General features: G+C 40.4%; 2 protein-coding genes, 1 non-coding gene and 1 pseudogene across 11 annotated transcripts; 1 reads left to right on the top strand and 3 right to left on the bottom strand.

Moving 5' to 3' along the window:
• Positions 1-68216: 68216 nt before the first annotated feature.
• Positions 68217-68289, bottom strand: TRNAG-CCC (transfer RNA glycine (anticodon CCC)). The gene has a single exon. It is a non-coding gene; the product is annotated as a tRNA-Gly (tRNA).
• A 37241-nt stretch (positions 68290-105530) lies between these two features.
• EEA1 (early endosome antigen 1) lies at positions 105531-312031 on the top strand. Of its 5 annotated transcripts, XM_070788562.1 has the most exons (32): positions 105531-105765; positions 117479-117522; positions 172438-172564; positions 218917-219009; positions 226975-227100; positions 231406-231530; positions 235670-235724; positions 235818-235883; positions 237570-237609; positions 238497-238610; positions 239238-239359; positions 240758-240913; positions 246819-246935; positions 256455-256793; positions 263226-263375; positions 264678-264797; positions 274570-274773; positions 277471-277671; positions 278714-278827; positions 281180-281335; positions 284593-284732; positions 288241-288571; positions 289645-289746; positions 291535-291729; positions 296328-296510; positions 301867-302052; positions 303326-303457; positions 305378-305563; positions 306684-306922; positions 307172-307292; positions 307852-307950; positions 308588-312031. In XM_070788562.1, exons 5-32 carry the CDS (start codon positions 226996-226998, stop codon positions 308708-308710), a joined length of 4221 nt encoding a protein of 1406 aa, XP_070644663.1. In that variant the 5' UTR covers positions 105531-105765; positions 117479-117522; positions 172438-172564; positions 218917-219009; positions 226975-226995; the 3' UTR covers positions 308711-312031. The 5 variants fall into 5 exon arrangements, with proteins under 5 accessions (XP_070644663.1, XP_070644664.1, XP_070644661.1 ...); XM_070788563.1 differs by lacking the exon at positions 226975-227100 and having other exon boundaries at positions 105532-105765; XM_070788560.1 differs by lacking the exons at positions 105531-105765; positions 117479-117522; positions 172438-172564 and adding an exon at positions 183047-183326 and having other exon boundaries at positions 274570-274778; positions 277476-277671.
• A 480-nt stretch (positions 312032-312511) lies between these two features.
• On the bottom strand, positions 312512-400814 carry PLEKHG7 (pleckstrin homology and RhoGEF domain containing G7). Of its 5 annotated transcripts, none has more exons than XM_070788565.1 (18): positions 400729-400814; positions 397503-397567; positions 393985-394734; positions 393428-393450; positions 375576-375703; positions 372972-373012; positions 356549-356647; positions 355519-355662; positions 351783-351878; positions 350846-350947; positions 346850-346963; positions 331700-331874; positions 330000-330115; positions 329555-329648; positions 324801-324880; positions 322306-322459; positions 315560-315657; positions 312512-314616 (listed from the first exon to the last, which is right to left on the bottom strand). In XM_070788565.1, the coding sequence occupies exons 3-18, from the start codon at positions 394546-394548 to the stop codon at positions 314524-314526; spliced, it is 2121 nt and encodes a 706-aa protein (XP_070644666.1). In that variant the 5' UTR covers positions 394549-394734; positions 397503-397567; positions 400729-400814; the 3' UTR covers positions 312512-314523. The 5 variants fall into 5 exon arrangements, with proteins under 5 accessions (XP_070644666.1, XP_070644665.1, XP_019815905.2 ...); XM_070788564.1 differs by lacking the exon at positions 400729-400814 and adding an exon at positions 399724-399960; XM_019960346.2 differs by lacking the exon at positions 400729-400814 and adding an exon at positions 399733-399960.
• Positions 351423-351523, bottom strand: LOC139183336 (U6 spliceosomal RNA; annotated as a pseudogene).
• Positions 400815-470638: the final 69824 nt, after the last annotated feature.

Here is a 470638-nt window from a genome sequence, read left to right as displayed (position 1 = left end):
TGCACAGGAGTGGTGGGGCCTGGATGAGGACCTTCTTCCAGGCTCGCCCTCAGTTTCTTGCAAAGACTGTCAGCTCCTTATTCACTCTCCATTTCTTCCTTAGTAAAACAACTCCAATATGGCAACAACTCCTGGCTGAAGACAGTAGTTCCTGGTGTCCCTTACAGTTCAGTTCAGTTCAGTCGCTCGGTCGTGTCCGACTCTTTGTGACCCCATGAATCGCAGCACACCAGGCCTCCCTGTCCATCACCAACTCCCAGAGTTCATTCAAACTCATGTGCATCGAGTTGGTGATGCCATCCAGCTATCTCATCCTCTGTCGTCCCCTTTTCCTCCTGCCCCCAATCCCTCCCAGCATCAGGGTCTTTTCCAATGAGTCAACTCTTCACATGAGGTGGCCAAAGTACTGGAGTTTCAGTGGCCAAAGTATTGGAGTTTCAGCTTTAGCATCATTCCTTCCAATGAACACCCAGGACTGATCTCCTTTAGAATGGACTGGTTGGATCTCCTTGCAGTCCCAGGGACTCTCAAGAGTCTTCTCCAACACCACAGTTCAAAAGCATCAATTCTTCGGCGCTCAGCTTTCTTCACAGTCCAACTCTCACATCCATGCATGACCACTGGAAAAACCATAGCCTTGACTAGATGGACTTTTGTTGGCAAAGTAATGTCTCTGCTCTTCAATATGCTATCTAGGTTGGTCATAACTTTTCTTCCAAGGAGTAAGCGTCTTTTAATTTCATGGCTGCAATCACCATCTGCAGTGATTTTGGAGCCCCCCAAAATAAAGTCTGACACTGTTTCCACTGCTTCCCCATCTATTTCCCATGAAGTGATGGGACCAGATGCCATGATCTTTGTTTTCTGAATGTTAAGCTTTAAGCCAACTTTTTCACTCTCCTCTTTCACCTTCATCAAGAGGCTTTTTAGTTTCTCTTCACTTTCTGCCATAAGGGTGGTGTCATCTGCATATCTGAGGTTATTGATATTTCTCCCGGCAATCTTGATTCCAGCTTGTGCTTCTTCCAGCCCAGCGTTTCTCATGATGAACTCTGCATAGAAGTTAAATAAGCAGGGTGACAATATACAGCCTCGACGTACTCCTTTTTCTATTTGGAACCAGTCTGTTGTTCCATGTCCAGTTCTAACTGTTGCTTCCTGACCTGCATACAAATTTCTCAAGAGGCAGGTTAGGTGGTCTGGTATTCCCATCTCTTTCAGAATTTTCCACAGTTTATTGTGATCCACACAGTCAAAGGCTTTGGCATAGTCAATAAAGCAGAAATAGATGTTTTTCTGGAACTCGCTTACTTTTTCGATGATCCAGCGAGTGTTGGCAATTTGATCTCTGGTTCCTCTGCCTTTTCTAAAACCAGCTTGAACATCTGGAAGTTCATAGTTCACATATTGCTGAAGCCTGGCTTGGAGAATTTTGAGCATTACTTTACTAGCGTTGTGAGATGAGTGCAATTGCACTCATCCCTTACAGTAGGGGGTGGCTAATGAGGTCTAAGAGTTGTTGGGAGGGCAGCATTGTCAAATGAAATGTGAATTTCCCAGTTAAATTTGAATTTCAGATAAACAATAAATAATTTTCAATATTACCTAATATGTGGCTCAAGAATAAAGAATCTATCTGCAATGCAGAAGACTCAGGTTTGATCCCTGAGTCAGGAAGATCCCCTGGAGAAGGAAATGGCACCCCACTCCAGTATTCTTGCCAGGGACATCCCAAGGACGGAGGAGCCTGGAGGGCCACAGTCAATGGGGTCACAAGAGTCAGACCTGACTTAGCAACTAAACCACCACCACCATATAATATATTATTATTTTCATTTACCAAATTGGCAACTGTACAGGTGAGGCTTCTGGGAAGCAAGCTAGAATACTTTGACCCTTTTCCCCCTTTCTCCTCTTTCCTGGGCTATGGATGGGAAGGCTGAGACTTCAGCAACCATGTTGGATCGTAAGGTTGAGAGAAAGAGGGAAGACTTGGGGTCCCTAATAATTGAAGACCTTCCAAATTTTTAAGTGAGAACAAACTACTGACTTGCTTTAGCCACTCCTAGTACTTCTGTTATTTGCATCCAATCGCTATTCCTAACTGATAGAGTCTTAAAAACAAGTGCACTGTTAACTTTGCTGTTAAGTCTGTTTACTCTGTGTCATCGGCCTCTTATGTAACACAAGCCACTTCACTTTCACTTAATTTTTTTAAGACCTAAAGAGGGACGGATGGTGCTCTTTCTACCCTCTGAAATGACAGCCCCTCAGCATGAATTTCTACATGGCATTATTGCCTTTTTTACAAATAACATTTATATATTTTGAGCACTTGCTTCAGGTGATTAATAATAATAATATTGCTAAAGCAGAGCAGTTCTTACCTCTGCACAAAGATTTGATCTGAAACCTCAAGTCCCATCAAATGATACTCTGAAACCCCAGAATTATTATTTCAAATCAGTAAAATCACATGTGAATTTTGATATTTTTGCTTAGAGAAAAAAAATTTATATAGTGTAGGTCTTCATTAGCCCTTATATTGACAAACGTTCTTCTCTGTGGTAAAGATTAACTGAGCATAGTCATGTGCACAGGTAAAGCTGATTTGCAAAGCTCCATCGATAATTCAGGAATGATATAAACCCTAACTCCTCCAGGCTTAGTAGCAAGTTGCCTTCTTTGAATGTTCCCTGCGAGTCATGTGGGGAAATTCAGGGGGTCATAGGATTGGCCTCGTTATGTATGAGGTCAAGCTAAATAGCTTAGCTCCGCTGGGTATGCAGAGGAAAAGAGGTTCCTGGGCTGTGAACTGTGTAAATACCTGCCCTTCCTTTTGCAGTGGAATCTTTCGAAGGTTAAGTCATAGTAAATAATCAACTAAGATTTCTCAGATTGGCTGCCTTTACCTTTCTCTGAAAAAAAAAATTTTCCCCATGAAGACAAAGCAACTTTGGCATGAGAGCAATATTTCCTTTTAGGCCTCCCTGCTTCAGACATTCAGAAAACAAGATCAGGCCTGGCCTAACTGGCAGAAGCTGCCTGGGGCAGACAGCTAGACTTGCCATGTGGGTGAGTGGAGGTGAATTAGAATTTAACAGAAGGGAAGGGAAATTCCCACTTCATGTTGTAAGATTCTGCACAAGCCTTTCAGAGGTGAGCAGTCTTGCCCTTCACCTATCATTGGGGGTAACTGATCAACTCCTGAAATCTGAGGAGTACGTGTATACGTATTGTAATATATACATTGTAACAAGTAATACACAAATGGAATAAGACTGACCTAGAAGGTCTGACTTTGGTATTTGGTGACAGGTCGTGATACCATGATTGTTAGCTCAGGAAAATTGACAGATGAGCATATATGTACACGTCCATATTACAGGTGCAAATAAAAGTTGACTGATGTGAATTGTGGGGAAAAAAACATATCTGCTGAGTAGTATTATCTATGCAATGTTAAGGGGGAAAAATTGTAATTTTTTTTTTTTTGGTTCAGAGTGCATTAATTTCTATTTTGACCACAGCATATGGATTATATTTACATTGAATATCCATCCAGCAAGCATACACTGCCAGGCTAAGTACTAGGTGCTGGGAAGGCACCCAGTAGGTAGGGCTGATAGCTGAAAGCATAATAATGCCTTTGAACTTGATAAATAGGTTAGAATTTTACAAGACCCCTCTATTCTCTTCCCTCAACAAGAACACAGCCTGAGCCAGCCACCTGCCTTGGACTATGATCTCTTAACATAATGACAACTGCTGTTTAAAACAAACGTGCACATGGGCTTATTTGTAAGTTTTTCCTTTCTTTTAATAACCTTATTAGAAGCCCTGTAGTAAAAAATCAAAAGACCTTTTTTTATTAGAAATCTTTTCTCTGCTAGTGAATAGTAACAACTTTGGTCAAGTTTTTAAATTTCTCTGAGACTAGATTTAAATATTTATAAAATGAGGCAGTAGAAAGTAGGGCTAAGCTGAGTTAATGATTCAGTTTTAGAATAAGCAATAAGAGAAGGTTACTAGCCACTAACAAACTGTATGATCTCAGGGTAGTTACTCAAACCGCTTAAAGACTCGGTTTCCTTATCTGAGAAATGGAGATAATGTGCTTATTGTTGTTAGAATGAAGGGGATTACTGGGTAACACACCTGGTTCAATGCAAGGCATAGCAGAAATACCCCCGTGAATGTAACTCTTTTCATCCTACTAAAAAATTATTTGAGTCTTGGTCTATTGTGTGTATATATGTGTGTATGTATGTATCTCTCTTGTTCTCTGTCATCTCTCTATCATCACTGATATCTTAGTAAGTGGTTAACTGAGATATGTCAGCATATTAGGGCACAAAAATGTAAAGGATTTCTTTTTTTCCTGCCAATCAGTGTCTAGCCCCTCTTTCTATCCCTCAACAACATCTAGGGCAGATTGTATAAATTTTCAGTTTTTAAAAGCTAGGTCCATGCAGTTTGAATCTTGCTCTAGTTCACAGCTTCTCTCCTCCCTCCGCCCTTCCCTAGGCTCGGGTGCATTGGCAGAGAGGAGGGAAAGAGAAGGGAACACACCTCTTAACCGCTCACCCACCTCTGTGGTTCTCTCACCACTATGGGTTCTCTACCTCAGGCTGCCCCTGCTGGCACGCTGATGCCCAAAGCTGGCAGCACACCGTGGGTCTGTGGGCACCCTGTGGGTTCCTGACCTGGCCCTGGATGGACTTCCTGTACTCTTCAGCTCCTGCTGTGGCTGTTACCCTCCCAGGCTGTTACACTGTGGTACTATTGCTCTAGCATCTAGCAAGTTGTCTCCGTGCTCAAGTGTAATTTCAATGGTATTTTGAACTGTGTTCCAAGAATGCAATTTTTGCCCTTTAGCTGCTTCAAGCTCCCATGGGTATCTACTCCTGGCTGAGACAGTTAATTGAATAATGGCATGAGAGGTTACATTATAGTCTTGATTTAATCCCAGTGATTTACTTGTCTTTCATTAGTTCAGATTCAAAGTCCCTTATTAGAAACAAGGGAGTTAGTATAATAAGGACTTTGTATATATATTTTAAATATATAATTATATATGTTATTTATATAATATATTAAATATATTATTTTATATTAAATCTATAGGATATTTTAGATTATTATATAATTACATATACTTCTGTCAGAGAAGGAATTCTTCCCTTTAACATTTTAAATGAAAATGCTCTTAATGACTATGTATAATGTAATATAGTATATATTATGACCTATAATATACTTATATAGTGGGCTTCCCAGATGACTCAGTGGTAAAGAATCCAGCTGCCAGGGCAGGAGCTGCAGAAGATGAGGTTTCCATCGATCCCTAGGTTGGGAAGCTCCCCTGGAGAAGGAAATGGCAACCCACTCCATTATGCTTGCTGGAGAATCCTGTGGGCAGAGGAGCCTGGTGGGCTACAGTCCATGGGGTGACAAAGAGTTGGACACGACTGAGCGCACACAAATGAAAATACTATATATTATTATATATGTTATATATTAATTATATAAATATATTCTATATATAATAAATATTTAATAAAAATGTACGTTGATGTATCAATAAGGGTGTTTTCATTTAAAATTGTTAAAGGAGAGAGTTCCTGCTCTGACAGAAGAACCTAGCTGTTAATCTCATTTTGTCTCTATTTTAAATGTATATCCTCAAACAATGATATATTTCTCCCTTTTAGAGAGTATTTAATACAGGCATAAATTTTCTGGTGCTTTTTAAAAATTATAATTTTTATAAAGTAATAAATTTAAAGATTTAGTTTAGTGGAACTTTGCATTTGTATCCATCTATTTGATGTGGAGTAGGTACATTTGAAGTACACAAAACTATCCTTTTATTATGTCTATTTCCATTTCTACCCCACAACCTTCTACTAAAACTACAACAACAACAAAAAGAAACAAACAAGCCAAGGCCAGAAAGAGCAAGGGGTGAAAATAAAGAGAAAAGAATGAACACAGGATTGAGTGGTACCCTGAGTCAGGGTTGCTGTTAGTTTCTCACACAGACTCTTCAGTCCAGTGCTTAGACAAACATGATGGGGTTAGGCATGTTACCCCCATTATAAAATGAGGACATTGGGGTTCAGAGTGGCTAAGTAATTTGTCTATGGCCATCCTGTTCAGTTCAGTTCAGTTGCTCAGTCGTGTCCGACTCTTTGCGACCCCATGAATTGCAGCACACCAGGCCTCCTTGTCCATCACCAACTCCCAGAGTTCACTCAGACTCACTTCCATCGAGTCAGTGATGCCATCCAGCCATCTCATCCTCTGTCATCCCCTTCTCCTCTTGCCCCCAATCCCTCCCAGCATCAGAGTCTTTTCCAATGAGTCAACTCTTTGCATGAGGTGGAAAAGTACGGGAGTTTCAGCTTTAGCATCATTCCTTCCAAAGAAATCCCAGGGCTGATCTCCTTCAGAATGGACTGGTTGGATCTCCTTGCAATCCAAGGGACTCTCAAGAGTCTTCTCCAACACCACACTTCAAAAGCATCAATTCTTCGGCGCTCAGCTTTCTTCACAGTCCAACTCTCACATCCATACATGACCACTGGAAAAACCATAGCCTTGACTAGACGGCCATCCTGTTAGTTAAACAGAATTTGAAACTAGGCTTCTTTGGTCCCAAAGCTTTATTCTTCCTCGTAAATAACTATCAAGGAGCCATCATATTCTCTCCACTTGAGTTTCCCATAAAGCAGACCCTGAGATATTTTATTTAAAGTAAAAGAAGAGAAGTGGGAAAAAAGGAAGGGGCAGGGGAAGTGGGAAAGCCAATACAAGGATGAATTATTGGTTTGAGCACGACTGCAGACCACCTCTGCTCTATCTCACTGGAACATTCTGAGGAACCTTATGAATTGCATCTCAAAAATGCCTGCCTGGTAGACAAAAAAAGGGAACTATGTATTCATCAGCTTCTGTCATCTACTGGTCAAGGGATGGCCCGAGGCGTTACTGGCCCTCTTGCTTCTGGGTTGCAATGCGGCAGTGTATATTGTGTACACACTATTGTGTCTGACATACTGTGTCTGGCATAAGAGAAGCCCTGGAACGGGACGCGAGAGGTCTGTGATGAGGGCACAGGTGAGACACGATCAGATTTACACCCAGGGGAAGACCCCATGGGACTGGCTGCCTCAGCCGTGGGCTGCAGTAGGAGTCAGGTGAGAGGATGTGAAGTCGTGCGTGACAGGCATCCAGTACACACACACCAAGACTGCTTTGGTAGTGTGGACCGGATTGGGAAACCATTGCCAGGAACATGCCTCTTCTTGTAGTAGAGAGTTCAACCTGAACCCAAGCCTCTTCTTTTGCTGGAGTTCATGTCCAGGCATGTTTGGCAAACTAATGGGACAGAGCTGAGAGAATCTATTAAATGTATCAATATGGAAGAGCCTAGAAAGAGATATTAAGAGATGGAGGGAATCAGATGGTCCTGTTCCATGACAAGATCTGAACTCCATGGAAAAAGGGGCTCAGGCAGAAGGGGCAAGATGTGTTTCAACACTTTGATACCCAGCTACACAAGCTCTGTAAAGGCCCTGGTGACAGTGTGATAAAGTTAGGGAGGCTGAGCATTCTTCCCACTTCTGCTTCTGGTTCCACAGTAGGAAGATCAAATGTTTATAATGCAATAAACCCAGTTTGAGTGCTTCCAAGAATGCTGTTCCATGTGGCCCTGTATATTTAGAGACTGAGAAAGTTTCTTGAGATGTTAGTAGCTGTCATTACTGGGGATTGGTCAGTGAGGGATGGAACTCAGAGTCTAAACCAGTCTCCAGAGATAGCACAGGAATGGTCCAACCAGTAGGCAATAGGAAGAAGACTTGGCAAGTGAGCTGAGTTCAGTATTCAGTTGCAGATAGATAGCTTTAGTACAGGTGGCTATTTAAGAAAGAGAGGAGAGCCAGTCATGGAAAGTTGGTAACGAGGTTACACCAGGGTTATTCTAGGCCCAGAGGAAGTAGCATTCAGAGTAGGAATCCAAAATGAAGCTCAGGAAAACATGAGGAGAGTCAAAATCCTAAAGGGACTGAAGCCAGTCACCGGAAATAATGAGCCTTGAAACTGACTAACTCACAGCTCCCTTTAGTTCATCTGCCTAGGGTAGGTCCGAATGCCCAGAGGGAGGTAAAGAGGCTGTTTACTTGCTGAACAGGCAAGCCAGCAGCAGGGGCAGTAAGTCAAGCTGCTCTTCACAGCTGAATTATCAGTAAACTCTGTGTGTCTGAATCCACTAGGATTCAAGAAGCAGGGCCCAACTGGTGAAAGCCTGTCTGCAACAGGCCTTATAAAAGAAGACTTGAAGTCTGTGTCTGTGAAGAATTCCTTCTCTTCTTCTAGTAGAACTACTTTCTTTTTTTTTTCCTTTTTCTTTATCCTTCCAGTTTTATTGAGATATAGTTGGCATATAGCACTGTATAAGGTTGGGCTTCCCTGGTGGGTCAGCTGTAAAGAATCCACTTGCCAGTGCAGGAGAGATGGATTCATTCCCTTGGTTGGGAGGATCTCCTGCAGAAGGAAAGGGAAACCCACTCCAGTAGGCTTACCTGGGAAATCCCATGGATAGAGGAGCCTGGTGTACCACAGTGCCTGGGGTCACAAGAGTCAGATGTGACTTAATGACTAAATAACAACTGTATAAGGTTAAGGTGTACAACATAATGATTTCACTCGTACATAAGGAAATGATTATCACAATGAGGTAAACTTAGGACTAAGGTTAGGTTTCAGTTCAGTTCAGTTCAGTTCAGTCGCTCAGTCGTGTCCGACTCTTCGCGACCCCATGAATCACAGCACGCCAGGCCTCCCTGCCCATCACCAACTCCCAGAGTTCACCCAGACTCACATCCATCGAGTCAGTGATGCCATCCAGCCATCTCATCCTCTGTCATCCCCTTCTCCTCTTGCCCCCAATCCCTCCCAGCATCAGAGTCTTTTCCAGTGAGTCAACTCTTTGCATGAGGTGGCCAAAGTACTGGAGTTTCAGCTTCAGCATCATTCCCTCCAAAGAAATCCCAAGGCTGATCTCCTTCAGAATGGACTAGTTGGATCTCCTTGCAGTCTAAGGGACTCTCAAGAGTCTTCTCCAACACCACAGTTCAAAAGCATCAATTCTTCAGCGCTCAGCTTTCTTCACAGTCCATCTCTCACATCTATACATGACCACAGGAAAAACCATAGTCTTGACTAGACGGACCTTTGTTGGCAAAGTGATGTCTCTGCTTTTCAATATGCTATCTTTGTTGGTCATAACTTTCCTTCCAAGGAGTAAGTGTCTTTTAATTTCATGGCTGCAGTCAACATCTGCAGTGATTTTGGAGCCCAAAAAAATAAAGTCTGACACTGTTTCTACTGTTTCCCCATCTATTTCCCATGAAGTGATGGGACCAGATGCCATGATCTTTGTTTTCTGAATGTTGAGCTTTAAGCCAACTTTTTCACTCTCCTCTTTCACTTTCATCAAGAGGCTTTTTAGTTTCTGTTCACTTTCTGCCATAAGGGTGGTGTCATCTGCATATCTGAGGTTATTGATATTTCTCCCGGCAATCTTGATTCCAGCTTGTGTTTCTTTCAGTCCAGCATTTCTCATGATGTGCTCTGCATATAAGTTAAAGGGTTAGGATATCTCCCTGTGGTTTTGATTTGCATTTCCCTGATAACTAGTGACATTGAGCTTCAAGTGTCTGATGGCCATCTACATGTCATCTTTGGGAGAATGTCTATTCAGATCCCCTGCCCATTTTTCAGTCAGGTTCTTGGTTTTTTTGATGTTGAGTTGTATGACCTCTTTGTATATTTTGGATATTAACCACTTATCAGGTATGTTTGCAAATATTTTCTCTCATTCAGTAGGTGGACTTTCCATTTTGCTGATAATTTCTTTTGCTATGCAAAAGCTTTTTTGTTTGATGTAATCCTATTTATTTTTGCTTTTGTTTCCCTTGCCTGAGGAGACATATCCAAAAATAAAAAATCATGAAGTCTGATGTCAAAGAGAGTACTGCGTATATTTTATTGTAGATGTTTTATGATTTCAGGTCTTACATTTGGGTCTTTAATTGATTTTGAATTTATCTCCATGCATTTGCATACATGGTAGGACAGAGTAGTCCAGACTGACTCTTTTGCATGTAGCTGGCATGTGACCTAAGTCCAATCAGAGTGCTTTGTTCCCCTGGTTTGGAGAAACACAGGAAACCTCGAAAGATCGATCAGATTCTTCCTTGAGATTTGCCATTTAGGTGCCTAATTAGAGAGCAGTGGAGAAGGCAATGGCACCCCACTCCAGTACTCTTGCCTGGAAAATCCCATGGATGGAGAAGTCTGGTGGGCTGCAGTCCATGGGGTCGCTAGGAGTCAGACACGACTGAATGACTTCCCTTTCACTTTTCACTTTCATGCATTGGAGAAGGAAATGGCAACCCACTCCAGTGTTCTTGCCTGGAGAATCCCAGGGACAGCGGAGCCTGGTGGGCTGCCATCTCTGGGGTCGCACAGAGTCAGACACGACTGAGTGACTTGGCAGCAGCAGCGGCAGCAGCTCTCCCAGTCTAGGGTCACAAACTGTAAAGATGAGATCAGTGGGGGTGCTTTCCGTCACCTTTCCTGGATGCAGGAGGAAAACCGTCTACAGTTACAATGAGTTCAAAGTCCAGAGAAAATAGGAACTAAAGAGAGATGAGAATGAGGTAGAGAGAGAGAGGGTCCTAAGGACATTACTTAGGCCCTGAATCCAGCCATGTCTGAAGCAAAAGACATCTCTGCTCTTTCATCAACCAATAAGTTGTCTTTTCCTTAAGCCAGTTTCCAGACTATTTCAACTGAGCTTCTGTCATTTGCCACGTAAGGGAATCAGACTAATTTATTTGTTTATTTAGTGCTTCATAGTGATACATATCTATTGCCCTCATTTGTAGATAACCTGAAATTTAGAGTTTGGACAGAAAATACTGGCCTTCATGCTCTTCACAAGGACACATTGATCACTTGGGTAAACACAGAGCTAATGCTTCCGATCGGCCAGAATCTCAGTGATATTGTATCTGTGTCATTGCCCAGCCCTGCTTTTGCCATATGCTTATTCTTTGGAGTTCACTGCTCCCTTTTTCCCCTTGGCCTTCTCAAACTATAGGTGGGATCCTCAGCTCTTTCTACTTTGAATCTTCCTTGTTGCCCATGAGTTTAAACCTACAACTCAAATCCTGACCTTTCCTCTGAAACCAGATACCATTTGTGGGTTCAGTGATCAGTTTACACTCAACAAGTCTGAGACAGAATTCCTGGTAATGTGGATGGCATCACCATTGCACCCATCATCAACCCCTGACAATTCTGAAGTTATCCTGGTGGTCCTTTCTCTCATCCTCATGTGTACTAAGTCAAGGAGACATCCTTCACGATGCCTGCATGTGCCAGGAGCTGTGTGAGGTGCTGGAGGGAGATGAACAATCGGACACGGTCCCTGACCTGAAGAGTTTGCAATCTAATAGAGGAGCAATCCAAGGCAGAAAGTGCTGAGTGCCACAAGAGTGGCAGCCAAGAAGGGACGAAGGCAGCCTGACAGAGGGCAGCATTCATGTCTCCTGCTGGGGAAGAATTTCACAGACCGTGAAGGGACAAGGACATCATAAGGAAAGGGAGCCAGGAGAGCAATTGATTGAAGTGATCTTGGAATGATGTCTCTGTGTGCTGGTTCATGGCGATGGCTGGGAAAGCACTGGGGAAGCATGGTTGAGGTCAACAGTGTGGGTGGAGCACACACACAGCTCTGTGAAGAGCCGATCACAGTCCCCTTCTTTCTTGTCTTCCCATATTATGGAGCTAGAAAACTGAAATATCAGCTTCCCTTGCGATTCTGCATGAGCGGCCAGGGCCAAAGAGAGTAAAGAAGAGTGTAAGTTGATGAAAGTCGTGGGAAAGCATTTAAAAAGTAGACAGCCTGTACTGACATGCTCATCTTGAGCTTCCTCCCCCCACTTCTTCCTACTTCAGAGCACATGCCATTACTTGTGGAAACAGCAGCCATCCTGGCACTGTGAGACCCTCCAAGAATGAGGATATGTTTGTGGGAGGGCAGAGGAGAAAGCCAGAAATCTCCTGCTTCCTCAGTGACATCATCTGGCTACTGTTTCCCCCACCTCCCCACATGCCTTGTGCATGGAAAAAAAAAAAAAAAAAAAATTCCTATTTGAGTAAAGTCACGGTTAGTCAGATTTTCTTTAGCTCACAGCTGAATAAAATGCCAACATATAAGCCATATGTTAGAAATACTGCATGCCATTCTAGAGAAATTAAAGTTTATTCTATAAGGAAGAAAGAGGCAGAAAGCACTTTGCATAGAAATTAGGGGGATGCCGTTATCAGAAAGCCCTCTCCTTTTGCTGCTCACTGTCCATAGCCTTTCCATAGCTCAGTTCAGTCTCCCCCTTTTCATGAAAGCTCCTGTCCCTTGTCTTAGCCACAGTTATCCTCACTGCCTTCTGGGAAATTATCAAGTGTAGCTTAGTGACATGTATTGTTATTGATTTTTCATGGATATATTATATTAATATATTATGTGTGTGTGTATATATATATATATATATTATGTATGTTCAGTAGGACTGTAAGTGCCTTGCAGGTAGTGGCCACGTTTTATCCTTTCACTCTTGAAGTGCCCAGGCCGGAGAAAAATCACACATTGTTTTGGTGCTTAGGCACAGAGGTCTCGAGTTTGAACCCTGATACCATGTGTAGATCTTAGGCAAAATTTTTAACCTCTTTAGGCCTCAATTTCCTCACCAGGGGAACAAAGATTGATAGTAGAACTTGACTCACAGGGTTGTGAGGCTCAAATGAAGTATCTTCATGAATTCTTAGCATCGTTTTAGTCATTGTTAAATATGTAGTCTAAGGATTGCTTTAATAATCTCCCTGAGTCCGGTGTACATTCCAATGTGACTTTGCTGCTTTTTCCATCGAGAGGTGGACTCCACTTCCCTGCCCTTGAATCTGGACATTCTTTGGCCAATAGAATGTGGCAGAAGTGAGGCTGTGCTAGTTCTCAGCCTAGGTCTCAAGAGGCCTGGCACATCTCCACGCTTCTCTCAGCGCCCCTGACTTTACCATAAGAACGAGTCCAAGGGGGCGGCTGGAGGTGCCACCTCATGAAGTAGAGGTGAGTATTCCCAGAGAAGGCCCTCTTAGATCAGCCAATCTGCTGGCTAGCTACATACACAAGAGAGAGTCCAGCCAAGATCAGAAAATCCACTCTGGAAACCCATACTCTTATGAGCAGTAATGAATGCTAATTCTTGAAAGTCAGTAAGTAAGGGGGAGATTTTTTATACAGCAATAACCAACTGATTTAAGTTATCCAAAAGAGAGACAGGACTTCGCTGTTTCATTCACTGCTGTATCCCCAATACCTAGGACAGTGTATCACACGATCAGGTGCCCAATATATGTGTTGCATAGATTCTTGACTGTAATTATGATTACTATTATCTTAAAGGGCCATAGTGACAAGGAAATGAGGTGATGCGGGAAGAGCATTCAGTATTGCTCCTGAAACACAGTGACTTCTCAATAAATATTAGCTATTAAGCAATGACTGCCCAACTGATTAACACATTTTGTATTAACATAAGACGAGCTGATGAGCAATGCGATCCTGAGCTCAGTGAATGAAGCAATCCTCTCTGTCCACCAGAAAACCTAACATTAACCACAGATGGGTCTTTAGCTTATAATTTTAAATAGATGGGCTTCCCTGATAGCTCAGTTGGTAAAGAAACCACCTGCAATGCAGGAGATCCCAGGTCGATTCCTGGGGAAGGGAAGATCCGCTGGAGAAGGGATAGGCTACCCGCTCCAGTATTCTTAAGCTTCCTTTGTGGCTCAGCTGCTAAAGAATCTGCTTACAATGCCAGAGATCTGGGTTCAATCCCTGGGTTGGGAAGATCCCCTGGAGAAGGGAAAGGCTACCCACTCCAATATTCTGGCCTGGAGAATTCCACGGACTGTATAGTCCATGGGGTTGCAAAGAGTCAGACATGACTGAGTGACTTTTACTTTCACTTTCTTTAAATAGATAGATGATAAATAGGTAGGTAGATGGATAGATAAGCAATAAATTAATTGTCCCAGGCCTCTGTGTGTTGAGTTCCAAATGACTCTCAGTATGCTGCTTCTTCCCCGCTAGATGCTGGGGAGCCCTCTCGCTAGATGCTGGGGAGCCCTCTCGTCTGGGGCGCTGCTGGTCACCTTGGGGGTCAGTGGCGTGTGTGTGGGGAGTCAGGGGAGTCAGGGCATGAAGCCTGGGGTAATTCCTCTGTAACTGCACTTAGGGGCTGGTCCCGCTTGCTAGCTCTGCTCTGCTATTGAGAAAAGAGGCCTTTTCTTCCTCACCAAGCAAAGATTCACACTTTGTAATCTCTCAGTGAGCTGGTTAGTTCCCAAATTACATTTGGCCGCGGGAGGATGAACACATTGTACCCTCTCCGTGGGACTCATTATTTCCATTCTGGAGACTGTCATTTATAAAATTCCGACTTTCTTTCATTTTGTATTTACACTAAGCAAGGCTAGGAATATTGTAATTGTCTGTGATGTTTTGAAAACACTTGTCACAAACCGAAGCCAAATGCTGATTAATGTCAAGTGTTTTGAAGAACCAAGCTTTTGGCTCATTAACTGGACTTGAATGGCATTACCCATCAGCTTCAAGTTCTGATAATTGCTCATCACAGATTGGTGCTAATTTAGTAATAATGGCGCTGACAGATTTGTATGTTTTCCCCACACTGAACATTATGTATACATATAAAGGCTAGTGCGAATGCCAGAGTCGGAGTGGTAAGGCCTGCTCCAGGCCTGCCACAATGTCAACATGAGCAAGTCAGCTGACCTCCGTCTGTCTCCATTTCCTTACGTAAAACAGGGGGCTTAGAGGAGATGATCTTCAATATCCTTCTTACCAAGATCCAGTGGGGTCACTATTATGCGGTTTGGTCTTGAGTCCGGTAATAAGCATGGATCCGTGTTAGGAAAGGCACAAACATGAGGCTAAACTGATATCCGTGGAATATGGGCAAGGATGGCGGCTCACTTCCTTTCTCCTCTGCACTTTTCTATATTAAGAGGGAAAGAAATGTTCCCTGTGGGGCTTGCAGGATAAGCCCTTAATCAAACGTTACATACCATCTGTTTGAGACAGTATTTGGTAAGTCAACTTAAGTAGCTATAATCACTGTGGAATCTGAAACTGCTTCCTGTTATCCTGTCTATTTTCTGAAGCAGAGGAAGGTAGTTGAGTTTTTTAAACCAGCACAAAACAGTAATATTCCAAGGGAGAAAGACACTTATTTTGAGGCTCTTACTTTGGAACTGTTTATTGAGTTTGCCTTTCCTCTTCTCCCTATTCTGCCACTTATTTACACTGCTTCCTCCCCTCGCCCTTTTATATGAAAATTATCAGCCCCCTCAGTGTGGCTTACTGACTTCCTCTCTGTTCCCATTCCTTGGCATAGTCCTTGGGGATTTCAACATACTTGTTGATAATTCTTACCCTGGCATTAGAAGAGGACCAGGCCCAGAGATGTTAATGATTGGTTGAGATGGCATCTCTGGTTCATGCCAGAGAATGATAGATTATCATGAGGCTTAATTCAAGCAGTATATATTGAATGCTTCATAGGGTGTGGGCTCATGAGATGCTCCCCAACAGGTGTTGGAATATAGAGCTTAGGCTGCCTATCCTGCTCTCAGGAACTCTCTTCTCTGGTAATCTGTTTCTCTAGTTTGAAGACTAGGAAAGTAGCTTCAAAAGCTGCCTTAGTTTTCCTTCCAACAACAGACACATTTTCTTAAATTAAGGCCCTCTTTCTCTTCTACTGGCTGAATAACATATAAAGTACCATGCTTTTCTATCTAAAAGGCTGGGGTCATCTTCTGGAGTCGTTGGCAATTTCCTGCCAGCTGGAGAGGTGGTAACAGCCAAGTAAATGGTGGAGATCATCTTAAGTTCCCCATTGGTCCAAGTCCTCAGGGTTGGTTTACCCAGCAATAGGCATCTCCATAAATCCTAGGCCTCCCAGGATACTAAGTGTCATATAAACACTGCTCCACAGAGCTGCCTGTTGAGTGGCTGTTGTCATCTGTCAGAAGGCAAGGCCATGGGCTGTTTACCTGATGCAGAGACAAGACGACACCTCTTCCTGGAGCTTTTCAAGTGCTTAAGTTCTGATCTTGGACAGCAGTGGTGCTGCGGTGTCTGAAACTACCAAAGGACACTGAAGAGAGAATGTGGGGTTGCTGGGGACATGACCTCATAAGACTTACCTTGTACATTTGGGTGTAACAGGGATGGGTAAAGACTGGGGGTGTGGAGGTACAGATTGCCTTTCCATAGTCAGAGAAGGGTCCTGGGGCTGAGAGAACTTGATGATCTGGTCTTCTGTACTATGTTATGTTGTGTGTACGGGGAGAGCTACCCCGTGTGCTAGTGCCTGCCCCAAGGCTGTGTCAACTTTACTCTAAAAGCCAACTAAGGAAATGGCAACCCACTCCAGTGTTCTTGCCTGGAGAATCCCAGGGACAGGGGAGCCTGGTGGGCTGCCGTCTATGGGTTCGCACAGAGCTGGACACGACTAAAGTGACTTAGCAGCAGCAGCAGGTAGACTTTGGGCTTCTCTGGTGGCTCAGAAGATAAAGAATCTGCTTACAATGCCTGGCTTGGGAAGATCCCCTGGAGAAGGAAATGGCAACCCACTCCAGTATTCTTGCCTGGAGAATCCCATGAACACAGGAGCCTGGCAGCCTACAGTCCACGGGATCCCAAAGAGTCAGACACGACTGAGCGACTAAGCAGCAGCAGCCGGCAGACATTGTTACCCACACTCCAAAAATGAGGACACTGAAGTAGAGTCTGGCCCAAGGCCACCCTGCAAGGTCTTCTTGGAGGCAGAAATAGAATCAGAGTCCTGACTCCTGACCCAGCTCTAAATGTTATCCCAACATGCAATGGCCAAAGGTGACAGGACGAGGCATTTAAACGTGAGCACCAACTTCTGGGTTCACTCACGTCTTTCTGTTCTTTAACTTGGCCTCTTGCTGCTGGTTCAGGGCAGCTCTAACTTACTGTTGTTTTCTTTAGGCTGGAGAGCGTTACCACACTTCCTGGTTCTGACCTCCAATGGGGGCACACTTCCTGGTTCTGACCTCCAATGGGGGAGTATGGAACCTAGCGCCAGCATTTAGATCATACTTGATCTAAGTGGCAGCTCCAGACTATGAGAGCGGGAAGCTTTGGGTCTTTGTCTTTTACGAACTGATCTTTCGTGCATGATTTGCAGTAATGGAGATTCAGACAACCAGCACCTGTCATAGATCCCTGCAGGGGAGGCACCAAGAGGGTGCTAGGACCCAAATTTGAAGGGCAAAGTATGCTGGGTTCAAATCCCAGCTGCGCTGTTTCCAGGCCGTGTAATATTGGGCAAGTCTCTCTAACCTCTCTGAAGCTCAATACCCTGTTCTGTAAAATGGGTATAAAGAATCCCTTAGGATGAGATCATCTTTGCAAAGTCCCTGTCACATAAAAAACTTCAGGAACTGTGGGTTTCTTCACCTCTCCTCACCCCACACATATGTTGAATACAGTAACCATATTTTGAACCTCACATTAAAAGAATAAATATTATGCCTAGAGAAGCTAAATGACGCAAGAGCTAGCAAAAATTAGGTCTTTAGGGTTAGCTATGCCACATGCCAAGCATAGATTTCCTGTTAATGAGCTTTAAATATATTAATGAGAGGATGCTTTTACTCCTTGGATGGAAGCACAGTATTTTGTGCCACTGGTATCCATGAAGAAGTACTGACACAGACAGATCCCTATAAGTTGTGCAGTGTGAGTGAACTGAATCTTTTTTCTTCTAATATCACCAAGGGACTTGATCCCTAAGGGGGAAAATATACCAGTGTATGCCATACCCTGCCATTGTAATTATTGATGATTGAAACTGAAGCACAGCCTTTCACATAGGAGGTTTATGATCAAGAATTAAGAAATCTAAAAAGGTTAAACCACAGGATAGACTTTTACCTTTAAATCTAATCCATTTGAAATGACTTCAATACTTTAAAAAATTGGGGAAGGCAGGAGGCATTATATTCTGCTGTACTTCTCTCTTTTTCCTCCCCGAGTCAAAAGGCAAGTCTGTCTTACCTACTTTATGGCCCACAATATGCGTTTAATTAAACTCCCTCTATTTGTAACACATTTAGATTGGCAGTGGGCAAGTGGGTGGATGCAAAGCTATGTGGCACAATCTTACCCTCAGAGAGCTTATACTCTGGTCAACCCTTTGAGCAACAGTCCAAATTAACCTGGCCAGAGCAATTGCAGGAAAGTAGGCTATTCTGTTTTTGTATCCATCTCTTGGTTTCTATCTCTCCCTCTCTGTAAAATAAGACATTAAGAAGTGAATGGAGAGGTCAGCTAATTTTCACCCTCAAATTGAATCCTAGATTATTGAGAATAAGCACTTTTTTCTCCCAAAAGTCAGAAAAATAAATAAAAGGGTCAATAGCTATTTTAAAGTTCTATATTAGGAAAAACTAACTTAAATTCTAAATAATCATTATATAGAACTCTCAGGTAGAAAACAGTAGATTTCCAATTCTGTATCTACTGGAGAAGCAGGGCTGCCATTGAAGGCTATGACACTCCAAGTTCTCATTTGTACATGGGCAGGTACAGTGAATGCCCCTCTAGTTCGAGGCATGGAAGGTGATGGTGATAGTAGATCTATGTCAACAGATCGCTACTAAAAATCATCTGGGCATATATAAGTAACAGGCATTCCTTCCAGTCATACTACCCAGCTCATATTCATAAAAAGAGGAAGAAGATATTTCCAGTGTTCTGTCCATAGGGCATGAATTCCTAGCTGCTTTCTTTTATTCAGTTGCTTATTCACTCATTTGTCCATTCACTAACTCACTCAATCAAGGCATCTCAAGTCAGAGATGAAGGTGATACCATAGCCATCCTAGGTGAACTAACAGTTAAACAAGAGTTCTTGCCCTGTGCTCCATTGATTTCCGGTGAGTCTAAAGTTGGGCTTTAAAGATCAAGAAATACCTTGAAATTAAGTGTAACCATTGGTCTCAATGTGTGTATATCAATCTTTCTGAGACAGGAACCATATTTTTCATCAGAGAATCAAAGGGCTTGAGATCCAAAAAAAGTTAACAAATAACTGGCCCACTGGGGGAGAAAACCCAGCCAAGCTCCAACAACCAACAGCAGGTTCTGTAACCCTGGCCAGAAGCCAGGTAGGTGGCTTCCCGTGTTCTCTGCTCTAGTTCCCAAGCTACTCTTTCTTTATATCTTCACTTTGAATTCCTAAAAAGTAAAATTTTATCAGCCCCATAAATTCCCATAATTTCTACTGGGGCAGAGCCTTCTTGCCAGGATACCTCAAAGGGTTTCACCTGCCAATTGACTACCTTCAGGTTCAAGCACCAAAATGGCTCTGTAATCAGTTATGCCAGGTTGGGTGGGGGAGTGTCACTGGGAACAGATCATGGTACTACTCTAAGCCCTTGTCAGGAGTCCTCCCCAGAGAGCTTATTGATGAGGACATTCCCTGAGAAATTAGTTGTACATGTGACAGTCCCTGCTATCATGTATATAGAATCTTGAGAGTCCCTTGGACTGCAAGGAGATCCAGCTAGTCCATCCTAAAGGAGATCAGTCCTGGGTGTTCATTGGAAGGACTGATGTTGAAGCTGAAACTCCAATACTTTAGCCACCTGATGCGAAGAGCTGACTCATTTTGAAAAGACCCTGATGCTGGGAAAGATTGAGGGCAAGAGGAGAAGGGGATGACAGAGGATGAGATGGTTGGATGTCATCACCGACTCAGTGGACATGGGCTTGGGTGGACTCCGGGAGTTGGTGATGGACAGGGAGGCCTGGCATGCTGTGGTTCATGGGGTCACAAAGAGTCGGGCATGACTGAGCGACTGAACTGAACTGAAATCCATACGTTATAAAAGGATGGTTAGATAAGTTGGACCAAGTTATCCATTACCTTGCCAGGTCCCTGTTGGGATTGGTTAGTAAGATGACTGCTACTGCTAAGTCGCTTCAGTAGTGTCCGACTCTGTGTGACCTCATAGACGGCAGCCCACCAGGCTCCACCGCCCCTGGGATTCTCCAGGCAAGAACACTGGAGTGGGTTGCCATTTCCTTCTCCAATGCATGATAGTGAAAAGTGAAAGTGAAGTCGCTGGCTCAGTCATGTCCGACTCTTCACGACCTCATGGACTGCAGCCTACCAGGCTCCCTGTCCATGGGATTTTCCAGGCAAGAGTACTGGAGTGGGTTGCCATTGCCTTCTCCGAGTAAGATGACTAATTGTAGTCTATTGTATGGTCATGGACTACAAGAAAGCTGATTGTCCTGTGCATATTGATTAATAAAGCCTGAAACTTTGGCCTTTTTAGTCTTCGCTCAACCCAGTTAACTTGTAATAGTAACAGTGAAAAGCACAGAGACTGGAACAAAGTGTCTTTATTACTGGTTCACCATGAACTCCCACTTGTCCCAAGTTAGGGATCCAAAACCAAATAAGATTTGCAACCTGCCCTTACAAGGATCATTTAAGAATAGAAGTTATATTGTTTGGTATAAATAGCTGAATTGAAATGGCAACGGGCTGTGGGCCAGAGGGCTGGAATTCTGGTGCTGACTCTGATGCTTACTGGTTGCATAAGCTTGGCTCTACTACTTGAATTCTCTGAACCGTAGTTTTCTCACTTTAAAATGGGCATAATAAAAAGCACTCTGCTCGGCTCTATGGTTATCAGAGAAACTAAATAAGATAATATATGTGAAAATGCTTTGCTTTACATTGCCAGAGCAAAACAAGGCTTTAAAAAATTATTGCCTTAGTTTTGGGTATTGTTGGCAGAAAGAACCATTCATTACTGGCGCCATGCTAGCTCCTATCATTAAACACATTCTTTGTCCTCTCAAGGTCTTTGCAAGTAGGTTGAAAAGACATCTGATCATGTTGGAAACACGTGTATTTTAGTGGTGTGCATTTGGTTTCAAAGGACATCTGATAAAGGCTTTAAAAGTTAAAAAGTACAAACTGAATATTAAAAACACCAGTTAAAAGTTAATGAAGCAGGGCCCATCAAGAAAGAGAAGCTGTTTGCTGAGGGTGAGACAGTGCCTCTGTCTTTTGCAAGAAGTTTCAAACTATCAAAATTGTGCTAGAAATTTCCAAAGGGATGGATTAGATTCTAGTTGTATTAAATTTCATAGAAGACTCTTTGACCATGGCACCCAAAGTCCAGAACAATTATGGATTTGAATGGTTTATTTTATGCTGAATAAAGTGTGTGAACAAGAGTTCCTTTTCTGAGTTTAGTCTAGTAGGATGAGGTCTATGAATAGGTCATTCACATAGCAAAGTAGCAGGCGCTTTCTTTTGAGGACTTTTGATTCTCCAAATATTCTTAGTACTGTCTGGGTCACTGAGGGCTTAAATTGTTTATGTTCTTGAGTATTACTGAACTTTCTGTCCCCAGTATCCCCAGTGGGAGACTGAGATCTTTGGGGACAGGAACTGTGTTGTATTACTAAAAATACTTAAAGCGCTATACTGGATATCACATTAAGAGAGCACAAGTCTTGTCGAGGCAAAATTTTGAACAGGCGATAGTTATCTATTTTTGTCCTTTCTGAGTTTCAGAGTCTTATCAATAATAAATAATTAGATACGGTTTGCTGCACCAGGTATCTGTATGTAATAGCACCTGAAGTGATTTCTTAACTGGGTTTAATAAAGCCAACAAAAGGAAATGACTACATCTACTCATTGAAGTGAAGATTGTACATAGTTTACTAACCATATTTAGAAACAAGGAGCTAACAAATACCCATAGTGTGGTGGTATTCACCACTAGTTACCTTTTACTAAGGCCTGCCAGTCATGATCAACCAGCACTGGGTTTAAAGAACTTAGGCTCTGGGGTCAGGCAGACTTGAGTTTGAATTTCAGCTCCACCACTAATTAGTTGGTGACCTTGGTCAACTTACTTAATTCCTTTAAACCTCTGTGTTGCCATCAGGAAAATGGCGACAATGATATTGCATTCTCCTTAGGGGCTGTTGGGAAGATTAAATGAGGTGATATGTACCAAAGCACTTAGCAGTGTGCTTGGCACAGAAGATGTGATTAACGCCTAGTGGCTATTGCTATTAGTTAAGAAATCAGTCTTTGAGCTGCTCCAAGTTTTAGTCCATTTAATGTGCCCCTAGCTGTCCTTATCTCAAGGGCTCTGTTCTTGGGCTTCCGTTCTTGCTTCTTCCTTTATTGATCATTACGTATTATTCTTCTCTTTGTGTTTGAACCCTGGGAACAGCTAGCTGCACAATGCAACTTCTTTCCCTGCCCAGAGTTAGGGTTGGCCATGTCTCATCTCCTGACTGCCTGCCAAGTCAGCAGTGAGTCTGTATGCTACTGTGATTGGAGGAGGATTTAAACCCGTATAGGCCAAAAAGAGTCACTTTCCTCTGGTAATGTGATTTGAAAAGAGATTCCCCTTCAGCTCAGGGTTCTCACTGTATAGCTCCATTAAATAGCTCAGCAGCAGGTACTCTGGACATGATAGTTTAATCATGTCATGCCCCAAAGCCATATGGCAGGAAGCAACTTAACACTGAATACTGAAACTACTCCATTAAACAAATGCCTTTTAATTTAATAATTATTAGGGTTACATAGATGCTGACTTCAAGTATGGCCTTGAGGGAGATGTGAACTCTGGAATGTTCTTTAAAACTCTTCTCTGGCGATAGGCTTCTGTCTGATTGACATCTCTTGACTAGCCCAGAGTGAGAGTGCTTTTTGGCTTTAAGGATCACTTACTTCATAGAAAATCTGGTTACTTACAGGGCTGGTGTTCTGCTGCTGTGAGTTGGATATCAGAATCTCACTGTGGGCTCTGAGGTTTATGCCAGACCTGGTTAGTCTGGCCAGGAAGAATGTTAAGAGAGAGGATGTGAGTCATCTCAAGTAAGCTTGAAATGGGTTGATACAGCTCTGTTGTGAGAAAAACCTAATCCCAGAAACACGCTGTCTTACCTTGCTGCTGCTGCTGCTGCTACGTCGCTTGAGTTGTGTCCGACTCTGTGTGACCCCATAGACGGCAGCCCGCCAGGCTCCCCCGTCCCTGAGATTTTCCAGGCAAGAAAACTGCAGTGGGTTGCCATTTCCTTCTCCAATTCTCTTACCTTAGAGGGAAGAAGAGCTCTCTTCCTATGAATTTACGCCTGCTCTTTGCTGAAGCTCCATACTTCTCCCAGCCTTCCCCCCTGCTTTCTCTCCTAGCACTGTTGGCAGACTGAAGGCTTTTAGATTCAGGGCAAGAATTATGGTTACATCTTGCCCACTAGGTTAGTGTTACAAATGTGTCAGTTAACCAGAACCCTCAAGCACGGAGGAATAATGATTGTCCCTGAGAATGTGCATATAGTTTGAAAATATAATAAATTTTGTTACGTTGCCAGATGGTTTCTAAAGAGCCCAATTCTGACTAAACTGAAAGTTCCTTGGGAGGAAGGACTAGTTTCAGTGTTTGTATTGGCCCCATCTAGCCAATCGCAAACCTATTGTACATATTTGTTGGGTGGATGGATGAAGCTTCTGTAATATGCTAATAAAAGTACTGTAGTTTACATTTGATGGAAGAGGCAGCATGGAAGGGAATGAAATGGCTTTCCAGAAGGACAGTAAGTACCAATAAAGCAACATGGACGTATTCAGGAAAGAGGAAGAGAGGATAGTGACGCCAACAAGAGTACGTCTGATAAAATAGGAAGTCACAGGGACTTCCCTGGTGGTCCAGTGGTTAAGACTCCACCTCCCTGTGCAGGGAAGGTGGTTTGGACCCTTGGTCGGAGAACTAAGATCCCTCATGCCATGGGGCAACTGAGCCCAAGAGCCGCAACGACTGAGCCTGGGCACCTCCACTAGAGAGAAACCTGTGCACTGCCGCTAAGACCCAGTGTAGCCATGAATAAATATTAAGAACATAGAAAGCCACAGCTGAGACTGGGAGACAAAGCTCCCTTCTAAACAAAAAGTGAAGCCTCCTTTTCGTTTTAAAGAAATCCTCAAACATGACTAACATTCTTTTCTTGAGTCAAAATGTGGTCTCTGCTTCAGAAAAATTCCTTTATTTCTATACTATATTCTGAGCATATGTCTATCTTTTGTTGAAGGAAAGAAGTGAGAAAAAAGTGTTCTTTCTGTAGAAAAAGACTCACCTTTTCTCATTTGTTTATTAAAAGCAGGATTTCCAAGCAGGATTAGACCATCCCATAGCAGTTTCCTCTAGAAGCAAGTATGCAGAGGAAGGTTTGAGGTACTGTTCTTGTAAATATTTCACTATACCCTAATAAAACCCCTCCATCTTCCTAGTGAAAGATAGCCTACATTTCGTCTTTGCTTTCAGCAGCCTCTCTAAGAACCTGAGACATTAAACCTCAATACATTAACAGTGGCTACTGAAGATTTAGTTTCAAAACCATCAATTACTCTCAGCTCCACCTTAGAAGTATTAAGGGAAAGCCATCCTGTAAAGTTATAATTAGAGATTGAAAGTGCTGACCAGGAAGCTCCTAGCCCTTTTTTAGATGCTCCTGGGACTTGCTCAATTTCAAAAGGCTATTGGGAGAACATCATTAAAGGCAATGAGAAAAAAGATCTAAGAATTTCAGCCTGGGAGAAGGGTAGCAGCCAGAAGTATTTCAATTAGAAACTTGTTCCCACAGCCTTCCTGTGAGACCATGAATGAAGAATGCTACAACATAAGACTGCAGGACATCCAGAGTTTCTTTCTGTATCAGACCCTTTGGGATGCAGACTTAGGCAGCTTCATTCTACTCTGTGGAAGAGTCAGAAGACTAGTGCCCATAGGGAATTACTTATGGTGTGAGGAATTAGAGAGCAGGGCCCAAGCACATGCCTAAGAACTTGTGAAATATTTGCTACAACTTAGTAAGGTTGGCATAGTTTCCATTTCTGTCACCCTAAATAAAGGGCCTGTGATTTTCAGCACATTTGGTCTATGATTTAACTCATAAATGCTTGTGGGGGATCTGCTGTATGCTAGGAGAAGCCCTACTGTTACTGCGTGCTTTGTGAAGACATAAAGACTGACCTTGCTCTCAAGAGCTCATAGTCTAGAGAAAGAAGTGCCTGCCTGCCCAGTCACTTCAGTTGTATCCAACTCTTTGTGACCCTATGGACTGTAGCCCACCAGGTTTTTCTGTCCATGGGATTCTCCAGGCAAGAATACTGGAGTGAGTTGCCATGCCCTCCTCCAGAGGATCTTCCTGACCCAGGGATCAAACTCGTGTCTCCTGCATCTTCTGCATTGCAGGTAGATTCTTTACCACTGAGTCACTGGGGAAGCCCAGGAAGACAAGTAAATGGGAAAGTGATGAATGTAAGATGTTCAGTGAGGGGGCAAGAACAGGGAGACAAAGAGCTGTTTCTGTTTGTGTGGAAAGTGGCTGCCCTTTGATGGCTGCTGCTGCTGCTGCGTCACTTCAGTCATGTCCGACTCTGTGCGACCCCACAGACGGCAGCCCACCATGCTCTGCCGTCCCTGGGATTCTCCAGGCAAGAACACTGGAGTGGGTTGCCATTTCCTTCTCCTGTGCCTGAAAGGGAAAAGTGGAAGTGAAGTTGCTCAGTCATGTCCGACTCTTAGCGACCCCATGGACTGCAGCCTACCAGGCTCCTCCGTCCATGGGATTTTCCAGGCAAGAGTACTGGAGTGGGGTGCCATTAACCTGAAATACCACACTTAGTCCCATGTAACCCTTCCTCTCCCTGTGAACCTTCACGTACCTTGCTTCCTAACTCTTCATCTAAGCCTAGGGCCAGGATTGCGAGTGCTGTCTATTGGACTGTGTTAGAAAGAATAGTAGCACTCAATGGAACTTCCAGATGTTCAAGCTGGGTTTAGAAAAGGCAGAGGAACCAGAGATCACATTGCCAACACTCACTGGATCATAGAGAAAGGAAGGGAATTCCAGATAAACATCTACCTCTGTTTCATTGAGTATACTAAAGCCTTTGACTGTGTGGATTATAAAAAAAATTGTAGAAAACTCTTAAAATGGGAGTACCAGACCATCTTACCTGTCTCCTAAGAAAACTGTATGCAGGTCAAGAAGCAACAGTTAGAACCCTATATAGAACAACTGACTGGTTCAGGATTGAGGAAGGGTATGACAAGGGTGTTCATTGTCACCCTGTTTATTTAACTTATATGCAGAGCACATCATGAGAAATGCCTGGCTGGATGAGTTACAAGCTGGAATCAAGATTGCTGGGAAAAATATCAGCAACCTCATATATGTGGATGATACCACTCTAATGGCAGGCAGTGAAGAGGAACTAAAGAACTTCTTGATGAGGGTAAAAGAGGAGAGTGAAAAAGCCAGCCTAAAACTCAATATTAAAAAAAAAAAAACTAAGATCATGGCATCTGGTCCCATCACTTCATGGCAAATAGAAGAGGAGAAGGCCAAACTGGTGACAGATTTCTTCTTCCTGGGCTCTAAAATCAGTGCGGATGGTGACTGCAGTCATGAAATTAGAAGATGATTCCTTCTTGGCAGGAAAGCCGTGACAGCGTGTTAAAAAGCCAAGACATCACTTTGCCGACAAAAGACCATAGAGTCAAGGCTATGGTCTTTCCAGTAGTCATGTGTGGTTGTGAGAGCTGGACAACAAAGAAGACAGAGTTCCTTTTGAACTGTGGTGCTCCAGAAGACTCCTGAGAGTCCTTGGAAAGCGAGGAGATCAAACCAGTCAACCTTAAAGGAAATCAACCCTGAATACTCTTTGGAAGGACTGATGGTGAATATGAAACTCCAATAATTTGGCCACCTGATGCAAAGAGCCAACTCATTAGAAAAGACCATGATGCCGGGAAAGATTGAAGGCAGAGGGAGAAGAGGGTGACAGAGGATGAGATGATTGGATGGCATCGCTGATTCAGTGGACATGAACTTGGGCAAACTCCAGCAGACGATGAGGATCAGGGAAGCCTAGAGTGCTGCGGTCCATGGGGTCCTGAAGAGTCGGACACGACTCATCAGTTAATGATGTCTGGCAAGGGTGTGAGTTTGCCAACCCTAGACTAGGGCATATTTTCAGTGAGCGTGTAGCTGTAGCATACAAAGCTAAAATTCATTCAGCTGTAGCTTGAACTAATGGTTGCTTTTTTGATTTTCCCTGACACTGGTAATTTTCACTGATTTTAACAGCACTTTGTAACTATGACAGATATGCTTTAGTATTGATAGATACTAAGAGTCTTGTGATCAGATGTAAGCATGCAATTGTGGAACAAAGATGATCCATTTGGATTGTTTATATCCTAGAGAATGCATCTTACAAGACTTTTACATTTCCTGTGTTCTGGCTTGATACTCAACTAATACCCTTCTCATTGCTAACCTGATTCTTTGTTTCTGGAAAGGAAGGGTCCTGACTGATTGAAAGTAATATTATCGTTACTAGAAAGCTATTTCTCAAATGGGGATTATGTACTAGTTATTTAGGGTTATATACTTGTTCTTACTAAGTATAAATTTTAAGGTGATTGATCACTCTTGGGAGCTTGGTTAATTAAGTTTCTCAGTTTGGTTCCGAACCCAACCATGGCACTCCCACACCAAGAGTACTCTCTCCCATAGAACTCTAACTTCAAGAGCAATAGGGGCTGGTTTGCTTGCTTGTTGATAATTGAAAGCTGATCTATGTTCTTAGCAGCATTGATAAAAATGCTGGTCACTGTCACTCTTAATAGTAGATGATCTTATAATTGGTGACAAAATGATTCAATTACATTGATAGTAATATATCTTTCTGATTCAATGTAATCGAGTCATTTGCCACCAGTTATAAGATCATAAGCTTTATTTAAATTTAAAATGTGATTACAGGAAGAGTCAGATTTAAGGCATGGCCAAAACTTTGTTATTAGTGAATTTCCACAGCCCCACAAAAACATTTTTGGTGAGTAAACATCATTATTAACATTAGAAATTAATCCACAGAAATATTCAGCAGCAGAATAAATATAAAGAAGCATAAGAAAAATAGCTTTATATTCTAGAGGCTATGATCTAGTCAGGGACATAAAAGATAATAATAATCAAACAAGGTAGTATATACTGTGTTGCATATATAAATGAATATGTGTGCTAGAGTTGCTCATACTGGATTTCATGGAGCCAATTGCTAAATTTTCTGAAGTATTGCAAGCTAGTTGCTAAATGTAGCCATTATTAAAAATTAAATTATATTCAAAGTGAACTGAGAACTCCCAGATGTTCAAGCTGGATTTAGAAAAGGCAGAGGAACCAGAGATCAAATTGCCAATGCCCATTGGATCATCAAAAAAACTAGAGAATTCCAGAAAAACATCTACTTCTACTTCATTGACTACACTAAAGCCTTTGACTTTGTGGATCACAACAAACTGTGAAAAATTCTTAAAGAGATGGGAATACCAGACCACCTACCTGCCTCATGAGAAATCTGTATGTAGGTCAAGAAGCAACAGATAGAACTGGATGTGGAACAAAGGACTGGTTCCAAATTGGGAAAGGAGTACATCAAGGCTGTATATTGTCACCTTGCTTATTTAACTTTTATGCAGAGTACATCATGCAAAATGCTGGGCTGGATGAAGCAAAAGCTGGAATCAAGATTGCCAAGAGCAATATCAGTAATCTCAGATAAGCTGATGACACCACCATTATGTCAGAAAGAGAAGAGGAACTAAAGAGCCTCTAGATGAAAGAGAAAGAGGAGAATGAAACAGCTGGCTTAAATCTCAATATTCAAAAAATGAAGATCATGGCATCCAGTCCCATCACTTCATGGCAGATAGTTTGGGAAACAATGGAAACAGTGACAGACTTGATTTTCTTGGGCTCCAAAATCACTGCAGATGGTGACTGCAGCCATGAAATTAAAAGATGCTTGCTCCTTGGAAGAAAAATTACAACCAACCTAGAAAGCATATTAAAAGGCAGAGACATTACTTTGCCAACAAAGGTCCACCTAGTCAAAGCTACGGTTTTTCCAGTAGTCATGTATGGTTGTGAAAGTTGGACCATAAAGAGAGCTGAGAGCCAGAGAGCTTATGCTTTTGAACTGTGCTGTTGGAGAAGACTCTTGAGAGTCCCTTGGATTGCAAGGAGATCCACCCAGTCCATCCTAAAGGAAATCAGTCCTGAATATTCATCAAAAGGACTGATGCTGAAACTGAAGCTCCAATCCTTTGGCCACCTGATGTGAAGAACTGACTCACTAGAAAAGACCCTGATACTGGGAAAGATTGAAGGCAGGAGGAGACGGGGATGGATGAGATGGTTGGATGGCATCACCGGCTTGATGGACATAAGTTTAAATAAGCTCTGGGAGTTGGTGATGGACAGGGAAGCCTGGCATGCTGCAGTCCATAGGGTCCACAAAGAGTCAGACATGACAGAGTGACTGAACTGAACTGATATAAATTGATGGTTAAATAGATTATATTAAAACAATGGTAATAAGACCTGAAACTCATCACTTGCTAATCATTTCACTATCATCTCTGACCTTGAGCACAATCACATCTACTGTATCCGTGCGGTGTGCTATAGTGCACTTCTTCCAACTATGTTCAGTGGCGTCGCATTGGTGGTGGCTTGAACTCAGTCATGGTGGGAGTTCTTACCCCACAGAAATTGACAAACACTGCAAACCGAGACTTCCTCCCTCCACCTCCCACCCCAAGCCAGTTGTTAAATATTTACCAGCATACCACTGTACATAAACACCAAGTAGGAGAAAAGACTCTAAAAACTGTTACTGGGCAAAGAAGGATGAGGTCACCTCAGGTTTGGGGATCAGGGAGGAAAGTTTTTGAAGCTGGCTTGGTCAGGACCACCCTCAAGGATATTTAGAACCAGGACAAATCACAGAATGCTCACATGTCCCTGAACATTTCCACACAGGTGAAAACAGGTTAACATGAACTTTAAAAGCCCTTTTGAATACAAAACAAAGTAAATAAAAAAGCTGCAGTCAGCCTGAGGGGTGTGTGTGTGTGTGTGCGTGTGCGTGGGCGTGTGTGAGTGTAAGGCATGTAACGCAATCTCGCCCATTCTGGCTGAGGAGTCCTGAGATGATGAGATAACCACAGTAAGGACCAGTAAAGAAGTAAAGGTGTTTTGTGCTTCTCTTCCTTCCAGAGGTGATGCCCCAGAGACATCATTGGGGCATCATTCCCCCTCAAAGGGAAAGACATCATTCCCTTTGATCTTGCTGTGTAACTACAATAGAAAAAGATAAATTTAAATGGAAAAAAAAAAAGTAGGCTAATAGGATTAGGTGGCATCCTGCAAGTGGGAGAGGGACAGTCGTTGAACTAGCACCCTAGATCATCGTTCTTTTCTACCCCCACATCTTTGCCAACCTCTTAAAGCCTCCTGGGAGAGAACAGGGGCAATTACTAATTTCAATCAATGGAAGATTTTCTTGATGTAAAGAAAAAGAAGCTTAAGGGAAAAAATCATAAAGAGTAATGGTAGTAGAAAAGGATGGCAATGGTGAGCCCTAAGGAGTTTTGGAAAAGGAAAAAAAAAAAAAAGGAAAACTTCAGTCTTAACAAACGGTCATGGAGCAGCAAACTATGCAGCCAGCCCTGGCAGGACCATGGTGGAGGAAGGGAGACAAGAAGAAGAAGCTTCCAAGGACACGGATAGGAACCATTCATCACTTGGGGCTAGAGCTGATGTCAGGTGAGGAGAGGATTCTGACTACATGTGGTCTTCATCTCAAGAGGACAGGTTCCATATTTCACCACTGCTGAAGTGTCCTTTTTCATACAATTTAACAATGAGGAATTCAGAATTGATGGTGTCAACATCATTGTTGGTCAGATGGCAGATTTGACAATGTGGTCATTGCTGTGCATGTGGAAACTTGGTATAGATGTTCATATTGTGGTCATGTATTGTTTAAGAAATATGTATTCATACCAAATAAATTTAGTATAACAGAAAGTGAAATTTTCTAGTAAGAAGGCATGGTGTCATGGTCTAATGGGCATTTTTTTCCCTCTATGATGGATTAAATAATTGCCTTATAATTGGTGGCATCTTAGATTAGTGAAATACAGGCTAATTTGCTGTTTAAGTATCTAAATTAACTGTTTATGAAGTTATATTCCAATTACCTACAGTCTTAGGTCTTCTCGTTGAGTATCTCTGTGGAACAAGAAATGTGTGAGTTAGGTTGAACAAAATAATCACCCAGAAGTCACTATTCTGTGTACAGGATTGGTCAACCATTTACTGAATTGGTTGTTCGCTTAGGACAATGCCTCTTCAGGCAGGGACCATTTGGCTTCGTACTGCGGGATGCTAAAGGTTACAATTACATGGAGATGAGTGAGTTTCTCAGGTTTTTGCTTGGCATCAAAGAGCTGAACCAAGGTCTCATCTTCCGTCTTTGTGGCAGTGAGCTGCCACTCCCTACATCAGACAGCGTCCTCCAGTGTGGTGGCTGAGAGAGATCATCTTTATTTGGTATCCACTCCAAAATGACTCTGCAAGCAGAGTGAAAGATGTAATGATCAAAAAGTGAAAAACGTGTTTGGGAGCTGGTAGGTCGAACTATGGTCTGGAGTGGTCTGGTTTGTATGGGAGAAGGGTTATAGGTAAAGATGGTGAGTTAGGGGCTATGTATGGGGCCAGATCAAAATGCATGTATAAGATATGCACTGATATTCACCCGGAAATCAGCACCCAGAGACTCTTTTGTTAAACTGAAAGAACAGGCTAATGAAGGAATAGAAAGCTGCAAGGCAGTGACGCAAAATTCTTGACAATCTTTATCAAAAGCAAGGGCTTCTATTCCAGGTGTGAGTTTGTAGGGCATAATCCATTTCGCAGTTGGTGGCCTGTTTTATTTTCAGAAGGGATTGGAATGGGGAAGGTAGGGCGCCTCTCCCCTGATGGCACAGCAGAGGTGGGAGGAAGAGGATCCAGTTCATTTGTTTTTCTCTCATTAGGCCCCTGCAAAAATGAAGACAAAGGATTTAATTGCACTGTTTCGCTTCTATCTCTAGAAAAGCCGAATTGGTAATTGCATTAACTTGTTACTGTGCCTTGCTCTTACAGGGTAATTTTAACTATTGCTTCCTAATCATAGGGTTTTCATTATTCTGAAAATCCCATTCAGCGTGTGTTCCATTTTCACTTTTATGAAGTTCTTCATGGAAAAATGGGGGCTGCATCTTTGAAAGACCCAAGCAGAGCTGAAGCTGTGACTTGCCCAAAGCCATTTCCAACTGTGAAAAGCAAAGCATGACTGTGATTTTCATCCTCCTTTGATGAATAACACCGTTGGCAGAGACCATATGCTCTGTCTCGCTTTAGGGTCCGGTGGCACTGCACAGCAGAGGGATAATCACATCGAGCCCAGGACTGTTTTTGTTGGGTGGTAGTAATGGCAGAAGTAATGGCAGTCATTAACATCATGCTGCTAACAGCAATGGGCCTTCAGACCACAGGACATTGGTCAAGGACAGGTCATTCCCAAAAGCTGTCTGGAAGGGATTACACATCATTCCTTGTTCTTTCCAAAGAGAGCTTTGCATCTGAGAATTACAGGGGCAGTCTTAAGTCTGCCATTTCTTGCATCTACATTGTGGTGCTTTTGATATTTCCAGACGATCTCCCTTAGGTGTAAATCAAAGTGGACTCACACAAACCTGAATTCATTCATAGAAAGGTAGCAGGAACTATCCTTGGGATGTTCCACTCCAAATTCAACAAATATAAATTTTACAATACCAGAATGCATACAGAGTGCTAAAAGCTGTGATGGCTTTGAAGATTAGAATGGTTATGGTTCTTTGGGACCTACTCTCCAGGAATGGAGGGATGTGAGCAACATGTGATGTCATGTATGTGTTACAAGGGGTGAATTGGTTCAGACTACAGTGATTTGAGAAGGTATACCTGGAGTACAGGGGGAAAAATACTTGAGTTAAGCTTCTCTGCAAATTTCACAAAGGTGACTTGAACAAATCATTTAATCTCTTATTTGTCAATTTTATCACCTTTAAAAGAGAAGTTGTGTTGTTCGGTGGCTAAATTGTGTTTGACTCTTTGTGACCCTATGGACTGTAGCACGCCAGACTTTCCTGTCTTTCACTATCTCCCAGAGTTTGCTCAAATTCATATCGAGTGAGTCCATGATGCTATCTAACCATCTCATCCTCTGTCATCCCCTTCTCCTCATGCCCTCAATCTTTCCCAGCATCAGGGTCTTTTCCAATGAGTTGGCTCTTCGCATCAGGTGGTCAAAGTATTGGAGCTTCAGCTTCAGCATTAGTCCTTCCAATGAGTATTCAGGGTTGATTTTTTTTAGGATTGACTGGTTTGATCTTGTAGCCCAAGGGACTCTCAAGAGTCTTCTCAACCACCACGTTTCAAAAGCGTCAATTCTTCAGCGCTCAGCCCTCTTTGGACGTCCTCCATGGACGGAGGAGCATGGTGTCCATGGGGTCACAAAGAGTCGGACACGACTGAGCGACTTCACTCACTCACTCACTCACAGCCCTCTTTATGGTCCAACTCTCACATCCATACATGACTACTGGAAAAACCATAGCTTTGACTATATGGACTTTGTCAGCAAACTGATGTCTCTGTTTTTTTAATATACTGTCTAGGTTTGTCATAGCTTTTCTTCCAAGGAGCAAGCATCTTTGAATTTCATGACTACAAAAAAAAAAAATAAATAAGTCTTTTTTTTTTTTTTTTAATTTTTTATTCCTTTATTTCTCATGTGTTCCCCATCCTGAACCCTCCTCCCTCCTCCCTCCCCATACCATCCCTCTGGGTCGTCCCAGTGCACCAGCCCCAAGCATCCAGCATCGTGCATTGAACCTGGACTGGCATCTCGTTTCATACATGACATTTCACATGTTTCAATGCCATTCTCCCAAATCTTCCCACCCTCTCCCTCTCCCACAGAGTCCATAAGCCTGTTCTATACATCAGTGTCTCTTTTGCTGTCTCATATACAGGGTTATCGTTACCATCTTTCTAAATTCCATATATATGCGTTAGTATACTGTATTGGTGTTTTTCCTTCTGGCTTACTTCACTCTGTATAATAGGCTCCAGTTTCATCCACCTCATTAGAACTGATTCAAATGTATTCTTTTTAATGGCTGAGTAATACTCCATTGTGTATATGTACCACTGCTTTCTTATCCATTCATCTGCTGATGGACATCTAGGTTGCTTCCATGTCCTGGCTATTATAAACAGTGCTGCGATGAACATTGGGGTACACATGTCTCTTTCCCTTCTGGTTTCCTCAGTGTGTATGCCCAGCAGTGGGATTGCTGGATCATAAGGCAGTTCTATTTCCAGTTTTTTAAGGAATCTCCACACTGTTCTCCATAGTGGCTGTACTAGTTTGCATTCCCACCAACAGTGTAAGAGGGTTCCCTTTTCTCCACACCCTCTCCAGCATTTATTATTTGTAGACTTTTGGATCGCAGCCATTCTGACTGGTGTGAAATGGTATCTCATAGTGGTTTTGATTTGCATTTCTCTGATAATGAGTGATGTTGAGCATCTTTTCATGTGTTTGTTAGCCATCTGTATGTCTTCTTTGGAGAAATGTCTATTTAGATCTTTGGCCCATTTTTTGATTGGGTCATTTATTTTTCTGGAGTTGAGCTGTAGGAGTTGCTTGTATATTTTTGAGATTAGTTGTTTGTCAGTTGCTTCATTTGCTATTATTTTCTCCCATTCTGAAGGCTGTCTTTTCACCTTGCTAATAGTTTCCTTTGATGTGCAGAAGCTTTTAAGTTTAATTAGGTCCCATTTGTTTATTTTTGCTTTTATTTCCAATATTCTGGGAGGTGGGTCATAGAGGATCCTGCTGTGATGTATGTCAGAGAGTGTTTTGCCTATGTTCTCCTCTAGGAGTTTTATAGTTTCTGGTCTTATGTTGAGATCTTTAATCCATTTTGAGTTTATTTTTGTATATGGTGTTAGAAAGTGTTCTAGTTTTATTCTTTTACAAGTGGTTGACCAGATTTCCCAGCACCACTTGTTAAAGAGATTGTCTTTAATCCATTGTATATTCTTGCCTCCTTTGTCAAAGATAAGGTGTCCATATGTGCGTGGATTTATCTCTGGGCTTTCTATTTTGTTCCATTGATCTATATTTCTGTCTTTGTGCCAGTACCATACTGTCTTGATAACTGTGGCTTTGTAGTAGAGCCTGAAGTCAGATAGGTTGATTCCTCCAGTTCCATTTTTCTTTCTCAAGATCGCTTTGGCTATTCGAGGTTTTTTGTATTTCCATACAAATTGTGAAATTATTTGTTCTAGCTCTGTGAAGAATACTGTTGGTAGCTTGATAGGGATTGCATTGAATCTATAAATTGCTTTGGGTAGTATACTCATTTTCACTATATTGATTCTTCCAATCCATGAACATGGTATATTTCTCCATCTATTAGTGTCCTCTTTGATTTCTTTCACCAGTGTTTTATAGTTTTCTATATATAGGTCTTTAGTTTCTTTAGGTAGATATATTCCTAAGTATTTTATTCTTTTCGTTGCAATGGTGAATGGAATTGTTTCCTTGATTTCTCTTTCTGTTTTCTCATTATTAGTGTATAGGAAAGCAAGGATGTCAGCATCCTTGTTATCTTAAAGATTATTGGTAGGGCAATGAATACCTCTCACTGAAAATTTTATTTTAACAGAACTCTGAATTCTAGGTGGGATTGGCCAGGTAGAAACAGAAGGAAAAGCAATTCCTGGTGAGGAGGACAACATGGATAAGGGCTCAGTGGTAGTAAGGTGCTTTTCTGGTTTAGCATAGAGTTGGTGTTGCTATTTGTGTGTATGTAGGTCTATGCTGTGTGTGTGTGTGTGTGTGTGTGGCATGCTTATGTGTGTGCGGCATGTATGTGTGTCTCCTTTCTTTTTTAGGGTAATCTTCCTCTACCATCTTCCCTTACAGCAGCACCTCTAAAATATTAAGAAACCCCAAGACAGAGGCAAGTTATTTTGTAAATTATATCTGCAGAGACATTTGCACAAAAAGAAAAAAAATGAATAAATAGATAATATTTAGATTTCTTGACTCATGCAGAGTTATGCTTAGATGATGACTCAGGAGCAAACTGAAATCTATTGCTCTTACCTTAACAAAGGGAAGACATTGTGTATAGCAGATAGTCCAAGGGCCAAGAAAGGTATTTTTATGGTCTGGTTCTAACTCACAGAACTCTGCCGGTAGGCTCACAAGCATTTATAAGATTGCAGGAACACAATAAGATTTAGCATAAAAATTAGAATAGATAGAATTTTATAAATAACATTACCTTACATTTGTTGGTGCTTTTTAGTTTACAAAGTGCTTTCTTCATTGTCAAATTTTATACTCACCGCAAACCTGGAAGAGGAGCGTTTCTGATATTACTCTGCCTGCTTTCCAGATGTGGAAACTGGTTCCATGAAGTCATGTGACTCTCTGTGAATTTTGCACCCAACAAGTCCTAGAACTAAAACTTTAAGCTTTGGACTCTTGCTCCAGGATTCTTTCTAGCACATTATGTTGTCTTAGGGAAGATGCAGTCAGCCCACTTTTTTTTTTTTTTTGAGTAAGCAAGTCCAGAGGGTTGAAGTGATGCACTCAAGATTACATAGTTGATGGCTTCTTTGGGCCTTAAACCCAAATTTCCTAGCATCTTGCCCAGAGCTCTTTTCATAATGCAAGCTATAGGGGACACAGGTTCAAACTAAAGCACTGCAGAATCCTTCCACTGGATCTGCATACGGTACGGATCCCATAGGACAGTATCACTGTAAATGTTAGGTGGTAAAATTCCATAGGAAATTTCAAGGAAAATAAATACAAGCTGGAATATATGACACACTATACTTTGGGCTCTTGAATTACTTTAACTCATTTAATCCTCCCAAATACCCTCTGAGGTAACTGTGGCTGTTATCATTATTTTATCATTAGGGAAACTGAGATACAGAAAAATGCTATGACCAGGGATACATAGCCAGAAAATGGTAGGTGGGAATGCAGATTCAGGCAGTAAGGCCCTGGAACCTGATCCTCAGGCACTCAGCTATTAAGTCAAAATGGACCAATAGTTGGAATTCAAAACAGGTTTTGAAATGAAGTCACATTTTCTTAGGAAACCCTTTAAACAAATTGAGCAAATTAATCATGAAAAAGCAGTGTAGGGTAAATGTTTAGAATAATTAAGCATGTAAGTAATGACGATTATCCATCATCTTATCTAGTCACTAAGTACATGCACTGCTTGGTTTCTAAGGTCACAGCAGATTCAGAAACTGTATTTTATTTCATATTTATTTTAAGATTGAGATGTAATTGGTGCTGTTGGGGTTTAGTCACCAAGTTATATCCGACTCTTTTGTGACTACATGGACTGTAGCCCACCAGGCTCCCCTGTCCATGGGATTTCCCAAGCAAGAATACTGGAGTGGGTTGCCACTTCCTTCTCCAGGTTGCCAGGGGATCTTACTGTCCCAGGAACTGAACCTACATCTCCTGCCTTGGCAGTCGGATTCTTCACCACTGAGCCACCAGGGAAGCCCATAATTGGCATACATCACTGTATAAATTTGAGGGGTACAGAGTAATGATTTGACTTTCATACATCATGGAATGATTACCACAGTAGGTTTAGTGAACATCCATCTCCTATTTCTCATGAAAGAAATAGGAAAAAATCTTTTTCCTGCGACAACTCTTAGTGATATCTAAGTGATAACTCTCTTGGTTTTCATATGTAACATACAGCCATGCTAAATATATTTATCATGTTGTGCATTATACCCCTAGTAATTATTTACCTTACATCTGAACGTTTGTTCCTTTTGATTCCCTTTTTCCACTTCCCCCAGCTCCAATCCCCCATTTCTGGTAACCACGAATCAGATCTCTTTTTCTGAGTTGGTTTGTTTTTGAAGGGTAGTTGACCTATAGTTACTCTGTCAGTTCATGTTACACAACATGGTGGTTCAATATTTCCATATGTTTCAAATATGCGCACCACCGTACATCCACTTGCCATCTACCACCACACAAAGTTACTATGTAGCTGTTGACTCTACACCCCACACTGTGCATTTCATACCTGACTCATTTATTTTACAACTGAAGTTTGCACCTCTTACTTTCCCCTTCCTATTTCTTTCATCCCTCTTTCCCCTCCTCTCTGGTAACCACCTGTTCATTCTCCATATCTGTGACTGTTTAGTGTGTCTGTTTAGTTATGTTTGTTTATTTGTCTTGCTGGTTAGATTCCACACATAAGTGAAATCATATAGCATTTGTCTTTCTCTGTCGTACTTATTTCACGTAGCCTAATACCCTTTAGGTCCGTCCATGTTGTTGCAAATGGCAAGATCTCATTCTTTTTTTACATATAGCTGAGGAATATTTCATCGTATATCACATCTTCTTTATTCATTCATCTGTTGAAAGACACTTTGGTTGTTTCCATCTCTTGGCTATTGTAAATAATGCTGCAATGAACATAGTGGGTACATACACCTTTTTGAATTAATCTTTTTGTTTTCTTTTGATAAACACCCAAGAGTGGAATTGCTGGATTGTATGGTAATTCCATTTTAAATTTTTTGAGGAATCTCCATATTGTTTTCCACTGTTATTGCATTAAAAAACAACAACCTATGCATTGCATTTGTGCTCATTCACACTAGCATTTCTATTATTAGTCTGACCTACTGAAGTTTCCTATCCATTCTACGCTTGACTTTATTGTCAGATAGTGATGATACCTTGGGTTTATGAAGGATTTTCTAAGGAAATTTAATTTATGGCACATCAGAACAGTTAGGATTGCATGGACTTTTTCTCTGTGTGTGTCAGAAATAGAATGAGGGTGATGCAGGTGCCCTGGAGTGACACGGTCAGCGGAGACAAGCAGAGTAACTGCCCCTGTCTCTAAGATGCTGCTCCAGGGTTCAGAGGAGACAGCAGAGGGAGCATCATTTCTGGAGTCACACAGGCAGCTGGTCATGTTATCTTCTGTTCCTTGCAGTGAACTCAGCCACTAGGTACAGATCCTGTAGCCAGTACAAACGCTCAAGGAATTCCTCTGGTTTCTGTGTGTTCTGAGACTGGAAAGATGTAGTCTCATTGCTAGAAAATTTTACTAAACTCAACAGAGATTACACATAATGAGTGAACAACCAACTCCGAGTCTCCATGAAGTCTTGCATTTGTTTCCATGTGAAACATCCCCTAGGAAACCTGCCTTGCTGAAGGTGTGCCGCTTGTGGATAGCTGATTACTCAAGAGTCCTTTGTTGTTGCTGTTCACTCAGTCGTGTCTGACTCTTAGCGACCCCATGGACTGCAGCATCCCAGGCTCCTCTGTCCTTCAGCATCCCAAACTCCTCAGAGTTTGCTCAGATTCATGTCCGCTGAGTCAATGAGGCCATCCAACCATCTCATTCTCTGTCACCCCCTTCTCCTCCTGCCCTCAAGCTTTCCCAGTATCAGGGCCTTTTCCAATGAGCTGGCTCTTCACATCAGGTGGCTAAAGTATTGGAGCTTCAGCATCAACATTAGTCCTTCCAATGAATATTCAGAGTTGCCATCCTTTAGCATGGACTGGTTGGATCTTCTTTCTGTCCAAGGGACAGAGTCTTCTCCAACACCACAATTCAAAAGCATCAATTCTTCAGCGAGGGGATGAAAATACAAAGCCAACTAGAATCATGACAAGGAAACAGAGCCTTCATTTTCCCCCCTCTTTTTGTCCCCTTATTTCCATAAGTGCAAATTCTACCAACAACTTTAGTAGTTAAGCAGTTCCTGAATAGCAGGAAAACCAAAAGCCATTAATTCTGCTTATAAAGAGCAATAACAATTTGAGGAGTGTCAAAATTTTGTGGCTAAATTTGTCTTGTCTTTACAAATAAATTAAAATGGATAACAATAATAATAAGTTAATTGCTTGTTTAGGCTTTGTGATGTGGCAGACACTGTAGAACCATGATTTCATTTATTTGTACCATAACCACAAGAAGCTGCTCTTTGGACTTAAAATTGAGTCTTAGAACTGTATCAATACGATTTAGTTATTATTCCATGCAAATTTTGCCTGGAAAAGACAAGACTGTAAACTGATAAATAACTTCTCTGTTTGCTTCAGGAAATTTCTGCAGATCTCATCATGGGCAAACTTCTCATCAAAACACAGTTACCCATCAAGACTTGCTTTAAGACCCTCACCTCCTTGTATCCATCTATCCTAAACTATTACTTCAGGAACTTAGCCCAATTTTATGGCAGTTCCCTTCTTGGAAGACCTGCAGGAAGTCCCCTGAACCCAGAGCCCAAACGCAACAAAGATCCTTCCCTGACTTTCCTTTTCTGAGATGCTATTAAGACTTTGTCATAGAAATGTTTCCCTTCTTCAATCATCTGGTAGTATTTTGGAGACCTCAGTGATCCCTATTTTACAACTGAGCAAAGAAAAATCCAGAGCATTTCAGTAATTTGTCCAAGTCCACCCATTTAGTTAAGAGGTTCCTATCCAGGACTGTCTGACCCCAGCCCATATTCCCCATTACTCTGCTACTCTACCTTTAGTTGGAATTAGTTGGAATTTAGCTGGCTAAATTTAGTTGGAATTTTGACAATTTTTTTCTGTTTTAAGCCTGAATTTATTTGACTTTCTAAAATTATATATATATATATATATATATATATATACACACACACACATGAAGTTGGTGCAAACGTAATTGCTGTTTTGCATTGTTGGGCTTAGCCCTTTGATATTGGAATACATTCTTAAATAAATGTGTTTATGTTATACATCATTTTAATGTGCATTTCTCACTTTATGTTTTTTTCTATTGACATTACTTGCTGTTTATTTTATGTTTATTTTAGACTATAGAATAATGTTAGACAAAAAGCAAATGAGCAATTTTTTTATTTGAGTTCAAGATGGATTGTAAAGCAGCAGAGACAATTCTCAACATCAGCAACACATTTGGCCCAAGAACTGCTAATGAATGCACAGTGCAGTGGTGGTTCAAGAAGTTTCCCAAAGGAGATTAGAGCCTTGAAGATGAGCTAGTGGCTGGCCATTGGAAGTTGACAACAACAATTGAGAGTCATCATTGAAGCTAATCCTCTTAACAACTACATGAGAAGTTGCCAAAGAACTCAGAGTCAACCATTCTATAGTTATTCGGCATTTGAAGCCAGGTGAAAAAGCTTGATAAGTGGGTGCCTCATGAGCTAACCACAAATAAAAAAAAAACCATTGTTTTGAAGTGTTGTCTTCTCTTATTCTACATGACAACAACGAACCATTTCTCAATTGTGCGATTGTAACTTGAGATGAAAAGTGCATTTTATACAACTGGTGATGAGTTCAGTGGTTGGACCAAGAAGCTAAAAAGCACTTCCCAAAGCCAAACTTGCACCCAAAAAAGGTCATGGTCACTGTTTTTGGTTTGCTGCCCTTCTGATCCACTACAGCTTTCTGAGTCCTGGTGAAACCATTATATCTGAGAACTATGCTCAGCAGATCGATGAGATGCACTGAAAACTGCAATGCCTGCAGCTGGCTTTAGTCAACAGAATGGGCCCCATTCTCCATGACAACGCCTGACTGCATGTTGCACAAACAACATTCAAAAGTTGAATGAATTAGGCTATAAAGCTTTGCCTCATCCACCATATTCACTTGACCTCTCCCCAGTCAACTACCGGAGAAGGCAATGGCACCCCACTGCAGTACTCTTGCCTGGAAAATCCCATGGACGGAGGAGCCTGGTGGGCTGCAGTCCATGGGGTTGTGAAGAGTCGGACACGACTGAGCGACTTCACTTTCCCTTTTCACTTTCATGCATTGGAGAAGGAAATGGCAACCCACTCCAGTGTTCTTGCCTGGAGAATTCCAGGGACCGGGAAGCCTGGTGGGCTGCCGTCTATGGGATCACACAGAGTCGGAAACGACTGAAGTGACTTAGCAGCAGCAGCAGCAGCAACCGACTACCACTTCTTCAAGCATCTTGACAATGTTTTTCAGGGAAAATGCTTCCACAATCAGCAGAAGGCAGAAAATGCTTTCCAAGAGTTCATAGAATCCTGAAGCACAGATTTTTATGCTATAAAAATAAACTTATTTTGCCATGGCAAAAATATGTTGATTGTAATTATTCCTATTTTGATTAATAAAGATGTGTTTGAGCCTAGTTATAATGATTTAAAATTAATGATCCAAAACTGCAATTACTTTTGTACCTACCTAATAATATATGCCAATTGTATCTCAATGTTTTAAAATGGTAATTTTCCAAAGGTAATGGAAAACTAAGTCATTATCTTGGTAACTACTAAATAAAAGGAAATATTAAGCTAAAAAAAAAAATTCCAAACAGTGGTCCCAAGAAAGGCAGTTGCCCTGTGCCCTTATGCATTTAAGTAGCTATAGAAATTTAACACTCAATTTTAAAATGAATTTCAACAATGACGATTCACCCACATTCTTTAAATGAAGGATGTAATTCAACCAAGAGTCAGGAGAGCCAAAATTATAAATGGTTAATTTTTAAAATATTAGTGAATCATTCAGCTGGTATATTCGTTTCCTAGGGCTGCCGTAACAAATTACCGCAAAATTGGTGATGTAAAACAACAAAAATATTCTCTCAAAGTTACCTGAAGCCCACAAGTCCAAAATCGAGATGTCAGCAGGGCATACTCCCTCTGGAGGTCCCGAGGGACAATGTGATCCGTGCCTCTCACCTTCTGGTGGCTCCTGGAAACCTTGCCTCTCCTTGTCCTGAGGCCAATATTTCTAATCTCTGTTTCTATCCTCACATGGTCTCCTCTCTGCATCTTCTCCTTTTCCATCTCTTATAAGGACACTTGTCAATGGATTTTCAGCTTACTTTGATTGAGAATGATCTCATCTTGAGACCCTTGTCTTAATTACATCTGCAAAGACCTGTATTCCAAATAAGTTCACGTTCTAAGGATCCAAGCGACCACATCATTTGGGGGCCACAATTGAACCCACTACAGCCAGTAACCTCTATTATTGACCCTGTGCTATCATCAGCAGTATGTCTAAAATAAAAATGCCAACCAAAAATAATACAAAGAATAATGTAACAAGTACCTAATGACAATACTTTGGCCACCTGATGCGAAGAGCTGATTCATGGGAAAAGACCCTGATGCTGGGAAAGATTGAGGGCAGGAGGAGAAGGGGACGACAGAGGATGAGATGGTTGGATGGCATCACTGACTCGATGGACATGGTTTTGGGTGGACTCCAGGAGTTGGTGATGGACAGGGAGGCCTGGTGTGCTACAGTTCATGGGGTCGCAAAAAGTCGGACATAACTGAGCAACTGAACTCAACTTAACAACAGTTCATTTTCTGGATTCCATCATGTGTCTTATGCACATAAGTGTAACAACAATAATGGTTCCCATTCATATTTAACTTCACAGTTTGCAAAAGGCTTGTTAATAAATTACATAGCTAGATGTCTACAAAAATAGATTCTTACAATAATTATCTGGTACACAAGGGAAGTATAATAAAAAAGAATAATGTAGCAATATCTCCTTTAAATATATGCACTCTGAAAAAAATTGATATTAAAGCATTTTCTATGGGGTATTCCAGTGATCATGGTGTTTGAATATCAAAATGCATATATGCAATGTTTAAATACCTTATTCATATTATTGATCGTGATGTATATACAATAACTTTGTGAACAGATCATTTTTCAGAAATGTATTAAATGTTTATCTAGAGCCTTTAATGTTCTAGGCACTAGGGGAGGTACATCAATAATAACAGTATTGTTTTGCCTCTCCAGTTGGAAAAAAGGGAAAAGTGAAAAAGAAGATGATGAAGTGGTAACTTGGTCCCGACCTTAAACCATCAGTGGAAGAACATAGTGAGGCTCAAAATATGATTCCTATATATGTTAGCAAAATTATTTATAAAAACCCTACAGTGTTTTCTTCCTTTTTTACCTCCACATCGAGAGTATAGCAGGGTAATTTCTGAACCGCAGCATTTAGTCAATGAGAATTTCTCAAGCTGTTTTGACCCTGTGGTGATACATTTTACATTGTGATCAAGTATGGGTGCCACTGAAATCACAGTTTCACAAAATAGTGTTTACTCTTAGAACCACAATACCGTCTAACAGTTTCTATTCCATTGTATTTCATTAGTGATCTAAATTCAAAACTCACTCATGGGTAACCACAGTTCATTAAATAACATTACCCACTCCTCTCCATATCGACCCAACATACACGTATTAACAAGATTTCATGGCATTCTTGCATTTTGTGCACAAAATGTTAGTTGCTCAGTCATGTCTGACTCTTTGCAACCCCCTGGACTGTAGCCCACCAGGCTCATCTGTCCATGGAATTCTCCATGCAAGAATACTGATCGAACCCGGGTCTCCTGCATTGCAGGCAGATTCTTTACCATCTGAGCCGAATAATCAGATATAGCCTCATTCATGTGCACTTTACTGGGAGCAATATTTCTAAGGGCTTTAAAGACACAGTTAAATAGTTGGGGAAAAAAACACATTAAATGATTTTACATTAGCTTTAACACTGTTAGAACATATTTTTTCCCCTGAATACACTAAAGCCTTTACAACATTAATAAGTGATATTCTGCATCTGGTCCCTTTCCTCCAAAGACCAATTTTTGCAACTGCTTTATAATAATTTCAGCTTGCTCACAGCTTTGGGTTGCCATGGCACTGATTCTTGCTATATCTGTGTGATCTTTTAGTTCTCCAGCTCTCCACTGGTTCAGTCAGTCACTCAGCTTCTGTGACTCTGCTCCAGATTCTCAGCAAAGAGCCTCTCAGTGGTTCAGCATAGTCAGCGGCTCACATCTGGTCCAGTCAGCAGAGACATGATTAAGGGGCTCATGAAGGACCTGTGGTGGCATTTCCACAAGTCTCTAAGAGGGTAGGTAGCAGTCAGAGTCCCAGCAGAAGTGGACGAGGCACCAAAATTGGGGAAAATGGGGAAGATTTTAATAAAAAGTGATTTATAAAGGTCTGGGCAGGGTGTAAGAAACCACAAGGGAGACTGGTAGAGTGTCCTTAGGTCAGTAATTATGGCACACCGTTACCATGACTTGGCCCAAAGGGGCACTGGGAGGGAGCCATTGCAAATCTGGGGAGACAGCTGGGTGGAGAGGTCAGCTCCCCATCAGTTGTTGAGGGATCCTGCAGGGAGGGCACTCAACCTCCCTGTTTTTCCCTCTGCCAGTTTCCTGCTGGTTCTCCCCCTGTTATAAGCCCAACAGGACCAGAAGTCAGAGAGCAAGAAGGAGCACACCACTGCGGGTCAGGATCCAGAACAGAGAGCAGGCAGGAGCAGGGATCTAGAAGAGCAAGTGCGAAGTATCTTCAAGCATAGGAGGTGTGGACAAAGAGGGATTGACTCGCATCATCTTCAAGCATGGAAGTATAGACAAGGAGGGAATGATTGGCATCTCAGGTGCAGGGGGAGTTCAGGAAAGTTTCTAGAGGTCCTGGCATCTTTAGTTTTATATACTGCTGCTAAAGGTTTAGGGACCCCCTAGTGCCAGACACACTCCAGTACTCTTGCCTGGAAAATCCCATGGGCGGGGGAGCCTGGTAGGCTGCAGTCCATGGGGTCGCTAAGAGTCGGACACGACTGAGCGACTTCACTTTCACATTTCACTTTCATGCATTGGAGAAGGAAATGGCAACCCACTCCAGTATTCTTGCCTGGAGAATCCCAGGGACGGGGGAGCCTGGTTGGCTGCTGTCTATGGGGTCGCACAGAGTCGGACACGACTGAAGCGACTTAGTGGCAGCAGCAGCAGTGCCAGACACCAGTTTAAGACTTCTTCCAGTCTCCACCACCTTCAATGGTAAACTCTCTCCTGGTTTCCAACAACAGGAATGATTTTTGCCTGTTTTTGAACTTTATGTATTGACATCATACAGCACTAATTCTTTTTTTTAAATTAATTTATTTTAATTGGAGTCTAATTACTATACAACATTGTAGTGGGTTTTGCCATACATTGACATGAATCAGCCATGGGTGTACATGTGTCCCCCATCCCGAACCCCTCTCCCACCTCCCTCCCCATCCCATCCCTCAGAGTCATCCCAGAAGACTTGCCCTGAGTACCCTGTCTCATGCATCAAACCTGGACTGGAGATCTATTTCACATATGGTAATATATATGTTCCAATGTTATTCTCTCAGATCATCCCACCCTCGCCTTCTCCCACAGTGTCCAAAAGTCTCTTCTTTACATCTGTGCCTCTTTTGCTGTCTCACATGTAGAGTCATTGTTACCATCTTTCTAAATTCCATATATATGCATTAATATACTGTATTGGTGTTTTTCTTTCTGAATTACTTCACTCTGTATAATCGGCTCCAGTTTCATCCATCTCATTAGAACTGATTCAAATGCATTCTTTTTAATAGCTGAGTAATATTCCATTGTGTATATGTACCACCACTTTCTTATCCATTCATCTGCCAAGGTTGCTTCCATGTCCTGGCTATTGTAAACAGTGCTGCGATGAACATTGGGGTACACGTGTCTCTTTCAATTCTGGTTTCCTTGGTGTGTATGCCCAGCAGTGGGATTGCTGGGTCATATGGCAATTCTATTTCCAGTTTTTTAAGGCATCTCCACACGGTTCTCCATAGTGGTACAGCACTAATTCTTTTGTATTATATCTTTGCTCTTTGCAGCAACAGCCACAATTTTTTTATTGGAGTAAAATATACATAAACTTTACCATTTTAATTATTTCCCCAGCTTTATTGAGGTATATAATTCACAAAAAAATACGTATTTTAGCTGTATAACTTGATATTTTGATAAACGTATATATTTTGAAATAATCACCACAATCAGGCTAATGAACAATTTCCATTATCTCATATATTGGGTTGGCAAAAAAGTTTGTCTGGATTTTTTATAATATCTTACGGAAAAACCTGAATGAACTTTTTGGTCAATCCAAAGTTATCATTTTCTTTTTTCCATTTTAACTGTTTTGAAGTATACAATTCAGTGGCATTAAGTATGGTTACAATGTTGTGCAACACTATCCTCTATCCATCTCCATAATTTTTTCGTCATCTTGAACTGAAACTCTCTACCCGTTAAACAATACCTTGCCCCATTCTCTCCTCCCTCCAGCCCCTGGAGGAAGCTCTAGTCTACTCTCTGTCTCTACTAATTTGCCTGTTCTAGGTTCTATAAATTTGCTTGTTCTGAGTACTTTGTATGTGTGAAATAATACAGTATTGGCCCTCTTATGTCGAGGGGTTTCCACTTAGCATAATGCTTTCCAGTTTCAAATTGTGACCTTCATTTTACACATAAGGAACCTGAGGTGCAGAATCATTAAGGAAGCAAATAGTGAACCCAGGCTATGAACCCAGGCATTCTAGCTCCAGAGCCTGAGTACTTAGTGCTTCATGGCTGTGCATCAATGGATCTTGTTTTTACAAAGTCAGTGATAACTGTTTAAATCATGGGCTAGCTGGATGGCTCTGACGACTTCTCAGAGTGTACCCAAAGTAAGATGACTTGCAGTCCACATTTTCTCTCCTGTGTTACTAAAGCAAGAGTTTTCCTACTGTTTCCTGCGTCTGGTTAAAGGGCAAATTTTTCTTTCTAATCGAAGACTCTTAGTTAACTGTTTCTGCAGTCCCTGCCATTTGTCAACTTCTAGAATTACTCCACTCTCATCCCTGAGTCTGGCTTCTCACTCCAGAGGCGACATTTGGTTGTCTCAACTCCCTATTGGGTAAAATTCATCTTCCCACCACTCATAACTACATACAATTTGCTCATACTAGCTTGGTGCAGAACCTACTGTTGACATGGGAACCAGATCAATCCCTTTTGAAGCCAAAGATGTCAGTCTGGCTACTGTTAGGAATGGGGGAGCCCAGTTGGCAGATACCAATCTGTCTCATCCAAAGTGAATTCAGGGGCCAACAGAACCCAAGGCCAAGCCCCTCCCTGACTTTGTGCAGTCCAACCACAGAGAGCACATGTGAATTTACAAACAGCCCTCACATGTCTGACTTTTTCTTGCCAAACCCCCTGAATTCTCACATCTCAGAAAGCTTGATGCCAAGAAAAGGCAGGTAGTCATAGCTATCTTGCATGGCATGACCCAGCCATCAAGGGAGCTCTCCAGGAAAGAGGCACTGTCCTTTCAATGCTGGAAAAATGCAGCAACATTATGTCATAAGTGTATTTTTTAATTTGAGCATTTCCAAACATAAGGCCCCCTATATACCTCTCACCCAGTTTAAAAAATTATCAGTATTCTGCCAACAGATTTTCTTTCTGCAATGCAATGAATTACATTATTTTCTGCTCCCACTTGTTATCAGACAAATGGCAATCTAACCAAAATGCTGTCTCCTCTTCTTATACTAGATCTTTATTACAATGTTTTGTGGCTCAGTCCTCCAAGTATGGGGCTTTAAATGATGCTTGGACTTGTCAGAAATCACTTGGCTGTGAGTAAGAGCAATTCAGCTCACTTATCTGAAACAAAAATGGGAATTCATTGATTCACATGATCATGAAGTTAATTTCTGAATAACAGCATGAAGGGACTCAAAGCTACATCCGCACACTGCTCATCTCCCTTGGTCACTTGAATCTGTTTTCTGCTGTGTTGACCTCATTCTCATCAGGCTATGACCCCAAGGTGGTTTAAAAAAAAGTCCTGTTATCTCTAAGCTTGCACTGTACCAGTTTAGCATTCCTGCCAGAAAGAGAGCAGGATTTTTGTTTCTAATTATTCTATCAAAAGTCCTTTGGCTAATTCTTATTGAATTGACCTAATTCATTTTTGCATCCCTTAAGAATCACTGTGACCAGGTAGATGACATATGCTAACTGTCCAGTCGTGCGACTTGGCCAGAGGAGGGCTTGGCACTTTGAATAACAGCACCATCAAGATTATTAACCAAATAGAGAAGTATTTCCCTCAAAGAAAATCAGGATTCTTTTAGCAAAAGACATAGGACACTATGCTAGACATGACTATTTCATCTACGTGTTGACAACTCCCAAATTTATTTCTCTTCATCCTAGGCCTTAACCATGAACTCCAGGTGAAAACACCCAACAGCCCCCTTGACATATTTTACAGGCATCTGAAACTTGACCTGTTCAAAATGTGTCTCCTTGTGAGCAGCCTGCCCCGACCCTACTCCGCACACCCTTTGGTTACAATAAGGATTGGCAGAGGGAGCGTGTTGGAAGGCTTCGGCACTCACAGAATTGATTGCAGGCTGGAGTCCTGGGCTTGGGAAATAGAAACAACAGGTGCCTCATTTTTTTTTTTTTTTTGGTGGAGAGGTGGGGAGGGTTGCTGGGCTTGGTCTTTGTTGCTGCACTAGGGCTTCCTCTAGTTGTGGTGAGCAGGGGCTGCTCTCCAATCACGATGCATGGGCTTCTCATTGCAGTGGCTTCTCTTGTGGAGCATGAGCTCTGAGCACACTGAAGAATGTGAGCTCAGTGGCTGTGGCTTGAGGGCCCTCGAGCACGGACTCAGGAGTTGTGGCGCACAGGCTTCATTCCCCTAAGGCAGGTGGGATCTTCCTGGACCTGCGATCAAACCCATGTCCCCTGCTTTGGCAGGCAGATTCTCAACCACTGGACTACTAGGGAAGTCTGCAGCTGCGTTATGAAAGAAAATTTTGTTAGGAGGTGGAATTACCATGTGTGTTTGTGTGCTCAATTGCTCACTTGTGTCTGACTCTTTGCAAACCTGTGGACTATAGCCCACTAGGCTCCTCTGTCCATGGAATTTTCCCGACAAGAATACTGGAGCAGGTTACCATTTCCTCCTCCAGGGGATCTTTCCAACCCAGGGATAGAAGTGTCTCTGGCATCTCCTGCATAGGCTGACAGATTCTTTACCACTGAGCCACTGAGAGACCTTCTGAATTACCATATGATCCAGCAATTCCACTTCTTCATATGTACACAAAATAATAGAAAGCAAGGACTCAAACAGATACTTGTACACCAGTGTTTGCTGCAGCATCATTGAGAATAATGACAAAATGGAAGCACCTCAAAAGTCCACCAAATGTGGTACATATATGCAGTGGAAAATTATGAAACCTTTAAAAGGGAGGAAATTCTGATACACACTACAATGTGATGAGCCTTGCAAACATTACACTAAATAAAATAAGTCAGACACAAAAGGACAGATACTACGTGAGTTCACTATATAGGGGTCCTGGAATATGCAAATTCATAGAGACAGAAAGTAGAATGCTGGTTGCCAGGGACTTTGGGGAAAATAGGGAATTGATGTTTAATAGGTTTAATGGGTTTTGTCTTGGGATACTGGAATAGTTCTGGGAATGAATGGAGGAAATTGTTGCACAGCAATGTGAAGATATTAATGTCACTCAATTGTACACTCAAAAAAGGTTAAAATAATAAATTTTATATTACATATATTTTACTGCAGTAAAAAGCAGCAGTACAGAATAGTTTTGAGATGTATGTCATCAATGACCATAGTTGGTATTCAGTTAAATTGGTGTGAAATGAGTGGCAAACAAGGAGAATCTTTTGGCTTTGAGATGTGTCTCAGCAAGGACACCATGTACACAGAGGACATAGTAAACAGCATCCCAGTAAAAAGCATTAATGGATGAACTATGTACCTGGCAGCCTTACCAACATCCATTCTGCCATAGCCTAACCCTGGTGGAGTGGAGGGAAATTTTTCCCCTGAGAGCATGCTCTCCCTATTTTACTCTAAAGCAGACCAACAGCCCTGGGAAATAAACTCACTGTGAGAGTAGTGACCAGACGCTGGGGTGTCCCCCTCCCCTAGTCAACAGCAGAGACCTTCATCGTTATCCACATGGGTGCCTCAAGGTCTGCAGTGGGCCTCTCTGGACTTTTTCTGTGAATGTAGCCCTGGCCCCCTCTTCTTTAATTCCACTTCTTGGCAAAGAAATATCAGTCACCCAGCCCTTGAAGTGGAAGAACCTGATCCTAAACTGCAGCGTGAGAAGTCTCAGGGAGTGATCAGTTCACAGCATGTAATAACAGGGACTCTGAATTTAGAGAATTGCTGCTTTGCTTTCCAGTGGTTTCTCTGTTTCCAAGCCTTTCTATTTTTCTATCAACTTGAGCTCTCTTGCTCTCATTCTCCAGGTCCTTGAGAAAACCACACTCTTCCTGGTAGTTTCTAGGCTCATACCATAGTTTAGATAAAACTGTTCATTTATCAGCTTCCTGTGTACCATGCAGAACTGATGCTTTTCCTCTTGGGTCCCCAAACCACTTCATCCTAACTAGTCTAGTCTTAATGTGTCCAGCTTAACCCTCCAAAGAGTCTTCTACAGTTACCCACCCATGCCTTCGTTCACTGAATCACTTCAGGTCTAAACACCACCTCACAGACTTTCCTTTCAGGATTTCATCTCTTGTTTTTGTTCAGTTGCTAAGTCGTGTCCTGACTCCTTGAGACCCCATGAACTTCATCATGCCAGAATTCCCCGTCCTTCACTAACTCCTGGAGTTTGCTCAAACTCATGTCCATTGCGTCGGTGATGCCACCTAACCGTCTCATCCTCTGTTGTCCCCTTCTCCTCCTGCCCTCGATCTTTCCCAGCATCAGGGTCTTTTCCAATGAGTCAGCTTTTCACATCAGGTGGTCAAAGTATTGGCATTTCAGCTTCAGCATCAGTCCTTCCAATGAATATTCAGCGTTGATTTCCTTTCTGATTGACTGGTTTGCTGTCCTTGCAGTCTCAAGCTCTCAAGAGTCTTCTCCAGCACTACATGGTTTCATCCATGATTTCCTTTCATGGTTTCATCTCTAGCCATTTCTTTTACTTGTTAGTTTAGAAATGACTCCTCTGCCTTCTGGTCCATTTTTGCTGTTGACTTGGGTCAGGTCTCTTGGAAGCCTTAGTAGATTGCATGCAGAGTTGGGGAAAGACCCTCATCACTCATAAATATAACCCACGTGGAACTGAAACATCTCATTTCCCCATCTCAAGGCTGTGTGAGAAGAGGTGGGAGAGCATCACTGCCTAAGAGTACAGGCTCTGGGGCTAGCCTGTCACTCATAAATTGGGTAGCCTTGGTCACATCATCTCTCAGTGTCTCAGCCTTCCTCTCTGAAAACAGAAATCCCAGGAATAGTACCCATCTAATGGGACTGCTGTGAGGATTGAGTTCATATATTGAAAGGACTTAGAATAGAACTGGCACATAATAAGTCCTTCATAAATATGGTTTCAGTCTTCCCAAGTGGCTCAGCAGTAAAGAATCTGCCTGCCAATGCAGGAGATGCAGGTTCCATCCTTGGGTCAGGAAGATCCCCTAGAGAAGAAAATGGCAACCCACTCCAGTATTCTTGCCTAGGAAATCCCATGGACAGAGGAGCTTGGAAGGCTACAGACCATGGGGTCACAAAGAGTCAGACACAACTTGGCAACTGAATGACAACAACAACAAAATATGGCTTCATCAAAAAATTTACAGAGATCTGTCCTTAATTATTTTGAGGGGGTGGCAATGGATGTGTGGGGGATACGTTCACTCATGTTGCACAATACATAATCAAATCTCTTGTATTGGGACTCTTTTGGTTGCAAATGAGAGAAATTCAGTTCAAGTCATCTTCAGGAAAAAAGAGAAAGAAAGGAAAAGGAAGTTAACTGATGCTTTTACTCTAGCAAGCATACTAGAACAATGCAATGAAAAGCTTTCAATCAGTTTCAAACACTGGGATTTTCTTTCTCTCTTCTCTATCTCTGCTCCTTGTGTTTTCTCCTATTGCAGATGACATAGGCTTTTCTACATCATAAGGAACACGTATGTTGACTAACCTAGCATCACCATGTCCACAGAAAAATGTTCCACCTCTACACTGTATTAATGTAATGAGAGAGGCCAAGATGCAGTGGTCATGTATGGATGTGAGAGTTGGACTATAAAGAAAGCTGAGTGCCAAAGAATTGATGCTTTTGAACTGTGGTGTTGGAGAAGACTCTTGAGAGTCCCTTGGACTGCAAGAAGATCCAACCAGTCCATCCTAAAGGAGATCAGTCCTGGGTGTTCATTGGTAGGACTGATGTTGAAGATGTTTGGCCACCTGATGTGAAGAGCTGACTCATTTGAAAAGATCTGATGCTGGGAAAGATTGAGGGCAGAAGGAGAAGGGGACAACAGAGGATGAGATAATTGGATGGCCTCACCAATTCAATAGACATGGGTTTGGGTGGACTCCGGGAGTTGGTGATGGACAGGGAGGCCTGGCGTGCTGTGGTTCATGGGGTTGCAGAGAGTCGGACTTGACTAAGCGACTGAACTGACTGAACTGAAGATGCTGTAACAAACATATCAACCAAGTGAATATATTCACAGTATGCCTCAGGATGGGTTCTCCAAGAAATAGACTTGGAAGTTTAATGTGCAGAATATTTATCAGGGGATATGCTTAGATTTAAAACCTGTAGAAAAGAAGGAAATGAAGCAGGATTGGGTAAGAGAGTTGAGCTCAAGTCAGACCTGGTGACACCATTGTTCATCCCCACAGAAGCTCTGGAGCAAAGATGGCTTGTAAGTGACGCCCCCAGTTAGACTGCCACATCTGGACATGCACTCATGTCATGTGATCATTGTATGCAGGCTTCCCCTGAAGTGTATGACCATGGGTGAAGCAACTCTCCAAAGGTGCAACAGTGCCTAAATTAGGGGCTGACTGCACTCCCTCAGCCAGGATAATTAGTCCCTCAGTGGTATGGAATCTGGTTGATGGGTCACAGTGTACATCATACAATAGTCATTGATCTCTTGCTCATATCATAGTCCTGGGGTTCAGCCAGGCAGGTAGGCTCTTTTCCATGCAGTTATTCAAGAATCCAGGCTCCTTCCATCTATGGCATCATTAAAACGTAGAACCTTGTTGTCATCTGTATTTAGCTGGGAGAAGATAGTAACACATGGGGGAGGATTATATCAGTTCAGTTCAGCTCAGCTTAGATGCTCAGTCGTGTCTGACTCTGCAACCCCATGGACTGCAGCATGCCAGGCCTCCCTATTCATTACCAACTCCTGGAGTTTACTCAAACTCATGTCCATTGAGTCGGTGATGCCATCCAACCATCTCATCCTCTGTCATCCCCTTCTCCTCCTGCCCTCAATCTTTCCCAGCATCAGGGTCTTTTCAAATGAGTCAGCTCTTCGCATCAGGTGGCCAAAGTAGAGGAGTTTCAGCTTCAGCATCAGTCTTTCCAATGAACACCCAGGACTGATCTCCTTTAGGATGGACTGGTTGGATCTCCTTGCAGTCCAAGGGACTCTCAAGAGTCTTCTCCAACACCACAGTTCAAAAGCATCAATTCTTTGGCACTCAGCTTTCTTCACAGTCCAACTCTCACATCCATACATGACCACTGGAAAAACCATAGCCTTGACTAGATGGATCTTTGTTGGCAAAGTAATGTCTCTGCTTTTTAATATGCTGTCTATGTTGGTCATAACTTTTCTTCTAAGGAGTAAGCGTCTTTTAATTTCATGGCTGCAATCATCATCTGCAGTGATTTTGGAACAAGAAAATAAAGTCTGCCATTGTTTCCACTGTTTCCCCATCTATTTGCCATGAAGTGACGGGGCCAGATGCCATGATCTTAGTTTTCTGAATGTTGAGCTTTAAGCCAACTTTTTCACTCTCTTCTTTCACTTTCATCAAGAGGCTCTTTAGTTCTTCTTCACCTTCTGTCAAAGGGTGGTGTCATCTGCATATCTGAGGTTCTTGATATTTCTCCCGGCAATCTTGATTCCAGCTTGTGCTTCTTCCAGCCCAGCGTTTCTCATGATGTACTCTGCATAGAAGTTAAATAAGCAGGGTGACAATATACGCCTTGACGTACTCCTTTTCCTATTTGGAACCAGTCTGTTGTTCCATGTCCAGTTCTAACTGTTGCTTCCTGACCTGCATACAGATTTCTCAAGAAGCAGGTCAGGTGGTCTGGTATTCCCATCTCTTTCAGGATTTTCCACAGTTGTTGTTATATAGGCTGGGTCTAAAAGTGACACACATTTCTGTTCATATTCCACTGACACAGCAATACAAATGGCAGGGAAGCCTGGATGCCAAAAGAGGAAATGGGTCTTGGTCAACAGCTATCAGTCACTCGATGGCTTCTGACACCAGACCTCCTTCTTATTACTTACAGTTTCCTAGAAAGCGGCTGCCTCTCCCATGGGGCTCCTGCTTACCACCTGCTCCAAATCCTAGTGAACATGGTTCTCTCATTACCTATTCATGTCCTCCAGATTCCTTTGGTTTACTTTTCACACTGAAGACTTTAAGTCTTCTTCAAAGTAGATAGAATCTCTTCATAATGCTTCTTCCATAAGCCCCATAAGCCTCCTCTTCTGAGAGCCTTTCCAATCTGGCTGCTCCCCAGCCATCTCTTCTCCCTCCCTCTCTCAAGACACAAACTTACACAGACACACACACACACATCCTTGTCACCAACTCCTGTAACTCGCCTTCCTCTTAACTATGCTTAAGACACCAAACTATCATGGGTTTCCCCTGATTTTTCTTTTTTATTTTTACTGTGTTCTGTCTGACCTTATTCAGCTACTTTCTACAACTGGTTTTAAGGGTCCAAATGGAAGGGAATCTGAGCGTTTTGCACAGGGCTTAAAAGATCAGTATTAAGTAAGTTCTTCCCTCCATTTCTCCCTCTCATCCCTCCTCCCTTCTCCCTGGGGCAGAGATGGCTTGCTGACTACCAAAGACTCACAGTGTCTTTCCATTGTGTGAGTTCTTGTGACTAAGCGGTGTCATGAAACTAGTTTGGGCCAGTGGAATGGGGGCAGAGGTCATTTGTGTCACTTCCAGCCAAGGTAGACTGTGCCTTCCTGTGCTGTTTGCAGCACCCTTACAGACACACCACGTGTTGAGGACCACAGGGTCACAGGTCAGAGCAAGACCGGATCCCTGGGTTACCACTCAGAGGATAGTTGCCCAGCTAGGCACATCTGCTCAGACTCTGCATGAGTCTTTTGTTAAGTTGGGCATGTTTGTCACTGGACTTGCATTTGCTGCTGCTAAGTCGCTTCAGTCATGTCCGACTCTGTGCGACCCCATAGATGGCAGCCCACCAGGCTCCCCCGTCCCTGGGATTCTCCAGGCAAGAACACTGGAGTGGGTTGCCATTTCCTTCTCCAAAGTATGAAAGGGAAAAGGGAAAGTGAAGTCGCTCAGTCGGGTCCGACTCTTCACAACCCCATGGACTGCAGCCTTCCAGGCTCCTCCGTCCATGGGATTTTCCAGGCAAGAGTACTGGAGTGGGGTGCCATTGCCTTCTCCAGGACTTGCATTTAGCCTACTCTAATATACTCCCTTTCCTTTGTTACATATTTTTTAGTTCCTACTATTTGCCAAGTACTATACTGGGTGTTAAGGGTGCAAAGATAAATAAAACAGTCCCTACACTCAAGAGCTCACAATATGGGGAGAGAAATCCTTTTGTTACCTTGTATTAAGTCCTACATTATGGATATTAACAGAGTATTATGGGAGAGTAGAGTAAGATATCTAAGACAGCTTCCATGGGGATGAGAGTGGGCGTGGAAAGGATGGTTAGAGGTCAGTACGGCAACAGGTATTCCAAAGAGACAGGCATGAACAAAGGTGGAAACAGGGAAAGCAAGTTTGTGGGTATATATGTATGGTGAGGGAAAAGGGTAAGAGGATTAAAAGCCAGGAAGTTTTGACTAGGATATGCTATTAGTTTTATTCTAAAGGAGAATTTTACTCAGCAGAGACAATTATAATGAATTCTCAAATGTAATTAAAGTACTACTTAAGAGTAATAGTTGCCCTGTGGGACCACAATACCTCGGACTCTCCAGGGGAAAATGCTATTGGGACTCAGCTTTGAAGGTTTATTTTCATATAATCCTTAAACTCTAATGAGTGCTTGATTCCAGTGGAGCATAACTCTACTCCTAGGGAATCAAATTGCTATTTTAGAGATAGACAATTATGTACTTTAAAAATTTCCTATGTGCTTAGAGCTGTTTATGGGGTATGATCTGTTCGTGCTGCTTTCCAGGGAGTTCTAGTAGCCAGTGGACACAGGCCTAGCTTAAGTTCTGGTTCCACTGATTGTGTTACATTGACCCATATGAGATGGTCAGTATTTGACCATTTTGTGTCTAAAAGATGGCAGTTTCACAAGGTTCTACCTGGTAAAGTCGTGGGTGGAAGATTGAATTCTCAGTCTCAATTCTTTACTCCTTGTAGTCATAGTATATATTCATGTACACATTAGTATATATACTAATATATAATGTAGTAGTTGGACCACCTGATCTGAAGAGCCGACCCAGTAGAAAAGACCCTGATGCAGGGAAAGATTGAAGGCAAAAGGAGAAAGGTGGCAGAGAATGAGTTGGTTAGATAGCATCACTGACTCAATGGACATGAATTTGCACAATATTATACAGTCACATCCAATAATAGGAGCAGTGTTCTTCCCCACTCACTGACTTAGGCTTTTGCCTTGGAGTTTGCTTTGGGCAATGGAATGTTAGCAGATGCGACACGCTTGTGCTTGAAATGTGCTTGTGTAGTTGGACTTTACTCAGGCTTCCGTATCACGAAGAGAAGTGCCTGTCTGCCTCTCTGGTTATCATCTGCGTGTTGACTGAATGCAGGGCAGCCATCTTGAGACCATTACAGGAAACTGCCTTAGAGAGACAAGCGGTTGTGCTGTGGATACTTAGTAGAGTGGCAAGATGAGAGAAATGTCTTTCGTGATGAAGTCACCAAGCTACTGAATTCACCAACCCCGAAACAGCCCTGTCTCCATGCTTCTTGCTATATAAAATGATAAACATTTCCATTTTTTAAACCACTTTGCTTGGATTTTCTATTCCTTGTCATTGGTAGCATCCCAATGGATTACTCAACATCACCATTGTGACCTTAAGATGTTTAAGGTTGTAAAAAGTCGTAAGTGAAAATTTGAATAATTATCTCTACCTTATAGATGGAGGTCCTTATCAGCCTTGGTTAGAAGAGGGTTGGACCAAGTCTGACTTCTTTTGGCCTGAACCAATTATTTTGGTTCATCATCAAATTCTGTCTGGTGTTATCATTTCCACCCTTTTTTAAAGTCTAATTTCCTTAAAGGAAGGAAACAGGTCTAAGGGTCTAGAAGTTGTATATCATATATTTTGTTGATCTAGTTCTTACAGGTGAAGTTAATTCATGACTAATGTTCATACAAGCTCTCTGCCCTCTGCAGGGGAGGTAAAGTGAAAAGGTAACACTGCATAGTCAAAGGAGCAGATATTTGGAGTTCATTGATTCTGAGTTCAAGTCTTGACTAGTTGGTGCGACTTGTCCAAGCCACTTACTGGCTTTAAGCCTCAGTCTCCTAATTTGTAAAACAGGAACAATGATACGGACTTCAAGTTTGGGGAGTAAAATATCAAACATGAAGTATAAAGCACATAACAGGTGCTCTGTAAATGATCACTGTCTTCCTTTTTACCATCTCCCATGGCAAAATATATCATTGATTATAAAGAAGATAAGCCTAAATATCATGAGTGGTTGGGACTGGAAAAGCCCATGCTTTACTGCTAAAGTTAGTAATGATCATTTTTGTAAACCAAGAACAAGACAGAGCCATCGTTCTAGAAAATGCTCCATGTTCTCAGGAAGAAAGCTGGAGTAACAGAAGAAGGTATTATAGCTGCCCTCACCTATGTCCCCAAACCATGTATTTATTTTTAATGTAAAATATATAAGAAGTTGAACAGTTTTTAATGTGGCAATTTTGAAAAGATTCTTCTGCCGTTCAAACTCAGAACATATGCTTCTTTTCCCCATGATTATCCTAAATATCATTTTCCTCAGGACATCTCTCCCACTTAGACTGATTTTTTTCAGTTGTCTGGAATTTGATAGAGTTAATGCATGCTCACACATGTGCGTGCACACGCACGCACACACACATACACACACACACACACTTTCTACAAAGTTATGTGGAGGAATCCAAGCTTTGCAGACCAAAATGAAATTTCTTATCTCCTGACACTATCTCCTGCTGGTTTCTTTGTACCTTTTCTTTCATCCTCCCACGATGCCTGAAAAACAGGAATTTCCTTTGGGCTACATGACCTAATGTTGTGGCCCTACAGGTTAGGCAGCGCATGATGGCAAGGGCAGAGTTCAAAAGTCAGGATGGGGCCTCTGGGTTGAGAAGAGACTGAAATTGAATTATCAACTCACAGACTTTTTCCAGAAGGAAGATTAGGCATAAAGAGATAAAAAAAATGACCACCTGATCTCTAGCTATCTTATGCCCATGAAAGGCAAGATGATTGTAGAGGTTGTGTAAGACCCCTCATCACACATTTACTGAGTGTCAATTACCATTGTAGGCAGGAGGAATACAGCCGCGTGTGTAAGGAACTCACATTCTAGGGAAGAGAGAAGATAACAAAGAAAGAAAAAATAAGTAACACATCCTGCATAAGTGCCTTGGGAAACAAAGCAGAGAAGGGGCTAGCAGTGTGCATGAAGAGAGCTTTGCCATTTTAAGTGGGATAGTTTGGGGAGCCTCACTCGAGTAACATTTGAGAAAAGACTTGAAAGGGTGAGATCTAGGGAAGAAGCATTCCAGACAGCAGGAACAGCCAGTGCAAAAGCCCTGAGGTGGGAACATGTCTGGAATGCTCAAGAGAAAGCAAAGAGGTCTGTGAGGCTGAAGCAGAGAGAGCAAAGGGGTATCATCCGATGCTATCAATGGGAGAGAATGTGGTCCCAATGTGGCACTTCTGGCACTGTGGGAAGCACAGTGCTTTCACACCCAGTAGAATGGGAAACTGTTGGATGATTTTGAGCAGTGGAGTGACATGTTTTGATTCACCTGTTACAAAGATCCCTCTGGCTGCTGTAGTGAAAATAGATTATAAAGTGAGGAGACCATGGCAAAAATCCAAGTGAGACATGAGGGTAATAGAACCAGGCTGGTGGCAATAGAGGTAGAGAGATGTAGAGGTATTCTGGGCTACATTTTGAAGGTAGAGCCACAGGATTTCCTCACAGATTGGGTACAGGATGAGAGCAATAGAGGAGTCAGATATGACTCCAAGGCTTTTGACTTGAGAACCTGAAAGGATGGAACTGCCATCAGCTGGCACTGGGAAGACTGTGGGTGCAACAGGAGTTTGGGGAAAAGAGCAGAAGTTTATTTAGTATGGAATGAGTTTGAGATGCCTTTTAGACACCCAAATGAGGGTGTTGGGTGGGCAGCTGCTTATATGGGTCTGGAGCTCAAAGGTCTCAAATACAAAATTCCCAGTCCAGTGACCCGATGTTCAGTAAGTGGCAGGGCCCACATCCCCAAAGTCCAGATTTGGTTCATAAATACTGCACAGATAAGAAGGCTCCCAAGCCAGTGCTGATCGTCACACCATGTGGCTTCTCTTACCTATGCGAGCCTGGAGGTGCTCTGTAATAAAGAAATGTCTTGATCCAAGGAGCCAGTTTGTCTCGTCAGCCTCATCTTTATAAAGAGAATGGCACGATTATGGGTGCAATATCTTTGCCTGTCTTCCAAAGGAGTAGTCAGTAAAACATGTCAACACCCTTATTCAGTGTTCTCTGTATTCTCTCTCTAGCTCTTACACACATACCTGTGCCGGGGAGACAATTTTACTCCCTAGACCCCTCAAAACAGCTATCCTTCATTTCTGTTTTCCTCCTTGCCTCAATCAATGGTCTTGGTTTCTCCTCTCCTGCCTTGAAATAATATTCCTCTTGGCCCCTCCTTTCTCTAATACGCCCCACTTTCCCTAAGCCTAGGATTTCATCATTTCCCATTGCCATAGTCTTCTTTGGATACTGCGTCCTGATTTCCTTGGACAAGAAAGGAAAGAGTTACTTAGTCATGTCCGACTCATTAGGACTCCATGGACTGCAGCCAGGCTCCTTTTGTCCATGGGATTCTCTAGGCAAGAATACTGGAGAGCGTTGCCATACGCTTCTCCAGGGGATCTTCCCAACCCAGGGATCAAACCCAGGTCTCCCGCAATGCGGGCAAATTCTGTACTAGCTGAGCCACCTGGGAAGCCCTGGACAAGGTGGTAAGGAATTGTTTTTTAAATTCTTCTGGAATTAACTCCTGAGGGCAGAGCTGTTGGAGGAGTCTCTGATAATGCATTGGCCTCTGAGCATTTGAGTCATGAACGTGGTCCTAATAGAGTGTATTTCTGTGCCCAGGGACAATAAGTGCTCCCACCTTGCAGGTCCTTTTGATTTGCAAACGCTGGCCATCAACCAAGAGGTGGATACCATTCAGCTCAGAGAAAGTATTTCACCAGCATTGACTTTGGGGTGGAAAGTTTTACCAGGAGGCCAGCTCCTCTGGAGTTCTAAGCTGCGAAGATGGGGTCCTTGAAATTTGGGGGAAATACACTCATGGAGGAGAAGTTATGAGGGGAGGCAGCAAAACCCTCTTCCCTCCTGACTTCTCCTGTCTGTGCAAATAGGGTAGGTGTTGCAGGGGACCAAGGGCCCCAGGGTTTTTCTTTTCACTTTCACGCTTGGTAACATCTCTGGAAAGTCCTTGTTTCCAGGATCAGCTCCAAACAGGAGACACAGGGTGTTTCCTGAATGGTTCACTGGGTTTTACCTGACAGGTGCGTCCGGCAGCAGGAATTACAGCCCGAGTGTGGCCGAGTCTTGTCAAGAGGGCATCCTGGTTCGGTCCTCCCTTCTGTTTCAGCTGATCCTTGGCTCCGTGCTTGTGAGCATCTGGGAAACTGGCATGGAAGTCATCCCACACTTGGTGAGATGACTAGCAGACACACAGGCGAGACAAGCCAGGAGCCCAGCCAATTCCCTTAAGGAGTGTGGGCAGAGACCACGCCAGCGGGAGGAGCGGGGTGACGGGCGCTCAGCGCTGCCACCAGTGCACGCAGCCAGGCTGGCAGCCTCAGCATCTGGCATGGGCTCCGAGTCTCTGACCCCCATCTTATTCCATCCTTCCTGAGGATTCATTAAGGGGAACACAGAAGGCTTTTTATAGGCATCCTGGTTCAGCCTCGGTAGGGTTGCTGAGAACAAAAAAATATTTCTGAAGTGGACAGACATTTAGAAACATCCTTGGCAAAATATGTTATTTAATTCTTCATCACAGGACAAAATGATGCAAAGAGAGTTTTCCTAACACCTTCAGAGCTCAGAGGAGTATTGTGTGCATGAGCTGTTTGTGTGTCAAGGAGACAGAGGAGCACAGGGGAGGAGGTCCTGGCTTCGGCTCTGACACTTTTAAACCTGTGGAGATTTCCAGAATCACCAAGCCAGGTCCAGTGGGATCCTTAGCCACACTCATCATTGTTATTGCCATGGAAACAACAGACATTTCTGATATAAAATAGAAAGCCATCTCTGGCCATCACTCTTAAAAAAGAATAAAGGTCTGGTTTTCATCTCTGGTTCTTGAACTCAGGCCAGTCTTTTCTGTTGTCTTTCTTTATGGACTTTGGAATAAGGAGCTAAAGGAAAACTCCTAAATGGGAAAAAGACTTCCTCTCTGAGTCCAGACAGGAGCCAGTGGAGTGAACAGGGTGAACTGGTTTCAAAGTAGCAAGTTTTAACTAGCAGCTTCCGCTCAGCTTCCTCCAGGAAGTTGGAGACCCCACACTGAACTTGATTTTAAGTGGGCCCCTGAGTTTTTCTTCCTGTTTTCCTGAACTGTCTGGACTTCTAAATTACAGGGGGAACAGCCTAGGAACTGAAAGGTTGCTCTCATCTGCCTTGTGGTCTGTTGCAGATACAGAGAGGATTTCCAGGGTGGCCTCCCAGGCCTGCTGCTTGGAACCATCTTGATGAGATTTGAAGAAAGGGCACAGGAACATGAGCATTTATACGCACTGAGTAGGATCTTTATCCCTTTCAGGCTCATCGACTGTCACTGTCACTACTGATAAATCCAGTGTGTTGTCCTTTCCACGATCTCAGCACCTCACCCAGGAGCGCTGGGTTTGAAGCTAACCCAGCACATTATGTAGCGGAGCATGAGGTAGGGAAGGACAGAGGTAGGGGGTCAGAGTCATGGTTTCTGTGCTTTTTACGTGGCCTCCACTTCACCATGTCGGTCCTTCAGCAGCCCTCACCTGCCGTGTCATCACTCAGAAGGGCCCTGCTCAAAATCTCAAATGCTGATGTCCTTCTGGCTCATTCATTCCCTCACCCCATTAGATAGTTCATGAAGGGGTTCAGCACACAGACCATCATGCTCACCCTGTCTATATGCTCCTCCTCACTTAAGCCTGATCCTAGGGTGATTATCTACACTGTTTATTTAATTATTTTTTAACTTTTTTTTTTTTGCTGTACCTGTCTTAGTTGTAGCATGAGGGATTTTTCATTGTCTCATATGGGATCTAGTTCCCTGACTAGGGATCGAACCCCAGCCCCCTGTATTGGGAGCATGGAGTCTTGGCCACAGGACACCAGAGAAGTCCCTGAACTGTTTTCTGGTCAACAGCCTCAGCAGTGTTGGGTGGTCCCAGCTCTACCTCCTTTCCTCCTGTCTTGGAGAATGAAGCATCTCTCCTTCCTTCAGATGACTTCTAGCTGTGTCCCCCACCCCCCTGCTTCTCTAGGTCCTGCTCTGTCAATCATCCCCTCCCTGCCGTGGATCTGCACCCTCTTCCTTTTCCCTGTGAACTCACTCTACTCGCTCAGTTCCTTATCCTTCCCTTGACCCTGCATCCCTACCCCAGCTCCTGTCCAATTTCACTCCTTGCTCTTCTCTAAATATTCATCTCCCTTTCCTTCAAAATTTGACTTCTGTTTACAAGGTATTGGGGTACATGCAAGGCTGGGTTAGAAATTTGAGGTAGTGAAATGCTAATTACTGCTGTTGACTTAAAGGAGGGGGAGGCCACACTGATGCAAGATAAGGAGATGGGCGTACGGAGGAACATGGGAACATCTATGGCATGTCTGAGGGGGAAAGAGAGTAGGAAAGGACTCTCAAGTGCCACTCTGTGCATCTCAATTGAAGGTTCACTGGGACAGTGCCTGAAACATAGAGGTTATTCAGGAAATGAGCCCTCCCCCTCTTTCTCGTCCCCATTCTCCGGAGCTCAGTCTTCTTTGTGTAGCATGGGGCTGGACCAAACATGTCATCAAATGCCTTCCAGCTCTAACCGTCTTCACACAACAGAATTTCTCCTAGCAATGCCCAGTTTGTAACTGCCTTGGAGACAAGCCTTTCAAAACCTTCTTACAAAAGAGATCTCTGTTCTTTCCACAGAGCATTCTAGACAAATATCAACAAAAAAAATTTTTTTAAAGACACTGAAACTCATTGCCTAATCACTATTGCCTCACCGTGCTTCTTGAATAATCTAAACCAACGTCTGTGTGGTGATGGTGGTGTTACAAGGATGAAAGCGGGGATGTGATTTCCATCCAACTTAGTTCATGCGCATTTCTAAGGGATTTTTAGGGTTTGGCACATCAACCTTAAGGAAAAGCTATAATTCAGTTAAATTTTGGACTAAATAAAGGAAGGCTGGTGGTTTTTAGACAGATGGGGGCTTTTGTGGACAGAGCTCAACAAAAAGAATATGAAAAGAATGCAGAATTCAATCAGGCAGTAAAGAGATTAGTTGAATCCAGACTAGACTAGGGGTTGCTGAATTCCATCTACCCAAATTAAACTTTGCTAAAAAGGGCCAGTATGTTTGCTATTTCAAGAGAATGTAGCATACTTGGATCCTGAAAGCCTGTCTTTGTGATTTCAATATAAAATGGGTAACATTTTAACCTTGAGATTCTAAGTTGAAAGGTATATAAGATGTTGATTGAGTTTGTAAACAGAACTGGATTGGAATATTTGAGAACTCAATTTATTTTATTTTTAGGTTTATTTGATTAGAGTCGCAACAAGAGAGCTTTAAATGCTAGAGAAGCTTTCATTTGTTATAGTCATAAATCAGTCCTGCAAGATATTGGAGGCACATAAAAATTAGTTTGAGTATATTACATTTATAAATGCAGTTTGAAATCGACTGTTTAATTGACAAAGTTTATAAATAGAACTGATTGTCTAAGCTGTTTAGTCTGTCAACAAAAGTTTCTGGAAACTTACCAGAGAAAATTTGAAAGTGATTTTCTTATTTTATTACTTTTATAAATAGAGTTGTAGTTTGGGCTGAACAGAATGAAAACCATGTTTTTACATTGCAATTTGGGAACTTAAATATTAATTTAGAGTCAAATAACTGTAAATCCTTTCTGTGGAAAAGGTCCCCAGAAAATTATTCCTAAGAAAAGGTCCTTAGGAATAGGATAAGCCAAGACAAGAAGGATGAAAATGTCTGGAGTATATGGACAAGGAGAGCTGTTTGGCACTGCAAGAAAGTGGATACCCCAGGGATGTAATGGCAGATATAATGGGAAATACTGGAGTGTACTAAGACTAGTGGCCTAAAATATTTTCTCTTACACTTTATAATGTGAATATTTTAAAGAATGCTCCCATTCTAATCTTTATCTTTGCACACACACACACACACACACACAGAATTCGCTCCTTCATGTCCAACTCTTTGCTACTCCATGGATTGTAGCCCACCAGGCTCCTCGGTCCGTGGGATTTTCCAGGCACGAATACTGGAGTGGGTTACTGTTTCCTTCTCCAGGGGTATCTTTGCATGCCCTTACTTAATATGATATTTAGCAGATTAAGATTAAATCAATACAAGGTAACACTCAGAATTGGATGACACATTAACTCAGCAAGGAGCACTGATTGGTTTCTCAGCAGTTCAAACACAATATTACCTCACTGTCCAATGATTATCTTATTTTGACTCTTCTAGAAATTGGGGACCAAAAAGAGGTAAAGAAGAAATGAGCAAAAGTTTTCAAATAACCAGCAGATCAAGTAGAATTTGTACTCATTTCTGGCTTTCCCAGCTGACTTGGACACAACAGAAAGAGGTGAAGGAACAGAAGCAAATGTCTTTGCAATGCTTCAGGCTTCCATTCTCTTTCCCCACGTGAAGTTATGCTTTTTGTCTTCTCTACTCATCAGACTCCATCCTCAGGGAGAATCAGACTATTGGTTGATATTTTAACGTGAATTTAAGATCAAGGCGTAGTTTTTCTGTAAGTCCTTTTCTTAGAAAAGTTCTTAAACAATTATTATTTATTTCTTTGGCTGCACCAGATCTTAGTTGCGGCATGCTGAACCTTTAGTTGTGGTGTGAGAACTCTGAGTTGCAGCCTGTGCGATCTAGCTCCCTGATGAGGGATTGAACCCGACTCCCTGCATTGGGAGTGCGGAGTCTTAGCCACTGGACCACAAAGAAGTCCCTCTCTAAGTGTTGTCTTTGGTCATGGAATGGAAGAAGCACAAGGTCTTCGCTGTTGGGGAGAATTAAGTGACCACCGCTTTCACTGAGGGCACCTTCAGGGAGGGTGAGGTACCCGTAGGAGCGCACATACTGTTCATCTCCACAGAGAGACTCTTACGAGAGAAGGGGGCTCAGGGAGTAATTGCTCTGGGACTGTCTTTGTAGATGGGAGAGGTGGTGATCCCTTGTACAGGCCAGCAAAACCTGGCCAGTTGGTAGAATTACTTAAAGAGATGCTTTTAAAACATTCTAGGCCTGACATTCCGCATTCAGATTCTTATTCAATTACTCTGGGGTGCATCTGTGGTCAGCCCTATTGAGGGGACAGCTATTATAAGACCAGTGATGAGTTTAGTATCCTTTAAGAGTTACTTAAAGAAGCAGGTGTGGCTTCCCAGATTTAAAGAATCTGCCTGCCAATGCAGGAGATTCAGGTTCAATCCCTGGGTAAAGAAGATCCCCAGAGAAGGAAATGGCAACCCACTCCAGTATTCTTGCCTGGGAAATCCTATGGACAGAGGAGCCTCTCAGGGTATAATCCATGGGGTCACAAAAGAGTCGGACATGACTTAGTGACTAGACAGCAACAATGAAAGAAGCAGATGTACACTCTATTTCTTTTTATTATAACAGCACAGTTACAATTTGGGGGCATAGATTTCCTCCACGCTTACTCATAGGCAAGTAGAAGCCCTAGGAATTATAGATTCTGATGATCTCTAAACTTCTTCTGTCTTGCTTTTTCTCTCTGTATGTCTGTTTTCTTCTCCCTCTTGTGTTTTTCTATAACACCCTTATGGGCTGCCTGAGGCTCTTTTTACTGGCTTTCTGCTCATTTTATCTATTCTTCAAAATAAGTAAAGCTGAATATATCGCTATTAGTTATCTGGAAGTAGGTGGTACTAATCTTCTCTTCCCCTCTTAGAAGAAGTGATAGGTGTACTTACTGTATGCCAGCCCCAAGACTTGCAGTTTTACATACATACTACTTCATTTTGTCTTCAGCACAACCCTGGAAGACAGGAGATGGATTCAAAAAAGTTAATGCTATTGCTTGAAATGACTCTGCCTGGGAGTGACTAATTCTAGTTTCTTCATCGCCAGCCAACATTGATTGAGTACCTAGCACAGGAGGGCGCCGAAACCGGCCTAGGCTGTCCCGAGCTTGCTAATTAGATCATTCTGCTCTCTCCTTGGTATGCTGCGTCTTGTGATATTGATTAAAACAAACACGTTAAAAATAAACCTTGAAATTTTAGCTCTTTGCCTAGTTTTTAAAAATCATTCTTAATATCATATTCATCAGAGGAAATTACTCCTAACTTTTGTGTGTATCACAACCTACTTTTTGCTAAACATACATGCACACACATTTGTAGTATCCTGACACTTTATTGTGTACTTATTTATATACGTATTTATTTGACTGCCCCAGGTCTTAGTTGAGGCATGTGGGATCTCTTTCCTTGACCAGGGATTGAACCCGGGTCCCCTGCATTGGGAGTGCAGAGTCTTAGCCACTGGACCACCAAGGATCATGCTAGGTTTTATGTATCATTTTATATTTTCCCACAGTGGTTGTAGCATGCACAATGGCTGTATAGGCCAGGATTCCATTATTTGACCAAGCATAATCTATTTATACAATCCCTGATTGCTGGTTACTCAAATTGTTTCCATTTCCACTTTTAAAAACAAGGCTGTGTTATCTAGCCCAGAAGTCCTTTAAATATCAAGACTGTAGGCAGATAGTTTTAAAGATGCAAGAAGTCAGAATATATATGATTATGATCCCATCCTAAGAAATCACCTGGACAATCACCTGTATCCTGTCAAGAGAAGACTAGGGAAACAGAAAGAAAAGCACTGATTATACTTAAACATAGGTCTAAGACTTAAGTACAAATAGGGGAAAAGTGGAAGAGTAGCATGTAAATATTAAACATTCTGACAAATTGGAAATAATACAGCTAAAAACATTGGAAAAGAGAAAGGGAAAGTAAAATAAGACCATTGGTAGGTATGCAGGTAATGCCCAATATAAGTGGGAGTCAAAAGAAGTCAGTTAAAAGTCTAAAGCAATTTAGAAATCCATGCAAGGAAAAAGGGAATCATGAACTTTTGCTTAAAAAAAAAACAAAATATTAATATAAAGGTAAGCACTGCAGTCAAAATATAAACTTTCTGAAATTTCAAGATACATAACAATAATAAGAAAGGGAAAACATTTTTTATGTTTGCAAAAAATATATATTAAGGATAATCTACAAGCTCATAAAATAGCCACCCAGGAGGATTGTGGGGCTTCCCTTGTGGCTCAGGGGGTAAAGAATCCTCCGGCAAAGCCGGAGACGTGGGCTCTATCCCTGGGTCAGGAAGATCCCTTGGAGAAGGAAATGGCAACCAACTCCAGTATTCTTGCCTGGGAAATCCCATGGACAGAGGAGCCTGGTAGGTTACACAGTTCATGGGGTCGCAAAAGGTCAGACACAGCTTAGCAACTAAAAGAACAACAACAGGAGGGTTACAAGCAATGAGTAGGAAGGATAGGAATGGAAGTAAGATTTCTGAGTTTATCTTTTTATAGTTTTGACTTTTGAATCATGTAAAAATTATACGTATTTGAAAAGTAAAATTAATTCCAAAGGGGTGGGGGGAAAGGCAAACATTAAATTTGAGTATAAACAGAAACGAATGAACCTAATTGCATTTCAGATTACACATCAAGGGAGTTCCCTAGTGGTCAAGTGGGAAGATTCAGTGCTTTCACGGCCACAGCCCAGGATCAATCCCTGATCGGGGAACTGAGATCCCACAGGCCACATGGTCTGGCCAAAATAAATAAAAAACAAAAACATTTTTTTTAATTGTACATCAGATATGACTACATAGAAAGTGGTGTTAATTCAAGTGCATTTTTATTATACCTTCATAGAATATGTTCTCATCTACTTCATTGTTTTTCAGTAAATCATTATTCTGAGTTCCCGTGCTATCCATACAGCTACCCAATCTTATTGTCTCAGCTTGAATCATGGGTTAACTTCTGGCTCAATCATTAATGGCCAGAAAGAAGGCTACATATTCCATATATGACCACCATTCCCAGTGTTCAGAGAGGGAAGAATGGTAGTAAGCAAGACAGAAGTACTAAAAGTTATCTACTCATCTTATGAAATATTATAATCTGAATGTGCTTACCCATCAGTCTAGACCATCCTTTTTCATTTGCCAACTATGTATTAAGTACTTATGATGAGCATGGTAATGAGTTAGACGCCACGAAGGCACAAAGATGAGTCAGACGTGGCGCATCAACTTAGGAAAACAGGACACTTAAAAATGAAAATAGAAATTTAAACTTTAAGAAATTAATAATTTAATATTTTAAATACATTATATATTGAGAAATTGAATTAGAGATAACATTAAAATTATATTAATATATTTATAGATTAATGTGTTATATTACTATTGATGTTGTAGTGTTAGCAAAATAATCTATTAAGTGTGTTAGTCAAATTAATATTAATAAAATGAAAACAAATTAAATTGCATCCCAAGGCATTCAGAAGAAATGACAACAGTATAAGACTAACTCAGGTCAGTTTGCAGAGGATGTGATTGGAGGATTACAGCATATCTTAGAAGTCATCTGCACAATTTTCCTTTCAGTTGAGGAAACTCTTCTACAATATTGGTGGTGACACTGGGCCCACCAGCCTCTGCTCTCATGCATTCAGAATACTTCGTGAGACAAAGAGCTCTCAGCACTGTTGTACAATGTTAATTATTAGATTGTTCTTTCTTAAAATAAAACAGAATAAGCCTCCTCATAATTTCTCGTCATTGATTCTACCTCTGCACAAATTTTCTATGTGCCAGCCTAGTCAATATTTGAAGGTTTATGATGACTTTCTCAACTTTCCTGCCCCAAAGAGTTGACTATATTCGACTCCAAATCTTCCTAAATTCTTAAATGGCTACTTAGAAGATCTGTTTTAATTCTTCTTGAAATTTGTTCCCCTCATGTGATGTTTTATCTGTATCCTTTTTAAATTAGGGGGCCAGACCTAGATACTACATAGAGTTTAACGTAGGTAGATTATAGAGAAAATTCAGTGAGGTATTTCTATGGTGGTGCATAAGAAAGAAGGGTGGCTTTGGAGATAATGGATCTGAGGCTTCCAGAAAATCAAGTTTTAAAAAAAGAAATCAGACTTCTGCCCAAATGATAGTTAATCCTGTGATCTTCCATGAAATATAGTTCATAGACAATCACCATCCAGTTACCTAGGATTATTTGTTAAAAATGAAGAATGAGGGCTCCTACCCTAGACTATGGAATCAGAATCTCTGAATGTGGTACCTGGTAATCTACTTTTTCACTAATAATCTGTGCTGATATTTCTTACATGCACAAAATCTCAGAACCATCAACATGGTGTTAGAAATACAGGATTTTCCAACACCTAGTTGTGTGACTGTGGGCACTTCACTTGACTTCTCTGAGCTTCAGTTTCCTCATCTATAAAATGAAGTAATGACTCCTTAGAGGATGATTTATTAAAACAATAACGTATGTGTAGTAGACACTGCTGCTTATCTACCTGATTGCCATTTTCCAGATATCCTCCTCTTCTTCACCTGTAGAGCCCAGTTTTGTTTGAGTAGGGTGTGTTCCATGTGTTCAAGGAAACTGAACCATTTTGATTGACCTAAGATGATATTGGCAGTCTCATTCCTCTTGTCACTGATTGGTTTAAGTTTCTATAAGTGATTTGATCCTGGACAATGAGATATGGGGGAATTCTGTACAGACCTTCTGGGGTAGAGTTTCCCAACCAATAAAAAGAGACAAGTAGCAGGTGTACTTTTCTAGATTTTGAGATTTGTATGTGGCATCTGGTATCATTTCAGTTGTGCAACCACAAGAGGAGATGTTGCCTGCATGCCTAGAATGTCAGTGTTGGAGGATGGATCCTCCAGGATGTTGGTTTTCTGCTTGGTCAACCAACCCTGGAACCAGCCACTCCTCACCAATGGCTATGAGATAGGAAACCCTTACTGCTTAAGCACGTTTTGGTTAGGTACTCTTACAGCTGAAAGCATTCTGATGGACTTGGCAGATGCTCTGAGCATAATGCCTAATAGGTAATATTTGCACAATAAAAGGCAGCTATCATTATTACCATCATCATCAACAGAAATGCTGGACTTCTTATCTGTTAAATTTAGGGCAGGGATTATAGTGCTAATCCTATTACAAGACATACATACTCAAAAATAGTTACTGAAAGTTTGCATTAATTCTCCTTGGTTTCCATTCTTTGTTTCAACCTATTGGAATCATGGTGGTTCTATTATTTAATGTATGACTATATCTGCTCTCCTTCCCAGACTAGAGTTTGTCACAAATTTGACAGATTTTTCAGCATTTAAAATTTTCCCTCAAATCTGGCCTCCGTTGAAAGATCGTCAGGATTTGAATAGGAGAGATAGGCTTCCATTATGGATGGTAGGAGCACACTATGACTGAGAATCATTCAGGAAACAAGCCTAGTTTCATGATTGGTCGTGAGTGGTCCCAAGTTAAGCACTATATTGGCATTTGGAGGGCAGCTTGTGAAATGTAAGGAGTTGAAAATTTGTCCTATGAATCCCTGGAGGTTTTTGTCTCATGGGGCATCTGGGGCAGTTAGCTGAAGTTAGGTGCCCTTCCCAAGGTCATTCAATGATGGTGTGACCAAAGAGGAATTAGAATTCATGGTCACAGTGCCTGGAATTCCTGTACGTGATGTTACTTAGGGGCAGCAGCAATTATTGTGGCAACAGTATCTCCGGAGAACGAGGGGAGGGAAAACGGTGGAGTCAGTCTCATTGACTCATAGAATAGTACAACATCCAGAAACCTCAGGAACTGTCTGATCCAACCCTCATTTTACAGAGGAAGAAACTGACATCCATAAAGGTCAAGTGACGTTTCCAAGGTTACGTGGCCAACAAGTGGCAGAGCGGAGATGAGGACTTCAGTCTTGTGATGCTTGGCTTCCTGCTTTTTCCCTGTATCATTTCTGCAGAACTTATTTCAAAACATTCTTTCTAGAGTTTCCTGACATGAGAACTGCGAAAATGTGGCAACATTGTAAAGCAGACTGCGTTCTCTTATTAGAGCCATTGCTTAATTTTAATTTATTTTACTGTCTAGTTTTATCAAAACTTCTTGGATTTCTTCTGAATTCCTAGCAGTTGTGCTAGGCAAGTACTTATTTTCATGATTGCTTCATCAAGCCATATTTGTGAAATGTGTCCATAATGTAAAGAGTTAACCCTTTTGTGGCTCTAGAATTTAGTGTTCTTTATTTAGGGTTATATTCAAATAGCATGTCTAAAAATTGGGGAATTATTCCTTATGACTAAACTATTATGGAGCACCAACTACATGTTAAGAATTGGTCTTGACACAGCACACATCATGATATGTCATTTTTATCCTTATAAAAAAGCCTGAAGAAGTTTGTACTCCTATGGCAGTTTTACAAATGAGAGAAGCAGAGATCAAGTTTATGTAGCTTAAAATGGTACAGGTAGAATAAGAAGCCTGGTCCACTTGAATCCAGAACCCTTGATGGATTTGAAAAACAGAAGGAAAGGGAATTCTGACAAAGAAGTGATTTGGGGTCCAAGGCACAGACCACAGGAGACAGTATGGGGAGTAGAATCATCGGGGTCATCTGCAGCAGCAAAGAGGACACCGAATTCCAGGAAGAGCAATCACCAGAAATCAAGAGGTTCGCCTGTTTCACAACATTGCCTGACGTTGGCCCTGATTCTAAATATCAAAAATATGTTTGGTTTGGAAGGCAACCTGGCACCATCCACCAGCCAGTTGGACATGCCAAGTGGGGATTGAGGTTTTCAGACTGACATTTCATTAGCAAAGGAATTGTGCTATTGATTCTGTATTGTGGGGAAGAAGGAGCCTCATCTGGCTTTGGCAGATGCAACATAGAGTGGGAGTTTTAGAGTATGGGCTATGGATTTAGACTTGATCTGTTTAGTGGCAGGTCACCAGTTACCAGGAATGTGGCCCTGGACCAGTGACTTTTACCTGTGAATTCTCACATCTGAAACAGGGTAATAGTAGCACTTTCCTCAGAGTCTTGTTGTGTGGTTTCAATGAGACAATGCATGTGAAACACTGGGGCACAGAGTCAGGCAGGCAGTAACAATAAGTGTTCACAGTCACCACCACCATTGATGCTGTTACTCTGCACTAGGGGAACCAGGAGAGCAGGGCTCCACTGTTTCACTTCCTCTATAGATCTACATTCCTGATTTCTTTAGGAGGTCACACACGTTTTCAGGGCTTTTGTGTCATGATAGAAAGTCAACAACAGTGTGTGCTCCCTGAGGCATCCCTGTGCCACATCAGAAGTAAGGCAGAGAGGAGGAGAGTGCCTGGCTGCCATCGTGGGCTGTGTGTTATACTCACTCCTGATAATTCTGTGAAAGTAGATTGTCTCTGAGCTAGACTTAAAGTCAAACTTCCATGTTTCTAAAATGACAAAATTTCATTATCTCACTTGTGCTCTAAAACAAGCACAAGGGTGGGATGATTTGGGAGAATGGCATTGAAACATGTGTATTATCATATGTGAAACAGATCGCCAGTCCAGGTTCGATGCATGAGACAGGGTGCTTGGGGCTGGTGCACTGGGATGACCCAGAGGGATGGGATAGGGAAGAGGTGGGAGGGGGGCTCAGGATGGGGAACGTGTGTACACCCATGGCTGTTTCATGTCAATGTACGGCAAAACCACTACAATATTGTAAAGTAATTAGCCTCCATTTAAAATATATAAATTTATATTAAAAATAAATAAATAAAAATTTTAATCTGACAATAAATAAATAAATAAAACAAGCACAAATTCACCAAGGTGACTGGGTGATGACATGGAGATGTCAATACCACTGAAGAAGAATTTATTACTTACATTTCCTGAAAGGAGTGGCCATGCCATGCCACACAGGGCCATATAGGGAGCACGAAGTTTGTCAGGAGGCAGAAAGGAGCCAGAGAAAAGCCTAGTCCAGAGCCTTTATTGGGATTTCAGCAGAAAAGACATGACAAGGCAGAGTAAACACTTAAAATGGGCTAGTTTGACTAATTCTGGCATCCGGTCCCATCACTTCATGGGAAATAGATGGAGAAACAATGGAAACAGTGTCAGACTTTATTTTTCTGGGCTCCAAAATCACTACAGATGGTGACTGCAGCCATGAAATTAAAAGACGCTTACTCCTTGGAAGGAAAGTTATGACCAACCTAGATAGCATATTCAAAAGCAGAGACATTACTTTGCCAACAAAGGGCCGTCTAGTCAAGGCTATGGTTTTTCCCGTGGTCATGTATGGATGTGAGAGTTGGACTGTGAAGAAGGCTGAGCGCCGAAGAATTGATGCTTTTGAACTGTGGTGTTGGAGAAGACTCTTGAGCGTCCCTTGGACTGCAAGGAGGTCCAACCAGTCCATTCTGAAGGAGATCAGCCCTGGGATTTCTTTAGAAGGACTGATGCTAAAGCTGAAACTCCAGTCCTTTGGCCACCTCATGCGAAGAGTTGACTCATTGGAAAAGACTGTGATGCTGGGAGGGATTGGGGGCAGGAGGAGAAGGGGACGACAGAGGATGAGATGGCTGGATGGCATCACTGACTCGATGGACGTGAGTCTGAGTGAACTCCGGGAGTTGGTGATGGACAGGGAGGCCTGGCGTGCTGCGATTCATGGGGTCACAAAGAGTCGGACACGACTGAGCGACTCATCTGATCTGATCTGATCTGGGGGGCATTTGGCTACAGGGTGGTTATAGCCCCTGCAGTTGGCCCTGGGATGATTTAGGGGAAAGGAAATATTGGCTGGGTGTGTGAGAGTTAGATATAGGAGCTGATGGAGGATATGGACTCAGGATTGGCTAGTTTGCATGTGAAAGTTGTGTTTATGGGTAGGATGTTATATGTAGAAATTAGCTAGTCCTGAAAGGGGCACTCTTTCTCTCCAGGTCTGTATGGTTCCCCAAATCTCAAAATATCTTTATATACACACATGCAAAACATAATTCATATAACCATTCATGTGTTCCCTACTTTTGTTCCTTTTTGGTCCTTCAAAATTCTGTGTTCTCTGAAAAAATAGTTAATAGATGAAGTCTATTAAATAGACTTCATAGGCATCAAGATCAGGTTAAGCAGTTTTTGGTTAAAAAAAAAGAAACTCTTGTATGCTCTGGTAGATAATGCTAAAAGTTGCCTTGTATTTTCTCAGGTTCAGTGGCATCACACAATTTATAATCTGTTTATAGCCTGCACAGAGAAAAGAAAACAAAAGGCAATGAATTCACAGAAAACCTATGGAGGCCCCCTGAATCTTTTGGTAATGCTCCCAGGCAGCCAGCAAGTTCACATCGGCCCTGTTGCTGGTTTAGAATCCTCAGTTTTCCATTTTAGAAAGCAGTCTAGGTTATTACTGCAGGTTTCACCATATAAAATGAGACAAAGGCAAACACCACTTAACTCCCACCTGCACAAGAGCATTCATGTTGTGAATTATTCACTGTGTCTGATTTTCTTTTATAGCAGCTATTTTTGCAGCAGGTGTAGAAGGTTTAAAAGACTGAATCAAATCTCATAGTGTAGTGTTTTATAGGAACTTATTAACTGATACACATATTCCCAAGCCTTGAGCATATTATAGAATTGTGTCTCATGTATATCCACATTTATTGCCAAATAAACTGGAAACCTAGGCTTTGGGCCTATTTTATTATCGCAGACTCATACTTGGTTTCCAAGATGCTATTTCCATTGTAGTTTATCTTGCACGTGTTCGTGGGTGACTTGCTGATACAGGTTGTCAGGTTTTTGATGCAGTAAAACATATCTTGAGACCAGAGCGTTGACAGCATTGGATTTATTCTCAACCCTGCACAAGAGCAGTTACATTTTGTCTAACAACACTACTCATATATGTTGCTTTGACTTTTAATATATAATACATTATCTTTCTAAATATTTATTGAGCACTTAAGATTATAAGAGCCTGTTCATATTTTTATACCCCTCTCACAGCAGTTAATTGTATTAGGCACATACTGGAAGCTATTGATAAAATGAGTACTTGATTAGATTATTGTCTTACTCCAGTGTTTCTCGGGTGTTCTTTGTTGTCCACTGAAGGTCTGAAAAGATTCATCTGATGGGCATTGAATGAATTAATCAAACAATGCAAGACCTTTCTATTCTAGAGTTCCTGGCTTTTCACTATTACATACTATGGCCTGCTGCTGCTAAGTCGCTTCAGTCATGTCCAACTCTGTTGTGACCCCATAGACAGTAGCCCGCCAGGCTCCGCCATCCCTGGTATTCTCCAGGCAAGAACACTGGAGTGGGTTGCCATTTCCTTCTCCAATGCATGAAAGTGAAAAGTGAAAGTGAAGTCGCTCAGTCGTGTCCAACTCTTAGTGACCCCATGGACTGCAGCCTACCAGGCTCCTCCGTCCATGGGATTTTCCAAGCAAGAGTACTGGAGTGGGTGGCCATTGCCTTCTCCGATACTATGGCCTACCTAATAGCAAATAAGTGAGTTTATTTGGTGTCTAATGGTGAGTTTAAAGGTGTCTAAAATTAGATGTTCATATTTTTATTGAGTTTGTCAGATATCCCACTAGAGAATTCTAGAATAGATTGCATATTCCTCTAAGACAGCCTGGTCATGTGGAATACTTCTCAACATTGCAAACTCCTCTTGTGTGCACACAGATGCAGGCAGGTGGGTGGACTCTCTGATTTATTTGGGAAGGGTTTTTGTTATCAGTGCATCACAGATTCTGCCTTAAGTTGATTATGCTTTTCAATTGTTATTATCCTTGATTTAACTAATATTTTCAATTTTTTGTTTTTGTAGTCTTTGTATTAATTGATTTTTTTCCTCTGGGAAGTAGAATTGAGTGGAATATACAGACTATAGAAACTTTGGCCCTGTCTAAGCTATCCCCAGTCAAAAATGTGAAGAGCTACAGTTCTGGATCTTAGCTTCTCAAGTCATAATTGATGGGATTAACTCTCAGTTACAGTACAACATAGCGTTAGTGGTAAAGAACCAGCCTGCCAATGCAGGAGATGTAAGAGATGCAGATTCAGTCCTTGGGTAGGAAAGATCCCCTGGAGAAGGAAATGGCAACCCACTCCAGTGTTCTTGCCTGGAGAATCCCATGGACAGAGGAACCTGGCAGGCTATATAGTCCATAGGGTCACAAAGAGTTGGACATGACTAAAGTGGCCTGGCATGCCCACACAGTACAAATAAATCGTTACTGCTAAAATTAAAATACCAAGTGTGTGAATGATTTATGTTCTATGTATAAGTTAAGGAAGACTTAGGGTTAATCATGAAATAATCCATTTCTTGCTTTATTGCCTTGGATGTGCTTTCCTGGTGTTCTGTAGGAGTTGTTCCACATGAAGATGTATTTTTGAAGTATTTGTGGGGAGGAAGGTGATCTCCACATCTTACTCTTCTGCCATCCTGAAGGTCCCCAAGATATGCTTTCCTAAGTGGGAGAGATAGGGGAGAGAACTATAAAACTGGAAATTGTATCTAATCTGAAACTACCTTCTCAAAGCCACATGCTGCAGTGAGTGCCTTGCTGATATTCATAATAGTGACAATTATCATTTACTGAAGTGCTTATGAGCTGTGACTTTATGCCTTTTCCAAGTTTTCTAAAAAACTTCTTTCTCCCTGAATATAAGATATGTTGTTGAGGGCTTCAAGAATGTTTCCATGTCCTTAGCTGAATTGTAGATTTCATTTTGGCATGTGTATTCATGAACACACAAGCTCCATTTTCTTTTTAATTCTATCCCTGAACAAGTCTGTAATAAAGAAGAGGGCAAGAGAACTACAATGATTTCCTAGAACTGAACAGTCATTATCACCAAACTGCAGGCACCCAGAATGAGATTGTGCCTGAAAATTCACACCATCGTTTTTATTATTTATCAAAAATCTGTGCATAGGACACTTTCCCTTTTCAACAATACTTTTTGTATGCTTATTTTTAAATATAACTTATTCATTAATTTAACAAATTTTGGTTCACACATTATGTGCCAGACATAAAATCGTCAATGAGGTAGTCAGGGGCTTGTCTCTTCTGAAACTTGTATTATGCTGGAATGTTGGGACAGGGGTGGGGACGACAAAGTAGGGTGGGAGTGAGGGATGGGGCCAGGGATAGAGATAAGGAAACGGGCAATTGCAGTACAAGAGCCTTGGTAGGGTAAATTTAGGATCCCATGGGGGCACATGGGGAAGGGCATATAGCCCCAAGAGAGGGAGTCACAGGGAAGCTTCTAAGAAGAAAGTTACATCTAAGTTGAGATGCAAATAAAACACACACACACACACACACACAAAATAAAAATCATAAGAAACATAAGGGAAAAGAAATATATATATAATCATGATAAGATATATTAACATTCCTCTGGGACTATTTTATCAAGTGCAGAAAAAATAAGAATAGGAGCATCTTGAATCATGTCATTAATAATTTAAATATAATAGATTTCTATTTATATTAATCTTATATCCTACACAAATATATTAACAATTTTGTACTTCAAAAGTTGTTATTAGATAAAACAAATTGACATGATATTACCTCTCAGACTAGAAGTCTAGGGAAAAAAATCAAGGTTCTTTTTTCAAAATATAGCATTGAAACATGTCTATGATCATATGTGAAATAGATCACCAGTCCAGGTTCAATGCATGAGACAGGTGCTCAGGGCTGGTGCACTGGGATGACCCTGAGGGATGGGATGGGGAGGGAGGTGGGAGGGAGGTTCAGGATGAAAGAAAAATAAAATTAGGAAAAAAAAAATTTAAAAATTTAAATTTAATTTGCTATTTTCTTATAAGATACATATTCCTGTATGAGGGCTTTATAAGAAATCTTTAAATGGCTGATTTCATTATTCACATGTTTGCAAAATGCTTCTGAATTCTACACCCCATTCCCATCTGTATCAAAATGGCACTCTTATTTATTTATTTGCTGAAGGAGAAAAGATAGCTTTATTACTTAGTCGGCAAGGGGGATACAGTGGGTTCCTGCCTCAAAAAACTGTGTGTTGCAACCCAGGAGGATTTGATAGGGAGTTTTATAAAAAAATACTTGCCATGAATGGGGTTGCTGAGAGGACTAGAGGGTGTGAAGGGTCTCAGATGGTCAAGTCTCCTAGTCTTCATTCTCCAATTCCTTTAATCTTGCCTCAGGTAGTTCCTTGGCTGCTTCTCTCTTGATTAGCAAGTGTTTGAATATGCGCTTTGAACTCAGGAAAGGTCCTGGAGGCTGGAGTCTTGAAAATGACTCCATTTTCTTTATTTGCCAGAAAATTCATTTTAGGATTCGCCTGATCTGTATGTCTGCCGTGGGGGGGGCCCTACTTGAGGAAACACTATCATGTGTATCACAGTGAGAAAAGATTGAGATCTTCTCACTCTATATTGATTATCTGCTTGAGTGCTTACTATGTACCAGGTGGTATTCTTTCAGCTGGAGATATAACAATGACCAGTGAAATGTCTAAGACTTCTGAGTACTTACATCTAGAGGGGAGGATAGAGAAAAACAATTTAATGTATAAAATGTCAGGTAAGGATAAAGTTAAAGTGAAGTCGCTCAGTCGTGTCCGACTCTTTGCAACCCACCAGGCTCCTCCGTCCATGGGATTCTCCAGGCAGGAATACTGGAGTGGGTTGCCATTTATCATTTAAAAAGGCAGGTAGGGAGTGATGGGGTGGAAAGAGGTTATTTTTGACAAGGTCTTTGGAGAAGTTCCTACAATGAGGTGAGAAGTTAGCAGAGACCTGAAGGAAGTGGAAGAGTGAGCCACACAGTTTTCTGGAGAAAGTGTGTTCCAGGAAGAGGAATAGCAAATGCAATGACTCCGAGGTAGGAGTAACCCATATTTAAAACTGGCTGCCCAGAAGACAGGTGGAAAGTGAGGTGGTAGGATGAGGAATAACATTCGAGCCTAACATTTTTAGGAAAAGAAACATTTGCATGGTCTCAACTCTCAAAGGTCTGTAAAGGAGCTTCAAGATTATGCTTTAAAAAAAGTGACAGTTGTGTCCAGAGTCTAAATCATTGGTTCATATAATCCGGAGTATTTTTATTACTATTTCTGATATTTTATAGACCTAAAATAGTCCTCATCTTTTCTTTTGTTTCTTTTTCCTGAAGAGACAATAATAATAATTATAATTTAAGACTAATGTCAAAGAGCATACTACCTATGTCATCTTCTAGGATTTTGTGGTTTCAGATTTTACATTTAAGTCTTTAGTTTATTTTGAGTTTAATTTTTGTATATTATGTGAGAAAGTAGTCCAGTTTTATTCTTTTGCATGTAGCTGTCAAGTTTTCCCAACACCATTTATTGAAGAGGCTGACTTTTCCTCATTGCACATTCTTGCCTCCTTTCTTGTAGATTCTTTGATCATAAAAGTGTGAGCTTGTTTCTGGGCTCTCTACTCTGTTCCATTGATACGTGCCTGCTTTTGTGTCAGGACCATACTCTTTTGATTACTATGGCTTTGTGGGATAGTTTGAAATCAAGGAACACGATATCTCTAGCTTTGTTCTCCTTTCTCAAAATTACTTCGGCTATTTGGAGTCATTTGTGTTTCCATTCAAACTTTAGAATTCTTTGTTCTAATTCTGTGAAAACGATGTAGTCAATTTTAATATAAACAATCATATAGAAAAATTTTTTGGAACTATAGGAAAAGAGAATCTGTCTTATACCTAGAGCTGTTGAGAGGATAGCATGTAACTCAAGAGCCAATAGACACTGTTTTGTTATCATAAGAAAAGTATGACCTGAGAATGGAGTCAACTCAGAGGTGAGCAGCGCTGTGACATTGGTTGAGAATATGGAGCTGGCCCAATGTGCCTCTCTTTTCATTTATATAAGCCAAAGAATTTCAAGCAAAATTCACATTTCTCTGTGTTTAAAATTTTTTTCTTTGCTTGGGATGGTTAGATTGGGTTAATATTACTGTTATAAGTGAAAAAGTATCATTTATTTGACTCCATGCTCACATGTCTCAACAGGATACTATAGCATCCAGAGAAGGAGAGAGGATGCAGGAAATCTGTACCCCTCAGATGCCAAGAGGAAAAATGTAAATGCTGGATATATAATAGGACCATCCACAGCACATGAATCAGGTCAGTTTTGTGAGTTATTCAGTTGAGTTCAGTCACTCAGTCATGTCCAACTCCTTGTGACCCCATGAACACTAGGCCTCCCTGTCCATCACCAACTCTCGGAGTCCACCCAAACCCATGTCCATTGAGTCGGTGATGCCATCCAGTCATCTTATCCTCTGTCGTCCCCTTCTCCTCCTGCCCTCAATCCCTCCCAGAATCAGGGTCTTTTCTAATGAGTCAGTTCATCACATCAGGTGACCAAAGTATTGGAGTTTCAGCTTCAGCATCAGTCCTTCCAATGAACACCCAGGACTGATCTCCTTTAGGATGGACTGGTTAGATCTTCTTGCAGTCCTAAGAACTCTCAAGAGTCTTCTCCAACACCACAGTTCAAAAGCATCAATTCTTCATCACTCAGCTTTCTTTATAGTCCAACTCTCACATCCGTACATCCATACATGACCACTGGAAAAACCATAGCCTTGACTAGATGGACCTTTGTTGACAAAGTAATATCCTGCTTTTTAATATGCTGTCTAGGTTGGTCATAACTTTCCTTCCAAGGAATAAGCATCTTTTAATTTTATGGCTACAATCACCATCTGCAGGGATTTTGGAGCCCCCAAAAATAAAGTCAGCCACTGGTTCCACTGTTTCCCATCTATTTATTACATTGTTCATTTTGGTCTGCTTCAACTATAACAGGACAAAATTCCTCCATGTCTAATCTGAGTCCTGATGTCCAAAAATTTTTACTCTTACAAAGCCAGTGTTAAAAGATATTTTCCAAAGAAAATACATAAATTGGACTTCATTAAAATTTAAATTTTATGTATCAAAGGACACTATCAACAGAGTGGAAAGGTAACCTATGGAATGTAAAACAATGTTTGCAAATCATATATACAATAAGAAATTAACATCAAGAATGTGTAAAGAAGTTCTTCAACTCAACAATAAAAAAAGTCAACCCAATTAGAAAAATGGGCAAAGAACTTAAATAGACATTTCTCCAAAGAAGATATTCAAATGGTCAATAAGACCATAAAAAGATGCTCAACGTCAATAATCATTAAAGAAATGCAAATCAAAATCACATTTAGATACACTTCACACCTATTAGGATGACTGTCATTTAAAAAAAAAAAAAAAGAAAAGTCTTGATGAGGATATGGAGAAATTTATATGCGTTTGTGTACAAACATTTGCCTTAAGCAAGTAATTACAAATATAATGTACACTACCAAGAAAACTTAATCTCATTTGGAGAAAGTAATATTTAAGCTGAGAACTGAGAGAATGAATCAGATACAAAAGATGTTGGTCAGGCCTCTCACTTGAAGATTTGGGAACGGGTGGAGGCAAGGCTGTGTCTATGCCTTCTGGAATTCCTCCAGCAGTACTCAGCATCTTGCCCTGAACAAAGTCTTCAGTAACAAGTGTTTCTTCACTCAGTTGTAATAAAGGTATTTAGTTTCTTCCTTACTGCTGACTGCTTCTGGTAGAAATCTTCTTTAGTAACTGTTTGTAAATCAAAGTCTTCACAGTGCCTGTGAGATCACAGAACCAAATTCTCCTTTCAGTTATCTGAAAGTGACAGCCACTAATTTCAATGGAGGCCACATGTATTTACTTGAAGGGGGAATTTGGTCGATGGGATATTGCAGAGTAATTAATGACAGTTCTAAGCCCTTCAAATGCACATTTCGTATCTCTAATCATTGTTTAAGAAGATTACATGCCACATGAATTAGAGGTTGTGGCGTCTGAGCCATCTCCGCATTTTAGTAGTTGCTCATTCCTTATCCTGTCGCCCAGTTACTTTCTTTCTCATATTAACTCCAGGCTGTTTTGATTTTTTTCTAACACCTCATTTTCCAGGTTTAGAAACAAGAACTAAAGCTAAAGAACTTTTTTTAAAAGATGCAAGTTCTTCCTGAATTAAATTGTAGGGGGAAAAATGCCAAATGCTTTTCCTAAAGATCTTTACAAATTGAAAAGATGGTCCATCCAGAATTGACCAGCTGGGATCTTTCTGCCATGGACCCCAAGGATCCATTCTGGCATTGTGAGTCCATTCAGTATTTTCTTAGCACCATGCTCAGGAAGGAAATGTTGTCCTTGCCTGTTTAGCCTGTGGTTTGGGATCTGTGAATCATCTGGGTAACCCTCTGTGTGTTAAAAAGTATTTCAAACAAAGAAAGAACTTGTAAATATTTAGTGACAGGAAGCTACAGGCTATAAGCTGCAATGTATCAAAACAAAAGACTTTTTTAAAAAATCCTCTAACAATATTCTTATATACCTCCTATTCCATTTGCTTTGTTCTCCTTTCATTTTCTTCTCTGTCTCCTCCACTCACATGATATATTAGAAAAGTATTAAATGAAGAGTTTGGAAACAAGTTCTGGATGCAGTTCGGCTATTGACTTTGGTGCATGCATGCTAAGTCACTTCAGTCATGTCCAGCTCTTTGCAACCCTATGGACTGAAGCCCACCAGGCTCCTCTGTCCATGGAATTCTCCAGGCAAGAATACTGAAGTGGGTTGCTACGTCCTCCTCCAGGGGATCTTCTCGACCCAGGAATTGAACCCACGTCTCCCGCACTGGCAGGCAGGTTCTTTACCATTAGCGCCACCTGGGAAGCCCATTGACTTTGATATCAGAGACAAGTCGCTGAACTTCTTTGGGGTCTGATTCTTTCTTCTGTTCATTGTACTTTGTACATAAATTATATCTGAATAGAACTTTAGAAACTGTTCATTCAGAATAAATGCTTGGAAGTTATAGAAAACAGCACATTCTACATAACAATATTTGGCAGTTACAGAGGACAAGGGAGAAGTTAGTTATCAATAGGAGAATTTGTGAGGTTCATTCAGGAGGAACTTCCATTTATAATGGAACCTCAGAAATCCTAGGCAGTATAGCACCTGGCCTAGGGTACTGTCTGGAAGCACAGGCAGAAATGTCAGGCACCAGAAATAGGTTTCTTATCACCCATACAGAAATCTGTCAGAGGCCACAGGCTGTGGCTTCACTGCTTTATCTGACTAGATAAGCCCTCAAGGGTTTCTCCCCATCTGCTCCCTGGAGGCCTGGAGGTGAGGGCAGAAAGTGTGGAACTGCCCTGTCTTACTGGTCTGGATTAGAGTCACTGAGACGTCCTGTGTTCTCTTCACCATGGACTTTCTTGCAGCCTCCAGCCACTCACGTTGTTTCTTTTTAGAATGCCACATTTCCATCACTGCATATTCTATCTGAGACTTAGGTGTTTCCTATGGTGCTAATTTCTTGAGGTCATCAACATCCCAAGCCGTTCAGAACCAAGGTTTCACTGAGTGTCATTAGCATGAGGCTTCTCTGAGGAAATCTTCCAAACTAGGCTTGTTTCCTCCTTCTCCATCGCTTAACCCAATTCTCTGCTACTCTCCCAACTTTCTTCCCTTCCAGTGTTCAACCGATGGTGATCTCTCCCAGGAAGTGTTGAAGAACATGACTTCTCCCTGAAACCCTCCTCGTCTGAGAAAGTGTCTGAGAAACTCACTCATTTCTTCTTTCCACATACATAGATCCATAATATCACAAATCGCTGAATCATGTCTGACTCTTTGCTACCCCATGGACTGTACCGCATCAGGCCCCTCTGTCCATGGGACTTCCCAGGCAAGAATACTGGAGTGGGCTCCCATTTCCTTCTCTAGGGGATCTTCTCGACCCAGGGATCCAACCTGTGTCTCCGGCATTGGCAGGTGGATTCTTTACCACTAGGTAAGCCCCAATATCACAAATTACTAGATCTAAAAAGAGTTTATAGGAAAGCTGGACCACTATTCTCTAAAATATCTTCCTCAGAACTGAGAGGTGCTAATAGAGATGCTCAGTGGAATATAGATTTTATGACCAATACATTTAGTCAATGTCAATTAAACAGGGTTCCATACACTGAATACCACAAGAAGTTTCAATGTGCTCTCTTTGATAAAGAGCATCATGAGGTAGGAGGGAGCAGGAGTAGGGGGGAGGGGAGATGAGGGGCAGGGAGTGGGAGGCAGTGGGGGATGTGATATAGAGTGATGTGATCAGAGACTTCACTCAGATTACAGAACTGCCCTGTCAAATAGAAATATCCTGAGAACCATAGCTGTGCTGCTGCTGCTGCTGCTAAGTCGCTTCAGTCGTGTCCGAATCTGTGCGACCCCATAGACGGCAGCCCACCAGGCTCCCCTATCCCTGGGATTCTCCAGGCAGGAACACTGGAGTGGGTTGCCATTTCCTTCTCCAATGCATGAAAGGGAAAAGTGAAAGTGAAGTCGCTCAGTCGTGTCTGACTCTTCACGACCCCATGGACTGCAGCCTACCAGGCTCCTCCGTCCATGGGATTTTCCGGGCAAGAGTACTGGAGTGGGTTGCCATAGCTGTAGTTACATACACAATTTTAAATGTCCTGGTAGAGTGAAGTAAGCCAGAAAGAAAAACACCAATACAGTATACTAACACATATATATGGAATTTAGAAAGATGGTAACAATAACCCTGTATACGAGACAGCAAAAGAGATGCTGATGTGTAGAACAGTCTTTTGGACTCTGTGGGAGAGGGAGAGGGTGGGATGATTTGGGAGAATGGCATTGAAACATGTATAATATCATATATGAAACGAGTCACCAGTCCAGGTTCGATGCACGATACTGGATGCTTGGGGCTGGTGCACTGGGACGACCCAGAGGGATGGTACGGGGAGGGAGGAGGGAGGAGGGTTCAGGATGGGGAACACATGTATACCTGTGGCAGATTCATTTTGATATATGGCAAAACCAATACAATATTGTAAAGTTAAAAAATTAAATTAAATTAAATTAAAAAAAAATAAATAAATGTCCTGGTAGCCACCACGACATTTAAACCACACCAAAGGTGTGGCTTCCCTTGCGGCTCAGATGGTAGTCAGTCTTTCTGCAAGGCAGGAGACCTGGGTTCGATCCCTGGGTTGGGAAGATCCTCTGAAGAAGGAAATGGCAACGCGCTCTAGTAGTCTTGCCTGGAAAATCCCATGGACGGAGGAGCCAGGAAGGCTACAGTCCATGGGGTCACAAAGAGGCGTACACGAATGAGCAACTTTACTTACTAGCCACATTCTTAATAGTAAAAAGAAACAGGTTGGCCTAATTTTTTGTATGAAGTAGTTATTTATCATTTTTAGTGCTGTTTTAGATTCACAGCAGGGTTGAGCAGAAAGTGCTGAAGGTTCCCATCTACCCCCTGCTCCCACAACAAGCACAGCCTCCCATACTACCTTAATTTTAATAGCGTATTTTATTTAACCCAATATATAAAACTATTATTTCACCATTAATCAACATAAAAAGTATTAATGAGATACTTCACATTTTTTCTGTACACTGCCTTAGTTTTTGCACTTTAGTTTATTATTTTCTTTCTTTTTTTATTTTTCAGTTTCTGTGCGTTCCCTTTGTTCATGCTCTGTTTTCCATTTTAAGTTTGTTTGTTTTTTTGATTGCCCTGGGCCTCTGTTGCTGTGCTTGTGCTTTCTCTAGTTCTGGTGAGCGGGGGTCGCTCTTCGTTGCGGTGCACAGGTTCTCACTGTAGGGGCTTCTCTTGTGGAGCACAGGATCTAGAGCCACAGGCTTCCGTAGTTGCAGCACAGGGGCTCAACAGTTGCAGCCTGAGAGCTCTAGAGCGTGGGCTCAGTAGTTGTAGCACAAGGGCGACACACGGAATCTTCCTGGACCCGGGATCAAACCCATGTCCCCTGCATTGGCAAGCGGATTCATGTCCACTGTTCCATCAGGGAAGTCCCTCTTTCCTTCTTTCTTTGGCTGTGCAACAGCCGGGATCTTAAATCCTCACTGTGGCACGTGACATCGTTTTTAGTTGTGGCAGGCAGGATCTTCAGTTGCAGCATGTGAACACTTAGTTGTGGCACGTGGGATCTAGTTCCCTGACCAGGGATGGAACCCATGGCCACCACACTGGGAGTGTGGAGCGTTAGCCACTGGACCACCAGGGAAGTCCCTTTACATTTTAAAATGTGGCCCTAGCTACTATCCAGTGCTCAACAGCCACACACGGCTAGTGGGTACCCTATTAGAGCTGCTGCTGCTGCTGCTAAGTCACTTCAGTCGTGTCTGACTCTGTGTGACCCCATAGACGGCAGCCCACCAGGCTCCTGTCCCTGGGATTCTCCAGGCAAGAACACTGGAGTGGGTTGCCGTTTCCTTCTCCAATGCATGAAAGTGGAAAGTGAAAGTCAAGTTGCTCAGTCATGTCCGACTCTTCGCGACCCCATGGACCTGCAGCCTACCAGGCTCCTCCACCCATGGGATTTTCCAGGCAAGAGTACTGGAGTGGATGAGGTCAAATGTCCCAAGGCACATAGTTTAGGAAATGCTGATCTGGCCACACCCACCCACTGTAGAGATGAAGCTGAAGAGCCCTGAAAGTCTGTCCTAACTTTCCTGAGTTACAGGCCCAATTAGTGTCAGAGGTGACATCAGTACCCAGGTTTCCTGACCCTTATGGGGTAGCTCTTTTACCTTCCTCATGACTCAAAAAAATCGTTTCCTTTGTAGGAGGGAGAATTCTAACTTCCTTTCTTTGCTCTGCGAACTGTCTTCTGTTCCTTGTGGAGTGAATTAGAGTGGATCTGAGTCTAAGGAAAGGGAAGGCCTGAGTTTACAGTGACCATCCACTGCCTTTCATCCCCAGAAGGCTTTCATGCTTCTGGGACTCTCTATACAGTCTTTTCTTACGTCTATGGGGTCGCACAGAGTCGGACACGACTGAAGCGACCTAGCAGCAGCAGCAGAACAGTGTCCATTCTGATTCATATCTGAAGTTCTTTGGGCCACAGTAGGCTAGGATCCCTTACCTCAAGATCATGGGGTGGATCGAGGAGGGTGGGAAGAGTCTTCCATTCAGCATTGATTCAACAAATACTCACTCAACACCTACGATGTTCCAGGCCCTGTTCTTGGTACTGGTGACACACTGATGAACAAACCAGGCCATTGGCCTCTGGAGTTTAGATTGTAGTGATGAGAGACAAACAAAACAAATATGTAAATATATGACACCTTAGATAGGGATGAGTGTTATTGAAAGAATATGAGCCAAAAGAAGGGAAAAGGGCTATAAAGAACAAAGCTGGGTTGAAGAATGGCAGATTCTTTAAAAATGTTCTAGTCATGATGCTTGTAGATGGAGAGGGGGAATTGATTTAAAGAAAACATTCTTCTTGGCCTATATTATTAATATATGTTTAAATGCCTTCATCCTTTTGTGAACATATAGGTGCTTTTAAGTAAATAATGAAAATATTTATTAACAACTAAAGTACATGTTATTCACTAGGCACTGTGTTGAGTACATGACATGCATTTAGCAGTTTAATGAGAAATTAATTTGCTTTCTTAGTATTCATCCTCTAAATTTCTCTAGTTAAGAGGTGTCAGGAAAGCAAAAATTGTTATCATGAGCTGGCCATTTTTAAAATTGGTCTTCATTCAAATATCTGTTTTACTTTAGCATCTGTCCTGACTAGTGGGCCAGTCACTTTTATTGGTCTTTATCAGATATCGATAACACAAGACTATACAATGAAACTACAAAGCAGAAAAATTGCAAATGGAAAAAAAAATCACAATCTGCTAAACATTTGGAATTTCATGAAGTTGATGAAAGTGATACAGGAAAACTACTAGAGTTACCTGCAAAGCCATTGGCAAATGTGGATTTGGCAAGATTTATGCTGCAAAGAGGAGGATTCAACACCAAAGGAACAGGAAAGGTTGCTGGAAACCAATTAAGCCCCAGAATGGTTTTGCAAATGTTAATGTTTCTGTTAATGTTTCTTTAATGGTCAGATATATAGTGAAAGATGTATAAGTGCTTTCATGCAGTTTTATTTGAAAATTTTAACAAAAATATCCTAAGTAATTTGTCATTTTCTGAAAATAACTATATAGTTGAACTTTTAAATTTGGTTAAAGATTCTTTGGCCAAATGTACTTTGGCCACCTCATGCGAAAAGTTGACTCATTGAAAAAGACTCTGATGCCGGGAGAGATTGGGGGCAGGAGGAGAAGGGGACGACAGAGGATGAGATGGCTGAATGGCATCACCAACTCGATGGACGTGAGCTTGAGTGAACTCCAGGAGATGGTGATGGACAGGGAGGCTTGGAGTGCTGCAAATCATGGGGTCGAAAAGAGTCGGACACGACTGAGAAACTGAACTGAACTGAACTGAAGATAATTTTAATTTGTATTATTTTTTAGTTCATTTTTCAAGGAGATGCTCTAATAAACACCTATTTTTTCAATGACATTTTGGTGCTCTTATTGTCAGTGTGTTTTCCAAGTAACAGTTTACCCTTGAATTATAGGAAATACTCTGTGCTATTTGTGGCTCTATTTTTCCCGAGATATGAAGAATTTTAGTAATCTTCTCAAGGTCACATAGGTGGTAAAGGTAGAGTCTACTAGAAACCTAGCTGAGCTGAATTCAGACCGCGTCTCTACTACACAACACTGCCTCCTAGAGGGGTCACGCTGGTTTAGCTTGACAAAACTCAACCTAAAAGCCTTGCATAAAAAGATGTTTAGTACCCATTTCTTGTGGACCTCACAGGTAGGAATGATTCGAACATTAAATATTTCATCTCAAAATGGTTTTGAGCAGTAAATGAGCACATTATCCATTGTCTCGCCACCATAGTTTATACAGTCTAAAAGGTTTGAAGTCTAAACCACCTAACTGCTAGTTAAAGTCTATTATCTTTGTGTTTGCCTAACCCTCTGCAGGACATATCAAGGAAGTTCAACATGCCTGTTATAAATGTTGGGTATCTAATTGCCTTACCTTATAGCTCAGCCAGAAGGCAGACACTAAATAAAGAAAACCATCCATCTCAGAATGACATACTGTCTTTGTACATTTTTTAAACGGAGGAAAGATAATGGCCATGTATGATTCCAGGCAAGACTGCTGATTTGCAGTCTCTTCAGGAAATTGTAGTGTTTCCGAGGACAATATTCCTAGTCAAAATAGATTAAGCCCGAAGCCAAAGTGATGACCACAGTCAAAGTTAATGATACTGCATGTTTGGTTGGAAACAACTGGAGGAAAAATAAGTTATCATAGCAGACGATCCACCCTTTCATCCCTCTTTATTCTCTTGCTCTTATCACCGGGGGGACAGAAGAAAATAGTTTTCTGTTTGAATCCTTTGTATTTGTAGGTAGGGCAGAAAAGCCCTTCACTGTGATGAAATGGAGTCTAGGGTAGGAGGAGATATGTTTTAGTAGAAGCCTTGCTCTTACGCAGTTTCACATTTTTAAAAACTGTAAGGCGACCCTACAACATTGTAACATTGTCTACAACATTGTTAGAGACAGAGGAGGGGGATGGTGGCTGCTCTCTGGCAGCCACAGAAACAGCAGCCTGCCAGAGGAGAGGGGAGAGGAAGTCTACTTTAATGCTGAGAAACTGTCACGGTTAGTAGACCACCTGCAATTCCACTTCTTGGTATACAGCCACAAGGATTCTACACAGGAACTGGAAGGGGCATTTGAACACTCATGTTCAGAGCAACACTGTTTACTAGAGCCGAAATGTGGAAACAACCTAAAACATCCATTTACTGAAGAACGGATAAACAAAATGCTGTAAAGGCACACGATGGAATATTATGCAGCCTTAGAAAGGGAGGAAACTCAGACCCATGTCACAAAGTGCGTGAATCTTGAGGACAGTAAGTTAAATAATCTCATTGCAAAAGGGCAAATACTATATGACCCCACTCGTGTGAAGTACTTACAGTAGTCAAATACATAGAGACAGAAAGTGGAATACTGCTTGCCAGGAGCTGAGGGGAGGGAAGAGAAATGGAGTTATTGCTTTACAAGTTTGGGGTTTTAATTGAAGAGACTGAAATAAATTCTGGAGGTGAATGGTGGTAATGGGACACAAAAGTGTGGCTATATTTAATGTCACTGAACTGTACACTTAAAATGGTTAAACTGGTACACCTTTTGCTATTAATATATATAAAATATATACATGTAATATATAATTAATACATATACATTTTGGGGGGCCATGAGTGGTGAAGGTGGTGCTATCAAAGGTGATGGTGGTAAAGGTGATGAAAAAGAGCAAAGAAGCACAGCTATAAGATTATTCCCACTATATTATGGCATGAACATGATTTAAAAGAGAATCTCACCAGGTGCTGATAGTAACACTTTATTGAGTGTTCACTCAAGGATTTACACTAAGGATTTCACATGCATTAACCTATGTATTCTTCACAATGACCTCATGAGGGTAGAAACTACCATTATACTCTTTTGAGATTTAGCAAAATTAACCACCTGATTAAGCCATGGAACACGTGAATGCCAGTAGAGTTAGATTCGAACTCAGGGTGTCCTGTGAGCCCAGTGGTTCTCAAACATTAGTGTGCATTAGAATCACCTGGAGGGCTGGTTAAGCCATAGATTTCTGGGCTCAGTCTTCAGAGTTTCACCAGTTCTGAGGTGGGCCCACGGATATTTGCATTTCTAATAACTTCCCAGGTGACTCATGTGGTTGGTTGGGAACCACACTTTGAGAATCAGTGTGGTGGTTTATCTTCTAAACCACTGCAAGGTAATAGCAGAAGGACTGGTTCTGTCCAGGAGGATTCCTGGGTGAGTGCTGTGCTGGACGGATAAGTAGCGGGATAAGGAGCAGAGTTCACTACCCTTTCTTGGCTGTGCCTCTCCATTTGCTGTAGCACAGGCGGTGGTTTAGTTGCTAAGTCATGTCCAACTATTGCAACTAAACCACCACAATTTCTTGGCTGTGCCTCTCTTCTTGCTATAACACAGCTGCTGCTGCTGCTAAGTCACTTCAGTCGTGTCCGACTCTGTGCGACCCCATAGACGGCAGCCCACTAGGCTCCTCTGTCCCTGGGATTCTCCAGGCAAGAATACCGGAGCGGGTTGCCATCTCCTTCTCCAATGCATGAAAGTGAAAAGTGAAAGTGAAGTCGCTCAGACTCTTAGCGACCCCATGGAGGCAGCTGCTAATGTCTGTTAACAAGATATGAGTTTTAAGGTGTATTTCCCTGAAAAGACTTAGCAAAGACTGACAAAACCATATGTCTTCATTAGTCTCCTTCCTCTAGTATATCCAAATATTCTACATCCTTCAATCTCAAAACAGTATTCCGTCTAAGGTTAATCTCATGGTTTTCACAATTCAGATTACTTTTAGACTCACTCTTACACAAGTTAGAGATGATTAATATCTGATTGACTTATGTATTTTTATCTTTCTTGTCCAGTGAGTTTAAAAGTTTTTAAAAGTTTTTAAAGCTTATATTTATCTCGGGCTTCCAATGTGGTTATAACAGTCTTAGACTAGCTGTATAATCAATGATTATTGACAAAAAATGGTTTAATTAGATATTACCATTCAGTTCAGTTCAGTTCAGTTGCTCAGTTGTGTCCAACTCTTTGCAACCCCATGAATCACAGCACACCAGGCCTCCCTGTCCATCACCAACTCCTGGAGTTCACTCAAACTCATGTCCATCGAGTCGGTGATGCCATCCAGCCATCTCATCCTCTGTTGTCCCCTTCTCCTCCTGCCCCCAATCCCTCCCAGCATCACAGTCTTTTCCAATGAGTCAACTCTTCGCATGAGGTGGCCAAAGTACTGGAGTTTCAGCTTTAGCATCAGTCCTTCCAAAGAAATCCCAGGGCTGATCTCCTTCAGGATGGACTGGTTGGACCTCCTTGCAGTCCAAGGGACTCTCAAGAGTCTTCTCCAACACCACAGTTCAAAAGTATCAATTCTTCGGCACTCAGCTTTCTTCACAGTCCAACTCTCACATCCATACATGACCACTGGAAAAACCATAGCCTTGACTAGATGGACCTTTGTGGGCAAAGTAATGTCTCTGCTTTTGAATATGCTATCTAGGTTGGTCATAACTTTCCTTCCAAGGAGTAAGTGTCTTTTAATTTCATGGCTACAATCACCATTACATCAATGTTAATAAAAATTAGGATGAAATACAATAGAATATAATGAAAATATTTCAGAGTACTAAATGTTGGTTAGAAGTTGGCAGTCCTGCCATTAGTCCCCGTGATGATTTTGGAGGAAACGGGCATCTCTGTTCAAGACATCTAACTGGCATCCACACAAATGGAAGAAGCCTGCAAGGGGATGGTGAACACTGAGCTGTGCAATATACACCTTGCACAACTCTAAGACATGGCCCTGTGTATTGGGTGACTCACACAGGCTCACTGCTCCCTTCCAAGGCAGATGACAGTCTTAATAAATATTAGTCCAACAGTTCTCCAGTCATACGCTGTACATAAATCCGTAACTGGATTCACAATATTCTACAATGTTCTATCCCTCGGTCTTTCTCTATTATTTTATATAATGACTATCCTAAGTGTAAGAACCATGTCTTTGTATCCCTTGTGTCTAGGGAGGTATAGTGCATGTCATACACCTTCACAATAAATGTTTGTTGAATGAAGTAATAAGTGAATAAACATTAATTGTCATTGTCAAGTTATTTAAAGATCTAGATCAGATTATACAGTAAAATGCTTTGGAAATTGCTTGGATAAATAGCAAGACAATAGGCAAGCTCAAGGGAGAAAAGGTTGATGGTGCCATCTGAGTTTTGGTGGTTTACTTTTTCAGAGTCCTACAGTGAGTTTTTCTAGCATTCTCACCAATAATCCAGACAGAGAGTAGATGAATAGTTTTTTCCTCCTCCTATACTGAGAAAATTGCTCTTGTCCTAGTTATATAAATTCCACAATTTTTTGGTATTACAATAAATCCTCTACATATGAATGAGTTGGGTTCTAAGAGTGCATTTGTAAGTCCATTTTCTTCATAATTTCAGTTTGTTCATAAATCCAACAAAGTTAGCCTAGGTACCCAACTAACACAATCAACTATATAATACTGAACTATAATGGGCTTATAATACTTTTCACACAAATAATATGAACATAAAAAGCAAACACAAAAAATAAAGAAAACTTTTAATCTTGAAAAGTACAGTACAACAGCTGATGTACAGGGGCTGGCACACACATTTACATCTTTAAACTTTCGAAACTTGAAGGTTCATACATAGGGGACTTATCTATAATTTTCCTTGATGATGTTGTCAGATCAGGACACCTATTTGTTCAAACAATTGTGATGTTCATGTTGAAAGTCTTTATTGGGATATTCTATCTGAGAAATTACTGTGGAAATATAGCGAAGTTCCTAAGTGCCTTATCCTCTTGAACATACTCCTTCATGACTCCTAAAAATTCCCACTTTTCCCTTGGCCCTTGTGTTAGTCATCAGCGCTTTTTATCAGGTGTTGTCAATACCCCATCTTCCCTTACTGGCATTTGGCCAGCCTGTAGATCCCTGGAAGTTAGATTGGCCATGTGACTTTCTCTGGCCAATGAAATGCGAGTAGGGGCTGATACGTCACTTCCGGGTGGAAGCTTTAGGAGCCCGCGGTCGATTCCCCACTGTAGCCTCCTCATTGTGCTGATGACTGGTCAAATTGAAGTCTCCATCAGCCCAAAGTCTCTGAGCAATTTCTGTGAGTAATATCTTCACATTTATTATTAATGAGAAGTCAGAATGATCAAAGGAAATGTTTCTTTGAAGTGCCTTAGTGAAATAACTGGCTTAGAAGTGTATGCTTCAATTTCCCCCCTTTTCTTTGAAGACGTTACTTCATAGTGCATTATGATCTGTGTGAGCAAGGGCGGCTTCAAAGGCCTGTGCAGGGTCAGCAGTCCTTCCCAGAGTAAACACAAGTCTGCTGTGTCTTTGATTGGTGCCTTTCACAGCCATCAGTCCCTGTCATTGTCAGGGACCCCAGACTCACAGAATTACAAGTTTTACTAAAAAGACAGGCATTTTAAAAACGTTATTTTATTGAGGTATAGTTGGTTTACAGTGTTGTGTTAATTTCTGCTGTACAGTAAAGTGATTCAGTTATACATATGTGTGTGTATATATATACACCTTCTTTTTCATATTCTTTTCCATTATGGTTTATCAAAGGATATTGAATAGCGCTTGCTATGCTACAGTTGTTTAGCCATCTTACCTGTTTGCATCTACTAACCCAAACTTCGGTCCTTCCCTCTCTGCCCCCCCCCCCCTTCCATGGAAACCGCAAGTCTGTTCTCTGTGAGTCTGATGGAAGAAAAGCGTTTATTTCTCAATCCAAAGAATTAACTGAGAGTTGTCTCTGTTCCTTAGTCCTTCCTGCTAGGCCATTTTTTTTTTTTTTTTTCTCTCTTTTGTTCTTGACTTTGCCACATTAGCTCCATGCACAGAAGCCTACTGCTGTCTTTGCTTTGCCTGTATCTGGAGCTGGCCTATGAAGGATTCCTCTAAAGTACAGGTGACTGGCTAACCATTGGACTTTGTGGCTGCTAGTCTTGTCTTGTCCCCTTGGGTTTGGAGCCAGGGCTGAGCTTAGACAAAGTATTTAGTAGGTTAGCATTGTTCTCAGGCTCACACACCCCTGTTCACATTTGGATGACAGCACTGTGTTAGGGTACTGGGAATTGAATATTACACTATACTTACCAGCAGTACAGCCTTGAGCAGATAAAATCTCTAAACCTCAGTCTCCTGATCTCTTAAGTGTGGGTATTACTCCTGATCTCAAAAGATGGTTGTAAAGATTAAATGATGTAATACATAAAAATGCTTAGCACACTATATTCTTTCAATATATTTTCACCTTTTCTTATTATTAGTAGTAGTATTAGTGCTGTGCTGTGCTTAGTTGCTCAGTCGTATTTGACTCTTTGCGACCCTGTGGACTGCAGCCCGCCAGGCTCCTCTGTCATGAGGATGCTCCAGGCAAGAATACTGGAGTGGGTTGCCATGCCCTCCTCCAGGGGATCTTCCCCAGTGAGGGATTGAACCCAGGTCTCCCGCATTGCAGGCAGATTTTTTATTATCTGAGCCACCAGGGAAGCCCAAGAATACTGGAGTGGGTAGCCTATCCCTTCTCCAGGGGATCTTCCCTACCCAGGAATTGAACTGGGGTCTCCTGCATTGCAGGCAGACTCTTTACCAGCTGAGCTACCAGGAAAGCCCTGAGATTCAAATGACTGACAAGGCATACACGTGCGCCTTTTGTGCTGTGGAGTGCCTGGTGTACAGGAACCCATGTGTGTCCAGAGAGATTATTGGTGACAACAGCCCTCTGAAACAGTGAACACTTCATTTCTCTGTGAGAACAGATTTCTTTTTCTTCTTTTCAAACTCCTTACTTTGTATTGGAGTATAGTCGATTAACAAGTTGTGGTAGTTTCAGGTGAACAGCGAAGGGACTCAGCCATACACGTACATGTATCCTTTCTTCCCAAACCCTCCTCCCATCCACGCTGGCAGATAACTTGGAGCAGAGTTCCATGTGCTATATCGCAGGTCCTTATTGTTTATCCATTTTATATATAGCAATGTGGACATGACCTTCCTAAAGTCCCTAACTTTCCCTCCCCTCTGGCAACCATAAATTCATTTTCTAAGTCTGTGCAAGTCTCTTTCTGGAAAACCAAGTTTTAAAAAGGATATCAGTTGGTGCCAGTGGTACAAATAAAGGAAAAGAGATGAGCTCTGTGAAAGTGATGGTTCTTAGAAAATCATCAGAAATTTGGGATAAATGGAAAGCGGGACATTCAGCTGGGCCTTGCCCAGCACTGTTGAAGGAATGAATCCACCACACACACTCTGTAAAGAAAGGAAAATATGGTTTGTGAAACTGGTCTGGTAAGGACTCCAGCTAGTACAATAATTGTTTTGTCAAGTAAGACACAAAACTGTAGGGAAGGCTGGGAATACAGAAGTGGTGAGATGTGTGCAGGAGCTGTGAGTCTTAATAAAACCGAGATGTGGAAGAAAGCAATAGGCCTGTTCACAGACAGGGATTCATGTTAAGTGTCAGGCATGCTCCTGTCCAAAGCCAAGGGTCAGTTTTACTTAGCTGGCTTGTGTCCGCTTTTGCATTGGCCAGTGGGCTGCTGACGGGGAGGATTCTGTAGGCATCACTGTTCTCTCTCCAAATCTAGCCTGGTGCCTGGTGTGCAGTAGGTGTTGAGTGTTGAATAACTGTTCAGTGAGTGAATAAATGAGTGGATCCATCTCGGGAACAGGTTCTAAAGATTAAGCAGGACCAGCAGAGAGAAAATTTGTGGTCAATTTTGAACAGCGTGGGGGGAGGCACCTGGGGTAAGTGGAGCCCTCCCTGAGGCATTCCAGGTGAGAAGTTTGGAGTTCTGCACAGACCTTGAATCCAGCATTGCAGAGGTTTACCAGTTGCATTAATGAAGATGCTGGAGAAGGTGGCCTGGAGACCTCTGGCAGAGTGAACCAGGAGATTAGAGGATACCCATGGCTCTGTGGGAAGCATGGAGGCAAACTGGTGCCCAACCCTCCCTTGAGAAGGGTCCTCCCCACCTTTTGCTTTGGGGATTAAGTTCTCTGTATTTAGAGTAAATTTTAAAACTCCCTGGGTGAGGTACCCAAGGCTCCTACCTGGATATGACAAGGACCATTTATTGAGTACCTCCATTATTGAGTACTCCATTGGGAGTGTTTTCTTTACTCTACCAAATTTAATTTGTGCAATAATCCCAAAGGTGGGTACCATTGCTCTCATTTTAAAGGTGAGAACTGAAGGTTAGTAAAGTTAAGCAACTACTACACCATAGATCTGAGATTTCAAACCCATGGTTATATGACTGCTCATTTTCATGCCATCAACCGTTAAGAAAAATTCCCAGCTTTATTTTTAGGTTAGGGTGTGTGAGTATGTGTATAAATATAATACAAATCTCCTCCTTCATTTCATGGTTCTACAAATATTTGCTTCTATAACTTCTCAGCCATACCCTTAAATTTTTAGGGCTAGGGAGATATTGGCTGAAGCAGAGAAGCTTTATGGTGGCCCCCATGAACTCTGCCTCCTAATGTTCACACCCACATATAATCCCTTCCCCTTGAGTGTAGGTAGGACCTGTGACTTGCTTCTAACCAATGGACTGTGGCAGAGGATGGAGTGCACTCCCTTGATTGTGTTAGGTTATGTAAGTTCATCTTCCCAGTAGACTCACACTGAAGTCCCTTTCTCTCTCTTGCTGACTTTGAAGAAGCGGGTTTCCACGAATCCTATAGTGACAAGGAAATAAATTTAACAGCCTGAGGGAATTTGGAAGTAGATCTGTCCCCAGTTTAGCATCTGATGAAAACTCAACCTTAGCCAATACCTTAATGCGACCTAAGCAGTCAGGACCTAGCTCAGCTGTGTTCAGACCCCAGACCCACAAGAACTGTAAGATAATAAATGTGTCGTTTTAAGTCACTAAATCTGTGTTAATTTGATATCCAGCATAGAAAACTAACATAGAGATCGTTGCTTGGGGGAAGAAAATTCTTGCTATTTGATGACTAAACAGACATGTACATAGGGGTCAGAGGATTGTGGAAACCCATTCTTGGGTTTTTTCCACTGATGGAAATCAGTCCATAAGAATCCTTCTTTTCAGTGGGTAACAGGGGACTTTGTCTCTACTCTACCTCCCTGAGTTCTCAGCTGGCCCTCTCCTTGTCAGTGGTCCCCTGGGACAGACCTTGCTCTCATGCACTCACTAGAGCTCGGCAGTGGAGAGAGGTCTCAAGTTTCTTCTGTCTTGCCCACTGGAGGGTCATAAGAGAAAATGTCTTACCTGGTGGCCTCAGGGTGGAGCATCTACAAGATGAGTATTTTTAATCACTTATTGCACATTTTTCTGCATTATTATGCCAGGAGATTCTCTTTCTTTCTCCCATGTTAGCAAAACCCCCTTTTATTGTTTTAGATGGTATAAATCAGAGTCCAAAGGAGCTGTGAGTTAATGACCTCACCCCACAGGGGAAAAAAAGAAAATTCCATCAGGCTTCCCCTCTTGTCCAGAAAAAGGTTTATATTACTGAGAGTAGGCAAACTGCAGGTTAAAGGCTAAATTCTTTTGACTATAATGTAATAATAAAACCTTTTTTTTTTTTAAAGGATCAAACAAAGCCTTTGCTTAAGCCAATAGCAGGTGCAAATACAATTGCTATCCTCTTGCTGTGACATGTTTGTGCAAACTGAAATCTGACGTATTCTAAGACTGAACTACACAGGGGTTTGGGTGGAGGGCTGATCCTGAGCAGAGAGGGCAGGTGACCTACGGCTGCCTTCAAATTCCCTCCCTGCAAGCAAAACAATGGTGCCACCTTCATTCCCCCAACTGCTCAGTCAAGGGGCAGTGGGAGAGTGTGTTTTGCCTATTTTGTTGCAAGGAGGAAAGGGAGTGTTGTTCTGTCCTAGATAAGGAGGCAAAGGTGACATTCCTATATTTTTGTTGGATCTCTTTGCATGAACAACCTCACCTGTCAAAACACGATGAAAAATGGAATTGGAACAAAGGAGAAAGAGGCAGGAACCAGTGAGAAGATGGATTGAACCAACCAAGGCCTGAAAACACCATCTGTAATTTCACTTTATAGCTACTGATCTTACCATTTTGGGCTAAGTTGTATTTGTGTTTGTGCGTGTATGTTCATATATTTATCTTTTATGACTAACGATAGAATCATTGTATCTAGGCCAATGGCTATCCTAAGATATTGTTGTGGGTGTGTAGATGTCGTCATAAATGAGTAACTTCTAGACCATGGCAGAGAAGGCAATGGCAGCCCACTCCAGTACTCTTGCCTGGAAAATCCCATGGACGGAGGAGCGTGGTGGGCTGCCATCCATGGGGTTTCGAAGAGTCGGACACGACTGAGCGACTTGACTTTCACTTTTCACTTTCATGCATTGGAGAAGGAAATGGCAACCCACTCCAGTGTTCTTGCCTGGAGAATCCCAGGGACGGGGGAGCCTGGTGGGCTGCCGTCTATGGGGTCGCACAGAGTCGGACACGACTGAAGTGACTTAGCAGCAGCAGCAGCTAGACCATGGGGATCAAACATATTAACTGGATTTGTACAATGTCATTTGCCACTTGACTGTATGTATCTAATAATGCCCAAAATTTTAAGATGCAATTTTGTAAACAAAGTGTTTTCACAGTTATCTCATTATCTTGTTCAGTGGCCTGAACATTTGCTTACCGTCTTCTTTTCTGAGAAGTGTTAGTTGTTCAGTCATGTCTGATTCTATGCAACTCTATGGATTATAGCACACCAGGCTCCTCTGTCCATGGGATTTTCCAGGCAAGAATACTGGAGTGGGTTGACATTCCCTTCTTCAGGGGATTTTCCTGGCTCAGGGATCAAACCTGGATCTTCTGCATGCAAGTGAATTATTTGCCATCTGAGCCACCAGGAAGTCCTTCTCCTCTGAGGATGGCCCTCAGAGAAGGGCAGAACTGCTTCTCTTGACTCCCAGGCCCAGTCCAACACGTGTCTGTCCCTTAGGATTTCATGAAGTCTGTCCCTGTCTGTCTCTTGGGCTCTCCTCTCCATTTGGACTCCAAGCTCTCCCCACTCCCAAAATTTCTGGGACTCTGCAGCTGACCCTTCTGCCCCTCACTCTGTGATCGGCTAATGCAGCGTTTTCTCCAAATATTCCTTTGCTCTGTTTGCCGCAACAGAGACCCAGAAGTCTCCTGAGGACATTTCTTCCCCTACAGCCTCTTCCCAACAAGCTTTTTGTTTCATTTATTGTTTTTTGTTCTTTCTTTCTTTTCTCCCCTCTATCTTATGGCTGGGAAGCAGAAAAAGCATCCTCCTGGCTCCCTGTTGGTGACTGCCAAGCATTTGTTTCCCTCTCTTCTGAAAATACCCTCATTCACCTCCTCCTCCCTCCTTGGACCTGTCATTTCCTTGACTTATCCTTACTCCTGCTCCCTCAAGAACCTCTTAAAACCCCTATTGTAGAAATGACCAGCTTCCCTCTGTAAGGTAGGGAGGGCCGTAACGGTTCTGTCCTAAGAGCGAAGAGCAGTGACTGGGGCATGCTTGTGGCCAGCCTTATTTGCTGTGGCCCCAGGTACTCATCTGGCCTTCCTACCTGCCCCCTGTGGGCTAGGTGGAAGACAGGGCTTAGAAATGTGCGAGCTGTTGTTCCTTAGCATCTTGCTTTGTCTGGACTATTTCAAATCAATTGAAACAATTTTAAAACTGATTTCATTTTTAAAATTCCTTTTGTTGAAGTATAGTTGATTTGCAGTGTTGTATTAACTTCTGCTATACAACAAAGTGACTCAGTTATACATATATACATCCTTTTTCATGTTTTTTCCATAAGGCTTATCATAGGATATGGAATATAGTTCCTTGTGCTGTGCAGTAGCCGCTGGTTGTTTATCCATTCTGTATATAATCGTTTGCATGACTGCATTTTTGCTTATATCAATGTGAGTTTTGGATAGTGGCAGTGATGAAAATGAAACACCAAGTTTCACTCTTCCTCGTGGGCAAAGTGAAATACAAGTGTATCAAATACACACAGTGCTACCAAATTAAAAGAAACTTATCCCAAGGAAACACAACACAATAAAATAAATTTTAATGTTGTAAATGTTTCTGTATTTTCATAAAACTATAAATACATCCTTTTAAAATAGTCTCTGGTTAACAAATAGTGTTTTTTGGGAAGAGCTTTCTTTTGTTCCGAAATTTGAATTTCCTACATTTTTGGTGCTGAAATTTCCTTTCCTTTTTGAAAGAATGGAAATGGTAGCTTTTTATGATTGTTGTTTTTGGCAAGATGGGAAGTTTGGCAGCTCTGTTAGCTCCCAATTGCTTTGGGAAGTTTTATCCTCCTGAGAAAGTTACGTCTGGGAACCACTAACCTAAAAAAGCTATCAATTATGAAATACAAGAGGACTAAAAAGATAGAAAAAGAATTCTATGTAAATTAAGAATTCAGAAAATTTGGCTGACTTCATAAGTTTATTTCGTATAATATAATGTGTAAAATTTCACTTTCATCTGCCACTTCTTTACTAGGTTATTTTTATAAACACGGAGTCTTAAAAAGACTTAAAATGGTAGAAATTGAAATATAGTATAGCTACATAGTATTTCACAACGCTTTAGAATATATGTTGTTCAAGGATTAATATGTTACAAAGGATTTTTTATAATAAAATTCATTTTTTAAATTGAAGAATAATTGCTTTACAATATTGTGTTGGTTTGTGCCAAACATCAACATGAATCAGCCATAGGTATATCTATGTCCCCTCTCTCTTGAGCCTCTGTGATAAAGGTTTTATTTTGGTTGTTTTCACCTGTTCTTGGTGTGTGTGTGTTTGCTCGGATAGTCCTGCTCTTGCCATCACATGAATCCTACACAATAGTGAAGATTGCGTAGGTTTCTCTGTAATGGTCACAGTGGTTTCTTATGTTTGTACCCTGTCCCCCAAAATCAAGCTGATTAAAAAAACAGGAAATGTGCTTCTGAGGTTAGTCATTTTTCTCACTTTACATTGTATAATTTAAGCAATATGACCATTCCATGAATATTGAATATAATTTCCTCATGAATTTTGTATCCTATTGGGACATTTTGAGTATGGGTGTACTTTTGCTGTGCTCAGGCGCTCAAAGACTTTGTAAGGATGTCAAAACTGGGGCACTGATTGGATTTTCTGTCCTGTCCCAGTTCAAGTGAATTACATTTTGCCTCATTAGAAAGCAGATCCTTTTACTCCATCCCATCCTATCTCCGTTTCAATGAGCTGTAGAAGGAAAACACAATTTCCATGACACTTGTGGTTTCGGAATGAGATCATTTGCAGAGGTTGAATGTTTCATCCACAGCAGGTAGTTTTACACTAACCTAGATTAAAAACAAAGTTGGAAAAGCTAACTTGTAAGCAGTTCCCTCTCAAGCTGAAGGTGGAAACATGCCACATTGTGTCTTTTATTTTCCTTTGAAAATTCTTTCCCCTTTGGATTACTTGGGTGTTCCAAAATTTACTTGGACTATAGTCTTTACTATTTATATTTAGAAACAATGTAACGACGACTACTTAGAAATAGTGTGTTGCACTTATCACAATTTAATTACAAATTGCTTTTTAATACAAGTAAGTAGAGGAAAAGTCTTAATTTGGGTAGCTCCTTATATCCAAATAGACAGAGAGCAAATTCTTTATTGGTGTCAACTTCTTTCAAATCTTGAAATATCTTATGGATATTTCTTTGTAAAAAAAAATGATTTAGGAAATACGAAAATATTGGTGAGGTTGAGGACAGTAAGAAAAGGAGATTAAGATCTCAATGCTACAGGGACTTCCCTGGTGATCTATAGTGGCTAAGACTCCACACTCCCAATGCAGGGGCTGCAGGTTTGATCCTGCTTGGGGAACTAATGCCACATGCTGCATGGTATGGCTTAAAATAAATAAATTTTTAAAAGATAAAAAGAACAATTTTTAAAAAGATCTCAGTGATAATGATACACAAAAATATAAGATCAAGAACATGTGGAGACAGGATGTCAAGTTTGGAGATTTGAAATAAATATGTAGAAAATCACTGTAAGCCACCAAAATTCCCAAACTTTCATGTATATATATTAAGTTCTCACTAAAGAGTAGAAGGGGTTAATATTTTTAGCAGGAAAGAACTCTTAGCAAATTCACAAATTATACTCTTATTTATTCTTCCATTGTGAAGGATACATATTTGTTGGCTTAAGTAAGATCTCCTGCCTTATACAGTTTCACTGTGGAAAAAATAATATTGACCAAGCCTCTGATCCTGCCTGACATGAAATTGATACAGACTTAGAATCATGGAATTTTTCAGCTGGAAAGTAAACCTTTGGATGAAATTTAAAGGCATTAAATAACTTTTGACCTTCACCACAGTTAACATTTGCAAGAAGTAATGATACATGTCACAAAGACAGAAAGTTTAGATAATTATATTGGGCAATAGTACACAAGGGGTCCTAGTTAATGAACTTGAGAGTTCTCTTTCCTACTACTGGGTAAAGCCCTTGCAGAGAATTCTAAACTTTTTGAAGTGGGCGACAATTTGGAGATGACAGCCTGGCTGTGCACAGAGAAGGTAACTGAGGAAAGAGAAAGACTTGACAACATGAAATCTCAGAGCCACTTAGAGATAAAGCCAAGTTCAGCAGAAGGAAAGACCGTAGATTTTCTGCCAGTGGAGAATGAGGGCCCCTAACCAGGGAAGCAGCCTCCTGCCATCGATCAGGGAAGGTGCTGAGGAGGGTGAGACAACACTGAGGAGGTGAGGAACCCAGCCCAGACTTTGAAAGGCTCTTTGTTTGTTGATCATCTCCTTGGTGAGAAAGACTGTCAACTTATATCAGAAACTGCCAGAGCATGATTGATAGCTTGCAGTATATAAAGGAACTTAAATTAGCTGTTTGGAAGCCTGGAGATAGTATACTAAAGTGGTCAGGACCTTGGGCCCTGAAAGCCAGCTGTCTGGGTTTGTCTGTAGGGTGAGAGAGAGAGGAAATGCCGTGCTAGTCTTTGTAAGTCATGCCAAAGAATTTTGGTTTTAATCCTAACAGCATTGAGAAACCGTTTCCAGCCAAGAGTTTGAAAGTGGAGAAGGGTGTGTGTGAATTTGAACCTGAAAAAGAGTCTGCAATTCCTACCGCTGTCCATTACTAGTTGTGTGAACCAGGTGAGTTATTGATCCTGCCTGTGCCTTGGGTTTACCATCTGTCAACTGGCACTCATCCTTTCCTGTTGATGTGAGGAGTAAACGAGACCATGCTTTAATGCTTTAGTGCCTAAAGCAATGCCTGGAACACAGCTGGCTCTCAACGGGTGATAATGGCATTCAGCGTGGTCCACGTTAGGACCGAGTGGTCATAAAAAGTGGGAAGAAGAAAAAGGCCCAAGGGGAACAGAAAACTTAGTGACAGAGTGAGAGAAGGGAACATGAAGAGTGTTCTCTGGACCTGTTCAGAATTAGCGATAAGTAGGGGACTTAGAGGGGGGACACGCTAGGTTTTGAAACCGGACTTCAGAGAACGCTCACCTTTCATCCACAGCCCTTTGAAATACTGAGTCATCCATAAAGAGCATCCTTTGCTCTTCAGTGTTGATAAGTTTCCAGCAGCTCTACTTTGAACCGGGCTGTTTTCTTGGAATGTCTAGTGGCCCATTTATTCTCTCAACTATAACAGTAATCAGAAAATTCATGTGGAGGAAAGACTCTCTGTTTGACATATGAAACTTACCGAAACCCAGTTCCAGCTTGATGCAAGTTCCTACAGCCCTCTCAACCCAAGGGATGCTTAACTGTATTTCAGCGGTTCAATGTTAATCCCAGGCTTCCAACATGAAGCCGTCAAGACCCTCCAATCCAGCTTCTGCCTGTATCTTCCATGTCATCTCACATACCCTCACAGCAACACTAAGGACCTGCAGTTTCTGTTCTTTCTCCCTGTACTGCAAGAGCATCTTCTAATCTGTGCTTTTGCTCAGAAGTGTCCTGTCTACCCTGCCTGCCTTTTCTGACTCAGAGAATTCCCATTCCTACTTTCCTCCACCAGGAAGCCTTCTCTGATGCCTGTGACTGGCAGAGGTACACCTCCTCTCATATCCTGCCCTCACAAATCACATTCCTGTTTCCTCCTGTGGCTTTGAGCTCTTTATATCAATTGTAATCAGTGCCTGGCTTAGAGCAGGCTTTTGTTACAATGAATGCGCCCTTTGCTCCATGCCTGATGGCTCACACTCTGTCCCTAGGCTTATCCCCCTTGTTGGCATAAATTCCTTTCATTTTCTGGATTACTAAAACTCCTGCTGTATGTATCATGTGCCTTTTTGTATTGCTATCTATTTCACTATCTGTGAAATAGGCTGTTCTCATAAACCAAGTATTTGGAAAAAGACAGTACTTTGTTTATCTCTTTATCGCAATAACTTTAACATACAGCTCATGGGGTGCTTGGTGAATAATGGTCAGTGATGCGGCTGGTTTCTGTCTCCATCTACCAAATCCCACTCATCCTTGAAGTCTCCCTCTTCCATGGATTTCTGCAATGTTTACTGCTTTAATTTTTCTTTGAAACACTTAATCGTTTACTGTTATTTACACATGTTTAGGAGAATATGATGTATGGGTCTGGTTGGTTTGAGAATGATAATATGCAACTAAAAGGGCTTTTTATAAAACTAAATCCTAGGATTAGTTGTTTAAATAATTATCATATTTATTCATGAAATGCTAAAAAGACTTCAGAAAAGTGGAATGAAACTGGTCAAAGTTAAGAAGCATAAACCATTAGTTTGGCTAGAGAAAACAGTGACACGTGGTGGGTAGAGCTTGGGCTTTGGCGCCAATCTGGGCTCCATTCCTTGCTCTCCACTTCACTGTGGGACACAGGTAAGGAATGCAGTCTCTCCAAACCTCAGCTCCTTTCCTGTGTAATATGGCCGACTGACAGTACCTGCCCCAAAGGATTATTGTAACAATTAAATGAGCTAACGCATACAAAACAGTTGATTCGAGGCCTGGGACAAATTAGCTATTGATGATGATGATAAGGATGAAAGATAAGGATTAGGATGCAAGAGACTGAAGGGTAGAATTATTGTTGGTTGGAAATTTAGGATGCAAGCTTTTCCTGAGACCTAAGAAAGGGTATGAATGAAACTGGAGATGATGGGGAAAAAAGATAAATAGTGAAGAGCTGCCCACTGAAAGGGCAAGTGCCTAGGGGAAGAAAAATTAAGGAAAGGAAGATCAAGATGTGAAAAGTTAATACTGGGACTTATTAGAATGGAGTAGAAGGATTCCTTAGCTGTCCAGTGGTTAAGACTTCACCTTCCAATGCAGGGGGTGTGGGTTTGATCCCTGGTTGGTGAGCTAAGATCCCGCATACCTCGTGGCCAAAAAACCAAAACATAAAACAGAAGTAATATGGTAACAAATCCAATAAAGACTTTTAAAATAATCCACATCAAAAAAAAAAAAAAAAAAAGAAATCTTAAAAGAAAAGAAGAGAAAAGCAGTGAACTAGGATACGGGAAAACACCTGAGCTACACAGAACCACCTGCCACTCATTCGAGAAACACTGAGGGTGCCCTGCCCCTAGTCAGGCAGCATGAAAACCAGCTGATCCAACATGAGGTAATCCAACTAGGGCAGCGAGTCACGTTGCTATGGAGACTGCGGTCAGGAGGCAGAGAGTCAGAAGAGATCTCAAAGGTTATTTAATGAATCACCTGGCTCTGCCCTCTTACCTTTAAATCTATGCTCAGTGCTACATAAATAAACATTTCTAGTCCAGCAATTTACCTACCAACGCCCAGAGAAATAGCATATGGACAACACTGCAAATTCTTCATATTCGAAACAAGGCCCCTATCATTTCTCCAAAACTCTTCAACATCACCTCCTTCTCTATCTTGGTTAATGGTGCCAATGCTCATAAACTCTAGGCTAGAAAAGTTTTCTTCATCTTCTGTCTTTCCTTCTCTCTCAAGTTTTGGCATCTGGTCAATTTCTTTGCCCTAACTCTTACATTCATCTTGTTTTTCCTCTCTCACTGCAGCTCCCTTAGTCTGGGCCTGCATTTGTCTAGAACTTCAGAGCTGGAAGACTCTTCACTTAACAGAGATTCACAATGGTTAAGTGACTTGCCTCAAGTCATACAGGCAGCCAGTGGGCTAGTCAGACCAGTGTGATGAGCCAATCTTTCTTCCAGTTCCTGTTGTTTGAGGTGCATAAGGATATTCCCACAGCAAAACTGAGTTAGGAGACCTGAGAGTCTCCAATGGCAAGCTCATGACTTTAACTTGCACCTCCAGCAAATGACTGCCAAGTCTATCCTCCATCCTAAATCTTTTCCTGAGCTTAGTTTCACATTTCTTACAGCCTGCTGGACATCTTCAATCAACTGTCCTGCTAACACTTAAAACTCAACATGTCTAAATGGAAATTCCTTACTTTCCTCCCTTCCACCCAGAATGGCAGAGTGTAGTGATGAATTAAGAATTGGGATCTAGATTTTATACCATCTCAGTCATTTACTAAGTTAACCCTAAGCAGCCTCAGTTTCTTTTGTTGTAAAATGGAAATAACAATAATACTTACTTATTAGAACTATTGGGAGAAATAAGAAACACAATAATTATGCATTTACCAATGTATCCATCATGCAATCATTTCTTGGTAATATTAGGAAATGTGCGTTATCTTCAACGCTTCTTTCTTCCCAAATCCAATCAGTTGCTGAGTCCCATGACTCTAGCCCTGAAGTATTGCTTGCATTCAGCTACTCTTCTCTATTCTTACTGCCAGAGAAATGAGAACCTTGGCTGATAATTTATGGACCTACAAATAATCATACCTTGACTGCCACAAAAATAACTTTCTTCTCCACCAGTTTTTCCCTCCCCTCCTCTAGTTTTCTCTAGGATGATGTGGGTTGCTCAGGTGGAAATCACATGGATTAAGTTTTATTTGAATAGCTCACCATGTGGCAAAGTAACGACTGCACATGATTAAATGAGTCAGGTCAAGTTTTCTTCCATCACAGCACTAACATCCACATTTAATTTGTTGCTTTATGTAACACAATTCCTGCTTTCAGTTGAAAATAAATAAAAAGGAACATTGGCAGCAAAAAAACAGCCCAATGTGCTTTGCTTTGCCCAACCCCATATTATATGTCAATTGTTTCATTATAGTTTGTTTATAGGGAAGCGGCCAGCATCTGAGATGTAAGGCATTCAGAAAATTGTTCAGACAATGGATTTGCAGTACCTAGAATCCCTGTGACTCAGTTTTCCACAAATGTGCTATTAGGGGAAATGCTCACGGATCAGCAACTGTGCACTTTTGCTGGCAGCACAGACATTGCTGATGTGCACAATTCCGAACTGCAAGCGGTTTCCCCAGTGGAAACAATGAGCACAGAATCACAGCATTAAACAGTTGGCAGAGAATTTTAGAGATAACTTAATCTACCCCTTTGTTTTGGACACAATCCCGCTTTAAACTATTTTGAACAGATAAAAATCCATGCTGTTTTAATGGGTCTTCAGTAACTGTCTTCAAATATCCTTGCCCCCCAAATTAGGGAGTGATTCCTTCTGTATGGAGCAGTGTGGCTGCTTAGCCAAAAGCCTTTGCCCACTATCTCCTATTTGGAAAAGAGCCAGTTTGAAGAGGTTGCCCATCCCTTGCCTATGTGTCTCAATTCTGGCTCAATTGGGTTGAACCAGGGTTCAGTTCTGGTCAGTCTGAGATTGCCAGTGATTGGTTTGAAAGGGGCAGGTGACCTGGTTCTGTGCAATAAAATGTAATGAGAGGCCAGTGAAAGAGAGCTTCTGGGAAAGATTTCCTTGGTCCTAAAAGCACACTTCCAGGAAAAGCAGTCCTTGTTTTTTGGCTGGGTATGATACTCAAGAGCTGTGGGAGCTCCCTTATATCCATACAGGGAGCCAGCCAAGGTCAAGGCCAAATAGTGATAATGGCAGAGCAGAAATATGGAGAGACTCTGGCTCTTTGATCGTATCACTGAGCTGCTAAATGAATGAACCTGGGAGCCAGGTTCTAGAAATCCTACCCTAGGATTTCTTGTTATGTGAGATAGTAAGTTTTCCTTATTGTTTCTACATTGCTGACTATAAATTGCTGGCTTTTTTGTGCAGAACTTTGCAGGAGATGGACATTCAAATCTCCCTATTCAGATAAAAGTCATTCCAGAGAATGGAACAGTATTTCATATGCAAGCATTTAGAGAAATGAGTGATAAACCATTCTTGGCAAACTTTGACCAAGTATGCCAAGCTAAAATTTTTTTTTTTATAAATTTTTTGTTCAGTTGCTCAGTCGTGTCTGACTCTGCAATCCCACAGACTGCAGCACTCCAGGCTTTCCTGTCCTTCAGTATCTCCCAAAGTTTTCTCAAATTCATGTCCAATGAGTCAGTGATACCATCCAACCATCTCATTCTTTGTTGCCCCCTTCTCCTCCTGCCTTCAATCTTTCCCAACATCAGTGGGCTGTTTGCCAATGAGCCAATCAGCCCAATGAGTTGGCTCTTTGTATCAGGTACAAATTATTGGAGCTTCAGCTTCAGCTTCAGCATCAGTCTTTATAATGAATATTCAGGTTTGCTTTCCTTTAGGATTGACTGGTTTGATCTCCCTGCTGTCCAAGGGACTCTCAACAGTCTTCTCCAGCACCACAGTTCAAAAGCATCAATTCTTCAGCACTCAGCCTTCTTTATGGCCCAACTCTCACATCCATACATGACTACGGGAAATACCATAGCTTTGACTATATGGACATTTGTCAGCCAAGTGATCTTGCTGCTTTTTAATACGCTATCTAAGTTTGTCACAACTTTCCTTCCAATGAACAATCGTCTTTTAATTTCATGGCTGCCATCAGCATCCGCAGTGATTTTGGAGCCCAAGAAAATTAAGCCTGTTACTGTTTCCATTTTTTCCTGTTCTATTTGCCATGAAGTGATGGGACCAGATGCCATGATCTTCGTTTTTTGAATGTTGAGTTTTAAGCCAGACTTCTCTTTTGTCTTCAGCAAGAGGCTCTTTGTTCTTCTTCCCTTTCTGCCATTAGGGTGGTATCATTTGCGTATCTGAAGGTATTGATATTTCTCCCAGCAATCTTGATTCCAGCTTGTACTTCATCCAGCCTGGCATTTCACATGATGTACTCTGCATATAAGTTAAATAAGCAGGGTGACAATATACAGCCTTGACATACTCTTGTCTCAATTTTGAACCAGTTTGTTCCATTTATAAAATGAGTAGATAGCAAATTACATTTGAATTAATACTTGATTTCAGTAAACATCAGATAAAACTGCTTATCGTATTTTGGTCAATAGGAAAATGTTGGACAAAGGGGAAGATGTTTAAGAAATTCAAAATACTAAAGGAAGACAAACTGATTGGTAGGCAGGTCATGGTATTTTAAGGGTACTATGACAGCAAATAGATGACCATACAGACAAGCAATTTAGCAGAGAGTGATGCCAAAGTCTTGCGTCTCTATTCACCAGTGCCAAACAGAAATATGGAGACAATTAAGGAGGAGGCGGAAAGAGTGGCTCTATTTCTTTTCCAGGCAAAAGGGGACACAATAGGCTAGCACCTGAGAACTATGTCCCCCTCCTTGGTGAATAGGGGGAGTTTATATAGTCAGGCAGGGGTGTGTGATAAGGATCAAGGCAGTAACAGTCTTGAATTCTTCTTTCTTCTGCAAAGTTTCAAAACAGTGGGGTTGCTGACAAGATTGGGCTGCATGCAGGGTCTCGTGTGGTTGGGTCTCCTAATCTTGATCAGCCTCTCTGGTCCCTTTAATCTTGCCTTACGTGGTTTCATGGCCGCTCCTCCCTTGATTAGCATTTGTTCAAATCTGCCTTTTAGAACTCAGGGAAGATCATGGAGGCTGGAGTTTTGCCCACAAGAAATGGGGGACCAAAGGGCCTCCAAGCCTGAAGCCTCACAGGGCCTTGCTTGGCATCAAGAGGAGGCCGACAAGTGTCTAATACAAATGGTGGAACACACTGAAAAATGGACAGTGTACTAGGAATAGGGTAAAAGTAGTCACTGGAAACCTAGATGGGCTAGAGCTGAGATCACAGAAAAATGGACAGATTGCAGGCTTCCAATTTTTGTGTTGGGTTTTAGGAGGAAAAAACTTATATCGGGACTTAGGGGACATGGATAAAAAGAATCCAAGTGTAACTATTTTTTAAAAATGGAAATGCTGTAATCATAGAATAACAGGGGTTAAAAAGCAGCTCATCAAGACAGTGATTTAGGAATAAGCCACATGCAGAAGGCTAGCTGATACACCCTGGATAAGAGCCAATACAGTACTAGGAGGAAACATGACCCAACTCTGAGTTCTAGAGTTTAAGTCTGAAGACCTTTGAATTCGTAGGATTGTTCCTAGATATATGGGAAGGCCAAGCTCATAAATGGAAATCGCTATAGCCTCGGCTATAGAGTAGATATACACAGGGATGGAATCAGGAAGGGCCTTACCCAGTGCTGATTAATTAATGGATCCATATCAGCTTTGTGGAAAATCTCTCAATTATTTGTCTGAGACCTTTGTCCATAACACTGACCTATACAAATATTTTTATTATGAACCTGAATGAAAACAGAGAAGATATGAAAATCAGATTTGTGGACAACACAAAGCTGGAAAAAACTGCTAATATGTTGGATCAGTAATCAAAAAGTTGAGTCAGTAATCAAGAAGTTGAATGTAGTTGAATTTGCATTTGGTTGGGAGCAGTTATGTGGCTCTTACCAATTTTACAATAAAATACTTACAATGGTGGAAAAATTTTGAAAGCTCACAATGCAACATGCTGGGACCATGTCCAAGGACTGGTTCATTGTGAAAAACTCAAAGGAATTTCCATGAATTACAAGACAGAGAGAAAGTAATTGAAGGAGGGAAGTGGTAGATCCCATGTACTCCTGTGGGGAGCCATCCTGATGGAAAGGGTTTTATCTGTGTTTGTCTCTGAATAAGAAGCCCAAGATCAATTCATCCAGAAACACAGTCCATTGCAGGTCTTTTTCTGTGTGTGTGTGTGTGTGTGTGTGTGTATTAGACTTACAGCTTTTATCCTGCCATTGCTGAGTCATTTTTCTACATACTATTTACCAGGACAATGTGTCTTTTCCCTCCTGCGTTTTGGTGCCACCTCCTTCATGGATCGAGATCCAGAGGTCTGTTCCCGGACTTTCCTGTCTCTTCCTATACCACTAATAGACTGTGTTTTTTAATTACCATGGTTTTGAAATGTGCCTTAATACATGGTGGGGAATTTGCTCCCACACATATTTTGTTCTTTTTTCTGGAGAAAAAAACTTTTAATTTTTTTCATGCAAATTGAGCAAATACCGCAGTGCCCAAATTTTATTGGGATTTTGGTGGGAATTACATTAAAATCATAGGTTAGTTTGGAGAAAATTAGAATTTTTATCATGGTTAGGTTTCTCCACTTAAACATGTCTTGTATTTCCATTTATTCTCTAACTACTTCCGTACTGTGATACTCAAAGTGTGGTCCTTGGACTAGCTGCATGAACCTCAGCTGAGATATTTTGAAATGCTGACTCTTAGGCTCTACCCAATAACTACGAAATAAAAATCTGCTTTTTAAACAAGATCCCCTGGTGCTTTGTATGTAATTAAAGTTAAAAAAAATACTATTTTAGTAGAATTTTATAGATTTCTCCAAGAGATTTTGTGCATATTTGTTAGGGTAATTCCTAGGTTAAGATACCAATAGTTCTAAACAGCTTTTCTATTGAATCTCTTTTGAGTTTTCTGTGAATATTTATATCACCTGAAATAATGACAGCTGAGCCTTTTGACTCTCTTTTCCTTCCCATATTTATGCTTCTTTCTTTCTCTTGATTTATTTTAGTGGCCAGATCTTCCAATATCCTGTGGACAGTAAGGGTGAGAAAAGGCACCCTAGTTTTATTCTCAACCTTAAAGGAAATGTTTCTAATATTTCTTCAATAAATATTAAACTTGCTGTTAAGTTTTAGTATATAGCCTTATCAACTTATCTCTATTCCTTGATTTCTAAACAGCCTTTTCAAAAGTTCAAAATTGACTTAAACTTTATTTTCTGCATATATAAGAGAAAATCTTGTGATTTCTGTCCTTTGTTCCATTAACATGAATTACACTGCTGTAATTTCTGCCTTTGAACTATCCTTACATTCCTGGAATAAATCATATACTATTATAATTCAGCCTTACTCTCTTTTATTAGATAATGTAGAATAAAGCATGTTGCTCTTCATATTAATTAAATTATACGAGTTAAAGTGCAACTGAACTTAATTTTGCTGACTGAAAAAATAATTTGTTCTTATTTTCTGTCTCTTTAATCAAAAGAACACAGGCCAATACAGACACACAAAACTTCTCAGGGAAATAAATTACTCGTTTGTGACCTTGCTAAATATTAGGAACAAAGGAATGCATATAATTGCTATCTTTTCCCCATGGTTTTTTGGTTCAATAATCTAGGTAAACTTGGAGATTGATTCATGGAGATGAACCCTCTCACTTGCTGCTCTTTCCATGGTATGACAAGGTAATTAACCTTGTGCTTAAGCTCCTCCTTTGCTCTTTGTATCAAAAGATGATGCTGTTAACTTCAAATACCATCTCTGTATAGGTGTGGCATGGAAGACCCAAAATGCAACCCCTTGTCACACTGCTCCAACAAGATCTTCTTTCTGTGGCTGAAACGGATTAATAAAGTCCAGTGTGTTTACAGTTAAGCATAGGGTGGACTGGGGCCACCCCATTGCTACTGTGTAACAGACCAGGCCAGGGCTGTCTGTTCTTTTGATGCAAGGTAGCTGAACAAGATCCTTGGCAGTCAGGCATCGGTGGATTCTCTCTTTTTTTTTTTTAATAATGGTTTCTAATAAATCATTGGTGGATTCTTATCTGTTGACTGATTGTAACAGTGTTATTCCCTTCCCAGTCACTTCCCAGTCACTGAGTGTCTGCTTTGATCAGGGGATCTCAATTTTTCAAGAATCCACTGGAAGCTCTTCCAGAAAAATGAAAAAGAAAAAAAAGAAAAGCACATTATTTCTGGAAGTTCACAGTCATTATTTCAGTCATGATCTGAGTAGGGGTCTGTGGGGTATAATTTAAACCCCTGAGATAGAGCCAGATTAGTAAAAATGCTGGGAGCAGTGGGGTCAACTTTTAGTTTCAGAGGAATACACTCAAAGAATATGCTTATTTTCTTGACAGTTCTGCTATTTTAGGTGACTAGTTCAGCTAAACTGAACAGCAGCTTCCCTTGGAGTTTGCATTTGGGATGTGGTAGGATGTAAGAAAGTCTTCCCTGGTGGCTCAGACAGAAAAGAATCCACCTACAATGCACGCGACCTGGCTCAGATCCCTGGGTTGGGAAGATCCCCTGGAGAAGGGAATGGCAACCCACTCCAGTATTCTTGCCTGGAGAATCCCACGGACAGAGGAGCCTGGCGGGCTGTAGCCCAGGGGTTCACAAGGAATCGGACACGACTGAGTGACTGACTACACAGGGTATCAGAAGTGCAGAGTTGCACAAAATCTTATCAGGCCTTCAGGCACTTTGAGGAATAGTGCTAAGAGTCAAAATCCTCCATATGTTTTTGCAGATTTACTTTTGTACAAGTTTCCACACAATAGTCATCATGGATTACTCCTGGAAGACCGGACAAAAGCTATGGATGACATTGAGCCTTCCCAGAACTGGGCATTGATTCTAACACCAGTTTTCCAGTCATTTGTCATATCCTGGGTTATGGCCATCTTCATTCATATGCTGACTCATATCGTCATTCATTTATCAAATATTTAATCGGTATCACCATAAATCCAACTAGGCCTATTAATGGTGAATTTTCATCTTCTTCTTTGCCAGGAAGTGTACAATGAAAAAAAATACCCTTGGGGGTGAAAATAGGCTAAAGAGAAAGGAATATTATTTTCATTTAACTGCCAAAGCCAGAGTCTTTAGAGAAGCAGACAAGTACTGCAGCAGATCAGGATGTGGAAGTAAAGTAGGATGAAAGGTCTGCAATTCATTTTTTATGCCTGACATGTTGTGGTGGGAAGAACAAAGTAACAGTGATAAAGTGAATTTACACTTAATCCTAGCCTTAGATTTTAGACATTGAATACTTGCATAAATTTTAAAGTCAAAAAATATTCCAAGGGAGAAATGCACAATCTTTAAAATTTTTGGAGAAATAATAGAAGGGCCAAAGCATTTGCCCTCAATTAGATTTTAATAAATCAAATTACATTTTAATTAAATTCATTTGTTGTTTCAAAGATCTGAAATAATTAAAACCATTGAATACCCTACTATTTATAACCTAATGATTTATACTTTTAATTAACTTCAGAACATGTAGTTATTTTATTTGGGTTCTGAAGAGTTTTCCTACAAGCATAAAACCAGTGCTAGAAACCACCACTGATTACATTCTAGAAAATCCCGTGATGTTCAAATCTGAGTCTTGCTTTGATTTAGTTTTGTGATTTAATTTATATGTGATTCATTAAAATTACATTTAACTTTTTAATTGAGAGTAGCTTTTTTCCCCATTTTGGAAAGCTATTAGTAAAAGCTTTTTCAGGACTAAAGTTTGGAGGAATTTTAGAAAGATCTGATATGTTTTTTCTTGTTCTAGAACGTTCAAGAATATAAAACTGAGATATTATACCCTCAGTTAAGCTGTTAATTCTACCAGTTGTTAAAATGTCATACTGTTTTTGAACCAGTTTGTTGTTCCATGCCTGATTCTAACTGTTGATTCTTTTTTTTTTAATTTTTTTATTTTTTAGAATCAACAGATTCTTGACCTGCATACCGGTTTCTCAGGAGGCAGGTAAGGTGGTCTGATATTCCCATCTCTTTAAAAATTTTCCCCAATTTGTTGTGATCCACACAGTTAAAGGCTTTAGCATAGTCAACGAAGCAGAAGTAGATGTTTTTCTGGAATTCTCTTGCTTTCTCTATGATCCAACAGATGTTGGCAATTTGATCTCTGGTTCCTTTGCCTTTTCTAAATTCAGTTTGTACATGTGGAAGTTCTCAGTTCATGTACTGTTGCCTGGCTTGAAGGATTTTGAGCATTACTTTGCAAGCATGTGAAGAGTGCAATTGTATGGTAGTTTGAACATTCTTTGGCATTGCCCTTCTTTGGAATTGGAATGGAAACTGACTTTTTCAGTACTGTAGCCACTGCTGAGTTTTCTAAATTTGCTGTCGTATTTAACAGCATCATACTCTTTTTATTGAATTTCTTCAATCATGAAAAGTACCAACAAAGAAAATTTTTATATAAGAAAAAAAGAGATTAGAATTGATATATGTATACACATGACCGATTCACTTTGCTATACAGTAAGAAACTAATACAGCATTGTAAAGCAACTGTACTCCAATAAAAATTAATTGAAATTTTTCATTAAAAAAAAGAAATGATGTGTACATTAGAACAATACTACCTATCATTCTCTTAGACCTGCCCTGTCTAATACTGTAGCCACTAGTCATATGTGGTTATTGAGCACTTGAAATATAGCATGAGGAAGGAAAAACTACCTCTATCCTTTTAGGTTCAGTCACTGGGGACCTGCAAAATAAATTAATAGAAAAAATTAACAATAAAAAGGTACATAATTTTAGTACTATTGATGTATACAGAAGTTCACAAAAAGGAAGTGAAATTCCAAGAAGTGGTTAGATTTGGGGGCTTATATACCATTTAAACAAAGGAAAGGACGTTTGGATTTCAATCGGAAATAATCGTGGGGAAATGACTAGGAATATTTGGGGGAACTAATGGAAGATAAGGGTTATCTAGTAAGGCCTCTTAGTACAAATTCTTCTCCAAGTGCCCAGTGATAAGAGTTGCTCCTCTCTTCCTGGTACAGGGAGGAGAGCACCTTCATGAAAGATAGTGTGCTCTGCTTTTAGGCAGATTAAGGGAGGGCAGAGATGTCACCCTGCATCTGTTGATTCTCAGTTAGTTGCCTTCAGTTCAAAGTCATTTTTGTGCTGAAGTGGCATATTTTGGAATGAGTTCAATTGTTCAATCGCTAAGTCATGTTCTACTCTTTTGGGACCCCATGGACTATAGCCCGCCGGGCTTTTCTGTCCATGGGTTTCCCAGGCAAGAATACTGGAGTGGTTTTGCCATTTCCTTCTCCAGGGCATCTTCCCGACCCAGGGATCCAACCCACGTCTCCTGCATTGCAGGTGAATCCTTTACCACTGAGCCACCAGGGAAGCCCATATTTTGGAATGGTATATCTCAACCCTCTTCAGCAGAAAGTCTGAACTGAGACTTGGCTTAACTATAAAATACATGCCAGATTTTGAATATTTAGTATAAAGAAAATAAGAATGTAAAATATCTCACTGATAATTTTTTATATTGACTACAGGCTGAAATGATAGTATTTTTGATATATTGGGCTAAATGAAATGTATTATTAAATTAATTTCATCTGTTTCTGTCTCTCTTTTTTAAAAATATGTCTACTACAACATCTACAGTGGCGTGCAGCTTGGATTACTGTGAGACAGTGTTGTTCTGGACATTAAATAAATGACTCAAGTTGAGGGTATATTTGGTTTTCAAAAGAGTGGCCTTCATTGCCAGATGCACAGCACATGTTAGCTAACTTACTAGAATGACAACAGTTTAAACTCAAAAATGACTTAAACAATGGGAAAACTTCCTGGGATGCTCAAAACAGTGGAAAGCATTTGTGTTACTACGTTCATTGGTTTGGACTTTCAGTGATATACAGGCAGTCTATTTGAGGTGACACTTTTCATGTCCACTTCAAAGTTAGCCCTCAGTTCCTTAGACTGTACGACAAGGGCAGTAAAGCCTGAGTTAAATGGTAGTGGTGAGATCATGTTATACAGGAGAAGGATCTGATGAAATGTTAACTGAAGGGCATTCCTTGGTGGCCTGCATCCCTATAGAGAATGTGCCAAGGTAGAGCAGTGATAGGGACCCCACCTGCCAATGCAGGAGATGCAAGAGACCTGGGTTCGATCCCTGGGTTGGGACGATCCCCTGGAGGAGGAAATGGCAACCTGCTCCAGTATCCTTGCCTGGAAAATCCCATGAACAGAGGACTATGGCAAGTTACAGTCTGTAGGGCTGAAAAGAGTCAGACATAACTGAACTCTCTGAGATCCTAAGAATGTAAGTACTGTGATTTTGGGCTTCCCAAGGGGCTCAGCGGGTGAAGAATCTGCCTGCAGTGCAGGAGACGCAGGAGTCGCGGTTCAATCCCTGGATCAGGGAGATCCCTTGGAGGAAGTCATGGCAACCCACTCCAGTATTTTTGCTTGGAGAATCCCATTGACAGAGGAGTCTGGGGGTCCATGGGGTCACAAAGAGTTGGACACGACTGAAGTGACTGAACACGCATGCATGCACTGTGGTTTTAAAAAAAGATTTTGCTGTGTTTGCATATATCAAAAGGACTTCAAAGATGTAACCCATCAGCGGAGTGTTAGTATCTTAAGAACAGTGCAGTCAGGAAGCCCTGGGCTCCAGGAAACACATGCCTGTCTGAGTGTCACTTGCCAGCTGTGCAGCAGGATGATGTCACCTTCCTGAGCCTCATATTCCCCCCACTATCGGGATTGCTCAGTGGCAGTACATGAGCCAAGTTCAACCCCAGATTTCCTTCATGTGGTTCACATCATATTGAAAACACTTAATTATTTAGTGTAACTTTTAAAAAGCAGGAGATTTCATATAAATCTACTGACTTTTCTCAAAAAAATGGGACTCAGAAACATTGTTTTGTACCTCCCCGAAGAGAACAAGCCCTCATAATTGGCCTGCTTTGCTCGTTGACATGACTTTCTGGCCTGTGGCCTTACATTGTTAACCCTGACCATGACATGGAGCAAATGCTATTTTCATCATTTGGCTGTTTTGATGTAAAAATAAAGTGCAAAGTGCTGTGCTCCCCACCCCCTGCCCCATAAGACCTCAATAATTGCTACTTCTGCATCCTTACCTGTTGGTGTTTAGGCTTGTGGGCTTACAATGACTCTCAAGTATTTAAACAGATTTTATGCTTTGAGAACATGGCTAATAGTTAAAAATAACTACAAAAGAGAAGTTAGCAGTGAGTTTGAGATGAAGCACATTTTTAGGGAAAAAGCAGCAGACTTCAAAATCTTGAAAAATTTAAAAGACAAACATTCTTTTTTAAGATGAAAATCTTAAGATTGTAGCTATGTCTTCTAAATGAAACATTTCATCAGTGAGATAGTTCACTGGGAAAATAGATATTTTCCCTACACTGTGCCCAAAAAACTGATTTAATTGATTTCACGGATAAATTGAAGGAGGTGGCTGATTGTTTTTACAAACCCATTCCTTGTCGTTTATTGATTTGATTTAAAATTTAACCATTGAACATTATCAGATCAGATCAGATCAGTCGCTCAGTCGTGTCTGACTCTTTGCGACCCCATGAATTGAAGCACGCCAGGCCTCCCTGTCCATCACCAACTCCCGGAGTTCACTCAGACCCACGTCCATCGAGTCAGTGATGCCATCCAGCCATCTCATGCTCTGTCGTCCCCTTCTCCTCCTGCCCCCAATCCCTCCCAGCATCAGAGTCTTTTCCAATGAGTCAACTCTTTGCATGAGGTGGCCAGAGTACTGGAGTTTCAGCTTTAGCATCAGTCCTTCCAAAGAAATCCCAGGGCTGATCTTCAGAATGGACTGATTGGATCTCCTTGCCATCCAAGGGACTCTCAAGAGTCTTCTCCAACACCACAGTTCAAAAGCATCAATTCTTCGGTGCTCAGCCTTCTTCACAGTCCAACTCTCACATCCATACATGACCACAGGAAAAACCATAGCCTTGACTAGACGAACCTCTGTTGGCAAAGTAATGTCTCTGCTTTTGAATATGCTATCTAGGTTGATCATAACTTACCTTCCAAGGAGTAAGCGTCTTTTAATTTCATGGCTGCAGTCACCATCTGTAGTGATTTTGCAGCCCAGAAAAATAAAAGTCTGACACTGTTTCCACTGTTTCCCCATCTATTTCCCATGAAATGATGGGACCGGATGCCATGATCTTCGTTTTCTGAATGTTGAGCTTTAAGCCAACTTTTTCACTCTCCACTTTCACTTTCATCAAGAGGCTTTATATAAAGTAATCTACCTTGAACTGACAAAGGCAAGGACAGTATTAATAAGCTGTGTCACAGCTCTTATGGGTTTTTGAGTCCAAATTTCCTTGAAAATTAGTATCTGATCACTGAAGGCTACAGTACTAGGATTATGAATCTCTGCCTTGAGGTTCTGGACTATCAGAGCTGCCTCAAGTGTTTGTTCACTCTGCTGCTGCTGCTGCTGCTGAGTTGCTTCAGTCGTGTCTGACTCTGTGCGACCCCATAGACGGCAGCCTACCGGTCTCCGCCGTCCCTGGGATTCTCCAGGCAAGAACACTGGAGTGGGTTGCCATTTCCTACTCCAATGCATGAAAGTGAAAAGTGAAAGTGAAGTTGCTCAATCGTGTCCGACTCTTAGTGACCCCACGGACTGCAGCCCACCAGGCTCCTCCGTCCATGGGATTTTCCAGGCAAGAGTCCTGGAGTGGGGTGCCATTGCCTTCTTTATTCACGCTAGAGGGTTCTAAAGTCTTCACTGAGCGCTAACTCTCCTGAAGATTTTTTAACAGATCCAAACCTTGCAGAGGGTTTTCCTTCTTACCAGGCTCCCCTGTTGTTCCCACAAAGCCTGCTGTAACCAAGTACATATTTCAAAACTCTCAAGTAAGTCTTCCTCCCCACAGGCCTTGTTGAATCCTAAACCCAGGGCCAGTTTCACGAATGATGTGCTCAGTTAAGCAGCTGAAGGCCTTGCTGAATCCTAAACCCAGGGTCAGTTTCACGAATGATGTGCTCAGTTAAGCAGCTGAAGGAAGACTACTCCTATCTTGAGAGTCTAAAGGCATCTAACACCAGGCCTTTAAAGTCCTCATTTCTCAGCATGAAGGGCGGGCTGGAATTTAGCAGAGGCCTGCCAACCTCTCCTCCAAGACTTGCAACTTCTCCCAGCCTCAATATTCTCTTTCACAGTATACACAATATTCTCTACTTCTGGATACTTCTCTTAGCCAGGCTTCTCTTCTTTGCATTTGAAAAATAATGTCACTTCTTTTCTCCAGGGGAGGTCTTTGACTCCTTCTGGCATTTTCACAGACTGTTTTTTTCTTTTTTTAATTTAAACTTTGGTTATAAAGCTGAATGTGGCAAATTTAAGCATTGTATTAGCTGTTACTAAGCTGCTTCCATGCTTGCTTTGTAAACTCTTTACCCAAAGAAAGTTTCAGTTCAGTCGCTCAGTTGTGTCTGGCTCTTTGCGACCCCATGGACTGCAGCACACCAGGCTTCCCTGTCCATCACTAACTCCTGGAGCTTACTCAGACTCATGTCCATCGAGGCGATGATGCCATCTGACAAAGAAAGTTTAATCATTTATGTTAGTTTTCTGAAGTGAACTAGCACCCTCTGTAGGCCAACCATTTTATAAGTATGAGAAACCATATCTCACATAGTGTGGTTTCTAATGTCAGTGCTTAAGGCAAAAAACACATAACTGTCAAAATTACCCGTGAAAATCCCTGAATTTATAAAGCAGAATAAAAGCCCCCAGTTAGCTTCCTTTGTTTATTTTTTAATGTCCTGGTTGCCTCCCTTTTTCTGGAGCAGTGGAAGAGGCAGAAAGATTAGATGAATAAAGAGATAGTCTCTTTCTCAACCCCTCTTTTTAAATCTCTGCTCCCTGCCACTTACTTTGAGAAGTTCAGACAGCATATTCATTCAGCAACATTTATTGGCTATCTCCTGGGTGTCAACCACCATTACAGGTTCAAACACCTAGAGATCCCTCCTCTCATGGAACTTATATTCTAAAGAGGAGATTAAAAAAAAAAAAGTCTAGATTTTGAAAAGACATACTTTTTTTTTCTGAGAGTGAGAAGTACTCTGAGGATAATAAAACAGGAGCATGACTTAGAGAGTGATGAAGGCAGCCAGTTTTAAATAGTTACCCCGAGCTTCTAGAAGGAGGTGACTTTAAGCAAAGATTTTGATGAAGAAGCAGGTCTATAAGCTTTATGACTGTTGCAAACTATGGAGAGAGGAGTTGAAACTATCCTTCAGGCACTTTAGCTGCCTTGTCTCTGAGCTTGGTGGTTTGAGTTTGTTTGTTTATTGAATATCTTCTTCAAGTTTGTTGTACAGCCTTTCATTTAGCTTAACACATTGCTGGTAACAATAAACAGATTGTTCATATTTATTTTAAATTATAGGATGCAGCTGATGATTCTGAGCTGTTCTTATCTGCAGGAAGTGAGGCATGGGAGTTAAGAAACAGGATGAGCAAGTCATTCCAGGATACACATGGTATTTCAACCTTCGGGGTGAAACAGCAAGTCCTCCTTCATCACTTGTCCTCCATCCCAGGAGCACTTCTCCAGGGTAATGCCCTGCCTCTGCCATTCTTGTCTGAGGAGGCTCTTCTAGGACAAAGTAACAACACTGTTCTGATCTTGCAGAACCGAGGGAACAGGAAAAGTTATTGATGGTGGCCATTTGCAGATCTGTTCCAAATTGTTTCTCTCCAACAGGGAAGAATAGAACCCCCCAGCAGACTGAGAATGAAACTCCAGTCCCAAAGAGAGAAGTGGTAAAAGAAGAGAAAGTGTTTGAGAGGGGAGGTAGAAATAAAACCATCAGAATGAGAATCAAGCCTAAAAGGAAGTAGGATGCTATTTCATTCATTCATTTAGCAAATATCTACTGAACACTTGCCAAGCACTGTGATATTACCGGGGATATTACAGTGAACGAGACTTAGTCCTGAATTAAAGATTCAGAAACAGTGCATGCAAAACACTGTCAAGACCATCAAGAGGTCTTCTGTGATGGTACAATCCTCAGGCTTCTGTTCCCTGCCCCTAAGGCTGCTGTTAGACTGCCCAGGGCTCTTCTAGCTTAATGTGCCTTGCCTTAGACACCTCTTCCTAGTCTACCTTCTTCTTCCACCAAACACTGGCAGAGAGCACAGTAATGATTGAAAGGATGGACATTGGAATCCAAGGATCCTGGGTTCAATTTCTGACTTTACCACTTACTGGATACTTTACACGACTTTCCACACCTTAGTGCTCTCCTCTCAACACTGAGGATTAATAACAATTTCTTCATAGAGTTTTCATGCAGACTAAATGAGCTAATTATATACAAGGCTGAACCAATTATTTGGCCCAGAGTGAGTCAGGTAGCTTTAATAATGATCCTTAAAGATATCCAGGTCTTAATTCCTTAACCTATGAATGTTACCTTGTATGGCAAAAGCATTCTGCAGATGTGATTGTGTCCTCTTGAGATGGGGAGATTATCTTGGATTATCTAGTGGTATCCTAAATGTAACTATAACTATCCCTATATGAGGGAAACAGAGGGAGATTTGACTACAGAATTGTCAGATAGAAGGCAATCAATGATAGAAGCACTGAGAGGTTTGCAAATATACTACTAATTTTGAAGACAGAGGAAGGGGTTGTAAGCCAGTGAGTGCATAGAATACAACTATCAGTTCAGTTCAATCACTCAGTCATATCCAACTCTGCGACCCCATGGACTGCAGCACACCAGGCTTCCCTGTCCATTGCCAACTCCCGGAGCTTGCTGAAACTCATGTCCATCGAGTTGGTGATGCCACCCAACCATCTCAGCCTCTGTCGTCCCCTTCTCCTCTGCCTTCAATCTTTTACAGCATCAGGGTCTTTTCTAATGAGTCCGTTCTTCACATCAGGTGGCCAAAGTACTGGAGCTTCAGCATCAATCCTTCCAATGAAAATTCAGGACTGATTTCCTCTAGGATTGACTGGTTGGATCTCCTTGCAGTCCAAGGGACTCTCAAGAGTCTTCTCCAGTACCACAATTCAAAAGCATCAATTCTTCGGAATATAGCTATAGAAGCTAGAAAAGGCAAGGAAATAGACTTTCCCTTAGAGTTTGCAGAGGGAACCAGCTCGGTCTGCATCATGACTTTACCCTAATGTAACTGATTTCAGATTTTTGAACTCCATAAATTTAACAAATTGTTTTGTTCATTTAAGCCACTAAATTTGTGATAATTTGTTATAGGAGCAATAAGAAATAAGCCCAGTAAATATTTGATAAATTGTAGGTATCAATAACAGAGGATGAGGTGGCTGGATGGCATCACGGACTCAATGGACATGAGTTTGCACAAACTCCAGGAGATAGTGAAGGACAGGGAAGCCTAGAGTGCTGCACTTAATGGGACTGCAAATAGTTGGACACAACTTAGTGGCTGAACAACAACAACAAGGGTATTCAATAAATGCCTATAAAAGGCAAACATGTCCCAGCAAAATATTAATAATTATGATTTTCTGAGAACATAGTATGGTCTACATACTAAGTACTTCAGTCTGAGTACTCTACATAAATTAAGCCATTCAATCCTTACAACCTTGAGCTAAATATTATTTTCTTTTTAACATATGAAGAAATTTGGGGCACAGAGAGGTTATGTAATTTGCCCAAGATTACCTAGCTACAACCTTTACCTAGCTGGGATATGACTACAAGCAGGCTAGCCCCTAAATTTCAACTCCTAGTCTCTACGCCTACTGCCTCCTCCGTGTTATATGTTTAGCTATGCCACATGAATCCCATAAAAGAAGAGATCATGGAGGACAAAGGGTAGGGTGGGAGGAATGAGAACTAAAACATTTGGCAGATCAAATTAGTCTCTTCGAGGGCTGTTTCCAGGTTCAGAGTTGCTCATTGTAGTCATAAGGAAAAATGATTGACTGATGCCCAAAAGAGAAATGGCTTCTAGAAAGACGTGATGATAGATATCATGTGATAAGTGATCAGTAAATGGTTAATGAAGAAATATGGAAAGCATTTGGGGTTAGAAGGAGTATCTGAATTATGGCATGTTATAGGTCACACTTTCTTAAGGGTCCTTTGAAATTGCTTTTTGAATGATCAAGTGAGAGGTTTGCAGTGGGTTGAAATTGTATGTGACTGGGGCAAAAAGTTGCCTGTGAGATTTTTCAAGGCCTTAATTGTGTCTGTAAGGTGGGGGTTCTTTTGCTGTTGTTTCTCCCCCTCATTCTTGAATACACATGGTATGTGTGAATTATTATTCTGTTTTGAGCTCCTGTCATTCTTGGTGATAACTGTATTCCAAATTACCTAGTTTGGGTCAATTTGGTAATTGATTGTTTTAATAAGTAAATAAATTTCATATTATGGAATAGGCTGTTGCTTGCCACTTAATTACCTAAATTCATCCATCTATACCTATATCGATCTATAATTTTGCTAAATGACTTGTGTTCCTAATCTGGATGTTCTGGTTTTCTGGAGGACATCCATGAGCATATTTGTTCAATATTGGTAGTATTTCAGGAGCAGAGCAAAACAGAGTAAGTCTGTTTTCACAGATTAAGAGCCTTGATTATTTATAAGTAGGCTATCTTAAATATAATTATGAATATATGACAAATATGAATGATGACAGGCTTCCCAGCTAAAGTTAACACTTCTTACTCTCTCTTGCAGATGGCTCTGGCTATGTGGCTAGTTTCTTGCTAATGGGATGTGAATAGGTGTTATATGTCATTTCCAGATCCCCCCTTAAAGGGCATCCCCTTGTGACCGGATTTAGTGTACACAGTTAAGCAGATTCACTGCCCTCCTCCTCTAGAGCTTGCTGTTTACCCTGCTTCTGATACGTTTGAGTCCTGTGGCTGTCCCTGTGATCACTGTCTAGGATCAGTGGTTGCTTCAGCCCCCCGGGCTCTGTGGGCTCCATAGCTTTAGGAGCACCCTTAGCACCCAGATCCAAAAAGGCTTGGGTGTCTTTAGTGGTTGCCTGAGGAGGCAGTATTCAACTCAGAAATCCAGAGGAGAGTTAACACTCCACGAGATGAACTTGACCACTGAGAGACAAAAAATCAGAAACTGCTGCCAGGTAAGTTGCTCCCTCTCCTACCTGACAGACTGTTCTAAGACCTTAGCTACATTGCCTTGACCTGGTAGCTTATTAGAAATGCAGAAACTCAGGCCAAACCACAGACCAATTGAATCAAATCTGAATTTTAACAGGCTCCCTGGGAGAGTCATTTGCACACTAAGGCTTGAAAAGCGTTGCTCTGAGACACAGCTGATCCACAAACAAAACAAACTCAGAACCTAGACACATCACTGTCAAACTACTGAAACTCAAGGATAAAGAGAAATCTCTAAGGCAGTCAGAGAAAACAAGACCCCTAAGAGATGAACAAAGATGAGCGTTACAGCAGTCTTCCTGTCAAAAGCCACGCCAGTCAGAACACAGGAGATTGACATCCCTAATGCACCGAAAGGAAAGAGCTGTCAGAAATATCTTTTTAGAAATGAAACATAAATACTTTTCCCGGCAAACAAAAACCAAGAGAATGAGCTGTAAAGCAATCCTGCATTCCTAGAAATGTTAAAGAAATTTCTTTAGACAAAAACAATATTCTATCAGACAGAACCTTGAATCTGTGGAGTAAAATAAAGAGTGCCAGAAATGGCAAAAATGAAGGTAAAACAAAATATTTTAAAGGTTTATTTTCTCCAGGAAAATTGATGATTTGCCAAAACAAAAATAGTGTCACTGCAGCATGAGTATTTAGCACATGTAAAATGAAATACAGCCCAAGAGTGGCACAAAAGATGGGCAGGCAGGATTTGGAAGTATACTGCTGAAGACATAATATTATTTGAAGCTAGGCTATAATTAACTAAAGATCAACCAGCTTGACCTAAGTGACATTTGTAGAATGCTCCACCCCAAAAAGAATACAAAAATATGCTTTTGAGCCACAGCATAAATAAGCTAGATGTTCATAATCAGAAAGATGTCTGGAAAATCCTTAAATATTTGGAAATTAAACAGCCCTCTGTTAAATAACCCATGGACCAAAAAAGGAAGTCACAAGGGAAATTAGAAAAAATTCTTAATTAAGTGAAAATGAAAAATACAGGAGACATACAATCATTGTCATTGGGAAATGGTTAAATTATGGATGTCATCCGTTATCAAGGCCCTCCCGTTGGTTTCTAGGTCATTTCCTAGGTTCTTCTTTGTTACGTAGAATCAAGGTAATAGGGTAAAGGAGAGAGAAAGCTTAAAAATTCAGAGTCTCAGTTGATATCCACATAAGTGAACTGAGGACAAATTATAGAAGGTGTCAAGCAGAATTTTCTGAAATAGAGGTAGACAGTGAGGAACATGATTTTGGGGGAAGCTACTGCAAAGCCTATAAGAAAACTTGATGATGAGAAAAGGTGTCTAAACTCTAAAGAATATTTCAAAGAGTTTTGCTGCATATTAAAATATATACCCCAATTTCAATATTTTATCAAAAGACTGAGCAAAGATCTAAATTTCTTTTGATTTTAGTTTTTGGGAGACAGCTGTTTCTCTGACTGTGAATCTAAGACAGAATAACATGAAACCCAGTACACCCAGAAATAGCCCTGTTAATCCCTCCTTTCCTTCATGCATTTCAGTCCTCCCTTCTTTCACATTCTCCTTAGGTTGCAGTTGTTCTTTTATAGTTTATGTTCTTCCTGAACGCCTTTGTGGATATTCTCTTTAAGGTAAGTAAGGTAAGGTAAGTCACTTCAGTCGTGTCCGACTCTGTGCAACCCCATAGACGGCAGCCCACCAGGCTCCCCCGTCCCTGGGATTCTCCAGGCAAAAACACTGGAGTGGGTTGCCATTTCCTTCTCCAATGCATGAAAGTGAAGTGAAAGTGAAGTCACTCAGTCGTGTCTGACTCTTAGCGACCCCGTGGACTGCAGCCTACCAGGCTCCTCCGTCCATGGGATTGTCCAGGCAAGAGTATTGGAGTGGGGTGCCATTGCCTTCTCCAGGATATTCTCTTTAGCTTCCTTTTTAAAAAAAAAAAGAAAAAAACAAGGAAAAGCCTCCACAAGAAGGAAACCCCATGTATTTCCCTGCCTAGGAAGGATTAAATCCCCCAGACCTTCTAGGAGTGACCTTGGACATCTCACACTTACTTTGAGAATATACAATCTTTTATTTTCATTAGGCGTCTGGATGACTTGAGTATTATATATCCCATATATCCTCCTCTCACCCCTCCAATCCACTCTTACCCTCCCCCTCAGTCAAATGATGAGGGCCTGACTCAAATGGACCCAGGAATTTGAATCTAGGGCAAACAGACACACAGATGGAAGATGACTGGAGCTGAGTCATTTTGCTGGCAGTCTCCAAAATGTACTATTCCAGGAATTCATGGTACTGAGATCCCTGGAGCTGCCCTAGTCTGGTTCTCTCTGAGACTGGTTTTCGGCTTCAATTCTGCATTTTCTTGTATTATTTCAATCACTTAGTTCAATTACTTCTTGAGTTAGCCAGAATCAGTTTCTGTTGTTTGCAAGCAAAGGCCCACAACAGAGACGAATGACAACATAGAAACGGTCCTGAGGTCTGTTTCAGATTCTTCTGAGCCGAGCCTGCTTGTGTCAATGTGGGCTGTGTGATGACTCAGTGTCCTACAATTGTCTGTACTTATTCTGCTGCAAAACCTCTGATCTTAACAGTGGACAGTATCTTGAGACATCATTTGTCCCTTACTTGGTGCAAAAACATTATGCTTTAAGTCCTTTTCTTATTGGTCTGTGTCAAGAAGTGGTACTTGACACCATAAGAAACTATTTGAGTAGTAAAAATAAATAACATCCCTTGTTTATAAAGTGACCATTTAAATGATCCAGGATATATTTATATTATTTTTTGACATTATTATGGAGATGAAAGCACATTATTTAAAAAGCTTGAAGAAGTCTGCTGTGGTAGACTGTACTTTATGCTGTATTTCACAGACTTTATTATTCTCCCTGATACCTCAGTGGGGGTCAGATTCAGCCTTGACAAATGAGTAGTTGAGTACCTTAAGCTTAAGAAGTCGGTGTGCAAGGACAGGAATAGAAAATTCACAAAAAAGGCCACACACAGGTCATTAAGCATAGGAAAATACATTCAATCCCTTTAAGATCCAGGATGTTTCAGGCATCAGTCAGGATGGTCTAGGTAATGCTGTAGTAACTCAACACCAAATCTCAGTGGCTTAAAACAACACAGGTTTATTTTTTTGCTCATATCTGGCATGGCCTAGCTGAAAGCTTTATTCATGGAATTAAAATGGTATGTCCCTGGACTGTGGGACCCAGACCATTTTTGGGAATATTGCTGGCAGCTGGTAGCCAAAGTGAAAGACTTCTGTAGGATCTTCTGTTGCCAATGAAATACTCAGACCAGAGTGATGCATGTTATTTCTAGTCACAATTCAATGACTAGAACAGGTCACATAGCCCTTCAGTTCAGTTCAGTTCAGTTCAGTTGCTCAGTCGTGTCCAACTCTTTGCGACCCCATGAATTGCAGCACGTCAGGCCTCCGTGTCCATCACCAACTCCTGGAGTTCACTCAAACTCACATCCATTGAGTTGGTGATGCCATCCAGCCATCTCATCCTCTGTCATCTCCTTCTCCTCCTGCCCCCAATCCCTCCCAGCATCAGAGTCTTTTCCAATGAGTCAACTCTTCGCATGAGGTGGCCAAAGTACTGGAGTTTCAGCTTTAGCATCAGTCCTTCCAAAGAACACCCAGGACTGATCTCCTTTAGGATGGACTGGTTGGATCTCCTTGCAGTCCAGGGATTCTCAAAAGTCTTCTCCAACACCACAGTTCAAAAGCATCAATTCTTCGGCACTCAGCTTTCTTCACAGTCCAACTCTCACATCCATACATGACTATTGGAAAAACCATAGCCTGGACTAGACGGACCTATGTTGGCAAAGTAGTGTCTCTGCTTTTCAAAATGCTATCTAGGTGGTCATAACTTTCCTTCCAAGGAGTAAGCATCTTTTAATTTCATGGCTGCAGTCACCATCTGCAGTAATTTTGGAGCTCCCCAAAATAAAGTCTGACACTGTTTCCACTATTTCCCATGAAGTGATGGGACCAGATGCCATGATCTTCATTTTCTGAATGCTCAGCTTTAAGCCAAGTTTTTCACTCTCCTGTTTAACTTTCATCAAGAGGCTTTTTAGCTCCTCTTCATTTTCTGCCATAAGGGTGGTGTCATCTGCATATCTGAGGTTATTGACATTTCTCCCGGCAATCTTGATTCCAGCTTGTGCTTCTTCCAGCCTCGTGTTTCTCATGATGTACTCTGCATAGAAGTTAAATAAGCAGGGTGACAATATACAGCCTTGACGTACTCCTTTTTCCTATTCGGAACCAGTCTGTTGTTCCATGTTCAGTTCTAACTGTTGCCTCCTGACCTGTATATAGGTTTCTCAAGAGACAGGTCAGGTGGTCTGGTATTCTCATCTCTTTCAGAATTTTCCACAGTTTGTTGTGATCCATACAGTCAAAGGCTTTGGCATAGTCAATAAAGCAGAAATAGATGTTTTACTGGAACTCTTCCTTTTTCGATGATCCAGCAGATGTTGGCAATTTGATCTCTGGTTCCTCTGCCTTTTTTAAAACCAGCTTGAACATCTGGAAGTTCACGGTTCATGTATCACTGAAGCCTGGCTTGGGGAATTTTGAGCATTACATTACTAGTGTGTGAGATGAGTGCAATTGTGAGGTAGTTTGAGCATTCTTTGGCATTGCCTTTCTTTGGGATTGGAATGAAAACTGACCTTTTCCAGTCCTGTGGCCACTGCTGAGTTTTCCAAATTTGCTGGCATATTGAGTGCAGCACTTCCGCAGCATCATGTTTCAAGATTTGAAATAGCTCAACTGGAATTCCATCACCTCCACTAGCTTTGTTTGTAGTGATGCTTCCTAAGGCCCACTTGACTTCACATTCCAGGATGTCTGACTCTAGAGGAGTGATCACACCATCATGATTATCTTGGTCGTGAAGATCTTTTTTGTACAGTTCTTCTGTGTATTCTTGCCACCTCTTCTTAATATCTTTTGCTTCTGTTAGGTCCATACCATTTCTGTCCTTTAATGAGCCTATCTTTGCATGAAATGTTCCCTTGGTATCTCTAATTTTCTTGAAGAGATCTCTAGTCTTTCCCATTCTGTTGTTTTCCTCTATTTCTTTGCATTGATCTCTGAGGAAGGCTTTCTTATCTCTCCTTGCTATTCTTTGGAACTCTGCATTCAGATGCTTATATCTTTCCTTTTCTCCTTTGCTTTTCGCTTCTCTTCTTTTCACAGCTATTAGTAAGACCTCCCCAAACAGCCATTTGCTTTTTTGCATTTCTCTCTCTTGGGGATGGTCTTGATCCCTGTCTCCTGTACAATGTCACAAACCTCTGTCCATAGTTCATCAGGCACTCTATCTATCAGATCTAGGCCCTTAAATCTATTTCTCACTTCCACTGTATAATCATAAGGGATTTGATTTAGGTCATACCTGAATGGTCTAGTGGTTTTCCCTACTTTCTTCAGTTTAAGTCTGAATTTGGCAATAAGGAGTCCATGATCTGAGCCACAGTCAGCTCCCAGTCTAGCCCTTACCTAACATCAAATGCCATGAAATTCGATCCTACTATATGCTCAGAAGGTGATAAGTCAGAAATATTTGGTGGACAGTATTAATGACTTTTGTTATTCAGTCATTTTGTCGTGTCTAACTATCTGCAACCCCATGGACTACAGCATGCCTGGCTCCTCTGTCCTTCACTCTCTCCTGGAGTTTGCTCAAATTCATGTTGGTTGAATCAGTGATGCTATCTAACCATCTCATCCACTGCAGCCCCTTCTCCTTTTGCTTTCCGTCTTTCCCAGCATCAGAGTCTTTTCCAATGAGTCGACATCATGTAATTAAAACAATAATAAGTTATTATTTTTCAACCCTTAAGACTGGCAACTTCTAAAGATGATAAAACCTTGTCATAGCTGGTGTATAAAAATAGGCAGTCTTGTATGTCAGGAATGAGAATTTGTACATCATTTCCGGGGAGAGTATACACCTACACTTATGTGTATGCTTACACACACACACACATAGTGTGCATATATATATATTTTCTCTACCCTACAATCTCACTACTAAGAATTCAGCCTAACCAGATAGTCACAATTGCAAAAAGACAGGTTTATAAAAACATTCATTAAAGCATTGTGTATAACAGTGAGAAATGGAAACAACTGGTAAATGCAAGGTCAGAGCTATGGCTGAACAGCTCACATTACAGTTTGATTAAATATTGAGGATCCATTAAAATTATGCTCACAAGGAATTTGTAATTAAGTAATATCTTTACTTTATAATAAAGAAAGCTGAGCAATAGGGAATTGATGATTTTGAACTGTAGTGTTGGCGAAGACTCTTGAGAGTCCCTTGGACTGCAAGGAGATCCAACCAGTCCATCCTAAAGGAGATCAGTCCTGGGTGTTCATTGGAAGGACTGATGCTGAAGCACCAATACCTTGGCCACATGATGAGAAGAACTGACCCATTGGAAAAGACCCTGATGCTGGGAAAGATTGAAGGCAGGAGGAGAAGGGGACAACAGAAGATGAGATGGTTGGGCGGCATCAACGACTCGATGGACATGAGTTTGAGCAAGCTCCAGGAGTTGGTGATGGACAGGGAAGCCTGGCGTGCTGCAGTCCATGGGGTTGCAAAGAATTGGACACAACTGAGCAACTGAACTGACAGGCTTTATAATGTTAAATGACAAAGCAGCCTATACACTTTCAGTAGAATTTCTCATTACTCTCTGCAAGTGGAATAAAAGCACCTCAGAGTTCTCCCTGATGTATCTGCCAACAATTACAGCTCCTTCAGCAGAACCCATATATCTCCTATTAGAGACCCCAAGTGAGGTTGTCCTTCCATGGGTGACTCTTAGGCTGCTTTGGAGCTCACATGTTCAGCATCCGCAGAAGCCATGCTTGGAGCAGGATGGTAGGTGCAGTCTGCACAGAGTGGCCTCCACTTCCCTGGAGGCTCATTTACGCTCAGGCCTTGGGAAGAGGTGGAAGACCTGACTCCATTCTCAGATTCCTTATGGTTGAGTTTTCCTTTTCTGAAGATCCCCCATGCTCTCCAGGGATTAGCAGAGCACTCTGATCTTCTCACTTGGATCTTTCTTTTTCTTTCTTTCTTTCTTCCTCTCTCCCTCCTGCTCTCCTCCTTTCTTTATCTCCTTCCTTCCTCTTCCTTCCTTCCTTCTTTCTTTCTTTCTTCTTCCTTCCTCTTTCCCTTCCATTTCCTTCCTCCCTTCCTCCCTCCCTCCTTCGTCTATCCTTCCTTCTTGTTCCCTTGAAAGAAACATTTAATGAACAGTTTTAAGTTTCAGGCACTGTGCCCAGCACTGGGAATACCACAATGACCAAAATACTCTCTCTGCTCCCGTTGAACATTCTGTGTATCCACTGGAGAAGAGAAGGAAAAGAGGCGATTGCAGTGTATCCCTGTGGCAGGAACCTCTAAGATGTCTCATGACCCCTGCTTCCTGGTATTCATGCTCTAGGTAATCCCCTCTTCTGATTGTTGACTGGACTTAGCAAGTTACTTCTAACAAATAGAATATGCCAGAGCAATGAGATGTCACATCTGAGATTAGGTAATTAAAAGGATTTGGCTTCTCCCTTCAGTCCCAGAACAATAGCCCCCAGCAACTATTAGAGATCCATTTGGCCTCAAAAAAAAAAAAAAAAAAAAAGGCTCTGGCTTTGCCCATGGTTCCCCCCCACACCGTCACTCCCCATTTTCTCTCCTCTGGCTCTAGGGGAAGCAGGCTGCCATGTGCTTCACCACTGTGCTACTCAATCAATGTTATTTGTCAGAAATAAATGGTAATTGTAGGTAATTCCCTGACAGTCGAGCGGTTAGGACTCTGCATTTCCCCTGCAGTGGGCACAGGTTAGATCCCTGGTAGGGAAAACTAAGATGCCACAAGCCACGCAACATGGCCAAAAAAAAAAAAAGGTAATTTTAAGTACAATCACAAAAGAACAAAACAACGCTGTTAAATCCTAACGAAACAAGATTGTTCTTTGAAAGTTCTAAAGCTAGAATCTCCTTGCTTCCTCTCTCTGTGTCACTCTTCAGAAGAGAGGTGATAAAAACTTAGTACGAAAATGAATTTTTCTCTTTGATGCAACCTGAAGGATTAAAGAGAATTTAAAAAGGAATCATATGATTCTCTTTTAGTTACTGCTGTTGTTCACATATGACTAAAATTCATCTCTTATTCATGAAGCTCTTTGAGAACACTACACTAATCAGCGAAGACCTTAAGCAACAAGTTTGGGTCAGCACTCAGATAGAGACAGCTGTTTTTGCTTTTCTCTCTTTTTTTTTAATTGAAGTATAGTTAATTTACAATGTTATATTAGTTTCTGGTGTAGAGCAAAGTGATTCAGCTACATATTTTTTATATTCTTTTCCATTATAAGTTATTACAAGATATTGCATATAATCCTCTGTGCTGTAAAATAGGACCTTGTTTATTTATGTACGTTAGCTTGCATCTGCCAGTCTCAAATTCCTAATTTATTCCCCCCTGCCACTTTTCCTTTTGATAATCATCAGTTTGTTTTCTATGTGAGTCTGCTTCTGTTCTGTAAATAAGTTAATTTGTGTCGTATTTTAGATTCCATACATAAGTAATATCCTATGATATTTATCTTTCTTTGTCTAACACACTTCACTTAGTATGATAGTCTCTAGGTCCGTCCATGCTGCTGCACATGGCATCATCTCAATCTTTTTTATGACTGAGTATCCTCCAGTACTCTTGCCTGGAAAATCCCATGGACGGAGGAGCCTGGTGGGCTGCAGTCCATGAGGTCTCGAAGAGTCGGACATGACTAAGAGACTTCACTTTCACTTTTCACTTTCGTGCATTGGAGAAGGAAATGGCAACCCACTCCAGTATTCTTGCCTGGAGAATCCCAGGGACGGGGGAGCCTGGTGGGCTGCCGTCTATGGGGTCGCACAGAATTGGATGTGACTGAAGTGACTTAGCAGCAGTATTTTATTGTGAGAAGATTCCGCATCTTTATGACCTCATCTGCCTATGGACATTTAGATTGCTTCCATGTGTCAGCTGTTGTAAACAGTGAAAGCTGTTTTGTTGTTGTCATTGTTATTTTAAGTGAAACTTAAGGCAGTAGTTCTGCATAGTGATGTTCCATGAATTTTCATTGTGTATTACCAGATTTTGTTCAGTATGTAAAACTGATTTCTACCCCCAGCCGAGGATACGTATTTTTTTGTATATGTGATGGGAGACTAACAGAGTCAGTTGGACTATGGGTATCCCACTCTCCATACTTAAGAAGTATCACCTCTCCATGAGAGCAGTGAATTGGAACACTTGTCAGACCTCTAATTACTCAAAGGCTGCTGCTGCTGCTAAGTTGCTTCAGTTGTGTCCGACTCTGTGCGACCCCATAGACGGCAGCCCACCAGGCTCCCCCGTCCCTGGGATTCTCCAGGCAAGAACACTGGAGTGGATTGCCATTTCCTTCTCCAATGCACGAAAGTGAAAAGTGAAAGTGAAGTCGCTCAGTTGTGTCCGACTCTTAGCGACCCCATGGACTGCAGCCTACCAGACTCCTCCGTCCATGGGATTTTCCAGGCAAGAGTACTGGAGTGGGGTGCCATTGCCTTCTCCATACTCAAAGGTTACATGGTGATAAAGGATGACCCAGTAAGCAGTAAAATAACTCTAGAAAGACTTTTCAGTTTTCCAAAACTTGTTTTTTAAAAATCATTCATCTTTTAATGCTTTTGAATGCCCTGTCCAGACTTCTAGAATTCAAAACTGTGCCTAATCCTCCTGCTTTAGAGTTGAAGCCTCAACCCTAAAGTATTTAAAAAGTCATTACTTGAGGTCAAAGGTAGAATCCTTCCACTAGCAACCATATAAAATTTCAGAATTTTTGCAATATGGGTTATCTTTTAGGGGAACAAATATTTCCTATTCATTTGTTCTGTCCAAGCAATAAAATATGGCTAATGATTGCAGAGATAAAGTTCTCTCTGAAATGCTTCCTAACATGCAAATTAATATTTTTTCTAAGATATATTATGAAAAACACTTAAGCTCATAAATTATTTGTTCCAAGTGACAACAGAGTAACATTTTCTAAAGGAACAGTATTTTCCTTTCTCAGAATGTTGGAATCTGCCTGATACATTTCTAAATAAGTGGAATCAAACAGTACAGTCATGCCCTGGACGTGCAGAGGTGGGGGAAGAGGAGGTACAGGGAAGCAGCTGGGAGTGTAGCTTCGTTCATGAGAACAAACGAAACTGTTATTTCTCCTCCAGTGCAGAAATGGGTCACGTTTAGGTGCCTGAGTGAGCTTGGCAGAAAACCACTTGCATCCTCATGCTGTGATGTTGCACAGGACTTTTTGTCCAGATTACTGTCTTGGTGAATGGCCTATTTTATAAACTAGATGCCGCAATAGATCCATATATCCAAATGAGAAGAAATAGGCTGACTTGAAATATGAAAATCCATTGAGATGTCAGACAACTCTGTCCTTGTGTAAATTTCAGAAGAGATACTTGCCTGGTATCCCCCAAATGATTTTAAATTAATATCTATCTTGAATTCAAGTCTTTGAGTCCCAGGCAGGGAAAAAATAAAAAGAAGTCACAGGAGGGGATTTACCTGGTGGTCCAGTGGTTAAGAATCCACCTTGCAATGCAGGGGATGTGGGTTCAATCCCTCATTGGAAAACTAAGATCCCACGTGCCTCAGAACACCTAAGCCTGTGTCATAACTACTGAGCCCCCACGCCACGACTGGAGAGTTTGGGTGCCGCAATGAAAGATCCCACGCACTGCACTAAGACCCAACGCAACCAAAATTAATTTTAAAAAATAAGAGATTGAATAAATACCACTTCCTCTCTTAAGAAAGATGTATGATTTCCCCATTACCACTTTCTGGCCTCTTAAGAAGGAGCTTTCTTTTTCACTTAATTTATTTATGTTTTTGGCTGCACTGCATCTTTGTTGCTGTGCACAGGCTTCCTCTAGATGCGGTGAGCAGGGGCTATTCTTCATTTTGGTGGCTTCTTTTGTGGCATGCAGGCCCTAGAGTATTCAGGCTTCAGTTGTTGCGGCTCGCAGGCTCTAGACCTTGGGCTCGGTGGTTTTGGCACACAAGTTTTAGTTGCTCTGCAGCCTGTGGAATCTTCCCGGACCAGGCATTGAACCTGTGTCCTCTGCCCTGGCTGGCAGAATTCTTATCCACTGTATTACCAGGGAAGTCCATAAGAAGGAGCTTTCAGAGAAGCAAATTAAGTTCTATTTGCTTAAAAAGTTCAAAATAATAACAATTATATTTAATTGGAACATAACTGAGGAAAAAAGACAGATTGTCATACCCCAGCAGGTCAGCCTTAGTGTATGTAAGACCTTGGTGCGTGACTGCTGGAGAGGAGATAGAGGCTGGACCCAAGCTCAGAAATCATAATATGGCTGTGACTCTGACCCAAAGACACTGGGTGATAATCCAAGTTGATGTTCATAGAAGAATAGATGCTCATATCTCAGGGGGTCCAGTTTACAGATGGAGCGTGTTAGCAAAGGTCTCCATGATCAGGTGATGCTTCAAGTTAGCAGGAAACTAATATCATGTTTATGAATGGTCCATCTTTTTAGAGTATAACTACAGTCAGCAACTTGAGGGTCAGTGAGATGACCGCAGTACCTCAGAAAGGGGAGTGGTGAGATTTGTCAGTGCTCAACAGAATAGCTGCTAAGTCGCTTCAGTCGTGTCTGACTCTGTGCAACCCCATAGACGGCAGAACTAGGCTCTATTCATCAGAGAAATTGAGGCAGAAGTCTAATCACACAAACTAGACTACTACTGTGAGATTTAGGAAAGTATTATAACTCAGGCATTGCAGACACCAAGTGTACAGAAAGTCAACTATGTCCAGAACCTACCCACTTGCAAAGGTGGGCCTCAGTGATGCCAGCTTTGAAGGCAGGAACTGATAGTGTTAGAAAACCAAACGGCTTTGCTATGGCAAGAGGGATCAGCAGTATTCACTGGGCGTGAGCTTGACGATAGCTCTGGGCTACATTTCATGGACAGGAACTGTAAAAGCATGTATAGAATCCCAAGCGGCCAATGAAAGACACCCAACCTCAGTGGCAATCAGGGAAATACAAGCTAAAACCACAGCTGGAACCATTTCTCACCCATGAGGTATATTTAAGATTGTTACTGAAGCATTGTGAAAAACTACAATTACCTAAACATTCATCAATAGAACTGATATTTGATTTAGTAATGTATTTATTGTAATACATTTTGTATTTTATTTTGCAATAGAATGCTATAAAAATGCTGTAAAACAGAGAACATGAATGAACATGAGCTAGTAAAGAAAACTGAAGGCATGTGCATGAAATACTCAGGAATGTATTTCTAGAGCAGCACAAGCTTAAGTTATAGAGTATATCCAAATACCTAAATTAATACACAAAAGCACTTTGTTACTACTTCTTAATAACACTCTCTAGGTTCTAGTTGGAAATTTTTATTTAGGTGCCCCGTCACCCAATACGACAGTTCTCTGAAGGCCGGAACGAAGCAGATTCCCGTAACAGAGTGGTGGTGGTGGTTTAGTCGCTCAGTTGTGTCTCTTTGTGACCCCATGGACTGTAGCCCGCCAGGCTCCTCTGTCCATGGGATTCTCCAGGCAAGAATACTGGAGTGGGTTGCCATTTCTTTCTCCAGGGGATCTTCCCGACCCAGGGGTCAAACCCAGGTCCCCTGCATCGCAGGCAGATTCTTTACCAACTGAGCTACAAGGGAAGCTCCGATAAGAGAGTAGGTGCTCAATAATGTTAGTTGGATGAAATCTTGCCATTTGCAACAACATGTGTAGACCTTGACTGTGTTATGCTAAGTGCACTAAGCCAGATGGATAAAGACAAACACTGTATGATTTCACTCCTATGCGGAGTATTTTTAAACTGTTTAAATTAATAAACCAAGCCAAACAAAATGAACACATAGATACAGAGCACAGAGTTGTGGTTACCAGAGGGAAAGGGGCATGAGGGGAGGGCAAAGTGCGTAAAGGGGCCAACTGTCGGGTGACAGATAGAAACTGAACCTTTGCTGGTGAGGATGCTATAGTGTAGACAGAGATTGAAATATAACATAGATTGTGCACATAATACTTGTATAATGTTATAAACCAATAAAAAAATAATGTTAGTTGAATAGTCAGTAAATGACTGAAGACTTAAGAGACACAGTTGTGTCAGTTGCTTAACTGTCATTGTTTAGACCAAGGTCAAAGCCATCATTACTATTCCTTGGCCCCTGCTCCTCCTCCTTCCAATCTGGTCTTTCTCCGGAACCCCTGTCCTTCCCTCTCTTCACGTTTGTTGGACCAGTCAGGGGAGCTGGGAAAGAGATGATCTATCCCCATAGCTCACTTTCTATCCTCACTTCACTCTCTCAACTTGGACAGCTTGTGACTACTCCCAAAGAGAATCAGATGTCTTTGAGGTAACCTGGCGAATAGACCATCTGTTTTCTCTGATGTCTATTTCTGTATATGTGTGTGTTCTCACGTGTATGTGTATAAAAGACCAGCAAGGACTGAGTGTTGAGCTTTCCCTCTACCATATTATCCCAAATTTTGAGAACACACAAAGCCTTCTCAAAGCATTTTGATGGGCCTTTACCGTAAGATGTATCTGGAATAAATCCAAACAGTAGCATGTGCCAAGAGAGACTTTTGTTCAGTTGCTAAGTCATGTCCGGTTCTTTACCCCATGGACTGCAGCATGCCAGGCTTCCCTGTCCTTCATCATCTCCCGGAGCTTGCTTAAATTCATGTCCATTGAGTTGGTGATGTCATCCAACCATCTCATCCTATCATCTCCTTCTCCTCCTGCCTTAAATCTTTTCCAGCATCAGGGTCTTTTCTAATGAGTCTACTCTTTGTATCAGGTGGCCAAAGTATTGGAGCTTCAGCATCAGTCCTCCAGTGAGTATTCTGGGTTGATTTCCTTTAGGATTGACTGGTTTGATCTCCTTGCTGTCCAAGGGACTCTCAAGAGTCTTCTGGAAGGGACTGAGGCCATTAAGAGATTCTTTTAGGCATTGTCTTTTTAAATAATTTTTAAGGAGAGACTGAGGCCCTTAAAAATTCTATGAAAGACAATGCCTAAAAGAATGTTCAACCTGTATTTGGAGCAGGAGAACAAGAAAAGGAATAAATCCACTGCCAAGGGCATGTGACTCAGTGTTAACAGATGGCATGAGAATGGGAAAACCCCACTTTCCTTTTGCTTTGACTTTCAAAAGCAGCCTTTCCCAAAGTGGGTGCCACAAAATGCTTGTTCTTTCACGGGTTTTGCAGAAAGAAGAGTTGCATGATCAAGTGCGTTTGGGGAACATTAGGAAAATACACAAATTTCTTTACTGCAGGACTTTTCAGGTGCTTTAAGATGCTACAGTGTTCTCTGAAACACAAAGAGGGGTAGAGTCTTCACTGCTACTCAGACCTATGTAATTGCCATTTTCAATCTGGAAGCACCTCATAGGATTCGTGCTCTGGGAACTCACACTTGGGAAACAATCTTTGAAAGCAAGGAGTATGGTCTCTAACAAAAACAAGTGGAGTAGACAGAGGACAACGTAGTTCTGTCTTTGAGGACATTTGAGAGGAGAAAAAAGAGTATTTAGCTGTTTCAAAGATTTCAAAGCTTTCAGCCCAGAAAGTACATTCCAATGACTAAAATCAGTTTTGAGAAATAAAGGAAAATGTTAAGGTTCCCATCAGATTGGAAATAAACAAGTAACATATCCAAAGAAATGTTTTTAAAACTTGAGACCAAAATGTAATCCCCATTTAGAGCTAAAACAGATTTTCACTCCACTATGATCCTTCTATTGCAAGTGACAAACTACTGCTGACTATTTTAAGGAAAAAGTGAGTGCACCGGTAGGACTTTTACTTGGACGGAAGATGAGAAACTAGAGACTTGGGCTTGAAAACAGGGCAGGAACCAGGGAAGCCATGAGCACTGGAACCTCAGCGGCCACGGCTGAAGTGAGTTCCTTCAAGCATTTCTTGTTTATCAATTACTAAAGATTTTAAGTTCCAGAAGAGAGAGAGTCAGGTTGAAATAGTTTTTTCTCATGCCAGTCTCTTGGCCAAGGGATATCTGGGCACCACGAATGCACACAATAGGAAGATGTGTTGCCTGACATTAAATGGGGAGGAGAGGCGGTGGGTGTAGATGTATAAGTGATTCACTTTGCTGTACATCTGAAATTAGCACAACGTTGTAAACCCCTATGCTCCAATAAAAACAATTTAAAGGGGGAGAGGTAGGAAGGGAAAATGAATGATGAGTGCCTGAAAAGTAACAAATTTCCGTTACATGTTTCCTAAGAACCAGCTATATCAAATTAATCTAATTGCCTGAGTGTGGTAAAATTCCAGAGTGACATAGAAGAATGCTATTCATTATGTTTAATTCATCCATTTATTTGTAAATCTTCAATACCCAGCAAGTAAACAGAAGGCACCATGGTTTACAAGTCATGTTAGCCCCCTACTTAGAGCCTTCAGTGGTTTACAACTTAGTATAGAACACAAAATCCCACGGCCCCACAGTGTCTGGACCCCTGACTCTCTCCCACCCCTCTCCCCTTGCCCTGTCCTTCCAGCCCCAGCGCCCCAGGCTTCCCACACGCTGTTGCATCTGCTGGGCACACTTTTTCTACTCAAACCTGAAAAGCTGAATAGCTGCTAGTCACAGTGGGCCTTAAGTGCTGGTTCCTCAGAGAAGTTTTGCTAAGCTCTCAGTTCCACTCTGTCTGTCCTTTTGTTCTCGCTCCTGCCTCCCCTCTCATAACGATTCATGACACAATCTGTAGTCTCCTATTTTGCTTGCTGACTTACGTAATGACTCTCTTCCTCAGTAGATGACACACTTCCAAAATCCAAGGACTGCATCTGTTTTGCTCAATTCTAAATGCAGCATCTAATACAGACTTTGACCTGTGCTGGCACACACAGAAAAATCAATGTTTAATGTTTAATGAAGATTCAGAATGAATATGAACTCTGTTTATAGGGAATCTGTATTCTAGAGACAAGAAATTATGATCATCACTGTGGTAAGCTCACTACTAGAGGGTTGTAGAAGGTACCAGAGGAACACCCTGAAAAGGAAGGGTTACTTTGGCCATGAGACAATGTCATGGGGTCTCCCTGGTGTCCTTGTAGATTTGTCCAAGAGTGGGTATGAGGCTGGTTGACCACACCAGGTGGGAAATGCACAGAGGGAGGGAGAAGGGGGAGGGGCGCACCTTTAGGTGAGTGCCACAGGACCTGGACTCTGACCCTCTCGGCGGCATTTGTATCCAGGACTTGGATGAAAACAGAATAATTATGAAATCTGCACATGACACAGAATTGGGAAAAGTGTGTTGCCTTATCCTGAGTTTTTATTTCATCAGGTTGGCTTCAAACATGCATTCTATGCTGCATTCCTTAATGGAACATTTGCTTCCTACTAACTGGAAGTGTCTTTGTGTTTAAATACATTTGCAATTTAATTCGAATGACTTGGAAAATGGGGTTTCTAAAAGAACAAGTCAGTGACTTGATATTTTGGAATGTTAACTATGTTACAAAGTTAATTCATGACGGTCAAAAAAAACAACATAAAAACCAAGCTTAGCATTCCTTTTTCAAACTCATCCACTGTCAACTTTTCAAATATTTACCATAACATGATTTTTTATTAAACTCTCACTTTTCTTTCATTTGTGCAATTAGGCCTGAATTCAGTGTTTTAACCACACCATGAAAAGACTACGAGCCAATTTATGCTCACTCGGTTGTTGAAATGAGGTAATAAAAACCAATTTCCCGGGCTGGTCTACCCTCCTGCTCTTCTTCCCCCTTCCTTCCTCCCTCTTCCTTGTTTCATTTCCTTCTTCACTTCTCTCTGCCTTCTTCCTTCTACAGGAATTTATTAAGATCCTAATGTGAGCCTGGACCTCTGTTGGGTAGACACGATTTGAAATGTAACACTTGGATTTAGGCACTTATGTTCAAGCTGGTTTTAGAAAAGGCAGAGGAACCAGAGATCAAATTGCCAACATCCGCTGGATCATTGAAAAAGCAAGAGAGTTCCAGAAAAACATCTATTTCTGCTTTATTGACTATGCCAAAGCCTTTGACTGTGTGGATCACAATAAACTGTGGAAAATTCTGAAAGAGATGGGAATACCAGACCACCTGATCTGCCTCTTGAGGAATTTGTGTGCAGGTCAGGAAGCAACAGTTAGAACTGGACATGGAACAACAGACTGGTTCCAAATAGGAAAAGGAGTTCATCAAGCCTGTATATTGTCACTCTGTTTATTTAACTTATATGCAGAGTACATCATGAGAAATGCTGGACTGGAAGAAACACAAGCTGGAATTAAGATTGCTGGGAGAAATATCAATAACTTCAGATATGCAGATGACACCACCCTTATGGCAGAAAGTGAAGAGGAGCTAAAAAGCCTCTTGATGAAAGTGAAAGTGGAGAGTGAAAAAGTTGGCTTAAAGCTCAACATTCAGAAAACGAAGGTCATGGCATCCAGTCCCACCACTTCATGGGAAATAGATGCGGAAACAGTGGAAACAGTGTCAGACTTTATTTTTCTGGGCTCCAAAATCACTACAGATGGTGACTGCAGCCATGAAATAAAAGACGCTTACTCCTTGGAAGGAAAGTTATGACCAACCTAGATAGCATATTCAAAAGCAGAGACATTACTTTGCCAACAAAGTTTCGTCTAGTCAAGGCTATGGTTTTTCCTGTGGTCATGTATGGATGTGAGAGTTGGACTGTGAAGAAGGCTGAGTGCCGAAGAATTGATGCTTTTGAACTGTGGTGTTGGAGAAGACTCTTGAGAGTCCCTTGGACTGCAAGGAGATCCAATCAGTCCATTCTGACGGAGATCAGCCCTGGGATTTCTTTGGAAGGACTGATGCTAAAGCTGAAACTCCAATATTTTGGCCACCTCATGTGAAGAGTTGACTCACTGGAAAAGACTGTGATGCTGGGAGGGATTGGGGGCAGGAGGAGAAGGGGACGACAGAGGATGAGATGGCTGGATGGCATCACTGACTCGATGGACGTGAGTCTGAATGAACTCCGGGAGTTGGTGATGGACAGGGAGGCCTGGCGTGCTGTGATTCATGGGGTTGCAAAGAGTCGGACACGACTGAGCGACTGATGTGATCTGATCTGAACCAGATACAACCAGAGTGAGTTTAACGTGGTTCTATCAGCCTATGATAGCACATCTCCAGAAACATCTCGTACGTTTTTAAATTCCTTGTTTCAGCCCACTTTGATCTAAGAGTGTTGGCCTCCCCCTGCACCCCTCACAATCGCAGATACATGCACTGATTCACCGCCGTACAGTTCTTGATTAGTTTATTGTTTACTCCAACTTCAGCAGAGAGCAAAATAAAGATGCACGCAGCTGACTCTTCAGTGAGTCAGTAAGCCTCCTTTTTATTTCCTAATTTGAGTTCTAGTTAAGGCTGGAATAAGCAATTCTCTTCCCAGCAATTGTAATTAAACATATTTACTTTAAAAATACACAGAGGCCTTAACATGTCAATTAAACTGGTTAAAGGTTGTATCTAATGTAACATGGAAATCAAACAGGCACATAGCTCTACAGATGACATCGACTGGGTGCATATAATTTAGCTGATAAATCACTGTGGCCCCGCTTCCTTGTCCTCTGCTGTTTTGGGAAGTGTTTTCCTTTACTAACTTTGTTGTTGTTGGTATTTAGTAGACCACACAGGTCTTCTTAAGGAAGGACAGATGATAATGTGTTTGCTTTGTGCACAGAGGATCCCCCTGGTGGCGCAGATGGTAAAGCATCTGCTTACAATGCAGGAGACCCAGGTTCGATCCCTGGGTCTGGAATATCCCCTGGAGAAGGAAATGGCACCCCACTCCAGTACTCTTGCCTGGAAAATCCCATGGATGGAGGAGCATGGTAGGCTACAGTCCACGGGGTCACAAAGAGTCAGACACGACTGAGCAACTTCACTTTCTTTGTACACAGGGTTCCTCGACATCACAGTGATACATGAAAAGATGTCCTGGAGAATATTATTTTAAGTTTGAGTTTTTCTAAATCATTCATTTTAAAATAAGCTAGGAAATTCCATGTATTTAGCAGAATTACTTTATAACGTTAAATTGAGGGTAAATCTTAGTAGTCCTATATGGATGTAGTCTGGGACTTTCCTGTTGATTAGATTAGGATTCAGCCTCACTGGTGTAAACAATAGGTAAGAAGCAGTCGCTTATTTTAAAGAAGGGTCCTCAAGACATGTGCATGGTCTTCCTATGACATGGACATTCTGGTTCAGCAACAACCCCTCCCTTAGCCTTTAGCAGAGAAAGATGGGCAGGTACATCTTTAGGGGGACTTCCGAAGAGGAGGAGCATGATGGCATTTCTTCTCTGGTCTGAATGGGCCATTGTTGTTCCCACCAGAGCCAAGTGAAGGGAGGCAGTGAGAGATCCCTTCACTCAGCATTGGAGTGCAGGCAAGAAAGGGATGTGGGACTTTCAATCCCTAAGCAGATGATTGCCTGGCTGGAGGAGTGTGTACGCTGGAGGAATGTGAGGAGTGCAAGACAAGCAAGTTTTGAGAAGAATCTGACAAGGGTCCTTTGGATTTTGAAGGATATAGAGAAATCTGCACACTAGAATCTGGCTGGAGCTGCCCCTAGTGGCTGGGTGACGATGGAGGGTTGTAGGTTACACTTCAACCATTTGGCTGGGCAGGGATGCACAGTGCTTCATAGGGACTGAAGCATCGCAGTGGAGATTATCTACCAAGTAGAGTTGGAGAAGGCAATGGCACCCCACTCCAGTACTCTTGCCTGGCAAAGCCTATGGACGGAAGAGCCTGGTAGGCTGCAGTCCATGGGGTCACTAAGAGTTGGACACGACTGAGCGACTTCATTTTCACTTTTCACTTTCCTGCATTGGAGAAGGAGATGGCAACCCACTCCAGTGTTCTTGTCTGGAGAATCCTAGGGACAGCAGAGCCTGGTGGGCTGCAGTCCATGGGGTCACACAGAGTCAGACACAACTGAAGTGACTTAGCAGCAGCAGCAGCAGAGTGGAAGGACGGAGAAGGCAATGGCACCCCACTCCAGTGTTCTTGCCTGGAGAATCCCAGGGACAGCAGAGCCTGGTGAGCTGCAGTCCATGGGGTCACACAGAGTCGGACACAACTGAAGCGACTTAGCAGCAGCAGCAGCAGAGTGGAAGGAAAGGCCATGCTTGGCAGCTGTACTAGGTGACAGCGAGGAGGAGGGAGATTTGAAATGAATGAGAAATTAAAGTTTAATTTACACTGGGCTAGAGTTTTCTGTAGCTGAAAGTGAGACTCTTCTCACATCTGAGAGTGGCCACAAAGGTCAGGGATCTGCCTGAAAAGTCCCTAGGGGCACAGAAGGGAGCTCTGCTTGTTTGGAAGCAATGGAAAGAGAAGACAAAGCAGTTTACTGATTATAATCACTGATTCAGCACACTTAATAAATCAGTTACACAATTTGTTTAAAAAGTCAGCTATTATAACTCCTATGGAGTATTCTTGCCAAAGTTAAAAAAAAAAAAAAACACTTTTTAGCCTAATTTAATAAAATCTCTTGAATTAACCAACAGCTTCCAAGACAGGAGATGCAAGAACATGTTAATGTCACTAGGAGGGTACCATCAGCCAAATCCAAAAGGTTAAGACATTCCGCAGGACAAGAGCCCACTTTTTCTTCAGCAAGCACATGGCACAGAGGAAGAAAAAGAAGGGGAACTGTCATAAGCTGAAAGAAACTTCAGAATATCTGATATATGTAACATGTGTGCTGTGTTTGAATTTTTATTTGAACTGTAAAGATGTTTTTGAGACAATCAGGAAAAGTCTGAACTCAGACTGGGTATTGAAAGTATTAAGAAGGGAGGTTCAAGAGGGAGGGGACAAGTGAATACTATGGCTGATTCATGGTGATGTTTGGCAGAAACTAAAAAAATTCTGTAAAGCAATTATCCTTCAATTAAAAAATAGATAAAAAATTTAAAAGTGTTAAGGAATTGTTATTAATTTGGGGACATGATTATATTATGATTTTTTTTTTCTTTTATGGTCTGATGCACTAGAAAAATATAGAATTAGAGTGAAGGAAGATTTGTTTTAAAACACTCCAGGATAGAAATAGTTTAAAAAAAACAAACGTAGATTTCTTAAAAAGAATAAGTAAATGAAATAAAACATACTCCAAGATAAAAGAAAATAAAGTGAGTTTGGAGAGAGGATTGATGAGAAAAGAATAGTGAAATGGGAATAGTTGTTGAATTTAGGTGATGGGTACTGTCAACTACAAATTGACACTTACCAAGAGCATTGCCAGTGACTGGACAAAAAAGGCATTTGCCATCTGCCTCTACAGAGACTGAACCCCATGCTGCTGCAGCTGCTGACCTTCCTCAAGCCCTGGGAGAGTTCAGGGTGGAGGGAGGCACTCTGTGCTCCAGGGAATCTGGTGGGACAGGTCTTTAGATACTTGGATGTTTTTAGGAACAGATTTTATGATCTCAATCCTTGCATCTCCTCATATCTAGAGAAGCACTAAATCCCTTCCTGGTGACATCAGATCCTCATGACCTACAAAAACCTTTTGTAAATTGCGTATCTCATGGTATTGAACTCCTGCTTCACCAAAACCTTATATATTGACTTCCTCCACTGCCACTTTGGAGCAGACTCTCAGAGCTCTCTGAGATGCTGCCTCCTGGGCTGCAGTCCTTATTTTGCCCCTAATAAAACTTAACTCAAAACTCTCAAGTTGTACATCTTTTTTAGTCTACAGTACATAAGGCTTTATTGTACCATTCTTTCTATTTTTGTATAGAAAGATATTTTATGTGAGACTTTCTAATAAGATACAGCCTCAGGTAAATTGATAATAAATGTTTAAAATATAAAATTAGATTAAAAAATCTGTTCAAATCATAAATATTTTTATTAATGTCTGGTACAGTATAACGGTTAAGAGTTCAAGTGCTCAAATTCAACTTAGTTTTTTTTTTTTTTTTTTTTGGTGATCGATACATTTATTTATTTTAATTTAATTTTATTTTTAAACTTGACAATATTGTATTAGTTTTGCCAAATATCGAAATGAATCCACCACAGGTATACCTGTGTTCCCCATCCTGAACCCTCCTCCTTCCTCCCTCCCCATACCCTCCCTCTGGGTCATCCCAGTGCACCAGCCCCAAGCATCCAGTATTGTGCATCGAACCTGGACTGGCGACTCGTTTCATACATGATATTATACATGTTTCAGTGCCATTCTCCCGAATCTCCCCACCCTCTCCCTCTCCCACAGAGTCCATAAGACTGATCTATACATCAGTGTCTCTTTTGCTGTCTCTTACACAGGGTTATTGTTACCATCTTTCTAAATTCCATATATATGTGTTAGTATTACTGTATTGGTGTTTTTCTTTCTGGCTTACTTCACTCTGTTCAACTTAGTTTTGAAGGCTGGCTATAACCATTGACCTTCAGAAAGGCACTTAACTTTATAAACCCTTTATAAACCCTATTTTCCCCATCTGCAAGATGGGAATACTAATAATGCCTCTTACTGTTGCTACAAAGATTTAACAAGATGATATATATAAAATATTAACAAAGCACAGAGTTGTTGCAGCTATTTATCATTAATCTCTGCAAGTAAGCACAAAGTTAAGTGTGACTATTAGCATAGTCAAATTTAATTTTCACTTCATTCTCTGTATCTTTTTCTTTTTTCTACCACGTCATGTGATGTTCAGAATATTAGCTCCCTAACCAGGGACTGAACCCGTGCCCCCTAACCACTGGACCATCAGGGAAGTCCGTCTGTTTCCACTTTAAAATGCTATTTTTGATGCTGTAGTTGTCTTGTTACCTTAAGTCTAAAAGACTATAATGCAGAAGTGAACATTTCTTAGAGATCCTCAGGGGTTGGGAACTGGTTTTTTATCTCCTTAATTTGGAATGCATCCAGAATTGACCTTTGAGTGAAAGTGAAAGTCGCTCAGTCCTGTTCAACTCTTTGAGACCCCATAGACTATACCATCCATGGAATTCTCCAAATCAGAATACTGGAGTGGGTAGCCTTTCCCTTCTCCAGAAGATCTTCCCAACCCAGGGGTCAAACCCAGGTCTCCCACATTGTGGGCAAATTCTTTATCAGCTGAGCCAAAAGGGAACCCAAGAATACTGAAGTGGGTAGCCTATCCCTTCTCCAGGGGATCTTCCTGACCCAGGAATCAAACTGAGGTCTCCTGCATTGCAGGTGGATTCTTTACCAACTGAGCCATGAGGGAAGCCCTCTTTGATCAGTTAAAGTTTTATAATTGCTAGTTGCACAAACCAATTCTAAACAACTTAAGCTGGTGGGGGAAAGGATATCTTACAGAATCAAAGGAAAATCTAAATCTGTGAAGGTAGACTTGGGGCAAGTTCAGGAATCAGAAAACTCAAGAGATCTAAGTAGAGTGAAGCCAAATATTCAGTGTCTTCAGGTCACTGCAATCAGGATGAATGGACTTTGAAGGCTGTGGTCCATGTGATTAGATTGGTTAGTTTCTGTGATTGTGAACAGTATGAATGGCAAAAAGATAAGACACTGAAAGATAAACTCCCCAGGTCAGTAGGTGGCCAATATGCTACTGGAGATCAGTGGAGAAATAACTCCAGAAGGAATGAAGAGACGAAGCCAAAGCAAAAACAACACCCAGTTGTGAATGTGACCGGTGATAGAAGTAAGGTCCTATGCTGTGAAGAGCAATATTGCATAGGAACCTGATATGTTAGGTCTGTGAATCAAGGCAAACTGAAAGTGGTCAAACTGGAGATGGCAAGAGTGAACATCGACATTTTAAGAATCAGTGAACTAAAATGGACTGGAATGGGTGAATTTAACTCAGATGACCATTATATCTACTACAGTGGGCAAGAATCCCTTAGAAGAAATGGAGTAGCCATCATGGTCAACAAAAGAGTCCAAAATGCAGTACTTGGATGCAATCTCAAAAACGACAGAATGATCTCTGTTCGTTTTCAAGTCAAACCATTCAATATCACAGTAATCCAAGTCTATGCCCCAACCAGTAATGCTGAAGAAGCTGAAGATGAATGGGTCTATGAAGACCTACAAGACCTTTTATAACTAACACCCAAAAAAGATGTCCTTTTCATTATAGGGGACTGGAATGCAAAAGTAGGAAGTCAAGAAACACCTGGAGTAACAGGCAAATTTGGCCTTGGAGTACAGAATGAAGCAGGGCAAAGACTAATAGAGTTTTGCCAAGAGAAGGCACTGGTCATAGCAAACACCCTCTTCCAACAACACAAGAGAAGACTGTACGCATGGACATCACCAGACGGCCAACACCGAAATCAGATTGATTATATTCTTTGCAGCCAAAGATGGAGAAGCTCTATACAGTCAGCAAAAACAAGACCGGGAGCTGACTGTGGCTCAGATCATGAACTCCTTATTGCCAAATTCAGACTGAAATTGAATAAGCAGGGAAAACCACTAGACCATTCAGGTATGACCTAAATCAAATCCCTTATGATTATACAGTGAAAGTGAGAAATAGATTTAAAGGACTAGATCTGATAGACAGAGTGCCTGATGAACTATGGATGGAGGTTCGTGACATTGTACGGGAGGCAGGGATCAAGACCATCCCCAAGAAAAAGAAATGAAAAAAGGCAAAATGGCTGTTGAGGAGGCCTTACAAATAGTTGTGAAAAAAAAAGAGATGTGAAAATCAAAGGAGAAAAGGAAAGATATACCCATTTGAATGCAGAATTCCAAAGAATAGCAAGGAGAGATAAGAAAGCCTTCCTCAATGATCAGTGCAAAGAAATAGAGGAAAACAATAGAATGGGAAAGACTAGAGATCTCTTCAAGAATATTAGAGATACCAAGGGAACATTTCATGCAAAGATGGGCTTGATAAAGGACAGAAATGGTATGGACCTAACAGAAGCAGAACATATTTAGAAGAGGTGGCAAGAATACAGAGAAAAACTGCACAAAAAATATCTTCATGACCCAGATAATCACGATGGTCTAATCACTCACCTAGAGCCAGACATCCTGGAATGTGAAGTCAAGTGGGCCTTAGGAAGCATCATCACTACAGACAAAGCTAGTGGAGGTGATGGAATTCCAGTTGAGCTATTTCAAATTCTAAAAGATGATGCTGTGAAAGTGCTGCACTCAATATGTCAGCAAATTTGGAAAAGTCAGCAGTGGCCACAGGACTGGAAAAGATCAGTTTTCATCCCAATCCCAAAGAAAGGCAATGCCAAAGAATGCTCAAACTACTGCACAATTGCACTCATCTCACACACTAGTAAAGTGATGCTTAAAATTCTCCAAGCCAGGCTTCAGCAATACGTGAACCATGAACTTCCAGATGTTCAAGCTGGTTTTAGAAAAGGCAGAGGAACCAGAGATCAAATTGCCAACATCTGTCGGATCATCGAAAAAGCGAGAGAGTTCTAGAAAAACATCTATTTCTGCTTTATTGACTATGCCAAAAGCTTTGACTATGTGGATCACAATAAACTGTGGGAAATTCTGAAAGAGATCAAAATACCAGACCACCTGACCTGCCTCTTGAAAAATCTGTATGCAGGTCAGGAAGCAACAAAACTAGACTGGAACAACAGTCTGGTTCCAAATAGGAATAGGAGTACGTCAAGGCTGTACATTATCACCCTGCATATTTAACTTTTTTTTTATGTCACCCTGCTTATTTAACTTATATGCAGAGTAAATCATGAGAAACGCTGGGCTGGAGGACATACAAGCTGGAATCAAGATTGCCAGGAGAAATATCAATAACCTCAGATATGCAGATGACAACACCCTTATGGCACAAAGTGAAGAAGAACTAAAAAGCCTCTTGATGAAAATGAAAGAGGAGAGTGAAAAAGTTGGTTTAAAGCTCAACATTCAGAAAACAAAGATCATGGCATCCGGTCCCATTACTTCATGGGAAATAGATGGGGAAACAGTGGAAACAGTGGCTGACTTTATTTTTTTGGGCTCCAAAATCACTGCAGATGGTGATTGCAGCCATGAAATTAAAAGATGCTTACTCCTTGGAAGGAAAGTTATGACCAACCTAGACAGCATATTCAAAAGCAGAGACATTACTTTACCAACAAAGGTCTGTCTCATCAAGGCTATGGTTTTTCCGGTAGTCATGTATGGATGTGCAATTTGGACTATAAAGAAAGCTGAGAGCCGAAGAATTGATGCTTTTGAACTATGGTGTTGGAGAAGACTCTTGAGAGTCCCTTGGACTGCAAGGAGATCCAAACAGTCCATCCTAAAGGAGATCAGACCTGAGTGTTCATTGGAAGGACTAATGTTGAAGTTGAAACTCCAATACTTTGGCCACCTGATGTGAAGAGCTGACTCATTTGAAAAGACCCTGATGCTGGGAAAGATTGAGGGCAGGAGGAGAAGGGGATGATGGAGGATGAGATGGTTGGATGGCATCACCAACTCAATGGAGATGAGTTTGAGTAAACTCTGGGAGTTGATAATGGACAGGGAGGCCTGGTGTGCTGTGGTCCATGGGGTTGCAAAGAGTTGGACATGACTGAGTGACTGGACTGAACTGAACTGAACTTTGAAGTTTCTATGTCACTTTGCTTAAGATTTCCATTTCAAAGAGTGTCTGGCTCAGTCTGGGTCATATGGCATTCCTTGGTTGGAATAGGAAGAGGAATTGGGTACCTCTAATGATAGTCCTACAAAGGTCTGTCTAGTCAAAGCTATGGTTTTTCCAGTGGTCATGTATGGATGTGAGAGTCAGACTATAAAGAAAGCTGAGCACCGAAGAATTGATGCATTTGCAACGTGGTGTTGGAGAAGACTCTTGAGAGTCCCTTGGACTGCAAGGAGATCCAACCAGTCCATTCTGAAGGAGACCAGCCCTGGGATTTCTTTGGAAGGAATGATGCTGAAGCTGCAACTCCAGTACTTTGGCCACCTCATGCAAAGAGTTAACTCATTGGAAAAGACTCTGATGCTGGGAGGGATTGGGGGCAGGAGGAAAAGGGGACGCCAGAGGATGAGATGGCTGGACGGCATCACTGACTTGATGGACGTGAGTCTGTGTGAACTCCGGGAGTTGGTGATGGACAGAGAGGCCTGGCGTGCTGCAATTCATGGGGTTGCAAAGAGTCGGACACGACTGAGCGACTGAAATGAACTGAACTGAACTGAACCGAACTGAAGTAGGCAACAATAATATAGTGATGTGTGTTGACTTCAAGAGACACACCTAAAACCAGCAGGATCTTGGAGCTGCCTTGCTGTAGTTCTTACCAGCCTGCAGGAGCAGAGTATTATAGCAGCATTATTTATAAAAGCCCCAAAGGGGGAACAACCGAACGCCTATCAACTTATAAAGTATCCATAAATAAATATGGTCTATCCATACAGCAAAATATTACTCAGTAGTAAAAAGAAATAAAGTACTGATACATGCTACTATATGGACTTTATAACATTTGCTAAGTGAAAGAAGGTAGTCACAAAAAACATACTGCTGTGATTCCATTTATATATATGTTCAGAAGAGGTAAGTCTATAAAGACAAATTAGAGGTTACCAATTAGGAATGAAGGCGGTGGTTGAGGTTACTTAGTGGCTGCTAATGAGTCTTTCTGGCATGGTGAAAATGTTTTAAAATTGGTTGTGGTGGTTGCATAATATGTAACTTTTAAAACCATTTAATCTCACATTTAAACAGGTGAATTGCATGGTGGTTGTTGTTCACTCGCTAAGTTGTGTATGACTCTTTGTGACCCCATGAACTGCAGCATGCCAAGCTTCTCTGTCCTTCACTATCTCTTGGAGTTTGCTCAAACTCATGTCCATTGAGTTAGTCATACCATCCAGCCATCTCATCCTCTGTTGCCCCCTTCTCCTTTTGCATCTTTCCCAGCATCAGGGTCTTCTCAAATGATTTGGCTCTTTACATCAGGTGGCCAAAGTGTTGGAGCTTCAGCTTCAGCATCAGAGCTTCCGATGAATATTCAGGGTTGATTTCCTTTAGGATTGACTGGTTTGATCTTGCTGTCTAAGGGACTCTCAAGAGTCTTCTCCAGCCCTACAGTTCGAAAGCATCAATTTCTTGGCTCTTAGCCTTCTTTATGCTTCCACTGTCACATCCATACATGATTACTGGAAAAACCATAGCTTTGACTATAGTATGGTATGTGAGTTTTATCTCAGTAAGTTCTTTTTAAAAAGCAAGTTGTTGTGGACATCTCCTCTCAACTTTGCATTCAATGATATCATGTTGGTGAGAATAGGGTTGCCAGATTTAGCAAATAAAAATGCTGGCAATGGTGAAATTTGAATTTCAGATAAACAGCAAATATGTTTTTCCCCCATAATATTTCAATACTTTTAAAAAAAATTTCTATACTTTTATTTCAAAAAAGTTGTATAAAGGGAACCATACAGTTTGTAACCTTTTGGGATTGGATTTTTTCACTCAGCATAATTCTCTGTAGAATTATATACCTGTCTAAGGGACAGGTATATAATTGAGTATCATCAGCCTGTTCCTTTTCATTGCTGAACGATATTCCATGGTGTACAGCTAGGGCCCATCCCACCCAGGGCTACTGGACCCAGTACAGAGATTAGCAGGGACCTGCACTCATCTTGAGGGCCTGCGTGAGCTAGTTTGTGTCCAGCTCACCTCTGGAGCTTTTAAGAAGAGGTGTTTCCTGTCACTGTGCTCCTTATAGCCCGTCCAAGAAGCAAATGTGTGAAGTGCCATTGTTACGGAGTTTGAAGCCAAATGAATTTTGCAAACACTCTTCTAACAAACTGCTGTAATTGCAAATAGGCATCTTTGATGCAATCTGGAAAGCTTGAATATGGACTAAATATTAGGTTATTTAAGGGTTATTTTTGTTAGGGGTGATGACAGCATTGCAGTTATGTAAAAACTTGTCATCCATTTTGTGGCTGGATGAAGCAATCGCTAGTGACATGACGGTGCATCTGGGATTTGCTTTAAGCACTCCAGCCTCAGGAAAAATGTGGGACAGGGAGAGCGGAAGTACAATTGACCCATGTTGACTATAGCAGAAGCTGGGTGACTGATACCTAGGAGTTCATTATACTAGTCTTTCTACTTCTATGTATGTTAGGATGTTTCCATTAAAAAAGCCTTTGGGAATGCAGTGTTACTAGACTCACATTCCACACCTTGAGAGAAGCCGCCCTGGCCTATCGTAGTGTCTGGACTGTGGCTTCCGTTGCTTTGTGTGAAGCATGATTGTATTTAGCAACCAGGTACCATGAGACTCCTGGCTAGAAACATGGCTGTGAAATCTCCAGTTATGAATGGTATTGGCCTCGGTCACCCTGTCCTAGTGTTGTCTGGTTTGCAAGTATATTTCAGTGCTTTAGGAGGTGTCAACTGCCTCTGCAGGTCTTGGAGGATCTCATGGGGTGTGAGGTAGGCTGTGGCTCACTGCAGAGATAAGGACATTAGTGGCAGAGGGCCCAGGGAATACTCCTTGGCGTGATCGCCCCAGGAGGTCCCCATTTTGGCACTGATACCACAAATATGTTTTAAATGTGTGTTCCATGCACTATTTGAGATACACTTATATTAAAAATAATTGTTTATCTGCAATTCAGATTTAACTGTGCAGCCTGACCTTTATCTAGCAATCTCAGGTGGGAGTATTGATACAAAAGAAATCAATAAATTCTACAAATCAGATTCTACCTTGCCTTCCCAGAGAGCTGGTTGTTATGCATTTGCCAGCACACCACTGTCTAAACCATTAAAAAAGAGACTAAAATGCAAAGGATGTAAAAAAAAAAAAAAGTACTAAAACAAATAATGACCAAAATAAAGGTGAAGTGAAGTGTAAGTTGCTCAGTCACGTCCAACTGTTTGTGACCGCATGGACTGTAGCCTGCCAGGCTCCTCTGTCTATGAAATTCTCCAGGCCAGAATACTGGAAAGGGTAGCCGTTCCCTTCTCCAGGGGATCTCCCCAACCCAGGGATCAAACCCAGATCTTCCTCATTGCAGGCAGATTCTTCATCTGAGCCACCAAGGAAGGGGCCTAAAATAAAGATGGTATGACTATATTCACTTTAGACCTTAAAATTAAAAAAATATTACTGAAATAATGGTAAAAACATTGATAGATGACTCATATCCTCAAAATTTGATAATTCTAAAGGTGTAAAGGCTTCATAGCACAACTTTAAAATACATAAAGTAGAAACTTCCCTTGTGGCCCCAGTGGTTAAAACTCTGTTATCCTGATGCAGGGAGGCCCAGGTTTGACCCCTGGTCAAGGGGCTAGATGCCACATGCTGCAGTGAAGATCTCGTGTACTGTAAGTAAGACCCGGAACAGCCAAAAAAAAAAAAATACATAATGTAAAGTTGCCAGAACTATAAGGAAAATCAATAAATCCACCAGCACAGTGGGAGATTCTGATATATCACATCAGTATTTAATCAAGCAATCATAAAAGGCATCAGAAGGAATACAGATGACTTGAAAAATGCAGTAACAAACTTCATCTGTTGGTTACATATAGACCCCTATACCTGACAGCTGGATTCCATACATTCCTGTCAAGTGCCCCTAAAGCATTTATGTGAAAACCATTCAGGTATATGGCCAAACTGTTTAGACAAATTTGAATAAGTTTTTTAAAAACTGGTGTATACAGACCATATTCTTTAGAAACAATGCAATTGAGTTAGAAATGCATTTTAAAAGATTTTTTTTCTTTTAATAGTGTATGTTTGAAAATTTTAAAAAATACTTCCTGGAGAGGAAAATGAATGTTTTCAATACTTATATTAGAAAGAAAAGTAATGCCTTAAAGTTAATAAGCTAAGCTTCCAATCTAAGAGATTAGAGGAGAAAACAAAAGAATAAAACCAGAGATAGTGGCAGAAAGGGAAATTATCATGATAAACAGAAATTAAAAGGAGAGAACACACAAATGAACATTTAGGAAAAATTGTTAAAATGTAATCAGCATTTAAAAATATTCTCATGCCTTCAAAGAAAATCACCAGGCCCAGATAATTTTATAGGTGAGTTCTAACACACTTTCAAGGAATATAAGAAAGGGGATAGGAGAGAAGAAACACTCTCATTTTCAGAAGTTGGGTATGTAAAATTAATCAACGAGTGACGAGACCAGAAGGGGGAGCTCCCACACCCTGCCACTATAGCAGAACCCTGGAGGAGAGGAGAAGCATTTCTTTTCTAGCAAGGACTCAGCCAATGAAACGCCATGGACTCTTTTACGATAGCCCTCCCAACTTCCTTTTCCTCTCCTTAAAAGCATTCTCCTCCCCTGCTGTGCCAGGACTTGTACCTATCTTGCCATGGTTTCAGAACCTGAATTGCAGTTCTCTGCTGATCAAGTATAAACCCATATTTGCTGGAGGAATATCCAGCAGTCTGCTTCCTTCAGGTCAACAGGTATAATGGAGATATTAAAACCAAGCAATTTCAGTGTAAGAAATGTAATTTATAGATCCCACATGCTGCAGCTAAAGATGCCACATGCCTAAACGAAGATCAAAAATCCTGCAAGCCACAACTAAGACCTGGCACAGCCAAATAAATCAAAAAAAGAAGGTAAGCATGTCCATTTGTTCAGTTATGGTCTATGCTGTTTCATAGCACAGTAGCTGAATTGAGCAGTTGCTACAGAAACCATATGACCTACAAAGTCTAAAATGTATACTATCTGGTCCTTTAGAGAGGAAGTTCTTCCAATTCCTACTGTGTAGTTCATAAATATCTTATCACAATTAAAAATAAGTTCATATATAAAAATATTAACATTTAAAAAGTTATTTGAATTACTATTTTATTTTAGCAGATGCCTCTAGACAAGATTTAAATCTATTAATAACAAGCTTCTGGGCTAAAGACCAAATAAAATACCCTATATGTATGGTATTTTTGAGGATGCAAGGAACAATGTAAGAGCTAAATTTTCTCTAGTGTGGTATGAAATAAGCCTCTGATTGAGACAGCAAAATGTTTGCACATTAAAAAGATTGTCAACTTGGATTTATCTCATTAAAGTCCTTCTTTTCATCTAGTTGTCAAATATTTTGAACTGAATTAATATATTACTGTAAAGTGATTAAAGATTATTTAGGTGATAGCCTTAAAGATATCATGTTTAAAAATATGACCACATTTTCAGAGTAGATGCCAACAAGGAAGGTAAAGTGGCTGGAAAATGGGAGAAAAAATCTCTTCCCCCTCCCTTCTTAGGTTCAGTGGCTGGGGCCATGCAAATTGAACTGGCAAAAGATAGATTAACAAGAAAAGAAGATTTATCAAATGTGCGTGTCAGAGGTCTACCAGAAATGACGTGAACACACCAAAGGACTGATCAGACCCAAAGGCTTATATGTCATTTCAACAATGAGCAATACATTTGTGAAGGACAAGACAAAGGGAAGGAGTTTGAGTTCCTGGGAACATGGAAGATAAGGGTACTTGTGAGGTTTGTCATTTAGATTGCACTTGGTATCAGTCTCTGGGAAGGTAAGAGTCTAGAACCATCTTCAGTTATTAAGAGTCCCTGGGGAATGATAGATTTCTCTTCTTAGTACAGGTGAGGGAAACACTTTTACAAATGAACATGTACGTTTTTGCTCTTGGCCAGATGGGGGGAGGGCGAGAGTTTTTTTCCTCAATGCTTGCTGTTTCTTAACTGCCATCAGCTCAAAATAATCCTTATGCCAAAGTGGCATATTTTGATCCCTTCAGTAACAAATGGCTTCTTGAGGTGAAATTTATTTTGCTAAATTTTACAATCCGGGTCTGGTTCTTCCCCAAGCCCCAGCTGTCTTCAGAGAAGACATGGTTGTTTCCTCTCTATTTTCACCTTGAGAATGTGAAGCTAACAGATTTTCTACAGATGCTGCTTTGCTGCTTGTTTCTCCATCTCATCATATGCCATTTCTATTAATATTTCTGCAGAAATTTGGGCTGGAAAATTTCCTCTATCAAAGCACCAATATGAGGGTTTGGCTATCCTTCAAGCAATTTAGTTTGTTCATTGTTGTTCAGTCACTAAATCATGTCTGACTCTTTGTGACCCCATGGACTGCACCACACTGGGCTTCCCTGTCCTTCATGATCTCCAGGAGTTTGCTCAAACTCATGTCCATTGAGTCAGCGATGCCATCCAACCATCTCATCCTCTGTCATCCCGTTCTTTTGCCTTCAATCTTTCCCAGCATCAGGGTCTTTTCCAATGAGTTGGCTCTTTACATCAGGTGGCCAAAGTATATTCAGGGTTGATTTCCTTTAGGATTGACTGGTTTGATCTCCTTGCTGTCCAAGGGACTCACAAAAGTCTTCTCCAGCAACGTACTTCGAAAACATCAATTTTTTGGCACTCAGCATTTTTTATGGTCCAACTCTCAAACATCCATCCATGACTACAGGTAAAACTATAGATTTGACTATACAGACCTTTGTTGACAAAGTGATGTCTCTGCTTTTTAGTATGCTGTCTAGGTTTGTCATAGTTTTTCTTCCAAGGAGCAAGCGTTAATTTCATGATTGCTGTCTTCATCTGCAGTTATTTTGGAACTCAAGAAAATAAAGTCTGTCACTGTTTCCACTTTTTCCCCATCTATTTGCCACAAAGTGATGGTACCGGATGCTAATTTACTCTAGACTTGGTTACTTTACACTTTTCCTCTTAATATGGCTAATGTTTTTAAAGTCAACCATATCATTCTTTTTTTTTTTTTTCTTCACTCATTTATTCATTCAACATATATTTTGAGTACCTACCAAGGATCAGACATTATTTTAGGTGTTGGGCATTCTGCAATGCACAAAAGACGAAAAAATTCTGCCTTTATATTCTAAATGGTAGGAACAGACCATAAACAAGGTAAACATGTAAAATATGTAATGTGATAGTGATAAATGGTAAAAATGGCTGTAAGGGTAGATTTTAAATTGAAGAAAACCAGACAGAGTTTGACACAAATAGTGTTTTTTTTAGCAATGCAGATAACTTTGTCTCATAGAGATACAAGTGATTTGTGTCCAGTAGAAGAGCTTGGGTTGAAACTGAAAGATTAGTTTTATTGCCCAATGGTATATTACCCAATTTTAATGTAATTTAGTAATGTTATTCCAGCATTCTTTCTCCTCTCAGTAACGATAAATACCTTTGTCTTTCTACGCTCCATTTGAACAAGGTTTATTATTCTGCTGGTTCTGTCATTAATGAGGTAAACAACTAGGAGAGTCATGATTTTTACCTTTTTGAAAATTATGTGTTAACATATAGAATGTGATTTATGTAGTTCTGATTTACTAAAAACCTTTAGTGAGCAAACAAACAAAAAACTGATATGTAATAGTGATTTTTTAAATTCGTGGGCTGATTTTTTTTTTTTTTTTTAAATTTTTAAAATGCGTTTGTTTTTGGCTGTGCTGGGTCTTCATTGCTGTGTGTGGGCTTTCTCTAGTCGCAGTGAGTGGGGGCTACCCGTGCAAGGGCTTCTTGTTGCGGTGGCTTCTCTTACTGCAGACCGCGGGCTCCAGGGCATGGAGCCTCCGGTAGTTGGGGCATACGGGCTTAGTTGCCCTGTGGCATATGGAATCTTCCCTGACCAGGGATTTAACCCCTGTCTCCTGTATTAGCAGGTGGTCTCTTAACTACTGGACCACCAGGGAAGTCCTTTGGGTTGATTTCTAACATTCTAACGTTGATTTAGACATTAGAAATGAAAATTATGAAGACCATACAGTTATAGGAGATAAAAGTTTATGAGAATGTTTTTAAAATACATATTTAGTGTTAAAAGAGAAACTGAGACATATTAACATTTTTAAGAGTTTATTTGAACAAAAATCTATTTTAATCAGGCAGTGCCAAACTAGAAGTGATTAGGTGCACTCTATCAGCAGACGCTAGTGGTAAGATTTTTATAAGCAAGAAGCAGAAGCCAAGCAAAAAGTTATTTCATTAGCCATAGCTTAAGTGTTTACCTTACTTGGAAAGCCATAGTTAGATGTTTATGATTTTGATTTTGATTTCTTAACCTTGAAGCTTAAGTTTTGGTTTGGTTGGGTAGGCTGCTAAGAATAGAGCCACCTCAGTCTAATGGATTCCTTATTTAAATAATTATTTTCACAATATGTAAATAAATAAAATAATTAAACTCCTATAATGATTGCCTATTTTACTGGTGTTTTTTCTGCCAGTCCAGTAAATATTCAAATATTTAAAATCATTAAGAGAACAGGCTTTGGAGTAAGACTACCTGGCTCTACATGCTGGATCAACCACTTCTTGGTCTGGGCAAATTGTTTAAACCTCAGTACTCTTTATCTCATCAGATTATTGGGAGGATAAGTGAAATATAATAATGTAAGCAAGAAGTTCAGAAAAGCTCTGGTAACTAACAGCTCAATATGTGTAAGCTACAAGCTTTCTGTTTGCAATGAAAACTTGCAAAGTAATTCCCTGGTGGCTCAGGGGTAAAGAATCCATCTGCCAATGCAAGAAACATAGGTTCAACCCCTGATCCAGGAAGATCTCCTAGAGTAGGAAACCACTCCAGTATTCTTGCCTGGGAAATCCCATGGACGAAGCATGGCAGGCGCCAGTCCAAGGGGTTCCAAAAGAATCAGATACGTCTTAGCACAATTGCAACTTGGTACTGTTGTGTAAAACACTTTAAAAACAACATACAGTGCTTGCAATATTTAATAGAACATTTTTCAACGTAGAAAAGGTTTACTTACTAGCGGGCTCCTTTCAAATAAAATTGGGTTAATTCTTATCTACCAAGATAGTCCTGTATTTTGCCTTTATTTTATTGAACATTTTGTAGAACATTTTACAACCCCAGGTAAATTTTGTTTGCTAGTCAAACCTATGTCTCAACAGTTAGTATTTCTTCCACATGAAAAAAAACTTCTAAACTAACTGTTGTTTGAGTAAACAACTGACAATACAACGAAAAGATCTTGCAAACATTTGTTTAGAGAATTTGAGTAAAACCATTCCTCCCAAACTTTAGTAGTTATTAATTTTCCAAATAAAAGAAATGAACCAAAAAATTTAAAATACAATAAAATGGAACAAACCGAAAATAATTGTAGTTCTTTTTAAACTGTTGGCACCGTTAGTCAAGCCAGCATCCTAATCAGGGACAGCAAATACTATGCAGGCTTAAAAAATGAGTTGGCCTTTCCAAATGTCCTAAGGCTTGAAAAATGGTTTGGTCTTTCTGTGTGTCTTCAACTTCCCAAGTCAGAGCAAATGATACAATGGATTCTTTATTCTATTCTAAGCTAAGCTAAGTCACTTCAGTCGTGTCCGACTCTGTGTGACCCCATAGACGGCAGCCCACCAGGCTCTCCTGTCCCTGGGATTCTCCAGGCAAGAACGCTGGAGTGGGTTGCCATTTTCTTCTCCGATGCATGAAAGTGAAAAGTGAAAGTGAAGTCGCTCAGTCGTGTCCGACTCCTAGCGACCCCATGGACTGCAGCCCACCAGGCTCCTCTGTCCATGGGATTTTCCAGGCAAGAGTACTGGAGTGGGGTGCCATTGCCGTCTCCTATTCTATTCTACCTCACAGTATTTTAAAGTCACCAACATTCTCAAAATCAAGGGACAGGAGTACTAATTTATCTACCTACAACTTGTCAATTGTAAATTATTCCACTAAATTGGTTGTATGTGTTAAAACAAAACAAAATTCAACCAAGTAAACTTGAAGATTCTAATGCTTTATTCAGTGATTGAATTAATCAGGAAGCAGGCTGTGTAGTAACTAGAAGAGCACTCCAGGGAATGATACAAAATGGAAGGCTTTTATAGAAAGGAGGGTGGGGCAAAGAAGTTATTTCCAAAAGAAAAAGAATTATTTGGGGCCAGCACCTCTTTTTAGGGGGAGGAGAATTGCAATAGCTTTTATCATGCAGATTGCTTCTTCTTCCTCTGGGGGCTAGAGGGCTCACATGACAGATGACCTCACTGGTGATGACCAGGAAATTCCAAACTGGTTGACTAAGATTACATTTCTGAGACTGAGAGGAAACACACACACACACACACACACACACACACACACACACACACGGGCAACTAATTTATGACAAAGGAGCCAAGAACATACAAGGGAAAAAAGAAAGTCTCTTCAGTAAATGCTGTTGGGAAAACTAGATAGCCATATGCAAAAGATTAAAACTAGATCCCAATCTTACATCATATAAAAAAATTAACTCTAAATGGATTAAAGCCTTGAATGTAAATGGCAAACCGTTAAATTCCCTGAAGAAAACAGGCAGTACCTAGTACATTGGGACTCCCCTGGTGGGCCAGTGGTTGGCTCTGTGCATCCACTGCAGGGGACTTGGGTTCAATCCCTGGTTGGGAAACTAGAATCCCACAAGCTGCATGGCCAAAAAAACAAAAGAACCTAGAAAATAGGCAGTACACTTTTTGACATCAGTCTTAGCAATATTTTTTTGGATATGTCTCCTCAGGCAAGAGAAACAAAAATAAAAATAAATAAAGTTTCTGCACACCAAAGGAAAGCATCAACAAAATGAAATGACAGCCTACTGAATGGGAGAAAAATTTGCAAATCATGTATCTGATAAAGGATTAATATCCAAATATATGGAAAGAACCCATACAATACTGGAACTGACTCCTTCAGAAACAAAGTTCCTCTGCTGAGTTTATGATTAAAGTCTCTACCCAGAACTGTATTCCCTTTCTTGTCCTGTGCTTATTCCTCACAGAATAGGACAGAGGACTATCAAAGAAAAGGGGGCACTGAAAATGAGCAGGAGCCTGTGAGGCTCTCCCCAGTACAGAAGCCTTTCCAGAGCTCCCCTTTCTTGCTTGTAGAAAAAGGCTTTGGTCTCCAGTAGGCCCCACTCCAGTACTCTTGCCTGGAAACTCCCATGGATGGAAGAGCCTGGTAGGCTGCAGTCCATGGGGTCGCTAAGAGTTGGACACGACTGAGCAACTTCACTTTCACTTTAATGCATTGGAGAAGGAAATGGCAACCCACTCCAGTGTTCTTGCCTGAGAGAATCCCAGGGATGGGGGAGCCTGGTGGGCTGCCGTCTATGGGGTCGCACAGAGTCAGACATGACTGAAGCAACTTAACAGCAGCAGCAGGCCTTCCCTGAGTTCTCTTGTGGTTCAGTCGGTAAGTCATGTCCAACTCTTTGTGACCCTATGGACTGCAGCACGCCAGGCTTCCCTGTCCTTTATTATTTCCTGGAGTTTGTTCAAATTCATATCCACTGAGTCAGTGATGCTGTCTAACCATCTCATCCTCTGCTGCCCACTTCTCCTTTTGCTTCGATCTTTCCCAGCAACAGGATCTTGAGTTCTAAAGAGCAGATTTCAGCAGTTACTAGTTAGGGAACTGAGGGAATGCAGAAATAAAGGAAAATAGTCAAGAAACAGTACTTTGGTGATAAATCAGTCCTAGTTCCTCCTTGAGGGATATACATAAGAACCTGATACATATAAAGAGCCTCTTGATGAAGGTGAAAAGAGGAGAGTGAAAAGCTGGCTTAAAACCCAACATTCAAAAAACTAAGATCATGGCATCTAGTCCCATCACTTCATGGTAAATAGATGGAGAAAAAATGGAAACAGTGACAGACTTTATTTGCTTGGACTCCACAATCACGGTGGACAGTGACAGCAGCCATGAAATTAAAAGATGCTTGCTCCTTGGAAGAAAAACTATGACTAACCTAGACAGTGTATTAAAAAGCAGAGACATCACTTTGTCAACAAAGGTCCATGTAGTCAAAACTATGGTTTTTTCCAGTAGTCATGTATGGATGTAAGAGTTGGACCATAAAGAAGGTTTAGTGCTGAAGAATTGATGCTTTTGAAGTGTGGTGTTGGAGAAGACTCTTGAGAGTCCCTTGGACAGCAGGGAGATCCAACCAGTCCATGCTAAAGAAAATCAACCCTGAATATTCATCGGAAGGACTGATGCTGAAGCTGAAAATCCAATACTTTGGCCACCTGATGCAAAGAGCCAACTCATTGGAAAAGACCCTGATGCTGGGAAAGATTGAAGGCTGGAGGAGAAGCAGGAGACAGAGGGTGAAATGGTTGGATGGCATCATTGACTCAATGAACATGAATTTGAGCAAATTCCTGGAGATAGTGAAAGGCAGGGAAGCCTGGCGTGCTGCAGTCCATGGGGTCCCAAAGAGTCAGACACCAGTGAGCAACAATGATATATCTTTGAGATGTTCTGCAGGAAGTAGGGCCCACCCAGATGGAAAAATGGTAACTGCATCCTGAGACCAAAGGTTGATGACTGAGATTCCTGGAACACACCACCCTGTTATGTCACCACACATCAGTCAGAAGTCATGTCCCCTACAGCCCTCACCCCAAATGCTGCCTTTAAAAACCTCTTGCCTGTGGAATTCCTTGGCAGTTCCATGTTTAGGACTCCTTGCTTTCCCTGCTGAGGGCCCAGGTTTGATTGGTGGTTAGGGAAGTAAGATTCCCACAAGCCACACAGTGCGGCCAAAAACCCCCCAAAACCAAAACCAAACCAAACCAAACAAAAAAACTCTTTCCAGAAATCCATCAGGGAGTTGGGTATTTTGAGCAAAAGCTTCCCACGCTCCTTGTTTGACCCTTCAATAAACCTTTCTCTGCTCCGAACTCTGACTTTTTGGTTTGTCTAGCCTAACTAGGCACAGGGCACATAAAGGGGTTCAACAACGACAACAGACACCCCAGTTTAAAAATGGGCAGAGGGGACCTCCCTGGTGGTTCAGAGGTTGAGAGTCTGCCTGCCAATGCGGGGGACATGCATTCAATCCCTGGTCAAGGAAGATCTCACATGCTGTGGAGCAACTAAGCCCATGTGCCACCACTGCTGAAGGCCCTGTGCCCAGAGTCCATGCCCTGCAACAGAAGCAGCCACAGCAGTGAAAAGCCTGTGCACCACAATGAAGAGTAGCCGCCCCGCCCCACCCCCAACCAGAGAAAGCCCGCATGCAGAAACCAAGACCAGCGCAGCCAAAAAATAATACAAAAATTTTTTAAATGGGCAGAGGATCTGAACTTTTGTCCAAAATAGACATATAGATGATCAACAAGCATATGATGTTCAGCATCACTAATTATTGGGGAAATGCAAGTCAAAACCACACTGAGCTATCACCTCACATCTGTAGAATGGTTAGCATCAAAAAGACAAGAAATAGCAAGTGTTGTTGAGAATGTGGAGAAAAGGAAACCCTCCTGCACTGTTGTTAAGAATATGAGTTGCTGCAGCCACTATGGCAGTATCTCAAAAAATTAAGACTAGAACTACTGACTTTAAAAGCACAGTGTAAAAGCTGTGGGTCAGATTTATTCAGTGTCTTCAGTTCAGTTCAGTCGCTCAGTTGTGTCTGACTCTGTGACCCCATGGACTGCAGCACTCCAGGCCTCCCTATCCATCGCCAACTCCCGGAGTTTACTCAAATTCATGTTCATTGAGTTGGGGATAACGATCCAACCATCTCATCCTCTGTCGTCCCCTTCTCCTCCTGCCTTCAAACTCCCCGCATCAGGGTCTTTTCCAATGAGTCAGTTTTTCACATCAGGTGGCCAAAGTATTGGAGTTTCAGCTTCAGTGTCAGTCCTTCCAATGAATATTCAGGACTGATTTTCTTTAGGATGGACTGGTTGGATCTCCTTGCAGTCCAAGGGACTCTCAAGAGTCTTCTCCAACACCACAGTTCAAAAGAATCAATTCTTTGGCAATCAGCTTTTTTTATAGTCCAACTCTTACATCCATACATGACTACTGGAAAAACCATACCTTTGACTAGATGGACCTTTGTTGGCAAAGTAATGTCTCTGCTTTTTAATATGCTGTGTAGGTTGGTCATAACCTTTCTTTCAAGGAGCAAGTGTCTTTTAATTTCATGGCTGCAGTCACTATCTGCAGTGATTTTGGAGCCCCCCAAAATAAAGTCTGTCACTGTTTCCCCATCTATTTGCCATGAAGTGATTGGACCAGACCCCATGATCTTAGTTTTCTGAATGTTGAGTTTTAATGTTGAGTGTCTTACTGAGAACTAAAACCCCAGAGATAGACTCTCAAATAGCTCTGAGAAACTGTTTCAAAGATGTAAGCAAGGAGGTTACCAGGAAAAGCCTGGTAATGAAGGATAAAATTTCTCATGCACATTTAAGTAGATATCTTCTCCATTGATAAGATACTTTTGTAATTTAGTCATTCAATTTGTTAATAAGGTGTATCATATTGATTGATTTGCAGATATTGAATCATCCTTGCATCCCTGGGCTAAATTCCCCTTTATCATAGCATATAATTCTTTTAACATATTGTTGAATTTGGTTTGCTAATATTTTGTTGAAGATTTTTGCATCTATGTTCATATCAGTGATATTGGTCGGCAATTTTCTTTTGTTGGGGTAACTTTGTCTGGTTTTGTTATCAGGGTGATGATGGTCTCAAACAATGAATTTGGTAGTGTGGTAAATTTAAATTTTGCTTTTTGGAACCTTCTGGAATTTCTTTTTTTGAATATTTTCAATCCATGTTTGGTTGAATCTGCATATGTGGAACCATGAATACAGAAAGAAAGTGAAATCGCTCAGTCATGTCTGACTCTTTGCGACCCTGTGGACTGTAGCCCGCCAGGCTCCTCTGTCCATGGGATTCTCCAGGCAAGAATACTGGAGTGGGTTGCCATTTCCTTCTCCAGGGGATCTTCCCAACCCAGGGATCGAACCCGGGTTTCCCGCATTGCAGGCAGACGCTTTATCCTCTGAGCCACCAGGGAAGCTGAATACAGAGGGCCAGTTGAATATTTATTCAACAAACCCTGAATGCCAAGCCAACTCTGGGCCTTCTCACCCAAACAAGTTTGACAGTATGGCACCAGTTCATCAGATATTCCTTATCATATAAAAACTTTTTGCCTTCCACCTCATTTTGCAGTTCTCCAAAGGAGACTGTGGATCTGTGAAGCATTAAAATTTGTTTGTATCACCTAAATTGTCTTCTTTGATTTTTTTTTTTTTAAACAGTGCTGTCTACCCTCTATCTTTTTGTTTAAAAGCAGGGCATACATTTTTCCCCTCTATGGTACCAGCAAGAAGAAAGAAAGAAAGTGAAGTCGCTCAGCAAGAAGAGAGCTATCCTTATTGCTTGTTCAAAGATATACTGAGCCATATTAAATATTTTAAGGGTGTATTTGAGCAAAACTTGATTTGAATTGGGTAATGCCTAATTGGAAGTAGTTAAAATCATTTCACCAACAAGAGCCAGGGAAAAGACTTTTACAGAGTGGAGGAAGAAGCAAAGCAAGGATATTACTTGATTAGCTATAGCTTGAGACCCGGGTTCAAGCCCTGGGTTGGGAAGATCTCCTGGAGAAGGAAATGGCAACCCACTCTAGTACTCTTGCCTGGAAAATTCCATGGATGAAGGAACCTCATAGGCTATAGTCCATGGGGCTGCCAAGAGTCGGGCATGACTGAGTGACTTCACTTTCACTTCACTTCATAGCTTGAGCAGTTGCACTAATTCAGAAAGCCTGGTTGGCTGTTTGTGACAGGTTGTTCTTAGGTTTTGATTTCTTAACCTTAAGGCACTTCAGTCTTAGATTTAGTGTTTTGGTTTGTTTTTAAATTTTAATTTATTTATTTCCTTGTGCTGGGTCTCTGTTGCTATGCACAGGCTTTCTCTGGTTGCAGGGCTCAGGCTTCTCATTGCAGCAGCTTCTCTTGTGAAGCATGGGCTCTAGGCACGCAGGCTTTAGTAACTGCAACATGCGGGCTCAGTTCTGCAGCTCAGGGGCTTTAGAACTTGGGCCCAGTAGTTGTGGCTCCCAAGTCTATCTGCTCTGCGGCATGTGGGATCGTCCCAGACTAGGGGTCGAAACCGTGTCCACTGCATTGACAGGCAGATTCTTATCCACTGCAGCACCAGGGAGGTCCAGGCTTAGGTTTTGGTTTGCTTAAGTGGGCTACTAGTTATTGCCTGCTGTTTAATTAATTTATTAATGGTCTGCTTTTTAATTAACTTACGACGTTGGAGATGGAAAGCTGGCACTGAGATGAGTTTGCATAAACAAAACATTCAAATAACACTTATCCTCCATTCCTTCTACTCATATATTTTCTTGTCACTTTCCCCACAATTCCTCTGCCCTAGAAGCCCAAACTCCCTTTGCTTTGTCTAGTAACTTTTCTACAATATATCACCATTTGTTAAAATGATATATAAGCCCCTAAGTCTAACCACTTCTTTGGATTTTTCACTTCTTTTTTTAGGGGGAGAGGGGGTAAAGTTATCATACACATGTAAATACTAGTATTAATAAAACTTGTATGCCTTTTCTCCTGTTAATCTGTATTTTATTAGTTTAATTTGTACCTCTGCAGGTACTTGAGCTAAGAGGGTAGAGGAAAAGGTTTTCTTTCCCTACAAGGTAAAAGGGAGAAGAAGGAGATGGTATTTTCCAAAAATTGTTCTTAATTTTCTTTGCAAATTAATTTGTTTGCTTGTTTTTTGTCAACTAAGTATACATTTTATATATTAGCCAAAATCTGTCAAGTGAAATATATTTTTGGATCCCACTTTTAGCCAACTAATCTGTAACAAGCATAGTTCTTAAAACACTTTTAAAAAGTGTACAATGCATTATTTTTTATGTAATCTTGCAATGCTGACATCAAGTATACTATTGTAATATAATTTAGAAGTGATAACATGAATAAGTGATTGCCCTGAGTTATCAGGTAGATTTTTTTCTCCCTTAATTGTCTTAATATAGATGGATATAAGCGAGAGAGAAGGGGAGAGAGAAAGAAAAAGAAAGAGGCATTCTTCCACCCAGAGACCTAGATATTTTTTACACAATAATACTTTAACTGTCAATAATAATTATGTTATGTAAAGTACTTTGTCATCTCCCACTTCTCATTCATGCTACCTGTGGTGGCAAGACATTTTCAGATTAGTATTTTACAAAGGACCATTTATTTGAGCCCTGACTGTAATACTCTACTTTAGATTTTCAGACTATTCTAAGCCATCTATGGACTTAAGCAACACACTGAATTAGGTGGTCTGTGGAATCTTCTATCAATGAGTTTCTATCAAATCATAAGAGAAGATGGAAGTGCAGTCAGTCTAAATTCTATACAACTCATCTTTCTAATTATACTGCCTAGGGAGGCCAGATGGCTAGCTGTCAAGAGACCTCAGGAAGTGTATTTACACTGGTAAATTCACTGTGGTACAAGCTCTGAATCTGCTTTGCAGACTCAAAACTTGAATTTTTGTCAAGCACGTTGAAAGTAAAGTCTTTTCTTGGCAGACTCATTTTATTCATGCTTACAGTGACTGAAATGTCATTTTATTAATTTACAGTGGGCAATAAAATGTTCATGTGGATTGTTCTGCTTGCCTCAACAGGATAAGTGCATTTACTCTTTGAAGACAAAACTGCCTGAGAAGCCAATTATAATTGAAAATTTGCGGGGTCTTTATTCAGAACAAGAGGAGGTGGCCAAATGATGCTCCTCAGGGACAGAATTTTCAGGTAACTTAAAGTGTTTTGAGTCTGTGATGTTCCCTTCTCATCCTTCCAAGGGTTGAGTACAAAATGGAGATACGTATAGGCCCCGTAGCTTAACTGGGGGCAGGGCGAGAGTTCGGAAAGAGTAGGAATTAGACGACAAAAGGAGGATGAATGTAGCAAACATTCAGCCAAGTGTCGTGGCCCAGAAGTCAGGGAGAGACTGTGCTGAGCCAAAAAACTGCAGTAGTTCAGCATGCCTGAAGCATACAGCGCAAAAAGAAAATAACGTCAAGTGGCATGGAAGGCTTTCAAATCACAGTTTGGGGTTTTTGTCCTCAAATGATGGGGACTAGTGAGGAATTTTAAGCTGGGGAGTAATGAAGATCAGGTTTGTGCTTTAGTAACATCACTCAAGCTGGGGGGTAGAGAATGAATTAGATGGATGCAAGAACAAGATCAGAGAGGAGTTGCTCCTAGGTCAGAAAGGAGTGACTTGAAAACGGGGATGATGTGAAGCAGAATTTACAGAACAAGGTGATTAATTAAATGTGGGCAAAAATAAAAGGAGAACAGGCAAAGATGGCAGATTTCTAGCTTGGGTATGGTAGTGCCAGCAATGGTATGGGAACCCAGGAGGTCATAGGGAAGTGAGTGAAGGGTGGGCTAAAGAGGGGTGTGATGAGTCAGTTTAGAGTTCAGACATTTTGAAGTGAGCTAGAGGATTCTGTGGCCCCACAGTGGAAACACAGTGTTAACCACTGGACTGCCCGGGAAGTCCTGGTATTTGTCTTTCTCGTCTGACTTCACTTAATATGATAATCTCTAGTTACAGTCATGTTGCGACAAATGGCATTATTTCATTCTTTCTTTATGGCTGCTGCTGCTGCTAAGTCACTTCAGTCGTGTCCGACTCTGTGTGACCCCATAGACGGCAGCCCACCAGGATCCCCCATCCCTGGGATTCTCCAGGCAAGAACACTGGAGTGGGTTGTCATTTCCTTCTCCAATGCATGAAAGTGAAAAGTGAAAGGGAAGTCCCTCAGTCGTGTCCAACTCTTAGCAACCCCATGGACTGCAGCCCACCAGGCCCCTCAGTCCATGGGATTTTCCAGGCAAGAGTACTGGAGTGGGGTGCCATTGCCTTCTCCACTTTATGGCTGAGTACTATATATACATATACATATGAATAGTATATATGAATGTCATGTATATGAATAGATGAATACCATATCTCCTTTATCCATTCATCTGTTGATGGGCATTTAGGTTGCTTCCATGTCTTGGCTATTGTGAATAATGCTGTTATGAACATAGGGATGCATGTATCTTTTTGGATTGGAGTTTTGTTTGGATATATGCCCAGGAATTGCTGGATCATATGGTCATTCTGTCTTTAATTTTCTGAGCAACCTCCATACTGTTTTCCATAGTATGGAAAGTAAGTATAGCTGCACCAACTTACATTGTGCAAGTTGCTCAGCCATGTCCGACTCTTTGTGACCCCATGGACTATACAGTCCATGGAATTCTCCAGGCCAGAAAACTGGAGTGGGTAGCCTTTCTCTTCTCCAGGGGATCTTCCCAACCCAGGGATTGAACCCAGATCTTCCGCATTGCAGGCAGATTTTTTTTTACCAGCTGAGCCACAAAGGAAGAGAGGAATTTTTGTTGTGCCACTTCTACATGATTCTGTGCTGTTGTTCAGTTGCTAAGTTGTGTCTGACTCTTTGCAACCCCGTGGACTGTAGCCCACAAGGCTCCTCTGTCCTAAGCTCAAGAATACTGAAGTGGGTTGCCATTTTGTTCTCCAGGGGATCTTCCTCAACCAGGGGTTGAACCCGCATCTCCTATATTGGCAGGCAGATTCTTTCCCACTGAGCCAGGGAAGCCCTGACTGACTTTATTTGAGGTTTAAATGCAGTAGACTTGACCATGACCATATATGTATATACATGCATATATATATATATATACACATACATATATGATTTTTAATAAATTTTAAAACATAATTTCCTAAACCTGCTTCCAAAGAAACTCAGTAGAGACCTGATACTTTTCTTAGAGTTAAGTCAACTAGAGTATGGGGAAAATCAGTAGGGACTTCTGGAGAATTCATGTATCTTCCCACTGCTTTGAAGTTCTTGCCTTTGCCTCCCTCCTCATCCATCCCTCAAGGGTTGAAATAAACACAAACTGATACTAGACTTCAATTAGTTGGTTCAATGATGCTAAGGTAATTTGTTAAAACTGAACAGTTCAGTTGAGAAGAATAAAAACTAATCACTGCCAAATACCTGGTGAGTAGTCCTGTGTGCATTCCTTAGAATCCTTAAACTGTCTCTGCCTTATTTATACAGTCACCATCTGCACTTTACTTATCGTGTCATAATTTTTCGTGCATTTGCTTCCACTTGGAAATGAATCATTTGGTGGTCACACATGAAATTAACCAGGAGAAAAAATGTTCTGATTTACAGAAGGCAGAGAATAGGTTGTTTCTCATCAGATCAGATCATATCAGTTGCTCAGTCGTGTCCGACTCTTTGTGACCCCATGAATCACAGCACGCCAGGCCTCCCTGTCCATCACCAACTCCCGGAGTTCACTCAGACTCATGTCCATCGAGTCAGTGATGCCATCCAGCCATCTCATCCTCTGTCGTCCCCTTCTCCTCTTGCCCCCAATCCCTCCCAGCATCAGAGTCTTTTCCAGTGAGTCAACTCTTCGCATGAGGTGGCCAAAGTACTGGAGTTTCAGCTTTAGCATCATTCCTTCCAAAGAAATCCCAGGGCTGATCTCCTTTAGAATGGACTGGTTGGATCTCCTTGCAGTCCATAAATATTGGGAAATTTTGAAGAGTTAAGAAACATGTGCTCAGTCTTTCAGTCATGGTCAATTCTTTGCGACCCCATGGACTACTGTAGCCTGCCAGGCTCCTCTGTCCATGGAAATTTCCAGGCCAGAATACTTGAGTGAATTGCCATTTACTTTCTCCAGGGTTAAGAAATATACATACACATATATTAAACCAAAAGAAAAAAGACTGCTGAGTAGGAACAAAGACGTTGGATTGCTCTAAGTACTGTTAGCTTTGAACCACATCTTCACAAGTAGGAAGATATTAGTTTATTTACAAAGATATTAGTTTGTAAAGCAATTGTTATGGAAATGATCATGTACCCTTCTGTCTTAGTTTAGGCTGCTTTAACAAAATTCCACAGACTGGGTGGCAGAAATCGATTGGTCATAGTCATGAAGGCTGGAAGGCTGAGATCAGGGTGCCAGCATGGTTGGGTGAGGGGCGACATCTGAGTCACTGATTTCTTGTATCCTCACATGAAGGAAGAGACCAGAGAGTTCTTTATGGTTTCTTTTATAAGAACACTAATCCTATTCTTGAGGGCTCCACCCTCATGACCTACTCATCTCCCGAAGGTGCAACCTAGTAATACTGTTAGTTTTGGGGGTTAGAATTTCAGTATACGAGGTTTCTGTTCTGTTCACTCATTAAATTGTGTTTGATTCTTTGTGAACCCACGAACTGCAGCAAACCAGGCTTCCCTGTCCATCACCAACTCCCGGAGTTTACTCAAACTCATGTCCATAAGTCAGTGATGCCATACAACCATCTCATCTTCTGTCACCCCCTTCTCTTCTTGACCTCAATCTTTCCCAGCATCAGGATCTTTTCCAGTGAGTCAGCTCTTCACATCAGGTGGCCAAAGTATTGGAGCTTCAGTTTCAGCATCAGTCCTTCCAATGAATATTCAGGGTTGATTTCCTTTAGGATGGACTGTTTGGATCTCCTTGCTGTCTAAGGGACTCTCAAGAGTCTTTTCTAATACTGCAGTTCAAAAGCATCAATCCTTCAGTGCTCAGCCTTCTTTATGGTCCAGCTCTCACATCCATACATGACTGCTGGATAAACCATAGCTTTGACTATATGGACTTTTGTCAGTAAAGTGATGTCTCTGCTTTTTAATATGCTGCCTAGGTTGGGTCATAGCTTTTCTTCCAAGGAGGTAGTGTCTTTTAATTTTGTGGCTACAGTCACTATATCCACAGTGATTTTGGAGCCCAAGAAAATAAAATCTGTCACTGTTTCCACTTTCCCCTATCTATTTGCCATACAGTTATGGGACTGGATGCCATGATCTTCGGAGAAGGCAATGACACCCCACTCCAGTACTCTTGCCTGGAAAATCCCATGGACGGAGGAGCCTGGTAGGCTGCAGGTCCATGGGGTCGTGAAGAGTCAGACATGACTGAGCGACTTCACTTTCACTTTTCACTTTCATGCATTGGAGAAGGAAATGGCACCCCATTCCAGTGTTCTTGCCTGGAGAATCCCAGGGATGGGGGAGCCTGGTGGGCTGCTGTCTATGGGGTCACACAGAATCGGACACAACTGAAGCAACTTAGCAGCAGCAGCCATGATCTTAGTTTTTGGAATGGTGATTTTTAAGCCAGCTTTTTCACTCTCCTCTTTCACTTTCATCAAGAGGCTCTTTAGTTACTCTTCGCTTTCTGCCATTAGAATAGTATCATCTGCATATCTGAGGTTGTTGATATCTCTCCCAGCAATCTTTATTACAGCTTGTGAGTCATCTAGCCCAGCATTTTGAATGCTGTACTCTGCATAGAAGTTAAATAATCAGGGCAACAATATACAGCCTCGATGTACTCCTTACCAGTTTTGAACCAGTCCATTGTTCCATGTCCAGTTCTAACTGTTGCTTCTTGTCTTGCATACAAATTTCTCAGGAGACAGGTGAAGTGGTCTGGTATTCCCATCTCTTTAAGAATATTCCACAGTTTGTTGTGATCCACACAGTCAAAGGCTTTGGTATAGCCAATGAAGCAGACCCAGATGTTTTTCTGTAATTCCCTTGTTTTTTTCTATGATCCAATGGATGTTGGAATTTCCTAGTTCCTCTTCTAAATCCAGCTTGTACATCTGAAGTTCTCAGACCACATACTGCTGAAGCCCAGCTTGAAGGATTTTGAGCAGTACCTTGCCAGTATGTAAAATGAGTACAATTGTGCAGTAGTTTGAACATTCTTTGACATTGCCCTTCTTTGGGATTGAAATGAAAACTGGCCTTTTCCATTCCTGTGACCACTGCTGATTTTTCCACATTTGTTGGCATATTGAGTACAGCACTTTAACAGCATCATCTTCCAGGATTTGAAATAGCTCAGCTGGAATTCCATCACCTCCACTAGCTTTGTTTGTAGTGATGCTTCCTAAGTCCTGCTTGACTTCATACTCTAGGGTATCTGGCTCTGGGTGAGTGACCACACCATCATGGTTATCAGGGTCATTAAGACCTTTTTTATATAGTTCTTCTGTGTATTTTTGCCACCTCTTCAACCTCATCTGTTTCTGTTAGGCATGAATTTTAGCGGGGGTAAAAACATTTAAATCTTCCTTTCCTCATTCATCAAGAAATATTTATTTATTGCTAATCATGGATTGAGCACTGTTTTAATTATTGGGGATACAGCAGGGAACAAGAGACAAGATTCTTGTATTCCATTTTCTCTGCTATGCAGAGATTTAGAATGGGTAATCTGATAGATTGGAGACCCCGTTAATACTTTAGATGAGGTGATCCTTGGAGATCTCTCTGAGGAGGTGACTTTTAAAATACAATATGAATGCCTAGAAATTAATCACAAAGCATTTCCTAAATAGGAACTGTTTGATCAAAGGCAGGAATAAGTTTTTTGCAACTGAGGAAAAAACAGTTCAAGGAGGCTAAAGCAAAGTAAGCTAAGTGTTGTAAGTAGAAGGTGGAGAAGCAGGAGGGACCAGATCAACAGGTTGTGTGAGCCAGGATAAAGTATTTGGACTTTATTGTGAGTGTGATGGGAAGCTACAATCAAGGAGGACAGTGATGCTACTTAATTTGTGTTTTTAAAAAGTTGTTTCTAGCTGCTGTATAGTGAACAGTTTATAGGGAAGCCAAAGGAAAAGCAGGAAGATCAACCAGGAAACTCTTCCAGTAGTTTGGACAGGAGATGAAGGTGCTGTGGACTGAGGTGACCATGGAAAGAAGTGGCAGGTCTGGTGAATGTTTTGGAGGTAGACCTGCTGGACTGGATGTAGAGAGGAGAAGTGATGAAATAGACAAAAAGAAGATAATGCCAAGATTTCTGGTTGGCTCCAACTGAGTAGTTGGGGGGTAGGACATAATGAGAAAGGAAAACTGGTGAAGGAGCACTTTTGAAGATAAAAATGAAACAGTTTTTGGTGGGCCATGTTAAGTTTGAGATGCTGGTTAGACACCCAAGCAGAAAAACGGAAGTAGCTGGTTTTTTATCCAAGTCCGAAACCTGGGGAGATTCAGCACTGGAGATGTAGACTCGGGCAAATGGATGAAATTTAAAGTCAGGAGACTAGTTGAGATCACTTCTAGGCTATGTGGGATAGATGGAAGGAGGGGTCGTAGAACATTAAGGAGGCACTGTAAGATATGCAATCGAGAAGTCTTCAAACAAGTATTTGGAGGAATGGTCATTGAGAAGAAAAACCAGAAAGTAAACTATCAAGGAAGTCAAGAATAAAACAAGGAGAGAACCATCTAGTGTTCTCAGTGTGAATAAGAGTCAAATAAAGTAAAAGAAAAAAAATAAATTTGTCACTGGATTAGGCAACATGTATGTTGTTAGTGATCTTAATATGAACAGTCTCATCAGAGTAGATGAGAAGGCAGCTTGATTGGGGTGGGTTAAGAAGAAAATGAATAGACTGAAGGAACTATAGGTATGAAAGTCACCATGGGGCATCCAGAGAAAAAAGACAGGAGGAAAGCATAACAGGAGTCTGCTGGGCAATGTTGAGTGCCTATTTGAGCTCTGTGACTTTTAATGTAAAATGAGTCCAATAGCCCCCGCTATATATTTGTACCTCTAGTGATATTCAGTTGCTCCTGTACAGCATGGAGTAGTTGGGTAGTCATGTTTGGGTTCTGCTAGATGAAAACAATGGAGCAAGAGAGAGCTGAAATTAAGCATATTTGCAAAGGGTGGGGGTGCTATAAAGTTGGATCATAGGTTTTAGGTGGGGTTTTGATAGAAATAAGGATGCTAGGGAAATGGCAAATTTTGTGAGACAGTGAAGAACAGAGAAGCCTGCCATGCTACAGTCCATGGGGTCACAAACAGTCGGACATAACTGATTGATTGAACAACAAGAAGAAGGGAAATGGCTCATAGAAAGTAAGAAGGGCCAATGAACTGGAGGTCTTGATGGAGTCAAAGAACTTGTGAGATATGGATGTAAAAGAGTTAAATGGATAGAAATTAGCAGCCAGAGGGTTTCCCAGCTGGCGCTAATGGTAAAGAATCCGCCTGCCAATGTGGAAGATGCCTGAGTTCCGGGTTTGATCCCTGGGTTGGGAAGATGCCCTGGAGAAGGAAATGGCAACCCAACTCCAGTATTCTTGCCTGGAAAATCTCATGGATAGAGGAGCCTGGTGGGCTGCAGTCCATTGGGAAGCAAAGAGTCGGACATGACTGAGCATGCATGCACTTGCTATTTGCTTGCTATGTTAAATTGGACTGTTTTGTGTGGGAAGCTGCTAGATTATATGAAGGATATTCTTACATGATGAAGTTTCACCCACTGCTTATTTTCCTTTGGAGTAATTAAGTTCTCTAGCATATTATTCCAGTGATGGAGTTATCATAAGCTGCAGGGAAGAATACAGATTTTTTTAATAACCCATCTTGCTAAGCAGTAGATGAGAATCTATTATATTAGTCAAAAGATTCCACTGGAGAATTTCAGTGGAGAAGGCCTTAGCATGTGACATCAATAAGCAGCTTTAAACTAATTTTTGAAAAAACAAAATATGTCACTTTAAATGTAAAAAGCTGTTTCCTTTCTTTGCTTACAACACTTGTGATGTCAAATGTGTGCTTTTTTCCATACCAAGCAATTCTCCAATTCTCCAGGCACCACCCAGGTATCCTACAATTTAATTCAGTTTTGGTACTAACAACCCAGAGTTAGCACAGACCCCATAGGCTAAAGGCTCAGTCCCACCAAAAATGCTCCTTACTTCAGATACCACTTGGAAGTCCGAGGTTGTTACTTGTACTTTGGGCCAACTGGTTATAAATTGGGGGTTCTCACAACACTCTCTCCAGCTTATACAATTTGCTATAATCCCTAACAGGACTTCCCAGGTGTTGCTATTGGTAAAAAACTCCCCTGCCAATGCAGGAGATATAAGAGATGTGCGTTTGATCCCTGGGGTGGGAAGATCCTCTGGAGGAGGGCATGGCAACGCACTCCAGTATTCTTGCCTGGGAAATCTCACAGACCAAGGAGCCTGGTGGGCTACAGTCCATAGGACTGAAACAACTAAACACATATAATTGCTAACAGAACTCACAGAAATACTTTATTTACTCTTATTGGTTTATTACAAAGGTTACCACTCCATAACAGCCATATGGAAGAGAGGTATAGGGCAGGTTCCCCATACCCTCCAGACAGGTAATCCTCCAGCACCTTGATGCTCATCAATCTGAAGTTCTCCAAACCTCATTATTGAGGGTTTTTATGGAGGTTTCATTATATAGGTATAATTGATTATTTAATTGGCCAATGGTGATTGTCTTCCAGTTCCTCTTCCTCCAGAAGGTGGAGGGGGAATGTGGGCTCGAAAATTCCAACCTTATAATCATGATTTGGTTTTTCTGTAGCTCAGCGCCCATCCTATAGCTATCTAGGGACACCCAACCATTTACTAGCATGCAAAAAGACACTGAAGACTCTGGGATTCCAAGGGTCTTAGAAGCTCTGGTGTCTGGAACCAGGGTCAAAAATCAAACATTACAACAAAAGATGCTCTTATTACCCTATCACTCAACATATTACTCAGGGGCAGGGACCAAATATATACTTATTATATCACAGTTTTATCACTTTTATGTTAGTGAAAATATTCCCATATTGTCTGACAATAAAGTACCATTGCTTTGCTCTGTTTGCCTGGAAGTATTTAAGTGCACTGTCATCGATAGTGATGAGTAATATATCAGTTGTAGGCACTATAGACACACACACATTAAAAAACAGACATGTTTGGATAGAAACAACATATTACATTATATAATGCTTTATTTACATTTTTACAAAACATTTTTAACCTTAATTAATTGGAAAATAATATTTGCTGCGTTTTTTTCAAAAGACCTGTATTTCTAATAAGCACTCCATTCATTGCTTGGTAGACTTCAGATCAGCACCTCCAGCAAGTTAATTGCATTCTTCTCCCCTTCCCTATTTAAGGGCTTCCCTGGTGCCTCAGATGGTAAAGAATCTGCCTGGAATGCCGGAGACCTGGGCTCAATCCCTGGGTCAGGAAGATTCTCTGGAGGAGGGAATGGCAACCCACTCCAGTATTCTTGCCTAGGAAATCCCATGGACAGAGGAGCCTGGAGGGCTACAGTCCGTGGGGTCGCAAAGAGTCTGACAGGACTGAGCGACTACACTTTCCCTTTCTTTTACTTTCCTTATTTAAACACTATTAAAGTTCCCACCCCCACCCCCACCATAAAGTCGAACCTCTTAGCTTGTGAATACTGCCAGAATGGTAGGATTTCGCAGCTGTGATTTTTGAGTGTAAATAATGATGTCGTGGCTGGAAGTCAGTTCCAGGACCACTTCCAAGTCCACGTCCTTGTTTTGGCAAACTGTTTATCCGTGACCTCATTATTTTTTCTTAATCTATGAAACAGACGCATTAAGGTCGATTCACTTCATATACATCTGTTATCAGAAGAGGATTTAAAATTTCTTAGGAGAATGGACCAAGCATGGGCTTTAGATAGTGCAACATGTTAACGACATCACCCCATTAAATATTGTTGTTATAGTCCAAAACAGACAACCCCAAACTTCTCTTGCTAATTCAAATTCCAGTTTCTTCCTATTGTTTCTTCTGGTTCTTTACTTTCTCTTCGGTTGACATTAGGAGCAGGAAGGGAGAAGGGAAAGGAGCCAGGGATTGGACCAGGGGAGAGAAGCCTATCAGACCGGTTAATCGTGTCTATGATTCTCTCCTTTGCTTCCACCCAGGGACTAAGCGCTTCCAGCAGAAATGACGGTCCCGTTCAGGTACGGTCAAGGCCAGGGTCACACTGACAAATTTTACAGAGTAGTCTGAGGTGCAGTCTAGGTACCTGCCCCGAGATCCCTCTTGGTGTCGAGGTCACGGACCCCCACCGGTTCCCTTAGCGGGTACGCGGTCTGAGCGCGGGAGCGTCCTCCGACGGAGCGCGGGCATGCGCTCGGCGGCCGTGGCGTCCCCCAACCAGCCGGAAGGAGCGGCGGCGGCGCCCACGTCCTGCCGCCTGTCCGTCACGCAACCACCCACGCCGCCGCCGCTTTCGATTGGTCGCAGCTGCGGGCCAGGCCCCTTCTAGCCCCGCCTCCCGTGGATGGACAGGCCGAGAGGGCGGTGCGGTGGAGGGTGGGTCCGCCCCGCTGTCAGTTACGGGGGAAGACCTGGCAGGCGGGCGGCGCTCCCTGGCTACCTCGTCGCTCTCTCGGGCGCGCTCCCTCTCGCAGCTTGCGGGGAAGTCCGGGCCGCCCGAGCGGCCGCCGCCACCGCCTCGCCCCGTCCTCCTCCCAGTCCTCTCCCGGCTCAGTCCCTACAGCCCGCGCACCCCCGAGTAGTGAGAGGCCCCCGCGGAAGGTTCGGAGAGTCACCGCGGCGGCGCCGGTGGTGTTTAAACCATGTTAAGGAGGATTCTACAGAGGGTAAGAGAGAGAAACCGTCTTTCCAGGAGCACGTGAGGGGAGAGCCGGGGACGCGGAAGCTGCCCCCTCCTCAGCGCGGGCTCCTTCCTTCTTTAGGCCCCGCAGCCCGGGCGGCGATTAGGCCTCGGTCGTCTGCTCCGGGGGCGGGCCGCAGGGGCAGGGAGGGCGGGCGGGCGGGGCGGCGGCTGGGCAGCAGGCCGGGGCCGGGCGTCTGGTCCCCCGCGGCTCCGCATGCCCAGGCCCCGGCCCGGCTCTCGCGCGGGCTGTCAGTGCGCGCGGGAGGGTGTGGTGCCCACACGCTCCTTCCAGAACCTGGAGTGGCTGTGAAAATGGAGAGTTAGTGCCTGCGGGTCCGGCCCGCCATCCGCGCGCCAGGCCGGAGAACGCGCGCTGGGAGCCCGGGGCAGGCGGGCTCGCCTCTTCCCACAGCGCCCCGCCTGGCGTGCCCCCCAACTTCCCACGAGGCGCACCTGCCACACGCGGCTTCATTACCTCAGCTGGGCGACCCCGCAGGGTTATGTGGTGAAGCCTGGCCTAGCATCGGCCCAGTGGCGGTACCGACACCTAACTGGCAAAGTCAGCTGCGAAGGAAGATATTACTCAGAGTTGGCAACTTTTTTTCTCCTCCAATTAAAAATGCGTTTTCCTCTGCCAGCCTAGTACCTTTTTGGAGTTATCCAAGAATAAATCAGTTGTAAGCTTTACTTAACGGAATGCTCCTTTACTTTCTGCCAGTGCTATGTCCATTTCAGATCTGGAAAAACCTTAAGATATAAAGATTAAGTATTGGAAAGCTGGAGGTGTTTTGTTTAGGAATCAGTTCCTAGAATAAGAATTAAAATGTTTTCTGTAAGAGTTACTGTTAACTCAAGTTTTTGTCTGGTTAGCTTTTTTAAAACTCTTTTTGAGCCTAATGGGAGTGCAACAAAAAGAGAAGTGGTTGAAAATTTGGTGCCGAACCCATTAGCCGGTTTTTGAGGGAGTAGGATAACTAGTTCCAAGCACAAAAGGAGTTTATTGAACTTGTAGTATGCAGTCCAGGAAGGTGCTGAAGCGAGTTGAGTCATCCCCTGTAGAGAAAGGGAGTGTCCTTGCGCCTGCAGAGCTTTGTGAAACGTTCAAGTCACATGAAACTTGGTCATGTATAAGGGGGAGAAAGAGTTAATTTCTGTATCTGCCACCTTGTATTGGCATTTGATGATTTTCTGCAATGTTTTGTCAGTTTTTGAAATCTTGATAAGTGCTGTTTTTGTCAGTAGCAAGGGCATACGCTTTACTCTGGCCATCAGTTCAACCTTAAAGGCATCTGTGCATGGTTTACTCGCACTGATTAGAGTTTTCTTTTTTCACACTTGGAGGAACTCATTTCCTCATGCCTCAGATTTTTTTGTAACGTAGTCCCACAGCTGAAGATGATCATTAGCTTGCCTCTGGTTTGCTTTGAAGTTTATAAGTGAAACAAAGTGTTTACTGACTTAAGAATAGCTTCTAGTTTTCAGAGGTACAGCAGCTTTCAGGTACTCTTGGTTTAGTGTTCTTAAGCGTTACAGTTGTATAAAGGGCATTTTGAGTGTTGGTGCATACACATCAATGGCTCCAGAAGTTTTAGGTGAAACTACAAGGTGGGAATTTATTCTGGTTATTGCTGAGATGTTGTAAGTCACTTGGCAACATGGCATTATTGACATTTGTGAGCGGATAATTCTTTGTTGTAGTGGCTGTAGTTTGCATTGCAGGATGTTTAGCAGCATCCCTGGCTTCTACCTTCTAGATGCCATAGCACTCCCCCCCTCCCCCCGCAATCCCCTACCCACTTTTGTGACAACCGGAAATATCTGAAGACTTTACCAAATGTCACCTGGGGGCAAAATTGCCCTGGCTGAAAATCGCTGTCTTAAATTTATATATTCCTTTATAGAAAAGTTTGAATTGTATCTCACAGCTTACTACTTTTTTTTCCCTTCAGTGTTCTTGAGTGGCAGTAAATGCAAAGTATCTGCTCGGGGCCTAGGAACCAGTTAAGTAAGATATGGGCCCTCCTTTTAGAATTCACAGCTGGTTGAGGGAATGGCCATTTAAAAGTAATGGAAGTGCTTTGTAATGGAAGAATGAATAGTGCCCGCAGGCCACTTCCTGGGAGGGTATTGGGGCAATCTGGAAGAGCTTCTGGGAGGAGGGAATATTTGCAGCTCAAAAGAGGGGAAGGCTGGTTGGGCTGAGGGAACTGTGGCTGCCTAGACCAGAAGTCATAAAATGGGCATGTAATATTAAGGGGAGTGTGAACAATTAAGTTTAGGTAGGCAAATGATGTGCAGGGATTGATAGGAGGTGAGGCTACAGAGGTGGCTAGAGTCCCCTGGGTGGAATTCGGCTCTAATCTTATAGATGGGTCAGTGTTAATGCTCAGCATTTAGGAGCATTTGGATAAATCCTTAAAGAAACCTTGTAATTTGTATTACTAGTTTAAACTCCACAGGTGGTATTTACTGACAAGTATAACTTGAATCTTTATGTACCATGGCAACCATTTTATTTTCTCCCATCTTGATAATCTTATTTCTCAGAAGAGGTCATGAGATACAAGATTAAAACTAAGGTGACTCGGAGGAGAAGGGGACGACAGAGGATGGGATGGTTGGATGGCATCACTGACTCAATGGACATGAGTTTGAGTAAGTTCTGGAGTTAGTGATGGACAGGGAGGCCTGGCCTGCTGCAGTCCATGGGGCCGAAAAGAGCTGGACACGTCTGAGCAACTGAACTGACTGAAGGTGACTTAGTTAGAGATTTGTTTGAAATGGTGTTCATGCTTTGAAATTAAATTGCATACTTTTTTAACATTCTGTTTTTTACATGACCTTTTCATTTTAACTCTTGTAATTTTCCTCTGAATAGTGTACTTTAAATAGCATTTTTGAAAAAAGAAACAGTGTGCTTATAGTCAATTGTAACTCAGAATCTTTGAACATCACCAATAAGGTACCAGGGTACTTTATAGAAAATTTAGTTTCTGTTTTTTCTTTCTTCCATTAGCTACTAAAAAGTGTTTCTTTGAGGCTTGTAAAAGTCTGGAAAAAAAAAAATTGAGGTAGCTCTAATATGTTTGTATTGATTGTTTTGCTTAACAGGCTTTGAGGAGAAATGTGGATTTAAAGAGCTTCATGGCTGGAAAGACACCAGCATTTAGTACTTAAGGCAGTTTATAAGCTTTGTTGCCATTTCATTCTTAGGGATTTTACTTTGATTTAACTGAGATCTTTAAGTGTATTAGATTTGCTTTTATTGGTAATACTGCTAAAGAAAAAATGAATTTAATTCTAGAATTGTGGAAACAGAAGTCTTTTTTTATGGTTAATGGGTCTCTCTGATTTTAAAAGTGAGAGTAGAAAGGGAGAGATAAAGTGTTTTATCTAAAGCAACACAGTAGGTGTCAGAACTGAGACTAAAGCCAAATTTTCTCAATCCATCCCCCTGCCCCTTTTCTCTGCTCCTCAACTGATATGGTTAGCACTGTGCCAGTCATTGTGGAAAATATGGGAAAAATATGAGATCTAAATTCTCTCTCAGGGAATTTATATGATTAAGTGCCTAAATGAATTATACAGAAAATGAAGGCTGTAGTAGTACAGAGGAGAACTGATCAGAATGAACCTGTGTGAGTGGAGAGTCTCCTTGGAGGGATGGGGTTTTGAAGAAGATGCTTAGCAGAGGAAGAGAGTTACTTTCATTCTAGGAAGGAGTTTACAGTATAAACAGACTCAGAGACAAGAATGATTTCATTCTTCCTGCTATCCCTCCATTTTTTGCATATTGCCTTTCAATAAACAAGTGTTTAATATTAAATAACACTGGATATGTGCTCGATACTGGAGGTACAGCCGTGAATAAAACTGATTCTTACCCTTAAGTAGCTTAAAACCAAGAGATAGAGGTCTGCTTACAGCAGAAAGAAATTGAGAGAGAAACTTAAAATTGTGTGACACCTCATCGTGGAGATTCTTGACCATCTAGCTCAGCCCTGTCCAATGCAAATACGAATCACATATGTGATTTAAAGCTTCTAGTAGCCACATTTAAAATAAGTGAAGAGGGACTTCCCTGGTGATCCAGTGGTTAAGAATCCGCCTTGCAGTGCAGGGTATGTAGGTTTGAACCCTGGTCGGGGAACTAAGATCCCACATGCCGAGTAGTAACTAAGCCTGTGTGCTACAACTGCTGAGCCAGAGAGCCACCACTAAGACTCAACGCAGCCAAGTAAATGAATAAAGATAATCACTGTCAAGGAGACATTTTTAAAAAAAGTGAAGACGTGAAATTAATTTTTAAAATAGATTTATTCTGCCACAATATATAGTCAATATAATGACTCAATATATCTAAAATATTTCAACATATAGTCAACATGAAAATTACTGATGAGATTTTTTTTATACTAAGTTTTTGAAATCTGATTTGTATTTTGCACTAACAGCACATCTAACTTTGGACAGGCCATATTTTAAATGTTCAGCAGCCTTATATAGTTGGTGGCTACTGTATTGGACAGTGCAATACATAGATACTTTTAAACTTTTATTTGGAACTAATTTCAAGCTTACAGAAAGTTAAAAGAATAAAATAATACAAGAAACAGCTGTATACTCTTTATCTAGATTTACTTATTGTTCACATTTTATCCTGTTTGCTTTATTACTTACATGCTTCTCTCTGTGTATATGTGTAATTTTTTTTTTTTTTTTCTTGAATCACTTGAGGACCAGTTATGGCTTTTCACCTCTGAAAGCTTCAATGAAGAACAGGGATGTTCTTTTACATAACTACAGTATAGTTGCCAACTTCATAAATTTACATTGATTCTATTTACTATTCATAGTTCCATTTTTTTTCAATTGACCTGATAATGTCCTTTGTAGTATTTTCCCTTTACTAGTTTAGGGTCCAGTTAGGTTTATTTATTTCTTTTTTTAAAAATAATTTGTTTATTTTTGATAGCCCAAGGTCTTTTTTGCTGTACAAGGGCTTTCTCTAGTTGTGGGCGGGGTGGCTTCTCTGGTTGCAGACCATGGGCCCCAGGCCAGTGGGCTGAGTAGTTGTGAAACAAAACACGTGGTGTCTTCTTGGACTAGAGATTGAACCCTTGTTCCCTGCATTGGCAGTCGGATTCCTATCCACTGTACCACCAGGGAGGTCACGGTTAGGTTTAGATATTATATGTAGTTGTTAGCTTCTGTTAATCTGAAACATTACCAGAGCATTTCTTCGTAATTTATGACATTTATGAAGAATACAGATCGCCTCTTGCTTCTCCCCCCCGCCCCTCACCCTCGCTATAGTGTACCTTATGTTGTGTTGCCATTGTGAGTAAGCATCAGGTGGCCAAAGTATTGGAGCTTCAGCTTCAGCATCACTCCTTCCAGTGAATATTCAGGACTGATTTGCTTTAGGATGGACTGGTTGGATCTCCTTGAAGTCCAAGGAGATCTTCTCCAATACCACAGTTCAAAAGCATCAATTCTTCGGCGCTCAGCTTTCTTTATAGTCCAACTCTCACATCCATATGTAACTACTGGAAAAAACATAGCTTTGACTAGATGGACCTTTGTCAGCAAAGTTATGTCTCTGCTTTTTAATACGCTGTGTAGGTTGGTCATAACTTTTCTTCCAAGCAGCAAGAGTCTTTTAATTTCATGGCTGCAGTCACCATCTGCAGTGATTTTGGAGCCCCAAAAAATAAAGTCTGACACTGTTTCCCCATCTATTTGCCATGAAGTGATGGGACCAGATGCCACAGTCTTCGTTTTCTGAATGTTGAGTTTTAAGTCAACTTTTTCACTCTCCTCTTTCATTTTCATCAAGTGGTTCTTTAGTTCTTCTTCACTTTTTGCATATCTGAGGTTCTTGATATTTCTCCCAGCAATCTTGATTCCAGCTTGTGCTTCCTCCAGCCCAGCATTTCTCATGATGTACTCGGCATATAAATTAAATAAGCAGGGTGACAATATACAGCCTTGATGTACTCCTTTACCAATTTAGAACCAGTCTGTTTTTCCATGTCTAGTTCTAACTGTTGCTTCCTGACCTGCATTCAGATTTCTCAAGAGGCAGATCAGGTGGTCTGGTATTCCCATCTCTTTCAGAATTTTCCAGTTTGTTGTGATCCACACAGTCAAAGGCTTTGGCATAGTCAATAAAGCAGAAGTAGATGTTTTTCTGGAACTCTTGCTTTTTCGATGATCCGACAGATGTTGGCAATTTGATCTCTGGTTCTTCTGCCTTTTCTAAATCCAGCTTGAATATCTGAAAGTTCACGGTTCACATACTGTTGAAGCCTTGCTTGGAGAATATTGAGCATTACTTTGCTAGCATGTGAGATGAGTGCAATTGTGAGGTAGTTTGAGCATTCTTTGGCATTGCCTTTCTTTGGGATTGGAATGAAAACGGACCTTTTCCAGTCCTGTGGCCACTGCTGAGTTTTCCAAATTTGCTGGCATATCGAGTGCAGCACTTTCACAGCATCATCTTTTAGAATTTGAAATAGCTCAACTGGAATTCCATCACCTCCACTAGCTTTGTTCGTAGTGATGATTCCTAAAGCCCACTTAACTTCACATTCCAGGATGTCTGGCTCTAGGTGAGTGATCACACTATCGTGGTTGTCTGGGTTATGAAGATCTTTTTTGTATAGTTCTTTTGTGTATTATTCTTGCCACCTCTTCTTAATATCTTCTGCTTCTGTTAGGTCCATACCATTTCTTTCCTTTATCGAGCCCATCTTTGTATGAAATGTTCCCTTGGTATCTCTAATTTTCTTGAAGAGATCTCTAGTCTTTCCCATTCTATTGTTTTCCTCTATTTCTTTGCACTGATCACTGAGGAAGGCTTTCTTATCTCTCCTTGCTATTCTTTGGAACTCTGCATTCAAATGGGTATTTCTTTCCTTTTCTCCTTTGCTTTTCTCTTTTCACAGCTATTTGTAAGGCCTCCTCAGACAGGCATTTTGCTTTTTTTCATTTCTTTTTCTTGGGGATGGTCTTGATCTCTGTCTCTTTTAAAGTGTTATGAACCTCCATCCATAGTTCATCAGGCACTCTGTCAGATCTAATCGCTTAAATCTATTTCTCACTTCCACTGTATAATCGTAAGCAATTTGATTTAGGTCATACCTGAATAGTGGTTTTCCCTACTTTTCTTCAATTTAAGTCTGAATTTGGCAATAAGGTGATGATCACTGGGTGATCAGTAGGTGTTTAGCATATGGAACAGAATTTAATTACTGCCCTTCCCTGGATCTGAGTGCTGATAATTTATCAGACTAAAGACACATTCCAGGAGTTCAGGACAATGGAGCGGGTTGCTTACTGAAAACAAGACCGAGGTCTCAGAGTTGTACACTGACTGCCTAGTAATTTTTACTCAAAAGGAGGGTCAGAGTGTTGTTCTTGGACCTGCTGTTTAAGCGCTTTTAATTAAAAATAATCAATATGCCAAAGTGACATATTTTAGGGTTACATATTTCGATTCCCTTCAGGCACATAGTAGGAGGTAATGTTTGCTGAGTGAGCATCTAAAAGAATGTTTTAAGAAGAAATTAATTTGTCAGTGTTGCATGTGATGCATATTATAGGACTGTAGGAGAGTACAGGCAGAGATCAGAGGAGATGGATTTTAAAATCAAAGCAATTACGATTTGCCTTATGATGATGGCCGTGGGAGCAGAAGAAAGAGATGAATAGCAAAGACCTGAACATATCTCCTTCTCATACATCTTTGTGTCTACTGTGTGATGTGGATGCACTTAGGAGGAAAATAGACGTGAGCCCCTGTGGAGCTGAGTAACCAGGGGCGAACTGTGGAACTGTTCAAACAGTCACTTATGTTCCTTGGGTGAGTGATCGGAAGGAAAAGCACAGAGAGCCCCAGAAGCAAACAGCAGGAGGGCTCTGATCTAACTAAGATGTTCCGGAAGTCCTCCCAGACTAGTTACACATGTAAGTTTGATGAAATTATTACTCATTTACTGAAGCAAATTTTGAGAAGTAGAATTTTTTCTCACTGTGTAGATTTATTTTTAGTGTGTTAAGAATAAAAAAGAAATGAAGATATGAAAGAACCAGGGCTAGAACTGTTTTCTTACATGGGTGGTCTATGCTGGAGCTGAAGAGATAGTATAGTTGGTCAAGAACCTGAACTCTGAAGCCAAACTGCCTGGAGAGGCATCTGCACCCCATTTACTAGCTGGGTAGCTTTGGGCAAGTTTCTTGAGTTCTCTGTGTTTCATTAAAATGGTCATGATAATAGTACCCTTCTGATACAGCTGTGAGGATTAAGTGAATTAATACATGTGACACTGTTACTACAGTATCTGGCTCAGAGTAAGTTCTCTAGAAATGTTAGCTACTGTTAATGTTTTTTTATTATTACGTACTCCAGATTTATTCAAGGAATGCTTTTCTTATCACTCCCTTGTTATTTATTTATTTTTTATACTTGGTGTGTGTAGTCATTTGTCACAGTGTTGAACATCTGTACTGATAACTGGCTGGGCTTGGGATGCAGAGTTTTAATAGTAAAACTCTGCAAGAGTTTTAATGGAGTGAGACAGATACTTAAATTTAAATAATTACAAAGCAACGTGATGTGTCAGTAGATACCCAGAGGAAGAATGTGATCACAAAAGAAAAAGTAATTCTATGGTGTGAGGGGGAGGGCAAGAATACACAGAAAAACTATACAGAAAAGATCTTCATGACCCAGACAACCACGATGGTGTGATCACTCACCTAAAGCCAGATATCCTGGAATGGGAAGTCAAGTGGGCTTTAGGAATCATCACTATGAACAAAGCTAGTGGAGGTGATGGAATTCCAATTGAGCTATTTCAAATCCTGAAAGATGATGCTGTGAAAGTGCTGCATTCACTATGCCAGGAAATGTGGAAAACTGAGCAATGGCCACAGGACAGGAAAAGGTCCGTTTTCATTCCAATCCCAAAGAAAGGCAATGCCAAAGAATGCTCAAACTACCTCACAATTGCACTCATCTCACATGCTAGCAAAGTAATGCTCAAAATTCTCCAAGTGAGGCTTCAACAGTACATGAATCGTGAACTTCCAGATGTTCAAGCTGGATTTAGAAAAGACAGAGGAACCAGAGATCAAATTGCCAACGTCTGTCGGATCATCAAAAAAGCAAGAGTTCCAGAAAAATATCTACTTCTGCTTTATTGACTATGCCAAAGCCTTTGACTGTGTGGATCACAACAAACTGGAAAATTCTGAAAGAGATGGAAATACCAGACCACCTGACCTGCATCTTAAGAAATCTGAATGCAGGTCAGGAAGCAACAGTTAGAACTGGACATGGAACAACAGCTGGTTCAAATTGGTAAAGGAGTGCGTCAAGGCTGTATATTGTCACCCTGCTTATTTAATTTATATGCCAAGTACATCATGAAAAACGCTGGGCTGGAGAAAGCACAAGCTGGAATCAAGATTGCTGGGAGAAATATCAAGAACCTCAGATGTGCAGATGACATCACCTGAGTGAACTGCAGTGAACTGAAGCGGGAGGGAGGGAGATAAGGAATGGAAATGTTGAAGGCCTTGCAGAAGCCTGAGTGCCTCAGGCAAGGATGAACGAGGGACAGATGGCATTTTTGGGAACCATGCAGATGCAAAAACCTGAAGCAGCCTAGGACATCTTAGGGAAATTGTAAATATTTCTACATGTCAGTGGAGATAGTTATAAGAAATAAGACAGGAGAAGATTTTGGATATTATACAATAGACAATATAGAGCCACAGAAAGTTCTTAATCAAATTTGTAATAAGACTCTTCAAAAATATTTTTCCAGGTAGTCTTCGTAGAAAGTAAATAAGGTCAATCAGTCTTCTAAAATTTGTTAGTGACTCCTCAGTGCCCATAGGAGATGTCTAGATTCTCTATGTTGGCATGCAAGGCCCATATTGCTCTGGTTCCTTGGGGAACAAAGATTCCGTTTCACACTCATCTCCATCTACCTCTCTGTATATTCATTGACCTCGGCATCTGTTTAGTGGGTTTCCCACAACTTTCGCTCTTCTCCCATCCCTTCACATCTCTATATAAGTGCTTTGCTCTTCTCCGGTTGTCCTACCAGTGCTTGTCCACATTGCTCAGTTTAGGTGGTATTTAGAGTTAGTATCACCTAAGAAAAAAAGTTGCTTGCTTTTTATTTCTTCTCCCAGAGCACTCCATACTGATTAAGAGAATGGGTTTTTGAAATTAGACCAAGATTTCAAACTCTCTGGTACCCACTGCTTTATCTGTGAATTGAGCCAAATATGTACTTTACAGTATTGTAGAAGGATTAAATGAAATAATGTTCATGAAGCACTCACCACAGAACCAGCATTCAGTAAACATTTAATATAATATATAGTGGTTTGGGCTTCCCAGATGGCTCAGTGGTGAAGAATCTACTTGCCAAGCAGGAGACATGGATTCTATCCCTGGATTGGGAAGATCCCCTGGACAAGGAAATGGCAACCCACTCCAGTATTCTTGCCTGGGAAATCCCATGAACAGAGGAGCCTGGCGGGCTACAGTCTATGGGGTCAAAAAGAGTTGAACGTGATTTAGCAAGTAAGCCAACCAACAACCCCTATAGTAGCTTAGAATACTAAAACTCTTAGTATATAGATATCTGCAAAACTTACTACATTGTTTTTGTGGTACTGGACTTCACTGGTAGACTGAGTTCCCTTAGTGGGATTTTGTTGTTGTTGTTGTTTTTTCTTAGTGTGTAAGACTCTGATGCTGGGAAAGATTGAAGGCAGAAGGAGAAGGGGATGCTAGAGGATGAGGTGGTTGGATGACATCATTGACTTGATGGACATGAGTTTGAGCAAGCTCCAGAAGTTGGTGATGGACAGGGAAACCTGGCGTGCTGCAGTCCATGGGGTTGCAAAGAGTCAGACACGACTGAGCGACTGAACTGAACTGAAAACCTCTGTTAATATTTGATACTCGATGTATTGAGTTGAACCAAACATTGTTTGGTTTTTTCCTGTAGCATCCTATGTTGAAACCTGAACAAACCTTTTGGCCAACCCAGTATTTTTAATGATGTATGTTGACTTGGTAGCTGTGTAGAGAGGATGTCGCCATTAAGGGAGAGGCTGGCTAAAAGGTAGTAACTTTTTAGTTCCTAAAATTGTTGCACATTGGAATCATTTGGAATCATTTTTTAAAAAAAGAAAAAAAGATAGCCATGTTCCTCCATTGAATCAGAATTTCTACCTCCCAGAGGTTGTCAAAAGCTTGAATCAGACGATGGCTTTGGGAATAGAGAAAGGATAGATTTTCAGGAATGTTAGGAGAATTAATAGGACTTATCGACTTGTGAGTAGTCTGGGTGGAATGGACTAAGATGAAGAATAGAGGAGGAGGAAGAACAGCTTTGGGGAGAAGATGAGTGTGAACTAGAGGTTTGGACATCCCAATAGATATTTACTAGGCCCAGCACTCAGGAGACAAGTCGAGGCAAGTATTAGGTATGTGTGCACATTGAAGAGACATGAAGTCAGATAAGGATTGAGTAGTGTCCACTGATGGAATGGTAAAGAACTCTGGAGCCAGGCTGAACCTGAATAGTTAGGTCATACCTAGTTCGGTTTCAGGAGGGTCATAGGGAGAAATGATTGGATGGGAAGCAAGGGCACAGAAACAGGAGCACAGACTTACTTTTCCATGATATATGGAGGAGAGGAAACAGTAGTTAATTAAATTTTAAATGCATGAATGTAACCTATCATACTTGGACAATATTCTAATAAGTGCCTTTTATTTTCAAGGATTATAAACTTCCTCAAATCAGTCTAAGTTGAAAATGATTTATTGTAAGTTTTCAAAGTGATCTAAGAACAAGAATTGCTGTACAGTTGGGTCTGTAGACAGTGGAACGTAGAATGGTGTCAGGAGGAGAGGCCTCTCTTTTATCTCACACAATGTCATGGACCAGTGGCGTTCGGTCTCTGCATCCTGTGTCCATCTTCCTTGCTGTTACTTGCTTAGTATGCTCAAGTGAGCATCTGGCCACATGATTCTACTTGCTTTTCACCTTACCTTTGCATAGCCAACTGGCCAGGTGTCTCAACTTCCATACCCCAAGAGAAGAATCTAAAATGTCCTCCTTATCTTTTCTTATTGGATAATGTGTAAAAGTCTCTGGTTGGCCAGTAATAGAGTTGCTTCCTCTGGGTCAGATGTTCACTGCTGGTTTAGTCAACTGAGGTTGGGAGTGGAGTGAGGTCATTTGATTCTTAAGATTCTTCCTTCTAGGAATTGTGATACCATGAAACACATCTTTTACAGATCATTCTAGATATAAGCTTTACTCTGGCTTGGAAACAGTGATTATAGTTCTGGTTAGGTTCATTTGGTGCTAGCTAATTTTCTTAACTCTCTAATTTTTTCTTTAAGAGCTTCTGCACTCTCAAGAAGCAATGGTATTTTGGCTGGATTATACTCTTATTTACCTCATGGCTGCATTATGTATCTGTTTAGTGCCAGTTTGTGTGACTAGTCATTTTTCTTCATGGTCTGCAATTTAAAGGCCTATGCTTGAAATTCAGCAGTGGTTCATTCTTCACAGTGGGGTTTGTTTGTTTGCTTTGCCACTGAGCCATTTTTATTGGTTGCTACCTAGCTTGTGGATGGCTGCTGTTGGGTCCAGGTGATCACATTTGGTCACTTGGCAATAGATATGGGGTCATATAACCTGATTGTCTTGGACTGTGTTCTCAATATGAGCTGTGGTATTGAGGATAGGGTATTTTACATTAGGATAGATCCTGGCCATTGCATGCACTATGACTGATATATTTAATACAATAACATGAATAACCTAGTTGCATAGACGTCTGTTTAAGTATTGCATGGCTCATACCAGTAGATGGGATTTAAAAGCACATTTTCCTTCTTATTTTAATTTTTAATATTAGACTGTGGTTAAGTTTTACATATGTATGCTAATGTAAAAATTTTTCTAGAGTCTCAGTGATCCTTTATTTGGACTTTATTAGCTGAGTAATATTTGGATATTGTTTTAAGAATTTCTTTGTCTAGTGCCATGCCAAAATGCACTGTTGTGGGGGTTGATTAAGAGGTAAATCATATTTAGTTAGATTTCTGGTAAGGAAATATATGTTTATTTTGTTCTGTAAGGCATTAATTTTTCTGGTATAATCTTATTATATCTGTTTTCAACTTGTAAATATTTAAAGCAATGATTTAGTTTAAAAATATTTAGAAATAATAAAAGAACATATTTTCTGGTTACAAATATAAATCATGTCCATCATGGAAATCTGAGAAGTTCAGAAAAGGAAAATTGAAAAGACGTCTAGGCTTGCAGCATAGTGGACTGTTTTACAGCGTTTTGAAGTGAAATCCCCTCTCTGTGCATTATTACATTTGTAATTAAAAAATATTTATTTTTAATTGGAGGATAATTGCTTTACAATGTTGTGTTGGTTTCTGCTATACATCTACATGAATCAGCCATAGGTACACATATGTCCCCTCCCTCTTGAACCTTCCTCCCACCTCTTCCCACCCTCTAGATGGTCACAGAGCACCAGGTTGAGCTTGCACCATATAGCGAATGCCCACTGGCTCTCTGTTTTACATAGGGTAATGTATATGTGTCAGTGCTGCTCTCTCAGTTTGTTGCACCCTGTCCTTCCCATGCTGTGTCTACAAGTCAGTTCTCTACATCTGTGTCTCTATTGCTGCCCTGCAGATGGGTTTCATCAGGACCATTTTTCTAGATTCCATATATGTGTGTTAATATACAGTATTTGTTTTTCTCTTTCTGACTTACTTCACTCTGTATAACAGGCTCTAGTTTCATCCACCTTACTAGAACTGACTCAGATGTGTTTCTTTTTATGGCTGAGTAATTCCATTGTATATATGTACCATAACTTCTTTATCCAGTCATGTTGATGGACACCTAGGTTGCTTTCGTGTTCTGGCTATGGTAAATAGTGTTGCAGTGAACACTGGGGTACATGTGTCTTTTAGAATTGTGGCTTTCTCAGGGCATATGCCCAGGGGTGAGATTGCTGAGTCATATGGTAGTTTTACTGCTAGTTTAAGAAATCTCCATTTTCTCCATAGTGGTTTTCTCCATAGTGGCTGTATCAATTTACATTCCCACCAACTGGGCAAGAGGGTTCCCTTTTCTGCATACCCTCTCCAATGTTTATTGTTTGTAGATTTTTTGATGCTGGCCGTTCTGACTGGTGTGAGGTGATACCTCGTGGTAGTTTTGATTTGCATTTCTCTTTTAATAAGCGATGTTTATGAGCTGTATGTCTTTATCTTTGGCGAAATGTTTATTTAGATCTTCTGCCCATTTTTTGATTGGGTTGTTTGTTTTTCTGATATTGAGTGGCATGAATTGCTTGTATATTTTGGAGATTAATCCTTTGTCAGTTGCTTCATTTACAACTATTTTCTCCCATTCTGAGGGTTGTCTTTTCATCTTGTTTATGGTTTCCTTTGCTATACAAAAGCTTTTAAGGTTTAATTAGGTCCCATTTGTTTATTTTTGTTTTTATTTCCATTACTGTAGGAGGCGGGTCATAGAAGATCTTGCTGTGAATTATGACAGAGTATTCTGCCTGTATTTTCCTCTGAGAGTTTTATAGTTTCTAGTCTTAGATTTATGTCTTAAATTTTTGGTTTTAAATTTAACCCCAGAGGCAAAGGCTTGATCTCTGGCCATGAAACCAAGATCCCACAGGTTGTTATGACAATTTGTTATTGCTGAGTTGTGTCCAACTCTTTGTGACAGCCTCTTCATTCTTCCTGGAATGGCAATAATAGGAATTAAACAAAAAAGAAACAAAAAACCAGGAAATAAAAAATGTACCCCAGACAAATGGTAAATGCAAAATCAGACAAATAGAAACAAAACCAAAGGAACATACCTGCCCCCAACACAGACAGACAGACATACACACAGACATACATACACACCAACAAAACCAAAACAATCCAAAGAAGACAAAAGGTAAGAGTGACCTGGTGAGCAAATGAAACCAAAAATATCGACCAATTAAAAACAAAACCAACTAAAACACAAAACTGAAGACAAGACCAAAACAGAGTGCTAACTATGGAATAAAGCAAAGAAAACAAACTAACAAACATAGTGAAAAAAAGAAAAAAAATAGAAAGCAAAAAGTTAAATAGAAGTCTATAAAAAAAGGTTTATATAGTTAAAGAACAACAAAAAAGAAAAAAAATGAAAAACCCCACAGAACCACAGAAAGCCAGCATAGAAGTATGTAAAGGAAATAAAACTGATTAAGAATAAGGTTCTCAAATGTCTAGAGATAATAATAAAAACAACCAGAGCAACAGAGAGGGAAAAAATCCAGAACGAGCTACAGAATAAATTAAAATATAAGAATAATAGTAAATGTTTTTTCAGGTCTCAGCTGTCAGTGTCGTCCCCGCCCCGTGAACCACAGCGTGCCTCTCTCCACCTAGCTAGCAGGCCCTCCAATACTAGGGCAGGGCGGGGCTCTAGACCTCTTCTGGGGACAGCTCAGACTAATCTGGCCCTGCTTCTGTGTGTTCTTGCCTCCAGTGTCCACAGCGGCCAGATATAGGGTGTTTTCTTTCTACTGAGCTCCCCCCCACCATCTTTCCCCAGTGTGTAGCCCTTTATACTATGCTAAGTCACTTCAGTCGTGTCTGCCTCTGTGTGACCCCATAGACCGTAGCCTACCAGGCTCCCCCGTCCCTGGGATTCTCCAGGCAAGAACACTGGAGTGGGTTGCCATTTCCTTCTCCAATGCATGCAAGTGAAAAGTGAAAGTCAAGTCGCCTAGTCGTGTCCGACTCTTAGTGACCCCATGGACTGCAGCCTACCAGACTCCTCAGTCCATGGGATTTTCCAGGCAAGAGTACTGGAGTGGGGTGCCATTGCCTTCTCCGAGCCCTTTATATGTATCTCAGATACAAGTAAGGTACATTTATTGCAGTGGACACTTTGGTGTGGGACATAGATCCCCCTTCAGGATAGAGGCACATTCTTTTCATTGCTTGGAATCATGGCTTCCTCATCCAAGTTTCTGTCCCCTTCCTGGAAGCAGCCTACATTTCATCCCTGGTTGATGTAGGGATGCACAGAATCATCCTCTTGTCTTTGTTAGAGACTAATACGAAGGGCCATTCCAGCTTAGGGCTCCTAGTGGCGTTACTGAGACTGCTTCAGCACTGTGCACAGCAGTGCTGTTCAGCTTCTCCCTTGGGCCAGTCGTGCTGCCTCTGTATCCGCACAAGGGTTCCTGAGAGCTCGTTCCAGTAAACCTGCTTGCAGATTTCCATCTCAGACTGTTTCCTTGGGAACCTGAATTACAAGTCGTCTGCTATTTGGATAGTCTTTCTCAGGGATTTTTGCATTATAAGAGATGATACTATTCAGGATGGATTTTAATTTTATGGATTTTGTGTTCTACTTCTTTGAAACTGACATTCTGCGTATCTTTTATAACAAGAATTCATAGCCAGTAGATTAGAATTTTTATTAGATTCTGGAATTTTACATAGTAGTTCTTCAACACATTCTGGAATTTTTGAGATGGCCAACAGGTTCTTTAGGAAATTTTATTATTTCTCTTTCCTAGTTCTCTCAGGTATGTTTTAGACTTAAAAAATGAAAAGTGGTGCGCGATGGGTGGTAGGATGGCAGTGGCAGTGTGGGCTGTGACTGGGGTGGAGGCAGCACTGTGGTCCCGGCACCCCAGGAGCCCCGAGAGACAAATAGGGGGCTGTGTTGAGCCTTGACGCCCAGCGTGTGCAGCCTGGTGGAGCCGCTGCAGGTGCACATCTTTAACTCGAGGCTTCATATTTTCAGAGCTTCCAAAAAAGCCTGCTAATTTACCACACCTTAAAACTCAGTGGGCAAGGTCTGTATTTCACTGGTATGATAATTTGGCTGCAGTGTTTGTTCCCTCTCTGGGAACTCCAGAGAGGAGTTATGCTGAGTGGATGTTATGAGTTATGCTACGAGTGGATGCTTTGATTAATTTTACTCAGGCATTTCAAGATTCTCAAAAAGCTGTTTCAGCTCTTAATGCTAAACAAGCACAAATTAGAAAGGTGGTCTTACAAAACAGATTGGCTTTGGATATTCTGATGGCTGCACAAGGAGGAACTTGTGCCATTATTCATACCCAACGCTGTACATATATACCTGATATGAGCACTAACGTTACTCATTTTACTAATCACATGAACAAGATGATTGAGGCTATGGATACTCCTGAAGCCTCAGTTGCCTCACTTTGGGAGATGTTAACTAGTTCCCCATGGTGGAAAACTATCTTAATTACAATAATTCTGATTGTTCTGTTTTTGCTGTTTGCTCCCTGCATCTGTAATTGTGTAATTGGATTTGTTTCTTGTCGCATGAAGGCTTTTAACTTACAAATGGTTGTCCAAGCTCCTCTGAGTGTCACAGCCTCCTCCAACTATTACTTGGGGCCCCTGGATCAAAGACCCTCAATATGAGGGTTAGGAGAATATGTTGCTCAACAATTTAGGGACCACGCCCCTAAACAGCAGGAAGTAGTTATGGAATGAAAATGATGCCCCTTTCCCTTGGCAACATAATTCTCCTAAAAGAAAAGGGGGGAATGAGAGAGTCATTTCCTAGGCAGGTTGAGAAGAAGTCTAGGGGTCCCCAAGGAGAGAGGGGTCTGGAATTCTCAAGGAGGAAGAAAGGACAAACTTCCCCCGCCCCCCCCCCCCCCCCTACATTCCTTAAGATTATATAACAAGAATGTATCCTGCCTGAGGACAGTCTCTGGATTAAACCTTCTGGCTAATCCTGTTATTTTAAAATGTAAATTATGGGAGTAGGTCTGGTGAGGTCTTTACAACCTCCAGACATTCTTTTGATTCCTTGGAGAGTATATAACTCCACTGCTAACACTAGCAAGGGGGTACTCTTTCTGCCCCCTTCTGATGCCTATGTCAGAACCTTTCTCTCTCTCCTTTCTACTTTAATAAAACTTTATTACACAGAAGCTCCGAGCGATCAAGCCTCGTCTCTGGCCCCGGATTGAATTCTTCTCCTCCAGAGGCCAAGAATCCGGGTGTCTTTTCGTGGTTCAGCAACAACCTTTCACTGATAGCTAGCAAGGGCCTAAAATTAAAAAAAAAAAAAAAAAAAAGTCTCTTTTTAGAACTAGACTATGAATTCTTATTTTGATATATTTTTTGGTCTGTCTGTCCATATTTATTGAATCAAGCAAGTCTAAACTTGCTTAAAATATGTAGATCAGTTTTAATTATATGTTAGATAGTTAAAAACTTATTAAAGTCTTTCATTTCACTTAGTATCAAGTTAATTGTTTGTAAACCTAATTTAGTTATAAGTAACTTAATTTGTAATTAGTTTTGATAGTCTCTCATTGACTTGGCTACTTTTTTTCCTGACTTGACTGCTTTCATGTAACTATTAATAATTAGTAACTAAATTTTAGAGTCTTGAAAGTATCTACAAGAAAACTAAGTATATATAAAGATTGGAAATATATTTGACCTTGTTTCTATGGGCATGCTTTTAAGTTAGCCAGTTTAGGGCCCATGTGAATCATGGAACGAGAGTTTTGGAGCTAGAAGGACCCATGATCTTGTCCTATACCTATAATTTGTCATTGAGGAAGTTGAGATTAGAGAAATTAAGTGTCTTGATGGATATAAGATAGATGGCCAAGAAATATTTGCAATAGTAAGGATATTGAGTTAGGACTTGGAAACCTAAGTTTTAACTGTAACTGTCATTAGATGGTGTAGTGATTTCAGGTAAGCCAGCTCTAGTTACTTTCTGGGACTTTGTTTCCTCATCTACAGAGTGTTACAGTTGGAATGTGATTTCTGAGATGTTTTCCAGCTTTTAAATCTTGATTCTAGGTCTTTTTTTTAGGAGCAGTGCTCTAATGTATCTACTTTTCATACTGTTCATGGGGTTCTCAAGGTACGAATACTGAAATGGTTTGCCGTTCCCTTCTCCAGTGGACCACATTTTGTCAGAACTCGCTACCATGATCTGTCTGTCTTGGGTGGCCCTATGCTTGTAATTTCATTGAATTAGACAAGGCTGTGGTCCATGTGATAAGTTTGGTGATTGTAGCCATGAAATTAAAAGATGCTTGCTCCTTGGAAGAAAAGCTATGATCAACCTAGACAGCATATTAAAAAGCAAAGACATTACTTTGCCAACAAAGGTCCGTCTAGTCAAAGCTATGGTTTTTCTAGTAGTCACGTATGGATGTGAGAGTTGGACTATAAAGAAAGCTGAGCATGGAATAATTGATGCTTTTGAACTGTGGTGTTGGAGAAGACTCTTGAGAGTCCCTTGGACCTGAAGGAGTTCAAACCAGTCCATCCTAAAGGAAATCAGTCCTGAATGTTCACTGGAAGGACTGATGCTGAAGCTGAAACTCCAGTACTTTGGCCACCTGATGCAAAGAACTGAGTCATTGGAAAAGACCCTAATGTTGGGATAGATTGTAGGCAGGAGAAAGGGACAACAGAGGATGAGATGGTTGGATGGCATCACTGACTCGTTGGACATGAGTTTGAGCAAGCTCTGGGAGTTGGTGATGGACAGGGAAACCTGGCATGCTGCAGTCCATGGGGTCGCAAAGAGTCAGATAAGATTGATGACTGAACTGAAGTATCTACAGTTAGTAGTAGATATGACAAATGCCAGGTGCTGATTTAAGTATTTTACATGTGCTATTTCATTTAATCCTCACAACAGTTCCATAAGGCTGACCTTTATTAGTTATACTTTGGAAATGGGAATTTGGGACTTACAGAGCTTGAGTACTTCTACACAGCTTCCAAGTAGGTAAACTGGAAGTTGCATGTAGGTCTTTGTGACTCTAACTACTATATCCTGAATCAGTATTCCTAGATTTAGATGCGCTTTTGTTTTTGGAACACTTGACAAGCTATGCTAAAAGCAAGAGCCAATAGTATTTAGATAGGGCTTCCCCCGTGGCTCAGATGGTAACGAATCTGCCTGCAATATCGGATACCACGAGTGGATCCCTGGATTGGGAAGATCCCCTGGAGAAGGGAGTGGCCACCCGCTCCAGTACTCTTGCCTGGAGAATCCCATGGCCAGAGGAGCTGGCGGGCTGCATCCGTGGGGGCACAAAGAGTCAGACACGACTGAGCAACTAGCACTCGCTACTTTCATGTTTCTCACACTGTTTTCTGGCATACTGTACTTATTTTTTTTAAGTTCCATATCACTAGGTTAGACAGGGGGACTTAGGATGCAGAAGTATATTGTGTACTGGCACTTGAGAAATTTTGGAGTGGGCTGGAATCAGGTGCAACAAGGGAGATATAGCCTCTTAGAGACTGCTTACAAAGACAGACTGAATAGGGATTGCTCTCAATTCAGCATTAATAATTAAATAAGATGGGTGACTATTTGCATGCTTATTAAAGTTGTTGTTGACTCTAGGTTAGGTGGAATTGCTTACATTTAAAAGAATAGGACATGTTTTCAGTTGAAAGCTGATATAAATGAATTAGGGTTAAATGTGGTATATTTGTAAAGAAGCTTCCTATTGTACATGGATTTATGATGGATAGAACAACATCAGTTGAGTCATATGGTGGGTCAAGGTCATATTGCGAAAGTCTGAGGAAGCCTTCTACATCAGGATTTGGTACAGATCAGGATATATTCAATTTTAAGAAGGTATAGAAATGAGAAGGAACTCAGAGGATGAAAAGTAAAATAATTACAAAGATGAGTTGTAAGACAAGTTTAAAGGCATTCGAGTTATAATGGAGATTAGAACAAAGAGTAGTAGTGACCATTTTCAAGGCTGAAGTTTGAGAGCAAGCAGGAAAGGATTTAAGAGACAAATTTTATGTGAAGCTTGAGGCTGACAGGAGTTAAGGATTAGTAGCATAGAAGCTATAAAGTGAGAAGTAGAAGGTCCTTACAGTAATCATTCCTAATAGCTTCTTGTATATTTTGCACAAAGTTTTAATGCATATATATGTTAACGTTATGCAGTATGATCATACTCTTCTAAGAGTTTGATATTTTTTTTTTCCAGTTAATATAGTTTGGAGAGCTTTCAGTATCAACACTTTCAGAACTGCCTCTTTTATTATTTATTTTTAATAACTATATTTTATTATATGTCTTACTAAAATTTAATCATTTCTCTTTTGAAGGACATTTAGTTTGTTTCCAGTTTTGCTGATACATAACACTGCAGTAAACATGCTTGTATACTTACATGCTTGTATACAAGATCATTTAATGAAATTGTCAACTAGGTAATTTCCTAGTGGTGAGTCAAAGTATATACAGTTTTGGATTTAGTTACACTTCCCCAGTGGCTGAGTGGTAAAAAAAATTCCGCCTGCAATGCAGCAGACACAGGTTTGATCCCTGGGTTGGAAAAATCCCCTGGAGAAGTAAATGCAACCCACTCCAACCCACTCTGCCTGGGAAATCCCATGAATAGAGGTTGAGGTCTGAGGTTGGGGTCAAAAGAGTTGGACATGACTTTATGACTAAACAGCAACACTCCCAACACGAGCAGTATTTGAGAGTGATGGCTTTCCAACACTCCACAAAAGAGTATTGTCAAAGAGAAAAAAAAAATCTTGATTTTTACTCAGATACCCTGAAAACTAGAGTGGCAGTTTAGTTCTAGTTTCTTGTTTAACTTCAGTTCAGTTCAGTCGTTCAGTCATGTCCGATTCTTTGCGACCCCGTGGACCACAGCATGCCAGGCCTCCCTGTCCATCACCAACTCCCAGAGTTTACTCAAACTCATCTCCGTTGAGTCGGTGATGCCTTCCAACCATCTCATCCTCTGTCGTCCCCTTCTCCTTGTGTCTTCAGTCTTCCCCAGCATCAGGGTCTTTTCAAGTGAGTCAGCTCTTTGCATCAGGTGTCCAAAGTATAGTTTCAGCTTTAACATCAGTCTTTCCAGTGAACACTCAGGACTGGTCTCCTTTAGGATGGACTGGTTGGATCTCCTTGAAGTCCAAGGGACTCTCAAGAGTCTTGTTTAACTTAGAAAGTTAAAAAAAGAATCTATGGAAAAGAGAATAATGTAAATCTTGGAGGAGTTATGTTAATTCTTTCTAATGTATGAGAAGTATTGTGTAGTAAAACTCAGGTGGATGCTTTTATTGTGTCCTTACTAGGAAATTTGATAAATACCTCAGTCTTATAGGGCTCCCATCCTCAAAAAGATTCCTTTTCTTTTGTGGAGAAGATACAGCATTATATCTGTTGTACCTAATTGTATCTGTTGTGATGCTCTTTAGTTGTGAAGTGTGTCTGATTCTTTTCGACCTAATGAACTGTAACCCACCAGGCTCCTCTGTCCATGGCATTTTCCAGGCAAGAATACTGGAGTGGGTTGCCATGCCCTTTTCCAAATTCTGTCTGTTGCTGCATAATAAACCATCTCCAAGCTTTGGCTTAAAACCAACACATTTTATTTGCTCTATATTCTGTAGATAACAGTTGGGGCTAGGTTAAGCCGAATGATTCTTCTGCTGGTCTCTCTTAGAGTTACTAATACAGCTTTGATTGGGATGATACTGTAACATAGTCTGTGTCAGATTGCCAGTAGTATTCATTGGGTCACATGTGTCCAAAGTTAGCCTGGGCTTATGTGGTGATAAAGGAGTTTCCAGCAATGAGTGAACAAATCCCTCTGTGCACTGTGTACCTTATTTGCTAGACTACCAGGAGGCAAGGCAAGTCTCATGGCCAGAGCCCGGATGGGAAAGGATTATGCATGAGAATTACAAGGGCATTAAAACGTAGGTGTGATTTATTGATGGTCATTAACTGTAGTAGTTTACCACCACTTTCTTCTTCCTTGTATTATGAGTGTTACAGAAGTATGAATAAGAAATATAATAGTTTAAAGGACAGAAGAATTTCTTATCTAAGGAAAAGCTTTATGATATCACAAGTTGGAAAGACAGATTTCATCAATAGTGGAAACTTGATTTTCTAGATTTTTATTTCTTCTACATATATTAGCTGATATTTTTCTGTAAAGAACTTTTTAGTTTAAACCCAGACTATCTGGTTGCCATGAACTTCAGCGTATACTAGATGGTCAGGATACATGCTTAATTCTTTTACTTTAATTATGAATTTTCAGAATAAGAGTTGATACTCTAATAGTGATCAATGAGTGTCTTTTTCGTTTGAACTCATGGATTTTTTAATATGAATCCTCATGAACTCAAGAATTTATATATATTTAGTGGGTTTCAGTTAATTGAAGCCATTGTGATTTTTGATGTGCACCTTGTCCCAGCTTTACCTAGTGGAGGTGCATTCAAGTTGGCTTTGTCATTTTGACAGGACCCTGTTAAGTATTTGATAACTTACTTCCTTTGTGGCACAACATGTCCCAGATTCATCTAATAAGATTTCTCCTCCAGGCTGGACTCATCCATTTCTCTAGAGTCCTGGTTCCTTTTAATGGGAAAAGCTATTTAAGTACGACTGTCTGGGCACTTAGGGTACTTATTGCTTCTGTGTTGTCATTGCTTTTAAACATTGAAGATAAGAACTAGGATATACATGCATACACAGAGAGATATTTCAAAAGCAAGAAAAGAGAGGAAAAAGATAAAAAGCAAAACTACATGAGGTCAAATTAAATATTATAAAATATTTCCCTTCTTTGAGTTTATATTTTAAAATTTTATACTGAGTATGTTGGCTCTTAACCTTAACATAATTTTTTTTCCTAAAATATATGTATAATAATTTTAATAATACTAGCATTGCTATTAATAAACTTACAGTTCTTTTTGTCATTATACTATAGCTCACTAAGGCTATATAGTCAAAACACTGTTCTTAAAACACTTGAAATAGTTCTCTGTGTGACTATACCATTAACTTGAGATTCAGTTAGTTTTAAAATTTAAAAATTGTGGTAACATAAACTTTAGCATTTTTATCATTTTAAAGTGTACAGTTTAGTGGAATTAAGTACATTCATATTGTTGTGCAACCATTGCTGCTGCTGCTGCTAAGTCGCTTCAGTCATGTCCAACTCTGTGACCCCATAGACAGCAGCCCACCAGGCTCCCCCATCCCTGGGATTCTCCAGGCAAGCGTACTGGAGTGGGTTGCCATTTCCCTACACCTATCTATTTCTAGAATATTTTTATCATTCCCAAACTGAAACTACCATTATTCCCCCTACCCTAGCCTCTGGTAGTCATTATTTTACTTTCTGTCCCTATGAATTTGATTATTCTAGGTACTCATATTAGTAGAGTATTACTCATACATATTGGTCCTTTTGTGTCTGGCTTATTTCATTTAGCCTAATGCTTCCTGCTTAAAGCTCAACATTCAGAAAACTAAGATCATGGCATCCAGTCCCATCACTTCATGGCAAATAGATGGGGAAACAGTGGAAACAGTGGCTGACTTTATTTTTTTGGGCTCCAAAATCACTGCAGATGGTGACTGCAGCCATGAAATTAAAAGATGCTTACTCCTTGGAAGGAAAGTTATGACCAACCTAGATAGCATATTCAAAAGCAGAGACATTACTTTGCCAACAAAGGTCCGTCTAGTCAAGGCTATATGGTTTTTCCAGTAGTCATGTATGGATGTGAGAGTTGGACTGTGAAGAAAGCTAGTGCCGAAGAATTGATGCTTTTGAACTGTGGTGTTGGAGAAGACTCTTGAGAGTCCCTTGGACTGCAAGGAGATCCAACCAGTCCATTCTAAAGGAGACCAGTCCTGGGTGTTCATTGGAAGGACCGATGCTGAAGCTGAAACTCCAGTACTTTGGCCACCTCATGAGAAGAGTTGACTTGTTGGAAAAGACCCTGATGCTGGGAGGGATTGGGGGCAGGAGGAGAAGGGGACGACAGAGGATGAGATGGCTGGATGGCATCACTGATTCGATGGACATGAGTTTGGGTAAATTCCGGGAGTCGGTGATGGACAGGGAGGCCTGGCATGCTGCGATTCATGGGGTCGCAGAGAGTCAAACACAACTGAGCAACTGAACTGAACTGAATGCTTCCTGTATTCACCCATGTTGTAGCATGTATAGAATTTCATCCCTTTGAAAGGCTAAATAATACTGTTTTATATACCACATTTTGTTTGTCCATACATCCATTGGTGGGCTTTTGGGTTTTTTGACTTTTTATTTTGGTTTACCCATTTTAGTTGTTGTGAATAATGCTTCTGTGAACATTGGTGTATAAATATAAATTTGAGTTCAGTTAGGCTTTAGCCAAGGTATTAAATAAATGAGGATTATTGTCAACTAAGCTAGAGAATATAGGAGGAAAAGAAAACTTTTTTCCTGGGATGGTAAAGGGCTGAGGTGGTGGTTTGATTTTGGATATGATTCATTTGAGGTCTTTTGGGAAATCAGAAAGCAACTGGAAATGTGGTGTAGAGATACAGGATGTTAAATTAAGTTTCTTTAATAGTCCAGGAGAGAGATGATGACATCCTGGACTGAGTTAATGACAAGATGAAGAAAGGGTAGATTAAAATTTGTGTAGGAGATTGAATTAACTTAGTGATTGGCTGTGAAGGTTAGGGAAGAGAGGAACCTAAGGGTAGTGCTTTGAATTTAGGCAAGATGGGTGTGTGATTTTTCTGTAATTTTGGGTAGGGAGTGCAAATAGATAAAAGGTTGTGAGAAAAGACAATGAATTTGATTTTGAGTAAAATGACTTGAGATATTTAGAGATATTTAGCAAGAAAGGAAAATACATGAATTTGAAGTTCAGCAGAGATCTCGATTAGATTTATTTAATAAAATTTTATTTTTGGCTGCATTGGAGGAAAATTAAAATTAAGGGAGTAAATGAGATCTCCTAGCAATGAATGGTGCTAAGAGATTGAGCATGAATATTCCCTGTGAAGTGCTGGAGTGCTCTTCATGAAATAAAAAAAAATTATACCTTCTCAGTTTATCTGTATGTGCTAAGTTCTTACCTATTAATAGTAAAGAGGTAATGAGGGCCCTAAGAAATCTCTTGATTATCCATTTATAGTACAAGGATCAGGTAATGTATTTAAAAAGCACTTCTTACAGTCTGAATATAGTAGATGGCTTTTCAGAGTTTTTGAATTTGTGAAAATTTTCCTAATTGGTCTTTATGATAAGCAGAGGGTGAAATAAAGTGACAAAATCAATGCTGAAAAGTGCATTTTGTAAGAAATTCTTACAGATGTCTTAGAAGTCTCCAAGGTTTTGAGGTGGTTATGTCATTTAATTTCTAATACTTGTATCCTTTCCAGTTTCAGAAATAATTTTGCTAAGTATAAGGTATATTTAGTATCCTACATATTTTTCAAAGATTTTCGTAAAAGCAGTAATTTATTTCTAGTCAACTCAGCTTTTCCCAGCAATTATCAAGTCAGCCTTAGCTGGTTTGCCTTGCTTCCAGTCTAGTTTCAGCTAGAGAGGTGTGGCTTGTGCATTTACTTTATTTATTTATTTTTTTCAAAGATGCTCACAACCAGCAATGTGGTTTATTTTTTGTTCCTAAATGTTTCCCCAAATGCTATTTTTTTTCCTTTTTTTTTTTTAATTTTATTTTTAAACTTTACATAATTGTATTAGTTTTGCCAACTATCAAAATGAATCCGCCACAGGTATACATGTGTTTCCCATCCTGAACCCTCCTCCCTCCTCCCTCCCCATACCATCCCTCTGGGTCGTCCCAGTGCAGTAGCCCCAAGCATCCAGTATCGTGCATCGAACCTGGACTGGCAACTCGTTTCTTACATGATATTTTACATGTTTCAATGTCATTCTCCCAAATCTTCCCACCCTCTCCCTCTCCCACAGAGTCCATAAGACTGTTCTATACATCAGTGTCTCTTTTGCTGTCTCGTACACCAGGTTATTGTTACCATCTTTCTAAATTCCATATATATGCGTTAGTATACTGTATTGATGTTTTTCCTTCTGGCTTACTTCACTCTGTATAATAGGCTCCAGTTTCATCCACCTCATTAGAACTGATTCAAATGTATTCTTTTTAATGGCTGAGTAATACTCCATTGTGCATTTACCTTAAATTCAGCATTTAATACATCTCTTCTGTGTGCAAAGACTAGTTATCCTTTACTTGATTTTAGTGCTTTGAAGATAGATAAATTTTAGAGATATGGTTCTTTATTTTTAGTAGCAATTAGGTTGTACAACTGTTACGTTCTCAATGAAATTCTTGCCCTCTTCCTGCTTGAACTTCTCTGGAATGAAGTCATATATAGCAGGGTCAGGGTAGGGGGAGTCAGATGTAGGGAGAGAATTTTGGAAGCTCTGACTCAGTGCATCACCAGATATTAGAAAAACTTTTGTCATCCATCTACAAAATAGATGTTTCTTATGTACTCCTAGGTGTTTTTGATTCTGCTTTTCTTTGCTATTAGATTTTCAGTCATAACTAGAAGACATAATTATTGGTTGCTTTGGGTTGCAGCAGTGTAGTTATTTTCAATAAACTAGTCTGAAATAGATAAAATATGAATTTCAAAGAAACTTCATGTTGTTAAAACTTCTATGATAGTAATACCTTTCAAGGTATTGCATACAGTAAACAATAACTTCTTCACCCCCCCAGTTAAGTGCTGTTCATAGGGCTTCCCTCCGGCTCAGCTGGTAAAGAATCCACCTGTAATGTGGGAGACCTGGATTTGATCCCTGGGTTGGAAACATCTCCTGGAGAAGGGAAAGGCTACCCGCTCCAGTATTCTGGCCTGGAGAATTCCATGGAGAATTTCAAAGGGTTAGAGGGTTGCAAAGAGTCGGATAGGACTGAGCGACTTTCACTCTTTTCAAAAGCCTGTATGTGATTTTTGAAAGCAGTTTTTGTAGAGACTGATGCTTTTTGTTGATCTTATAGTTGTTGGTAGTAGGAATTATTTTTATATTATCAACATGCTAGAGTAGCCAGATATACTACAGACATCTATTCTTATTTGGCTGAAATAAATACTTGAAATACCATATAAACTTTTCCCCCATGTTTTCAAAATATGATCTGTTGGCTGGTGCCACTAAGCATTAGTGATAGGTGTTTAATAATTATAATCATCTGGATCTTTTTACAAGCCCCAATATTCTTAATTTAAAAAAAAATCTGAAAATTAAAAAAAATACGATTACACTAATGAGGAGATGGGCAGGTGGTTAATTAAATCAATACAGATCTTATCCTTTCAGTTACATAGGGGAAAAGCAGTAATAACAAATATAGCCCTGACATAAAACACATCAGTCTCTTATGACCTTTCAGTCTCTGTGTTTATCTTTACATAGTTGAATCCATAACCATAATATATCCAAACTTTGTATTTTTCCTCTCTTACAAATTCAACATTATATCACATACATTGTAATTTCTTTATATAGTCTTCACCCTGTCATTGAAAACTTTTTTTTCACCATGCTACATAGCATGTGGGACCCTAGTTCCCCAGCCAGGGATTGAACCCACCATGCCTCCTGCAGAGGAAGCTTGGAGTCTTAACCACTGGACATCAGGGAAGTCCCCCATCCTTGTCATTTTTAATTGTTAGGTTTGTTGAGTTGGGTATGTCACAATTTAGTTAACCTGTTCTTTGTTTTGAACAGTTAGCTTGTAATTTTTCACTTAAAAAATTTAAAATTCATGTAAGTTTGAAGTGTATAGCATTGAAATTTGACATCTGTGTACACTCGGGATCACACCACAAGTATAGTTGCCGCCCATCACCCTATAGTCCATCCCCTTCCCCTGTTTGCCCACCTCCCAATCCCCTTGCTGTGGTAACCACTAATCTGTTCTCGGTATCTTTGAGTTTTAGTTTTTATTTGTTCATTTGTTTGTGTGTTTTTTTTTTTTTTTTTTTATCTTTGTTCTTGTTTAGTCACTAAGTTGTGTCTAACTTTGCGACCCCGTGGACTATAGCCTGCTAGACTCCTCTGTCTATGGGATTTCCCAGGCAAGAATATTGGAGTGGGTTGCCATTTCCTTCTCCCATTTGTTTGTTTTTTTAGATTCCATGTATGAGCAAAATCATATGGTGTTTGTCTTTCTCTGAGTGACTTCATTTACAAATGGGTAAAGTTTCATTTTTTTAAAAAGTGGCTTAGTAGTCCAGTGTGTGTGTCTGTGTATGCCACATCATCTTTATCCGTTCATCCTTTAATGGACATGTAGGTTTTTAAATATCTTGGCTATTGCAAATGATGCTGTAATGTATAAGGGTGTGTGGATCTTCTTTGAATCAGGAGTTTTTTTTTTTTTTTTGATACATACACAGAGTGGAATAACTGGGTCATACTGGTAGTTTTTAGTCTTAATGTTTTGAAGACCCTCCATACTGCTTTTCATAGTGGCTGCACCAATTTATAGTCCCACCGCTAGTTTGCAGCATTCCTTTTTCTCCTCAGTCTCTCAGACATTTACTTCTTGTATTTTCTGATAGGTGTGAGCTGTTATGTCACTGTGGTCTTGATTTCCATTTCCCTAATAATTAGTGATAGTGAGCATCCTTTCATGTGTCTCTTGGCCATCTGTGTGTCTTCTTTGGAATAATGTCTGTTCAGATTCTTTGACATTGTTGAGTTGTGCACGTTCTTTGTAGATTTCAGATATTAACCCCTTATTGGATATATGATTTGCAAATATCTTTTCCCATTCAGTAGGTTGCCTTTTTGTTTTGATGATGGTTTCCTTTGCTGTGCAGAAACTTTTTAATTTGATATAGTCCCTTTTATTTTTGCTTTTCTTTCCCTTGCCTTGGGAGTCAGAGCCACAAAAATATTGCTAAGACTGATGTCTAAAGTTTTCTTCTAGAAATTCCATGGTTTCAGGTCTTACATTCAAGGCTTTAATCCCTTTTGAGTTAATTGTTTCATTCTTTTGCATGTGGCAGTCCATTTTCCCCAGCACCGTTATTGAAGCTACTGTCTGTTCTCCATGGTATGTTTTTTGCTTCTTTTTCATAAATTGTCTGTACATGTGTAGGTTTACATTTTTATGCTCTCAATTCTTTCATTGATCTGTGTGTCTGTTTTTGTGCTGGTACATACTGTCTTTATTACTGTAGCTTTATGTGTGTTTTTATTACTGTAGCTTTATGTGTGTTTGTTGCTCAGTTGTATTCAGCTCTTTGTGACCCCATGGACTATAGCCTACCAGGCTCCTCTGTCCACGGAATTCTCCAAGCAGGAATATAAGAGTGGATACCATTCCCGTCTCCAGGGGATCTTCCTAATCTGGGGATCGAACTCAGGTCTTCTGCATTGTAGGCAGATTCTTTACCATTTGAGCCACCAGGGAAGACTTGGTAGCTTTAGGGAGCATGATACCCCCAGCTTTTTTCTTCTTTTTCAGGATTATTTTGACCATTGGGGAATTTTTTTGGGTTCCATATACATTTTAGAATAATTTGTTCTAGTTTTTTGAAAATATGCAATTGGGAGTTTTGATAGAGATTGCATTGAATCTGTAGATTGCTGTGGGGAATATGGATATTTAAACAGTGTTTCTCCAGTCCATGAATACAGAATATCTTTCCATTTGTTTGTCTTCTTCAAGTTCATTCATCAGTGTCTTTTAAAAAATTACTTACTTATTTTTGGCTGTGCTGGGTCTTGATTGCTGCCCTGGCTTTTCCTCTTGTTGCGGTATGTGGGCCTCTCCTTGTGGTGGCTCCTTGTCGCAGAGCACAGGCTTCAGGGCGCTCGGAGTTCAGTAGCTGCGGCGCGTGGTCTCAGTAGGTGCAGCTGCTGAATCCAGAGCACAGGCTCAATAGTTGCGGCCCAGGGGCCTAGCTGCTCCACAGCATGTGGGGTCCTCCCCGTGTCTCCTGCGTGAACAGGTGGATTCTTTACCACTGAGCCACCAGGGAAGCCCCATCAGTGTCTTATCGTTTTCATTGTGCGAAGTCTTTCACCTCCTTGGTTGAAGAATTTATTCTTAGGTATTTTATTATTTTTGGTGCAGTCATACATGGGATTGTTTTCTTAATTTTTCTTCCTGATAGTTCATTATTGGCCTAGATATGCCCACAGATTTCTCTGTATGTTGATTTTGTACTCTGTGACTTCACTGAATTCATTTATTTTGTTTATTAGTGACAACTGTGTGTGTGTGTGTGTGTGTGTGTGTGTGTAATCTTTAAGGTTTTCTTTACGTATCATGTCATCTGCAAATAGTGTGCCAGTTTTACTTTCTGATTTGGAAGTTTGTTATTTCCTTTTCTTTTTCTTTCTTGCCTAATTTCTTTGGCTAGGAATTCCTGTGCTTTGTTGAAAAAATGTGGTAGTGGGCATCCTTGTCTTGTTTCCTGATGTTAAGAGGGAAAGCTTTCAGTTTTCACTGTTTAGTGTGATATTAGCTGTGTGTTTGTCATATATGGCCTTTATTATGTTTCTTCTGTACCCACTTTGTTGAGCGTTTTATCATAAATTGATGTTGAATTTTGTCAAATGATTTTTCTGCATCTATTGAGATGACCATATAATTTTTATCTTTCATTTTGTTAATGTGATGTATCATATTGATTTTGTGGATGTTGAGCCATCCTTGGATCCCTGGAATAAATTTTGCTTAATTATGATGTATGCTTATTTTAATGTATTGTTGGATTCAGTTTGCTAATATTTTGTTGAGGATTTTTGCATCTGTTTTCATCAAGGATATTGGGCCTGTTATTTTTTATTTTTATTTTTTTGTAGTTTCCTTGACTGGTTTTCATTAATGCTGGGTTCATAGGATGTGTTTGGAAGGCTTCCCTGCTTTTCAGTTTTTGGGAAGAATTTGAGAAGGATAGGTATTAAATCTTTGAATATTTTGTGTAATTCATTAGTGAAGCTGTCTGCTCTGGGCTTTGGTTTTTTGGGAGATTTTTGATTGCTGTTTCAAAATCTCTTTAGTAGTAATTGGTCTATTCAAATTTTCTATTTCTTCGTGATTTAGTCTTGAAGACTGTGTTTTTAGGAATGTATCCATTTGTTTTAGGTTGTCCAGTTTGTTGGAGTATATTTATATAAGAAATCCTTTGTGTTTCTCTGTGTTAGTTGTAACATCTCTTCTTTCATCTCCGATCTTAATTGAGTCTTCTTTTTTCCCCTGGTGAGTTTAGCTAAATGTTTGGCAGTTTTTTTTTTTTTTTAAATCTTTTCAACCAGCCAGATTAGTTTCATTGATCTTTTATAGTGTATGTGTTTGTGTGTGTGTACATGTTTGTGTGTGTATGTTTAATCTCTATTTTATTTCTCTCCTTTATTTCCTTCCTTCTACCAATTTTGGGCTTTGTTCCTTTCTAGTTTCTTTAGGTGTAAGGCTAGATTGTATATTGGGGATTTCTTATTTCTTGACGTAAGACTGTACTGAATTTAGTCCACTTACATTTAAGGTAATTACTGATAATCATGTGCTTATTGCCATTTTGTTAGTTGTTCTCTGGCTGTTTTTATAGTTCCTAACTGTTCTTCCTTTCTTCTCTCTCTTCGTGTTATGGTGTGAATTTTTTTTTTTTAGTGTCATGTTTAGATTCTTTTTTAATTTTCTTTTGTATATTTTCTGTAAGTTTTTTCCTAGTGGTTACTGTAAGGTTCACCTATGACATTCTATGTAAGTAGTAGCCTGTTCTAAGTTGCTGGCAACTTAAATTAGAAATCATTCCAAAGCTTTGTCTTTTACTCTGTCCTGATGTTTTATACTTTTGATGACACATTTTATTTCTTTTTATGCATCTTTTAACCAATTAGTGTAATTTTAGTTGTTGTAGTACTTTCGTCTTTTAACCTTTGTGCTTGCTTTATAAGTCATTGATCCTCTACCTTTATCATATTTACCTTTAGCAGTGAGTTTTTTTTTACTTTCATTTTTTTAAATTAATTAGTGCCATTTCTTTTCACCTTAAAGAAGTCCCATTAATATTTCTTGTTAGATCAGTTCAGTGGTGATGAACACATATAGTTTTTGCTCATCAAGAGTTTTCTTGATCTCCTTCAATTCTGCATGAAAACTTTGCTGGGTAGAGAATTCTTTTTTTTGGCTGTGCTGGGCAGCTTGTATGATCTTAGTTCCCTGACCAGGGATCGAACCATCGCCCCTTGCATTGGAAGCACAGAGTCTTAATCACTGGACTGCCAGGGATGTCCTCAGGTAGATAATTCTTGGTTGGAAGTTTTTTTTCTCTTAGCACTTTGAATATGATATGCCACTCCCTTCTGCCTTTAGAGACTCTACTGAAAAATCTGCTATAGTATTATAGGGTTTCCCTTGTACCTGACAATGTTTTTGTCTTGTTGCTTTTAGGATTCTCTCTTGATTCCTTTTACAGTTTTAATTATGGTGTGTCTTGTATGTGTCTTATTGGGTTCATCTTATTTGGAGGATTCTTCCTGGACCTGGATATCTGTTTCCTGCCCCCTGTTAAGGATGTTTTTAGCAACTATTTCTTTAAATAGGTTTTCTGTCCCTTTCTTTCTTTTCTTTCTTGTACCCCCTATAATGCAAATGGTATTCTGCTTGATGTTGCCCTGAAGGCCCTGTAAGGTATCTTCACTTTTTAGAATACTATCTTCATTTCTCTGCTCTGTCTGGGTGAGTGCCGTTGTCTTACCTTCCTGCTGGCTGATTTGTTTTTCTGCTTAATCCAGTTTGCTGTTGAACCCCTCTAGCATATTTTTCAGTTGTAACTTCTGTTTTCTCTTTGTTGAAGTTCTCACAATGCTAATTTTTTCTTCACCTGTATTTGGCTGTTGTCTTTATGACCATTTTTTTGAACTTCTTGTCAGGTAGATTGCTTATCTCCATATTGTTCTTTTTTTGAATTTCTGTCTTACTCTGTAGATTGGACTATCTTTATCTCCTCATGTTGCCTATTTCTTTATGTTTGTTTCTGTATATTAGGTATACCAGCGGTCTCTCCTAGTCTAGAAGGAGTGGTCTTATTTAGGAGATGTCCTGTGGGTCTCAGAAGCATAATCCTGCCTGGCCACCAGAGCCAACGGCTTAAGGGGTGTCTCCTATGCATGCAGGTGGTGGGGTCACAGTTGCAGTGGGGATGCTGGTGGAGGGGGCTGTTGCTTGGCTGGCTATGAGACCCAGCCGAGGTGCAGTGTTCTCCCACTGGTGCTGACAGGCTGGGTGGAGGATTCCAGTATGGTGCCTGCCAGCGTTAGTATAGCAAGGCAGCCTGAGATCACATAAATGGCTCCTTCCAGTGACTCAGAGACCCTGTGGAGCATTCCAGCTAGTTCCTTTCTCTACAGCAGATGTTTCAAGATGAGTAGGTGAGTCCCCTCACCTATAGTCCATACACTTTTCTTTTTTCTCTGTTAGCTGTTTTATTTACCTATTCAGTTAGCTGTGTTTCCCTCCCCGCCCCCCCCCCCGCCCCCCCCTCCACCCCACCCGCCTTCCCCCCTCCCCCCCCTCCCACCCCGCCTCCCTTTGAATCTGTGTGGTCCATGCACTTTTCAGTCTGGGGTTTTTTGCCCTGATTTTCAGGTCAAGTCAATCTGTATGCAAGTCCTTTAAGAGTAGGTTTTCTATTCCCTGTAGTTCTTAGTTTTCCTGGACATACTTCACATGGTTTTTCAAAACCAGGTGTTTTGAGGGCTCATCTCTCTTGTGAGGGATTTTTTTTCCCCCACTTACTTGTCATGTGCCTTGGAGCAAGTAACTTAATTTCCACACCTTTATTCTCTCTTGCATATGGTGAGAATAATGATAGTTTGCACTCACTGTTTTTTGATAAGGATTATTGAGTCAGTTCTTGTACTCTGAATCTGTCTTTTACCTGATGTTTTAGTAGATTTCCAGTTCCTTTAAGGTCATACCTAAGTATAATGAATAAAAATGTTGCAGGAGGAAAAAAGACCTTTAACCCTCCAAACTGTATCTTTGATGGTGGAATATTAAATATTGGAGACAGATTGGTAATGGTTGGCATGGGTAGTAGATAGGTGGGTGACTAGATAATGTGACCTGTGTTGATCTTTTTAGCTCCTCTCAAATCATTGTAGTTCAGTTGATATAGTGGAGAGCAATGCAAGAGGAATTAGAATTACAGCATTTTAGTTCGATTTCTTTCTGATTTTTATTAACAGTACAATCTTGAGAAGTCCCTAGCTGCTTTGAATCTGTTTTCTCATCTATAGATAAAACATTTTCCCTGTATCTCTCAGGGATGTCATTATGATTAAATAAGATACTCTGTGAAAGTGAGGTGAAGATGATAAAGCACAATCAAAATAAAAAGTTTATAAAGGTAAACTTTTTATTAATTTAAAAAGACTAAGCCTGAGAGAATGCAGATAGAGGTATTGATCCAGGATTAGGTTCAGTCTTCAATAAAGGATAGCTTTAGTGCTGTTTGTTGTTGTTGAGAGGACATCTCCTTTTATGTGTAAGGCTAGCCCTGATTACTATTTAGTTATTAAATAGTTTATGAATATATTGTTGATATTTACTTTGCTTTTTTCTGCTTGTGTTTCAGACTCCTGGGAGAGTTGGCTCTCAAGGTTCAGATCTAGATTCATCAGCAGCTCCTATAAACACAGTGGATGTCAATAATGAAAGCTCTTCAGAGGTATGAGAATAATCATTCGTCAATAAGGTTCAGTATTATTTAAGGAAAAATAGCAAATGTTTGGAGTAACATTTGGTAATTTAAACTTTTGTAGCAAAAGATCTCATAAATCTTTCTTACAAATTGGATCCACACTGTAGGTAGATAATAGTGCTTAGTTGTGAGACTGCAAAAGTGTATATTAAGACTAAAAAATAATATTGACAACTTTTATTTAATAAAGTCATTTGAACTTAATGAAGATTTAAAAATCTGTTTGTAAAGAATTACCAATTAATTAGTAAGTACTTATGTGTTTGTACTGTGATGAACAACTAAGCTACTGAAAAATTAGATAAGCTATAAAACTTTTACATTATTTGTCTTCATTTATAATTTGTAAGAATGTTTGATAGCTTCTTAAAAATTAATGGAGAAAGTAAGTCTAAAAAAATAACTCAAATTTTTTGAGAAGTCAGCCATAGAAGTTTATTACTATCATTTTTAATGAATAATATATACTCATTATAGAAAAAGGAGATTAGGTGAGAGAAGAACATAAAAACCATCCATAACTCTGCCCCTGAGAGATGAACACACTCGCATTTCTGATGTGACAGTTTTTGTCAGTTGCCTTTCTCTGGGCCCAGCTGTGCCCAGTTCCCTGTTCCCCGCTCTTCCCCATCTCTTGGTTGACGAGTCTGTCGTGTGCACGTTTCTGTGTACGTCTTTTACCACCCATCTCTCTATTTTGTCTCTTTTTGCCCATCTGTCTTTCGTATTAACCATAATAAAATCTAACAAGACTGAGTGAGAAGAAAGGGATCAGTTGAACTGTATAAAAGAGCAAGTTTAAGGAAAACATTCAAACTGTGTTTATGACAAGCTCAAAAAGCTCAATTGTAACCCTGGAAACGAATTTAGTAATAATTGTTGACCTCGTTCAGACCAAACCCAAAAAAGCCTGCAGTGGTGATGAGCAGTGCCTGCTAATCCTCCTGCATTTTCTTATTAGGGCTCCTTTTCTACTGTGATAGTTGTACTCTCTTCTTCGTCCTCAAACCTTTCGTGTGTCTTACCTTATTCCCTCCTTCTCTCAGTCACCTTCTATCCCATTGAGAGAAAAGAAATCATTAGAAGAATGTTCTCATTTTGTCACTAAAGCTATGCTTTAGTCTCTATTCTCTTTATTACTTCAGTGTTTGGAAGACAGGTCTCTCTTCCTGTCTAATTTCAGTCCTTTCTCTTGTGCTTTGGATTCCATTCTCTCTCACATTCTCAGCTTATCTCTTTTCCTGCAACTTTGGTTTTTACCTGTGACATAAATTATTCCCATCAGCATACAAATACTGTTCTAGAAGTGGCTCTAACCTGGGACTCTGTTAAATTAAGTTCTGTACTTGAAATTTTTCATATTACCAACAAGTATAAATTCCAGCTATTAACCTAATTGAGAGCTATTAGCGATTATGAATTCTCAGAGGTTGTTTTTTCCATATGCCCAGTGCTAGGTGTTAACTGGTTAAGATTTCAGTTGAAACCTCTCACTGTGTCTCTCAATTTCTCTTTTTCTCTTAATCTTTCCCTTTTACCCTGAGGTTGGCTTCCCACTTTGAACAAATTCTAGGTTTTAACATTGTGCCCTTAGCAACCATCTAAATGGAATTTGAAATACCATGGTCTCCAGCATTTTAAAGAAATAGTCAGAAATAAAACAGTGCCCTGGTTTGGTACTCATATCATTGTCCGACTCTGTGCAGCCCATAGATGGCAGCCCACCAGGCTTCCCGTCCCTGGGATTCTCCAGGCAAGAACACTGGAGTGGGTTGCCATTTCTTTCTCCAATGCATGAAAGTGAAAAGTGAAAGTGAAGTCGCTCAGTCGTGTCCGACTCCTAGCGACCCCATGGACTGCAGCCTACCAGACTCCTCCGTCCATGGGATTTTCTAGGCAAGAGTACTGGAGTGGGGTGCCATTGCCTTCTCCATTTTATATATTATTATACATCATAATATATAAAATAGTATCTACATACAGGCTATTACAACAAAAGTACTGAGAGGCTTAAACAATAAACAGTTCTCACAGTTCTGGAGGCTGGGATGTTCAAAGGTCCGGCAGATTCTAGGTCTGATGGGGTTTGCTTCTTGGATAAAGAAGGCCATCCTCACATGGCAGAAGGGGCAAGAGAGCTCTCTGGGGTCTCTATTTTAAGGATACCTATTCCATTCATTAGGACTCCATCCTCATGACTTAATCTTATCTCCCAAAGGCCCCATCACATTGGAGGTTAAGATTTCAACATATGAATTTTGAGGGTATACAGACATTCAGTGTATAACGTATACATTATGGATAATACATAATGTGATATATCATTTGTTCTCATCAGGACAGTTGTTTAGACTATTTAGTATATCCCATTGCCAAAGCATATTCTTTGTTTACTCTTTATCTCTTTCTAATCTGACGTCCATCCTTAGTACCCACTGAAGGCACTTGGTAATGACCAGCATATAACACATCAGATTTTCAGTTTCCTGCTCAAGTGGCTAGAGAAGACTTTTCTTAGGGCTTTTTTAGTAAGTGTCCACTGAAGTTTTCAGGTTGCTGGCTTTGCCAGCACACAGCCCAGAATATATGAAGTGAAAAGAAAACTCACAGTACTCACCACTGTCTCAATCCTTGGCTCCTGAGACCTTAACTGGTCTGCCTTCTTCTCTTTAGCTTTCAGCTTTTTATTTTTCTTGTGTTTTATATAATGCCTAGAGATTTCAGCTGTACTTACAGGAAGAATAGAGAAATGTAGCTGTTTCATTTTGTCTGGAACTGAAAATCCAACCATTTTGAGAATTGGAATATTTATCTTTATATTTTAATGACTTGTAAGAGTTCTTTATCCTTTTATCAATGTTTTGGTTGCCTCCTACTCATTCCGTTGGTGAGGGAAGGATTCCTGTTCTAGGCTTATGGGGTTGGCTCAGTACATAATTAGACAAATGAGATCAACGCAGTTTGTTACATATACTCACAGCCCAGGGGAAGAGGACACTGCGTGCCATGCAGGGCCACATGAGAACTGCACTTGGGAACAAAATCAATAATCAGGGGCTGTGACAGGTAGGCATTATGGTGTCAGGTGTATGGTATGGTGTCAGGGAGGTAAGGCCTCTCCGCCCCATCCAATTCCTACAGGAGATGTGATTGGCTTATTTGAGTAATTCCAGGGGCTAGCAGGGCCTTGTGAAGAGGAGAAGCTGTTTGGATCAGATCAGATCAGTTGCTCAGTCATGTCCGACTCTTTGTGACCCCATGAATCGCAGCACGCCAGGCCTCCCTGTCCATCACCAACTCCCAGAGTTCACTCCGACTCACGTCCATCGAGTCAGTGATGCCATCCAGCCATCTCATCCTCTGTCGTCCCCTTCTCCTCTTGACCCCAATCACTCCCAGCATCAGAGTCTTTTCCAATGAGTCAACTCTTCGTGTGAGGTGGCCAAAGTACTGGAGTTTCAGCTTTAGCATCATTCCTTCCAAAGAAATCCCAGGGCTGATCTCCTTCAGAATGGACTGGTTGGATCGCCTTGCAGTCCAAGGGACTCTGAAGAGTCTTCTCCAACACCACAGTTCAAAAGCATCAATTCTTCAGCGCTCAGCCTTCTTCACAGTCCAACTCTCACATCCATACCTGACCACAGGAAAAACCATAGCCTTGACTGGACGGACCTTTGTTGGCAAAGTAATGTCTCTGCTTTTGAATACGCTATCTAGGTTGGTCATAACTTTCCTTCCAAGGAGTAAGCGTCTTTTAATTTCATGGCTGCAGTCACCATCTGCAGTGATTTTGGAGCCCAGAAAAACAAAGTCTGACACTGTTTCCACTGTTTCCCCATCTCTTATCTGTGGGAACAGAGTGGTGAGGGGAACTTGCAGTTAGGCCATTTGAAGCCCTTCCAGTTTGACTAGTTGTGAAAGCAGTGTGTATTGGGCCTTAATTTTAGGCCTTATACCACAATCAGAAATATGTGCTGTGTATATTTTTTCTCAGTCTGTGGCTTGTTTTTCATTTTGTTAATGGTGTCTGTCAAAGAGAAATAGTTTTGTCAGACTTTTCTTTTATGGTTTTTGCTTTTGGGTACTACAGAATTTTTGGCCTACTTCAAGGTTGTAAAACTATCCTATGCTTGCTTCTTGTTAAAAAGAAATCAAGCTACTTGGAGATATTGTACAAGACAGAATATAGTCAATATTTTATCATAACTATACATGGGCTATAACTTTTAAAAATAGTGAATCACTATGTTGTAACCTATAACTTACAATATTGTATATCAATTACACTTCATTTTAAAAAAGACTGAAAGATTAAAAAGTCCTTTAGCTTGTACATTTCAATCTTTGACTTATTTTAAAGTATTGTATATGGTCCGAAATTGTGCTTGAGGTTCATTTCTTCCATGTGGATATGGAAACCACATTTTTCTATATCCTTGTAGTAACCATTTGCTGAAAATGTTACTTTTTCCACTTGAATTGAATTTTCACTTTTGTGAGAAATCTGTTGACCTTATGTGTGTGGTTATGTTATTTTCTCTGATCCAGCCATAATGAACTGATTTTAAGGTGTGCCAAGTTATTTCTTATCTTTGAACTTTTGTGTGTGCTAATCTCTATGCCTTACCTAGTCTTGCTTTTTCTTGGTTAACATCTGATTATCCTTCAAGTCTCATTGCAGATAATTGCTTTTTCCTGTCAACTTTCCTTGACTCTGATGTGAGACAGATGTTTCTTCCATGTACTTTTGTGGAAAAATATTGCCTATCCTTTTGGTTAAGTGAAAATGAAGTCGCTCAGTCGTGTCCGACTCTTTGTGACCCCGTGGACTGTAGCCCTACCAGGCTCCTCTGTCCATGAGGTTTTCCAGGCAATAGTTCTGGAGTGGATTGCCTTTTCCTTCTCCAGGGGATCTTCCCAACCCAGGGCTCGAACCTGGGTCTGCTGCATTGTAGACAGACGCTTTACCGTCTGAGCCACCGGGGAAGTCCTCTACCCATCCTTTTGGTAATGACTGTTATTGTGAGATTCATTTATCAAATATTTATTGAAGCCAGATGCTGTTCTTGATGCTGGAGTATGGCGTGAGTGAAAAAACCTTTATCCTGATGGAATTTAGATCGCATTGGGTGGAAACAGGCAAAACCTAAAACATACAGAGGGAGACAGTTGGTATTACTGAGAAAAATAAAGCAAAGAAAAGGGAATAGAAAGTGTTTTGGGTGGATGCAATTTCAAATAGAATTGTCAGGGAAGACATTTCTGAGAAGGGAATGGCTCAGAAAGAACTGGATGAAGTGAGGAAATGAATCATGTGGCTTTCTGGAGCAAGCATGTTGCAGGCAGGTGGAACAAGTCTTTGAGGTGAGGGCATGCTATGTTGAAAAACAGCCAAGAGACTAGTGGCTCCAGCACAGTGAGTGGAGGGAGGTTGGGTTAGTGAGGTAATGAGGCCCACTTCATGTAAGGCCTTAGAGGCCTTTGTACAGACTTTATTGTTTTACTCTTGCTGAGATAGAAGTCATTGGAAGGTTTGGAGCAGGGAAATGACAAAAGTTATCTACATTTTCATAGGGGTAAGGATAGAAGCAGAGACTGTTGGAAGGCTTCTGCAGTGATCCATATACACTTTGAGGGTGGCTTGGATCAGGGCAGTAACAATGGACAGAGATCCTCAGGTCCTCGATATATTTTGAAGGAATTGTGTTGGCCAAAAAGTTCATTCAGGTTTTCCATAAGACCTGAATGAGCTTTTTAGCCAATCCAATAGTTCTAATAGGATTTTCTGATTAGTGAGGTATGAAGTGTATTTTCTTTTGCAACTTTTTCAAGAAGTATATAATCTTATTAAGGATGAGGTCTTTGCTTTATTTTACCATTGTGTTCTCACTACCATAGCATAATGATGTAGTAACCACACCCAGTAAATAGTTTTTGAATGAATGGTTGAATGATATGTAGAAACTTACAGTGAAGAAATAAGTAAAGTGGCAGGCAGCATAAAGATATCATGGTTAAATAGACCCGCATTGTTCTTTAAAAAAAATGATTGTTCTGTAGTTTTAGTACCTGGGACTGTGGTTTCCAGGAAGACATCCCTTTCATCAGTAAAAAGAAGAAAAAGTGAATTCATGTTACTTATTTTCATCCCCTGGCTGATCTCCTTTAAGGATTGTCAACAAAAGGAACAATGATATTAAATGATAGCTAACATTCATTGAATGTTTTCTTTGTATCAGATGCTGTGATAAGGACTTAGCATGTATTGTGAGCTGTGAAAGTCGCTCAGTTGTGTCCGACTCCTTGCGACTGCATGGACTATACAGTCCATGAAGTTCTTCAGGCCAGGATACTGGAGTGGGTAGCCTTTCCCTTCTCCAGGGGATCTTCCCAACCCAGGGATCGAACCCAGGTCTCCCACATTACAGGCGGATTCTTTACCAGCTGAGCCACCGGGGAAGCATGTATTACCTCATTAATTCTCCTGAGATTCCACATATGAAGTAGGTGTTATATTTATCTCATTTAATGGATGAGGAAATTGAAGGTCATATAAACTGCTAAGTGTAGTAGCTTAGGATTCAAGGATTCAAGCCCAGAACTAGTTCTTAACTGCTGACCTGTCTTGTGTCTCACTTTGGAATCTTGTTTATAGTCTTTCTTCCTTGCTATGATCCTGAGTGACATTAAGGACCCAAGGAAGCCTTAGCCTCCCAGTTCTTAATGTTATCAATGCCAGTGATCTTTATTACTTCTCTGGTTCCTCAAGGCCATGGCAGTACCTCCCATTTTCTTATCAGACAGAACAGTTTTATCTGGCATGTTAAAATCCTATCTCTGCATACCTTACATCAACTGCCTGTCATATCAAAAACTTTCTCATAGTCATACTTCTTAACTTCTTTGGTCTTGTTGATTATTTTAGATTTTTAATTTCTATTTTTCTTATAGTCTATTATCCTTTCTTGTCTTCATTTCATTTAGTCTCTAACCATACATCTAATGACAGTTAATATTTGTTGAGCACTTACAATGTCTCAGGCAAGGAATACACTGTAGAATACACTCTAGATGAATAGGTGCTAATACTAGCTCCATTTTATAGGTGAGGAAACTGACGTTTAGCAAAGTAAAGTGATTTTTTAAAAGTCACGTAGTCAGTATTGGTTGAGACTCAAACCCATATCTATTTTTGACACCAAAATTCACGACATAACTTTTGTAGCCTATTGTCCTTCACCGCTGTCATTTAATTTACTTTCTCCTTGACACTCTCAACTTCTTTATTCTCTTATCCTTTTACTGTTCCTCAAACCATAGACAAAACCACAAACCATAGATCAGTGTAACAGCCCATATTTTAAAATACAGATATTGTTAGGTATAGGGAGTTTGGGAGATTGTTGTAAGATGATTTTACTTAGCTCATAAAATTAGAAGGGGGGTCACCTGCTAGGAATTGTGGGTGTGGGCAAGAATAGGATCTTTAGCTTGTGGAATATGGTGAAGACTGAAAATTGCTTTCATTATAAGAACTTTTTGTTGAGAATATTATCTTACATAAAAATATTTGTTAAAACTGCCAATCATTTCTTGATCCAAAATAACAGCTAGCTTGTCAGTACTAGCTCTCACATAAATAAGGACAAAGTATCATAAACAAAATGAATAATAAGATTCCAACAAAAGCAACTGTTTAAAACAATAAAATTGACCAGTGGGAATTTACAGCATTAAGGATGGAAACTAATTTCAGAGTCCTACTTTGGATAGCAGTCTTTCACCCTTTGTACAGTTACTACTTGAAAATTTCCCTTCCATGTACTAAAAAGAGATATACTAATTATTTTCCTGGGATGTCTATTTTCATTGTCTCTGTTTTGTTTCATAAATAACTTTGTGTATATCCTCCTAAAAGTTGTTATTTCACAGGGTTTCATCTGTCCGTTATGTATGAAAAGATGTATAACTGCTATTGATTTGTCGGAGCATTACCAGAAAGTGCACGCTGAAAATGAGACAAGAGGACAGGAACTTCTTAATGACTCCAGTGTTACTGTGGGTCCTGAATATTTTGTTTTAGCAGCTTGGTTATGGGTTGCTCAAAACAGCTTTGTTTTTCCTTGCCTCGGTGTTGCTTACTTTTTGTGCTACATGGGAATATGGATTGCTTTCATTATGCATGCTCTAAGAAGGTTCAGTAAGGAAAAGATGCTCTTGGGAAGTTGGCTTGGCTGTTCTGACTGTTTGCAGCTGTCTTTCTGTGAATCCGTAAAATACATAAAAGTTTAAGCTTATTGTTGCATAAATTTTGCCATGAAATTTGAAATATAAAGTGAATGTTTTTTATTTCAACATTCGTAAGTTATATCTTTATTGTATAATGTTTTATTAATGAATGTATTAAAATGCTTTCAATTAAGATGCTTTACTCTTAAAGTAAAAGAGAACCTTGCATGTGAACTGTTACTGTCTTTACTTGGGAAAATACACAGCATTATATACAGCAGATCCAGAATCTGGATCTACCTCTGTTTCAGTCTTTTCCCCAGACCTGTTGGAAGTTACAGAATGGTACACACTTGTCATTAATAGTGGCTCACTCAAATGTTTCCCTGTAGTGTGTGAGGCTGGTGTGAATCTAAGGCTGGGAGTGGGAACCAGTGATGGAAAGTGTTGCCCATTTTTAGGCTGGAAAAACTTTTTCAGATGATCTTGATATACTTCCTTTGAAAAGCATGACAGTATTCTAAAAACAAAGAAACATAGCTTTTAAAAAATTTCTTTTACAAATCTTATAAAAGAAGGAAACTTTATTTATCATGAAAGATAAAAAGTCAGACTTTGCTATGAGGTAGTGATGTATAAGAAAATGATCTCACCAAACCTTCACTTACTTAACATATTAATGGGGTACCTCTAATGTGCCAGATATTTTGGTAGGTAAAGGAAATAAAAGGTAAAGAAGATATGATCTCTGTGCCAGGGAGTTTTTATTATAGATATTTGCAAAAAGAGTGTAATGTATGATTCAACTCAAGGGGAACCGCAGAAAAACTTGAGGGGGGAGCAACTAAACCAGACACTCTCTAGTGTGGTAGGAAAATGAGTACATATAGGCAGATACCAGTTAAACTGCAGAAGCAATGTGACCAGAGAGGCATGAAGGATTCATGGAACTCTGCTTAGTATGTTACCAGTTGTCTTCCTTGCAGAGCATACAGGTTAATTTTTCTTTATGGGTTAGCCAGAATCAAAAGTGACTGTTTTACCTATTGTCACTTAAGTAAGAACTTTCCTTTTAACTGAAAGAATACTTGATACAATAGGGTATCATAAATATCAAGTTAAGCTAAGTTCTTTGCTACAGTAGATTTGAGAAAGGATTAGAGATAACTGAAAACTAAGAGTAAGGAATTTAATGCTTTTAATCTTAAATCAGCTGTGTGTGTGTGTGAGTGAGAGAGACAGGGAGAGAGTTGGCGAGATGTTTGGAATGATTAAGGGAAATAAATACAGCTGGCTATTTTAGTGTTTTATTGTTGCTGTTTTACTGTTTCTAAGTTATCTAGCAACCTCAATTCCCATGAAATTTAGAAAAAATAAATAGAGGAGTTTCTTAATATCCAGAATTAGTATCACAAAGTCCATGAACTAAAGATCATGCACTTTATTCATAGGACATCTTTCAGATACTCATTCTGAGTTTATTTTATGTACTTTATTTTAAGTGAGTGATGTGGTTTTAATAAACTTTTCCCCCTTAATCTAGCCTTCCCATCCAGTTTTAAAAATAATTGTTGAAAGATGAGAGGGTGTAAGAAAGACTATAAAATATGGGTACAGGAATTAGAGACGTGCCAAAATTAATACAGTGGAAGGCACCCATTCAGTGATTAGTATTTATGCTCTGGAACATTCAGCAAAGGTGTAATATCATCAGATTAAGAAGGTGAGGAAGTACACATATGTATTTTAGAATTATTTTTATCAGAAATGTCCTAAAATTGAAGATTTATTTAAACATGCCATGTCTAATCACATGGAAAACTCACTTAGATGGAATATTTCTACAGCTAAATATGTATTACTGAATTTCTAAAATTTCTCTTTAGGGATGAATCAGTTCTTTCTAGAGTATTAACCTGGTAATATTTAGAAGCGTTAAGAAGGTATGACATACTTTCATGTGATCATTAGCTTTTTGGCATCTTTAAGTATCTAGAGACAAAACCTGGAAGTAAAGACAGTAGTCAGAAAGCCAAAACTGTGAAGATTAAATAATATAATTGGGGCGTGGATTCCCTGAAGAACAGTAGAATTTGCCTTTTAGTTACTAGCGAAAGCTGAGACCCAAAGAGAAATGCCAGGCTAAATATTACAGGGGTTTATGTGCTGTGGCATTAACAGCATGTTAACTAAGTGTGGTACTTTAGTTACTGGGCAGAAGTTATAAGAATGCCCAAGAAAGCTTAATATAGAACCATTACTAAACATGGTGGTAGATAACAGATGGCTTTCAAACAGGAGTGTAACACCAGCTAGATTAACACACTAGCTGAGGCCATTCATTCGTTCAGAAGACAGTGCCGAGCATCACATATCTCTGGATGCTAACGGCGTTATTCTGATGTTTAAAGGCACATCCTCAGTACCCAGGCTTTGCTTGTTTTAGGTGTTCCACAGGAGATAATGCTTTCAATCCCCTGGAACAGTGCCCCTGCCCTTCACTCTGGTTCTGTGAGCAGAACATACCTTTGTTTTCCAAATACAGCATAATTATGTTTTATACCTCTTCTATACCTTTGTTCATGCTTCTCTATTTGCTTAGAGTGCCTTTATTTTCTGACAAGTAAATTCCTATTTAGATCTATTTCTAGTGACTCATATAGACATATGTCAACATATACACATACATACATATGTGTGTGTGTCTGTGGATTTTGGGGGCAGTATTAACTGCTCAATAGGCAGATTTGGATACTTCTCTTGTATTCCTATAGTTCTTTATATATACTTCTGTCATACCGTTGTCTGATAATGTCATCCTTGTTGAGCCTTAAATCTGCCATATAATGTGAATAAGTGATGTGAGGGTATGTTATTTGTACAGCACCCACAAAGGAGCAGAAGTAATATGTTTATGTTTCATTTCTGTGTATCTGGAATATTTATTACTTAGCTCAGTGTATCCCTTGGAAGGTCTTATGATCTGCAAGCTGTTAAGCTTTTCTGTTTGGTTTTTTTCCTGCCAAGTTATGCCCTGCCAGGTTCATTTGTATTTCATTAAATAGATACACGGAGTAGAAAGTATATGGTTATGTTCAAAGTACTATACTAGTCACTAGGGAAGCATGGATTAGCGTTGCTGTATTGTGTTATTTGCTGTTGTTGTTTAGTCTCTTGAGTCGTGTCCCACTGTTTTGCAACCCCATGGCTTGTAGCCCGCCAGGCTCCTCTGTCCATGGGATTTCCCAGGCAAGAATTCTGGAATGAGTTGCCATTTCCTTCTCCAGAGGGATCTTCCTGACACAGGGGTCAAAGCCACATCTCCTGCATTAGCATTCAGGTTCTTTATCACTGAGCCAGTCACGTGGGAAGCCTGATGGTAATGCTGGAGGAAAAAGGCAATATATGCAGGTGTAAGAGTGTGAGACATCATGTGTGTTCAGGGAAACACAGGTACTTTAGTATAGCTGAAGCATGTTGTAGAGAGTCAAAGTGTCCTGAGATTATACTGGATGGGTCATTGGGGGACTACAAATGCAGGACCTTATATGCCATACCATATAATAAGTTTTTAAGATTTTATAGGACTGTTTATTAACTTTAAGCTTTTATAGTGTTAATCTTAGGAAGGGATTTACTGATTAGAATACTTCTCAACCATTGCACATACTCTGTGGTAATTACAGGTAATTTATATTACCTTTTTTTCTCAATGATCAGAATGCTTCATGTTCTTAGTTTTTTGGTTATCATTCCTGTGCAGTAGATTGTAGCAGATATTGTTTTACTCTGGGGGATATTTTGAGAGATGGAAGATCTGATGGCATGTCTTCTCAGCTAGACTTCTAGATTAGAACTAACTTCTCAGATTAGAATTCTGTACTATAGCCATTAATTTATTCAACCTAAAAGATGGTTATAAGGGTCTTAAAAAATATTTTGTAAGCTGCAGCCAGGATAGGCAGTGATGTGTCTTTGCACAATACCAGAATTTAGGCTTTGCACTGTAAATTACAATTTACTTAATGGCATTATTGGTATGAATGTTACATTTGACTATATTTCATAACATAGGAATGGTTATTTTGCAATACAAAATACTATTTTGAAACTTTTTTCTACCTCTTTGTGTAGGGTTTCATATGTCCACAGTGTATGAAATCTCTTGGATCTGCTGATGAACTTTTCAAACACTATGAGGCAGTCCATGATGCTGGTAATGACTCAAGTCACGGAGGAGAAGCTTTGGCTCTGAAGCGGTACAGTATAATAGCTTTGAAGTGTAATGTAACAAATGAATGCACGTGATATCACTCTTTAATCATGAATACTTAGTTCTTGAAGAGTCCTGTTTTTATATTTTTTGATTTAAATCTGCCTTCATTTAGCATAGTTTTGATCTTTTATTGTTATAATCTATTCAGTCCTTGATCAATAACCAGCTATACCAACGTCTGTAGCATGTTTCAGAGGTTATATTTTTAATAAAGATTGTGATTTTTTAAAAAGTTAGAGTATATTTAGCATATTCTGCTTATTAAAGAATGATATGCTTTCTTTAAAAATTTGTCTTTTGTATTCACCAACATAACAGCAAACAAAACACATTCTGCCTCTTAGCAATTTTACCTGACCATTTTAACAATTAAACTAAAATATAATCACTTAGAATAGGATTCAACAGTTAACTTTGCTTTTCTTCTATTGGTGAGAACTTATGTCTTAAATTCCCACTAAGGAAGAAAGCTTGATTGTTTTCTGTTGCTATTCTGTTGCTGATTTGTTGCTAAGTTGTGTCCTGACTTTGCTAGTACATGGACTGCAGCACTCTAGGCTTTCCTGCTGCTGCTAAGTCGCATCAGTCATGTCTGACTTTGTGCGACCCCATAGACGACAGCTCACCAGGCTCCCCCATCCCTATCCTTCACTATCTCCCGGATTCTCATATCTGTTGAGTTGGTGATGCTATCTAACTATCTCATCCTCTGCCTTCAGTCCTCCTGCCCCCAATCTTTCCTAGCATCAAGGTCTTTTCCAGTGACTTGGCTCTTTGCATCAGGTGGCCAAAGTGTTGGAGCTTCAGCATCAGTCCTGCTAATGAATATTCAGGTTTGATTTCTTTAGAATTGACTGGTTGGATCTCCTTGGAGTTCAAGGGACTCTCAAGAATCATCTCCAGCACTACGATTAGAAAGCATCAAATATTCAGCTCTCAGCCCTCTTTATGGTCGAACTCTCATATCTGTACGTGATTACTGGAAAAACCATAGCTTTATCTACATGGACCTTTGTTGGCAAAGTGATGTCTCTGCTTTTTAAATATGCAGTCTAGGTTTGTCATAGTTTTGCTTCCAAGGAGCAAGTGTCTTTGAATTTTGTGGCTGCAGTTACTGTCCACAGTGATTTGGAGCCCACGAAAATAAAGTGTCAGTGTTTCCACTTTTTCCCCATCTATTTGTCATAAAGTGATGGGACCAGATACCATAATCTTTGTTTTTTGAATGTTCAGTTTTAAGCCATCCTTTTCACTCTCCTCTTTTGCCCTCATTAAGGAAGGGGCTCTTTAGTTTCTCTTCGCTTTCTGCCTTTAGGGTGGTATCATCTGCATATCTGAGGTTGTTGATGTTTCTCCTGGCAGTCTTGATTCCAGCTTGTGATTCATCCTGCCTGGCATTTCACATGATGTACTCTGCATATAAGTCAAGTAAGCAGGGTGACAGTGTACAACCTTGACATACTCTTTCCCAGTTTTGAACCAGTCCCTTTTCCCATGTCTGGTTCTAACTGTTGCTTCATGACCTGCATACAGGTTTCTCAGCAGGCAGGTAAAGTGGTCTGGTATTCCTATCTCCTTAAGAATATTCCAGTTTATTGTGACTTGCACAAAGGCTTTAGCATCGTCAATGAGGCAGATGTTTTTCTGGAATTCTCTTGCTTTCTCGTGATCCAATGAATGTTGGCAATATAAACTCTGGTTCCTCTGCCTTATCTGAATCTAGCTTGTACATCTGGAAGTTCTTGGTTCACGTGCTTTTGAAGCCTAGCTTGGAGAATTTTGAGCATTACTTTGCTAGCATGTGAAATGAGTGCAATTGTCTGATAGTTTGAACAATCTTTGGCATTGCCCTTCATTTCTATTGGGATGATAACTGACCTTTTCCAGTCCTGTGGCCACTGTTGAGTTTTCCAGATTTGCTGGCATATTGAGTACAGTGCTTTAACAGGATCATCCTTTAGGATTTGAAATAGCTCAGCTGGAATTCCATCACCTCCACTAGTTTTGTTTATAGTAATGCTTCCTAAGGCCCACTTTACTTCATACTCCAGGGTATCTGGCTCTAGGTGAGTGATCACACCATCATGGTTATCTGGGTCATTAAGATCTTTTTTGTATAGGATAGTACAGAAAGATAGTCTCTGCATATATACAATATGCTTATATCTGTGTACATATAAAGAAATGTATAAATGTATATAATTACATAAAAGAGCAGTTCTACATTGTCCTATACCTTTTGTTTCTATCTGTATCTATGGATTGTTTCTTATCATTGAAGATAGTTATCTTACTCTTTTTAATGACCGCATGGAATTTTACCATTCTCCTGTTGACAAGCATTCAGGCTATTTCCAGTATTTTGTACGTATAAATGTTGTGGTGGTATATGTCTTTGTGGACATATTGTTTGCATGTGTTTAAATATATCTGGAAGATATATTTCTAGAAATGGGATTTCTGGATAAAGTTTCCCTTTAAAATTTTGATAGATGCTTCCTAATTTTCTTTTGTTAATATCCTAGACTGTTCAATCTGTTAAATGTTTCAGAAGATTTTTTTTTGCTAGACAAGTTACTTTCAAAAATTTATTAAGTGGCACTTTTTGAAAGATTAATTGGAGTAACGGCATCCAATTAGAAGTTGAATTAAAATTATCTTCCTTGCAATTTCGTTCAATTTAATATGAGCCATTCCTACATATTGTTATTAATCTGTCTCTTCATTGTTTTGTTTTATACATGGAGTTGGAATATTAATAAAGAGTAGGGAAAACTTAAAACGTATACACACATTTTCATACACATGTTAAGACCAAGGTGTCTCCAGTTAGCCTGTGGTTTCTCCACATCGAATGAGTTCATAGGACCACATGGGGGGAGAGAGGGAAGGATGGGGACACATAGACACGCAACAGAGAAATGAAAACTAATGGAAGTGTCATAAAAGGCAAATTTTAATAGACAAGAAAAAAGCAGGAATATATTATCTAGTTTTACTTTTGTATTCAGAGATTAAAGAAGACACCTTAAAGTTTATCTCCATCATGAAGTGCTTCTAGGTAGAAGTGATCACTGTCTTTATGCTTCTGTTTTCGTTTCTATTGTAGAACTAATGGCCTGTTACTCTTTATGTGTTTTCTTCCCCCATTAAACTCAATGACTTGAGAGTCTGGCGTAGACAAGTTCTGTTGAATAATGAGTTCTTTATGTATGAATGGTTTTGAAAGGTAGAGGTTCCTTTTCTACTGTTAACCATGTTTCACAGATGAAGCTGACTTTGTTTCTTTACTCTATCTTCACTCCCATCCTAGAGAATAATTTTCCTACCAGTATGTCCCATTATGTTTTACTTTCTGATATGCTTGTGCTGGTGTGGACTTGGTCTTCTGCATCGTTAGAACTGATCTGTTCTTTTCCTTTTGTACTAGAATCAGTGCACATGAGTATTCCCAATCAGCTCATTTCAGTCTTCTACCATGGCAGTCATTGGAGTGGCATGGAGCAAGGAGAGTCCCTTTTTCTGCTGTTTATAATCCAAGAGGATAAGATATGTTCTTCATATCTAGAAGAATAATTGCAAATGTGTTTTCTCATGGAATGTCTTCTGCATAAGGGCTTCGAGTTGTCTGCTTAACCATTGTTTGTCACACTATTAGATGAGGGGAACAGAAGGTGAGATTTTGACAGGAAAGAGCATTTCAGACTCAGGAAACAGCAAGGAGCCAGCATTGCTACAGCTAAGTGAATAAGGGTGAGCGTGGTAAGGTAGGGATTAGACTGTGCAGATTTTTATAGTCCTTGTTAATGACTTTAGATTTTATACTAACTGCAGTAGGAAGCTGTTGATGCTTATTGCTGGTAAATTAATGGGAGGCTTTTTGCTTTTGTCTCAGTACTTGACAGCCAGTTTTATTGTTTCCATGATAAAAGTGTTCTTCCATTGATAGATAGTATACTTAGGAATAAAATTATTTTCCCAAGGACTGTATATATGCCACTATATATAAAATCTATAGAATTTTTTTAAGAATTGGGAAAACTAGAATATTAATGTATATTCACTAGCCATGATTGTTAAAGCAAATTAACCATTAATTCCTTTTTTCCAATTTATGTTTAGAGATGATATAACACTACTCAGACAAGAGGTCCAAGACCTACAGGCTTCACTTAAGGTAAAATAAAAATGATTATACTTGTTTATTTTCAGTGTATCAGATAAATAAAACCTTTAAAAATTTTCTGATTAAAACCTTTTCTTTCCTTAGGAAGAAAAATGGTACTCAGAAGAATTAAAGAAAGAATTAGAAAAATTTCAAGGGCTGCAGCAACAAGTAATTGCTTTTAAATACTTAAAGTGTGTTATTAGTTGTTCATTTTCATTGCTTTAAATTAAGTATAATGCTTTTTTGTAAACAAGTGGCATGATATGAATAGCTTCCTAATTGTTTCTCTGTGCTTGTTAGCCTACATATGTATCCTTTGAAATTCTAATGAGTACAAACCAATATAACCAATATATGGAAAGCTCAGATATAACTCTTTAAAAGTGCTCCATTAAGAATCATTTACCTGTGGGACTTCCCTGAAGTGATTGAAAACTCTGCAGTTCCACTGCAGAGGGTGCAAGTTAAATTTGTGGTCAGGGAACTAAGACCCTACATGCTACAGTGAGGCCAAAAGGATCATTTACCTATGGATTTTTTTTTTATACCAGGCCACATTATTCTTATTTTCTGACAATATACATAAGTGGTTAAAAAATATAGGTTCAAACAATCATGAAGCACTTCAAGGCACTTGTATTTGTGACAAATTGGAAATCACTAAAATGTCTATTAGTAGGGAAAGAACTATTATTAACTGCTTATAGTTAATATTGGTGGTGATTATTTGAAAGCATGGGAAAACTGTTGTATTCATGTTAGATTTTAAAAAACAAATATTGTGTCTTTGTACACAGATGCATACCTACCATACAACTTTAACTTTATAAAAATTATACAGAAAAGAACAAGAAAATCACTGTAGTATGCAAAGTGGTTATTTTGAGTGATTTCATTTGCTATCTCAGATTCATTATATATAATGTTCTTTAATGTATTTTCTAAAAAAAGCTTTAACAAATTATGATTTTTATACTAAAGTTATTTTGACTTTTATATGAACATACATAAAAAATCATAGAATGATGACTTTTACCAAATATGTATATAGTTTTCATTTCTGTGAATAAAAATGGCATCCTTTAACACTTTTATAAAGTAATTAGTGATCCCTCTGCACACTTAGCACATTAAGATAGCACATGGCATCTTAGCACATGACTCCCAGTTGTCTTTGCCTTTTTATCTTTTTCCCAAAAGTTGTCATTTGGACTAGAACAGAAAAATAAATGGATAACAAGATACCAGCCTTATTACTACTCAGCTTCTATAATTGAGGATGCATTAAAGAGGGTTTTAGTAATCTAAAATACTTACAGTTCACTTACTCATGTTTTAGGTAGATGCCATTAGCAATCAAACATGTGCTGTATTATATTATTTTCTGTACTTGAAAACACAGGAAGTTGTTTACTACATTTGAGATGACTATTTTAACTTTATAATAGGGACTTCCCAAATGGCACCAGTGGTAAAGAACCTACCTGCCAGTGCAGGAGACAGATGTGGGTTGATAAATCCCAGTAGGAGGGCATGGCAACCCATTCCATTATATTAACTTATGTTATTACTGAATTTATGGAATTTAAGATGCCATCTTGGCAAAGTTCATGAAAATTTAATATGTTAACACATTCTTAGAGGCAGTGAGCTACAGTTAAATCATTATGCCAGACAGCCTAGTGGTATCTTAGAGATCTAGAAGGATGTGAGCAGGCCAAGATTTGGTTTTCATCGAAATCTTGCCACTTACCTGACAGAATCTATTTCAGAGATTGTTTTTCACATTGACAATTGTAACAATATAGTCTTTTCCTTTTAATACATTTGTTTATGTTTTTTGTTTTCATTGAGGAGTCCAAACCTGATGGATTAGTGGCTGATTCATCAGCAGGTAACTTAAAGCTTTTATTTTTTCATTTTTCTTCTTTCTTATCCCTTTTTTACTTCTTTGTTTTCCTCTGATGCCTGCTACATGGATTTTGTTTTATGGTTTTACTTCATGGCACTGAAACAGTGAAGTTATCAGTCATATTCTAGGTTGAGAGTGTTTATTACCTGTGAACTTTATAATTTAATCAGTTATTGAAATCTTAATCTTATTATATAGTTCATTATATTCTGAAGTTACACACTTTTGAAATATTACATTAATATGGTGGTTAATGGAAGTTTAGATCTATATTAAACGTTGATGTACTTTGTTTCCTCTTGAAATTAAAAAATGAGATTAGCATCTTTGTAATAGACTTTAACTGGAGGAATGCTCAATGAATAATAACAATTATATTTTGAGATTAGCTGTTGTATTTAATGTCTCTTTGAAGTTTCTTTATGAGAATGAAGTAGTAAGAATTGACTGCATATTTTAATTGATTATTTTATTTAAGATCTTGATTATTCTTAAAACATTTCTAATTTCAAAACATTTCATCAGAGGCACAAAATATATTCTTTTTTGGTCAGTTGACAGATACAGAAAAATATGAAATTAGAATAATCTTTAAACAAATATTTATAAATATTTTAGGTATGATTGCTAAATTTTTCTTTCATTTGTTTTATGTGTTCATAAACTTTGATTTGGGCCTTAAATGTGTTGGCTGTGATTAATTCTTTTATTTCTTTTTGAGATCTGATTAATTCTTAAAATGTAAAGATATTCTGCTTGTAATTGGCTAGTAGATCATGTTGATTGTTTTTAACTCCTACAATGGCTATAAGTAATAACAGTTTAGGAAATGTAATTCACATTGTATTTGAATAACTACTTTTCTGTAGAACTACAGTCTTTGGAACAACAATTAGAAGAAGCCCAAACAGAAAATTTTAATATTAAACAAATGAAAGATTTGTTTGAACAGAAAGCAGCCCAACTTGCTACTGAAATTGCAGGTAAATTAAATCAGAATTATTTTTATTCAATAAATCAGTCTCATTACCTTTTTGCCATTGTATATTCTATAGATAAACTGTATTTTATTAGTGTGATAAAGCATTTGTTATAGACTGTCGTGGTGATTGCTGGTGTTAATGATAACAGAGTTGCTGTGTAAGTTATTTTATTTGTTCTCCTACCTCCTCCCTTTGAAGAACTGATTTTCCCTGTAAAATTCTTGAATTTTAGAGAAGATGGTTTCTTTTGTGGTATGGTTAAAGATTGACAAGTAACATTTTGAAGAGGTTAAATAATATGGTATAGATTTAATTGGTCATGCTAGCAATTGCATGTAATTTTTTCAGCTACATACATGCTTTTAGGTGAAATTTAGGTAAAAATATTATGTGATTGAGTATACATTAAAATGCTAATTTAGTAATCGAGTAGATTTCATGGAGACAAAGACATTTGATCATTTAAGTTTATCATTGAATATCATCAGAAGTATAATTTTATTGTGTACATCAAAGGAATGTGAATTTGAATTAGAGTGGTATTTAGATAGGCACTGGATATACAAGAATGTATACCTTATCTTCTCTAGAGTTAATGTCATGTCATCTATGTAACTTCTTAATTAGATATAAAGTCAAAATATGATGAAGAAAGGAGTCTTAGAGAAGCTGCTGAACAGCAAGTGACACATCTAACAGAAGAATTAAACAAAGAAGCAGCTGTGATTCAAGATCTAAAGACTGAACTGGTAACTTAGAAATCATTTATTAGAATGTACCTTATTTGAAATTGATAAATGAAATTCATATGCTGATGAAACATTTTTAAAAGTATAGTTTGAATAGAATGGAGGAAATAAAAATTCCCTGTAGTTTTACCACCTACATATATGTGTGTGTGTGTGTGTGTATGTGTACACTATGTATGATTTTTAAAATAAGAATGGAATTTTATGATACATTATTTATGGCATGAACATTTTTATTGTTTTTGTTTTAATGTCACCTGTCGTTTTTGGTAGTTTCCATATCTGCATCTCTGATCTTACCTTGAACTTTAGTTTTATAAATCCCGACACTTCTAAAAGGAGAAGAGGGCAGCAGAGGGTGAGATGGTTAGATGGCATTACCGACTCACTGGATATGAATCTGAGCAAACTCTGGGAAATAGTGAAGGACAGGGAAACCTGGCGGGCTGTTGCCCTTGGGGTCATAAAGAGTTGAACACAACTTAGTGACTGAACAACAACAACAAGGGCACTCCTAATTGCATTTCCAGCTTTCATTTCAAATTCAACAAGTATAACATCAGGTTGTCATATTTCTGTCATTGATACCATATGTTTTTAACCCTCTCCCCAGGCTTAACTATCTTGGATCTGTCCTTGCTTCCTTTCTGCCCTTTATTTACCACTCAGTAAACATATGAATATGTGAATCAGTTAGATTCAATCTGCAACAAACCCTGCTGCTGCTGCTGCTAAGTCGCTTCAGTCGTGTCCGACTCTGTGCGACCCCATAGACGGCAGCCCACCAGGCTCCCCTGTCCCTGGGACCCTCCAGGCAAGAACACTGGAGTGGGTTGCCATTTCCTTCTCCAATGCATGAAGGTGAAAAGTGAAAGTGAAGTCGCTCAGTCGTGTCCCACCCCCAGCAATCCCATGGACTGCAGCCCACCAGGCTCCTCCATCCATGGGATTCTCCAGGCAAGAGTACCGGAGTGGGGTGCCATTGCCTTCTCTATGCTTATATCTGCTCCTTCATTTTATTACCAGTTTCATAGGATAAAAAAATGAAGGGATTTAGCATTAACAAGAGATTGTTATTATAAGTGGGTGTAGTTTGTGAAGGAAAGGAAAGCAGTTAAAGCACTAAGGATAATTGTGTATTTGCTATTTTGTACCTTGAGTGGTAATACTGTTAAATATGAGAGAAAGCTCTTATTTAGCTCTATGAAAAAAGGATAAAGATTGTTGGGGGAGAACATCTGTGTTCAATGTTTGGAATCTAGTAATTGATGTTAAAAGATTTTTTTTATTTCTTAGTAGTAAAACTATTTAAAAAATATGTTATTTAAAAATGTGTGTTCACTAAATAGTTCACTGTTTTGTTTTTTCTTTTTTTAATTAAAATATGTTGCTTCACAGCTTCAGAGACCTGGAATAGAAGATGTTGCTGTATTAAAGAAAGAACTGGTCCAAGTTCAAACACTAATGGATAACATGACCTTGGAACGTGAGAGAGAATCTGAAAAACTCAAAGATGAGTGCAAAAAGTTACAAACAGAATATACTAACTCAGAGGTAATGAAGTTTAGTGCACTTAAATAAGACTGATGTTAACTTATTTAATGTGCATTGTTGAGTAAAGCCAGCATTTTTCTAAGTGACTCAAACACTACTTGCCTTTCTTTCATCTGGTCTCAATAATATCTGTATATAGTCAATATAGGCTGATAGTATTTTATCTTTGCTTTATGAAGTTGGACACTTAGAGAAGAATGTTTGCATAAAGGAATATTACTCTGTTTAATAAATAATGTATACTGTAGAGAAATTATATTTAAATTTGCTCCAGATTAATAAGTAGTAATTTATTTCAATTTGGTAGGGGTAAAGGAAGTACGATTTCGTTTTCTTCATTTGTATTACTTATGTTGCTTAGAAAAAATATTTAAGACTTATTATCTATTAGACTTGGTTTTCATTTATCAATTATTCAGTTATGTGGTTGAAGGAAGTCTTAAAAATCTTCTAGTCTAACCCTCCATCCAGGAATTCCTTTTATAGGTCTCTGATAAATGATCTGCAACTCTTGCTATGTGTTGTGGGGGTTGTATATTTCTTCCTAAGTCAGCCATTCCATTGAGTTGGCATTTGTTTCCCTGTAATTTACATGTACTGGTTCCAGACCCAGAATAAATTGTTCTTTTCCACATGAAATATTTGATGACTGTTCATATTTACCCTGAATTTTCTTTTCTTTTAGGATAAACATTCTCAGCTCTTCTATTTATTACATGACTTTTATCTGTCAGTCCCTTATATAATTGTCAGCATATGACAAGTTCTAGGATATGTAGTAAATATATTTGCTTAAAAATGCTAGCATTTGTCTTTACTATATCATAGGTATTTTTATTATAACTACTACTGTGTATAGTTCTTAAGCTCCCTTATATGATACAGACCTGTGTTTTTCATGTTTTTGGTCTAAAAAGTCAAGTTATAGTGACATTTCAACTTGCATCTCAGATTTTTTCAGCTGATTATCTAAAAACCACTATTCATAATTATTAATGAATTATGGAGTACAAATATTATGGATAATCCGTATCTTCCTTTTATTACTTTCTCCTATGTCTTATCATTGGAGGATTGGTGAAAGTTTATGGTACAACACACATAGGCATGTGAGTCTTTGTAATGGTTAACATTTCAGACTTTTAAGTTGATGAACTTCAGGTGCAGATTTCCCAAACATGATCTTTGTAGCCCAGTAATAAAAGTCCCACAAATTTTCAAAGTATTTTAGGGAGTTCATGAACTTATCAAAACCAATAAAAATCTCCTAAAGTGTAATCTAGGAGAGGCTGAATCAAAGAAGTTTCATGGGAAAAAATCCCATTCAAATGCTAGGTTAGAAATTTCTTTTAACCCTGTAAGTTAAGTATTAAGTTTATTTTATATTTAAGGAATCTGGGCTTCAATGAGATTAAATAACTTGTTCAAGTTCATGCACCTAATGTAAAGAAGTTAGGATTAGAACTCAAATCTGTCTTGAAGCTCAGGTCTTTCTGTATCATGTCGTTTCCCATTTTTGGTGGTCTGGTGATTGTGTTAGAAGTAAATTTGTGTTATTAATCATAACCTAATACTTACTGTTACTACTTTTTGCATTTTGACATATTGTATATTTGTATTGAGTATAACTTAAAATACTTTTGAGTTGTGTCCCATACCATTTCCATATGAAAAAGTGACTGTCTAAATATTCCATCTCATTTGTTTTTTACTGTATTTTTAGCTTCTACTTAGTCCTTAGTATATGGTGTGTATTTTATTAAAATTCAGTTTTATTTATTCTCAATTATGTGTGTTAGTGAATTACATAAGCTAAAGAACTAAAAGAAAAAAATATTTCATGTATTACTGCTTTTCTGAACCTAAACATTGACGTCAGAAATAAAACAGTAAAAAGAATTAAAGAAACTAAAAATGCAATGATTTGTTTTGTATTTCTAGTCAAGGTTCAAGATACATAATCTGATATATATTGTTAAGTATGTTCCATTCCTTTCATTAAAAATATAACCTATGAATTTTCCTTGTCATTTTAAAAATCTGTTTTTAAAAGCATATGGAAAAATAACTCATTCTAAAGCATTTAAAAGTATTTTTAAATAATTAACTTTTCTTTACATCAGAAATTAAGGTTAATAAAAGTATTATTCCTATAAATCTGCATTATTGAAAAATGTCAGAGCTGTAAAACTAACTTGGTGTTGTCTTTAATGGAAATGATTTTTGACGAATTTTATTTATATTCCAAATATCTTCATTTGAATCCTAATTTTTAAAACTAAAAAGGTTATAAAGAGATGGAATAAATACTACATTCATTCAGGGTTATTAAAGAGAGCATTTAAATATCTTTTAAAGATTTGCTAGTGTAAGATTAGATTTAGAAGTGTGTTTGTACTTTTTATTGTATGTTCAGTGTATACTTTTGTTAGTTTTGTTTTCCATGTTTCATCCATCATTTTATTTTATTTTTTCTGCTTTCTAATGGAGATGCTTAAATTTGAGGTAATGTCTTTTTGGAAGGCTTTTAATATTAGTACTGTTTTTAATATAGTACCTTCTAGCACCATATGGCAATTTTGTATTTTAAGACAATCTCAAACTTCAAATATATGCTCCTTTTTGTTTTATTAATCAAGCCAAATTTTAACCATCTTTAAAATGATTATTTACTAAAAGTATTTGGCCATTAGGACAGTAATTATAATCCTAAAGCACTAGCAGGAAGTTTGAAATATCTTTCCTTAATTATTTTGTAATTTGAAATTCTGAAATGCACATTATTTTATAGGGTCTTATATATCTGTTTCCATGTGCAGAGGTACTTTGCAAGTATCTGTTAACTTCTAGGAGAATCATTCCTCTCTTTAGTGAGTATTTTTTGAATGCCTGAGTGAAAGCAGCTATGGGGAATAGAACATATGGGGAATAGAACAGTGAATAAGATACAGTGCCTGCTGTCGTAAAGCTTATATTCCTTTTGGAAGCCAAACAATGTGAAATAAACCAGCTCGCAGTAGGATGTCAGCTAATCCTAAGTGCTGCGAGGAAAAACAAAGCAGGATATGGGCAGTAGTGGGGCTGGCAATAATGTGGATCAGTTTTAGATAGGATGATCAGGGAAAGGTATCCTCAAAGAGGATACATGGGAGAATGAAGTAAGCAAGAAGAGTGAAGACCTGGGAACAGCATTCCCAGGAGGAAGGAGAGCAAGTGCTGAAGCCTTCTGGGCACAGATGAGCTTGTCTTGTTAACTAGTGAGGACTATCTGTGGCTTGCAGAACCTTCCTTTTGAATTTCACCTAAAGTGGTATCCCAATAGTGAGTGTATTTCCTTAGAAATTTTGTCTTTCTTCAATCTTAATTTTTTAAAAATAGAGCTATAATACATGATCATTGTAAAAAGTTAAAATGACTCAGTGTATAGTAGAGAGGGAAAGCTTCCTGTAATTCATTCCTCTTTCTCCTCTTCCCTGTAACTAAAATTTATCTTTAGGTGTATACTTTTCCTGCATCCTTTTTTCCCTTGAGTAAATTAAAAAGTTTTAAGTGCTTGCTTTTATATTTTTAAAAATTCAAGTAAAAAAAATACATATTTAGTGTACAACAGATACATTATAAGATATAACAAATAATTTTGGATACATTTGCTTCACATTTTCTTTCTTTTGCATGTTGGAATTCAGCAGAATAGATACTGGATATATGTTATACATGGTTAATCTTATAATCTTTAATGTGGATTCATGGTTTTTTAATGAAATATACTCAAAATTTGCATTTTAGTACATACTTATTATGTTTGAAAAACTCTAGTAATTCCTTTGATAAGATAGAGATTTAAATATAATTTTTCTTGTGATAAATGATTAAAGCATAGTAATTTAAAGTAGCTGGATTGTTCCTGTTATATTAATTAACATCCATAATGTTGTTCAGTTCAGTCGCTCAGTCGTGTCCAACTCTTTGCAACCCCAATTGCAGCACGCCAGGCCTCCCTGTCCATTACCAACTCCCGGGGTTCACCCAAACCCATGTTCATTGAGTCGGTGATGCCATCCAGCCATGTCATCCTCTGTTGTCCCCTTCTCCTCCTGCCCTCAATCTTTCCCAGCATCAGAGTCTTTTCCAATGAGTCAGCTCTTCTCATCAGGTGGCCAAAGTATTGGCATTTTAGCTTCAGTCAGTCCTTCCAATGAACACCCAGGACTGATCTCCTTTAGGATGGACTGGTTGGATCTCCTTGCAGTCCAAGGGACTCTCAAGAATCTTCTCCAACACCACAGTTCAAAAGCATCAGTTCTTCGGTGCTCAGCTTTCTTTATAATCTAACTCACATCCATACATGACCACTGGAAAAACTATAGCCTTGACTAGATGGACCTTTGTTGGCAAAGTAATGTCTCTGCTTTTTAATATTCTGTCTAAGTTGGTCACAACTTTTCTTCCAAGGAGTTAATACAGAATAATTCTAAGATTCAAAGTTATTAGCCATAGCAAGTTGAAGTAAACTCCTAATACATTTCAAGGTTACACAATCAGTTTAAGATAGAGCATTAAGATACACTTTAAGTTGAACACAGTTGAAAATACATGAATATTTAAACATTTCCTTTTTTGAAATATGTTTTATATACATGTTTTCCTTAAAAGGTCAGGCCATGAACTTATCTCAGACATGTTGCCATTACCAAAAATATTTTTGAAATCTCTTTTTGTTGACCTCAAACCAGTTTGGAAAACACTCAAAACACTGATTTCGGTTGTTTATGGTTATTAAAATAAGCCCAAAATGTGTGATTGTTCAGTTAGGCTACCTTGTTTACTAGTTTTGTTTCTAAAACTTTATACCTTCACCCATTTACAGTGGATTTGATCTTATTACAGTGAGAATCCTTGAAACAACAACAAAAATATGCCTCAAATTCTAGAGCAGAAGATCACCTGGCATTAATTAGTGGCTTTCTTAGATTTTTTTCCTTGAAAGTACTCATTTGTAATATAGAGTATAGGTAATGCTGATGTGGTTATTTAGAAAAATGAAATTTATTGTATTCATATATAAAATTTATTTACTAATGAAGAATATAGACAATGAAGATAATTGTAACGTTAAGAATGTAAAAAGTAAACCTGATAAGCAATATTAGAAATACAGAGGTCTCTTATTAACATCACTTTCAGGAAACCAAGTCGCCTGCTCTCTAGTGGTTGAATCTTTCAAATAAGTTTGTATTTCCAGGTTCTTTGGTTATCTTTCTCTTACCTTATTAAATGATTAACCCATTGTTTTAATAATAGACATTAATTTTCACTTAAAAAATGTTAAACACATTAAAGCAAATTGCCCAGCTATTATCCATGATCGTAGAGAGATCTAGGTTAATGAAACTATATATAACTTCTGTTTGATAGCTTTTTGGCCAAATACTTTCTATTATAGTAAAAGTAAAAAAATGATTAGTCACCTTCAAAGGTAATTCTGTGTTGGTTGTTTGCATTTAACATGATTTTGAAATGTGCTATAGAAGTTGAGAGAAAATGTAGGTATAACTTGCATATCTTTTTTAAATGCAGAAGGATTAAATTATAGAATTTAAAGCCAGTAAGTTCAAGTTTGCATTTTGCTGTTTCAGACGCATAAAATAGGATGCCAACTTTTCATTTCATGTATTATTAAATAATGAAGTTGTAAAGTTTGGGATACATTTTGAAAACTAATTTTCAGCCCAGAAAAGATGTGGGGAAGCAGTAGGGCTAGTAAAATAAAAAGAATCAAGTTGAAATTTCTAAGAATTATTAAAGTTTAGTGACAACAGTGACAAAAATCTATATAATCTTAAAACCTTTGAATACTTCCGTTTCCCTTTTTATTTTAGTTTTCTCAATTTTTTTTCCTTTCTAGGCCGTAATAAGCCAGCTGAGGAGTGAACTTGCCAAAGGCCCGCAGGAAGTTGCTGTGTATGTGCAGGAACTACAAAAACTTAAAAGTTCAGTTAATGAATTAACACAAAAAAATCAGGTGAGAATTTAAAAGCTATGCATAATGGTGAATTGATTTTGTAAATTTTAAGTTCTAATCTTGTGTATGTTGTTTATATATTGGCATAGTACAGGATGGCTTATTTTGTGTTATTTTTTAGTGTTGTTTACATTCACATTGTTATGCAACCAACTTTTTTCATCTTGTAAAACTAAACTCAATTATTATTAAACAACTCTCCATTTACTGAATCTCCTGCCCCAAACCCCTTCTGCTTTCTATATCTATGAATTTACTATTCTAAATAACTCATATGAGTGAGATCATACAGTATTTGTCTTTTTGTGCTTGGCTTATTTCACGTAGGATATTGTTCTCAAGGTTCATTCATATTATAACATGTGTCAGAATTTCCTACGTTCTTAAGGTTATATTACATTGTACATATATATCATATTGTCCATCTGTTGCTTCCTTCTTTGTGCTCTTTCTTTTCTGGATAGTGCTGTTTTGAACATGGTTATACAAATATCTGTTTGAGATCCTGCTTTCAGTTCTTTTGGGTAGATACCCAGAAGTCGAATTGCTGGATCTTACTAGTAATTCTGTTTTCAATTTTTTGAAGAAATCATCATACTTTTTGCCATAGTGGCTGTATCCTTTTAAATTCCCATCAACAGTGCACAAGGATTAAACAGTTTCTTCACATCCTTGCCAACATTTGTTATTTTCTGTTTATTATCTGTTTTTTTTTTTTTTTTTTTTTAAATAGTAGCCATCTGACAGAGTGTTAAGGTGATATTCATCATGATTGATTTGCATTTCCCTAATGATTAGGATGCTTGAGCATCTTTTCATATGCTTCTTGGCTGTATGATTTTAATTGGGTTGTTCATGTTCTTGATGTTGAGTTGTAAGAGTTCTTTTTATGTTTTTGATATTAACCCTTTAATCAGATACATGATTTGCAAATATTTTCTCATTCTTTAGGTTGCCTTTTCACTCTGTTGGTTCTGTCTTTTTATAAAGGAAAAAACACTCCTGTTTGTCTCCTCTACTCCCAGTACTGTACTACATACAGCTTCACTTCTGACATCAGATGTATAGATGTTCCATATTTCAACAGTTCTGTAACACCAGCTGTGTGTCCTACCATTTAACTCACTTCTTACACTATTTGCCTGGAGCTAGCATCACATTCTATGGATTAAGTAAGGGTGAAGTCCTGCAGAACTGTGCCTGAGCACCCCTGAACCTCCCTCCCCAACACATCCCAGTTCAGATACCAATTAAAGTCTAGCTTGTTACTTGTACTTCTCACCAACTGGCTGTAAATGGGAGGTTCCCAATTCTCAGCCTCCTTGTTCAACTTAATTTGCTAGAGTAGCTCCTAAAACTTGGGAAAAGTTTTTACATTTTATTTACTAGTGCTGTGCTTAGTCACTCAGTCTTGTCTGACTCTTTGCAATCCCATGGCCTGGAGGCTGCTAGGCTCCTCTGTCCATGGGGATTCTCCACGCAAGAAGACTGAAGTGGGTTGCCACGCCCTCCTCCAGGGGATCTTCCAAACCCAGGGATTGAACCCAGGTCTCATATGTTGCATGCGGATTCTTTACCATCTGAGCCACCAGGGAAGCCCATGAATACCAAAGTGGATAGCCTATCCCTTCTCCAGGGAATCTTCCTAACCCAGAAATCGAGCCAGGGTCTCCTGAATTGCAGGTGGATTCTTTACTAGCTGAGCTACCATGGTACTTACTGAGCTACTACTAGAGTATTGGCTTATTATAAATGACTATAACTTAAGTGGGTAGGGAAGAGATGGGTAGGGCAAGATATGTGAGAAAGTGTTTGAAGCTTCCATGCTCTCTTTGCGTGCTCTCCATGTGTTCACCAACTTGGAATGTCTCAAAACCCATTCTTTCCTTACGTGGGTGTGATTGATGGAATCTTTGACCATTAGTGATTAATTCAGCCTTTTGCCCCTCTTCCCTCCCTGGAGGTCAGGGTGGAACTGAAAGTTCCAACTCTTTCTTGAAGGTTGGTTCCCCTGTCAACCAACCCCCATCCTTTGGGATTTCTAAAAAATCTCATTAATACAAACTCAGGTGGTTGTAAGGGGCTTCTTATGACTAACAAAGGATACCTTTCTTGCTCTTATATCATAGGGAATTCCTGAGGTTGAGGAGTCTGGATCCAGAAATGGGGACCAAGGCCAAAGGACTGTTTTATGATATCACACATTTGATACACAGAAGTTTTAAATTTTATATAATCTAGTTTATCTATTTTCACTTTCATTGCTGAGCTTTTGGTTTCATATCCAAGAAGTCATTGCTAAACTCAATGTCTTGAAGCTTTTCACCTGTTTTCTTCTAATAGTTTTATAGTTTTAACTTAGGTTTAGGTCTTTGATCTATTTTGAATTATTTTTTTAAAGGTAAGGGTCCAGTTTTATTCTTTTGCATGTGAAAATCCAGTTTTCCTAGCACCATTTATTGAAAGGAGTGAGTATCCTTCCCTTACTGAATGGTCTTGGCATGCTTGTTGAAAATTGTTTGACCATGTATGTGAATATTTATTTCTGGGCTCTTTATTTTTATTATTTTGGTCTATATATTTTTCTTTATGTCAGTACACATTGTTTTGACTACTATATTTTTCAATAAGTTTTGAAGTCAGGAACTGTGAGACCTCCGTCTTTGTTCTTAGTCCTGTATTCTGTAATGTTAATATTTTCCACCTTGTTTCTTTAAAGATGAGCAACAGATAATGGTTTTGGAGGTAGGGCAGGTATTGGTATTAATTTATTTCCCTCATGTCTCTACTTTTTGATGGCAGAGGAATGGGGAGTTACTAAATTTTTTTGTTCAAAAGTATTGTGAATTTGTTAGCTTTGCTTTAACAGCTTCATTAAATAACAGGACAGATGGATTCTCATATCTGCTTTTACATTTAATCTGTTGTGATATATTTGAAGTGTGTTAAAAAACTTACTCCTTGAAAGAAAAGTTATGACCAACCTAGACAGCATATTCAAAAGCAGAGACATTACTTTGCCAACAAAGTTCCGGCTAGTCAAGGCTATGGTTTTTCCAGTGGTCATGTACGGATGTGAGAGTTGGACTGTGAAGAAGGCTGAGCACTGAAGAATTGATGCTTTTGAACTGTGGTGTTGGAGAAGACTCTTGAGAGTCCCTTGGACGTCAAGGAGATCCAACCAGTCCATTCTAAAGGAGATCGGCCCTGGGATTTCTTTGGAAGGAATGATGCTAAAGCTGAAACTCCAGTACTTTGGCCACCTCATGCGAAGAGTTGACTCATTGGAAAAGACTTTGATGCTGGGAGGGATTGGGGGCAGGAGGAGAAGGGGACGACAGAGGATGAGATGGCTGGATGGCATCACTGACTCGATGGACGTGAGTCTGAGTGAACTCCGGGAGTTGGTGATGGACAGGGAGGCCTGGCGTGCTGTGATTCATGGGGTCGCAGAGTCAGACACGACTGAGCGACTCAACTGAACTGAACTGAAAATTTAGTCTAATTGATATGTAGTGTAGTTGGAAAAGGGAGGTCTATCTTAAAAGCCTTTTCAGATAATTGTAGCTATAATTGTTTGATATTACACTGAAACCAGATAAAGTTTAGTTTCTCAAAAGTTAATTTCAATGTAGAATCTGAAACCATATCAGTGCAGTTTTTGTACTTTGTAACATTAAAATTTTTTCTTCTGTCTTGACTTTTGAGTGGATCTTTCCTGGGCATGATTTTGTAATATGCATTAGTGATGTGGAAAATATTGGTTCACTGAATTATGCAAACTTTTTCCAAATAGTAACACATTTCATTGTATGGGTGGTTTAGTTGCTTAGTCATGTCCAACTCTTAGAGCCCCATGGACTGTAGCCCCTGTAAGCTCTTCTGTCCATGGGATTTCCCAGGCAGGAATACTCGATTGGGTAGCCATTTCCTTCTCTAGGGAATCTTCCTGGCCCAGAAATCAAACGTATGTCTCTTGTGTTGCAGGTGGTCTCTTGCTTGCAGGCGGATTCTTTACCAACTGAGCCACCAGGGAAGCCCATTTCATTGTATAACATAAAACAAATCACATTTGTCAATATTACCATCAATCTCAGAGTATGCTTTAAGTATAAGAAGTGTCAAGCTCATGGTGATGGGTGCAAGTTTTCTAAAATTCTAACCTTCCTTTGAAAGCTTGAATTTTATCATTGGCAGCCAATACTGTCAGTTCTATCCTTCCCATAGTTTGTTGGTCATTCTTTACATTAAAAATGGTGTTTCATAGAAAAAAGCAACTAGCTATGTTGACAACTATATTATTTGGTATGCAGCAGAAGTGACGCATATATACTTCCTATTTATTCACACAGTTTTTTCTTTTTTCTTGCTATTTCAAGTACTGCAGGTACAAACATTCACATAAAAATCTCATGCATTTGTGTAAGAATTTCTGTTTTATACCCTCATGTGAAATTGCTGGGTTATGAGCTATATATGTGCTCAAATTTACTAGGCTATCCCAAACTATTTTCCAAAGTAACTATACAAGTCTGCCATTGTCCATTTCTCCATCACCTCTTGGTGCTGACTGATTTTTAAAATTTAATCTTTTTTATGGCTTATAAAAGCCTCATTGCCTCCCCCTTTTTAAAAAAAGATGTTTTTTATTGGAGGATAATTGCTTTATAACGTTGTGCTGGTTTCTGCCGTACGTCAACATGAGTCAGCCACAGGTATATGTATGTCCCCTCCCTCTTGAACGTCCCTCCCATCTCCGTCACCATCCACCCCTCTAGGTTGTCTCAGAGCACTGGATTGAGCTCCCTGTGCCACACAGCAAATTCCCATTGACTGTCTGTTTTACATATGGCAGTGTATATGTTTCCATGCTACTGTCTCTATCCATCCTGCCCTCTCCTTCCCTACTTCCTTTTTCCCTCCTGTCTATGTGTAGAAAATATCCACGTAGACTTTAATTTTATCTTTGTCTCTCAGTTTGATTTTAATTTCTTTGAGATCAGAGTTGACCTTCTACCTCTTGGAAACTGACCAGAGTTGTGCACACAATACATGTCTATGATCAGTGTAATTTATTTTGTATTTCTGAAGCATTAAGCTGTTAGTAAAGGATAATGAAGCACAGATTGTGTGTGTGTGTGTATATATATATATTCACAAATACATACATACATACACAGTATTAAAGGAAGTACTGTGTCTTATGAATAATATATGGAATCAAGATGATTTAGTGTGATTAAATGGGAATAGTTTTGATTAGGGAATAAGAATTTTCTATTACTGTTCCTCATCTTTACATAAGTGAGATTTCACAATTTTTTTCTTTTCAAAGTGTTTTCCTGTTTAGAATTTTTTCACCAGCAAGTTCAGAAGTGCATCTGCTTTTTTTTTTTCCCTATTGTCCTTGCTAATTGTCTCCCCGACCTCTCCTCATCCTTGTCTTTGGCAAACCATAATTGTTGACAGGGGTAATATCTAAGTGTTACGAATTTGGAATCTTGTGCCTGGTCTCTTGAAGGCTATTAATGAACTGCCTTGGATATATTTTGTGGGTCATAGGCAACATCAAAGTGGATAGATGACATTATAAAATGTAATGAATTGAAAAATAGTTGCTTTTGAGTTAATGTCAAGATTTTCAGCATTAAACCTTTGTTTTTAAATTACTGGCTTTGAAAACTTAAAAAATAAGACATAAGTCTTGAAGACATTTCCTTTTTGGTTTCTAGTAAGAATCATATTCTGACATTTAAACAAAATTCTGCAGCTCAGTTTAACTGTTTCCAGATAAATTCTGAACAAAATTAGTAGCTTATTTAAAGCTACTAATATGATTAATAGAGGTCAGTGTCAGAGACTGAGTTATATTTGGGGTCTTACCTCTCACCCACTTTCTATCCTTCGTTGCTCTCCTTCTCCGCTTTCTGGTAGTCTCAGATTTAAGGTGCTCATAGGCCAAAGCAGAAGCCAGTTATGGCACGTGGTTGTATTGCTGTGTATTACCACTGTATTGCCAAGTGGTATATTGATACGGACAGTATAATGCAGTGGTCAAAGGCATGCCTCTGACTGGCTGTGACACACAGCCCCCAGTGTCCCATTCCTCTTTTGCTAAGAAGTACTATTATACTTATTTGCCTCTTAGGGTGATAGGAGCACTGAAAAAAAAACCTTAATCTTTGTTAAAGTCCTTAGATCACTGCCTGGCTTTCAGTAAGCACCTCAGTGAATATTTGTTGTTACTGTTTTTATTTATCTTGTAAATTCTGTGATGCAGAGTTGAGTCAAGACCAAGGTGGATGTTTTCCTAACTTATTGCCTAGTAAATCAGGAAAGACTGTTGAAGATATAAATAACTTTTTAGCTTAGTCTTTAAGAATGCTTAGGAGTATATCACATGGCAGAGGGTTAATGGTATTTCATTTTGAGAGCTATATATACTGAAGGTATGGGGACATGTAAAAGCACAAGATACAAGATGTTGGAGAGCTACAGGTAGATCAGTTTGTACTTTCTCACAAAGCTGTTTTGAGGAACAAATGAGATCCTTGAAACCACTTTGTAAGGTATCAAGCAGTTAAAAATGCCATTCTTTTTATATTTCTTCTTGTTCCTTGGGCTAGAAGCATGTGAATTGTTATTGTTTAGTTGCTCAGTCATGTCTGACTCTTTTGTGACCCCCAAAAATGCAGACTGCCAGGCTCCTCTGTCCCTGGGATTTTACAGGCAAGAATGCTGGAATGGGTTGTTATTTCCTCCTTCTCCAAGGGATCTTCTCAACCCAGGGATTGAACTTGCATCTCCTGTATTGCAGGTGGATTCCTTACTGCTGAGCCACCAGGGAAGCTGAACAAGTGAATAACTCAGCCTAATATAGGGAAATTGCCCCGCAAGAAAACATGTTGAAAGAGCAGTTGATGAGGAAGTGAAAAGAGAACTGGACATTCAGAAGGAAAGAATTTTGCTTACTCAAATAATTATGAGTTAAGCTTAACATTTGTTTTATAATTTAAACCTGAATAGTATATGTTCAGTTCAGTTCAGTTCAGTCGCTCAGTCATGTCCGACTCTTTGCGACCCCATGAATCACAGCACGCCAGGCCTCCCTGTCCATCGCCAACTCCCGGAGTCCACCCAAACCCATGTTCATTGAGTTGGTGATGCCATCTAACCATCTCATCCTCTGCTGTCCCCTTCTCCTCCTGCCCTCAATCTTTCCCAGCATCAAATGAGTCAGCTCTTTCAAATGAGTCAGCTCTTTGCATCAGGTGATCAAAGTATTGGAGTTTCAGCTTCAACAACAGTCCTTCCATTGAACACCCAGGACTGATCTCCTTTAGGATGGACTGTTTGGATCTCCTTGCAGTCCAAGGGACTCTCTAGAGTCTTACCCAACACCAGAGTTCAAAAGCATCAATTCTTTGGCGCTCAGCTTTCTTTATAGTCCAACTCTCACGTCCATAACCTCTGGGTGCTCTTTTTAATTTATATATAAAAATATATAATGTGAGCGGATTGGGTTCTTTTTAAAGGACATTGGTTTAGGTTCTTTTAAATAAGGTTTAATTATCTTTTTGTGCAGTTAAACAGAAAGATTACTTTTTTAGGATAAGTGAATTTTAAACAGACAATGATTAAGTATTTTTGCTTCTTAAAAAATGAAACTGTCTGAGGGGTCATTTATGTATAGAACTGGTAGGATTACTTGATCACTTTTTAAGTAAGACTATGAGGAAGAAGACTCACTACCTCATTACTTACCTTAATTTTTGTAGCATGTGTTACAGTTATAGCTTCTCTAAGTTCTTATTATTTGTGAGCATGGTTACTTTCATAAAATTTAGTAACTTAGAATTTTCTTTAAAACAGTGTAAGACGTTCATAATGATCAACGAATAGGCTTAATTTAGCTTATGGATTTGAAAATAAATATTATTTTCTTAAAAGAAAATGTGTAAAATTAAGAAAGATGTGGAGTTACTAATGAGTAAGACAGATGCTTATAAAAAGAGAATTTTCCTAACCAGCAGTTTGATTCAAAATTATTATTCTTTTGCTAGTCTTTTTGTTTTACTCTTTTGTTTGTTTGTTTCTATTGGTTGGTCAAGACACATCTCTTTGCTAATTTTGCCATAACCTCTGGGTGCTCTTTTTACTTTATCTCCCATCTTATTTTTCTTATATATACTTTCATCACCTTTCTGACACTGTTTTCTATACTGTATTTCTATTTGATAATTTACATAATGAACTTTTTCTTAGACAAGTGTTCAAGAACCATGACTGCTGTCTTCCTCACTCTGGTGCCTAAGCTTACTGCTCCCCTTGACGTAAAAGCATTGCTGTGTCCCCTTGTGCAACTTCTTTGTCTGTTCCTTTTTGTCTTTTTGTACATGAGTTATGAATACTTATTACTTAACTCCTTTTGTCACCAAGTTCAGACTTTGTTTTCAGGTGACTGTCCTGACTTTGCTCTCTTGATTTTTTTTTAAAAATTGTGCACTCAAGAAATTTAATGCAGCTTTTGTAACTAATCTGTGTTTGCTTGTGCGTTATGTTTCAACTTTCTTAGAAAATGTTTTTTTAAATGTGCGTTTTTAAAGGCCAGAGGCTCTGCCTGTCCTCTACTATTTCTGTATTATCCCTTTCTAGCACACTGCATATAAAAAGTGAGTATAATAAGTGTTCACAAATGACTCTGACTTATCAGGCGTTTATAGTGGCTTCTTACCCTGGCTGTTTGTCTTATAGAATTGAGTCAGAATTCTGATCCATGCCTCATGTGTAAATAAATATCTTAAAAATACTCAATATTAATTCTGAAAACTCCACTTTGACTAACTAGGCTTTGACATTTGATTAGGCTGACTGACCCAGATCTTTGATTGACGGTGTATTTTGTACTTGATAGTATTGAGTAAAATAACAAAATATAAGGTAGGTAAGTGATGTTTTTTAGATCATTGTTTTACACACCTAGAAAGAAATTTGAGTAAGTCTTAAACTTGTGCATCTTGAGAATGGTGTTCATCAAGAAGAGAAAAAATGAGGGATCACTACAATTAAGACTAGAGCAGTAAATGGTATTGTTATGCTAAAGCTCTTACCAGCTATGAAATTGCAAAGTCAAAAATCAGAATTGCCATACTGTTATTTAAAATAATTTTTAATAGCAGAGGGATAGATTTAATTTTTAACTCAAATGGGATATTATAAATATGTTACATACCCTAAAGAATCTAGTTAGTAGATTTTAGTGTTTTCATTTTGTGTCAAAATTTTGTTGGTAAACCTTAAATTAATATTAGTAGAGCTTAGTGAAGTGGACCAGTAATAAGACCATAAGTCAGTATATAACAATTTAATTCTTCTTGTTTAAAATATTTTCACTGTTTTTATATTATACTATTGACTAAAATGTTTAGTAGAGAATGATATTGCTCTAAAGATTGTTTGAATAATTGGAACAATTAAAAATGTTAGGAAAGGAAAAAAATTGTTAAATTGATATTTCAGAACTTGACTGAAAAGTTACAGAAGAAAGAACTGGACTATACTCAGTTAGAAGAGAAACATAATGAAGAATGTATGAGTAAAAAGAATATACAAGCAAGCCTTCATCAAAAAGACCTGGATTGTCAACAGCTTCAGTCAAGGTTATCTGCATCTGAAACCTCACTGCAGAGAATACAGGCTGAACTAGGTGAAAAGGGAGAAGCTACTCAGAAGCTCAAAGAAGAATTATCAGAAGTGGAGACCAAGTACCAGCATCTTAAGGCAGAGTTTAAACAGCTACAACAACAGAGAGAAGAAAAGGATCAGCATGGGTTACAACTGCAAAGTGAAATCAATCAAGTAAGAGCTCTTACTTTTATTTACTGTACTTCCTCCTATGGTTCCTTTTTGTGTTTGATAGTTATTTGATCATAATATAGTTCACTTAAAAATTGTCATTTAAAAAATTATCTCAATTTTTACATCCTGTTGTATTGAGTCAGATCTCATTTCAGTTTCCCCTAAAATGATAGTATCTATCATATAGTATTGTTATGCATTGTTTATTGGCTTATACAAACAAATTGCTGAAGATGGTACCTGTCACATAGTAGGTACTAAGCAGGTATGTAATTGTAATAATTCATATTGTTGATCTTAAAATTAAAAATTAAAAAATTTTTATCTTTTTTTTCTTGTTACTAATTTTCAAAATATACTCACTGTTAAACCAATAATATAAAAATTAGATATTTTAAAAGAAAGCAAATTAGTTCTAACAACTATTCTTTTATTAACTATTTTTTATATAAATAATGTCTATCAGATGAAGTTTAATGGAAGTTTTGACTTTGCTATTAATTTATGAATTTTGTATTCTAATTATTTCTTATAGGTAGCTTTAAAAATTAGTAGGCAAATGGAAATTTGGAGAAGGAAATGGCAACCCACTCCAGTATTCTTGCCTGGAGAATCCCAGGGACGGGGGAGCCTGATGGGCTGCCGTCTATGGGGTCGCACAGAGTTGGACACGACTGAAGTGACTTAGCAGTAGCAAAGTCCTCAGCTACTTTTTTGAAAATTTTCAACTATTTTTACTTAAAAGGCAGTGATATTTGCTTCTGTGGCATTAATCTTGTCTTCTTAGCCTGAGATACTCTTCCTGTTTCTCTTCTCTTTGATAAATACTACTTCACGTGTCATGTTTTCAGAAATCTTTTTCTACATATTGCCACTTCTCACCACCACCCCACTGCAGAGATGGCTTAAGCATCTACATATCTCAATTACTTTACTTGTCATAGTCTAGCATATTATCATAACAGGTATCTTCACTGGACTCTAAACTCTTCGGTTGCAAAGACCATGTTTTATTTATTTTTTATCCCAGCTACCTGACATATTGCTTATCAGCAGATGTTTAATGAGTAAGTGAATGAATAAATGCAGGCATTCATAATAGAAGGAAACATAGGCTTGGCGATATCAATGAATAAATTAAATATGACTTAGATATTTGCCTTTCAGTTCAAATATACAGATTGGGCATTTATGGTTTCTAAAAGATACAATACCTTGTTTATTAGAAGATACAAAGACAGAAAAGGAAATAGGACCTACCTTAAATGATTTTGTAAATCTCATTGAGGTATAAGGCAAGTACTGTCCTATTGCAGTGAATGTGAAAATTAAAATGGTTCCATGTACAATGGGAATTAGGAAGAGTTCTTCTCCTGCTTTCTTTCCCCTATAGTACTTCATATTGTATAATTATTTAGCTGTTAATATGGTCAAGAAAAGCTTGTTGTGAGAAAGAGGTGGTGCTTGAAATTGTGAATATTGGATAGGTTTTGACAAGTAGCAGTTTAAAGGCAGGATGGTCTTCCAGGAAGAAAAATAAACTAGAGGTGTGTGCGCTCAGCTGCTCCGTTTGTGCTCGACTCTGGGAGACCCCATGGACCATAGCCCGCCAGGCTCTCTGTCCATGGGATTCTCCAGGCAAGAATACTGGAGTGGGTTGCCATGTCCTCCTCCAGGGGATCTTCTCCACCCAGGGATTGAACCCACATCTTTTATATCTCCTGCATTGGCAGGCAAGTTCTTTACCACTGGCACCACCTGGAAAGCCCCAGACTAGAGGCAGGGGTGTATTATAAGAACCAGTGACAGACAGACGTTTGCTCTGAGGATATGGTATATGTAATAGTAGTGGACTGTTTTGAGGACTGTATTATGTAGAGTCTTGAATAGCAGGCTGAGGAATTTGAGTTTCATTTGGTTGTCAGTGAATGGAGGGGGCAACAGGAATTTTTGTATTCATAACCATTTGGTTTAGTCACATTTCTATACAAAATAAAGAGGTCATGCTGAAGACCTTGAAGTGATACCATTTATCTTCCCTTCAGTATGCTGTCTGGATTCTGCGTTCAAAGTGAAAGTGAAAGTTGCTCAGTCATGTCCAATTCTTTGTGACCCCATGGACTATACAATCCATGGAATTCTCCAGGGCAGAATACTGGAGTGGGTAGTCATTCCCTTCTTAAGGGGATCTTCCTAACCCAGGGATCGAACTCAGGTCTCCCTCATTGCAGGTGGATTCTTTACCATCTGAGCCACCAGGGAAGTCCTTGCCTTCAAAAGGAAGAAGTGAAAGAAAGTGAAGTTGTTCTGTCATGCCCAACTCTTTGCGACCCCATGGACAGTCCCTGCACCAACCTCCATCCATGGGATTTTCTAGGCAAGAGTACTGGAGTGGGTTGCCATTTCCTTCTCCAGGGAATCTTTCTGACCCAGGGATCAAACCCAGGTCTCCCTCATTGTAGACAGGTGCTTTACCATCTGAGTCACCAGGGAAGTTCAAAGCCTGACTCAAATCTGTCTACTTCTCTTCATCTATACTGCTACTACCCTAATCTCAGCTGCTGCCATTGTTCACCTGGTCTACTGTATTGGCCTTTTTATAAGTTTCTTTCTTCCAGAGGACCTTCTTTGTCTATTCTCCATACAGAAAAAGTGAAAACTGGAAGTGAGTTGCTCAGTCATGTCCAACTGTTCGTGACCCTATGGACTATACAGTCCATGGAATTCTCCAGGCCAGAATACTAGAGTTCCCTTCTCCAGCAGATCTTCCTGACTCAGGAATCTAACTGGGGTCTCCTGCATTTCAGGTGGATTCTTTACCAGCTGAGCTACCAGGGAAGCCCATAGTCCATTCTCCACCCAGGAGCCAGAGACATTGTTTTAAAGTATGAAGGGTGTAACTTTATTTCTCTTAACCACCTCGAGTGGTTTTGGTTAGATTTTGAATGCAGACGTCTTCTTGGTCCTGTAAGCATATGAGTATAGTGTGGTCCACGTTGTGTCTTCAGGCTCATCTTCTACCAAGTGAAGCCATGCTGGTCTCCTTTTAGTTCCTCAAGCACACCAGCACTTCAACAGAGAGCTTTCCTGCCTTAGGTCCTTTGCCCATGTTTTTTTCTTAGAGTGTTCTTTATTTCAGCTTTTCACGAGACTTGCTTAAGCATTATTTCTTCAGTAAAGCCTTTCTGGACCTTTCTAAAAGGTTTCTCAGGTAGTGCAGTGGTAAAGAAGCCACCTGCCAATGTAGGAGATGCAGAAAATGCAGGTTCAATTCTCGGATTGGGAACGTCCCATAGAGAAGGCAATGGCAACCCTCCCCAGTATTCTTTCTTGGGAAATCCCATGGAGAGAGGAGCCTGGCAGACTGCAGTCCATGGGGTCGCGAAGAGTCAGACTGAGCGTGCATGCATACAGGACCTCTCTATTTAAATCGATTGTTTTCCATTTAGGGCTTCCCTGGTGGCTCAGAGGTTTTCCATTTATTCTGGACCCTTTATTTCAGCAAGCTGCTTCTTAATAATACTTTTTATTGTGTAGTTTTTTTTATTGTATAGCTTTTTGTTTACTTGCATATCATATACCATTCCCTTTGTACAGTAAGCTCCTTAATTTGAGAAATTTGTTTTATTCTATACTCCATCTATCTCTATACTTAGAGTTTTTAGTAAATATTTTTTGGAAGAATAGGAATGAACCTCACTTTAAGCCTTCTTTCACTGTCTTAAAAGAGTGTAGGGATGAACTGGCTCTGTTTTGCTCTTCTCTGCATCCTCAGCTCCCCTTTCAGTGCTGACAAAAATAGATAGCTGGCAGTTGTCAACAAAGGACTTACAAACAAAGAACCCCATATTCTTTATATTTGTATCTTGAGCACTTTTAAAATAGCCAGTAGTAGTGCAGATAATGTTACATAATTAAAAGATTGGACATAATAAGTTCACTTTTTTAATATAAAAAATTTTGTATACAATTTTTAAAGGTTCCTTTTCATTAACAGTTACTGAGAAATACCCTAAGCCTGTGTGACACCCAGCAGTTTGTGTCTCCCACTTCCCCACCCATATATCCAACTTCACCTTTAATCGAATATGCCATCTCAAATAGCATAGTGGTTTATGAGTGTGGGTTTAAGAACCGGCTCTCTGAGTTCTAGTTCTGTGGTCTACAAACTGTGTGAGCTTGGGCAAGTTATTTATTGTACCTTAGTTTGCTCATCTGTCAAATAAGAATAAGAATTAGAATTGTCTTCACAGGATTATTATAAGGATTAAGTTAGTTAATATTTGTGAACCTTTTAGAATAAGGCCTGGCACTTGACAAACTTTACAAGCATAATGAGTAAAGAATTATGTATATGAGTTTACAAAACTGAATTTCTTAGAGAACATATACATAAAATGTAACTTTTAGGATAGACCATTCTATTAATGATTCCAACATGTATTATTTTTACTCTAAACTTATTCTTCTTTTCTGTAACATATTCACTCTAAAATGATATAGGCATTATTGGTTAAGGGATTTGGGCCTGCTTCCGCTCTTGTGCAGCTTTGATTTGTGACTCATTTCTTTATTAAAGATCAGGGATCTATCAGAGATTGTAAAGCAATGAATGACAGTTAATTATAATATACAGTATCTCTTTTTTTTTTTTTTTACCACTTTAGTAAATCTTCACTTGAGAGCAACAGTTATCTTTAATTTGGCGCTTCACTCTGCACATCAAAATCACCTGGGGAAATTTAAGAAATTATCAGAGCCTCACCCTTGGCTCAGTTAAGTGATAATCTCTGGCATAGGCCCGGGTATTGGTTTTCCCTGTTATTGTACTGTGTAGTTGAGATTGAAAACCGCTGATTTTTAAAGTGTTGCTTTTTGGCAAATGACTCCTGAACTTTCCTGAAACTCAATATTCTCTAATTCTTTTGTTGGGAAACATAGATTTCTGGGCTTTAGCTCAAATGTACCAAAGCTAAATTTTAGGGGAGAAGTCTTATTATCTCTGTGTTAATAATGACATGGAAAATTCTTACCCAGCAAGTTAGAAACTTAACGTAGGGGAAAGATCACACGTAAGAGATCACTTAAGGGGGTTGGATCTACCTCTTGCAGTGAGAAGGAGAGGGTTTGGGTAGTTATTACAGTGTTAATTCACTGCATTTTAAGAAGAGGCAGAGGAAAAAGAAAATGTCAGCCTAAGGATATAAATGACTAACTGTTACTGATTCCTGTTTTATAACTAAAAGAGGAATGGAATGTATGTTTTACTTTAGAAATTCACTTCAGTTTTCTCTTTTTTTGGCATCCCTGGGTGGACCTGAAACTTTAGTTTTCTTTATTGAGTATAGAATATGTTTTGACAGCCACATGTTGTTTCATAGCATAGGAAAATAGTGGGTGTCCACTTTTCTGATAGAACTTTATTTTTTCTTTGCCAGGTATGAATTTTTTATGGAGAAATATGAAAGTATAAAGCATATAAATGTATATTTGACATAAAGGCTATAGATTCTTAATATTTTCAGATATAACATGAATAGGTTTGATTGGAAACAATTGTATAGAATGCTTGTTATTAATCTTCAGCTTTGCTGAGGCACATGCTGAAATTTGACTTGATGGGTTATGAAATTGGGGTGTACTCTTACAGTGTAAGCCTTGCCAAATGTCTTGCTTTCTTATCTTCATGCTACTCTTTCTTGTTCTGCACTCCTAGCATTTGTGCGGTAATTCTTCTAAAATTAATACAAACCTTTTTTTTTTTTTTAAACTGGACCTACCCCACCAACCAATCCCCCAAGAGAAACCAGCTGTTCTTTCTGGTAAAATTAGAGAAAATAAGGAATTCCAGAAAGTGACAGCTCTTATCCCCCAGACAAGTTTCTTCTTTAGTTTTAGCTAGGTGGCAATTTTAAAGTTAATGAAATCACCTAATATTTTAATAAATGTTCATTCCTCTGTTTTATTTAGAGATTGTGTGCCAGTTTGAGGACTTGAGAATACCGTGTGCTCTATTCAGTACCCAAATGTAAGAAGTCGATTGTGGTGGTTCATGACTATGGAAAAGCAACAAGAATCATGTTGGATTTTTAAAATACTAGTGGAATAGGTCTGAGTGTGTCTTAAGTGTCTTAATTTTAAGGTTTGTTTGAAGCTCCTTAAGTGATTGCAAGAGTTACCTTTAAATAAGAGCCTTAGGTTCACTGTGTGTGTGTATATGGTTTTAAAAGTGTAAAAACCTGAAACTTGTGATATGATTATAGTTTTATGTGAGTCATCATAATTTATGTGATTAGGTTCCTCTAAAGTATCATGAAAATTAATATATTTCTATTGGTGGAAAAATAAAACATAGTTTGGAAAGTAGGTGGTAGTAATAATGATGATCAACGTGTTTATACATATATATGTACTCTTTTTCCTTTTCTGAAGTTACATAGCAAACTTCTGGAGACAGAGCGCCAACTAGGAGAAGCTCATGGAAGGCTGAAGGAACAGAGACAGCTTTCAAGTGAAAAGTTGATGGATAAAGAACAACAAGTGGCTGATCTACAACTCAAACTTTCTCGTTTAGAGGAAGAGGTAAGCTCACGTTTCAGATGAGTTTATGTTAGTACCTTTATTGATAGATTTGAAGTGAGTGAATTCGCTCAGTCCTGTCTGACTTTTTGCGATCCCATGGACTGTAGTCTACCAGGCTTCTCTGTCTGTGGGATTTTCCAGGCAAGAGTACTGGAGTGGGCTGCCACTCCAGGGGATCTTCCTGACCCAGGGATCAAACCCAGGTCTCCTGCTTTGCAGGCAGATGCTTTACCCTCTGAGCCACCAGGGATCTTAAATGTTGTTTTGTTTAATCTGTTTATGGTCATGAGCTTTAATTGAAATTTTTTTAAGTTTGATAAAGTTAAAACATCTCCAGTGAAAACATCCTATTATTAACTACATTAAGTCATTTTTGTTTTGATTGTATTCCCTAAAGTTTTCAACAAAAATGTACAAAGAAGGCTACTCTTCAGCTTCAGGCAGGTTAAATCCTTGGGGTGACCCTGTCAGCCTGCTCAAGAGGAGTCTTTCTACCCAGGAAAGACCGTTTCCTAATGAAACTGAAAAATGAACAGCTGCTGATAGCATTATTGACACATAGTTGGTGCATATAAACTGAGTTTGTACTTAAGGATTTTCTCCTTTAAAAATTAAGAGGGATGGTATGGGGAGGGAGGTGGGAGCGGGGTTCAGGATGGGGAACACGTGTACACCCGTGGCGGATGCATGTTGATGTATGGCAAAACCAATACAATATTGTAAAGTAAAAAAAATAATAATAATAAAAAATTAAGCATAAGCTATCCTAATTTTAATCTGTGGTTGCCAAAAATGGTAACTATTATTTGGTTCAAGTAAAAGGTATCATTAAACTGTGTCTTTTATTAGAATTGAACAAACACTGAGAGTTAAAATCTATAGTTGCAGCACAAGATTTTCTTCTAGACCCAAATATTAATGTGTAGATTTTGCTGTTGTTTCCCAATAAGTGACAGTTATGATTATGAAAAAAAGTAAAACAGATACTGATACTGTTATTTAGATTATTGTTACAAAAATTTGTATATAATTCCTTGATCATATTAGCATATGAAAATAATAATAAACTAAATGCCAACCTGGAGAAGGAATTTTATTCTTTTCAGGATGAGAATCTATTCTTAAGGAACAATTTCTTAAATTTTGAAGTTAAAATTCTATAATGAGATACTGCTTTTAAAGTTATAATTTAATTTTCTATTCAGACTTGAGAATTGTGAGATTTGAAGTAATACCAGATGTTTATATGATAGCATTATGCCCTTAAATTGTTAATTGACAGTCTACATTTTTTTTTTTAAGTTGAAGGAAAAAGTAACCAATTCCACAGAATTGCAGCATCAGTTAGATAAAACAAAGCAACAGCATCAAGAACAACAAGCTCTTCAACAAAGCACTACAGCAAAACTTCGAGAAGCTCAGGTAAACAGTGTTTGACTTTTTAGCCTTTTAAACAAAGATGAGCCAAGTCATTATTCTTTTGTTGTGGTGAAGCTGGATAATGCAAAGCACTTGATTATATAGAGTTTTGATGATTTTTAGTATCTGGATAATTGGAAAATTCTTTTCCTTTGATTGCTATGTTGAAAAATTTTTCTAAATATAAAAAATTTACTATAAATATATTATTAAAATTCATATAAAATTAAAATTTATTAAATTTCTTTTTAAAAATAAATTAATTGATACTAAGTTTAAGATATTTAGATTATTTATGCATAATACATTATTTATTAAAAATGACTTCTCTGAAAAATTAAAAAATGACAAATTTCTTAGTTTACTTAACTCAGTAAAATATAACATTCTGTATTTCCTGTGATGGAACTTACTATTTATTGGCCATGTCTTTCCGTTTCAGCACTGTCATATGAACATTAGAATTGTAATTATAGGAATGTAAGTGATTGAGTTAAATTTGTACAGATTCTATAGTATACCTCAAAATATTAAAAGAAGTTAAATTTTTGTGTTGATATGGGGAGAGGAAGATGGTACCCAAGTGTTTGAAATGGATTTGACATTGATTTGTTCTGTAGTCTTCATTAATTCCTTGAACATTATGGAGCACTGTGTGTCAGGCACTGTGGTAAGCACTAAAATCAGAGTGCTGAGTCAGACACAGTGCCGCTTTCTGGGAAATGGCAATCTAATGATACGCTAGCTAATGCTGGAGCTGAAAGCAGGCAGGAGGTAATATGCCTGTCTTTCTTGTCTGTCTTTGGATAGTGGCAAGGAGTCAGGTGGATAGAGACCCAAATATTATATTCATTTATTTGTTCTTTCATTCATTCAGTCAACAAATATATATTCATGTCTCCTCTTAGCCATGGAAGTGATTTTGTGCATATGGCGGCAGAGAAAACAGACAAAAATGTCTGTTCTTGTGGAGCTTAGTCAGGAAGACAAACAGTAACCAAGGTAAATAGGCAAAATATATAGTGTGTTAGATGTGGTATGGAGATAAGGGTAAGTGGTATGGAAAAAAGGGATGTGGAGTAGGAAATATCTGGGGAGCTGGAGGTGGACTGCATGGTTAGATAGGGTTGCTAGGGAAGGCTTCTCTGAAAGATGAAAGATCTAAAGGAAGGGAGGGTGTGAGCCATGTGGATATCTGAGAGAAGAGTGTCAATACTTTAAAAGGCCCTAGGAGGAGCAGGTCTTAGGAACATCAAGAAGCCAGTGAGTAGAGTGGTGTGAGTGATGAGAGAGAGAAAGGGGGCACAGTTGTAGAGATCACAAAGGATCAGAACATGTCGAGTTCATTAGTAATTGTAAGGATTTTATTATGAGTGAGATGAGAAATCATTGGGGGGTTCTGAGCAGTGGAATAGCATGATGATACTTATAATTTCACAGGATTACTTTGACTACTGTATTGAGAGTAGATGATAGGGACACATGAGTGGAACAAATAAATGAGCTAAGAGACTACTTTAAAAATTAAGAAATGGTGTGGCTTGGAACAGAGTGTAAATAGTGTAAGTAGTGAAAATTAGTCAGATTCTAGATATACTTTTAAAGGTAAGGCTGACAGATTTACTGATAGATTGATATGGGGCACTGACAGATATGGGGCACTGACAGAAACCAAAGATGATTCTAGGGATTTTGGCTTGACTGATTGGCAGGAGGGAGGTCAAACAAGATGAAGGCTGGGAATCCTTTGGATTTGGCAACATGAGGTCATTGGTGACACTGATAAAGAGGAATTTGTAAAGAGAAGGAATGAAATTCACATGTGAATTACATAAAGACTGGGCAGAAACAGGAGTGGAACTTCATCTAGGAAATGTTTCTTCCTTAAAAACCAGAGATACTTGAATATGTTTATTCAGTTCAGTTCAGTCGCTCAGTCATGTCTGACTCTTTGACCCCATGAATTGCAGCACGCCAGGCGTCCCTGTCCATCACCAACTCCTGGAGTTCACTCAGACTCGTGTCCATCGAGTCAGTGATGCCATCCAGCCATCTCATCCTCTGTCATCCCCTTTTCCTCCTGCCCCCAATCTCTCCCAGCATCAGAGTCTTTTCCAACGAGTCCACTCTTCGCATGAGGTGGCCAAAGTATTGGAGTTTCAGCTTTAGCTTCATTCCTTCCAAAGAACACCCAGGGCTGATCTCCTTCAGAATGGACTGGTTAGATCTCCTTGCAGTCCAAGGGACTCTCAAGAGTCTTCTCCAACACCACAGTTCAAAAGCATCAATTCTTTGGTGCTCAGCTTTTTTCACAGTCCAACTCTCACATCCATACCTGACCACAGGAAAAACCATAGCCTTGACTAGCCGGACCTTTGTTGGCAAAGTAATGTCTCTGCTTTTGAATATGCTATCTAGGTTAGTCATAACTTTCCTTCCAAGGAGTAAGCGTCTTTTAATTTCATGGCTGCAGTCACCATCTGCAGTGATTTTGGAGCCCCAAAAAATAAAGCCTGACACTGTTTCCACTGTTTCCCCATCTATTTCCCATGAAGTGATGGGACTGGATGCCATGATCTTCGTTTTCTGAATGTCGAGGTTTAAGCCAACTTTTTCCCTCTCCTCTTTCACTTTCATCAAGAGGCTTTTGAGTTCCTCTTCTCTTTCTGCCATAAGGGTGGTGTCATCTGCATATCAGAGGTTATTGATATTTCTCCCGGCAATCTGGATTCCAGCTTGTGTTTCTTCCAATCCAGCGTTTCTCATGATGTACTCTGTATATAAGTTAAATAAGCAGGGTGACAATATACAGCCTTGACAATCTAAAACAAAGGGACTAGTAGAGTGGGGATAATTGAGTATACTGGAGAATGGAAGGTGACTGAAGGAATAAGGTATTCATAAACTGTGATGTCACTGATAACAATGGGTGGTGGTACATTCAAACATAGCCTCTGAAGGATATCTTTGGAAGACTGAGGAAAGGTGTGTATATGTGTGTGTGTGTGTGTGTGTGTGTGTGTGTATGTATGTATATGTGCTGTGCTTGGTTACTCAGTTATGTCCAACTCTTTGTAACCCCATGGACTGTAGCCCACCAGGCTCCTCTGTCCATGGAGGATTCTCCAGGCAAGAATACTGGAGTGGATTGCCATGCCCTCCAGGGGATCTTCCCAACCCAGGAATGGAACTGGGGTCTTCTGCATTGCAGGTGGATTCTTTACCTGCTGAGCTATCTGGAAAGCCCGTATGTGTGTGTGTGTGTGTGTTTTATTCATTTATTTATTGAGTATAATTGACTTAGTGTTAGTTTCACATGTACAGCAAAGTGATTCAGTACTCTCCTTCTCTCTCCCTCTCACTGTATATATACACACAGATACATATATATAAAATCTATAACATATAATAGATTTTACATATAGTTTATATATATGTACACATATTGTTTATCAGGGTCTTTTCCTTTATAGATTATTACAAAATGTTGAGTATAGTTGCCTGTGCTATAAGTAGGTTCTTGTTGGTTTTCTGTTTTATTTATGTTGTTGTTCAGTCGCCAAGTTGTGTCTGACTCTTTGCGACCCATTGGACTTCAGCATGCCAGGCCTCCCTGTCCCTCGTCATCTTCCAGAGTCTGCCCAGGTTCATGTCCATTGAATCGGTGATGCCATCCAACCATCCTCTGTCGCCCTTTTCTCCTTCTACCAGCAGTAGTCTTTTCCAGTGAGTCGGCTGTTCACATCAGGTGGCCAAAGTATTGGAGCTTCAGCATCAGTCTTTCTAAATAGTATTCAGGGTTTGACTTCCTTTAGGATTGACTGGTTTGATCTCCTTGGAGTCTAAGGGCCTCTCAAGAGTGTTTCCAGCACCATAGTTCGAAAACATCAATTCTTTGGCGCTCTGTCTTCTTTATGGTCTAACTCTCAGATCCATACATGACTACTGGAAAGACGGTAGCCCTGACTATACAGACCTTTGTTGGCAAACTAATGTCTTTGCTTTTTAATATGCTGTCTAGGTTTGTCATAGCTTTCCTTCCAAGAAGCAGTTGTCTTCTAATTTCATGGCTGCAGTCAGCCTCTTTAGTAATTTTAGAGCCCAACAAGAAGAAATCTGTCACTGCTTCCACCTTTTCCCCTTTTGCTTCTTGACCCACATACAGGTTTCTCAGGAGACAGGCAAGATGGTCTGGTATTCCCATCCCTTTAAGAGTTTTCCACAGTTTGTTATAATCCACACAGTCACAGGCTTTATAACATAGTCAGTGAAACAGAAATAGATTTTTTTTTTTTTTTTTTAATTCCTTTGCTTTCTCTATGATCCAGCGAATGTTGGCAGTTTGATCTCTGGTTCCTCTGCCTTTTCTGAACCCAGCTTGTACATGTGGAAGTTCTTGGTTTACATACTGCTGAAGCCTAGCTTGAAGGATTTTGAGCATAATTTTACTAGCATGGGAAGTGAGCACAATTGTCTGGTATTTTTAACATTTTTAGTACTGCCCTACTTGAGAATCGGGATGAAGATTGACCTTTTCCATTCCTGTGGCCACTGCTGGGTTTTCCAAATTTGCTGACATATTGAGTGCAGCATTTTAATAATATCATCTTTTAGGATTTTATTTTTTTTTAATTAATTACTTTTTTTTTTTAACTTTTTTTTTTAATTTTATTTTTTAACTTTACAATATTGTATTGGTTTTGCCATATATCAAAATGAATCCACCACAGGTATACATGTGTTCCCCATCCTGAACCCTCCTCCCTCCTTCCTCCCCATACCATCCCTCTGGATAGTCCCAGTGCACCAGCCCCAAGCATCCAGTATCGTGCATCGAATCTGGACTTGTGACTCTTTCATATATGATATTATACATGTTCCAATGCCATTCTCCCAAATCCCAATCCAAATCTTTTAGGATTTTAAATGGCCCTGCTGAAATTCCATCACCTCCACTAGCTTTATTGGCAGCAGTGCTTTCCAAGGCCCGTTTGACTTTACATTTGAGGCTCTAGGTGAGTTCTTACACCATCTTGGTTATCCAGGTCATTAAATCTTCTTTGTACAGTTCTTCTGTGTATTCTTGCCATCTCTTCTTGATCTCTTCTGCTTCTATTAGGTTTTTACCGTTTCTGTCCTTTATTGTGCCCATCTTTGCATGAAATGTCCCCTTGATATCTCCAGTTTTCTTGAAGAGACCTGTAGTCTTCGGCCTTCTGTTGTTTGCCTCTATTTCTTAGCATTGTTTACTGAAGAAGGGCACCTTGTCTCTCCTTGCTTTTCTCGGGAACTCTGCATTCATTTGGATATACTTTTCCCTTTCTCACTTGCTTTTCACTTCACTTCTTTCCTCAGCTGTTTGTAAAGCTTCCTCAGACTACCACTTTACTTCTTGCATTTCTTTTTCTTTGGGATGATTTCCCTGACTGACCTAGTGCCTAGTAGTTTTCTCTGCTTTCTTTAGTTTAAGACTGAATTTTGCTAGAAGAAGTTCATGATCTGAGACACAGTCAGCTCCAGGTCTTATTTTTGCTGACTATATAGAGCTTCTTCATCTTCAGCGGCAAAGAATGTAATCAGTCTGATTTCAGTATTGACCATCTGGTGATGTCCATGCGTAGACTTCATCTCTTGTGTTGTTGAAAAAGGGTATTTGCTATCACCAGTACATTCTCTTGGCAGAATTCTGTTAGCCTTTGCCCTGCTTCATTTTGTACTCCAAGCCAAACTTGCCTGTTCCTCCAGGTATCTCTTGACTTCTACTTTTGCATTCTAATCCCCTGTGATGAATAGGACATCATCTTTTGGTGGTAGTTCTAGGATGTCTTGTAGGTCTTCATAGACCTGATCAGCTTCTTTGGCATCAGTGGTTGGGGCATAGACCTGGATTACTGTGATGTTGAATTATTTGCCTTGGAAATGAACTGAGATCATTCTGTCGTTTTTGAGTTTGCATCCAAGTACTGCATTTCAGACTCTTGTTGATTATGAGGGCTGCCCTGTCAGGGAACATTTATGTTTAGGATTCCTGTATGTTGTTTTCTGTTTCTCATGAACCCTCTGTTCCTTATCAGTTCCTGGTAGACAGGAACGAGTGGAGTGGCACGCTGTTCCCAGGACTGAGGTCATGGGACGGAACGCATGCGTGGATTTCCTTCAGTAACCTGTTACCCTAAGGAAAAACTGTTTAGTCACGACCCTCTTACTCAAGATATGGATTGTTTTCTGGCCTTATGACCATCGTTGTTCCTTGTTGTTACCTTGGTGACAGTTGATATACGTCTGGTTTTTGTTCTTTATTTTTTTGAGTCCTTGTAGAACTTTGTATATACTCACACAGACATGATTAAAGCACCCTTGTTCCACCAGAACCTGGGTCTCCGTTTCTGTCTTTCTCTCTCTCTGGCTAGTTCTCTGGAGCATGGAAGCCTGTTGAACTCACTTTCCTGCCTGGGCTTTTAAGACCTCCTAAGAGGGCGCCCCTGTGCCTTCGTGAGCCGTACGAGCCCTGTTGTAGGGCTTTATTGGAGTTCCACGTAACCCAGGGAATACTGGTGTCTTTCTCTCTCTATATTTTTCTTTCATCATCGACTTTGATCCGCCAAGTTCCAGTCTATTAATGGACCTCTACACTACTCCATTTCTTCTATGGGATTCTTGCCCACAGTAGTAGATAATAATGGTCATCTGAATTAAATTTGCCCATTCCCATCCATTTTAGATCACTTACTCCTAAGATGGTGATGTTTACTCTATTGCCATCTCCCCATCTCCTTGTCCACATCCAATTTACCTTGATTCGTGGACCTAACATTCCAGTTTCCTATGCAATACTGTAAAACACATTTTACTTTCATCACCAGACAGCCCCACAGCTGAGCGTCATTTCTGCTTTGGCCCAGCTGCCTCATTTTTTCCTGGAGCTATTAGTAGTTGTCTTCTGCTCTTCCCCAGGAGCATATTGGACACCTTCTGACCAGGGGGACTCATCTTTTGGTGTCATATCTTTTTGCTTTTTTATACAGTTCATGGGGTTATCATGGCAAGAATACTGTAGTGGTTTTCCATCCCCCGCTGGACCACGTTTTGGCATTATATATTATTATGTTACATTATATTATATATGTAATTTTATAGGTAAGGTGAAGAAAAATCATGGTAGAGCATTCCTGAAGATAACCCCTCCCCTCCTTGGATAAAGTTGGAATGGTAATAGTTGAACTTCAGGTAGGCTGAGATTATTAAAGATTAAACTTTTAAGTTGATGTTCAGGGGTATATCTGAGGTCGAAAATTCCACTCAGTGACAGGAGTGAAGAAATGATTCTGAGTATGTAGTAGAGGTTGGAGTCTAGAAATCTGTGGTGGCATCAATCTATGTAGCTTTGTGATTTTGCTCTAATACTACTTAGAAATGTAGGCATGAAGAAAGCAGATTGCAACACTGATCTAAGAATTGGGCTTTTTTGGGGTGGCTGTTTTGGCAATTTGTGGGTAGAAGGAAATGGAGAATGTAGATGAAAGAATAGTTAAGGTAGTTCATATCCGTATGTGAGGTTCAGGAAGAAAAGCTAGGTATATACTAAATAAGCTAGAAGAAAATTGAGGTTAATGTCTCTTTGAAGAGCAAAAGTGAGGTCATGAAATTGGAAGACAGTTAGGAAGTTGTGTTCACAGAGTAGGAGAGTTGACATATTTTTATCTAGAACAATTTCAGGTGATTTAGAAGATCCTGCACGTGGGTGATTGAGTGGAATGAGTAAAGGTCCAGGAATTAAGATGCTGTGAATGTTGAAGCTGTATTCTTAATTCTCTATGTATTTTGTATTTCCCAGGAAATTGGCAGAAACTGGGATTGAGAAAAAGACTAAATCAGGTCTCAAGTCTTCAGTGAATGAGGTAGGGATTCATAGATGATGGCAACACAACATAGACATAGAAAATGAATACATAATTCCCAGAGCAGCTTAAAATTTTTATTTGAGGGAGAGATTAATGGCGGTGAGAAAAAAAAATCTGGAAAAAGTCAACCTCTTCTGCTTGCCCAGTAGAACAGTCCTTACATATGAGAGAGGGCTGATAGGGAATTGGCACCTGTACAGGGAGAACCAAGTTTCAGCTTGGAATAGAGTGATAGTTCTGGGAAAGCTTAGGCCTGGAGCTGTGGTTCCAGAAGATTGGTGGATTGTGCAGAGAGGGGTCTTAGTGGCAGGAACAGAGGATGAGAGCAGAGAGATGAGGTTGCTTTTCATTGTTTTGTGATTGAAACTTCGAGGATGAGAAGCATGTTTGAAAGTGACTGATCTCACCTTGTTGGCACACATTGTTGAGGGTACCAGCTGGCTGCTGGCTCTGTCTCAGCAAGGTAGTGTGGGCTGCTGTGAAGTTTGCATAAGGGTTCGTTAGGGCCTTTTCTGAGTAGAGGCTCTCTGGCTCTCATTTGGCTCTCTTAGAATGATTAGGGCAGAGGCTGTGACTCGGATAGCTCTCAACATGAATGAGTGTTGTTCTGGGGGTGGTGGGCTACTGCAGGTAAAACATGGAGGCCTTGGTAAAGTGAAAAAGAGGATCCCGTAATGGAGCTATAGAAGAGTCCAACTGGGCTGCTGAAATGAGCCTTCATGAGTGTATATGTGTTAAAATTCAATCACTTATTTTTCTGTTCACTCAATAAATGTCTTAGAATATGTGTGTCTTGGATACATTGATGAATAAAACAGACAAAAATCTTCACTTTCTTGCAGCCTACATTCTTGTGACAAGGTAGAGAGAGGCAGATAAACATGAAAAATAAGTGAATTATTTAGTGTGTTAGAAGATAAGTGCTATGGAAAGAAAAGCTATTTACTAGAGGGTGTATGGAGAAGGCAATGGCCCCCACTCCACTACTCTTGCCTGGAAACTCCCATGGATGGAGGAGCCTGGTAGGGTGCAGTCCATGGGGTCGCTAAGAGTCGGATATAACTGAGCGACTTCACTTTCACTTTTCACTTTCATGCACTGGAGAAGGAAATGGCAACCCACTCCAGTGTTCTTGTCTGGAGAATCCCAGGGACGGGGGAGCCTGGTGGGCTGCCGTCTATGGGGTCGCACAGAGTCAGACTGAAGTGACTTAGTAGTAGTAGGGGAGTATTGGTTGGTTGGTTGGTTGATTTAGTCACTAAGTCATGTCTGACTCTTGTAACCCCATGGTCTATAACCCGCCAGGCTCCTCTGCCCATGAGATTCTCCAGGCAAGAATACTGGAGTGGGTTGCCATTTCCTTCTCCAGAGGGAGTATTGGAAAAGGCTGTAATTTAAAATGTAATGATCATAGTAGGTATGATTGAGAAGGTGGCATTTGAGCAAACATTTGAAGAAGAGGGAGTGAGCCATTTGACTTTTGGGGAAGTGTGCCAGGTAGAAGAGATGATTAGTGCAAAGATTCCAAGGTGAAAGTGTGCCTGGTGTGATTAGGAATAATGAGGAGTCCCATGTGTCTCAAAATGGATTAAACAAACATTGTAGTAGATGGTGAAGCCAGAGTGTTAGAGTAAGAATGTGTAGTAAGAAGGTTTTTATTGGTTATTAAATTCTAGTTTATTATCAGTAATGTAGGTTTTATTGTTAAATATGTAGTTCTAGTTATATAAGTTTGCCATGTTAAAATGTAATGATTAATAAAAAAAAATGTAACACTGAGAGTTTGAGTCTTAAAATTTATCATCAGTCATTTTGTTTGAGGAATAACTTTTAAATTCTCTATCCTTAAGGCAGTAGTTTTTAATTCTTTACAGAATGATTTGGAACAAGTACTACGTCAAATTGGTGATAAGGACCAAAAGATCCAGAACCTTGAAGCCTTATTACAGAAGAGCAAAGAAAATATTTCTTTACTAGAAAAGGAGAGAGAAGATCTTTATGCAAAAATTCAGGCTGGTGAGGGAGAGACTGCTGTTCTTAACCAATTACAAGAAAAAAACCATACATTACAGGAACAAGTAAGCTTGTGAAGTGTATTCTGTTTCTAAAATTTACTTTTATCTCTCTAAATCTTACTAAGTGTTCTATCTAAATAATTCTTCTATTATTTTTAGTACTTTTAAATATATTTTGTATTTCTGACAAATACTTCATTTACCTCAGAGGTGGGTTGCTATTGTAGTGAAAGTAAGTTAGCATGATTTGATGACAGAATTCTCAGTTAATGTCCCAGGATGTAATTTATTACCTGTGTGACCATGAGCAAATCATTTCACTTTGTTGGCTCCTTTGAAAAGTATAGTTAGCTCATATTGAAAAGTTATTAATGATACGTTATCTCATGGCATTTTGTGATGTTTTGGAAAAAAGTGAGTAACAATATAAACTGAACTACTAATCAAGTGTTAGTTGTTACTGTGTATTGGTTAATATCTAGGCTTAGTGGTTACCTATCTTTTAATGATGTATGTTTTTGGAATACATAGCTAATAATAATTTTGGTAACTAGTTGCCTTATTCTAACATCTGTATGTTAGTTTAAATGGAGCTTATAAAATTTAGCTTAATACATTTTCAGACTGTAATAAGCACTTTTTGGAAAGAATTGTCCAATAAGGGAATTGTAATTATCTAAATGAGAAAGTATTAAACAATAAGTCATTTCAGTTTTCTAATTTGAGTATTAGAATATAACACAAGTTTTTTCCTCCAGGTTTCAAAGTTAGCCTTAGTTACCAGTTTATACTAGTTTTTAGTTAAAGTTGCATACAAATTAACATTGCTTATTATACAAACATGATCAGAAAAATGTACACAATTTTGAAGAAAGAATAAATAGAAGTAAATCTATGTACTTCTGCTTCTGGCCATGTTGGAATAACTGATACCTCTTTAGTCTTCCCACTATAAACAACTGGAAAAGTGGAAAAAACTGTGTAAAACTAGTTTTCAGACATTGTACAGCAAATGCACAGGGTTTTCATCCCTGAGAGAAGAGAAGCAAGTGAAGTGAGCCTTTTGACCATTCCAACTTTTGACCTGGAGACAGTTCTCAGACTGGTGCAGGGTGAGAAAATCCAAGGAAAGCACAGTGGTCTCACTGAACTAAAGCACGAGAGATTGGAATTCAGGGAGATGGAACTCAGATGTGCAGACAGGATGTCAGAGAGGAGGCAACAATGTGAGATACAGGTCCAGAAATCTGTGTAGGGATTTGCTTGAACCTTTAGCTGAATGCTAAGCTTTACACTCTTAAGGAGAGATTCCATGAGGCCGGACAGTGAACAGTTGTTAGGAGCTGCAACTTAAAAATGATCAGAACTCAGAGAGCTTGGAAACATTCAGGTCTTCACCAGTCAGAGAAGAAAGACACTTGGGGGCATTCAGTAGAAACCCCAGTAATGTCACACCTTAGAATTAAAACCAAATTAGCCCTAGAGTAAAAGCTAGTGTATATAAGCATGGGAATGAGCCTCAAAAGGATGCAGCTGAACCACAAGTATATTAATTGCCTACTGGAGCAAAATTCAATATTCTTTGAAAGAAGACAAATTTCAGACTTGTCATAACAAATATAAAAAAAAATTAATGGATAACACAAAGTGGAAAACATATGAGCTATAAGTAAGAGAAAAGTGATTCAATGGAAATAAAACCTGAAATAGGAGAGGATAGAGTCATCAGATAAGTACTTTAACACAGCTTTAAAATATATGGATATAAAGAGAAAAATATAATAATGAAAATAGAAGTGGAAACAAAAAAATAAAACTTTTAGAGGTTAAAATAATACCTAAAATGAAAATTTCACTGAATGAATATATTAAGTGGAAAAAACAATATCAGTGACCATTAAGACAAGGTAATTGAAACTGTCCACATTGAAGCCCAGAGAGACAAAAGACTGGGGTAAAAGATGAAGAGCGCCTTAGTGACCTGTAGGATAACATGTAGTCTAGGATATATGTATGTTTGTGTGAATGGTGTATACATATGTGTGTGTGTGTGTGTGTGTGTGTGTAATTTGTGTCAAAGAAAAATGTTCATAGAAATAATGACTGAAAAATTGTAAAGTTGATTAAAAATATGAAAGCACAGATTCAAGAAACTCATGAATTCCAACCAGAGTACCCCAAAGAAACATCAGATGAGTTGGATTTCACCTAAATTAAAAACATGCTCTTCAAAAGACACCATTACAAAAATAAAAGCTAAGACACAGACTGGGAGAAAACAGGTGTAGGACATATATCTGACAATTGAGGAACATCCAGAATATATAAAGAACTCTTAATAGTCAGCTCAGTGATTGTCTGGGGCCAGAGATGAGTGGAGGGTATTGAGTGCATGAAGAAGCTTTTGGAGGTAATCATAAGGTTTTCTTGCTTGTTTGTGGTGATGGTTAAATGAATGTACATATTGATTAACTCCCCTCAAACTGTATAATTGAATTGCATAACTTGTATTTAAATTATAGTTCAGTAGAGTTGGTTTTAAAAATGGTAAGAATCTCTGAATGTGATGTTGTTATGATTCTGAGAGGTTATATTTACTTATTTTTGGAAAAATGTGAATAATTTTTCTTGGAAAAAAAAAGTTGAGATAATCTATCCTAGAGTATTTTAACATTCTTATGGTGCTTACATTTGGGTTTCTTCTTCATTCTTGTTATATCATTTGTGACCTTCATAATTAGAGCCTTGCTTATATGATAGGTAACTCAGCTAACAGAGAAGCTGAAGAATCAGTCAGAAAGCCATAAACAAGCCCAGGAGAATTTGCATGACCAGGTGCAGGAGCAGAAGGCACATCTTAGAGCTGCACAAGACCGTGTCCTTTCCCTAGAATCCAGCATCAATGAATTAAATAGTCAGTTAAATGAAAGCAAGGAGAAGGTTTCCCAGCTTGATATACAGGTAATATTGCATTGTGCAACTTGTTTGTATGAATAAAACACTAGTTTTAAGTTATCACATTTAAATAATTTTTCTCTCTTCTTCTCTACCCCCTGCCTTACTTATTAATTGAAAAAATAGAAATAGGAATTAAAGTTGTATGTGGACAGTTTGTTGAGCTTTCCTGTTTGCCTTTCTCCCTACCAGAGTTTTGCACTTTTCTCTTTTTCCATGAGGCCGTTACTACTGTTTTTGAAGTTCAAAGTAGTTTGTTATTATACCATTATATTTCTGTTACAGATGTTTATTTTGAATTTGATTTTTAAATTTTACTTTAAATGTTTGATTTAATAAAAACAAACACACACCCAAAACTTTAGGGGATTCCCTGGTGGTCCAGTGGTCAGGACTTGGTGTTTTCACCATTGAGGCCCACATTCAGTCCCTGGTTGGGAAACTAAAATCCCTCAAGCTGCATGTGCAGCCAAAAAATAACTTTATATAGTACAAGTATGTATTTTAATATGTTTTCCTTCAGAGGGCAATATGGAAGCCTTGCTCAGTGAGTCAGTCACAGGGTGGAAATTAAGATATATTTCTTTCTCCATTCTCATTATTGTTTTTTTATTCTATACTACAGTAGAGAAAGTTTTAGAAACATTTCTAAGCTTTAATTTTCTTTATTTTAGGAGAATAATTCCATTAAAACCAGAAATAATAAAATAAGTATAAGAATTTGGAAAAAAGAGGATACACCTTTCTTTTTAAAATTTATTAGATGAGTTACAGATAATTCAATATGTGGATGTCCAATTTAAGAGAGAAAGGAGTGTTTTGGTGTTCTACAGGGACTTTTTTTATCATTTATTAGAACATTATTAGGAGTATTCTCTCCTATTCATTCCTGTTTGGGGGATTATCACATACTTATTTTTTAATGTCTAAATTTTTGTTTTCTGCTGAAAGATTTAATTTTTAAAATTAATGAGAAAAGTATTTTACACTCATCATGCAGACACCAAGAATTAAATACAAATTAAATGAGTTGTAAATTTCGTTACAGGTTAAAGCCAAAACTGAATTATTGCTATCAGCAGAAGCAGCAAAAACTGCTCAGAGAGCAGATCTTCAGAATCATCTGGACACAGCCCAAAATGCATTACAAGATAAACAGCAGGTAGGAGAACTTGATGCAGTTTCCTGTCATAACCTAATGTTTTGGTAGATAAATTAACTGGAAAAATATGTGAAAATGATACTTTGATATAATATTGTGATTGACTTGCTTATTCTCCTTAATTTCTCCTTGAGTTCCGAACTAGTGAGTGGAATATACAGGAGTTAGACAGATGGAGATAAAATATAATCTTTGGGACTTCCCTGGCAGTCTTTGGTTAAGACTTGGTGCTTTCGCTTAACCTTGGTGGATAACCTTGGTGGCCCGGGTTCAGTCCCTGGCCCGGGTTCAGTCCCTGGTTGGGGAGCTAATCATCCTGCAAACTGTGAGGCGCAGCCAAAAAAGAGAAGTGTGTTATTTATGTTCTTGATAAAGCTCACCTTGTGCAGTTGTGGTTGAGCTGCTTAATACTGTTTTTCTCCCATAATAGAGACCTTGGTGTGATGAAATGTTAACTCCTAATTTTTGAATTGTTTCTTCATCCTATTAAGTGGCAATGACTGGGAAGGAGAGACAGACTTCCATACCTGTTTTAAGTGGACAGTCAGGTGGTAACCCAGGTATACTTACCTCTTGGCAGGAAAAGAGCAGCGTGTCTTCCATTTCAATTATAAGAGTTACTACTCTTTTCCTGGGGGTAGGAGTAAAAGTGGGGCTAGAAAGAATACCAGAGTTGTTATTCTCAACACTTCTGATAGAAAAAAGCTTCGTACTTCAGAATCCAAGGTTAAAATGCTGGTAGATTTTTCTTACCTTTGACCAGGTAGGAATTTTAAAATTACTTTTTACTTGAGAAGCAATACTGGTTGTTGATCCAAAAAGTTTTATTAATAATATAGTAGTATATATCAAGTTAATAAAACCTTTCTCTATATTTACCTTTAACTGCAATCCATTTTTCTCCTTATATGGAAATTTTGCTTTTAAGTTTGGTATATATCCTTCCAGACTTCTGTAAACATTGAAGAAAAAATATGTGTGTGTGTATGTGTACACATACAGGTCTCTTTGTTTTATACATATGGTATCTCTATGTATGTTGTTCTACAACTTGGTTTTTACTTTACATTATTGCTAAACACGTCTATAAGGTATTTTCTAAGTACTATAGATCAGTGCCAGAAAGTATAGTGGAAAAAGTATGTATAAGAATAACCACATAAAAGTTGAAATTTTTATTTGCCCAAAATATTACTAGCAAAATTCTAAAGCAAGTAGCAAAATAATAGAACATTTTCTGAAGTATGTCTGATGAAAGATAGATATTTTTGTTTAAAACATTTTTACATAAGAAATAAATGAATCTACCAAAAGAAGTGAAAGATCAAAACTACATTAGGAAATCTTCATATTCATTAAGAATTAATTGCAAATTAAGACAGTAATATGCCCTTATTAAGGTAAAACGTTTGTGTGCATGTGTTTAACACTGTAAAGGCTAGACATGGTGTAGAAGAACAAGTCGCTTCCACACGTTGCTTACAGTTCAACCTTTTGATGGTAATAGGGAAAGCTGGTTGGCAGTATATTTAAGACCTTTAAGATTTTTCATATTCTTAATCTCACTTTTAGTCCTTTACCCTAGGGAAATAATCATAGTTTTAAGAATGATGTTTGCATATCTGTTGGAAAGGTTTATAGCAATCCAAGAATACCACCAAGGGTATTTGGCTAAATAATGATCTATATGAATACAATAGAAATTTATGCAGTCATGTATAATGATAGTTTGGAAGATAATGTCACAGTTTTATGATGCTTTGTTATAAAAACAAAGGAAGTTACAGTAACACTGTATGTAAACTGATATCCTTTATCTGAAAAGTAGAAAAAAAGAAAAAGAAACTAATACAGAAAAGTCTAGAAGGAAAGTTATCAAAACATTAATAGTATTTATGGGCAGTGGATTTCCTAATAATCTTTATTTATTTTGCTCTGCAATTAGATATTCCAAATCAATTGAACAAGTATTATAATGTAATCAATGTAATTAAAAATATTTTTAAAAATGGTATCTTGAACATTGAAAATATTTAATTATAGTATAAAAGCATTACTTTGTTATTAGCCTGCTTAACATCCTGTTGTATCTTTTGGCTTCTAAAATAACTCTTCCTAGAAAAAATTATTGAGCTATTATGTGTATAAACGTAGTATCTCAGAGTGTGTACAACTTCAGTTCAGGTCCTTTATGTTGATGGATAAATATAATCTCATATAGATTATTAGGCTTATTTATGGTCTTACTCAAAATACTTTCTTAAAGAGTTTTCTGCTTTACTTTGAGCAAACATTTGGGCCCTACAGCAAAGTAAAGCTTACCAAAGTTGTCTTTAATTATACTTTCTATAGGAGTTAAATAAGATCACTACTCAGTTGGATCAGGTCACTACAAAGTTGCAGGACAAGCAAGAACATTGCAGTCAGCTGGAAAGTCATCTTAAAGAATACAAAGAGAAACATCTGTCTTTAGAACAGAAAACTGAAGAATTAGAAGGTCAAATCAAGGTTTGTATAAAAAACTAGCCATATTTTCTATTGCTATAGCAATGGAAGTTGATGACCTAGAAGGAATCCAAGATTTTAAATTTGCAGGTGAAGGTCAAGTTGTGATATAAAAATTATTTGTAATTTTTCATGTCTTAATTTTGAATTCCACCTTTACTTTTAATTTCTTCACTAATGGATGGCTTTGCAAATAGCAGTTAATATATATACTGGTTCCATTGTAATGCCTAAATGTTTCAGAGAGACAGCCGTATCTACTCTGTAATTACAGGAAACTTATTTTTGTTGTTGTGAAGTCTCTTCTACCTCATAATTCATATCTCCTTCCCTCCTTATTCCCATATAATACTCAGTTATGGTATATTTCTTCCATTTTACATTTATACCCTTTGGATTTTATTTCTGATTAATATTATTAAAATTTTCACTGTGGTAAACTGTTTTTCTTTAACTCAACTTCAAGTGAAAGTGTTGATTTATATTAAAGAAATTAAATAACTACATATACTAGAGAAGGATTTGACCTGAGTCCTTTGCTCTTTGATAAATTTCTCAAATTACTATATGTGAAATTTACACCTTCACAGTCAGATGAAGTACTTCTGTACAACTGTAGAATCATGGGCTGTGTGTATGTATAGATGTGCATAGAAGAAGAAAATTACAGTTCTATTTATGGGTTCCCATTTCATTATGGTCAGTAATAATAGTATACAAATTACATGGTGTAATGGTTGAAAAGAACAGAAAGGATTTTTTGTCTATTTGTTTTTAGTTGAAGGGCATGTAATGAGAATTCTGTTTGAGTATCTTTTTGTTGTTGTTTAGTCACTAAGTCATGTCCAACTCTCTGCAACCCCAGGGACTGCAACACGTCAGGCTCCTCTGTCCTTCACTATCTCCTGGAGTTTGCTGAAATTCATATCCGGTGCTATCTATCCATCTCATCCTCTGCCACCCCTTCTCCTTTTGCCTACAGTCTTTCCCAGCATCAGGGTCTTTTCCATTGAGTGGGCTTTACATGTCAGGTGGCTAAAGTATTGGAACTTCAGCATCAGTCCTTCCAATGAATATTCAGGGTTGATTTACTTTAGGATTGACTGGTTTGATCTCCTTGCAGTCCAAGGGACTCTCAAGAGTCTTCTCCAGCACCGTAATTTGAAAGCATCAGTTCTTCGGCACTCAGCCTTCTTCATCATCCAGCTTTTCACATACATATGTGACTGCTGGAAAAACCATAGCTTTGACTATATGGACCTTTGTCAGTAAAGTGATTTCTCTGCTTTTTACACTGTCTAGTCTAGGTGTGTATAGCTTTCTTTCCAAGGAGCAAGCATCTTTAAATTTCATGGCTGCAGTCATTGTCTATAGTGACTTTGGAGCCCCCCAAAATAAAATCTATCACTGCTTCCACTTTTTCCCCTTCTATTTGCCATGAAGTGATGGAAGTAGATGCCATGATCTTGGTTTTTTGAATGTTGAGTTTTAAGCCAGCTTTTTCACTCTCCTCTTTCACCTCATCAAGAGGCTCTTTAGTTCCTCTAAACTTTATTCCATTAGAGTGGTATCATCTGCATATCTGAGGTTGTTGATATTTCTTTTGGCAGTGTTGATTCCAGCTTGTGATTAATCCACCCTGGCATTTTTTATGATGTGCTCTCCATATACGTTAAAGAAACAGGGTGTCTGCATACAGCCTTGTGTACTCCTTTCCCAATTTTGAACTGTCAGTTGTTCCACGTAAGGTTCCTACTGTTGCTTCTTGACCTACATACAGGTTTCTCAGGAGATAGGTTAGGTGGTCTGGTATTCCCATTTCTTTAAGAATTTTCCACAGTTGTGGTCCACACAAAGGTTTTAGCATAGTCAATGAAGCAGTAGTAGGTGTTTTTCTGGAACTCCTCCCTTGCTTTCTCTAAGATCCAACAAATGTTGGCAATTTGATGTCTGGTTACTTTGCCTTTTCTAAACCCAGGTTGAATATCTGGAAGTTCTTGTTTCATGAACTGCTGAAGCCTAGCTTGAAGGATTTTGAGCATAACCTTCCTAGCATGTGAATGAGCACAATTGTATGGCAGTTTGAACATTCTTTGGCATTGCCCTTCTTTGGGATTGGATTGAAAACTGACCTTTTCCAGTCCTGGATCTTTGGACCTATGGACTACAGATCTTTGTCAGCAAAGTGATGTCTCTGCTTTTTACTATGGTGTCTAGGTTTGTCATAGCTTTCCTTCTAAGGAGCAAGCATCTTCGAATTTCGTGTCTGCAGTCACTGTCCATAGTGATTTTGGAGCTCAGGAAAATAAAATCTGTCTCTGCTTCTACTTTTTCCCCTTCTGTTTGCATGAAGTGATTGATTGGATGCCATGATCTTCGTTTTTTGAATGTTGTTTTAAGCCAGCTTTTTCACTCTTCTCTTTTACCTTCATCAAGAGGCTATTTAGTTCCTCTTCACTTTCTGCCATTAGAGTGATACCAGCTGCATATCTGAGGTTGTTGATATTTCTCCCAGCAGTCTTGATTGCAGCTTGTGATTCATCCAGCCCAGCATTTCATATGATGTATTCTGCAAATAAGTTAAATAAACAGAGTGGCAATATACAACCTGTGGTACTCCTTTCCCAGTTATAGTTATTAAGAAAATGTTTTGCTTATAGATGTTCAAACTATATATTCAACAATTTGATTTTGTAAATTTGTAAAAATACACAGTTATATGTATATATATGAGATAGAAGCCACACTGTGAAGAATAATATCTGAATGAAGAGATTATAGATGCCAAATCCAAGTTTAATTGGCTTTGTATTTATGGTCAAGAGCTATTAATGAGAAGGACGACATGACAACTCCATTTTAGTTTTGAATATTTATAAAGATATATATTTTTAAAGATTATAAAGTTTAATTGGGCCCTTTGTTTTTTCATACTTGAGTTAATAACTTTTATTCAAGTAATAAATATAATTATTTTAAGCTTATTCTCTTATTCAGTTCATTTTAAAAGTTAAAACTTAGTGACTATCTCTCATACAAAAACTCTGCTACTAGATCTTCTGAAAGATTGCAAGGTAAATGGCTCCTTTATTCAATAATGAGTTTAGAATGTTTTTTTGTTATTAACACAAGTATTTTTGTGTTTTTTATTAACACAAGTACTTTTTGTGTTAATGTCAGTTTGAGTATAAACTAATGTTGTAATGTTTAATAGATAATTGTTGACATTAAAATTGTTTTATATTATATTTCTGCCATAGAAACTAGAAGCTGATATGCTTGAAGTTAAAGCAAGCAAGGAGCAAGCTTTGCAGGGTCTACAACAACAGAGACAGCTGAACACAGATTTAGAGCTTCGAGCCACAGAATTGAGTAAACAACTTGAAATGGAGAAAGAAACGTAAGCTAAACTACTTATGGGAGAGGATTATAAACTAAGTATTAAATTTTTCATAAGATTTCAATTTTCCTATCACAGGGCTTAAAGATTTACCTTGTAAACTGCTGATATTAATGTCAATGAAAAATAAAGCCATCACAATTTGGTTAAATAGGATGGCATGTATCCAGTCACATTTTAGTAGACTTTGTCTTTAAGGGCCAAATATGGAGCTGACAGACTGGATCTCTGTCAAGAGGGTGAGGGTTTTTGACTGTCAGTAGTAAAAATGGAAGTCGATAATAGTAAAGATGGAAGTCGATGGATAGCCTTGGAAAGGTGCCTTTCAGGGAAATGAAATTAAAATCCATCAAAGTTGATAATAATTAATTGCACCTCCATGGTTTCATCCTTACTTTGGGAGTGATGACAAAACATTTTTGTTTTCATGTCTAGTAAATTGGATCCTGATATTGTGAATGTGAGGATATACAGATGCATTTTGTGCCTCAAATGGCATTTCTTGTGACTCAACATATGTAGTTTCCAGTGCCTAGGTATTTGGGGAGTACATCTGATCCTTTTTTTTTTTTAATAATTTTATTTTATTCATTATTTTTGGCTCTGTTTGGTGTTCATTGCTGCATGGGCTTTCTCTAGCTGTGGCGAGCGGGAGTTACTCTCTGGTTCAGTACTCCAGTTTCTAATCGCAGTGGCTTGTCTCGTTGCGGAGCACGGACTGTAGGCTGCACGCAGGTTCGTTAGTTGCGGTTGTAGCTCTAGGGCTCCAGAGCACTGGCTCAGCCTTTGTGGCGCACAGGCCTAGTTGCTCAGCGGCATGTGGGATCTTCCTGGATCAAGAGTCGAGCAGGCGGATTCTTTTACCGCTGAGCTACCACGGCAGCCCACATCTGATCCTTTGTATCACCTACTAAGTGATTCTTCACCTCTGGAACCCAGTCATGTGACGGTAAAGATGACCTTTGAGGTGGTCCAGTTCAGTTCAGTCGCTCAGTCATTACTTGTTCTCTTTTCTGAGGCCCCTATGGGCCCAGTAGTTCTTTCCGGGGGAAATTTTGCGTTTCTAGTAAGGTGTTTTTTTTATTTTTTATTTTTTGCCTTTACATTTTATGCAGACATCTTTTATATGGGGTCCTGAATTTTTAGAGTACTAAGAAAGGAGGACTGGGCAAACATATCTGAGGTTTGACTAAACCCCACCCCTGATCATAGGACTCAGCCCAAATAATGGGGTACAGGGCTCCCCTTTCTCAAGGACCACCTATACTGCATGCAGCTCTTTCTCTCCAGTTTCCATCTTATATTTTCATTACTCTGCAGTTTGTGTTTTCAAATATCCTTTGTGATTTTTTTTTTTTTTTTGCTCTATGAGTTACTTAGAAGTATATTGTTTACTTTTCAACTATTCAGGGTTTTTTAAAATATCTTACTGGTTTCTAATTTAATTCCATTGTAGTTATAGAACATACTCTAAAATTCTGACATTTCAAACTCTCTTATTTATGGCACAGTGTATGGTTTATCTTGGTTAAGTTTCCTTGTGCACATCTGTGTTTTGTTGGGTAAAGTGTTCTGTAAATATCAGTTAGGTTAAGTTGGTTGATATTGTTGTTCTAATCCTCTGAATCCTTGCCACTGTTTTCTCTGGTCGTTTCTATCAGTTTTTGAGAAAGGGGTGTTTAAGGTTTCTCAGGTTATGGATTTATTTATTACTTCCTTTAGTGACCTTTTAAAAAAATAAACTAAGTTTTACCATCACTGTGCAGACCTTTATTTCTTTATGTGTTCTTTGATTCACATAGTCTTATGATTTTATAATAATTATTTACAGGAAAGTTACGTAGCATAGTAAATATATCAAGTTCCAATTTTAGGGTTGGTTGACAGGGATTTTAACTATATTAAAATGGTCAAGTAATATTTATACAACAGCTTTTCTGTCTAGACCTTTAAATATCAGTGAGGTACAGGATTCTGTGAATGTATTTCATATGTTTTAGCTACTTTTTTTGAAAGTAAAAGTAAGTTTCTGGGGCTAAAAGTTAGAAAATTTCAAGGTATATATGCAGTTCTATATTAATACCCAACTTCAATTATGTGGCTGGTTCATGTTTTAATAACCTTTCCTTAATATATTGAATTTATAATAAAGTACATTGGAAATAGTATGCATTCTAGAAATATTACTTGGTTTTGTTTTCATTTTAAAAAATGGTTAATCTCTAATGTGTGCCTTTCTTTTGCTATATAATATGCATAATTTTTATTCATTTTATGAAAACAGTCTTTAAATTTCTTAAGCAATATCTTCATTTCTTTATTTTTTTTGAGTTTTTAAAAAACTTTTTATTTTATATTGGAATATAGCTGGATTAGCAAAAATATGTTGTGATAGTTTCAAATGAACAGCAAAGGGACTCAGCTATACATGTACATGTATCCATTCCCCCCCATTTCCTCATTCTTACAACTTTTCTGTTTTATAAAAAATTGAGGTATAGTTGATTTATAGTATCATGTTAGTTTTCAGGTTCTTGAAACTTCTTAATTCATTCAGGTGTAGAAAATTTATGTTAGAGGACAAATGATAAGTCTCTTAACATAATCTACTAGGCTCTAGGATTAAAGTAAATCTTTTGTCTTTCCTCCATATTTGCTTAAACTTGTTATCATTTTTCCCTAAAATAATTTTTCTACACCTGAATGAATTAAGAAATTTTAAGAATCCGAAACTAACATGATACTATAAATCAACTATACTTCAATTTTTTAAAAAACGGAAAAGTTGAGGAAATGGGTTAGAAGGATTTTCCTGATTGAGCTTCCCTGGTGGCTCAGATGGTAAAAAAATCTGCCTGCAGCGCAGGAGACCTGAATTCGATCCCTGGGTCAGGAAGATCCCCTGGAGAAGGAAATGGCAACCTATTCCAGAATTCTTGTCTGGCAAATCCTATGGACAGAGGAGCCTGGCAGGCTACAGTCCATGGGCTTGCAAAGACTCAGACAGGACTGAGTGACTAACACTTTCACTTTCATTTTTCCTGGTTATCTTATGTGTTTTGAAGTTTAGGACCTGTCAAATACACAATGTGTTTTATTTTTTCAAGTAAAGAGACAAATTTCTTTGTCCTTGGGGGCAACATAATAAATTGGTTCTTTAGGATACATGGAACAGTATTTCTGGCTGTCAAAGACTAGATGGTTTGCTGTATGCCCAGATTTCTTCGGGGATACACTGTGGTTAGACAAGACTGGATTAAATCATGGCCTTAGATGGTCTTGCCTTTATCACTAATTTATTTGACTCAAATAAAACCATCCTCATCTCTTAAATGACCAGATCAGATGTTCTAAGGCACTTTTTGTTTGTGTGATTTTATGACATTAAATTATTAGTTTTACTTTTTAACTACAGAAGAAAGTTTTAAAGCTCAATTTATTAATGTGAATGGTAGATTAGAAATGACAAATTATGCATTATTAAAGAAATTGTTTCTTAAATATTTAGAGTATCTAATACAAAGTTGGATCTACAGAAGAAATCTGAAGCACTTGAAAATACTAAGCAAATGCTTACCAAGCAAGAAGAAGAAAAAACAATGCTTAAACAAGAAATTGAAAATTTAAGTCAAGATGCAAAGATGCAGCACAAGGAACTGAATGATAGGATTCAAACAGCAGTAACAGAACTACAGAAAGTGAAGGTGGAGAAAGACTCTCTGGTAGCAGAGCTTTCTGCAGCAAAAGAGAAACTGTCAAAAGTTTCTGATTCTTTGAAGAACTCCAAAAGTGAATTTGAAAAAGAAAATCAGAAGGGAAAAGCTGTTATATTAGATTTGGTTAGTTGTTTATGTTTATTTTCTTAGGTAGAAATGATTTTATTTAAAACATACTGCCTTTTCTGCTTAATTCACTGTTGATTTGTCATCCTGCGTTTAAATGATCTTAAGTGTTGTTATGAAAAAAGGAATGGAGATTACTTAACCTGAGAAAGAGATTTTTGTGCTTGTGTGTGTAATTTTCCAATGGCCCAGAAAGTTTTCAGTTGAATATATATTCTTTCTCTGTTGAGGACCTGGTGCTAGGTTTGGGGAGGACTGCAGCACGTTTGTCCTTCTGGACATTTCTGCAGAGAATATAACTACTAATTGAAATGTTTTTCACCTGACTGTAAAAAAAAGAAAGAAGACCAGAAAGATCTTAATGACTTCTAACTCTGGTGCTATAAACTTTCTGATTCTTTATTCAGTTTTCTAAAACTCTAGATAAAACCATGTCTTAGAGATATTGTAAACAATATTTAAACTATAGAGAAAAACATCTTGAGTCTCAGGAAATACTTATAGGGCAATGTATCCTCAGAAATATTTTAACCCAGAATAACATGGAATAACAGCAAAAGTAAAATTCTTTTGTTCTTAATATGAAGGTCAGTGAAAGTGTTGAGGAGCATAAAAAGCATGATTTTCATATGTTACTTTTATGTTCTGTTTGGAAAAAATGTCTGTATATATTCCCTCTTAAGTTATATGGGATTATTTTAATTTATTGTTTCCATACTTTAAAAAATTTCCATTTTTTTGAAGCCCATTATTCTACTTTTAAAATAGCATAAGTTAGTTAATTGTGTAACATAAAAATGTGGTTTCCAAAGTATTCTAAAATCTTGTCTAAATATTATTGAAAGTATTTTTTGTGACTATTGGTTGATAATAGAAACTCTTAGCCTCTCTCCCCGTTTACTGCTATAATATTTGCCTGTTGTTATTACTGAAATGAATGATTCTATCCCATCTTAAATCATCAATGATTCTAGTTTATTTCCTTTTGTGGATCTTACTAAGCTTATAAACCCTAAATTCTTAAATTTACTACAAATATTTTCTGCATAATGTAGTTTCCACTTTTTTAGGAGAAAACTTGCAAAGAATTAAAGCATCAGCTTCAAGTACAGACAGAAAGCCTGCATAAGGAGCAGAATGAAATGAAAAAGTCACTTGAAAAAGAAAAGGAGGTAAGATTTTCTATAACAGAAATATATAAAGCATAATAAGGTTTTATATTTTCAAAATATCTTCACAGTAGATTCTTAATTCAAAAGGTTTATTTTCTTTGTGTTCTACCAACTGCTAAAAAGATTTAAGCTAAATGATAATAAAAGGCCCAAAATAAAGGATTATAATTAATAATAAAATAAAGAATTATACTTAATAAATAGAGTCAACTAACCTGAGTGATTTAATTAAATTATCAAAGTTAAGGAACATTAGTATGGATAAAAAACAGTCTTCATAGATTTTCCATAGAAATGATATTTAAGTGCTCTTTGACATTTATGTTAATGAAATATTTAATAATGGTTATATAAGAATCACAAATAAGTGATTGTTCTGTGGTTAATGCTTCTATTGTTCTTCATCAAAACAAACGAGTAAATAAATGTATATAATATATATATATTATTATTATTCTCTGAAGATATAACCTCTAGCATCTAGAGTCTAGGCATGTAGCTTTTTAGAGATCTGATTTGATAAAGCAGCAAAACATCATCCCAACAAGTCTTCAGTGTGATTATGTTCTGGTTGTTGATTGAAAGAAGACTTCTGTGCTTTATATACCAGTCATAGTGGCAAAATTACAGTGATTTAGTGCCCAGGCCGTAAATCCAGATTGTCCAAATTTATATCCTAACCGTGTCAGTTATTAGCTCTGCTGTCTTGACTTCTCTCAGGCAGATGACTCATCTCTCTGTGCTCCAGTTTCTTCAGCGGTAAGATGAGGCTGATAGTAGAATCTGTGTCATAGCTTTATTGTGAGAAGTAAATGGGTTAATGCATATCAGAGTGCTCAGAATACCAATTGTAATGAAATAAATGGTCAGGGGTTAGCTATTACTTTATCATTGGTTATCATAACAATCATCAGCATTGTTAACACTGCTTGACTCCTGTTTTGCACGAAATATTTCCCTTTGTATTGGCAATAAGCTGAAGCATCCATATACATAGCTCTGAAACTTTTAAAAGTAACTTTGAGTGGTCAATTGCTCAAATTAGGTCTTTAATGAAATATGCGTAAAACATGAAAATGTGACTTTGGTTGGAAGGGTGAGACGTAGTGTAGTTCACCTTGGCCACAGAAGAACCTCAGTGTGACTTCTATACGATAGTTAATTTTGAACAGAAATGTATCCTAATAAATTATGAAAACAGGTAGTAGCAAAATATGCCTCAAATCTCTAAATGAGGACATGATTGTATGGTTTAGACAGATACTAAAGATGTTTGCCAAAATTATTTTGTTAATTTGTTAATATGATAGTTAATATGAAGCTATCCTTTCTGATTCACTTTGACTAGTAGACTCAGCATTTTTAAAATTTTATTTTACTTTTTTTGGCCCCACTGTGCTGCTTGCAGGGATCTTGAACCCAGGCCTGGCAGTGAAAGTGCTGAGTCCTGACCACTGGACAACCAGGGAATTCAGTTAGGATTTTGAGAATATTCAAGACAGTAGACATTTCAGCAATCTAAAGACTGTTGATTTTCCCTTTTCTATGATATGAGAATACCAATCCTGTGCATTTGCAGGCTCTATCCCAATGTATAAGTTAAAAAGGAAGGCAAGATTAAACAAATATTGATCAGTCCATAGTCTGATCCAATAGTGAAGTGTCAGTTATGAAAGTTCCATGAGGGCAGGGATTTTTCTTTTTGGTTTACTACTGAATATCTGTGGTACTCAATAAACGTGTGTTGAATGGAGAAATGAATGCTGAACAGATTGTATTTTCTTTTAGACTTCTCATCAGTTGAAGTTGGAGCTCAGTTCCATGCAGGGACAAGTCATACAGGCCCAGGACAGCTTAAAACAAAAGGAAAAAGAAGAACAACAGCTTCAGAGTAACATAAATGAGCTAAAGCAATTGACTGAACAGAAGAAAAAGCAAATTGAAACACTCCAAGGAGAAGTTAAAATTGCTGTTTCACAGAAGGTAATGATATGATACTTACTTTCTATTGGAAGAAAAACTTTGAAGTTAAAATAACTGTATGATAGTTAACACAAATGAGTTGCAACAAAGAAAATTTTACATATATGCCCAAATTTTCTTTAAGTTAAATGTATAATGCACTGAATTATATGATTAAATATCTGTCTAGATTTCCATTCACTATAACCATGTTGTTAGACACTTATTTAAAATCTTAGCACTAATTGTTTGTCTGATAGACATAAAACTGCCTTTTTGTAAAATAACATGTAACTAACGTTAAGAGAATATTTATACACCATTTATAGTGTATTAGAAAATTTTAAGGAATTTAAAAATCAGATCAGATCAGATCAGTTGCTCAGTCGTGTCCGACTCTTTGCGACCCCATGAATCCCAGCACGCCAGGCCTCCCTGTCCATCACCAACTCCCGGAGTTCACTCAGACTCATGTCCATCGAGTCAGTGATGCCATCCAGCCATCTCATCCTCTGTCATCCCCTTCTCCTCTTGCCCCCAATCCCTCCCAGCATCAGAGTCTTTTCCAATGAGTCAACTCTTCGCATGAAGTGGCCAAAGTACTGGAGTTTCAGCTTTAGCATCATTCCTTCCAAAGAAATCCCAGGGCTGATCTCCTTTAGAATGGACTGGTTGGATCTCCTTGCAGTCCAAGGGACTCTCAAGATAATTTATCCTTATTAATGGAAATAACCAAGAACAAAAATCACAAAGATATTTAAATATTCAGTAGTATAGGTTTCATATAGTTTTTTTAAGTTGTATCATAATGGTTTGTTTCCAAACCTACGCTAATTTATTATTAAACATCTGTCCTTCATTCTTAAGTATGTTTTAGTACTTGTCCAGAACAAGAGTTGATAAAAGTGGATTGAGCTTAATATTTGAACAAATGGAGGTTTTTCCCGGTGTTGATATGTGCATATTAATTCATCTAGGGAGAAGAGAGATATAATATCCCTAGTATGTGAAACAAAGTATATCATATTTTTAATAGTTGGCTTGTCATGTTACTAGAGGGGGAAAAAACCCACAAATACATATTTTATGCTGATCACTGTTTTTATAATGATTATTACGGCCACTTTACAAAAGAGTAATTTTCTTATAACACAAACAGGAGTAGACAAATTTGTCTGACCTTTTTTTGTGTGTGTTATCATATATATAATCATACATCAGGATGTAATTATCACAGTGTATATTTTGTTCTATGATTTGACATCTTGAGGTCATTTTTTCCCCTCAAATCTAGTAGCCTCATATTCAAGTTTTCCTTAGATCTTCATTTTTATATCATGATTTAGTAAATTAAAAAAGCCAACAACTATTTTTAGTACATTTTCTTTTTTATTTATTATAGTAAGATTGCTTCCAGATTTATAATTAATGTATATTGCCAATACTGTGCATGGCTTTATTAAATGGTGGTTCAGTCGGTAAAGAATCCGCCTGCAATGTGGGTGGAAAGATCCCCTGGAGGAGGACATGGCAACCCACTCCAGTATTCTTGTCTGGAGAATCCCCGTGGATAGAGGAGCCTGGTGGGCTGCAGTCCATGGGGTCACAAAGAGTCGGACACAACTGAGCAACTAAGCACAGCACAGCACGTTAAATGACATCTTAAGGATTTTGAGATTTAGAGGAAATGCTCTTATTGGTAGTTGTCTTGTATGGGACTGTTATAATGAAAATACCACAGACTAGACGGTTTAAATAATAAGCATTTATTTCTCATAGTTCTGGAGACTGGAAAGTTGAAGATCAAGGCACCTGGCATATTGAGTGTCTGGTGAGGGCCCACTTTCTGGCTTGTAGGCAGCTGTCTTGTTGTATCCTTATATGACTGAGCGATTGTATTTCTTCTTGTAAACCCACTAATCCTATTCATGAGGGCTCTACCTTAATGACTGCCAAAGACCCCTACATGCAAATACCATCAGATTTGATCCAGGCTTCAACTTGAATTTTGGGGAGTCACAAATATTCATAGCAGTATGCTGGGGTCCAGCCCCGGTTGATCCAGGGAATTCGAAGGGGAGACGGCATTGGCGAGTACACTGGTTTTAATTAAATACTAATCAAAGATATAAAGAGTAATAGAATAAGGATAGCTCAGTGAGAAAATTCAGTGGAGAAAAGAGGCTGAATAGCTTGGTTTACGCGGAAAACCAATAAAACTTCAAGCCAAGAAGTTTGCACCACCTACGTAGGCCACAGGCGTCTTCCCATTCTCCCGAGGGAGAGGAGACCCTAAGGCCTCCCCGGTCAGATATTAGAAGCCCGGCAGAATTAGTAGGCTTGGCGGGCCTCCGTGCTCCAGATGGAAATTCAGTCAGAGGTTGAGAGAAAGAATGACATGGGGAGACCAAGCTTCGGTGAGCAAGGCCCATAGCTTTATTTTCAACAGGGGTTTTTATACCATAAGTTGCACATAGAGGATAATAGGGGGTGTGAAATCATGCAAAGTCAGCAGTCTTTGATCCTTATCAAAACCAGGGTTTCTTTTCTGCAAACTTATCGTATACAAATGGTTTAGGTGATTTACATCATCTTCTGGCCAGAAGGCCTATTAACATTTTATGACTCTGACAAAGGTTTGTCAACCATAAGACTTATTTTCTCTAAGAGTAATTAGTTTGGCGCCATACTCCGAAGGTGTTAGATAAAGTTGCATTCCTATAGGGCATAGGTGCAGTGGGTTTACAACAAAGGAAAGAATTTATTACCTTAAGGGTCTAAAGTTGCTAACACCAAGGCCACTACTTATTTTTTCTACATACCAACTATATTAATTAATACACATTCAAGGATACAATACAGGGGATGTGGAAACTTGGCAGCAAGCATTGGCTCATCAGTGAAATCTACTAGTTTTATTCTGACAGCTTCTGACTCTCCGAGAGGCTCTATGCTATTTGAATATCTTAAGCTTCCCGTGCCTCTCGCTTTGGGAGACTGTAAACAATCGTATGCATAGCTGTAGGAGTCCGGGTAAACTTGTCAGTCAAGTTAGAGAGTCATCTGAGGGGTTTGGATTTAAACATTCCTATTATGCCCAGGAACTTTATTAACTGGAGCTGTAAGTTAACTCCTTTTCAGAGAGAGAAAGATGGTGGTGAGGGACAGCCCCCCGTAAAGTCAGAGGTGAGAGCACAAAGCAGTAAAGTAGGCAGACTCTGGTTTTGGGGGTAGATGCTCGAGAATTTCCAGGGGGACTCCTGAGGCTCGATCCCGCCTTTGCGCGCATGTCGAGCCTCCTTCCTCATGACCTTTGCCATGGGCGGAGTTCCTCAGGCTGACTCCCGGCAGCAGTAGTTACTTTGTATTAGTATATAGATGCCAGAAAAAGGAACACCTTTAACTCAGGAAAGACATTTTGGGAGAGTATTGAGTGGATAGCCAGTCTCTGTAAATTAGACTTGGAATTTGGAGTACCTAGAGAATAATTGAAAGGCAATAATAATTTGGTTTTATTGAGGAAAATGGCACCCCACTCCAGTACTCTTGCCTGGAAAATCCCATGGATGGAGGAGCCTGGTAGGCTGCAGTCCATGGGGTCGCTGAGGGTCGGACATGACTGAGCGACTTCACTTTCACTTTTCACTTTCATGCACTGGAGAAGGAAATGGCAACCCACTCCAGTGTTCTTGCCTGGAGAATCCCAGGGACGGGGGAGCCTGGTAGGCTACCGTCTATGGGGTCACACAGAGTCGGACACAACTGAAGCAACTTAGCAAAAGCAGCAGCAGCAGCAGTGTACTTTCATGGAAAGAAGATACATTTTAGAGCCAGGTAAATCTGAATTCAAATTCTGTGTGACACACATCAGATTTGTGGTCACAGGAAAGGGATCCATCTTTCTGAGCTTAAAGAAAATGAGGTCATGGAGTTGTAAAGACTGAGATAATGTATTTAAAGTATCTAGTAGTGTGCCCAGTGTCATGTAGAAGCTAAATAATTGTTGGATGTTATATATAAGTATAGCAGATTATGATCGAGGAGTGTCAGTGTGCATGGTAGACCGTACAGTGATGGTCTATAGAAATTTTTCACTGGGCCACAGTGAAATAGGAAAAAGAATACATATACATACATTTTTTAATGTGATTGAGTCACAAAGGATTCAGCAAGGCTGTAAGTCATCAGTTCCTGTACTAGGAAACCTACTTGTGGGAACCCAGAATGAATAGGATATGGCCCCTGTTCTCATGCAGCCTATATAATTTAATGAGGAAGCAGATACCTAAAAAAAACTGTAATAAAAAGGAGAATGAGGAAAAATTAGAACTCTGTGGGAATTTTGACTGGTTTTCTAGAGGAGCTAGCATTTGAACTGTGTCTTTGAAGATTATTATAATGTTGAAAGGTTAAAAAGGGGAATTAGCCATTTAAAGGAGAGTAAACAATATTAGCAAAGTTTACAGAGCTTAAATGTCGTTATAGAAGATTTGCTGTTGGAACACGTGGTAAGTGGAGAAGTGAGGAGAGAGAAGGCTGTAGAATTGGATGAAGTCATTCTATCTTTGTAACCTGTTTTTGGCGCGCATACTATTTTAAGTAACTGTTGTATGTTTCAGACAGAACTTGAGAATAAACTACAGCAGCAGTCAATGCAAGCAGCACAGGAACTTGCAGCAGAGAAACAAAAAATATCAGTGTTACAAAACACCTATGAAAAAAGTCAGGAAAATCTAAAACAGCTTCAGTCGGATTTCTATGGGAAGGAATCTGAACTACTTGCCACAAGGCAGGATCTTAAGGTATAGTGAATTATGTCATAAAAACCAATAACTTGTTATAGACATTCATTAAAGGATTGATTTAAACCCAAATGGGCATTAAAAGTCTTAGTATTTGTGGAATATCATGCTTGTTTTTTATTATTATTTTTGGAGAAACATTCTTTTTAAAAATTGTTTTATATGATAAAATATATAGTAAATATAGGCATTTAAAAATAACATCTTTAATAGTGAAATAATTTGGAAATATGTTAGTTGCTACATTAGCTTATCTAAGGACTTTGCTGCCTTTATTTAAAAAAAAAAAGTGAACTGCTGTTAGAAAATCTGAGTTTTAAATGTAAACCACTTGTGAAAATGCAAGCAGATTTATTGTTGCTTGTCAATATTGACTTTATGTTTGTCAACTTCCCAAGACTACTGTAATGCATAATATTAAAATTAGGAGATTATAGCTCAAAGTAAACTTAAATTATCTAAACATATATGGATACTTTGGCCTTGGCAATACTGTTGGATTAGATGAAGTATCATTTTTACTAAAATGATGGATATACAAAAAGGGTAAATAATTTTTATGTAGCATTATCAGTTGTTTAAGGGAAATGGAACATTTGTATTCTCTCACAGAAGGTTTAACCAGTTCTCTCTTTTTTGCCACAGTGAAATTAGTATGCCTTTTGATTCTTTCCTGTGTCTGGATTTTTGTTTCTTTGCTTAATTTAAAATGCTTTATTGAAAAATTCCATTGAAAATCACAGAATATTTTTATATATATAGTGTATTTATAGGCTTCCCTGGTGGCTCAGAGGGTAAAGCATCTGCCTACAATGTGGGTTCGATCCCTGGGTCGGGAAGATCCCCTGGAGAAGGCAGTGGCAACCCACTCCAGTACTCTTGCCTGGAAAATCCTGTGGACTGAGAAGCCTGGTAGGCTGCAGTCCATGGGGTTGCAGAGTCGGACACGACTTAGCGACTTTCACTTTCACTTTCATAAATAGACTATGTCTATACTTTATTCATAGGCTCCTATAGGGAAGGCTTTATGAAGAAGGTAGAACTTGCTCTGATCCTGAAAGATAAGAATTTGAATACAGAGAGTCTGAGAAAGATCAGTTCACTCAGGAGACACTGAGAAAGGGAGTAGCAGGGGGAACCAGCAAAGCCAGGAGGCAGTCACCATAATTGACTTGTGTTTGGAAATTAAAATTAAAAGGACTAGGATTAAATTGTGTGGTACCTTAGATGCCTAGCAAGGGTGACCGATTGGACTTTATGTTGGGGTGGAGGTAGCAGGGAATGAAGAGTCTAAGCAGAGGAGTAACAGGAAGAGGATATATACTTAACCCGGAAGTGGTTTACAGACAGCTTGGTTTGGATCTGGTGTAAACTAAACTAGTGCTGAGGGGATTAATTAAGAGGCTGTCTCCCTTTCTTCCTCTTAACTTGTAATCTAGCTGTGAGTTGATTAGGACTGGAGTTAAAAAGATGGAACAGAAGAGATTAATTGGAGAGAGAAGATGAAACAAAAGGGCTGAATAATATAGAGTGCAAGGGAGTGGAGGAAGCAGTGGTGACTAATGATCTGACAAAGCAACAGGAGATCGGGGAAAAGAATTTCCATAGGGCCAAACAGTTGGTGTTTATATGTATGTATGTGTGTATATATGTGTGTATGTATATATATATATATATATTTATATATAAAGTTCAAAATCAGCAAGAGTTTTTTTTTTTTTAATACCACCTGACATTTAGAAAGCATCTTATTATATTCTCTTTATTTTCTTTTTTTCCCTTTACAACACTAAAGAAAGTCAGGGAAGGTTGTTGAAAAGTTTGGACTTTATCCTGTCGGCAGGAGGGAATCACTGAAAGGGTTTGTTCGAATTTGTATTTTAAGCCAATGTGGCTGAATGTGGGGACGAGAGAGGAGACTGCAGTTGTCCAAGTGCAGATGGTGGTGGCTTGGGCTGGTAGAGTAAGGATGGACAATGTGAAGGAATTTGATGGACATTTAGGTGAAAGAGAAGTTGCAACCTAATGACCGATTTAAAAATCTTTAGAAATCTTTTTCTTTATATGGATGTGTTATTTACCGAAGAACATAACAACATAATAACAAGACTTAGATCTTTCAGATCAGTATTTTTTCATTAAGCCAACAATTTTTATTATGCCTGAAAGCTATAAAATCATGTTCTAATTTTATACATAAAAGAAAAATTCAAGTGTAAACATGGGTAAGAGAAAGGGAGAAAAACAACTTGAGAGGCTGTGGATGGACACTCTGTACCAAAGCTTGCTTCTGCAGATGAGACTGAGGCCCCCTTGGTTGGTGACAGGCCTGGTGTTTGCACAGTAACAGAACTGTGACTGGATCTCAGCTCTTCAGACCTTTATTCTTTTACCATCATTTCACTAGAAATTTTTTTCATAAGATAGGATATTGACAGATTCTATGCTAATCCTTCCAAAATGACATCTGAACTATTAAAAATCCTCAGAAAGTTCAAGTGATATTTATAGGCCAAAATAAGGGATCAGCCATTCTTTTTCTTTTGCTTCAGTGATTATTATGTAAGAGAGAAAGGGAGAGGTTCAGAACCTTGTAACATGACACCTAATCAAGACTGCCATCTGTGGGCTGATGGTGTTCGCCAAGACACCAGTAGAATGGAAGCTGAGCTGGCTTGATCTATGCCTTTAGCCCCATCTGCTGGATTATTTATGAAGTACCAAAGTTTGTTGACTGGATATTTTAAATTGGCTTTGCTGGGTGCTATTCTTTGATGTTCAGGAAAGGTAGAAGTGGAATTTAACTAAAATTTGCACCCTCAGTGAAGTGAAAACTCTTGGATAAAAAGTTTACAGTTAAGTATGAATCTTCTTAGCATAGTACTATTCCTCGTGTCATTTCACCCAGGCATCAAGAAAACGTAATAACTAAAAATTTTTATAAGTTTATGTTGAAAGAAAAAAGGGAAAAATTGTTAAACAGACCGAAAAAAACAATAGCTACCATGGAACAGTGCAGAAAATGTTTTTTTGCTACCCTGAATTGGGGTATTCAGGATCAGGGTGGTGCTTGATCTGCTCAGGGATTTGCTTATTCCAGTGGCAGTGGGTGAATTAAAGATAACCCCAGTAAACCATCATAGTGAGAGGGAGTTCTCCAAGGGAAAAGATGCTAAGCAGATGAAAATTGTGTAGTCTTCAGCACAAAAGATAAAAGGAGTGTTTGAAACGGCAGTATACTGCTGAATGTCATAGATGAATATCCAGAGGCAAGTAGAACAGTATGTCTTGGCTCAGAAAAGAGTAGTGCAGATTTTTAGCTTGACTTTAAAGATTTAGTCATTAGGATTCTGTGAGTTCCAAATTTTATAGGCTGTTATTTAGAACATGGGCATTTTGGAATTCTTGTGCTTTTAGGCTCTAGCAAGAATTGGTATTCCTTAACACTAGATCATGAAGAAGGCAATGGCACCCCACTCCAGTACTCTTGCCTGGAAAATCCCATGGACGGAGGAGCCTGGTAGGCTGCAGTCCATGGGGTTGCTAGGAGTCGGACACGACTGAGCGACTTCACTTTCACTTTTCACTTTCATGCATTGGAGAAGGAAATGGCAACCCACTCCAGTGTTCTTGCCTGGAGAATCCCAGGGACGGGGGAGCCTGGTGGGCTGCTGTCTGTGGGGTCGCACAGAGTCAGACACGACTGAGTGACTTAGCAGCAGAAGCAACACTAGATCAGGACCTAATAACAGTTGTGTAGATCTTATTGGCTAGGTGTTGACAAATTTTATTTTTTCCTCTGAAAACACTCTCACCCTTTGTGATACTTAAAGTTCCCACATGCCCGTGGAGCCTTCTTTAAACATTCCACAGAGAACATTCACATTGATTTTTCTGTGCATCTGGCACATAGCAGGTGGCTGTACAACTTGGATTTTACACTCTGGTTCTGTTTTCCAGGCTACATGGTCACCTTCTTTCAGGGCCATTTTTTACTGTCCTCTCTACCTTAGTGTAGTATATTAAGTTAATGCTTAGCTGCTTGATTAGTAAAGGACTAGTGACTTTAGGTCTTTCCCCAAAAGGAAGCGTTATGGTTTTTAGTATTCCACTGGAAGCCATTGAAAATGGAAATTTAATTAGAAAAGACTTCTGAACTGAGTTATTTCTAAGGAATAATCTCAGGAAGGTTAAGTCATTTAAATAAGGTTTTCATTCATTTTTCACCTATCCTTGATTGAATGCTTTTTTTAAAAAAACTTAATTTTGTATTGGAGAATAGCCGATGAATACTGTCGTGATAGTTTCAGGTGGACAGCAGAGCGACCCAGCCATTGTTGTTGTTCAGTCGTGTTCGACTCTTTGCGACCCCATGAATCGCAGCATGCCAGGCCTCCCTGTCCATCACCAACTCCCGGAGTTCACTCAGACTCACGTCCATCGAGTCAGTGATGCCATCCAGCCATCTCATCCTCTGTCGTCCCCTTCTCCTCCTGCCTTCAACCTTTCCCAGCATCACGGTCTTTTCTAATGAGTCGACCCTTTACATCAGGTGGCTATTAAATGCTTACTATAGCCAACCTTAGACAACAGTGATTCCTCCTGAATTATATCTTCTGCCCTTTTTTTCAAAGAAACTATATCGCCAAGATAAGAAAGATAAGTTTTTTCTAGATGGCAGAAGAACATCTTAGAATTATTTCCCTTAGCAGCTGAGAGGGGCAAAGTTCCTGCCATTTTCCATTCCCCACCTGTTACCATAACTACCCCCAAATCAAAACCTAGTATGTCAGAAAACTTGTTCTTTTCCCCAGCTTCAGCTTCTTGAAATATCTGGGCCTTCGTACAGTTGTTAACTATGGACTATGTTACCTGACAATGCTACTTACACACATAGATGAGAAGTTAAGTGAATGGGGTGATGGCCTTGCCAGAAGTAGAGCCTCTGATGTCTGGTTGACTTTCCTGTTTTAGTTCACTTGATCAGATTGGCGATTTAAAATACATTTTCCTCCCAAGATAAAAAAGCTTATCTATTAAATAAAGCTTTTAGTATGCCAAGGGTCGTCATAGATCCTACAAAACATGTATGTATACATAATTTTTGTAACTCTTTTTAAATTGCTTTTTTTTTCATGTCTCTCCATATATTCTAACTATGTTCTTTGAGTGTTTGATATGTTTCCTACTTATTTGGTATTCTTTATATCACTTAGCCAGTAAATACTTACAGATCATTTTTAAAGTACTTCTTTCCATTATGTTTATGCATAACTGTCATGTATATTAACCATTATGTTTCTGTTGAAATTTACTAAAAATGACAATAATAATTTGGGGAAATTGTTTTTATAAGTCTATAGAAGAGAAGCTTTCTCTAGCACAGGAGGATTTGATATCAAACAGAAATCAAATTGGAAACCAAAATAAATTGATTCAAGAACTGAAGACCACCAAGACTACTTTGGAGCAAGATTTAGCAAAGAAAGAACAGCAATTGAAGGAACAGAATAAAGCACTACAAGATATGCAAAAAGAAAAGGTATTTTATTTTCTGACTAAATCTAGAATCTCAGAGTTACAATGACTATAGAGATCTAGTCAAATCTCTCACCCAACATAGGCATCACCTTTATATTTAATAGCTCTCTCAGATGGACTTCTAGTTTCTTATAAAAGACTTTTGGTGATTGGAATTCTAATGCCGGGAAGTTCGTTGTCATTTCTGTCCATCTTCTTACTGCTTTTTAAGTTTTACAAACAAATCTGGTTTCTTACATGATAGGCCCTTGGTTATTCAAAAACAGATATTATAGTCCCTCAACTATTTCTCATGTAACATGTTATTCTCTGGATTTATTAATGAGGTAATAAAAGGTCTAGGAATAATTCTTAAGCTTGTTAAAAATTCTTGAAGTTAAGAACCAATTTTTTCTAAGGGGAAGTAGGGGTGTATTTTGTATAAATGATGCTAGGTTATGAAGTTGAAAGCACTGTATTATGCCTAGTACATTTAAAGATCAGTTAAAATTTTATATGAAAGGGAAATTCAGATTCTAGGAAACATCTTATTTTTGGTTTCCTTATTGAAATCATATATTTCCATCAATTGATATATTCTGAAGTGTACAATTCCTAAAGTTCTTGGTATATCTTAATTATGCAGTTCCTCAAATTTTTTTTTTGGCCATACCAAAAAAACCTGGGCTCTCAACAGTGAGAGAGTGGAGTCCTAACCCCCGGACCACCAGGGAATTCCCTCTGAGTTATCTTTAATTTAAAAATTGGGGGATATTTTTGTGGTGATGGCACTGCTGAAGCTGGAATGAAATTTATAATTGGTGCCTCAAGTTAGAAAATTCTGACAGAGCTGTATAGTTTAGAGGCCTTTAATTACAAGGGTTTTAGATCAGGTTGATCTTGTTTTAGTTTTTGATTCTACTTCTATTTATCTTCTCGGTGAGTCTTTGTTCCTTGCCTAAAAAATGAGAATTAAAAAGAGCTACCTGGTATAGAGATTAAGTTAGATGATGTATAATATTCCTCCCTAGGTGCCTTATATAAAGACAGTGATATAAAGATAATAAGGGTAAGATGGTAGTTTTGGCTACACTTTAGCCAAACAGTTTTACAGTATTAACTGTTTAATCCTTTATAAAAGTCTTATTGTTGTATAAATAAAGACACAAGAGACATAAGTAATTTGCTCAACTTAGGTGGAAAGTGGCAATGACAGTCATAAATAGAAGCAATCATTTTTGTTACATTAATTTTAAGTATTTACTTTAAAATTATATAAATCATTTTTTCTATAGTCACTAAAAGAAAAAGAACTAGTAAATGAAAAATCTAAATTGGCAGAGACAGAGGAAATTAAGTGTAGACAAGAAAAAGAAATTGCTAAATTGAGTGAAGAACTCAAGTCTCACAAGCAGGAAAGCATAAAGGTATGTGAAGATTGTTTTTCCTTTTGTATTATATTAGTGTTGTTAATGTTATATTAATGTTATTAATTAATGTTGTTAATGTTAATGTTATATTAGTGTTGTTAATAAAGTGCAGATGACATCACCCTTATGGCAGAAAGTGAAGAACTAAAGAGCCTCTTGATGAAAGTGAAAGAAGAGAGTGAAAAAGTTGGCTTAAAGCTCAACATTCAGAAAACGAAGATCATGGCATCCAGTCCCATCACTTCATGGCAAATAGATGGGGAAACAGTGGCTAACTTTATTTTTCAGGGCTCCAGAATCCCTGCAGATGGTGATTGCAGCCAGAAAATTAAAAGATGCTTACTGCTTGGAAGGAAGGTTATGACCAACCTAGACAGCTTATTAAAAAGCAGAGATATTACTTTGCCAACAAAGGTCCATCTAGTCAAGGCTATGGTTTTTCCAGTGGTCATGTATGGATGTGAGAGTTGGACTATAAAGAAAGCTGAGCACCGAAGAATTGATGCTTTTGAACTGTGGTGTTGGAGAAGACTCTTTAGAGTCCCTTGGACTGCAAGGAGATCCAACCAGTCCATCTTAAAGATTAGTCCTGGGTGCTCATTGGAAAAACTGATGTTGAAGCTGAAGCTCCAATCATTTGGCCACCTGGTGCGGAGGGCTGACTCATTTGAAAAGACCCTGATTCTGGGAAAGATTGAAGGCGGGAGGAGAAGGGGACAACAGAGGATGAGATGGTTGGATGGCATCACTGACTCGATGGACATGGGTTTGGGTGGACTCTGGGAGTTGGTGGTGGACAGGGAGGCCTGGTGTGCTGCAGTTCATGGGGTTGCAAAGAGTTGGACACGACTGAGTGACTGAACTGAACTGAGTGTTGTTAAAGAGATACGTGTGTGTGTGTGTGTGTATGTGTTTGTGTGTGTAGAGATATATGTCTTATATACATATATACACACATACAGGCTATGTTTATCTGTTTATTTAGAACATAGTATGTGCCAGGCACATTTTTTTTAGTTGGAAGATAACTGCTTTACAGTATGGTGCTGGTTTCTGCCATACACCAACATGAATCGGCCACAGGCACACACGTTGTTGTTTTTGACAAATACTCCTGCTCTCACAGTGTTCTTATGTTGTAGTGTCTATACACATGTTGAAACTGTGTTAACTTTGCTTTCAGATTATTGAATAGAGCAAAGTAACCCCAAAAGTTTAAATTTTGTTGAGATGATGATCAAGAGAGCTGTCTGTTAAGCTTACAGATATAAACTTCAAAATATATGCGTTTAGGATTAGGATTTTAAGGGATTCTGTTTTTTAAATACTTTTTCTTCCTAAAATCCTTTAATCTGTTATTTAGAACATTTTTCTTAGCATTAGCATGGCTGGTGTGCCACTTAAAGAAACTGAATTGCTTATAAGTTGCTTTTAAAATGTTAACTCATTTTCATAGAGAAGGGTTAGATTTTTCTCAGGTGGTCTCATAATACCTCTTGTGTCTATCAATATACTTGCCATTTTACTTTATAATTATCTTCATATCATTATGTTCTTCTAGACTGACTTCCTAAACTCAGGGAATGTATATAATTTATCTTTTAATGTATATCCCTAGAACCTAACAGTGTAGGATGCCTAAATGTTGACCAATAAATGCTTATGAAATGAAGAAAAGGGAAAATAGGGGGTAGAAATTTTTCATATCATTTAATCAAAACATACATTGTAAAAGCATCAGCTGAATTTGATTGTTGAGCAGCAAATACATAATCTTGCACCTTTTTAACTGTTTGAAATATTGAACTTTAAGAATTTCGTAAGAGTCTAAAACTGATTGTAATAAGATGTATAAATTTCAGCTTTTTTTTTTTTTAACTATAAAGGATGATTTATTTTGGTCTTACTTTTTCATAGGAAATAACAAATCTCAAGGATGCCAAACAGCTTTTGATTCAGCAGAAATTAGAGCTTCAAGGGAAAGTAGATTCCCTGAAGGCAACCCTTGAACAGGAGAAGAAAACCCAGCAAATGCTAAAAGAGCAGATGAAAAAGGAAGAAGATGAGCTGAAGAAAGAGTTTATGGAAAAGGAAGCTAAACTGGTAAGTTAATGGTGGGAGGTGTGTTTTGCAATTGATTTTGTAAATTAATCCATTGAGAGGATTTTTCTACATAAAAGTTATGATTCAAATGCTTACCTAACATTTTAATTTTTTAAATTTATTTTTAATTGGAGGATAATTACAATATTGTGCTGGCTTCTGCCAGTACAGCAACATGAGTCAGAATGGCCATCATCGAAAAATCTATGAACAGTAAATGCTGGAGACGGTGTGGAGAAAAGGGAACCCTCTTGCACTGTTGGTGGGGATGTAAATTGATACAGACAGTATGGAGATTCCTTAAAAAACTAGGACTAAAACTACCATATGACCTGGCATTCCCACTACATTTTAATTTTTGATTTAAGATAGGAAATGTGATTTATTTAAATAGCTGACATGTGATTGGAAATGTTTATTCTGTAATTATATTTGTTTATATAAGTGAAAATTCAATAAAACATAATTAAAAAAACTTTTAGTGCCAGAAAAACAAGCCTATAACTATGTAGACTGAGGTAGATGGCATGAGTGCTAATCATGTTAAACTTGTTAACTGAATGTTCATATGGGCGAACGGAAACTGCAGCTTGGACTTACGCTGACCAGAGTCTGCTTTTCCTTCCCTAACTTGTGCATGCCAAATAGGAAGCATCTGGCTTTCCTCTGTTGAACTGAGTCCAACTATCCCCAGATAATTTGACGGCTAAATGTTTTCATTGAAGAATTGCAGTTTCAGGTTCACGTGGTGATTTGAAGTAGTATTATTATTTTTTGGCAGTTTGATAGAGACAGGAGGATACATTTGAATTTGAGACATAAGAAAACACCAGCACTTGCTATCTCTAACTGTGTGTTCTTCCCCTGCTCTAGTGGGAAAAAGGAAAATCTCCAGTTGCTTTACTTTAGCTTGATTTTGTAAGAGGCTTGTTACCTATCATTTCAGTCTTAAGACTTTTAAACCACTTCAAATTATGCAGATGTTTGTGGAATCAATTTTATTAGTGCCTGTTTTCCTGTAGAATATTATTTATGCTGCCACCATTTAAAAGTTCAACTGAAGTTTATTTTGCACTACTTTTGTAGTAGGTTTTTTACCTACTGTTGTTCCTTTTCTCAGCATTCCGAAATAAAAGAAAAAGAAGTAGGAATGAAGAAGCATGAAGAAAATGGGGCTAAACTTACCATGCAGATCACAGCATTAAATGAAAACTTGGGCACCATAAAGAAAGAGTGGCAGTCCAGTCAACGGAGAGTCAGTGAACTCGAGAAACAGACGGACGACTTACGGGGTGAAATTGCAGTACTGGAAGCGACAGTTCAGAATAACCAAGATGAAAGGAGAGCACTGCTGGAAAGGTGGTTGATGTCTGGTGAAATTAGTTTATTTCCATGCTGAGTGATAAAAAGAATGTGTTTCACATTAAAAAAAAAAATAGAAGTCTTGAGAGAAGTGCTCCTACAGGTTATTTAAGGAGCCATTTAAAAACTAACCCTCCAACAATCATATAGGTGAAAGTAATGTATTATGTTTAAAGTCACTGGTTACCTGTATACAGGGAAGGTCTGTAATGATTTTTTTTAATTATGTTTTGCATTCCATTTTAGGTGTCTTAAAGGAGAAGGTGAAATAGAAAAGCTTCAAACCAAAGTACTAGAATTGCAAAGAAAGCTGGATAATACAACTGCAGCAGTGCAGGAGCTAGGCAGAGAGAATCAGTCCCTTCAAGTAAGTCACCTGCTAATATGAGGCAGTTGTTTAGCCTAGAATATCCCTTAGTGAAAAGCATATTTTTCACATTAAAAAAGAAAACCTCATATTTAATAATACTCTTAAATGGCTACTGAGTTGTAGCAGTACTGTAGGTGTTATGGGTAATTAAGATTTAAAGAATTTATCTGAGAGATCTCAACAATTAGAGAGCCATGTCATTCATGAATTGACATTACTGGGAAAAGTCAAGAACACAAAGGAATGAATGAGTCCCTGCGTGTTGAAGTGATCTCATTATATATATGCTCAGTGTTCCAAGGAAGGATTGCTTGATCCTTAGGATTAAAATGCATTGGAAATCATCGAAGGTTAGAAATTACCAACACCTTTGAGGAATAACATTTGCTTTACTTATTGTCATTCATTTGTAGCAACTTTTGATAATGGAAATTGACCAAAGTATTTCTGATTTTTTAAAATGTATCTGTTTTAAAACTTGGGCACCAAGTTAGAAATTATCAATCATTGTTTATAGTTTTGAGTACTATTTATTGAAACTTTTTCTCTTTAATAGATCAAACATACACAGGCGTTGACTAGAAAGTGGGCTGAAGACAGTGAAGTACAAAACTGTATGGCCTGTGGGAAAGGCTTTTCCGTAACAGTGAGACGGGTAAATGGTTTTACTACTACAGTTCTGGATTTTATTCCTTGGTGACAGTGTTTTAACCATCAAAATTGTCCTGCATTTGACAGACTTTAAAAATTTTGCCATTTATTAGCTTTAATTTGTAACTACATAGAATAATTACATTTCGTGCACTCTAATTTCTTTTTCGCCCATGTGTTTCAATTTTAGTTTTATATTCAATCATTGTCTTCCCACTGAGTTACTCTCTGGAATAATCATTTTCTGAACCAGTGCATTCATGGTCAACTCATGTTTTAGTCAGACATTTATATTCCTATAGAAGAAATTATGCCTGAAACATTTTGCAAATAGGAATAGTTTTTCACTTGATAGAGGTGCTTTATTAAGTACTTTATTAAGGCATTTATTAAAATCCTACAAAGGTTCTTCTGAGAATTCCAAGATAAATTCCATATTTAATGTTTAGTATTTGACTAAATAGGAAGCATTCAAATTAACTAAAAGGATTAAATCGATATTGACATTTTATACTATTAAATAGTACATCAATCACTTGAAAGTTAATATACTTTCACATGCAGTTTGCTTTCTTCTTGTCTCATAATAATTTTGGTATAGATTTTTATGCTTGAAAATGTTTAATTTTTGTCATTTACAGCATCACTGCAGACAATGTGGAAATATCTTCTGTGCTGAGTGTTCAGCCAAAAATGCCTTAACTCCTTCTTCCAAGAAGCCTGTTCGTGTCTGTGATGGATGTTTCAATGACTTGCAAGGATAATGGGTTATCACAACTTCAAAGTAAATTACAGTAACATTAGATTTTTAATAAATGCACTTAATAGAGGTCCTGGACTACTACTATTTGATTTGGACAGTGGTTGCAAAACTAAACCAAATTAGAATTCGTATATTTTGGAATGTTATCAATATCAAGTAAAATTCTTCTATTTTTGTGAGACTTGAGTTCATCTTTCTCCATTTAACCCTGGAACAGCTTTCATGCCAAGTTTAGAAGTAGCCAATGAAATGTAAATAAATTTTGGACGGAAAATAGCAATGTATTTTTTTAAATATAATTTCATTGTTCAGAAATGATATGAATACACTTCCATAGCTGCTGCTTTCTCCCAAATTTAGTGTATGGAAATGTACATAGGTGATGTTACCCTATCAGATATATTGCACAATAACACATCAGTTATATTCAATATTCTCATTATCAAGTCATGCACAGAACTATAAAGCTTTCTTTTTTCTTATATATAGGTCCATAGCTCAGTTGCATTGTTACAAATTTACTACTGAAGTGTTCTAAATACAGATTATGTTTAAATATGTATTAACCATGAATTCAAACATGGTTTTTATGTTAACTATATTGATTTAAGTTCTCTTGGGTGAATTTTATGGCAATCTCTTTAAAATTAATTTGCTTATTTTATGACTATCCATATTTTATCTGTATTATGGCTATTCTCGGGTTGTATTTAAAGATTAGGGTTAATTTTTCTTTTCTGTCTTTCTAACTGATTTTTAAACTCCCACATATTCTTAATTAAAAATCCTACAAAACCTACCAGCCTCACCCCCAGTTGGAAGGTGAATAACATAAATTGTGTAATAGTCCTATTCTGTTTAAGTAGGAAGTCTTCTGAGATTAGCTTCCACTTTATATCCTCATTTTGTCTCTCCAGCATCTTCAGGAATCTGAATTTGCTTTTTTTAATGGATCTTCTTTTTTGAAGGTAATTTGGTTTAACCTTTTCAAGTATAGCTCAGCTTCACTGTAATTGTGTTGTAGTTTTGCATCTTAAAGCTAGTAACTGGTATTGTTATAGTCTTATCTGTGAAAACAAATACAAAATGGCAAGGAGACGTTAAATATCCTGTTTTATATTTTCTACTTAGCTAACAGGGAAGAGTTTTTTAAAGTTTTGAACTTGACTTGTATTTTAAAGGTTCTAAATTTGGGGTTTCATATCAACTCTGTATCTGTTTACTTCGCAAAAATACTGCTATGAAATTACCTTGAAATAACAGTTGGATAATAGAGTATCACCAACCCCTATATTAAAATCAGAACTGAAACAGAATGATTGAGGGTAATTAAAAATTGGCTTATTTGTATGCTAAACAATGGAATTAAACTTTATAGTCTTAATTTGGAAAATTGGAAAACATCCTAAAAGTCATTAATACTGGTTTGTTACTCTAAGAAGAAATGTAAAGTTATGTGTTCACTCAGTGCAGTCACTGGTAATGGGGGAGGGTGGGACCTAGTAATCCATTTACAGTAAGTGCTTTCAGGTATCATGCTGAAATGAAATTATCATGTTATATTCTTCCTATAATGTATACAAACTAAAAGAGATTGCCATATATTCATTAATTATTTTAAAAACCCATTTAAGTAAACTCTGTTGTCAGTAGCTATCAAGGGCCCTGACTGAGTCCCTGGACTCAGATAAACATAACATCCTTGAGCATAAATATTGAAGAAATATAATGGTTCCTTATTAAAAATAAGTTGAATAATAGAAATTATGCATTTTCATACACTTACAATTCAAATACTCTTAATTCTACACTTAATTATAATTGATAAGCATGTTGGAATAACATTCACAGCACAGTTACTCTTTTTAATGATAATGAAACTTCATGAGAAATTTCTTGAAATATTTGTTCACTTCATCTCCTAATTGGGCGCACTGAAGGCCTTTCCCTGTCTTGTTCCCCCTGCCCACATACTCATAAAAAAATTGTGGGGACAACAAATACATATGTGTTTGAGTATTTTCTACTTTTCATCTAGCTAATCTTACTTTATAAGCCCCAAATAATTTGACTACATATTAAGTAGAAGTGAAACCTAAAATTTAGCTATTAGTCTCACCAACAAGGTGTTTTGGAAACAGGTTTTCTTTTTAATTAAAAAGTCATCCTCTTAGTGCTTATTGGTTCTACATTTTAGATGTCTGCTAGGACTGTCAGTGATTTAGAGCTGGCACATGGAGTCCCAGCTCTAACGCAAAGCATATTGGCAAAGCATAGTAAATTCTAAGCCTCAGCACAGAAATATGAGTTAATAATCAAGTCTTGCTGGGTTAGTGAACAATAAACTATACCTACGGAATTTTTAGTAGAAGACAAAGCTGCTGTTATAGGATTTTGAAGAAAAAAAGAAAGAGGGAAACAAACACAAAAACCTCAATGCAATGTATAATTTTGTTCAACTACCTCTTAATGTGGAATTAGTTTAATAGTTTCCTCACAGTAATGTTAAATAGTAACTGCCAAATTTGTTAGTTCCCCATCTCTGTTGAAAAAAATTATGATTATTTTATAGTTTGGAGAACTTTAAAGAGACTTTTTTTTTTTTTTACCGTGCATTTGCATAAAGATGTTTAGCTTTTAAGTGGAGAGCAAATTATGATCATATATTTTGATATTATTCATGATCTATTTGGCTAGTTTTTTTTAAATGCACTTTGGCTATGAAACCCTGGATGATTCGATCCATAAGATTTACATGTGCCATCAGTTTAGTATGCCTAGACATGAGCTTGATGGATGGCATTGTGTGATGATATAACGTGCCACACTTTATTGTCTTAATTGCTCTTTGCCTGAATTTTAATGATCATTGTTGCAGATGTGAATATTGTGTATAAACTTACTAAATTTATGTAAAATTGTATAAAATAGAATTGGAAATAGCTAGGTTCTCTCTGTGTAGAAGTAATGAATTTATTGTAACGTGACGCAGTTATGTCTATGACATTCTGTACTTCCTGAACTGGATCATATTCATAGCCTCTGTAGATACTTTTGCATGAATATTTTCTCCCTTAGATTTTGGACTCAATGTATTGTTTACTGTTTGTGATCATGTAGTTGTGCCTTATTTGTGAGAGAGTTTAGCTCAGTAAATACTGCGGTTTCTAAACTCAGTGAGTGGAAGATTATTGATTAGAAATGTAACCTGATAAATTACATAACATTTAAATCTGTATAAAGAACAATGGAAGGATCCTTTATTGAATTGTTGCTTTTTTAAAAAAATGCTAAAGACATTAAAAATCATTTCTTTCTAGTATATTCTGTGACTAAATTATTTTGTCAAATTATTTAAAAAGATAATAATGTAAAATGGCTGTTACCTTGTTTACAGACTTAGAACTTTGCAGTTGTATATAGGCAGTGGGTGTGCTTTAATGTTCAGCTTAGAATAGTAATTAAGTTCATAATTTCAAGAGAAATTACTAGTGCTATTTTGCTTGAGACATCACCTTTTCACTCCATTATTGCAGAGAATTAGCAAAACAAAAATATTAAACAATATTAATATTAATCCTGTTTCATTGTACACTTAAATTTAATAGCTAGGTGACCACTTAACATTTTTCTGATGGCTTAATGTGCTGTTGCTTTTTGCTGTCCCCCACCCTCAGGAAGCAAAGTTTTAGAAGTGATTTTTCAGTTTACTCTAATGTGTTATTCTCTGAAAAGAATGTATATATCCTCAAACACTTATTAGATGTGTTCTTTTGTGAGCTTTATAGAATTCCACTTCAAATACATAGCGTATTATTTAAATTTTATTGTGGTAAGAACAGTTAATATGAGATCTACCCTCTTAAGTATACAGTATAACAGATCTCCCAAGCTCACTCATATTGCTTAACTGAGACTTTATGGCCCATTGATTGATTAGGAACTCCCCATTTCCCTCTACCCCTTGGCAACTATCATTCCACTCTTTGAATCTATGAACTTGAGTATTTTAGAAATCTCATATAAGTAGAATCATGCAGTATTTGTCTTTCTGCAACTGACTTATTTCCCTTAGCGTAATGTCCTCAAGCTTCATCTGTGTTGTTGCCTGTTTCAGAATTTTCTTTTTTTTCAGGGCTGAACAGAATTCCATTGTGTGTACATACCAGTTTCTTTATGCACTCGTCTGCTGGTGAACATTAAGGTTTTTTCCACGTCTTGGCTATTGTGAATAGCGCTGCAGTGAACATAGGAGTACTAATATTTCTTTGTATATAGCATATTCTACAGCTGTTTCACATCTTAACTAAATTTACACGTTAGTCTTTTTTTCTCCCTTTAGTGAGATTTAAGGGAGAAATTAGTTTTTATACCTACGTGTTTAGTGGCCTCAGGGAACGAAAAGGAATCTTGAGAGATCACTAGTCCTAGTCCACTGCTCTTTGCTAGGTTGGCTGATCTCTAGAAATCCTTGCAAGATGATTTTTCTCTAAAAAATACATAAATTAGTTTTCATCTCTAAGGACTTAAAATTTGTTCTCCTGTACTTTGCCTTTTTTCTTTCTTAGGCTCTGACAGTAGTTACTGGTTTCCCTTTCATTTTCACTTACTCCTAATAAATATGACATTATTACACAGGCTGTGACCCTCCCTTCTAATAGTGCTTGGCCCTTTAAAAGCGCTATTATGCTACTACACTTGTCCACACTGCCTGGTTTACATGGTGAAACGTGCATTCTTCTCAAAGAATTAAGTGTTCACATGACCTTCAAGCACCATCCTCTCTATCCCATTCTCCAGCTTAAGGAGATCAGTTTAAGTATCATTCATCTTGCGATCCAAGTTGATAAATATACTACTTCCATTTTGGAGACTGCAGAAGGTACTATGTCTGAAATTGTCTCAAATGAAAATCACAAATTTCAATCTGAGAATATGAACTAATTCCTTACCTGCAGTTAACAGTATATTCCACTATGATAATAATTCAAGCTGCCTTTCTTGGTAACAATTATAATGATGTTTTAAGTCCTGCCAAATAAGATGCAGTGACTGTACTGTGCTAACTCACACACACATTCAAAACCAGAAGGTTTTATGACAAACGCCATTATTCAAAAAGTGAGATTTAGAGACAGATATGCTACTATTTCTATGAAACCCCCAAGTAAAACTTAATTAGTAAAACTAGAACAGATAATTGCTTTTTTCTCAAAACAATGGAATTTAGTCTTTGGGATTTTTTCCAAGTTAAGAGTATTATAAAGTATACCTGAGATAAGTAAACTGTTGGAGACTAGGAAGTTAAAAACCACTACTAAGATGAAGACATTATTATTCATTGCCTAATATGTTAAAAGAGCAATCCGACTTTGTATGAGGTAGGATTGTAGAGCAGTAAAACTGATTTATAAGCTGGGTAAGAGACTTGGTTTCATTACAGATGCACATAAAAGAAGATGCTAGAATTCATATCAGACCAAAGCAGTGGGCATTGTTTTCCGACACTGCATCCACCAGATCATCCACTACGAACTGTAACAGCCTCATACTTCCCTTGCCCCCCTTTCAAGCCTGACTGAAGCATTATGAGATACTCTGGGATATCAACATGTGTATACTTAACAAGAAATTCCTCAGGGTTCGAATTTGTTGAAGCCATTATTACTCTACCCTGAGGAATACCTATGGCTCAAACTCTGAAACCCTTTAAAATGCTTATTCGAGGCCACCCCTAGGTCTGGCGCTACAAGTTGGAATGAAGGAACACCTTGACCCCTAATGTCTAAAAGGTGCGCTGCTTGGTTGAGGTGCCTAAATTCCCGAGGGTTCTGCAGGCAAAGGGAATGAGGACAGTTTCTTGGTGAAGCGAGAGATTGCTGCTGTTATTTGTGCTATCCATGTTCTCTGTTAAAGAAAAAATACAGTGAGACTGTTAAACTGACAATTTCTCACATATTTGGATTAATATTTTCCTTTGTATTTGTTGACTTGCTCTTTAAAACTGAAGACTGATGAAACATTTGCCTGTCTCCCATTTTCTGTCTTAATTAGAATGTATCATAAATACCTCTAATCACATGAATGCAAATGGATTGGATGAGTATGGTATTTTGGATAAACAGTTGTGAGTAATCAAGAAACCATAATAGTTAAGGATGACTAATTACAAAGATGAGTACCGGGAATGTAAGTAGTTTGAAAGTTGAATTTCTTAAATTTCCACGTCGTGTGGAAATAGAAGTTTTTAATCCGCTGGCATAACTTGAAAAACAGACTGAGAGAAGAAGTCGAGTCCTTGAAATCAATGCAGCCTTCCAGTAATTGGCCACACTGCTGTCCTGATGAAAGCCTATCAGGGAAAGGCGAAAATGGAGACTCCTAAGACAGAGACACCAGAGCCAGGTAGGCAGCTGCCCTTCAGCTCCAGAGCTGTAGAAACAGGGACCTATTTTCAAAGAGAAGACTCGGTGGTTTATTACTGCAGGAGCCCCTCACTTAAGCTGGCATCATACTGTTTGCATACAGGGCTTTGAAACTGATTAGAACATCTTTAAAGCATGCAATCCAAAGCAGTTGTACCCTCATTTCCCACAGACCTCCCAGAAGTCAGAGGCAGCTCTTGAGCTGCTGCTGCAGGAGAAACGAAGGAGGCTGTGTCAACACTGGGGATGTGGGAAAACGGTCAGTGCTGCAGTTCCTGAGCCTGATGTGGTTAGATATTCATATCCTTCCTGTCTTCCCAACTAGACAGAACTTTCCTTTCACTGTTTCTTAATGAGTTTGGAGTGAGATTTTTTTTCCCCTCTTACGTCTGAAGAATGAAAACCTACAAAGCTGAAATACATACCTTGATGTTTTCTGTTTGGGCCTGTAATAAGAATGCTGCTATACATTGTCGGTATCTGTTTTCATGTTGTATGAGGAAAGCATTTCTCAGTCCAAAGACTAGAAAAAGATTAAGGACAAAACAACAAAGCAATCAATATGAAATCCATAGTTTCTCAGCCTAAGAACCTGGATTTTTGTTTATTAATGTGTGGGAATTTTCTGTCCTATGTCTATGAGAGCGCCCACTTAACTATGCAGACCTTTTCTTCCTTAGCCAACAACTTCCGGGACTTGATGAAATACATTTGTGGCTTAAGTGATGGGAAATGTGTTCCTCCCCAAGGAAGAAACTTAGCGTATTAGACAGACTTTGTAAAAAATAATGTTTCTTTGACCACCGCACCTCCCACCCCCCATTCCTCTTTTTGTACTTAAAGGGAAGTTAAACATCAAGACAAAGGTTAAACAAATTAAGATGTGCCAAACATACAAAAACCACCTGAATGCTTCACAGCAGTCCAAGAAAAGCCAAAAAAAAAAAAGACTCAAATAAAATCCAACATCGACCAAATTATGTGAAATGTAAAACAAAAACAAAAAAACGTTGGCATGGTTTCTGTGTTTGAAAAAAAATGGTCTGTTCTGTCGTTTCCTAGCAGATTTCCCTGGGAAAGCAGATTTCCTTTCTTTTTATTAATATAGCTGGAGCTCTTAAAATGAAAGTTTGTCCTTGAATTATTTATACAGCACCAGGAATAAAGTTCTGCAGCCTATATATTCTTTCTATAGTCAATTTATGTTTAGGAACAAAGCCAAACCAGGTCATACCAAGTATTACACAGAGGAGGATAGGATGCCTCTTCCTGGCTGATGATTAAGCTGATGCTTGTTCAGTCATTATTCCTATTCCTTGAAGTTTGTAGATTTAATTCATACTCACTGAGGCAAGTTGAGCCTCATTTCAGAATTGAAGCAAATATGAGACTTATTTTCTTAACTGTTAAGAACTACTTAACTCTTACAAACTATAAGAGTCTAACCCTCATAATTCCTAAATTCTACCACAACAAAGCCTGACAAGGTCATGAAATTTTGTCCAGCTTTTCTGGGGTGAGATAACTTAAACCTATTAAAATGACTTACTGGAAAAAAGATCTGGCTGTGTTTGTTTAACTGCCTGATTTTTCTCCTTATAAATTCCCTGCAGCAAGTGAGGCTTTAAAGATCAGGTGGTGGTTCTTGGCTGGATTTCAGAATCCATTTTCCTCACAATTGTATCTGTAGTTCTCAGTTATTTAAGGTATCCCTCATCTGTTTGGTTTTGTAATATGACTACTAAAGATTTCACAAGCAAAAGTACCTGGGATGGTGAGGCTTATAAGATAAAATAAGGTGATAATAAAAAAAGGAGTAGCTCTTTTCTCCCTGATGTTCTAATATAATTAACAATAGCTGACACCATTTATTAAGCACTTACTATCACTAGGCACAGTGCTATGTATTTTTTCCTTATTGTCATTTAAACCACACATCGACTTTATAAGATAGGTCAACTTACCCTGAATCACCAAAACAATCTTGAGAAAGAACCACCTCGGTGCTGGAGGACTCAGTGCTCCCCGACCCCACACTATACTGCAGTGACCAAAAGAGTACGTACGGTTCCAGCACAAAACAAACGCACAGATCAGTGAAAGGACAGAAAGCCCAGAAATCAACCCATGCACCTATGGCCAATTAATCTGCAGCAAAAGAGGCAAAAATATATAATGGAGAAAAGACAATCTCTCCAATAAACGAGCTGGGAAAACTGGACAGCTATGTGTAAAAGAATGAAATTAGACCACTACCTAACACCATATACAGACCAAAAAAAACAGAACCTCAAAATGGATTAAAGACTTAAAAGAAAGACTGGATACTATAAAACTCCTAGAGGAAAACATAAGTGGGATACTCTTTGACAAAAATAGCAATATTTCTTTGGATATATCTCCTAGAGTAATGGGAACAAAAGCAAAAATAAATGGGACCTAATTAAATTCAAAAGCTTTTGCAGAGCAAAGGAAACCATAAACAAAAAGACAACCTACAAAACAGGAGGAAATATTTGCAAATGACGCCGCTAATAAGGGATTGATTTCCAAAACAACTTACACAACTCAGCGTCAAAAAAGCAAATAACCTAATAAAAAAAGGGCGGAAGACCTAAACAGGCATTTATCCAAAGGAGACATACAGATGGCCTAGGGCACACAGCGAGAGGCTCAACATCACTCGTTATTAGAGAAACGCAGATCTTAGCTACTATGAGGTGCCACCTCACATAGGGCAGAATGTCCATCATCAGAAAGTCTACAAACAATAAATGCTGGAGAGGGTGTCGAGAAATGGGAGCTCCCCCTACACTACTGATGGGAATGTAAACTGCTGCATCCACTATGGAAAATAGTTCTTTAAAAAACTAACAATTACCCAGCAATCCTATTTCTGGGTATATATCTAGAAAAGACAAAAACTAAAATTTGAAATGATGCATGCATCCCAATGTTCATAGCAGCAGTATTCTAGTAGCCAAGACATGGAAACATCCTAAATGTCCTTCAACAGATGAATACACACACACACACACACACACACAGGAATATGACTCAGCCATAAAAAAGAGCGGTGCCATTTACAGCAATGTGGATGGACCTAGAGATACGTCAAGTGACATCTCAACAGAGAAAGACAAATACAGTATTTCTTATGGAATCTAAAAGGATACAAATGAGCTTATTTACAAAACAGACTCAGAAAAAAAATCCTGATTATCAAGGGGAAAGGTAAGGGAGGGATATATTAGGAATTTGAGATTAACAGATACACAGCACTACATCAACATCGTGTCTGACTCTTTGCAACCCCACGAACTGTAGCCTGCCAGGCTCCTCTGTCCATGGAATCTTCCCGACAAGAATACTGGAGTGGGTTGCCATTTCCTCCTCCAGGGGATCTTTCCGACCCAGGGATTGAACCTGCATCTCTTGTGTCTCCTGCATTGACAGGTGAATTCTTCACCATTGTGCCACCTGGGAAGCCCCACTATATCAACATATAAAACAGATAAAGAGGCCTTCCCTGGTGGCTCAGTGGTAAAGAATCCACTTGCCAATGCAGTAGACACGGGTTCGATGGTTTGATCCCTGATCTAGGAAGACCACACGTGCTGTGGGGCAACTAAGCCTGAGTGCCACTATTGAGCCTGTGCCCTAGAGTCCAGGAGCTGCAACCGCAGAGCCCGCATGCTGCAACCTACCGAAGCCGGTTGCCCTAGAGCCTGTGCGCTGCAATAGAAGCCGCTGCAATGAGGAGCCTGCACACTGCAATTAGAGAGTAGCCCTCACCTGCTGCAGCTAGAGAAAAGCCCATGCAACAGTAAAGACCCAGCACAGCCAGAGAGAAATGAAATTAAAAAGACATAAACAACAAGGACCCACTACACAGCACAGGAACTAAAACCCTTTGGTACCTTGTCATAACCTATAATGGAAAAGAATCTGAAAAATGTGTGTGTATAAAATGGAATCACTGCTGTATACCTGGAACACTGTAAATCCACTACACTTCAACTTAAAAAGTCAACTAATGCCAAATGAGGACACAGATTAGGTGTATTTTTCTAAGGTCACACAGCTTGTGAATGATATAGCCAGGATGTGAAACTAGGTTTCTGTCACTTCAAAGCACAATCCCTTTTTTTTCAGACTTTATTCTGTTTCACCCTACAGCTCTTCTGACTCAGACACTGTATCTGAACAGGTAAAATAATGACCAATGTTAATATTTAAAAACAAAAATGAAATGATAGTGACAAATTAAAAAGTAACAAAACATGGTGAAGTATGGTTTTAAAAAGGTATTGATTTTATTTAAAAAAGGAAGAAAAAAAAGGAATACAAAAGATAACACATGCATCTCCTAAGGGAATCCTGGGATGCCGGGTTTCCCACAGAGTCCAGCTGTCTGGCGGGGCTGAGGCTGACCTGAGCCCAAGCTGCTTCCCTCTCCTGCTGGGGGATCACACGCCTTCCTCTGCTCACATCCATAAATCCCAGCAGAATCTTCTAACTATGGCCACTCTAGAAAGAAGGCTGTGTCCCTCTGAGATGCCCCGTTCTAAGCTCGCTCAGGAAAGCTCTCTGGTTTATGCAGATTTTGGCCTCTAAGAGGCCTTAAGGCCTGCCTAGTTGTTTTTCAGCAAAGCTTCTATTTCTCCTAAGTAAAACAGGAGGGAAGCAGAAGGCTCTAGTTGGGATGCAGGTTCCTCCCACCCCACTGGAGCCCGGCTGCTCTTGGGGAGAGTTTGGATACATTCAGGATTTAAACATTCAAATATGCAACCCAGTTACATAACATACTGATGTACAGTGTGGCTATTATTATTACCGCTGGCGTCTTCACAGTGCAATGTTGCTGTGCCATGTATAGGCTGGTCCCCTGCTGATGACTAGGGACCAGCTAGCCCAGGGCTGCTGTGCTGGGTGCTACAGGGCTTGCACTGTCCTCCCTGTTCTCCTCTCCTCCTGGGGCAGGAAGGCACTCTCCTCCTGCTGTCTTTGCTGGTCTCCTATGAGCCTGTACCCAAGGCAGAAAGAGGCCTGCTTCCTTTCGAACACTGCTGCCTCCCACTCAGTACTAAGTCAGCCAAGATGTCCTTCAAGTCCCTCAGAGACCCAGGGCTTTCCTGACAGGATGTACTGATCTTTCATTGTTCTGAGGACTCCATCTTTGTGACTCCAAGACACTTATGGAGTGCCTGGTTCTCAGGAAATGCTTGAAAAACAAAAATATATATTTCTGATCTATACACGTGTGTATGTATGTACATACACATATTTATATGCTTATTTCTGGTATTTTTCTAGAGAGCAATTGCAGTAAAATATCTTAGGCTTTCCTAGCATGTCTTGGTTTACCAGTGCTTTAACAACAGCATTGGTACTAAAATGATTAACAGACCTAATAACAGTCATCATTTATTGAGTGCTTTACCTGCATTATTTAATTCTCATGACAACCAACTGGGGAAGATATTATTTTGATTTTATCAAGATGAATTATGAACAAAGCTAGTGGAGGTGATGGAATTCCAGCTGAGCTATTAAAAATCCTAAAAGATGATGCTGTTAAAGTGCTGCACTCAACATGACAGCAAATTTGGAAAACTCAGCAGTGGCCGCAGGACTGGAAAAGGTCAATTTTCATTCCAGTGCCAAAGAAGGGCAATACCAAAGAATGTTCAAACTACCATACAATTGCCCTCATTTCACACACTAGAAAAGTTACGCTCAAAATCTTTCAAACTAGGCTTCAGCAGTATGTGAACTGAGAAACTTCTATATGTACAAGCTGGGTTTAGAAAAGGCAGAGGAACTAGAGATCAAATTGCCAATATTCGTTGGATCATAGAGAAAGCAAGGGAATTCCAGAAAAACATCTGCTTCATTGACTACACTAAAGCCCTTGACTGCATGGACCACAACAAACAAGTGGAAAATTCTTTAAGAGATGGGAATACCAGACCACCTTACCTCTCCCCTGAGAAACCTGTATGAAGGTCAAGAAGCGACAGTTAGAACTGGACATGGAATAACTGACTGGTTCAAACTTAAGAAAGGAATATGACAAGGCTGTATATTGACATCCTATTTATTTAATGTATACTTGATGAGGGTGAAAGAGGAGAATGAAAAAGCTGGCTTAAAACTCAATATTCAAAAAACTAAGATCATAGCATCCAGTCCCATTACTACATGGCGAACAGATGGGGGAAAAGTGGAAACAGTGACAGATTTTATTTTCTTGGGCTCAGAAATCAGTGTGGATTGGTGACTGCAACCATGAAATTAAAACACTTGCTCCTTGGAAGGAAAGCTATGACAAACCTAGACAGTGTATTAAAAAGCAGAGACATCACTTAGCCGACAAAGGTCCATACAGTCAAAGCTATGGTTTTTCCAGTAGTCATGTATGGATGTGAGAGTTGGACCATAAGGAAAGCTGAGTGCCGAAGAATTTCAATTTGTAGGGCTGGAGTGCTAGAGAAGGCTCTTGAGAGTCTCTTGGACAGCAGGGAGATCAAACCAGTCAATCCTAAAGGATATCAACCCTGAATATTCATTGGAAGGACTGATGGTGAAGCTCCAATATTTTGGCCATCTGATGCGAAGAGCTGACTCGCTGGAAAAGACCCTGATGCTGGGAAAGACTGAGGGCAGGAGGAGAAGGGGGCAACAGAAGATAAGAAGGCTGGATGGCATCACCAACTCAATGGACACGAGTCTGAGCAAGCTCCAGGAAGTAGTGAAGGACAGGGAACCCTGGCGTGCTGCATCCATGGAGTTGCAAAGAGCTGGATATGACTTAGCAACTGAACAACATCTGTGGCTTAGAAAATTTACATATTGAATTGCACAAAGTTTGGAGGTTTTTCCATAAGATCTTACAGAAAAGCCAGAACGAACTTTTTGGCCAACCCAATACCTTGCACACAGGGTCACACAGCTAGCAAGCGGCAGAGCTGGGTCACCCAAGTGTTGGAAGCAAGTCCAATACTCTTTCCATAACTAGCTTGTAGAATGGGTGATATTTAACTACACAGAAACTCAGTATTATCTTTGTTGAAGCTTTGAATTGGATTCATGTCCTGCTATCAAAAAAAGCCAACATAAAACTCTGGGATGGCAGAGATGAGCTGAATGATGACCGTAAGACACGTACCTGACACGTGGAGTGGATCGAGACCTCTGACAAGCAATCTGTCTAGTGGAATGGGCTGGTCGATTACCGTACATGAACCCCCTTCTCTGATTACTGTTTGCAGCTCAGCAGTGAGTGAAGGGCACATTAGACCAGGGTCTGAGCCTCCGAGTTTCTGAAATTTAGGAGGAAAATAAGGCAAAAAATAGGAAATAAATACTGACACACATACTTACAGCACATCCTTAAATAAACTGATTTTTAAAAACAATTGTTTGAAATCCAGCTTACTACTCTTTTAGGATCTTGAAAGCATTTCCCAAAGTACACAGTGATTTAAAACACAGTGTTTCTGAGCCCTAAGTTTAATCACCTGAATAAATAAATGGTCACTTCCATAACTTGGAAACATTAAATCACCATCACATCACCAGAAAGATCTTTATTTCCAGTATTCCTCTGTAGTACTGAATTAAATGAATGAGAAAGAGGAGCCTCATCTGGGCCCACTCTATGAGATCTTACACTAAAATCTAAATAAATAGATTCCATGCTTTATGATTTATAAATAGCTGAAATTGTTTTGAATATATATGCTAAATTAAAAGAAAAAGGATGTCAAAAATTGTGATGTACATGAAGCAATTTGTGCATTAAATAGCAAAGAGAAATTAAAACACAACATTATTTCTTTTTCCAAAAAAATAAATGACACCTGATGTCTTCTCTGGGTGGTTATTTCTGCTCCTGTGAAGTCAATAAAATTCTCAGATTTATCAGACAGAAGAATTTAAAGGGGAATTTAAAACAGGTAACATTCCTTATTTTAGAATCAAGTTGTGAAGCATGGAAGCAGAATATTATAACATGGTCAGTAATGAGTCAAGGGCTCTGATCTGTGCCATTATGTAAAGAGAAGGTAAGCTGTGCTTCATGTCAGCTTTTGGAAGGGGACAGAGATTTTTTTCAGGGCTTGACCTGTTCAGACATGCTAGTCTGGCAGTTAAAAACAGGAGGTCATCCAAGTTTTGAAACTGACTCTCAGTATCTCCAACAGCCACTCCCTTCCCAACCAATCAACTATTCACAGATTGATTAATGGGTATCTATTTTATTGCTTGTGAGCTAAGTCATTTCAGTTGTATCCAACTCTCTATGACCCTGTGGACCGCTCCTCTGTCCACAGGATTCTCCAGGCAAGAACACTGGAGTGAGTTGCCATGCCCTCCTCCAGGGGATCTTCCTGACCCAGGGGCTGAACCTGTGTCTCTTATGTCTCCTACACTGGCAGGCGGGTTCTTTACCACTAGCGCGTGGGAAGCCCATCTTTTTCTATTGCGTATAGGCCCTTAAATTATTTAGTTTAACTAACCAACATGCCACTTTCCTGGTGGCTCAGCGGTAAAGAATCTGCCTGCTAATGCAGGAGACACAGGTTTGATCCCTGGGTCAGGAAGATACCCTGGAGAAGGAAATGGCAACCCAACTCCAGTCTTCTTGCTTGGGAAATCCCAGGGACAGAGGAGCCTGGTGGGCTACAATCCATGGAGTCTCAGAAGAGTTGGACACGACATCGACTACAACAACAAACAACAGAAACCAACATGCCATCTAGAAGCTTAGAATATTAAAATATCCGGGAGATCTAGTCTCATGATCTTAACATCTGTGTAAGGCTAGCTATTGAGTAAAAGAGTGAGTGGGTTACAACATTAAGTATCTCTGGTGGCCAAGGAGAAACTGCAGCTCTTCCCACCTCTAAGGGCTGCAGAAAAGGCCCCTTCCTGAAAGCACTTGCATCAGTCAGGGGACAGACTGTGAAATGGGAAAGTGGTGGAGCATGAGACCCGTGGCTTAATGGGGAGTAGCGACAACAGTACTAACAATTAATACCTAAAGAGAAAAATCCCTAGTCTTAGAAGAGACTTTGTGGCTCTAGCCCTTGGTGACTCTTTTTTTCCCATGATGCCAACTGTACATCTGTTTGGCATCTGCAGTTCTTAATTACAGGTAGACTCTGAGAGACCGGGGCCCCTTCCCACGTGCAGCTCCCTACATCATCCCTTCTCAGGAAGGAGGTGCCCTTTCAAACCAGAATGCATTTGGCAGCATTTGGTTTCAAGAGGCGCCCTGCTCCGACAGCTTTCACTGTGGTGGACAATGTGGATGAGGAAACGGCTGATGTGGACAAAAGGATCTTCATTTCTTTTGTGGAGGCTGGCCAGGCATAAAGTCCTCTGGCTTCTGGGACTCACCTCAAAAGTATATGGGCTTGAGTCATTCTAAAACTACACACACCCTTTGGCATCCTTATGAAATGGGGCTTGCTTTTGTTACTGATGTTTTTCAGTTCAGACCTCTATGATGGGAAAAGCCAGTATTTTTAAATGCCTCCATTTTATGGAGGTTAAAGTCCGATCTGAAGTACATGAATTTTTTCTCTTTTTAACAACTTATTCAGAAATATTTTTATAAACTCATTCAACAGACTTATTTAGAAAACAACAGACTTTTACCTTTTTGTTGCGCTTAGTTTTCGTAACTAAGAGGAAATCATCAAAGAGAAACAGATAAACATCTAGGAATCTTGTGCTTTCTGAGGAAAGAAAGAAGATGAAATTGGGGCTGGAAATAGCAAGCAAGTTTTTTTTTTTTTTTTCTTTTTAAATCAAAGAAACCCTTTAGAAAACAACATAGAACAGGGATCTGGGTGCAGGAGGCTCAGGACTCAGGGGGCTCCAATCACGTGGGTCAGAAAATTGCATTACAACTGAGCTGATTTCTCCCTAAAGCAGAGACCTGGTGTGAGCTCACACTTCCAACTTTAAAGATACTAGTGATGCATTTCATGTGGATCTAAGATAACCTGGGTGATATCTGTAGTGGTTTCAGCTAAGCCTAGGACACATCTGTTGATCAACAGGACACCAGCATTTTTGCCTTCTGACTCATCTGGCTGTCACTGGCAAAGGGAAATGTTACTAGAGAAAAGGCACTTTGTCATTGCCGTGGAACTGCATAGCCCCTCAATTCTTTGCGGAAGCCCCAACCCCCATTGTGTACTCAGAATAAGGAACTAATTAAGGTCAGATGAAGGCTTAAGGGAGGACCCCGGTCTGGCAGGGTGAATGTCATCCAAGACACACCAAGGCACGCGCGGGCTCTCTCTGCCACGTATGGATGCTGAGAAAGCTGGAAAGAGCGCTCACCAGGAACCACATTAGCAGGCAACTTGATCTTAGACTTCCAGCCTCCAGCACAGTGAGAAATCAACGTCTCCTGTTTAAGCCACCCAGCCGGTGGCATTTTGTTATGGCAGCCCTAGCTGATTAAGAGAGTCATTAAAACAATTTGTTTCTCAAGTTTTGCAATGTGTCTATACACGTTTAAAGTCTTCATGTAGCTTTATATTCACAACCTTTTCTTAATTTCACTTTTGATGATAACTAAAGGCAAATAGGCTTTTCTGCTTTTCCCTAAGAAGGAGACAGCAGTAGAAAAGAAAAATATTAGAGAGATCGCTCCCCTTCTGGATTTAACTCTATCCCTTAGAAATTAGAAAAAGAAATGGTTAAATTTAAATGATTTTAGAGGAAAGGGTAGTCCTTTCAGAGGGTGATGTGACGGCACTTGAAATATACGAAAAATCAAGTAAATATTTTTTATTATTCTATTTGTTTATATTATTCTAGAAGTTCTTTCTTATATACCCTGGAAATACAATGTCTAAGGTTAAATTAATAGATACAATATCTAACACTCCCCTTCTTTAAGTTTAGAGGAAAGATACTTCCTACATGTGTCCAGAAGAGAAATTAGATATTTTATTCAATCTTGAATTATCCTTGAATATTTTTTAGGTGTTTTCCATCTCTACTAGAAACTCCTTTTGGCAAAATGGGCTGTGGAAAAGACTGCCGGTGGTCTCTCAAAAACAATTATTTTGTAGTCATGAAATTTCCAAGTTTTAGTGGGTAGATGTTTACTTGTGAACAAATACATGTGCCAGCTTTCCTTGTAGCTGAATGTGACCAAGTGACTAAATTCTGACCAATGGGATATGAATTAGAATGCAGGCAGAATTTAGTCACTTGGTCACATTCAGCTACAAGGAAAGCTGGCGCATGTATTTCCAAGCAGCCAACGAAACACTGAGTACCACGGTGCATCAATGATTAAGGCAGAATCTTGCCTTCTAAGAGCTTTAATAAAAGCTTTAATTTAATAAAAGCAGACACATAATAAACACAGACAAGATTTGAGATGAATTCAAGAACTGACAGTGCTAAAGTAAATATGGGATTATGAAAAAGGATGACTAAAGAGGGACACTGTAGGCCTAAACTAGAGTATTCATATTTACTATCCCAGGAGTCTGAAGCTGTGGGTCACACCAGTTCTGAGGCTTACTAACTTGTGCGGTTCTGACTCGGTTAGGTCTTCCTCTCACAGAGCCTGAACTGTGGGGTTCTCATCACACTGCTGGGCTTCCCTGGTGGCTGAGCTGCTAAAGAATCCGCCTGCAATGCGAGAGACCTGGGTTCGATCCCTGGGTTGGGAAGATACCTGGGAGAAGGGAAAGGCTACCCACTCCAGTGCTCTGGTCTGGAGAATTCCATGGACTGTACAGTCCACGGGGTTGCAAAGAATCGGACGCGACTGAGCGGCTTTCACTTCGCTTCATCGCACCGCTAGGGGACGGAGCAGCACCACCGACTCGCCCCAGTTCTGCAGCAGCAGGAACAATGCTCTCTAGGTACCACAGCTAGCTACTCGGCCATCATACTGGCCTGAACGTCACTCATTTTTCTATTTAGGAACTCCAATCTGTGGGGAGCAGTGCATTTGTGAAGGTTATGTGCCGGCATGAATTCCAATGGGAAGCTGGTTAAACTTCTCAAGTTATAAAAACTTGTACCTTCTGGGAATGAGAAAATGCATTTATTTAATCTTAACACCACAGTTTTTAGGGCTAGAAGAAATTCTGAAATGTATTAGTAGTAGGTATCACTGTTATCATTGTTATTACCATTGTCATCACCAACATTTACAGAAGAGATCAAGGAAATTTAAACAATTTCCCCAAAGCCCACCGTTGGTGCTAAAGCCCCTAAGTCTTGGTCCAGTGCTTTGCCCATTCAAAACAATATCCTATTTCTTCTAATATTATTACCCCCACCACACTTCCTTGCCAGCTGAGTCAAAGTCCCAGTGACTAAATTTGGTATGATGACACCTCCCCCTCTGATGAAACCTGACTAACAGCATATACTGTTAGGCAGGAGCCTGGTGTTACTGATATTTACACAGGTCTTCCTTTTCGATCCACACCCATTTCTAACATTTTAGGATAGGCTAGTGCAACTCACTGTGTTGGGGAAGTTGGTGGACACAGGGAAGAGGTGAAATAAAATCTCTGATAATTCCAGGCGGAGGCCAAATTTTGGAGGGAAAGTCATAAGACTGTACACAGAACTGTGTTTCGCTTCCTTACTTTAGGTTTTGGTTGGATTTGGCTTTGTCACAATGATCTAGTTATTTCTGAAATTGTAAATGACATTAAAGAAGGTGTAAAACTGTTATCTCCTCAAAGGCAAGTGGGGGCAGGGGCGTCTGCAGGTGGAGAATGGTTGGAAAACAAAGGCCCAGGCTCTTCCCACCTCACCTGCTTCGCTGTGGAGCCTTCAGGTTGGTCTCTCTGCTTTGTCTCCTCCAGCCACTTTGCATACTGCTTTTTGGAGCTCATTCTTCAATAATTTTTAACCTTATGTCCCTGCGTGAGGACTCAGTGGCTTCCTGCTCTCTGCAGTTTCCTTGCTGGATCCCTGTGGCTTCCAAGGCAGTCGCTAAAATTCTGGAAGCCAGCTAGGCTGAGGCAGCCTGTTGGCTTGGGTCTGAATGTGGCCATTAACTTGCCAAGAGCCCTGAATGTGTTATGGAACTTCCCTGTATTTGTCCTGTGATATGGGATTAAATGTAACTTCTCTGCATGACTCACTGGCAGGAGAAAATGCACGCAAAACTCCTTTGCTGTGAAACATTGGGCGTGTCTATCTTCCTGAGTGGGCAGGGGTTATGTCCCAAGCTGACATCTAACACTATCTTGAAAACAGAGCAGGTTCTCAACAGATGTGTACTGAATAAGGACTTACTGCCCAGCACCCCCTGCCGACAAGATCTCAGACGGCTATAAACATGCAATCCCACATCCCTCAGGGCTTCATACACTGTGGGTGCTCAATCGAGATTTTGTGAAGCAATGAATCAATGAATGAAAGCAAATCTTACTTCAGCTGGGCAGCCCTTTCTGATCATGATATTGACTGAGCGCTGACTCTCTACCAACTATTCTTTCAAGAGCTACCAACATCCATTAGCTCACTGAAATCCTCACAGCAAAGAGGGGAAACTGCAGCGTGGGGAGAATGCTGACCAAGGCCCCAGGTCACAGAGGCAGCAGAGGTGGACTGGGAAGGGAGCCTGGCAGCTCGGGCACACCCTCCTAACCATGGGGGAGCCTCCTCGTTCAGGCGGCCTCTGTCTCCAAGCCTTTTCTCGTGCTGTGCTTTTCATTCGGGATGTCCTTCCACTGACCTAACATCCTTCTATTCTTCACCAGAGACCCCCTCCAGTCCCACGGGTCACAGGGAGCCCTTCGGGGGTACTCCAGCATTGGGCTCGCTTTCGGATTCAGACTGCAGGGCTGCTTACTGTGGCAGAGCTTCTCAACTCGAGGGAAAGCCTTATCCAGAATAGTGATTCTCTATCCTCCAATCCTGTGCAGCACAAAGTGTGTTACATAACAGATTCTCAGTCTACACTGACAGTCTGACTGTCCAACTTAGTGAGGGTGGGAACAGCTGATGCCGAGTGTTTACCAGATTCCAGACCTTGAGCTTGAAGATGGAAATGGCAGCCCACTCCAGTATTCTTGCCTGGAAAATCCCATTGACAGAGGAGCCTAGCAGGCTACAGTCCATGAGGTCGCAAGAGTCGGACACAACTTAGCGACCACCACCACCACCGGATCTTGAGCTAAGCTCTTCACTTGGACTTCAGTCTTATAAGATACACAGTTGCCCCATTTTAGAGTCACCTTGTGGTCTGATCAAGCTGGAGTCTGTGTGACTCCACAGGATGCTCTCTGATTCACATCTGCTGTCACCTTGGCCACAAGCAAATGCAATTCCTGCCACCCTTCTATTAGCCACAGTTGGACAAGTTACAAGGTAGCAAGGATGTTGGGTTTGTAAAGGAAGCAGTTATTTACCTGCAAGAGTCAGTTTTCCTTCATAGAGAAGGTGTCTGTTGGTTGGTGACAGGATGTTTTCTGCCATGTGTTCTTTAAAAATGTGTTTCAGGCACTGGGAAAACAAGCGAGACAATCAAAGAGATGTTAGTGATTAGAAGACGCAGCGCATTCCAGGAGCTGCGGCAATGTGACCCTGTCTACAAAGCTGGAGACATTTGGAAATGCCAGTAAGTGGGCATGCGGCTGGGGAAGAATGGGCAAACCTCTCAGAAGGACCAGCCTGGGAACGGCGTGATGAGTCCAGCCGCCCCACCACACACAATGCCATGTGGATGAAGGCTTTACATCTGCGAGACTTACAATTCTGGTGGGCAGCTGGGGACTATGTAATAAGATTAGCGTACTTCACTCAAACGCCAAACTTCTGGCAAGGGATGTATGTTCCAACTGACCCCTTTTGTACCTCTGGAATGAAAAACCTTTTATCTCGATCCCAAAGTGGAGGCCACACTACAATCTCCTGTAGATGTCTGAACTTCTGAAAATTGTCAAGCCACTTCACTTTTCCTTCAAGATCCTCTAAAAGACAAGACACATACAATATATTTTTAAATGTATGAGACATTACAGCATAAAATTTAACCAAGATCCATAGAAATCATTCAGACACTGAACCCCTGGAGGTTCATTTAACATTATTTCTCACTGTTTGAACACCTTAGAAAAACTCACTAATTTGAAATCAGCCTCTTGCAGAGAATATGAAGCTGAACTAATTCAGTAAATTGTAAACGTGCATTTTTATTTCAATAATACTAATAATGCCCCTGGTAGCTCTCTCATACTCTCTGCATCATACAGCTGATTATAGGAAGGAAAAAAATCAGACTAACAAGGACAAGCATATCTTTGTCTTAATCATAAAACACACATTCCCTTTATGGTAAAGTTGATTATGTCTTTTGGTAAGAATGTGTTTTTTCTTCAAAGTTTAGTTTGAAGAAAAGTTCTCGTCAAAGAACTTTTGAAAACAAAGAAAAGTTTTCTTCAAAGTTCTTCAAATACTAGTTTCCCAGTATTTTTAATAACGTATTGCTATTGAGGTTTTGAAATGAGTTTTGAAAATATGGAGGGCAAGTCGTAGACCCATAGAATCAATGGTTAGGGGAATCTTTGAGAATTCACTATCTTTAAGCTCATAAACTTAGAGGAAGGCCACAGGGATCTCTTTCCTCAACAATGAAAATTCAGATTTTGTTGAGAAATTCCTGGAAGAGATGCTATCTTCCTCACAAACCTATCAAAATGAGTAATAATCTTAAAAATTACTTTAAAATTTAAAAAAGTCTGTTTTTAATTGAATTTCCTGTCAATCAATTTGATAAGCTTAATTCTAGTTCATTGGGTAGGTCATTAGAGAATTTGAACAAAAACTTTTAAAAAAAGGGGAAAAAACTCCTAATTGAGTGGTCATTTTACTTTTAAATATGAAAAGAAAAAATACATCATTTCTGTACAGCTGGTAATTATCAATTTGAATTGTTCCTTTTTGATGCTCCCTAGGAAATCTTTTATGGACACCTATCATGGATTTCTTTATTTGGATTTGACTATACATAGCTACCCAAATAGACTTAAATTATTACAGGGCTTGCTCTTTTATCCCCTAATTTCAGTTCTAAATATTGCAGTTGGCATTATATTTAGATTGGCCCTCGATTTCAGTGACCTAAAAAAAAAAATGACGGTGGTACTTTATCCTCCGGAAAGGCTTTTCATGCTGTTTACTTCCATTTGCTTTGTGTGTGGGCTCAGTGTGGATGTTAAAAACAAAGCGCCTTCATCATCTGGGAAGTAGAGGTTTTCCTGCCTGAACTCACATCTGAAAACCTTGGAGACGGAGCCACGGCTTGCGTGACCCCTTAGGAGTTAGGAGTTCTCACATGGTTGGCCAGGATGTGAGTGGAGCCCATTGTTTTGGGTGTGTTTGATTTACATTGCAAATTCAAAGTCAAATCCACATTTCCGAGAGCCAGTGACCTCAAGCCGATGGAATTACCTCCTAGGATGGAAGCCCAGCTGGTTCCCAGGAGCCACAGGGCCCCCCAACTCTTTGACTAAAGCTGACACTGGAGCTCTGGGTCCCTCATCTCAGGGACTTACGGATTGCCTTTTCCACCTTTTCCTTGATGGAGTAGATCATGATTTTCTCCGTAGAGTCTGTACTCCTTTTCCAGATATTCTTCAGCAACAAGGGGTATCGAGTCAGCCTGTGCAGCGGGGCCACGAGCAGCTCAGGCAGGTGAAGGCGCCTGCACTGGTCATGTTGCTCACACCACTGGGGAAGGCAAAACCAGGCCTGTCAGAACACTGCTTCTCCTATTGGGGCACACTGAGGAATCTGGACACAAGCAAACCTTAAGAGATCTCACTCAGTACTGACAGCACACCTGTGAGCTTGCTGGGAAAAAGTATAAGGACTGAATATTCATTGGAAGGACTAGATCTTGCTTTTGAAAATCCCATATTAAACCGTCTTAGCAAGCATTTATCTACTAGTACTGAATTCAGAATCTCAAATGGGTTTATTTTTTTGCAATGTGCTTACGAAGTATTATACACACATTCCAGCCTTGTTCACCCTTCTGACCGACTGTGGTTTTCCCTTTTCCTCCTCCTGGGCCCTCGGGGTTGATTTCTGGGTTTGCCAGCTCTGCTTCCTCCTTTGCTGCAGTGCAGTTAGGAAAACTGAGAATCAACACTGGGTGGGGAGGAAGGAAAAGGAAGGAGTCTTGCTTGTTGGGTGAGTTCCTTAACTCGCCTCTGTTGGAGGGAATCAGGATAATGAGAAAATGAAGGTGAAGAGGCTAAACCGATCTACATCATATAGAAGAGAGATGAGAAGAAAAAAGACACAGACGGTTGTCAACAGGGAGAGTTTGTTCAAGGAGGTGGCTGCCAGGTGTACATGCAATGGGGAAGACATGAAAGGAAATTTTAGTAAGTACTGCTACAAGTCAGGAGAAGGCAATGGCACCCCACTCCAGTACTGTTGCCTGGAAAATCCCATGGATGGAGGAGCCTGGTAGGCTGCAGTCCATGAGGTCGCTAAGAGTCAGACACGACTGAGTGACTTCACTTTCACTTTCCACTTTCATGCATTGGAGAAGGAAATGGCAACCCACTCCAGTGTTCTTGCCTGGAGAATCCCATGGACGGAGAAGCCCGGTAGGCTGCAGTCCATGGGGTCGCACAGAGTCGGACACCACTGAAGCGACTTGGCAGGCAGCTACAAGTCAGGCCTTACAAATGGCTGAGACAAGAAGTGAAAGGCAAAGGAGAAAAGGAATGCAGAGCTCCAAAGAACAGCAAGGAGAGATAACAGTCTTCCTAAGTGAACAATGAAAAGAAATAGAGGAAAACAACAGAATGGGAAAAGACTAGAGATCTCTTTAAGAAAACCAGAGATACCAAGGGAACATTTCATGCAAAGATAGTAACAATAAAGGACAGAAACAGTATGGGACCTAACGGAAGCTGAAGATAGTAAGAGGTAGTAAGAATACACAGAAGAACTGTATCAAAAAGGTCTTAATGACCCAAATAATCAAGATGGTGTGATCACTAACCTACAGCTAGACATTCTGGAGTGTGAAGTCAAGTGAGCCTTAGGAAGCATTACTAGGAACAAAGCTCGTGGAGGTGATAGAATTCTGGCTGAACTACTTAGAATCCCAAAAGATGATGTTGTAAAAGAGCTGCACTCAATATGACAGCAAATTTGGAAAACTCAGCAGTGGCTGCATGACTGAAAAAGGTGTTTTATTCCAATTCCAAAGAAAGGCAATGCCAAAGAATGTTCAAAGTACTGCACAATTGCACTCATTTCACATGCTAGCAAGGTAATGCTCAAAATCCTTCAAGCTAGGCTTCAATAGTACATGAACCAAGAACTTCCAGATGCTAAAGCTGGATTCGGAAAAGGCAGAGGAACCAGAGATCAAATTGCCAACATTTGTTAGACCATAGAGAAAGCAAAGGAATTCCAGAAAAACATCTACTTCTGGTTCATTGACTACACTAAAGCCTTTAACTGTGTTGATCACAGCAAACTGGAAAATTCTTAAAGAAATGGGAATACCAGACCACCTTACTTGCCTCCTGAGAAACCTATCTGCAGGTCAAGAAGCAACAGTTAGAACCAGACATGGAATAATGGATTGGTTCAAAGCTGGGAAAGGAGTACATCAAGGCTGTATATTGTCACTCTGCTTGTTTAACTTCTATGCAGAGCACATTATGAGAAATGCTCGGCTGGATGAATCACAAGCTGGAATCAAGACTGCCAGGACAAATATTAATAATCTCAGATATGCAGATGACACCACCTTAATGGCAGAAAGTGAAGAGGAACTAAATAGCTTTTTGGTGAAAGTAAAAGAGGAGAGTGAAGAAGTTGGCTTAAAACTTAACATTCAAAAAACGAAGATCAATGGCATCCTGTCCCATCACTTCATGGCAAACAGGTGGGGAAAAAATGGAAACAGTGACAGACTATTTTCCTGGGTTCCAAAGTCACTGTGATGGTGACTGCAGCCATGAAATTAAAAGATGCTTGTTCCTAGGGAAAAAATGCTATGATAAACCTAGACAGCAGGTTAAAAAGCAGAGACATCACTTTGTTGACAAAGGTCCATATGGTCAAAGCTGTGGTTTTTCCAGTAGTCATGTACAGATGTGAGAGCTGGACCATAAAGAAGGCTGAGCACCCAAGAATTGATGCTTTCGAGCTGTGGTGTTGGAGAAGACTCTTGAGAGTCCCTTGGACAAGAAGGGGATCCAACCAGTCAATCCTAAAAGAAATAAACATTCTGAACATTCATTGGAAGGACTGATGCTGATGCTGAAGTGCCAATACTTTGGCCACCTGATGCAAAGGGCTGACTCACTGAAAAAGAACCTGATGCTGGGAAAGATTGAAGGCAGGAGAAGAAGGGGACGACAGAGGATGAGATGGTTGGATGGCATCATCGACTCAACGGACATGATTTGAGCAAACTTTGGGAGATAGTGAAGGAGAGGGAAGCCGGCATGCTGCAGTCCACGGGGTTGTGAAGAACTGGACACAGCTTAGTGACAACAAGAACACGTGTGAAAGCCACAGCCACTACCCACCACCCCATTTTGCTGGCTCCATTCTTTTCTTTGGAAGAGAGCGCTTTCTCTTTTTTCCCCTCTCTTCCCTTCTCCAACTTTCCCCCTTTTCTCTCCTAGCCTCAAGCTTTGCAATTGTCCTTGTCTTCCATACCCTCCTACCCTAACAGCTATATCACATTTCTTCTAAAAACTTCCAGGACTCTTCTTTACGGGAATTCTGCCATGCATGATCTTTCCCACTTCCCCACCTACAGATGGCAGGTCAGAAAAGTGAGGCCAGAGGGGCACAGAGGACGGAGCTCTAGGGGCCAGGCTTTAAGGCTGAGGGACCGCCTCCCCTCCCTGCACCTCAGACTCCTCTTCTATAAAATGGGAGCAGGTATTAGATGACTTCCTAGTTTTCATCCAGCTCAAAATGATTGTGATCCTCACTAGGGTTGAAGGAATGAAGGAAGCAGAGACTGCAGCCACCAAAGAGCTAGGAACAGAAGGAGTGGAGGAAAGAGGTGTGGGAAGGCCGTCGTCATCTGTGGCCTTCAGTTTAGTTCAGTTGCTCTGTCGTGTCCAACTCTTTGCGACCCCATGGACTGCAGCACACCAGGCCTCCCCGTCCATCACCAACTCCCAGAGATTTAGTGGCTGATTTCTGTGCTGAGTCACTGGCAGCAGCATTCCAGCACTACCTGCTGGTCCTCGTGGGAAGCTGGGGAGCTCCAGTAATTCATTTCTCATCAGCAGTGAGGGATTCCCTCAAAACACACAGCCCCGGGTCACTGCTCCAAATTTCTATGCCGTGGGCAACAGTTCTGGTGGCCAGCACCCACTGGTGTTCAGGGTAAATAGAAAAGCACTGAATCTCCCTCAGATAGCAATCAGAAAAGAAATACCAGTGGTAAATAATTTAGACAAAAATCCAGGCAGAGATACACAAAATATTTATAGTGTTTTGAAAGGTCTCAGAAGAGTGAAAAAAAGAAAAGACATTTGATGATTTAAAAGTGAACCTATAACTTTTTCTTCCATTTCTCTGTTGGCTTTACTTTTCATGTCTATTAGGGAAAGAAAAGAAACTCTGTCATGAGAAATGGGATATAAAAGTCCTTTTCCTGGATGGGTCTAGATGAGTGGAATCTGCTTCAGCTTGATAATAAATAAATTTGTATATAGTTGGAAGATCAAGATCGTGGAATAGAAGGACACAGACCTTGCTAACTCCCACAAGTACATAAAAAATACATCTACACGTGTACCAGTTCTCACAGAATACCTACTGAAATTGCTGGCGGAAGAGCTCATACAACGAAAACTGCCAGGAAGATCACCATGCAACAAGGGAGGATGGGATAGGACCTGTACTCCTGGGAGAGAGCTGCGAAAGAGGAAAGGTTCCTTGCCCTAGGAACAAACTTTGCTGCATAGATCAGCCGGAACAGAACGGAAGCGTCAGAGGCTCAGAGAAGAGTGCAGCAATTGGCTTCAGCAGGCAGAAAAGAGAGACCAGCACACCTGGTCTCGGCCACCTTGCTGCACTCCCCAGCTCCATTCATGTGTCTGCGAGTGCGGGTCGGGGCTAGGTGCTGAATCTTGGGTTTCAGAGGACAGATCTGGGCAGAGGACTGGGGGTGGCCGTGCAGAGAAAGCCTGAAGGGGCCAGAGTGTGGACTGGGTGGCAACTGGGGCTGTGTGCGGGATGAAACTTGGATCTACTACAGAAGCCCTCTTGATAAGAAGCACCTGAAGGGAGAGGTGGGTTCACAGCAGAGCAGCCCCACAGAGTGCTCACAGTGGGCAGGGCTCTGTGAACACATGAGTGCCTGCTGTTGCCCCACACAGAGGTGGGGCTGAAATCTGAGCCTTATCAGGAGACTTTGCGACTGTAGTGGATTTATGCTGCGGCCGGTGCCTTTGTAAGCTAAGTGACTGTGGGACATCCCAGCAGAGGACTGATGCTCCCATAGCTGGGGCAAATCCAGAGTCAGCAGCTGCGAGTTTTGTGGGTCCATGTACGTGGAGGTGGGGCCAGGGTCTGCACTCGTCCCGTAGCTCTGAGGGGGTCGAGGAGCATGACTATGGGCAGCTAAGAAAGGTCCTGGGGCCTGACTTCAGGGAATCTGTGCCTGCAGATCTGAGCTGGTGGCTTTACGAGCACAGCACTTGAGGGACATCCAGGCCAACAGCCTGCATTCCCATGGCTGAGGAGGAGGTGAGGGCCATGCCAACAACCGTGTACTCTGGAGGCACACACGGGGGTGACAGACACCATGGAGTGCACTTCAGTGGACAGCTCCTGATGAGGAATACTCATGGTTCCTCCCCTAGTGGTAATGCTCCAGGACTGCCGACCTCACACCGCAGTTCAGAAACAAGATGATGTGGGGGGCTTCTACTCCAACTGGGGAGCAGACTGTGCTCCCAACAAAGCTGTGACAACCACAGACCAAATAGGAGGCTCTGCTCAACTTCCAGCGCAGGCTCTGGTCACCACAAAAACAATCACACTCCCTGTGAAGGGGATAACAACCAGCATACAGGAGGAAAGAAACAGCAGGCACCCATACTAGATGCAGCCCTTGCACCAAAAATATTAAGGCTCAGACTACACAAGGATGCTCCTACATAAAAACAACTCTTCAAGACCATAGAAATTACTGTTTCTCCTAAATCCAGGGGCAAAGAAATAAAACTGAAACCAAGAAACAGAGGAACTATTTCCAAAAACAGGACAGGAGAAATCTCCAGTAAAACAGAATGCGCTACCAGATTCTGAGTTCAAAAAGAAGATAAGGCTTCCTGGGTGGCTCAGTGGTGAAGAATTCACCTGCCAATGCAGGAGACATGGGTTTGATCCCTGATCTGGAGTCATGAAGCAACTACAGAGCCCACGTGCCACATGCTACCGAGCCCTCGTGCTGCAACTACCAAACCCACTTGCCCTTGGTACAGCTTGTGTTCTGCAACAGGAGAAGCCACCACAATGAGAAGCCCACGCACCACAACTAGACACGAGCCTCTGGTCACGGCAATGAACTCAGCACAGCCAAAAAATCAGTACCGTTACGAAAAGAAAGCAACAACTAACAAATTAAGGAAGGGCATTGAGAGAAATGCAGATCACTTTAGCGAGGAACTACCAATAGAAACTACAAAGAGAAACCAATTAAAATGAGAAAATGTATATGCTGAGATGAAGGCAAGCTAAAGGCAATAAATAACAAACTGAACAATGCAGGGTTTCCCTGATGGCTCAGCAGTAAAAGAATCTGCCTGCTGATGTAGGAGACATGGGTTTGATCCCTGATCCAGGGAGATTTCACATGCTGTGGATCAACCGAGCCTGTGTACCACAAGTAATGAGCCAGCGCTCTAGAGCCTGCACATCACGACTGCTGAGCCCACACACCTCTACCACGGAAGCCCGCATGCCCTAGAGCCCGTGCTCCACAAGAGAAGCCACGGCAATGAGAAGTCCACGCACCACAACTGGAGGGCGGCCCCCACTCACCACAACTGGACAAAAGCCTGTGCAACAACACAGACTCAGCACAGCCATAAATAAATAAATGTATTTAAAAAACAATGTAGGGCAAATAACTGATCAATAAGACAGAATAGTAATGGAAATCAATCAGAAATGTAGACAGAAAGTTAAATGAAAACAAGAAAATACATGAGATTTATGGGATAATATAAAGTGAGCTGATCTACAATCTAACCTAACACTGGAAAGAAATGAACAAATAAAGCCTAAAGTCAGCATAAGGAAGGAAATAATAAGAAGTCAGAGAGGAAGAAATAGAATAGAGATCAGAAAATAGAAAACAAAACAAAACCAATGAAACCAAGAGCTGGTTTTTTGAAAGGGGAAACAAAATTGGGGCTTCCCTGGAGGCTCAGTGGTAAAGAATCTGCCTGCAATGCAGAAGATGTGGGTCTGATCCCTGGTCAGGAAGATTCCCCTAGAGAAGAAAATGGCAACCCACTCCAGTATTCTTGCCTGGGAAATCCCATGGACAGAGGAGCCTGGAAGGCTATCGTCCACAGGGTGGCAAGAGAGTCAGACATGATTTAATGAGTAAAACAACAGCGACAAAACAAAATTCACAAACTCTGGCCAGGTTCACCAAGAAGAAATGAAAGGACCAAAATAAAACAAGAAATGAAAGAGGAAGCACAATAACTGATTTTGCAGAAATACAAAAATCTGTGGGAGACTACTACAAAGAATTATATACCAACAAGCTGGACAACCTAGAAGAAATGGATAAGTTTTTAGGGACACACAGCCCACCAAAACAGAATCAAGAAGAGATAAGTAATTTAAACAGATTGATCACTAGAAGTGAAATATAATCTCTAATAACAATAATAAAAAAGCTCTCAGACTTCCCTAATGGTCCAGTGGTTAAGAATCTGCCTGCTAATGCAGGGACATGAGTTTGAAACCTGGTCTGAGAAGATTCCACATGCCTCATGGCAATTAAGCCCATGCATGTTTGCTGAAACTAAAAAAAAAAAAAAAAACAACACAACCCCCTGCAAAGAAAAGTCTAAGATCCAATGAGTTTGCTGGGGAATCCTACCAAACATACAATGAACTTATACCAATCCTTTTCAAAGTCTTCTTTAAGACTGAAGAGTAGGGGATTTCCCAAAGTCATTCTATGAAGCTACCATCACTCTGATACCAAAACCAGGAAAAGACCATATGAAAAAAGAAAATTATAGGTCACTATCTTTGATGAATACAAATATAAAAATTCTCAACAAAATTCAGCAAACCAAATACAACCGCAAGTAAAAAGGATAATAATATACACAATCAAGCTGGATTCAACCTAGAGTCACAAGGACAGTTCAACATAAGCAATACACCACATCAACAAAAGAAAAGACAAAAAACCCCCCATGATCATCTCAACAGATGCAGAAAAAGCATTGGATAAAATGTAACATCCATTTATTATTAAAAAAAAAAAACCAAAAACTCTCCAGAAAGTGGGCACAGAGGAAACCTACCTCAACATAATAAAGGCCATATATTAACATTTGCAAAAGTGAAAAGCTGAAAGCATTTCCTCTAAGATCAGGAACAAGTCAAAGATGTCCATTCTTGCCACTTTTATTCAACCTTAGTTTTAGAAGTCCTAGCCAAGGTAATCAGAAAAGAAACAGAAATAAAAGGGATTCAAATTGGAAAAGAAGTAAAAATGTCACTGTTTGCAGATGACAGGATACAATATACAGAAAATGCTAAAGATGTTACCACAAAAATGCTAGAGTTTCTCAATGAATTTGGTAAAACTGCAGGACACAAAATTAATACACAGAAATCTGTTGTATTTTCATAAACTAACAACAAAAGACCAGAAAGAGAAATTAGAGAAACAATCTCATTTACCATTGCATCAAAAAGAATAAAATACCTAGGAATAAACCTACCTAAAGAGCCAAAAGATCTGTATTCTGAAAACTATAAGATGCTGATATAAGAAATCAAAGATGACATAAACAGATGGAAAGATACACTGTGTTCTTGGATTGGAAGAAGCAATATTGTCAAAATGACTATATGACCCCAAAGCAATCTACAGATTCAGTGCAATCTCTATCAAACTACCAGTGGCGTTTTTTTATAGAACTAGAACAAAAACTTTTATAATTTGTATGGAAACACAAAAGATCCCAAATGGCCAAAACAATCTTGATACAGAAAAATGGAACTGGAAGAATCAGACTCCCTGACTACAGACTATACTACAAAGCTACAGTCATCAGAACAGTATGGTACTGGCACAAAAGACAAATACATAGATTAATGGAGCATGATAGAAAGCCCAGAAATAAACCCATGCACCTATGGTCAATTACTCTTTGACAAAGGAGGCAAGAGTATACAATAGAGAAAACATAGTCTGTTCAGCAAATGGTGTTGGGGAAGCTGGACAGCTACATGTAAATCAATGAGGTTAGCACACTCCCTTACACCCTACACAAAAATAAACTTGAAATGGCTTAATGACTTAAATATAAGGAAAAAAAAAAAGTAAATATAAGACAGGACACCATAAAAATCCTAAAAGGGAACATAGGAAAAACATTCTTTGATATAAACTGTAACAATGTTTTCTTAGGTCAAGTCTCCCAAAGCAACAGAAATAAAAACAAAAATAAACCAATGGGACCTTATCAAACTTACAAGCTTTGATAACCAACAAGGTCCTACTGTGCAGCATAGGACACTATATTCAATATCTCATAATAAATTATAATAGAAAAGAATATGAAAAAGTATTATATATATGTAAAACTGAATCACTTTGCTGCACACCAGAAATACAACATTGTAAGTTAACTATATATAATAAGCAAACAGTAAATTTACACATAAATCTTATAATTTATAAAATTATATTGATATAATTTATACATAAATCATTACAAATCCAATGTGTTCAGGGGAAGAGTGAAATGGATTGAGGGGCCCAAATAAAACCTTGTTCTCCTCATTAACCTGTCTTGGTGGGATGCGACCACGGTCTTGGACACCCATGATTCTTGGGAACTTGGGAAATCTACTTACGTCCTCATCTGTGAAGTGTGGATAACAAGAGTTGCCTTAACCGGGTGATGAGAGGTTTTAAGGAGACAATCCACACAGTGCTGACAACAATGCCTGACATGTCTTGAATATTCAGTCTGCAGTAGATAGATTCGTCAGCAGCTGCTAATCGAGCAAAGACTAGCAGAGAGACCTGGTACCAATTCCCAGGGTCTTGTTTTCTGACTTTTTCTAGCTGTGTTGGAGTGTCTTTTTTTGGGTGTCTTCGTTACACTGTGTGGGCTTTCTCCAGTTGCGGCAAGCAGGGGCTAGTCTCTAGTTGCTGGGCATGGGCTTCTCATTGGGGTGGCTTCTCTTGTGGAGCATGGGCTCCAGGGAGCTTGGGCTTAGTTGCCCTCTGGCATGTGGGCTTAGCTGCCCTGTGGCATGTGGGATCTTCCCAGTTCAGGGATCAAACCTATGTCCCCGGCATTGGCAGGCAGATTCTTAACCACTAGACCACTATGGAAGTTCCCCAGTGTCTTCTCTGCATCACTTTGACTGACTGAAAAAGTGAGGGAAATTCTACTCTTGTCAATGCCCATAAAGATAATGTACAGATATTTACAAAAACCAGCCCCACATGGTGTAGAGAGTAAATTCACCCCAGTGCAACCAGAGCCCAATTCCAGGCAGTCCATAAAATGACAAAGATGTTAAGTGAAAGTGTGTTAGCTGCTCAATTCTGTCTGACTCTGTGACCCCATGGACTGTAGCCCACCAGGCTCCTCTCTCCATGGAATTCTCCAGGCAAGAATACTGGAGTGAGTGGCCATTCCCTTGGGATTCCCAAGGGATCTTCCTGACCCAGGGAATGAACCTGGGTCTCCTGCACTGCAGGCAGATTCTTTATTGTCTGAGCCACCAGGGAAGCCCACAGAGATGTTAAGTTTTCCAACAACATTTACGTCAAAGCCTAGGAGAACCGAGGAGCCTGGTAGGCTACGGTCCACGGGGTCGCAGAGAGTCGGACACGACTGAGCAACTTCACTTTCACTTTCCTGCCCTGAACAAACTTTAAGCAAGTTGCTAAATTCTTCTAAGCTCCTGAAAAATGAGGATAACATCAAATCCTACAGGGTTTATTGTGCAGACAGAGAAATCAGAGATGATTAGCATGCAGCATAGTGCCCAGCCATAGGCAAAGCTTGCGAACTAGTCACTTTTAGTATTATCATTTTTGTATTTGTATCATTATTATTGTATGTATAATCATTATATATTATTATTATTAATTATCTGTGATGAAGTTTTGTTCTGTGCTCTGGGGCTGTGGAAGGCAGATTTACCTCCAAGCCCTCCCAAAGCCTCTCCCTGACCCTTCAACCTTTGTTTCATGATGCTAAGCGTTCCTTTGCAACAGGAAGTAGCCCTGAGGAGTTGTAAATAGCCCTGGGCGTAAAGTGCATTGGAGTATTTTGCCTGAAGACCTTTATCCAGGTTCTTTTATTGCCACCTATTGGTCATGTGATCTTACAAAGGTCACACAACCTTTCTGAGTCTCAGGGACATGTGGGGACACAATGTAATCAACTTCATAGATCTGTGGTAAGATTTAAAAGAGAAAGTTTGAGAAAGTGCTTGGCAGAGCATGATGCTTATAAAAGTATTACATGTTATCATTATATCAGTGCATCCTCCATTTTTTTTCCTAAATATCTTTGGATGCTATATATACCTCATACATGTAAACTTCTGTGTCACAATTGTTAAGGGATTTTCCACAGTTATTTGAAAATGGTGTCTGAACCTTGTGCTAGCTTGGGAGGGAGAGGAATGAACCTGGATTCTCCCCAGTCTGGGGAGGAGTCTGGAAGACTCTGCCAAGGAGTCTCAGGCAAGGAGTCTCATCCAACAGCTTCCAGAGACAAATTTTGCAACAAGATTATTCATGAAATCTAACAAGCTTTCAGGTTTTGGTTTGAGTACCAAAGAAAACACCGAAAGGCTAAAGCTACTAAAATAGGGCCATGGCTCTTCCCAACATCGTTCATGCCACGCCCAGGTTTCCTGGCACATTCTGGCCATGGCAAAGATGCTCTGATTCACAGCTGAAAGTTACTGGTTGCTCTGTGTGGTGGCTGTTCCTCCTACGGCTCTGAGGTGATGCTCTGGTAGGTGCTTCTTGTAGCTGCATGGGTTTCTGGAAAGGCACGGACCATTTTCTTGGGTCATAAAAAGAGCTGTGGCATAATACTGAAAGGTACATTTCAGACTAAAGATATGTCAAAATAAAACCCTCAAAAAACCAGCGGGGGCAGGGGAGTGGGTGGTGGTCAAAGGAAGTAGAGAAGTCTAGGAAAATTTTTTCCAGTTTTGCTTATTTGCAAACACTGAAGTTCCCGAGCACAAATCTCCTGTTCTGAAATGGGTGAATTTAACTCAGATGACCGTTATATCTACTACTGTGGGCAAGAATCCCTTAAAAGAAATGGAATAGCCATCACAGTCAACAAGAGAGTCCAAAATGCAGTACTTGGATGCAATCTCAAAAATGACAGAATGATTTCTGTTCGTTTCCAAGCCAAACCATTCAGTGTCACAGTAATCCAAGTCTATGCCCTGACCAGTAATGCTGAAAAGCTGAAGTTGAATGGTTCTGTGAAGACCTACAAGACCTTCCAGAACTAACACCCAAAAAAGATGTCTTCTTCATTATAGGGGACTGGAATGCAAAAGTAGGGTCAAGAAACACTTGGAGTAACAGGCAAATTTGGCCTTGGAGTACAAAATGAAGCAGTTCAAAGGCTAACAGAGTTTTGCCAAGAGAACACACTGGTCATAGCAAACATCCTCTTCCAACAACACAAGAGAAGATTCTACACATGGACATCACCAATGGTCAATACCGAAATCTGATTATATTCTTTGCAGCCAAAGATGGAGAAGCTCTATACAGTCAGCAAAAACAAGACTAGGAGCTGACTGTGACTCAGATCACGAACTCCTTACTGCCAAATTCAGACTTAAATTGAAGAAAGTAGGGAAAACCACTAGACCATTCAGGTATGACCTAAATCAAATCCCTTACGATTATACAGTAGAAGTGACAAATAAATTCAAGTGATTAGATCTGATAGACAGAGTGCCTGAAGAACTATGGACAAAGGTTCGTGACACTGTACAGGAGGCAGGGATCAAGACCATCCCCAAAGGCAAAATGGTTGTCTGATGAGGCCTTACAAATAGCTGAGAAAAGAAGAGAAGCTAAAGGCAAAAGAGAAATGGAAAGATATACCCATTTGAATGCAGAGTTCTAAAGAATAGGAGAGATAAGAAAGCCTTCCTAAGTGATCAATGCAAAGAAATAGAGGAAAACAACAGAATGGGAACTAGAGATCTCTTCAAGAAAATTAGAGATACCAAGGGAACATCTCATGCAAAGATGGACACTTTAAAGGACAGAAATAGTTTGGACCTAACAGAAGCAGAAGAGATTAAGAAGAGGTGGCAAGAATACACAGAAGAACTGTACAAAAAAGATCTTCACGACCCAGATAATCACAATCGTGTGATCACTCACCTAGAGCCAGACATCCTGGAATGTGAAGTCAAGTGGGCCTTAGGAAGCATCACTACAAACAAAGCTAGAGGAGGTGATGGAATTCCAGTTGAGCTATTTCAAATCCTAAAAGATGATGCTGTGAAAGTGCTGCACTCAATATGCCAACAAATTTGGAAAACTGAGCAGTGGCCACAGCACTGGAAAAGGTCAGTTTTCATTCCAATCCCAAGAAAGGCAATGCCAAAGAATGCTCAAACTACCACACAACTGCACTCATCTCACACGCTAGTAAAGTAATGCTCAAAATTCTCCAAGCCAGGCTTCAACAGTACATGAACCATGAACTTCCAGATGTTCAAGTTGGATTTAGAAAAGGCAGAGGGACCAGAGATCAAGTTGTCAACATCCATTGGATCATCGAAAAAGCGAGAGAGTTCCAGAAAACCATCTCCTGCTTCATTGACTATGCCAAAGCCTTTCACTGTGTGGATCACAATAAACTGTTGACAATTCTGAAAGAGATGGGAATACCAGACCACCTGACCTGCCTCTTGAGAAACCTATATGCAGGTCAGGAAGCAACAGTTAGAACTGGACATGGAACAACAGACTGGTTCCAAATCAGAGCAGTACGTCAAGGCTGTATATTGTCACCCTGCTTATTTAACTTATATGCTGAGCACATCATATGAAATGCCAAGCTGGATGAAGCACAAGCTGGAATGAAGATTGCCAGGAGAAATATCAATAACCTCAGATATGCAGATGACACCACCCTAATGGCAGAAAGCGAAGAAGAACTAAAAAGCCTTTTGATATAAGTGAAAGTTGACAGTGAAAAAAGTTGGCTTAAAGCTCAACATTCAGAAAACAAAGATCATGGCATCTGGTCCTATCACTTCATGGCAAATGCATGGGGAAACAGTGGAAACAGTGACAGACTTTATTTTGGGGGGCTCCAAGATCACTGCAGATGATGACTGCAGCCATGAAATTAAAAGACGCTTGCTCTTTGGAAAAAAAGTTATGACTAACCTAGATAGCATATTAAAAAGCAAAGACATTACTTTGTTAACAAAGGTCCGTCTAGTCAAGGCTGTGGTTTTACCGGTGGTCATGTATGGATGTGAGAGTTGGACTATAAAGCAAGCTGACTGCTGAAGAATTGATGCTTTTAACTGTGGTGTTGGAGAAGACTCTTGAGAGTCCCTTGGACTGCAAGGAGATCCAACCAGTCCATCTGAAAGGAAATCAGTCCAGAATATTCATTGGAAGGACTGATGCTACAGCTGAAACTCCAGTACTTTGGCCACCTGATGCAAAGAACTGATTCACTGGAAAAGACCCTGATGCTGGGAGAGATTGAAGGCGGGAGAAGGGGCCGACAGAGGATGAGATGGTTGGATGGCACCACTGACGTGTTAGACATGAGTTTGAGTAGGCTCTGGGAGTTGGTGATGGACAGGGAAGCCCGGCGTGCTGCAGTCCATGGGGTTGCAAAGAGTCAGACACGACTGAGCGACTGTACTGAATAACGCTTGGGACCCACAGCTGCCATGCTGGACAACTTCAGGGGCAGCATTTACGCTGGGTGCTATGATGTTCTCTAGGAGGGGTCGCTCACATAGAATACCACGGTAGTGGTACACCAAGCTTTGTGCAGTAGGACCTTGCTGGGACCAAATCCTACAAGAGCCAGACGTGTATCACAAATAAAGCCTCAATCCTTATTATAGTTTTCTCACTAATTTCTTCTAAAAACAAAACCAGTGGACAAATAAAACATTTTAAATCCCCAGTTAAAATGTCAGGAGGGACATTAGGTGATACAATGTTTCCAGATAAGCACTATTTAAAATCCTAATGCTGAAGTGGATTATGTGTTCCTAAGGAAAGTAGGTTTGTAGTTAAAATGTATGCCTGATCATTTATTTTCCTCCCGTTCCATTTAATTTGGGTCTATCTAATAAATAGAACTATCTAATAAATAGTTCCTAGTATCTGTTATATCCAAAGAGTCTCAGGAAAAATATAAAAGAAAAAGGTACTTTACTTTTAAATAAATTCCAAAGTCATGTCTCTGCTTCAGGCTCTCAAGATAAAAGACAGCGGCTGAGTAGTTCAGGCAGTAGGTCTGGTGGCTCTGACACAGGCTCCCTCGGAAATACTGCAAGGGGAGAAGGGCACGAGAGAGTGAAAGCATGCAAAAGCAGAGAGACCTGCTCTCCACTTTTATCAGTAACCAAAGTGGGGAAAGTTGGGGACACACCATTATCAATCATGTGTGCATGGAGAGAAGCAGGTGATCGTCAAAATAAACACTATTAAGCAATGGTACCCCCAAAATAAACCATTAACTCCTCAACTGGGAAGCTTGATGCTGGAGCTGAAGCTCCAATACTCTGGCCAGCTGATGCACAGAGCCAACTCACTGGAAAAGACCCTGATGCTGGGAAAGATTGAGGGCAGGAGGAAAGGGGGTGACAGAGGATGAGATGGTTGGAAGGCATCACCGATTCAATGGACATGAGTTAGAGCAAACTCAGAAGATAGTGAAGGACAGGGAAGCCTGGTGTGCTGCAGTTCGTGGGGTCGCAAAGAGTTGGACACAACTTAGTGGCTGAACAACAACTCCTCAATAAACTGCCTTTTTTTGCCTATATTTTAAAAAAAAATTCTATTTGGGACATGTTGATTTAATTCACCCTTTACTTGCACTTATGCTTTGTTGAGGCCTACACAGGCCGCGTGGTACCTGGTAACAGACACTGCCTAAGCCTGTGTTCACAGTATGTGATTAAAGTAACAACATCTAACTTTTCATCAGATCTTCTGCAAAAATATCCACAAACTGGATTCTCCTGCCAGCCTCTAAAAAACAAATCTGGGGCACCTCATTAAGTGTGCTGTTTCATAGCAAGCATTTTATGTACTTGTTTTACCTAATCTACACTTGCCTTTCCCTTTCTTCACTATTCTTATGCAATGTCTTAAACTTGCTATAATGACTGCACATTCTTAAGTCGTATCAAATTTATATTAGAATAAGGCAGGTGGCCAGTGTGCAAGCACACACATTCACATTATCTAAATTACCACTGAGGGTAGGCCTGGCCATGGGACTTTCTGAGGCTGATGAACGTGAACAGATATGCCAGAAACTTGAAGAGTCAGTGAGCGTTCTGCCTCAGTCTTTTCTGTCTTTGCCCTGGAGGGGCGGGGGTGACATTCCAGGCGGTGGCTGCTCATTCAGCAGGGGTCCCAGAGTGAAAACAGTGACAGAGCAGAACATGGTGTGATGGAGATGTGAACCAAGCCACTAAGAGCTGGAGTTTCTTTCCGTGGCACAACTGAGTTAACCTGACGCAGGCCTTTTTAAATTTAGGAAAAACTTTTGCAGCCCACCTTTGCACATCTGTAACATATCAGGACGCATTCATATATGGCTATCATTACAGACTTTCAGTGAAGAGTCCATGCTTCACTAGGCTGTGAGGACACGTATGCTATGGTCGGAACAGCTGTGTCCCCCTCCAACTCATGTGTTGAGTCCTAACCCCCAAGGTGATGGTATTGGAGGAGGTGGACCCTTCCGGAGACGATGAGGTCCCAAAGGAGAAGCCTCCAGGAATGAAATGAATGCCCTTACAAGAGAGACTCTGGCGAGCTCTCCGGCCCTCTCTGCTATGTGAAGAATACAATGAGAAGTCTGTGACCAGAAGAGGGCCCTCACATGACCCGGCTGCCACCCTGCTATTGGATGTCCACCCTCTAAAACGGTGAGACGTCGATTTCTGTGGTTTACAACCTGCCCAGTTTGTGGCACTTTGTTACACAGCCTGGGCAGACTAAGACAGACTACTTACGTGTTTTGATGAAAAGTTGTTATTTCTTCAGACTATTCACTAAAAACTGAATTAAAAACTATTTTTAGGGGGCCAGGTCTTGTTGCTAACGTCAGCCTTCAGATGAATACTCCCAGATATGTCTGCCACAGCATTTATGTCCCAAGAGAGAGCCGCAACTACCCCTCACCCTTGGAAATTCTCCCAGACCAGCAGAGGAATGATGTACTTGGATCTATAATGGGGGTTGATGCTCTTTTGTGCTTCTTCCCATCACCATTAGAGGATGATGGCCAGGTTAGTCCAAGGAGATGGACCAGGTTAATCCAAGGAGCCAAGTGGAGAGAGCCTGCCAGTTGTCCTAGCCCTTGACAGAGTACAGAAATTATCAAGAAAACCAAGGGGACTTCAAACCCTGAACCAACACACATCCAAACAATCATGCTCATTATCTGACTTACTAAGGGCTCTGCCCTTTAACAAAAATAAAAAATGTGTAGCATGCAGTGGTCCTAAAAAAAATAATCTCTGACTCTAAAGGAATTGGGAGATCCTGAGATTTTAGCTGATTTCCAACACTTTACATTCGTTCTCCTGTTTTTCAAAGCTTTTCTTATTCTAATCTGCTTTCAAAGTTCATTGAAGGATCGCCCCAGTTTATGCCTAGTTTTCTGCTTGTTTTGCCTTCCTAAATAGTCCTTGTTCATATCTCACCTCAAGCATCATTGCCTCAGGAAGAATTTCCTAGCTGTAACGACCTCACCATCTGCCCCAAACTAGAAGTTTCCTTGCATAATTTCTATGTATCTTTTTTCCCCAGCACTAATCTCAATTTTACTATATAAACATTGGTGTCATTAGTCGATTAATTTCTTTCCCACTAGAATGAAAACTCCCCCAAAGTAAGGGGTGTGTCTAATTCTGCACATTATCATGTACAGGTTATCAGCCCCACATGTAAGTGCTTCATAATGCACATTACTTTTTGCTTTTCAATTTTGATACTTGCCCTTTGCAAGAACATTAAACATAAACCTGAGTATAATTTTTACAAGTCAATACATCTTAATCTATATTTTAAAAAATGGATTAAATGGATTATAACAACCTGCTGCTGCTGCTGCTGCTAAGTCACTTCAGTCGTGTCCGACTCTGTGCAACCCCATAGACGGCAGCCCACCAGGCTCCGCCGTCCCTGGGATTCTCCAGGCAAGAACACTGGAGTGGGCTGCCATTTCCTTCTCCAATGCATGAAAGTGAAAAGTGAAAGTGAAGTCGCTCAGTCGTGTCCGACTCTCAGCGACCCCACGGACTGCAGCCCACCAGGCTCCCCCGTCCCTGGGATTCTCCAGGCAAGAACACTGGAGTGGGTTGCCATTTCCTCCTCCAATGCATGAAAGTGAAAAGTGAAACTGAAGTCGCTCAGTCGTGTCCGACTCTCAGCGACCCCACGGACTGCAGCCCACCAGGCTCCCCCGTCCCTGGGATTCTCCAGGCAAGAACACTGGAGTGGGCTGCCATTTCCTTCTCCAATGCATGAAAGTGAAAAGTGAAAGTGAAGTCGCTCAGTCATGTCTGACTCCTAGCGACCCCATGGACTGCAGCCTACCAGGCTCCTCAGTCCATGGGATTTTCCAGGCAAGAGTACTGGAGTGGGGTGCCATAGATAGAAACAGGATTAAAAAGCTCAAAGTAGGGGAGAAAGTTCAAATTATCTACTCAAGATAAAAAATAGCATTTATCAGACCAGGGGTACAAGTCTTCCTCCTTCCTCCTCCTTGAATACACAGGAGTCTTATTAAGGGTGCTGATGGATTTGAAGGTTTATTTTATTCCTTTCAGAAAGCCTGGCACTTTAGTTAGAATAACTACTGAACCATGTAATTAGCCTGCACAAACTATTGCTGTGAATATTGCTTTAAATTGAAGTCATTTGAAAAACAGACTTGGAAATGGCTTTTCCATGCATGCAGATTTTGTATTAATAAAGCTCACACAGGAGAGATAACAATGGAAAAACAGAATCTGAGACTTATTTTTGAAAATGTTGATTGGTGGAGAAAGGGATGTTTCCCTTGTGGGAGGGTGTTGGCAGAACTTTCCCAGAAATAATGATGATGATGGTTGAGAAAATATAAACAACCATCCTGAGAGGTGGGTGAATTTATTACACAGAAGCTGAGATATCCCAAAGAGGATTTTACCTTTGTGAGCACAGAAATAAAATCCAACGATGGTGAAGTCTCACAAATGTCAATGTAGTCCTTGAAGATACGGAAAAGACTGTTCACAAAACCAAAGCTTGTCTAGGGCCAGGGAGAAAGGAAAACAGAGGTAAGGGGTGGGTAAGAAATAAATATCCGGTGAACTTCAAATTTTGTTCCTACAGATGCCTCCTACTTCCAATTTATCTCCCTGGCAAAATTTAAAGATTTATTTTCCTCTACTCTCTAATATATTTTCTTATAAATGAATTCCTGTACTATCTCTCTTCTCCTCCTTTTTAGAGGAAAGATAGCTTTTATTTATAATATATGTGATAAAGAACATTCATTTGAGACTAATCATTTATGATGATGGGGCACTTAGGAACATGTTTTTCTCTTTCTTTGTATTCAACATTATTTATTGAGGAAACTCATGTACCCAACATTACTTATTCAGTCCTTCTATGCACGAGGCACTGAGGTCTTCTGGATAAAGCAGTAAACAAGATGTGTTCCTGAGTATACACTAGAAGGTATGTACTTCTAGAAGGGGTTCCATAACTTGTACTCTAGAAAAAACATGGAACATTTCCTGAATTTGTGTGCCATTCTTGCACAAAATCCATGCTGATCTTTGTCTCATTCCAATTTTAGTACACGTGATGAACTGAGCATTATGATTATTTTCTTAAATAACCACAGAAGAATTGAAATGTTACTGAAGGCTAACTGATGGCTGCAATCTATTGGAAAGATTTCCTTCTTATTAACCTGAACTCCCGACCGTAAGACTATATGGAGAAGGAATATGGAAGAAACAATATTCCATACACCAACATGGAATACAAACCACAAAAAGAGACAAGCATAAATTTTCACAGTCCTCTGGTGATTTTTAAAACATGGCTACTGGAATCTTTCTACTTTGGCTCACCTGACTTAGCTCCTCCAGGTTTGCAAAAAGTCTCCATAAATCCACATCCAGGAGATATTCATGAGTCTGTAGATATTTTAATGTATTCATGAAGATCTTAAAGAAATAAAACACACATCACTTTTTGCTTTTCAATTTTGATATTTGCCCTTTGCAAGAACATTAAACATAAACCTCCTGAGTATAATTTTACAAAACAACTTAGAGATCAGTATTTTCAATGGTTAGGAATTGTGCTAAACACAAATGATGACATTTAAGCTCCATAGAACATATGGGAAATGTGCTCTTCTGTATGAAGTAGTCGTTGCTGTGAGAGCCCCACCAATATTCCTGTAGAACATAATTTGTTCAAGCAGGCTTTCTCTCTTCCCAGTGCCAGAGAAATCTCCAAGGTTCTCTTCTTGCCAGCAGTACTTACTTGAGACTAAAACAACATTCATTCTCAGTTTTTATTTATTCCTTTCTCTACAAAAGACTTAAATGTCCTTTACTTTCAGGAAATTGAAAAGAGAACTAATGAGTGAATATCTGATAACTTGTAAGATGTTTAGATTTTTATAGAGCCATTAAATATTGATGAAACATTAAGAGAGGCTTTATGTTACTGTTACTTGATGTTTTCCTACAATAGGAAAACTACAGCAAGTCAAGAAAAAAACTACAATCCTCACAGATAACCTGTCCCTCATTCAATAAACTAAAGAGAGATCAATGTATTGAAATAGGAACACTCTGTATCAATAAGATGAAGCATTCGGAGGGACCAAATAAGTTAGGAATTACAGGTATGAAAAGCTTGGGCTTTAGATCACCAATGTTTTCCAATTCCTATTTCTATATTACTTAATCAATGCAGTAAACGGTTCTTGAACTTGCATCAGAATCATTTAGAGGCCCTGTTAAACCAGAGATTAGCAGGCCCTACCCCAAGCCTTTCTGATTGGGTAGGTCTCTGATGAGATATGAGAATATGGATTTCTAACAAGTTCCCAAGTGATTCTGATGCTGCTGGTTCAGGGACTACACTTTGAGAACCACTGATTTAGAGCTTCCCGCAATCTAGGCAGCACCCGTTGTCTGGAAGTCTGTCTATATCTAAGCATTTAAAACACATAGCGGTAAGAAACAGAAACCATGACTTCAGATAAATTGGAGACATTTAGAAGAAATCATCTTTGTGCTATAAGATTCTTTAACTGTTTACAATAGCCAAGACATGGAAGCAACCTAGATGTCCATCGGCAGATGAATGGATAAGAAAGCTGTGATACATATACACAATGGAATATTACTCAGCTATTAAAAAGAATGCCTTTGAATCAGTTCTAATGAGGTGGATGAAACTGGAGCCTATTATACATAGCGAAATAAGTCAGAAAGAAAAACACCAATACAGTATATTAACGCATATATATGGAATTTAGAAAGATGGTAACGATGACCCTATATGCGAGACAGCAACAGAGACACAGATGTAAAGAACAGACTTTTGGACTCTGTGGGAGAAGGCGAGGGTGGGATGATTTGAGAGAATAGCATTGAAACATGTATTTTATCATATGTGAAACAGATCGCCAGTCCAGGTTTGATGCATGAGACAGCGTGCTCAGGGCTGCTGCACTGGGATGATCCTGAGGGATGGATGGGGAGGGAGGGTCAGGGCGGAACACATGTACACCCATGGCTGATTCATGTTAATGTATGGCAAAAACCACCACAATATTGTAAAGTAATTAGCCTCCAATTAAAATAAACTAAAAAAAAATTCTTTGCTTTATAGAATTTTTTGCCATTTAAGAAAAATATTGAGTCTTTCAGTGAATTTGAGTTACAAAATTCCAATTTACAAGCAACTTTGGGAAATTTATATTGATTGTGTAAAGGGAGGTACTCATATACTCTAAACACCAGGGAGGGGGGTTGAAAATAAACACTAATTGAGCTTCTTTTCAACAGAAAATGCTAATTTAAAAAGCTTATGTAGTTGACAGTGGGACAGAAGTTCCGTTTTGTTTATTAGGGCAAAGGAAGGCAGTGGAGCTCATGAGGTGAGTGCTCTGCAGTGAACATCTACTGGTTCCCACTCAGCCCCAGTGCTCCCCCTAACATTATCCCAGTTGTCACCTCAGTGTCTGCCCTTCCTCATTCCTTGAATGTGATCCCTTAAGACAATGAGCACCCTCCTTCCTTAACACGGTAGCTGGTTCAACAGTGTGCATGTGACTCAGACCAGTGCAAACTGAACGAAAATCAAGACTCTGGCTATGAATGTTAAGAAAATAGATTTCTGTCTCTTTCTTTCCCTCCCTCCCCTTTCTATTTCTTACTCTCTCCAGAGCCTCCAGGACAACAGCCACTCTGTGACTATAACAGAAGCTGGCCATAGGATGAAGCTCAGACCATGGAAGGCAGGCATGAGAGACGAAAAGAAATTCTGTCCTTGATTTTGAGCCCCTTGATCAAACCAACCTTGTATTCTCTCTCACCTCTGGGCTTTATGGTTACATGGGTCAATAATATACAGTCTTAGTTAACTAGTTTTCTATATCCTAACCGAAACAATCTCCAAGTTTCAACTTTCTAAGTGTCTTTCCTATTTACATTTTGCTGGTAAAGTACTTGGCAACGACTGACACAATAAACATTACAGTAAATAACTAACATTTGTATAGCACTTGAGAGATTTCTGGTCATCAGAATGATCATATCTTATGGTATTGTTATCCCTTTTGTAGCTTAGAGCAGGAATGACAAAAGACATGCTGTGGGATAAATCAGGTCTGCTGCCCATTTTTGTAAATAAGATATTATTTTAACACAGCCACATACATTTCTTTACAAATTATTTATAGCTTCTTTTGTACTGCAACGCAAGAGCTGAGTAGTTGCAATAAAGACCACATGGTTGGCAAAGCCCAAAATATTTACTATCTGGACCTTGACAGAAAGAATCTTCTGTTTTATGAAATGGAAGACTAGACTTTAAGTTCACAAGGCAAGTCAGAGGCAGACCAGGACTTGAACTCATGTCTCCCAACACAGTGCCTTTCCCTGGGTATGAGAGATGCCAGGATTTGAAAGTGCTTATGGGCAGAGGCAACCTTGGGAGCAATGTGGTCCATCCTCCCCTGTGGTCTTAGAAGGCATTTCCTCCCTTTCTATCCCTTGCCCTGTGCTTCTTCTACAAGGAGTTCTCTGCTCAGAGCCTCCCCAGACCAGGACCAGTGCACTGTACAACTTCAGGGGCACTGTTTTCATGATAGACATCATGAACACACTGTATAATCCAAGCCCCTTGTGTTACACATGGATGGTTGTCCTGGAAATCTCTGACTGTGGCTCCATGGCAGACAAAGCGTCTGGCACTGAACATAAGGGAGTAAAAGAGCCCAAAGAGCAAGCTGACCAGAGAGGGAATGGCTGCCTTGAGGGTGGCTGTGAGCTCCCTGACCCAGAATAGTGTGCAAACACAGGGTGCGCATCAGGCAGAAGAGAGTCAGACATCACACGGACAGCTGGACCAGTTTACTGAGAAGGTCTCACCCAATCCTCAGAGTCTATGTTTAAGAAAAGAATGGAGAGAAACCAAGTTGCAGATAATCAAAGATAAATAAAATTTCCTTAGGATCCCCTGAAAGAGGGGAGCCTCCCACCTTTCTTCAGCATGGAAAAAAGAAACAAGTCCCCAAAGAACCAATGTTTTCCATCTAACAAAAATTAAAGCCAGCATTACCATCTTAAGAACTAATAAATGGTCCAAAAAATAAGTGCATTCACTCGTGAAGAGTTCCCACACAGCCTCTTGTTGCTTTCTCAAGTCTAATTGATTAGTAGGAAGTTTCTGATGCATTTCCATGACTTCATTCCAGGTCTTATCCTGTATGTGGGAGAAAAAGGGAGAACAAAACGTTTCCACCTTGATGGGTTGACCTGTTGTCCTTTCTTGGATGTGTAGTGCAACAGAAACAAGCAATCTCCCAAATCATGATTTCCCATTGCAAGCCCCAGGCACCCCTCTGGATGAAAGTGAAAAAGTGAAGTGTTAGTTGCTCAGTCCTGTCTGACCTTTTGGGATCCCATGGACTGCAATCTACCAGGTTCCTATGACCATGGAATTCTCCAACTGGAGTAAGCACACATTCCCTTCTTCAGGGAATCTTTTCAACTCAGGGATTGATCTTCCTGACCCAGGGATTGAACCCAGGTCTCCTGCATTGCAGGCAGATTTACTGTCTGCGTCACCAGGAAGCCCATCCCTCGGGGTAGAGTTACCCAAACCACAGTTCTCTCTGCACGACTTTGGGATATCAATTCCTCCCATGCATGGGATGGACATGTTATTTACAGTTTAAAAAGAATCCCAAACCCAGAACTGGGAAATCTGATCCAGGTTCCACTAGTAACACTTGCTGAAATTAACTACTGAAGAATCATGAAATGAGAGTTTAAAGAGACCATCAGGAATTGTCTTATAAAAACCAGCTTATTTGTCAAATGAGGAAATGAAGGCCTAGTGAGAAGAGCTGTAACATTTGTATAGGACTTCTTGGTCTACAAAGTACTCTCATGTCCATTACTTTATTTAAGATAAAATGACTTTCCCGAGGTTTCAATGTGCTTTACAGAGAGCAGACCTCCTTCTACCCCGGTCTGGGCTTCTCTCAGGCACTTTGCTATTCTTATGAACAATGCAATAATCTGACATCTTATAATACTGACGAAAACAAAAAAAGAAGCCACACAGAAAGCAAATCAGGAGATACCTTCAGGGTGTGGAACTCATAGTCCCTGAAGTCTGTAATCTTCAAAGAGGACAGGCAGTCTTCCAGATCAGATATATGCTTGTTCTTGTCTTTGCCCTGCTAAGAGATTGTAAAGAACAGGATTTTCAAACTTGAATTCTTTTAGTGATACGCCTCTGGTAGCTTCAGCATCTTTGTTTCACGGTCCCACATGTAGGAGATCAGGCTGCGCATTTTATCTATGAACCACTAACAGGTGAAAAGCCATTTCTGAGCCAGAGTCTGATCCACAGGAGTTCAGAATGTCAGACATGAAGGAGAAAGGCTGGTGAACATGGCTGATCCAAACCTCTCATTTTTACTAAAAAAAAAAAAAAACCCAGAGCCACAAAAGCAGAACAGCCATATAGCAATTAGATGGATTTCTGTCTAGTGTGCACCCTGCAAAAGTTAGTCCTTCACAGTCTAACTTTTCTGATGGACTTTACCATCAGAAGGGGCCTTGGAGATCTTAGTTCAACCCCTCATTTAGCAGATGACTAAATAAAGTCCAGAGTATTAAAGCAACTTCCCAATACAGTAATTCTCAGCTGGAGAATACCACGATATGCTAGAAACTCTAGTTTCCTTAGATTGGAACACCTACTTATTTTTGTTATAATTTTTATTTTAAATAATATTAGTTAAAAGAATCAGGTTCAAAGGTAATATACGGTTGCTGTAGAAAACTGAGAAACAAAACCACAAAGAAAAGCAAAGTTACCTGTAATCTCCACTGACTCCCCCCACCCCCAGGTAATTATTGAAAACATTTTTCTTATTGTATTTACAATTAATTTTTAATGGTATCACATTCATATATCCTTTTGAAACTTACTCTGTTGTGACTTTTTAATTTTTCTGCTCTTGCAACATCATGAATTACTCATTTTAAGAGTTCATTTTAGCAACTAAACCAAGAAGAAGCTATCAAATAACAATGTGAGGCTCTCCAAAGTCAACTTGGCTGCCTTTCAGATAAATGTTTATCACAAACAACATTTTAACTTGCTGTATTGCTTCAGGGTGCATGATGCTGGTGGACATCATTCAACTTTAGGTAAAGGAGCCAGAGAAGGAAGGCTTATCTGCTATTGTGGGGATGTAGCTCCCTGTGTGTCGGAAAGACAACCCTATAATAATTTCAGAAAGTGCTAAAGGGCCATGGCTGAATTCTCTGCTAGGGTTATGGCACCAAAAGAAGAAACTTATTAGAGACTTATTAACTTCATAGTAGCAGAGAAATCTTGGAGCTGGTTGGGGACCTCCTACAGCAACTGGGACATGTGCCTTTTGTTGATGTCTGAAACCATAGTGACTGCATGTTGTGGAAATTAAAAATCAGCAGTCAGTTGGAAAATAAGGAAGCTGAGGCAATGGAAGATGCAGTGGACATGGGGAACGTGGGCGCCAGCCCTCTACCTTGAAGAACACTCACTGTGGCTTTCTAAGGATCTGACCAACCTCCTGACCAAAGTGCTTGGTGGATATGATAGTGAGAAAGGAAGGGACAGTCCTCTCAAAGGAAACATTAACTCTTTAGAGTTACAGACCCATCGCTGGAAGCTGTACTCCTTCCACTATGGTGGCACTGGCTTCTGGTGGAGAGGCAATGAGAAGATATTAAAGGTATTTGAGAGAACATAGAAGGTAAAGAAAATAAGTCAAGGTTAATTCTCAGGGCTTGAATTTAATAACTAAGAGGTGGGGGGACTTTCAAGATGGTGGAGGAATAAGACAGGGAGATCAACTTCCTCCCCACAAATACATCAAAAATACATCTGCATGTGGATCAACTCATATAGAATACATTCTGAATGCTGGTAGGAGATCCTTGACTTCCAAAAAGGCAAGCCAATTTTCTCAGAACGAGGTAGGGCAAAAGATAAAGATTTAAAAAAAAAAAAAAAAGGATTTTGGGACAGGGACCAGCACCCTGGGGAGGGAGACTGAAGGAGGAAAAGTTCCAACATGTTCAGAAACCCCCTCATGGGTGAGGACAAGGGGGAGTTTTGGAACCTCAGAGAGGAACAAAGCAACAGGTGGTCAGAAGGCAAAACAGAGAGAATTCACCACAGAGTTCGTTGCCAAACAGCACTTCCCAGCTGAGACGTGGCTTACACTCATGCCCACTGCTGTGAGTGGGGGCTGGGTGCTCAGGCTTCCAGGAAGAGCACCAGTGTTGACTGCTCTGAAGATATTCTGAGAAGGCTAGTATGACACAGCTGAGGCAGTCCAGGTGAAAGACTGGGCCTCTCAGAGAGGCAAGAGATTGTTGCAGCCGGGAGCCTCTGACTCCTTGCGCTGGCGGATTGCAGGAACTCACCTTCAAAAATGATACAGGTGGGATGAGCAACAGCTGTGAGTTGCCCAACCCCTGAGGGAGATACATACAGAAGAACCGTACAAAAAAGGTCTTAATGACCCAGATAACCATGATGGTGTAATCATTTCCCTACAGCCAGATATCCTTGAGTGTGAAGTCAAATGGGCCTTAGGAAGCATTACTACAAAGACAGTGGAGGTGATGGAATTTCAACTGGGCTATTTCAAATCCTAAAAGATGATGCTGTTAAAGTGCTGTGCTCAGTCTGCCACAAATTTGGGAAACTCAGCAATGGCTAAAGGACTGGAAAAGGTCACTCTTCATTCCAATCCCAAAGAAGGGCAATGCCAAAGAATGTTCAAACTACCATACAATTGCACTCATTTCACGTGTTAGTAAGGTAATGCTCAAAATCCTTCAGGCTAGACTTCAACAATATGTGAACCAAGACCTTCCAGAAGTACAACCTGGATTTAGAAAAGGCATAAGAATCAGAGATCAATTTACCAACATTTGTTGGATGGTAGAAAAAGCAAAGGAATTCCAAAAAAAAATCTACTTCTGCTTCATTGACTATGCTACAGCCTTTGCTTGTGTCGATTACAACAAAGCATGGAAAAGTCTTAGAGATGGAAATAGCAGACCATCTAATCTGCCTCCTGAGAAACTTGTATTCAGGACAGGAAGCAACAGTTAGAACTGGACATGGTTATTTAGCTTATAAGCAGAGTACATCATACAAAATGCCAGGCTGGATGAAGCTCAAGCTGGAATGAAGACTGCTGGGAGAAATATCAACAACCTCAGATATGCAGATGATACCACTCTAATGGCAGAAACTGAAGAGGAACTCAAGAACCTCTTGATGAGGGTGAAAGAGGAGAGTGAAAAACTGGCTTGAAATTCAACATTCAAAAAAACTAAAATAATGGCATCCAGTCCCATCACTTCATGGCAAATAGATGAGGAAACAATGGAAACAGTGACACACAGGGCTTGGGCTCCAAAATTACTGCAGATGGTGACTGAAACCATGAAATTAAAATATGGTTGCTCCTTGGAAGAAAAGCTATGACAAATCTAGACAGCATATTCAGAAGCAGAGACATCACTTGGCCGACACCAGTCCATACGGTCAAAGGTATGGTTTTTCTAGTACTCATATATGGATGTGAGAGCTGGACCATAAAGAAGGCTGAGCACCCAAGAACTGATGCTCTCGAACTGTGGTGTTGGAGAAGACCCTTGAGAGTCCCTTGGACAGCAAGGAGATCCAACCAGTCAATCCTACAGAAAATCAACCCTGAATATTCATTGGAAGGACTGATGCTGAAGCTCCAATACTTTGGCTACTTGATATGAAAAGCCGTCTCATTGGAAAAGACCCTGATGCTGGGAAAGATTGAGGGAAAGAAGAGAAGGGGGTGACAGAGGTTGAGATGGTTAGATGGCATTACCGACTCAATGAACATGAGTTTGAGCAAACTTTGGGAGACAGTGAAGGACAGGAAAGCCTTGTGTGCTGCAGCTAATGGGGTAGCAAAGAGTCAGACAACTTAGTGACTGAACAAGAGGTAGATATGCCTGGCCAAAGCCACCACCAACACCAGTGAGCACCAGTGGCAGAACTAGACGCAGCTGCAGATTATGATCCCAGAGTGGGGAAGGCAAGCCAACTGGCCACTGCCAAAGACAAGGAGAAGGCCTGAGGCAGGGGACAAAATACTGCTGCTGTGGTCCCAACGCTAGAGGCAGCAGCTGTCATCAGGCTGTGAGCCGGCACAGGTTACAACCCATACCTTCCTGGGAGCCTATGCAACTTAGCTCTACTGAGAGACACAAGACCTGAGGCCAATTCCTCTGGGAGAGGGCATGACCCACCTCAGACTGTGGAAACTTCCCATAGGCCTTGGCTGCAGTAGGCACTCCCCATCTGAGGCTTCCAAAGCCCTTCTTCCCAGCCCGACTGAGAAAGTGAGTCTTAATGAGCTGCTACTTCTGCCCCCTCTGGTCTAGGTGGGGAAGACACTTGAGGGTGGCCTACAAACAGAGGTGGGCCCCAAACCAAAGTGGAGCACCAGGGGCTGTGTGAATAAAAAAGAGGAGGGGAATTCACTCCTGTGGCCATAGGTGCAGCAGATTAAATCTCTGCTATTAGCCTGAGACTCTGGACTTTAGGGGCAATTGTGGATTTGGGGAGCAAGTACAGGTGAGAGTAAGGCCAGATCTGAGTCTGAGCTGATCCAACAGCATCCACGGCAGGTTCAGAGACTTTCTGAGCACTACTGGAGGACTTTCGGAGTAAGCAAAGTGTGGAGAGGGCAATGGAGGGCTCAGGAGGACATTCTTCTTACTCCACTCTCTCCTTTTGTATTGTAATGTTGTTCTTTATCATTCCTTTAATTTTTACTTTTTCCTTTTTAAAAAGCATCTTATTTTAAAATAAACTTACTTTTTTCCTATTTTTACAGTACTCTTTAGTTATAGTGCATTTCTCCCCCATTTTTGATTTTGTCTTTTTGCTAGTCTAGTTTTTAGTATTCATTCTCATTTATAGATTTCTCTATTGGCTTGACTGTTCTCTTTGTTTTTGACTCCTGTTTTTGTTCTTTTTTCTCTATTTTCTCTCTTCTCAAGTCTGTGAGTTTCTTTGGGTGTTCTTGGTTGGTGAGTGTTGCTTTCACCAACTGTCTTGGAGTTTTGTCTTCTATGTGGCCTGTGAAGTCTTGGTGCTACAGTAAGAGGTCATGCTTGAATCTCCAAGTTGGAAGACCCGAGTCCAGGACTTTGGACCACCAGAGAATCCCCAACTCCATGAGACATTATTTGGCAAGAGTTCTCCCAAAGGCCTTTATCTCAACACTAAGACCAGGTCCCACCCAAAAGCCAGTAAGCTTCAGTGCCAGATGCCTCAATGCCAACCCTTCAGCAAAACAGGAATATAACCCTGCCCGTTAGCAGACAGGCTGCCAAAAGCCACACCAAGCCCAGAGACACCCCAAACACACTGCTGGACAAAACACTGCCCTTCAGAGACAAGATTCAGTTCCATCCACCAGATCACAGGTACAAGTCCCCTCAATCAGGAAACCTTCACAAGGCACTGGTCCAATGCCACCCACTGGGGGCAGGTTTCACAAATAGGAACTATGACCTTCCAGCCTGTAGAAAGGAGATGCCAAACACAGCAAACTACACAAAATAAAAAGACAGAGAAACATGCAGCAGATGAAGGAACATGGTAAAAACCCACAAGACCAAACAAATGAAGAGGAAACAGGCAGTCTACCTGAAAAAGAATTCAGAGTAATGATAGTAAAGATGGCCCCAAATCTTGAAAATAAAATGGAGGCACAGATAAATAGAATGAAGGCATGGATCAAGAAGATATAAGAAATGTTTAACAAGGACCTTCAATGAGAAGAACAATAAGAAAGTCTTCTTAAGGGAACAATGCAAAGAAAGAGGGAAAAACAATAGAATGGGAAAGACTAGAGATCTCCTCAAGAAATTAGAGATACCAAGGGAACATTTCATGCAAAGATGGGCACAATAAAAGACAGAAATGGGACGGAACTAACAGAAGCAGAAGATATTAAGCAGAAGGGCCAAGAATACACAGAAGAACCATACAAAAAGGTCCTAATGACCCAGACAACCACGAAGGTGTGGTCACTCACTTAGAGCCAGACATCCTAGGAGAATGAAGTGAAGTAGGCTTTAGGAAGCTTTACTAGAAACAAAGTTAGTGGAGGTAACAGAATTCCAGCTGAGTTATTTCAAATGCTAAAAGATGATGCTATTAAAGTGCTACACTCAATACACCAGCAAATTTAGAAAACTCAGCAGTGGCCATAGGGCTGGAGAAGGTCAGTGTTCATTTCAATTCCAAAGAAGAACAATGTCAAAGAATGTTCAAACTACTGCACAATTGTGCTTATTTCACATGCTAGTACGATACTGGTCAAAATTCTTCAAGCTAGGCTTCAACAGTATGTGAACTGAGAACTTCCAGATATACAAGCTGGATTTAGAAAAGGCACAGGAATCAGATATCAAATTTCCAACATCCACTGGATCATAGAAAAAGGACTTTCAGAAAAACATCTCCTTCTGCTTTATTAACTATGTCACAGCCTTTGACTGTGTGTATCACAACAAACTGTGGAAAATTCTTCAAGAGATGGGAATACCAGACCACCTGACCTGCCTCCTGAGAAATCTGTATGCAGGCCAAGAAGCAATAGTTAGAACTGGACATGGAACAACAGATTGGTTCCAAATCAGGAAAGGAGTATGTCAAGGCTGTATATTGTCACCCTGCTTATTTAACTTCTATGCAGAGGATATCATGCAAAATGCCAGGCCGGATGAAGCTCAAGTTGGAACCAAGATTTCCAGGAGAAATATCAACAACCTCAGATATGCAGATGACACTACCCTAATAAGCACAAAGAGAAGAGGAACTCAAGAACCCCTTGATGAAAGTGAAAGAGGAGAGTGAAAAAGCTGGCTTAAAACTCAACATTCAAAAAACTAAGATCATGGCATCCTGTCCCATCACTTCATGGCAAATAGATGGGGAAACAATGAAAGCAGTGACAGACTTTATTTTCTTGGGCTCCAAAATCACTGCAGATGATGACTGCAGCCATGAAATTAAAAGATGTTTGCTCCTTGGAAGGAAAGCTATGGCAAATCTAGACAGCATATTAAAAACCAGAGACATTACTTTTCCAACAAAGATTGGTATGGTCAAAGCTATGGTTTTTCCAGTAGTCATGTATGGATGTGAGAGTTGGACCATAAAGAAGGCTGAGTGATGAAGAATTGATGCTTTTGAATTGTGGTGTTGGAGAAGACTCTTGAGAGTCCCTTGGACTGCAAGGAGATCCCACCAGTCCATTCTAAAGGAACTCAGTCCTGAATGTTCATGGAAAGAATGATGATGAAGCTGAAGTTCCAATATTTTGTCACCTGATGGGAAGAGCTGACTCATTAGAAAAGACCCTGATGCTGGGAAAGATTGAAGGCAGGAGGAGAAGGGGACGACAGAGGATGATATGGTTGGATGACATCATTGACTCAATGGACATGAGTTTACGCAAGGTCTGGGTGATGGTGAAAGACAGGGAAGCCTGGCCTGCTGCAGTTGATGGGGTCACAAAGAGTAAGACAAAACTGAGTAAATGAACAAGAACAACAGAAGAAAAAGAGGAAAACAAAGGGTCTGAGAAAATATTTGAGGAGACTATAGTTGAAAACTTCCCTAACATGGGAAAGGAAGTAGCCACCCAAGTTCAGGAAGTCCAGAGAGTCCCATACAGAATGAACTCAAATAGAAATATGCTAAGACATATTAATCAAACTAATGATAGTTAAATACAAAAAATATTAAAAGCAGCAAGGTAAAAGCAAAAAATAATATATAAGGGGATCCCCATAAGGCTAATCACTGATCTTGCAACAGAAATTCTGCGGGTCATAAGGGAATGGCAGGATATACTGAAGATGATGAAAGGAAAAAACTTACAACCAAGATTACTGTATCCAGCAAGGATCTCATTCAGTTTTAAAGGAAAAATCAAAAGCTTTATAGATAAGCAAAAATTAAGAGAATTCAACACCACCAAATTAGCTTTACAACAAATCTTAAAGGAGCTTCTCTAGACAGGAAACACAAGAGGAACAAAAAGCCTATAAAAACAAACCCAAAACAGAAAAGTAAAAGGTAACAGGATCATACATATCAATAATTACCTTAAACGAAAATGGACTAAATGCTTCAAGCAAAAGATACAGACTGGCTGAATGGATACAAAAACTAGACCCCTATATATTCTGTCTACAAGGGACCCACTTTAGACCTAGGGACATGTACAGACTGAAAGTGAGGGACTGGAAAAAGGTATTCCATGCAAAGAGAAATCGAAAGAAAGAGGGAGTAGCAATACTCATACCAGATAAAATAGACTTCAAAACGAAGACCATTACAAGAGATAAGAAGGACACTACATAATGATCAAGGGATCAATTGAATAAGACATAAAAATTATATATGCACCCAACATAGGAGCACCTCAATACATAAGGCAAATGCTAACAACTATTAAAGGGAAAATTGACAGTAACACAATAATAGTGGGGGACTTTAACACCCCACTCACACCAATGAACAGATCATCCAGAGAGAAAATTAATAAGGAAACACAAACTTTAAATGATATATTGGACCAGTTGAACCTAATTGGTATCTACAGGGTATTTCAATCCAAAACAGTAGATTTCACTTTTTTCCCAAGTACACATGGAACATTCTCCAGGATAGATCACATCTTGGGTCATAAATAAAGCCTTGGTAACTTAAAAAAAAAACTGGAATCATTTCAAGCATCTTTTCTGACCACAATGCTGTGAGGCTGTGTTTATCAACTACAGGGGGGAAAAAAAAAAACTAAAAAACACAAACAGATGGAGGCTAAACAATACGCTTTTGAATAACCAAGAGGCCACTGAAGAAATCAAAGAGGAATGACAAAGGGAAAGCATGACAACTCAAAACCTATGGGATGCAGTAAAAGCAGTGCTAAGTGGGAAGTTTACAGCAATACAAGCCTACCTCAAGAAACAAGAGAAACGCCAAAAAAAAAAAAAAAAAAAAATCTAATCTTACAGCTAAAGCAACTAGAAAGAGAACAAAGCTCCCAAAGGTAGAAGGAAAGACATCATAAAGATCAGAGCAGAAATAAGTGAAAAAGAAAGAGACAACAGCAAAGATCAATAAAACTAAAAGCGAGTTCTTTGAGAAGATAAAAATAATCGACAAACTATTAGCCAGACTCATCAAGAAAAAAAAAGAAGACTCAAATCAATAAAACTGGAAATAAAAAAGGAGAAGTTACAATAGACAATACAAAGATACAAAGGATCATAAGAGCAACTATATGCCAATAAAATGGACAACCTAGTAGAAATGGACAAATTCTTAGAAAAGTATAACCTGACAAAACTAGGCCAGGAAGAAATAGAAAACATGAACAGATCAATCGCAAGCATGGAAATAGAAATGGTAATCAAAAATTTTCCAACAAACAAAAGCCCAGGATCAGATGGCTTCACAGGTGAATTCTACCAAAAGTTTAGAGAAGAGGTAACACCTATCTTGCCCAAACTCTTCCAGAAAATTGCAGAGTAAGGAAGACTCCCAAATTCATTCTATGAGGCCACCTTTACCCTCATACCAAAACCAGACAACAACAACACAAAAAAAGAAAATTATATGCCAATATCACTGGTGAACACAGATGCAAAAATCCTCAACAAAATTCTAACAAAAAGAATCCAACAACACATTAAAAGGATCACGCATCATGATCGAGTGGGCTTTACCGCAGAGATGCAAGGATTCTTCACATATGCAAATCAATCAATGTGATACACCATATTAACAAACTGAAAGATAAAAACCATATGATCATCTCAATAGATACAGAGAAGGCTTTTGATAAAATTCAACAATTTTATCAAAATTCAAAAATTCAAAATTTTACCATTTATGATAAAAACTCTCCAGAAAGTAGGCACAGAAGGAACATACCTCAACATAATAAAGGCCATAAACAACAAACTCACAGAAAACATTATTCTCAGTGGTGAAAAACTGAAAGCATTAACTCTAAGAACAGGAACAAGACAAGGGTGCCCACTCTAACCATTACTATTCAACCTCGTTTTGGAAGTCTTAGCCACAGCAACCAAAGAAAAGGAAAGAAAAGGAATGCAGACTGGAAAAGAAAAAGTAAAACTCTGTTTTCAGATAACATGATACTATACATAGAAAGCCCTAAAGATGCCATGAGAAAATTATTAGAGCTAATGAATGAATACAGTAAAGCTGAAGGATATAAAATTAATACACAGAAATCCTTTGCATTTCTATACACTAACGAAAAATCGGAAAGAGAAATTAAGGAAACAATCCCATTCAACATTATAACAAAAAGAGTAAAATATCTAGGAATAAACCTATCTAAAGACAAAGACCTCTATTGCAGAGAACTATAATACACTGATTAAAGAAATTAAACTTGACACAGATGGAGATACACCATGCTCTTGGATTGGAAGAATCAATATTGCAAAAATGACTATACTATCCAAAGCAATGTACAGATTCAATGCAATCATTTTCAAACTACCAATGGTATTTTTCACAGAAGTAGAACAATAAATTTCAGTCTGTAAGGAAACATGAAAGACCCTGAATAGCTAAAGCAATCCTGAGAAAGAAAAAATAAAACTAGAGGAATCAATCTTCCTTGCTTCAGATGATACTATGAAGCTACAGTCATCAAGACAGTATGGTACTGGCACAAAAACAGAAATATAGACCAATGGAACAAGATAGACAACCCAGAGATAAACCCATGCACCTATGGGCACCTTATCTTTGACTAAAGAGGCAAGAATATACAATGGGAGAAAGACAGCCTCTTCAGTAAGTGGTGCTGGGAAGACTGGACAGATATATGTAAAAATATGAAAATAGAACACTTCCTAACACCTTACACAAAAATAAACTGGAAATGGATTAAGGACTTAAATGTAAGGCCAGAAACTATAAAGCTCTTAGAGGAAAACAGAGGCAGTACACTCTTTGACATAAATCACAGCAAGATTCCCTTTGACCTACCTCCTTGAGTAACGGAAATAAAAACAAAAACAAATGGAACCTAATGAAACTTCAAAGCTTTTGCACAGCAAGGGAAACAATAGACAAGATTAAAAGACAACCCTCAAGATGAGAGAAGGAAATGGCAACCCACTCCGGTATTCTTGTCTGGGAAATCCCACAGACAGAAGAGCTTGGCAGGCTACGATCAATGGGGTCACCAAGATTCGGACACGACTGAGCACTAGAGAATTCAGAATGGGAGAAAATAATGGTATATGAAACAACTGACAAAGGATTAATCTCCAAAATATACAAGCAGCTCATACAGTGCAATATCAGAAAAAAAAAAAAAAAAAAACCCATCCCAATCAAAAACAGGCAGAAGACCTTAACAGACATTTCTCCAAAGAAGACATACAGATAGTCAATAAACACACGAAGACACTGAATATCACTAATTACTAGAGAAATGCAAATCAAAACTACCTTACACCAATCAGAATGGCCATCAACCAAAAATCTACAAACAGTAAATGCTAGAAAGGATGTGCAAGAAGAGGGAACCCTCTTGCACTGTTGGTGGGAAAGTAAATTGATACAGTCACTATATGTAACAGTATGGGAGATTCCATATTGACATATGGAGAACAGCATAGAAATTTCTTAAAAAACTAGGAATAAAACTACTCAGCAATCCCACTACTGGGCATATACTCTGAGAAAACCATAATTGAAAAAGACACATGTACCCCAAAGTTCACAGCAGCACTATTTATAATAGGTAGGGCAGAGAAGCAACCTAGATGTCCACTGACAGATGAATGGATAAAGAAGATGTGGTACATATACACAACGGAATATGACTCAGTCATAAAAAGGGAACAAATTTGAGTCAGTTTTAGTGAGCTGGATGAACCTAGAGCCTGTTGTACAGAGTGAAGTCAGAAAGAGAAAAAAAATATCGTGTATTAACACATATACATGGAATCTAGAAAAATGGTACTGATGACCCTACTGGCAGGCAAGAATGTAGATGCAGATACAGATAATTGACTTGTGGACACAGTGGGGGAAGGAGAGAGCAGAACAAACGGGGAAAGCAGCTCAGACACATATACACTACCATGTTTAAAATAGACATCTGGTGAGAAGCTGCTACATAACACAGGTAACCCAGCCAGACGGTCTGTGATGACCTAGAGGGATGGGGTCAGGGGAGGGGAAGGGGGCTCAAGAGGGAGGAGGCATATGCACAATTATGGCTGATTAGCATTGTACTACAGAAACCATCACAACATCATAAAGCAATTTTCCTCCAATTAAAAAACAACTAAGAGGTAGGTGGAATGAAAGTTTGTAGTAGACACTGGTGATATGGAACTGGAATAAATTGATATATAGTCAGCCCTCAGTATCCTAGGGGGAATGGTTTTAGGACCTCAAATATCAAAATGCACAGATGCTAAAGTCCCTTATATAAAATGTATTTTCATATAGTCTACACACATCCTCTCATATACTTTAAATCACCTCTAAAGTGAAAGTTGCTCAGTCGTGTCTGACTCTTTCTGACCCCATGGACTATACAGTCCATGGAATTTTCCAGGCCAGAATACTGGAGCGGGTAGCCTTTCCCTTCTCCAGGGGATCTTCCCAACCAAGGTACTGAACCCAGGTCTCCCGCATTGCAGGCAGATTTTTTATCAACTGAGCCACAAGGGAAGCCCACTAGACTACTAATACCTGCTGCTGCTGCTGCTAAGTCGCTTCAGTCGTGTCCGACTCTGTGCGACCCCAGAGAGGGCAGCCCACCAGGCTCCCCCGTACCTGGGATTCTCCAGGCAAGAACGCTGGAGTGGGTTGCCATTTCCTTCTCCAATGCATGAAAGTGAAAAGTGAACGTGAAGTCGCTCAGTCGTATCAGACTCTAGCGACCCCATGGACTGCAGCCTACCAGGCTCCTCCATCCATGGGATTTTCTAGGCAAAAGTACTGGAGTGGGGTACCATTGCCTTCTCCAACTTATACCTAACACAATGCAAATAGTATGTATACTGTTGTTGCTGCATGGCAAATTCAAGTTTTGCTTTTTGGAAATTTCTGGAGTATTTTTTTCAAATATTTTTTATTTGCAGTTGGTTGAATTCAAGGATACAGAACCTACAGACACAGAGGGTTGACTATATGTGAATATGTGGATTTTCTGGTGGTTGGCTTGAATTGGTGAGGAGAGAAGAGGTCTTTGAGAGCTGTGATGAGGAGGAGGAGGGAGGGGTACCCAGGTCTGGTCATGGGCCCCACAGCCGGAGCAACAGTTTGGTACTGGGGCTAAAACGGATTCAGAGCCGTACTGCCGGGGGCTGCTCAGACACATCCCCACTGTCACTTACGAGCTCTGCGATCTCAGGCAAGCTATTCAAACCTCTCTGAACCTCAGTTTCCCCATTTGCAAAATGGGGGTGATAATGTTATCTACCTTGTTGGTTTGTTGTGAGAATTAATGAGCTAACATATGTAAACTATGAAATACCTAAACAGGAATATGTAAACAGAAACACTATCTTATAACATGGTAAAAATTATATATGTGCTTACTTTTATTACAAATGCTGTTACTGATGGTTGGGAAGAAATGAAGGAGAAATTAAGGAGAGAAGAAAGAAAGGTAATGAAAGGAAATACCTGTGATAGACTGGGGAAATACGTGACAATATGGTTGATGTGGATTATCATTTATATAGATATGAATTGCTCAATAAAAAAGGCTAAAAAGATGGAGGCTGCTACTAAGTCACTTCAGTCGTGTCCAACTCTGTGCAACCCCATAGACGGCAGCCCACCAGGCTCCCCCGTACCTGGGATTCTCCAGGGAAGAACACTGGAGTGGGTTGCCATTTCCTTCTCCAGCGCATGAAAGTGAAAAGTGAAAGTGAAGTCGCTCAGTCGTGTCCGACCCTCAGCGACCCCACGGACTGCAGCCCACCAGGCTCCTCCGTCCATGGGATTTTCCAGGCAAGAGTACTAGAGTGGGGTGCCATTGCCTTCTCCGGAAAGATGGAGGAGTAAACACTAATTTTAAGGAGACCAGATATTGTGTCCCTTTAAAAGTAGGCCTTTAGGAAATGAATTTCCCTCCATTACTGACTGAGAACATTTGCTGAAACATTTTGTCATTTCACTGATTGTTCTCTGTGTATCTCCACCTCTGCCTACCCACCTCCAACACTGTGCAAGCCATTTATCTAATTTTTTGCCAATTTACAGGTCAGTCTGACTTTCTCAATTGTAAGCTAAGAATGAGCATCTTGGCATCTTATATACCTAGTCCAGTATTTGGCACATACAGCTATCCAATACATGTGGAACAAATTACTTTATGGGAAAAAAACAGATACATCATAAAAACTTGTAGGTATATCCCTTCCTTAGGTAAGTCTTTCCTTCTGAAAGCACAATCTAGCTTCCTGCTCTGGAGGAGCCCTCAGGACAGCTGATGGGAGATGCCCCTTCCTCTCACCTTAGAGAAGGAAATGGCAACCCACTCCAGTATCCTTGCTGGAGAATCCTATAGACAGAGGAGTCTGGTGGGCTACAGTCCAGGGGATTGCAAAGAGTCAGACATGACTGCAAGCATGCTGAGACTCCAGACCTGACTGACAGCTGACTCTGCTTTCATTTAAATAAGCAAGGATCCCAGGAGAGGCAGCACCACAGGCCCTGCCTCAGACCTGCCAGGAAAACAGTCATATCTCATCCCTAAAGAGGGGCAAAATGAGAATGACTGGTGAGCAACAGCCCTGGTGACAAATTATAGTTTTACTAATAGTTTATGATTTTCAACTTGTGATGTTTAGACTGTGTCCCTATGGACTGAATGTTTCTGTTCCCCTAATATTCATATATTTAAAGCCCAAACCCCTCAGTGGTATTTGCAGGTGAAACTGTTGGGAGGTAATTAGGTTTAGATGAGGTCATGAGGGTAGGGCCCTCACGGTGACATTAGTATCCGTATAAGAAGAGGAAGAGACACCAGAGCTCTCTCCCCACATGTGAAGACACTGTGGAGCAGGCCATCTGGAAGCCAGGAAAAGAACTCTCACCAGAACCTAACCATGTGGCACTCCGATCTGGGACTTCCCAGCCTCCATAGATGTGAGAAATAAATATTAGCAGTTTCAGCCACCTGGCCTGTGGTATTTTACAGTGGCCCAAAGTGACTGAAACACTCACACAAACTTTTTCCCCTTGAAAAAATAACGTGAAAGTCACTCATATACTTGATTATGAGAACAAGCAGTGTTCCAAACCCTGGTTACAAATGATACTCTCAAAAATATGGCCAATACTGATTTTTTGCAGATGTACCCAGTGCTGGGATACACTTGAGATGCATTATTTATTTGTCACAACCACCCTATGAGGCTGGTACTATTACCCTCTGCTTTTTTTTTTTTCTTTCTTAAACAGGGAAGGACTTGCAGCTGAGGGAAATGAATTCATTTGGCCAAGGTCACAGAGCAGTAAGTGGAGCAGCTGGGATTGAAATCTCAGAGAGCCTTTAACCTAGCTATGGTACTTAAAAAAAATATCAAGGTATATGCATCCATAGAACCTCCAAGTTAGATGTCAGCAACTGATGGCAAACTGATTGGAGAGGCCATGTGAGCAGATTTTTTTTTTTTTTTTTAACACAAAGAGGTGCAGTAACTACTCATAAGGCCCTCCTGGTGCTGCTGGCTGTGGTGTGTAGGTGTTGTGGGGTGAACACAGTCAGTTCCTCTCCTTCCTCCTCACTCCAGGAGTGAGGAACCCTCCTTCCCTCTGTCCTTAGCATGTTGGCAGGGAAGGTTTCACTGTGGCCAGCTCACGTCCTAGGCAGGAAAGAATCAGGCACCGCTGATTTTCAATTTATAACTCTTCAATAATTGAGAGCACCAGGAATTAAAGAAAATCCACTAGGATTAATCCAACTGGCTTTCCCAGAAATAGTCTGTATCTGTAGAATCTGTTTCTGTAATATCTCATTAACTTTTCAATGTTCCCAATATGCTCGACACTGACTGCAAACTGGGGCATACGCTTGTGCAAGTTTTCTCCATCAAGTGAGCTGTTTCCTACGCTGTGTCAAGTTATAAATTTGGAGCTGTAAGGCATCACGATATCAGGACTGCTTTGTTTTCTTGCAGAGCTCATTAACCACTGGCAATTAGCACTGTATCACTGCACCAAGTGGCATCACTTGGCAAGTCCTGCAGCCACTACTACAAATGTGATGATATAAACTTCACGTGCCATCTGCTGTCACAAGAAGATGAAGTGCGATGAAGAAGCTTTTCAGACATTCCTTCATTTCCCAGCTACTGGAAGCTTAATTAAAGCAAAAATGACAATTGCTCAATACTCACCACTCCTCTCTTGGAGAAAGGCCATCTTGGCTTTTTGGACTCTGGTGGGTGAAGAAATTAGAGAAGATATGTTAGTACTTTGAGGAACTAGTGACAGATCAAGGCAGGGCTTTACAAAACCCGCTTTTCCAAAGGAGCCAAACAGAATTTTTCCTGCTTTAATTCTCCTCTTGAGAATGCACAGAATGAATATTTATATTTATGCAGCTGAGTGAATGAAACGATGCTGCAATGGAAAGGCTGGTGTTCTGTTCTACCTTCTGGTGATACTGTCCTGTTTCAGCCTCTTTTCCCCCTACTGTTCAAGGAGAAATCTATAAAATGCAATAAAATGCTGCATAATTAATTTTAGACAGAGTTATAGGACTTTGGGGCTGAAAGGGCTTCATTTTAACACTGGAAACCACCCTAGCATATAATCCCCAGGTGTGGATGAGTGCAGACTCCTGAAATAGGGGGACATCAACATATTACCGATCTTTAGATTAGGGCCTTATTGTCTCTACTGGACATCATCCACATAGTCCTTAGGAGTCACCTTAAATTGTGAAGTCATTCAGTAACACATTCTTTTGATGATCAGGAAATAAAGAGATTAGATTGTGGATTCTTGATTTTTATGTCATTTTCATTAATTTTTAATGCAACCCAGAAAAGGCTGGGAGTCATCTCTCAAGTTTAGGTGAGATGTTCTGATAATTCCACACGCAAAATGGATGTCTTAAAGGTTTGTCTCTGTTTCTACTAATTCATCAGGAGATTCTGCATAATAATACTTCCATCAGATGAAAGCATTTACCAAAAGAGTGTGCTTGAGGGACTTTTCCCACTGGAACCCTGGAATCCAACCAATTATTTTGCTCATTCTGACCACCTTATTGATCTTTTTAAAGGGGAGATTAGGTGGAACCCTCCTTAGAAACAAATCTGCTTTACCACTCTCAGCCTTCAAACATCTGGTGGTGAATTATGATGTCCAAATTGAACTGCGATAATTGGGGTCTTTGGAGAAGCACCACAGGAGACCATGGTTTGGGAACATGAGGACTCTGTTCTAAACTCCTGGAGATGAGGGCATGGAGGGATACGGTGAAGAATGCTGCATATCTTTCATTATGTGGCATCTACTGGGATGCCAGGCATACCCGCCTAGCAAAGAACAAAGAATATCATGTAGCAGTTGTGACCTTGTTCCTCAGCATAGTGGATCTCAACCTTTAGCTGGCAAAAGAATCACCTGGGGGGCTTATTAAAAAGCATACTGCTGGGCCCCATTCCCAGAGTTTCTGGTTCAGAAGGTCTGGCATAGGACCCCAGAATTTTTCAGACAACACTGAAGCTCTTCATCTGGGAAGTACTGCTTTAGCTGTTACCCAGTTTAGAGCACTTGCAAAGCCTTACAGAACATGGTCTAACTCCTAAGGCTACACTGTGGTTAGAACTAGCTTTAATGTCAAGGGGCCTGGCCTTGAGTCCCTGGAGTCCACTGAATCCCTTTTTGTGTGTTCATTTGGGTGGCCGTATCCTATGAGACAGATGGTCACTTGGATTGTTGTGTCATCTAAGACAGTAGATGTGAAAGGGCTCTATAAAGATTGAAGAGCTATACGAATGTTATTCACTTATGGCTGAGTTCCATATATAAGACTATGACTGCCTGTACAACAGGTGGTTGGTGCAGGCTGATGGAGAGCATTCAGTCAAGAGTCTGAATCCCATTCCTCTGACACAGACCAGCGGGCACCATGACTAGGTCACCTTTCCTTTCTGTGTCTCGCTAGGCACACATGGGAATGAGGAAAGAGCTGGGTGGTTTCCCAAGTATGCTGCCACAGGTGGCCCCTGGCTTCAGGGGAATGCCTTGGAGGTGAGTCTTTGGGACTCACCCCATTTTCAAGCACTGAAACTCCATCCGGATCTGTTTTGTAGACTGGATTTCCAAGGAAGTATTCTTCTGTAAAAAAGGGCTCTGCTAAGAACAAAGCCAGTTTAAAAACTACCAGGGTGAATGATAATCTTCAAGTCTCCTTTTAGCTCTGAATGGCTCCCATCAGGACCATGGGAGTGTGTCCTGAACACCGCAACTGTTTTTTTTTTTTTCCCCACAACTGACTTCAAAATGCAGAAGATTCACCCTTAAGGCTGCCTCTCTCTAGTCTGCTAGAGCGACAGTAATCTGCTGTCACCAGGGCCTTTGTCTCCACATAGTGCCACCCTCGCTGGAGACACTGGTGTGAGGCTGGTGGCCAGGAGCAGGGGGTGGGTTACAGCGATGGCAGGGATGCTGCCCAGCAGCCCAGAGAGGGCACTCTGCTCCAGGACGCTGACCGTCACTTGGTGTACCTGTTCCAGGTCCTGGACATGGGGTATATTATTTGACAAGAGGACCTTTTGAGGAAGGTCCATAACTTATCTGTCTCTGTAAGTGGGATGCCCCATTCAGTAGGTTTCCATAATTCACGGCTGATGCTTGTTCTAGTTGCTGAGATATCTAACTTGTTAGTGCCCGTGTTCTCGTAGTCATTAAATATTCTGTAAATATCCTCTGCTTATTGTAACATCCATCCCATAGCAGGCATATAATAAAAGTTGAACAGACAGGACCTGAATTCAGCAGCAGAAGTGGATGGCACAGGTAGTCTGCAGCTCCAGCTGACACCAGAAGATCCCCGGGGAACACCTCAAGGCCAGGTAAGTTGAGCACCACAGAACTCCTCCTGTGCTCGTAGAATCTGTGTTCAGGAGACGGAAGGAGAGTGCTTATAGCTGACATGCAGGGAGGGGTATCACTCAGACCACCCCTAGGTACTCAGAAGTGACTGCTGCTGCTAAGTCACTTCAGTCGTTTCCAACTGTGTGTGACCCTATAGACGGCAGCCCACCAGGCTCCCCTGTCCCTGGGATTCTCCAGGCAAGAACACTGGAGTGGGTTGCCATTGCCTTTCTCCAATTCGTGAAAGTGAAAAGTGAAAGTGAAGTCGCTCAGTCGTGTTGACTCTTAGCGACCCCATGGACTGCAGCCTACCAGGCTCCTCTGTCCATGGGATTTTCCAGGCAAGAGTACTGGAGTGGGGTGCCATTGCCTTCTCTGAGAAGTGACTGCTGGCAGCCTGATTAATGCTGGCTTTCTTAGGAGGCCACTCCAGGCATGGAGGGCTGTGATGACCCACACACCCCATGTTTGACACCTTTCTGAGCCTTATTGACTGTTGATGGTTTTTGACTAATCCAAAGCAGAAGAGTTTACCTGGAAGTGTCAACACAAACATACCAGATGTGTTCTGACTCAGGAGGACACTAGGAGAAAGCCTTTAAACACAAGAATCTTTGCAAGTTACTCATATGGCCTCAGAGGGAACAGGACGTGTGTGCATGGCCACCACACACACCCCTAGATATCGGAGGCTGGTTGTTTAAGGGCAACACTTTTATTTTTCCCTGGGAAAAATGGCAACTGCTGTTGGAAAAGCTTAGCCAACAGGCCTATCTAACTTCTTTCTTCTACCGTATTTCATGAAACTTCCTGTCAGATGTGCACAATATAAATGGTTGACATCAGACACAGTGCGGAGTAGCCGCAAAACCAATAGGCATGTGATCAGTGATTTCTAAGGAACAAAATGAGTAAGGAATGAGAGGATTCAATTGTAGGATTTTCAGAGTTTCCCCATTAGAGCTGTTCAGATATTCCTTTAGTCTATTTTGAGGATGAGGGAATGCAATTCCCTCTACTTACCAACCTATGTAATCTCTAAATTCCCTTTTTAATCAAATAGCTTAGCATATCATTTACCTTATATACAGAGGAATTTTGTCTCCAACAAAAAGTCTAGCTATGAATCTGCCTTGAAAGTTGGGAGTCTGGGTCTGTCATATTCCTTTGGATATTATGATTTGGGTCATTGCCATGCAGCTTTCCTCCTCCAACAAAGAGGCCTTGCCTGGAGCCCCTTGAGGCTCCCTAGGCCAGTCCTTCCTCTGATCCTTCCACTTTCCCACCTGCCTACAGCGTGAGTCCTCCACGCCTTGTAGCCAAGTGCCATGCTGCTGACTTTTTTGCAGGATTGATGCCCTTTCTGCCTGTACTTTCATCTCTTGTCTCATAACTGAATATTCTGGGCTCTCATGCCCTTCTTCCTATCAATATATCTGCTGCTGGGGTCCTGTTCATGTCCTATCAGGCCTAACATGCTGTTGACCAAAGCTTGGTATTAGAATAGCTGGTGGAATTTATTTTATTACCCATCCCCAAGTCCTAACTCTTGGCTTCTGATCCAGTATGTCTGAAGGTGGACCCCCGCATCTGCGGTTTTATCCAGTTCCCTAGATACTCAGGGAGAAGGCAATGGCAACCCATTCCAGTACTCTTGCCTGGAGAATGCCATGGACAGAGGAGCCTGGTGGGCTACAGTCCATGTGGTAGCACAGAGTTGGACACGAATGACGTGACTTAGCAGCAGCAGCTAGATACTCAGAGTTGGAGAACAACTGATTTTGAGAATACAAGTACCTTGATATACGTCTTTCCTACCTTTAAAATATATTCCAAATCCTCAGCCTTTTGCTAAAAACATTTTAGATCATTTTACATACGAACAGTAGGACAAGTTGTATGGGCATGTATAATTAGTGAATAACCTGCTGCTGCTGCTGCTAAGTTGCTTCAGTCGTGTCCGACTCTGTGCAACCCCACAGACAGATCTCTGGGTTTCTCCAGGCAAGAATCCCAGAGAATCCCCGTCTCTGGGATTCTCCAGGCAAGAATACTGGAGTGGGTTGCCATTTCCTTCTCCAATGCATGAAAGTGAAAAGTCAAAGTGAAGTCGCTCCGTCGTGTCCGACTCTTAGCGACCTCATGGACTGCAGCCTACCAGGCTCCTCTGTCCGTGGGATTTTCCAGGCAAGAGTACTGGAGTGGGGTGCCATTGCCTTCTCCAGTGAATAACCTATGTCTCATAAATTCCTACAAAATCTATGAGGTAAGAATGCCTCAGACTCTGCATACAGATGATAGAGGCATAAAAGAAAGTTAACTGTCAGTTATAAAAACCTGCTTCCTCTAAGAAGTCTCCCCTGACACTCAAAGAAATATTTCTCCATATTTGTGTGCTGTCTGGCATCCCCTAGGCCAGGGCCTCAACGGCTTCCATCTGTATTAACACAGTTGTCTCATCACTTTTATCTTCTGCTCCATCATTTTGGTCCCATCCCACACCCAGTCACTAAATATAAGTTATCCAAAATATAAGTCTGGCCCTAGTCCCTCCTAGCTTCAGATAAACATGTTTTTAAAGCATCCATACAAGCCTTCCATGAATTGGCCCAATAACCTTCCTAATACTCTTTACTTTGCCATTTATTCTCTGGGAATGGACTGTAATTTCCCACAAAATGTTTCACATGTCAGTGACTTAACTGGGAATGCTTTGTACTCTCTCTGCCCTCTCCAAACCTGTCTAACTCCTATTCATCTCATGAGATTTAGGGCCATGGATTATCTAAGGAACTTGAAAGGAAATTACTTAGATAAAATCAGGCTCAGATTTATTCAATTAGCTGCATGTCCTAGGATTTAAAAATTTATTTTGACTGGCCTCTCTCTGTTCTTTTTAATTGGGAAATTTTAGAATAATGTTGCAGAACTGCTAGCTATCAAGCCAATGTGCACGCCCTCGTCAAAACACTGCTTGTCAGGGGTGCCATGTGCTGAGTTACTGCACTGACAAGCCCTGATTCCCTTGCAGCTAGCAGAGGCTATATGACACAAAGTTGGCCAATGAGATTTAAACCGAAGTTTCAGGGTGTGGCTCTTAGGAAAATTTTTCAAAGGGGACAGAGGTGGCTACATTCACCCTTTTCCCTTATTGTTGTCATGAACACGGCTTGATACCTGCAAGCATACCAGTGATCTTGCAAATGGAACAGCAGAACCGGAGAGAAGGGGCAGCCTGACAGGACTGGTTATGTTACAAGAGAATATCCTTTATTTGCTTATGCTGTTCTACTTGGGTTCTGATATGCAGACAAAGGCTGTCTTAACTGACACACATCTCATCCTGGACTTCCTTCTCCAAGAATTCTGCACTCTCATTTGACTTTCTCACCACTTATTTTTGATGACGTTTTTAACAAAATCATTAGAGTTACAATTTTTCACAACTCTCCCATTTTTGTTATTTGCCAATCTAATGTCCATGATGGTCATAAGGATGGAGGGGTCTGAGTTAAGTGGAAGCTGGAAAACTTACAGTAATTTGAATGAGAAATAACAATTCTAGTTTCTTCATTTTGCAAACAGAACACTGGAACTGATATATAATGAATTAGCAGCTGTACATAAATTCAGCCAGGAATTTTCACAGTGCTATCCAAAAGGTATTAGGTAGCATAAACCTCTGGGAGCCCCAAGAGGTACCCTGAAAACAAGTATTAGAAGCTTCCCTGTTAACTTGATACTGTTCCTGATAAAGACCCTGGAAGCAAATAATGAGGTTTGGTATTTATGCGGATAGAGGGGATTAGAAAAAATACAGTAACTTAAATAGGAAATGTAGGCTACATAAACTTTGGGGGAAGAGTTTGTTCTTTTGAGCTTAAACTCTAGATGGTATACAATCTGGTAAGTACTATGAATTTGGCTTAAGATTCTATAAGCTATCTTTATGCTCCCTTGGGACTTTGAGAGGACATAATGAATGGTGGAATAGAAGAATCAGTCTTCCCTGGCCTCATCCAAGCTGGCTTATGCATTTCTCTTCCATGCTTCTATAGTTCTCTAGAACAATGGCTAAGAATGTGGAGTCAAATTGCCTGGACTTTAATCTTAGCTGAGTGACCTTGACTGAGCAAGTAACCTCTCTGGTCCTGACTGCCATTTGTGAAATGTAGACTATGACCATACCTACTTTTTGTGTGAAGATCAACTGATCAACATGCAGCACTTAGATCCGTGACGGGAACTTAGTAAGCTGTCAGTAAATGTGATTATGTTGATTGTCGAATATACTACAACATCATGTTCTTTATCCTACTAGAATGCCATCTCCTTCTATTTAAGAAGCATGTCTTATCATTTGCATCGGTGGGTGCTCCTTTAGTACTCAGTCCATGGTTACTGATGAACATGAATGAATAAAAGACTTCTGAGGTTGTCCTCCCTTGTGGAAAGTATCTTACTTTACACGGTGAGTGAGTGAAGTCGCTCAGTCGTGTCCAACTCTTTGTGACCCCATGGACTGTAGCCTACGAGACTCCTCTGTCCGTAGGATTTTCCAGGCAAGAATACTGGAGTGGGTTGCCATTTCCTTCTTCAGGAGATCTTCCCGACCCAGGAATCGAACCCAGGTCTCCTGCATGGTAGGGAGACGCTTTACCGTCTGAGCCACAGGGAAGTCTTTACAACATAGTTGTGCACATTTGTGTCGTATCTACTCCCCTCTTACCCTAAGTGCCTACCTCCTGGTCTAAATCCCTGTGTTCAGTAAGGGATTAATAAATATTTCTTGACGAAATGAATAATAACCAAACCTGTGCACACTGAGTCATCACTCTCCCCTTCTGACACAATCTTCTGCAGAATGTGTACTCCAGTAATAGCTAGCTACTCACTGTTTAAACTTACCCTGCACATCACGCCTCCATGACTTGGCTCAGGTAGTTCCCATCTGCCTACCTCCACTTTGCCAGGCACACACACTCATAGGCATCTCTAAGTTCTAGCTTAGACGCTCTCCTTCCAGAAATCTTTCCTAATCTACCCAAAGAGAGCCAGCCACCTTGCCCTACTTCCTCCCACTTCCTTCCACTTCGCCTCTACAGTGATTTCACTGAAGGCTCATGCTGTGCCCTATTATCACAGAATTTAAGCATCAAGTATAGAACTTGACATAGAACAGATATCCAAATAAGCTTGTTGAATAAACAGCCATATTGATCTATAGAATGATAGATAGATTCCAAATGAATTTGCTCTTCCATTCTGGATCACAAATGAATAATTGTATGCACACACAACACACAGAATGCAATTTGAGTTCCTCCACCTTTAAAGGTGATTCAGTTACCCCTATCCATTTCTTCCTGGTCTGGGATACCTGCTGACGTGAGGCATCCTTTTGGGAGCACATTAGGGCAGTTTTGGCATTCAGTGTGCACACATGGAACAGAGGGAAAACAACTGCCTTGTACTAGGCTTGAGTCATGACCTTGGCCTTATTGCCTTGGTGTCTAAAACCCAGGGATGCTCATTCTAGAAAGGTGGGCATGCCCATGGAATGCTGTAACAGAAGCTCTGATGACATTCTTGTGTTCATCAGAAGAGGGAATGGGTTAATAAAAATATCAAGAATTACAGCTGTAACCACATGGAGACCTAGGAAAACAATAAGAAAGAGTATTTGCACATAATAAATGAAGAGACATGAACTGGTGCAGAAAACCTGCCTCTGCATCACCTGTGCCTGGCAGCAGACTACATTTCTGGGCACTCTGCACAGGAACCCATGCCTGTATCAGCCAGAGATGCTCAGATTATTGGATTAGTGATGTTAATGCAGGTGCAATGAATTCAGAATGACTCTGCATTTAGGTCTCATGAGGGGAGAGGTGCTGGGGGTTCCAAAGTCTGAGTGTTAGTCACCCAGTCATGTCCGACTCTTGTGACCCCATGGACTACAGCCCACCAGGCTCCTCAGCCCATGGAATTATCCAGGCAGTAACACTGGAGTGGGTAGCCATTCCTTTCCTAAGGGGATCTTCCTGACCCAAGGATCGAACCTGGGTCTCCTGCATTGCAGGCAGATTCTTTACAACTGAGCCACCAAGCAAGCCCCACCTACTTCTTTCAGTAACTGCTAAAGGATAGTAAACTCATCACTGGCCTTATAATAGCTGTCCCTACAATGGGGCTGACCACAGAGGCAGCCCAGACTAATTGAATAAGAATCTGAAAGTGTAATGTCAGGCCTAGAATGTTTTAAAAATATCTCTTTAATTCTGATAGCTGTATCAGGATTCTGAATCTTATTTTTGCTATTCTAAATGGGACTGCTTCTTTTAAGATGTAGCACGCACACAGGGTCACTGTGTCCAGTTCTAAATTGATTCCTCCCTGGAAGCAATCACTGCAATAAATTCAGACTTATCTCCTTTCCTCGAATGAAATGGTATGTACATGGGGTCATGGCATCCTGTGTGAAGAGGGTGCGGAAGAGTTTTGGTACCCAATTTCCTCAGAGGAAGATTAAACTGAGGAATGAGCTGAGAGTAACTGCAGAATGTCTGGGGTGTGGCTGGCATGCCATTGTCACGGTTAAGTGCTGAATACTTTCTTGCTACCCTTTAGTAGTTTGGAGAAGCACACTAAACAAACAACTATGAGAAACACATTTTTTTTTTGTCTTTTGGTTCTATGCTTGGCTATTCTGGTTCTTTCTTTTAGGATAAAATTCTGGACCTAGGAGGTTGCATAACTAATTGGGTGTCTGACTCAAAGTTCACAGTCCTCTTTGTCTTGCCAGAACCCCGCCTCCCCTGCACCCGAACCCAGACAAAACCACTTTCACTAACCCTGAGTTGTGATGCCCCAGGCCGGTCAGATCTGAAGGAACTAGTCCCATGGTTGCTGGAATAATCTTGTCTCCTTTCTGGTACCAGAAATTCTCCTTATTCTGTCTTCCGCTGAAGATCTGAAGGTCCATGGTGTGGGCTGGGGTGGCAACAATGTAGAGAATCCAGAGAATTCTCTCCCACAGTTGAGCAAGCCACACACCCAGGCATCACATTCAGCAATGAGCCTGTGATCACATGTCAGTGCCAGAAAAGTTTCTGGCTGGTGGAAATGTGTCCCCTAGTGGACCTCAAATACATAAATTTTGTAAAGACTGGATTGTTCATGGTGCACATTATTCTGACTTAAAGTCAGCGGGCACTTCCTGAGTATCAGCTGTTACTGGACATTTTGTTAAGAGCTTTACATGCACTAACATTAATTTTCACAAGTACTCTATGAAGTGGAAATTACTGTTCTCATTATTGAGCCGAGGAAAACTGAAGCTTAGAAGGACAGATAGGCATTCACTTAAGGTCTCGCTGTTAGTGAACAACAGAGCAAGAATTCAATTAAAATACCCAAGTCAGACTCCAAAAAGACTTGGAAATAAGAAGAGAAAACGGTACTATGAACCATTTAAGATATTGTTTTTTTTTTAATTGGTATATAATGATGGTTACTATTTTAGATAAGAACCCACCTGCAATGAAGGAGATGTGGGTTCAATCCATAGGTTGGGAAGATCCTCTGGAGAAGGAAATGGCAACCCACTTCAGTATTCTTGTCTGGAAAACTCCATGGAGGAGGAGCCTGGGGGTACTCTGTCTATGGAATTGCACAGTCCAGGGGGTCACAAAGAGTCGGACATGACTTAGCGACTAAACAACACAGTGGGTTGAATGGAAACTCCCTGCCCCCCAAACACATGTCTATCTCTTCAGCCCTGGAGCCTGTGAATGTGTTAAAAGGGGTTTTTGCAGATGTAATTAAAAGACTTTGAGATGAGATTATTCTGGATTATCTAGGTGGGCTCTAAATCCCATGACATGTGTACCTATAAGAGATACCCAGAGAAAAGACAGAGATGAGAGAAGGCCAAGTGGAAACAGAGGCAGATGATTAAAGTGATGCAGCCACAGCCAAGGAGTGCCTGCATGAAGAATCAAGGAGCAGTCCTCCCCGACAGCTTCCAGAGGAAGTGTGGCTCTGCTGACACCTTGGCTTTGGAGCTGTGGCTTCCAGAACTCTCAGACTATAAAACGTCTTTTGATTTAAGTCACTAGTTAGTGGTACATTAATAAGAAGCCACAGGAGACAAATGTAGGGGGCAATACAACTGAGCGGCAGGTTACCCGACTTAGGACTGCGATTCCTAACCCTGATGTTCATTATGTGTGACCTTGGCATGTTGCTTCCTAAGGCCTCAGCTTCCTTCTGTGGAGAACAGCTGTGAGTGAGACCCTTTCCGCTCCTCATGATCTGTGAACCAAGGGTTTAGGTTTGCTATTATTCTCCCCGCCAGTGGCCAGTGGGTGGGGCAGTAGTTATGTGATGACCTTTACCTCGGCAGAAATGTTTAAAGATGAATAATTAAAGCTCCTCCTATAAAAACAGGACAAAGACATCTTTGGCATTCTTAAAAAAAGATTCCATGGGATTAACATACAGACACCACTATATATAAGATAGATAACGGGAAGAACCTACTGTATAGCACAGGTAACTATACTCAATATTTTGTGATAACCTATATGAGAAAAGAAACTGAAAAAGAATGAATGTATGTATAACTGAATCACTATGCTGTATGACATTGTGGAATGTGAAGTCAAGTGGGCCTTAGAAAGCATCACTACGAACAAAGCTAGTGGAGGTGATGGAATTCCAGTGGAGCTACTTCAAATCATGAAAGATGATGCTGTGAAAGTGCTGCACTCAATATGCCAGCAAATTTGGACAAGTCAGTAGTGGCCACAGCACTGGAAAAGGTCAGTTTTCATTCCAATCCCAAAGAAAGGCAATGCCAAAGAATGCTCAAACTACCGCACAATTGCACTCATCTCACATGCTAGTAAAGTAATGCTCAAAATACTCCAAGCCAGGCTTCAGCAATACGTGAACCGTGAACTTCCAGATGTTCAAGCTGGTTTTAGATAAGGCAGAGGAACCAGAGATCAAATGGCCAACATCTGCTAGATCACAGAAAAAGCAAGAGAGTTCCAGAAAAATATCTATTTCTGCTTTCTTGACTATGCCAAAGCCTTTGACTGTGTGGATCACAATAAACTGTGGAAAATTCTTCAAGAGATGGGAATACCAGACCACCTGACCTGCCTCTTGAAAAACCTACATGCAGGTCAGGAAGCAACAGTTAGAACTGGACATGGAACAACAGACTGGTTCCAAATAGAAAAAGGAGTATGTCAAGGCTGTATATTGTCATCCTGCTTATTTAACTTATATGCAGAATACATCATGAGAAACACTGGGCTGGAAGAAGCACAAGCTGGAATCCAGATTGCCGGGAGAAATATCAATAACCTCAGATATGCAGATGACACCACCCTTATGGCAGAAAGTGAAGAGGAACTAAAAAGCCTCTTGATGAAAGTGAAAGAGGAGAGGGAAAAAGTTGGCTTAAAGCTTGACATTCAGAAAACAAAGATCATGGCATCTGGGCCCATCACTTCATGGGAAACAGATGGGGAAACAGTGGAAACAGTGTCAGACCTTATTTTTCTGGGTTCCAAAATCACTACAGATGGTGACTGCAGCCATGAAATTAAAAGACACTTACTCCTTGGAAGGAAAGTTGTGACCAACCTAGATAGCATATTCAAAAGCAGAGACATTACTTTGCCAACAAAGGTCCGTCTAGTCAAGATTATGGTTTTTCCAGTGGTCATGTATGGATGTGAGAGTTGGACTGTGAAGAAAGCTAAGTGCCGAAGAATTGATGCTTTTGAACTGTGGTGTTGGAGAAGACTCTTGAGAGTCCCTTGGACTGCAAGGAGATCCAACTAGTCCATTCTGAAGGAGATCAGTCCTGGGTGTTCTTTGGAAGGAATAATGCTAAAGCTGAAAGTCCAGTACTTTGGCCACCTCACACGAAGAGTTGACTCATTGGAAAAGACTCTGATGCTGGGAGGGATTGGGGGCAGGAGAAGGGGACGACAAAGGATGAGATGGCTGGATGGCATCACCGACTCAATGGATGTGAGTTTGAGTGAACTCCAGGAGTTGGTGATGGACAGGGAGGCGTGGTGTGCTCATGGGGTCGCAAAGAGTTGGACATGACTGAGCGACTGAACTGAATTGATACCTGAAACTAATACACCATTGTAAGTCAAGTATACTCCAATACATTTTTTTTAATTGCAGTGAAAAAAAAAAAGATTCTCTCTGTACAGTGGGCTTAAACCAAGGACTACTGGCCTCTAATTCCCAGGTGCAAATTTTAAAGAAAAACAAAAGACTCTAGAGAATATGAGTGGGTAGAAACTGAGGGTAGCAATTGTCCTATAGTGATATGTGTGTATTAATGGAATAAAAATCTTTTGAAGTTTAGTAAGATAATACAATGTTGTTGCTGTTTTTCTTTTATTAAGCAGGCTTGTTAGGCCTTGTTTTGTCTGATACTAAAATTCGTATGATAAATGTACATTTTCCAGCAGGTGGTTTTCCAACAACTGTGTGACTAGAAAAAGTTCAGCTCAGTTCAGTCACTCAGTCATGTCTACTCTTCGCGACCCCATGGACTGCAGCACGCCAGGCTTTCCTGTCCATCACCAACTCCCGGAGCCTACTCAAACTCATGATCATCACGACGGTAATGCCATCCAACCTTCTCACCCTCTGTCGTCCCCTTCTCCTCCAGCCTTCAATCCTTTCCAGCATCAGGGTCTTTTCCAATGAGTCTGTTCTTCGCATCAGGTGGCCAAAGTATTGAAGCTTCAGCTTCAGCTCTTCCAATGAATATTCAGGACTGATTTCCTTTAGGACTGACTGGCTGGATCGCCTTGCAGTGTTCTATTTTAAGAAACATAGTATTCTATCTTATGCAAGAGATATAGTACAAATTGGAATGGTTGCTTATAACTGTGAGTTGATTACACAGGAACAACCAAATAGAATCAGTAACAATCTTTAAAAAAATCCCTTTTAAAAATAATCAATAGAGAAATGACAATTCAATAGCCACTTATGGAACTACAGCTCTCTTGGTTAAGGTCTGCAAAACATTTTTTTTCATTATGAGTGTGTCAAGATTGTTAGAAACTTTTATTTACATGTTTGACATAATTCTTTACATAATATCCAGTTCCAGTTTTCTACCAAAATGTTCCATTTTCTTCCAGAATGTTACCAAAATCCATCTGAGAAGGGAGAATATACAGGGAGCCTCTAGCTTAGTGTCCAGGGCCTGGCACTGAATGGCCACTCCGTGAATGTGGGGTGAACAAATGGGACTCATCCCAACATGTCACTTTGAACACAACAAAGACAAGCTTTGGGGTTCCAACAGCATGGAAAACACGCCGTGCTGTGACATCTTGGGCTCAATCAGCGACAGTTATTAAACCCACATGTGTTCAGAGCAAAAGAGTAGCTGCTGGTATCGGTAACTGCCTAGAACTCTGTCTTTTGAGACTACTGCCTTTTCTGGACAAGGCAGTAATTCCCAGTGTGGGACTTTCCTGGTGGTACAGTGGACAAAAATCCATCTGCTAAAGCAGGGGATATGGGTTCAAACCCTGATCCAGGAAGATTCCACATGCCACGCACACAACTAAGCCCACACAGCCCAGCTACTGGAGCCTGCTCACTCAAGAGCCTGTGCTCTGCAACAAGAGAAGCCACCACAATGAAAAGCCCGTGTACCACAATGAAGGGTAGCCCTCTTCTCTGCAACTTGAGAAAAGCCCAAGTGCAGCAATGAAGACAAGGACAGCCCAAAACAAGTAAATAATTAAATTAAAAAAATATTAGTCTGTTAAAAAAAATTCCACCCAGCATGATCAAATCATAGTCATACAAATCCCCAATAATCCAACGAACACTCGAAAGATGAACACAGAACTGATTAGGAAGGTGGCAGAGGTTGAAAGGAGCTAAAGGGAGATAAATTGCTGGAGGAGAAAACTTCCAGAAAGGGATGATACAATTCCCCCTACCAAGCTTGACCTAACCTAACTAATCGACCAATGCACTTCCTTTTTTCCTTCCTTAAAGTTTCATTGAACATCTACTATGTGCCAGGTGGTGTTCGAGACACTAGGGATATAGCAATGAGCAAAACAGGCACAACTCCTGCTGTGATGGAGTTTACACTCTGGGGTAGCTGATGCAGTGCAAGAATAACACAAGGCTCCTGACGTGAAAGGAAGCTGCCAGTTCCCACTCTAGCCTCCAGCCAGGCCCAGCTCAAGAAGACCTCCATGACACCCTGAGGCCTCTAACTAATTAACAGTATTCACATATCACAAGAGGGAAAAAAAAAGTAACTACACGTGGTGATGCATGTTAACTAAACATATTGTGGTAATCATTTTGCAACATGTACATATTTCAGATCATTATGCTATACACCTTAAACTTATATAATGTTCTATGTCAATTATACCTCAATATAATTGGAGGGAAAAAGAAAATAACAAAATATGTTATGGAGGGCTGAGATTCACAGCAACTACTAAAGCCTGTGCACCTGGAGCCCGTGCTCCGCAACAGAAGAAGCCACCGCAATGAGAAACCGGCACACTGCAATAGAGGAAGCCTGTGTGCAGCAACGAGCACCCAGCGCAGCCAAAAACAAAGCATCGTGTACATGTAAACAAAACAGAACAAACACATGTGAACAGTGACTGAAAAAACCAACATGCCACCTAATCATTGGTAGTTACTAACTTTCTACCAAGATTTCACACTTAACGGCTGGGACAGTGCTAGCTATCCAACAGGTTTTAAGTAAAAGTCTGGGGAGAATTTAACATTATATTGAATTTAATGTTTGGACACATCAGATGAACTTCCTGTGATTTATCCTTTCACTCTGGGGTCAAAATATTTTAGAAAGAGTAAGTCAGTGATCTGCATACAGGAAGTGCTGAATGAATGAATGACCCAGCTTCTTAAAAAAGGTAAATTTGAGTTATGCTATTTATCATATCAAAAGCTTAGTAGATGGGTACTATAGTTGACCCTTGAACAACACAGGTTTGAACTGAGCAGGTCCACTTAAAAGGCAGATTTTTTTTTTCATGAAATACTACAGTACTTACACCATCTGTTCTTGGTTGAATCCGCTGACTACTGAACCTCAGATAAGGAGGGCTGACTGTAAAGTTATATGTGGATTTTGGACTGCACAGCGTCCTGAACCCCTGTGCTATTGAAGCGTCAGTTGTATTTGCATCTCCAATCGACAGATGAGGGAAGACACAGGGCTTCCCTGGTGGCTCAGACGGTAAAAAATCTGCCTGCAATGCAGGAGACCTGGGTTGGATCCCTGGGTTGGGAAGAGCCAGGTGGGCTACAGTCCATGGGGTCGTAAAAAGTTGGACACTACCGAGCAACTTTCACAGATGAATACTTTTGAGGTTTTGAGTTGTTCAGAGCCTTGCCCAAGGTCATGCTGCCAGAGAGAAGTAAATACAGCATTCAAATCCAGGGAGTTTGATTCCAATAACTCTTAATATTATGTTGTGCTGCCTCTGCTAAGGGCTAGTCCAGATGAAACTGGCTTTAGATGACTCTCCAGATAATTTACTGGCAATCAGTGTTCTTGTCTGGTCTCTTCCTTGTCATTTGGTTTTCATGTTTTGGATATATTTAGTTTTTTTCTGATTACTTTTGAGCACTGGAAGGTTAGTCCATTCTCATAAATGTAGTATGTTCATTTTCCTTCTCAGTTTCAAGGCTCATTGAAAAATTAGGTGGGATAGACAGTTTTCTTGGAAGACTGACTTTAAGCGGTGTGAGGAAAGTGTGCCTGCCCACAAAATCTCCCCTCCTTGTTTCATGATGTTTAAAATTCCAGTAACATGGCTTTATTGCTTGACTTCAAGTCATGTCCTCTGTCGAAATTCAAATACACCGGGGACAGGTAAGCAACACTGTAAGCCAAGCAGCCTGCCACCCTGCCTGTTATCTTTCCATCCATCCTTTTCTTCAATAAATATTTGAGACAGACTCTAGCTGAGTAATGGCTGTTGAGATGAAGTATAAAGTTAGTGGTCTCTGCCTTCAGAAAGGTCTTGTTTCTGAGAGGAGATGGATGTCAGAGAAACACATTTGTTTTAGATACTATGATGGAAGCATTTATGAGGTATAGGGAAACCCAAAAGGGGATAAATATACTGCTCTACTTGGAAAGATGAGTGGACTGCAAGGAGATCCAACCAGTCCATTCTAAAGGAGATCAGCCCTGGGTGTTCTTTGGAAGGAATGATGCTAATGCTGAAACTCCAGTACTTTGGCCACCTCATGCGAAGAGTTGACTCACTGGAAAAGACTCTGATGCTGAGAGGGATTGGGGGCAGGAGGAAAAGGGGACGACAGAGGATGAGATGGCTGGATGGCATCACCGACTCAATGGACATGAGTTTGAGTGAACTCTGGGAGCTGGTGACGGACAGGGAGGGCTGGTGTGCTGCGATTCATGGGGTCGGGAAGAGTTGGACATGACTGAGCGACTGAACTGAACTGAAGTCCTTCACACTTTAGTAAGAATACATTGTAAAGATTGTTTTCCAGGAGGCATATTTTGGTGACAGGAGAAAGAGTTTGGAGTGAGTGTGAATTCACTGGAATGTTATACACAGAGGAAACAACAGTGAGAAAGAAATTCCATAAAGAAAAACTTGGAATCCAAGTCCTAACACTGAGCTTATTTCAGAACTGAGAGTAGATTGGGCCCTTCTCACTTACATAGCCTGCTCAATTGTCAGGCTATGTGTTGAGAATTTGTAATAAAAGAAAAGTTAGTTTTTCAAAAGGGCTACAAGGAAAGAAAACATTGCTGTGATTGACTGATTGCCACAGAAGCAAGCAGTTCTTAACTGAATATACCAGGGTCAGCAAACCTTTTTTTATAAAGTGCTAGATAGTAAATAGTTTAGGTTTTGTGAGCCATATGTTCCCTGTAGTGGCTACTCAATTCTGTGGTTACAGTGGGAAAGAAGTCATGGACAGTATTTAAATGAATATATGTGGCTGTGCTCCAATATAACTTTATTTACAAAAACAGGTGGTGGGTTGAATTTCTGCCATAGTTTGCTAGACCCTGGTTTATATCATTTCAAAGGCATAGTAAAAGCCCAAGTTAAAGTGTGTTTTAAATAAAGTTTTAATAAGTTTTTGGAGGTGAGGGCCCCTCAGTTCCCTCAATGGACAGCAGGGCCTCATGTAAAGAGCCCTTTGCCTTACACCGTCGGACCGCACAGCCTGGGAAGTAGCCCTTAGAACAAATGACAGGAAGGAGAGAGAGAGAGAGCAAAAGGCAGGCAGGCAGAGGATCTTTGTGCCAAAAATGGCTAGCTATTTAACAAAAACTCATGCTTTCAGTAAATTTTTTGGTTTAAAAAGGTACAGATTGAGTGGTCTGTGGCTGATGCAAAATTATTTTAGTAGTAATGCTTGAGTATTTATTAAACATATGAATAGTTTATAGTAACTTACTCTTTCATTTATTCATTCAACCATTGCCTACTACATGCCAAGTACTGTACTAAGTCCTGAAGAAACAATGTTGAATAATTCTGGGTCATCACCATATACCAAGGTGTCCAAAATACTTCATCTTTGACTCCCTGTGGTGACTTTCTGTAGCTTTTCACTATTTTGTATGTGATGGTGACATACTGAAACTTACCCAGTTTTATAAGGCCTTAAGCCCTCTGACCAAGTCTTCCCTTTGAATCACTGAGGACTATTTCTGTTATTGCCTCACGAAGATTCTGCTGGTCAATAATAGTTACCTGCACATCATCTTTTGCAAATGGTTTGGTGCATCCCAGCAGTTAGCCTTTGGGTCCACTAACTCCAGGTTACATGCAAAGTTGGACAGACTTTACGTGGTCTAGGAAGCATTCCTTGATTAAAGACTCTCTAGTTAACTACCCACTCACAGTCTCTACTCAGATGTTCCACAGGTCCTCAAATTCAACGTGTTCAAACTTTCATCCCACCCACCCACATCCCCTTATCCCCTCCAAGGTTGCCTGTATCAGTGAATGGAGCCATCTGCCACCCAACAGTGCAAGCCAGAAGCTTGGAAGTCATTCTTGACAACTTCCTCCCCCTCACCCCCTGTAGTCTACTATTCACAAATGGTAGGTGGTGGTATCTCCTAACAATCTCCGGAACTGAGATATTTCTTTCTAACTCCACTGCCTTCACCAGAGCCTAACCCTCCAACCTCTCATATCTGAATATTCTAATTGTTCTGCTAGAGTCCACTCTCATCTAAATCTCATGTCTACCCTATATCCATCTGATCACACTGTTCTTAGGGTAAGGAACAAATTCCCTAAATACCCTATTAGACTCTGCATGATTGACTCTAATCAACATCATCTTTCCCTGAAACTATTCTCTTTTCACTTTCTCTGACACATTTGAATTAGGTATCATTTTAGAGCTTAATTCTGGTCTGCACCTGTAGAAGATTTCCATTGATGGCCCCTTTCTTCACCAACCCTTGTATCCATACAGTTTGCCACATAATACTGGTGACACATAATTTCTTGCCCTTGAGTTCAGGTACGTGACTGGCTTTGATCAGTAGAATTAGACAAGGTACAGAGCTCACAGTCCAAGAGGCCATGCATATTTCCACTTATCCCCTTGAACCTCTCCCTTCAACATAAGAACACGCCCAGGGCAGCAATTTGGTCCCATGAAAAAGATGAGGGACACATGGAGTGAACTACTCAGCTGAGCTTAGGCTAGATCAACTGACCCTCAATTAACACATAGATTTATAAGAAACAATAACCAGCTGCCGTTTTAAGGCACTGAAGTTCCAGCTGGTTTGTTACATAGCAATAACTAGTTGACGTAAACCTAATACTTTGCATTTTCCTATGGCTTTGTAAATATTCTCTACCTAAGATACATTTAGGCCAACTAGCATTAAAATCTACAAGAGTTAAAATCAACAAAGATTGCACAGATGGATCTCATCCTTCCTGCTATTAACAGCAAACTCTTGCTTGAGGACTGAGGGCCAGTAATAAAACAATGGGTAATTCCCTGAGGATGACTTTCCACATGAAATGAAGGCTTTCCCACCAATCCTACAAACTGGGCGGATGAAACTGGGCTTGGATTTTTCTCTTTCTGCCACAGAAGCTCTTCATCCCTGAAAGAAATGGCAAATCCACTGGCAGAGCTGGGCGACCAAGCTGAAAGTCAGAGTTGGTTTCTGAAGTGACACAATCTACCTGCATTCTAGATAAAAGCATAGTCTGTTGTTAGAGGCATATTAAAGGTTGCCCTAGATTTAAACAGCACATCTTGTTCCTTTCATCCTTGTCTTCTGAATTTCTCTTTGAAAAACTGTTGAATGTTTCTGGCCTTTACATCTTCTCTACCTTACAAGAACTATTACCAAGTGGATGTTAATTAAACCACAAGGCCAAGTCATTGACAATTCAAAATGAAAACCATGGCCACCTGTGGCTGTCATACCCTACCCACAAATACACCAGCCATAGTAAAATGCTAGGCTCTTAAAGTAGACTCTGGAAATTAATACTGTTTCACCCATAATATGAACAGTGACTTGGGGGCTGTAAAACAAAGTACCCTGATTAATACACCATTGGGTCTGCTGTGTCAGAACAGAGGATGTAAAAGTAAAAAGTCAACAGCTTTCATCGCACTGGAGAAAGTAAAGACATACCTGTACTGATGCAATTCTTCTTTCTGAAATAAATTGGAAAAATAAACATTTCAGTATTGCTCAAACCCATCCAAAATTCCAAAGCACACATCTTGAAGGAAGAGGTCATTAATGTCCCCAGTTATTAACGTTTTGGAGTTTTCTTTTTTGGGGAGAAGATTAGAACGTTAGAAATTTGAATAATTTGTTCTTTCTGCCCTTTTAAAACAGCCATGCCTGGCGGTCTTCACACAGCCTGGATTTGCAAGAGAGCCACCTTTACTTTCTAATGCCTGACAGACCATTTCTAATTCGGGTCCTTTCTTAAAGTACCTTCAAGGATATTGAAGAAGAAAGTGAGCTCGACCTCCCTCTCCTTCCCCAAACTGCTGCACCCCTTTTGCTTGACAGCCAGCTGTCCTAAAGACTGTGTTCCCCCAGCTCTGTGACTTCCTGTGTTGGCTCCCTCAAGGAGGCGCCGCTGCCTTGCCCCCCCATCCTCGCCAATTTGGCAACCTGGAGACCTATTATGCTTTGCATTCACCAAACGAGAGGCAAGAGGCTTAGAGCTGTGTTACCTGAGGCCCCGGAGGTCCTGGAGTGTGGCTGGGTGCTGAGTGGTCTCCTTTCCGTGGAAAGGAGGCCTGAGAATGCGACCCCTCCTCGAGGTCCTGAGGCACGGGAAGGGCACGCTCTTCACCTGGCCCCATTTGGAGCTCAACCGACTCGGCTGAGTCGAGGGCTCTTTCAGAGTCCAGAGGCAATCTTGAGTGGAGTCTCAGGGGCCACACGGAGTGAGAAGACTCCTCTGTGCTTTCACATACCTTGTTGAAAAGGGGACTTGCGGAGCCAGGGTACTCCTGCAAGTCGCCCCAGGTGCGCACTTCCAAGGCTACGTGCTGAGGCGGCGCATGCCCAGTAGCAGTGCCGCAAGCACCTCCGCGCACACTCCCGCAACCGCGGCTTCTTAACCTCCGCAAAGTGGGCGAGGTGGTCAAGCGGCCAGGGGCTTGCCGGTCAAAGTGGAGAAGATTCCCCTGGTTCTGACAGTGCTTTTTCGACAAGCTTTCCAGGGAGTATGGAGGAGAGGCCTTGCAGGCTGCAGGCTGCACCTCTTGGCGGGATGGCTCCATCTTCTCCATGCCACTAAGAGGCCCTGTTGCTGGAAACTTCCAGGCGATGTCGTCAGAGTTGCTGTTCTCCTGACCACACTGGGGTGGTTCCGTTTCCGTCTTCAGATGCCTGTGTTCCTCAGTGTGTTTCCATCCTTTTCCAAAGGATAATTGCAAGCAAGTGGCTGATCATTAAGGGAGAGCAGAGTGCAAAATCTATTGCAAACAAGGAGATGCAGGTGAGAAAAAAGGTGTCTGAAATTTCACACTGAAGCTTCCAGTTAGTCAGAGGAGCTGACGAATGCCTAGTTAACATTAGTATCTGTTATGTTTTGTAGGTAATTAAGATAAGTGTGTCCAGCCTTCCAATCTAAATTGTTTATGTTTTGAAATTTGTTTACCAAATTAAGTCGTTTGGATCCTGCTCCCTGCCTCCTTAAGGGAAGGTTCTTTTTCCATTGGAGTTTCAGTAGGTGAATAAGAAACTCAAGCTGAGATGGACAAAGTGCAAGCTTTACTCAGTGGCCAAATAATGACTAAGCAGAAATTGTGTTCACAAATCAATTTGTCGCCCTGGAGGTGGGCGACAGTGATTTAAAGAATAAAAACAAAGGGAGGAGGAGTGAAGCTAATAATAGGGATTAGTTCGGAGAAGGAAATGGCAACCCACTCCAGTATTCTTGCCTGGAGAATCCCAGTGACAGAGGAGCCTGGTGGGCTGCCTAGGTAGCAACAGAGTCGGACACAACTGAAGTGACTTAGCAGCAGCAGCATGCATTAGTTTACCCTGCAGGGTCAGGCCTTTTTCCAAGGGAGTGGGGTGCCAGCTGATTTTTACCCTTTTTTGGTCTGTAATGTCTGGTCCTAGCAGCCAGTAGGTGTGTCATATACTATGCTAATGTTGTAAAATCAACGTGTGAGACTCAAGATCTGTTGGAGGTCAGATTCATGCCATCTTAGTCCCAGCTGGTCCCATCTGCTTTCTTGTTTGTATCTTCCTTTCTTATCTCTGGACCCTTTAACTTAAACCTGTGTGTTCACTCCTGCTAAAAGCGGTGTGGAGTGAGTTGGCAGGCTTTGAGGACACTCCTGCTGTACAATGGCCACTGATGTGGTGGTGGTAGTGGTTTAGTCCCTAAGTTATGTCCGACTCTTTGCGACTCTATGGACTATAACCCACCAGGCTCCTCTGTCCATGGGATTTCCCAAGCAAGAATACTGTAGTGGGTTGCCATTTCCTCCTCCAGGGATCTTCCAGATGCAGGGATCAAACCTGAGTCTCCTGCATTTCAGGCGTTACCACTGAGCCACCAGGGAAACCCCCATCAGCTGTTTAGGGGGTCATGATGTCAGGCTCTCCTAATTTATTTAATTTTGTTATTTATTTATTGGGCATGGGTTTTGAGGAAAGACTTGGAGCAGCTTTGGCAATATTTACTGTTCAGTAAAGAATTCGCCTGCAGTGCAGGAACTGCAGGAGCCTCTGGTACTATCCCTGGGTCAGGAAGATCCTTGGAGAAGGGCATGGCAACCCACTCCAGTATTCTTGCCTGGAGAATCCCATGGACTCATGAGCCTGGCAGGCTACAGACCATAGGGATATGAAGAGTGGAACAGGACTGAGGTGACTTAGCATGCATGCACGTTTTACTTAATATCCCTTCTAGATTGAAACAAAAAAACTTTTCAAAACCTTGGTGATCTAAGAGATTAAGAGACTTCTTGGAAGCTACAAAGCTCATCACCTTTTATTTCCATTTTAAGAGAATCAAATATATGTTCAATTTTCCTTACATTCTGCATTTATGTGTGTATGATTGTATATATGTGTGTATGTATGATGTATATATATATGATTGTATATATGTATGTAAAGGGATGTAAAGAACAAGAAAAACAAGGCCCTTTCCCTCAAGGTTTAAACTACGAAATGAGACATGATTTCAAAGATAGTGATGCAAAGTAATTGGCAAAACACATTTTAGATTTTATCCATCCCCATGTTTTGGGAAAAATAACTTGCCAATTTGAAAAGAAAAACCCAGATGTCACTCAGATGCCCTGCTTCTCATGATTAGAGGTGCTTTCTATGGTTCACTAATGCAGAATTACCTCCTATCTGTTCTTGTGTTCAAGCAAATCTGATTCTTTCATTTGCCAACTTGATTCATGGTGACATGCAAATGACTTACTGCTATTTCATTATTTTGTAGTTTTCCATATGAAGAAAGTAGTTTCCTGTGGAAAAGCATCAATCCTTACCCCCATCTATCAAGTATTACTTAAGGGTCAACTCCTGATTATTTACACGTCTGATGTGGGACTGTGGAACAGATAATATAACCATCTTCCCTTGCCATTGGCAATGTGGGAAATGGTTTCAGATGATACATGGCCTGTTGGTTGAGGAACATCAGTAGTTGACCACATATTCTGAGATTTCCAATAATGACTTAAGCAAATCTATAATCCTTTATTCCGTTGGTTGCACCACGTGGCTTGTGGTAGGTATCTCAGCTCCCGGACCAGGGATTGAATCCAGGTCACAGCAGTGAGAACACAGAATCCTAACCACTAGGCCGTCAGGGATCTCCCAGCAGGTCTATAATTCTAAAGCAGTCTGTAACCCTTCAGGAATGGACAGCCCAATTTTAAGGATAGCTAATTTGTTCTTTTAGTGCTGTATAATTTTAATTGCATTGACAGTACTTTTTAGTAGAACTTTTTCTACTGTGTCTTATTTACGTCCTCAATTTGATAATAGAGAATACTGGGCACTCGTAAATTCTTGAAGACCTGTCCTATGTTGATTGTCACTCATGAGATTAGCTAACATGCACTGTTATGACTAGTTACTGTAGTTCTATGGAAACTACAGTAATTGCTGCAGGTTTTTGTAGCATACGATTGTTTACCCCATATGAAATGGCCCCACACTGATGTACTCCCAAATTTTTAGTCATTAATTCTAGTTTTGTACTTGCCTATGGCAGGTTCTTTCATTCCTTGGTTTCTTCTAATCTGTTTCAGGCATAGAAGTCCAGTAATCCTGTGTCAAGAGAATTAATAGGCTCTTAGATTTACTCTTATCAGTAAACGGGAGGAGCACGGGAGGAGCCCAACATCATGATATTGCTATGACAATGCTGTGACATTGATTTAGGGAGACTCTATTCTCTTACATTTATTCCCTGGCTCTCCTCTGGTTTAAAGCCAAGTGAAACTACCAGATGCTGGATTTTAGACTGGAGAGTTGTTTAAGGAACTACTTAGATATCAACTGACGTTAACAGACTCTTATCTACAAAAGAAAACCTGAGATTCTTAACCCTGGGTTTGCTTTAATATTTTGAGCCGAGTCTCAAATGTTAACAGAGCTTCACATGTAGAACAAAAATGCACGCAGTACCCTTATGTGGGGGGCAAAGGGAGAGTAATACCTGCTAGGAAACTTAACATTTTAGTTACGGTGAGGTTGAACTGGTTTTGATTTTAGATTTTAGGTTATTTCTGGCTGATACCATGTTCTTTGTAGGAGAAGAATGATTACTAATGAAAACAGGTATATTAGGTCTCTTTTCAGGTTCTTTACTGGAGGACCTCATTCCTCATTCTCCTGACAAATGGCTGAGCTGAGGGCTGGAGTTACTTCTACACATGTATACCACAACTGGGGGATTATATTGTGTTTCTCAGCAAAGCATTGTTATAATTCCAGGCAGCAACATGGCTAAAGGAGTTCAGAATGTTTACATAGGCACTTGCATAATATTTCTCTCAGAATTCTTAGTGCTTGGGTTTCTTGTACCTTCTTTCTTCTCCTTAGAGGGGTTAGGACATTGCTTCAGATTTCCTTCTAATTGTCCTGACTTAGGGTGTGGCAGTTAGTACCTGGTTATTATACCCAAGATCATTCAGTTCAGTTCAGTTGCTCAGTCGTGTCCGACTCTTTGCGACCCCATGGACTGCAGCACGCCAGGCTTCCCTGTCCATCACCAACTCCCAGAGCTTGCTCAAACTCATGTTCCTTGAGTCACTGATGTCATCCAACCATCTCATCCTGTCATCTCCTTCTCTTGCCTTCAATCTTTCCCAGCATTAAGGTCTTTTCCAGTGAGTCAGATCTTCGCATCAGGTGGGCCAAAGTATTGGAGCTTCAGCTTCAGCATCAGTCCTTCCTTTGAATATTCAGGACTGATTTCCTTTAGGATTGACTGGTTTGGTCTCCTTGCTGTCCAAGGGACTCTGAAGAGTCTTCTCAAGCACCACAATTCAAAAGCATAATTTCTTCAGTGCTCAGCTTTCTTTATAGTCCAGCTCTCACATCCATTCATGACTACTGGAAAAACCATGGATTTGACTAGATGGACCTTTGTTGGCAAAGTAATGCTTCTGCTTTTTAATATGCTGTCTAAGTTTGTCATAGCTTTTCACCCAAGGAGCAAGCGTCTTTTAATTTCTTGGCTGCAGTCACCATCTGCAGTGATTTTGGAGCCCAGGAAAATAAAGTCTCTCAATGTTTCCATTGTTTCCAAGGGTCATTAAGTATTATTTACTGGCCAGTGTCTCAAATATTGGAACCAAGACAGCAGTAACTGCTGACATCCCTCACTGTAGAACTGAAGAAACTTTAGCTACAGCAGAGCTTTGGAAGGCCATTGCTGAGAAGAGAAGCCCAGGCTCTAGAGTTAACCATCTGCTTGCTCTCTCTGCCTAAGCATCAGCTAGCCCTGTGACTTGGGACAAGCCTCTCTGCCTGGGTCAGCCTCCAGGCCACATTTATGAAAGGATAATAAAGTCCCTCCCTCACAAGCTCCTTGCAGGGATAATAGGTGAGGCTCCTGGGAGGCCCTCTCTAAATGATTATCCCCATGGATCTGATAAGAAGCCAAAAGTTAACCAAAAAGTTCAGGCTATCTCTTCTCCTTTACTTCCCTAGAAGACTGAATCAATAAATGATCACTGTATTATAAAGTGAATTCACCAGGCTTTGATCACCCAAGCTTTAAGAAGCCAGCAACCACCACCCTCACTGTTGGGGAAAGCAATCTCAGTGTACTTGAAATTAAACCACACAGATTAATGATTCACCCATTATGCTTAGACCTGCGAGACCAGCAAGACAGGACCAAGAGAAACTGGTAGCAACAGGATCTGAACAAATGAAAAATGCAAGAAGAGAACCCAGTAGCAGCTGAACATCACCTCTGATACCTGTGGGATGGTCTGCCTCTGAAGGTGACATTGTCCAGGTGGGTCCTGACAGGGGAGCCTGCAGACCTCAGAGCAAGCTCCCAGGCGAGGTTTCAGAAGAACAGGTTCCACGCCTGTAACAATGAACCCTCGTGGCTGAGCACAGGCACACTTGACAGGAGCTGAAAGGAGGAACTGGCCTCTCCCCTTCTTAGAGAAATTTCTAGTTATTTGTTTATGAAAAGGTCTAAGGGAAAGCAAGTTCAGAATCTAAGACCGCCCAGGTCAGGTGATTTGTTTCTACTGAACCGTAACTGATCCAATAAAGGGAGGATGCAAATGTGGCTTTTTACTTCCCCTTCGGTACTCAGTGAGCATCACTGATAGCTCAGTGAGACAGTTTTAGGTATCTTATCCGTTTGCTTTCTCCAAAGTTGTGAGAAAACATTCCTTTCAACCTTACAGTGCTTACATCCTAAAACATTTTGTATTTATTTAGTGGAGTGTTTTAATAAGCATTGGCTTCCCTCATGGGGAAGATTCTCTGGAGAAGGAAGTGGCAATCCACTCCTTGCCTGGGAAATCTCATGGACAGAGGAGCCTTGTGGGCTACAGTCCACATGGGGTTGCAGACAGTTGGACACAACTGAGCAACCATGGGGTTTCAGACAGTTGGACACAACTGAGCAACTAACGGTTCAGTTCACTTCAGTGGAATGTTTGGATAAGCATTGAATAATAGAGGAAACGATCATTGTACTTGGGAACACATTTGTGAGCATTAATTTTCAAGTAATTAAAATGCAAACGGAAAACGTTTGTATCTCCCGGTATTCTCATTTGAGCAGTACCCCAGAAAACCTTTGGTGTCTAGATGGAGATACGGCATACAGTCCCAGGAATGTACACCATCTTAAAAAATATTTCTTCAGACTCTTTACAAAAGCAAATACAAACAAATTCTAATTCGGTCTAATTTACTGGTTTTCATTGTTTAGAATCATTGCAGATACTTACTGTGAAGGTTTCTTTAGGTCAGTGATTCTCACAGTGGGCTCCCTGGGTCAAAAGCATCAGTACTGCTTGAGACTTTGTTTGAAAGGTGAATTCTTGCCCCTCCCCACCTCCTGAGTCAGAATATCTAGGGGTGGGGCCCCCAGTCTCCCAGTGATTTTTTACAGATGAAAGATTTGAGAGCTGCTGCCTTAGGGGGGGAAAAGATCTAATTTATAGACATTGGCCTTGTGATAACCTTTGCATTAGTCCTTAATCCTTTCATATTGGTCTCTTTAGAACATCATTTACTTAGAACTTTGAAAAATGACTTGACCTTCTCACTTTACTACTGACACTGTCAAACCCAAAATGCGGTATCAAGGGCATTTCTTTATTTTGCCAGCATGGAGCCAGCATAAATAGTCTGAGCTCCTGCCAAGGCTATGTAGCAATGAATTGTTTCAGTTGAGGAAGAAAGAAAAATGAATCGAGTATTTTAGCTTTGGGTTTGTGGAAGTGAAGGTTGAACTTCATCGGCAAGTCCCCTCACGCAAGCCTGATTGTAAAACTGTGTCTCCTGGGGGATGATGATAATGGGATATTTGACACCCATCCAGAAACTTTCAACCTCTGGTTGTATCTTAAATAAGAAAATTAAGAGTCTACAGAAAGGTCACAAAGGATTATAGGGGGAAAAAGGATAATTTAACCTCTAAAGAATAAAAGGGACAGGGAGGCATTTTGATTGGGGAAGGGCTGCCATGGTGCAGAGGGGATCCTGAGGGCCAGCTTTTCCCTCAGGACCTGGGGCAACCTTCTTGAAACGAAAGTGAAAGTGAAAGTGAAGTCGCTCAGTCGTGTCCGACTCTTTGGGACCCTGTGGACTGTAGCCTACCAGACTCCTCCGTCCATGAGATTCTCCAGGCAAGAATACTGGAATGGGTTGCCATTTCCTTCTCCAGGGGATCTTCCCAACCCAGGGATGGAACCTGGGTCTCCTGCATTGGAGGCAGACGCTTTAACTTCTGAGCTACCAGGGAAGCCTTGAAACAAAGCCTTTACTTGATCAGGATAAGTCTTCACTGGGGAGAAAGCCGCTTGGGATGAGCCCCTTCACAAAGTCTAAATCCTGATAAGCTCTTTTTGTATCATGAATACCTAGATCTGAGGCTTCAAGCTGTAGAATTCTGACTGGACTTCTAGTTTTTTTTTTTATTTTATAAAAAAAATTGGAGAATAGTTGATTTTGTGTTAGTTTTTGCTGTACAGCAAAGTGATTCAGTTAAATATATACGTAAATCTACTCTTCCTTAGATTCTGTTCTCATAGAGGTCATGAGAGTATTGAGTAGCGTTCCTTGTGCTGTACAGTAGCTTTCTTATTAGTTATCTGTTTTATATATATCACTGTGTATGTGTGTCAATCCCAAATCTCTCAATTCATCCCTCCCCACCTTTCCCCCTTAGTATCCATAAGTTTGTTTTCTATATGTGTGTGACCTTCCAGTTAAAAAAAAAAAAAAATCCCACATTAAAAGTTAAGCGTTTTTATAGAAAAGTTTGGATTGCAAGTTTTTTTGTTTTTTTGTTTTGATCGCAAGTTTTATTTTTCAGTGAACCATCTGGCAATACCACATTCCTATTCCCACACTTCCGTATCTGTGTAAAAGGGCTAGACCTGAGAACAGGCTCCCTGTGTTAGGGAGGACAAGCAGAGTCCAGTTCACTGTACTCCAGGTCTCCCGGACTCAGGCTGGTGCTGGCTCTCATTGATCTTTGTGTTGATAGACTTTTATTTCTTCTAACAGAATCAGAGAATGGCCCTAGACTGGAAACAATCCCAATGTCCATTTTAATAGAATGTCCATCATCAACAAATACATTGATATAGTAAACTCTGAGGGTGAAGGAACAGTTGCTCTAGTCCCAAACACAAAGTTCAGAGAAAGAAGCCAGACTCTGTGTTTGTATTTATAATAACAACAAGAATGGGCCAAGTTAAGCAACAGTATTGGGAGTTAGAATTGAGATTTTGGGAAGGGACAGTGACTGAGTCAAGAGTGGGACTCCTGGGATCCCTGTACGTTCAGTCTCCTGACCTGTGTGCTGGCACCTGGATGTTGTCTTTGTGGAAATTCATTCACTGGTCACTTACACTGCGTGCACTTCTCTGTTTACATACGCTTTGCTTGAGTACAAGTGAAAGAGCGTGCCTGTGCTAACATTGTATCCTGCTTTGCCTTCTTGTTTACACTGACTTCCAGGCCAATATGGGTCTTCAATTGAAAAATTTCTTAAAAAGCTTGTTTTCCTAGTGTTTGAAAAGAGGTATGATTTCTTTTCTATTTTTAAAAATTTAAAAAAATATTTGTTTTTTAATTGAAGGATAATTTTTACAGAATTTTGTTGTCTTCTGTCAGTCATCAACATGAATCAGCCATAGGTATACATAGGACCCCTCTCTCTTGAACCCCACTCCCATCCCATCTCTCTCCCCATCCCACCACTCTAGGTTAATAGAGAGCCCCAGTTTGAGTTCCCTGAGACATAGAGCAAATCCCCATTGGCTATCTATTTTACATATGGTAATATAAATTTCCATGTTACTCTCTCCATACATCTCACCCTCTCCTCCCCTCTCCCCATGTCCATAAGTCTATTCTTTATGTCTGTTTCTCCATTGCTGCCCTGCAAATAAATTCATCAGTGCCATCTTTTCTAGATTCCGTATATATGCATCAGTATACGATATTTTTCTCTTTCTGACTTACTTCACTCTGTATAGTAGGCTCTAGTTCATCCACCTCATTAGAGCTGACTCAAATTCGTTCCTTTTTATGGCTGAGTAATATTCTGTTGTGTGTATGTACCACTGCTTCTTTAGCCGTTCATCTGTCAGTGGACATCTTGGCTGCTTCCATGTTCTAGCTATTGTAGATAGCACTGCAGTGAACATTGGAGTACATGTGTCTTTTTCAATTTTGCTTTCCTCAGGATATATGTCTAGAAGTGGGATTGCTGGGTCATATTCTGGTTTTATTCCTAGTTTTTTAAGGAATCTCCATACTGTCTTCCATAGTGACTGTATCAATTTACATTCCCAACCAAAAGTGCAACAGGGTTCCCTTTTCTCCACACCGTCTCCAGCATTTATTGTTTGTAGAATTTTTGATTATGGCCATTCTGACTGGTGTGAGGAGTTACCTCATTGTAGTTTTGATATGCATTTCTCTAATAATGAGCAATGCTGAGCATCTTTTCATGTGTTTGTTAACCATTTGTATGTCTTCTTTGGAGAAATGTCTGTTTAGGTCTTTTCCCCACTTTTTGATTGGGTGGTTTGTTTTCCTGCTATTGAGTTGCATGAGCTGCTTGTATATTTTGGAAATTAATCCTTTGTCAGTTGTTTCATTTGCTATTATTCTCTCCCATTCTGAGGGTTGTCTTTTCACCGTTTTATAGTTTCCTTTGCTGTGCAAAAGCTTTTAAGCTTAATTAAGTCCACCTGTTTACTTTTGTTTTTATTTGCATTACTCTAGGAGGTGGGTCACAGAGGATCTTGCTTTTTTTATTGAGTGTTTTGCATGTGTTTTCTTCTAAGAGTTACATAGTTTCTGGTCTTACATTTAGGTCTTTAATCCGTTTTGAGTTTATCCTTGTGTATGGCATTAGGAAATGTTCTAATTTCATTTTGTTCACATGTGGCTGTCCAGTTTTCCCAGCACCACTTATTGAAGAGGCTGTCTTTGCCCTATTGTATATTTTTGCCTGAAAAGAGGTATAATTTTATTTGAGCTATTTTTTAGGTTTTAGGGTTATAAAAGTCCAGTGCAGCCATGTTTAAAATGGTTAATTTCAATGTCTACAGATACATCTCAACATCTTTGAGTTGTTTGTTCAAGAAAGTTTTTCTAGGCAGTACATATTCTGAGCCATTGCATATCTGCTATAACATATGAATGCTGGATGTAGAATTCTTGAACTAAAATATTTTCTTCTAAAAGTCTGTAGATGTTTTTATAAGATTTTCAGTCAATAGTATTTGTGACAGGAAGTCAATAGACTTGTTGCTCTTTAGTGGGTACTTAAAACTTTACAAACTTTTCTTTGTGATGTATATATTTTTTAACTATTTGTTCCTGTATTTTTTCTTTAAAAAAATTGTTTCTTTATACTTGAAATTAGAAGTGTTCAGTCAGGATATGTAAGAGTGGGTTTAATTTTGCCTAGGATTTGGTATGTACTATCAACTACTTAATTATCAGTTCAGTTTAGTTGCTCAGTCGTGTCTGACTCTTTGCGACCCCATGAATCGCAGCACACCAGCCCTCCCTGTCCATCACCAACTCCCGGAGTTCACTCAGACTCACATCCATGGAGTCGGTGATGCCATCCAGCCATCTCATCCTCTGTCGTCCCCTTCTCCTCCTGCCCTCAATCCCTCCCAGCATCAGAGTCTTTTCCAATGAGTCAACTCTTCACGAGGTGGCCAAAGTATTGGAGTTTCAGCTTTAGCATCAATCCTTCCAAAGAACACCCAGGACTGATCTCCTTCAGAATGGACTGGTTGGATCTCCTTGCAGTCCAAGGGACTCTCAAGAGTCTTCTCCAACAGCACAGTTCAAAAGCATCAATTCTTTGGCGCTCAGCTTTCTTCAGAGTCCAACTCTCACATCCATACATGACCACTGGAAAAACCATAGCCTTGACTAGATGGAACTTCGTTGGCAAAATAATGTCTCTGCTTTTGAATATGCTATCTAGGTTGGTCATAACTTTCCTTCCAAGGAGTAAGCGTCTTTTAATTTCATGGCTGCAGTTACCATCTGCAGTGATTTTGGAGCCCCCCAAAATAAAGTCTGCCACTGTTTCCACCGTTTCCTCATCTATTTCCCATGAAGTGATGGGACCGGATGCCATGATCTTCATTTTCTGAATGTTGAGCTTTAAGCCAACTTTTCACTCTCCTCTTTCACTTTCATCAAGAGGCTTTTTAGTTCCTCTTCACTTTCTGCCTTAAGGGTGGTGTCATCTGCATATCTGAGGTTATTGATATTTCTCCCGGCAATCTTGATTCCAGCTTGTGCTTCTTCCAGCTCTCTCTTTTGTTAGTTCTCTTTCTTTGGGGGACATCTGCTATTATCACCTGACTCTGATATTTCACATCTTCTCTACATTATTTTTATTGGTTTTACCTTCTCCTTTGTAGTTGGGGATAATGTCTTGACATCATTCACTATTTTGCTTGTTCCATTTTCTTCACAGTCCAAACTGGATTTTAACTGCTTCTGTAATAACTTTGCCTCCCAGATGGCTCACTGGTAAAGAATTTGTCTGCCAATGCAGGAGATGTAGGTTTGATCCTGAGTAGGGAAGATCTCCTGCAGGAGGAAAGGACAACCCACTCCAGTATTCTTTGTTTGGGAAATCCCATGAATGGAGGAGCTGGGTGGGCTACAGTCCATGGGGTTGCAAAAGAGTTGGACACGATTTAGCAACTAAACAACAACAACATAATGGTTTTAACGTCCATTTTACTTTTAAGATAAAGAGGACTATTCCACTGTCGCTCTTTTTTTTATTGCAAATGTTTCCTTTCCATGATGATACACTCTAGGGTCTTGAATCGTGTTCAAATATGAATTATTTAATGTATTATAAGTGGAGGTATATGCTACATTCTGCTATACACTTGTGATCTAAAAATTGAAGTCAAAGAATCCTGAATCAGATTAATCAGATAATTTCTGATTTTTCTATTTCTTGAAATAACTTGATTTCAAAGAAAGACAGCTCTTCTAGCCATCTCAGAATCTTTTATTTTATTCCCATGTTGTGTAGACTCTTTTAATGGGCTCTGTAGTTATTCTATTTACTGTTATTGTAAAGGGAAATATTTACCTGTTTGGTCTCCAATAAGCATTGGTCTGGGTTCTGATAATGTGTGGATTTATGACAAGCTATCTCAAATAGAATTTGTTTAAAGGAAGAAATGAGAAAAATATAATTATATCATCAGATGGCTTGCTCAATGATTTTTAAGACTAAGAGGCATAGAGAAGGATCTAGAGCTACAGCTGCAGTCACAACTAGCTTTCTGTGCCATTGCACACGTTTAGGGCAGAACAGCACCCCGTCGTGCTTAGTCTTCTGCTTGCTGAGGCTCTTTACTGGGAAGGAAGTCTGAGGCCTCCCAGTGCAGCAGCTGTTCATTATTAGCTGAGGTGAGAGGGCCCTAGGGCTGGACTTAGCAATGGGTTCTCAGTGCACTCCTTCCTGAGTTATAGTGCAGCACCAGACTCTCCTCTTCAGCTTGGGGTTTTAGTACACATTTGTTAGTAGCCTCCCTGGATCCTTGACCTCTTCCCCTTTCCAAAGACCTGTGACTTCCATTAGGTTTTATGTGTTTCCATCATGCTTGTTCCATGCCCAGCTTGAAGGGTGGAACATATGACCCTTGTTAAGCCAACTATGGCTTCTAGCCCCCTGGCTGCGAGGAGTGTTTGGAGGATGACATGTCAACTAAGCCAGTCCAGGCCAGTCAATGTGACTCTTGGGAATTTTGCTGAGAATACAGAACAGCTCTCTTTTCTGATGGATGTGAAAGAGGAGGTGTGTGGCACTGGAACCGTTGGCAACTGTCTTGGCGAAGAAGCCAGTCTTAGGATATATCTGACACCAGGGCTGGGAGAGTGGAGTTGGGGGAAAAAAACAAAACAAAACTGGGCCTCAGTGATGTCACTGAGTCGCTGAAATAGTTGTCATTGGACTCTAGAAAGACATTCTTCTACATTTATCTTTTCCTAAGTTATTAAAGCTCCTTTATTGCTAAGTCACTTGAGTTATGCTTTCTTTGCTTGCATACAGATGGATCCTCAATAATATAACGGTGTCATTGGGGGTCTATTAATTCCTCACCCTACCATCTAGAAACGTTGTTCTCAGGAAGTGGGCAGCTTTCATCATCTTTATTTGACTCAGGACCGCTTAGACTGTATTTGGAGATTAAACTGTAGATTTCTGATCTGCAGGTGGCACCAATCCTTGATTTCTAGTGGTTATGCAGGTATTTTTTAATATGATTGTTTTGTTGGTCACTGTATTAGTTTTCTATCACTGCATAACAAATTATCCTAAGTTTATTGGCTCAAAACAGCTGACATTGATTACCTCAAGTTACTGTGGATTAGCAGTCAGGGCAGAGCTTATCTGAATCTTCTGTTCACCATCTCACAAAGCTATGATCAAGATATTGGCTGAGCTGCATTCCTTTCTGGAGTAGCTGCATTCCTTTCCGGAGCTTAGAGTCTTCTTCAAATCTTGCATGGATGATGAAGAATTCAGTTTTCCTGTGGTTGAAAGACTATGGCACTCAGGTCCTAGAGGCCACCTCCAGTTCCCTGCCACATGCTCCTCTCCATAGGCAGTTCACAACACAGTTTGATTTGTCAAGGCTAGTGGGATGGCCTTTCTATCCAGTTTGGTAAGATGGAGTCTTGTAGATATGTGGTGGTTTAGTTGCTAAGTTGTGTCTGATTCTTGCGACCACATGGATTGTAGCCTGCCAGGCTCCTCTGTCCTCTGTCCATGAGATTTTCCAGGCAAGAATACTGGAGTGGGTTGCCATTTCCTTCTTCAGGGGATCTTCCCAACGCAGGGATCGAACCTGGGTCTCCTGCACTGCAGGCAGATTCTTTACTGATTAAGCCACCAGGGAAGCCCATACTGTATAGCATAGTCTCAGGAGTGACATTCCATCACTTTTGCCATATTCTATAGCTTGGAAGCAAATCACAAGTCCCATCTGTAATAGCAAGGAGGGAGTTACTCATTGTGACTTTGGGGTCACATTAGACTGTGTCCACCACACTCATTTCAGTCAGTTCAGTTGCTCAGTTGTGTCCGACTCTTTGCAACCCTGTGGACTGCAGCACACCAGGCCTCCCTGTCCATCACCAACTCCCAGAGCTTGCTCAAACTCATGTCCATTAAGTTGGTGATGCCATCCAACCATCTCATCCTCTGTTGTCCCCTTCTCCTGCCTTCGATCTTTCCCAGCATCAGGGTCTTTTCTAAGGAGTCAGTTCTTTGCATCAGGTGGCCAAAGTATTGGAGTTTCAGCTTCAGCATCAGTCCTTCCAGTGAATATTCAGGACTGATTTCCTTTAGGATTGACTGGTTTGATCTCCTTGCAGTCCAAGGGACTCTCGAGTCTTCTCCAACACCTCAGTTCAAAAGTATCAATTCTTCATCGCTCAGTTTTCTTTATGGTCCAACTCTCACATTCACACATGACTACTGGAAAAACCATAGCGACTATATGGACCTTTGTCAGCAAAGTGAAGTCATTTCAACAGTAATTTAGTTTTTGTTTTTGTTTTTTTAATGAATTGGGATGTGGCTAAAATATGCCCCCAACTTTTCACACTGTACTTTGTTTGACTCTTTGACATCAGGTTGAAAAATAATTTTAGGGTTTCTGAGAGAAAGAGAAGCCAATATGGAAAAGTGGAAATAAACCAAGCAACTGAACATCATAGCAGCCTGCGAGAAAGGCAGAACTAAAATTTTACAATTCCTTAGGCTTCCCTGGCTGTGTAACAACCCATCTGTGTATGCCAAGACCCAGCAGAGGCACAGTGGGGTGTATTTCTTCTGTTCAGTTTTAGCGTGGGCTGCTTTGAATTTTACTTTGTTATTCAACAGGGGCTCACAGTAATGCTCCAACTTACCTGAATGAATTTGTCCTTATGTTGACTGATCTAGAGTCAAATCCCCTACCTTGGAAAGTGTGGAGATGAGATTTAGGTATGAAATTCATTTCTGAATTATGCTAAAGTTATAAGCTGCTGTTGATTTATCCAGCACATTTTACCCAACTCAACTCAACCAATTTTTAGTGATGACATTTTTAAAGTGACCAGAGTTTACCTCTCTCGTCAAAATCTAGCTGTGAAGAAGTTACCGACTTCAATAACAATCTTGGAAATGAGTTTTAAAAGCCCAGTAGAGGAGGAAAAGCAAGCCTGTGAATTTTAGTTTTCGCTGTAGTGACACTAGAACAGATCATTTGAGTGAAAATTATTCTGTTACTTCTTTGTGATTAGGACCCATTGTAAGACTTCTTCCACTTCCCTGTGATCGCTGTCCCCAGGTCATAATTCTAGCATGATTATGTCAAAATTATCTCCGCAGTAGTCAGTTGTGGTGTTACAAAGAGAGAATTAAGACTTTAGGTGGTGAATAAGCAGAAGCAGCAGGAGCCCTAGAAACGGAGAGGCATAAACCTTCTGCTCTTCTAAAAAATGTTCCTGAAGACCACAGAGTGAGGGAAGAGAAAAAACATGGTTTGTTACATAAGCCAGAATCATTTCTAAATGGAGGGACGAAGGATATAATTTTCTCAAATGGTGCTCATGAAATTGTTCTCAAGCAAAGGCATTCTGTGAGATGGGTCATATTACTGTCACATTATCTATGGATGTAGAGTTTTTCAAAGCACAATACATATTCTTTCCTATACCACCTACAGTCATTATATAAGATAGTCATCTTTAGACTTTAATGACCAAAAAACATTTTACCTGACTTTGTTGTCTTTGCATGCAGAAATATTTCTTAGGCTATTGTCTATGGGATTATATAATCTGATACTCATGCATGTGTAATAGCCTAACAGGTGCATTTGTTGAGGAATAATCAGTGCACAAGGCTGATACTATCATATTAGAAAGTTAAATAATCACTTGCAGTTAATTGGTTTTATTTCTTTCAGCAGAGGTTGCTGTATTCAGTGCCTATGCATTTTGATTAACCCCAAGAGTGCCCTTTGTGTGTGGTTAAAGACGTAGCATCTCACCAGGTGAAATAGATTAACTCCGGAAAGATTCGGAGAAAGCAATGGCACCCCACTCCAGTAGTCTTGCCTGGAAAATCCCATGGGCAGGAGAGCCTAGTAGGCTGCAGTCCATGGGGTCGCTAAGAGTCGGACATGACTGAGCAACTTCACTTTCACTTTTCACTTTCATGCACTGGAGAAGGAAATGGCAACCCACTCCAGTGTTCTTGCCTGGAGAATCCCAGGGACGGGGGAGCCTGGTGGGCTGCCGTCTATAGGGTTGCACAGAGTCAGACACGACTGAAGTGACTTAGCAGCAGCAGTAGCAGCAGGAAAGATTACAGGGGTCCGTAGAACCTTGTCTGTAAAACATCAGTGTTTTATCTGCTTTTCATAAAGAGAATTTAAAAAAAAATTATTTATTTTTACTTGAAGGATAATTGCTTTACAATACTGTGTTGGTTTCTGCCAGACATCAACATGAATCAGCCAGAGGTAAACATATGTGGATTTCCTCTTGGACCTCCCTGCCACCTCCTACCCTATCCCACCCCTCTAGGTTGTCACAGACCCCTGGTTTGAGTTCCCTGCGTCATACAGCCAATTCCCACTGGCTATCCTCTTTACCTACAGTAGTGTGTATATATTTCCATGCTCCTCTCTCCATTTGTCCCTCCCTTTCCTTCCCCCACCCCATGTCCAGAAGTCTGTTCTCTATGTCTGCACCTGATAAGGAGAAGTTTTAAAATATGTAGTATATTCTACTTTTAATACTGTATATGACAAAGATTCTCCCGCTGTCTTTCTGGACAAGATGGGGAAATGTGGGCTAAGCTGGAGTTCACGTAGGTTAATGGGGATCACCTGTATCCCAAAAAGGCTCATGTAGGGGACAGGCTATACAGGGGTCCACGAGTTCCTGTTTGGTCTGTGTTGATTAACATTTTTATCAATGTTTGTGTGATGGCATAGAAATCTGGTTTATCAGATTTGTCATGATCACAATCATAGACATTGTGGTCAGTGAAATAGACAAATGAATCAGAATTATGCAAGACAATCTGTTCACTGATGAGGGTGATGAAAGAAATCCAAGAAGATGGTATATGACTGGGGTACACACTGAAGAGATTTACGTTTCTCTTTAATTTTTGATATTAAAAATGTTTAAAAGTCATACAAAAAAGTTTCTCATGTGCTCATTTTCTAAATGCTAACACTTTGGCATGCTTTCTTAGAGACTTAAAAAAATGTGTGTGTATTCATGCTCATACATATAGCCCTATTGGTATATTTTGGATGCATATAATTAATATAGATATATGTTGGCCCGTGAAAAAATATTACAGGTAAAGCTAAGTCCTGCTACAGTCTGATGTGTCCTCCCACCCCCATTCCTATGTTGAATCCTAACTTCCAAGCATGATAGTATTAGGAGATGAGGCCTTTGGGAAGGTAACTAGGTCATGACCCTCATGGTTGGGCTTAGTGTTTCTACAGAAGAGACTCCAGCATCAGTCAGGGTTCAGCGAAGACCCAGAGGGCTTAGGGTGATGGTGGGGGACTTAGAGAACGGGGTTCAGTTCTGCAGGCTGCCCTCTTTTCATCCATGTGCCAAATAGTCTAGGTCATTCTGGCCCAAGAATCTGGAGCTCTGATGCTCAGCTCCCAGCAAGGCTAAGGGCAGACTCTGTGCAGAAGTTTCAAGGGATAGGCAGACATGGGGAAGATGGTGGGAGATTGGTCGTCTGGGGGCCCTAACTTTTACAGATGAAACAATTTATATAAAGTAAGCAGAGCTGTCAGGCTCTCCTCAAAAAAAAAAAAAAAAAAATCCCCAGAGAGATCTGTATCCTTTCCACCATGTCAGGACACACAGCAAGAAGTTGCCCTCTAGGAAGCAAGTCCTCAGCAAACAGTCTGCTGGTGTCTCCATCTTGGCTGTCTCAGCCTCCGACTGTGAGAAATGAGATTTCTGTTGTTCACAAGTCACCCAGTCTGTGGCATTTGTTGTAACAGCCTGAATAGACAAGACTAGACCTCCTTGACTTGTTTCCCGATTCTTCACTTCCCAACCTAATTCCCACAGTTTAGTTTGTACTTCAAGAACTTTTAAAACAGGGTATGGTATTGTTTTGTATGTGGCAAAATTTATAGGGATGGCATGATGCTGTGCGATCATTATTTGTGTTCTTCGCTTAACGGTATTTTTGAGAGATAAGCGTGGTGAGTCATGTCCTTTGACTGCCCGTAAAAGCCAAAGTCCTGACAAACCAGTGCTTTCCCCTCCCCACCGGTTACTTCCAGGCCCTCATCTTCTGTTGCATCACCTCTCTTGCCACAATGACTTTCTTGATGCTTTTTGGACACGTTAGATATGCTTCTGTTAAACCAGGGACTTTGCACTCACTGCTTCCTCCATTTGGGCTGCTCTTCCATTAGTATACTAGGGCTTCCTCAGGAAAGAAAACAGCTAACGATCTCAGTTCACATAGGGAGGTCTTCTCATTTTATCTAGTATTGCAGCTGAATGATGGCTTGCTGCTGCTACTGCCCCCTACAAGGGATGGGATGAAAGGGATGTCTTGCCCAGTAATTCATAGCAGCTTCCTCGAACCACCTCTACTCTGAATTCATACAGAGCCAACACGTTTAAACATCTTCTAAGTCGCTTGGAACTCACAAACTAATGGACATACAAACAACTTTTTGGCATTTATTTTTTAATCTCCCTGGACTATGCACATGCAATGGGACCATGCACACACAAGTTACAAAAACAACAAGTTGCAAAAACAACTTACTGAGCACTATGTTTTAGAGTCTACGCCCTTTCTCTAGCACTCCATGAGGAGGGGATCATTACATTTTACAGGTGTAGAAACTGAACTGGTAAAGTAAACTGAACTGAAGAGGTAAAGTACATTGTCCAAAGTCACGTGTGTGTGTGTCCGCTCCGTCATGTCCAACTTTGTGACCCCACGGACTATAACCCACCAGGCTCCTCTGTCCATCGGATTATCCCAGCATGAATACTAAAGTGATTTGCTATTTCCTCTTTAAGGATATCTTCCTGACTGAGCGGTTGAACCCATGTCTCCTGCATTTTCAGGTGGATTCTTTACCACTGAGCCACCTGGGAAAGCCCCCAAAGTCACTTAATTCTCAGCTGATAAGTGGCAGAGTTATCATTCAAACCAGGTCTGTCTGACTTCTTCTTAATCATTTTATGGTAAACATTTATAAGAAGGACATTAGATCACAGAACGTAATAATGGTGCCTTTATTTTACACAGCGAATTTATCCATATGGAGAAATAGGCATATGTCCATACACTACTGTGTTTAACTCTCAGTTAAAGCCATACTGTGAGAAACATGTGAATAATATCTGACATTTATCAGGAAAAAATCCTTCATATAATTTATTTCTGGTACTATTTCAAATGAACTCTTGCTATTTAAGATGTGGTTAAACTTTAAAGTGTTTAAGTCCGAATATTTAAACACTAATTTGACTTCTTCATACTTTCTCATCAGTAGAACCATATATTTTTTAGTTTGAAAGAAAGAAAGTGGTTGCTCAGTCATGTCCAACTCTTTGCGACCCCATGGACTGTAGCCTACCAGGCTCCTCCGTCCATGGAATTTTCTAGGCAAGAGTACCAGAGTGGGTTGCCATTTCCTTCTCCAGGGGATCTTCCCAACCCAGGGATAGAACCTGGATCTCCCACATTGCAGGCAGATGCTTTACCTTCTGAACCACCAGGGAAGCCCTTTAGTTTGTAGGAAGGACTTAAAAGTAATTTCAATTCAGGATTTTCATAGAGTAGGGCTAGAAGGAGATGTGGGTTCCATACCTGGGTGGGGAAGATCCCCTGGAGAAGGGCATGGCAACCCACTCCAGCATTCTTGCCTGGAGAATCCCATGGACAGAGGAGCCTGCAGGTTATAGTCCACATGGCTGAAGCGACTGAGCATGCACACAAGGCTAGATTTGCTGTTTTGTTAAGTTGTGGGTGTAGCTATTCTTTGCTGTTATTAGTATCACCCAGAGATGAGGGACGTGGAGGTGGAGCATCCTTCGTGCATTGCTCCGCATGTGTTCCTTGGTTCTAAGTGTGGCTTTCCTTAAATGTTTTTCAGACAGTTGTTTCATTAGATGGTCTGTGGCTGTGTTATCCTGGTCTCATTATATACATTTTTTCACATTTTAACTTCTAGATGCCTTTAGTCAAAACTCCCATGAGTGCTTCTTTCTGTTCTATGGTTTGCTTGAAGCAAAATGAGTCTCAGAAATTTCCAGCCAGCAGAGAAAAAAGGGAAAGGCACAGAAAAATACAGATGGTGACAATATCTGCTCCTCTTGGAACAAGTTTCTCAGGGGAACGTACCTCTTAGACCTCACAGACGGCGGAGACTCAAACACTGGGAGAAAGGTACAGAGGCACCAGGGGAAAACCCTTCATTTTCCATTGTAGAAACCAAGAGTATATTTGGAGCATATATGGAGTATATGGACTATGGGGTGTATTGGAGTATATGGAGAGTATATTTGACCAAGATAATTTAGCTTCTTGTGTGATGCTGATACTAAAATCCGGGGTCAGTGTTCCTTCCAAAAGCTCATTGCCTACCAGGCCCTTGTTATGAAGTCATTCAAAATAATGCCAAAGAGGATGACACCACCATTTGCATTCTGTGACTTGTTCCTTTACAGAGTAGCGTTTCAGGAATCTTCATTTTACTTTGACATTTCAGGTCCAGACAGACATCTGAGGACCTTATGACCGTTATCTGTGATATCAAAGAACTTAATGACAGCACTTTTTTTCTGGTGGCTTTGTCTTGGACCCTTTTTAAAGAACTGTGTATCATGCAAAGGTCTGAGCAACACGCAGAGATCATTCTGATCAGAACTGGAGCATTGTCTCAGTATCCAGTCTTGTGTAAGTCCCACACCACCTGTATTGAACCAAAGAAACGGCGAGGAACAGGGTCTTTTGGTGTGTGAGAAGCAAAATGGAGGTGCAGTCATAAAATATCTCTGTTTTATAGATGTAGCTATTGAATGAACCTATTTTTATTTTATGTATTTGTTTACTATTTTAAAAATTTGATCTGGATCCCCCACTTCTTTCATTGTCTCCAATAAGCTTAGTGTTCTGATTCTAATATCTGGCTCTTTAGCTACAGCATTTCCTAGTCAAATCATGCCTCTAAAATACACCAGTAAAAATCTGTTTTAAAAAGCATGTTTAGTTTATACTTTGTTTATCTGCTTTACCTTTTTTTGTTGTGCTCTAGTGTTATAAGAGTTCCACATTGGAAGTAAAGTTCTACTGAAGTTAACATACTAATTTACTAGTTTCATTTAACAAGCCTTTAAATAATAACAGCAATAGTATTAACAACACTCATAGAGTTCTTGCATCATGATTTAGAAGCAAAAAGATGAATAAGACATAGTCATTGCAAATTTGTGGGCCCCTTGAGGGCAGGCCTGGGTCCTTTTTTATCGTATTCTTCTTTCCAGCATCTGGCCCTGTTCCTGTTTGCAGCAGAATTGGGATTTGGCTAAGCAGAGAGGAGGTAGAGGCCTTTTCAGTAAAACTTGTGGTTGAGTCTGAACAGGGTGAGTAGACGAAGGTCATGGGCATGAAGTGGTGACCGGACAGAAGGGTTCCTGCTGCCAGGGCAAGTTCAGCAGGTGTGGGGTTGGCCATCTGTCTTCACTGACAGGACCAGGAGGAGGCAGCACCCTGTGGTGGTTTGTGTAAGGATCCCATGCCCAGGAGAGGGCACTAGGGGAGAGCCAGATGTGGCACTTCACTCCCCAGTGTCTTGGAGTAAGGAGAAGAAGATGTATATAGAACAGTCTTTTGGAGTCTGTGGGAGAGGGAGAGGGTGGGATGATTTGGGAGAATGGCATTGAAACATGTATAATATCATATATGAAACAAGTCGCCAGTCCAGGTTCGATGTACGATACTGGATGCTTGGGGCTGGTGCACTGGGATGATCCAGAGGGATGGTATGGGGAGGGAGGAGGGAGGAGGGTTCAGGATGGGAAAGACATGTATACCTGTGGTGGAGTCATGTTGATATATGGCAAAACCAATACAATATTGTAAAGTTAAAAAATAAAAAAAAGATGATAACTTTTATTTTTTGAATATTTACTGTGTGCCTGATATTTTTCCATACATCATCTCTTTGTTTTCCAGACACATTTTAGGTATATTAGATTCCATCTCCTCACACTTAATTTGGGCTGCAGTTGTATTTTGTTTGGTCCTCACAGAGGTTAATTGACTTGCTCGAGGTCACACAGCTAGTATTAATAAATAGCAGAACCAGGTTTAATACCCAGTCTATCCATCTCCAAAGTACAAATAGTCTGTATACAAATAGCTAGACTGCCCTCCCTCCCTAAATAGTATTTCTTAAGACACCTTCACAATTGGCTGTTCTTGGTCAAGTCTGTTCACAGGAGTGTCACTGGGTGGACATACCCTATTCTACTTGAAAACAGTGGAAAACTATCCACTGCAAAATCTTAATTAGTAGAGAATCAAAATTATTGACAGCATAGCAGACATAAGAGAGCCATCCTCCTTCCCCCTTGCTTCCCATCTTCTGGTCTCAGAAGCTATTAAGGAGCTTCTTAAAGGGTCAAGGAAATGGTCTGGAGAAATCTTGAACCTGAACCCCATGGTCTTCCTTTGTTCAGAATACACATTTCTTGCTATTGTGGAGAGTTGTTTCTGTGCTGATAAATGATCTCCTATATTTCTTGTCTCTACACTGAGGTGGTAAAATAATTTCCTGTTCAAAAATAGCTTCCCATTTCCTATAGAATGGAATGGAGGTCTCTTCCAACCTGAACATCCGGTCTCCAGTGTGCTTTCCCAATCTTTTTTTCTTCATTTCTATCCCTGTAGGTCTGAGTACTGAAAGAAGCACTTTTCCCTGACAGATGCCAGTAGCTCATCTTTGCCCATGATGTCCTCTTTGCCTGGAATGCCCTTCTTATATCAACCTTCTCACTTAAGATTTCATCAGTATCTGTAACTGGAAGTAATTCTGTTCTTTCTACCTGAAAATTTATTTTATCTTCTTGGGCTTATCGGATCAAGCTTGTAATAATACAGTTGTAGCAAGGTATTTAGTGGATTACTTTAACAGTTGGCACAGAAATAACCCTCATAGAAGTAAACACATTGATATATTGATAAGGTACATGTGGGAAAAAAATGGCTCTGGCTTCAGCAGGAACCAAGAGAAGAAAGGTGATGGTTACACTCTTTTGAAGGACACAATGAGATGAATATTTGTGAGCTTTTGAGGGGAAAAATGAAAGGAGAGAGGACAGAAAATGCAAGGTTTTTTGTGCAGTTATAAAGAACCCCAGCAGACTTGTGCTGTGGCTAGGTTTGTTTACTCGGGGGTGAAGTGGCTTAGTTGAAGTTCCTGGATGCTTGGTTGGCTAAAAGGTATCTCAAGAACAGAGAAACCTAATTTCTAACCTACAGTTTAGTTTGAAGTGAAATAAACCAGAAGATGTTAACCTCTCTTCTGTAAATTCTGCCATAGCCAGAAATCTTTTTGGTGTGAGGTCCTGCACGTATGAGAGTGTGTACATGTGTTTGTGGAGATACCAGAAGGGGCTGAGTTTGCGGCAGTACCAAACTGAGCCAGCATAGATGGCAAAGGAAGAGCCTAGAGCTAGACATAGCCATACTAAGGACTCAGCGGAAGTGTTAGAAATCTTGGGACCTGGCGTTAAACCATGGAAGGTGGCTCAGACCAACCTCATTCAGGTCCCAGGAGAGAGTTATTTTTGAATGTATTTGTTAAATGATGTGCTCCTGGAAGGCAAAGTTCACACATATTTTGTTCATCTAAAGAATCTTATGATGTAACATTAGTGATAAAAATAATGGAGACAATGATACCACTGCATCTTTGTAGACCCATGGTAGTTAGATTCCATCTGCTCATCACTTGCAAATGATACAAGTGGCATGAGCTAGATTTAATCTCCAGGCTTTCTGTTTTCTAGTGATGTAACTTTAGACATTTTTTGCCATGAATCCCTGATTTCACATCTACGAAATAGAAAAATAGCAGCTCTAACTCATAGTTTGTTGTGAAAGTCAAATTTAGTTTTCGCTAAACATTGCCATTGTCACCTTCTACCTGCAGAGCTCTCCCTCCTCAGTCTTTCCTGTCTCTTCCACTGCAGTTTCCCTGCTCTTTTTCCCCTAATTATGGGGCCATGCTGTTGTCCCTCTTGACGTCACCCTGGATGGCTTGGTTGTCTCAGCTTGGTCCTGACTGCTCTCTATTCCAGTGGTTGTCTCCCAAGTTAGCAGGTGTAAGGGCTTTCATTGGAAAAGTATTGAAATGTTTCTTCTTAAGGTTCCAAACTTGGTCGCACACTGTTAATTTCATCCTGTGCTCCTGAAGTTATGATCTTTGTGTTTTACCCACAATTAATGCCTGATATAAAATCTGGCTGAGCTGGGAGGAGAGAGAAGTTCAGTGACACTGTGGTATCAAACTCCCAGCTCCACCCACCATCCTGTGTACCCAGGACCGCTCTGGTTCTCTTTTCTCCAAGGACGTATGCTTTCCTTGCCTGATGCAGTGCTAGAGTTTGCAGGTTGGGGTCTTTGTTCTTTTCTTGTTTGGGAGTCAGTCCTAGAGGCTAACCTTCAACTATAATTTGCTGTTGTTCTTGCAGTCAGGGTGATCCTTAACACGCCTGATTCCAGAGGAGTCACTGAGAAAAGGTTTCTTTTAGGAACCTTGTTACACGGGGGTATTTCTTCTCTCTTCAATTAAAGGTAATCTCTGTCATCAGAAAGCAAAGATAATTTCTAGGTGGGTCTCTTTTCCTTAGTAAACATTTGTCCAACGCTTATTTTGTCCTGAACACATTGCTGAGCATGGTACAAGGATTATCTCAATCAATTCTCTATGCTGCTGCTGCTGCTAAGTAGCTTCAGTCGTGTCCGACTCTGTGCGACCCCATAGACAGCAGCCCACCAGGCTCCCCCGTCCCTGGGATTGTCCAGGAAAGAACACTGGAGTGGGTTGCCATTTCCTTCTCCAATGCATGAAAGTGAAAAGTGAAAGTGAAGTCGCTCAGTCGTGTCCGACTCTTTGCGACCCCATAGACTGCAGCCCACCAGGCTCCTCCATCCATGGGATTTTCCAGGCAAGAGTACTGGAGTGGGGTGCCATGGCCTTCTCCGTCAATTCTCTATAAACCCTATGAATTAAGTGCTCTTGGGGTCCACATTTTACTGAGGGTAACCAAAGACTAGAGAAGTTAAGCTACTTTCCCGAGGTTTCACACAGCAGAGTGGATTTGGATTTGAATCCAGATTCTCTGACTCTAGGGCTCTTGAACCATTTTGCTCTTTTGCATGTGGTCCTGGGCTCTGGGCCTTTATCCACAACGCTCCCAATGGAGCTGGATGTGGAGTGATAGGATTCAACCACATCACTGTGATGATAATCTTACGCTTGACTTTTCCAGGAATTGTATTCTGTTCAAGAACTGTTGCAGAAGATCTCGACAGAACCAGGAGTTTCTATGGAGACTTTGGGACAATCCAACTAGGGCCCTTGTAAGGTGCAACCTCTGACTTCATGGGCTTCTTGACCCCAGGTCTTGTGCCTTGAATGCAGGGGCTGGGTTCAAGGTTTTGGTAAGCCATTTGAGCCTGCAGCAAAGTGGACAAGGCCAGCCTAAGAGTGACGGGCTTCAGTTCTGTGGCGTTACAAAGCCCTCTTGGAGGCGGCCAGGCTTTGCTGTTTTGTCGTTCTTGGTATGCACCCGAGGAACTGCAGAGCTGACAAAGCCTTGTAGATCAGTTGGTCCCAACCCCTCTTTTAGCAGCTGTGCATGAGCAAGGGCAGCGTGCGTCTGGACTGCATCGCCTCCTTGTTAATGGTCACCTGGCTGTCTGTTTTTCCATCTCATTTGCATAGATGACTCTAATGAGACTGAAATTGCACCATGTGGAAGCATTGTGAGGAAAGGGTCAATCTGGCCATGGTTTTGTACAGAGAGCTTGTTTCTGGAATGTGCAAATGTGATCCCTAAAGCATGAAAGTCAGTGCTTCATTTGCCTTATGAGTCTGGTATTATACCTGCTTTCTCCTCTGGGGAAGTTAATGTGCTGCTCTTGGCATTACAGTCTGTCCAGCTTTGGAAAATCATTTGCATTTAGGAGGTCTTAAGTATCACCATAATAATCAGCCATGCCCTGAGAGTCAAATCCTTACCACTGTTCAAATAGTAATTGGGAAAAATACAGTTCCTTTGGGGGAAGGGATTGAGAGTGAGAGAGAGAGAGAGTTTGTGTATGTGTGTGTGTAAGAAAAGGAATATACTATATTCACAGTGCTGGTCATCCTTCTGGTTAATTGCCTTTTTACAGTGGGGTTAATTTACAGAGGATCCTTATTATCTCTTTTCCAGTGCTAAATACAGTCATAAACTTTTCAGAATATGAGAGTGGAGTTTGAATAAATGTGAAAGAGAGGGAGTATTCATCTGCAAAGAGTATTTCTTTATGTGAAAAAAATAAAATTCATAGAGAGGCGATTATAATGCGAAAGTGACAGATGTTGGAAATGACGCTTAATGATTAACTGTTTAATGATGAAATAACTCAGTGATTTTTGCTTTCATATTCTGTCAAGAGATAAATTGTTACATGTGCTGCAAATCGGCTCCAGTGCTATTTGGTGAAGCAATGCCAGTTTTTATTCCTTTTCTGCTAGAGCACTTACCATTTAGCACAATAACTCTGTGGTCTGTGAATAGAAACACATCTTTATTAAGTATACAGTATGTTTTAATGCATTTCTGTTTGTTTATTCTTATCATTTTGAGCTGACAGTTTGTGTTAATATATAAGGAAAATACATTGCATATATGTTTCTGTATGGATCTACAGGTTTAAATAAGAGTACAAACACACAAAAGGAGGTCTTCAGGTATGCAGTTGATGGAATAAGACATTAACCTGCTTCTCTTGAAGAAGCAGGTCCTGGACATTAAGGGCAGTGAATGGAGAGCTCCTTATACTTAAAATCTCAAGTGCTCTGCTCAGAAAGCCTTACTCACCATCATATCAGGGACCTACAAAATTCCACTGTTCCTCCACAGATAATTACAAGAACAAGAACACTAAAAGGAAAATCTGCTGGGATAATTTGAGGTCAGCATTTGGTGCTCATCCATGGATTTGTCTCCTATTGTGTTTGTTATTTGTTGTGGCAGAACATTATCCCATAAATTAGTGACTTAAAACAACAAATGTTATCACCTCATGGTTTCTGCAGGTCAGAAACTTAGGTTTAGCTGGGAGCCTCTGACTCGGACCTATCATGAGTCTGCAGTCAGGGTTTGGTAAGGCTGTATCATCTCTGAGTTCCATTGGAAGAGGCTCTGCTTCCATGCTCACTCATGGCTGTTGGTGGCCTCAATTCCTTACTTGCTGTTGACTGGAGACATCACTACCTGTTAAACAGACTTTTCCACGGGGCAGCTCGTAACATGGCAGCTGGCTTCACTTAGAGCCATTGAGACAGTAGAAGGTGAGTATCCAAGACAGAAGGCAGTCTTTATAACCTAGTCTTGGTAGCTCAGCTGGTAAAGAATCTGCCTGCAATGCAGGAGACCCCAGTTTGATTCCTGAGTCAGGAACATGCTCTGGAGAAGGGATAGGTTACCCACTCCAGTATTCTTGGGCTTCCCTGGTGGCTCAGCTGGTAAAGACTCTGCCTGCAATGGGGGAGACCTGGGTTTAATCCCTGGGTTGGGAAGATCCCCTGGAGAAGGGAAAGGCTACCCACTCCAGTATTCTGGCCTGGAGAATTCCATGGACTGTATAGTCCATGGGGTCACAAAGAGGCGGACATGACTGAGTGGCTTTCACCTTCTTGGGCATGGCATCTCATCACTGTTGCTGTGTTATGTTCTTAAAAGTGAAAATTACTGGATCCAGCCCACATTAAAGAGGAGGGAATTACACTGGGCATGGATACCAGGAGGTGAGGATCCTTAGGTTCACCTCAGAGGCTGCCTCCTATACCTGTGGATGCACCTCTTGCTTAATGTGATAGAGTTGGAATTGGTCCCCCAAAATCATGCAAGAGGAGAGCCCAAGAAAGGAACAGGGGCTGAGAACCATCATTGACTCTTGCTTTGTGGGCTTCTCATTGTATTTGCCTCTGAGACATTCCAGATGTAGCAAATAAAGGATTTATATCAGGCTCCTGCAAGTAATGTCTCCAGCCCTTGGTTCTTTTTCCAACTCTGAAGATCACGTCAATGGTGGGTGGGTACAGCTGGCACAGCAAGGTATCCAGCAGTGGTGTATTCCGCTGCCAGTGGTCACAGCTGGACACTGTCTAGACAGCTTAGAAACATCTCCTAGCGCAGGACCAAGCCACTGAACGGCTTTCCTGGTCCCTGGAAATCAGAAGCACTAACATATAGATAACTTTATCTTAAAGCCTATAATTGTAGACAAAAAAGTGCTTCTTTTAAAACTAATTCTTATGGAGATCAGACCTTTGGGGTTACATACTGGCACCATTTTAAGGCAGCACAGCAAAGTGGTTGAGATGTTTTCAGGGTCAAGTTGAGTTGGAATGCTGGCTTATTAACTGGGTAAATGTGAGCAAGTCAGTAAACCTCACAAGGTCTCTCTTTTCTCATTTGTGAAGGAGGGGTGATGGTGCTGCCCTCCCAGGGTTGGTGGGGGGTTTGGGCATGGTCTGAGGGCTTTGCCCTTACGGCTGTGGTTATAATAATGATGATGACGTCTGTGGCAGATGTATTCATCACCCCTTCACGTTTTGGTAGAAGGGCTGGGATTTTCATTCCAGTCCCCGGAAATAGAAAGACCGGGAAGAAACCTTCCAGTTTCTGTCTGTCCCTGCACTCCCTTCCTCCTAGAATAGGGGGCCTGGCATCCTGACTGCGCCTGGGGAGAAGGAAGGGGCACACTGCTCTCCCTTTTGTCAGCTTCTCTGCAGAGAGAGGATTTGTTCATTAGCTCTTCATGATACTTAGAGCTTACCCAGGCAGATTCTGCCTTGTACAAGGGAGCCATACAGTTTTTGTTTTGGAGGGGGGGTAAATTGTTTTTTATGGAGGGGGATATTCAGGAATCCTAACGTGGTCACAGAGGCTTCCCTGATGGCTTAGTCGGTAAAGAATCTGCCTGTAGTGAGGTTGCACGTGTCAGACACGACTTAGTGACTAAACGACCAATGTGGTGACGTTCTCCCATCCAGATGTTATCAGTCATAAAAACTGTGAGTGTGACCTTAACTATCCCTATTTTAAAATTAATTCCAAACAGATGGGAGTGGTGTCACTTCTCCACACAATCATCATTAATAGTGTTTAGTAAGCTATGCAAACTCACATATACATGAAGGTGGAAACATCCCTTTATTTGGAACAAGCTCCATCGTCCTTTCAAGGGCTTCCCTGGTGGCTCAGACAGTAAAGAATCTTCCTGCAATGCAGGAAACCCAGGTTCCATCTTCCTTTGTTTCTCAGGAGACCTCTTGTGGGCCAGATTCAGGGATTAAATTATCCACAGTGCTTTTCTGGGGTTCCTTTGTATTGTATAGAGTGTGTCTGACTCCTGAAGGCAGATGGTATTACTGCAGGCCCGGGGGTTGTCCCGCAGAGTCCCCCTCCTCCCAAGGCGGGCCTTTGGGAGTGAGCTCGCCTGACACTGCAGCTGGGAAGCTGGGCAGGTGGCCAAAAGGGATTTTAGTACTTGATCATTAAATCTTCTGGCTCCTGTCTCTCCAGTAAGAGTCCTTTGAATACTGAATTATCTCATCTGTGAGCAAGCTGTCATTTCATCCCTGCTTTGAGGAAAAAAAACCACTTTCTAAAATTAGGCATTCAAGTTGATCATAGTTATAGCAGCAGCAGGGCTTCCCAGGGGGCACTAGTGGTAAGGAACATACCTGCCAGTGCAGGAGACTTAAGAGATGCAAGTTCGATTCCTGGGTCGGGAAGATCTGGAGGAGGGCATGGCAACTCACTCAAGTATTCTTGCCTGGAGAATCCCATGGATGGAGGAGCCTGGTGGGCTGCAGTCCATGGGGTTGCTAAGAGTTGGACACGACTGAAGCGACTTAGCAGCAGCAGCAGCAGGGCTTCCCAGGGGGCACTAGTGGTAAAGAACATGCCTGCCAGTGCAGGAGACTTAAGAGATGCAAGTTCGATCCCTGAGTTGGGAAGATCTGGAGGAGGGCATGGCAACTCGCTCAAGTATTCTTGCCTGGAGAATTCCATGGACAGAAGGGCCTGGCAGGCTGCAGTTCGTAGGGTCGCAGAGTCAGACATGACTGAAGCCACTTAGCATGCACAACACACATCATCTGTGAGCAAGCAGTCATTTCATTCCTTGTGCTTTGAGAAAAAAAAAATACTTTCTAAAATTAGCCCTGTAAGTTTGTCATAATTTTAATTACAGCATCACCAAAAGGCCCCTCCTGACAGGGGCAGAGAATGACACATAGAGCTTTTGCTGATGGATTTTAAATGCACCTCTCATTTTTAAAGAAAAATATCCCCCACCTTTTTAAGAAAAGTAAACAGGAACAGAAAATAACACTAGTGAAATTAATTGCTAAGAATTTAAGATTTATGTTGGATGGCTTCACTCCGTCTTTGCTAAAACTACATGAAAATTTATTTTTACCTGCTAATGATCCACTAAATTCAGAGGAAACTTACAGGGAAAAAGATAAAATATGTGAAGTACTTTGTGTCAGGCACCCATGGCAAATTCCCGATAAATAGTGAATAGTAGTAATACTGCAATAGGACAGACAGTCATTTCCATTGCTCCGAGGGAGGCAGCCTGTGAAGTTCTGTGGGAAAATTCAGTAGCCCATCCGGCAGGAGACTGTGTTCCTTCAGGGATATGTTTCACATACATTAACATCTGAGTAGCACAAATCTTCTCTGGAGGAGGGCATGGCAACCCGCTCCAGTATTCTTGCCTGGGAAATCCTACAGACAGAGGAGCCTGGAGGGCTATAGTCTGTGGAGTCACAAAGAGTCAGACATGACTGAGCAACTCAACAATGAGAGTGCAGATCTTTTCTAGTGTTTCCCAAACTGCTGTTCCAGGGAATAATCTTTTAGAAGGGGGTACATGGCTCAAAGGAAAAAAAATCAAGAGTTCCATAGTCAAACACGGTGAAAATCTGCATCCTAACTTTTCCCTCTCCCTAAAGATTCACAACACATCTGTTTCTGCAGCCTTTGAGAAGTCCCACAAGAAAGGGACTGGAGTCCTTTTATTTAACTGCATTTCCCAGAGTAGCACAGACCCTCCACATTGTTGCCAGAGGGATCATCTCGAGAGACAAGTGTGTTACCCTTCCCTCTCAGAGCCCCGAAGGGCCTTGCCACGGCTCTCAGGAAGAAGTAGGAGCTCTGTGCCATGGCCCACAAGGCTCGTCCTGTGTGGTCTGTACCCCCCAGCCCAGCCCACGCCCAGTGCGCTGGCTTCCCCTCCCTCCACACTGCCCTTTGCTCGGGGGGACACTGGCCCCCTTTCAGATCCTTGAGCATGAATGTGGTCCTTCCTGCTGTTGCAGGAAGGGGGACCCCTTTCAGGACCTGAGAGTGGGCTCTTGTCTAACACTTGGAAGTGGATTGTCCAAGGAGACACATGTGCTGACAAAGCAAGAGATTTCACTGGTAAGGGACACCGGGGTGGAGAGCAGTAGGTAAGGGAACCCAGGAGAACTGCTCTGCCGCGTGGCTCGCAGTCTCGGGTTTTATGGTGATGGCATTAGTTTCTGGGTTGTCTTTGGCCGATCATTCTGACACAGACTCCTTCCTGGTGGCGCACTTGTTGCTCAGCCAAATGGGTGCCAGCGAGAAGGATTCTGGGAGGTGGTTAGACACGTGGTGTCTCCCTTTGACCTTTTCCAAACTCTTCTGGTTAGTGATGGCTTATTAGTTCCATGTTCCTTAGTAAGACCTCTTGTTGTAAAATAACTCACGCAAATGGGTACTGTGGTGTCTGGCCAGGGTGGGTGGATTCAGTCTTTAGGACCTTCAGACAGCTCTGTCCTCGTGAGGAGGGGTTCCCTGTCCCCTCTTCACATTCCCCACCCGCCTCACTGTCCTTCTGCCTTGTTGTCAGTGTCGCAGATCTCTGGTCTGCGCCTGCTGGCTTCCTAACACTCCCGGGGTGCATGTCACTGAGGGTTATTTACCTGCTGCCCCTCCCCTAGTACTGTAAAGTGGATGAGGGGACCCTTCCTCTGAAATCCTGACTACAGCTTGGAAGTGCTATGACTTGCCTGGAGGGACTTCACATCAGGCGGGGTGGACCAGTGAACTACTCTTTTTACTGGTTTTGTTTACTCTTAATAAAACTCTCTATTATTTCATCCTGGGAAACACTGGAGCCCAAAGTCAAATAGGATGAGGGTTCTATGGGAGTTTTATAAAAAAAGCAAGGCTTTGGGGACTTCAGGATCCAGTGGTTAAGACTCTGCTTCTACTGGGGTGGGCAGGTGTTTGATCCCTGGTTGGGGAACTAAGATCCTACATGGGGCCTGGGGGGAGTGGGGGTGAGGTGGGGTGGAGAGTGGGGAGCAGGACTTTGAGTGTATGTGGGCAAGAGCGCTATATTAGAAGGTAATCCTGATGACCCACACACATAGATGTTCTGTGGGCCAGGCGCTGTTCTAGGCACTTTTTCGTATTTACACAGATAATCCTCACAGAAACTCTGTAAGGCTTTTACAAATGAGGCAACGAAGGAAGAGGTAAGCTGTCGAATGGCACTCCTCTTGTCAGTGAGAGAGCTGTGATCTTAACCCAGGCTGTTGGAATCTAGAACCTGCCAGGTTGATGGTAGGGATGGATGGCTTCTCAGGGGAGGTGGCCTTTAAAGTGAATCTGAAAAGTGAGATAAGATAATGGATTTCAGGCCACTGGTAGTAGTTGGGAGTTTAAGATATTACAGGTGAAGACAAAGACAAACACTGGGGCTGGGGAGGGGAGAGTTTGGCTGGAGTGGAGGGTGAGGAAGGAGAGAGAGAGCAAGCGAGCATGTGGGGAATGGCTGGGGCCAGAGCCTTGAGTGCTGTGTTCTTGAATGCTGTGCTAAACTCTGAATCTTTTGTATAAGCTGTATGGAATTTGAGAAGCTTTGAGGTTTCCACTCAGGGTTGCACAGTATCAGAGCTCAGCTTTAGAGAGCGGGTCAGTCTGTCCGAAGGCCTGGGATCAGTGTGAGCATATATCCAGGATAGACCTGGATTATGCCTGTTGTCCTGAGGTAGTGTCCCCTTTGACTCTTCAGAGTGTCCTGGTTTGAATGATAAATGGTCAACCCAATAGGGCAGGGTTGGAGGCAGGAAAAGACTACTGGCTGGGAAGTACCCAAGAGCAAGGTAGGAGTTTTGAGATTAAGGGGTGGCTTGCACAAAGAGAGAGAAAGGGATGGATTTTTGAGCTGCAGCAGCAACAGGGTGATGGTATTGCACAAATGTGTGGATATTTAGGGCAGGAGAGGCTGAAGGAGCGCAGGTGACTTGGGGTCTTTGTGAGGCCGAACAGGTGAACAGCAGTCATCATGGTGTCAGCCGGGTGGGAACAGACTTGGGTGGGCAGGTGGAGACTGGCTCTGGGCCCTGCATGTGAGTTGCTCTCAGGGGAGTCAGGTGGAGATGTTCATTAGAGACCAAGCCAGTGGACCTGGGCTGTGGGACAAAGTCCCAGGACCAAAGACTCAGGTTCGGGGATGCTCTTCACAGAAAGTTAAACCCAGGAGAGTGGTTGAGATGATGGTCACCCTTGATGGTTTATTTATGTGTGTGTTTATCTACTCCTACTTCTTAGAAAATAGGTTTAGAGTGGCTTAAAAAGGGTGAAAAAAATCCATTTAAAGAGAAAAGAGATAAATAATAAAGGGAATAGGGGAGAAGGGGATTTGCTGAGGTTGCTGATAATATGGTAGAAAAAATTAGGATCAAGAATAGAACATGGAGAAGCTCTTAAGCGTGGGTCTAGGCTGGGGGTCGGGTAGGAAAGGAGCTAACCTCGTTGGAAGGTCCTGTTGACCCCCTCTGTCATTGCTGTTTTTTCTCTTTAGCTTTAAAACTGCCCTCAGTTCCTTTCTTGTATTCCCCAAACACTATCTGGATGGGATCTAGGCTCCCAGATAAGGACTTCAAAGTTCCTCTCTAGTCTGTGATTCTGACCTCACTGCACAAGGAGGAACCAACGTTGAGAGTGAGGATGAAGATGATTCCCTGTGGGAAATAGGGTCAGGGCACTTCAGGGAGCAGCAGCCCTTGAAATGCATTGATTCTCATCTTTTAATTCTTATGTTGTGTCTGGCTTGCAACACGGCTTTCTCTTTTAGTGGCTGGCAATCACATCTAATACTTCATCAAGAAACCATGACCCCTGAAATTAATATAATGCTCTCTGTCAATTATGTCTCAATAAAAAAGAAATAGAAGCCAAGTGACTAAACTGTAAGATAATTTTCATAGAGGGTTGCCAATGGGTGACCTTGCTAATTGAAAACTTTTCTTCCTCTTCTCTCTTCCCTCCTCTCTCCCCCAGTTCTCTGGAGGAAATGTGCATTGATGAAATAAACCTTACCTGTTCTGCGCATCTTCCCTGCCTTCACAGTTTCAGAGGGTCTCTCCAAAGAAGAAATACATGGTCTACTGAGAAGTCATAATCATCTTCATAATTATGTGGTTGAGGATTCCTGGCTAAATGTCTCAGGCCCTGCAGTTTCCTGGCCAGTGCTTATAGCACAGTGCCCTTTGCAAGAGTCATATCCGAGTTCTCCAGAAATCTCCCTGGGGTCTTTGTTTTTGTAAAAGAGGTGAGACCCAGCCAAGAACTGCCATCACAGATGGGAATGGAGTGCCAACCCAAGCACTGAGACCAGAGTTCATGATTTCTATCCAAGGACTCAGGGTGGTAGTGGTTGCATTTAAAAGAGCCCTCAGTGGAACATGGCACTCAAACCAAAGGTTAAAGTTAATTACTATACAGAGGAATCACTCTTCCAGGAATTATTTGTCTTCTTGACTTAAAAAAAAAAAAAAAATCCCTCTGTGTTAAGAACATCTTTTTCCTGGCCTCTATTTTCTTTTTCTAAATTATTATTTTATAATTAGCTGAACTTCTGTGTTTCTCACCTACATTCAGATCATGTTGACCAAACCAGAAATCAGAGCCTTTTGAAGCTCCAACTGGCTATAAAAGAAAACTCCAGTCAAAGGATTGCTTTCCACTTAACAGGGGAATCCATGGATCAGTATGCTCGGGTTTGGTGGTCAATAGAAGAAAAAGAAAGGCCTCCATTTCATTCTACCACCAGAATTCATGATGATGGGGCAAAAGCAAAGATGTTCATCGGAGTCACGTTAAGTTGATTTTGGAGATTCAGCGGGCAGGAACTTGTGATTTTCTTTGCAACCACATCTTTCCTGAACTCTCATCCATCAGCTGCTGTCAACAGCATACTAGCTGGAAGTTAATTTCAGCCTTGCTGTTACTTTCTAGAAGCTATCAATTCTTCTGACACAATAATTACAAGATGGTGTGGCACCCAAGGTCAAGGATCATCAATATCCTAGAATACATCTAGAATATACACAAGGGGGGGTCATTAATAATAATGAAAATAATAATAGAAAAGTACTGACATGTTCACTCTCTTTTGGTCTGATTTCTTTTAGGCTCTTTTGATATATTTCATAATTTAAGACCCATTAACTTACGTTAATCCTAACGTAAGTTGGAAACCAACTTCTTGTATTTGTGAAAGTGGAAAGTGAAAGTCGCTCAGTCATGTCTGACTCTTTGTGACCCCATGGACTATACAGTCCATGGAATTCTCCAGGCCAGAATACTGGAGTGGGTACGCTTTCTCTTCTCTAGGGGATCTTCCCAATCCAGGTATTGAACCCAGGTCTCCTGTATTGCAGGCGTATTCTTTACCATCTGAGATAATGGAAATCCTAAGCAAATGGCATTATTCAAGACCCACGAATACAGGTGCTCTATTGGCACCTGCTGCAGCCTCTTAGCACCTCTGCAAGTGCCTAACCAACAGAAACTAAAGAGGTTTTGCAAATGCCTATACTGTTCCAATGATTTTGTCTCCTAGCTAGGATTGAGACAAAACTTGTTTGGTGTAACAAATGTTTGTTGAATCCACTTCCCATGTGCCCTTTTCATGTACTGTAATAAAACGCAAATGAAGAAGCATTTTTTTTGCAACTGTAAAGGTGACAACTTAAAAAATAGTATTAAAATCCCGTTAGTTCTGCAGGATATGATGTGTGCGAATTTAGATGGAAGGTGAGGGAATTGAATGTCATGTTATATAGACATTATGTTTCAATTAATAAAAGTATAGTGATCCTGGTATTCTATGAGTTGTCAGACGTATTTATCTCCTAGATCAGTCTCAATAAAGTTTCATGAGTTCTTTTGTTGATTTTCCACTGCTAACAGAGCTGGATAAATCAGAACTTACACAATATGCTAACTTCCAAGATATATTTTCATAAGATATATTTTGTTCATTTTCAATACATTCTCATGTGCAATATAAATACAATATATACAGAATATAAAAATTGGTCAACATAACAAGGAACTATTAAGAATTTCCCAGTTGGAAGAGAAAAGTGACATTATGGCCCAAACTAGAAATCTCGGCAGACTCAGGATCACCCTAATACAAGGTGATTGGAGAAATTATTTTACCTCTTGCCTTAAGTACTGTAACAGTTTGGCAAGATGAGTACTATTTCCCTATGTTACCCGTTTTACAGATGGGGAAACTGAAGTCCAGAGAGAATGTCACTGTGGTAAAGATGCAGAGTTAGCAAGTGGCCGTCCCTCTTTGTCCCAGGAGGGCAGGTCTAGTGCTTTTCTGGGACCACCCTGCCTCTCACGCTTGCCCTGTAGCTCCCAGTGCAGCTCTGTCCTTGGGTTTTGCCTGGTGGGTAGGGTCACTTTTCAAAACTGGCAGGAAAAACGTTTGCTTCTCCCCTCCTCATCTTCTGTGAAGGATGCAGTGTTGGCTGCACAGGGTGGGGAGCTCCCCAGGATGGGAATTGTGCTACTGTATTTTCAGCATCTAATATTTGGTGTTGGTGTGTGTGTGTGTTAGTCGCTCAGTCATGTCCAACTCTTTGAGGCCCCATGAACTGTAGCCCACCAGGTTCCTCTGTCCATGGAATTCTCCAGGCAAGAATATTGGAGTGGGTTGCCATTTCCTTTTCCAGGGGATCTTCCCAACCGAGGGATCAAACCCAGGTCTCCTACATTGCGGGTAGATTTTTTACCATCTGAGTCACCAGGTAAGCCCTTGGTGTTGGTAACTAAGTGAAATGTGTTCATGGTGTGGGTATAATACTCTGTACTTATTAACAGTGTCTTAACTGTTATCTATTCAGAATAAGGACATAATGACTTTTCCTGAATAATCTTAAAGAAGTATTCTGGTTTCTCTCCAGCTCTCTTTACTTTATTCTATAATATTAAGTTAATTCTGGGAGAATAGGAGACATTCTATGTCCTTTTTCCAAAGGACTTTAAGGATGAAGGTGTCGTTCTTTTCAACTCTGGTTCCAAGCATTTGTGATAGATATTCAGTATCTGCTCTTATTTTTCTAAATAAGATGAGTCTCTTAAAACATCCCTGGCCAGTTCTTGTACATTATTCCAGGTAATGTCATATTATAAAGAGTGAAGTAAGCCAGAAAGAAAAACACCAATACAGTATACTAACGCATATATGTGGAATTTAGAAAGATGGTAACAATAACGCTGTATACGAGACAGCAAAAGAGACACTGATGTATAGAACAGTCTTTTGGACTCTGTGGGAGAGGGAGAGGGTGGGATGATTTGGGAGAATGGCATTGAAACATGTGTAATATCATATATGAAACAAGTCGCCAGTCCAGGTTCAATGAACGATACTGGATGCTTGGGGCTGGTGCACTGGGACGACCCAGAGGGATGGTATGGGGAGGGAGGACGGAGGAGGGTTCAGGATGGGGAACACGTGTATACCTGTGGCGGATTCATGTTGATATATGGCAAAACCAATACAATGTTGTAAAGTTAAAAAATAAAATAAAAAATTAAAAAAAGAAATTCTCTATTGAAATATTTAGTCTTCTGATTTGTTTCCAGTTAAAAATTTACAAACTAAAGCTACTACAGGTAGTAGCATAACTTTATTGATTAACTCCTCTAGTTTTTAATCTGAATTTTAAATGCAAAAAGGAAATGCACATTTTTCAGCAGAGTACAGCATTGTGTGTGTGTGTGTGTGTGTGTGTGTGTGTGTGTGTGTGTGTGTTCAGCTCTTCAAACTGAGAAGATTTAGTAGGATCAAAGTTGTTGACTTTGGTTTATGACCCTGGTTTTCATTTGGAAATGCCATACGTACTATTTGGCAAGCAAACTTTATATGGTGTAACTTCTGCTGTTTTATTTATTTATTTATTTTTTTACTTCTGCTGTTTTAATTCAAACCTTGTGTTCTACAATTGCTTTGAAAACCTCTGATACCCAAATCTCTTTTCAGAGACCTTTCCTCTGGTGCTTTCCCTCCTCTACCCTATAGCTTAAACCTGTGAAAATATGGTTAAATGAATTATATTTCTTTTTGAAGCAACAAATCAATGGGGGACGTTTTAAAGGAACAATGCAGAGATAAGGGGTGAGCAGAGACTCATACGGAGAAGGCAATGGCACCCCACTCCAGTACTCTCGCCTGGAAAATCCCATGGACGGAGGAGCCTGGTGGGCTGCAGTCCATGGGGTCGCTAAGAGTTGGACACAACTGAGTGACTTCACTTTCACTTTTCACTTTCATGCATTGGAGAAGGAAATGGCAACCCACTCCAGTGTTCTTGTCTGGAGAATCCCAGGGACGGGGGAGCCTGGTGGGCTGCCGTCCGTGGGGTCGCATAGAGTCAGACACGACTGAAGCGACTTAGTAGCAGCAGCAGAGACTCAGTAGAGTCAGGGAAGTAAAGTCATAATACGTGAGAAGTCAAGGTTGGTCCATGTGAAACCCATCTGGGTTTCCCAGCTGGCACTTATCAAAAGCTCCTGCCTTTCCACAGAGGCTTGGAGTCAGGGCCTTATTTTCAGGTGTTGGTTAGAACAAATGGGAAATTCTCCTGGCAGCCTGGAGTCTCCTCAGGCAAGCCTTTTAAGGGGAACCAGGGTCATCCCTGGTGGCTCAAATGATAAAGAATCTGCCTGTAGTGCAAGAGACTTGAGTTCGATTCCTGGGTCAGAAAGATCCCCTGGAGGAGGAAATAGCAACCCACTCCATTATTCTTGCCTGGAGAATTCCATGGACAGAGGAGCTTGGCTGACTGCAGTCCATGGGGTGGCAAAGAGTCGGACACAATGTAGTGACTTAACACTTTGGCTTTACTCCAGGGTCATCCTCAGGATGCAGACTTGAGTTGTTAGAAATTAGTTGGTGTTTGTTCAGGTCTTTTATAGGCCAGAGTTGGAAGCTAGTCCTGAGAAGAAGCCTCAGAGGAGCTGGCTAGAGTTTGGTCATAGAGAGAATCTTTGTGAAAACAAATGCAAAAATCTTGGGCTTGGTAGCTAAGACCTTGTGTATTTAGATTTCCTTATATCTTGTTGGTGCCCACTCACCCCATGATCTTTGTGTTCTGGCTGCATTGATTTTCTCCTTCAAATGCGTGCACTCTCAGAGACCTGTCCTTCCAAATGTAGTGATTCCTCTTCCTGAAATCCCCTTCCTTCAGCAGAGGAAAGTGAAACCACTTCTCTGGAAGTTGTTTCAACTCTGGGGCCACGTAGCCACTCTCTTCTGGATTCTTGAAGCACTTTATTTGTAATTCAAGCATGACACACTCTACCTTGGCTTATTTTTTCTGTGTTTCTTTCTTTGCCTTTCCTGCCGGTAAAACTGAGTGGTAAGAGGGAGGAACTAGGTTATTCTGGCTTTTGCTAAGTGTCAGTATAAAGTATGTGCTTAGTTGTGGCCGACTCTTTGCTGCCCCATGGACTGTAGCCCTCCAGGCTCCTCTGTCCATGGGGATTCTCCAGGCAAGAATACAGAAGTGGAATGTCATCCCTTTCTCCAGGGGATCTTCCCAACCCAGGGATCCAATGCAGGTCTTCTGCATTGCACGTGAATTTCTTTACCATTTGAGCCACCAGGGAAGCCCATGAATACTGGAATGAGTAGCCTATCCTTTCTCCAGCGCATCTTCCTGACCCAGAAATTGAACTAGAGTCTTCTGCACTGCAGGCAGATTCTTCACCAGTTGAGCTACCATGGAAGCCCCAGTATAAAGCAATTTTTGCAACCGTGATGTTTCAATGAATGGCTGAAACTGAATATTGGGGTGTTCAGAGGAAGTCAGTATCCACATCATATACTGTAGCTACATTTCCAAACAGTATGATGCCTGAAAATCCTGTCATAAACAGAAAAGATGCCAGCATCTAAGGCAGAGCTGTGATGGGACGTGGTAGAGACAAGAAGAGAGGGCGGTAGAGATCTCCCGTCAGGGTGGACCCCTTTCCCCTGCTGTGCCTGATAATGCCACTTCAGCTTTCCCTGGCATAAAATTTAGTTGTACAGATATTGCAGTTTATCAGTACCCATTTCCACCTCTGCCAGTGCCTGCAGCTAGGTTATAGTTCCCTGCCTCTTTTGCACTTGGATATGGGCTTGAGTTCTCTCCAGATGTGGCTGACACAGATAACCATTTCCAGGCTTAACCATTAACGCATCCCACAAGGGACCCTTTGTTTCCTTTCCCTACCCACTGGGCAAGAGGCTGAAGTCTCGGAGAAGGGTGGATCCTGTGGCCATATGACCAGGATACCACCATCAGATCAGATCAGATCAGATCAGTCTCTCAGTCATGTCCGACTCTTTGCAACCCCATGAATCGCAGCACGCCAGGCCTCCCTGTCATCACCAACTCCCGGAGTTCACTCAGACTCACATCCATTGAATCAGTGATGCCATCCAGCCATCTCATCCTCTGTCGTCCCCTTCTCCTCCTGCCCCCAATCCTTCCCAGCATCAGAGTCTTTTCCAATGAGTCAACTCTTCACATGAGGTGGCCAAAGTACTAGAGTTTCAGCTTTAGCATCATTCCTTCCAAAGAAATCCCAGGGCTGATCTCCTTCAGAATGGACTGGTTGGATCTCCTTGCAGGGACTCTCAAGAGTCTTCTCCAACACCACAGTTCAAAAGCATCAATTCTTTGGTGCTCAGTCTTCACAGTCCAACTCTCACATCCACACATGACCACAGGAAAAACCATAGCATTGACTAGATGAACCTTTGTTGGCAAAGTAATGTCTCTGCTTTTGAACATGCTACCTAGGTTGGTCATAACTTTCCTTCCAAGGAGTAAGCGTCTTTTAATTTCATGGCTGCAGTCACCATCTGTAGTGATTTTGGAGCCCAGAAAAATAAAGTCTGACACTGTTTCCACTGTTTCCCCATCTATTTCCCATGAAGTGGTGGGACTGGATGCCATGATCTTAGTTTTCTGAATGTTGAGCTTTAAGCCAACTTTTTCACTCTCCACTTTCACTTCATCAAGAGGCTTTTTAGTTCCTCTTCACTTTCTGCCATAAGGGTGGTGTCATCTGCATATCTGAGGTTCTTGATATTTCTCCCGGCAATCTTGATTCCAGTTTGTGTTTCTTCCAGTCCAGTGTTTCTCATGATGTACTCTACATATAAGTTAAATAAACAGCCTTGACGAACTCCTTTTCCTATTTAGAACCAGTCTGTTGTTCCATGTCCAGATCTAACTGTTGCTTCCTGACCTGCATACAAATTTCTCAAGAGGCAGATCAGGTGGTCTGGTATTCCCATCTCTTTCAGAATTTTCCACAGTTTATTGTGATCCACACAGTCAAAGGCTTTGGCATAGTCAATAAAGCAGAAATAGATGTTTTTCTGGAACTCCCTTGCTTTTCTTATGATCCAGCGGATGTTGGCCATTTGATCTCTGGTTCCTCTGCCTTTTCTAAAACCAGCTTGAACATCAGGAAGTTCACGGTTCACATATTGCTGAAGCCTGGCTTGGAGAATTTTGAGGATTACTTTACTAGCATGTGAGATGAGTGCAATTGTGCGGTAGTTTGAGCATTCTTTGGCATTGCCGTTCTTTGGGATTGGAATGAAAACTGACCTCTTCCAGTCCTGTAGCCACTGCTGAGTTTTCCCAAATGTCCTTTGTGTTAAGACACTGAGATTTGAGGGTTTAACTTTTAAAGTGCCCAGTGATTAACACCTTGACTAATCCATCTAGAAGTTAACCTTTCATTTCTTAAGCTAATTTAGGTTGTGTCTCAGTCACCTGTAACACTGGAAAGGGTCCTGATACCAGCCCTTGGCCACTTGAATGCAGTGAAAGCAAAGGATTGCTAGTTTGGCAGTGAAAAGTCCTGGACTTGAACTCAGAGTCCCCAGGTTCCTTGCCCTTGCCCTGTTCACTCTGTAACTTTCATTAAGTGTGTTTGGGGCTTACGTTTGTAAACTTATTTGCTTTCTCAGGTTTGACTTTTACCATGACGATTGAGCTAATCTAATCTTCACTTCCATTCCTTGATCACTCTGCTTCCACAGTGGCATGGTGAAATTCACTGGTTATTTGAGCAGACAATCAGGCCAGTGATTGTATTACACAGTCTTTCTGTTTTGTGATTGCCTACTTTTCAGGCAGTTGAAAAGAAAAATCCCAGAAATAATAACTTCTTCCCAGGTGAAATATGTTAAAAAATTATTTTGGAAAATTTCCAACATATACAAAAGTAGAGAGAATCGCATGATGAACTGATATGCAGCCATTAGCAACCTTCAGACATCACCATAACATTCAGCCTATTTTATCTCCTGTTTCCTGGCTTTTCCTTTTTTTTTCCCACTGCTAAAGTATGTTAAAGCAAATTCCAAGTAGTAAGTGTTTCTGGGCACACATGCATGTGTGTGTATGTATACATGTATTACATATATGTGTATGAATATATTAAAATCTAGAAATATACATTTATGTCCCACATTTATGTAATAAAGCACGGTGGCTTTATTACATCTCACAAAATTGGCAGTGACTCCTCAATAATATCTAATTCCATTTAACATTTCCTCAATTATCTTAGCATTCCTTTTACAACTGGTTTCATTTCAGTCAGCGTTGACCACAACTTCATCAATATTTCAGCCACACATTGCCCAAAGTTGTTGCATCTTTGGAGTTTTCTATAATCTAAAAGTGATTGTAACAGTTAACATTTAGCTGCTGAACCACTGCAAAACTTGGAGGTTTAAGTAAACAGTCTTTTATGTAGCACAGGATTCTGTGGTTTGGCAGTTTGAGCTGGGCTCGGGTGTGATTGGGTGTGGGTCAGGGCTGGGAGGGGCTCAGGGGTTCATCTTTGCTCCGTGCGATCTCCCATCCCCAGGAGGCTAACCTAGGTTTGTTCATGTGGTGCTGTGGTTCCCTGCATAGTGCGCGGGAACTCCACAGCTGGTTGTGGCCTCTGCTTTCAGTGAGATGCTGCTTTGTCACATTCTAACTGGCGTAAGAGGCCAGAAGGGCAGCTCACAGTCATGAGGTAGGAAAGTAAATCTCACCTTGTAACGTGAGATGTTGCAAAGTCAGGTTACGAAGGACATGACTACATAAGCAGAACCCACTTACAGTCACCTTCCATCTCTTCCCAGGCAAATATATTTGAACTTCTATAACCCTTACAAACCCTCAAAGAATACTTATTTCCTAAAGTTTATACATATATTATGTGTGTATATCAGTTCAGTTCAGTTTGGTCGCTCAGCTGTGTCCGACTCTTTGCGACCCCATGAACCGCAGCACATCAGGCCTCCCTGTCCATCACCAACTCCTGGAGTTTACCCACACTCATGTTTATCAGCCTGGAGAATCCCAGGGATGGGGGAGCCTGGTGAGCTGCCGTCTATGGGGTCGCACAGAGTTGGACACGACTGAAGCGACTTAGCAGCAGCAGCAGCAGCATGTCTATTAAGTTGGTAATGTCATCCAATCATCTCATTCTTTGTCATCCCCTTCTCCTCCTGCCCTCAGTTTTTCCCAGCATCACAGTCTTTTCAAATGAGTCAGCTCTTTGCATTAGGTGGCCAGAGTATTGGAGTTTTAGCTTCAACATCAGTCCTTCCAATGAACACCCAGGACTGATCTCCTCTAGGACAGACTGGTTGGATCTTCTTGCAGTCCAAGGGACTCTTCAAGAGTCTTCTCCAACACCACAGTTCAAAAGCATCAATTCTTCTGTGCTCAGATTTCTTTATAGTCCAGTTCTTCATACGACTACTGGAAAAACCATAGCCTTGACTTATATAACTGAGGTATATTTAATTTACACTTTCAAGTGTACCTGTGTTTATATTTTAAGTGCAAACGAACTCTTCTTGAACTAGGAGAAATTGATCACTTGCTGAATTTTGAGAAACACTGCATTAGGAGCCATATTTTTGTTCCTATATAAAAATTTTGTCTTGTTTTCTTCATATATCAAGTTCAATGAATGGATGCATTTATTTCAAACACGTCTTTGCAGTATCTGAAAAAATTTCTTAAGATATATAACCAGAGTATAATAAAAGATTTCTAATAATTTTAATTTCAGCATATGAGTAGCAGATTTTTTTTTCTCTGTCTAGAGGGTTACCAAATGCATGGGAACCATCAGGAAGGGAATTCTCTGGATCAAAGCAGTAATTCAGTAGGAAACAAAGAAAGTTATTTATAAAAGCTATCTGTAGACCAAGGGTCTAATTTATGTAGTGAGAACATTTCTGCTGAGTAATTTGTAATAAAGAAAAATTATCAACTGTTAAAGACTTTGCCAGGTCAGTTTAATTTGGTAGGAAAGGGAGATGATGAGAAGATTGATAAAACAGCTATAAATCTTTACTGAATATGCAACTTTAATTGTCTGGCGTTAAACTTAGAGACTTTACTTGTAATGTGCTGGAGCCAGTTTGTACCAGCTGGTGAGAGCCAACTGTATTTATCCCTTTCTAATTCCACATTCAGAAAAGTCACATTGTTAGCTTGGGATTGGCCAGGGTGGGAGTATATACACCCTAGTTATTGAACAGTCAATCATTAAACATTTATAGCATACCACTGATCATTAGCCACATAAGAAAAAATGACAGGCACCACTTCCTAGGAATATCGAAAGGAAGCTGCTTCTGCTACGGAGGACAGCCACAGAAGAGCAGAGGAGAGCTTCCCTTGGCATCTTTCCCATCAACCTGTGTCTCCAGATTGCTGGGAGTCTAGTGTTGTTGTTATGTTCAGTTGCTCAGTCTCTGCGTCCCATGGACTGCAGTAGGCCAGGCTCTCCTTTCCTTCACTGTCTCCCAGAGTTTGTTCAGATTCATGCCCATTGAGTCAGTGATGCTATCTAACCATTTCATCCTCTGCCACCCCATTCTCCTTTTGCCCTAAATATTTCCCAACATCAGGATCTTTTCTGCTGAGTTGGCTCTTTATATATGGTGGCCAAAGTACTGGAACTTCAGCTTCAGCATCAGTCCTTCCAATGAATATTCAGGGTTGATTTTCTTTAGGATTGACTGGTTTGATCTCCTTGCAGTTCAAAGAACATTTGAAGAGTCTTCTCCAACACCACAGTTTGAAAGCATCAGTTCTTCAGCTGTCAGCCTTCTTTATGGTTTAACTCTCACGTCCGTACGTGACTACTGGAAAAGCCTTAACTTTGACTATATGGATCTTTGTTGACAAAGTGATGTCTCTGCTTTTTAATACACTGTCTATGTTTGTCATAGTTCTCCTTCCAAAGGCCAAAGCATCTTTGAATTTCATCGCTGCAGTCACCATCTGCAGTGATTTTGGAGCCTAGTCGGATGTGAGTAAAGTAAGAGCACCTTGGAGAAATGACGCAGACACAAGAGAAAGGATATGAGGTGTGCTTGGTCCTTTGCTTATCTTATCACCGTAGACTCTCATCAGACTCAAGCTAGATGTTGTTAAACATCACCTGAGTCTATTAAGGGAGAAAGGCAGAGATGGAGCGACTCCTTCTACATTAGAGGATTCTGCCATTCAACCCTCTGTGAGTTTCTGACCTGCCACAGGGTTTCTTATCTGAAAAACACAGACACAGGATACTTGTTCCTCCCTTATTTTGCTGTGCAAATAACTTATGGTTAATACCACGTTGCCTGGCACTGTAGAGAAAGAAATGGAATAAGATGAGGTCATTGAAAAGAGCCAGGGCTCTCTGGAGAAAGAGTTGGAAGTCATCAGTTGAAAGTTCATGGGACAGCAGTTTTGGCATCACTGGGGAGCTTGCCAAAAATGCAAAAACACAATTCAGACCTCAGAATCATTTTAACAAGATTGCATTTTAACAAGATCTCAGGTGATTTTTATGCATATTATACTTTGAGAGTGATCTAAGTGGTGCTTTGTTCATGGCACCAGAGAAATACCCATGTTACAGAGTGCATTTTAATCTTACTGCTATCTCCTTTTTATCCCTTAGTCTTTGTTTTCCCACTTTGAGGTCCCCATTTAAGCTTCATGCTTAACAAACTGCTTGGCCTTTCCAGGAAAACCCTTTATGTAGTCATTATAGTAGAAAATGTATATTGATTTACCTAAAATAGAGGGAGGATGGGGATGGTGAATGTTAGCTCCTTATTGATAATAGCGGAAATCAATAGATCAGGTATAAAAATGGAAAGAGCAAGAAATAGGTCTCTTTTTATTGTATTTATATGCCATGATGGATGTTAACCAAATCTGTTGTGATAAGCATTTCATAATATGTGTAAGGCAAACCATCATGCTGCACATCTTAAACTTATGCAGTACTGTATGTCCATCATTTCTCAATAAAACTGGAAAAAAGAATGGCAATAGCAGCATCAAAGTGAAGTGAAAATGTTAGTTAGTTGTGTCCAACTCTTTGTGACCCCATGGACTGTAGCCCCAGGCTCCACTGGCCGTGGAATTCTCTAGGCAAGAATACTGGAATGGGTAGCCATCTCCTTCTCCAGGGGTGTCTTCCCGACCCAGGGATCGAACCCTAGGTCTCCTGCATTGCAGGAGATTCTTTACTGTCTGAGTCACCCGGGAAGCCCTAAATCAGCATATTGTTATGGAATATGAAAAATGATTTCCAGGATTAAAAAGAAACAGCTAAGTGATTTAAAGCATTTGTCTTTGGAAAATGGGGCTAATTAAAAAAATTCTGATTGGACTCTTTATTTTTTTAAATGTGCATATATAACTGATTTTGATATCATTTAATGATGTCATTAAGTCTTGTGTTTTATGCATTCCTATAAATCACTTTATATCTTTTTTGAGAACAAGGTAGAATATAAACAACCAAGCAAAACCAAAAACCTTCTCCAAGGAGAGCAAGTTGCCTATAATGGTGGCTAAATGGCAACCCACTCCAGTATTCTTGCCTGGAGAATCCCATGGACAGAGGAGCCTGGTGGGCTACAGTCCACAAGGTTGCAAAGAGTCGGACACAACTGAGCGACTTCACACACACACACACACACACACACACACAATAGGAAACAGTGTTTTATGTAGGAAAAATAGGTCAAATACAGTAACAGAGAGAGGAAATGAGATATTCATACCAGTGATGACCTCATATTAGTGACCTTATAAGTGCAGGATGAGAAGAGGAAATCTGGGAATAAGAGAAGAGATGGAGAAGCCATATGAAGTCATGATAGGATAAAATTCCTAAAAAGTCCATCTTACCAGGAAAGGAACTTTTCTCAGAGAACTTTCCCCTTGTAATTTATCTGCCAGAGTTGAAAAACTGATGTATTCTCCGAGGCAGAAACAATAAAATTTGGGAAAACAAACCACAGAACTTTGGAATGAACTTTACAATCATTTAAGGCTGTAGTTTTCACGTTTTATTTTAGCTGTTGACTTTTTTTTCTCTTTTTCTTCCAAATGAGATCTTACTCTGAAATCTGATGTACTAATTCAGAAGCAAACAGAATTTCTGAGCTGAAGCAGAGGGTTGAAGGTCTGAGGCCAACCTGGTCCTGTGAACCCCTATCCTGCCTTCAAGATGTGCTGAGCTCTGAAGAACGCAAGCAGAAAGTGAACTAAGTGGCAACTCATGAACATTCTTCATCTTACTAAGGCTTCAGGATACACAGTCATGTCCAAGGTCAATGGCAGAGCCAAGACTTGACCTCGTTGTTCTTGACTCTGAGTCCAGTGCTCCTTCCAATGTACCTTAGTGCTGCCTGTCGTGGTTGGAGGGGCAGTTGGCTCCAAAAGACTGTAAAGAATTGGGTTTATTACTTGGGGATTGTGACTTCCCTGGTGGCTCAGACGGTAAAGCTTCTGCCTACAATGCGGGAGACCCGGGTTTGATCCCCAGGTTGGGAAGATCTCCTGGAGAAGGAAATGGCAACCCACTCCAGTATTCTTGCCTGGAAAATCCCATGGACAGAGGAGCCTCTTAGGCTGCAAATCCATGGGGTTGCAAAGAGTCGGACACGACTGAGCGACTTCACTTTCACTTTTCTTTACTGTTGTATGCTTAGGCTGTAGTAGACCCTCCAGAAATATTTGTTGAATAAAGAATTAAATGATATATACAATGTCATAAGTTGACTTACTCCTTGATGCTCTTAGGGAGTGAAATGGAGCTGAAAGATGTGAGAATCTCTTCTTCAGGAAGAGAGGTTAGTTCCTGGAAGATAAATGACTTACTGTATTTTCATCTCTGTTAAGCCTAACAGATCCTTTAGTATTCCTCAGCTAGAGAGTTTGCACTTGTTTAGGTTTAAGATTTTTTTGGTCTTCCTGTCTCAATTGCCCAGTATGCAAGGGCATTTTTTAGGCCAGCTCTTTTATAAGCTTTCTTTCTGTGGAGATTGACTTTAGCTGTGGAGATACATGGATCTCTTTTCGCAGATCCAGAAGTTGATTCGACAGCAGCCCAGCCACAGCATCTCAGAAAGATCTTTATTCAGTTTCAACCAAGCCCTCTTTGGTTTTTCATTTTGATACAAACAAGACAGAAGCAGCAGTACCTGGGCCTAACAGTTCAACTGTGATCGCTCAGCGTAATTGCTTTTCAATGGCTCATCTCGAGAAGGGGACTTGTGCACAGAATCTGTGTTGTATTGGTATCAGTGTGCATTTAGCTCAGGTGGAGATGGCAGCTGACGGCAATCTGATGGCTCCCTCCTATGTCCTAATAGGTGCCTGTCCCTTTGAGGTGTCCTGGGCAACGACCGTAAGAATGAACATCAGGAGAAATGCACTGAGAGGAGAAAAGAAGGAGTAAGTTGCCAGTGTTTCAGGTATCAGAGTTGCAGGTATTAGCCCAGCTGCCAGCACACTCTCTGGGGCCTGCGGCACCCACGTTCACTTTGTTTTTCTTTGGAAGAATTAGCAGAGGTACTGGTTGGCTGACCTCCCCGCTGCACCCTGTGGCGGAAACCACCTGTTTAGGTCAGAGTGAAATGGTTAGTTATTCCTTCCTCCTATTAGTTATTCTACTGCACTGAAGTTACCTTTCTAAAGAGGCAGCTACAAAGATCATTTTATCTGCAGCACCAAGGGGGTGGACCAGAGAACGCACTGCCAAGACTTGGAGTGGCTGGGGCTGACTGGCTAGTTTTTATGCAGGTGAATGGACCAGAGGGACATTTTAAAGTGTTGGCATCAGGACTTTTTCTCCATTGTTTTTCTTACTTCTGACAATAATGAATGAAGCATGTTAGGCTTGTTTTCAATTATGCAACAAGTCTCCATTCATTAGAAACCAAGGTGGTGATCCCAGGTGTATTTCTGTGGCTTTGAAAGTGCAGCTTTCTACCTGACCCAAGGTTGAGCACTTTCAGTGCTCAGCATCTGAGCTGCTTGCTCAGGTATCCCGGGAGTGATTAAATGTGTTCATATTCGGGAAAGAAAGCTGACTCCCACTTGCATTTAGAGGGCTCAGGGCTTGTCATTTGTTTCTGGGACACAAAACAATGGGAAATACAACAGCTCCAATCTTCTTCTGTGTTGCAAAGGAAGGCAGCTGTCATGTAACCAGGTAGGTCAGACCCTTGGGTGGGTCCTCATAATGATTATTCCACCTACAAGACTGTGGTTTTGGGAATTCATGTTCTTATGGCTAGGAACATCCAGGGTATCACCATAAATCCTGGGGAGGATAATAGTAGAATCCACTTATATTCCTTAGTCTTATGCTATTGTCAAGTATCAGATATACCCCAATTTAGTAACATCTTTTTTTTTCTGGAGGAAGTTAGGACTGGAGAGAAGAAACAAACATATAAGTACATGTTGATTAAAAAAAATACTTCAATATCAGAAACATCACAATGTGAAAAATTGCATTTTAGTCTTGAGAAAATAAGTATATTATGAAATCATGGGGAAATAATTTTTTCTCTGAACTGCATAGGTAGTCATCAGTTGAATTGATTCTTTCTCTTCCAAGTGCCCTGTGAATCTTTGATGGTTAGTTCAGTTCAGGTGTTCAGTCTTGTCCGACTCTGCAACCCCATGGACTGCAGCATGCCAGGCTTCCCTGTTAAGATGAGCTTTATAGGTTTTGTTGCTTCTCGAAGGATTGGAAAATTGGAATGAATAAATGTAATCACAGCAATAATAATGACTACCACATGGAATAATGACTGTGTGGAAGACAGCCAGAGATTCTGTCTGTGTTGCTTCCAATTCGTTCTGTAACCTGGACACATGGGTATTATCCACCCTGTTTTACATATGAGGAAACTAAGACTTAGGAAGTTTACATGACTTGGCTGTGCTGTGCCGTGCTTAGTTGCTCAGTTGTGTCCGATTCTTTGTGACCCCATGAACTGTAGCCCGCCAGGCTCCTCTGTCCATGGGGATACTCCGGGCAAGAATACTGGAGTGGGTTGCCATGCCCTCCTCCAGGGGAATCTTCCTAACCCAGGGATTGAACCCAGGTCTCCTGCATTACAGGCAGGTTCTTTACCATCTGAGCCACTAGGGAAGCCAAGATCACAGAACTACTAGAGGCTTAGGGTGTGATTGGAAATGCACTCTGATGTCCCCAAAGCCACACTTTTAGGGTAGCAAAAGATGAAATGTTTAAGCCTTGAGCCAGAGAACAGCAAAGCAGACACGGAGGATCCTGGGAAAAGACAGGGGAGGGAAAGCTTCTTTGGGGCTTCGGAGAAGAGAACATGGTTCTTGTCTTGGCCTCATGAAGACAGCAGGGCGTATCATGTGGTAAGTTCAAGGCGAAGCACTTTGCACACATTGTCTCATTTAATTCTTACAGCAGTCCTAAGAAGTTATTACTAGTCCCATTATACAGACAAGGAAACTGAGACCCAAAGGAGTCATTTAGTTGGTAAGTTTAAACTGTGGTCTGTCTGCCTGCAAATCTTGTGCTCATGACCAGTAAATAATTTCATGACAAATGGAATAATGTTTTGCCTGTTAGGACGTCTCTTCTGTATTCTCTCTCAGACCTCCAGTTTGCCTTCAGCCCCTGCTCCCAGCACCGGTTTTGCCGAGCCCCTGCATGGTTTCTGAGCTTGTGTCAAGGAACCACCAGGTGGCAGTGTTACATTATGCAGTTCCCCCGTGAGGGACCGGGCCGTGCATCTTACCAACCGCAGAGGCAGACCGCTGTCAGCAAGACTGGCCTTGGTGGTTCATCCCGTTCTACACACAGACACATGGAAATCATTTCTCACTAGCTAATTCTAGGGGCAAGGATCCTGGAGGTCTCTGCTGAGTGACAGTGGGGTGGCAGGAATAAGGAAACCAGGAAAGGCTGTTTTTAAATTTTTATTTTAAAAATGTTCTGCATCCTGACCCTACACTCCCCCTTCCTATTTAGTTTTTATGGAATTGATGTTTTAAAAGTATAGGAGTTGTGGAAAGAGCGAGGAGAATAAGGAGAAAGCCAGAGCCAGGCTTTGTTGTCTGAGGACAGGGACTCAGAGCGCCAGGTCTCCTTTCTTGGTGATCTTAACCTTGACATCCAACACCCCTGTGCTTGCCTTCTCATGCACGAAGTTGGAGGACAGTGTCTGCCTTGCACATTGTTGGGAATATTAAATAGGGCTTGAGACTTCCGTGGTGGTCTAGCGGATAAGAATCTGTCTTCCGATGCAGGGGACGTGAATTGGGTCCCTGGTTGGGGAAACTAGGATCCTGCATACCGTGGGGGAGCTACGCTCTTGTTCTCCAACTAAACCCACTGTGGCAGCCACAAGGCCCATCATTTCTGGAGCCTGTGCGCCACAATGAAAGATCCTGTGTGTCACAAGTAAGACCCAACACAGCCAAAAAAAGTTAAAAATTAAGACTAAGTTATGAAATACGTTTAGGTGCTTAATCATGGAAACCATGTGCTTTCTTCAAATGTTTGTTCCCTTAGCTTAGAGACGGAAGGCAACTAAGAGAAAGACCAAGATTCCTATCAAAGGAGGGAAGAGGATACTGTAACTGGGGTAGAAATCAATGCACAGTCTATGGACAAAGAATTCCTGTTGAGCTAATAACAAAAAATATTTACAAGGCGACAGAACAAAAGGAATTCTGCTTGCTTCTCTCTGTACCATTTTGTAGATTGTCATAGCATAGCGGTGACAAAAAATTGTCAATGTTTTTCAAGAGGAGTGGGAAGATATGCATATAGAAATGTGTTTGGTTTCTAAAGGTTCTTAGGCACCACTTAAACTTTATAGGTGTGTACCTGAGATCATTCTTTACATGTGCTAGAGTTACCTGAATATAGACCAAGATAAGAGCATTGAGCTCTGTTACAAACCCATCTCTGTGATTTACTGCCTTTATGATTTAAGGCCAGTTGCTTAGCCTCAGAATTATAGTAGTTCCTACTTTATAGGCTGGTAGATAATAGATAAAACTTTAGGATAATGCATGTAAAGTGCTTAGCACATAGTAAGCCCTAGATAAGTGCTGATTATTATTATTAATAACTTTGCCCAGTTACAATAATAATAGCAATTTTCATGAGCCAGGAATTCAGTCACAGCTGGGAATCTGGTAATACATGAAATTGCTCAACAAACACAAAGAACAAAAGCCTAGGCTCCCCTTGCAGATCTCTGCTGAAGGACTTCCTCATATCCTTTCACATCCTTTCCGGGTTCTTGTAGCTGTGCAAAGATTGTGATGTCTTCTCAGGCCAAACTGACTTCTCTTTGCACTTAAATTATATTCTTGGGGACCAGTTGGGAACCCACCAGTGCTTTGAACTGGAGACTCCAGCAAGCCAGTAAGTTCAGGGGAATCTCTGGTTTCCAGTGATTCACAGATCAGATGTCACCACAAATAACAGCACTTCTTGACCATCATTTCAATCCCCTTATTTCCTACTCTCCACTGTTGACAGAGATGCTTCCATTTGAAATAAAAGCCTGGGACCATATGACTTCACAGGTGAATTCTGTCAAAAAATTTAAAGAATTTCAGTCGTTGTCAGATTCTTCTAAAAATTAGAGAGGGAGGAATGTTTCCACATTCAGCATTTCCTAGATACTAAAGCCAGACAAAGACACTATAAGAAAATTACAGGCCAATACCCCTGAGTAACATAAGTGCAGTAACATAGGTGCATACCAGCAAACTGGATTCAGGAGCATCTTAGAAGGATCATTCACCATGACCAAGTGGAATTCATCCCTGGGATGCAAGAAGAGTTCAGCATACATACGTCAATGAATCTGACACATCCACATTAACAGAATGAAGGATAAAAAGTATATGATCATTTCAACAGGTGCAGAGAAAGCATTTGACAAAATTTAGCATCCTTTAATGGTTAAGAGCTTCAGCAAATTAGGTTTAGAAGAAATATTTCTCAACATAATGAAGGTCATATATGACAAGCCCACAGCTAGCATCATACTAGAGACTTAAAATCCTTTAACTTAGTGGAAAGTTAAAACCCTTTTCTCTAAGATTAGGAACAAGATAAAGATGCTCACACTCATCATTTCTACTCAACATAGTACTAGAAATCCTAGCCTTAGCATAGCAATTAAGCAAGGAAAAGAAAGAAAAGGCACCCAAATTAGAAGGAAGAAGTAAAAGCGTCTGTTTTCAAATGATATAGAAAATCCTAAAGACGCCACTAAAAAAAATGTGTGCTTAGTCGCCCAGTCGTGTCTGACTCTTTGTGGCCCCATGGACTGCAGCCTGCCAGGCTCCTCTGTCCATGGGGATTCTCCAGGCAAGAATACTGGAGTGGTTTGCCATGCTCTCCTCCAGGGGATCTTCCCAACCCAGGGATCAAACCCAGGTCTCCCGCACTGCAGGCAGATTCTTTACTGACTGAGCCACCAGGGAAGCCTTGTTAGAACTAGTAAATGAATTCAGTAAAGTTGTAGTATACAAAATAAACAATCAGTTGTGCGTCTATATACTAAAAAAGAGCTGTCTGAAAGAGATATTAAGAAAGCAACCTTGTTTACAGTAGAGTCAAAAACAATAAAATACTTTGGAATAAATCTAACCAAGGAGCTGAAAGACCTTGTACACTGAAAACTGTAAGGCCCTGATGAAAGAGACTGCAGAATGTACAAATAAATGCAAAGCTATCCTGTGTTCTTAGATTGGAAATAATGTGAAACTGTCCATACTACCCAAAATGTTCTACAGAGTCAATGCAATTCCTCTGCAAATTTCAATAGCATTTTTTTTATAGAAATAGAAAAAAACTATCCTAAACTGGCATGGAACGACAAAAGACCCTAATCTTGTAACAGAAGGAAAGAAAAACCTCATATAACTCAGTAGCAAAATAAGCAAATGATCCAATTAAAAATAGGCAAAGAATCTGAATAGATATTTTTCTAAAGAAGATGTGCAGATGGCCAATAGGTAAATGAAAAAGTGCTCAAATGTCACTAATCACCATAGAAATGCAAATCAAACCCATAATGAGATATCACTTCATACCCGTTATCAAAAAGGTAAGGGCCCAGCAATTTGTGTTTTTAACAAGCCCTCCACATGATTCTGATGTCTGCTCAAGTTTGAGAACTCCTTCCTCCAGCCACCAAAATAGGTCAGTTCTGTACCATAGAGATGCTTTGGTGCTTTTTTCCAGGGATCCGGCTATTGAGAGCAAGAGGCATGATGTTCTTTATGGTCTTATCTTTATTTTGTCATATTATCTCTTACTTTTCCTGTAGAGAAACTAACAGGATTTAGACTCTTTCTTACAACTGAATCCAACTGTCTTACTCTGCTTGCATATGCATAAATATATTAGACTTATTTCCCTCTATTGCTCATTATTGCAAAATGTGAGGTTGAAAATCTTAACCGAATTTACCCTTTTAAAAATTAACCAGTAGCATGCCATTTCATTCCCTAACAATTGTTTTCTTTTGTGTGTTTCTTTTTTTCTCTTTAGGAAACAAAACACTGTATCTTCGTCATCTTTAATCATGAGGCTGAAAATTGAGAACTGGTTGTAGATTTTGCATGTGTATGTATATGACAAGAGTTATGATTGCTTCAAGGATTATGATACTGATAACACCAATGCCAAAACTATTAAATAAGGCTAATGCAGCCATATAACTTACAAAGCGGTTACATGTATTTTCTTATTTAGTGCTTACTTTTGCTATAGATACTATTTTTATTTTAAAAATGAGGAAACTGAGGTGCAGAAGGTTATAATTTAATCCTTGAGCATCATGCGATTTTTTTAAAGGGGCTTCCCTCGTGGTGCAATGGTGAAGAATCTGCCTGCCAGTGCAGGAGACATAAGAGGTGTGGGTTCAGTCCCTGGGTCGGGAAGATCCCCTGGAGTAGGATATGGCTACTCACTCCAGTATTCTTACCTGGAAAGTTCCGTGGACAGAGGAGCCTTGTGGGCTACAGTCCATGGGGTCACAAAGAGTCAGACACGATGGAGCACACACACTCACCATATCATTTTAAACAGAACCTTCTCTTGAAATAACAGTAACAACTAAAGCATACTGAGTGCTATCTAAGACCTAGAGACTGTCATCCAGAGGGAAGTAAGTCAGAAAGAGAAAACAGATGTGTGATATTGTTTATATGCAGAATCCAGAAAAATGGTACAGATGAATGTACTTGCAAAGCAGAAAGAGAGACACATGCAGGGAACAGACTTATAGATGCCTTGGGGCAGGGGAGGAGAGGGTGGGATGAAGTGGGAGATTGCATATGTACACTGCTGTGTATAAAATAGATAAGTAACAAGATCCTACTGTATAGCACAAGGAGCTCAACTCAGTGCTCTATGGTGACCTACATGGGAAGGAAATCTAAAAAAGAGGAGCTGTATCTATATATACATACAATTGATTGACTTTGCTGTGCAGCAGAAACACACAACATCGTAAAGCAACTGTACTCCAGTAAAAATTAAAACAAAACCATGCTGGGTGCTATCTTTGTGCCAGGTACTGCGATAGATGGGTTCTGCTTTACTTGACCCATAAAATGGCCCAGTGAAGTGGTAGATATTCCCATTCCCATTGTACAATAGGCAAACAAAGGTTAAATAACTTGCGTTGTTTTTCAAAGGTTAAATTACTTGCCTATATCATATATAGTCTTCTGGAGCTAGAATTCAGTTCCAGGTTTTTAAAATCTGAAAACACTTGTTATTTTTGCCTGTTACAGGATCTCTGGAGATGTTCATCTGAGTAGTATCTTAATCTTTCAGAAACTGTTAGTATTATGAAGGAAATTTCTACTTCCACTATATTCTGTACCCAGCAAGAAACATAGCAAAAATGAGCCAAAGAGACTCCATCAAAGACTTGACTCCTTTAAGCCAAGGGACTTTGCTGTTAAGGGATGGAACAAGGAGTCACTAGCACCCAGTTTATTATATTAGTTGCCATTGATGGTTCAGTTTGTCAATGCCCATCTCTGACCAGAAAGGATTTTTGGAAGCCATAAGGGTCCATAAGAGATCTCCTGTAATCCCATAAATGTCTCTGTCTGCAAGTGGGAAGGATAGCCATTTCCTAAGAAGCCTACCTCCAACTGGGTCATGTGTGTGTTAGTCGCTCAGTCATGTCCAACTCCTTCTGACCCCCTTAGACAGTAGCCCGCCAGGCTGCTCTGTCCATAGACTTCTCCAGGCAAGAATACTGGAATGGGTAGTCATTTCTTTTTCCAGGGGATCTTTCTGACCCAGGGATTGAATCCGGGTATCCCACATTGCAGGCAGATTCTTTATCATCTGAGCCATCAACTGGGTTATTTTAAGTTAATTGGGACATTCTGTTATTCTCTTCATACAAGGGGCTCAAGTCTAGTCCAGCTTGAGATGTATACTTACCCAGTCAGCACAAGATCACTTTGAATAAGAAGCATAAATGGTAAGTAAAAACTGGTTTGCCAGGATTCAGATGGTTTTTTGTTGTTGTTGTTGCTGTTTAGTCACTAAGTTGTGTCTGACTCTTTTGTGACCCCATGGATTGTGGTCCACCAGGCTCCTCTGTCCATGGGATTTCTCATGCACGAACACTGGAGTGGGTTGCCATTTCCTTCTCCAAGGGATTTTCCCAACCCAGGGGCGAACCCATGTCTCCTGCATTGGCAGGTGGGTTCTTTACCACTGAGCCACCAGGGAAGCCCATTCAAACGGTACAGAGATACAGGCAAAAATAAAATAGAAACTTTTCTATAATCAAATTTTAAACATTTGAATGCTTTTGAGCAAGTTTCATGGGGAGAAGACAATAAGAAAATCCCTCTTCCATCCGTTAAACCAGGCATCACTTCGATCCTGTTACAAAAGAAGCAAAGTCCACTTTCCTCTTGAGCTTTTGCCAAGTCTCTGGTCTACCAAAGGCTGAGTAAGCACCATGAACTCACTGGATAAACATGTTATCAGTTGTCCTCTAATTGGGGTTGTCGATCTCCAGTTTCCATTAAGGACTGGTCTGTGCTTTAATCACCAGTGTGCAGCAATTCCCCCCCTTTTTGGTACCATTGTGATTCTTCCATTCCTAAGGAGCTGCTTGTGCATGAAATAGAGTTGAATGTCATAGATGTATTAAGAACGCCAAAGTTCTGAGCTTAAACTTACTGTAAGTTTTTGTTTTTTTCTGGGGACAGCTTTTTTAAGATGCAGTTCACATAGCATATAATTTCCTTTTCATACAGTTTACCCGCTTAAAGAACAAAACACCTGTTCATTCCCCTGTGGCACTGGGGAATAAATAGATTTTCTTCCAGTCCTTAATCAGCAAGTATTTATTGAGACCCTCTCGTGGGCCAGGCGTTGGGCTAAATGTTGGAGCCCTAACTGTAAATAAAATAAAGATGGTTCTTGCTTTCATAAAGCCTTTAGTCCAGGGACAGAGATCTCAGAGTCCAATGAGCTTATAAATAAAATAAGTAAAATCATGGTAAGTGCTGCATAGGAAACATAGGAAATAATGAGTTGGACATAAAGGAGGAATCTCAGGTGGACAATGAGGGACTGAGCCCCGGAGTGGGGAGCAACCTTGGCATGTGCTGGGCACAGAAAGGAGGCGGCGGGGGCTGAGTTAAACCAGGATAGGGTGAGGGTGCTGGCGTGACATGAGGCTGCAGAGGGAAAGAGGAGCCTTCATATGTGCTTAAGAGCTCATGTTCTGTACTGTTGAAAGAACTGAAAATGGGAATTATAATCCAGTTTGTGGGTTTAAGGCTTTATGTTAATGTTGCAGCACTGTACTTCAAGCTCTGGACAAATGTCATTCAGGGGATTAGAAACCCCTCCACCCCAGGTGTGGCACATGGGCTTAGTTGCCCTGCAGCTTGTGGGATCTTAGTTCCCCTACCAGGGATTGAACCTGCATCCCCCGCATTCCAAGGCAGATTCCTAACTACTGGACCACCAGGGAAGTCTTCCCCCCTCAACTTTTTCAGCTTCCCTGGTGGCTCAGTTGGTGAAAATTCGCCTGCAACGCAGAATACCTGCAACACAAGAGATGTGAGTTCGATCTCTGGGTCAGGGAGATCCCCTGGAGAAGAAAATGGCTACCCACACCAGATTCTTGCCTGGGAAATCCCATGGACAGAGGAGCCTGGGGGGCTCCAGTCCGTGGGGCTGCAAGAGGCAGACAGGACTGAGCTGCTAAACCACCACCCCAGCCCTAGAGGCCGGTTCTCTTCCCTTCCCTAGCGAGACTTTCTGGAGAGTCCAGACTTTAGAAGGGCTCTGTCGTAGTGTTCTAGAACATAGTGTGAATGGCACGCCCTGGAGTTGGACATCAAGGGTATATTGACTGCGTATCATCTCAAGTTCAGCTACTCAACAGGCCATTTCGTATCTAGCCCAGTTTAGATGGGGTCAGAGATTGCCCCGCATTGGACAGGATCCATTTCTGTACTGTTATATAACAGTTACGATTGATCCAAATGAAAATATTTAATTAGTTCTCATATGACTTACTTGGTCTGTTTGAACCAGGCTTAATAAGCTAATTTTCCAGGCTAGCAGATAATTCCTCTAGATCTTTATGGGTCACATAATGGTGTGGGAGTTCTTATTAACACACACACACACACACACACACACACACCCAAGTGCCTAAACAACTGTAGAAACCTCCCTAAACTCAGCCATTAATATCTCATAGAATGTTCAAATGAAGAAGGGTGCTTTTGACAGCCTGTTCCAGAAGGTGCTCACATAATGTACATTAATTTTGGGAATTTAAATTTGTCATGTGAAAATAATTTAGACAGAAAAAAAAAATCCCAAATCATCTCTCATACTTAAAAAGACCCGTTAGCAAGCTCTGACAGGCATAGCTGAGGTTGAAGAGACTGCAGACTTGTGATGAGCAGGTCGGCAGCGATGAGCTCCTCTGGGCCTGCAGTTTCCAGTCAAGGGCAGTTGGCCTGCTCATGGGCACCTGCTGAGGATCGTAATAGCCGACACTTAAGGAACCCTTCCTAGGCCCTAAATACAGTGCTAAGTTTATTTTCATGTGTTATTTCATTTCATCCTCGCAACAGCCCAATGAGATAGACATTAATAGTCACCCTCCTTTTATGGAGGAGGCGTTAATGTGCCCACAGTCCCACAGCTGGTAAGTGGCCTCGCTGGGACTTGAACCCAGGCATCAGATTGCAGCTTTGCCCTGCATTCTGTGCCACGTTACTTCTCCACGCGGTGTCTGTCCCTCAGCTACAGCTTGCAGGGAGAGCAGTGACTGCCTAAAGTGATGGTAGCAGATCCTCAGCCTGGCGAGTAGACCCTGGTGGGGCCTGGTGGAAACAGCTGTGTCAGAACTGAAACAGAGGTTACTCACTAGGCCAGTCAGGTTTTCTCTCCTGAATATGAATAGAGGAATGTAGTAGAGTATCATAAAAGGAAGGGGCCAACACCAAGAACAGCCGTTGTTAGAGCTCAAGCGACTGAGGCCACAGGCCTAGAGATCTAGACAAGCTGTGAATGGACCAGAGCAATGATCAGGCAGACGCATTAGTAAGCAGACGTGTGAGTGGGAAAGATGCAGAGTAAAGGACAGAATGGATAGTACTGAATGAGAGAGAGGGTATTCCCAGGGGGCTAAGTGGTGAAGAGTCTGCCTGGCAACACAGGAGTCACAGGAGACCCGGGCTCAATCCCTGGGTTGGGAACGATCCCCTGGAGGAGAAAATGGCAACCCACTCCAGACTTGCCTGGAGAATCCCATGGACAGAGGAACCTGGTGGGCTGCAGTCCATGGGGTCACAAAGAATCAGACATGACTGAGTGACAGCACGCACGATAGTAGAGAATAGGATGTGTCAGAGAGCTTCGTGAACCCTGATGGCCCACGGAGACAGAGACCAAGTCCAGGGTCATGTGTCCATCATCCCCCTGGTGCCCAGCGATGCTCAACAAACACTGGTGGGCTGAGTGGGGAAGGAAGGTGACTCACAGGAGGGTGACGGGGTCCTGCTGGGGGTAGCACGCCTGATGCAGTGTGGGAACTCTCGCTGCTGAGAAGCTGAGACTGTTCAGCCTCTGGAGCTGAGTGACTTTCAGGGGACACTTCTCTCTCTTCTGTGGCTCCTTTATTCTCATGAGACTTTCTTCTCCTTTATCGTTGAGCGCCATTTTGATAAAACTCTGTTTACATTTTTTGACATTGTTTGAAGCTACTTTTTTTTTTTTTTGGACAAGAATGCTGTTTATGTGAAAACAGGAGTCAATTTCTTTATATCCCCTTCAAATATTCCTTTGGTCTCGTTAGGGATAGGAGCGAGAATAATCAATTCCACCCAGAAGTGATTGCTTTTTAAAATCAAAGCATGTAAAGCTATTTGCCTGGGTTTCATAACATCTTAAGTGTCACAAATTTCAGGTTACTGTTCAATGATGAAAGATGTTTTGTTTTTGTTCTTTTGTAAAAATTCAAGATTGTTCATGCATTTGCATGAATAATCTAAACACTGACTTTTTATTTATTGTGTGCTCAGTGGTTCAGCCATGTCTGACTCTTGTGGAGTGGGTTGCCATTTCCTACTCTAGGGGATCTTCCTGACCCAGGGTTCAAACCCAGATCTCCTGTGTCTCCTACATCAGCAGGTAGAATACATGAGATAGATTAAAAAATTTTTTTTATTAGGATAATTTACAAAATCTATCTCATGTTCTCCTCCATTGTCATTTATATGCTCAAGAATGGTGCTCAAGGCCAATTTTATATAAAAGTTTACATCCACAAATTTACTCCTTGGAACCTGGTCTTGAAATGTATTTAAAGAACCAGAAAAACAACATAGGGGGCATGCTTCATGGACAGAATCCAAGATTTTTGAGTCAATAGTGCAGATTTCTAGTCCCAGCTTGGCTACTTTTCTGTAGTGATCTCAAGCAAATGACTTAATTTCTCTGAACACCAGTTTTCTCAAATGTAAACTGGGATATGTAATAGTAAATTTAGTAATAACTATTTAACATGATTTTTGTTAAATTTTGTTTTTGATTTCATAGCAAATTTGATAATGATCTATATGCAAAAGCACCAATGTGATGATTGTGGTTGTTCCAGATTTCTCCTTAATGCTGATCATTGGCTACAAGCTACATTACTAATATTTGCTGCACATATTTGCTTTATTTACTGGCTGAGTGACTTTGAGCAAGTTGTTTAATATCCTGTCACTATTCTTTTGACAAGGAGTAAAGTCTTTAGCATGGCTTGTCTCTATACCTCAAGACGCATCCTTCCCTTGCTGTTAAAGCTCTGATCACACTGGCCTTTCAGGTTGGATGGAAGCCACACCTTTGCCCCTGAGAGCCTCACCTGTGTTGTTTCTTTGGTTGAGGTGCTTCCCAATTGCAGTCTTTCTCAATGTCTTTCCTCTCCTCGTTATGCTTATAAGTCTCAGTTCAAATGTCACACATCTGGGACAGTCCTGACCACCCACCAAATTAGCTCAAGTCTACTGTTATGTGTGCTTCTACCAACTGTCTACTTCTTCCTTGTACTCTTTGAGTTCAATTCAGTTCAGTGGCTCAGTTGTGTCCAACTCTTTGAGACCCCGTGAATTGCAGCAAACCAGGCCTCCCTGTCTATCTCCAACTCCTGGAGTTCACTCAGACTCACATCCATCGAGTCAGTGACGCCATCCAGTCATCTCATCCTCTGTCGTCCCCTTCTCCTCCTGCCCCCAATCCCTCCCAGCATCAGAGTCTTTTCCAATGAGTCAACTCTTCCCATGAGGTGGCCAAAGTACTGGAGTTTAAGCTTTACCATCATTCCTTCCAAAGAAATCCCAGAGTTGATCTTCAGAATGGACTGGTTGGATCTCCTTGCAGTCCAAGGGACTCTCGAGTCTTCTCCAACACCACAGTTCAAAAGCATCAATTCTTCGATGCTCAGCTTTCTTCACAGTCCAACTCTCATGTCCATACATGACCACTGGAAAAACCATAGCCTTGACTAGACGGACATTTGTTGGCAAAGTAATGTCTCTGCTTTTTAATATGCTGTCTAGGTTGGTCATAACTTTCCTTCCAAGGAGTAAGCGTCTTTTAATTTCATGGCTGCAGTCACCATCTGCAGTGATTTTGGGGCCCCCAAAAATAAAGTCTGACACTGTTTCCATGGTTCCATCTATTTCCCATGAGGTGATGGGACCGGATGCCATGATCTTCGTTTTCTGAATGTTGAGCTTTAAGCCAACTTTTTCACTCTCCACTTTCACTTTCATCAAGAGGCTTTTGAGTTCCTCTTCACTTTCTGCCTTAAGGGTGGTGTCATCTGCATATCTGAGGTTCTTGATATTTCTCCCGGCAATCTTGATTCCAGCTTGTGCTTCTTCCAGCCCAGCGTTTTTCATGATGTACCCTGCATATAAGTTAAATAAGCAGGGTGACAATATACAGCTTTGACGTGCTCCTTTTCCTATTTGGAACCAGTCTGTTGTTCCATGTTCAGTTCTAACTGTTGCTTCCTGACCTGCATATAGGTTTCTCAAGAGGCAGGTCAGATGGGCTGGTATTTCCATCTCTTTCAGAATTTTCCACAGTTTATTGTGATCCACACAGTTGAAGGCTTTGGCATAGTCTATAAAGCAGAAATAGATGTTTTTCTGGAATTCTCTTGCTTTTTCTGTGATCCAGCAGACGTTGGCAGTTTGATCTCTGGTTCCTCTGCCTTTTCTAAATCCAACTTGAACGTCTGGAAGTTCATGGTTCACGTATCGTTGAAACCTGGCTTGGAGAATTTTGAGCATTACTTTACTAGTTTGTGAGATGTGTGCAATTGTGCGGTAGTTTGAGCATTCTTTGGCATTGCCTTTCTTTGGGATTGGAATGAAAACTGACCTTTTCCATTCCTGTGGCCACTGCTGAGTTTTCCAAATTTGCTGGCATACTGAGTGCAGCACTTTCACAGCATCATCTTCCAGGATTTGAAATAGCTCGACTGGAATTCCATCACCTCCACTAGCTTTGTTTGTAGTGATGCTTTCTAAGGCCCACTTGCCTTCACATTCCAGGATGTCTGGCTCTAGGTGAGTGATCACACCATCTGCATGTTATTAGTGGGACAATTGCAGTATCTTCCTGAAAGCAGAGACTATGTGTGTGTTGCTTCCACTGGGAGCCTAACACATAACTCAGTGCCTGTCATGTAGTAGAACCTTAAGTATTTATTGATTGAATACAGGCAAAATAACTTGAATATAATCAGTAAAATCCATAATGCAAAGTCAGCATATTTACTTAGTCAAGGAAGATCAATGTACACTAATAGTATAGTAGTAGAGAGTGATCAAATGTGTACAATAATTTATCTATTGATTATATAGGAATTGAGTTTGTCAATAAGTATATACAATTACAAGCTAACAAAATAGTTAAAAATTAGTATCTGAGAATATATAAATATATGAAGGCAAGGTCAGGTAAAAAGATAGAATAAATATTTAGACTGGAAGGTTTAACAGGGTTAATAAAATGAGCTGTAAATGTGATTCTCAGCTTGCCAGGGGCCAAAACAAAAATAAATATATGATCTGTTATGTGATGGTCATTGACCTGAGGGAAAAACACTACAGTCTTCTGGGGAAAAGAGGGCTGTTCATGGTGCTCTTTTTTTCTGGAAAAAATTTCTTTGCAGGGAGAGAACTTATTTTCTCCCTGACTCCTTGAGTAGCTTGGCCACCTTACAAAACCTTCAACATTAGAAGGTTGGAGATTCTGTTCCCACATCTCTCCAACTCTTCTGCCTCTTCTCCCCTCTTTCCTCCTCTCCCCTCCCCTCGCCATGTATCCTTCTTGTCTCTCCTGAAATTTCTATCTCACTGCAATTAAACAGTAAACTTCAAGTGTGGTTTTTCGCGGAGCTAGGGCAGTGGTGGGGGAAGGTCTAAATCTGGCAGGTCCTAATGTGGTGGTGTGTGCAGTGAGAACAGTCCGACAGCCCAGCTTCAGCATCACTCCACACTCCTGGACTGAATGACTTCATCTCCTGGCTGCTCAGTTTTCATGTCTACAGGGAGCAGCTAATGCCAGCTTCAAAGGGCAGCTGAGAAGCTGACTGTGAACACCTGGGGCTGTACCTGGCTGAGCCTCTGTCCCGTAAATATTCTTTCTTACAGGTATCTTCCTCCCTCTCAGAACTGGCATAAGGATCCATGGAGATAGTTTGTGTGTTTGAAAAATTCTAGTAAATGTGTGAGCATGTGTATATTCTAGAGGTCCAAGAAGAGGAGAGACCCACTCTTCTAGCTTAACCAACAGCGAGGGAAGAAAGAATTGGTCGATTAATGATCTCCTCCCCTGAATGTTATTTATTTACCTAAACCAAGACAACAAAGAATGGAATCATAGCCTCTAATCTTTTCATTATATATATATTATATATAATGTATGGGGATTCCTAGTGGTGCTAGTGGTAAAGAATCTGCCTTCCAAAGCAGGAGATGCAGGAGATACAGGTTTGATCCCTGGGTCAGGAAGATCCCCTGGAGAAGGGAATGGCAACCAACTCCAGTATTCTTGCCTGGAGAATTCCATGGACAGAGGAGCCTGATGGGTTTCAGTCCATGGGGCTGTGAAGAGTAACACACAACTGAGCATGACACACACAAACACCACACTATATATATATATTTTTTAATTAATTTATTTAATTGAACGATAAATGCTTTATAGAATTGTGTTGGTTATGTGTACATACAAGTAGTTTAAAAGTATTTATGCAATATATTTTTAAAAATTCCCATTTCTGCAAAATAATAATAAGACCGTGCATCAGTGGTACATGCAAGTCAAAACAAAACAGGAAGTTATGGAACCAGCGGTATTCTTGGCCAATGGTCAGGAATGACTTCACCCTTGAGCTTTGATTGGAGTCACCCACCATCACAACCTTTTTACTGAAAGCCTAGACTGAGACTTGGCTGAACTGAATTACTGCCAGAGTCTTCTTTCTTTAAAATTCTCATAATTTTTGTTTTCTCTCTTTTGCTAAATTTCTGTAGTAAAATTAAAAAATGAACCCTATCATCCCTGAGTAAATTCTTCTTGCCTTTTTTAACTTATTTAAGCCAGATTTTTCCATTTCAGAAGGTCCTGAGGAATATGCAGTTTCTATAGGGGCCGCCTCAGTTATGGTGGTTTCTATGACAAAGCCTTGGGAGTGACAAAGGATTTATATTGCCTGCTGGTTAGCGGCACAGTGCACAGAGGGACATGATTATTTGCACAGTGATTTCCTCTAGTTTTTTTCTGCTGAAAGAAAATACCCTGGTAGCCCACCAAATCTAAAATTGGATATTCTGTATGTATCTCATTATGGTTTTGTGGACAAAGGAACTAAAAACAATGGTAGTTTAAAAATAAAATGGCTTTGTTTCCTCTGGCTGTGTCAGAAATGTAGACTGTTTCACGGAGGAGAAAAGTGTACTAATTGTGTGGTTGTAACACACTAGCAAAAATGTCTCTAGCACCGAGCATTATGTAAAGGCTGAGTGGAAATATACAGAGAAATCCAGATTTTTATCTCTATTTAAGAATATTTCGATTTAGTAATCTGTAGATATTATTGAGAAAGGCTTTAATGATCAATATCCATCCAGAATTGACTGGAAAACAATTCCGTTTTGAACATCTGGCATTTCACGGGGTTCAGCAGTTTTCTGTCTTCACAATTTCTAAACTTGGAATAGTAACCCCAAAGGCAGCCAGTGGAGGCAGTTCTTTGTGGTCTGTGAAGCTTTGTTGCACAATTCTGCATTGGAATTGGTGAACCGACATTTCTAGCTCTGGGAGGCTGACACAGTGTTTACTATGGTTTCTGCATAGTATCTATGTAACACGTAATAAAGATGAACATATCCTTTCCTCATTGCTTACTTGTGCTTACTATGTTTAGCACAACTCAAAGTCTTTCACCTGTATCATTTAAATCTGAATTGGTATTATTAGTATTCCCATTTTACAGAAGAGAAATTGAGGTTCTGAAAGTTTAAGTGTGTATTTTGGAGAAGGAAATGGCAACCCATTCCAGTGTTCTTGCCTGGAGAATCCCATGGATGGAGAAGCCTGGTAGGCTGCAGTCCATGGGGTCGCACAGAGTCGGACACGACTGAAGCGACTTAGCAGCTGCAGCAGCAGCAGTGTGTATTTTGGAGCACACATTACAATCCAGGAGCCTCTGGCTGTGGATTTGTTCCTCTAAGTTGCTCCATGTGTTGCATCTCAATGTCTGCTTAATAGTTACTGTATTATCAGTAGGATAGATGAGTGAAGACTGGTTTGTGGTCCTAACTCTCCAGCTTTTTTTGTGGGTGACCTGTGTGGCATGTTATTTATTCTTTGACTTCGGTTTCCTAATCAGTCAAATGTAAAGAACTGAACTGGATGGTTTTTAGAATTTCCTTTATCATCCTGTTGTATGAGTCTATGATTAATATAAATTATTTGGGCAGTCTGGATAATTTGAGTAAGCAATGACTGTTGCAATCTGCAACATAGTGTTTTATAAAGCAGAATGACTTAACCATGATACAGGGCATGATAGACAGTAGAAAGTACCCTGGACTTTCTGATGACCTTCTGGAAGGAAGTCCAAGGATCAGTGCCTTGCAAGGAATGAGTACTGCACAAATGTTTGTTGGAAAGCTATGGAGAACCTGCAATCTATTTAGGTGCATGATATAAACAGAGTATTTTTATGCTTATGATCATAAAGAAGGCTGAGCACCAAGAATTGATGCTTTTGAAGACTCTTGAGAGTCCCTTGGACAGCAAGGAGATCAAGCCGGTCAATCCTAAAGGAAATCAACCCTGAGTATTCACTCAAATGACTGATGCTGAAGTTGAAGCTCCAATACTTTGGCCACCTGATGCAAAGAACCGACTCATTGGAAAAGACCCTGATGCAGGGAAAGATTGAGGGCAGGAGGAGAAGGGGGCAACAGAAGATGAGATTGGATGGCATTACCAACTCAATGGACATGAGTTTAAGTAAACTCTGGGATGCTCCTTATTGCCAAATTCAGACTTAAATGGAAGAAAGTAGGGAAAACCACTAGACCATTCAGGTATGACCTAAATCAAATCCCTTACAATTATACAGTGGAAGTGAAAAATAGATTCAAGGGATTAGGTCTGATAGACAGAGTGCCTGAAGAACGATGGATGGAGGTTTGTGACATTGTACAGGAGGCAGTGATCAAGACCATCCCCAAGAAAAAGAAATGCAAGAAGGTAAAATGATTGTCTGAGGAGGCCTTACAAATAGCTGTGAAAAGAAGAGAAGCGAAAGGCAAAGGAGAAAAGGAAAGATATACTCATTTGAATGCAGAGTTCCAAAGAATAGCAAGAAGAGATAATAAAGCCTTCCTCAGTGATCAATACAAAGAAATAGAGGAAAACAATAGAATGGGAAAGACTAGAGATCTCTTCAAGAAAATTAGAGATACCAAGGGAACATTTCATGCAAAGTTGGGCTCAATAAAGGTATGATATGGACCTAACAGAAGCAGAAAATATTAAGAAGAGATGGCAAGAATACACAGAAGAACTATACAAAAAAGATCTTCATGACCAGGATAATCACGATGGTGTTATCATTCACCTAGAGCCAGGCATCCTGGAATGTAAAGTCAAGTGGGCCTTAGGAAGCATCACTACAAACAAAGCTAGTGGAAGTGATGGAATTCCAGTTGAGCTATTTCAAATCCTAAAAGATGATGCGATGAAAATGCTGCACTCCATATGCCAGCAAATTTGGAAAACTTGGCAGTGGCCACAGGACTGGAAAAGGTCAGCTTTCATTCCAGTCCCAAAGAAAGGCAATGCCAAGGTATGCTCAAACTACTGCACAATTGCACTCATCTCACACACTAGTAAAGTAATGCTCAAAATTCTCCAAGCCAGGCTTCAGCAATATGTGAACAGTGAGCTTGCAGATGTTCAAGCTGGATTTAGAAAAGACAGAGGAACCAGGACTGAATTGCCAACATCCATTGGATCATCAAAAAAGCAAGAGAGTGCCAGAGAAACATCTACTTCTGCATTATTGACTATGTCAAAGCCTTTGACTGTGTGGATCACCACAAACTGTGGAAAATTCTTAAACAGATGGGAATACCAGGAATATACAATGGAGAAAAGACAATCTCTTTTTAACAAGCGGTGCTTGGAAAACTGGTCAACCATTTGTAAAAGAATGAAACTAGAACACTTTTTAACACCATACACAAAATTAAACTCAAAATGGATTAAAGATCTAAATGTAAGACCAGAAATGATAAAACTTAGCCAGAGGAAAAAATAGGCAAAACACTCTCTGACATAAATCACAGCAGGATCCTCTATGACCCACCTCCCAGAGTAATGGAAATAAAAGCAAAAATAAACAAATGGGACCTAATTAAACTTAAAAGCTTTTGCGCAATGAAGGAAACTATAAGCAAGGTGAAAAGACAGCCTTCAGAATGGGAGAAAATAATAGCAAATGAAGCAAATAACAAAGAATTAATCTCAAAAATATATAAGCAGCTCCTGCAGCTCAATTCCAGGAAAATAAACGACCCAATCAAAAAATGGGCCAAAAACTAAATAGACATTTCTCCAAAGAAGACATACAGATGGCTAACAAACACATGAAAAGATGCTCAACATCACTCATTATCAGAGAAATGCAAATTAAAACCACAATGAAGTACCATCTTATGCCGGTCAGAATGGCTGCTGTCCAAAAATCTACAAGCAATAAATGCTGGAGAGGGTGTGGAGAAAAGGGAACCCTCTTACACTGTTGGTGGGAATGCAAACTGGTACAGCCACTATGGAGTACAGTGTGGAGATCCCTTAAAAAACTGGAAATAGAACTGCCATACGACCCAGCAACCCCACTGCTGGGCATAGACACCAAGGAAACCAGAATTGAAAGAGACAAGTGCATCCCTATGTTCATCGCAGCACTGTTTATAATAGCCAGGACATGGAACCAACCTAGATGTCCATCAGCAGACGAATGGATAAGAAAGCTGTGGTACATATACACAATGGAGTATTACTCAGCCATTAAAAAGAATACATTTGAATCAGTTCTAATGAGGTGGATGAAACTGGAGCCTATTATACAGAGTGAAGTAATTCAGAAAGAAAAACACCAGTACAGTATATTAACACATATATATGGAATTTAGAAAGATGGTAACGATGACCCTATATGCAAGACAGCAAAAGAGACACAGATGTAAAGAACAGCCTTTTGGACTCTGTGGGAGAAGAAGGCAAGGGTGGGATGATTTGAGAGAACAGCGTTGAAACATGTATTTTATCATAAGTGAAATAGATCGCAAGTCCAAGTTTGATGCATGAAACAGGGTGCTCAGAGCTGGTTCACTGGGATGACCCTCAAGATGAAATGGGGAGGGAGGTGGGAGGGGGGTTCACAATGGGGAACACATGCACACCCATGGCTGATTCATATCAATGTATAGCAAAAACCACTACAATATTGTAAAGTAATTAGCCTTCAATTAAAATGAATAAATTAATTAATCAAAAAAAGAGATGGGAATACCAGACCACCTGACCTGCCTCCTTAGAAATCTGTATGCAGGTCAAGAAGCAACAGAACTGGACATGGAACCACAGACTGGCTCCAAATTGGGAAAGGAGTACATCAAGGCTGTATATTGTCACCTTGCTTATTTAACTTATATACAGAGTACATTATGAGAAATGCTGGACTGGATGAAGCACAAGCTGGAATTAAGATTGCCAGGAGACATATCAATAACCTCAGATATGCAGATAACACCACCCTTATGGCAGAAAGTGAAGAAGAACTAAAGAGCCTCTTGATGAAAGTGAAAGAGAAGAGTGAAAAAGTTGGCTTAAAGCTCAACATTCAGAAAAACAGGATCATGGCATCTGGTCCCATCACTTCATGGCAAGTAGATGGGGAAACAGTGGAAACAGAAATTTTATCTTTTTGGGCTCTAAAATCACTGCAGATGGTGACTGCAGCCGTGAAATTAAAAGACGTTTGCTCCTTGGAAGAAAAGCTATGACCAAACTAGACAGTATATTTATTAAAAAGCAAAGACGTTACTTTGCCAACAAGTCTAGTCAAAGTTATGGTTTTTCCAGTAGTCATGTATGAATGTGAGAGTTGGACTGTAAAGAAAGCTGAGTGCTGAATAATTGATGCTTTTGAACTGTGGTGTTGGAGAAGACTCTTGAGAATCCCTTGGACTGCAAAGAGATCCAACCAGTCCATCCTAAAGGAAATCAGTCCTGAATATTCATTGGAAGGACTGATGCTGAAACTCCAATACTTTGGCCACCTGATGTGAAGAACTGACTCATTTGAAAAGACCCTGATGTTGGGAAATATTAAAGGCTGGAGGAGAAGGGTACAACAGAGGATGAGATGGTTGGATGGCATCACCGACTCAACGACAGGAGTTTGAGTTAATTCCGGGAGTTGGTGATGGACAGGGAGGCCTGGCATGCTGCAGTCCGTGAGATTGCAAAGTCAGACACAACTGAGCGACTGAACTGAACTGGGAGATAGTGAGGGACAGAGAAGCCTGGCGTGCTGCAGTTCATGGGGTCACAAAGAGTCAGACACGACTGAGTGACTGAAGAACAACTCCTCTGTGTAAAGCACTTTTCTGTACTCTAGGCAAGCACCAGTGAACACACTAGCTATACTTTTCTGACATTGTGACATATCTGACCTTGTGCTGCTCATATTTTAGTTGGTGGAAACAGATGATAGAAAAAAAAAAACCTGAACATGTGGAATGTTTAGGGGCTTCCCTGGTGGCTCATATATAGGATATAGACAGTGTTAAGTGCTATGGAGAAAAATTAGGCAAGGAAAGAGGAAAAGGAGTGCAGCAGAGAGTGTTATTGCAGTCTAAGGTAGGCTGGCCAGGGACACTCTCATAGTCTCATGGAGAAGGTGGTTTCTGAGGAAGGACTTGAAGGAGGTGAGGGAGTGAGCTCCTTGGCTCAAAGAAGGATGAGAGTTCCTGGCCAAGGGGATGGCAAGTGAGAATTCCCAAGGACAGAGCTATGTCCAAGGCCGTGGAGCAACGGTTTGGTGTGCAGCAGGGCATCAACCAGGAGCTGGGAGAGGAGTCGTAGGAGATGCTTTTGGTAGAGAAGGGTCTGATAGGGTAACCCCTTTGCCCTGTGAGCATGGGAAGCCATTTCAGGATTGTCAGTGGAGGACTGTTGTAATCTGACTTAGATTTTTCAAAGGATATGCTGGCCAGGGTGTGAACAGACTGAAGAGCAAAGTCACAAGCAAGAGGTCATTTCACTGTTCCATGCATGAGGTGATGGTGAGTTGAAACAGGTTCCCAGTGTAGAAGTGTCCAGAAGGGGTCAACCTCAGGTTCTCTTTTGAGGGTACCATTGACAGGATTTACTGATGGGTCAGATATAGGATGTTGAGTGAGAGAGATGAGTTAAGGATGGCTCTAAGGTTATCGACCTGATAAACTGATGGAGTCGCCATTCATTCAGAGACTGGACGGCACAGGTTTGAGGGGAATGGTTAGGAGTCAGGGACTGGCATGTGAAGTTTAAGATGCCTGTTAGAAATTTTAGTGAGATAAAGAGTTGGCATATGGATACACAGGACTGGAGTTGCCAGGAGAGGACTGGGTTAAAGGTGTAAATTTGGAAAGTGTGTAAGTATAAATAGTATATGTAGGTCCAAAGGACTATGTAATGGAAAGGATGCTAATAAAAAATGATTGAGATATAATATTTCCTGTTAAAGGGTGAAAGGCATGGAAATAAAAATAATTAAAATAAGAAGGAAGAATGTCACAAGTACTTAATAATTAAAGGAAAAAAAGTTGCCATAAAATGGTATACTGGGAATTATGAAGATGCAGTGAACACAATCAGTGGAACATGATACAGTTGAATGTGATCAAAATGCTTCCTCAAGAAATCAAAGAATGCTTCAGAAAGAAGACTGGATTATTTAGTCACTATTAAAGGGAAAATAGAAATTTTGACAGGAAGAAATGGGTGGAGAAATACAACTGAGGCCAAAAGGTGGCTGTTAGTAAAAGTACCAAGAATGTGCGGAATGTGACTATAGTTGGCGAGTAATGAGAATTAAGGTTTTTGCCAGATCCTTGTCTCTATGGAACCTTAAATGCCATATGAGGAGGAGAGCTGTTTAGCAGACTGTGTGGTACCACTTACTAAACTTTTTGTTAAATAGTTGTATAACGTACATACTGAAAAATGCATAAATCCCAAGTGTATAGCTCAATGAAATTTTACCACACAAAAATACTTGTGTAACCAACACTTCAATCAGAAAACCACCAGCACCCCAGAAGCCCCACTATTCTATCCCTGCACACAAAGGAAACCACAGTTCCGACTTCCAGCACCGTCGATTAGTTATGCCTGATCAAGCCTTATCTAAATGGCATCATTCAGTATTACTCTCTTGTTTCTACCCTTTTTCAATCATTGTGTTTGTGACGCTTATATGTATTGTTGTTAGTAGCAGTAGTTTGTTATTTTTCATTTCTGTAAATAATGCAGTTTATTTTTTGAATCTACTATTGATGAGCACTTGGATGGTTTTCACGTTTTGGCTATATATATGTTATGCTACTCTGAAGACACCTGTGCATGTCTGTTGCTGAACACATTTTTCTTGGGCATTTGCTTGAGAATGGAATTGTTGGCACACAGGTAATATAAATGCTCAGCTCTGGTAGGTAATGCCAGTTTTCCAAAATGTTTTTACCAACCATCATTAAACTACCACTAGACTGTGTGAGATTGGAGAGGGAAATGGCAACCCATTCCAGTGTTCTTGCCTGGAGAATTCCAAGGATGGGGGAGCCTGGTGGGAGGCCATCTATGGGGTTGCATAAGAGTCAGTCACGACTGAAGCAACTTAGCAGCAGCAGCAGCAGACTGCATGAGAATTACAGTTTCTTCACATTCTTGCCAACACTTGGAATTGTCAGACTTTCTAAGTTTTAAGCCATTCTGGTATGCATAGTGGTAGGTGGTTATAATTTTCATTTGCATTTTCATGATGACTAATAATATTCAGCACCTTTTCATGTGTTTAATTATAGTTGATATTCGTAAGTGCTTATTCAAGTTTTTTGTCAGTTTTTACTCAGTTGTCTTTTACATGCAGATTCATAGGTGTACTTTATATCTTCTGGATACAAGTACTTTTACAGATCTGTACGTTGCAAGTATCTTCTTTAAGTCTCAGTGCATTTTCACTCTCTCAGTAATGTCCTTTAATAAACACACGTTCTTAATGAAGTCCCAAGGATTATCAAGTTTTCTTTAAGCTTTATGTTTAAAGATAAAACTTGATACCTTCCCCCCTATATATATTATACATTCAGTTCAGTTCAGTTCAGTTCAGTCGCTCAGTCGTCTCTGACTCTTTGCGACCTCATGAATCGAAGCACGCCAGGCCTCCCTGTCCATCACCATCTCCTGGAGTTCACTCAAACTCACGTCCATCGAGTCGATGATGCCATCCGCCATCTCATCCTCTGTTGTCCCCTCTTCCTCCTGCCTCCAATCCCTCCCAGCATCAGAGTCTTTTCCAGTGAGTCAACTTTTCACATGAGGTGGCCAAAGTACTAAAGTTTCAGCTTCAGCATCATTCCTTCCAAAGAACACCCAGGGCTGATCTCCTTTAGAATGGACTGGTTGGATCTCCTTGCAGTCCAAGGGACTCTCAAGAGTCTTCTCCAGCACCACAGTTCAAAAGCATCAATTCTTCGACGCTCAGCTTTCTTCACAGTCTAACTCTCGCATCCATACATGACCACTGAAAAACCATAGCCTTGACTAAACGGACCTTTGTTGGCAAAGTAACATCTCTGCTTTTCAATATGCTATCTAGATTGGTCATAACTTTTCTTCCAAGGAGTAAGCGTCTTTTAATTTCATGGCTGCAGTCACCATCGGCAGTGATTTTGGAGCCCCAAAAGATAAAGTCTGACACTGTTTCCACTGTTTCCCCATCTATTTCCCATGAAGTGATGGGACCAGATGCCATGATCTTCGTTTTCTGAATGTTGAGCTTTAAGCCAACTTTTTCACTCTCCTCTTTCACTTTCATCAAGAGGCTTTTTAGTTCCTCTTCACTTTCTGCCTTAAGGGTGGTGTCATCTGCATATCTGAGATTATTGGTATTTCTCCCAGCAATCTTGATTCCAGCTTGTGCTTCATCCAGCCCAGCGTTTCTCATGATGTACTCTGCATAGAAGTTTGCATACAGACATAAAGCATCCTTTCTAGACACACCCAGAATAGTATTTAATCAAGTACCTGGGTACTATGTGTCCCAGTCAACATGACACAAAAAATTAACCATCACAATTATATTACAATTAGAAATCTTATTTTTCATCATAAAATTAATACATGCAGTTATGGAATTTTGGAGAACTGATAAAAGGGTCTCACAACTGAAAACAGAGTATCTGGCACTTAGTAAATTCTCCAAGAGTGTATGATAAATGAATGAAGGTACTAGGAAAGAAAACTTCGTTAATGTATCAGTGCTTTTTTGTCTATCTTTTTTTTGGGTTTTATACACTTTTGATAATATTTGATGTATTTTAAAATCACCTATTATTTGGACTGTTTGATTTTCAAAGTGTTGAGTCACTTCTTTCTACTGAACGAGTGTGAAGATTTATCATTTGGTGTTTTCTCATCTTCCAAGTAACATGATGTGAAGATGAAGCATGGGTTTATCAATCCCTCCTGCAGCAAAATCTCTTCATGATAATTTTTTCCTGGATATATGTCTGTTTTGTCTAATGGAAAGTAGCTGAGGTGTGTAGTCGAGCAGATTTTGGGGAATTTCTATAATTATCAGGAAAACTCAGGAATTGTCTGTTAATGTGAATTTTCTGGCAGTGTGAACTGTGTGAGTAA

The sequence above is a fragment of the Bos indicus genome, chromosome 5 (assembly GCF_029378745.1).
Source record: "Bos indicus isolate NIAB-ARS_2022 breed Sahiwal x Tharparkar chromosome 5, NIAB-ARS_B.indTharparkar_mat_pri_1.0, whole genome shotgun sequence".
NCBI lineage: Eukaryota > Metazoa > Chordata > Mammalia > Artiodactyla > Bovidae > Bos > Bos indicus.
Note: the sequence above shows the minus strand (reverse complement) of the source record. Positions and strands in the feature narration are given on the sequence as shown.

Excerpts from the sequence above, each read along its gene's own strand:
- EEA1 (XM_070788560.1), top strand. The coding sequence starts at position 183,303 with ATGTTAAGGAGGATTCTACAGAGG. Across the intron at positions 231,531-235,669 it reads GAAGCTTTGGCTCTGAAGCG|AGATGATATAACACTACTCA; the intron begins GTACAGTATAAT and ends ATTTATGTTTAG. Across the intron at positions 307,951-308,587 it reads TTTCCGTAACAGTGAGACGG|CATCACTGCAGACAATGTGG; the intron begins GTAAATGGTTTT and ends TGTCATTTACAG.
- PLEKHG7 (XM_070788565.1), bottom strand. The coding sequence starts at position 394,548 with ATGGAGAAGATGGAGCCATCCCGCCAAGAGGTGCAGCCTGCAGCCTGC. Across the intron at positions 331,875-346,849 it reads ACTTTGGAATTTATTTAAAA|TGGTGTGAGCAACATGACCA; the intron begins GTAAAGTACCTT and ends TGCCTTCCCCAG. Across the intron at positions 330,116-331,699 it reads AAAGGTGGAAAAGGCAATCC|AGGATCTTGAAGGAAAAGTG; the intron begins GTAAGTCCCTGA and ends CTTGTCTTTTAG.